This window comes from Paramisgurnus dabryanus, chromosome 22 (assembly GCF_030506205.2).
Source record: "Paramisgurnus dabryanus chromosome 22, PD_genome_1.1, whole genome shotgun sequence".
Lineage (NCBI taxonomy): Eukaryota > Metazoa > Chordata > Actinopteri > Cypriniformes > Cobitidae > Paramisgurnus > Paramisgurnus dabryanus.
In genome coordinates, this window is record NC_133358.1 from 13,874,484 (window position 1) to 14,451,199 (window position 576,716).

Genomic DNA, 576,716 nt, shown 5'->3' on the forward strand with positions numbered 1-576,716 from the left:
TTCACTGTACCAAAAACAAAACTTTTAGGGAGGTTGTGGGCAAGTTGTCACATCGGGATGTTGTCACAAACACTAACCAATGCTACTCCTCATCTAGCATAAGATGATGAGCTGGTCTCCAAGCTTGGTTTTGTTTTGCTGGTGTAGCAAGCTGGTCTAGCTATTTTGGTCACTTTTAGGCTGGTCTAGCTGGACTTAGCTGGTCAGGCTGGAAAACCAGCTTTGCCAGGCTGGGAGGACCAGCTTATGCCACCTTAAACCAGTTAGCGTCTGGGCATGCAGGGTATGCACGTGCAAATGGGCCCGGGCCAATAGGGTCCCCCCGTAGCTTTTAATAAAAAAAATTTCAATTTAATTTTTATTTGTGGCAGCAATAAATATATTTTTGTATGCATATCATGTGTATTGATTTCTTATTTCTCCATAATGTCTCATTTCTCCGTCATTTCTTGTTTGCGTTTATTATTATTTTTTGCACTCCGCAGCTGCCGTAGACTACTACTGCATAATTTTTTTACATGACGCATCACCGCGCCAAAAAAAAAGAAAACACAGTGTGAGAGGTTACTATAGCGGCTATCTACATGAACATTAAGGATGGACAAATATAAACATAAAAGTGGGGCATCAAAGAGAAAAGAGAAGGCATAAAGTTAGTCATGAGTCAAAAACAACCCAAAACATTTTGATTTCCTTTATTTAAATCTACCCTTTAAAGTAAAAAAGTAAAGTAAAAATATTTGACTACCTTATTAAAAGTATATGTTGTTAACAGACCTGCGCGCCACAGTTAACAGTGCCAACGGGCAAGGTTGGGGGAGGGGCTTTGGGTTAAGGGGGCCCGTAATTTTTTTTGCATATGGGCCCGGGACTCACTTGCTACGCCACTGTACCAGCTTATGCTGATCTTAGCGGGATTTTTCAGTACACTTAGTAAATATATAAAATAATGTTTAGTTTAATATGTTGTAATGAGTTTAATAAGTTTAATGTATTCATGTCCATCCATAGTTGTGCCATTTCAACTAATAATTGTTTTGTATTATATTGAACAGGAACATTTTTACTACCAAGGCAATAAATGATCTAGGCCATTTTCCCGTTATTGGGGCAGGTCCTCTCAAAAAGTCAGTTTATGTTAAATAAACCTTTCTTGTCCAAAGTGACAGACAATAACAAATGAAATGTCACGTTGAAGCCAAACTTGAAAGTTACAGTGTGTATTTATAAAAACTGCTTCACTTTTGTGAAATATACTTTGGATGCTGCTTGCACAATTGTTGGTCTCGCCCCAAATTCTTGATTTATTTCATTTTTAAACCTAACCAATGTTTTTGTGAAATGCTTAGCTTTTTTCCTTAAAATAAATCAACTTGGGATGATATTTTGTTATGTAATGCAGTGATGACGTACATACGTTTTTAGGTGCCGCTCAAGTGTCCCAATACCTTTTGAGGCCACTTCAAGAATTGCAGGATAAAACCAAAAACAGAGAACAAGGAAGTGATGACACAAACATTTCTGAATGCTTCAACACTCCAATCTGTTTTATCATCCAAAGCATAACAGATTTATTAAAAAGACTGATGACGCATAGATATCCTCATACTCATCTCTAACTGCCAACATCTGATACAAATTTTTTTGTGTGATAAAATGATTCACTGGAAAAATAATGCCATCACAACCTCAGCTTCTCCTAAAAAAGACATAATTTACTTCAAAGATTTTTTCAATTATTCACATTCAGCAAAGGCCACAGCGATATCATCCAGTCATTTTATAAACTTATTGATCCCAAGGCCACGACAGAATAACCACAGCCATTCTTAGGTATAACCCTGCAATCTCTGCATGTCGAAATCAATGACCTTTTTTGTAATAGCCTTTCAAAATGGTCTCGAAGTTGCATATGACAGACAGATGGAGATTTTATGAACATTACAAAAGTGATGTGTTGTGATGAAATCATCAAGATGAATAAGCATTTGATTAAATGGGCTTGACATCTGATAGTGTAATGTAATTGTTAAGCTTTAGTTGTGTATAAATGTGTCAAATTTAATGACTGTACTTTAAGAATTTCTTACTCTTTACTTGATAATATCAACACAAAATAATGTGGAAATTTCTAAGGAATATGCATGACTTTTTTATTTGTTTGTTTTTTTATTCCCAGACATACCAAAATCCTAAAGTCACTGTACCATCTCAACCAATAAGGATGGTATCTTTTGAGATAATGCATGAAGCATATGTTAATGCACATGTAAAAATGAAACAAACTTTTAAATGCAAACTGTTGTCAAAAAAAATTGTCAAAAACAGTTCTTAGATGTCACTGATGTAGTACCCTTTAAAAAAGTACACATTTGTAACTAAATAGTTAATATTATTACCTTTATTATATTATATTATATTATATTATATTATATTATATTATATTATATTATATTATATTATATTATATTATATTATAGTTATTTCCATTATTAGTGACAGCTTGGAACCATTTTTTTTTACCATTTTTCTGTATTTATTGTTATTATTCTGCAGGCTTAAATTAATTTACCAAAAAAAAAACACTGACATACTCTGACATATATCATATAAACCCATGTTATTTGGGACAAATTTTGGTTGTCCCTTGTCACCCTTTAATATTCTTGACGGTATCTCTTTCTGTGCTCCTAGAAAGAAAGAAAAAAAAACATTTGAAATGACATAAGACTTTTTATTTTAGGGTAATCTTTATCATTAAAGGGGCACTCCACTTTTTTTTTAAAATATGCAAATTTTCCAGCTTCCCTAGAGTTAAACATTTGATTTTTACCATTTTGGAATCCATTCAGCCGATCTCCGGGTCTGGCGGTACCACTTTTAGCATAGCTTAGCATAATCCATTGAATCTGATTAGACCATTAGCATGACGCTCAAAAATGACCAAAGAGTTTCGATATTTTTTCTATTTAAAACTTGACTCTTCTGTAGTTACATGATATTGCGCAGCACCCGAAAATAGTCCCCTTGGTTACTTTCATGCAGGGGACTATTTTCGGGCACTGCGTAATATCATTGCACCTGCTGCAGCCATGGTACGGCAGCAAACTCCTTGATTATTACACCAGAATGTGTAATATTTTCAAAAAAGTGGTGTCCATTTAAGGTAAAATGGTATTCTAATGTATACGCCTTTTATTATCAAAGCCAGACATTGTTTCATGAGAGGTAAGACCTTGTACAAACCTGCGACTAGACATTTAGACATACATCTTTCTGACTCAGATACCCTGACAACAGATGATTTCATTTGTTGATATTAGACGTCTAAGACACAGGCAGCAGGCCACAAGGATCTCCTATAACAGATGTCCAGACTACAAAACACGAGTCATTCATCGAGTCTATGAAATTTACTCCCACAAGCATGCCTTGGAGGTTCAGTATAGATAAAGGATGCTTTGAAATTCCTGTTGCCCAGCAGCCAGATATATCAGCATCACTGTTACCGATAAACCTTATGAACCTTCAAGGGCGTCCCTTGGGCACAGCCAGTGAGCAGTGACAACCTCAAGGGCTCCTGTGTTCAGAGCACCATGTTTCTTGTCAGGAATGCCTAAGCTCAAGAGTCACTCAGGATATATATGTTTGAGGCCATTGTATCAGCTGGATGAGGTGCCAGTCTGCAATACAGTGAATTTTTGCTAACTTGGCGCTATTGGAGGCTTGACATGATCTGTATTACTATCTGCAACATAAAACATCTGGGATATTTTGCAATAACTGTCACAATTTTAGGAGTTTTAACAAGGTTGATGTTTCGAGACAGTTCCAGCAATTTTCTCATTTTTTTAACTACACACTTCAGATCTTGGAAAGAGATACTTTCTGCACCTCGTCCTCTGAGCGGTTCAGATCAGTGATTGAATTTTCTCAAAATGAAATATCCTTTTGATCATGTACAGCTGCTTAGCTTAAATACATGTGATGATAATTTGCTCAATCATGGAGAACGTACAGGAACAAAAATTTCCATGGCAATATGGTATTGTGTATGAAAATACAGAGTAAGAGTAAGGGCAGAGAAAAGGGAGAATGGGACTGTGGGCGACTTTCCCAAAACCGATGTAACTCAAGGTTCACCATGACTCAACATTGCTTAATCGTGAGAATGTTCCCTGGAAGGACAGTAATGAGTCTCACATACACGTTAAACAAAGAAAATTTGAGATCTTAGTCAGCGAAGACTGCAAACTGGACTTCACTGCTTAGATGATGGCCATACTGTAGGGGGAGAGTTTACTGTCACATGAAGACTATACACCAGGACTTGGCTAATATATCGATAGGGAAGAAGAAGAAGAAGAAGAGAAAACGTATATATTTGATCTTAAATTCATTGCAGAAATGTAACAGCAAATTCACATCTCAAAACATTTCTTACAGATGAATCAGGTTAAAGCAATGCCAAGTTCAGGAGAAGTTTTACATTCATCTACCCCAGCCTGATATGCAGAGACATCTGTATGTAATATAGGGGTTGGCTGATTTCCCTAAAACCCTGAGTTTGGGGTGGGACAATCTGCGCTGAATGGCATCATTACTTTCATCAAAATCAGTAATCATCTTTTTAATTGAAGTCATTTTATATGTTTTCCTTTATTTTAAAGATGTTTGAAATGATGCAACACTGCAAATAAGGCTTTGTTGGTTCAACTCAAAGAATTAAGGTTGCCTTAAAATGTTGAGTTCATTAAAGGGACACTCCACTATTTTGAAAATAGAGTTAAACATTTGATTATTACAGTTTTGGAATCCATTCAGCCGATCTCCGGGTCTAGCGGTACCACCAGGGCTGCCGTACCATGGCTGCAGCAGGCATCATGATATTATGCAGTGCCCGAAAATAGTCTCCTGCTATTGAAAGTTACAAGGGGGACTAATTTCAGACACTGTGCAGCCATGTTTCGACAACAAAGTCCTTGATTATTACGGCAAAATGAGAGTATAGTTCTTAGCCATATCGGCCTAGAAAATCGCAACTTTAAATTTTCCGTCTGTCTTAGTACACGAACTACAGAAGAGTCAAGTTTTAAATAGGAAAAATATCCAAACTCTTTGGTTATCTTTTAGCGCAATGCTAATGGTCTCAGATTCAATGGATTATGTTAAGCTATGCTAAATGTGGTACCTTAAGAGCCAGGAGATCAGCTGAATGGTTTCAAAAATGGAAAAAATCAAATGTTTAACTCTAGGGGCGTGTTTAACTTAAATGTTTTACTCTAATATGAGCATATTTTTAAAAAAGGGGAGTGTCCCTTTAAACTTTAAAAATATTAGTTGACTTGAAAAAGTTGCGTAAAAACTGCTGTGTCAACTAATATTCAATCCTTCCAGAGTTTTGTTGTGATTGTTGCGGGCAAAAACCCCTTGATCTTGCGTTACGTTTTCTTAAAAAATTCGATGGAATATGCGGGATATTTATGCAATTTTATGCGCAAAAACTGTGGGAACTTGCAAAAACTGTTTGCAGCTTTTTAAAGATGTCCACGTCACATAATCACTTCACTTCATAATGTTCCAATGGCAACAGGGGACATGGCTGTGCTTCTGTGAGGTAAATGCTAAAATGTTTAACTTTCTGCTAAGATATATGTGATTTTTGCTAAGAAAATGCAGGGATTATGAAATCATTGCAAGGGAAATCTACAATTTATGCTGCAAAAGCACAATCACGTTTTTCTGGAGGAACTGAATATTGTTAAGTTGCTTTAATTCAGAATTTTAAGGCAACCAGGTAACCTTTTAAGTATAACCAACTTTTTACAGTGAAAAAACACCTTTACTGAAAGACCTACAATGGTTGCCAGTTAATTTCACAATTGAGTTTAAAATCATTTAATTTGTCTATAAATCCTTACATAACTAACGCTATTTGTCCAATCTACTCCATCTCTATTGTCCTTCACATATCATAACATTGGAAGATCTATTTTCCTCAAGTTCCAAGAACTTGTTTAAAATGCCGGGGATATACGTTTTTCGGTGGCTGGTCCTACTGTACATTAATGCCTTTTGAGCTGCTCCTCCCCTATCTGCTTTTAAATTCTGTATAATCTCATGTTTTGTATAGCCCTTTGGTCAGCCTTGTTGCTGTTATAAAATGTGCTCTAGAAATAAACTCAACTAAAACTGAACTTTATCAGCATGTGTACCCTGGGAATTGAACCCACAACTTTTGCACCAGTAACGCCCAACCAACTAAGCTACAGAAACTTTTAGAGAACCATGTAAGATTTTTGAAAATCTATTTACTACATGTGGTTTCAATATCGTCTATCAAAGTCAGCCATATAAATCAAATCATTTAATCTTGTTTAATCCATGTTTAAAACATGTGTATGTATATTATACATTTTTCTACTTTTGGTCATAAATTACTCCAATACAGTGCTACAAAAATGACTGTGTTGAGATTAAAACAGGAACAGAATGAGATAAATAATTTGAATTTAGTCTTTCATTCATATGCCAATGGACCACCCACATCACCAAAGGCTCTTTCAAAGGGCTTTGCGTTATCAGCTGCCATTGGAGGTAAAGTGAACATTTAGTGGACTCACTGGATTCAACATAGACACATTTACATCAAGATACACCCCAACCTTAGAGGTCAGTTTGCCTTATAAGTGCCGATTTATTCAAAGACATGAATCTTTTACACCAACAGTTTACACAGACTTTTGTCGTTTGATCAAACACTTTGAAAACACAGATAATAATGCTCCCAAAATATCTCCAACAAAAGTGATAACTTTAGTGCCCTGTCCAAATATAATGTATGTATTAATATAGGTGTAACTATTTGAAATTCTCCTGGTCAGAGAATTTCTTATTAAGGAAATGAATCAACGGACCAAAAAGAGATAAGAAATGCTGTTTTGTGGCTTTCCTCAGAAGATCACAGAAAGAAGATTTGGAGGAGGGGGAGCAATGGTGGTGGTCTGTTGACTGACTCACTGGGAGAGAACGGTTTGTACGTTTACACATTGCTTTTCGCATAGTCACGTCTCTCTCACGTCCCCACACATAAGAGGCCTTAACTCTAGTTGGAAATGCAAATCTTACAGCTACATAAATCTTAGTTTTTAGAACATTCCTGAGGAGTTTTATACACTTTGTAGAGGTAGAAAAGGATCTGCACAGCTTTTAAAGATCAAAAGTTTTGCCATTTAAAACAATCTTGTAATGCTGCATTAAGTTCCTCAATGGAGAAAATGTCCAACAAGCTCTTTCAGATTCATGAACAGAGATAAAAACTTATGATCCAAGTTTAGAGGTAGCCTTCTCCATAACCCTGTAGGGTTCTCTGAAAGGTCAGAGGTCATACAGATACAACGCTCAAATTAACCTCTGATAAGCAAAGTCTTTAGTCAAATCAGCTTAAACAGAACCTGTGTAACATCCTTACACGTATGCATGTTGGATGTCTTTCCAAACTTGATCTTCATTACAGTATATTGTAAGTACACACTTGACGCAAAGGCTTATTCAAAAGAAGTCAATATTATTAAGCAAACTTCTAAGAAAAGTCGATTATCTAGTTAAATTCTGCCACACAATTGGCTAACATCGCAATTCCATAATGCATTCTGACCAAAATCTATTAAAGATGAAGAAATGTCGATTATAAATGAAGTTATAGCACTTAATACCAATACGTATCTACTATTACTTTAATTTAATATTATTTGTTTATACCACGCGGCTGTTGAATGCTTCATTCTTATTGGTTGAGAAATGTTTCACAGGTATGCATTATTTTTTGATTACCGCACACCTAACTTGTCATTTTTTTTAATAATAGGCACCAGAGCAATGCTTGTGGTAACTAAGAGGAATAATTGACTCCAGTCCTTTGAATTATTCGAAAATAATGCACATCCGCAGTATCACCTTGGGTGTGCATTATTTTCTTATAATTCAACGGCCCGTCGTCAATTATTCCTTACATATGCAATTCCTATTGGCTTAGCAACATTTTAATCTCTATGAGTTATCAATTATGAGTCAAGACTCTCCTACACATGACTTAGGGAGTTTCTTTGACACATTCATACTTAACACATATTTGCTTAAGTGTTGCATTGAAAGGGAAGATAGTAAAGCCTCTTATTAGGATTTGGAAAAGATGCATTGTCTTCCTAACACACCGTCAAGTGTCTTAATGCTTGTGATGGAGGGAGTTATTGGCACAAGGCTACAATTTCTCATATTCGTCATCTTAGATAAGCCGTATTTGCTAAGACTAGCAATTGATACTCTGTTTTGTCTTTTAATGACATAATAGGGATATGGGCACAGGAACGGCCTTAAAAATGTGTGGGGGGCATTAAAAACCATATGAATTTAAATCAGGTGACTAACCTGGTCATCCTTGCTTAAAGGCTGGTGAATGAGTAATCAGCAAGATTTTAAAGAGATTGTTCACCAAAAAATATCCGTTCGGTCATTAATGTAGTTATAAACGTAGGTTCAGCCCTGTCAATCATCATTATGGGCGTCTATTAGGCAGCCTCCAGGCCTCTGTGTCCAGCTGCATATTTCTTCAAGCATCCCTCCTCCTCCCCATCTCCTCCTTCATAGCTCTCTTTCTTCCTCTGTGTTAGCCTAATCTCACGAGAAATTGTACATATTTTACGAGTTGGCTAATTCGTATCAATTCATACGAAATGAATCGTGCAAAATAAAAAACAATAACGAAACCGAATCCCTAACCCCAACGTCACAGGGGGTCAAGGCAAATCGTACCAAACTTACAAATGTGGTTGTATGAATTGATAGGAATTAGCCAACTCATAAAATATGTACAAATTCTCGTGAGATAGCGTTGTCTGTGCAGTTTAGTTGCAGTTGTGTTGAACTTGGGGCTCGAGACCCGGCCTCAGGTTTGCTCTCTCTGAAGGTTCAAAGGTCCCTTCGAGGACAGCAAGCCAAGTTTGTTTATAATCATTAAGACTGAATGCACAGGCAAACTAGTAAATTTATCCTCAAGTCATTTAAAACCTTTATGATGCTTTCTTCTGTGGAACACTAAACAAAGATATTTTGAGAAATCAGGTGAGTAAATGATTTAAAAAATATATTTAATTTTTTGGTGTATGCTATAAACCCAAAAATGCCTCAGCAGTTGAATGTATTTTATTTAGGTGGCAAATTTCCACGTAAAATGATTACATAGCTGTATCTAATCCTATTTGTTGGATGCAGCTAAACTCTTTTTACCTAATGTAATCATTTTTAGATTAGTGATTCAGGCGTTACAGCAGCCGGATTCAATAAAATTCTTTGTTGAAGATCTTGTTATATTGAAAACTGCCACGTGTGTCAATTATGTGAACCAGTGCATGTAATGGCACTGAGTCTCCTGTCTTTATATAATCCAAATCTGATTTTAGTACTTCCAGATTCTCAGCTGGTTTTCGTTGCACTTAATAAATAATAAAAAAAGTCAAATGAAAAAATATTGTACTTTTTGAGTTCTGTTGGAAAGCAGTGGCATAGCAAACAATAGGGTGAATCAGAGCAGACGTCATCAGTTTCCCACTAGACCATATTTTTGACTCTAAATCTGGTGCAGGGTCACTTACACTGCCATACTGTATCGTATAAAGTAATGTTGAATGAGCTTAACTTTATTTTATTAGTTACAGCAACTCATCACTAATTAAGATAAAACGAAATTAAAGTTGTAAATCCAACTTGATTATACTTAAAAATTTACTGTGAGTGCAAAAAATATTTGACAGTGTTGGTACAGATGGTGCAGTCAGAGCCCTGGGCCAGCTTTGATGTAATGGAAGGAGAGCCATCACATATAAGACAGCCCGGACGATGGGATAAATTGGGTTTGAGTGGAAACACAGTGTTGGAAAGGCATGTCAACTTGGGAAAAAGTGGGAAATACCCACCATTACTGAAAGCAGTCCTTGTCTATAGCAACTTGAAGGTGACACCCTCACTTTGGACATGAAATACACTTATTAACTTCAACAAATCTTAAGTCTACATCAGCATAATCTGTGTCTCTTCGAATCTCTTCTTTTGAACAAACATTACAAATAAAAACTTGTTAAAGAGCACCTATTGTCCAATTCACGTTTTATTTCCTTTGGTGTGTAAGTGTGTATAAGTACATGTTAATGATATGCAAAAGGTACAAACCCCAAAGTAAAAGATGATGCGAGTTATCGTCTCCAACGTAAATCTCTTTTTTTGGACTACAACAAACACATGGATTGTAGGCAACAGTTTACTTCCTGGAATTGGTGATGTAGACAAGACCGACATTATCATAATTCCTCCCGCTTCAGACTCACAGTCTGTAAGTTAACGAGCACCTATTTCATTGATAAAAAACTATGTTTTATTTGGTGGGTATTTGGTATAATAAAATGTGACCCGTCACGGAAACCAGTGACACAAGTCAGCAGCACAAGTATCGAGATAATGAGAAAGAAAGGTTTTTTTTTTTCAAAATTTGTGATTTTCGTTTTATTGCAGAATCTGTTAGTTGAGATTATGAAGAAGCCTCTCCATGTTTGAGATAGCAGTTTTTGTATATTTAAAAGCGTACATTTTGCGGTTGAAATCGGCTTGTTTTTCTGGAGATTCTAGCGTGCAACGGGGGGCGTCATTGTCTGTGTGTATATTTACATACTGGATAGCAGCTTTTGTTTTCTCCCCCGCCCCCAAAGGGAACAGCGTGACTACTAAATAAGGATAGTTTGCCCAAAAATGAAAATAATGTCATTAATGACTTATGTCGTTCTAAACTTGGAAGACCTCCGTTCATCTTCGGAACACAGTTTAAGATGTTTTAACGTTAGATTTAGTCCGAGAGCTTTATGTCCCTCCATTGAAAATCTATGTCCAGAAAGTTAATAAAAACATCATCAAAGTAGTCCAAGTGACATCAGTGGGTCAGTTAGAATGTTTTGAAGCATCGAAAATATATTTTGGTCCAAAATTAGCAAGAATTAAGAATTTATTCAGCATTGTCTTCTCTTCCGGTTCTTTTGTGAACCGCGTAAAGTCACGTGACTGTAGTGACGCGGCTGACCTGTTCCTCAGACATGTTTGCTAAGTTTTTTTTTTCTTCAAACTTACAGCGTGCGTCTCCCCAGACTGTAAACGAAGCTCGGGCACACGAAACAAAAGAAAAACAAAAAAGAAGCTAGGGCGGAACAGATAACAGTCAACCACTTCGTATGTCAGCCGCGTCACTGACTTTATGCGGTACCGCAGTCGGATGACATCAAAGTACCGCGAGACCTCTTCAAGAAATCTTACGGAGTAGTTTAATTTCGACTCGCTCTAATGGTACTTTGACGTCATCTGTCTGTCAGTTCTTGCAGCGCAGCGTGAAGTCAAACACACACAAAAAAGTCACACAGAGATCGTTGAAAAACCACCGCTGTCCGGGAAACCACCCCTGTATTTTTTGATATTCACTGTTGTCGATGTTTCTATATTTTCAAGTAAATTTAAACAACAGTTGTAGTAAATTTGATTTTTGGGGCCTGCTTATCATTAATGAGTACGGCTTCTCATCTCCCATTCCAAGGATTAAGTAATCTTGCATGACTAAATGCTGTCTGAAGATTCTTAACCCTCGAGTGAAGTTCAGCTCGCATTACATCGTGTACATCGCTTCTGTGAGATCAGTTAAATGATGCATTTACAACATAAAAGATGTCAAACACACACAGCACACAATGCATTAATTACTGTAACCAACTACCTCATACATTGTGAAACCTCCTGGCTTAGATATAAAATGCAATTTGCGATTTTTGCTTTTGATTCAGCGTAAAAAACATAGTATCATTACGTGATGACTTAATCTCTTTTAAATGAAGCCATGAGGCGTTTTCAACCTCAAGATACATTGTAGCAAAGTTTTAAATCAAGGCATGATCCCATGATCTGTCGCACTGCTAATGCAATGCTCTATCAGTGGAGCTACACAAACAAAGCATTCTTCAAAAAGTTGATTAAAGTCGGCATGAAACAGAAGTCGCAATTGTTTTTATTTCCCTATTGTAAAGTATATCCGAGTAAAACAGCTTTTGAATTGAGGAATTTATGCATTTAATCCAACAGGGACTAATTGAATCGTTGGGCTTTGCTAACAAAATCAAACTGGCGTCACTGCTTGTGACAGGAAGAGATGTTGTTTCAAGGGTGGATGGAGTTTTAATTCAATTAATTCATTTCAAATTCATGGTGACTAAGATTGCGGTGAAGTTCTGCTGTAGTCACAATGAAGTATGCATTACAGTACAGTAAAGTATAACCAAATGTGTAACTCAAAGCATACGCAATGCTGATTACAGTATATCATTTATTGCCAAAATGCGTACAAGGATATTACGTTTTTCAAAAGCAAAATATGGCATTGATATGTGAGGACTTAATATGAATGACGAAAATAATTACTTGTGTGGCTAAAATTCTTTCTAAGCGAATTCTTTCCCTCCATCTTTCCTCATGGCCCTTAGTGTTTAATGACCACTTTATTTCTATTTGTTTGGTTTTATGTAATGTAGGAAAACTGTGTATTTAGGAAAAGATGTTGAAAGCTGGTTTGCATCTCTCCAGGATGGTAAGGGGTTTGTCACTCTTCAGCTGTGACGTTACGGGGTGAGTGAGGTTATTCCTGAAACTAAATTGTCCAAATGACCAGACTTCATACTGTATGCCATCTGTTTCTAATAAGCATTTGTAATATTTTGTAACCAAGCCGCTGAGAGGCGGTCCATGCCTGTCTTCCAAAGAAACTGGGTGAATTGTGCAGAAATGTCTTTAACTCCTTTAAAGCAATTTTGTTCTGTAAAAAGTGACAAAATGTGGATTTTTGTTAAATTAGGTTTATGACCCTGCTGAAAAAAAACTCATGCAGATGGGTGCTTGTCTTTCAACTCTAACCAGATTGATTAAAGATGACTAATGTAGATGAATCTTGTTGTCACCAACAACTGGTAGTTCATTTGATCCATCATCTCTAGAACATCTTGGTCCAACCAATCTGACCACAAATGACTGACTTGACTACACCGCTTTTTTCAGAATGACAAACTCTAATGGCGATTATTGATGACTGTTGCATTTGAATGTCCCTTGGTATTTAAAAAGCAATCAGTCATGTAACATATTGCGCCTTTTTGCTAAACACACCCTTTAGTTTTCCATCCAAAAAACAAAACCCCATGCTGACCATGACTTTGACAAATGTTAAAGATAAACAGACACTCGCGCACACACTGTTGACATTACCTGAGGTCGTCTGGTTAAACCAAACTTGCAAGAGATGAAAATGACCTTACCAGGTATCCATTAACCATCCGCTGCCTATGTGCTCTTAACAGAAATAATGACACACTCAGTCAAACATGCATTTGCTCCTGTAAAGGCATTTAAAAGCTTTTTAAAAGTCATGGTTCCCCAAAGACCCCACACTTACCTCACACATCGCTGTAGACAGCAGGCTAGAAAAACAGAGAGCGATGAGGTGACTACACAGCCTGAAAACTGCTTTAGACAGGTTCATGACATCACAGATGACTGTCTCGAGTCTTTGGTACTTTCTTCTAGGCTTGTTAAAGACTCTGGTATTCGTTTATGACCACACAAACATGAGCAAATAAGGTCTGATTTTGACTGTCCTGCAGGAAGTGGTTCTCAAAATTTTCAGCGTGCGGACCCCCTCGTGTAGGGCGCATTCCTTGGCGGCCCCCCAAATAAAGTTTATGACAATAAACAGTTCTAAAATTCTACATTCTACTTACAAAACATATTAAATTATACAAAGTAGTGCTTATGGTTAGTAGCCTTATTTTTTTAGGTTTAATTACGTAGGAAATTCATGATAAATTTATGTATTTTAGAAAATGTCATAAAAATGGGCCCCCTGGCACCATCTCACGGCCCCCCTGTTTGAGAACCACTGCTGTATGGATTCTGTGGATATGAATGTTTTATTAGTACGTCCCACAATATGTGTTGGCTTTTGGACAATAATTGATAATGACTCGATAAACTAGATTTTGTTACCTTTTTATAACTTTACTAACTTTAGTTCAAGGTTTGAATCCATGGTGGGAAGAAGTGCAAAATTGGCTTTCAAAGACACTCCTACTTGAGCAATATTGCTTTAATAGTAAGTTATCGAGTGTACATCGAATGTATACTTAAAATCAGAGGGCATTGTGGGTAAAAAGTAGTGAATGAATGTAAGAAATGAGTCAGAATTTGGACAACACTACAAAATTGCCAACTCCCTACATTGTGCACTAGATAGGGGCGAATATGGACAGCTTAATAACATGAGGGCTACAGTATACACATGGTATTTAATGAAAACAAGAAACACCCGCCCTGCATCCGAAATCTCATATTGTGACAGTATGTATTGAATTAAAGGAAGTACCTCTTCTAAAAAGTATGAATATGGGTAATGTGAATAAAATTCAGATATACTACATCCGCCATGTTGATACATCACGTGACATACGTGACACGTCATCATAACAACAGGTGAGCTGTTAACTTGAATGATGTTAAAGTGACATTCCATTTTTTTGGAAAATATGCTCATTTCCAGCTCCCCTAGAGTTACACATTTGATTCTTACCGTTTTTTAATCCATTCAGCTGATCTCTGGGTCTGGCGCTAACACTTTTAGCATAGCTTAGCATAATCCATTGAATCTGATTAGACCATTAGCATTGCGCTAAAATATGACCAAAGAATTTCAATATTTTTCCTATTTAAAACTTGAATCTTCTGACTGAAATTGATATTACGCCGCAGCCAAAAATATCCCTTGGTAACTTTCAATAGCAGGGGACTATTTTCGGGCGCTGCGTAATATCACTACGCCTGCTGCAGCCATGTTACGGCCACAAAGTTCTTGATTATTACGCCAGAATGAGAGTATAGTTCCTAGCCATATCTGCCTAGAAAATCACAACTTTTAATTTTACGTCGGTCTTGGTACACAATGTATCACAGCTTTGGTTACTTTTGAGCGCAATGCTAATGGTCTAATCTGATTAAATGGATTATGCTAAGCTATGATAAAAGTGGTACTGCAAGACCGGGAGATCAGCTGAATGGATTCCAAAACTGTAAAAATCAAATGTTTAACTCTAGAGGAGCTGGAAAATGAGCATAGTTTCAAAAAAAATTTGAGTACAAGGAACAAGCTTAAAAATAAAAAGACATTACACTATTACAAGAAACAATAGATAGAAACAATTGCTGGGTGGTTGCTAGCTGGTGCATTACTATAGATATAGTCACAGGCTTAGTCACTGTACAACAAACTTACTGTAGCTCATCTAATCCGAATTTAGCCCCGTGTGAAAATATTATACCCATTGTAAAACTTTTAGGCCGGCATTTTAAGGAAATGCAACAGTCCCGGTTGTTGGTCTGATTTTATGACAAATTTGCATGCAAGTTGTACAGTCTTCCTTTTCTCAGGACTGATTTATTAGTCACTATCCATGTTTTTTTGCTATGGTTATAAAGAGAAATTTATTGTATAGATTAACTTGCCAGCTCCATCCAGACATACAAGCTGTGCTTCAGCATCTTAGTAACAGGAAAAGATCTCGCACGACTGCAGACTCCAGTAAGGAACATTCCATTACACGTAATGCACAAATGGCGAATGGGAATAAACAGAGGGACATTTAAATTTACGCCAGGTTTTACCATGCACTTATGGTAATATATTCTTGTATGTTTACAGAAAACACAGCACCATTATTGGCTTATGGCATAACAAAATGTACATTACACAAGACCAAAAAAGAGCTCTCAAAATAAGATGTCAGAATAATTTTGATTGGCACTTCTGTAAGGTGTAGATATCTACCAGCAGGTTAACTGGACCATGTAGCCATACATGTACATACATTAATCCCTTGTTTTCCTTCTAGCTGGAACAAAACATTGAACATCAAGTCACACCCATCTGATTATAATGATACTGTAAGTTGTGCTTCTGTCTTATGATAACATCCTGTTTAAAATCCATTCAGATTTGAACATTCTCAGAGAGTGTAGCTTAAATGGTCTCCCTTTTGTATTCTTATAGACAGGCAAAGTGAACTTTCTAAAGTAATCCCTCTGGACATCCCTGTAAGTCTTCAGCGGTCTGACATGACACATGTGGAGTAAGTTACAGTACAGCACTCCCTTACAATCTCCCTCTCACACAGAAACATGTGTTCTCAAACAAAATTATCTCTCTTTTATCTTCTGTATCAGATTGTTAAATCTACTGCCTTGGTTGTACCAGGGAAGGTGACCTATAAAAGCAATGGTAAATAAAAATTCATGTTTTCAGTTAGCGAGCATGAAGAAAAGTAAAAGTAAAAGTAAAACATGACTATCATGACAGTTTTTTCAGGGGGGGCATCATTGCCTTTATTCGATTTTGATATTTAAGGAGACAACATGAAAGTACAGGGTGGCGAGAGTGGTATGGGATCGGCCTGCACCATATTGCCTACTGTAGGTCTGCACCATATGTCCGAGCACTGTCCACTGCACCATCGGCTAAGACATTATGACAGTTTTTATTATTACCAAAACATCCCTCTGTATGTGAGCATTTTAAAATGTTTGGTCGTAGAGTTATATTGCAGTGCTTTTCTTTTTTAAATATTCAATTAAATGTTATATATATATATATATATATATATATATAGCACTTTTCACAATTGTTTAATTGTTTCAAAGCAGATTACATTAATAGATACTGGAGAAAACACAGAAAAATCGTAAACATAAGCAGCAGAAAACAGCGGTTAAGATTAACAATACTAGTGAGCGTAGTAATAATGTAACGTATATAGGAGGGTGCTAAGTGAAGCCAATGTCAGCAGACACCCCAGGTGTTGAAAAAACTCCCTAGGAGAAAAACCCTGTGGGAAAAGTCCTACTAGGGAAAAATACCTTGGGATAGAGCCAGACATAGCTGATTCTATATACAATTTTAAGGAAATTAAAACATTAAATTATATATAGGAAGGCCAGTAGATCATAGACTGTAAAAAATATGGACAATGCCCGTTCGCCCTATTCCGTTGGTGAAAAGTGAAGCCGCCAGTGTCCAGATACGGCGCTGATATCTTGGGTCTTGCGCAGTAGTGATTTCAGGACCAGTCCTGCGCAGTAGTGAGCAGGAAGTAAAGCTGTGAAATCACAGCCCCACCCTCGCAGAATGCGCATATCACAGCTGTCAATCATGACGTGATAACACAGTTTTTATAGCATTAAATAACTGACTAAAAACAAACTTACTTTAAAAACAAACATTTGAATTTACATCAGTGTGTTAAAAAACTACAGTAAATGACAGAAACTAGCTTCGAAAAAAAGATAATTGAAGTGTAATTAAATTGTTTAGTTGGTCTTGAGTCCCATTGAATAACATGGGGGAGGCGGGGTTTATGACCTATAGGACCAGTCACTAGGGGGCGATCGAGACGTTTTGGCTTCACTTTTCAGGGCTTGTGCGGCACGCTTGCAGTAGATCAGTGGTGTGATGACCTTCATGGCAGCCGGAACTGAGTCTGTTAGTCCCATGCATTGTCCTCGGGATTGAGGACGAGACAGGAAGAGAGAAACAAAATCCTATTAGCGTAGGAGCCGTTCACATGTAATGCAGGTGTCACACAGTATTTTGGTTTATAATATGCTCGGTTCCAGACAGGCTAGCTATTGCAGCATAAGTATATTACCCAGACAAGTTATGTGAATGCTTTGATCTGGACTCGCTAACTATTGCGGGATAACTACATTTACTAGACAAATTGTGTAAAATAATATCGGCATTCAGTATAGGCACAGCAAATATTTAGGACAATAGTACAAATATGAGTGTTGCTTTTACAAACTTATATAATTAAAAAAAACATTGGGTTTAAAGTATTCAACTGTATGGTCATGTTATAGCAAACAGGAGAGAAAGCACATCACATAAAATGTTATCTCCTGGTACAGACTGTCGGAAGAAAGGTGCAAGAAGGTAGAAAAGTTGTCATTGGAGAGTTCCCTTTTCAAAAAGTACACTTTTGTACCTAAAAGGTGCATATTGTTACCTCAAAGGTACACATTGGAACCTTAAAGCAGTGGTTCTCAAACTTTTTCAGAGTGTGGCCCCCCTTGTGCCCTGTGTGGCCCCCCAAAGAAAATGTATGACATAAAACATGCTAAAACATAAGATTTTAATTAAACCAAACGTTTTAAAATATACAATGTAATGCTGTTGGTTAGTAGCCTTATTTTTCTAAAGTTTAATTACACATAATTTAGGAAAAATTCATGTATTTCCAAAAATGTCCTTAAACTCGTCCCCCCCTGGCACAATCTTGGGGCCCACAGTTTAAGAACCACTGCTTTAGAGGTACATGCTGGTGCCAAAATTGTACATATTAGGACCTTTTTTTAAAAGTACCAAGTACCATCCCAGTGACAACTTTTGTACAGTGCACAATGATCCTTTTGCTCTTCCATCCCTGCGTGGTGCATTGGGTTGCATCCCAAAACACAAGAAAACAGAGCAGGATCATTGTCCACTGGTTCAGTCTTATACCCAAAGGACCTCTCCTTGGCTCATAGCGCCGTCCTGTTCCTTACTTTTAGTGCCTCTTGGGAGAAAGACTGTTAAAGACTTCAAAGTTGCAAAAGACGTATATAGTCGTATTGCATATTTTTAGCACAAGTCAACACTTTGAAAGTGGTTAAAAATAAAACATAAAAGATAATTTGCTCATCCTGTCATCTTTATCAGAAAATCTTTGAAAATCCAGTGGGGTGAAAAAGTCACTTCTGGAAGTGATATCTACAGTATGCAAAATGATTATTAGGATCTCATACACCAAACAACATTACTCGGGTTGCACCGATACAAAATTTCTGTGCTGATACCGATATATTATATCTACTGATACCAATAGATACCAACAGATTTGGCTTTTACTCATTGTTTTAAATTATTATGTTCTGTACAGTTCAGTGTCCTTTAAATAAATGATTACATATTCAGCATACAGTAACACCTGCACAAACCACTGTGTTATTTAGCTCTCCACCGCTGTCCAGCTTGAGGGCATCCACTCCTGCCAGCTACAGACTCACAATTCCCATTATTGTCATCAACTATAAAGACAAGCTCCCACTAAACAAAAACACGTCCAGAAGACGTCATTATAACGTCTTTGTCTACCGTTTAAAAGACGTCCACTGAGTAGCCAGAATGAAAGTTTTTGCAACGTCTTTTTTAGAAGTCTTTTTTGTGTTGAAATTAGACGTCCTACTGACATGTTTGTTGAACATTTAAAAGACGTCCAGTGGGGAGCCAGAGACAACGTTCATTCAACGTCTTTTTTAGACGTCTTTTTTGTGTTGAAATTAGACGTCCTACTGACATACTTGTTGAATGTTTAAAAGACGTCTACTGGAAAGCCAGAGACAACGTTCATTTAACGTCTTTTTTAGACGTCTTTTTTGTGTTGAAATTAGACGTCCTACTGACATGCTTGTTGAATGTTTAAAAGACGTCCAGTGGGGAGCCAGAGACAACGTTCATTTAATGTCTTTTTTAGACGTCTTTTTTGTGTTGAAATTAGACGTCCTACTGACATGTTTGTTGAACGTTCAAAAGAAGTCCATGGAGTATCCAGAATGAAAGTTTTTGCAACGTCTTTTCTAGACGTCTTTTTTGTGTTGAAAATAGATGTCCTACTGACATGCTTGCTAAACGTTTAAAAGACATCGTTTAAAGGATGTTTTTTAAATGTTCATTATTGAAATCCAAGTGACATCCTTACAGGGTTTTTTGATGTCGTTGCAGACCTCTAAAAGACATTCATACAATTTTTAATTATGTTTAATTTCAGACATCCCTGTTGACCTCCATTTAAACCAGGTGTACAATTTTACTTCTTAAGGCAACAGTTCAAAATGGTCTTATCACCAAATATGCTACAAAGGGTTTGGACATCAACACTTTTTCAGTTACTGGATGTTGACCGTGTGCACACCTACTGCTTTAAAATATTAAATACCCATCCCCTTGGCTGACATGTACCCATCCAAGCACTTTAGGTGGGCAGAGACATTTTGTAATATGGGTCACAGTATGTAAGAAGGATAAGGACGATGACAGGTAACACTAAACAGAACTTTATTTGACAGACTATGGGTAAATACCCATAACATAGACAAGAACCGACAATGAATAAAGACAATGGTAAGCATGTGTGTGTATAAAACAATTAAAGATGGTGGTTGAGGGGGTGCAAATGATTATGGGTAATGTAGTCCAGTGAGCGAGAGCAGACAATCCCTGCAAACTTGCGCCGTGGAGAGCAATGAAGAGTAGGAGGAGGTTCTGGAGGCAGATGGATTGCCAGGAGGAGGAAGAAAGATGCAGTCCAGGATGGGGCCTTGAGCAAGGCGACACACGAGCATGAGAAGCCATGGAGGAGTGGAAGGAACCATCATGGAGGAGACCAGGGTGCCGACTGATGGACACAGAGCTGCAGACGGTGGCGGAAGAGCCTGAGATGTAACCAGACCGACACAGAGCCCGGCTGGAAACAAGGTGCTGGAGAGCCAAGGCTTTTATTGTGGCCAGCTTAAGTCACACCTGTGCAATAATCATGCTGTCTAATCAGCATGTTGATGTGCCACACCTGTGAGTTGGATTATCTTGTCAAAGGAGAAGTGCTCACTTACACAGATTTACACAGATTTCTGAACAATATTTGTGAGAAATAGGCCTTTTGTGTACATAGAAAAAGTATATGTTTTTCTATACATGTCTTTGCAGAAAACTGAAACGAAAAAAGAAGGCAAAATACTTTGTTTCCCTTTAGCTTCCAGACAGACTGTAGCAGTCAGAAATGTCATCTGCATTTGTCCAGAGAACCCACTGAGCAAAAACAAGTCTAAAAGAAGTAATCATAATGTCTTTGTCTAACGTTTAAAAGATGTTCTATTAAGTTCCAAGGGGAGCTGGGAGGCAAAATTTGGACTTGAGTGTAATAAGAGCCACACCTACAACAACAGGTAGTGGAAAGTACAACTGGTTCCAAAATCAGTTTTACAAGTGGCTATTTTTAAGGGAAAGGATATGAATTTAAAGATAGGCTCTATGCTAAAGCAGGCAGAAAAAATACAGTGGATGAGCAAAAAAACCTTGGTGTTTGGTGTCATATTCATTTATAAACAACATAATGTTTTTACATGTATTTTAGGAACAATATGTACTTGATGGAATAACCTTATTTTTATCACGTTTCATGTGTCATGCTCTCATACTTTCATTGCTGTTAGTTTATGTCAGTCCTGAGGTTTGCTTGCCAACAGACAATGGACTAATATGGACACAAATGTAGAAATGATGAATAAATGCAAAAAAAAAAAAAAAAATATATATATATATATATATATATATATATATAAACATGTGCCAATTTCATGTGATTTCTTGATTTTAAATAGCAGGTAGTTCTCCAGACTATTTGACAATAAATTCTTGATTTATAAAAAAAAATTCCATATGAGTTCATATCGGTCTCTGGTCAGGTGTTCAGATATTTAATATTTTTGGCACAGCCATAGACATCTACTATCTTCATACAAGAAAGAATTGGCCTTGTAAATGTTTCAGGAAAACGTGTAGACATCATAGCTTAAATTCCATAACATGCCAATTATGTGATACCAATTTCACGTGTTTGCTCATACATAAGTTTTTACATATTTTTTTAGTTAGTTCCTCGTTATTGCCTAGATAATAGAAAATATGAACTAGGCATCATGTATGACAAATGCCAATGTGAGGTATTAGCTACAAAATGAACAGATCCTGCCATGAGCAATATAGGAGACATATCTTGTATGTATAGGGCTTATATGTGGATATTTATAAGCAATACATGAGACCAATATGGCCCGTATATGCACATATATGACCCTCAATTTTGCCTACATGTATATGCAGCATATACTGTATGTGCATATAAGCTGCAGGTTTCATATATGTGCATATCCTCATATAGGTTCTTTCCATGTGGGTTTGCATGTCCACAGACATCCATAAGGAGTCATAGTCTGACGTTTATACACTAAACCTTTTTGGTACGTTCACAGACATCCAAAAGGGGTGCAAGAGTGACGTCCAGACACTGACCCTGTTTTGCACGTCCACAGACATCCATAAGGGGTCATAGTCTGATGTTCATACACTGAATCTTTTTGGTACGTTCACAGACATCCAAAAGGGGTGCAAGAGTGACGTCCAGACACTGACCCTGTTTTGCACGTCCAGAGACATCCATACGGAGTCATAGTCTGATGTTCATACACTAAACCTTTTTGGTACGTTCACAGACATCCAAAAGGGGTGCAAGAGTGACGTCCAGACACTGACCCTGTTTTGCACGTCCAGAGACATCCATAAGGAGTCATAGTCTGACGTTCATATACTGAACCTTTTTGGCACGTCCGCAGACATCCAAAAGGGGTGCAAGAGTGACGTCCAGACACTGACCCTGTTTTGCATGTCCACAGACATCCATAAGGGGTCATAGTCTGACGTTTATACACTGAACGTTTTTGCACGTCCACAGACATTCAAGAGGGGTGCAAGAGTGACGTCCAGACACTGACCCTGTTTTGCACGTCCAGAGACATCCATAAGGAGTCATAGTCTGACGTTCATATACTGAACCTTTTTGGCACGTCCGCAGACATCCAAAAGGGGTGCAAGAGTGACGTCCAGACACTGACCCTGTTTTGCATGTCCACAGACATCCATAAGGGGTCATAGTCTGACGTTCATACACTGAACCTTTTTGGCACGTCCACAGACATCCAAGAAGGGTGCAAGAGTGACGTCCAGACAATGACCCTGTTTTGTACGTCCACAGACATCCATAAGGGGTCGTAGTCTGACGTTCATACACTGAACCTTTTTGGCACGTCCACAGACATTCAAGAGGGGTGCAAGAGTGACGTCCAGACACTGACCCTGTTTGCATGTCCACAGACATCCATAAGGAGTCATAGTCTGACGTTCATACACTGAACCTTTTTGGTACATTCACAGACATCCAAAAGGGGTGCAAGAGTGACGTCCAGACACTGACCCTCTATTGCACGTCCAGCAGACGTTTAAAAGTGGGTCTGAACTAACGGACGTTATACAGACATGATCTGAATGTCTCCCAGACGTTCCATGTTTGGTGGGCTATAGTCACGCTTGTCCTCGCTGTTAATAACAAATATAAGCATAAATGGGTTTGGTCACACATAATTTTATCCAAATACAGCAGATTTAAGTACAGACATAAAAATGAAATCGAGTGGTTAGTGAAGTATTTTCATTGGGGTTTCTAGGATGTTCTGGTGGTTAGCTGATTGTCCAGAATGAAGAAAGCCACCCATAACTCTCTTAAGCGTAAACATCATTATGCCACAGTTTTGGTTTGGCAGTATCACCTATAATACCCCCAGAAACCCCCGCAACTCATTGAGATAGAGACAACCCTGCAATTAACACAAACACACAGTAACCCCAGAGGGGGCAGATTTGAACTTCACACACTGCGTCCATCTGTGTTTGATGATGCAAACAGCACAAACACACACATTGACATTGGCCTGTTAAAGACAAAGATGCAGATCCCACTCACGTGGTGTTATGCAAAGCCTGGTATGCACATGTGTATTGGCTTGTAGATGTTTGATGAGGTGTTTGAAGGCACTTTATGTCACATTATCATATTTTGATAAAAGGACAAGAATCATAGAATTAATACCACGTGCATTGGAAACTATTAAGGGTTCATATGCTAGGACTGGAAAATGTCTAGACTGCCAAATAATGAAAATTTGCTCGCATCGATAGTCGCCAATGGAAGGAACGTTGGACATCATCTGTCTTGTATTTTCGGGTAGTCATGCGCCATGTAAACAGAATGCAATAATTAAAGCATGCCTAATCTTCTGAAAGTCCTCGTGGGCAACGACTTTCAAAATATTTTCCTCTGGACTATATTTGGTGTCCTCAGACTGCACTGAAATATGTTGTCTGAATAATAAATAAACATTTGACGGTTCTAGGGTTGTCCAAAGTATTACAGCAGATTTTTGATTAATTGTAAGCTTTAAGAATAAATTGAGCATTAAAAAAAAAAGTGAAGTATGCAACGCATACTCGAAATGTGACCTCTGCATTTAACCCATTCTAGTGAGGAGTGAACACACACACTGCAAGTGGTGAACACACACACACCTGGAGCAGTGGGCAACTATCTCAGTGCCCAGGGAGCAATTAGGTGTTAAGGTGCCTTGCTCAAGCAACTCTCAGCTTACAAGCCCGGCTCTCTAACCACTAGGATCCCCCCCATGGAGGTTTCATCTTTCCAGTTTTTGCTCCTTTTAAAATTTACGTTATACTACCTCAGATTTTATTTTGACATCTGTTAAAGGTACAATTTGTAAGATATTTGCAGTAAAATATCCAAAAACCACTAGTCCGGTGTTATATATTTTGTCCAGCTGATTACTAACAATAATGTTTTCAACTACTTGTAAATTATGAGAAATTTGCTGCCCTAAACAGTGACACGGGGCAGTGCAGTCGCCTGTAAATGACGGTAATATCTATGTTACCCTTTGTTACCGCCTTTACTGACATAAAAACCACATGACAACAGTGTCGTGGACAAATACGGAAGTAATAGCGTCTGTCGGGCCACTCGCTTTTTTATGGTAAGTTTGTTCATCTGAATACTTACCCTGCTGAAAAAAACAGCATACCAGCAAGACCAACATATGTTGTGTTTTGGTGCTGGTTTGCTAGTGAACACCAGCTAAACCAGCACCAGCATTAGCACCAGCTTAACCAGCACCAAACCAACATTAGCACCAGCATCCCATGCTGGTCATACCAGCAAGACCAGCATATGTTGTGTTTTGGTGCTGGTATGCTGGTGACGAGTTTGCCTAATTTTTCTAAGTTTGCCACCTGAACACACATACACACACACACACACAGAGAGAAAAATGACTTGATTCTACAATGTTAGGGGCGGTTCACATGTCGTGTCTTTTTGCGCGCTCAAGTTCGTTATTTCAAATGTAGGCGCGCGAACAGAAGAGACGCGCACACGGTGCGCGCTCGTTTTTTCTGGGCGCATGTTTGAGAGAGGAGAAATGTAACAAAGTTTAATGTTGTACATAAACTGTGTTTGAGAGAGAGGAAGATTTTCAGAGAGGAGTCTGTTGGATGTTAAGCTGTTATTTGTTTTTTGGACTCAATGTTCAAAAATTTCAAACATTTCAAAAACGGTTGTATTTTACTGAACATGAGTATTTACAATGCAAATCCAAATTATTGTAATTTACTAATAGTTACTTTCTGTATATCTTGTCCTTTCACTTTATTAAGATCAGATTCTGCAAGTAAAATTACAATAATAAGGTGACTTGACTTGGACTTGAATTGACCTACTACAGAACTTGACTTGACTTGACTTGACATAGCCTGTGACTCGACTTGACTTGACTTGCCCAAGAAAAAAAATACTTGGGACTTACTTGAGACTTGAAGGTTCAGACTTGAGACTTACTTAAGACTTGCACATGTGTGACTTGGTCCCATCTCTGGTGTTTAGGAATTCAAATGTGAGCAGATTGGATATTTGGAAGAGTTGACAACATGCGATGAGAACACAACATTTGCTTTCTGCAATGATCTGGATGGAGAAGAGATGATAAAAGTTGCTGGGGCCAAACACAGAAGTCATTACAGATGTAATGTTGAAAGGCAGATGTGAGCAGTTGGAAGCTGTTGAAAGTGTGAATGAATCTGAAAGCTGTTCGATGACACAGCCGATTAGTTGAATCTTATACATAAAATATACTTTTTTTTAAAAAGAGTAGTTGATTTTCTTTCGGAATAAACATGTAGGGGTGTTTTCCCGGACAGGGATTAGACTAGTCCTAGACTAAAATAAATGTAAGAGCTGTCCAAACTGAAAACAACTTGCACTGACGTATCTTAAAATACATCAGTGCCCTTTGTTTTGCCTTAAAATGCACACAAGTTATGTTTTTAGTAATGCATGTTTGTTAAAACTATATTTTCTAATTAAACTAAGGCCGAGTCCTGGCTTCATCTGGGAAACCACCCCGTAGTCTAACATTTTCACACTCTTGAGGAAATTTTGAGCAAATGTTTAATGCAAAGTTACTTTCATGTACATATTGCAAATGCATGTCTTAAAAAGTTTATAATAAGTTTGAAAAGACAAAATAAGGCCGATAATAGATCATTCAGATACAAACTGATTCCTTTGAAGACAACTAAACGATAATGTATTAAGGGCTTTAAATTATTTTTCTGTTAAAGATGCCGTTTCCTACAACCGTCTGGACCAAATGAGAAAATTGTTTGTGTAATTGTCACCACCAGGGGCTGGCTGTTTTAAACTAAAGCCACGCCCCTTTGCAACTCCCACCTCGAGGAGGTCCCCAAAGCCAACCCAATGACCAGACAAACACGGGAACAGGTAAGTAAAATTTAAAACAAGCTTTATTTAGTTTAAATATTTAAAAGAACTGGGAATTTGGGGTAAGGGGAAATTAAAACTAATAGGTCTCTTCTTCTCCCTCCAGGGAGACTGCAGCCACGGGCAGACAGGCCAAGGACAACAGGGGTGCCAACCACCATAAGCCGGGGGAGAAAGGGAAACGTCAGGCTCCGGCCTGGACCCTGCTAACCGTGGCGCCCTCCTTCTTCCGTCCTGGAGGCAGAATAATTTGGTGTGACTGGTAAGGAGGATCTCCACTGTCGGTGTACCTTTCCTCGGGTCGGCAGGGGGTCCTCGCCCCACGTGCCTTTACGTTCCTTGTCGTACGTCCGCCCACGTTCTCCTTGTGCCCCACAGATAGTCGCTGTGACACAAAAGCACTGTTAGCTTACACTTAGGGTGTTTCTCACCGGCTCTGCTACTTGCAGCTCTCTGGGTAGGTATCACGTTACACAGTCTGTTCTCCAATTGTTTCTCCTTGTTCTCCACAGGCGGCCACTAGGACACAAATGACACTATTACTTGGGCTTCGGGTATTGCTCACCGGCTCTGCTGCTTACAGCTCTCTGGGTAGGTATCACGTTCACAGTTTGCTCTTCAATGATTCACTCTCGTTCTGTTCTCCCTCCACAGGTGGCCGCTAGAACACAAAGGCACTGTTGCTGAGACTTCGAGTAATTCTCACCGGCTCTGCTGCTTACAGCTTTCTGGGTAGGTATCACGTTCACAGTTTGCTCTTCGATGATTCACTCTCGTTCTGTTCTCCCTCCACAGGTGGCCGCTAGAACACAAAGGCACTGTTGCTGAGACTTCGAGTAATTCTCACCGGCTCTGCTGTTTACAGCTTTCTGGGTAGATATCACGTTCACAGGTGGCTCTTCAATGATTCACTCTCGTTCTGCTCTCTCTCCACAGGTGGCCGCTAGAACACAATGACACTGTTACTGAGACTTCAAGTATTCCTCACCGGCTCTGCTGTTTACAGCTTTCTGGGTAGGTATCACGTTCACAGGTGGCTCTTCAATGATTCACTCTCGTTCTGCTCTCTCTCCACAGGTGGCCGCTAGGACACAAAGACACTGTTACTGAGACTTCGAGTATTGCTCACCGGCTCTGCTGTTTACAGCTTTCTGGGTAGGTATCACGTTCACAGGTGGCTCTTCAATGATTCACTCTCGTTCTGCTCTCTCTCCACAGGTGGCCGCTAGAACACAAAGACACTGTTACTGAGACTTCGAGTATTCCTCACCGGCTCTGCTGTTTACAGCTTTCTGGGTAGGTATCACGTTCACAGGTGGCTCTTCAATGATTCACTCTCGTTCTGCTCTCTCTCCACAGGTGGCCGCTAGAACACAAAGACACTGTTACTGAGACTTCGAGTATTTCTCACCGGCTCTGCTGTTTACAGCTTTCTGGGTAAGTATGGTTCTCCTCCGTAGGTCAGCAGAGGGGCGAAGGTCACACACCACCTCACCGGGTCGAGCGCTACCCTATCTCCAATGCCCATAGGCCGATCGATTCCTAGACGGGGGCGCCCTTTTCGTAGAGACCACGGGGCGGCGGACCCTTTCGCCTCTGACTCTGCGACAAAACAGACACAGGTAAGTTCACACCACGAATGTTTCCAATGGTTTACTCACGGTCACGGACAGCTCTTAGTCTGCGTCCCTTCGTACTCCAAACAGCACACTACAAATAGTAACAGTAGTTTCTGAGGTCGTTGGCCTCTCCGTCTTCTGCCCAGTGGAAGAAAATGGATGATGCGGGGCTTCGTCTACAAGACACACAGCAACCCACAGCAAATACACAGCACCACTCCAACGTGAAAAGATTTATTACACAGTCTCACTCACCACACTATAAGTGCACCACAACAAGGGAAGCGCCCGGTGTCCTCCACTGCGCTTGGGCTACGATAAGGCGATGGGAAATACGACCACAATAAGTCTCGTTGCGGCGGCTGTTTGAATGTGTACTTCTAACGGCTCGCCCACCACACTCTTGTAGGGGTAGGGCCGCCCTCCTTTTCCTGGAGGTTTCTAATGGCTACACAAGTTAATTTTTGCCAGTTACTCCACACAGAAAAGGGTATACTCACGGCGGATAGCCTTTATTTACGTTGTACCAGACGGTCAATATCTCTTCCTGCTTTACTCCTTCAGTATTGGTTAGAACAAAGTTCCTTCTTACCCATAGGACTTTCCTGTTCACTCCAGCAGGTCCACAATAAAGACTGAAACGAGGGAGAGAGAGAGAAACACAGATAGCCACCACGTCCAAAAATGAGCACAGCTCCGTTTCCCAGCACACACTAAGCACCCTTAACTGTGTTCTAACTGTGCTTTATATACTCCTCTCTGTACTATAATCATCCAATTACCCGGCGATCTCTTCAACTAGGCACAGCTGTGCCCAATCGGCTGATTACAGCCTCCGTGAATCTGCCGGATGTCCGGTGTTTCCGTTTTCCGGTCTGGACGGAAACATCCGGGCGGAACCAAAACTTCCTCAACTTTTGGTTCCGCTCTGAAAGATCGTCACCCCGTGACATCCTCCCCCGCCAATGCATTCCAGTCCCTGGAATGCCTTTGAGTAGTCCACTCACCGTAACGGGAAGGGGGTCGGCCTCGATTCTCCCGTTGGGAGCGCCTCACAGGGGAGTCAGGTTCGGCGGGCTCGGGCACAACCTCAGGTTGTCTTTGGGCGGCCGGGGGTTCGGCTGGCTCTGGTACTGGCTCTGGCTGTCCCTGGGCGGCCGGTGGTTCAACTGGCTCAGGTGCTAGCTCTGGCTCTCCTGGGGCGGCCGGGGGTGGTGCTACCACGGGTAGGCCTGGTACCACAGCCCATCCTTCCATCCAGGGGGCCGTCGGTGCCGGTTCCGCCACTACCTCCTTCGCGACCTCGGGATAATTTGGGCAAGGGCGAATCATGTTTCGGTGCACCACACGTTCAGGGCCGGCCTTTCCTTCCGGCCGGATGGTATACACCGGCTGTCCCGGCCTCTGTTGCCTGCAGACTACGTACGGGGTGGTCTCCCAACGGTCACTCAGCTTTCCTTTGCCTTGCCGCCGATTGTCTCGTACCAAGACTCTCTCTCCTGGTAACAAGGGGGCGTCCCGGGCCGTCCGGTCGTACAGCCGCTTGTTCTTTTCCCCTGTAGCCCGGATCTTCTGGGATACCTGTTCGTAAGCAAAGTGCAGCCGTTGGTGGTGGCGCCCCACCCATTCCGTCACGCTCCCTTCCTCTTGGCCAGCGGCCACTCCCAAGACCAGGTCCGTGGGCATCCGCACATGTCTGCCGAACATCAGATAAGTGGGGGCATACCCCGTCGTACTATGAACGCTGTTATTATAAGCTTGCAAAAGGTTCGGTAGAGCACTCACCCAATCGCTCTGCTTCCGTTGGTCCAGGGTCCCTAGGAGCCCCAACAGGGTCTGATTAAACCTCTCACAACAGCCATTTCCTTGAGGGTGATACGACGTCGTATGGGTCTTCGTGCATCCATACAGCTGGCATAATTCTCGGATCACCTTTGATTCGAAATTTGCCCCTTGGTCTGAGTGCAGGAACTCTGGACATCCGAACGTTTGGAAGACGTGCCGCCATAGAGCCGTTGCGGTGGTGTTTGCCGTCTGATCAAGGGTGGGAACTGCCCATGCGTATTTTGTAAACAGGTCGGTGATTACTAAGATGTTCGGATAGCGGTCCTGTGGCCGGCCCAGTGTCAGGAAATCCATCGCCATGATGTGGAGGGGGGCTTTGGCATGTATGGGCACCATCGGCGCTCGAGCCTCTCGTCGAGATTTAAACAACATACACCTGGGGCAAGCTTGGACCAAGCTGCGTACTGATGCCTCCAGCCCCGGCCAGTAGAAAAACCTGCGCAGCAGCGATACTGTCCGTTCCTGTCCCTGGTGCCCCAGCTGATCATGGTAGGCGGACACCAAGGCTGCTGCTTGATCGGCGGGCACCACGATCTGGCGCACCTCTTCGTCCAGCTTCGGGTCACTAACCTTCCGGCAAAGCACCCCTTCTTGTAGTTCCAGCTTGTCCCACTGTCCCAGCAGTCTTTTTCCCGTCTCTGTTTGGGTCAGCCTCTCAGATGATGTTGGCCGTCGGCCCTGCTCCACCCACATCTTTACCTGACACACATCCTGATCCTGGGCCTGCCTCGCTTTCCACCGACAGGGGTCCCAGCCCCAATTCTCCGGTACCGCCTCCTGCTGGCCTCCTGGGGCCTCCACGGCCCCTATCAGATAGCCCTCCCTCTGGCTTTCTTCTTCCTTGCCTTCCCGGCAACCGGGGTTGTCCGCCTCTGGCAATCGGGACAAGGCGTCCGCGTTCGTGTGTTCTCGCCCAGGCCGATACTGCAGTTGATACTCGAAATTGGCAAGTTGTGCCACCCAGCGCTGTTCCACAGCTCCCAACTTCGCTGTCTGTAAATGTACCAAAGGATTATTGTCCGTAATCACCGTTACCTTAGCACCCCAGAGGTAGTCCTTAAACTTCTCGCTCAGGGCCCACTTCAGGGCCAGCAGTTCCAGTTTAAATGAGCTGTAGTTTGCGTCGTTCTTCTCAGCTGGGTGGAGGCTTCGGCTTGCGTAGGCAATCACCCGTTCTGTTCCCGCTTGTCGTTGGGCCAAGACCGCTCCCAACCCCAGGTTGCTAGCGTCTGTATACAAGGTAAATGGTTGAGTAAAGTCTGCATAGGCTAAGATAGGAGCCTGTAATAATTCCTGTTTCAACCTCTGAAATGCCCCCTCACAGGACTCATCCCAGTCAATCGGGGGTGATCCCCTTCCCCGGTTCCGCCCTGTACCGACCAGCAGCTGGTTAAGTGGCTTAGCGATCTTGGAAAAATCTTTTATGAACCGTCTGTAGTATCCCACAAACCCTAGAAATGAACGTACTTGCCTCACAGTCTTGGGCGCACTCCAATCTCTTACTGCAGAGACTTTCCCAGGGTCTACAGCCACCCCAGCAGCGCTGACCACGTGACCCAGGAACTGGACCTCTCGCCTCAACAGATGGCATTTATCGGGTTGCAACTTCAGCCCATATTTCTCCATTGCCTGGAAAACCTCTTCGAGGTGCCGGAGATGGGAATCGAAATCTGGGGAGTACACAATTACATCATCCAGATATACCAAGACTGACTCCATTAACTGACCTCCCAGACAGCGCTGCATCAGGCGTTGGAACGTGGCTGGGGCGTTGCAGAGCCCGAAGGGCATCCGTTCCCACTCGAATAGTCCAAACGGGGTCGTGAAAGCGGTCTTCTCCCTATCGGCCTCGGCCACTGGCACCTGCCAATACCCACTGGCCAGATCCAGAGTGGAGTACCATGCAGACCGCGTGAGACCCGCAAGGGAGTCTTCGATCCGGGGTAGGGGAAAAGCGTCTTTCTTAGTCACCAGGTTGAGCTTACGATAGTCCACACAAAACCTCCAAGCTCCCGACTTCTTCTGCACAAGTACAATAGGGGCCGCCCATGGGCTACTGCTTTCCCGGACGATGCCCCGCCCCAGCATGCCCTGCAATAGTGAGCGTACCTCTGTATACAAAGTGGGTGGGATCGGCCGGTACCTCTCCCTACTGGGTCCTGCATCTCCAGTCGGAATATGATGTTCTACCACCTTAGTGCATCCGTAATCCTCCTCGTGTCTTGCAAACACATGTTGCCATTTCTGAAGGAGGGCTTGGAGTCTTTGTGTCTGCGCCTGTTCCAGCTTTTCCCCTTGCAGGGACTCACCTGCCAGGTGTCTTGGCACGTCCCTCTCCCCGTTGTTCGAAGGGGCTTCCATCTGCGTCAGGGCCACCTCGATGACCGTGGGGCACACCTGACGGAAACTAACATCTCTCTCTTCCCTCACCTGATGGGGTGCAACCCCCGTGAGTCGGGCCAGCCGCTGGTGTCGGTGTAAATGTACTGGGTAGGGGTGGTCATTTCGAACCTTTACAGGGACCCTCCCCCGGTGGACCGCCGCTAGGCCTCGTGCTACTTCCACTTGGGGGCAGTCGGCGTGGGGTTCAACCAATACCCACTCTTCGGGGCCAACTCCTCGGGGGGCCACTCTCACCCACACCATGGCCTCACTCCTAGGGGGGATAGATAAAGCATAGCGACACATTACTCTCCCTACCTCTTCTCGGCCTCTACGGACCTGGGTCATCTGGACCCGACGACAGTCGGCGACTACTCGCTCCCATAAGGGCCTCTCAACAGGGGAGATCCTAGGGCCGGGCTTAGCCCGAAATAACTCCTCCCAACATTCGGAGAGCACGTTCATCCCTAATAGGGCTCGATGGACACCCAAACACCTGTCTTCCACGATGATCACCCCTTTTTGGGGAACTAACACCCCGTGAACTTCTAAGTCCGTCAGCCGATAGCCAATGTAAGGAATCTCTAAGCCGTTGGCGCCCCGCAACGTCAGCCAGGGGGCCTCTCCTCCTTGGGTTCTCTGCTTCCCGAATACTTCCTGCGAGAGACTTTCGGCAAACAATGTCACTTGAGAGCCCGTATCTACCAGGCACTGTATTGTCTTGCCACATACCTTCACCTCCGCCATTGGGCTATGCCCAACCATCTGGTCTCTTGAGTTATCACGTCTTTCCGGGTCTCCTCGAGGGGTCCCGGCCACACGACCCACTGTGGCCGGTCGTCCTAAAAACCCCCTTCCGATGCCCTGCGAGGCCCACACTGACGGCTATAATGCCCTGGTTCTCCACAACGATTGCAGATTGGTCGCCCTTGGTCATCCCACTCGAAGCGGGGCCGGTTAAAACGGTTTGGGCGCCCCGGTGGCTCTCGGCCCCTCTCAGAGTAGACTCGCTCTCGGGGTGCCGGCCTCGGTTCCTCTCGCGCCCTACCTTGGCGAAGTTCTCCCAGAAGAGTCTTAGATAGTTCCGACATCTGCTCTCGGACATCTTTCAACAATTCTACTCTCAGGGCTTGCTTCCAATCTGCGTGTTCAGGTGGTGCTGCGGTGTTCCCACTTACGGCTGCACATACAGGGGTTTCACTTACTTCGACCTCATCACCCTCCAAGGCCAGCGCCTCCTTCTTTAGGTCTTCAAAGGTGAGCCCAGAGTCCCTCCGAAACTGGACCATCAGACTTTGTCTCACGGGGCCCTCTTTCATCCCCAGGAGGAACTGGTCACGTAACAATGCCTCTCCGTCTCCTAGCCCATGGTCTCGTCGGGCCTGCAGGCGAGTGAACTGCTCTCGCAGCCTGAGGGCAAAAGCTCTAATAGGTTGTCGGGGGCCTTGCTTACAATTAAAAAATTGTGAACGGAGGACAGCTACGGGGGTATGGTCGCCATATTGCTCAGTAAGAAACTGGAACACAGTCTGGGCGGTGGCTCGGACTGCTTCGGGGGCGGCTTGTACCTCTCGCCGTGCTTCTCCCTCTAGGGAGTTCAACACGAACTGGAGCCGCTGAGCGGCGCTAAGGCCCTGTAAGTCGGCCAAGTACTCTAATTGGGCCTTCCATTCGGTCAGTCGTACCTCCGACTCTGCTCCTCCGTATTTCTGGATCCATGGGCTTCCCATGATAATAGATGTGGCACGGGGTGGGGCTGCAGGCCCCGCGTTGTCAGTCATTGGGTGACCTTGGTTACTCAACTCGAGGTGGGGCCCTGCCGACTACGCCAAAATCTGTCACCACCAGGGGCTGGCTGTTTTAAACTAAAGCCACGCCCCTTTGCAACTCCCACCTCGAGGAGGTCCCCAAAGCCAACCCAATGACCAGACAAACACGGGAACAGGTAAGTAAAATTTAAAACAAGCTTTATTTAGTTTAAATATTTAAAAGAACTGGGAATTTGGGGTAAGGGGAAATTAAAACTAATAGGTCTCTTCTTCTCCCTCCAGGGACACTGCAGCCACGGGCAGACAGGCCAAGGACAACAGGGGTGCCAACCACCATAAGCCGGGGGAGAAAGGGAAACGTCAGGCTCCGGCCTGGACCCTGCTAACCGTGGCGCCCTCCTTCTTCCGTCCTGGAGGCAGAATAATTTGGTGTGACTGGTAAGGAGGATCTCCACTGTCGGTGTACCTTTCCTCGGGTCGGCAGGGGGTCCTCGCCCCACGTGCCTTTACGTTCCTTGTCGTACGTCCGCCCACGTTCTCCTTGTGCCCCACAGATAGTCGCTGTGACACAAAAGCACTGTTAGCTTACACTTAGGGTGTTTCTCACCGGCTCTGCTACTTGCAGCTCTCTGGGTAGGTATCACGTTACACAGTCTGTTCTCCAATTGTTTCTCCTTGTTCTCCACAGGCGGCCACTAGGACACAAATGACACTATTACTTGGGCTTCGGGTATTGCTCACCGGCTCTGCTGCTTACAGCTCTCTGGGTAGGTATCACGTTCACAGTTTGCTCTTCAATGATTCACTCTCGTTCTGTTCTCCCTCCACAGGTGGCCGCTAGAACACAAAGGCACTGTTGCTGAGACTTCGAGTAATTCTCACCGGCTCTGCTGCTTACAGCTTTCTGGGTAGGTATCACGTTCACAGTTTGCTCTTCGATGATTCACTCTCGTTCTGTTCTCCCTCCACAGGTGGCCGCTAGAACACAAAGGCACTGTTGCTGAGACTTCGAGTAATTCTCACCGGCTCTGCTGTTTACAGCTTTCTGGGTAGATATCACGTTCACAGGTGGCTCTTCAATGATTCACTCTCGTTCTGCTCTCTCTCCACAGGTGGCCGCTAGAACACAATGACACTGTTACTGAGACTTCAAGTATTCCTCACCGGCTCTGCTGTTTACAGCTTTCTGGGTAGGTATCACGTTCACAGGTGGCTCTTCAATGATTCACTCTCGTTCTGCTCTCTCTCCACAGGTGGCCGCTAGGACACAAAGACACTGTTACTGAGACTTCGAGTATTGCTCACCGGCTCTGCTGTTTACAGCTTTCTGGGTAGGTATCACGTTCACAGGTGGCTCTTCAATGATTCACTCTCGTTCTGCTCTCTCTCCACAGGTGGCCGCTAGAACACAAAGACACTGTTACTGAGACTTCGAGTATTCCTCACCGGCTCTGCTGTTTACAGCTTTCTGGGTAGGTATCACGTTCACAGGTGGCTCTTCAATGATTCACTCTCGTTCTGCTCTCTCTCCACAGGTGGCCGCTAGAACACAAAGACACTGTTACTGAGACTTCGAGTATTTCTCACCGGCTCTGCTGTTTACAGCTTTCTGGGTAAGTATGGTTCTCCTCCGTAGGTCAGCAGAGGGGCGAAGGTCACACACCACCTCACCGGGTCGAGCGCTACCCTATCTCCAATGCCCATAGGCCGATCGATTCCTAGACGGGGGCGCCCTTTTCGTAGAGACCACGGGGCGGCGGACCCTTTCGCCTCTGACTCTGCGACAAAACAGACACAGGTAAGTTCACACCACGAATGTTTCCAATGGTTTACTCACGGTCACTGACAGCTCTTAGTCTGCGTCCCTTCGTACTCCAAACAGCACACTACAAATAGTAACAGTAGTTTCTGAGGTCGTTGGCCTCTCCGTCTTCTGCCCAGTGGAAGAAAATGGATGATGCGGGGCTTCGTCTACAAGACACACAGCAACCCACAGCAAATACACAGCACCACTCCAACGTGAAAAGATTTATTACACAGTCTCACTCACCACACTATAAGTGCACCACAACAAGGGAAGCGCCCGGTGTCCTCCACTGCGCTTGGGCTACGATAAGGCGATGGGAAATACGACCACAATAAGTCTCGTTGCGGCGGCTGTTTGAATGTGTACTTCTAACGGCTCGCCCACCACACTCTTGTAGGGGTAGGGCCGCCCTCCTTTTCCTGGAGGTTTCTAATGGCTACACAAGTTAATTTTTGCCAGTTACTCCACACAGAAAAGGGTATACTCACGGCGGATAGCCTTTATTTACGTTGTACCAGACGGTCAATATCTCTTCCTGCTTTACTCCTTCAGTATTGGTTAGAACAAAGTTCCTTCTTACCCATAGGACTTTCCTGTTCACTCCAGCAGGTCCACAATAAAGACTGAAACGAGGGAGAGAGAGAGAAACACAGATAGCCACCACGTCCAAAAATGAGCACAGCTCCGTTTCCCAGCACACACTAAGCACCCTTAACTGTGTTCTAACTGTGCTTTATATACTCCTCTCTGTACTATAATCATCCAATTACCCGGCGATCTCTTCAACTAGGCACAGCTGTGCCCAATCGGCTGATTACAGCCTCCGTGAATCTGCCGGATGTCCGGTGTTTCCGTTTTCCGGTCTGGACGGAAACATCCGGGCGGAACCAAAACTTCCTCAACTTTTGGTTCCGCTCTGAAAGATCGTCACCCCGTGACATAATTTAACAGTAACAAGTCACAACTGGGAGTTCAAACTCACAAATCACTCTGAGCGTGGGGGAAATGAAAGCGAGTTGTTTGTTCCTGTTGGTTAAGACCGTTGCATTTGAAGATGGAGACCATTAAGATGAAAGGGTTTTAGGAACCGTCCCATGAAGATTTGAACCACACATTGAAACATGCTGTCAAAAGAGGACAGCAAGAGAATTAGCTTTAATATACGTACTATACAATCAGAGAATTCCAAGTAGTTTAACAACAAGTTTATGGGAAAAGCACACATTGGCTATGTTTACCAAACTAAAGCAAATTCCTGAGTCCTGAAAGGGTTAAGTGACCATGACTGCAAAATGTCTCTTTAAACTGTCTCTTTAAAACTCTAACGCGGCCTAAAAGAAGCATGCAAGTGTGCATGTGCTTTGCTTTTCACAGATAAACAGACATTTAGGAGCGAAAATCTCAAATGTATGAGGTTGTAGCTGGCTACATACACTCTAAAAAACAAACGGTGCTATATAGCACCAAAACAGTTGCTTTGGATCGTAACGATAGAAGAACCATTTTTAGTGCCATATAGCACCAGTGAAGAACCAGTGAAGCACCAGTGAAGCACCAGTGAAGCACCTGTGTAGAACCATATAGTGCTATGTAGAACCATATGTGGTGCTATATGGCCCCTATATGGTTCTACACTGGTGCTTCACTGGTGCTTCACTGGTGCTTCACTGGTTCTTCACCGGTGCTATATGGCACTAAAAATGGTTCTTCTATCGTTATGATCCAAAGCAATTGTTTTGGTGCTATATAGCACCGTTTGTTTTTTTAGAGTGTACTGTATGTTTCAAACACGTATGCAGATCTAAGTCACTCATCAGGAATTAGCATTATATAAAACAATACATTAACATACTCCATTTGCTTATTAACATCAGCATTTGCAGTTGCGTCCTCTCAGAAAAACTCAACTTTGATTTCTTTCTCCATTCAAAGAGTTGAAAAAAGAAAAAATGTGATATTTTGGGTGGGCAACAATTATAAATCCCAGGCCTCTTTAAAGTGATATGCTCGAACACAGTGTGTTAAGCTACATTTACTCATCTATATCCGATTAGGTCAATCTGTATAAGGGACTTTCAGTAGCTATGTGCTGCCAAGATTCATCACATGTTATTACGGTATGTCCATCCAAATCTCTGGATGACAGTTTTGTGCTTCGGTGACAGATTTGTAATGTGCCAGAAGAATTCCTAAATGATCTGTATGCGAGCCATTTACAAGGGAAACGAAACTATGACGCAAACATTATTTTAGATCAATTTTGATATTTTTTCATTATCTCATTTTTTTTCCATTTCAAATACATTCCATGACATCAACAAATTTGCTTAATGCCATATGACAACCAAATCATCTGCTGCCTGTGAGTAGAAATATGTTGCAGTCTTGATTTCATTTGTCTTACTGGCGCGACCGAGCAGTTTGGAGACTTTCAACAAAGCGAAAGATCTTCAATTGATTATCACCAGGAGATGCCAAGTTTTTCATAGATGTTTGTTTATATTTCATGGATGACACATTTATAATACTAGAGGGTTCATTCATCTTAGAAGATTATGATAGCATTTCAGAAAAAAAGAAGGTCAAATATTCGTAATAGTTGTTTGCATTCAATAAATGCCAACAAGGGAACTACTGTAATATAATTAAATGTGATCCCCATACAACTTACCTAAAAACCACATTAGGTCAAACGTTAAAGGGCACATATTAAGCAAAATCCACTTTTAGACATAAACGTGTGTTGACAAAGTGTGTGAACACAACAAACCCTACATTAAAAAAATCACCCACTTAAACCCCATTAAACCAAAACAGTTTGATTAGACATGCTTGATTCTATTGTTAATGTGATGTCATACTGATAAAGCCCCGCCCACAGCCACTGACTGACTGGTTAACTTTACCCAAAAGCTTTTTTAATGGGCTATCATATCACTATGCGGCTAATAAAGATCAGACTCGATAATCAGATCTATTTTAACCGAATGCAGTACCTCATTTGCATTTAAAGGTGCACACATGAAAACAGCACTTTTTTGCTCCCGCCCAAATAGGAGCATTTTGGACATTATATAACCGAGGGGCAACCTTACGATCTCTCTGATGAAGCCAATACGGAAGTGATTTAAACTGCAATTCATTGATAAGCCACTAGAGGCAGGCTCCAAAATGGAGTTAATTCCCATAGACCCCCATGTTAAAACAGCCAACTTTACAATAGAAAATAATATGTTTACAGCCTGGTACAAAAAGCTAATTTTGTGACAACTGTGAGGGTGTGAATTTTTTTGGAACTCATCCGTTTAAATTATATTAAGCATTAAAGTTCTGTATAATTAAGGGCGTGGCCACTTGAGTGATGGGTGAACTGCCACTGCTGTCACTAGAGTCGAGCTAGGTGGGCGTGGTTTCAGCAACCAGCCACCTCAGCTTCACCCACGTCCCGCCTCTTTACCCATTTTCGGAGTGATGCCTGGTGATGCGCGGCCAAGATGGCGACGGCAGGCACCGTCTTCTATTGGCTCTCCTGATTTTGCCAAGTGGTTGACGTCCTTAGGGCAACATTATGTTGACCCTGGGATAACATTTCAGTCAACCAATCAGATTTCAGAAGCTTACAACCAGGATTAGCTGTTTCTAGACTATTTCTCACTTATCATGTCCCTCTGATTTTAGGGTTTGGTTACGGTTGGGGTTGGTTTAGGTTTTATTTAGAAAAATGTTGTCCTTGGGTCAACACAAAATAAGTTGCCCTGAGGACATCTCTCACTTGGCAAAATCTATTTGAGCGTCTACTATTGGCTTTAAAAATGATCTTCAAAAACCTTTGGATGACGTCACGGACACTATGTCCATCTTTTTTTACAGTCTATGGCTATAAAAAATTATCTGTGGGGTATTTTGAGCTGAAACTTCACAGACACATATAGGCACACCTGAGACTTATATAAAAAATTAAAGACTTGTAAACATGGGCATACTTTTGGCCTTTTAAAAGAAGATTTTGGTCTGCACATGTGTGGATTAATTGACTGAATATAGAGCATTTTAAATTAGAATGACATAACTTACTTAAATTTGTTTACTTAAATGTCTTAAGAAAAAGCTAAACTTGATGAAAGGCGTTTCCTGCACAAGGGTCAATGGACTTCACTGAAATAATTGACAGAACTAAAGCTAGGAGTATAGTGCTGCATGGTAAACCCTAGAGGACCTGCAAAAATAAATACCATGTCGGACAAGACCCTTCAATCTTCCCTTTAAGCAAACCTTCTTTAGCATGATAACAAAGGCTTCTGTCATGTAGAAGTTCTTATTTGTTCACATTTATGAGGGGAAGTAAACTAAAGTCAAAGCACAGGTTGTTCAGGATACGATGAATCACATTTCATTGTCAAGGATACCTGGGGTTTATTGGGTCATAGTCAATCAGGATAGGGAAAAAATTAGTCTGGAAGTGTTGTGTGTGTATTTGTTGTCAAACAGACCAAAGAGCAGAGTTGTTTGTTATTTCCTGCAGTAAAACAATACTTAGATCAGGACACATCACACATTCTTCCTATCGTGATGTACAGTATTTCAATTGAATTACTATTTAAATTTAATATTACAGATAAGCAAATGAAACAACGACTGTAAATATTGTACACAATTGTCAAGTTATGTTTATAGGACACATAATGCTATTATATGGCTTCAGGTGATCTAAAATATAGTATAAGCATTAATGGACTACACTTCTATGATTTCCGCATACACTTTTATTGTATAAAAAACAGCAACGTTGAGGAAATTAAGGTTTATGCCGAAGACTTACAGTATAAAAAGTTGCAGATAGATTGTTTAGCATGTGAGTGGGAAAATGTAGGGGAGTGTTTAATATTCTAGCCTTGCATACCCAATACTGTGACAGCTTCTTAATATATTGGCAGTAATGTATGTGGAAAAACGAGCTGTTTGTGATAAGCAATCACTCCCAAAATGATAAGGTTTGTGCTGTAATGGAAAGTAAATAAAAGTGTGAAACATGAAGTTGCCTAACTTTTGTGTGGGAGAACACGAGCAAACTGCCTGTCATCTACTGATCTGGAGTCAGAATTATTATTAAACTCACTGAGGAGATTATAAAGATTGTGATGGTGCCAGTGGATAATCATTTAAAGCTGAGTTTGTAATGTAGACGTCTCTGAAGTTTCGAGATGATATGAATCGGTTTTTAATAATAAAAAAATTAAGCCTGCATACACATGAAAGGTTTTGAAATAGCATTTTGTTGTGCACTTGAAAAACCTAATTATTAAGTTCTTTTGTATTTCAAATGAAAACATGCATACATGAAGAATTCATTAGGTCTCCAATATCACAAACCACTTCATTAACATATAAAACAGATTTATTTACTTACTTCCACTTCCTCAAGATATTGCCTAAAATATTCGGCTTTATTTGTAACAGTCTGATACAATAGCATTGGCTTCAACAGCAGGGAGTGTTTGTTGAAGTCTTGCACAGCTGCTTTTTCCAAATCTACGGATTGATCCTTGTATGAGTCACAGCCTGCAGAAGATGAAGTGAGTCTGTGTCACAGGATGCCGGGTGAGAAAAGACAGAGAGGGATATTCCAGCACCTGGATTGGCAAATAATAATGGGGAAAACCATGTTGCTGCTGTGTGGGGATGCATCTGAGACTTTATTATACAGTAATAGACTGTATGCTATGTTTAGATTATTAAATAGTTGTCATGCAAATATGTTTTAATAACTGCATATTTTGATGCACAATTAAAGAATCGCAAAATGACTCGTAAGTTAGGATGACACGATGCTGTAAATTTGTGTTGAGAAGGTACGGTTTTTGGTGACACAAGTATATTGTGATATAGCGCCCTCTAATGGACACAGCTGTTATAACATCAGTTTTGTTCACAAGTCCCTCACTCAAATTATTTGCATTTTGATAGCAAATATTAAAATTAGTTTTTATGTTTTGGATTTGCAACTTTGTAAATAAAATAGCGACAATGTCGGATGAATTATGGCCTATTGTAAATCAATAAGATTTTTTTTTCAATTTTAATACGACATTTCTTCAAAATTAGACTTTGAATAGAAGAGTTTGAACAGTACCAATAAAAATTGTTAATTTATTAATACTACGTTGTTTTTTTGAGAATAACATTTACAAAACAACTGAGAGTCAGCACACTATATTAATTTTCATCCTCTGTCATAGGGTTTTAAGCACGTCAATTATTATTATTTTTTGTTATTTAAAACCTTTAGAGAATACAGAGAAGCTGTCAAGTTCCACATTGAACAACAAAAGGATGGATTTAAACATTATTTGTATATAACATTTTGCCAGTAGTAAATTAACAATGTATTCAAGATCTTTGTTAACATTGTGTTCATAATACATAATAACATCCTTTAATGTAAAAGAATATTTGACTTTTACGAATTTGAAAAAAAGTCTGCCAATTCTAACCAAAAAAATTAAACCATTTTGCAAAAAAAAAAAAAAAAAAAAAGGGATCTCAGCATCCCCTTCTCACTTTTGCAAAAATAACATAAATTATCAATATCAGAATATTTTTAAATGAATTATTTAACAGGGTAGATAGTAGGCAAATTGCAAGTGTGTACTTCTTTTGTTTTATTGGTAATACAATATTTAAAAAGCATTGCAAAGCATTAATCTAGTTAATATTATCAATAATAGACGTCCAAAAATAATTGTTTATAATAAAAATAAAAATTGTATACTTTTATTTTGCTAGAGTAATATAAAGTAAATATTTTTTGTTTGGTCATAACAAATATGACATTTAAACAAATACACGTTAAAAAAATAGCACCGCGGTGTCCATGGAGACGTCACGCCTCACGGGAGACGTCACCGCGTGCATTTAATGAAATTTTTAGTTAATATATATTTTTTATATATTATTATTTATTTATTCACATATTGACAGCTGTTATGTGGATGAGATATTAATTTTCAGGTTTTTAATATTTAAAACTTATTTAAAACTTAAATGAAAAGAAAGCATTTTTTAAAACTCCATTACGTAATCAATGAGCGGCTTTTAAACTGCGACAAAGCGACGATCAGACATTTGTTGTTGAACTTCAGCTCTTCAAATCGACTGATTTAACGAGTTAGTTTGGAAGCAGGTGTTGAACATGGATTTACTAATTGAAGGTTATTTGGACCTAGCTGTGGACCTTTCAGATCCGCCGGAACATGTGGAGGAAACTCGCGTGATTCCCTCTGTATACGACCTGATCAAAGTCAGTATTAAAACTAAGAAGCTGATGAAGATCAAAGGTTGAAATTAATTAATTATTGAAATTAAATTTTGTTTTTGTTTCACAGGCACGTGTTTCACCTATAACCCAGCAAAATGAACATGATGCTGATGACATGGAGTCAGAGAGGAAGCTGCAGAAGTGGATTAAGATGTTTCAGATCACTGGCACCTCAGGTGGACCACTGGACAAAGTGACAACTCCACAGACCTCCAGCAAGCCTTCAGTGAGAACTGCCATATCACGAGAGTGCAATTGGGGAATTGATCCTCCCAGTAAACCTCAATGGGACTTCAAAAGAGCCAACTTTCTGCCACCGATACGCAAAGAAACGAAGGTCAAAGCTTTTGGAAAGGTGAGTTAAAATATTTAAAAATTACATTCAGTGAAGGATCTCTTTTTTAGGGTTAACTGAATTTAGAACATATTGAAATGAAAATTGTGTTTCTCAGGCATGTGTTACGCGGCCAGCAATCCATCAAAATGAACATGATGCTGATGAGGTTCAGGAAGAGAGGAAGCAGCAGGAGAGGATTAAGATGTTTCAGTTCACTGGCACCTCAGGTGGACCACTGGACAAAGCGACAACTTCACAGACCTCCAGCAAGCCTTCAGTGAGCACTGCCACACCACAGGAGCGCAACTGGGGATTTGATCTTCCCAATACACCTCAATGGGACTTCGAAAGAGTCAAAGTTCTGCCACCAATAAGCAAGATGACGAAAGTCGAAGCTTATGGAAAGGTGAGTAAAAATATTTATAAATTACATTCATTGAAGGATCTCAGCTGAATTTACAACATATTCAAATTAATTTTTTTTTTTGTTTCTCAGGCAAGTGTTACGCCAGCGATCCAACAACATGAACATGATGCCGATGAGGTGGCGATTGAAAAGTTTGAGGTCAAGATTCAGGATGAAAAAACATCTGAACTTTCTTCTCCTGAACTTCACCCTCAGAGGAAGTGGAAGATCTTCAGCAGGTTGCTTTCTAAGCGCCTACGAACAGCGATCCAACAACATAAACATGATGCCGATGAGGTGCAGATTGGGAAGTTTGAGGTCAAGATTCAGGATGAAAAAACATCTGAGGGTGAAGTTCAGGAGAAGAAAGCTCAGAGGAAGTGAAGGATCTTCAGCAGGTTGCTTTCCAAGCGCCTACGAACAGAATGAGATTTTAAGCAAAAATTGCATGGTGTTGCAGTATTGCCATTGCATTACTTAAAAATTTTATTTTCAAATGTCTGCATATACAAAACAACTACTTTTAAACTGGATACAATACATTTTATTTGTAAGCAATATCCCATGTAAAAAAATTTTTTTTAAATTATAATACTCTTAAAAAAATTTTTTGTATATTAAATGTAAACATTAACCAATTACATGGCTTAAAGGGATAGTTCAACCAAAAATAAAAATTATGTCATCATTTTCTCATCCTTATGTTTTTCTGAACTTGTATGAATTTCTTTTTTCTGATGAACACAAAATACCTGTTTATAAATGATGGTATTGTAACCATTGACTTCCATAGTAGGAAAAACAAATAAGATGGAATTCAATGGTGATACCGTCAACTGTGTTTACTATTATTTATCAAATTATCATCTTCATAATTTATCACAATACTTCCAAAATATTTTTCCCACTATGGAAGTCAATGGTTACAATCAGATACGTGTTGACCATCATTTATCAAAACATCTTCTTTTGTGTTAAAATCTCATACAGGTTTAAAACGGTAAATAATAAAGTAAATAATGACAGAATTTTTATTTTTTGGCGAACTATCCCTTTAGTAATTTTGTATAAACACAAGTCTTTTTAGTGGTTTTGAAACTTTTTCAAAAGAAACTCTTTAAAACCTCGGTATAAATTGAAACTGGTTAACGTCCCATGCCTATATGTGACTTCTACAGTAACTTCTTTTTAATTTATTATTTAATTTAAAATTATTGAAAAAAATTTTTTATTAAAAAATATTAAAGAACAATTCAATATTAATAAGAAAAAAGAAAATAACCAGAAACAAAAACTGTGGATTCCCTTTTATTTTTAAAATGTTATGTACAAGTGCAACCGATTCATTTTTTTTATTAATGTACATTCAATATAGAAAGTTTATGTACGGCATATTACATTTAACATTTCACAATTGCACTAGTCTTTCACATATATTTATAATCAGAGTCAGTACAATTTGTCCTTTTCAAAGCTCATCTGGTCATCTATTGGTCTTTATTTAACTGGGTATATAAACAGTCTAGTGCTTTTTGGGGAATTAAAGGGATAGTTCACCTAAAAATGAAAATTGTTATTTTATCATCCTCATGTTGGGGAATTTCTTTTTTCTGATGAACACAAGATATTTCGAGAAATGATTGTAAAAACACAGCTGCTGTAACCATTGACTTCCATAGTAGGAAAAACAAATACTATGGAATTCAATGCTTACCATCATTTATCAAAATATCTTTTATTTGTGTTCATCAAAATAAAAACCTCATACAGATCTTGATGGTAAGTAAATAATAACAGATTTTTTTTTTTCATTTTTGTGTGAACTATCCCTTTAAGAAAAGGCTGGAGTGCTGAAGGGGCATTATTATATACGAGTCTAACAGACAGGAGACAGAGATGAGAGACAAGGAAAACATGTTCAGATTGCATCCAGTGCTGTACTCACATGTGCACATATTCATGAGACAAACAATCCAAGTTTCACAGATTTTTCAAGTTTTTCTTTTCTTCTGTTCATAAGCACTTTGAGTATTTCAGAATACATGAAACATACAAAACAGTGAATTATGATTGTGTGAAGATGCTGCATTTTATCAAACCGTACAGGATCGGTTGAGATTAAGACAAACAGAGGTTGGTCTTGGGCCTGATGTGAGATACAAGAAGATGAGGGGAAGAGACCACATATCATTCGGAGGCTACATGGCAAGCATTCGGTGTGTCACAAAAAAAACCATGAATGCATAAAAATCTCTTAATACAAAAGTAAACTATTTCACTGTCCTTGGAAAGAAATTAAGTTTGAGGTGCAACTGGATATAAAATGAATTAAGTGTTGAGTATTAAAATAAAGAAATCACTAAACACCATGACTGCTGTGTGGAGGGCGGTGGGCGTTTTCTTATTTTGGAGGCAGCATTTTGAGGAAACTCAATGGAGGATGGTAATGACCACCATCTCTTAAAGAGTCCATCATGTCATCTTCTCTTCATCTGCTTTAGGGATTACACCACGTCAGAGGAGTAAGGTTCATTTCGGTGTCTGAATTTGTCTGATTCATCCTAGGTCTCCAACTTCATTGTCTACGGGCGGTGGAACACTTTGCATTACCGTAGAGCCGGTGCCTGCTGTTAGATAACCTGCCACACCTGGACCTAAACATTCAACACAAACCATCATTATTAGAAGTAAAGAATCTAAACTTTGCGAGATGTATGCGCAATAGAGAAAAGCCACATGCATGAGTACAAAACTACACAAAATGTTAACAATATTAACAAAAACAGAGTCCTATTGTATATGTATACTGTATGGTAATGCTTTACTGTAGGATGACTCTACATGTGAATTTACTAATGTGATGGGCTAATCGATGTGGGTATCGTAGAAAAATCTATTAATAACTGTAGAAAGAAATGCCAAAGGAAATGAATGTGAAATGGGGAAGAAAAGAAGTAGATTTTCATCTACCTGCTTTTAAAGTAATAAAGAGCAGGGTAGGAAAGGCCAGCTTGGGCCACTAAAGCCCACTCCTCAATGGACTGCTGCCAGCCAGAAGAGAGGGAGTGGAAACACCTGAAGAGCGAGAAGACAGCAACGGTGCAGGAGAGAGAAAGCGAGCGAAAGTCAGAACCAGGAGGCATTAAAATGCAGTTGAGAAAGCAAGAGATAAATTTAAGTAGCTTATATCAGTATTCAGAAGAGCCACTGTCCTGCAGTTCCCTCCAGGATTTGGGCATTCCTGACACAATCATATAGGCCAATATCAGATTAAAGGATTACTTTCTTTTAAAAAAAAATCCAGATAATTTACTCACCACCATGTCATCCAAAATGTTGATGTGTTTCTTTGTTCAGTCGAGAAGAAATTATGTTTTTTGAGGAAGTTTTTTCTCATTTTAATGGACTTTAATGGACCCCAACACTTAACAGTTTTAATGCAGTTTAAAATTGCAGTTTCAAAGGACTATAAAAAAACAAAACGAGGCATAAGGGTCTTATCTAGCGAAACGATTGTCATTTTTGGCAAGAAAAATAAAAATATGCATTTTTTTAAAACCACAACTTCTCGTCTATCTCCGGTCCTGTGACGCGCCAGTGCAACCCTACATAATACGTCATCACGTAAAGAGGTCACAGATGACGTATCGAAACTACGCCAGAGTGTTTACAAGTGTGGAGAAAGAGGACCATTCTGACGTTGTTATATGTCGAATGATACAAATTAATGTTTTTGTGTCAGTTTATTGTTTATAATGGTCCGCAAATGTGCGTTTCATATATGTAACACGTGACCTTTCTACATCACTACGCAATTACGTGAGGTTGCGCTGGTGTGTCACACAGCTGGAGAAAGAAGAGAAGTTGTGGCTTAAAAAATGACAATCGTTTCGCTAGATAAGACCCTTACGCCTCGTTTGAGATCGTTTAAAGTCCTTTGAAACTGCAATTTAAACTGCATTAAAACTGTTAAGTATTAGGGTCCATTAAAGTCCATTAAAATGAGAAAAATCCTGGAATTTTTTCTTCAAAAAACATAATTTCTTCTCGACTGAACAAAGAAAGACATCAACATTTTGAATAACATGGTGGTGAGTAAATTATCTAGATTTTTTTTTAAGAAAATTGACTAATCCTTTAATGGCCTTGTGAGACCACAGAAAAGCAGTGAACCTCTTACCCGTCAGGTAGCCAGCAGTTTGGGATTCGGAAATGAAGAGGTCATGTTTCTGGTCTTTGAAGGCACTCCACACAGTGGAACGAGAGAGGATTTCATTTACCTGCAAGAAAACCTCAACATCAGTCTTATAGATTCATGCAAGTATGTGATTTATATTCTCTGTTTGGCATAACCCATAAATTATTCCTTTTTTATTTCTGATGGTTCTGTTATGCTAGTGAAAAGATTTAATACTTGTTCTCCAAACTGCAAACTGCGTGTCATGGATTTAAGGGCTTTGACGATCTGAGCTTTGGTTGCTGAGGGGTTTTCAAGAGTCTCCAACCCGACTCCCTCTAACAGTTTTAAAAGATACGGCACCAGGTCTACTCTGAGAGCCTGCACACACGCAAGACAAAAAAAATGAGTTGACAAACATCTGAAATAAATCAAATGACCTCAATACTTTCATACAAAAAATATTGGGTTACCTGTGCGACCAGTTCGGTCTGTTCTCGTTGAAACATGCGGTTGAGAGCCTCACATGCCAGTCCTGCCATATCAGCTCTCACCTTCATACCATTCATCAATGGACCGATCGTCTCTAAAGCAGCCATCGACCGCACACACAACTAGAGAGCAAACAAACAAAAAAACAACAGAAATTAGTTTATTAATCTTGTGGTGCATGGGGACCCCTGGGACAAATATACAGGAGTCCCAAAAAGTATGACAAACCCTCGACAGACATGACAAACATTGCATTGCTGCTAATCCTACAGTGTACAAAAATCATCACATTAACTCAGGGGTGTCAAACTCATTTTAGGCTGAGGGCCAGATGGTAAATAACGCCATGAAGTGCGGGCCGGATAATTTTTTTTAAACCTTAGTGTGCTGATAATTGTGTTAAAATTAACTAAACAAACCAATTAATTAGTTTGTTTAGCAAGAAAACCAGAGAAACACACAGCTCTGTGAAAACTACATTTCATAAGATCACACTCATACTGTATATTATACACACAAATTTACATCTGAACAAAACCCAATGGCCTTATAGGTTGAAAAGCTTTAATTTAACTTCTTTTGCCTTAATGCCAAAATTATTTATAAACCATTCACTTTTCTTTGGAATATATTTGTAATGAGAACAGTCATTTAGAAAATGAAAATGCTAGATGGGGCAGTGGCCCAAACCAAAAATGGCACTATGGGGGGTGGTACTATTATTATGGTTTTAATAAAGTATTATAAATATTATGTGTTATATTACAAGCATCAACTTAGACAAGTGATTATAATGGGAAATATAATAAGAATTAAAGTGTGACAATCTGCTAAATATTCAATATGATTTACCTGCTGGCTTGATGGAGCTTTGAATCCATGTTTGCAATGTTGAACTGCTGCTAAAAGCCTCTCTTTCCGTTCTCTGTCGTTATTTTGTGAAGGCATTGGTGTTTTTTGTATTTTTTGTCTACAAAGTGTGCCAACAACAGCAAATTTAGTGTTTATATTAACTTAGATCTGATCGGGAACATTAAATCGATTAGACAAGCATTGTAACGTTAATAAGAATGTGGATATTTTGTTGTTGTTTGCTGGCTTTGTTAGCACTTTTAGAACACTGACAGCAAATCATTACCGGAAGAAATACATAAACATAATTACAAATTACTAATTCTGCGGTTTAACAACTGATATAATGTAATGAATCTACCTGTTAATGCAACAAACTTCGGAAACTGTCGTCTTCGCTCTCCAGGCAGAGAGTGGACAAAGAGATGCTGCGGAGCGGGCGGGAAAACACGAAGTGGATTACTAGAATCGGTGGATCTTTAGCAGAGCGGTAACAATAAAACGGCAAGATTTTTGGGCACCGTGTTTACTCTATGTTCCGCGTTTTGCTGCTTTCCGCAAGTCTCTCATATTAAAAACGAACTAGACACCCGCCTAAAAGGGTTTTTAAAATATGTATTTAATATTTAATAAAACTGTATAAATCATCATGCGGGCCGGATTGGACACCTTTACGGGCCGTATCCGGCCCGCGGGCCGCATGTTTGACACCCCTGCATTAACTACTAACATGTTCTGTTTAACATCCAGAAAGTGATTTATTGTTGTACCTCGTTGTCCGAGAGCACATGTATGAGTCTGATGGCACTTTTGGGCACAGCATTGTTCTTGTGGTTGAGCGCCGATAGGACACGTGGCAGATGTCCGAGAGGAGGAACCTGATCAGCCAGCTGGGTCTGGGTACCAAAGAGACACACTGCTGCCGTGGTAACCGTCTCCAGCGCCTCACCCTGAGATCACATGGGTATAGAAAATTATATAAGCATTTAAAGTGAACAGTTTAGCACGTGTGCTTAAAAAGTCTAGAATATTTATGATATTTTCCTACACTACACAGGGAAAAATATGGATACTTTTTTTCCGAAAACTTCTTGCATAAAATAGATTCAAGCACTATCAATAACCTGTATCTATGTATGTATATTTTCAAAAACTTCCCAGGGCTTTGAATTTTTCCCCCAGATTCACAAACTTTCAAAGACCCGTGGGAACCCTGAAAAGTGGGCGTGGCTTGTGTTTTCCACTGTGCTTTGATTAAAATACAGAAAAGTAGTCATTTTATTCAGACTGGCATCAAACTGACAATTGGAGAGGGCGGAGTTAACATATGCTCCCGCCCGAGCCATCTAACTGACATCATCTAATAATGATCGCCACAAGAGGTCGAAAGTACATTTTCAGATTTTGATTGGAGGAGTTTATGAGAGGACATGATAATAAATAATGACTTGCATGGATAAATTGTTTATTGTAAACACTACAATATTACATAAAAAATAGTGTGTAAACTCACATTAGGGTTGTTTTTCTCCAGGAGTGTAGTGAGAGTGTCCAGTAACGACACCAGAAACTCTCTGGGTTTTCGCAGCACCCATCCTGGCTGAGCGATGAAGATCCGCAGAAACACTCCGCCAACTTCCAGCTCTCCCTGGCCAGCACCGTACGGCACTGAAAAGTCCTCGGGAAGCTACGAGTGATACAAACACACAAATATAACGATACAATTTTATTCAGTCATGTCCATTATTGTCTAAAGCATTCTTACCTTCCAGTTTACATCTGGATTATCTTTCTGCTGCTTAAAATGCCTTCAAGGAGAAAAAAATTGAGTTAATGACCCAGAAGAACTTGAGAGCAGTGAGAGTAATAGAGCGAGTTGAGTTTTAAAGTGTCTCACTCCAGCATCATTTCTCTGACAGTCGTGGAGACGGTCTCTCTCGAGCCGTCGTTCCAGATGAGCTCTGGGTTCTCGTGTGTACCCTCGAATATATGCACAGCCGCCTCTGAGTTGTCCCGCATGGCGTCCATGAAAACGGCTGGCAGGAAACGCATCAGGGTCAAACGGACCTGTGTGAGAGAAAAGTGCGTTATAGCATTTTTTGGGCAACGAGTCATGTTTTAATGTGATGTGATGTGCAAAGTTAAAATACAACGACGGTGTAAAAGCGTACCTTTGGTCCCACCAGCTTGTCTGAGGTCATTTTGGAGAAGAGCTCCGCTGTCTGGGTGCGCACCTGAGGATGGGTGGAGTTACAGAATAGATCCAACAGGTAGATCAATGCACCTTGCAAGAGAGAAAGAGATGTGTCAAACATAAGGAGGTTGACAAATGCAGATGAACAAACATGCACTGTTTTCAAAATGGAGTAAACCATGTTCTCACCTTTGTTCATGGCCTCTGTGACAATCTTAGTGTTGGATGTCAGTGCATACAGTGTCTCCAGCACCAGCTGTCTGCCTGATGTTTAGAGACGAGACAATTATGAAGTATTTATAGGGACAAAGCTCATTATAGGGATGCTTTGTGTACAGTAAGTCTTACTGGATGGTAAAGAGTGAAGCAGCACCAGCAGATTGGGCAGAACCAGAGACTCTGCAATGTTGATAACACAGTCCTGGTTTGATGTGACGGTATTCACAACCTACATACAAATCACAACATTAACAGCATCCATAAATCTTGTGGTTAACATTATTAAATGGACAACGGTTTATCTCGGCAACAAAACAGAGAAAACGTTGTGGGTGAGATAGAGGGTAAATATGTACAGTAGGTGACGTAGAAAGTGTTCAAAGGGACACTCCACTTTTTTTGAAAATATGCTCATTTTTCAGCTCCTCTAGAGTTAAATATTTGCTTTTAACTTTTTTGGAATTTATTCAGCTGATCTCTGGGTCTGGCGGTACCACTTTTAGCATAGCTTAGCACAATCCATTGAATCTGATTAGACCATTAGCATCACGCTCAAAAATAACCAAAGAGTTTCAATATTTTTCCTATTTTAAACTTGACTCTTCTGTAGTTACATCATGTACTGAGACCAACAGAAAATTAAAAGTTGTGATTTTCTAGGCAGATATGGTTAGGAACTATACTGGCATTCTGGCGTAATAATCAAGGACTTTGCTGCCGTAAAATGGCTGCAGCAGGTGTAGTGATATTACGCAGCAGCCGAAAATAGTCCCCTGCTATTGAAAGTAATCAAGGGGACTATTTTCAGGCGCTGCGTAATATCATTGAAAACTCTTTGGTTATTTTTGAACGCGATGCTAATGGTCTAATCTGATTCAATGGATTATGCTAAGCTATGCTAAAAGTGATACTGCCAGACCTGGAGATCAGTTGAATGGATTCCAAAACGGTAAGAATCAAATGTTTAACGCTTGGGTAGCTGGAAAATGAGCCTATTTTCAAAAAAAGTGGAGTGTCCCTTTAATTTTGAATAACTTTGTGTATGTAAACAGACCGACCTCTAAAGCAAGTTGTTGTACTTTGCCGGCTCCATGAACCCTCAGAAGAGAGAAAAGCAGCTTAAAGTGACCAATGCACTCAGTCTCAGAGCCTAGTAACATATAAAACAGCTCGGTCAGCATATTTATCATAAAAGTGCCCATACAAGGTCATCCTAAATATCATTATGGCCCGGTTTCACAGACAAGGCTAAGCTAAAGGTCAGTTAAGACACCTCAAACATGTGTTTTAGTCAAGGACTAGCCTTAATAGAGACATTTCACAAGATTTTTTAACAATGTAAAATTAATCTTTGGTGTAGCCGACCGTATGCATGTAAAGTTTTTGCCCCAAAATACCCCACAGATAATTTATTATAACATGTTAAAATCGCTACTCTGTAGGTGTAGAGCAAAAATGTGCCATTTTTGGGTGTGTCCTTTTAAATGCAAATGAGCTGATCTTTGCACTAAATGGCAGTGCTGTGGTTGGATAGTGCAGATTAAGGGGCGGTATTATCCCCTTATGACATCACAAGGGGAGCCACATTTCAATGACCAATTCTTTTTAAATGCTTGCAGGGAATAGCTTAACAAAACTAAGTTACTGGGTTGATCTTTTACAGAAAGATTCTAGGTTAATAGAAGCACTGGGGATCCAATTATAGCACGTAAACATTGAAAAAGTCAGATTTACATGAAATGTCCCCTTTAAGTCTTGTCTGTGAAACTGGGGGTATGTGTTAATTCGGTGGGGTTCCTTTATCTTAACTGGTTAGGCATGGTGCTAGACATGTCAAAGTCATAGGTTTAAGTGCCTTTAGATGAAGCTGCGTTTCAAATATAAGTTATATAGCACCTGGGTTATTTTTGATGACGTTGCGAAGAGCTTCTAGGGCCATCTCTGCCCAGCGCAGTCTCTGAGCGTGCTGTTGAGACTCCACTTTATTGGTCTGCGTCATAGCAAGCAGCGTGTGCAGGTACTGGGCTTGCGAGCCAACATAATCCAACAGACTCGACGCGAATGCTTTTGGATACTGAAAAAGAAATCATACTTTAAAGAAAGTACTTTCAACATGTATTACAAAGCAGGCTTTCATAGGAGTCATACCTCCAGAGGAAATGCTGGCTGTTCATTGTAGACACGAACAAAGATCTCTCCCACAATCAACTCCTTTCCATGTTCACTGAACAAGAACTCAGCTCCGTAACACTTATCACACTCGCCCTACAAAAAAAAAAGAGAGGGGGACACTGAGATCTGACCACAATTTGGTTATGTGGACGCTGACAGTAGATATGGCCCAGTTGAAGTTTAATACTTAGGGTTAGAGATAGCGGTTTTATCTCCTCTTACCCTCTTGACGTTGCTTTCTTGTTGGGCCTCCAGGAACTCCATCAGCTCAGCTCTCGTTCCATTGTTCCAGATCAAATATGGGTTCTCCGAATTGCTGTTTAACAACTTCAAAACCTGACAGACATTGTAACAAAATATTAACACCCAAGGGCAAAATAGTTTGTAAATTGTTCTTTCTTATTTTTTTCTCACTTACATCAGCAGGTGAATTGCCCAGTTTTCGTGAGATATAAGGAGTCAACATAGCTGCCAGGCTCTTTCTAATGGCAGGATTTTCTGGTGGGTGGATTCCTGCCCCTCCACCATTGACTTCCACACTGGGTCCATCCTCCGGGCTGACCGTCAACGTGTAGCCCGCAAGCCGCCCGAGGGCCACCAGGCTGAGCTTGGCCAGACTGTTGGACACCTCCTGCTGGTTAGTCTCCTGACTGGCCTGGACGCCACTCTCTTCTAAGGTGTAGTCATAGTTGAAGAGGTTGACTAGCAGGTGCCACAAAACACCAGCTTGGTACAAATGGGTCTGGAGGAAGAAGTCTATGGCAAAGGAACTCGCGCACTGAACAGCCAATGAGGCAACACGTGGCAATACCTGAAAGGGGAACGAGAATATCAACTTTGGTTATAGCCTCTCTATATGGCCCATAATAACATTATTATTGCCTTTATTTGATAGATAGTATGTAAGGAGAGGACAGGAAAGTACAGTGTGGAGAGTGGTGTACAGGACTGGCAAAGGACCTTGAGCTCAGGTTGCCAAAAGTCGGCTTCGACAGTATGTGGGGGCCATGACACTGGACGCGATGTTAATACAATTTGTATATGTATGTGATGAAGATATGCATTTTCTTACCTTGCCAAAGTAAAGAATGTGACAAACATCTCTGATGATGTTGGGAAGCTCAACAATTTTCTCTCTGCATTCTTCAAACTGAGCGGCTACGCTGTAGCACTTACAGACGTGCCCGCACACCTAAAAATTAAGGAACAAAGCACTGCAATATAATGCTTTCTAGATAACACATATAACATATATTTTAAAAGCATCCGTTTCAAGATGGTTGTATTTGTAGTATGAATTTTACCTGTACAGCCATGTCTTCAGGTTTGCTAGAAGCCGTGAGCACACCCACACATCGTGACAAAGCCTCCATCAGTATCTAAGAGCGGCACAAAGCAGAATCAAGTTTATGATAATGATGTGTGACTGTGATCCACAACAAAATATCAGTAAGCATTATTTAAATCTTACCTCAATGCCATTTTCCCTGCGGAGCTCCTCTGCGTTAAGGGCAGAGCAGTTGACGGTGTGGAAGGCCAATTCGGTGGCCGCTGGTAATAATGGTGAGGTTTTGGAGAAGAGCTGCTCATCACCAGTCTCCATTGTGATGGTCTTTATTAGCATGGGGTAACCAGCGTATTTATAAGGCTCCAATTCTGGGGGTGGAAACATGACATATTCACTTAATGTATCAAGTAGCAAACAATGAAAGTGATTTATTGTATTTATCGGTCTGCTGGTGAGTACCTTGTTTGTGTCTGTTAAAGAGGATGCTCTGGGCTTTGAGTATTAAGATGATGTTCTCAGGGTCAGGGCCGTCAATTATACGTGCCGATTTAGTGCACAGGAACTCGTACGCTTTATTTACTTTCTCAAACATGTCCTGAACAAATAAACACAGTCATTTAAAATAAAGAATTATTCTATCAGTCACAGATGATTATATAATATTTAATATACATACCCTGCCCTCTGGATTTTTGTCTGGATGGTACTTCTGGGCCAATCTAAAATATGCTTTCCTTATTTTACTCTCCTCATGCCTTTAAAAAAATAATACACAAGCTTACAACACAAAGCCTCCCTTATATTATATACGGATACCGATCTCACACGTATGGGTGATTCTCACGAATTTAGAGGTATGAGGTGTCATGAAACATTTTAATAAAAAAGTAAATGCAAAGTAAGAGTATCAAAATCAGAAGCATATAGTTACAAACATCTCTTCATTTGCTATTTTGCACATGATTTCAAATGACATAATACAAACCAATTTTGTTGTTTTTTCCACATTTAAGAATACATTTTTCATTACCGTGTCCATGACTGGATTTGGGTTCTTTAATGGAAATATTTAAAATTAAAAAAATCTAAAAAATTAATATCTTCAGTGCATGATACTATAAACATTTACAGTAAAGAAACATGTGGTATTTGGTGATCATTGGTAAATGTAGAGACAACAATAAGGAATATAAATGTGTCCAAGACCAATTTTCTCATCCTCCGCAACAATTTTCAATCATTGTTTAAGCCCTCAAGGAACTAACATTTAAAAAAAATTGTTGTAAGGGACACAATTGACTGTGACACTCAAGATGGCTACCAAGTAAGCAGTTCTTATTTTTTCTCTCCAGATAAAAGTTGAAATTTTGTTTGTCATAGTACCTAGACAAATTTTTAGTTCTCATTACCGAAACATGAGTTTGTAAATGCATATATATATATATATATATAATATTATAATGTAATATCATGTTGCGGTTATGATAATTTTTGATAATGATAATCGAAAAAATGTAAATACTTCTATAGGAATTTTTTTTGATCCTCTAAAAATAATGGTTATATTAAGTTCAGACCTTAATCTTATACGTGCAAAAAATTGGCTTCAAGGGCTTTTTTACAAATTCTGATGCTGGAAACCTTCTAAATCTGGATTTCGTGAGAATCACCCGTATGCATTGTTACTCATTTAACATGCAAAGATGTTAACCAATCATAACAGAGATCAAAATCTTGTATAATAGCACAGCGTGATTCATGCAATAGGACAGACAGTTGGTAAAAATATGTTAATGAAGAACTAAATTGTGAGACACAGACTGAAAAGCAGACTTCAGGTTAAAAAGTGAAAAGCTGGACTTACTGGCCCTGTCCTTTAGGGAGGTTCAACACCTCATAGGCATCATCCACAGACATAGAGGGGGGCTTTTTCTCCACCTCTTTTTTCCATGCATCCAGAGTGTCTTTCAATAGCTTCACCTATAGGGGGCAGCACAATAATAGTCACTGTATAGTCACTTAGGGGTAGTTTCCTGGACAGGGTTTAGATTAATCCAGGACTACGCCTTATTTAGAAGTCATTGAAGAAGTTTTTTACAAACATACCTCACAAAAAACACTACAGGGGTGCATCTTAAGACAAAACGATAATAATAATAATTCCTTACGTTTATATAGCGCTTTTCTTAGTACTCAAAGCGCTTTACATATAAACGGGGGAATCTCCTCAACCACCACCAATGTCAAACGATGTCACAAATATATGTTAAAATTAAACAGGACAAGGTGCTTTTAAATTAAAAACATAGATTTTACTCTGAAACCGCCCCATTATGTTCTTAATAAGCCAAAGACTTTGGTAACAAGCAAAAAGACTTTGGAAGTTAAAAAGCATTGGGTATGTACGTACAGCATCTCGTATGGGCCAGTTGGGGAAGCGGTTGGCGTCACACAGGTGTCGGAGGTAATAGATGTTGCAGAAGAGCTCATTATCCAGTTGAGGGAAGTTAACCACAGGAATGGGGCAGTACTGATACAGAGCACGAGTGTTACTTTGCAGACGAGGAGAAAAGTCTGCCAGATGAGCTGCAATCTTCTCTATCATCATACGTCTATAAAACACAAATCACAAGAGAGTTTCAAAACAGAAGCATACAGAAAGCAAAGTGGACTGTCAGTGTGAACACTGTTTATGGTAATGAAGTCACTTCCTGCTTAGTACACACCGTAACATTGATGCCAGAACAATTCTTGTCCACACAGAAACAATAAAACATCTAAAAATGCATTATGCTGCCAGGCCAGTAGTTGGTGATCCTAGTTAATAAAGAAACACTACTTGCATGCGTATATATGCATTCTTCTAAAAAGCGATAAATACAACGTTTGTTTGGATGGACAATAATTTGAAAGGTTTATTACAACAGGCGACCCTAGACAACAAAGCAGCAAAATTTTGTTAACTTTATTGGAGAAGCACTAATGAACTCGATCTAGTAGCACAAAAACAGTCCTGTATGGCGCCATTGTTTCAAGTACTCAAGACCAAACACGTAATATGCATGCACATGATGTCACTGTTTTCCCTGTTTTTGTCATTTACGGTGTCATTTTGAAAATCCTGAACGTTGAAACCCATTTTTTAAAGTATGCGAAGTATTTTCAGGACCCCAAAACTTTAAATTTCACTTCTACTCATAAGAGAATTAAAAATTTCATCAAAGTTGTACACTGCAAAAAAATAAAAAATATTTCTTTTAATCAAGGTTCATTTTCTTGATGAACAAAATGACCTAAAAAAAATGTAATGTTTTAAATGTAAATGAATTTGTTAAAACAAGCAATAAATTCTGCCAATCAGGTAAGACATCACATTTCTTGAATTTTTCTTGAATTAAGTGTTTAAAAAAAGTAAAGTTAATTTTTATTTATTAGTTTTTTTCTTACCCCATTGGCAGATTTATTTATTTATTTATTTTGCTTGTTTTAGGCACAAATTCACTTAAATTTAATATTTTTGTCTAAAAAATTGACTTATTTTCTTTGGTCATTTTGTTCCTGAAATTCATCTTGATTTAAGAATGTTTAATATTTGTACTGAAAACAAGACAAAAATACTAAGTATTTTTTGCAGTGTAGTACTTATTACCTCACTTAATACTGCTTAAAATGATTAAATTGTACTTAAAATGAATAAAAAAAATTACAAAAAACAACACACATCTATATACCACACATAAACAGGATACAGAAACAGGCCACATAAACAGTCCAGGAAGTTAGGTGAGAAACATGAGCTGTTTAACCTCATTTCACTGCTCCAGATGGCTTCAGGTGTGTCAAACTCTCCCAAGAAAATCTCAGAAAATCGCTCAGGCTCGTAATTTTCCAAGTAACACACCATGGCTTCTGGCATCATTGGCCCCAATATACTTCTCTGAACAATGTCCAGACCTTTAGCCTGCAGTTTATTAAGAACAATGAACATGTTGTTATAACAACGCTTAAGAGTATCCAATGCTTTCAGAAGTAAAGTTCACAATATTATTAACATGTGACCCTGTCTGTGAAATCCAGGTTAAAGTCTCATAATCTACTTATGAGTTTAGGAGCATCAAAGTTTGATTTCACATTGATTTCAATCATTGACATGATCTTACTCAGATATCAAGGTTATATTGATATCACAAAATGTACATTATGTCGAATGATGAAAAAAATAAATCCCCAAAAATAACTTTAGCTGGGTTTTCACAGACTGGATCACAAATATTTCGTATCACAAAACAGTATTACCTCCTCTGATTTAAAGGCTTGCTTCAGGTGAGTGTATTTCAAGAAGCTAGAAAAAAGCAAATCATATTTATGCATTACATATTTGGTTTGTTTAGAAATGTGGTAAATAAATGGCATTTGTCTGAAGTTAACCAGTATACATTTGAATATGTAAACCAATAGTGGTGACCTAAAGAGTTTTTACTGAAATTAACACTATGGTACAGTACCGTGCGACAGGCAGCACATTGGAGCCGGTGTACATCATAATGAAGAAGAAAACTCCACTTAGATAGAGTCGCTGCAGGTTAGGATTATCCTGCATCACCAGGTATAACAGATTGGCTACTTTCTCCACCAGGATAGGGTCAAAGGTCAAAAGCAGCTGCAATCATCAACAATGTCAAATGTATCATATTTTTTATATATTTCAAAAAAATGACTTTTAAAGAAGTTAACAGGGTACCTGTACGATGTGAGGCAGGCAGGTGTTGTCACTTATAAGTCTCTTCACCTTTGGTAAAGGCCTGATAATGGCATTATCTTGGTCCCTAAACAAAAAAGAATCGATTGGGAAATCACTTGGGAATGTAATTAAATGCCAACGCTCACTTCTATACAACATTAGGAAAGAGAATGAGAGAGAATGAACCTGCTAGGAAAGTAGGAGCACATGGTGATAAGCATGTTTAGGATGAGAGTGGCCAGATCAGTCTCGTTCATCACCGCCTGTCCACTGGCCAGCAAGCACCATTTTAGCTGTGGTATAGCCTGCAGGGGGCGCCAGCCATCCATCCCTTGAGCCCAGCATCGCGTCTTTGCAGTCAAAGTACCCGAGTTCCAGAACTCTTGCATCTGTTGGACAAATCACTCATGTTTAATATATTTACAAGACACATATTTACAAATTCCCATTATCATAAATAACACGTAACCTCCGAAAAACACATGCTCATTTACTTGACAATATAATTTTACTAAGTATACATAAAAAATTCAAAAATGTTCAAATGGGGTGGAAGATGAAGCATAGTATGAACTGAAAGGCTTTCAGTTTATAAAAACCGCTCTGAAAACTTACTGTTTTGCCAAGTTTAATATCAATGCCATGAAGTTACCAAATCATGAAGCTATTTTAGTTTTCGTTTTAGCTTTATTAATATTTTGAATACAATTATTTTTATGTATAACTAAATGTAATTTTAATGTATAAAATATTTTATTTCAGTTTTAGTTTAGTTTTTATTTTATTTCAGTACATAATTTTAGTGCCTCAAACTTATTTTTGTTTTTTGCTAAGGCAATTTCTAATGGTCATTTATTTTAATTTATTTTAATTATTATTTACTTAGTTAAAGTATATATAAATATAAAGGGCCTATATTTTATTTTATTCCAAATAACAGACATGTTTTAATAGTTAGTTAACAGTAATAACCCAGACCATGACATCATAATATTATTACCTTAAATAATTTGCAGAACCACAATTTTCAGTGTAGTGTAAATGTCGTTCACATTTTAACGATAACCATTATGTTAACTATAGCGATAACTATATTTGCGTCCCCACCACCGGACGATAACTATGTTTATTCGCTTGCGTGCTGCAGTTCTTGCACAATTCATCATTCACATTTAATTGCATTAACTAATTTTATAGATATATTTACATGTCATTGAACGTTTTAATATTCTGCTTTGTTTAAATATGAAAGCATTTTAAATTCAAATACATTAAATTGGCTGTCAATGGTTTATAATTTATCACCACGAAAGTAATCCCAACAATATTGTTTCATGTATTTTTAAAGGCGGGGTGCATGATCTCTGAAAGCCAATGTTGACATTTGAAATCACCTAAACAAACACGTCCCTACCCCAATAGACTCTGGACCTTCTTTTGATAGACGGTTAGTATGTCGGTTAGTAGATATGCCCCTTACTGCTGATTGACTACAAGTGGGTTATAGGGCTGTCACTTTTCGTTCGAAAATCGATTGCACAATCGATCGGACCAACCAAAAAAAGATTCGAAAACGAAAATAGGCAATCGATTTTAACCAAATATGTACACTATTAATTTTAAAAGAATTAAACAGTTAAAAATATAGATGTAACAAAACTCACAAACTAGCAGAAAAAGAAAATAAAGAATTCGGAAAGTGCAGTAGGTGTGCGAAAGCTAGACAGATAATACCCAGCAATTTTATGCACCTATAGACGGTTTCATCGGACGCACGTGATACACGTCTGGATCCGAACGTTACTTCCGGTTTCGTTTTTTTAATGGTATGACAAGTTGCTATACTGATCTCTTGAACAAATGTCTCGTTGAAAATAACAAATGTTTTGGATTCCTAGGTAATCTAAGTTTTTTTTTTTTGCTTGTTATATAAATAAACTACATTTTAAGTACTTTGTGGTTATTTATCATTAGCGGAGTTTACCGGAAGTTACGTGCGGACCGCGACAGCCGCTTGTTTATGTTGTTACTGCTGAAACCGTATATAGTTTTATGCTTTCAATCGCTGCATCTAGTGTTTTGCAAAGAAAATGGAGGACAGCGTCAATAAACCTGTGCAACACGATAGAGCATCGAAATTGTGACCTTACAGGAGATGATGAGTTATGACAAGGAGCCACCCTTGCGAGTTGACAGCGACCCGCTTTTGTGATGGAAGATTGGCAGTACGAAATACCCAGCTGGCAACGAAGTACCCGAGTTTCCCTGGGACATCAGTGTGGTCGGAGTGCGTCTTCTCAACAGATGGACATATAGTGAATGAAAAGCGTTCTGCTCTTGACCCCTAAATTGTTGATCGACTTGTTTTCCTGACCAATAATTTGTAATGGCCCTAGTCTTTTTGCGCATTTCATTATGCCTGCCTAGTGCCGCCGCCTAAGTGTCGGTTACGTTTAATAAAAAAATACACAGCATGTTCTCAACTTCAAGTAAGTCTATTTAAAGTTTCATTTTTGAACAGTTGTTTGAAATGGATCGAATCATTATTTTAAATAATTTTTGAATTGCCTAAATCATAAAAGCAGCCGGTTGAAGCCTGCAGTAATGTTTTTCATTTATGGCAGCAGTCCACTCTCTGCATATTTTTTTAGAGAATATTGCACTACTGTTGCTGTTTTTTATTCTGCACGAAACTTAATGACAATGAATAAGAAATATTGCTGACTTGTGCGTTTCAGGCGCTCTCTTTACATTTGTCTGTTATTTGGCGTTGAAAATGGAAACGTCTTTTTTAGACATGGAAAATCGATTTTACAATCGATTCAATGAACACTTATATATTAAAAATCGAAAATGATTTTTCACAAAAGTGACAGCCCTAGTGGGTTATGGTAGTCGGCCCGACTCCCTTTCCAAAGTGTTTTTCAAAAATCGTGCACGTTATAGTTGTGGTGTGAACTTCGCTATTCTCTGTAATATAGAACGAGTTTGAAAACCATTTTTATAGTTAGAAGCTTTCAAATCACACTGATATATAAGCATTTTGAAGTATCACATAACAAACAAGTGATGGAAATGGCAAATTAGAAAAAAATCAAATCGTAGTTTTTTTTAACTTATGCGAAAAAGAGTAAACGCAAATAATGGGAGATGGAAATGTATTTGCTGAATAAATTCTGACGTAGTGAACATTAAACCCACGAGACTGACCTTCTAGCTGTTTCCCCTGTCTTTGTCTGTACCATTTATCGAAATGCTATTGCTGTTAGTGCCTGCATCAGAATTCTGCATTTCTTTCTTTGTGCCCAGCATTCAGTTTGGCAATTACAAGCCACACTGCTAGTAAATTTATAACTTGCTCAATCGTAACTAAATGCAGTCCTATCTCCATTTACCAATACCACCGTTTATCGCTCAAACAACTTGATGGAAACGCCCCTAATTTCGCTTTTTAAAAAGTTTAGCTTCACGTTTGGATGGAAACTCCCCACTAGTTATCGTCCACAGTGTAAATGTCCCTTTAAACCAATGTACCTCTTCATAGCTAAAAGGTCCTCTCCTTTCTTTATCTGCGTTACCAAAGTACCACTCCTTCTCGCTCTCTCGCTTCATGTCAGGCGAAGCCTCTAACACGTTACTCTGAAAGACAAAGATGCAGAGAGATAAGAGCAATGATACAACAGCTAGCTAAGTGACAAGCAGTCAACAACATGTGGACACACACCTGTAGTGGTACAGTGGCTCTATTGGTGTGAAGGTGTGCGAGGGTCAGCAGGTCCACTAATATACGCACTCCATTTGAGTCCAAGATATCCTTCACGTTTTTCTGTCAGTCGAGAGTTAAACAAACATGAACAAAACATGACTAAACAAGAGGTCACATATGCGGTAGTTACTCAGATTGACTTACTTTGTTTAGAATGAGTTTGTTGAGGAACAGGATGAGTCTGTCTCTCTCTAGCTTGTCTGTACACTAGAGATTAACAGAAACAGAGACGGTGAAATGGCCACTAAAGATGATATAATTCAGCTCTAATGCAGTGCATCAAAAAGTGGTATTAAAAACAATAAAATACAAAAGGAGTTGTTTCATATAGGTGAAAATACTAACCCGATCCAACATGCCCACGATATACTTGGTGTCAGTAAAAGGTCCAATCTCTTCACAGCACTTCCCGTAGACTATAGTAAGAGCTTGCAGACACAAACACTTCATGGCTACTTTAGGTGTCAGCAGAAACCGGTGGTACAGCTCATTAAAGAACTCATACCTAGAAGCAGATATATGGTCAGATTTTCATATAATTAATTATTATAATAAATATTTCTTTCAGATATTTACAACACCGTAAAAGGCAATAAAAAGAGAACTGTGTTACATACGATCTCTTGATGGCACCCGACTCTTCACTTTCATCTTCCTCCAGCAGAAGACGCAGATAATAATCTCCTATTTTAATCTCATCAGAAAGGCACTCATATCTCACCTAAACACATGATTAAATACGGTTAGATGTTATATTTCATCTTTTAAGATTCAAGGCCAGCTTTATTAGCTCATTAGAAATGGGCTCTATATTTGAAGAATTCAGATGCAAAACTCTCTAACATGTGTTTTCTTGTAAATTAGCATTTTTATCAGACTCACAAATGTCACTTTTGTCATTTTATTGTTATTTAACTAATTTGCTTTAGCTGCAAAACTCTCTGCAAAAAGCCGGCTGTTACTACTTGAATGTCATTGCACAGACAAATGAAGACAGACCTCAAACTCTTGATGGTTCCAGGAGATGACAGTGGCACTGCCAAGCTCTCGGTCCACGTTGAATGCGCGCATCTCTCCCTCCAGAGCTTCTCTCAGCTCCTCTCTGGTCTTTAGATTCCAGATGAGATTAGAGCGAGCATGATCCACCTGAAACCTTTACACAGACAAAGACAATACTCAGCAAAATAGTTCAACTTTTACAGAAACGTCTAAACATATTGAGGTCAGTTTTTTTTTTTACATTGACATTATGGTGACACCCATCTAATTGTGACCACAAAACCAGTGACAAGGTTTTTGGTTAATTGAGATTTATACATAATCTGAAAAGATTTTCATTTATGTATGGTTTGTTAGGATAGGACAATATTTGTCAGAGATACAACTATTGCATGAAAATCTGAGGGTGCAAAAAATCTAAATATTGACAAAATTGCCTTTAAAGTTGTTCAAATAAAGTCCTTAGCAAATCATATTACTAATGCTAAATACATTTTTGGTTTATGGTAGAAAATTTATCAGGGAATACGACCTTTACATAATATTCTAATGTTTTGGCATTAAAAAAATCTAAACTTTTTTGACCCGTGCCATGTATTGTTTGCTATAGAGAATATTCTATATTAAGAATATTCATGACGCCGTTATAAAACTACTTGACAGAGTATTAACACTTAATGACATTTTAATGACAAAATATACTTGTACCACTGTAGTTGAGGTCAAGAAAAATATTGATGACGCTGTTATATAACTATTTGACAAAGTATTAACACTTAATGACATTGTAATTAAAAATTCAATTTGTATTACTGGTAAAAGTGGTCAGTTATGATATATTGGTTAATATCATGTTGTCATAACAAAGACATCTCAAACAATTTCATTACCTTAACTAAGAAGAGTTGATACATCCCTCTATCATCTTAGTGCGTGCACATAAGCGCTGGGGCGCGCTGCGACACCTCGATAGCATTTAGCTTAGCCACATTCATTCAATGGTACCACTCAGAGATAAAGTTAGAAGTGACCAAACACATCAACGTTTTTCCTATTTAAGATGAGTAGTTATACGAGCAAGTTTGGTGGTAAAAAATAAAACATAGCCCTTTTCTAAGCGGATTTAAAAGAGGAACTCTATTGTATGGCGGAACAGCACTTTTGGGAGTACTTTGACTCGGCGCAGTAACACCCTCCCTCTCCCATTATGAGAGGGAGAAGGGGAGGGGATTTTTCAGGCGAGTTGAAGTACTCCCAAAAGTGCTATTCTGCCATACAATATAGTTCCTCTTTTAAATCCGCTTAGAAAAGCGCTACGTTTTATTTTGTACCACCAAACTTGCTCGTATAACTACTCGTCTTAAATAGGAAAAACGTTGATGTGTTTGGTCACTTCTAACTTTATCTCTGATTGATACCATTGAATGAATGGGGCTAAGCTAAATGCTATCGAAGTGTCGCAGCGCGCTCCAGCGCTTACGTGCACGCACTAAGATGATAGAGGGATGTATCAACTCTTCTTAGTTAAGGTAATAACATATTTTAATATTGAAAATGAGTAGACTATTCCTTTAAACAAAACTTTATAACATTAATATGTTATATGAAATTGTTTGAGATGTCTTTGTTATGACAACTTGATATTAACCAATATATCATAACTGACCACTTTTACCAGTAATACAAATTGAATATTTAATTACAATGTCATTAAGTGTTAATACTTTGTCAAATAGTTATATAACAGTATCATGAATATTTTTCTTGACCTCAACTACAGTGGTACAAATATATTTTGTCATCATTAAGTGTTAATACTCTGTCAAGTAGTTTTATAACGGCATCATGAATATTCTTAATTTCATAATGTTTTTTTTTTGTTTCCTCCAGGTGTTAGAGAAATACAATAAATCATATAATAATAATACTAATACTTATAAAAATATATACAATTGTATTTTATTGCATTTGGAGACCGATTCAGCTAAAATTAAATGAAAACAGTATATAATGGATTAATCCATGCAGTGTTAGGTCCATATCACTGGAAAATTACATAAAATTATTTAATTAAATATTTTCACATTTTTTATTCTATGTCAGAAAATTGCAGAACAATCTGTGTGAGAAAGAACAATTCAGTTTTTTTATTTATTTTATTTATGCATTTTGTTAAGGTATTTAAAATTATTTGACAGTATTAAAACTTAATGACATTTTAATGACAAGTACAATTTGTACCACTGTAGTTGAGGTCAAGAAAAATATTTATGATTTGTTTATGATAAAAGAGACCCTCACGTTTGCCAGATACTCGTTAATTTAATGCATAATCAGAGTTTAGTGTGAAGTTAGTGTCTTGTATTTTGTGAACTTAAGCGTCTCTTTTATCATAAATTTGTCTTTTAAATTGGTCAGATTAATTTTTAACTAAAAAGAATATGTTTTCAAAACAGCAAAGACAATTAATCATGTAAAACAATTTACTTGTAGTAAAAAAGTTCCCAGTTGGACTCAATCTTGATCCGCTGTCGTCTCTTCCTCAGAATGACGGGTTTTTGGTTTGGATTCTACAATGAGTCAAAACAGTGTAAATAAAGAGACTTTCAGAGTTATTTTGAACATATTTTGTACAATCTGAACACTCCAAAAAATAGTTTACATGACAACTACAGCTATAATGGATTATAGTGTTGTACAAAAGAGGTTACAATCCTGTTCTAAAAAATAATACACAATTAACACACACATAAATGCACAAAACAAATAGTTGACACCAAACAAAACACATTTACAGCCTGGTTTGTTCCATAAATATAACTGCTTAAATTAGTACAACAAATACGTCGAGTGACACACAAAATGTCTAGATGTGACCCTAAACTTAAAAAGATAACACAAAACATGTTACATGGTACCAAGTGAGTGACAGTAAAAAGGGAGGGTCTAAGAAAAGGTGAGGTCTCTGATTGGATAATACTACTTACCAGGTTATTCCTGTCCTGCTGCATTGATTGACAGCAGGAAACCACAATAAGGCCAGGTGGGAGGAAATGGGTAGAGATAAAAGAGGTTATTGGTCCTGAGGTCAACCAATCACACGTGTCATTTCAATAGTTATGGTGAATACCGGAATACATTTTTTTTGTGATGATAAGTTATTTGTTTCTTTCAAATCAGCTGGATTTTGGTGGCAATGTACATGAATTTGCGTGATTGGAGGCTCAAGAGCGAACAACTGATGATCATTTTATTACTCAAGTTCTCAAAATCAAAGCTGTGCCTTTATCTTCAACATATGCTTTATATCGAAAATAATAGATATAACAAGAATAGGTTATGAATAGGGGACAATGCAATGCTCAATATGTCTTGCTCTGGCTTCGGAAGTCCCGCCATCCAGTTAAACGAACCACGAGTCACGTGACGCGATTACCAACCTGTTCACCTGCGCAGTGGCAAAAATTGGCAATAAAGCAGTGCATTTATAAAAAAGATTTGCCTTCCTAAAAAGGGGGAAAAACTTGCTACTGGATAAAAATAAGATGCCAAGTGTGCATGAAAGATAACAACGTTTTGTTCAAATTGTGTGTGGGATTTTAAAAACATGTAAAACTACAAACAGTACATATACAGATACAGTGAAAGGCACAGCAATGATCTGTGAATTTGAGTTGGCCATTATGATTCAAGTATAATATGATTCTGGTAAGGGAGTAGGAACTTAAGCAAGCCATATGAAGACAACATTTAGGAAAGAGTGTGTGCTCCACATGCATGTGTGAGCATGCGAGTTTCAACAGAAGACCCAGCAAAATGATAACCCAAGCCTGTGTTCATTCGAAACAGACATTTTATATAATGGAGGAGCAAATTATGCAGTCCTTCAATCACCTCCTGAACCAGACAGATCAAAAATCATACAAGATTAAACATGCCAAAAATAAAAACGCCTTATAAAGAAAAAGTTGCAGCCCATTTCAATGTGCTCAGAAACCTGCTGACGTACATATCCAACAGCACAGCCCAAACAGCTCTGGTAACACTTGTGCTCATCACAACTGGGGAGCAGAAAGCAGAGGAAACGAGATGCAGTCTTTAAATCGCTTACCTCTTTCTGAGCGATGCCCATTTTGTCTCTCCAGTGCATGAGTACTAGGTCGGTTTTCTCTTTGGCAAACTTCTCAACCTCTTTCGCAGCCTTACCCGCCAGACGCTGCCACTCCGGGACTTTATTTCTCCCAAACTGGTCCTGAAGGGAAAAATATTTTTTGCGATAAAAAAAAAGAAAAATCTACCAAAGATTTGACAGAGAAACAGTAAATCGTTCCATACCGTGGCAAGTTTGACATTGTCGCGTATGTGCATCCTGTCTATGTCCTTCTCTGGCACGGGGTCAGAGCTGTCTAGATATGCCAGTAGTCCAGTAGGCTAAGAGAGATATTAAAAGAGAAAGATTGATACAATTTTAGAACTTACATTTGTCTGAAAAATAAAATAATATAATAACATAAAAACACAAAAACAAAACGAAATGAAAAACAAAACAAAAAACACAAAAAACACACATAAAAATAAAATAAATTAATAAAATAAAATAATATCATACAAGAACAAAACACAAAAACAAAACGAAAACGAAAAAAAAAAAAAAAAAAATAATAAAATAAAATAACACAAAACAAAAAAAACACAAAAAATGAAAAACATAAATAAAATAAAAAAAAACACAAAAACAAAACGAAAAAAAAAACATATAAAAAAATAATAAAATAAAATAACACAAAAAAAACACAAAAAAACAAAATGAAAAACATAAATAAAATAAAATAAAAAACACAAAACGAAATGAAAAACACATAAAAAAATAATAAATAATAAAATAAAACACAAAAACAAAACAAAGAAACTAAAAACAAACCAAAACACATTTTTAAAAAATTAAATAAAATAATAATAATAAAAAAAAAACGAAAAACAAAACAGAAACACATTTAAAAAAATAATAAAATTTAATTAAACACAAAAAAAACACAAAAACAAAACGAAAAACAAAACAAAAAACACAAACAACACAAAAAAAACACAAATAAAATTATTTAGGTAAATAACTGTGCCGGCTCACCAGTATTCTCTTAAGCAAGTTCAATGCAGTGGGGTTTTCTGCTGTCCACAGACCCACTAGATGACGACTTAACTGTCTGTATAAAAAATAAAATAGAGATTGGTATTTGACTACTGTATAAACCACTTTAAGACACATGTCCAGCACAACAGTATGTTGTGTTGTGTGACCTGTTGGTGAGCATCCTCTGGTCAGAGCTGATGGTGAACATTGAGGTGTGGAGATGTCTGGGTAAAACTCCTTCGCTTAGGGCCAGCTCCTGCATCTTAGTGGCTATCTCCTTATCTCCCTCCTGAAAGAGGATAGCACTGGTCAAAACACGCACTTTGAAACTATACAATATACCATAGCAACTTTAGGTCTCACCTCAATAATGGCCTTCATGATCAGACCTGCTCCTTTAACGATAGCCATGGATGGATGCTGCATAGACACAAATACACAAACTGTTAAAGTGCACATATTATTATCTTTTTTGTACAAAATGTAATATAAATTTCAGGTGTGGCTAGAATGTGTCAGTAAAGTTTTAGCTCACAATTAGGGGTGCACCGATAAATGCCAATATACACTAATAATACGTGGCTGATCTGATTATTCACAGCTATTTCATGAACTACGGCTTTTGATCAGTAAGTCCTTATCGATCTAAAATCGCTGTTAGTTTGAGTCGTTTATAACATGCATTTGAAAAAGCACCACTCGCCAAACATAATCATTATACATATTCTTTATTATCATGAAAATTTTTGTATGGTTCTTCGTCTGCAGCGCATTTTGAGTTTCTGCACGATAGCGCCCTCTAGCTTTTGGATATAGCGGCATTTCACCGTAATTCATTGAGAAGCATAGCAAGCATCATCGGCCGATATATCGGTGCACCCCTACTCACAATACCCCACAGATCATATTATAGCATGTTATATTTGCGTGGGAGCAACAATGTGCTGTTTTCATGTGTGTACCTTTAAATGCAAATGAGCTAAAGCTCCTCACTACCTTAACAACAAACTGTGAGCGCTTTCGGTTTAAAATAAATCTGAGACAATAATATCTTTAGCCGCATTAACGCTTAGAAAAGCTTTTGGGTAAAATTAACCCATTAGTCAGTGGCCATGGGCGGAGCTTTGTTTGTGTGACATCACATTGACAAGAGAATCAAAACAGCACGTCTAATGAGACTGCTTTGGTTTAATGGGAATTAAAAAACATAAAAAGTGGATTTTTTCATTGTAGGGTTGTTCACACACTGCCAACACACATTTTTGTCCAAACACCTTGTAAAAGTGGATTTTGCATAAAAGGAGTCTAATATAAATCTGCCTAGTCAATTCAGACCCCCATACCTCACTTTATTACATATAAGAGCATAAAAACATGAAGGAACATCAATGGATATGTTGAAAGATAAGTTTTAAGAAAATCTCTGATGTCATAGCCAAATTCTCTACAGTAAGAAATAACAACTTGAGTAACTTACTGACAACCAAAATTGAAATGATTATATCATGGCAGTGGTTATAGTGCAAATATTACCTATATGATAAAAAAAATGAGATGTTTCTCATGAAAGTGACTCCATATAAGCAGATAAATCTCATTAATTTCCTTATTTGACAACAAACCTGGAAGAGTTTAAAAAGGGTCCGTCCATTCGACGCCACCATCTCCAGCAGCATGTCAAACTGTTGACCCTCAGTAGTCTCACTGTAGGGCGCGCAGAGGGCAAAAGTCAAAAAGTCTAGCAGCGAGCTGATCACTAAAGCACCCATGCCTTGTTCCTGAGCAACAAGAACAGTAAACAAACGTGAAAATGATTTATTCACCTTTCAAAGGTTTATCTACAGTACGCAACACCTGCACACGTGGGTGCACCAGGACGTACCACATTACTGATGAATTTCTCCAGAAGGTTCTCCAGAAACTTCTTGGAGGAGAGAAGAGAGGCTTTGTTCAGTTGCTCTTGCCGCAGGTCGTAATCGTCATGCATTGGCTAAAATTACAACATACAGTAATTACTTTATGTATTATACTGAGAGCTGCTAGTTTGTCACTAGTTATTTCTTGACTAGGATACTTACACACATGAGGGCACACAGCATGTCTATTGCTGCATGTGTCACACCGTTGTTGTTTCTCTTCAGTGCTTTGACAGTTTTTACCCCCAACTTTTCCCTAAACCTGGAAGACAGACATAAATCTATTATGTATAATAAAATAAATGTTATAGAATGAAAACTAATAACATAAACAGATATTATCCACAATTTAAATAAATAGCTCTTGCATGAAGATGGAAAATATTACAGCTAGAGCTAAAGGTAAGACGTACTTATGTTATTAATTATGTGTTGTTACTCTATATGAATTTATGTCAACAAACATGATCCATTCAGAGAGAGAGAGAGAGAGAGAGAGAGAGAGAGAGAGAGAGAGCAAACAAATGAAAGTTTCCTTAAAATGGTTTCAAAAAGGAAGGATGATGAATAGACAGACATGTGAAAGTAAAAGGGACGCTGGACTAATATTTACATTGCGTGTTCAAATCCATCGAAAGGACCGGACCTTAGAACAACAGAGTTGATGTTATTAACACGTGATGCTGACCAAGTAAACAGATGAAGAGTGAAGAGAAAAGTGGAGAATGTGACAGTAAAGACTGATGGACAAGATAAATCCAAGTATGAAACAGGAAAGACGAATGTCATAATAAACCTGTAACAGGCCATCTGGTTTGCCTGTCAATCAACCTATTAGTTAAAAATAATATAAGATTATTTACATTATTATCATCAGGTAAGTTAAATCAGATTTTACACTTTAAAATACATTCAAAATTTATGGCACAGTCCGTGCCAAGCAGAACAAAGATCCTTATCTTTAACTACCAACGCAACCAGTTTGATCTACGGATGCAGGAAATCTCAAGGCTTTGAGTTGCCCTGCACTGGGACAGAGTCCTGTGAAACCAGATTATACCTTGGGAGCTGTGTGAAGGCCTGGAATCCAGCTTTGGAGGCCACCAGACGTCTGATAGCTTGAAAATGAGCCTCCAGCTCAGAGTTCGGCCCTGGCAGCTCAGCATCTTGAGATAAGAGTGCCAGAATGGCATTGTTGATCAGTTTCTCTTTGTTTTCGGAGAAGAGACCCTACACAAAGAAAGATTGTTGAGCTACAGGAGTGAATCAGGGTTAATACAAAGCTTACCACGGGGCAGTTTCCCATATCCTAGTCTTTGACTAAAATGCATGTTTGAGCTAGATTAATTTACAAACATCTTGCACTTATATATCTTAACGTATATCAGTGCTATTGTGTTGTCCCAAGATGCACACCAGTATTAGATTCTGTGTAAGGTATGTTTGCTAAAACTGCTTAAATGTCCTAATATAACTAAGGCCTAATCCTGGATTAATCTAAACACTGTCTGGAAAACCGCCCCCCCCATAAGACCTTGATGAATTAACCTGTTTACATTTTTAAAAAGATGACACAAATAAATGAAGAGTTTGGTTCCAAAACGTGATAAACTCCATTAAAAAAAAAAATTTGTTACTACCAAAATCAGTATTGTATCAGGTCAGTATTAAAAAGTAAATTCTTAATTTTACGCCAAATTCAATATCCGCCCTGTTATTCTGTCATCTGTTCTCCCTTTTTTTCCCAAAACGCGATAAACGCCACTCCTTCTTCCCTGCAGAATGCAATAAATCCGCTCAACAAATCACAACGCACCATTCCACGCATTGTAAACAGCAGTGGGGAACCTTCAGGGCCTTCTACGCCTTAAAAAATTAATAAAAAGATTTTTTATTAATAAATAATATAGTATTCAATAAAAATATGTTTTTACATTTTTAAATTTCTATTTAATTCAATTTAATACAATACATGTAATATATTTTCTCTCATCTATGTTCTAACGTTAAGCTTACTGTCAGGTTCATGTCATGAAAACATCTAATCCAATCAGAATCGTCCGTCTCTATTAAGGCCCGGTTATCTGGCTCATTCATTGGTTAGGACTTCATGAATCCCAGGGAAGGCCAAGCTATGTGTTTTGGTGTGGAGAGTGACGGGCAAATTGACTAATCACGTTTTGATTTCAAGTGGGCGGGTAAAAAACAAAACATTGTAAGCCTTCATGAAGTCCTAAGCATGCAACAAACTGGATGCGATGCGAGCTGCCGTAAAACACCAAAGACGAAGATCATAGACCGTTAATATTAATACAGTCTAATGGCCCGAATCTCTGCGGTGAGAGTGGTTGAGGTAAATGGCGGAAAACGTGATTGACGTTGGCTGAGGTAAAAACTAAATTACTTAAGCGGGTGCTCGTGAAGAGCACAGCCGGGAGAAGCGCGTGCAGAGGAGACTGTGCATATGACGCGAACACGAGAAAAATAAAGGGTTTAATTATACTTTTACTTCCTGACAGTTTCACTTGTTACGTGAGGATAGTAATGACTGACAGACGACGCCGAATTACATACAATATAATTTCCTAACTAAATCTGAGAGAATGAGAAAACATTAAAATATTTTTTTCCTTGCTATACCCGATGGGCAGGGCGGAGATACATTTTGGTAGCCCGACAAGAATTCGCAATAGCCCCGGGACCTCTGGGCTCGGGCTAGCAATTTTGCGAGCCCTGGATATCTTATAACAACAGTTATAAGCCACAAGGAGGTGCACTGAGAACGCAGGGTGCTATATTTCCCCTTATGAAAAAGACTAACAAGGTATCCTACAGCTAAATATATATTTCCAAAAAATAAAAAATAAATTGAAGACCATAATTTAAGCTTGTTAAATGCAAATTTACAGAGCCTCTGTCATTACAGAGCAGCAGAGTCTGTATTTGTGTTTATCAGTTAGATTAAAATAATTTTAAACTTTAAAACTGCATTTAAAGGCAGACAATGCCCATTCTGTAATTTAACTTTGCGTGCTCATAATTTTTACACGTCCACTGTATGATTTAACGAAATACGAATAGCCTAGTATTATGGATGGAGAGGCATTTGCACTTCATTGCATATTTTGAAGGCCCAGCTGAAGTACCCATGGTTCGCCACTGGTAAACAGTAATACACGGAATCCTAGTTTTCCTCATCTACTTTGTACTTTGTGATCAACAAACAAACAAAAACAAAAAAAATTATACTTTTTGATGGCATTGATAAATCTGTGGTGGTTTTCTGAGACAGGGAAGAAACGTAAGCCATCAAAAAATAATAATTTACGCGAGAGGCACTCGAGAGACGGAAAAATGTCGGCTGTTGCTTGTTCTATCGACAGCATCAAGCTTTTGTCATGCTAACACATTGACCCCAGAGGATCTTATGAAAAACTTTCCATTATTTTACACGAAGTCAACGAAAATCAAGCAGGACCAAAACATTTTACAGCTGATCGCTGTCAAAAAGGTTCAGCGATGACGTCCCAAGGATGACAACAGCAATGACAGTGTTATTAATATGACAAAGAACGTGTTTTGATTAATGACATTAACTCTTTCACCGCCAGCATTTTTAAAAAAAGTTGCCAGCCAGCGCCAGCGTTTTTCATGATTTTCACCAAAGTTTAATGCCTTCCAGAAAATGTTCTTCTTTAAATATATAAACATGACCCTCTGCTTTCAAACAAAAAAAACGTTTCATCCTACCTTTAGTGGTTCTTTTGCAATCAGCTTTTGAATATGGGTAGGTTTCTGCAAAAACACCATATTTTGAGCAAAAAGCAGAGATAATTCCATTTTTGTGACGGACTTTTCATAGAGATCCGATTCAGAGCGATCTTTAAAACAGACACGGACATGCAGCAGCTTGCCATAGGGCAATACTTCCGGTTTTAAAAAGTTGCGGAAGGGTGCCACCTGGTGGATAATAGCGGTATTGCGGAAAGACGGAAAATCTCGTCATTGGCGGGGAAGCGTTTTCTCTTAATTGACAAGATATCTCGTCAATGGCGGGGAAAGAGTTAATATAACATGGTACATATGAATGAACATTTATATATTGATTCAATAGATTTATAGCATTAAAAAAAACTTGTCATATATTTATTGCATTTTGTGGCAAAAATAATCAATGTTTATAATAAATATTTGAAAATCAAATTATGGACTTGGATTTTTAATGTTATTATAACCTAAAGATGCTCTGTGAAAGTTTATAACAAAAAATAGTGGTTTTTATCTTGTCACTTTTTTGGTATAGAAAACATGTTTTTACCCAAATTAGTCAAAATGGATTTATTGAGTTATGGAAGCAAACTCTTCATATGTAAGTGCACAAAACCCAGAAGGTCCAGAAAGGAAGGCACCACTTACGTCTTGAGTGACGGCGTGTAATACTCCACTGTAAGATATGTTGGCGTTAAATCTGAACACTGCATCTGCAAAATTACAATCTACAAAACAATAAACAGTCAGTCATCCTCCTCTTGCTACAATTCATGTATTATAAAGAAAGAGAGAGAGATTAACGCACTGGGCGGGGCAGCAAGGAATCTGAGGTGTAGGCTCTCCACCTCCTCATCCACTGGCATGCTGAGCAGACCCCATCTCTGCCCTCGCTGGGTGGGAGCCATTTTAACACACACATCTCTGTTGCCAGACGCTCTCACGCTGTCAAGTAGACTAGCCAACAGGGAGTCCCTAGAGAAAAATGCTTTTAACCTTTTTGCCATGCTGAAATCAATAGAGATGAAATATGGAAAGCACAAGATGTTTGGGTATGTTTGTGGAGGAAGCACCTTTCTGTGGAGCAGTACTTTCGTATCTGTCCTCGGATGAACTCGATCGTGAAAACCTGAGGATTGTCTGAATCGCAGATCAGAGCGAACACCTGCACGAAAGCAAAACGCAAAAAACATTTGTTATAATCATATGCTAATTAGCATTTTATATATAGTTCTGTTATGAGGGAGTGGGCACCTTTTTCTAAAGATTTCTCTGTGTAAGTCAAAACATTATGTACCTTTAAACTATGTACACGTTATGCAAGAAGGTACTGGTTGATAAAAATAAATAGGATATACAAGGAGAAACACAAATTGAGTGAAATGTAAAAATTGGGCAGCACATATCAACAAAGAACCAGCTGGTTGGAGAGGGGGGCGCTAAAATAGTAATGATTTGTGATGTCAGCTGAGCTGAAGTCACTTCCTGGGCTTGGTTATTACATTTTAAGTAAATTATGAAACCTTTTTTGCATTTTGCTGATACGAAGCATAGCTTACCTCCCCAAAGGGCTTAACAGTAACTATGTTGTAGGAGGCGGGGTCTCTCTCCACCAGACACGTTTCTGTGAGGGCCAGAATTCTCTTCATAGGTTCCTGAGACAAACAAAACCAAAAACATAATTCTCAGAAGATTGGAGTAAACAAATGAAAAGTAACACTTCTTAAAAACAATCTCTTTCAAGCACTGCACCTCCAGATGAATCACACGAGAGTGTTATGATTTACATTTTTATATGGTGAATTTTTCAGACATGGAATTTATGTTGTGCACTTACAACGTGACGTGGCGTGACCTTCTGCACGATAAACTCCGTCAGTGAGGTGATGCACTCATCCGAGCCGTACTTTCCCAGGCGCTCATTGAGGAAGCCCTCGAAGGTCAGCACTTCTTTACGCAGACGCAGTGTTATTCCGATGAAGTTGCCAGCGTGCTCGATCGCACTGCGAATGATCTCCTCGCGGTGCTCTGACGCAAAAAGATGCTATGTGGAGGGAAAACATTACATTTGTTTACTTCCTATAAGTTATCTAAATCCAATTAAAACAAGAGTTCTAATAATGATGACGTAATTTTTCAATCACAATGTTGACAAAGTTTTTTGGCAACAAAAACTGTGAATTGAACCTATGGCGTTGACCTTGCAAGCACCATGCATTACCAGCTGAGTTACAGGAAAGCATCAAACATTTTTCAAGCACTGTATGACTGTGAAAACTGTACAGAGCCAGACATACCAATCTACCAAAGCCTCCATAAAGAATGCAAAAGCCGCCCTGGTAATCGGTGACCTCGGCGAACCCTTCAACACAGCGGTAGTCATAGGAACAGATCACCCGGTTGGTTTGAGGATCAATCTGATCGATGCCTCCCGGTGTGACCTCTAAACACACCGCCCTCCGTGTGTCACTCCAGTGATGCTTATAGCAATTATAGCGCTGACAAAATACACAAGGATTAGTTTCAGATAACCTAAAAACATGTATATACTGTTAACTGTCTGTATACAAAGATGTTGACAACTTTTCATTTATAATAAATTTTAAGTCACATTTCTACTATAAAACTAAGCAAAAAAATTAAGTGTTTGTTCTCTAAACCCAAATTACCATGCAAATTTCAATTTGTAGACATGTTATGTCATGTATGTAATGACTGTTATAATTAATAGGAATGTGGCTGCATTAAAATGGATGATGATAATATAGCAGACACAGATACAGAAGTGCACAGCACTGCCTTACATTAACACTAAACAAATCTATAGCTCATTTACATCTTTGTTTTTAAGTTTTTCAGGCCCCAATTGTCTTTTCTATTCAGAAAAGCTCTACATATTGGGTGCAACCGGGGTCTTTATTATAAAGGAGACCACATTTATATTTAGTTTTGTTTTATGTATAAATTATGAAAATCTCTAACATTGCATCATTTTAACATTGCAAACTCCAAGATAGGAACATACATAAGGTAGGACTACTGTATATACTCACTCTTCCAGTAATTTTCCCCTCAGAGAAATCGGTTCTGAATCTCTGCAGAGCAGAAAGACATCCCAATTTAGTCAACGAGGCTCTCAGTTATTCCTTAGAAAATGTTATATTTCCTTCATCGCATCACAAAAAACTTTATTATTAACAGAGTTAATAATAAACTACTAAAACCAAGGAATAATTAATGACGGGAAAATAACACACACCCAAGCGTCGTGCCGTCATACCGCGGGTGTGCATTATTTTCAAATAATTCAAAGGACCGGAGTCAATTATTTCGCTTATACCACGGATAGGATGCAGTATATGATTATTACACAGCACTCTAAATGCTTGATTCTGATTGGCCAGTCACAACATCCCAACGCATGTTATTCCAAGATAACAACCGCGTGAAATTAATAACAAATGGTTACCCGGATACTGCAAATAATTTTGACAGATACAGTTTAATACTACACAAAATTAAATGTAAAAATGTCTTTTAATAACACATATAACATTTTATTTACAAATAATTAAACCAAATAGTGTGTTCGCAACATTTGAACTGAACTGAACTGAACTGTCTTGTCTTGTCTTCTTAACACCGAAAGTAAATGGGCATTCCTCGAAGAAGGTCTGCATACATAAAAAATTAGCTAGTAAAATATTTAAAATCAATATTTAATGATTCTTACCTTATTTATTAGGTAAATAGCCATGTAATAAGTGTGATAATATACAGGCTTGTTATCCCAAAATAACCCCCTTCAGTGTGATACAAGAACCTCTGCTTCGTATCAGCTTATTTCTGCGATAACAACCCGCTGCCTCTACATTATCCTTAACTTATATTATTTCCTATTATCAACTAAAAGAAACAAAAACTTAGGACCACTCTGATGGTCACACCACTTGTGTGCAAAGTTCAGACTGTAAGCTTTGACACAACACGGTAACACTTTATTTTACGGTGTCTTTGTTACACATGTTACATGTAATTATTATAGTAATAGCAGTTAATTATGCATAATTACGAGCAATTAATCCTAAACCAAACCCTAATCCTAACCCCAACCCTACAGTAAGTACATGTTGTTGATGATTATTACTTAGTACTTAAATATATAATTAAAATGTAACAGTGACGCCTTAAAATAAAGTGTAACCCACAACACCTATTTTGTGTCAAGCAAGTCGTTTTAAATTAACCAGCTTCTCTAAGGAAAGGGTTAAAATGCAACATACTTCCCACAATAATCTATTCGTACTAATATATTAGTAATCTAAGATTGTTATATTAGATACTATTTAATAATGTTTCTGTATTTCTGGTTTTCTTTTTTCATGTAAAGCTGCTTTGAGACAATGCAACGTTGTAAATAAACTTCATTAAACAAGATAATATCACAGAATATAGACCATTAGCATAAGTTGATGTCTTCAGTTGATGATTCACAATACAGAAGAAAAGATGTAAGATAAAAGTGGTGTCGCCTCTCACCAGTGCTTCTGTTAGCAGCTCTGTGCGATGCTCCGTGGAAAACTTGAGCGTTTCCGACTTCTTCCCGCTGCCCTTTCGAAAAGTGAGGTTAAACTCGGTGCCCTGACCTTTACCAACCGGGGTAATGCCGCAAATATCCCCGTAAGGCCACTGCAGTAAGACAAGGAGAAAGTAATTGACCAAATCATTTTAATCCAGACAAAATACTTATGATTTATGTTTTAAAATCAACATTAAACATTTGAGACACATTCTTGTGTGAATGCATTTTTGAGAAAAATGGGATTACCTGGTTTGTAACTTCTAACGTTGTGGGATTATACGTGGTGATGCCATGAGTCCCCACGGAGAAAACACGTTTGTACCTGAGAAATAAAGAAAAGGACATTTTAATAGCTGTGTCCTCAAACTGATACTTTAGCCAGTCGGTCAACAAAAATAACACACATTGATTTGTAAAATAAAAAACTGGACATTACAGCAAATACAGCTGGTTATGTGTTCGACAGTGTACGATTTGCCTCTACAAATGGTTTATATGATACTTAATGATTAAGCCTATGGCATTTCTTCATTTTATTGCCCATCAGTTTTTAGAAGTACATGTTGCACAATTTTAAGGAAAGGAAAGCAGTGGATTTAATAATTATGGGGTTTGGCCTGTGTTTACATCTCCTTTTTTGTTCATTTCAGGGTTCCCACACCTTAGTAAACTTCAAATTCAAGGACTTTTCAAGAACTTTCCAGGTCCAAGACCCTCAAATTCAAGAACTAAATGTGTTGACACATTTCAAGTGAGAGCAAGGTTACATCGTGTTACCTTTTAAAATACATTGTTACAGTTCTTTTTCGAGGGAACACGCGTTACGTCACTGCGGTGACACTTTGGGGACGCCTCCAGGGGTAAGTGCGTCTGAATGTGTATATCAAATTCAACCAATGGGGTGAGGCTTAACTCTTTCACCGCCATTGACGAGATATCTCGTCAATTAAGATATCTCGTCAATTGAGAGAAAACGCTTCCCCGCCAAAGACGAGATTTTCCGTCTTTCCGCAATACCGCTATTATCCACCAGGTGGCGCCCTTCCGCAACTTTTTAAACCCGGAAGTATTGCCCTATGGCAAGCGGCTGCATGTCCGTGTCTGTTTTAAAGATCGCTCTGAATGGGATCTCTATGAAAAGTCCGTCATAAAAATGGAATTATCTCTGCTTTTTGCTCAAAATGTGGTGTTTTTGCAGAAACCTACCCATGTTCAAAAGCTGATTACAAAAGAACCACTGAAGGTAGGAAGAAACGTTTTTTTTTTTTTTGAAAGCAGAGGGTCTGTTCTTTCATTTGATATATTGTATGTTTATATATTTAAAGAAGAACATTTTCTGGAAGACATTAAACTTTTTTGGTGAAAATCATAAAAAACGCTGGCGCTGGCTGGCAACTTTTTTTAAAAACGCTGGCAGTGAAAGAGTTAACAACAAAGACAGGGTGACGCGGGAGCCAGGAAGTATATCACTATCTGAAATATTGCCAAAGACGGCGTTACAGGGACGCAGGAAGTATTGCAAGGGAGACGCAGCGCCTCGTTCCCTTCTCAGGGAACAACAGTACATACATAACCAGAGACGTTTTCATTTGTCAAACAACTATTCAAAAAACCATTTTGGTATGAATCAACATTCGCATACAGAAGATATAAGCATTTAAAGCGAACAGTTTAGCACGTGTGCTTAAAAAGTCTAGAATTTTTATATCATCCTACACTACACAGGGAATAATATGGATTTTTTTCCAGAAAACTTCTTGCATAAAATAGATTCAAGCACTTTCAATGACCTGTATCTATGTATGTATTTTTTCAAAAACTTCCCAGGGCCTTGAATTTTTTCCCCAAATTCAAAAACTATCAAGGATTTCAAGGACCTGTGGGAACTGGGAACCCTGTAATTTAGGTTGGCCATACATGAAAATTTTAAGCCCGATTTACCCCCTTGGCGACTGGAAGGGGGCGTTACCCGATTAGTGTTTTATCGCATCCGAATTTTTGTCCTACGGTGTGTGTGGTGTTACTATTATTATAATGCTGCTCTCAATCGGATCAGAGCCTCCCCGAGCCCAAATCGATATTAACAACTCTTGATCGTGCTGTCTCCTAAAGTACATGACAGCTGCAATAGCCAATGAGAGCGTGTAAGCTTCAACCGGATGTTGCATGCGTTTATAGCTGAAACAAGAAACCCACAAGCATGACATGAAATAGGAGTATTGAGAAAGAAAATCGACTTGGACAACAATGTCAACAGTACTTTTTAGAAGTGCCTTTATAATGTCTCATGCAAGAACTAGCACAACATTTGTTTTTCTCAAGTCATGTTTGATTTCGCATTTCTGTGAGATCTCGCGTCACTTTGAAATCTTTACTACAGTCATCACGTGTGTGATCTCGCAGGCTGGTTGAATGTTCTAGTGTGTGCGTTGACTGCGTTCTGAGGATTATGTTGTTAACAATCACTTTATACTGTCCTTATGTCTGTCGTAGCTCATGGATTTAAAATAGTTTAGGATGTAAAAATCGTCCAGTGTGTCCCAGGCATTAACTGGTCTATTTACAGAAGCAAAAACCGAGGAGGACTGAAGATGTGAGATACTGTCACACATGATCTTTCTGCTCACATTTTTTGACAAATGGACCAAAGAGACAATTTTTTCCAAATATGAAGGTTTGGGTTTTGAACATTTGGGTAAAGTTAACAGATCCACAGACAGTAAATTAAATAAAAATTAAGAAAATGCACATTATCTCTTCTGCATTCTTCCACAAAAGCAATGTTCAAACTGTCCTATGATGAAGTACTTCAGTACCAAATCAGTCACTTTCAATGACATTTGAATTGCACATATTAAATTGCACATATCTTAAATAGGGCAGATAATTTGTGACTTCACATTCTGCCAGGGTTTGCATTAAGTTAATTCACTTTTCAAAGTCAATGGATTAACAACCATTTGCTCTGATGTCATCACTGAGAAAACAGTGTATAAGCATTCAGTGGATTATATTGCTCTGTCACATGGATATAACTCCAGTACCCAGCATCTTCTTCTGAACCCAGGAGACCTGAATCATAACACAAACACACAAACTATGTGGTATAAATAAGAAGTATGTACAGCTGAGAATTTAAGATAACAACTGGAGAATAAGGGTCTGTTTACACATGGTATTATTAAGATGTGCTTTCATCGATCGGATCACAAGTGGACAAGAGAGACACATTATGTTTATACCTGGTATTTAAATCCGTCTCTTTTGTCCACTTTCGACCGCTTCTGTCCTGAATACTGTGAGGGGGTGGTCTGTCGAGACTGTGGGCGAGTCTCTCCGCTGTCATTTAATTTATGATGAGTTTATATGGACGCAAACTAATATTATGTTAGAGTCCACTGCTTGTCTTGTAAGTAAACATGCTGCACAGTGTTTAGTACGTGTATATGTTAGAGCTTTCTCTGATATTTCAGCGGAATTGATGAAATAGGATCACGCAATTTTCACACGCTTGGAAAATAAAACTGCGGAGATCAGACGCTTTAGTTATCAATGAAAAGCTAAAAATAGCGCTGTACAAGGTGTGTTCGCGCCAAAAGTCTGAAAAGATGTAAAACTTTGTTTTCAGTACCTCAGATTAAATAAATGGGCGGAGAGAAGGCGGTCCGTGTGGCTGTTCAAACACATTCAACCACATGTGCGTTTACACTACAAAAGCAATCCGATCGAAACAGGTTTTCGCTACCTCTGAATGTGGTTGAAAGTGGGCGAAAGTGGACGAGCTCAAAACGTTTTAAACACCGTTTACACCTGGCATTAACGTCATCCACTTGTGATCCGATTGATGAAAACGCATGTTAATGCCAAGTGTAAACAGCCTCTAAGGGCGTTTTCACATTAGCACTTTTGGTGCGCACCCGGGTTCGATTGACATCAGAGTTCGGTACATTTGGATGATGTGAACGCTGTCTTCCGAACTCGGGTGCGCACCCGCGAAACGTACTCGAGTCCGCTTAAAAAGGGTGGTCTGTGTGTGTTTGTGTGCGTGCACTTACCTTGACAACAAAATGCATAGAATCCTTGCTTGAGTTTTGTTCTTATTTTTTTAAACCTTTGGTTTTGTTTTCAAAGAAATAATACAGAAACGCACTTTCGTCTGTCTGCCCCAAACATACTAAAGTCGTTTCGATGACAACGGGCTGTCCGCCGACGTCAATTTTTGCGGAGGCATTCAGAAATCATCCCTGCGTCCCAAATCGCCTACTTCCATACTATATAGTAGGCAAAGAGTACGAGAAGTAGTGCTTTTCGCCTACTATATACACTGTAAAAAAAATCCGTAGAAATTACAATGTTATTGCAGCTGGGTTGCCGGTAATTTACCGTAGATTTACATTTATGTTATTTACTGGCAAGAGTTTGTTCAAAGTTAAATACATTTTAAATATTAACAAGTCTTTATCTTTACAGAATAAAACTATACAATTACAGCCTCATGCAAAGCATTCTGGGAACCAGAAATCATCATCAACCTTTTTCTGTTTTTTGCTTCAGATTTTGTTTCTCAGAATGTTTTGCTTGATGCTGTTTTTTTAGTTTTACTCTGTAAAGACAAAGACTTGTAAATGTTTCATGTTCATTTAACTTTGAACAAAATATTGCCAGTAAAAAACATAAGTTTAAATCTACGGTAAATTACCGGCAACCCAGCTGCAATTTCTACGGAATTTTTTTACAGTGTAGTATGGAAGTATGCGGTTTGGGACGCAGCCCATCTCTTGTCGTCTTCTCGTTTACAGCGGTTACCAAGCAACATGAGAACGCGCCGGCTGCAGCTTGATGATGCAAGCGTACCGCGGTTCGGATGCAAAAATAATATGTGAACACAGTCCATGGGGGGAATGGGGAGGGGGGAGCAATCGAACTCTGGTTCGGACCAGGCAATCGCACCAAATGTGAAACCGTCCTAAGAGACTAGACCATAAGACTTGCAAGTATTCAGATAGAAGAGACATTTCTAAATACACATTTACAAAAACTCAACTGCACTGTGATTCTGTCCAATAACAATACACCTATTTTAAATAAATGGTCAAACTGATTGCAAATACGCATTTCCTTGCGTATACTGAAATGCAACTTGAGTGAGTGCTAAAATCTGTCAATCATCAGGATCATACACGTGCACGAACAAACCTGAAACGCCCAACAGACACAAAAAGAGCTTCAAAAGCACCTTTCACCACCCACACACATATTCTGCATTATCTTATTACACATACGTGGAGCATAAAGGGCTATAAAAGACAGCGCCTGAGGTTCAGCTTAACCGGCAACACTAGTTCTACAGGCAAGAAAATAAAAACATTAATGCTGTCACAGGAAGAAAAGAGCTACGCACGGAAAGTGAAATCAATTGCATATGAATTGACCACGATGAACAAATAAAGAGAAGTGCTGTAATTCAGTTCTTCAAAAACATTTATATTGTACAACTGTAACAAAGTCATTTGCAAAGTCAGCAATTCAGCATACTACAGCAAAAGTCTTAACTAGAAGCTAAAAAGGTAAAAGCCAAAAACCAATTTCACATTGCTAACAATCCAGGAGACGCAAATATATTGCAGATGCGTCTGGACTATTATGAATGTCCCATTGTATTCCTTTAGATAAGGACACTAGAGACGCACTGAAATTTCGGGAACCAAAACTATTCTGCCGAAAATAGAAAAAAGCATTTCTCTGATACTTTAAAAGCATTTTCGGTGTTCGGACGAATTGAAGTGAAAAGGCCAAATAAATTTCAATAAACAATAAAGTTTTGGATAATGCAATCAAATAACAACCAGTGTAGAGTGAAAGGCGTGCATGCTTTATAAATGCAACAAACATGTTGGGAGCATAGAAGCATATAAAAGTGTCTGAGAAATGCTTTTTTTAATATTTTGGCCTGAACATCCGCTGCATCCCTAGACACTACCACATTACTGATGTATACTAAATTTGTTAAGGATGCACAGACAAAAATTGCATTTCGGCCGAAAGACAAAAACTTTACATTATTTAGAAATACTGCTGTTAAATTTTATTCAGTTGCATATAACTAAATGAGAAATATTTAATTTTGTTTTATTTTCATAAAATTTTGGTGTGCTACTTTCAAAAAAGTTTGATTGTTTTATTGGTTTGTAGTCCAACTTAGATTCATTAAATGAATGTTACAATTAATGTTTTTGGCCAAGTGCATCCAGAATTTTTTATATCGGCTTTGGCCCAGAATTTTCATTTCGGTGCATCAAAAAGATATGTAATAGTAAATTTAAATAAATATAAAATGTGCTATACAATAGTCTATAACAATAATAAATATTTTTCTCTTAAATGCTACACCCTTTATTTTTTTCTATATTTTATTTTACTTCTGTGATAGCCTTAAAATGTATTTTTTCTTGTTCTTTATATTAATATTATATTGAACACTTGTATACATTGCCTCACACAAAGCATTTCAAAGTATATTCGTCACTGACATATAGGGCCCTATCTTGCACCCAGCGCAATTGACTTTGTCAGTGACGCATGTATCATTCGTATTTTTCCACCGGCGCACAGCGGGTTTTTCCCTCCATAGACGCACGTCGGCAAACTAGGGAATGAACTTGCGCTCCCCGGGCGGTTCAGCGCAAAAAAGGAGGCGCAAACCATCCCTGATGCTATTTTGCAGTTTCAAAAAACAATTGCGCCACTGACCAGAAAAAACTAGTCTAAAGTCAGTGGCGCACACACTTTGCTTATCTAATCTACACAGATGCAACAGTTATTTTTTGCAAATCATAAATATTTACAGTAAAAAATATTTAACACGTGAGATAAGGGAAATCATTGTGTTGAGCATCGAGGTGATAGTTTTTATTTATTTTGTGTGGCTGCATTAAAAAATTCTCATGCAAATAACGATTAAAATATTTTCATAAGTTTGTTGTGTGGCTGTATTAAATTTATTTTATGTAAATAATAATTAAAATGTTTTCATAAGAAACCTTAATGTATGTGAACTTGATTTGTAAGGGTACTTTGGGGTTGGACTGCTTGCGTTTCTTGGCTTTCAGCGGTGAGGGTGGACGCAGCGATGTCCTCTGCTGGCGTCTATGTAGAGGCAGATCCACCTCCCGTTACACGGCGTGGCCGATTTATGCTGGCAAGCTTGAGATTCCCCCGTCTCCTGACATCATTGTAGCGCTTGCGGCGCAACGTCCTGGGGATGCCAGCTGATGAGACAATTGTGGCTATTTCCTCCAACGCCTGTTTAACCGACGCTGATTTGGGCGGGTTTCTCCTATCCCCATACAAAACAACTTCTCTGTTTTTGACTGCTCTTACAAGAACGTGGGTCTCCTCGGCTGTGAACCGCTCCTGGCGTGCGCCTGGTAAATCCGTCATAAAAATAGCAACCCGCCATGAAACTTGCGCACTTGCGTTTAAAGGGAATGTTGGATGACGTTCTGATTGGTTTATTTGACGTTACGCCCAAACCACACCTATGAATAATGAACCTACTTCAGACCAGCCCCTTATTGATTTGCGCCTGGCGCAAAAGTTATTTCTCCCGCCGGGAAAATAACACAGCGCCCAAGATCCGCCCACAAACTCACTTTCGCTTTGCACTTCGCACTTGTGTTTCAGATTGTTAAAATAGGGCCCATAATGTAGACATGCTAAATAAAATTTCAAAAAGTAAATAAATCAGTGCAATTAATTAAAATTAGGATACTGTAAAATGAAGATACTGTAAGTTAATGTAGACTGGCAGTGAGTGAATTAACCAAATGAGATGAACAGAAAGTAGCTTAGTCTGTGGATATTGTTTGCTGAGGCTTAACCCAGCAAAGACAGACAGATAATAAAATACAATGTGTATGTGTGGACGTGTGTCTTTAAAAATAAAGCCATCTGTTTATCCCATGACCAATCAGAGAGCACTGCATTAAGCTTTTGTCTTAGCGATGAGAGATCATCCATTGCAAACCATCTGTATGTGAGAGGATGAGACGTTTTCAACACTAGCTCTTGTGTTACAAAGCTGACAAACACTCAATGTAAACCTTGCACAAAGCTTTTGGGGTAATATTAGTTATATTAGGTACATTACAAAGCTTGGAAAAATGCAACCTCTGAGTAGAGTAAATGTGTGCAGATGACCTTGGCTCAGATATCTGTGGTTGGAAATACAGTGTTGATTTTAAAAGCTATGTCCTGATTGAAACAATAGCATACTGCTCAATGCCTACTTTTTCTTAAAAACAGTATTCACAATTTGTAAAATAAGATATAAGTATTTTATGTTTTAAAAAATATGCATACTCTGCATGTTACAAAGTGCAAAAAATATTCAAGAGTTGTTTGGTACCGGTTAATCTCTCCGCCCAGTCTCCATTCTCTCTCCCTTTATGACCTTGCAAAGCAATACTGACCGACTAAGACCAGTCACAAGACCAGTTAATTATTCATAGTCTATGCCTTTTAACATCTATAGCATCTTAACAAGTATAGCATCTATTGAACCCCACAATATGGCTGGACCTTTCTAATTATTCACGGGGTCTTCTTTCAATCTTAACAACTGCTTCAAATGTAGAATTCCTACGCATCAATCTCCAGCATATTTGATAAATATGTTTGAAATACCATAGCACCAATATCAGCATTTCTCAAGTATAATAACATGTAAATACAAATGTTTTTGAGATGAAACTATCGCTATAACAGGATAATACCAGTACATAGTGTAAAGTTATTATTGCATTTCCAACAAAGCTAATGTGTTGAATTCAAGTATCCAGATTAAACTTTCACAAAACTTGAAAAGCTACCACTGATTAAAATTGTATTATTCACAGCCTGTAACAGGTGCAATGCAGAAGAAATGCCGAAAATGCAATGAATGGATACATTTAAATAGACCGGTTGGGTCTGCTGTGTGCTGACAATACTGTCCAATAGCTGAATCATCAGCTCAGATGCTATCATCACCCATGATGAACAATTCAAGGCCAACCAAGCAGTGGACCCAACATGCAGAGTGAAATACACAGCTGGATGACTTTATTAAAACATTTCTCTGGTGCAGACAATCAAACTCAGGTTGAAGTCTACAGCGAAGATAACTGTGAAAGAGATTATGGGCAAATGACATCATGGATACTATAAGGTAATCATATCACCTGATCCTGCAGTCATCATAAAGGGAGTGACTAGGGCAGAGCAGATAGATCCTATAGCAGGTATTTAGTGGATCTATCAGAACGTATCATTGAACAAAACGATAAAGGTTATTTTTAACCTAATGCTGGGTAAATATTGGACAGAACATATGTTGGGTTATAAAGGGTATGCATGAGTTTAAAAAAACAGCATTGCATTGAAACAACCTACTAGGGATGGGCGATATGGCCTAAAATCCATATTGCGTTATACATTGCAGCCTCTTGCGATAGCGATATGTATTGCGATATAATAATTTCAATAGACTTGTTTCAGAACAGGTTATATAGACCCTTACAAAAGCCAAACTGCTAAAAAAGTAAGTAAAAGTAAACCGTTATGGCCAGATTAGTCTTGTTACCTCTCTTAGCTGGAACTTTTGCCTGACACAATCTACGTCAGGGGTGTCCAGACTTTTTTGTGTGGTGATCTACTTTTAAAATGATAAAGCCGACAAGATCTATCTGCTAAAAAACATATATATATGCATGTTTCACAATTACTAGACCATAATGCCAATTTCGCGCGTGGAGCAGCAGTTAACTTATGTAACTTATGGCTTAAATCCAAAAAATAGATGTTGCATCTGTCTTTTTCACGAGTTCCTCTGTTTCGCTGACGCTTTCATCCATGTTTATTCGGCTGCAGCTCGTGGCTCTAAAGTTCACGGGTAGATTGTTTCATTAACACGCATTATCGCGATAGTGCAATAGATTTAAAATCTCTATCGTATGCCAATTTTCTATCGTTTATATTGCATATTGTTTATATTGCCCATCCCTACAACCTACCATTAGTTTATTTTTTTAACCCAATATGTGTTTGGTTCAATATATACCCAGCAGAATTTAGAATGTAAGTTCTGAGAAAATTACTACTAAACTACAAGCTATTGTTTAATATACTAACAGAGTATCATATGTCTAGTGTAAACATGAACATATGTAGGGCTATATATCTGTTGCAGGACATTGGCGTTAAGTTGCCATTATAGACTTGGTCAATAGAGCTTATATTGTATATTGCCTTTCTGTGGTGTAACACTGCTTGAAAAGTGTCATAATCAATTTTAAAAGCATTTTATGAGGAAGAGTACAGTACAACATGTGACATAACAATACATTAGCAGTAAACAGCCCCGGCCGAGCTGATTGATGGTACTACATATGGCCAGAGGATGTCTGTCTACTGTACAGATTTACCCCAAGGTGAAATTGTCAGCCATTTGGTTTGGTTTTCAGTTCTGGCCTCATTTTTTTTATTTAAATAGCTGTATGACATTTACTTCTGTTATTAGGAAACTATGAAGCACGTCCCTCCAACCACCTATTCATTTTTTCCACATAAAGACAAGATTATACCACAAAATCTTGACTTAAGCCTCAGCTGTGTCAGTCAAACCGTTGTATTAAATAGGGACGTATTAGAGGTCCACACTAGTATATTAAACAAACTCAGCTCAAATGTAGTTGGTTGCTCATCAGTTTATGTCTTGTCAAGACTGAATACGTTCATGTACACTATACTTTAAACATTTAACTACTCACAAAACTAGCCATCAATGTTCAAAGTTCAACATTTAAGGGCCCGTTCTTTCTGTGTATTTGAAGATTTGGTTGTGTTTACAGTTCGCAATATAACGTGTTCATGTTTCAAGCTGTATTTTTCACACAATTTACTTATCTTTATAGCGCAGTTTTCACTGTCCTCAAAACGGGCTGATGTCTTCCTTGTTCTTTGAAGTCCCTCCTTTAGAAATACATATCGAGTTCTGATTGTGTAGTTTGTTTAGTGTGTTGTGATTCGATAGCAGCTTAGCTTGCGGTTAGCTTAGCTGGCGACTGGCGTATTCCTGTGGGCGGAGTTTAGTCAATAAACTGTTCTACTGAAGTCATTAAAGCAGGAAGTAGAGGACTGTAGTCCAAACCGGCCGTTCGCTGTAGGCTTTGAAAGGTAAATTCTGTTAAAGAAAATATATCGCCTGGCAGTGAACTTTGAGCTTTATTATTTTACAGGTATTATTTATGCTATTATAGCAACATTACACACTAACTAGGGTTTAAAAAATGGGATCAGAAAGAACGTGACCTTTGAAGATGTATCTCTATTACAGGTTAGAAATGTTCCATGTGGATGGATTAAACACACACCTAACCTGTCAAATGTCTTGAAAATAACCACCAAAGCAATGTCTATGGTAACCATGGTAAGTGAAATAATTCAAAAATTTTAGTTATTTGAAAATAATTACCACCTTGTGTGTGCATTATTTTCGAATAATTCAACGACCCATTGTCAATTATTCCTTACCCATTACTTGGCCAGCCAACATTTTCTGTGAAGAAAGAAGCCTACAAAACTCTTTATAAATTTTAGTGTTGGGCCAATGATGCTTGCTATGCTTCTCATGTATTACGGTGAAACGGCGCTACATCCAATCCTTAATAAATTTCATTTCATTACCTGGACTTTTTTCACGATCATGAATCAGAAATTTTTATATAAACAATGCTGCAGAGCCCACAAAATATGACAAAGGCATCATAAAATATGCATATTTCATACAACTTCATGTACTACATTCTACATCGTCTAAAGCCACACAATAGCACCGAAACATAAGCCATTGTTCAAGCCCCTCCACTGCAGTTCTCAAATTTAATTCGCACTTAAAGCATATTTAAATTTGGCACAAACTTGGCTGGAAAACATAAACCAATGATGTCAGGCATAACTGATATGCCTGCTGCAATGCATATTGACATGCTATCTGCCCTCATTCGCTTTCACTGTATGTAAAGGCATTGTTTACAATCACTCCAAAGTCCTTTTGTACCCCACATGGAGAAGTTACACAGAGTTAGAATAAGAAATGAAAGGTAGGCTATGTAACATACAACTAAACCTTTAGACTCTTTCTTGGTTAATCATGCATTGAGACTTATATATATTTGACCACAAGACATACACTGTCGGCATGCTTTACACACAAATGAAATGTGAGGGTTTGGAGAAGCAGTTGGCAAATTCTCATCCCTGTAAACAGTTACTATGGTGACCTTTGCCCGATCTGAATGGCAGTAAGACCAAATCTTATTCTGTGTTCATCTTAATTCATTTCAAGGCCCATTAATGAACTAACAATTAATTCACAGACAGCTCCCTTCATCTCTCTCACAACACATCACACACTATCTCAATAACCCTATAAAGGTCCACTACGCTTTCATTCACATCAAATAAATCCAGGCCAGTCCATCAGGCAGCGTTACCTACAGTTTCCATCCATACATTAATAAAAAAGAAAAGATTGATAGTCATCAAAATATGTCAGGAGTAAAAAGGAAAGTAATGAGATCAGTGTCTATTGAAATATAGGCAAGCATATACAATGTACTCATGTACCCACGCTTTTTACTATCTATCAGCATAAAATCTCGTCCTCAACGGAGGTGTGAAGCACCAACTTAGAGAAGAAGCTGCCATGTTAAATGAACAACTACAGTTCTTTCCTGTTTTATGTGACGTTCACAGAGCAAAATGTGTTCTTTGTATTTACTTGCAAAGAACTTCCCTAAATTAAAGCTTTTCAAATCTTTCAAAGATTCAATGTCAAAGATTCTAACAAAAGTTCAATTTTGGATTTCTCGCCATTTTGAGAAATGTCTTGCCATTATGTGTAATATGCACATGAAACCATCAAAAGGCCATCAATATCCTGTAGGTGGTACGTGGGCCTTTATCATCATCACACATGATAGTATAGCATGTTTTCCTGCAAGGCACGGCTAAGTTTCACTAAAGCCTTAGATCAAAAACACATTCATGAAATCCAAAAAGTGAGTTCCCCCTGAATGAAATGTATCATGGTAACAGAGAGCGAGGCCGAGGAGCAGAATGAGGCACTTACTTCCCCCTCCAGGAGTGCTTGGTTGTGTAGAAACAGGCCAAGTCTTTGTTCTCCTTGAGGACGTTCATCTTCAGGCAGGGCCTGTGAAAAAAAAAAGAGGGTCATAGTCTCTAACTGAAAGAGAATAGATGTCAACTTAAACATAAAGTGGATTTACTTAGTGCAAAGATGACAAAGAGATCGTATATGAGCACATATATGAGGTTGGGACTGAGTCCAAGCAGAAGGAAATTTAGCAAATTCTAGTAGAAAAAAGGATGCCATGGTTTCAGGGACAATTTATGACACAAACTGACTAAAGCCTGGAGTATAGTTAGTTTTTATGTGTATGTTGTTAGTAGGGTTGTGCCGATAGACGATAGTATCGTGTATCGACGATCTTCAGACATATCGCCAATGGCAGGCTTTCATGGCGATAGTCAAGACGATTAGTGGTGCAACGGATCGCAGTTGATCCGTGATCCGTACGGATCACGACCCACGGTTCGGCTCGCATGTGATTCGCGGATTAATACGCAAATTTAAATAGGGAAAGTTTATAATTTGTAAGTGTTATAAAGGTTTGCAAATGTTAACATTCAAGTGATTTTAAACAGTTTAACTGCAAAACGGCGCTAAAGTGATCAGTTTACTTTACGCACAAACGCACGCGTGCGGTTAAATGCGTCCGGTCCAGCTCGAGTCAGACGTAATCATCCTTCAAAGATCAGAACTCTTGATGTTTAAATTTCAGAGAGTTGCGCTACTCTCTCTCATACTGTAGTGTATTAAAATACATTTGGCTAATAGAGCAATGAAAAACAACGTAACGTTTTTATGTGGGACGACTGTAATGCTGCGCCGTCTGTAATTCACCCTTTGTCTGTGTCTGTGCGCTCGTTTAAGGGGACTCGGTAGTGCACAAACAGAGAGATGCAGTCTGTGCACATTTGGTCTTAAAGAGACAGTAAGCTCAATTGACCTACTTAAGTCTGTGTCATTAATGTTAATCAAACAACCCAAGACAAAGAGAAAATCACTTCTGAAGCTTTAAAAAAATAATAATTACATTTAATTAATACAATAAATGCAGTGTTATTATTCATTTGATTTCTGTAACTAATGATTTTAGACCTTACTTAATGTGCAACCTTGTTCTTTTTATAAATGTTTATAATTTCTGGATTTGTTATTAGAATTTTCCCATACTTTTTTTTTTGCTGATCCGAAAAATGATCCGATCCGTGCCTCAAAATCCGTAATGTGATCCGAACCGTGAGTTTTGTGACCCGTTGCACCCCTAAAGACGATAGTTGGCGAATGGTTATTATTATTATCATCATAATTTTATATTAACACCGACAATCCATGCTTTTCCTCACATGAGGGTTTGTGGGCTTCACTTTACGCGGAGAGCTTGTAAAGAGAGAATTCCTTCTTGCACGTACCTGCACTTAATGCGCGCGTCTTGGACTCCTTCTACCACTAAATCCAGCGCGCCGCGTCATGAGCAGCTGCGCTTCTCCCTGTCTCACGTGCACGCGCTCTCGCGTCTGTCCGCAGTCTAAACATAAACTAAAGTAGTAATCCTTATTTGTTCAGTTTAATGCGTTTCATGCGCACAGTCGAACACACAGCCTTGCAAATAGTTTATTTGACTCGTACGCTTACACAGACGTTCGACGAATGCACACTACAACAAATTGCGATGCCTCTTCAGGCCTACATACTACTACATATTAATCCTTGTTCTGTGATGTGACATGTAGACAAAAAATTTTTTGTTTGGGTCTGTAATGCCTTAGAAGCTTCCTAAAAACCTCTCTCAGATAGCTCTATTAGGGTGGGGGATTTTAAACAAGTGGTTTTGCACCTATTTGACTCCCCCTACTGGCTTAACTTGCAATCTCATTACTGATTGGCTGACTTTGCTGCCACTCAAAAAATAGCCAATTATTTTAAAGTGGAGGGGCAGTGAGATGCCTGTGATGTCATAAGCATCAGTTTTTCAGATTGGGTCGTTTTCTGGCTTACATTTCTAAAAGAGGAATTTCTATGAGACTGAGATGTTTAGCATGTCTAGCACTTTTTGTATGTTTGTGAATGCGGGTAGACTACCATTATTCAACATAGACAAGGTAAAAATGGTTTTTCATTCTCTGTCCCCTTTAAAGAAAGACAATGAGAATAACTAATACTTAATTTCAGCACAAGCACACTTCACATTGTACACACAGATTCCACACCTCATCCTTAATGCCTCTCCAGTCAAATGTTTGCTTTCGAGGCAGGCAAGAGTTTTAGAAAGTAAAAAGCTAGACATGGAAAGCATTATCAATAATTCTTACACAAGTGAACATATGATGTAAAATAAACTTTTAATAACTTTGGATAATGGAAATAGCTTTGCATGCCGGACTAAAATGTAAGCTATGAAGGCGCACTCAGATTATCCAAAACAAACCGAACCTTGCCCGAGAGCAACTGTCCCCACTCCATACTCCCCCACTCGCATGTACTCACACTGTACTTGTATTGAATTGATCAAAGACCAAGCACGCTTTTGTCATTATGATGCGATTGTTTTCATGAAAACAGGAAGTAAGGCACTCTCTTAACATTTGAGCCTATCGTAATGTTAAGTCTGTGTTTTTTATATTGAGTCATTTGGGCCAACAATGGGAAGGAACTGAAGGAATTTACAAACCAGAAAATATTTTATTTGCATGGAACAGTATTTTTCTTTTTTTTCCACAAATATGTTGTTTTTTTAGAAAGTATTTAGGTTTTTTTCGCATGTTAATGCGTTTCATTCAGATATGTATATGTGGCATATACAGGGTTTCCCACAGAAAATTTGTTAGTTAAGGTGGTAGGATTGGGCGGGTGGGCGTGGCACTCAAACGTACGCGTCATGATGAAAATTACAATATTTTTATTTAAAAAACTCAAATAAAACTTAATTTTGAAGAAACTATGACAGAAAATGAACACATACTAGATAGATTATTAATGAATTATATGTTTTTAATAGATACCTCTAACGGGAATAGCTGGGTGATGAAGTGAAACTAAAGGGTTAATAAACACAAACTAAAGCAGATGTTGTAGAACGTCTGGCGAACGATGATAGCGCGAAGATTGTAAAAACTGGTTATTTCTCACTATTAATTACATTATCTTAAAGGAGTGTAACTACTGTTGCGTGGAAATAATGCACATAAATAATGTGGGCAAGAGCGCTCAACAATTATATCAAATCAACAGGCACGTGCAACCTAGCTAGCAGGTTGCTCAAACAACAAAATCACCAGCTACAGTGTGCAAGAACTATAGACTAATACAATAACAGGCTTAAATAAACCCAAAACACAAGTTCACTTACAGTACTCAAGGACACGCGTTTTATTAACTGGCTATCCTCCAGACATGATGGACCACGTCTTTATCTCATTTCGGCCATGTGGTGTTCGTTCCCGCTCGCGGTGTGAAGCTCGTCCGCGCTAGTCTCTAAAATGCACTTGATGGCCTGTTGTGCAGCTAATTATTATTATTTATTTTTTTTGGACGACCTTGTTAAGGTGGTAGGGTTTCCCAGCTTAGGTGGGCCACCCGAACTGCAAAGTGCTGCGGGAAACCCTGCATATAGAAGATCTTAGTAAAACTACATCATCACAATTTTGTTCCTCATACATTCAATTCGATTCGATTTTAATTTTGGCATATTGAGCTCTGTAGATTCCACTGAAGTAAAAATTGTACGAGTAGCAACAAGTGTTTCATTACCAGCTGTTTATACAACATTGTGTGAGATTTAAATTACGCACAACCCTTTTAAAGAAGTCATACTGCAGTTCCTAAGTAACAGTATTTTTTCTGCACGGGCATTTTTTACTTATTTTTGGACGCTGTTTGTATGTATTGTATACAGAGAAACATGACAAAACCATGGAAAACATGAAAAGCAGGACGACAAAAGGTGAATCATGATAAAACCTATCAGTAGAGGGACAGCAAAACAAAGAGAAAGAATCAGATTCATTGCATTTGCCACTGAACAAACAAGCCAAGGAAAGAAGGGAAAAGAAGGGGGGCTATTTAGAAAGTAATGCAAAAAGTGCTGAGAGGTGTTAGATCCATGAACTGTGTCGAACACATGAATGAGTCCGTCAGCATTCTGCATCAGTAATGAAAATGACTGACTCCATCCTTCCTTCCTTCCAGTGTTCTTTTGCTCCAACTACTCTTATAGCTTTCCTTTTAATTTCAAAGTTTCAGAAAACAAATGGAAACGACAAAACTAGCAAATGAATGCAATACAGTCTGCTGAATACATTTCTCAAAGGGGCAGGGTTTAGATTAATCCAGGACTAACAAAAAGCAATACTGGTGTGCATCTGAGACAAAACAATGGCAATGATATATTTTAAGATCCGTCAGTGCTGTTTTCCCTTCGCACAACTCAAACAAGCATTTTAGTCTTGGACTAGACTTAAGCCCTGTCCAGGAAACCACTCCAAAGTCCTTTTCAGGATACAAAAAAATATTCACCAATCTGTCTAATGCTTGACGCTTCGCTCTTATACATAACCTTTGGTATTCTGCAGTCTAGAACATTTAGGATACATTACAGTCTTGGAAATGCATTAATAACTTGAGTAGGTACAAAAACAGCAGCAATGATTGTAGGATGCAGTCATGTGACCAATTTTACCAGCTCTTAGCATGGATCAATACAAGTGGTTTTACCTGATCTCCTTCATTCTGCATTGAGGCATCACACAGCACACACAACAGCATCGGTTATCAAGAAGTGAATGTGCATCTGTTTGTTATCTGTCTGTGCTCTCTCTGCACACTTTCAATACGGTTTCATTTTCCTTTGTGTAATATGACGCAGAACTAAGCGAATTAATAATGCGGACATTGCAGACATTAAAAGCAATAACTTTCTTATGAAACTGTAACTAACCCATAACAGCAGGACATCAATAACACAAAATGCTGAGCATGTATTAAGGGTGCATGGCATTAAAATTAAAGAATTGCACAAGACGGCAGTGCCTGTCCCCTGGCATGAAACACACACACATTTAAGGGGATCACAAAAAAGTAATGTATGCAATATAAAAGTATCATATTATATTATGTAAATAACTTATACAGAACTTAATTTAAATAGATAATATGCTAACCCCTTGTATTTGTTAACTTTAGTAAATGCATTTGCTAATGCTAACATAAGCTAACAAAGAGCAATATAGTTCTCCAGCATTTATTAATCTATGGTAATGCTATATGCCAATACAGTTGTTCATGTTATTGTGCATTAACTAATGTTAAGACAACTTTTAATTTTTTTGCATTAGTAAATGCTTCTATGTTAATAATGTTGTAGAAGAATTGTTCATTGTTGTTGACTTTGTGCAAATTAATTAACTAATGTTAAAAAGCACCAATGGTCCGATTTCGGTGTGCAAGTGTGCATTAGTACAGTGGTTCCCAAACTTTTTCAGCGTGTGGCCCCTCTTGTGCACGGTGCATTACTTCGCGGCCCCCCAAAGAAAATTTGTGACAAAAAAACGTTCTAAAACAACATTTTAATAAAAAAAAACATTAAATTATACAAAAAAGTAGTGCTTTTGGTTGGTAGCCTTATTTTTTTAGGTTTAATTACAGAATTCATGATAAATTTATGTATTTCATAAAATGTCATAAAACTGGGGCCCCCCTGGCACCATCTCCCGGCCCCCAGTTTGAAAACCACTGCATTAGTAGTACATGTTGATGATATGCAAAAGGTACAAATCCCAAAGTTAACGATGACGTGCGTTTCTTTTCCAACGTGAATCTCTTTCTTGGACTACAAGTCTTGGACTACTACTGACTAAACCATGATTCAAACACGAGGTTTCTGCAGTGCAGAGTAGCGCTTGTTGCTTGTCGTCCCTACGATCACAAATGCAGACGTGGTTTTTATGTTTTAGTATTCTTATCTTACCAATCTGTTACATTCGGCTCAAGCCCCGCTGGCAAAGTTGATCTATCAACTTGGTAATTTGCATTTTTTTTTATCAGATTCGGCTCTTATTGGTAAGGTAGTAAAGACAATATTAACTCCTGTCAGTATTGCATTGTGAGCTAATCCTCACAACATGGTAAGGAGTAGGGCTGGGTATCAATTCAGATGTTCCAGATCGATTCAATTTCGATTCACAAGCTATCAAATCGATTTAATTTCGATTCTCGATTCAATTTCCGATTCCAATATTTGGGTCGGTTTCTATTCTCGATTCAACACAATGAATATAGATTTACTACAAATACTATATTGAAAAAAAATAACAGTGAACAGAAGTTTACAAGTGGGTTATTAATAAAAAGAAATTAAAAGCTACAACACTAACGTTGTTGTCTTGCTTGCGAAATCTAAAATGCTTCCATACCTCTTACTTTTAATGTGAAGGTGGCATCAACTTCAATGAAGCACCTAAAACCGCCATTTTAAGCACTGAATGAAAGAATGACAGACTCCTTGGTAACATCGCGCAAGGCAAAAAAGAGAGTGACATCTAGTGAAGAAGACTAGTAATTTGATTAACGTTAATCTTACGTTCAATGTTTGCAGAAAAAATTATGAAAAAAAAATTGATTCTGCTCTTTGAGAATCGATTCTGAATCGACCACGTTTTAAAAAAACGATTAATCGAAAAATAGATTTTTTTTGCCCAGCCCTAGTAAGGAGCGTCACATTTTCGGCTGCCGTCAAAGGTGTTCAGGCCAATCAGAACATACTGGTAAGATGGCCAATCGGGGACACATCGCTTTTCAGATAGATGAGCTTTGTACAAAATCAGTTTGAGGAAGGCAAGGATATCTGGAGCAACATAAATGTACGGTATGTGGAAATAATGTGTTTAAACTTAAACCACGCAAAACATTTTAATTATACCAAATACACAAAATTATTTTGTTTTTTAGCAACAAAATAGGTGCTCTTTAACAAAATACAACCTTATTGTAAAGTGTTAACAATAATACTGAATAATTTCAATGTCAAAACAGCATAAATTGTAAAAATGCCACATTATGAACCTGTCCATCATATATACTCAGCTTGACAGACCAGTGTTCAGCTTATTACAGGATGACAGTCACATGACTCAGTCATGTGGTCAGTGCCCATTTCAAAACCCTAAACGTCAAAAGGAAAACACCAACTTGTATTAAATGCAACCGTGAGAATCAAAGAGCAGTCAGTATTTTCTTCAACTAACTAATTTAAACCAAACTGATGATGACTAAATTTCATGAAAATGACTCTTCATTTAGGGTGACTCGTAAACCAGGCCGTCACAAAGCAGAGTGATGCATTTTAGCAACTGCAAATGCTTTCTGACTGCCCTGAATTACACGATAAAACCACCATGCACTCTAGTACTTTATAAATACATTACTGTATATATTAACCACAAATAAAGTTGAAGAGCTTGTGTGCAGGAGTCGTACAAGTGGTAGCACGATCCTTAAGGGCATTAAATAACTTTCTTTTTTAAAGAATAGGAAGTGTCTTGAAACACTAGTAGAGACTGGGTGGGCTTTGTGAGATAGCACTTCCTTTAAAAATGCCATTTAAGCACAATTAAAATAAATAAATAATAAAACACACTTTGCACATACACCACAATTTAACAGCATGGTTTAAGTTTCAAGCTCCAAAACATGAACTGACATCGAGCAAACAGCAAGAAAATCTAAAACTGCATCAAGTTCAAAGGCAGTCACGGTTTAAGACCCATTATGTTAGCATAAGCATATTATTATGTATTAGCACACCGATTACTACCTTTTAAAAATCATCACCATTAGTAACTAGCAAATCACATACTAGTTACAACCTTAAACTTAGTATTTGCATAAGTGTCATTAAAAAACAAACCACACAAAATGACATACAGATTCTGAAAGGTCCGTACTTTGTTTAAAAAAGGTCTAATATTTGTTCATCACCGTTTTACAGTCAACTACGGTATTATAGTGGGAAACTAAACAGTATTTGTACTATACTGGTTGCATATTAAAGTATCCAGACGCTGTCAGACACCACTGGCCTTATATCACAGCACAGCTCCAGCGCAATGAATGTTATACAGTGAAAACCTCTCGCCGTTATGTTTTACCTGAATGTAGGATATCAGAAGCGATAGGGTGATGTCCCTCGGCCCCCCACCCTCCTTTTTGCGCGACTGCTGCAGCTCAGTGATCCTAAACTGGTACCCAAACTGGCCGACTGCGCTTCCCTCAGTAGGAAAACTCAGGACGCCGCCATCTTCCTTCTGCCTCCAGCGGGGCACTGCGCATGCGCACGGCGGCTGCTTCTCATGCGTCTGTCAGCTGATCGGTTTGACAGGAAGTAAGGCGCTGGACCAGCAGAGGTGTAATGACAGTGGATAAAGTAGATGTGTGCTTTCACACAGAGGCTTTACTAAATGATTGCATGGTTTTAAAAAATACTCAAAAATTAACAAATGTTTCTTGTTTGATGAAATACACCGAGACAAGAAAGTGGGGTTACAAAGTTTCACTGCAAATACTAGACCAACCATCCAGTTACTTTAAGAATACACATACTGAACTACGATTTAGGACATGCACATTTTATTTTAATATATTTAAATTGGGCCGCAGGGACAGTGTCTCGCTTCTTATGACATCATGCTGCACTTAAGCTTCTCAGCAGATGCTCCCTTAAATCTGAAGCGTCCCACCCTAACTTCCTGTTTCATTAGATAGATTAAATAATTACAAACAAATAATAATGAATGAAATTATATTCTGAATAATGCATTTGGCTGCTGCATGGTCTTAACTGATTTTAAAGGGTCTAGCTCATGCCACGGATGTCCTTAGCCACCTAACTTTGTCTTTGGCCTTCAAATATTCTTTCGCATACTCATTTATTGATTTCAATATAGTACTGTTAAATATGAATTAAGTTTTATGTTACTAAAAATATAGCTCAATTGGCCTATAGCACAAGACACAGACTCCTATAGCCTGTCTAAAGTTTCATTTGATTATGTTACAGTTTTAAAATGTGATAAAAGTTTATTCCAAGTTAAACCTCACTTTGTCCATCACTTTGAATTCAGGTTTCATATCTATATGTTGTGACAGTTAGATAAGGCCTTAATATTGTTGGGTGTTGTTGTCAGCTTACAAAATTAAAAGAGATGCCCCTTTATGTGCTCTTTGCAAATTTTTTACAGGAATTTTTATAGAAAATATGAGGAACCACTGTATCTGTGACTAATCTGTGACCCATCTGTGTCACTTTGTGGCTAAATACAGGACAATTTTAGATTTTGAAGAGATTCAATCATCTCTGTTAGCTATATGGGGCCCTGTGGCTGTATTATAGCTCAGTGGTAGAGCATTGCGTTAGCTGCGCAAAAGATTATGGGTTGGATGTAGAGAAAATATACTGTATACTGATAGAAAATGTAGGCATATACCTTGCAATTCACTGTGAGTTGCATTGTTTAGATAAAAGTGTTTGCCAAAATGCATAAATGTAAGCTATTATGATTAAATATTCAGTGACTAATGATGTGGCACTCTGGATAGACCAGGCCAATTATCTTCTTTTTCACATGCATAATATATCATTGTGCTAAAGAGGAGTTAGTTGCCAGGAGATCCAATCCTATTGGGTGTTTAGTTGAGATTATATGTATGATTTTTGTATATAATTGGTAGTGTTTAGTTTACTGTTCAAACTTGCTGAATTATACATTGTTTTATATGTTTTAAAACTTTAAAAAATTGTGACTTTGTTTGTATGGTTATGACTGTTTACCTAAATTTTATATTTGTGAAAAAATATGCATTATGAAATTATATTACATTTTTGTGACCATTATATACATTTATTTTCTGGTATTACTTGCGGCTCCATGCAATGTCCTAAATTGCTCATTATTTGTTTTTAATGTTCTGTCAACAGTTTGAGATCCACTGCCCTAATGGTTCATTTTAAACCAGGACCTGTTCCAAGTATGAGAGCATCTACTGCAATATTTGCCTTATTCTGATGAAGTTGTCAGTGTCTACAACAGACAAAATGTAATCTGCTTACTGGCCTGTCACCCTGCAGACTCATTATCCAATTATAGCAGAGTAGGTATAGCATAGCACGTATGTTCATGACCTGCAAATGTGTGATGTTTACTTCTTAAAAGAGACATTGGTGCCTGTCTACAAAATGCCAAATATTTGCCTTTTCTGGTTATAGAAACAGCATATAGGATATTCTAAGAAAGTCTTCAAACAATTGTGCTGCCAACATTTATACATACATAACCTATATATTTACAAGTTATTTCAACTTAATATTTTTTATTTTGACTAGCGAGGAGTTGCAGTTACTTAAAAATATAATTAATTAGTTCATTTAAGTTATTTTAGCTCTATTAAGTTCAAGCAACTCATCACTAGTCACTAATAAAAACGTTGAAATGACTTGTAAATTCAAGCTGATTATTAAAAGGCAACCAGGATTTTTTTACAGTAAATATATATGAGAAAATGGTGACGTTTTATTTACTTTTTTATTTAACATTACTATTTTCGACATTGTTTAACCTAAATAATGCCTTTCATTTGCTGCTTTGACTCTTAACAAATTCTTTTTCTAGCCGTATGAACTCACCGTGACTGAAGATAAAGGGGAAACATCTTGCTGTCCACGTCTTGTCGACATAAAGAAGAGTGATGTGAAATGAGACAGTAATGAAAGTAGTCACGTTATGAAGCATCTGATCCAAGGGGCCTAGCATGTGCTGCCTGTTATCCAAATTAAGTTAGTAACCCACTATAGGAGAAATAATGCCCAAAACACCTTTCATTGTGTATAGTAAGCACAGACATGAGCAATGGTCAGCACGTTTTAACGTGCTAATAGTTCTTTTTCTATGGGACAAAGCCACAATTTAACATATTCATGAATATTCAAAATAATAATAATAATAGGACATTTTCCTTATAATTGATGGTCTTTTGAACTGTACAGTAACTATACATGACGTAAGTAAACTGGCCCAACCCAACAAGGGTCCTTGACCTCATGGGCGCCGCAAGAAACGACAGCAGGATGACGTCAAAGTTCCGCGAGAGCGATTTAAAAGCAAACTTTTCCGTATGATTTCGCGAATAGATCTCGCGGGACTTTGACGTCATCCGGCTGTCGAATCTTGTGGCGCCGCATGAAGTCGAACAAGCCTAATGATTGGTCAACATGTTCCACATGACAATGCCTTTGCGCTTTCTATTATTAAACTAATAAATCTTAATTTATATGTTAAATTAATCCAGAAGCAAGGGTTAAAAAAATCATAATAAAAAAAATAAATCAAATGACATTTTTTTGTTGATTTAAAATCACTGTGAAAAGACGTTTCAGGCTTTATCGATTAGCAGGATATTTTTGTATTGTTATTTTTATTATTTCTGTTGTTCGTTTAATATCTCTGTGTGTATAATAACAAGTATGTTTTTATTTTGTTAAAAAGTTTATTTTTATATTTTTGTCATTTATGCATACCCCGTTGACGCGTGGTCAGAGCGCCCTCTACCGTCTTTTGTCTCTCTTCTTCAGTGTGGTGGTTAGTAACGTGACGCTGTTCCGTTTCCAAGCGCAACCAAAAGCATAACACGTCTCTGTTCCCGCTAGCTTTCATTACAGTTATCCAGTCGTGAACATCGTTCACATTCTGTTTTTATTACAGTTCCTTCTGATACTCAAACCGTATGTTAACACCGTATATTTCATTCTAAAGCATTTGTTTTTCAACTCGTCACGACAAAACTCTCCTCCGCATCCTCCTCCTCCTGCTATAATGGTAAGTAGCTTAGCCAGCTAACATTAGCTGATCTAAGAGAAAACTAGAAAATCACCTGTTTGCATGATTAAAGCAAAACACATTTCAAGCAAATGCTTTATTTATGAGCCTTAAACTCTGTCTGGTCACTAAATTATGCAGCTCAGAGAAGGAAAGTGAGTAAAGGTTGCAAGGTTGTCAGGCCATTAATACCAATGCATGTCTGCATACGATTTTAATATTACATAATTTTAATCGGTTGTTTCATTAGCAGTGCATAAGCTGTAATCAACATAACATTATAAGGGGTTTAGACAGTCAGTTAAATTGTTAAATAGAGTGTAAGGGCTGGATCAAACTGGATTTTATTACCCTTTAATAACATCACTGATCTATATAATCAGTAAACTTATTATGTGATGTATTATTAAACAGATTAATCAGTATTACTCAAAGTCACAAAACCGCAAACATTAAAACATTTTCGTTCCTGAATAATATAACAACATACTTTTGATTAAAAAAAAAAGATTTAAAATCATTTAAGAATAACTTTTTATATAATTTTATAACGTTACATGTATATAAACATCTTTAAACCATTATGAAAGCAATACTTGGAGTTAAACTTGCTTTTTTTTTAAAAGATTTTTTAATATCTTAGTTAGTTTTGTACAATGCGTCTGTTGACCTCGAGAGGGCGCCGTTTATCTGCATTAAGTTTTTAGACGCTTTTGTGAATGTTGGTTATTATTGAATGAATGTTCAAGTATGTCTTCTCCCCCACAGGCTGATTTTGGGTTTAATGAGCACCATCAGAATGAGGTGATCAACTACATGCGTTTTGCCCGATCTAAACAGGCACTGAGACTGAAGACAATCGACTCCTGTTTCCAAGACCTGAAGGACAGCAGGTATCGTTCTTAAGAAACAGCCATTCCCTTTCGTGTAATGATTAAAGCAAACCCCAAGAAGCAGTGGGTTACAGTGCATATTAAAACAGCTAAGGGGCATTGGTAAAACCCCATAAAATGCACTGTAACATCACTGCTTTGCGGGACTTATTGCTTTTATAAAACGGTTAATTCATATTTATAGCAGGGTTTCATAAAATAAACACACCAAATAAAATAACTATTTAAGTACAAATATTACTCTTCCCCTAACAAAGTAGTTCCTCAGAATCAAGTGTGGCTGCAATTGACATTTATCTGAATATTGCCATTTATTGTGCAATTGTTGAAAAACAAAAATATGATTAAAGACTATGGTGTTTATTTTTATAAATCAGTACGTAGCAATGAAGGAGTAGAACTGCCCGCTTTATAAAACACATTATGCTATCAGTTTAAATAGTTTTTGTCCTTTATGTTTTCTTCTGTACACCGCTCATGTTAAAGGCTTGTAGAGGAGACGTATACAGTGGACGAGGTGGCTGAAATGCTGGATGGGCTTCAGGTGCTGGTACGTGGAGAAGTGGAGATGGAGCTCATAAACACAGCTCACACCAACGTGCTGCTGTTGCGACAGCTGTTTTCCCAGGCTGAGAAGTTTTACCTGAGACTGCAGACGGACATCTCTGAACTGGAGAACAGGTGAGAATGAAACAGTCATGAGGAAGGGGTGAAACAGGCTACTTATCAGTAATCATCTTCATATAAACTGATTGGCTATCCTTGAAATCTGGGAAAAATTTTAAAGGCCCTGTGAAGTTTTTGAAAATAAAAATACATAGATACAGGTCGGGTTACGTATGTACAGTAACTATTGTTCCCTGAGAAGGGAACCAGACGCTGCGTCTCCCTTGCCATACTTCCTGCATCCCTGTAACGCCGTCTTTGGTAATATTTCAGATAGCGATATACTTCCTGGCTCCCACGTCACCCTGTCTTTGTCGTTAAGCCTCACCATTGGTTGAATTTGATATACACATTCAGACGCATTTACCCCTGGAGGTGTCCCCAAAGTGTCACCGCAGTGACACAGCGTGAGTTCCCTCGAAAGGGAACTGTAACAATGTATCTTAAAAGGTAACACAATGTAACCTTGCTCTCACTTAAAATGTGTCCCCACATTTATTCCTTGAATTTGAGAAAGTCCTTGAAAGGTCCTTAAATTTGAAGTTAACTAAGGTGTGGGAACCCTGTATATCACTCTGTCTCTTCTCCACCAATAAAACTGTTGTGTGGTTGGCATTCTGGCGCAATATGGCTGGCGTTGCATCATTCAAGTGCTGCTTTGTTTGGTGATGTGATCATCAAATGCGTCATTTAGGTAAAAGCACAGATCCTTGGCTCTAACGCCGCATTCACACGGGGCGTAAGCGTTGACGCTTCCCATTCACTTTTAATGGGTGACGTCAAGCGTTGGCGAACTGAATTGTGGATCCGTCAGCGCTCGCGGCAGAAGTTGAACATTTCTCAACTTTTCAAGCGCCAACGCGTGCGTCAGCCAATCATATCGCCTTATGCAAATAACCTAGGCAGAGCCTGCCAATTACGTTTATGGAAGACCGGAGCTTGTGTTGCGGCCACAGTGATTGGCTGTTGGCCACGCTTCAGACAAGCCTTCCGTTAAGCGTTAACGCTGACGGACCATGTGAATGCGGCGTAAGACATCGTTTACATTTGTTTAGTGCTCTCCATCTTAGTTCACCAGAACTGGATGTTAATTCATGACGTAAATAGAGTGCTGCAGGGATGGAATATTTTTGTAGGCTAACCCCGGAAGTTAGGGGGACATGGGTTCCTTCGCCAGAAAGTCCATTCACTTTTCACATAGACTTTTGGATTATGGTAAAAAAAATAAGATCTGTGTTTAACAAAAGTTGAAGACAGTACGTTAAGTCCAAGTTAATCTTCACAGATGAATACAACTTTTATGAATATTAAAGTAAAACGCCAAATTTTTACTTCAAAATTCATAAAAGTTGAGTTCACCTATGAAGACTAACTTGTAAGTGTCATAAACTTTTGGTAAACACAGAGCTCTTTTTGCGATATTCCGAAAGTCTATGGGAAAAATGAATGGGCTTTATTGCGAAGGAACCCATGTCCTGCTGACTTCCGGGTTAGCCTACAAAAATATGGCCTCTATGAGGCCTTGGAACCAAAGGACATGGGTTATGTGTCAGCTGTTTTAAAAGGGCAGCTTCAGTTTTTAGACATACAGAACACTTCAGACAGCCATAACATTACAATATTCTATCTGAGACTTCAAGATAAAGAACGGGAATTGTAAGGGAGACCAGGAAACCTGAAATGGATCCATCAGGGAGAAGTGGAGCCAAAGGTTTAGTCAATGAAGTTCTACTAGAAAGCGCATACTGATGTGTGAGAACTACAAAAGCTGTTGGAAGAAGCTTGGGAAGTGGGATTTGCCTGGATTTGATAAACAGGTACGGTGGAACAATGTAGAACGTAAGTTTATTGGGTTGAAAAGTTTTTATGTGCCACTGTGGACTGACTTTACAGAGCTAGAGGAAGGGTTCGCTGAATCTTAAAGCGTTGCTCGTAGTTGTTGGATTGAACCGGGGCAAGATCAACTAGGAACTGAATACTGATGGATCAGATCTGGAGATATCTTGGTTCTTCACAAACATATCTGGGCTTTGTCTAGGGATATGGAGTGGATAATAGTTTGGTACAACTTGATAAAAGATTCACAAGCTGCTGGTATGAACAGTACAGTCACAGAATGCAAAAATGAGTGGATTTACTGACTTCAATGCCATTGTTACTTGCTGTGGTAAACACCAGACCAAATGATTGTTGTTTTGATAAACGTTTGATGAGGAACTGGTTGCAAAATGGTTAATTTTACTCATGATTTTGTGATGATGATATGACCCATGCCCCTTTGCTTTACTGTCAAACCACATCCTTCCTACAATGCGCTGTGAATGTGCTGGAAGGTCAACTGAATGTCACACTTTCAGATTTCAAATACAAAGCAGGCAGATTTCTTTGTTGACATTGAATGCAGGTAACTTCAACCTAAAACATTGCCAACTCTGCAAAGTTTACCACGAATAATATTTATAACATTTTAAGTAGTATGTGACCCCAGGGTTCCCATGGGTCCTTGAAATCCTTGAAAGTTCTACATAAATAGATACAGGTCACTGAAAGTGCTTGAATCTATTTTATGCAAGAAGTTTTCTGCAAAAAAATCCATATTTTTCCCTGTGTAGTGTAGGATAATATCATAAAAATTCTAGACTTTTTAAGGACACATGCAAAACTGTTCACTTTAAATCCTTATATCTTCTGTATGCGCATGTTGATTCATACCAAAATGCTTTTTTGCATAGTTGTGTTTGACACATGAAAACGTCTCGGGTTATGTATGTAACTGTTGTTCTCTGAGAAGGGAACGAGGCGCTGCGTCTCCCTTGCCATACTTCCTGCGTCCCTGTAATGCCGTCTTTGGCAATATTTCAGATAGCGATATACTTCCTGGAATTTGAGAGCAACAGGAACACATGGGACATAATACAGGAACATAAGAAAATAAAAACAGCATTTCTAAAAACAACTTCAAGGCTAAACATTTAGGCCTATTCTTCAAAATAACGACAGTAAGTATTAGAACATAGATAAAATAATATGATTTATGGGGCATTCGCTCTATGATAATAACTATACACCATATGGACAACAACAATAACACTATGTTCATTGTAATGTCACGCGCTGCAGTGTTACAATCACAAAAACGGATGTAGATGACCTGTTAGTGCTTTATGTTTTAAATGTAGAAGCTGGATTCTCTCTCTTAAAGGAATATTCCACTTTACATATGTGAAACGCACATTTATTGATCATTTTAAACAATAAACTGACATAAAGACATGAATTAGTATCAGTCTACATACAACAACGTCTGAACTGTCGTCTTTCTCCACACTTGTAATCACTGGGGCGGTATTTTCGCATGCGTCATGCTTGACCTTTCAACGCTTTTTTAGTCAAATACGTAAGGTCGCGTGTCACACGGCTGGTGCAAAATGAGAAGTTGTGGTTTAAAAGTACTTATTAAAACGGAACTATACTTCAGGCTTAAAGGTGCGATTGCCACTGGCATGCAAAGCATATGTCTTGCCAGCCTGCTGATATTTATAATATATGAATTATTATATCAATACGTATTACATACAACTCTAAAAGCACTATTTCCCAACTGCCACTGTACTGTGTGTCTACAATTTGGACAATAAAATCAATATCGTCCCTTTACACCTGTGATTACTTTGCTAGGACATTGTGCTGAACCTGAGAACAGCTAATTCTAGATTCACTAAAAATATAATTTGTCAAATACTAAGAAAGGTAAAGTAAACTTCAATGCCAATTCGTCAATTAAAAGACTATTCGTCAGTAACTGATATGCCTTATTTTCACAGATTACACTTAAAGGCGGAGTGCACAATGTTTGCAAACATTTTGGAAAAGGGTGTTGGGCCGACTACCAAAACACACTTATAGCCAATCAGTAGTAAGGGGCGTGTCTACTAACCGACCTCCTTGCCGGGGTTGCATATGTGTGCGGCGGGTCTATCAAAAGAAGGTCCAGATTCTATTGGGGTAGGGGCGTGTTTGTTTAGGTGATTTCAAATGTCGTCATTGGCTTTCAAAAATTCTGCACTCCGCCTTTAAGTCATTTTCATTTATATTTAACAAATTTGTATTTAACTGCAAACCCCTCTAAGTGCATGCAAGCTTTTTTGGCAAAAACCTCCAATTCTAAAAAAATCTACTTCTTTGGACAAGACATGGTAAACAATTGCAAAATCACTAATGATGCAACAAGAAACATTGCAAATGAGGAAAGTCAGAATTGAAAAGGTAAAAATTAAGTAATTGAACCACACATTAGGGGGCGCTGTGATGCATGTGGCTACCACATTCAGGTTGTATTGAGGTCCAAGTACTCACAAGGGACCAAAGTTAAATATGGAATGTCGTTTTACATTCATCTCTGCACTTGGAAGACTTTGCTGAAAAATCGATTTGACTTTTAATGGATTCTGCCAACAAAACGGTATTTCTGAATGGGCTGAGGTCGGGATTAAAGGTGGAGTGTGTAAATTTTAGTGGCATCTAGTGGTGAGGTTGCAAATTGCAACCAATGGCTCAGTTAACTGCTCACCCCTTGCTTTTAAAACGCATAGAGAAGCTACGGCAGTCACCACCAGACAAACATTTGATCTTCGAAGACAGCTTCGTAAAAAAAAGTTTGTCCGTTAAGGGCTTCGGTAGAAACATGACGGCACAAAATGGCAACTTCCATGTAAGGGGACCCTCGGTATGTAGATAAAAACGTCTCATTCTAAGTAGGGATGTCAATTTATGCAATTTCCCATATTCGATGATCATTTAAATTAACGATCAATCAATCGAATAATCGTTAACATTAATAGTGCAATAAGCCTTCACTGCAGTGGCATATAGCCAATGACATAAAAGTGTGCATAAAAACGACAGCCTCCTCACGCGAATTAAAAGATTTTATTTTGTCTAAATAACATGCTAGTGGGATTGTAAAATGAGTCAATGTAGTTGTTGTTTTGATAAAATCATCAATTTAAACTTATCTCGTAATGAAATATAATGACTAATAGACACAGTGTATAACTCCGCCTCACATGGGCACTCTGAAACAGACGCATGAAAGTCCATGTCAAAATAACAGTTTTATTATCATCAAGTGTTATTTATCAAGTTGTTTACCTCGCTTTCTGATTCGCTGATACACTGTTTGTAATTATATCCAAGAAGCACACAAAGGGCACTTTTCTCGTCGTCACCTCAGCTAGACGTACTTTCAGCAAAGATGCTTATATTACGGAGATGGCAACCTTCCATTAGAAAACACGCAGCGCCTCAGCCAGTCAATAATGATGATCAGTGATATATGTTGCGGGCATTCAGGGTGTAACGACAGTCAGTTACAGTTTACATTTGACAGTTTCTTGCCATAATTTAAGATGACATTTTAATCTGTTCATTAAAAACGGCTTCTGGTCTCCTTCTCTGTATATAGCAGCGTTGCTATGCTAATCTTGCAGGCTTCCCTGAAGAGGGTCTTTGCTTTCAGTATCCTAAACGTATTTGCATTTTCTCCATCGGACCCTCTCAGATCCACTGCGGATGTCATTTCGTTGCGTTGGCAGCCAGCCTCGTCTCGCATGACGTTAAAAAGCACATGCGTGTGCTTGGCATCGAGCATCGTTGTGATCATAGCTAGTAGTTTAACTCGCTTAGTTTAACGCGCTCGCTTAATTTTTTTTTTCTCCGACTGTATGTGTTTTGCGCAGGCGCCGCACACACGTGCATGATCTTGTTTCAACAATAGTTAAGTTTTATCGAGTAAATTCTTATCGATAATTAATCAAAGATTGATTAATTGTTAACATCCCTAATTCTAAGGTAATAAAATCATTATGAAAGGTCCTTATACACCCCTGATAATATAGTTTTGTATATTATTTAGCATTTCTGTCAAGAGATCCTTTTAAAAATTACACACTGCACCTTTAAGTAGATTTAAAGTGAAAGTATTTAAACAAATAATATGTGCAGAGAGCATTCGATTAATATTATTATCTCATGTTTGATTGAGGTGGCACTTAGTGGCTTTTGCATCTGCATCCTTATTTGTAAACCTAAAAGACCCAGTCCCCCATTATACAATGTGAACACTTGTATTGTTTATTTTCCTGAAGAAAACAGAAGAATACAGGTTTCAAATAACTTATAGCTGAGAAGATATAAAATAGAAAAAAGTTGTATTTTTGGGGGAACTGTCTCTTTAGATGTTACTTTTATAGCACACACAGTGAATAAACTTAATTTGACCCTTTATTTGACAGTTGCTAGTGAGAAAAACAGCTAAAAAACTGAAACAAAGATCAGAGAGTGCCGAGCAGCATCACACTCGTAAACACAGTTTAATCTAACAAGTTGCTTTTGCACTGCGAATGCATGCTTTTGCGGCTAAATGTGTTTCATCTTTCTTTACATACAGCGTTCTCAAACAGCTGTGTGTGTGTGTGTGTTTGTGTACGTCCCTCCCTCCTTAGAACATCAGGGATGGGCCCTAAACACACACATACACAGGGAAAACACCCATATCTGCACATCCTATATGTGTGCAGAAACCTTATCACACAGCACATAACCATGCGCAGGAGAAATGTTTTGCCTACCGCAAACAGTTTTCACAAGGAGAAGGAGGGGCTTTATTTTTCCTCTAAGAACGTTGTAACTGACATGCATACACTGTGTGTTTTTAAAAGTCTCTTCCTTCTTTGACTCCACCCACCCGAGTGAATTTGAGCAGGTGCACCTGCTTTCATGCTTATGATATTTCTTTTGTGTGGCTTTGAGATACTGTTACATGAAGTGTTAAAGGTCAGATGCAGGGTTTATACAGAAATCCTTAAGTTAAATTTACTACTTTTTACTACCTTCAGAATATTTTTTAAAACCATCACGACACTGAATTGCAAGTGTTAATCAGCGACCTTTCTATTATTTACACAGATTTTGACATATATAACATACAAAAAAGAATTAAAGTGAAAAAAATTCTTCTGACTGAAATATTTTTCAGGCCAAGTCATATTCCTTTACTTAACACTTTATGTAGGCGAGACCAATAGCATTTTTTAAGGGGAGATTTTTTTGGCATAAATTCCATATTGAAGTCTCATGTGGCATATAGGTAGCTGTAGTTTGCAGGGCATTTCAGATTAAGGCGAAACAGCTAAATAACTCACTATACTGTATAAAAAGAAAAGATGAATATCACCACCTTTAATGAATCTTTTATTAATTATTTATTAATTGTAAATGTATTTATTTTAGCATTTACTAATAATTTTTTAATCAAAGTTGAAACTGTTAACATTAGTGAATGCACCATGAACCACGGTCAATTACTGTAATGACATAAACAAGAATTAATTAATGATTATATACTCTATATTTTTCATTGTTTGTTTATGTTATATAATGCATTTACTAATGTGAACAAATACAACTTTTTCATATCATAATATTTAGTACACATAAACAAATAATCCAGGGTCTGTTCTATTCACACAACAGCTTACAGTCACAGCTTACAGAAACGTTATGTATGAATATAAACCCTGAACGAGTAACTCGAGTCAAACTCGTGTAGAAATCGCACAGGATGTCTGTAACCATCGTGACAGTTGTTAATTGAATGACTGTACATTTATCAACAAATTATTATGTTACAATAGAGGCAGCGCTGATGTGCTAGTTTATGCGCAATGTTTCTGCTGTTTACTTTCTCCTAAGACCTAAATGGTCGTGTTTATATGAGGATATTTGCAAAGACGGGATTTTTGAGGCATATGTGTTATTTAAGGCCAATAAAGCGGCAAAAATACGTACAACACAAGCTCAATGAGAAACGAATGCGCGGCTAGCGTGCTCCTCTGACACAGAAACTGCGGACGCACTGTTGTTTGTGTTTGAATGGCTTAAATCACTTGTTTTTAAACTGCTGTGCTTAAATATATGTACAAATGTTATGTTTTTGTGCCCACACGCAAATGCAACTGCAAGAACCGACAGGTAGATGACATCAAAGTCCCGCGAGAGCATTTCGGAAGCAGTTTCCTCTTATGATTCCTCGTCAATCGCTCTCACAGGATTTGGATGTCATCTGCCTTTTGGTTGTTGTGGCGCCACATGAAGTTTACCCACGAGTTAAACAAACCCGTTGTACCAGCCACTGGCTATATCAGCATAGCATTCAAAAGCGTGCCGCGGATGATCAGTAACGTGAGAAATCATTTACCCCCAAAATAGAGGACCCCTTACGTTAGTCATACTGTGCAAAGACACGCAATTACCTGTTTGGTTTTCTTAGCCCACGAACTGAAAGGCTTGCCAATCTTCATCCTTTCGCTAAGCCAAGTCAATCGTCTTTTACACCTTTATCGATCTTCAAAACATCGGAGCCTTCCTGCATTATAAGTTTGACCATGCTAGCTGAAATAAAGTTTTACCTCAGCTTAACGTGATACAGTCAGAAAACCCGGAGTGGATCCGGTCCGTAGTGATTACAGAACGCTTACAGCGGAGAGAGGAACGTGATTTGGCTCCACTCCAGGCTTTGATCACATCCCAGAGACGAAAGATCTTTGATTATTTGCCCAGATATGCAGGTGATTTGAACTAATTTCCAGGCATCATAACATTACAAAAGGCAATCGAAAATTTACTACCTCGTCAGATGACGCTTACTACTTTTTACTACTTTTTACTGGCCTTAATTTGGCATAATTTAATTTACTACCTTTTACTACTTTTTACAACCCCGCGGAAACCCTGAGATGTTACAACTTACATATTTGTCATGCATTTAAAGAACATAAAGCCATTTTTGGCCCTTGGTGTCCTTAAAGAAATATAAATAATCATCATATCATATTACAGTCATATGAAGAGTTCAGATGAGCCCCTTTTACTTCCATAGTAGGAATAAAGTATACTATGGAAGTGAATGGGACTCATGAATGGTTTGGTTACAAAGATTCCTCAAAATATCTTCCTCTGTGTTCATTAATTTATACAGGTTTGTAACAACATGATAGTAAGTAAATGATGACAGAATTTTCGTTTTTGTGTGAAATATCCCTTTAATCCTGCCTTCAGGTAATTCAGAAATACCATTTTTAGGCAGAATCCATTAAGCGTCTGATAAAAATGCTAATTAAGAAATCATGCCAGATATTTTGCGGACCCTCTTGATTTTGGTTGAAGTTCACTTAATTATCAAATTTTTAATACATATTTTAGTCAAACAATATCTTCAAAGCCCCTGGTACAGAGATGTTTATCTGTTATGTGTGTTGTCCATATTGAATCATCCCACATCCAATCATTTTGCCTTTGTTTTTTTCTGTTAGAGAGTTACTGGAACAAGTAGCTGAGTTTGAGAAGACTGATTTCAAACCCAACAGCAAGGTGAGTTATCTTGGGTCGTTGTATCTTTAATACGTTTGTGTTTTAGTTGTTTTACACTGTTTTATGTTAAAGGTGCACTGTGTAGATGTTTAGCTGCATCTAGTGGAGAGACTGTGAATTGCAGTCTCATCCTTCCCTTTCGAAACGCATAGTGAAGCTAAGGTAGCCGCCACAGGACAAACATGTCATCGTCTGAGACAACATAGAGACAAATGCGCAGTTGTCCATTTATACATCACTAATAATATAATTATGTATATTATATTGCATTTCTGTCAAGAGATCCTTCTAAAAGTTTCAAAAGTACACCTTTGATTTCACCTTTAACAGTACAGAAGGTTGACGTGTTTGTTATCATCAATAGCTGGGTTTCCATCCAAACGTGAAGCTTATCTTTTCATAATCTGCAAAAAAAAGAAAAACAAAGAAATGCAAATTAGGTGCGTTTCCATTAAGTGGTTTGAGCGAATGACGATGGTATTGGTAATCGCAAAGATTTTTTATACTGGCCCGGTCGGGCCAGTGGTTCAGGTTTTCACTTGCCCCAATAAAAAATTTCAGTGTCTGTCAAATATTTAAAAAGACTAATTCAAAAGTCAAACATAATTGTATACATACACAACAGACATGTGCATATGACATGTGCAAAATGCGCATAAAACCACGGTGATGGAAACATGGGTTGTGATGTTTTGTAGTACATTAGATGCGCAGATTATGCAGTTATTGGTTGATGCAGTGACAGATCTTCAGCCCTTTAATGTTGTTTGTCAGAGTATAAACTTCCTTTTTCGCTTTAAAAACATATCTTGTGATGTTATCACTTTAGTTACTGCTTGGCGGTCATGAGTACAAAAATTATCCTTTTAAGAAATAAAGATCTGTTATTGTTCTTCAGAGGTCATCCTTGTGTCATTCATTTTATTTCTTTTGTGGAGCACAAAATGTCGAATTTAGGACTATTCTCTAAATATGCTGCAAAATGTCTCCGTTTTAGTTTATTAAGATTTCTACATTTCTTTAGTCTTTAATAATTACAGTCTTTTGAAGCCACACAGCAGCTTTATGTGAGTGAATGATTTTTGAATTATCTTATGCTTCTTTAGGTAAATCAAGAGATCAGTAAGCCAAAATTAGCACCGCTAAATGAAGGTGGTGTATCTGAACTACTTCAGAAGGTAAACCGACTTTACATTAATACATATTTATAGCATAGCTGTATATGATCTGTATGTTATATACAGCATATTCTGAAGATCTATAGAAGATTGGATATGCAGGTGTACACTGTACTGTATGTCAATGACTAAAATAGATGTTTTTGTTGACTTTTTCATGTCAGGAGATTTCCAGATTACAAGGGGATAATGAGAAATTGAAAGCTAGACTCAAAACATTGGAGTCTCAGGTAACAAAATAATATTAACAATAAAAAATTATACCATACTGTGGTGTTAAAATACTTAAAAAGGCAAATGTGACCCTGTCCAAGACACAAATATTTGAAAATATGGAGTTTGATCGGAAGAATCTGAACATTGAGAAAATAGCATTTTAAAGATCATAGTCCAAATAAAGTCTCTAGAAATGCATTTCTACCCAGGAAAAGGTTTGTTATTGTGCTCTCTTCTAGCTTATCACTGTAATGAAGTTGTTGACCAAACTTGAATGGGAAATCCCCAAAGCGGATAGCAATGATAGCAAGTTTAAAGGCGAAATTCTGACCAATTTTGTTTGCGATTTTGCTGCATCCACTCACAAAAAAGTTTTTATATATTTAAAGGAATAGTCCATGTCATCCAAAATGTTGATGTCTTTCTTTGTTCAGTCGAGAAGAAATTATGTTTTTTGAGGAAAACATTGCAGGATTTTTCTCATTTTAATGGACTTTAATAGAGCCCAACATTTAACACTTAACTCAACACTTAACAGTTTTTTTCAACCGAGTTTCAAAGGACTATAAACGATTCCAAATGAGGCATAAGGGTCTTATCTAGCAAAACGATTGTCATTTTTGACAATAAAAATAAAAAATATACACTTTTAAAGCACAACTTCTCGTCCAGATCCGGTCGTGATGCGTCAGCGTGACCCCACGCAATACGTCATGACGTCAAGAGGTCACAGAGGACGAACTCGAAACTCCGCCCCAGTGTTTACAAGTGTGTTGAAAGAGGACCGTTCCTACGTTGTTGTATGTCGAATGATACTAATTAATGTCTTTGTGTCAGTTTATTGTTTACAAGGGTCTGCAAATGTGCGTTTTATATATGTAACACATGACCTCCCTAGGTCACTACGCATTTACGTTAGGTCACGCTGGACCGGACCTAGACGAAAAGTTGTGGTTTAAAAGTTATTGTCAAAAATGACAATCGTTTCGCTAAATAAGACCCTTATTTCTCGTTTGGGATCGTTTAGAGTCCTTTGAAACTCCATTGAAAAAAACTGTTAGGTGTTGAGTTAAGTATTAAATGTTGGGCTCTATTAAAGTCCATTAAAATGAGAAAAATCCTGCAATGTTTTCCTCAAAAAACATAATTTCTTTTCGACTAAACAAAGAAAGACATCAACATTTTGGATGACATGGTGGTGAGTAAATAATCTGGATTTTTCTTTTAAGAAAATGGAATATTCCTTTAAGGTAGGAAATTCACAAAATATTTTCATAGAACATGATATTTACATAATATCCCAATGATTTTTGCCATAAAGGAAAAATCGATAATTTTAACCCATGCTATATATTTTTGGGTTTTTCTACAAATATGCGACTTATGACCAGGGTCACAAATCTTTTGTTTGAGAAGTATACTTGTGCAGTATTTAAAATTAAGTATGCCACTTTGGTTTGATATTTTATTATCTAATGTTTTGACATTCATACATTTTTAGGTGACATAATAGTCTCATGCAGCATGTTAGAGTATTGCTTTATATTATTGCTTTAACTGTTGTTGTTGTTGTTTTAGGCCATGAGTGCTCTAGATGACAAATCTAAAGCAGAAAGAGCCTTGAAAGATCTTCAGAAGACCCAAGTTGATCAGCAGGTATAAAATCTAGACTGTAGACCTAAGTGTTTTTGGTCGCTCTGCTCTAAACAACCCTCTTGCTTTCTTTTCTTTTTTGTTGGTTTTATTTTTGATCATTTCTGTTCCTTTCTGTTTGCATACGTGGAAACTATATGGTATGTGCTGTTTATGTGCTTTATGTTTATATGCATTACTTTTTACATTTTTATATCTGTATTATTTAAAGTATTTCATGTACACTGTAAAATGTACAAACTCAACAGTATAACATCAACACGTTTAAAATCTCTTTTTGTCCTTTGGCAGTCTGCAATGCACACTCAGGAGATCGCAAATCTAGAAGACACAGTAGCAGCAATGCAGGCCGACTTTGAGAAGACCCTGAATGCCAACGCTGCTTCTCAGAAGGACCTGCATGAAAACCTAGTATCTGCTAAACATGATCTGCTCCGCATCCAAGAGCAACTAGCCTTAGCTGAGAAGGTGACTACAATATAACAACATTATGGGCCCTATTTTAACGATCTAAGCGCATTGTCTAAAGCGCACAGCGCAACGTCTAAATGGGCTTGTCCAAATCCACTTTTGCTAATTTAGCGACGGGAAAAATGGTTTGTGCGCCGAGCGCATGGTCGAAAAGGGTTGGTCCTTTTTTTTAATGAGTAATGGGTGTGTTTTGGGCGTAACGTGCAATAAACCAATGAGAGTCTCAGCTCTCATCCCCTTTAAAAGCCAGTTGCGCTGGCGCTATGTCTAATCCCTATTTAGATGACGGATTTTGTAAACTGAAAAACTAAGCGGAGGAAGAAGATTTTAACATTAATGTAAAAATAAAAGCAGGCTTTTAATTGCTGTAAATGTATGGCTATCCAATATCATCAAGTAATAATTAACATGTATGTAAGAAAAGGTTTGTACTCTAAAAATATTTTATTTGTAACAAACATGTAACAAGCATTTAAAAAAACAACATTTAAAAACAGATGCATTTGTTTAAAGCAAAGCATTTATTTACTTACCAGGCTGCAGGTGAAGCAGCTCTTTGTGCCTTAACGTCTCATAATTAGTCTTCATTTATGTCCAAGAGACTCAAGAATAATCTTTTACATTCAATCCTTTAATCTTTTATATTTAAAAGCGTTTTTGTGCTGCTGCACATTCATGTATGTGATAAGCAAACCTGTGTTGTCGTCCTGTTTATAGGCGCAAATTACTAATGCGCTCTTTAAAGGTGACATAGAATGATTGAACGGGGTATTTATCCTTGTTCTGTGATGTGACATGTAGATAAATTTTTTTGGGTATGTAATGCCTTAGAACAGGGATGGGCAACTTCGGTCCTGGAGGGCCGGTGTCCTACAGAGTTTAGCTCCAACTTGCCTCAACACACCTGCCTAAAAGTTTTAGTATGCCTAGTTAGACCTTAATTGGCTGCTTCAGGTGTGTTTAATTATGGTTGGAGCTAAACTCTGCAGGACACCGGCCCTCCAGGACCGAAGTTGCCCATCCCTGCCTTAGAAGCCTCCTAAAAACCTCTCTCAGATAGCTCTATTACGCCGCATTCAGACAGCCAGCGATGTTATCGCTGCTCATCGCCTGCCGCTGGTGGTTGATGTCGCTTGTGGGCGTTCCCACTTCTGGTTGCGTAGTAGTGTGACGTTACCCCATGTTGTAAACAACAAATCAGTGCTCCACTTACTTCACTCCCATTGGTAGTCGCTCGTGAAACTCGCTGCTAATTTGCATAAAGTTAAACTTTTCTCAACCTTTGTCGCGCGACTCCGTAGCTAATCGCGCCTACATTCTGTCGCCAACGGTCACGTTCGCTTGTGTCGCCGGAAGTCGCCCAGTTTCCATTGAAATGAATGAGATCGCGTCGCTCTGCTACTGCTTGTCGTTGGCTGTCTGAATGGGGCGTTAGGGTGGGGGATTTTAAACAAGTGGTTTTGCACCTATTTGGCTCCCCCTACTGGCTTAACTTGCAATCTCATTACTGATTGGCTGACTTTGCTGCCACTCAAAATATGTAGCCAATTATTTTAAAGTGGAGGGGCAGTGAGATGCCTGTGATGTCATAAGCATCAGTTTTTCAGATTGGGCCGTTTTCTGGCAGACATTTCTAAAAGAGGAATTTCTATGAGACTGAGATGTTTAGCATGTCTAGCACTTTTTGTATGTTCATGAAACATTATTCAACAAAGACAAGGTAAAAATGTTTTTTTTTTATTCTCTGTCCCCTTTAAATAACAAAAAACATATTGCGCCATTGACTTTAGACTTTAGACCAGGTTTTTGTTGGTCAATGGCGTAGTCTATTTTAGTTGCCTCAAAATAGCAACGCGCCAACAATGCGCCTGAACACACCTCGTTTTCAGACCAGAACGCCCATGGGCGCAAAAGGGGGCGCAAATGCATTTGTTATTTAAACAACGTGGCGCTAAACGTGAAAATGATAATTGCGGAGGGTGTAAACTAGCAAAAGACACTTGCGTCGCGCATTGCGCTGCATTGCGCCGGGTGTAAGATAGAGCCCTAAAACTTTCCCAGTTGAAGAGCTCAGATGCAAAACCCTCTAAGTGCATCTGACACGTTTTCTTGTAAATGAGCATTTTTAATCAAACTCTTAATTAGATATGTAATGATTACAGGTTTAATAGCTAACCACAATAAAAATGTCCAACTGTGCCAATTTTTAATTACCGTTTAACCGCGCCAGTGTTAAAGCCCGGAAACCCCCATACAGCATCAACCAACTTAAGCAATAACGTAAGACAAACTCATTCATTCATGTATGCTCCCATCAGTGATGCGCTGTTCAATGTACAAACACCCCGCAACCGACCAACGCTTTCAACTAACCCGACCGAAAAAAAAAATAATGGCCCAACCCGCTTCCTGGCCCGCATTTTTTAATAGTAGTAATTGGTTAAAATAGTTACTTGTCATCTTTATTTCAAACGACCCGACCGAACGCGACCCGAATATAATAAAAAATATTTTTTGGATGACTTGTATCCGCAGGTAACCACAGGTGACCGCAGGTACCCGCTCAATTTGGATCAACCCGCGCATTACTGGCTCCCATGTGTTTGTGATGATAGTGCTTCACTGATGGACTTTAAATCCAAAAAATGTTCATATTTAGGGAAATCTAGTTAAAATTGCCATTTTGTAGGTGTGAGCAAAAATGTGCCGTTTTTGAGTGTGTCCTTTTAAATTCAGATTAAGGGACGGTATTATCTCCTTCTGACATCACAAGGGGAGCCAAATTTCAATGACCTATGTTTTCACATGCTTACAGAGAATGGTTTACCAGAACTAATTTACTGGGTTGATCTTTTTCACATTTTCTAGGTTAATAGAAGCACTGGGGACCTAATTATGACACTTGATTCTTTCCCCGCAAGCGCTTTTTTTTTTTAAGTTGCCAGCCAGCGCCAGCATTTTTCATGATTTTCTATTGTTTATGCCAACAAAAGTGCACTTACATGTAAAATCAATTTTACATTTTGTTAGCATCGGTACGTTTTTTAAAATTTCTAGAAATTGTTTACAAAAGCATGATAATATTGATAACCGTAGTGATTTTGGTCAGTATAACCGTGATGTGAAGTTTTAATGTCGTTTCATCTCTACTTTTAATGGATTCTGTTAACAAATCTGTATTTCTGAATGGCTTGAGGTGGGATTAAATGGATCTTAAAGAAATTATTTAATGAATGTGAATGTATAATACGTGCCAAGAGCATTCGGTTCATATCGTTATCTCATTTTTGACGGCTTTTGCATCTGAGCTCATCAGTTCGTCTAAAAATAAAATGCTTTTAGTGATTACTCATCCTTATGTTTTTTTTATTACCAATTCAGGAACTGGAGAAGAAATTTCAGCAGACCGCTGCTTACCGTAACATGAAAGAAATTCTCACTAAAAAGAATGAACAGATTAAGGACCTTAGGAAAAGATTACAGAGGTACACTTTTAGTTTGAATGTTACGACCACAAATTCAAATTCAAATAGTTGCCAATCGCTGTCCATTTGTTTGTCAATTATTTTTGCATTGTTCTTGCTTCAGATATGAATCAGATGATTGAACAATCGGCCTACAGGACGCACATGCAAAGATCAACAATGGGACTTTTAATGGATATTACAGAAAGTAAAAAAAAAAATGTTTGCCTGAGATGTTATACATTACAAAAGGCATAATAATATATGATGAGAAGTCATTCATCAAGATGATCAACACTATTAAGTTCATTTCCATTGGTTAAGTGACATTACTCGGACATGGCACTACAGTTGTTTAGTAATTTCCTACTGCTCTGTCTGTATTGTTCAGTGTGTCAGCAGCCTGTTACCTGAAGGTCGAGGTTAAGTTCAGTTTGCTACAGAGAAAATGTAATGTTAAGAGGTGTGTTTTCATTTCTCCTAAAGGGATTCACACATCCTTATCCCTCGGTATGACTGATCTATCTTTGTATTAAAATCACACGGCTTATTATGTTTTTTTTTTATCTACAAGAAGCTAGAAAGTTCAATATTTGATTCGATGATAACATCCCAAGAGAAATATCAGCAACGCTTTCTGACACCACAGTGGGGCACCAGTTAACACCCTTGATCCTTTACTTGTAATTTTACTTTGAATGTTTTGAAACACCTTGTGTATACTCAGAGGACTGACTTCCACATACTTTAAAACACTAATACAGAATCATGTTGTATTCTGCACAACAGTGGAGGCAGCAGTGTTTTCAAACATTTCTTATATTGCACATTTATTGTATATTTCTGTCCACAGTATATTTTTGTAAGACGTGTGTCCTTCTTTCTTCAGCTAGAAAGGATTACTAAAACAGCTACTGTATGTAGAAGTGACTCTACCTGTGGTCTGAGTCTTTCATTGTGTGTAATATGTATAAGTGTGAAAATATTATGTGCTCATTTTAAATTTTAAATAGTTACTGCTTAAACAACCAAGTACTAGGATTTGATCTACAGTAAATTGTGGTAATCTGATTGAACTACAGTCATTTAGTGTAGCATAATTTAACTCATCAGTGTGCATAAACCAATGGGAAATATATTAAAAAGCAGCGCATGGTGGGTTCTGAGAGAAAATGTCTGGATGTTTACTGATGTGTGACGGATGCTTTGAATTTTGCCTGTGCATGCAATCATGTGATTGTTGTGAGTTTGATTTATTATGCCCATTTTTACAACATGTAATATAAGTCTCAGGTGTGCCCAGAATGTTTCTATGACGTTTCAGCTCAAAATACCCTACAGATCATTTTATAGCATGTCCAAAATGCTTCAATTTGAATGCTTTAAGTGCTAATGAGCTACTGCTCCCTCACTCCCTTTCCAAATGAGACCGTGAGTGTAGATATGATTCATCTGAATAAAGTCTGAGGCAGTAGTTTCTCAATATTGAGATTTGGCAGACAGCGTACAACTCGCTAAGGGTGTAAACCATGGAAATGCAGGACTTTCAGTCAGTGCCCATGGGCGGGGCTTTATCAGTGTGACATCACACTAACAAGATAAACATAACGGCACTGGGATTAATAGGGATTAAAAAAAAGGAGAGGGTGGATTTTTTTTCATTGTACACACATTTATTTCCAAACAGTCCAAAACTTTTATGTAAGTTAAATCAAGATGTATGATGTAAAAACGAATGTAAATGTAATTTGTATTCACTATAGCTATCATTTATTTTACATAAACAGTACATTATGTATACTTATTGATATTTCAAGTGTTAGTAAGTGCATGGCATAGGTTTGTTAAAACAGCACAACTTTATTGGTGATTTAAAGATGATGAAATCGAGTCGGCGGTAACCCCCTTGTTTACCCAGGTGAAAAAGTAGTACACTTCCATAGTGTACTTAAAGTGCTTTATTTTCGCACACTAATTTTGTACTTATTATACTAAAAATTCATCTTTAGTACTTCTTAAGATGTTCTTAAAATCATCTAAGTGTACTTCACTGTGCTATTTTGAGACACCATGAATATGAACTAAAATGCATTTTTAACATACTATCTCTGTATAAAAAAATGTATTTACTTAACACTTGAATTAAACTTGAACTCAACTTTCATACAAAGATGGGTTTAAGTTTACTAAAAGTGGTATCTAAATACATTTTTTAAATACATTTTTAGCACATTTTAGTTCATATTTATGGTGTCTCAAAATAGCACAGTGAAGTACACTTAGATGATTTTAAGAACATCTTAAGAAGTACTAAAGATGAATTTTTAGTATATTAAGTACAAAATTAGTGTGCGAAAATAAAGCACTTTAAGTACACTATGGAAGTGTACTACTTTTTCACCTGGGTATAGTGAAACTCTCAAAGCCTCTGTCTGCCTTACAGTAACCTACAGTAGAGTTATCACGTATGTGTGTGTGTACACTGTAAAACCTTAAAGTTAACTCAACCCAAACCATTTAAGTAAACCAGTTGCATTAGTTTTAAAACACATACATTTGAGTACTGTGAACTTAAACAAATTGAGTCATATGTAGTTATGCACTTATATTTAAGTTCACACTACTTAAGTGCATAATTGCACATGACTCAAGTTTACAGAACTTATGTGTTTTAAAACTTAAATGGTCTAATGCAACCGGTTTACTTAAATGGTTTAAGTTAAGTTAACTGTTTTACAGTGTATGCTTGGATGAGCAGTGGCTTATTTCTGTATTTGTAATCGATTCCTAAAAATATAGCTTTTACCAAAATGACCTGACAAACTGTAGTCTGTCTTGCATACTTTGACCTTAAACCAATGTCTTACTTACTGAATAAAAACTACTGATACCGAAACTACTGTGATGCTCAACACTGTTACAGCATCTTGCAAGCAAAGTGTTAACTGTTATGTTGCTAACCTGAAACGTTTAAATGTGAGAGATGTGCACGCAATGCAGTTCAACCATATTTAACTGAACACAATACATTAGCATCATTCACTTGATAAACTACTATGAGCATTTGCCTTATCGTTATTGCATCAGTTAACAAATCTCAGCAAAAAGGCAGGAAGTGGTTTCTGTCTGACATGCTACTCATTTTTTTTCTTTTTTTTTGCTTACTACCAGAATCAAAAGTTCCAGAGAAGAACACCACTACGCTAATCTTTTCATTATTCTCCATGCTGATCATTGTTACTTTACTTGTGTGGTAGAGTTGTTCTGCAATATTTTTCTTTACTACCACAATCAGAAGTTCCAGAGAAGAACACCACTACGCTAATCTTTTCATTTTTCACCATGCTGATCATTGTTACTGTACTTGTGCGGTAGAGTTGCTCTGCGATACACAGAAAGGCCCCTAAAACTTTAAGGGGATTTTTAAAGGCACCGACATCCTTTCAGTTTTAGTCATACATACACTGGCATACATAGAGAGTCACATACTGTGGGTATGGCGACACTGTCATCACTAAAAAGGTTGATGGTGGATTGTTATTTTATTCGATGTTTGACAAGAGGGGGGATTTATGTTAAAATTTTCAAAACTCTGAGGCTGGTTAACCACTTTTAGTGGCTGCCATATGGCAACTTGTTACATTGTGTGTAGGCCTACTGGTTAACCTGCTATGTGTGTCACATAAACACCATCGGTGCTCGAGAGATAAGTCTTAGGGGCCCCATATGACAAAAAATACATTTCTTTGGCCAAAAATATGTTTTAAATATATGCTAAATACATTTTGTAGAAAGTAAAGCTTAATTAAATATATTTTTGACTTTGAAAATATTTTTAGTTTAAACCTTCATATATTAACATATATTTTAAAAATGTATTTCAGGAGAACAAATACATCATTCTAATTTTACAACCCATGTAGCAAAAAAAACATATTTTTCCTGGCCAGAATGTATATTGTATAAGTATAAAATATAAAATGATAAGTATATTTCTGCAGTTAAAGGAAAACACCACTGTTTTCCAATATTTTACTATGTTCTTACCTCAACTTAGATGAATTTATACATACGTTTTTTTTCAATGCGTGCACTTTTAATTTTTGTACAGCGCTTCTTGAATGTGTTAGCATTTAGCTTAGCCCCATTCATTCCTATGGCTCCAAACAGTGTTTCTATCAGAATTTAGAAGCCACCAAACACTTCCATGTATTTTGTGCCACCATACTTACCCGTGTAACTATGTAACGGCCTTTAAATAGGGAAAACATGGAAGTGTTTGGTGGCTTCTAAATTCATCCCTGTTTGGAGCCATAGGAAAGAATGGGGCTAGGCTGGTGTTTTCCTTTAAAGGGCACCTATTTCATTGCTAAAAACAACATTATTTGTGTATTTGGTATAATAGAATGTGTTTGTGTGGTTTATGGTTTAAAAACACATTATTTTCCACATACTGTACATTTTTGTATCTCTAGATTTCACTCTCTTCCTGAAACGAACAGTTTTGAAAAGCTGTGTCCCTGATTGGCCAGCTAATCTGTACGTTGTGATTGGCCTGAATGCTTTTGACATCAGCCCGAAATGTGACGCTCTTTACCATGTTTGAAAGATTCGGTCACAATGCAATGCTAACAGGAGTTAACTCAAACGCTGTGAGTCTGATGTGGGAGGAATTTTGATAATGTCGGTCTTGTCTACATCACCAATCCCAGGAAGTAAACTGTTGCCTACAATCCGTGTATTTGTTGTAGTCCAAGAAAAGAGATTTACATTGGAGACGATAACTCGTATCATCGTTTACTTTGGGGTTTGTACCTTTTGCATATCGTTAACATGTACTAACACACCAAAGGAAATGTAAAAACGTGAATCCGACAATAGGTGCTTGCCGCGGATCTACATTCAAAATAACATATTTGCGCACGCAAAAGACGTGAAATGTGAATCGCCACTTATGCTGTCATATCTGGTGCTAAGAAAAATAAAGCATCTAAGATCTGTTATAGCTATATTGACCCTTTTACAGATTATTTTGTTTTACTGTATTTTACGTGGAAAATGGCCTTAACTTTATCACACTTTGAATAAATAAGCATTGTACTGTGAAAAGAGGATTTCTAAAATATTGGCATGTGAAACTATTAGCATGTCCAAGACAACTGTCATAATAAAGGTTACTGAGCGCACCTCAACAAAAGCATTTATTTACCAAATGGCAAAGCACTCAAAATCCCAAAATACAGACACATTCACATTTAAGCATTTAGACAGTTTCATCTAAAGAGATTTACAAAGTGAAGATGACAACAAAGCGTTTTCGTCTTAAAGGAATAGTGCACCAAAAAAAATGTACTCATCCGCATGTTGTTACAAAACCTGTATAAATAAATTTGTTCAGCTGAACACAAAGAAGACATTTTGAGCAATGTTTGTAAACAAACCGTTTGTGAGCACCATTGACTTCCATAGTAGTATTTCTTCCTTATGTGGAAGTCAATGGTGCTTCTGTTTAATGCTTCATCACAAAAATCTTCCCTTGTGTTCATCAGAACAAATACATTTTTACAGGTTTTTAACAACATCAGGGTGAATAATTTTCATTTTCGGGTGAACTATTCCTTAAAGTAGGCATACAAAGTTACTTTTCTAGCTCACAAAGTGTAAACAGTTGTTTAACATAACCAGCACTGCTTAGTTCCGTAAATGTGTAATAGTGTAACTATTCATCTGACTTCCAGGTTTTATCAGGACAAGCTATATCTTTTGCACCTACAGGGGTAAATAAATAGTTTAGTCATGTTTTCAAAGAGCCGTGAGAGACAGTTTTACCGTTTCTGGTCGTTTGTGGTTATACCCTGTGCCGGTCTGATCTCGCTTTCATACCAGGTCTAGTATTCGAATGAGTCAGTTTTTATAATCCATGTGTCGGGGCTTTCAGTTTAACTGTAGTGCATGGCATGTGGCATAACGACAGATCAGCTTTACCAGGAGATTTCTCACAAAACCATACACTCTCTAACCCAGGGGTGCCCAAACTTTTCATACCACGGGCCGTGGGCCAAAAGTAAATGCTGCTGTGTTATAAAGTTGCCCTGATTCTTCTAATTTAAAATTTTCTAATTTAAACTCTTTTTATGCATAACTAATGCAGTTTTATTTACAAATGTAACTGTAAAAGAAATTATTTTGCCAATCATTTTTTAATTTCCTGTTGTCTGTCTGGCATTGCCTCAACCTCTCTATTATTAGCCTATAGAACCCAAGGTTATTGAGTTTCGTGATGCATGCTATATCTATACATCTTCAAGTATGCATGTACATTAAAAAAATTCACTGGAAGTTTATCCTTTTAGCTTATACCAGGTGGCATGACGGGCCAAATTAAAGGTCATTACGGGCCAAATTTTTTAAACATTTCCTAAATGTTTTTTGATCAGAAGCAATAAGGTCGTAAAGTTTTTGAATAATTTTGTCACTGCATCTGGGACTTGGGATGTGTGTATAACTCTGGCTTATTGCAGGTGAATCCGTTCTGTTTTGCAGATTGTCAATGTTGTCACCTTTATGCGTCTCACATCCTGTACGATAACTTTCCCATACTCTACGCCGTCTATGTGGTGGACACAGCCATTTCGTTTTGCTTTGTGGTTTAAACTGAGAAAGAAAAATGACACAGTCGGGGGTAAGACATCTCATCATCACAAAATATCTGGTTACTTCAGAGAACAACAGCCCTTGTACACCAATAGTGAAACTATCAAGTTTTGCTACTGAAACTGTTAGGATGCTTTCACCAGGAAGGCCTTGTGTTGTGTCTCTTTCTCAGTAAAAGTGCAAAGGCCACATCTGTTTTTAAATCTTAACATTAAAAAGTACTGCACATATTACCAATTCACATGAGCACTTACTATATAGTAGTTCTGCAATCCTCATTAACATGTCATACCAGTGACTCATTTGTTGAGTAACATTGGCACATTTTACTTAAAGCTGTTTAGGTTCAGCTGATTGTAGAGCTGGGTGTTTGTGAAAGGGACAGACACTTGTAATTGTGGCAAGATTTTGAGGAAATAAACAAAGTAAAAGCGTGCCAATCTCTCTCTCTGAAGTCCAAAAGGGATTTCCCTCATACAAACAACATACAAAAGTCCCAATTGTGTTTTCTCTAGCAGTGTTTTGGTATCTTGGTATCAAAACACAGAAACGCTACAATTTAATCTGGAATTCCAATAGTATCATGTTTGTTTTATAGTTTTGGGTATAAAAGGGAACACGTTAAACCACACTGTAACTACAAGGTACAAAAGCTGTATGGGGCACTACCATTACAAAAAGTACAACATTGAGTGCATAAATTCTCAAATATTTATTGACCTTTATAAACGGTATAAGACGCAGCATTAGTACCTTTTTTTGACAGTGTACAGACAAGGTCAAAGGTCATGATGAAGGGAGATTTTTTGTCTTTGTGTATTTTATATGATTATTTAATCCAGTTTATTACAATTTCTGTACTGTTACTTATACAAGTATACATTACTGTATTTACCTTTTAATATTTGTTTTGTGATGCTTTAACTCTTTGGGGAGGTTTCCCAGACCAAGTTTAGATTAATCCAGGCCTTATATTGGGACATTTACGTAGTTTTTACAAAAAAACCTTACAAAAACAATACTGGTGTGCATTTTGAGTCAAAACAATGGCACTGATATACACTCACCTAAAGGATTATTAGGAACATCTGTTCAATTTCTCATTAATGCAATCATCATGCAATCACATGGCAGTTGCTTCAATGCATGTAGGGGTGTGGTCCTGGTCAAGACAATCTCCTGAACTCCAAACTGATTGCCAGAATGGGAAAGAAAGGTGATTTAAGCAATTTTGAGCGTGGCATGGTTATTGGTGCCAGACTGGCCGGTCTGAGTATTTCACAATCTGCTCAGTTACTGGGATTTACAAGAGAATGGTGTGAAAAGGGAAAAACATCCAGTATGCGGCAGTCCTGTGGGTGAAAATGCCTTGTTAATGCTAGAGGTCAGAGGAGAATGGGGCGACTGATTCAAGCTGGTAGAAGAGCAACTTTGACTGAAATAACCACTCGTTACAACCAAGGTATGCAGCAAAGCATTTGTGAAGCCACAACACGCACAACCTTGAGGCGGATGGGCTACAACAGCAGAAGACCCCACCGGGTACCACTCATCTCCACTACAAATAGAAAAAAAGGCTAAAATTTGCACAAGCTCACCAAAATTTGAAGACTGGAAAAATGTTGCCTGGTCTGATGAGTCTCGATTTCTGTTGAGACATTCAGATGGTAGAGTCAGAATTTGGCGTAAACAGAATGATAACATGGATCCATCATGCCTTGTTACCACTGTGCAGGCTGCTGGTGGTGTTGTAATGGTGTGTGGGATGTTTTCTTGGCACACTTTAGGCCCCATAGTGCCAATTGGGCATCGTTTAAATGCCACGGCCTACCTGAGCATTGTTTCTGACCATGTCCGTTCCTTTATGACCACCATGTACCCATCCTCTGATGGCTACTTCCAGCAGGATAATGCACCATGTCACAAAGCTCGAATCATTTCAAATTGGTTTCTTGAACATGAAAATGAGTTCACTGTACTAAAATGACCCCCACAGTCACCAGATCTCAACCCAATAGAGCATCCCACAAATCTTCCTCAACTGCAAGATGCTATCCTATCAATATGAGCCAACATTTCTAAAGAATGCTTTCAGCACTCCAAAGAGGGTCAAACACAGTATTAGTGTGGTGTTCCTAATAATCCTTTAGGTGAGTGTATGTTAAGATATGTGTCAGTACAAGTTGTTTTTAAATGCAGGCAGCTCAAACATGCATTTTAGTCTGGGACTTGGATAAACCCTGTCCTTGACACCGCCTGAAATGTTTAAAGGGGACATATCATGAAAATCTGACTTGTTTCTGACCCGTTTAAGTGCTATAATTGGTTCCCCGGTAGATGTCTTCTCGGGTCCAGGCCAGCCACACAATGTTGCAAGCGCTCTTGGCAAACAGAGGAGAGGTTTGAAAAGGACATTGACGCACACACGCGAGAGAGTTCGTGTTTTCGGGTCCGTTCAGCAAAAACACATTCATTTTAAATTACTCCAGACCCGATGCCGGTATTATTATACCCAACCCGTGTCCGAGGCACACATGAAACTTTTAGACCCGAACCGGTTTTCGAATCTAAGTGGACCCGTGAAGACCTCTAGTCCCCAGTTCTTTTATCAACCTAGAAAATATGAAAAAGATCAACCCAGTAAATTAATTTTATTGAACCATTCTCTGCAAGCATGTGAAAAATAGGTCATTGAAATTTGTCTCCCCCTGTGATGTCAGAAGGGGATAATAATTAATCTGCACTATCCAACCACGACATTGTCATTTAGTATAGATCTCAGTTCAGTTCATTCAAAGGACACACGCTAAAACGCCACATTTTTGCTCACACCTACAAAGTGTCAATTTTAACATGCTATAATAAATTATCTATATGGTATTATGAGCTAAAACTTCGCATACGCACTCTGGGGACAATAAAGACTTATTTGACATCTTAAAAGTCTTTTGAAATGTTCCCTTTAAGTTCTAGAGAAGGCAAAACAGAAACGTATAAGGGAAATGTTGGTATATTATAATTTTTTTGTTTCATTTTCCTCTGTTGAACTTCCTTTTTGGTTCAACTGTCTGCTCTATTTTAGGTGTTTATATTAAATTATACATACAACACTTTCACTTTCTCTGCTTAGTTATCACTTTTTTTAAGTGTATTCAAGTCATGTTTAACATTTGTTTTAAATCATGTTGTTTTAAATCATCCTATTAAACATCAGACTCAAGGTAACCTGACCGTGACGGTGTAATCAAGCCAGAAGATTTCATCTTTTGAGTCACAAGGGTGCACCATACCAACCCACACCTTTATGTTTCTGTGCCACATAAAGCATTTTCATTCACTGTAAGAAAGTATGGAGAGGGTTCAGAAAGGTTCAGAGAAGTGTTGTGGATGTCAAATGACGTAAAAGACATGTGACTGTGGTCAGGGCGTAAGTTAGTATAAATTGCCGTACGCACTGCTGGAGGCAGATTATGTATGATTGATTGAAGACATTTAAAGATCTGTTGTGATCCGCCCCAAAAAATGGAACAGTTCACAACTTCTGACTGTAAGTATATATTCAAATTTTTGGGTGATTTACTGTTTTCTACATAAAATGCATAATGCATATAATGCAAAAAAATATATGATCTTGATATCATTAACATTGACTGAATAAGGTCATGTCAAAGATTGAAATCGATGTGAAATCAAAGGCTGAATTTAAACTTTGATTTCACAGATAGGGTCACAAATATTTTGCATTTATTCATATCATTATTTCATTACTTTTCTATATTCACATATTTTCCTTATTTAATTTTTTTGTCCTGAATTAGATGAAACTGACACGTTTAACAGCACAGATGGCTTGGTGAGTAATACCAAAAATATTTTTTCTGCCAATTTTATTGTTTCAATGCATATGTAAAATTAAACCTTTCTTTTGTGAAACGTATGCGTTTTGTGAAAATCCCATCATGCTTTTTATCATAACAGAACTACTGCAGTTCAATTCTGTTTAATTCATAGCAGGTATCAGACCCGTGGTTAATCTCTGTTCCTGTTAGTAATGCATGTTTCAGACACCGTACCGTAGTACTGTATGTCAACTATTTCCATCTGCGATTCAAACCTATACCTCTCTCAGTATCCGAGACCCCATTTGGATTCGGATCAACATCACACAAACAAATTCGACTGTTACCGCAGCGTTTGTTATGTAACATCATAAAAAAAGATTTTCCACAGCGTGCGTCACGTATTCTTTATCTCTCATCTGTATGTATGTATGTCAGCGTGGAACGGCATCTCGATTCGTTCTGTGTGCTCCATAGGGGCTCTGTTCATGTCGACCCCTGGGGTGGGTGATGCTCTGTTCGCACACTTCAGAAAAAGTTGAAAGAGGATGTGGATGCGGTGTACTGGTGTGGTTTCTCCAATAGAGACACCTGCGCCCGAGCTCAGCTATGGAACGTGTTTCGTAAATTTGATTGTCGGAGCTGATGTCACACAGATTCACACTTTAACTGATCATCTGAATTTCAGCTCAAGAATGGTGAGAGACAGCTTTACAGCTACCAAACCACTGCAGACAGGAAGTAGCTGTGAGATAAGACAGAATCTGACAAATACTGTGGAAAAACTTCTTAAAATTAATACATAAGTGAAGGCCAATATGAATAACTGACATTAAACTGCGACGTTATGTTGTCGAGATTAGATGCTATTAGTACTTCCTTAAAATTCGGTTGTCATTTATTCACCCTCGTGTTTTTCCAAACCCGCATGACTTTGTGAAACACAAAAGAAGAACGACTGTAAGCACGATAAAAATATATTGTAAACATAACCGCTTTTCTGTCACTGGGGTGGTACCCTTAAAGGATTAGTCCATTTCTTAAATAAAAAAAAATCCAGATAATTTACTCACCACCATGTCATGCAAAATGTTGATGTCTTTCTTTGTTCAGTTGAGAAGAAATTATGTTTTTTGAGGAAAACATTCCAAGATTTTTCTTATTAATGGACTTTAATGGACCCCAACACTTAACAGTTTTAATGCAGTTTAAAATTGCAGTTTCAAAGGACTCTAAATGATCCAAAACGAGGCATAAGGGTCTTATCTAGCGAAACGGTTGTCATTTTTTACAATAAAAATATGCACTTTAAAACCACAACTTCTCGTCTATCTCCGGTCCTGTAACAAGTGTGGAGAAAGAGGACCGTTCCAACGTTGTTGCATATCGAATGATACTAATTAATGTCTTTGTGGCAGTTTATTGTTTACAATGGAACGCAAATGTGCGTTTCATATATGTAACACGTGACCTTTCTACGTCACTACGCAATTACGTGAGGTCACGCTGGCACTTTACAGGACCGTAGATAGACGAGAAGTTGTGGTTTAAAAGTGCATATTTTTTATTTTTCTTGTCAAAAATGACAATCGTTTCGCTAGACCCTTATGCATCATTTGGGATCATTTAGATTCCTTTGAAACTCCTTTGAAAAAAACTGTTAAGTGTTGAGTTAAGTGTTAAGTGTTGGGTTCCATTAAAGTCCATTAAAATGCGAAAAATCCTGTAATGTTTTCCTCAGAAAACATAATTTCTTTTCGACTGAACAAAGAAAGACATCAACATTTTGGATGACATGGTGGTAAGAAAATTGACTAATCCTTTAAAGGTTCCTTTTTGTACAACACATTGAAATGTGGCACTTTTCGGGGTACAATATTATACCCTAAGGACCTATTCTGTACCAGTAAGGGATACAAATTTAACTGTACATTCAAACAGTAATGTACCCCAAAAGGTACAACATTGTGTAATGTTTTATATATCAGTAAAGGTACAAAACAAAAAACCTTAGGGTACCACCCCACCCACGACAGTGCAGTTTGTAATGCATCTATGAAAAGCGTAAATGTAAATCTGAATCCATCTTTTATTTTTGCCTTTCAGTTTACCAATACAACTGACTATGATTCTGGGCCAAGCGGATTATGTGACAGGGAACTGGTGCGACAGTTTAACAAGTCCTTCGAGCCGCCTCTTTACTGGATCATCTTTGTCATAGGGGCTCTGGGCAACCTGTTGGTCGTCAGCATCTTCACAACCGTGCGAAACCGCCTGAAGACCATGACTGACGTCTACCTCCTGAACCTGGCAATTGCGGATCTCCTCTTCCTCGGCACGCTGCCCTTCTGGTCGACGAACGCAGCTCAGGGCTGGGTGTTTAGCGACGCCATCTGCAAAGGAGTTTCTGCCGTCTACAAGATCAACTTCTTCGCCAGCATGCTCTTGCTCACCTGCATTGGCGTGGACCGCTACATCGCCATTGTCCATGCGACGGAAGCTCACAACCATAAAAACAAACGGATGCTTTATAGTAAAATAACTTGTGCTTTTGTGTGGGTCGCCTCTTGCCTCTTAGCTCTGCCAGAATTTCTTTTCGCCAAAGTGAAAACCTTTTCATCCCAGCCCAACTCTTGCGTCATGGTGTATTCGGTTTTAGACAACAACCAGACCAAAGTCCTGGTGTTAGCTTTACAGATCTGCGTTGGCTTCCTGTTACCTCTGCTGGTCATAGTGATATGCTACTCGGTTATCATTCGTAAATTGATGCAGGCACGAAGCTTTGAGAAACACAAAGCTCTAAAGGTCATCTTTGCCGTTGTGGCAGCTTTCATTTTGTCCCAATTGCCATACAATGGGTATCTGATCATAGAGGCCGCTCAAGCTAATAATGCCACGATAACGGACTGTGACGTCATGCAAAGTTTGGATATGGCCGGGCAGATTGTGAAGGCTCTGGCCTACACGCATTGCTGTCTGAATCCCATCCTGTACGTCTTTATTGGAGTTCGCTTCCGCAGGGATCTCTTGAGTCTGATTCAGCATCTGCCCTGCGGCATAAAACTGCCCGAAAACAAATTTCAGCAAGTTCCCAAGAGGCCTTCTGTTATGTCGGACACTGACACAACGCCAGTTTTTTCCTTATAGATCAACCCACTGTAGTTACAGTATTCACTTATCTTTCGTTATGTGCATTATTATCATATCCTTAGCATGTTCATTTAGTTTTCCAGAACCATTATGGGAAATTATGCTGAAAAGTTCAAAATGGGAGATAGTGACTTTGTCAACCCAGTCTCGCCCCATGGCGTCAATATTTGACGCCACTTGACCATGCGTCAACAGTTGACGCGGAGGGTATACCTTTCGCGTCATTTTTTGACGAACTGGGGACTTCAATACTATTAAGTCCGTTGCATTCTCTTTCCTATTTTCTTACCATTTTCGCGTCGGTTTAGGGTTAGATTTACATAATGACATCCCTACCCAAACCTAACCCCAACGCCAGGTGACAACTGTTTAATTTCACGTACCTAATAGTATTGAAGTCCCCAGTTCGTCAAAAATTGACGCGAAAGGTATACCCTCCGCGTCAACTGTTGACGCATGGTCAAGTGGCGTCAAATATTGACGCCATGGGATGAGGATGTGTTGGACTTTGTATATAACTTTATCAATTTTGAGTAACATGTCTTGTAGTTGTACTTTTTAGGTTTGTCGTATGTAAGTTTTTTTCTACAGAAACATTGTAAGTAAATGTAAATAGGTATTGAGCTCGTGTGGCATTATTTTGAATAAAGTGATACATTTATAATGAGTTTTTTTATGTTTGCTTGTTATTTTTTTACATAAATATAAATATGTGACTCTGGACCAAGTGATTAAGGTCAATCTAAACGTTGAATAAATAAGCTTTCATTGATATGGTTTGTTAAATAAACTATCTGAAAATCAGAGGGTGCATTCCACTTTTTTTTAAAATATGCTCATTTTCCAGCTCCCCTAGAGTTAAACATTTGATTTTTACTGGTTTGGAATCCATTCAGCTGATCTCCGGGTCTGGCGGTACCACTTTTAGCATAGCTTAGCATAATCCATTGAATCTGATTAGACCATTAGCATCGCGCTAAAAAATAACCAAAGAGTTTAGATATTTTTTACCTATTTAAAACTTGACTCTTCTGTAGTTACATCGTGTACTTAGACCGACCGAAAATTAAAAGTTGCGATTTTCTAGGCCAATATGGCTAGGAACTATACTCTCATTCTGGCGTAATTTGCTGCTGTAACATGTAGCAATGATATTACGCAGTGACCGAAAATAGTCCCCTTGGTAACTTTCAATAGCAGGGGACTATTTTCGGGCGCTGCGTAATATCATTGCGCCTCCTTTGTGGAGTGTCCCTTTAAATATATTACAGTAGAAAATTTACAAAATATCTTCATGGAATATGATCTTTACTTAATATCTTATTAACGATCTTATCATAGTACTGTAAAAGATCTTATTACTTAATTAGTGGCATAAAAGAAAAATCTATAATTTTGACCCATACAATGTATTGTTGGCTATTGCTTCAAATATTCCCATTAATACTGTAATAAAACTTTTGTGGTCCAAATGAGATAAAATATGTTACGTGAGCTCATATGTTTAACAATGGACAGTCAAGTGGTTTAACAAAGGTTACTGTTGCTTAACTCGTTTGTAATGGGAAATAAAGTGATTTTGCACCAGATCAGTGATGGTAGTGGCATTGGTTAATTTACGCCTATACAAACGTAGAGGTTGTACCACAAGACACAAACCGCAAGCGAATCTCTAGAAGTGAATGGCATGAATATAGTTTGTCGATGGGCTCCACCACAGCTCTGAAAAATGTCTATTTGGATACATTTTTAAAAATAAAGGTGCAACAAAATGTTCTTCATAGCAACTCTATAGAAAATACCTTTCTGGTTCCTCAAAGGACCAAATGTTTTTGAAAGAATCATTTCTTTCTTATCTTTTTATAATATCAAGAATATTTTTTCACTTATCTTGTGTGAATAAGAAAGGTTCTTCAGATGCTTAAGGTTCTTTGGAACCATACAGCCAAAATGTGGTTCTTCTCTGGCATTTTGAAGCACCTTTATTTTTAACCCATTTAATATAAGATTAGGTTTCATATGCAGGAGAGTCATATACATTAATGAAACAATAGAGTTACAGTACTACTGTGAGTCCTAGCCATGGGTTAAAAACGACCCAGAATTTTAAAAGTGTAGATAATCTGACCTCACAGATGATAACGTTGATATCTAAACATATAAATTCCCACAGATAATCTCTAATGACAAATTTAAATCTTTTTATTCAGTGTGGAAGAGCTATTTATGTAGTCATATTTAAAGATCAAGAAAGGCCTATTCACAAAAAAAACAACCCCTCGTGCAATGTTTGGTTTAAACCCCTGAGAGAAAGCCACATGCTGTTTTTAGCTGTTTAACGTATTTTTTGTGGTACAAGAAAGGTTCACAAATGTGGCTTCTCATCTCACTCAATTGTGTTTTCACTCTGACTGTTGCTATGTCTGGGGTGGATTAAATGTTGAATGTAGGCCTACTGGTTGACAGGCACAATTGGTTTATGATGGCAATGCACGAGTGACACAGCGGTTTCAGAAAGCAAGACCTGATGAGACCCTTCAGAGTTAAATGCCACATCACAGTAATGCAGAATTACCATGCAACTGCAAAACAATGTCTTACCAACACTGGCAATGCACCAAGTGCACTATGCACATCATAAGTAATATGCACTATGGACAGGAAATATTTCACAATATTTCAGATTGTTTCAAAATGGGCTACAACAGATGTTCAGGAGCCCCATAATAAATAAATAAATATTAGAAAAACAATAAACAATCATTTTATTTCATTGTTTAATAAAATATTTCAGAAAAAAGGTACAAAAGCTGTCACTGTGGGACGGTACCTGTGGCGGCTGGTGACTTCTCTTCCGAGGGGCGCAAATTCAAAATATGTGTCTGTTGCGTCACGCATCGAAACGGTTTATGATAAAAGAGACAAAATACTCGCAAGACACTCACTTAACACTAAACTCTGATTACACATGAGATTAAACGAGTATCTGATTAATGTGAGTGTCACTTTTATCATAAACCCTTTGAAGCGTGTGCAGCAGACACTTATTTTGACAAGACATGATGCACATGGTTCACATGACACGCCAAAATGAAATGACAAAATGACGAACCACACACATGACGGGCTAAATACATGTTGTGACGAGCTTTGCATCATGCGCCCTCAAAAAAGAAGTCACCGGCCGCCACTGGACGGTACAATTGAAAAAGGTCCTAATATGTATAGATATGTACTTTTGAGGTACCAAAATGCACCACAAAAGTGTACTTTTTTAAATAAAGGTAACGCCCCAGTGACAGCTTTCGTACCTTCTTGTACTTTTTGCCATGTACAAACAAAAGATGTTAGACCTAACAATTTTAGGAATTACATAGTTCTCAGTTGGTTTTATTGATGTATTAAAGGATTAGTCAATTTTCTTAAAAAAAAAAAAATCCAGATAATTTACTCACCACCATATCATTCAAAATGTTGATGTCTTTCTTTGTTCAGTCGAGAAGAAATTATGTTTTTTGAAGAAAACATTCCAGGATTTTTCTCATTTTAATGGACTTTAATGGACCCCAACACTTAACCGTTTTAATGCAGTTTAAAATTGCAGTTTCAAAGGACTCTAAACGATCTCAAACGAGGCTGAGGGTCTTATCTAGCGAAACGATTGTCATTTTTGGCAAATTTTTTTATTTTATTTTTATAAAAAATATGCACTTTTAAACCACAACTTCTCATCTTCCTCCAGCTGTGTGACAAGCCAGCGCGACCTCACGTAATACGTCATCACGTCAAAAGGTCACAGAGGACGTATGCAAAACTACGCCCCAGTGTTCACAAGTGTGGAGAAAGAGGACCGTTCCGATGTTGTTTTATGTCGAATGATACTAATTAATGTCTTTGTGTCAGTTTATTGTTTAAAATGGTCCGCAAATGTGCGTTTCATATATGTAACACGTGACCTTTCTACGTCACTACACAATTACGTGAGGTTGCGTTGGCGCGTCACAGGACCGGAGGAAGATAGATGAGATATGTGGTTTAAAAGTGCATATTTTTTTATTTTTCTTGGCAAAAATGAAAATCATTTCGCTAGATAAGACCCTTATGCCTAGTTTGAGATCGTTTAGAGATCTTTGACTTTTAAACTGCTTTAAAACGGTTAAGTGTTGGGGTCCATTAAAGTCCATTAAAATTAGAAAAATCCTGGAATGTTTTCTTTAAAAAACATAATTTCTTCTCGACTGAACAAAGAAAGACATCAACATTTTGGATGACATGGTGGTGAGTAAATTATCTCGATATTTTTAAAGAAATGCACTAATCCTTTAATTTCATAACAACAATAAGGTTAATTTTTGTGAATGAAGTGTATTAACTGGAGTGCATTTGTGTACTGTTGTGCTTACGCAATCTTTCTTTATTTTCCACTAGGTTTGGTATTTTGCATGCAATGCAATGATACTCATACAGGTTGTGTGCAAGTGTGATTAAAAGAGTTGAGGACGCTCAATGCATACGCAGCATTAAAGTGTAATTAACAACAAAAATATATAAAAACAAAACTGATTTAATTTCTCGTCTATTTCATTCCAATGACTATTCAACTTAAGTTAATCATTAAGAAATGAATAATACATGCAATTTTAAGAAAACGTGGTTTCATGTTTTGCTCTGTGGTGTTACTAACTTTTTCCAAAGCAAGTGACAAACAACAATGATGTTATTGAGGTTTACGGGTTTACAGAGAGGCTGTACCTGCAGGCTTCAGGTGAGACCACAGCATCTCCTGTAACATTTATTCAACACGTGCTCTCTCTTCTCACTTACTCACTCACTGCCTTCACTCTCTTACTTTCTCACTCTGGCTGCTTCACTTTCTTCTCACGACAGGAAACTGTCAATCATGTCAACAACATTCCGTATGCATGCTAATGCTATGCCTGTGCCTCTGTGCTAACGCTACTATAGGGACAACATGTAGTGAATGATGGAAAAATATAAACCTTACCAGAACTCTTCTCTTTGAAGCCCATCTGTTCTCATCGTACACTTTTGACCCTAGAAAGAAAGTTATAAAGTGTTGGTGAGGTATAAAGTAAGTGTTATCAAGATGAGTAACAGTAAAAATATGACAATGTACCACAATGCATAATGAGTTGTAATGAGGGTGAAATGTCATACAGAAAAACTTTAAATGCAAAGGTGCACTTTGTGAAAGGCTACCACCATAATGACAGCTAGGGACCATTTTTTGTAAATACTTTTTATTTTTTTAATGACTTTAGCAATAGATAAATCCATTTAATTGTAACATACAACATTGGGTAAAATGCATTAAACACAAAAAGTCAACACAACTGGTTTACTTGTATGTAAACCTAAGATTTATGATTTAAAGTTGTATTATACATGTTTTCCAACGGTCTATAACTGCTTTTCTTTGTAAGCAGACATGAGAACTCATATGACGCATTCTGCAGGTTTTCTAGTTCTGTTAGAGCCACATAAGTCCTTCATGTGGTCCTTTTAAACTGTGCTGCTCGTGCACTAAGAGCACATGCAGTATCAGGCCTCCTCCGCTGATTTTACATGTGCTGCTGTATATGTACTGTAGGCGGTTGTGAAACTGGAAGACACCTTGCAACATTTCAATAAGGTCAACAGTTACCTGTAGGAGAAAAGTTTACAATTATCCTGATTTTTGCATTGATTTCTCATTAAATATGGCGGGATCTGTCACAATTTATTATGAAAATAAAAACACAAAGATTTCTTTCTTTCAGATATTTTTTTTAAAACATCAAGTAATCATTTATAGTGCAGGCTGAGATATATAAAAATAACTAAGAATAGTTGATTTTAAGGCTTGCACAATATTGAAGATGAATTTTGGATTGTTCCCTTATAGCTGTTAAAGGAGCATTTCACCCGTAGAAACATTGATCTTTATTGAAAGTGTGTCATATTTGTAGTCGAAATGTAACATGCATTTAGAATTTGGTGCCTATTTGACCGAGAAAAGGGGTGTTTGTAGTCTCACTCCCTCAACAAAGATATTGGACTTTCTTCTTTTAATTGCAAAATAATGATTTTTATATCAACGAAAGAAGGAAGTGCAACACTGAAATCTGTATTTCTCCTGTCTCAGCGGCAACTGAGAAAATGATGCATGACCATTCAAAAACATGACTGGGGTTCTAACTATACAAAGCTTAATGCAAATGGCTGAAGTGTCCCTTTAAGTTCTTCAGTATTATTGAGTTCTCTTGATTATACAACCCTCTTCAGGCCATATACAGCATTACAATGTTGGCCCTTTTAACCCACAAATGTTCTTATTCAGGCATTTATTTGTTGATGTTGTTATGTGCATCATCACCCAATCTCTCTTAAGCTTAAGGCCATGAACATTCTCATCTAAAGTACACTGTCTGTATATACATTTTAATTTATTGTTCCCTCTATGTTTGCAAGGCATGCAGGCCATAAGACTGCATACAATGACGCTTGTTGTGCATATTTGCTCAATTTGGTCTCATCTGTTCACTGAGCATTTTCCTAAAAGTTTTATGCACGGGGGTCTTATTTTTAGACTGCAGTGTTTCTCCAATTTTCTTTCAGCTGTGGTAGTTTTAGCATCAATTTTCTTGATTAATGGCAATAAAGATGATACCTATAATTTCCAGTGTTGGGGGAAACGCATTACAAGTAATGTGCATTACGTAATAATATTACTTTTCTGAAGTAACGAGTAAACGCATTACTTTTATAAATGTACAAACTAATATTTGAGTTACTTTTTTTTTAAATTAGTGCGAGTTACTTTTTCAGTTTAATTAATTTGATTTTAATAAAATTATAATAATGTACTGCATTAAACTGAATGTAGTCACTGACAGTTTAACGGAGATGGCAGGCCAGACATTTTTGCGATGGAAATATGCAATTTCTGAATGCAGAACTTCTCAGTCATAAAAACACCTACAAGGCCTGAAAGAGATCAAGTCTCAGCCAAGTAAGTAAAGGTAACGCAAAAGTAACGCAATTAGTTACTTTTTTAGGAAGTAACTTAATATTGAAACGCATTACTTTTAAAAGTAACTTTCCCCAACACTGATGATTTGAATCTTCATATAAAATGTGTTAGTATAAAATGTCCTCCATTTCATAACAGTTGATACTGGAAACGTATTCTTGAGCTCATTCATATCTGTGAAAGACATGGGTTTATACAATGTAAGATTCTACATAGGGTTTACTACACTAATGCTAAAGTATATACCTCAATCAGTGATGCATGTAGATGTAAGCAATCACCAGCAGATCTGATTCACATGCTGTGGGACTGCCCCAGATTATCTGACTATTGCACTAAAATATTTAAAACTTTGGAAGATGCCTTCACCATAGACCTTGATGCAAATCCACTTTTGTCCATTTTTAGGTTAGCAGATGATGTCATTCTTCCGGTAACGGTCCAAAAGGCTTTAGCCTTTACTACTTTACTAGCACGACGTCTCATCCTTTCAAAGTGGAATGTCTCACCCCCTTCTCTTGATGCATAGCTAAAGGAGGTGTTTACTTGCATTAAACTCCTACTCAATGGATCTTTACAGGTGTGGTGCCCCTTTTTAGATAATCTGCTGGCTAACTCTCCTGTTATTTAAGATGAGCATAAATATATGTTATTTTTTAAATTAGTTATTTATGTAAAATGTTTTCCCCCATGGGAAGTTATAGGTTGTTGACTGAGAGAAGTGTTTTTTCTGGGGTAGAGTTAACATGCAATGATAATTTTAAACAAATTGATGTTATATTCCATGTAGAAAAACTAACAAAGAAACTTAAAATAACATTTAATTACATGTTGTCTGACACATAAACCACTTGATATTTCTTTACAAAAGCATACTTGTTTGATTTATTTGTTTTTCTGTGTGTAATTCTGTGTAATGTCTATTGTTCTCCAATAGATGGCGACTACTGCACTACATAAAGCTGATACATACACACGCGCTTATTTACTGCAAAAATAGCGCCACCAAGTGGTGTATAAAGCATCTGTGTTGGTTTTGTATATGGTCTAAAGTTGAGTAAAATACAACACTTAATGTGGCTTAATTTTTTACGCTCATAACATATGTTTTATTTTTATTCTCTCTAGCAGGTCAAGTACACAAGAGAGAGTAGGGCAGCACGAGAGCTATGAAAGGAGAGCGCGCGCGCTTCAAAAGTGGAGCAGCACGCACCTGTGTCTCACAGCATCCCATTCATTACACATCTCCCCAGGCCGTACACGATTGTTTATGTGTGGGATTTCTACACTTTGTTATCTTATTGTGCATGTGCCTCTGGTTTAAATGAATAAAATACTTATATGATTCACTCACCTTTATTCCAAACCGGTATGATTTTCGCTCTCCTGTGTAAACACAAAAATAATGTTTTAAAGAATATTCACACTGCAGTTTTCCATGTAACAAAATGCACACTGACCAGAGCTGCCATGCCCCCCCAAAATTATATTAGCCTATGCCGTACAAAAGTATACAAATAAAATTATAAAAGCCACACGATGTATGTTGTACATAGTAATATAAACACTTAAATTCTGTTTATATGTAGTTATATTAAAACTCAAATTATGAAATTAATGAGATTAAGTTACTTTTTCACCGTCGGTGTCATGACGACGCAACACCCGTTAATTTTTGCAAGATGTGCGCGCGACGTGACGTAACTTCCTTTGCACGTGAAGTTGACAGGTTACCGTTTTCTTAAACTAGCAATGATTTTAGTCTTTCTGGGGAATTTAATAGTTTTAGTGGAAAACATTATACACTTTGGCGAATCGTTGCTTCACACACACACACACAACTATACAAAACCCATATGTTGACTTTCTCAGCAACAACTCTACTGAAGTAACGTTACAGAAATGCTCCCCAGATTATCGTCTTTGACAATTAAATACAGGTAATCCAACAGAATGTGACAACTTTGTTAAATGTACAGCTCGAATATAAGGCATTTTAGCATTAATTTCGTATTTTCGAAAGAATATTAGCTTCAGCACTTGAAGTCGAATGAAGCGGATAGCGCGTGACCCATTCCTTTCTCTTTACCTGAGGTAAGAATATAACTATTTTAAAAGGTAATTGATATAATTAAACAAATGCTATATTCAGATTTGTATAGCTTCTTGGAATATAGTCGAAAGAGTTAAATTTACCTGTCAATGTACCTGTTAACACATAATTTTTTAACGGAAAAGAACAGTGTGACATCTTTAAAACATAGCCATCTCTATCCATCACAGATGGATAAAAGTCACGCAGGTTTGAAAACATGAGGGTGAGCAACAGATTTTTATCATTTGCAGGTAAAAACATTGCCTTAAATGTTGTCCATAGACTCCCAGCTTCTCCTTTGTGTGTACTACACAAATATTTTATATTGTTATCTGGGGTTATAAAATGAAGGCCTCTTTCATCCTATTCTTTGTATTTCTCTGTCAGTGCTGTCGTCTTTTGGTTCTCAGGATGGTGTGATATTATGTTCCTCAGCATCTTTTCATAAGCTTTTAAATGGTTTTCCTAGATGCTGAGCCATCTTTAGAGCTGTCATTCCAAACCACAGTTCTGTTCTTATCCGTACCCATCTCCTCATCCCATCCATTTATAGAATCTCTCTCTCACATTCCCATTTCATCTCAGTCATGCTGCCGCCTGTGTGTGTGTTACCTGCACTGTGATAAGTGTGTGATGGGCAACGGGTGTCATTTGTCACTGTCCTCCACCAAATGACACACACACACACGCGCGCTGGATGGTGCGATGGTAAGCGTAGGATCCCACTGTGGTCCGACACACTGGAGACCACATACAACAATGGCCAGCAACTCACACAGGCTATTGTAAGATACAGTTGAGAACCAAAACCATTGTTCATTTAAACACTTCAGAACTTTACTGTGGGAAATCTTGTATAGGTGAAGGATTTTGTTCACTTTCTGTATGCTGTGAAAGTCTTATTTGCTTAGGGATGCTTGTGTTGTATGGTGTGTCTTGATTGTTTAGCCAGTGTTCTTCATTCTTGTTGGTATTCATAGGAGTTTTAAAGTGTGCTTCAGTTGTTTGACATTAGGAATACGTGGCTTAATTTAATTAATTAGATTAAGTTTATTTTTTTATCGTTAAAACATTTAGGGGCAGTTTCCCGGACAGGGCTTACCCTAATCCCAGACTAAAATGCATATTTGATCTGCCTTAATTTAAAAACACCTTGCACTGACATATTTTGACATATATTAGTGACATTGTTTTGTCTCAAGATGCTCAGCAGTATTGTTTTTTGTAAGGGTTGTTTGTAAAAAAAACTACTTAAATGTCCTAATATAACCAAGGCCTACTCCTGGATTAATCTAAACCAGGGCTAGTCAACTGGTGGCCTGCGGGCCACATGCGGCCCTCCAATCATCTTTATCAGGTCTGCCGGTCATCTTTGTCTTATTTAAAATCAGCGTGGTTACTTTAAATCGACCTTTCCCTTGTACATACCAAATACTGGCCGATAAACCGGAAGGAGAGTTGGAAAGGGGCTGCGTGGGGTGCCAATCATCTGCGGGTGCATTATTTTCGGATCCAATTTGATGCATTAAAAAAAACTTGTGTTACTACACCGCATGTGACACACTGACCGGAATTTATGGAAAATAAACAGTTATAAACAAACATAGTTTTTTGTGCAATGTTCATAGTTGAACTAGTAACATTTGGCTCTTGCAATGTTAAGATGCAATTGTTTTTAAATTTAAAAAAAGAAAATATGAGTTTTTAGTAATTAAAAGTCAAAATGCTGGATACAAGTTGTGCATCTTTTTTGAAAATACAAAAAGTAACAGAAGCAATATAAGTTATAACATATTTATTAATAATAATAACATATATAATTAAAAAACCTGCATCATATTTACATTTTTAAAATATGGCCCTCGAAGAAGAGTAGATAAAGACCCCTGATCTAAACCTTATCCTGGAAATCACCCTAGAGTAGCCTATGTGTGGGAGTAGTATAAATATATTTCAGACATATTGTGCTGCCTTGTTTTCAATGTCATGTGACCTTGTATGTCCTTTGACTTGACGTGATCAGAACATCCGCGACGATAATTTACTTATTTGTTAACGTTAATTAAATTTTTTTGGTACCTAAAACACTTAAAGAGTTGCCTGGTTCATATATTTCCACTATTTCTAATATATTAACTTTTTCAAGTTGGGCGACTCGAATGCACACTTAAAAATCTAGCTGGAAAAGTAGGTCATACGGGTACTATGAATTCATACTATGAATTCAGACATGATCCTTACCTCGCATACTGATTTTCACTTACTATATAATAGGCGTAGGCGATTGCAGACGTAGTGTAAATGTTATTGCTCAGCTTTTTAGTTTTACAAAATTGAAAGAAAAAGTGTGTGAGGTGTGTGTTACTGACACAAAACTATTGTATACTACACAAGTCGTATGGACTATACTTTTATGATTTATTTGTGGTCCTTTCTTTGCATTCTTTTTGAGCTGGAAAGCCTCAGTGTACTTTTTTATTCTATACTTTTTCTTTTTCTTCATACAGAAGAATGAAAGCAAAAAGTACATGACACTATTTTTATTTTTTTGACTGAACAAATCCTTTAAGTTCCATCAGAAATCTCAGCTCTGCTTAGATTTGCCAAAAAGTCTGCAATTAAAAGTCTGAAATTTTATATGAGCTACCATTAAATTCCACCTAAACCAAATTACATGGGCAGTGCTCTCCACATGCATTTTATAGCTTTTATACAGTAAAAAGTTCAGTTGGATCCTTATAATTCAATCCTGTCAGTCATCATTACAGAACCGCCATACACCTACATTCCTCCATTGACAATTTTACCAGTACATTATCTTTCCTTTACCCTGACAAATGGTGCTCCTTTGTAATTTCTATCATTCTTTAATTTTAATTAATCTGAGGGGTTACATCATAGCTGTTAGGACTGAGGAAGTCAAATTCTATGGCAACAATTGTCTAATTGGTTTGTATTTAATTCTCTTAAAGGGGACATTTCATAAAAACCTGACTTTTAGGTGCTATAATTGGGTCACCAGTGCTTCTATCAACCTAAAGAAATGTGAAAAAGAGAAACACAGTAACTTAGTTTTGGTAAACCATTCTCTGCAAGCATGTGAAAAAATAGGTCATTGAAATTTGGCTCCCCTTGTGATGTCAGAAGGGGATAATACCGCCCCTTAATCTGCACTATCCAACCACGGCACTGCCATTTAGTGCAGAGATCAGCTCATTTGCATTTAAAAGGACACAACCCTAAACCTACAAAGTGGGAATTTTAACATGCTATAATAAATTATCTATATGGGATTTTGAGCTAAAACTTGTACTCTGAAGACACCGAAGATTTATTTGACATCTAAAAAAAGTCTTGTAAAATAAAAAGGATTTTAAGATCATCTCTACAACCTGTATAATTTCTTGTGTGTCAGTGTAATATGTGCATAAGAGGCCAAGCCATTACCTTTGAGACCACCACGCCTCTGCCCACAAGACAGTCTCTTGTTTTGTAGCTTTTTTCTGTTTTATCTTACTCTTAGCCATGTTTTAAGGAGAGCGTTGCCCCATCGAACTGCATACTTTAGAGTCCAAGACAAAAGGCTAGGTTTACTTTAAACAGGAGTTAAGTCTTTGATGTTGACCATATACAGGCAGTAGTTTGATGAAATATTGATAGCAATTCTCCAATTGATAGCAGCTCCTGTGGGATGTTAGTTTGCCTTTCAGCGAGAGGAGTTCGTGTAGTGGACGTTCATCAAGAATCACAGCATCAGAGCAAGTATCTGTTATTGGACCTAATCACTTAGCTGATCATCACAATGTTGTACTGGCTATTGTGATCAAAAAGATGCGCACCTCCATATCTTAGTTCACATGCATGTGACAGATTTGACAAACAAATGAAACAAGGATTTAAATTTTTCCTCACAAAAAAATAGCAAAAAATCATTTGATCCATCTGGTCTTTATGTCCAAACTGGGGATGTCCAATCTCACATAAAATTATTAATGACATTGTTTTCCAGTTATACGATTTGAGGCACCTGCTCATTTACACTCTTAAAAATATTTTATTTTTGGCTGACCTTTAACTCAATTTAAACAATGGTCTTTTCTAAAGCAGCTGAAGACACAAATGCTTCCCATTAGAGAATTAAACTAACAGTCTTTGACCCAATATTCAAATATTTCCTATCAGTACGAGCGTGAAATAAGATTTCCAGTGGTGGCTGAAAAAGTTTTATTCGAGTTGCTGGTAGAAGTGACCCACATTCTTGTGGCAACAAAAAAAAGTCCATGCATGAAATACATTAATATAGAATCTGAATATTGATAACTGCCTTGAGTATGTTTGTATTTATCTATTTGTTTATTTGTCTGTAGGACTGTGTATATGCGCTGCTATCAGTGGGATTAAATGGTGCGCACTTGCACATGCTGCTTTCATGCATAGAGAAACTAATGTGCATAATAACCTCTGTGGGGCATCGCATCAATGTATTAAGAAATAAAGACAGAGAAAGAGAGAGTGAGATGATACAAAAGAAAAATAAAGTGAGTTTGAAAGTAAAATAAAGGAATAAGAGAAGTTGAGCGGAGCCAGGGGCGTAGAAAGGTCTCACGCTTTACTGAAATTAGCATGCTTTTCCACCGCCGTCCATTAGATAATCAAATTCATGCCACACAAGACTCGGCGACCCCTCCTTTTCATTACTTCCCTCTAATCCCTGTCGATAAGAGACAACTCGCATACCACTTTCATTATGGCGTTATTTCAGAACCGGCATGGAATTCCCCCAGGATACTATCAGTAAGAAAATTACTTAACCAGCTGAAGTGGATACAGTTTTGCGTTTATTATTTTTGACAGCCTCAAAATTATCTCACAAATATCCCATTTTGATTTCAGGGCGGGGTGAGGGGCAAAGAGCGCGTCCGTTATCAGCCGAACACACTAATGGCTTACTCGCCGACACTAGATATACCTCCAACAGCGAGGGATCCCAATATTAAAAAAGATAATATCGTCACTATTTGCTCTTTACTGGAATAAAGCCTGTGTATTCAACACTTGCGTTTCAAGCTTTAGAAGTGAGAGGCCTTCTTTTTTTAGCCTTTGAGCATACAGTGGATTAGTACTCAATAATCTCGCCTTTGTATAGTGTTTACTGGGCTCAAGACTAAACACTTAAAGATGAGAAACCTCAGTCTTTGAACCAGCTGGTAATCCTCACTCAAGCTTTTCAACAAAAAGCAAAGCAAACAAGCAACGCTATGAGCTAAATTGTGACTACTAATTCATGAATGACAGGTTTGGTGAAAGCTGCATACAACGTGTTCAGTGGCGTGTTTACCCACCACGCAAACCACGCAATTGCTTGGGGCCCCACGGGCTTGGGGGGCCCCCTACTGTCCACAAGCGGTTAACTTATTTAATGATTTTTTATTTAATGATTGCAGAGTTATAAAAAGTCTGCGTGGTAAGCATTCCGCTTTTTTCTTATTTTTTTTTTAAGATCACACACTGAAGTTGCAGTACTGTATTAATTACATCATTTTAAATACATCCTATAAGGAATTTGCCAGCAAAGGATATATCTGAGATAGGCTTAAAAATATTTTTCTGTACAAAAGGGAGGCTTTTTGGAAAAAGTTTGGAAACCACTGCGGTAAAACCAAGACCTTTATGTTTTTGACAGATAATGATTCTTTATTCTTTTGAATAAGACAATGGGCACTATTTGTATTTTTAAACCAAGAATTTTTTTCTTAATGTTGGGGCATGGGGGGGCCCCAGGTCCTTGGACTTTGCTTAGGGCCCCCAAAATGGTAAACACGCCACTGTTTCATGCAACAAATTTGTCAAGTGATGGCAAATCCTTATAAGCGTATGGCTTTTGTATACACTGTGAAAACAACATATATTTTTATGTAACTTAAACTTAAAAAATAAGTTAAACACATTCCCACGGGTCCTTGAAATCCTTGAAAGTTTGTGAATCTGGTGAAAAAATTCAAGGCCATGGGAAGTTTTTGAAAATATACATACATAGATACAGGTCATTGAAGTGCTTGAATCTATTTTATGCAAGAAGTTTTCTGGAAAAAAATTCCATATTATTCCCTGTGTAGTGGATAATATCATAAAAATTTGCTTTAAATGCTTATATCTTCTGGATGCAAATGTTGATTCATACCAAAATGCTTTTTTGCATAGTTGTGTTTGACACGTGAAAACGTCTCTGGTTACGTATGTAACTGTTGTTCCCTGAGAAGGGAACGAGACGCTGCGTCTCCCTTGCCATACTTCCTGCGTCCCTGTAACGCAGGCAATATTTTGTCTTGGCAATATTTTAGATAGCGATATAGTTCCTGGCTCCCTTGTCACCCTGTCTTTGTTGTTAAGCTTCACCATTGGTTGAATTTGATATACACATTCAGGCGCACTTACCCCTGGAGGTGTCACCACAGTGACACAGCGCGAGTTCCCTCGACAGGGAACTGTAAAAATGTATCTTAAAGGTATAGCGGAAGATTTCCGTTTTCCGGGTGGATCATCAAGACTATTGGTCATCCCAGATGTCAATCATTCTGATTATATGTTGACGTATAACCGTCGTACGTGCTCGCCTCTAGGTTCGCTTGCTGCACATGCGCAATTTCACGTGTATGTGTGGTGGGCTACGGTTTCAACCATTCATTGAAGCTCGCGTTCTCGCTGTGTTTTTTTTTTCAAAATGTCTGAGGGTCGCAAGAGAAAAAGTGTCTACGAATTGTATGACAAGAAGAGAAAGGACTATAAAGAAAGAAACAAGACCAGAATGTTTATGGGAGACTATTTCACATGCTGGTGTGAGCTAAAAGGACAGGTTGGGCTTCCCACGCGAAGTTTCTACTGGAGAGGTACATTTTGTCATGCTATTTGGAGAAATGTATTTAAAATCACTGCTAGTAAAAGTTGATGTAAGCTATGATTAGCGATGCTAGCCCTGGCACAAGTCACGAACCGCACAGACACGGTAAACATCCCGACAGAAACTTGTAAACAGAGCGAAGAGAAGAACTGAGCTCCTGCATGCTCTCTCTCTGTCTCGTGCACGCGTTTAACAGGCGTTCCCTCTCGGGAGTGTTGCGTGTGCATTTTTTAAAAAATATCGAGGGGCGGTTCTTTTAAATAATTCGGGAAAATGTTCCGCTATACCTTTAAAAGGTAACATGATGTAACCTTGCTCTCACTTGAAATGGTCCCCACATTTAGTCCTTGAATTTGAGGGTATTGGACCTGGAAAGTCCTTGAAAGGTCCTTGAATTTGAAGTTAACTAAGGTGTGGGAACCCTGTAAACAATTATAACTTGTTTTTAGAAGTTATGTCAACTTATCACATAGTCAAAACTTAAAATATAGCAAAAATTTACTTGCAAAACCAAGTTGTTTTAACTTTTGTTTACAGTGTGGATATTTTAACTTTCATTCTTGATCCTTGAAGTATTTTTTTATTAGAAGATAGATTAGTTTTGGGCAGTGGCGGCCAATGACTTATTTTTCGAGGGCGCTCGATGCGAAGTTTGTCACAACATGTATGTAGCCTGTCATATGCGTGGTTCGTCATTTCATAATATATGTTCTGTGCGTCGAGTGATCCTATGTGCATCACGTGTCTTGTCAAAATAAGTGCCTGCTGCAGACACTTATTTTGACAAAACACATGATGCACATGGTTCACATGACGCAACAAACACATATTATTATTTAAAATTTGCGTCCCTCGGATGAGCAGTCACGAGCCACCACTGGTTTTGGGGAAATTACTTTCTTTACTCATTATGTCATTACCATCATCAAAACATAAATAAATAAATAAAATACAACATTGACCTTTAATTTGTGAGACAATAATTGAATGATGTTGCAGACTTTTCTCAGCTTGGACAAATTAGTTATTTGCAAAGCTAGCCTTTCCTTAATGTGCCGTATGAAAATATATACTATTGTGTGTGTGTGTGTGTGTACAAAGCTGTGCATATTTTTAAAGCCAGATTGGTGTAGCTAGCAATGCCAAGGTCATGGGTTTGATTCCCATGATGAAAAATATATAGACATGCTAGCTGTAATGCACTATAAGTTGCCTTGGATAAACATGTCTGTCAAATGCATATATATTTATTTCTTCATAACCCTTGTGGCGTCTGTCTTACACATTGTGTGGTTAAAAGTGACTACTACTGTAGGTTGCATGTACATAAAGGGTGTGCACTGTGTCAATGTGTGTCAGGTCTGGAATAGTCAGGAATTCTTGTTTAATTGGGGTAAGATCAGGGGCTTAAAGGGGGCCAAGAAAGAACCTGTACCCCTTTCTTTCTCCTCCAGAACCACTTTGGCACCAGCGCTGCTTTTGATGTGTGCTTTGGCTCTTCGAGGCCGACTTTGGAATATGTTCTTGGGAGACCAATGGTTACTTGCCTTCAGGCAAAATCTCAATCCCCAGGATCCGGCTCCTCTTTGATGGAATACTTTCGGGAGCAGCTAACCACCCCCAATCCCCGCTCTGCCTTACCCCTCCTCTCGTTCCACCTCTTCTCCGTGGACCCTTTCTCTTTCTCTGATCTATCTCTCTCTCAGAGAGGTTCACAAAGAGAGCTGACTGACTGACTACATCTCTATATCACTCTGTCCATCCACTTGACTAAAGCGTCTGAGAGCAAGTTAACAAATGAAAAGGTGGATCATATGTTATCCATGTCTGGCCATGGACCGTTCAGACTTTCTTCTCCCATCTGTTTTCAAATATGTGAAATGGTGAAAAAGATGCACTTTCTGATGGATTATTCAGATACATCTGTTCAAATGTACAATGTATTGGATCCAATTATTTATCCAAATACATAAATGAACACACATGAGTGTGGCTTTTGTAGTTGACATGTATAAATGTTAGATGTTTTGTGTAATGGATGATCTTGGTCTGAGGGATTTGCTTGGCTTGTTGTTATTTTTTTGCACCTTGTTGGTACCTATAAATCTGCAGCTGTGTACATTGGTTAACTTGTAGTTTTGTGTTGTATTGTTTTTCCTTGGTTTCATTTTTTTGTGACTCTTTTATCCTTATAATATGGTTTATATTATATATTTTCTGGTCTCTTCACAAATCCCAAAAAGAGAACTGTTTATTTCTAAATATTACAATTCACTATTGGATATTTCTCAGTTACATGTAACAAACTATAATATCTGTAATATCTATTGCATGCATCCATCATAACATAAACATTTCACTTCAAGGCTTAATGTGTTAAGGGTGAAAAAAATCACTGTGCAACTATTAGCATCAGAGTTTTTCTCTTTGCAGACACATCAATAGCATATTTTCCATATATAAAGAATGTTTACTAGATTTGACTTATTGGCCACACGCACAGTCAGATCCTGTTTAGGAGATTAAAGTGTGACTTTATACAGTGAAAAAATCAGTTAGTTCCCCATTGATTGATGGTGAGCCCAGAAGGTCTTTTTTAACAGCCTAATTTCCCTGTATATTGATTATGTATATTGATTAGGAATAACCCTAACAGGAGGCTGACTTCTCCTTTCGATGTGTGTGTTAAGGTCTCACTTTAAGGTATTCCCTGTTGGCAGAATTCCCGGCCTGTACTGTACACACTTGTCATTTTTCCACATCCCAGATTCCAGGATGGATGGTGCTTTTGTAATGGTGTGGTAGATATTAGATTTGATATATAGGAGGGAATAATTACAATACGAAAACAACATTACAGATTTCTCAAAAAGACAAGTAAAAAAACAGCAATAATTGGCCAATTGGGAAGCTGTTAGATTAAAGTCACAGGTAAAAATTTGCTAAATTCTATTGAAATCCCTACTTTATTGATTAAAATAAAAATTTGCTTAATTATTTTGTCATACTAAATTTAGTGTAATTAACATAATTTAGTCAAAGAATTGCTTTGAATAAAAAAGTTAATAAATGTTGGTTTGAGATTGTGAGGATCTTGTTTACAATAATTCAGCAGGTTTATTTAGCCTACTTTAAGAGTAATTTAGTGATTTTCCCAGATTACTCTTGTCCATGAATGCTGTATCCAGACAACGCAATATATATATATATATATATATATATATTTTTTTTTTTATAAAATGCAGAACACCAAGAAACTTTTTTGTATAAATTCTTACATTTAATTTGTGAATAAACCTTTTTAAATTTAGTACAGGTAAATGTGGTCACATCAGTAACATTTTAGATGGTACCCAAGGCTTCAGTTTTAACTGTTATAATTAGTGTTACACATAGATATAATTTAAAAACTTTAATGAGAGAAAGCAATTCAATGTTATTTGTCAAATATATTTAAACATGTACTCAAAGAGTTCGTTGTCAATATTACTTAATATTAATGCATGAACGCAGAAACACAAACTCGGTATTACACAGTGTGACCGTGTGTGTTTTTTTCAGTATTCTTCAAACGTGACTTCGTCTTAGGAAACAGCGCTGGGATAAGGCAAGGAGGGAGGGAGGAAAAGGGGGTAGAAAGAAAAGAGGGGAGGTAGTGTGTCTGCTCTCCGAAAGGGAGGAGTCACGCAAAGGGAAAAGGGCAGCTGGAGCTCCACACTTCAAATCTTCTTTCCTCGAGAAATATCCCTTACAGTCTTTATTGCGATAAACATTCAGGAGTTCCGTGAGTGGCTAGACTTTTGCTGCGAGCCTTTAGGTATGTAGACAAAGATAGGACGTTTAGTTTAGTGCTTGGGCTGCCCCTGCCAAGCGCAAATAGGAAAGAAGACGAGGGAAGGAAGAAAGAAAGAAAAAAGTCAGCAGAGCAGTTTTGGACTCTTAAGAGTTTCACTCCGCAACGAGCATCTGCACGCGAGCGAGAGCAAAGAAAAGTTTCGGCAACTGGAGGAAAGTCAGCTTCGGACCAGTAAGTGCATGAAATGTGGACTTGTGCTGCTGCTGCTGCTGCTGCTGATTTGGTTCCGTGAAAGTTTTGGAAAAAAAATGAAGAGGGGGGTAAAGAGTAATGCAACCTTCTGTCAGGGGTTTAGCGTTTCAAATGAGTCGCAACCACGAAAAATGCGAAATGCGATACCCGTGACAGTTTGGTGTACATTTCTACATGAAGAGAACAGGACACACTAATGAACAAAGTGTATTTGCAGTTGCGGGCTGTTGTTTTGCTTTTTCTGGTTTATACGGGACAGTGCAAGTTCGCTGGAGCCGTTTTGCAAACTTCGGGCACTTAATGTAAAACTTGCGGCCCCTATTGGTCTGTTAATCGTCTATGTTGGACGTTTTAAACAAGTTAGTTACTCATTGTTTTACGCGCTTTTCAAATTGATAATTATTTCTAAATAATAAGACACATCAGAACGCAGCGGGCTTTAGTTTTTTTATGTCTTTTAAAAATTGTGAAGTGCTTAACTGTAGCTTTAGTTTTTTTTTTTTTGCAAGGTCCTGAAGAAAGTTGTCTTGCATATTTACTTGGCGTCGTATTTCAATCTCAAAATCTTATAACATTTATCACTTCATATTGTGTGGATTAGAGAAACCACTAAAAAGCAAGAGGACAGACAATTTGTTAAACTTCAGGGTAAAAAAAAATACACGTTTAGAGATAAAAAAATATAACGCACGTGAAATAGTCGGTGTTACAATATTAGAGGTATACAAAAGCTACTTTGGTAATAGTAATAAAATAAATTATTAAAAAAAAAATGCGTGGGATTATAATTTGTAAAAGGCATGAGTTATCTATTTTCTAAATATAGCCTATATATAATTACTGACTTATTTATTTGAAACATTAGTAATTGAAGAATATAGTAAATAAAAAAACTTCAATTTTTTAGAGCAGCTCCTATTTTTTTAATGATTCTTGGCATTGCTCAGTTTTAGTTGATTAGAAGTCATTATTTTACTGACTGCAAAGTAAGGGCATTGATGTGTCACAAGTGTAGATTTTTGTTTGAAACGTCTGCAAACTTATCCGCATAAAAGGAATCTGTAATGAAGACAGACGACCGGTAAGCTTGCAGTTTTAGATCAGCTGCACTCACAAGACTGCAGAACCTCCGTGTCCCGCCAAATCCCCGCTGACACCTCGCGCGCAATTAAACCCGCCACAGAATTACATTCACGTTTACTTTCAAATTTAAAGACGATTCATCAAATATTACACTCTACTATTGCTATTATTAATAATTATAGAAACGTGTTTAAAATGGACACTGATGTAAAGTGTACTAAATTCTTTTTTCCTGGCATTCCAGTTTTGTGCTTGTTCTGCTCTGTCCATTACTTTTTCATCTTTGGTCATTAATTACATTTGTGTATTGCGTGTATTTCATGATAGTTTTTTTCACTGTAATTATTAAAAGTTTTTCTAAATAGGTCCATAATGGAAATATATATTGATGCTTCCCGTTTAATTGACCCAGGGCTGATTTCAGTACAGTTTAAATGCTGAAAGATGTGTTGCATTTTCTCACAATTTGATGAAGGTCATTTTTGAATTGCTTTTAATTATGTTAAAAATTAACTAATAAATTACTCAAATTAATTTTATGTTAGTCACACTGGATGAAAGCAATATATATTTTATAGCATGCACTCTGTTAATTTTCAGTAGTCCATAACAGAGATTGTTATAAATTAAGTATTTATTTGAGCTCTTAAATTTGAGCTGTCTAATGATAAGGTGTTCTCCAATAAGACACAGACCACAGCATGATTACTAAAAATTCCACTGCATGAGTTTTTTATTTAGTATTTATCTAAAGTATCTATCTTGCCTTTTGGGAACAAATATGTCTGTGGGCTTGTTTTCTTGAAATTAAATGTGAATTATTTTTAAAGAAAATTATAGAATGGATCCCATGAATAGAAATTTTGATCTGGCAAAAAATAATCAAAAAATCATGTTTAGTTTATGGTTTAAAATAAATGTTTTTTATTATTTTTGGTTACTGCAACCTGTACAGAATACTCTCAATTTATATATATATATATTTATATAATTTCATGTGCTCATAGTACTAATGTTTCATAGATTTCCAGTTATAACATTACAAAAAATCTGTAATTGTGTTTAATTGAACCGTTTGGTTAAAATGCCTTGATCAAACAGGTGTAATTTTGCAAAAAGCTCAACATGAATGATTCATATAGGCATGCACGGAGAGGTCTAGTCAGATAAAACCAAGGGGAAAAACTGAGTTCATATCTTTAATCCCATGCATACTCTCAATTTCTTGTATAAGAGTCACTCCTCAAGTTTATCATACCTTAATGTAATTTTTTTTGCACGGCTGCATTGCAGAACAGAAGTGAAGGTTAGCGGGTCACTGCCGCCTGCCTCCCCTTTCCCGCCCGCTGTACTAAGCACACTATGTCACCGGCTAATATTAACAAGCGGAGATGACACGCGATTATCCTCAATGCCATTCCACCCCACACCCCCCCTTTCCCCCCACTCTGCGTGCATAAACCCTCAGATTAGGCTCAGCATTTGAGAGGGACGCCTGTACCCTTCACCCTCAGGGTCCTTTAGCATCCTAAAGCACTTCTACCTGTCATTAGGTACATGGGGGAATGAGATGACTAACAGGGAGGCATTGAGATGCTAATGCGGGGTTGAATAGCACTGTGCTTATTGTCCAAACCAATAAGGAACAAATGGATGGGAAATTTCAGTGATAGAAGAACGCGATTCTTGAAGCATTTTCGGGGCATTTGGGAGCTTTTTTCTTACGTTGTAGTTTGTGGTGTGGTAAAAAGTGTTATGTTTTTGGAGTTTGACGTCTCAGCAGCCTGGCTGGGCTGATTGCTTTTACGCTGAAGTACATAGAGTGATTTGTTATGATAGATCTGTGACGGCAGGAGATGACTGCCAGGCTTTTGGTGCATGTGGTATTTCATCAAGAATCAAACTCCGTTTTGCGCCCCTCAGCGTTGTCAAATTTGTCAGAGTTTTACATCTCACCTCTAGAGAAAATCATGTAAAGTAAAAACTTATTCACCCTAAATATATCCCCATATTTAGCATTTCTGACCCTATCAAGCAGCACCTGACCGAAATTGCCAAGGAACCTTTGTTGTGCGGTGCTGCGGCTCTCTGTTTCCGCTCACCGCTGGCAACAGGCCATGGCTTCCAACTGGAATCTCTCACTTTGATGATCTTCATCTTTGATACGTCTGACATCAAATGAAAAGACACAAAGAGCGAAAGAGAAAAGAAGGGAAGCAAGCGATTGAGGGAAAATAGGTGTGGAGAAAGTTGGGCAGAGTGGAAGAGGTTCTGGGGCGTTTGGACAGGTTAGAGATTGGCTGATGAGGACTTGAGTCATGGAGGAAGAGCAGAAGCTTGTCAAAAGTGTTCGTCTATATTTGTGTCTCGGCGGAGGGGGTCTCTAGCATTGTAGGGGGGCTTGTGCTCTCTCTCTCTCTCTCTCTCTTACCCTCTTTTATTCCCCAGGCCCAGTCATCCCTTCAGGGCATGCCTCAGATCTCCCTCTATGTCAGGATGACCCCTTCCTTTTCTTTTTGTTTCTCTTTTTTCATTATTTTTTCTATATATCCCTTTCCAATGTTTTCTCTTTGTGTCCCTAAAATGCATATGTGCATTTAGGTCATTTGCATAACAAAAACATATTCCAAAACAAGTGTAAAAACACAAATACACTTTAAACTAAACATTTCACAAAGACGTTTAAGTTTAAAGTGATATAGCAACAGATAGTCCTATTTAAACCATGATAAACTACAGAAGTTGCTTTTACTCTGTTAGGGCATCTTTGTGAACATGAGGGGAATTGACTTAAAGGATTAGTCAATTTTCTTAAAAAAAAAAAGAATGGGTTTAATGGACCCCAATACTTAACAGGTTGAAATTGCAGTTTCAATGGAGTTTCAAAAGACTTTAAACGATCCCAAACGAGGCATAAAGGTCTTATTTAGCGAAACGATTGTCATTTTTGGCAAGAAAAATAAAGAATATGCCCTTTTAAACCACAACTTCTCATCTTCCTCCGGTCCTGTGACGAGCCAGCGTGACCTCACGTAATACGTCATAACGTCGAGAGGTCACGGGTGACGTATTGAAACTATGTCCCAGTGTTTACAAGTGTGGAGAAAGAGGACCATTCCGACGTTGTTGTATGTCGAATGATACTAATTTATGTCTTTGTGTCAGTTTATTGTTTAAAATGGTCTGCTAATGTGTGTTTCATATATGTAACACATGACCTGTCGATGTCAATACGCAATTACGTTAGGTTGCGCTGGTGCGTCACAGGACCGGAGATAGACGGGAAGTTGTTATTTAAAAGTGCATGTTTTTTATTTTTCTTGCCAAAAATGACAATCGTTTCGCTAGATAAGACCCTTTTGCCTCGTTTGGGATCGTTTAGAGAAGCTGCGTTGAAACTGCAATTTTAAACTGCATTAAAACTGTTAAGTGTTGGGGTCCATTAAAGTCCATTAAAATGAGAAAAATCTTTCAAAAAACATAATTTCTTCTCGACTGAACAAAGAAAGACATCAACATTTTGGATGACGTGGTGGTGAGTAAATTATCTGGATTGATTTTTTTTTTTTTTAAATGGACTAATCCTTTAATATATAGCCTAAAATGATTTTGGACCCATTTAAAAATCTCTTGCACTTGGTGTCACGTTTACGATATTAAGACATTATTAAGTGTGACCTCGTGTCCAAATATTGTTTGGGGCCACGGTAACGAAAGCTCCTCTCATACACTTACAGAAGACATGCTCATGCACATGTTTAGTCACAGACGCCCCCCCCCTTCTTTTTCTAATTCACATACAGCCTGCAGGCAGTCACAGGAAATGAGCAGGTTCGTAGCAAAGTTCGAGAGTGACAGTTTGTTTTCACTGGCAAGGCTGGCTGCTGCAAACTCAAAATTGACCTGCCAATTAGCCAGGCCATTTACCCTTTTAGAGACTGGGAAAATGAGAAAAATGTTGTTTTAACCATAAAGAAAGAAAAAAAATGATATTCCTGAGCAAAGCTGCCTTCCCTGCTAAAAACGACAAGCATATTTGGCCACCACCATATGTTTAGATATGCATGCAGGTTTATGTCAGTGTGCTGGCATTCTCAGTTATAGACTTAACTAGCTTGATCAGCAAATAACCCAGCTTCGCCAGCTACATTTTGTATACTGATCCAACCAGTCACAGCACTAACAGTAACAAACTAGTACTAACCAACTTTAGCGTATCATGGTTAACACTAACGTTTGTCTGTCTCAGTTAGGTGACAGAGACCAGGTTGTTTGTTGGTTTGTTTGCTTTATTTGCTGTCATGGTCGTAAAAACGTTAAGCTGTGTGTGAAGTACAACCACATGAGAGCTAAGTACTTTCCCATTTGCTGGCAGGGTGTGTTAAGGACTTGTGACGGAGCGCTCGGCATGTGAGTCACTGTGTTGTTGTTGTAAATGTGCCGGGATGTCGGCTTTGATGTGAGGCATTTCGCACAAATGTGAAAATGCTAAAAACACACACACTTATATATGGGGAGACATAAATTTGGCTCTCAGTGTGATGGATGCTGTTGTCTTCTGCAGTGCCGGTCTCTGGGGTTTCTGTTGGGCAACTAGTAGAACCAGGAGAAAGTCTACGAAATGACTAAGATTATTGAAGTCCGTGTTATATAGATTGTTATGTCTCGATGGTTCAGAATGTGTACAGATTAAGTTTTACAGCACCTTTATGTTGAGTTGTATCTATATAGAAACTTATATATAAAATTATATATTTTTGCATCAATATTTTATTTTATGTAACAGGATAAAACAGGATTGATCATATTTAACAAAATAACTTATAAAGCAAAGAGAAAGATTAAAGTATTTAACTGTTCAAATTTTACTGACTTAACCTTTAACCCCAGGGTCAGAAATACAAGACCTGGGGAACAACTGAATATGAGGTCCATATGTAGAAAGGTTAAACAGTCTGTGACGTGGCATGTGTATTTTATAAATCCCTAAAAAAACTCTTTTCTCTTTCTCTCTAGTGTTTGTACTCCTGCCTTTACTTTCTGTCCCCTCTGAGTACTTAAAAGTAAATGTCAAAGCCCTCACCTCCCCGGTCCCCGAGATAAATAATGTCCCTATTTTGCAAAAACAAAAGAGGAGACTCAACTATATGAGCACATTTCAGGCAGGCCTGAAAGACTCCCCCATTGTCATCACAGCATCTGAAGACTAATAGCTTTTTCTCATGCAAAGTGTGCTGGTTTTAAGGGCCCAAGCATAGATGGAGTGAGTGAGTGAGTGAGTGAGTGAGTGTGAGAGAGAGAGAGAGAGAGAGAGAGAGAGAGAGAGAGAGAGAGAGAGAGAGAGAGAGAGAGAGAGAGAGAGAGAGAGGTTTGGTGTGTGTAGGGGGGGCTTTGTTTTAACAATACTCCACAGGGAGCATTGAAGGGGGAGGCAGGGGCTATTGGAGGGGTCCCTCTCCTGCTGAACAAAGACCAGATCCTTCCAAGCAAAGAGAGAGGGAGAAGGGGGTGGAGGTAAAAGTTTTACAGACTGGATCCCTGAAGGAGCTTTTGGAGTGGAGGGGAGCGAAGGGTTCTTCAGAGTTACGTGGTTGTTTGTAATGTTAGCGTGCCATCACGGGTTTCCAGTCACACACAAACATTTAGGGTGGGGGTAAGAGAGGAGGAGTTTTATATACTAGGATTGGGCAGTATGATGGTAGAAGATTTACACTCTAAAAACAAACGGTGCTATATAGCACCAAAAGTGGTTCTTTGCTCGTAATCATAGAAGAACCATTTTTAGTGCCATATAGCACCGGTGAAGCACCAGTGAAGCACCTGTGTAGAACCATATAGTGCTATGTAGAACCATATGTGGTGCTATATGGCCCCTATTTGGTTCTACACAGGTGCTTCACTGGTGCTTCACCGGTGCTATATGGCACTAAAAACGGTTCTTCTATGATTACGATAAAAGAACCACTTTTGGTGCTATATAGCACCGTTTGTTTTTAGAGTGTAGCTATATTGTTAGTCTGTCGTAGATGTAATTGTACATAGATTCTTGTGAAATGTGTAAATTGCAGCCTGATCTCACAGGAATATTTTATGAGGTGGCTAATTCGTATGAATTCATACAATTTGAATCTTCTAAAAATGTATCAATATTAAAAAAGCAATAATAAAAAAATCCTCATCCCTGAATTTCAGTATCACTCGGGTGAAAGCAGATTGTATGAAAACTTATGAACAAATTGTATAAAAACTTAAAACAAATTTATGCAAGCCACCATGTAAAACAGTTGCGAATTGCTGTGAGTTTGTGTTGGAAGATTGTGAAATTCAAAAGAGTACTGTGAACAGTTGCGAATTGCCGTGAGTTTGTGTTGGAAGATTGTGTACGGTAATGTATAATTAAGATCGTACAAATTTATAAGAATTAGCCAACGCGTCAACAAGTTGTGAATTGCTGTGAGTTTGTGTCGGAAAATTGTGTACGGTAATGTATAATTAAGATCATACAAATTTATACGAATTAGACAGCACATAAACAACTAAATTTCAGTATCACTCAGGCGAAAGCAGATTGTATGTAAACGTTCAAATTTATGCAAGCCACTATGTAAAACAGTTGCGAATTGCTGTGAGTTTGTGTTGGAAGATTGTGAAATCCAAAAGAGTACTGTGAACAGTTGTGAATTGCTGTGAGTTTTTGTTGGAAAATTGTGTATGGTAATGTATAATAAGATCGTAAAACTTTTTACGAATTAGCCAAAACATACACAAGTTGCGAATTGTTGTGAGTTTGTGTTGGAAAATTGTTTACGGTAATGTATAATTAAGATCGTACAAATTTATACGAATTAGCCAACACGTAAACAAGTTGCGAATTGCAGTAAGTTTGTGTTGGAAAATTGTGTACAGTAATGTATAATTAAGATCGTACAAATTTATACGAATTAGCCAACATGTAAACAAGTTGCGAATTGCAGTAAGTTTGTGTTGGAAAATTGTGTACAGTAATGTATAATTAAGATCGTACAAATTTATACGAATTAGCTAACATGTAAACAAGTTGCGAATTGCAGTAAGATTGTGTTGGAAAATTGTGTACAGTAATGTATAATTAAGATTGTACAAATTTATATGAATTAGCCAACACGTAAAACAGTTGCGAATTGTGGTGAGTTTGTGTTGGAAAATTGTGTACGGTAATGTATAAAAAAGATTGTACAAATATATACGAATTAGCAAACACGTAAAACAGTTGCGATTTGCTGTATTTTTTTGAAAAATTGTGTTCAGAAATGTTCAATTGAGATCGTACAAATTTATACGAATTAGCCAACACTTAACTCTTTCACCGCCAGCGTTTTAAAAAAAAGTTTCCAGCCAGCGCCAGCGTTTTTCATGATTTTCACCAAAGTTTAATGCCTTCCAGAAAATGTTCTTCTTTAAATATATAAACATACAATATACCAAATGAAAGAACAGACCCTCTGCTTTAAAAAAAAAAAAACGTTACATCCTACCTTCAGTGGTTCTTTTGTAATCAGCTTTTGAATATGGGTAGGTTTCTGCAAAAACACCACATTTGAGCGATCTTTAAAACAGACACGGACATGCAGCCGCTTGCCATAGGGCAATACTTCCGGGTTTAAAAAGTTGCGGAAGGTCGCCACCTGGTGGATAATAGCGGTATTGCGCAAAGACGGAAAATCTCGTCATTGGCAGGGAAGCGTTTTCTCTTAATTGACGAGATATCTCGTCAATGGCGGTGAAAGAGTTAACAGTTGTGAATTGCTTTTTTCATTTTGAGGAAAATAACTACAAAGTGAACATTTAAACAGAAAAGCAGGTTTGAATGTGCACACTGAGCCCCAAAAGGCACGCTTGCCATAACCCTCCAAAGCGCTGTTTTTATCAAGAGAGTCCAGATTGCTTGGGAAATACATCTTATTCTTGTAGGAGGACAAGGTTAGACTTTACTACAGAATTTATTATTCAGTCACACTCACAAACACAGGTACACACACACACAATCAGCCTCTTTAGGTTGCGGCATGCTCTCAGCGGACAGCGAGCGAACCGCGCGCTGTCGTCCCAGCAGCCGCGGTTTAGAGGGAAAGGATCCATTTGTCAACGGTGCTCGGGAGCGCTCCCACTCTCTTTCTGCCCTGCAGTTTGGCGGCTACTTGCCGAAGTCATTGTCTGAGGAGAGGCAGGACATTACTCACTGCTGAGAGAGAGAGAGGGAGAGACCAGGGGCCTGGGTTTATGAAGACCGACTAGGTTTATGAATGAAGAAGCCGTTTGCATACTGACAGTCAGCCACTGTGACGACAAGCACAAATAGCCCATGTAGTTACAGATGACAGCAATGATTGGCTATAAAAAACACTGTAGATGTGAGATTTGACTTTTTTGGATATTACAATTAGGATGACCTGGGATTTGTGATTGTTTTTTTTCTTCTGTAACAAAACAGAACAGGTGTCATTGTCACAGTTCACCCAAAAATGAAAAATCACTCTCACGTTGTTACAAACCTGTATAAATTTCTTTGTTCTTATGAACAAAAAGGAAGATATTTTGAGGAATGCTAACGAAACTGATCAGTGCAGTGGTCTCACTGACTTCCATAGTATTCTTCTTATACTACTATGGAAGTCAATGGGGCCTTTGATCAGTTTGGTTACAAACATTCCTCAAAATATCTTTCTTCATGTTCATGTCTCACCCCATGTCGTCAATATTTGACGACACTTGACCATTCGTCATATGTTGACGCGAAGGGTATACCTTTCGCGTCATTTTTTGACGAACTGGGGACTTCAATACTATTACGTCCGTTGCATTCTCTTTCCTATTTTCTTACCATTTTCGCGTCGGTTTAGGGTTAGATTTACATAATGACATCCCTACCCAAACCTAACTCTAACCCCAACGCCAGGTGACAACTGTTTCATTTCGCGTACCTAACTCTAACCCCAACGCCAGGTGACAACTGTTTAATTTCGCGTACACTGTTTAATTTTGCGTAATCTAACCCTAAACCGACGCGAAAATGGTAAGAGAAAGAGAATGCAACGGACGTAATAGTATTGAAGTCCCCAGTTCGTCAAAAAATGACGCGAAAGGTATACCCTTCGCGTCAACATATGACGAATGGTCAAGTGTCGTCAAATATTGACGACATGGGGTGAGACTGTGTTAGTTCATCAGAACCTAGAAATTTATTTAGGGATGTAACAACATAAGAGTGATTGCACAATGACAGAATTTTCATTTTTGGGTAAACTATCCCTTTAACATGACAAAAATAAGATGCTTGTGCCGTAAGACCCCTAAAAAAACATACTTTTGTCCAATCAATATGTTCGCCGACGACCCCCAACCACATATTTTCTCGAGTAGACAAACTTGCGAAAATTCCTTTCCATGGTGACAACAGGGCTCTTTGTACACGATCCTGGAAAGTCCGATGTCCACAATATTAGAAACAAAGACAAACCGTGAAACATAAAGTGGGTTGGACACATGTGAGGGGGCTGCACATTTTGGAGGGAAAAAGAAAAGAAGAATAAAATTCATAGAGCTCAGTGTGCAAGCTCCCAAAAGCTAGATATCCAAGACATGTCTCTACCGCCCTGCATTTCAAGCATGTGTGTACGAATGCCCACCTGTGTGAGTTATTTCATGCATATAAAGTGCATTTGCATGGAGCACATTTTTCGTTTGGTTTGTATTTCAGTGTGTACAGACATTAAATAAATGAACGTGTAACAGAATATGCACAGTAATTTTTTAAAAGCGGGCAGCTGGATGTAGCCAAAGCCTCCTGACATACTTACATTAGATGTGAATCACAAAGGCTTGAAAAACCCTCAGATAACCAGGAAATGTGTGTGCGTGTGTCGGCATGTGTGCTGACGCTGTATTCGCGGGGTACTTCCACATACAAAGGGGTCTTCTTAGCTTTAAGAATTATTTATGTTGTTTGGCTTTTTGTGCTACAGTCTAAGCACTTGTCACCTCCTATTAGACTGAATGACTTTACTGAACTCAGCCGAGATCTTTCCAACCCATCTTACTGAATCTTTCTCTTTCTCTCTTTCTATTGCTGAGATAGCATCTTAGGTCTCCAAGAGACTTCACTTCGCTGACTTTATTATGTCTTGATGGTCCAAACGTGTGGAGCTTTCATTGATCATGTGAGGTTTTCATACAGTAGGTTGAAATTCATAGGGGAGGATTCAAAAATGTAGCTTAACACTTTTTTATATATAGGGGTAATGTGATAAAATGTGTCTATTATCTTTGCATCTTTCAAATGATATGAATAAGCATAGAGATGTGATATAATCATTACTTATCAATTCATATGTGATATTTAGTAGTTCAGGACAAGAGCAAAGGCATGAACAGTGAGATGGGCTGGTTAACACTGGTTAAACTGTATGCATCCCTGGAAGTGACATATGTTAATGGCACTGTTATTGGTAGTGCGTTTATATGATTAGAGAGTGAGAGGTCGAGATGAGAGTCGAGCCGGAGTGATTTGTCTTCTCGCGCAGCGAAAGGAGATCAATGCAAAGTGCCTCTCGTACACTCAACAAGCCATGTAAACTCATTAACTCCCAGAGACCTGTCCCTGTTTTTACATACACACACAGACGCCAACACGACACAGCAGCTGAATTACGAGTGTAAGATTAGGTTAATGTGTTAATGAGTGGGTGTCTGTGTTTTTCTAATTTGATTGGGTCAAAGTGTGTGTAGAGAAATTGGTTTGCATGAGTGTGTGAAAGAGATAGTTGGGATGAATGGGTTTCTATCATTGCACAGATGTTTTGCACACCTGTTGGTGACTGATAGAGTAATTTTGTGGTGTGCTGGGTAGTGCATGTTCAGATGCTGCTGTTTGCTACTTGCTGTTAAAACTTATGTGTATTTCTGCATCACCAGACAGATTTGTAAAAATGTGATGGTTTTCAAAGTACTAAAGTTTCAAAGCATTCTTGTTATTGGCAAGACAAACAGATAGCTCCATCCCAAGTTTAACATTATGGATTCAACATTACACACTTCTAAAATTTTTTTGTAATTTTACTTTTCTTAAAGAACCTTCCTAACTCCAGGGTTTAAATTGGGCCGGGGCCGTCCACGGCTAAGCCCCGGCACATAGGCTGAAGGTCTCGCTCTGCTCTTGCCAGTGTACCAGCTGCGCTTGTGCGCGTGCACTCGCTGCACTGGTACGTGTGCACTGACGTGAAGGGAATAATGCGTTTTCATTCATTATAGGGCATACTCACCAACGCAAATTTAAAGATTTGCGCGAGCAGATAACATACAAAGTCAATGCAAAGACGCAACCAGGCGCGTCCTCGCACAGGGCAATGCAAATGACGCGAATTGGGCGGCGCAATTGCTGCGAAAACACGCGCTTTCCCCTTTAACCGCATCTTCGCGCAAGTTATGCAACTCAAGCGAAAAAACTCAGAACTTCAAGAACGCGCTCTCACGCAGGATCATTTGACGAGAGAGAGAGCAAGAGAGAGAGAGAGAGAGGTAAGAATGGTGCCCACGTCGAGAAAACTTAATAGAAGACTAGAAACGTGTAAAGGATTAGTATTTGTCACTCATTTAATTACAGTATGTTAACTGGATAACACTGGATATAACTCATTGTATAGACATAGTTTAATAAAATAATGTATTTTGATTACACAAATCAAACCTAACTATATGATTGTTTTAGCTGCTGACCAGCATAGGGAATCTCTATGGCTATAATTTATAAGACATGGAAGAGTCTTTTTGGGCATCTAATGCCTAGAATTATTCAAGTAGGTTGATTCTTTTAACTTCCTTTAAAATGTGATCAATTGTGCATAATGACATGTGGAACAAATGGATATAGGGTGTCAAACTCATAGATTTGCATCATTTAAAATTCAGACGCTCTTTTTAAAATATTTGGGGTGAACCTCTGGCACAGCTTTAAAGCTGAAACTTATCAAATCCTATCAGAGGTCCAGAATGTCATTAAAACACACCAGTGGGTTTGCTGCCATCAGTATTAAACATGTTACCCCTCGAAGTACCCCTCCTCGCAGAGCCCCCCCACATAACAAATCAGCATCGACGATCCCATTTTTTTTATTCGAAGTTCGAGGTTGTGACTTAATTTCGATTGATTTCGATTTAAAATCGTAATCGTGAAAACCTTACGTATGACGTATGCGAAACTACCGCTCCAGTTTTACAATTGTGGTAAAAGAGGACCGTTCAGATGTTGTTGTATGTGGAATGATACTAATTAATGTCTTTGTGTCAGTTTATTGTTTAAAATGGTCCGCAAGTGTTCGTTTCATATATGTTATGTGTGACCTTTCGACGTGATTATGTAATACGCAAGGTCGCGCTGGCGTCTCAAACTAGGCCTGGCAAACTCGATTCCTTTTAAGGATCCGGGTTATTGTGAGTCACTCACTAAAGTGATCCGGGTTGTGTGATTCACTTGAGTCATTTGAGTCAGTATTGCTAAATTGCCAAGGAAACTCAGTACAGACCCACTTGTAACCGGCTGATCCACGCGACTCGAGATTCTCAGAGACGGAAACATTGCAGACTCGCAGACCATGGACATGAGACTCGCTCTACAGATCCCACTAACCGGTTAGTGGATCTATAGAGCGACTGAAGTCTCCTCAAAAGCAAATCCATAACAAAAGCCTTTCACTTCTGAAATAACATGCTTATAGGTTTTAGGTTTGGTGTGTATGGTCGACCATTTAAAAAAGAAGCCTAATAACAATAGCATAATAATATAGAGAAAATATAGAAAAGAACTGTCCTGCTTATGTAGCCCCCAGAGTCGGAGAGACAGTTCGCGCAGATCAGCCGGTTACGGATCAGCCGGCGGATCAGCTGGTTACGGATCAGTCGGTTACGGATCAGCCGGTTACGAGTTGAGAGACTCTCGAGTCAGAGCAGATTCGCATGTCTCTCGAGTCCGCATTGTTTCCGGCTCTGAGTGAGAATCTCGGGTCAGTTCGCGGCTTGCGCGGATTCACAGGTCTCTCGAGTTTGCAATGTTTCCGGCTCTGAGTGAGAATCTCGGGTCAATTCGCGGCTCGCACGGATCCGCAGGTCTCTTGAGTTTGCAATGTTTCCGACTCTGAGTGAGAATCTCGGGTCAGTTCTCGTGCAGATCAGCCGGTTACGAGTGGATCTGTAGTGCGAGCGAAGTCTCATCAATAATGTTGAAAGAGGTTTGTGTGTGTGGTGGCGCTGTTTATGGTTTTACATTGAATTGTAGAGGGATTCAACTGATCCGGGTTAATGACACTAGAGACTCGCGACTCATGAGTTAATTTAAAGATCCGGGTTAAAGATCCGAGTGAGTCGCGACTCGAACAGGTCTATCTCAAACGGCTAGTGCAAGACAAGAAGTTTATTTTTTTCCCAAAATAATGTCATTTAGCTAGATAAGACATCGGTTGGGATCGTTTAGTGACCTTTGAAGCTGCATTGAAACTGCAATTTTAAACTGCATTGAAACTGTAAACTGTTGAGGTCCACTTAAGGCCACTTTATGGAGAAAAATCCTGGAATGTTTTCCTCAAAAAAGTAATTTCTTATTTGGATGACATGGGGGTAAGAAAATTATCGAAATGTATTTTTATGAAAGTGGAGTAATCCTCAAAAACTGAAAAAGAGAGAATCACATTCATATACTGTAAAGGCAAAGCTCACATTTTGATAAATAATGATAACCACACAGTTTACTGTAGCCATTGACTTCCAAAATAGGAAAAAGCAAATAATGGGCATCACAGTGGCTCAGTGGGAATCATTGTTGCCTCACAGCAAGAAGGTCCCCGGTTCGAGCCTAGGTCAGGTGGCCTTCAGGGTGGAGTTTAGATGTTCTCCATGTGTCAGTGACAGTGTGGATTAACTCTGGATACTCCGGTTTCCTCCCACAGGCCAAAAACATGCAAGTTAGGTGAATTGGAGTTAGGTGTGTGGATCAACTTGTTTATGGATTAACCAGTTCTCGCCATGAATATAGCCATAGATGCTGGAATGGTGTGAAGAATAAATAAACATACAAAATGCAAATACTATGGAAGTCAATGGGTACCATCAACTGTGTGAGCATAACATGAGGATGATGAATTTTTATTATTGGCTGAACTATCTCTTTAAGATGGGGAAAGCAATGGATTAGTGTGAAAGTTTGCTGTAAAAGTTTCAACTTTTAATACATCTCACTGCACAAAAAGCTGTATATTTGTTTTTTGGAGTCTATGTGTGCAAGAACTAGTATGGTGGTTTGGGCGAGGATGATGAAGGAAATGTATTGCAGTGGATGCTGTGTTAGAACACAGATGAAGCCAGACGCAGAATCTGCCTCTACGCCCGTGCTCGTGTCTTCTGTGTACCTGCAGATGGAAGATGTTTCTGAGTGTGTGTGGTGAAACAGGCAGCTGTTAGAAGTTTCTAGATCTCCCTCTGAGCCTGCCTCCCAGGCGCGTCTGTCCCACAACTTACTTTTCTTCTCTCTATTGCATTCAACAGCTTTATTTGCTGCTGGTTTACAAAGGAATACACAAACTCTCATACACAATTAAATTCAATGCATGAAGCCACATTCTCTGTCTTTTACCTGTAGCTACAGAGAGTGAATAAACTTCACTCGCAAACACACGCAATCCTGTCTAGCTGTTTATTATGTTAAATTTTAGTTGCGTGCAAATAAAAAACAAACTTTACTGTAAAACAAACGTTCTCTACATTGTTGGTTAAGGCATCCAAACTTTTATAATGTATGAAAATGTGTCACACTGATTTAGCTCTATAGGTGTTTATATACAGTATGAAGAGCTGAAATGCAAAAGTTGTTAACTCCCTCATCTGTCAAAATTGAGATAATGATATTATCCGAATGCTCTCTGTATGTATTATAAGTTCATCAAATACTTTCGCGTTAAATCCCAGTCTTAAGCCTTCAGAAATACCGGTTTGTCGACAGAATACATTAAAGGGTAAAAGTAAATTTTTCAGCAAAGTCCTCTAAAAGCACAGAAAAATTAAATGAACACCGATGTGCTCATGTGACTTCAGTTGTCCAACTAAGTTTTTTTTTCATACCCGGTTAAAGGGTGTTTACCGAACATATTAGGATATTGTCTGAATATTTGAGCCTTTTACCTTTATTAAGAAAGGACAGTGAACAGTGACTGGAGGACTACATGTACTTAGAGGGTTTTGCAGTGAAAGACAGTCAAATTTGTTAAAGTGCACCTATTTAATTGCTAAAAAACAATGTTATTTTGTGTATTTGGTATAATACAATGCGTTCACGTGGTTTATGGTTAAAAAAAACATTATTTTTCACATACCGTACATTTTTGTAGCTCCAGATATCCTGCCTTCCTGAAACGCACTGATTCATGTACATAACTCATTGATTTGAAAAGCGCTGTGTCCCTGATTGGCCAGCTAATCTGTACGTTGTGATCGGCCTGAATTCCTCTGACGTCAGCCGGAAATGTGACGCTCCTTACCATGTTTGAAAGATTCAATCACAATCCAATGCTAACAGGAGTTAACTTACAGGCTGTGAGTCCGAAGCGGGAAGAATTATAATAATGTCGGCCTTTACTACATCACCAATCCCAGGAAGTAAACTGTTGCCTACATTCTGCGTGTTTGTTGTAGTCCAAAAAAAAGATATTAACATCGGAGACGATAACTCGTGCCATCATTTACTTGGGAGTTTGTACCTTTTGCATATCGCACTGAATAATTACTGAACCTATACTTAAGAGTCTAATAAAAATACTTTTTTACAAGAAAACATTTTTTCAGAAAGTTTGACATCTGAGCCCTTCATATTATATATGACCAGTGTTGGGTAAGTTACTTAAAAAAAGTAATCCACTACAAAATACTAATTACTACTTTAAAATTGTAATTTGATTACATTACTGATTACTACATGCAAAAAGTAATCTAATTACTAATTACTTTACATTTAAGTTACTTTGACAACATCAAATGTAAAAAAGCTACAAAGTGAAACTGTCAGAAACAAGGACGGATGAACCCAAACGCAGGCGATGACGGGGGTGAACAGAAAACACTTTATTATAACACAGACAAAACAAGAGCCCACGTGGGGGCAGAACAAACACGGAATACTGACAGATGACTTAAAATAGACTTGACTATGATTCTAACACTAGACAGAATCACACAGTAACAGTACAAAATGAACGAGCACAGGACTTATGCTGCGTTCCAGAGCCCATCCAAACCAGTGGGACGTGGGACTTATCCTTCCTGAAGTGTCCTAGCTCCTACTTCAAAGCGTTCCAGGCATTTGAAGTGGAACGTAAACAGAAAACATGGACGACCGACCGGTCTTCTTAAGGCTCGTACAGACTACATGACTTTTAAACATCGGTCCGAACTGTGCAGTTCACACTATAGTAAAACATCAAGTTAAACATCTTTACAACGTGTTCTGGAGCCATTATATAAAAGCGCTGCATGTCGCTTAAGTAACTTGGTATACTTCTACCATATCTTCATGCTAACAGATATAACGACATAATTTCACACCATAATATAAAAAAACAAGCTGCGTTAAAATTGCAGTGTCTAAAACAACCCTTCAAGCAGAGAAGTACAATTTGTAGTCTATTCCTTGAAGTTTTCCTCTCACGACGCGAGACTCTATGGGCGCCGCCATTGTCCTCCGACTTATTTTGCTGAAGTCGGGGTAGGTCGAACTCCCCCGAGTTCGCCGGTAGGAGGTTCCACTTCGACAGGCATTCCAGTGCACTTTTCCTAGTTGGAGGTAGGATAAGTCCTACATCCCACTGGTTTGGATGGGCTCTGGAACGCAGCATTAGAACACAATGGCATTAAATATGAAAAACTAAACAGGATAAGGGGAAAACAAGTGAGGGTAATGAACTAATGATTAAACTATTAACAGGGAGAAGAAGGGGGCGGAGACAAGAGACGAGACCCCGAAGGTCATATTTGAATGCTTAAAGCTATTTTGGTGTGATTTGCACTCTCCTAAAATTGCTAGCCATAATGATGCAGAAATATTTGTAGCTTTTATAATAAGTTACACATGTTTAACATTTCTAATTAAACATTCTACATTTATTAACATCTATCTATCCATCTATGCACATTCATTCGCGGTCGCGGAGACAGAAACTAGAGTTTTAACACGTATCGCATTCGCGAGGGCTTTTTGGTCAAGTTAAAGAATGTTAATATTCATGTTAGTTCATTAAATATAACAATCAAAAGTTGTTTTGGTAATTGTTTAAATAAACATATGATTAATTAATGCAAGTGCACGCATTGAGCTCATGATTAAATAACATAGTTAAATAATGTTAACAAAGAAAACCTTATTGTACATTAGTAATTTAAAAACACACCTGTACAATCGTTTCTGGAAGACCAGATGTCATCGCGCAAAGCCCACTTTTTTGGACATGTATTGTCTGTATTCCACTTGAATGATCAACCACCGCTCACACAGCATCCATTTGCTTGCGTCTCCGACGAGTGATTATGCACATGCTCGTTAACTGACGCTGCGCGCATGCTCGTTAACAGACTCTGCGAGCATGCTCGTTAACAGACGTTGCTGAGCAACGGCAAAACGTCATTTTAAAATACATTTTAATTAATTTTTCAACACTTAATTTGTAACGCTAGTAACGTAATTTTGTTGTCATTGGTAACTGTAATCAAATTACATACATTTAAAATGTAAAGCGTTACGTTACTGCGTTATCAGGAAAAGTAATTAGAGTACAGTAATGCGTTACATAGTAACGCGTTATACCCAACTCTGTATATGACTAGAACTATATTATATATTCCAGAGACCATTTATCACTTAATACAATACACTTTTTCTCTGTGTCCAACCATCCATCTTTCAGAATTTCGATAACTTTATCTGCCCTGCTTTTCATAGGTTAGTTACCGTTTTTCACTTCCCCGCTACTGTCTTTATCTTTGTTCAAACTAATGCATTCCTTTCGTTTGACCTTTCCTCTCTCCCCTCTGCTCTCATTCATCCATCTTTTACTCTCTCTATCTCACTTTCATTTCTTCATTTTGTATTCAGCCCTCTATGGGACCCTCACCCCCCCATTTTTTTTTCCTGCCAGTGGAGTTGTATACTGCAGCATGACTTCATCTAGTCTAATTTCTAGGTTGTAATAAGCTGTAAATGACGAGGCTGCCGAGGTCTGTATAGGAATTAATAAGGACTAATAGAGCATGCCTGTGGGGGCAGCAGCCTGTCTTTAAGTAAACATTATGACTTCTCCAGGGGGGCTGTTTAGAGGGGGGGTGCTGTGGGATTGGGGTCTGGCTTGATGAATCGTGAAGCTATGGGATAATTTGCTCTCTGATTCTACACCACTGGGGCTAATAAGAGCTTTCTGATTCATTTGTCTGTTTGGAAAAGCAAGCAAATGTTTATGTATGTGTGTGTGTGTGTGTGTGTACTGTACATATGAATTGTGCATGTGTGAATTTCGGTTTGATGAGTAACTGAAACATAGTGAACATAATCTTGTGATAAATAAATATTGCAAAGGAGTTTCTTTATAAAATCCTGATTGCAGTAAGATAAAATTGAGACTTTTGCTTGTTAAGCCCGATTTATAGTCGTGCGTACGCTCTACGCCGTAGCTACGCCGTGGGTTATCCGTAGCCTGTGCATAGCTCTGCATAGCCTGACATGCACCTCGCAAAATTTTTAACAGTGTGTCAGTTCTACACAGACCACAAGCGCTGTGATTGGTCCACCAGATCCCCTCCTGTCAGGTAAAAAATCCTGCGTCATATGTATTTCCGTTTGCGACGGTGAAAACAAAGATGAGTCAAGTTGAGGAGTCATTCAACTCAAACTGCAACAAAAGTCACTGTTTATTTAATTCCATCATTGCTGGTCTTCTCAAATCATACACAACAAGTTGCGCTGCTACTGTGGTTACACGCATGGATACTACCTTCCAGCGGTCTGCGTGTGTGTTTGCACGTTGACGAGGACGACGATGCAAAAGTATAAATAAAAACCGACGCGAAATCTTCGCCATCGCGGCTACGCCGTAGGACCCACGCACAACTATAAAGAGCCCTTTAACAGTACATTCACACGGGGTGTAAGCATTAACGCCTCTCATTTGCTTTTAATGGGTGACGTCATGCATTGCCAAACTGAATTGTGGATCCGTCAACGTCACGTTACTACCGTTGCTTGCGGCAGAAGTAGAACATTTCTCAACATTTCAAGCGCCAAAGCATGTGTCAGCCAATCAGATTGCCTCATGCAAATAACCTAGTGCGAGCCAGACAATTATGTTTACGGAAAACCAGAGCATGCGTTGCGGCCACTGTGATTGGCAGATGGCCACACTTCAGACAAGCCTTAACGCTTTCGTCCCGCGTGAATCTAAACTTAGTGTTTCAAAAGAAATCTCAACTGTGTTTATATTTATACAGAGATGCTTTTATCTGCGCACATTTGAAAACAAAGCATTATTTTTTTACTTGTATGTGTGTGGAGACATTCGACAAAACGCAATGCATCTCCTGGGCTACATACTACATTCTCCTGTTCGCGCAATGCATGCAAGGTTTCAAAAATATGGCGCTGCACGTACAGTACGCGCAATCTCTTCTGATGACTAAAATTGCATCCACGGACCCTCACGTACACTTAAAAATGGACCATACTTCAGCCTTCACAGTCCATTACAAGTTGGGCTGCATGATATTGGAGAAAAATGCAATACGTTGCTAAATAATGTGATGATGATATGTAGTACAAAACTACGTTCACTTTGTAAAATCTATTTAAATTCTAATAAAAAATATATAAAAATATAATCAGTGTAAGTTTTACATTCTTTCCGGGAAACGTCTGTTTCGCCAGTCTCTCTACTATCTGTGTCGACCTAAATCTTTGACTATACGTAACTTTTTAAAGTATTTAAATCATTAAGTTATTGCAAACCACGGCGATATGCACATTTGAAATATTTAGATAAATTCTGCACATCTTGCGGCTTTTTTTACGTTTACATCTTGCATACTTTATACACTTTATCAGTATGTGTATGCATATGTCCTTCCTGGGAATTAACCCATAACCTTTTTTGTTGCTAATGCAATGATCGACCACTTAAGCTACAGGAACACTGTCACCTACACAATATAAACCAATGAGTAATAAAATGTTCCTCTGTCTAAGATTATCTGTTGCTGTATAGCCACAGTAGATCAGTTAGATGCAGTTATTTTATATGGAGGTGTGTAACTGTAAGTGAGCCGGTGTTTTGAGTTTGTGAGGTACTGGGATGTGACAGGTACTGAGGTCTGCTCCAGGCCCCTAGGGAGATGAGTGCAAGACCCCCCCTAAAAGCCTTAGCAGCCTCACCACAGCTACGTTTGATCTTAGTCAATGCAAGCATTGTGTGTGTATGAGATGGAGGGAAGGAGCGAAAGATGGGCTGGCTGGATGCTTTGCATCAGCAAAGGAAACCCTCTTTCTCTTCAGCTACTTGAACTTCACATTCACACACCACCACCAAACGCAAATACATCCACACAAACAATAAATGGAGATTGAGAGGGAATTTCTCTCCCCCCACACTTAAGTTTGCTCACTGTGTCATCTGTATTAAGTGCGGCATGTTGACTGGGATTGCGTGGAATGCCGGTACTAAGATATTACAGTACGTTTTAATGCCGTTCAACTATTCAACACAGTTCAGGAGTTTAGTCAGTGGGACGTAATGTGCAAAAAGTTTTGTTCACAAATACATTCCAGCTTTTAATAAACTTTGCATGACGGAAATTTCAATGATTGTTATTGAAACCCAACATGACACATTTTTGTACAAATGTTAAAGAGAGAAGTTGTATTATTCAGTTATTGCAGAGATCAGCGTTTGCTTTTTCAGTATGCTTGGATGCAGTTTAGCAACAGGCATTGTTTCTTTACCAGGTGTCTCGGTTTCATTACAAACCCTTCAGGGTTTCACCTTGTTTTCTGTTCACTTGTCCGTGCACTCGACCCTGAATGAGATTTCAGGAGTTTAGTGGCTTTCAAGCGAATAGCTGAACTTGCATTTCCCTCTTTTCATTTGTCTAAGAAAATAAAGCATGCAAGCATCAGACATGAGCTCTGTGGCACAGCGTGGAAATGAGTCTTGTCAGGAGCGTTTGCGAGACGACTACACAACAGAAACTTCTCCACTCTAGGGGCAAGTAAAGGAGAAAAAAGCTGCTCCTTCATTTCATCGCCTCTTTTGGGTCCCTTGGTCTCGTTGTCTTGGCTCTCTCTCCATCTCAGCTTACAAACCAATACAAATAAACAAACAAGGAGGCTAATAAGCCAAGGAGCCGGAGCTCACTAGAGGTTTGGTATTGTCGCGCGTTCTTTATACCGTTCTTATCTACTGAGCAGCAAGCGCAAAAGAGAAACCGTGTATGCATTAAGATTACATCGTTGTGCACTTGTTACCCAGGAACGTAAGGCGCAGTGGGCTCAATCGGCGGTGGAAGTCATTTGCAGTCCTTTTCCGCTTTCTGTAAAGCATCTTAAGTGGAAAAGGTTGTGCGACACACCGCTTTAAAGGAGAGAAGAAAGCTAATCGTATTAGTTTACTGTGCTCAATGCTCACCATGCCGTTGGGACGAGGGCTCGTCCTTGAAACAAACCATTTTCCTAATCACCTTTTTTCTTTCCTGCTTCAATATCATTACATATTTTAAGGAAGTAGGCAAGCCTAAATCTATTGGTTTTGGGACAATGGTTTGCAAGGATAACTGACTGCAGAGAGCGCTTGAGAATCATGCTGTATAAAAACACTGAGGCCTATTTGTCATAGGACAAAAATGTGGATATGACCACAAAATGAGTCATCAATTCTGCTCCATGTTTCCCAGAAAAAGATTTATATCCCTTATATCAAAAGCAAATATCATATCAAAATATGCTATAACCAAAAAGTTAGGCTATGTGCTTACAATAGAAGATTGCTTCTGGACGTCCATTGTAAGGGCATTCTGAATGTGTTTTCTGTCCCGCCTGAAAGAAAGTCAAAATAAAAGTTACATAGATTATACTTAACTGTTTAGTCTGCATGTAAATATAGTACACATTATACACATATATTTATTATACACCAACATATATATAGACACATACAGTATTCACCACCTTTAATAATGGTGGCTATAGTATATAATAATGGTATACACAATGATATAAGGGTAAGGGAAGCCACAAAGTAGATCTGTAGTAATCTTCACCACAAATCCTTACCCGGTTTTACACCCAAAACCCTTCATTTTCAAAACCAAAGCTCCAAATCTGCTATACATAAATGTAAACCTAGTACTTTAAAGGGATAGTTCCCCCCAAAATGTAATTTGATCAAAGATTTTTTTGGATAAATGTTTTGGGTTTTCTGGTGACTATAGGAGTGGATGCTGACTGCCACTTTAAGCTTCATGAGGACTTAAAAGTGTTAAACAAATAATTCCAGTCTACACGTTCCGTATATTTTAAGTGTCCTAAAAGCATACAAAAGAGTATGGTGTTATATATAGTATAAGGGCTGTGTACACCAAGGCATTTACGCCTGCGGCCATCGTATGTTTTTAATTGTTTCCAATCGAAGCGCAGCGCTTTAAAAAAAACACCATCGAAAGTTAAATTTAAGGCCATAAAAAGTCTTAAAAATGGCCAGATTTTCATCCTAGGTCTTAAATTTAATTAACCCAAGTCTTAAATTTCTTACCTCCATTTATTCCCGAAAATAATGTGTAGTGTATTTAGATGTTGTTGAACTTTGTGTAAGGTTTTTGGTTGGCCCGTTCATAACGCAATGAATAACAAGTAATGTGTTACAGAGTTACTGACACGCAGTAAAGAACGAAAGAACTGCCCATCGTTGTCCTGACTTTTATCTGTGTTCTGTAAAAACTATAGTGGAAACACAACAGTTGGCGACGAGGATTTATTTTTGGATATGATATGAAAACGCTGTCTCCAAGTTTTTTTTCGGATGGGCATTTTTTTTCTGGGAGAAGCGAGACGAAACCCGGGGTAAATTCACCGCAAAAACAGTAAATAAGAGCAAAAACAAGAAAAAATGGCTGGATACATTGGAAAGATCGACCCATTTGACAGTGGTACGGATGACTGGACGATGTACTGTGAACAAATCGAGCAGTATTTCAAAGCAAACAACATCTAAATACACTACAGAATTGTCCGAAAAAAATAAAATAGTAAATTAAAATGCTGTAGAACTAATCAGTGACGGAGGAAGAAAGTATTTGATGGGTGGGCCTCTAAAAAGAAAAGTTCTGCACTTCGCGTGTCACTGAATGTCACTTCAATCCAGTTTTTAATCATTATTTTTTAAAGAGGATACGAATGTAGGCTATTATAATCCACGCAATTCATGCCATAAGCTATATTTCAGGTGTTGTGATCTGACTGTATACTGTAGGTTTGGCGAGAAACAAACCTTAAATGCAGTTTTTTATAAGCAAAAATATTTTCTGTGTTAATTTAACCAACTAGCCCGTGGCTTACCTGCGAAAAAATCAACACTGCTTTATTGAAAATCAACTTAAACAGTCAGCCGTCAAGTCCTGAGCCACCAACAAGAAGTCAACTTTAGTGTTACACAGTTATATAGTTGACATCTTAAAAAAGTCTTGTGAAATGTCCGCTTTAAAGTTTTATTTAAGATATACTTTTATAAACAAGCCCTGTATCCCATACCCAATATGCCCATAATCTGTTTATATGACCTTATGATTTAAACCCTAATCCTCTCACCTGCACACCAGAGACCATGAGTCCAATCCTAACTCCCAAACTATAGACAGGAAGCATGCAAAACCTTTGAAGGGAACTTGTTTACAGCGTGCTGAAAAGAAACACCTCAAGTAAACAAATGTAAATTTTGATTAAGCCAAGTCGGAAGTGTATTTCAGTTATGTGACTTTGACGTATATTTACATCTGACTTTCAACTCTCCGCTTTTGTCATCAGAGCGTATAATTTATGTTAAATTGATTTGCTTAATGTGCTTAAAATTAGACTTTTTTTTCTTTGGAGAAGGTTGAATTGCGGTATTTTAAACCTGGTTAATCGCTTCTCTTTTTGTGAGAAAGGATTATGACCCAGCACACAGACAGAAACACTCTTTCTTACAGCTAATTGGGTGTGTGACTCTGTCAGATAATAAACATTAATATAAGAATTTGTATTTATTTTGGGAAACAACTGCAACCAAACAGCGGTTTTAATGCATTCTGTTGCAATGTTCCTCAATTCATAGCATTTATATACCAGACTTTAATATCCTCACAACACATTAAACCTTAAGGGCGATTTATAGTCGTGCGTAGATCCTACGGCGTAGCAGCGACGGCGTAGGTTCCGCGTCGGTTTTCATTTATACTTGTGCGTTGCCGTCCGCGTCGACGTGCAAACACACGCGAAACCGCTGGTTGGCAGTTATCACGCGTGTAACCACAGTAGCAGCAGAAGTCGTCACAGAAGAAGCAGCTAAGCAAGTTAACCCACAAACGAAGAAGATATAGCAACTTGTTGTGTATAATTTGAGAAGACCAGCAATGATGGAAGTAAATAAACAGCGACTTATGTTGCAGTTTGAGTTAAATCACTCCTCAACTTGGCTCATCTTTGTTTTCACCGTCTCAAACGGAAATACCTATGACGCAGTTTTTTTTACCTGACGGGAGGGGTTCTGGTGGACCAATCACAGAGCTTGCGGTCCGCGTAGAGCCGACGCGCTGTTAGAAATTTTGTGAGGTGCGCGTCAGGCTACGCAGAGCTACGCACAGGCTACGGATAGCTACGGCGTAGGACCTACGCACGACTATAAATCGCTCTTTACCTGTGTGTTTCATGCTAAACATAATAAGCATTCTGTTATTGACTTGCACACTGTACAGTACACCTGCATGTAATAATTCAATAAGTTGAATTTCGCCAACACAGTTAAAATGCACCTAAAACAGCAGCAATAATGAACAAATGATCAAGAAATGTACTTTCTCACTTGTTTCTTCTCCAGACAGCCAATTGTTAATACATTTACAACAATTGCAAGCAATTGTAAACAAGTCAAGTGCAAGATGACACTGAGCAGTTTTCTGTGCACACACTCAAAAGCATGCTCACACAAAGACGGCACACATCCACAAACACTCAAAAGCCTTTAAACAGCAACCCCTCTGATCAATACGATGACCTAAGCATGAATTTACATTTATCATCAACGCTGGATATAAGAAAGTGTAGGAGAAAGACAAGGTGAAAGTATAACTAAAGGAGTGTTGTTTATGGGGAAAGGATTGAGTTGGGTGAAGAACAAGGGGTTTCTGAACACCTGTGGGATTAGACGGCACAGAGCAGGTCAATGGGATTATGGGTGAAAAGGTCCAAGTCTTAATTGGTGAAGTTGAACGGCTGGCCGCCCCATAGAGCACACAAAAGAAACTTCAGCCATGCTTGAATGGATGCAAGCTCGCTGTATTTGCTTGTCCACAGGAATGTGTAAATCCCAATTTCTCTCCAAACCTTCATCTACTTGGTCCATATCTTCAGTTTAACTCATTTTATGACTGGTTTTTCTTTGCCTTTTTGCATTTTTTGTCAATTGGGGATGATGAAGTGAGCGGTGCAATTCAGACATTTTCACACTGACAAACCAGCTACAACTTGATGAAAGTGTTGAGGGAGTCTGTGTCTGTCTCTCTCTTTTTAGTTCTCTTTACCTTTGCTCCCCTGTTAGATGTGTTGTAATGCGAGTCAGACGTTTGGGAGTTTTTTCCCTTTCGTGACACAGATTTCCACAGTGCCAGCATGACTATGAACTTAAAAGAACTGCCTGACCAGACACTCCTTTCTGTCAAGTTTTATTTATCTCAATTAATAAATCAAAAGCAAACGTTTCTTTGCGGGAAAAACAAACAACCACGAAATGAAATCAGAACTCTTGATAATTGCATGCTTGTTGTTCAATTTTTTCTTCTTCTTGGTAAACCAGGATTGGTAGCAGATGTTGTGTTGAGCTGAAAGTGAACACACAGACTCAAGTGGTTGTGGAAAAAAGCCCCTAAACAAACAAAGCTAACTGTGTTTGTCTGCACCCCCCTCCTCTTTCATTCAGCATGGTTACACCTCTCCTCTGGAGATTCAAGCACTCCAAAGTTGAATAGCTGTGTTGTATACCTCAGACAGCTACTTTCATATTACTCTTGTAAGCGATTCCTGTCAGAGACTTGGAAAACAATTAGAAATATTGTTCGGTAATTAAAACACTTTTATTACATAAACGTTACAATTGATCCCAACAGACATACAGACTTTATATTTCCATCAATTATAGCTCTTTCATAAACTCTCAAAGGCAGAAGGTTTGATATTATTTCTTTAAAGTGAAAACATGCAATCTTTTTTATAAAAAAAAGAATAACCTACAGAAGTAAATGAATAAACTTTTTGAGCTTTTGCATTTTATTACAATACATACTCTCTAAAAATGACGTGTTATTGTCAACACAACATTGGGTCAAAACGGGACAAACCCTACCGATTGCATTATAATGTAACCCATGCCGAGTTGTTTTAAAAAGAATTAACTATTGTTGGGTCAAATAGAAACATTTTTTGGGTAAATTTCTTTCTGTCTCTTTTTGACCCAACCCTCGGTTGAAAATAACCCAGCATATGTAGAGTCATTTTGTAATTTCTTTTTGTCCAGAGTTGTAGAGAGGAAAGTCCAATAAGAGATAAGAGCCCAAAATTTATTTGTGAATGAATGCACAAGGGCCAATAATAGATAAATGTTATTTTGGGTACTTATAAGTGCATTATTTTTCTTTTTATTAACCTAATGTCACACAAAAAGTTGCCTGTTACTCCCACCATTGACCTCTGCCCTCGTCTTTACATGATCCCGCAGGCATCCTGTCTTGATGAAGTACTGAGGAATGCTCAGTCGTCATGGAAACCCAGTCCCAGACCAGTTCTGCAGTGGAGAAGAAGAAGAAGGTGGAGAGTATCTTAGCCACCAAGAGTACTTCCACCCGTATAGACATCAGTGAGAAGGCTGTGGCCTCCAGCACTACCTCTAACGGTACAACTCTTGCAACTTTTCTGTACTTCAAACTTCTTATCCTCCATTTAATTTTTCTGAATTGTTTTGCATTGTTAAAGCTGCTGTGTGTAATTCTTCAATTTAAACACTTTTTATTTATGCAAAAACAATTATTAAACCATATATACTTTTTTTTTACATGAAGAACATATAATGTAGCTCTATCGAAATATTGCTCAGAACGTACACCAGTCTGATCTAGTAACATTAGCTGCTTGGCCCACCATTGGCAGATGGGAAACATGAAACCTGCTGAAAAATAGCCAAAAGTTTTGCATGAATAAAGTGTTTCACAATGCCATAGAATAACCATTTTTGGCTAAATGGTTTCATAAAGAACCTTTATCATCCAAAGAACCTTTCTTTTACAAAAAAGTTTTTAAATTGTAAAAAAGTATGAAAGAAATAGTTCTTGGCATCACTGTGATATGGCAATCCTTACTGTGGATTCACACCAGCCGCGGAAGAGGCGGCAAAAACGCGCTATTCGCGCGTAGTTGGACGCTTGAACATTTGAGTTCACTCGCTTCATTCTCGCGTGAAAGCCGCGGGTGAAATTCTAGTCATTCGAGAAATTCACGCGGAAATCCGCATCATGGGAGGGGCTTCTGCGACTCCGCGGAGACTACACCACTCCGCTCGCTTCCTGTAATCACGTCACTACTACAGCAAGCTCCTGATTGGTTAACGCGGCGCGGAATTCCGCCAAAGTTCAGATTTTTGAACTCGTGCGTTTCCCGCGGCAACGCTCAATTCGTGCGGAACGCCCCGCACCTTCCGCGCCATCCGCGCCGCGGCTACCGCGTGTACCGCGCCGCAGGATGCCTAATCGCGTGTTTGCATTGACTTAACATGTAAATCATCCGCGCTTGCCGCCTCTTCCGCGGCTGGTGTGAATGCACAGTTAAAGGCATACTTCAGCCATATATCAAAATTACCCCATGATTTACTCACCTTCAAGCAATCTGGGATACACATGTCCATCATCTTTCAGATAAGCACATTTCGAGTTATTTTAGTAAATGCCATTGCCTTTCCAAGCTTTATAATGGTAGAAAACAGGGATCAGGGAACAACTTCTGACTTTAAAGCCCAAAAAGTGCATTCATCCTTCACTGAAGTAATCCACACGGCTCCAATATGTTAATAAAGGTCTTCTGCAGCTATTCAATGCTATTTTGTAAGAAAAATATCCATATTTCAAATTTCATAATCTGTAATAACTAGCTTCTGGTACAGATGCAATCTTGGACTCCCACACTTTAACCGCCTTTATTTTTAAGAGTCTTCATGCATATTTGGAAAAAACGATATACCATCTAAAGACGGTTTGATTGGTTTAAGCAACAGGCATTTAGCTCATTTTGCGATGGTCCATAGTGGACTACAAGCTCTAGCGATTTGATCCAAGATGGTCAACCAGGCTGAAACTACATCCACTGGGTGGTTGTCCAGCATTTTACCCCAACTTGCACTCCTAAAAATAAAGATGCTAAAATGGTTCTTCACAGCAGTGTCATTTTTGGTTCCCCAAAGGACCATTCAGTCAAAGGTTCTTAAAAGAAGCATTTCTATCATTGATGTAAAACAGAAAGCTTTTGTGGATTTTACAGTTTTTTATGGAACTGTACAGCCCAACAAGGAACCTTTTAGGAACCTTTAATTTTAGGAGCGCAGACAAGCCGAAACCATTTAAAATTAGTTTCCACCTTTAAAGTTTGAGTTTCCAGCAATGGTGTTTTTATATTCTTCTACTACTCAAATATGTCGTGGATGTGTTCGAGTGTGTGTCCTGGTTGATGAGTGGTCGGTTTGTACCACTCCATATGAGAGCCTCTGGTGATATGGCAGGAAGTCAGCATAAGAATTTCCTTTTTTGTGGAGGAGGGCACTGTTAATTGCTCTTATGAGCTCTCTCTCCTCTCAATCTTTTCCTCGCTCTCTCACTGTTATTCATTCCCAGATGGCCAGCTCTCTTTCATTAATTAGAGGCGGGGGGGCAGGGGTTTGGGGGGGGGGGGTTAGTGATGGGGATAGAGCGGTACTGTTGTGGAAAAAGCATGGATGTAATTTGGCTTACTGATTGTGGAGTTTTCTCGGTAATGCGAGGGTAATTACTCCTCCGAACAACATAAGGTTTGTCTTAGAAAGTTTGCTGCAGTGATCATCTGGCCCGGGATTCAGTCCCACACTCATGGGAGAGACTCGGGGGGTTGACTTTCAAATGAATACCATCACCCTCAACATGCCACAGGACTCGCAAACGGTTTATGACATAGAAGGGCATGACATCTTTCATCCACAGTGCATTTTAACATGTTTCTGATATTCAAATAACCAAGTTATGATGGATAACATCAGCTTTCAGTGGTCACGTAATGCACCTTCAGGTCTTCATGACACTATGCCAAAGTTATTGGTTTAGTACCCATTGAACAAACATCGATTAAAATGTTTGAATGTTTTTAGTTATGTTTCATCAAGTATGTCTAAGATGTTTCTCCTAACATTCCTTAGAAGAGACATAAAAACTGAAATGCGAGACAGTTGTTTACATATTTAAAAAATGCAGCTATAACACTGATATAAAGTTTATTTTTTTTATAATTTGTTTTTGAAAGAACTTGAATGAGAAATATTTGAACTATTTGACTTTGCAAGCATTGCATTTGAGACACTGAGTTTTTTAAAGAAGGGATTTCTCCATTGGCTCATTGTCATTGCTGTGTAAAACAATCAACTGAGACCTCAATGAGATTTCAAATGTAATTTCTGATTTTTATTTGTTGTTTTGCACTGTTTGGCTTTGTTTTGTAGAAGTTGTGTTTAAGAAAAAACAAAAATTGACAGACAGACATTAGAAAGTTTTCATCTTCTCATAAGCTCGGGTTCAAGTGCGCTACCCTGACCGCAAGCTCTCAACAGAACCGTAATGAGCTATCCATCACAACAGCCCTAGACCTGCTCTCTAAAGGGCCTTACCACAGCCATAAGATAGCTTACACATTCCTGGTGAGGTTATAATTACCCTGCATTCTCTTGGTCTCCCAATACTCATAACCTCTTATCTGATGTAACCTAAACCCCCGTCAACTTTAACCCGTGTCGCCCGGACCGCCCCCTCAAGACTAACAAAAGGCAATTGTAAAGAGCCCAACAGTGGCATTGGCTGATTGTCCCACCTCTTTTACAGTTCCTGGATCAGCCATGATCCTGGATCATGCCGTGGTGGTGCATTATTAGCCTTTTGGATAAAGATCGTAACTGATCGTAGATGTGCGAAAGGGAAAACCCCAAATATTACAGTGAGAATTTGAAGGAGAGGAGATTTAGACAAAGGAAGATAAAGTACAGGCTTAATAAAATGAAAGATTTTAAGAAAGAGTAGCTTGTAAGAGATTAAATAAATCCAAAAGTTTAATTAAAGATTAATTTAGAATTGAACGATTGGTAATGTACGTTAAATGAATAAAGAAAAACACACATTTGTTGTTAAGTGATACCTTCTTCTTTACCCCAATACTTTTCTTTCTTAGCTCTGTCCCAAAAGTTTCTGAAAAAGTTTAGGCGCGGTGTGTAATTGTGCAGGCTTGGTAGGGAGCATTCCCACATGGTTAGCTAAAGACTGGCGCAGGCCCGCGCGCCATTCATTTGTGGACCCGCTCCCCCGGCCTGACAGCTCAAAGGAACCGACTGTGCCACCACAATGGCCTGATTGGTCCTCTTTGGAAGGGGCAAAGGAAGGGGGAGTCCCTCCTCCTCAACTCACATCATTTGCTAGGCAGGTGGACCACAAAGTCTCCTGATTCTATTGTTGCTGCCTGGACCGTGAGAGGGAGAGAGAGAAAGAGAGAAAGAAGGAGGGAGAGGGATGTTCATGCGCTTGGACTGAATAAACCCAGTCGTCATGGGATAATTTGTTAATTAAAAAGGAGCAAAAAGGCACCTGCCATTCAAAGAGAGAACGAGATAGGTAGAGAGAAAGATACTGACAGGATCGTTGGTTTCTTGAACTGTTTATGGATTAAAAGAAATGAGATGGAAGGAAGTATGGAAAACAGAGGGAGGAAAAAAGGAGGGAAGAGAGTTTGGAGTTTTGCCAGGAAAGTATATAGCATGTTTCACAAAAAGCCATGTTACTGCAAGACCTGCCCACAAATAATTATGCTTTTGTTTACAAGTCTTCCCAGTTTTAAGGACACTTTTTATCCAAAGTATTGAAATGGTTTGGTTTGATGTCTTTATGCAGTTATGGAAAGTTTTAATGTATATGATATATAATACAATTCACAACAATCCATTTACATGTTGGTGGCTGAAGCCGTATTAAGATGACTGTTCATGAAACGCAACTTATTTGTGATATCTAGTCCTTTTCCAACATATTAGTTTTTTTAAACTTTGCTTAGTGTGGGCATTATCCACTGGTTTTAGCTGGTTTTGGTTTGAGACCAGGACTTTTTAAGGGCCAATTTGCAGCCGATTTTCCTGGCTTGTTGTTCTGTGGTGAAAACAGATGGAACGGTTCCAGATTGGGTGATGGTATCTTGTTTCAGATCTTACAACAGGAGCAGATTTTTTGTCATTTGTTTGTTTTTGATTATACAGTGGGCCAATGTAGGGGCAGTTTCCCGGACAGGGTTTAGACTAATCCAGGACTAGGCCTTATATCAGTTATATTAGGACATTTAAGTAGTTTTTACAAACATACCTTAAAGAAACATCACTAGCGTGCATCTTGAGACTTGTTTTTTAAATTAAGGCAGCTCAAACATGCATTTTAGTGACTAGGATAAGTCCTGTCCGGAAAACCGTCCGGAGCACAGTTTAGCCTGAATGCATTTCGAGATTGCCGAAAAGCAATAATAGCACTTAACAGAGAAAAGACAGACCCATGAAAAGAATAAAAGGAGCAGAAAGAGTAAGATTCAAAGGCATCGTCCTTCTTTTTAGGCAGGCATTTAAATGATCAACAGCAAATAGAGGCAAATGTCATCTGACAGAAATAAAGTTCCTGTAAGCAGCACGGCCAGAAAGTAATTTACAGATAGTCTGTCCAGGCCCATCTTTGTGGCGCGCAGATAAGGGTTCATTTCAGCAGGCGGATAGCAGCCACTCTTCCTCGCTCGCCCTATTCTGCGACACCTGTGATAACAGCTTGTGGAGTCTAATTGAAAATGGGGCCTCAAAATGGATTTTCTCTTCCTCTTCCTTTCTCTCTCCTTCTCAGAAGCGTTCATCCTGACGAGCCTTTCATTTCTCGTCCCGTCCGACCCGCCCCCCCTGCTCTGTGTAGGGCTGTTACACTAACGGGAATTATTGAATGGACGTGTGTGTGCATGGGGTGGGTAATTCCGGTATTCCCGGGAGGGAGGGTTTGGTAAATGTGCTGCGGGATCATTTTTCATGCTGGTGTCAGCACGGTGATGGCTGTATGATCCGTCTTATTAATGAAATCATTGATCACTTGATGGGACTCATAATCAACCGTTTCGACACTCTGTCCTGCTGTTCTGCACCTCCCTTATGCTCCCGTCATTCCTCTCTCTTGGAAACACATAAACATCAGTGTAAATGTTTCTGTAATGTTCATTTGTTAATTTTTGTTAGCACATGGAAAGCGATAATATTTAGACAAAGGCACAAAATTTACTAGTGATTCACAATTATTTTGTTTGTTCTGTGTTTCATTTAGTTTTAAGGAAGGAACTTTATTTGCATTAGTATTTCTTTATTTAAGATGTACAATTTTTGTTTAAAGCACAAACTGTGTGCACAACTTTAATACTGAGGGTTAAAAGTTTGTGTAAAGAATAAAAGATTTTTGTCTATACTCCAGTATAATATATTTACAATTGTATTCTTCATATTGCTCTCTTTATACATAAACGCACATAGAAGCGATGTCATAGGAAAATCATTTTTGATTCCTTAAAGAGCCTTGTAGTAAAAGTTTCTCAAAACAAATATTTATTTCCTACCCTTTTATACTCCTTTAAATATTTTTTATACACCTGTAGATGTTTAAGGTTCTTCATAGAACCATACAGTCATTTTTGGGACCTTAATTTTTAAGAGTACAAACACACACACCTTTAAAACTTTTATCCTCTTAGTAACCCTCTACTCCACGCCGCCTCTGCCCCTCTCCTCTGGTATTCTGGCTCGGCTCATAGAGAATGCAGCAGAAATTCTTTAGCATTGTCGGGGTCACGGTCCTGTAGCTCCAGCGGGGGACATAATGGGGAGGGGAGGATGACTGTATCCCTGCATCCCAGACAGAGTCTCTCCTTGCTGGCCTCGAGTCTGCCAGTATCCTCCTGGCTGCGGCTCTGTAGCTCATTTCCTGAAGCAGCAGGGAGACGGCCAGGCGGCTGGCAGAGGGTGACGTCTTTTTGGGGCCTCGGGACAGGGATTAGCTTGGGCCCTGCTGGTACAGAGGTGGAGAGGCCCTCGGCGACCCCTGCCCTTCACACGCAAACACATACGCACGCATTCTCATTTCAAATGATCCTGGATTTGGTACGACCTCAGATTCAGAGAGCAGTGCTGTGGAGAAAACTCATGCTCAGATGTTTCTCATAAACTCAATGATGAGCTGCAGGGGTTCGGGATTTGTGTCTGGAATAGAAAGCGAGGGACCCTGGGAAGAAGTTACTTAAATGGAGTGGTATTGTTTTTCGCTGTAGGAGTCTCTCCAGGAATAGACCTCTATTGCATGCTATAAAACTTAAAAAGTGAAGGTACTTATCTTGCACATTTTGTTTCTTTTCCCTCTCTTTATTTACCTCCGCACCTTCTCACCAGGATGAGGTAGCGCAGATAAAACTTGAAGAAAAGGGTTTGGACCCATTGTAAGCATAAATTACAAATTAGAAATGAGAATTTCGAATTTGTCCCTCAACAGCCTTGAGATGAAAAACAGGTAACGGAAAAGAAAACATTTTGGTAACTTTAGTGTTACATCCTCTTTCCAAAACCCTGCCTCCAAGTCTGATGGGGCGTACACACCAAACACGATTTCAATGATTTGCACGAGTAGATTACATACAAACTCAATGCAAAGACGCTAATAGACATGAACTTGCATGGGGGGCTGTGAATGACGTGAATTAGGTGACGCGATTGCCGTTAAAAATTTGCATGACATGCAGTTAAATCCTGTGAGTAATCTAGAGAGAGGAATGCGATTCTTCGTGTTTGGTGTGTACACAGCATAAGGCCCTGTGTCCACCAAGCATTTAAAAGCAGCACCAAAAAAAAGTTTTTCATCTCTCAGCGTGTGAAAACGCTACCCAGTCTCACGAAATTACGTACCTATAGTCACGTAAATGTTTGATTGTTTTTCGTGATACTGTCACAAATTTCCATGTTTTTTCGTGACCGTATCACAAATTTCTATTTACGTGTCATTGTCCCGTATTAGCTACTCAACTGCTTTTTCCTGTTTTCTTACCATTGTCGCTTTTTTATATTTTCTGATTTTTAAACCATTGTCGCCTGGCGTTAGGGTTAGAGTTGGGTTTGGGTAAGGATGTCATTTTTTGTAAATCTAACCCAAAACCGAAGCGACAATGATAATAAAATAGGACAAAACAGTTGAGTAACCAATACAGGACAATGACACGTAAACAGAAATTCGTGATACGGTCACGAAAAAATGTGGAAATTCGTGACAGTATCACGAAAAAGAATCAAATGACTATAGGAACTATAACTATAGTTACACGACTATAGGCACATAATTTCGTGAGACTGGGCTGAAAAACGTGAGTGCCAGCCGCAGTAAAACACGCTCCGGTGGACACAGTGCCTAACTTCGTTGGCCAATTCTTTGACAGTACTAAGTCATTTCTTAGTACACCTTTAAACAGTAATTTACAGTCAGAGTTTTGACCCCACCAACAGAATTTATTATGCTGTCTTACTTTTCTTTTGTGTTTAATATCCTATCTTAGTTTTCTTTACGCTTTGCTACTCAAGTGTTTAGAAATCTACATGTTTTAGTTTTCTTTACCTGTCCATCATGCTATAATGTACAAACGCTTTCCTGTTAGCTCTCCATCCGTCACCTCTCAGCTAGCTGTAGCGCCCCTCGCTGCGAGCCCAGATCAAAGACCTGTGAAGTATGACAGTGATTTTCAATGATTGATTAGAAACAGACCCCACTGCCCTACCTCCCCATTTCATCTTTCAGTAAATAGCTCAGGTAATGTGTGTGCGCGTTTGGTCATTATTGACAGTTAGAGAAGCGAGTTGATGAGGTGAGCTGTATTCTTGTCAGTCAGAACCTCACCTCTCTCATCCAGCTGAGGGGAGGGAGTGTCAGACCATCCATTTGTTGTCTTTATCGGATAAGAGCTCGGTTCACGTAATTGCCGGCACTGGTACGCCAACACTCAGTTAGCTAACCGAGCATCTAAAAGAGATCGATTTAGCAAAGAACGGAGCATGCGGCCTGCCGAAGAGGGAGCAGACGTTTGAAAGAAACATCCTTATAGCAGGCAGTCAGAGTATCTGTGATTACACTATAAGGACGTACAGTTTGAACCAGGGCAAGCCCCACTTGTGTAGACAATCAATGCCGCGGTTGCCAGCTCGTGCAAGGCAATTCTGTAGAGACACTGAAGGTCATAGAGTTACTTGTATAAATTGTTTATTCTCTCTTTCTGGAGCGTAAACCCAACTGTATATATGTAGGAACTGCATAAACGTTATTACATTTTATCCGAATGAAAAAGGCTTTGGGGAATGCATGTTTTTTTCAATATGTGAGAAAAAAATAAGCTTCATTTTCATTTTTCTGAATTGAATTTTGTGTTTGCTTTGGACTTAACCTTCTTGAGCTTTTTAAAGTCCCCCTGTTGTGAATAATAGTCATAATTTCTTCATGCTTAAAAAAACATAGCTTAAATGTAACTTTGTATGCCTCATTTAGTATACACATCTGTAAATATGCAAATTTGTCCCTGCGTCTACTCACTCGCACAGCTCGGACCTTAGAAATAAATATGCAAATTAGTCCCCACTTTCACTCTTTCCCACCTCGGACCATAGATATATATGTACATAGATGCTCAGTGTTGGGGAAAGTTTCTTTTAAAAGTAATGCATTACAATATTAAGTTACTACCCAAAAAGTAACTAATTGCGTTACTTAGTTACTTTTCATGGAAAGTAATACTTACATTAGTTTTAAGTTACTTTTGCGCTACTTTTGTGTTATTTTTTCTTACTTGGCTAAGGCTTGATCTCTTTCAGGCCTTGCAGGTGTTAGTTATGACTGAGAAGTTCTGCATTCAGAAATTGCATATTTCCATCGCAAAAATGTCAAGCTCTGGCCTGTCATCTCCATTTCTGACTTAAACTGTTCCCTCTCAGGCGCACATGCATAGAGTGCGTAATTTTATGTGACCATGTTCTGTTTAATTCAGTATATTTATTTTTATCAAATTAATTAAACTGAAAAGTAACTCGCATTACTTTTTTAAAACATTAATGTTTACATTTATAAAGTAATGCGTTTCTTTACTTGTTACTTCAGAAAAGTAATATTATTACGTAATGCACATTACTTGTAATGCGTTACCCCGAACACTGGTCCCCACTTTCACTCTTTTGCACCACCTCGGACCATAGATATATATATATATATATGTACATAGATGCTACATTCGGCAGTTTCAGATGCATAACTGCTAAGTCTGGTTTCAATGCATACTGCACAATGCAATTGTTTTGGCCTGAAGTTAACAGGTTATAGCATTCACACAGCACATGTGAGCATCACAGAAGCAAAGCTGAAGCAGCAGTGCTGATATCTTTCAATTTTACATAATATCTATCACTCGAACTATTAATCCACTCATTCAGATGTGATTGGTTACATGTTTCTGACGCAGATTTTAAACCGCTGGAAAGAGATTGTCTTTGGAAAACTCATGATGAAACCAATGATGAATTTGTACATAGTTTGTCTAATTAAAAACACCAGATGTAAAGAACAATAAAAACTTGATTTTAATCACAGGGGGACTTTAAAGTTTTTGTTTGTTTGCTTGTTAGTTCAATTCCAGTAGCCACTGTAATTGGAAAAACTATTTACAGCTTTATCACAGTTATTCATACAATTCTGTTGAAAATTGAACGAAAGTCCTATACAAACTTTCTTAAGTAGATTACCTGCTGTAGCCTGACATTTGTAATCCTTCAACAAAAAAGTTCTAATAATTAAATGTGACAGATTTCTAAATTACAAACTGCATTAGGCACACACATACACACAGAGTGTCCTGTCTTTCCTGTGAATAATTTGGCAACCTCATGACTTCATTTCAGTGGGTTTTTAGTGGGGCAGACTGGCTTGTTTTACACCCGGCTCTTCATCAATGGTACCTTTGTGTAATTCTGGCTCTGCCTCTGCTCAGCGTGGGTCCAGAGAGAAAGAGCATTATAAAAATACTGCTTTAAGACACGTTTCTCTTTCCGATGTACCACTGTGATTTTGATGTGACAACAGCGACATCATTTCCTGCATGGCTTGTGCTATGATTTATATTTTTTTAACCAACTGTCATTGGTTAACTCTGTAATGGACTAAGAAGATACACACTATGTAAGGCAGAGTCACGGCTTCATTGCAGATCTGTTGGCATGCACAGTTAAATGCCACAGAAGGACATGTTTTTATTGATGTGAGAGAGAAGGGAACTTAACTAGAAAGCAAAAGTTAGAGATAAAGCACAGAGACTGGTCCTCACAGGAAATCGGTTTAGGAGAATTCTTTGGATATATAAGGAGTGACTATGGGATTGATGACCGAGATGTGTATCTCATTACAATAACAGGCTCTTGAGCCATATGTATGGGTGACATACTGGGACATGAGTGACTACGTGACTATGGTGGGGGTGTTTCGCTATATTAAACTCATATTTACCATTTCAAAAGAAAGGGTGTTGGTGCTAGGTTTCTAGGTTTAAGTATTTTTCAAGGGGCTCAAAAAGAGTCATTTTCTTTCTTAGAAACTAAGGAGGTATTGATTAGTATAGTTGTAATAAACTTGTTTCAAAGTTTGGCAGTGCATTTTGAGTGTTGATAAATGGTTGGTTAGGCAAACAGTCAAGTTAGTGTCTGACAGTGTTGGCATGCAGTGCCAAAGGGAAACTTGAAAGAAGTGCATTTGGACGCCTGACCATTCCTGACCATAAAAATTGTGCCAGGGTGTTTTTAAACATATACTGTTATATACCTAGTACATACTTCGTATATAGTTCTCAGAAGAAGAGAAAATTAGGGGTAGCACTTTATTTTACAGTCCAGTTTCACTTGCACATACTTATTGTTAAATCTGCATTTTTACTACGTAACACCCCAAACCCTAATCCTTACCCTAACCCACAATTAGTACATTCATTTGCCAGTATCTGTTGGCTATATACACTGTAAGTGCACTTTGTATTGTAAAATAAAGTGCATCCAAAAGATGTGAATAACTCTGCTGTCAGTCTGAATTTTGCATGCCCATGTCTATCTTGAACACTGAGTGGATTTCTGATAAAGATGGCACTCAAACTCTTACTCATTCACAAACCAGCTAACCCTTATCACTGGTTTATTGTCTCTAAAAAAAAGTTTCTATATAAATTGCTGGACCATAACAAATTTTTTTCTTTCACCTCTGACTTCTGAAGAAACTGGCCCGAAGCGCATTTCTAGTGGATTATAAAATGCATGATTACGCCAGTTAAAAAGTTCTGAACAGTGACTAATAAATCAGGATAATCTTTAGCAGGTGTTGTCGTCTTTGACTGGAATGAACTCGCAAAATTAATAATACCAAGATTGCTCGGTACGAACACACTTTCTTCTCTTATTCACGAAGAACTCTGAGTAATTTTACACGTGCAAGATGACTTTATTAGTCACATATGGAGCCGGTTAAACCGATCAACACCAATTTTGGTGTCACGTGGCTTTTTTGGGGTTGTCATGTTATTTTAATGGTTTCAGACTTGTGGTTTGGAATCTTGATTGTCGTGTTATTTTTACGAGGTTTGGCTTGTAGGTTGGAATTCTGATTGTCACGGTGGCTTGAGAAAGGGGCCTTATGTCTGAACGGGGCAGCTGAGAAACTGTACGCATCAACAGCTGCACCATCAAAGGCCTACAGTGTATTACACGGTTTCACCTAAAGCTGTCTGCTTTCACGCCAAAGCCCAGACATTCATCAGAACAACACACACCAGTTTATTTTTTGGCCTATTCTTCCTAAAGCTCATTCTTTCAGTCCTCTCGTTGGACTTTGCGGGTTTTTTTAAGCATGTACTGTACCGGAAGTTTTTTTAAATCATTGTTTAGTGTTTTAAACTAAAATTTAGCTTTTTCTACTGAAGTTATTTGATCAGGCCCACACTGAACCATTTACATAAAATGTTTTGTTAATCTACTTATGCTTTAGCTAGCAATACACATGTATTATTTTTGCTCGTTGTGATATATTTTACCGTGCGTAAATGAATCCTGCAGATTTTCCTCCATAAGATTCCTTCTTGCCTACCAAATGACTGATACCAATGTACAGGAGTTAATAAAAAATTCATATGATTATATATTCAATTATGAAGTCATTATGAAACAAGCAGCTATTTTCTAACTTGCCTTTGTTTGATAGGTTTCTTATTACACTGTAGAAAGACATTATGTGAACTAGAGTAAGCAGGACTAAACTAATTAACTAACTCATGCTGTCACTTTTCACCAGTTGGCCCGTTAGGTCTGAAATGTCCGCTTCTCAGTAACTAGCATGGGGGACAGCGCTCCACTTTGCGTAGCGCCATTTCGTCGTCATTGATAAAGTGCTTAGCGGCGAACAAATTAATGAATTTGGCCTGACTCAGAACGGCTTTCTCGTCAGGGTGGGGGACGATCTGGTGAGGAGCGGGGGTGGATGGAGGGGTAATCCCGTTCCGGCTAAACGGCTGATCCTTCTCATTCCTCAGATATCAAATGTCAGAAGTTAAATTAGCCTGCTAGCCTCTGATAGGAGTTAACATGCTTTTAAATGCGATGGGAGGGGAAGAGGCCAGAAAATTCCAGCTCCTGTGGGACGGCAAGCAGGTGCCTTTGAACTGTCTAATTATCCGGCTCCCGTTAACTGTCTTAATAAGACTTCTGCCATCCCAGTCTCACTAGCTGGGATGTATTTACCCACAATAGAGTGATGCAGAGCAAAAACCTTTTTTTTTTTTTCAATAAACAAGACTTAATATCTTAAGCCACTTGCTTACCAAGTAAATGGATCTCAGTTTAAGAATTTTTTGATATTTATATTAGAAAACAAGACTTAAATTGATCGTGCTTTTGAGCAAAATAATGCTGAGTTCAGGCTGCATGATTTTCAAACTAGTCGGGTCACAGACTGGATGATGGATTGGCGACAGGGGGTTTCACACTACATGACTTTACCGTAGGAGGAATCGCCGACAACTTTGTCCGCAAACTACATCTCACAACCAAACGCACGCGAGAAGTAACAAAGTAAACAACTCGAGGTCACACGTGCAAGACCAGAGTTCTCACGTGAGACTGCGATTATTATTAAAAATGGTAGCCCGCAAGAAGCTTACCATACAAATTGCATGTGCGCTCATTTGCAGCAGAAAGAAGAAGAAATAAAGATTATCAAGGAGGAAATGGTTGGAGAGACTCTTCCCCCGAACTTCCAGCTGTCCTGTATGTTTCTCTCTCATTGGCTGTAGGTAATCGTCGATGTTATTTTCAGTCAAAACAGATTTCACACGGAATGATTTTGAATCGCATGCCAAATATCTCACTTGTTGGCGATTCTCTCAGATCACGTCTTTGATAATTCACACTGTGTGATTGTCACTCGCGTGCACGAGCATCGATTTGCTTGTGATTTCGGGCATTTGTCTGCAATTTCTCAAAACGAGTCGACGAGTCGAAACCAAGGCTAAAATCGTGCAGTCTGTACTCGGCATAAGCAAGCAACATGCAGTTTATTCTATATCTATCAATCTAAAAATTAGTTTTTTTATGTAGTAGTTTGTAAACAGAATTAAAGCGATATTTTTGAAATTTGCGCATATGTGCACGGTAGAAGTGACATAACAGGAAACTTGCGAATGACTAAAATATCTTGAAATAAATCAACAGAGAACAGAAAAACATGATAACAAAAGCAGTCTTCAGGTGCAATGTATGTTATTTAGAACAATATTCTATCATTAAATCGATCTGAGTAGATGAATTAGTACTCCACCTCCTACGTGTGATCATCAACTATATTGTTAAACCAACATGGATTGAACGTCCGAGGTGCAACAAAGCTAGTTAGTTTTTCCAACTATGCATTGTGGTTCAGCAGTGACTTGCGTCGTGGTTTATGAAACTTATCCCTAGTCGGTTTGCTATTTTTGTGTTGTTTTGGGGTTTGCAAAATCGAAATTGGGCATCAAACTAAAAATAAGATGCTTAAGTTCAGTTGAAGGCTATCTAAGCGAATCTGTGTGACGTCACTTCTTGTTGTCAAACAAAACAGAGCGTAGCTAACCCCTCCCTCTCCCCTCTCTCTCACTCTCACCCTTGCCCCTCCCTCTCCCTTCCGTGCTTCCTCACGGCACTAACCCCCAAACCCCACCCCCAAATCCTTCTTGTCGTTTATTGGCTGGAACACGTTTGTTATGTTATGTTTTTGTTGCCGTTTGTGGAGCCAGGGCTGTCTACAGAGACTGCTTTTTTTACAGTGTGTTCAGGGGATAGGCAGCTAGCAGATAGTGAGGAGATGTTTGCTGTATGTAACAAAAAATGTTTTATGGCAAAGCATATATTTAAATGTTTTATTGTCCTTTACACACAAATTGCATACAACAGTAAAAATAAAATGTATTAAATTGTAAGAATCATAACAAAGATTATATATGTTTATAGGCTAGGCTTAAAATGCTAAGTTTTATAAACTATTTATATGGGGTGCCTATTTAAAATAGGTTAATCTCCCTTGTTTTACTGCTTTAAACATTATGAAATGTTATGAACTAAGTGTAAATTTGGCTTCTTTATTTGTGGTGAGTTGGCTGGGATCTAGGAGCTTCAGGCTTGGCTCCGGTCTGTGTGTTGAGCGAGTGGAGTGATATGCTAGCGTTCAGACACAGTGGAAATTGGCATACGCAGGCTTAACGGGTCATTTGTCTTTGTCCACCCAGGGCAGGCCAACATCTCAGTCAGTGCCAATTCCTCTAAAACCAGAGGAAACATTCCTTCAGCATTTGATTTCTCATTATAAAAAAGAAAACAACCAGACAATTACCTCTAGGTTTTTTGTTCCAATAAATTAAATGGTGTTTGAGTAGACAGCATATTTAATTTCATGCAAACAGAAATGAGTTGAAAGTTTAATTTTCACAGCTGTTTTTCCCTTTCTGCTGTTTCACTTTCCATGTTTTGCCAGTTAAATGATCAGGGACAGTGACAACGGACTACATCGTTGTGTAGTGCAATGTTATTACTTTAAAACACAAAGACTTTTAGCCATTAGTTGGTTGAAGGGTAAGGGCTGTGGGCTTTAAGCATCCCAACCAGCCTGTCGTTTATTAACCATTCATGCGAGTTTTAATAGTTTGTTTAATGAAAAATGAAGATTGTATTTGGGAAGCGATGACAAAATGACCTCCCTTTACCTTAAATGAGGTTTTTCGTAGGTCTGTTACATTTCTTGTCTCAAAAGTATCTCCTTAAATTTCATGGGGAAGAAAAGCGTGTGTGTTTCTATTTATATGTCTTCTACTGTAGTGAAAACAAGATTACATATTTTGAATATTACAAAATATACATGTGGTGATTTTGAAACTCCTTTAACCGTATAGATCAAAAGCAATTTGCAAGGATTATGACCATATGCCGCGACACATCAATTCTAATGCACAATTTCCTACTTTCAATGCCTTACCTGGATTTAGTCCATACCTGCTAGCACCAATCACGCTCCATTATGTCCTCTGATCAAGGCCTCAGAATGGCCGGTCAAATGCTTCAGCAGAGTTTGATGTGAGTATGGGCACTGCATCAGCAACCGCAGAGAAAAGCCAAACTCTGAATAGCCCAAATGCACCATTGTGTCCCCCCTCTGATAGCACTCCCGTCTCCACAGCCAGCGCACGCTTTCTCCAGCACAATCATGCGCTCTTGATGGAACGTGTCTGAGTGTTCCAGAATGCTGGTGCTACACCCAGAAGGCTGTAGGGGAGGAGAGATGAAGTTCCTGGAGAGCTTTCAAGCTTTTCTGTGACACTGATTTGAGGTGAACATGGAGAGAAAGAGAAGGTCTTGGTTTCTCTTTGATTCTTGCATCCCAGCATCCCATCGCTGCTAAGAAGGGAATCAGAGATGCCCAGAGTCTCAGTAGACGCCTGTCGGCAGAATGTATTGCGTGAGAGTTGGGACGTGGCACATGTGCGTGGCAACCAAATTCAGTTGTGTGAAAGCTGTCAAATTTGCATAGATGCTTATGATGGAGGAAAGTCATGAGGTTATTGTTTTGTGGAAATCAGAGAATCGTCCTTTAGTGGAGAATACTGGGAAAGTACTATGGTATTAGCATCACCAAATAACTTTCATTTTAATTTTAGATCCCTGATACTGGTGTCTTTTTCATTTCTATTGTTACTCATTTATTTTAAAGCTGAATTAGCTGTGGCTCAAGATAAAACATTCTGTAATTGGTCATTTTGAGTTGTTATGACCCAATATAAAATAATTACACAGTTCTGATGCTTTTTTCTGCTCTTTTTGATTTCCAGGATAAATCTTCCATGATCATTGGTTGTTTTGTCGGATAGTGGGAAAAATGCTTTTATCTGCCGATACCGATAATAGGGCGATATATTAGTGCATCCCTAATTTTCAGTATACAGTATTTAAAAATAGTACATCGCCCTGCATAAAATATGAAATTAAAATAGTTTAAAGACGGTTTCAGCAGTAACATAAACAAACGGCTTTTGTGGAACACACGTAACTTCCGATAAACTCCACTAAGAATTAATAACAACAAAGTCCTTTAGATTAGATTATTTTTGATAACAGGCTAAATAAACAACAAGTACATTACCTTAGTTCATATTTCATAGCTAAAGCATAAAAAAAACTACACGTTATTGTGTAAAATGTGTACTATAATTTATACAATGTTAACTACAAACCGGCTGCCGAACCTCCCTTTTCATAGTGCTGATTCTTGATCGCCGTCTCCTCCTGTCTTTAGGAAACCCAAACATTTGTTATTTTTGACTAGGTATTTGTTCCAGATTTTAGACACTAGTCAGACACAAGCATGCCGCACAAGCCCTGAAAAGTAAAGCCAAAACGTCTCGATCGCCCCCCAGTGACTGGTCCTAGTATAAGTCATAAGCCCCGCCTCCCCCATGTTATTCAATGGAACTTGAGACCAACTAAACTTTAAATTTAATTGCACTTCAATATCTTTTTTCCGAAGTTGTTTTCTGTCATTTACTGTAGTTTTTATTATGCTGATATAAATTCAAGTGTTTGTTTTTAAAATAAGTTTGTTTTTAGTAAAGTATTTAATGCTATAAAAACGATGGTGTGACGTCATGATTGACATCTGTGTTTGACAGCTATCTGAGCTGAGCGAAGTAGTCAACAGACTTTTTCTCGGGATCGACTGAGAAGATTGGAGCTTTAAATTTAATATCTAAATTTCTATAATTAATTTAATTTCACACAGTCATAATGGGTTGTTCTGCAATAGAATGTGCTAACCGATCTGGCATCTCCGATCGATCTTTGAGTTTTTTTCGGTTAGTTAAATTTATAAGCTAATTAGTAAATAAATGTTATGGGCTAGCTAGCGTTAACGTTAGCTAAAAGACAACAAGCCTCATTAATAGCAGGTGATTATGCGCATTCTGCAAGAGCAAAGGTGAGGCCTTGATTTCGCTGCTTTACTTCCTGCTCATTACTGCACAGGACTGGTCCCGAAATCGCTACTGCGCAGACTCAAGACCCAAGATGTCAGCGGCATATCGGGACATTGGCGGCTTCACTTTTCACCGATGTAAGAGAGCGAACAGGCGTTGTCCATCTTTTTTTACAGTCTATGGTCAGACCATTAAACAAACAGAAATCGAATGTAAAGTTCCGACCAGACGCATTACCGCGACAACACATGTGCATCCGATTAAACCGCCTACACCACGGGCTTGTTGAATGCTTCATTCTGATTGGTTTAGAAATGTTCCACGGGTGTTAATTTTTTTCTGTAAACTACACACCTAAGCTGTCAAATGTCTTAAAATAACCACCAAAGCAATGTGTGTGTAAACCGTGATATAAGCGCAGTAATTGACTTCGGTCCTTTAGTTAAATTAGAAATAATGCACACCCGTGATGTAACTCTGCTTTGTGTCATCCTGCATTACCACCTTGGGTGTGCATTATTTTTGCATAATTCAGCGGCCCGTCCTCAGTTATTCCTTACGTAATGTTGTTTGATATGCAGATAGTCAGATATTTTGCTTGGTTTTCACTTGTGCATTTTAAACCCGCCACTGCCATATCATAGATTATTGACATCCACAATGAGAAGTTGAGCCCGTCTTTGAGGCTGCGTTGGTTTGGTATTAAACCTCTCCTGGTGGAGGTTAAAGGATAAGTCTTTCAGAACCTCTATTCTTCTCACTGCATGGGGCGCCAAGGAGTTTGAATGAAAGGATATCCCACAGACTTCTAGTAATCCTGTTGCTCTCTTCTTACTACCTGGAGTCTTTTTCTCTCTCTTTTCCCTTCTCACACTCTCTCTGGGTCTATAGCGCAGGTGCCAAGCCGAGGAATCAGGTAAGCCGTTTGGAGAGGTGGTGTTATTTGCGAGCCAAGTGTGGAATATCTGCATTGTTAATTGTAGAGACGACTGCCTCACCTACAAGTTGATTTGCAAGAGAAAGGAAATAAACAGGAGGGAAACGCAAAGAGAGATTACTCCACAGGAGGAGGGAAGCTTTTGAAGAAACGTTTTGTTGATCTCCACGAGCTTCCTCTTTCTACGTTGCGGCTCCCCACACATCAGCACCACCACAAAAAAAGTTTGCCGTATAAACCAACCTCCACTATTGACAAACTCTTCAAAACATCTGCAGGTGGAGGTGTTTTCTTTACAAAGCCCTCAGCCTCACCGCAAACAATGTGCAACACCCTGCAACTCTGACGCAAATGGCCTCTGTGCTACCCCGCTGCAGGTTGACTGGCGTGAACCAACCTCTCAGCAGTGAAAGAGGTCTCGTTCAACTTTGAGCGAGGTGAGATTGGCAGACATCGAAGAGAGAGGGCATGGAGCTTGAGGGAAAGAGTAAGAGGTCTTTGCTTTGGTGTTCACCCTTAACTGTAGAGGCAACTGTCCTGTTGTTAGAAACACACATTAATGGTCACAAGCACAGCATTTACTGCGAGACAGTGGTTAAACTTTTTAGAACAGTTAAGATGTCTCTGTAATGACATTTACATTATATGAATGCATTTGTCAGACAGTTTTATCCAAGCGACTTACAGTGCCTTCAGGCTATACATTTTATCAGTATGTGTGTTCTTTAGAAATCCCACACTCTTTTGCGCTGTTAAAGCGAATTTCTACCAGTTTAGTTACAAATACAGTACACTGTATGGGTCAAAGCACAATACTGGTCTAGGCCTGTTTGTGATACTGTTAAATCAGTATCACAAACAAACAGCAATACTATCTGTTAACTTTTGGAAGAATTGTCATACTAATTTCTTTGCAAAACTTCTCTAACATCATTGTCAAATGTGACCCTGGACCGCAAAATCACCAGTGTTAAATGTACACTGCTGGTGTTTCCATGAGTACCACCAGACCTGGTGGTATCGTTACGATACTAAATAAAGATCATGTTCCATGAAGATATTTTGTAAATTTCTACCCGTAAAAATATATTTAAAAAATTGTTAATCACTAGTAATATGTGTTGCTACGGACTTCATTTGGACAACTTTAAAGCAAGACCAAAGAGTTTTTTTTTACCTTAAAATAATGTTTCTTTAAAAAAGTTTCAGTGGTTCATCCCCTCAAAACAGGGTGAATGGCACTTTCACATTCGCTTTGCAGCCCTCTATCGGCCAAAACCGCACTAAAGAAGTTTCCAACCGTCGAGTAGTGGTCCTGTAGTTCGAGTGAAAACTACAAAAACTTGCTTTACGCCAGACCTACAATCCAATCAGAGCCAGCTATGCTGCAGTATTTACGACAGTGGTAATGAACAATTACGCTTCTAACCTGTAGGGGGAGCAAAGAGCAATAAGTCTTTAGTGATGCTTTAAATGCGATTTTCGCAATACTGTATTAGATTTCTCCCTTTTTCCCCAAAACGCGATAAACGCCAGTCCTCCTCTGCAGAATGCAATAAATCCACTTAACAAATCACAGCGCATTGTAAACAATAATGGTTGGGCGTAATCCTAGTTTTCCTCATCTACTTTGTACTTCGTGATCAACAAACAAACAAAACAAAATAATACTTTTGATGGCATTGATAAACTTGTGGTGGTTTTCTGTGGCGGGAAAGAAATATAGGCCACTCGGACAAAGGAAAAATGCCGGCTGTTGCTTGTTCCCACAGCATCAAGCTTCTGTCATGCTAACACATTGACCCCAGGGGATCTTTTGAAAAAAATTTCATTATTTTACTTAAAGTCAACGAAAATCGAGCAGGACCAAAATATTTTACAGCTGATCGCTGTCAAAAAAGTTCTGCGACGACGTCCCAAGGACTACTGCAGCAATGACAATGTTCTTAAATGAAAGTTTTGATTTATGCCATTTAATGTTTATTTTTTTAACCAGTGTATACCACTAGTCAACTAAATGTATATAACATGGCAAAGATAAATGCACATTTATATATTGATTCAACAGATTTATAGCTTTTTTTTAAACTTCCTTGTTATGGATTTATTGCATTTGCGGAAAAATATCAGTTTTTATAATAAATATTTGAAAATCAAATTATGGATTTTAATTTTTTATTTGTTTTATAACAGAAAATAGTGGTTTTCATCTTGACACTTTCTTGGTTAACACATTTTTACTGACATTAGTCAAAATGAATTTATTGTGTTTTGGAACCAAACTCTTCATATATCCTAAAATTACTAATTTTACTGACCCTTATACTGGTTTTATGGTCCAGGGTCACAAATGAGAAAGAAATGACCAAACAATTTGTGATGTGTTGCTAACATGGACAAAAGTTGTTGCTTTTTCCAAATGTACATGCTGTTGTTTTCCCAGCAATGGTACAATTGATATCATAAATGGGTGAAATTATCATTGGTTTCTTTCCTAATGTAATATTGGCCCAGATTTAATTTTGCAATTACATTTTAATGTATTTCTCATCTGACAGGCAAGCATCTTATTTTGGACCAGTATTTTGCTCTGACCCATATACATTACATTAACATTTTAGACTAATTTTATTACTTGCCTTTAGTATAAATAATGTCATCCTTATTGAGAGGGCTGCTGTTTTTGTCCCAAATGCTGTTATTAGTTGGTTTGCACTTGACCCCTACACCCATGTAGGTTTCAAATCTGAGCTGAGGTTCATGACCCTTCAGTGACTTTATATTATAGGTAGGTTTTAGTTTGTTTCGTTTCAAAATACCTTCTTCAATGTTCCTTTTCAAAAACGTACAAGGGGTGTTTTTAAAGGCTTCTAAACCAGAGTTTACAATTCAGGCCCCAAAATATAATAAAAAGTGGTGTGAAGATTACAGAGCGAGAGAGGGTGTAGAAAAGGGCAAAAATTGTCAGAGGAAAAAACATGTACATTTGGGGCGGAGAGAAAAGGAGAGAAGCCCAGATCAAGACTTAGAGAAAGTGAACGAAGGGATCAAGAGACACACAAAGAACAGGAGAGAGAGAGAGAGAGAGTGAGATGGTCAGAAGGGGAGAAATGGGAGAGTCGGAGCCAAGCTGCCGAGTCTATTCGTGTAGTACTGAGAGCTGGTGAAATACTAGAGTCTGGGCCGTGTGCCTCTGATCAGGGCGGCAGTGAGCACAATTACCTTCTTTTCAAATCCTTCAGTGACACCACAGGAGAAAGGAGGACTTTGAAACTTGAAAGGCAGGGTGCTCGCTTTCAAACCTCAAACGCGAGTAGGAAAGGGCTCTGAAATTTGTTCAGTGCTCCCCATCCACCATTAGCTTGTTTCTTCCTCTCGCCTCCAGGCATTTAAGCGATTTTTGAAAAGATGTTAAGAAATTCAATCACTACAGAGAGAGAGAGAGGGAGCGCAATCACTCTTCCTCTCTTTTTGGCATTTTTTTTTTAGGAGGAACGTGCTTCCCCCGGTCCGCAGAGAACGAGCTTGCTGTTTTGTTTTGGGGTGAATAGACCGGTGAATCTGTGGCGCAATGGTGGAGCCAAAGACGCAAAAGGAATAAAAGAAACGAGAGAAAATAAAAGAGAAGGGTTGATGGTCAGGGTTCATGGAAATCCTTCTCATCTGCCTCCTGACATGTGTAATCTCAACATCAGAGCCCCGCTGAGCCCAGAGTGCAGTAGCACACTCACCTTCATCTGAAAGTCTGGGGGAAACTTTTGAACTCTGCTCTGTAACGTGGAATCATTTTATGAAATGATTAAATCTAAGAAAAATATCTAAATAAAAACAGTTTGAGATAGACGGTCTGTTTTATGGTCAAGTAGGAAATTCTCCTTAAAGCGGAAGTCAACCCTAAAACAACATTATGCTCCAACACTATATTTCATGCCATATATGTAGTTGATTGTGCTGCCATCAAATGTACTAACTCCATATAAAAAATAAAAGCTTTTAACTGCTACAGTAACGGTGATTTGACGCGTCATCAAATCACCGGAAGAAAAATGCACGACTACATTAATTCTGAATGTTCTAAATGGGGGCGGGTCTTGAGGCGAGATGATTGACAGTAGATGATAACGTTTTTGATTGACAGCTGCACAGGAGCTAACGTTAGCTTGCTTTGCTCGTGTTTATAATAACAACAACATGATAATAACTTTCTACGTAGTATGTTTACCGTAGTTACACAAAACAAGCAACAACTAAGCCAAATGATGTTTTAGATATTTTAACAATTTTACATTACCTGAGTCCGCGGAAAAACTGGGCTGAAAACAGTACTCAAAATCTTCCTGACGAAAGTGCTGGCTGCATATTCAAAGTAGTGTAGTGGTGGGTCAGCTGAGGGTCGCGTTGATGTCAACAATAAAAACTCCCGGTGGCCTGAATTTGTTGTCCTTACATCCACATACTGCACAGGTTCTAGTCATCTTTTATCGAGGGCTTTGGTGATTTCCCCCTCAGAGACGGTTAAAGCGGAGTTACTCTTTGGATGGGTTCGTCTGCCGGCTAACTTCAAGTTGACTTGAGTTGATTTGAGAGCTAGTTGAGCGGTAAAAGAAGTTATTAGGCTTGTTCAACTTCATGTGGCGTTGCAAGAATCGACAGCGGGATGACGTCAAAGTACCGCGAGAGCGATTCGCGAAATCATACGGAGGAGTTTGCTTTTAAATCCCTTTCGCGGAACCTTGACGTCATCCAGCTGTCGGTTCCTGCGGCGCCGCATGAAGTCAAACAAACCTGACGACTGCATCGAACAGTGGTTAGTGGTTGGAGCTAATGACTCAGTTTCGCGCAGTGCATTCTGGTTAATTGTGTCCATTAAAGACCGTTACGAAAATTCCGCTTCAACACACTATCAATCTAATAATCGAAATCGTGCAAATTTATTTATTTTTCCTCATGTATAATGCAAAGTGGACATAAATTACCCGTGATAAACAGGCTAAAATGTCTAGATTGGACTTCCCCTTTAATATCTTAGTTTCTCCTAGACATCATATGGAAACTTTATGCAGGAGTATTATCATGAAATCACCAAACAAGAGTAGAATAATGAGATGAAGACAGCTGGAAGAAGAGAGAGCCGTTATCAGATATCTGTTACAGCTCTGTTTGCTGAACGGATCGAGAGGCTGTTGACCTCTTGTCGCTGAGTGTTTGCAGTGCCTTTTAAAGCAGTGTTTGGCTAAATGATGAACGCGGTGTGAAGTACATGTCAATTAGAGGCTGTTTACACTTGGCATTAACATGCGTTTTCATCGATCGGATCACAAGTGGACGAGAGAGACACATTACGTTTACACCTGGTATTTAAATCCGTCTCTTTTGTCCACTTTCGACCGCATCTGTCCTGAATACTGTGAGGGGGTGGTCTGTGAGACGGTGGGCGAGTCTCTCAGCTGTCATTCAAACCCGAGCGGGAGTAATTATGAGTTTATATGAACGCAAACTAATATTATGTCGGAGTCCACTGCTTGTTTAGCAAGTATACATGCTGCATAGTGTTTTGTACGTTTATATGTTGGAGCTTTCTCTGAATTTTCAGCGCAATTGATGAAATAGGATCGCGCAACTTTCACACGCTTTCAAAGCTAAACTACGGAGATCAGCCGCTTTAGTTGTATCAATGAAAGGCTAAAAATAGCGCTGTTCACCGTATGTTTACGCCAGAAGTAAAAAAAAAGACGTAAAACTTGTGTTTAATACCTCAGATTAGATAAATGGGCGGAGAGAAGGCGGTCGCGTGTGGCTGTTCGAACGCATTCAACCACATATGCGTTCCGCAACTCCAAAGCGATCCGATCGAAAGTGGTTTCGACTACCTCTGGATGTGGTTGAAAGTGGTCGAAAGTGGACGAGCTCAAAACGTTTTGAACACCGTTTACACCTGGCATTAACGTCGTCCACTTGTGATCCGATCGACAAAAACGCATGTTAATGCCAAGTGTAAACAGCCTCATAGTGTAACGCTAACATCTCTCTCTCTCTCTTTCTTTCTCTCTCCCCTACTCTCTTTTTGAGGGTAACGCAATTGTGGTGGGGAGGCAGCACTTGTGTGATCGAGCACATACTGTACTGGCTAATTCTAGTCTGTTGAAGATTAGAAGTGAGCCTTGACACAGAGTAAGGAGAGAATGAGAACAAAAATGAGATTCTGACTTATTATGAGCTTGTAATTGCGGCCTAACTGCATTAATGTCATAATAATGCATAGTGAGGCTCATAGCCCCAAGTGTCTGGCTCAGACCGGCGTTACTGGGCGGCATTACTCAGCTGTAGTGGTCACCATAGAGCTTACACTAATAGGACTTTGATGAAAGACCTTTTTGGTGATTAAACTCAGACATACCAGCTGGGGAATCTGACTGGGTTTTTACCTTGGAACCGTTTTACCCCTGGTTAAACTCACTGTTATTACTTCACCACTAATCTTCTGTATTGCTTTAAATTCGAAACTTTAAAGTAGGTGAATTGGTGTTATTTTTGGTAAACTATTACCACTTCAACCTGATGTTAAAAACCAATGCTGCTTTCATTCAACATTTTGGTGTCCACTACAAATCCCAGTGCATATAAACTGTATCACTGCGTACCATTTATTTAAATTGCATTATACACACGCATTACACACTGGGTTGTTTCAACCTATGCAGTGAATAACTGATTTCTTATTTTATTTCTTTTATTACGGTTGTGTTGGGCAGAAAGGAATTAAAATTAAAAAAATGTCAACGATAAATGCAAAAAAAAAAATTTCTATTGTAACTTCTGATATAATAAAGCAGTATCACAAGAGTAATTTTTCAGATGAGCATGATTACAAATGAGTAAGTTTATACAAACATTAACAAGAAGTAGGGATTTCCCGATCAGGTTTTTTTGCCCTCGAGTCTGAGTCCGAGTCATTTGATTTTGAGTATCTGCCGATACCGAGTCCCGATCCGATACTTCTATAATACATTAAAAAAAAGAATAAAGAAGAGCGAAAAAACAGAACCAGTCCAGGATGTTCCTTATGTCATGCCGCACGCATTGCTGTTTCTGTGTGGAGTCAAAAGAGTCTAACTCTGTGCCAGCGCATAACTACAGATGTGTTAAAAAATAATGAATATATACTATATATGTTCAGGGGTTAAATTGGGGTTTGTTTTGTGGGGAGGCTCTGTTGGGAGGGAGGGTTCGAGGGGTAACATGTTTAATCCTGATGACAGCAAAGCCACTGGGTGTGTTTCAATGACATTTTGTATCTCTGATAGGATTTTATAAGTTTCAGTTTAAAGCTGTGCCACATGTTGACCCAAACTTTAAAACCTGAACTTTAAATTATGCAAATCTATGAGTCTGACACCCTATATGCATTTGGTGCACATGTCATTATGCACAATTGATCAAACTTTGAATGAAGTTATAAGACTTAACCTCCTTGACTCATTCTAGGCATAAGATAGGCTACCCAAAAAGACTCAATTAACAAGAAAAACAACATACTGATTCAGCAATATATCTTATATATTAGCCATAGAGATTCCCTAAGCTGGTCAGCAGTTAGTTATAAAATACCTAAAGTTAGGTCGTGATTCATTTGTATAATCAAAATACATTATTTTATTAAACTATACAATCAGTTGTATCCAGTTATCTAGTTAACATTTTGTAATGAGATGAGTGACATGGCTATACATACTTTAATACTTTGTTTCTAGACTTCTATTAAGTTTTTTCAACATGGGCACCATTCTTACCTCTCTTTCTCTCTCTCTCTCTCTGTCTCTCTCTCATCTCTACAGTAATGTCAAATGATCCTGCGCGAATGCGCGTTCTTGAGGTTCTGAGTGAGACGCGGAACTGCGTCTGAGCACATGTTGACAATAACGATCAACGCGTCGTTTAAATGAGCGGTAAAAACGCGGTTTTGTCGTGGGTTCCTTGCACGCACGAGTGTGAAGCCTATGAATGAAAGCACGTCAATACTACCACGAGAGTGATCCGCGAAATCATACGGAGGAGTTTGCTTTTAAATCGTTCTCGCGGAACTTTGACGTCATGCAGCACCACAAGAACCGGCAGCCGGATGAAGTCGAACAAGCCTATTCTCTTCAGTTCACACGAACCAGCGCAGCGCGTACACTGGCGCGGAGCAGAGCCAGAACTTCATGGATTTTAAACCCTGCATATGTATCCGAGTCCTGATCGGGAGGTAACGTCCGATTCCGATCGAGTCTGAAACCACGTGATCGGGCCGATTTCCGATCACGTGATCGGATCGGGACATCCCTAACAAGAAGGTAATATTAAAGGAACAGTATGTAAGAAATGTATATCAATTAATCATAAAATGTCCCTGATATGTCACTAGACATTAAGAAATCATTTTCATTTCAAATTAGGGATGTGTATTTATGAGATTTTTTCATTTCGATTAATCCATAGGTCTGAAGAACGAGTACTCGATTAACTGGGGGCGGGGCAATCAAAGGGTATACACGTCATGGTGAAAATGAAAATATTTTTATTAAAAACACTCAAATAAAACTTAATTTGGAAGAAACTATGACAGAACAATGAACACATACTAGATTTTTAATGAATTAAATGTTTTTAACAGAAACCTCTAACAGGAAAAGCTGCTTGATGAAGTGAAACTAAAGGGTTAATAAACACAAACCGAAGCGCTTTCTATATGACGCACTCTGCATTTTATTAAGCCTTTATACAACATAAATGTACAACGTGTATCTATCTGCATAAAATGCAAGATTTCAACTAAGTTTTCAACTAAGTTATCTAAAAAAAGAGAGTTTTACTTTCTTTGCGGATGTGCATCATAAACAGCGCACTTTTAAACACATCCAGTCAAAGCTCAAGCTTCACAACATTAAGCAGCTTTAAGTCTTTTGCTATCATTTTAGCGATTAGCTGTGTCGTGTCGTCCTCTTACTTCAGTCAAAATGTAATATAATGCTCGTATGGCTCTCTGGTATCTCTTGACATTTGATGTTTAAATATAGTGCCTCAGTGATGTGAGTTGTGGCCGGCTTCGTGGGCTGCCGCGCATTGCGCGGATTGGCTGGTTGCTGCGGCCCAGTCTTTACTACCACATGCACTTGTAACGCTAACCAGACATCCAAATGGCACCATATCCACAATAAATAAATAAATAAACCCACATGATCATCGTTTTCGTGATTGATCATCGATGCCACGTTCGAGTACTCGAGCAATCGAGTACTCGTGCCCATCCCTTTCAAATACTTATATCACTGACAACAGTGGTCTGGCCAGGATATTGTCATTTAAAAAGTGGAGTTGCAGCCCTCAACTGATGTTTATGTTGTCATTTTGTGTATTGGCCACCAGTTGTGTGATTGCAGTACCAGTTTTAGCCACAAGTTTTGTGATTACAATACCAGTTTTGGCCACAATCCTACATACTGTTCCTTTAAGTGACATTTTTTAACATTAAAGAGTTCAAAGAAGTTCCCTTTCGAGGGAAGCTGATGCTATGGGAAACGGGTTGCCCCGTAGGGTTAGCTTCTGATGCAGCATCTCATTCCCTTCTCAAGGAACCAGGGTTACATACGTACCAGAGATGTTTTTCTAGCTCCAAACAAATCCATATCAGCTCTTAGTATTTGTATTTGTTTGCTGAAAGGAACCAAAAGAAAATTCGTATGCATAAAATTAACTTCTGCAGTTACTTTTATCATGTCTTTTCAATTTTCAATCTTTTATAAATTTATTAAATGTCTCTTGCAAACTATGAAGGGACAATGAATCAATACACTGACATGGTAATGCTAGACAGATACTTTGTTTGCACAGTCCTACCGTAATTTTGTCACTCCTAGACGTACGTCTGTCGTCAGGGGGGAAACGTTTACCTCGATGAAGGAAAGTCATTGTCTCACCAGGCTATGTTTATTCGGCTATCCAGTGCTGAGCTTCGATGAAACTTCACGAGACCGGCGAGGTGCTTCCACCGGGCGGGAGATACGTGGCGTGATTGACAGCTTTGACACCAAATGGATATACGTGAAAATCAGATGACATTATTTCACAACTTTTCATTGGCCATTTAGATATGTGAAGCATAATGTATACGGAAATGAACCTGGACATCTCAAAATCGGCAAAATGGACAACATGGTTTTCATCGGACAACGACGTGTATACATTTAAATGGTGGTCTGGGGCCTCATTTATAAAACTTTGCGTAGGATTTGCATCAGAAGTGGCGTACGGATGAAACATAGGATGCGCGTACGCACAGAAATAATCGGATTTATAAAACCGTGCGCACGCACATCCTACGCATTTTCACAATCAATTCTAAATGTAGCGCAGCTTTTGCGGCTTCATGACACGCCCATAGTTGTCCATAAATAGTTCGTGAAACGCCCACAAGTTAATATGCATTGATTGCAAAATCATGGCAAACACAGAGAGGAAATCAAAAAAACGTAACTTCACTCAATGTGAAGTAGAAGTTATCGTTGGCGAGGTGGAAAAGAGGAGAAAAATGTTGTTTGGAGGGCACAGTTTTGGCATTACTAATGCCAAAAAAGGCACTTGAGTGGCAAACGCTGGCAGACTCCATAAATGCTGTAGCCTCACAACCTCGGACCGTGGCAGAAATAAAGAAATGGTCGGACATCAAAGTCGAGGCACAAAAACGTCTAGCACTCCATCGCCAGAGTGTGTCTGCCACGGGTGGGGGAAAGGGGACATTGTTCAGCGCAAATGTAATTTCTTGTTGCTTTCTGAATGGTTTAGACATACGCCATACATTGTTTTATCAAAAATAAAACACACTAAAGGCATATGCATGAATACCATAATTACGTAGATTATCAAGATATGGTTTACTATAAAAATAACTTTCCCCAGTGGACAATTAATACATCTATCTATTTATTTATCTATCTATCTATATATCTCCTTAATTATCTATCTATCTGTCTATGTAATTGCATCTATATCTGCTCCGCCAGATGGACACATTGACGAATATATCAGTTTTGTACATTATTTCGTTCTGTGAAATATATTCTTTATGAGGATGAATTGCACAACGTGCCAATATTATTGCAGAACATATTTCACTTTTCTTTTAGCAAATATGTGTTCATTTGAATTTCTGTTGTAATTTTCGATTTCTTTATTTTTTTGTTTCACTGCTGATCGATCAAACGGGTGTTCGTGTAAGGCTGTTAATTGTAAGAATTGCTTTGTGAAGTCTTTGTTATTTATGAGAGGCAGTGTTGTCACTTTCACGTGTTTCTTCCATCTGCCGACAGTGTCGCCATTTCTCATTTCACCCGTTTTTGTGCGTACGCCTGGGTCAGAGCTTGCGTGACAGACAGCACATTTTCCCGTCAAGTTTGCTTTTTATAAATAACAACTATTGCGTAGAGAGTGACGTACGCCTTCTTTTGTGCGTACGCAACGTTTATAAATGAGGCCCCTGGTCTTGTCTAGGTCTCAACACACTCTGGTCTTGGTTTTGTGTAAAGCCCGGAGTATAGTCTGTTTTTTAGGTGTAGGGGAATGTACATGCATGGTCAAATGCACAGCCTTGCAAAGTTTATTTGACTCGTACGTTTACACAGCGAACACATGCGTATTACGACAAAATGCAGTGCGTTTCCTGGGCTACATACTACATTTTTGTGTACGCACATGGGTGACCTACACATATAATGTAAGCGGAGTTTTAAAAACCAGATATGCACATACAGTACGCGCACCCTTTTCTGATGACAGAAATTGCGTCACGTGCACTGTACACATAAAAATGGACCATTCTTCGGCCTTTAGTCACTACAAAAAAACAGCATTTTGCCTAAAACAACCAAACATATGTATGTTAAGCAGTTGGGTTTATATTTTTTGTAGTATTGCACAAAAAATGGCAGTTGCGTGACCCATTTGTCTAAGGAACATTCGTTCGCTTATTTTAAAAGACCTGCACCGTGGCATCCGTGTCTGAGGCTGGTAATGAGATGAAACGTAAATCCCTTTATGTTAATATTGTGGTTTTGTAGGAGCAGCCCTATTAATCTTGCTTTAACTGTATAAAGGCTATTATTCCCTCAATAAGATCACTGGCTGTGCAATATAGGATTAAAGACTTATAACGTAACTGATGCTGTCATTTTTCATGGGCAGAGGAACCGCGAACACTCTCTCAGTCATGACTCTATCATGTGTTTGTTTTAATTGGTTTTTCTAGCTGTTGCGTCGCACCCCTGGCTAAGCGGTAACCTTAGCTTCAGTGCTCAAGAACCTTGGCGCAGGCTCTGTGACTCCACGCCAGAGTTTCAGAGAGATTTTAAAACAGCCCAGTGCTGGAGCAGCACACATCAAGGGATGGCTGAACTCCGCCAAACCGGAGGAGGCTTACAGTTTGAGCTTAATGACCTGAGTCACAACCGCTCTCGAGCGCCAGAAAAACAAGAGCTCCGCTCCACCAGAGCCCGCTGGTTCCATTCATTCCATCAGGGCAGCTGTTGCAGGCTTTCCCAAGGCCTGTGCTCTTTTTAGTTTGCCAATCCTCATATGCTCTTGAAGTTGAACATTTTGTGGTGAAGATTTTTTGTTAAAGCGCTCTCCCGCAGAAATCCGAAACGTGGGGTTACATATGTGAGGTTTAAATGACTTCATTGCTGACCTCATTGACCCCTGCACAGCTGCAGTTATGAACTCCTCAAGGTTAAAAAGCACTGAATGATGTTATACAGCAGTGACAGGTCTTCGGGGATGAGGATTTTTCCAGAGCGATGAATTATGGAGTACTGTGTTGCTCCACTTCTTATTCTAGGCTTAAAGGTCGTGACCCGATTGGGGTCAGATAATGGGTCATGTGTCTTTAACGGAGATCAAGCGCTAAACCACTCAAAAGCCCTGTAAATTCGCTTCTCTCGTCCCCATTTTGGACCGCTGGAGACCCCATCCCTGTGGGGTACAAGTCCAACTCTGCCCGCCAGAACAGATTACTTACAGGGAGAGAGAAATACGAAAAAAACATCTGTGTGAATGTGCAGGAGTGAGGCAGAAACAGTGTTAAAAGACTGGTAGAGAGGAGTAGGGAAAGAGAGAGAACAGGCGGATAGCTTGTGGGCGTTGATACTACCCATGAGGCCATTTAATGGGCAGTTTGGAATGCAGGGAAAAGACTCAGCTGCCCTCTCTATGGAATTCTGTGTCTTTGAAAAAAGAAGAGAGAGAGGGAGAGAGAGCGAGCTTGTGGGAAATCCTCGCCTGACTGTGATGTTGAATGTTGGCCTGTTTTATTTCACTGACTGTGGCAAGCAGAGACAGAGAGACACTCGGTTACCGTTGTGTGAAGTTGTGAACCTGCACGTTTTGTCTGGAAGAGGCCGAGCCCTGGAGGCTTTAAACACAAAACCCATAAAGAGCTCCCTAAAGCAAACCTTAGCAGTAACTCTGCCTTCTTGCACTACCTAAAGACTTCTCGGCGTGACCGGGCTTGTTTCACTTATTTATGCCTCTGTCTTTGGGTCTGTCTGTCCATGGATGTCTCCGTATGATTGTGTGTGCGTGTCGGTAGGTTTGTGCGAACATGCCTCGTGAAAATTCCTATTGGATTGCAAGTTATAAAGGATGGCATAATCATGTTTGATAACATCTATGTGTCTTTTCCAAGTTAACATTGGGGGTCATATTATGAGATTTTATAAAGATGTAAAATAAGTATTTGGTGTCCCCAGAGGGCGTATGCGAAGTTTTAGCTCAAAATACTCCACAGATAATTTATTATAACATGTTAAAATTTCCACTTTGTAGGCCTGAGCAAAAGTGTGCCGTTTTTGGGTGTGTCCTTTAAAATGCAAATGAGCGGATGAAATGCAAACACTGATCGTGGTTTGTTGCAAATGAAACTCAATTGTGCTGTCAATAATTTGTTCTGTCTTTCTATCTCTCTGCACTAAATGGCAGTGCTGTGGTTGGATAGTGCAGATTAAGTGGCGGTATTATGCTACCTACCTCACAAAACAGGCGATATTTGAACGACTTAATTTTTCACATGCTTGCAAAGAATGGCTTACCCAAACAAAGTTACTCTGTTGTTCTTTTTTACGTTTTCTAGGTTAATAGAAGCACTGGGGATCCGATTATAGCACTTAAACATGGAAAAAGTCTGATTTTCACACTATGACCCTTTTAAATATCATTATTTGTGATAATTATTTATCTACTGTAGGCCATACCCATAACCATTTTTGCTCTTTTGTGCCTTCATAATTAAAAATTCCTTCTCTTTCTTTCCTATTTAGAGGATGAAAGTTCAGGTTCCCCGTATCATCGCGAGAGGCGGAACGCTATCGGTGGAAAACTGAGCGAGGAGCCGTCCACCTCTACAGAAGAGCGCTCTCCATTGGTGAAGAAAGAAATTCATAGCTCCCTGCCCCATCTGGTAGACCCCACCCTACCCTACCGGGGGACTCTCTTCACCATGGACCCTCGCAATGGTTACCTGGACCATCATTACAGTAAGTTACTTCTTTGTGTTCCTCTAAAAAAGTAAGGAGAGTTGATTTGTTGCACCAGTCTCAGTATAGTTTCAACGAATGCAACTAAAAAATTCAGTTGGGTCTCCCAGTAGAATTATCACCTGCTCGCTTTCGTTTCACTCAAACTAGCTACCACAATCCAAAAGGTTAAAAAGTCAGTACTATTAAGGCATTCAGCTGGAATTTTGATAGTTATTGAGAGGAATAGACCAAAAATGAAATATTTATTTACTGCAAACCTTTTATTCTCCCTTTCATGTTTAAGGCTGTGTCCGAAACATTAGGTAGCTGATATGTTGCCTCATGAGGCAATGACTTTGGAGGCATGGACGCAGCTCCGGAAAACGCATTCGGACAGCCTCAATAGGCAGCATAATGAAATTCTGTTTGAAATATAAACCTTTGTGATACCTAATCCCTTATTTGAAAAATGTAATAATAATTTATCGCTAGAAATGCAATCAAAAGGTGTAAACTAAACACTAAATTTGCGATCCAGCCGCTTTCTTGGCCTCCATTTTATTTTTCGAACTTGACCAGGCTCGACCAATCACATTCCTCGCGCAAACCCATGCATGGAATTGTGGGACAAGACAATGCAGGTATCTCAAGAGTCAGAAAGGAAAGCAAACATTGGATTTGGATGTGCATTGATGCCTTCCTGCATTGAATGTTGCCTCCAAAGGATTTCGGACGCAGCCTAGGTTTACAATCCCCGAAGAACATATGCAATCTCAGTAATGTTTTTTGCATAAGGCAGTCAACATGAACTTTCCCCTCAGTTCCCTATAGACCATATAGATATTATAGATGTTGATGCATGACACTCAAGGACGAATATTAATTGCAGGACTAGGAGGAGAACTTTATCCCCTCTCTGAGGCAAAAGGCAAAGCTGCGAATGGATTGATTGGGTTTGACAGTTGACTAGCTGCCCTTTTTTCTCATTCGCTCTCGCTTGCCTTTTCGTTTTTACAGAGGGGAAGTTAGCATGGGGGGACGTTCTTCCCCGCTCCCTAATTCCCTCATTAGGGGCCGAGTGTAACCACACAACTCCAGTCTCGCTTATCAGCGGCGTGATCAAAGCGCAGCTGAGAGGAGAGCAGTCAAACTCATCTCGCCTTGTTCTTTGCCATATTCTCCCTTTCTCTTGTTTTCCAGCAGCCCACCAGACTCAACCGTCACTTTGCTTATAATCGCAAGAGACATCATACCAAGAGAGAATATGTGAATGGACAGCATAAAGTGAAATGGAGAAATAAAGAGGGATAGTGACAGATGAGGCTAGTCAACGCCTTTTAAAAGGTTAATTTCGTGGACCACCATTGCCTGGACGCCGTCCGCGGATGAGAATTCAATGTGATGGCTTGTTTAGTTTCGCTAAATTGGCTTTGAATTGGGTTTGACGGTGTGGTTTTAATCCATAGCACTTAGTGAAATGCCTTTATTTTCCAGAAAAAGCTTTTACTGTATCAAAGCTCATTTTGTGATCTTCATTAGCAGCTGTTGTTTTACTCCATCGGTTTAAAACGAAGGTCAACTACAGTCTGAACAATTGAACCCCTTAGATTGTCGAGTAATACAGACTTGACCAGCACAGCAAATCTGTCGCCCGGCATGTACAGAGAAAGACTGAAAGGGAGAAAGAGTGTTATAATGGGGGTGAAGGGGTTATAAGGCAGGGTTGGGGTCACGAGTCCAGCACAAGGGGGGAGGTTAATTTAAAGAATAGCTTTGGGTTTCATTTAAACTTTAACAATAGCATTTATGGGACAGAAAATTATTGCAACTTGGTTGTTTGACAGCTAAAAATAGTTTTTTTTAAAAGCTTTTTGTGAGATTTAAATCTATATCGTATGTGTTAACATATGTAGTTTGATATAATCGCTTGCTGACCTGTACATTTATATTCAGTCTTTCATCTCTGTTGTCATTTGTTGAACCAAAAACATTCCTTTACATGATTTACAGAGAGAACGACTGCCGGAAAGGAAAAAATATTTAATGGGAGCGACTGAATCAAGCCAAGAACGAACAAAAGTGAAAGGGGGTGTTCCGGGTGGCTGAACCCCCTAGGGGTAGACTGGGGTGGAGGGTGCGGGCGAAAGGGTGGTGGGGTCATAGGTCAGGTGAAAGAGGCAGAGACTGAAACGGAGGGGTTCAATACCAGCAGGAGAAGTCAAAGGGGCCTCTTAGTCTCCGAAAGGTCCATTCTCTCCGCATGGGGGATCAGGGCGGCAATGAAGTGAAAGCTGATGATTGAATGAATTCTGTAAGGAGTCCGAGGCTGCTCGTGTGTCTTTCTCCAGGAAGAAACTCTTGCTTGAGAGATGTTGCTCATAAGTAGCCTCAGGCGGTCGATTTTAATGCTTACTAAATGAAAATGCACTGTAGTAGCTTAAAAAGTCTATGACAGCTGAAGTATACAATGAAAAGTTTGTCTCTAGCTCTATCTCAAAGTATAAGCAATAATAAAAGTGATGCTTGAATTGCCAAGCCAAATAGCTGGAATTTTGACATCATATTTTGTCTAGACCGCGACAAACTTCTCAAGTGAATGCGAATGAATAAAGAGTTTACTGTATGATGAAAAGCGTGACGATCATTTGCTCACCAGAGGGGGTTATGTGGGGCCGGGACCCTTTAACTAACCCTCTGGAGCCCCATCACTCCTCAGCCATTTAAAACACTCGCTGGCGCCACTCACCCACTTCCACAGGCTTTGAGGTGTAAAGAACTTTGACCCCCATATACTCATACACCCACATGCGACAGACCCCCCCTGCCTTTCTCTTCCCCGTTGGAGATCCATCAGCTCATAAATGCATCCCAGGTGTGTGCTGGTGTAAGTGTGAGCCGTGCGAGTGTGTAAGTATGTGATGGAAAGCGAGTCGGGAATCTTTATGCTGTGTATGCAGTAGTGGAGGGAGTTGTGAGACGAGGCAGGTAAAGCGTGATTACTCTTCCCGCTGGCGCGCGTCAAGGCCTAATGCGCCTAAATGAGCCTCCACCTGCCGCCTCTGCACACCTGGTCGCCGCGGCGACACACAGCGGGACACCGTGGGTGTGGGTGTTAGGAGTGATGGAGCAACGTCATAGGATTGAAAAATCACAATAGAGAGCTTATTTATTTTATACATTAATGTGTCAATTTTTCATAGACAGGAGTGAGATTATATGGAGAAGAAATTAAGACTTTGTTTGAAGAGTATTGCTTAGATTTAATTTCACATAGCAAAGAGACCTCTGGATGTCTCCTTATTTCTCATCAAGTTCTTCTGAACACAAATCACATCAGCTATGCAATTCAAATGAGTTTTGGCATTTAATTTATTTACAAATGCAGGGTTGATTTTAACCTGTTGTTGGGTAATGTATAACCAAATCCAACTGTTGGGTTAAACCTATGCTTGGATGTTTCATCCCAAAATGTTGGGTTGTTTTAAAGTAAGCAAAGATCAGTAAAAATGCAAGAGAAGTCCAAAGCTATGTACTGTATAGTCCTGATACAACCAGGACCTTTTTTAAAGTCCCGAAAGTATCCTGCTTTATTCCCAGACTCCTTCTTCAATAAGTCAAGACTGTAATACAACATCAGACGCTTTGCGCCCACAGCATAAGTGCATAAAGGACAGTCGTGTTTAGCATAAGGAGCGCACAGGATAAATAGCCTTCTTTGTGAGAATTAGTCTAAGCATTAGCATTAGCCGTCATTCCTAAACCTTATCCTCTTTTCTCACACAAACACCGGATAAGAGTTCCATATCCCGCTTAAAACCAAACTAATGCACAGTGTGGATAAGACTGTAGGATTGAAGGACAGATTAATGAAGAGAAGAGTGTTAAACGTGTGGACGTGTGAAAAGCGGCTAACACTGCGACATCTGTTTATATTGTCCGCTGATTAGCAGGTCATTGGGCTCCGGCACTCCGGCAACCGTACGCCACTTGCTAGCCTTGCACTTTTTATCTCTCTTGGGGAGCGTAAGATCCTCCTCTGTACTTTAAGTGTTTTTATTTTCTTAAACAGATGTGCTCCTTACTAGTAAGAGCCTTGTCCCATTATGGGAATTAAAGCATGCTGAATTGAATGTTTCCTTTTTATTTGAATTCTTCTGAGGGAGAATGAGAATATTTTTAAGAAGGCAAGCAGGGAGGGTGGTAGTCTTAGCTGCCCTGGCGTCCTTCAGTGCTGCAAAATCTGGAATGCACATGTAATTGTCTTAGCACCGCTAAGCCATATCCTTTCCTCCGCAAACAGCAGGTTTATTCATGTTCCTCAGTCTTGGACGTCCTTACAATCTTTAAGCATTTGTGTCTTTTTACAGACACTTCCTAAATATCTAGAGACTTTAGCTTTTTGAAAGCCCTCTTGTCCTTGACATTCAAGATCATGAGTGTCCCAACGCAAAACCAAACTGTCTTGCACTTTTAACTTGAGGCCTCTGTGCTTGGATTAGGATCTACCCAGTTTCTGAAGTCTATAATCCTCTACCAAAGCCTCATTGTTGCCTCACACCAGAGTCCAGACAAACCCACATGAACACAACCTGATGATATCCCACCAAACAGATGCATCCAAACCTCTCACACCACTTGTGCTCTCTCTGATCGGCTCTGCATTGGTGCGCACCATATCAGAAGATATTCCCACTTCAGTGCCCTTGGTAGAGGATAGCACGCCACCACTCACCAAAGGAAAACTTGTTGAGGAGGGTCTTTATGAGATGATGAACAGTGTTGAGCTTTGACAGTGATATATTGGTTGGCTAGTGCTGGTTGTTGCACCCCCTGTCACCCCCTCCCGACCAAAATCAAAATTTCACTGGCCACTGAACTGAAAGAGTCAGCTGTCAAATGTGAGAATATGACCAGAGCGAAAAAAAAACTATTGGTGAATTCTGGATAATAAACTCATGTTAGGAAATTGTGTTGGTAGTACACTGAAAAAAATTACTGATAAAAATACAAGAATTGAAAGCACAAGAACTTCAGACCTGAAGTGAAAACAAATGCTGGATTCACACCAAACGCTATAGAGGCGGCAAAAACGCGCTTTTCGCACATAGTTGAACGCTTGAGCATTTTGAGTTTACTTGCTTTTTTTGCGCATGAAAGCTGTTTGTGAAATTCTAGTCATTCGAGACTTTCACGCAAAAATTCACGTCATGGGAGGGGGTTCTGCGACTCCGCTCGCTTCCTGTAATCATGTCACTACTAGATTAAGCTCCTGATTGTTAACACGCCGATTTTCCGCCAAAGTTCAGATTTTTCAAATTGCGGGTTTCCCATGGCAACGCTCAATTTGCTGCAATTTGCGTCATTCGCACAATCTAGATGCGAATGAGGTGGATTCATGTCTACCGCGCTAAACACGCGTTAACATTGAAATCATTCACGCTTGGCGCCTCTACCGCGGCTGGTGTGAACGCAGTGTAAAGACCAAAGTATGGTCAGTTTTTTACGTGTATGGGAGAGTCCGCAATTTTCGTTTGCACGTACATAATAAACAGACTACACTCCCAGTAAACATCTTTCCATGCTTTCCAAAAAAAAAAAAAAAAAATTAGCGAAGAAATTCACTCTAGGCCCTTTAGTCATGAATTTTTTTACCAAAATATGTAATTAAATGTATACATTTGGCAGACACTTTTATCAAAAACAACTTGCATTGTATTACAAGCTATACATTTTATCGGTATATATGTACCCTGGGATTAAACCTGTGACCTTGTGTGCTGCTACTTAATGGTATTCCTACTGAGGAACACCATTTCCAAAAGTTCCAGAAAGCTAAAGAAGTTTCTGTGCTTCACTTAGCTTCACTGTAGCTTCTAGTTCTTTATCTATAAATTCACAATGATGCCTCCACAAATGAAGATACAACACTTACAGAGCTCCTACTGACCACTTCAAGGGCATGTCTGGTCTTTATGATCGTTTCCATATTGGATTTATGAAAGAGGGGCCCTGCTGCGGCCCAGCCAAAGCTCACAGGGGTCAAGGTGCCGAGAGCAGTCTGCAGGCACTAGTAAGAAATGTCCTTCACTTCTTCATCCTGACCCTTTTATCACGAAAGGGAATCTTTGACTGTTATTATCTCTCTAGGTCTAGTACATCACTGATAATAGCATGATCCTCCTTTATGCAGTTTATTAAAGGAGTCTTGCCGTGTATGGCTGTACCATCACATTCCTGCACTTTTTAACTTCCCTTTTTTTGTATTTTGCCTGAAGCGTTCAGGGTAAAGCATGCGGAGAGCGAAAATGTTCTTTAACGACACAACATACCGGACTAATGGACTTCAATTCCTTGGGATCCTTCTGTCTGTATAACGAACTTCTTAAAAAAATAGACCATTTGGATGTGCCACAATCATTCATTTGACATGTGTTTCTCTTCATACTTGTAGGATTTGCTGAATTGAACTGGCCCAAACGACATTTTGAGAGGGAAAAGCTTTTGGTTAAAAAAGCTTGTGCTTTTGATGGATGAAGACAACTGTTGACAGTAACTTCACAAGGCACTGCAAAACTTTGGTTTGAAAATGAGAGAATAGCAGTGGTCTGACTTGGGATGGATTTCAATGGATTTTTTGTTCTGGAGTGGACAACTACTGTGCAAATCTATCCCATTTTTGGTTTTTACTCTCATCTTAACATGCTGCTCTTGTCAATCGAATAATCTCAGTAGGTATTCAGACCGCATTTCACTCACACCAGGTTTGTGTGTGTACATTTACCTCCATACAATTCTTAAAAAACGAATTTCCCTTTAACATTAATGTTACCCCCATTCAGAGCCTTTTGTGTGACAGTAGTAAAACGCACTAATATCTTTTTTCATTACATCATTACTATAACAAAATTTCTGCCCTGGTGCTAATCGCTTGAAAGACTGTTGCGGAGAGGCCATCGTTGGGTGGATGAGGGGTGTAGTTAAGCAGAAACATAAAAGAAGAGAAGCTGAAGGAGGTCAGGCTCATCACAGGCTTAGCATTGCCTTCAAAGATGACTGGGACAGGTGGCAGCTCCAGACAATCTCACTTTGCAGAGAAGCATCCTCGTAGAAGGAGATAAGGGACCCCTTCATCCATCCCCCCTCTTCCTCCACTTCTCCCACCACCTCCCCCCGCTCTCCTCACCTCTCCTCTCCCACTGGAAGCTCCGTGCTGGAACCTCTTTGATGTGCGTGAAGCGGGATGAGACCGGCTGTGTCTGAGGCGCAGGACGGTTCAGCGGAGGTCTCTGAGGTGCCTGCTACTATCCCTTCTCATTAAGGCAGTGGGTCCGGGTTAATCAGCTTTAAAGTTTACACACATACGCTTTTGTCTGCCAGCCCCGGCCAGCCACCCCAGGGCACCACCTGCTTGATAAAGAGGCGTGGAGGGAGAGCGAAAGATGGAGAGTGAAAGAGAAAGAGAGAGACAGTGTGGCGGCACCAACTTCCCTCCTTCATGAGGGCTCAAGTCAAGAATTCCCTGTTAGGTCCATGAGCCAGTTTTTAGTTTATAAAAGTAAATAAGTTTATCTTTAAAACATATGCACCTTGTAACTCTCAATTCCCCTATGCTATATCCAACTATAAAAAAGAAGTAATATTTACAATGTATATCTATAGTAAAATACTGTTCAAGAAATCTTCAGAGAACCTTTTATCTTTGCGCTTACATAAGGTCTGGTCTCTTGTTGGGACCCGTATCACTCACAGGATGAGGATGTGTCGGGGATTATTTAGGAAGCATTAGTTAGGTGGGACAGAATAAATGGATTACAACTCCTGCTTGTTTTTTGGGCCATAACTCTCAGGGTGCCAAGAGGGATAAGAGCCGTGCCGAGGGATGGAGGGAAGCACAGAACGCGGATGTGTAAACAAAGGAGAACGAATAACAAATGTGAAAACTGAAAAGGCAGGAAGTTGTGCCGATTTATCTCCTCTTGAAACACGTCACCAAATCGCAAAACATCAGCCGGTGAGACAGAAGCTAATGTTATCGTATATTTAGAGAGTGCAAGACAGAAATGAAGGTGGCTGGTGGGTTTAATACAAGAAGAAGTAAGAAACTGAGGGAGGAAACGGTGAGAAATGAGTGAGACAAATAGAGCCAGATAGATGAAGGTCTCAATGTGCCCTGAGGTGCTGACCCTTATCTACCTCTACAACCTGACCATGATTACACTGATACAGACTGTCCATGTCTCACTCCTGACTGCTGCTCTCTTGGTTAAAAGAGGCACGGGGGATTTTTGCCATACTCCTTAATTTATCCCGCTGTGGGATGTTCAAAAATCAATATAAGAAATCTCTTCTGTGATTAGCTGTGTATTTGATAAAGCAGCAATTAGAGCAGTTTTCTCATAACTTTAAACGGGTTTGTCGAAATAAGAATCATGAATTTCTACTCCTACACTCTTAAAAATAAAGATCCTAGTAAAGGGTTTTCACTTATTTTGGTTCCATTAAGAGCCTTCCATTCAAAGGTTTTTAAATACACCATTATTTTCTTATGTTTTTTTTTTATAATCTGTGGATACCTTTTCCACTACAAGGAACCTTTTTTGTGACATACAGCCAGACAAAGAACCTTCTTGGAACTTTTTTAAAGAGAATATTATTTTGAAGTTCGCATTAAATGTTAATCAAATATGAAATAAAGCATATGTTGCGTGCTGTCAGAGGGAGGGCTCTGAGCTCTGAATATTAGCCTGAACCCAGGCTACCTTCATGGGATAAATATTCCAGCTGAGAGTGAGGCGATGTGGTGGAGGAGGGATGCTGTGCAAAAAACTGTCATGGGATAGAGGTGAAGGATGGCTATATATAGAGATCTCAGTTTGCACTGATTAGTTGGATTACATGACCATGCTTTTCCCAAAATTAGTAACATTTACATAAACTTCATATGCCATATACACGCATATTGTTGTTTTTCACATAGTTCCTACATTCATGCAAGGAATAGAACAAGATATGTGAAGTTTTTAAATACTGTATAGTGGTTCTCAAACTGGGATGGATGGATGGGTGGGTAGTTGGTTGGTTGGTTGGATGGATGGACAGATGGATGGTTGGTTGGTTGGTTGGTTGGTTGGATAGATAGATGTTAGAAGAATGGATGGATGGATAGATAGATGGATGGTTGGATGGATGGATGGATGAAAGGTTGGATGGATGTTAGATGGAAGGATGGTTGGTTGGATGGAGTTTTGGTTGGATGGAAGGATGGTTGGATGGATGGTTGAATGGATGGACGGTTGGATGGATGGATGGATGGATGGACGGACGTATGGATGGAAGGACGGTTGGTTGGATGGAAGGAATGAATGAATGAAGGAAGGAAGGATGGATGGATGGATGGATGGATGGAAGGAAGGAAAGAAGGAAGGCTGTATGGATGGATGGGTGGATGGATGGAAGAAAGGAAGGAAAGAAAGAAAGAAAGAAGGATGGATGGATGGAAGGAAGGAAGGAGGGAAGGATGGACGGTTAAATGGATGTGGATGGATGGAAGGATGGTTGATTGGTTGGTTGGTTGGTTGGTTGGAAGATAGATAGCTTCCGCTGTAATACTTGAGCTGCGACCTGGTTGGTTGTTGTGATATTTGTCCCGCCCTTCCTCCACTGTGATTGGACGGCTGTGTGAGAACCGACATTGACGAGCGGAGCTTTTCACCCAAAGTTGAATCTCTTTCAACTCTTGGCACTCAGCCCTGATTGTGGAAAAACCGCAGAGCGCCGGTTTTCAGCGTGGAAAAAATCCACCAGCTGCGGGCTTATTTGACAAATGCCGCGCTTCCATTGGAAGCAATTGAAAACATGCGCCGGCCGCGGGCATAAAAGCTTTGGTGTGCACGACCCCTTAAACATTTTCACATAAGCTTTTTTAAGTACTGAAACTGAACGATGAAGCACAGATAGAGGCAGAAAATACTACAGTTTAACTCAAAACACTTCCTTTACCAACCAAAATATTTGTCCCACCTCCCTTCACCTCCCTCTGTATCATTTAACTTTGTTTCCCATGCCTGCACTCTGCCACCTCAATTCCAGGCACATTCAGCTCTATCAGATAATTTATACAGCTGTAATTAGCCCATTACAGTCACACCAATCAGGAACTATAATTAACAGAATGCACAAAAGTCAACAGCAACTCCCGCAGAGCAGCGCTCAACAGCCCTCATGTGTGTTTACACACGCACGCAGCTGGAACCCGCAGCCCGATGCTGTACAAGGCGCATGCTGCTCGCAATATTCAGTGGCCCTAAGGTACGCTTCACATCACGGGCTTATCAACTGCTTACAAGCATGCACAGGTGTGTATGGGTGTGTGTGCATGTTTGGTTGCTTTGTTATTTCTGGCTCGCTTACCAACGCACACACTCGCATGCAGAGAAGTACTCACTTTTTCATCGACGCGTACGACTCTCACACACATACACACACGGTTAATGTGCGCATTGGCCCCCTCAGTCATCAGCTTTGTGCAGGCGAGCATGTTTGAGGAGTGAGATCATGAGCAAGTGAAGTAGCGTAATGAAATCTGGCAACGCAAAGGGCACACAGACACACAATTCACACAAAGGAAAGCAGCACCACAAACCCATCATATGTTCCACATTACTGTTTCACAAAATCAACACCCTCTCATTTTTTTACTTATGCTAACGTATCACATTCTGCTACATGCCTCGTATAAACATTTTGCCATACATTGAACTTGAACTGAAGTTGCGAGGGCTATCGGTGACACACTGTTGATCGGTAAAGTTTTCCCATTTTGGCTTTGCTTATGACTTTTTAAGTGGCAGAAGATAAGAAGCCTTTATTGTTCTCAAAATCCGATCTGTTGGTTACAATACAATTACCTCTCGATCGGGGATATAACACAACATTAGGCCAATTCCCCTAAGAGCGAGCGTAATGAAACTTCTGGAAAGAGGGAGGGGAAAGAGGAGAAAAAGTAAGTCCTTATAAAACGATTAAGGGAGTGATTTTAGTAAATGCTTCAGGCCGTGTCATCCTCCTAAAATAATAAGCTGTAATTGTGATCATATTCGCTCTCTTTTTCCGTTGAACGAGTGTTTGTGTTCCATCACTAACTAATGAGTCTGGTCAAAGTTTGCCTTTCATCAGCTCTTTCATTAAAACTCTTTATAATCGTGTCTTAATGAATGCGCCGTGAAATAATGGCAGCAAAAATCACCTTCTGCATTATGCATGACGACAAAATGGGATAGTTCAAACGCTGCCACGCTGGACTGGTTGGACCAAAATTTAAGGCATGTTTTTTGTAAAATTGGAAACTTGGAGAAGGGCAATGCTTAGTTGGGATTTTACAGTGTAGTCCTGTTTAGTGGTTGCCAAACGTTTTCTAGATTGTCTTATGTCATTATTGACCTTTGATGAATATCCTTAGAAGCATTGCAGAGGTGTAAGATTAGTCACATCTCTGCCAAGTAATTCTTCTTTGGCTGTGGCTTTAAAGCTATTTATCTTTCACAATAATGCGTTTGGCAGACGCTTTTAACTAAAGCAAACTGCAGTGCATTCGCAGTATACAGGTTATCCTGCCTGATCTTACAGGGATTAGTACGGATTTTATGAGTTGGATAATTCGTATGAATTACTGTAGTATGAAGTGATTAGAGTAAAAACAGAAAAACCCTGCCCCTAACCTCAACATCACAGGGACGGAAACAAATTGAACAAAGACTTACGCTGTCGTACGAATTAATATGAATTAGCCACCTTGTAAAATACATACAAATTGCCATAAGATTGCGTTAATTTATCAGTTTGTGCATTCGCTTGCTGTTTTATTCCAGTAAAACTTTTAATTTTTTAGCAATGTGTTTGTTAAACAGCATAGGATGACATATTTTCTTTCATATATTTTTTTCCATAGACTTTTGGATTATCGCAAAAAAATAAGCTTATTTATTAAGCTCTTTGTTTAATAAAAGTTTATGACACTTACACATTTTGTCCAACAAGTTAATCTTCAAAGATGAATACCAATTTTATGAATTTTGAAGTGTAAGTGCGTTTACTAGAAATATAAAAAGCCAAAAGTTATAAACTTTTGTTAAACACAGAGCTTATTTTGTGCAATAATCCAAAAGTCTATAGGAAAAATTTATGGGCTTTTTTGCAAGAGAACCAGTGTCCCGCTCCAGAAGTTGTCCTACAAAATACATCATCCCTGCGACACTCTATTTTACTGATATATAGACTTTTTAAAGATTTTTGCTCTCCATATGTGAAGTTTTAGCTCAAAATACCATAACGATAATTTATTATAGCATGTTAAAATTGCCACTTTGTAGGTGTAAGGAAAATTTAGCTGTTTTGGGTGTGTCCTTTAAAATTCAAATGAGCTTATCTCTACACCAAATAGCAGTGCCGTGGTTGAGTTTACGAGGGGTGGTGATGGCGCAGTGGATAAGACATGCGCCTTTGGTGTGAGAGACCCCATTGTGTCCCTGAGCAAGACACTTAACCCCTAGTTGCTCCAGAGGCATGTGACCTCTGACATATATAGCAATTGTAAGTTCGCTTTGGATAAAAGCGTCAGCTAATTGAATAAATATAAATGAATAGTGCAGATTAAGAGGAGGTATTACCCCCTTTCTGACATCACAAGGGGAGTCAAATTTTCATTTATCTATTTTTTCTTGCAGAGAAGGATTTACCAAAACAAAGTTTTACTAGGTTGATCTTTTTCACATTTTCTAGGTTAAGAGAAACACTGAAGACCCAATTATAGCACTTAAACATGGAAAAAGTCAGGTGTCCCCTTTAAAGGATTCTCATTTATTGATATTTATGTGTTTTGTCAGCTTTTATTCAAATCGACTTAAAGCTCATTACAAGGCATGTCCATGACTTTACAAAAATACCTTAAGTCAGTATTTACTTACTCTCATGCAAGCCCAGATGTACATGACTTCTTTTTTCAGTTGAAAATGTACCCTTTAAAGGAGCATTTCACCCGTAGAAACATTAATCTTTATTAAAAGTGTGTCATATTTGTTGTCGAAATGTAACATGCATTTAGAATTTGGTGCCTATTTGACCGAGAAAACTCCCTCAAGACGTTGCACTTCCTTCTTTCAGTGATGCAAAATGATGATTTTTACATCATTGAAAGAAGGAAGTGCAACACTGAAATATGTATTTCTCCTGTCTCAGTGACAACTGAGAAAATGATGCATGATCATTCAAAAACATGACTGGGGTTCTAACTATACAAAGCTTTATGCAAATGGGTGAAGTGTCCCTTTAAGTACAAAAGTGCCCCAGTAAAAACTTTTGTACATTTTTTTCAGTGTGCAAATAATTTTGTGAAAATGTCATCATGTCATCTTCTTTTATATGGGACTCAACATGTTAAGGCTCTTAAAAGCACATCCATCCATTATTAAAGAAATCCACATGACTCCAGTTGATTAATATGTAAAGCAGAAAATGATTACTATGATTTTAAACTCCTGTATTTTAGGCTTATGTAGAGAGAGTTTGTATTTTCCATGAACTATTTCTTGAAATACCCATTTAACCAGAGACAATCAGAGTGTTTAGTGTAGCAGCTGCGCTACTGTCAAGCAAAAGGATATAGTTTATTGGAGATATATGTTTCTTTTTTTGGTTACTGTAAACTATACCTTTGCTCCCTGAATGTTTTGAAATGAAGCGACTGGTCCAAGGAAAAATACAAGAGCAGACTTTATTTAGAATACACCAATGTAAACAACAGAGCGAGAGTCAAACAAGCATCTGTCGTTCATGAAGTAAGAGTTTTATTTAACGAGTTGTGATGAAAGAACGGATATGCGATACAGTGAGACTGCAAAGAAAAACTTTGAGATAAAAGTAAAAGTATTGGTGTAGAGATATATGGGGAGGTTGATAAAGTACAGGAAGAAAAGGTTGATGAAGGGCAGAGGAGGAGAGGAGTGTACTGAGAAAGGACAGCGTGGGAGAAGAGTAAGGAGAGCACTAACAGAGTGCAGAGCAGCATGGGAATGATGGTGTGATGCAGTGGATGAAGATGAATTTAGGAATGTAGATCTTCTGAGAAGCAAGAGAAAGGCTGGTGTTGATGTGAGGGATGAACTGAACAATATGAGCGATGGGAAATGGGAATTAAAGGAGTGCTGGATGATGAGAGAAAGAGAGAGAGATATGGTCTGTCTTTAATTCATTTTTAAACTTCTCACCTTGTCTCTGGTAGATGTCAATGCTTGGTCCTATTTTGTAGTTTTCCTGCTTGTGATTTATTTGTTATCTTTGATTCTGTTTATCATAGACCAAAAGATATTTAGACACTTAAAAATGCATTAAATAACAAAAAATGAATTAAGTGACATCTGCAAATAAATTATGCATAAGCTATACTTTACATTTTATGTATATGGCAGACGTTTTTATTCAAGGCGACTTGCGGTGCAATCAAGCTATACATTTATCAGTCCGTAGGTGTTTCTCAATGTCAAGGATACTTCCATGGCAGTACTGGTCCTTCCAAGTCACTTCCTTCAGAGGCTAGGCGAGGCTCCTCTTTAGTATTCGGAGAACACGTAAATGGAACAAGCTAGCAAGTGCGCGTCATTGGAAAGTTCTGCTGCGCGCATAGGATTGTGGGTGATTTGAGAGCGTGAAGGCTACACATATGCATCCTTTCCTGTATATGGGATATTTTTCGAATGAAGGACTCAGTCCTTGGTTGAAATTCTGAGGATCCTCGACATATGAACAGTCCTTAGACGGATGTCGATGACGTAGCATCCTCGAAATTCTGGCTTCCTAGGATCTTTCCTTGACATTGAGAAACACCTTGTGTGTTCCCTGGGGTTCGAATTCCTGACCTTTGCGTTGCTAGCGCAAGGCTTTACCAATTTCGCTACACGAACTGATTCAATATCTTGCCTTAGCCATTGTTGCCGTTACCTTTAACCAACTGGTGCCAAGAAGTCTAATGCGGCTTTCACATAGGACGTGGTGTGCGCTATGAAACCCATTCATTTCAATGGCTTGCACCGCACAAGGGCGGTTTTTTATTGCGTCGAGCCAAGTGCGACCGTAACTTGCGCTCACGCCGCAGTCAAAGTTCAAAATAGTTTAACTTTTACGCTGCGCTCTGTGACGATTACCCGCGCGGTCAATAGAAACAGGCATCCAAACAAGCAAAATGGACGAAAAGCTTATACTCAGAATTCCCGGAGCTTTATAATACAAGTTTATGCTCATACAGAGACATTGGAAGGAAAGCCGTGTCATGGAAACACGTAGCAATTCAAGTTGGCATGTCAGGTGTGTTTTAAGTCAAGTAGCTTGTTGTAAGTAGGCAGCTTAAGTTATGTGAAATGGAGACGGGCAACATCAGTCTCTGCGTTCCTCATCGACTATTTAACGCAAATATAAACACAAATATAGTAATTTATTAAAAACCCCGCCTACTTTGGTCTGGCCATCAGAGCACAAATCGCTTGGCTGCGCTGAACACAGCGGCGAGCACAGCGCACACTGCATCCTATGTGAAAGCCACATAAGGCCCTGTCCCAAATGGCACCCTAAAGACCCCTTTCTCCCTTCAAGTCTCCATTTTTGTGATATAACGGCACTTTGACTGTCAGAAAGAAGTGCTGCGAAGCCTGCACAGATTCGGGCTCAAGAAAAGGGCACATATCAGCTGAAGGGGGCACACATGAGCACCATTTTCAAACCTAAAATGACAAATGGGACACCCTATGGTTTTGTGGACTTAACGGACATAGCACGTGGCGGACATTGTGAGTCAACAAGACTGCGAGTTCGCCATTTGGGATGGATCCTTTGTTGTTTGACAGCCATAAAAAACTTTTTTTATTTAATTTTAAACAAAAGACATGACAAAAGTCATTTTTGTATAGAGTGATTGCACTATTTTCACACAATAAATGCCAATTGTCTTAATATTTTGTTGTCTTATGTAAGAACAAGTGTGGTTTAAGTCTCTTAATAATTTCACACATTAAAATAATTGCTTTATACTTAGGTATTCAGGGATTTCGAAAATCTCAAGAATACTCTACAGCTTCCTAATGCATCAATTTTGATGGTATCAAGTGTGATTTTTCTCAAGGACTTACATTAGAATGAGAGCTGTGGTACTTGCTGTTTCACCAATTAGGTTTGTGATTGGTGTCATTTGGTGTGAGAAACTGTAACGGCCCCTAATGTAAGGTGAGGAATGAGGTAAAGCAGGGCTGAACAAAATGCTCGCAGTACGGCCGCCTGGTGTTAGCGCTGTGCTTGGCAGCTTGTACATCACAGGATTAAGCCCAGATGTTGGGCATTGGTCCCCGGGCACGGCTCTTAAACACCTTGGCAAACATACGGCAGATGTTTACAAGCTAAAAACACATCCGCCTCTGCACCTCACCAGGTTACGATGCCAGTGCTCACTTCATCTTTTACCTTGTGTTTATCTTGTATGCCTTTCACAATTAAAAAATGAAATATAATGTAAATCATATATAATAATCTTTCTTACCCCATTCAATACTATTGTCATGATTTTACATTTGGATACAACCTTAAAACTACAGTAACTCCAAATCATTGTTTTGGTTTATTTTACTGCACCTCTCTTTTACAGTATTTTACTTATAATTACTCTATAATTTAATTGTACATGACCCTTTGAATAAAAACATACCAATTTTGCAAATATACCTTTAAGATTCTACAGTGTATAAAAATTAAGACTTTTTTTGTATATGAGATGTGTATATAAACTGACCTTTTAGCCTCATGTCCCTAAAGTCTTAAAGTTTATTTTCTCAAATATTTAGACTAGACTAAATATGCATATTACGTTTGAACTCAAAAACATTTTAAAGAAAACATTTTGACATGCAAAGAACGATTATGCTATTTTGTGCCATTTTTATCAGATCTAAATAAAAGCTGTTTTTGGGATCTGATTTTATCCCAGTGTTTTTAAAAGTTTTATCTGTGGGGGTTTTTAAGTCCTCCCACTTCTGTATGAAAGTTGTGACGAATCATTTTTTGTATCCGTGAAGCTTGTTAAAACAGAGCGGAGCATGCAATCTAAGACTGCACATGTAAACACAAGCACATGTGGGATACATTTTACAGAAAATCTGCTCAGAAAAGGTTGTCATTGCCGATTATCCTTGAGCAACTGTGTGAGTGCGTTGACATGTTTATGACTGTTTTTAGTTAGGGCTGTGATTTTACTGATATTGCAGTTTCAAAATCGTACTCCGTGCTATGGTACAATAACATTTCCGATGAAATTTTCCATCATATGTTGATATAAACTGTAGGCCTACTATATTACTGAATGATATACATATTTAAGGGTCATAGTTTTAGGGTGGTACTCCATAGTCCTTTAAGCAAGCAAAAAAGGTACCGGAGGCTGTGCTGTATTGTGAATAAGTCACGGCTGAAAAATATTGTTAGGCTTTACATGAAGCTAAGTCAATGCAAATGCTACAGCTGTGACTATTCATAATACAGTTTTAGCCTCAAGTACCTTATTGTTTTCATAAAACAGTTATCACACGATACAAATATTAAAGCTAAAAGTGTGTCACCACATCTTTCATGTAGTAAGCCTTCCTTCCGCTGGATAAAATAGTCTCTGAACAACTGTGAACAGCAACAGAATGCACAGTGATATGAAAATGAATGTTTATTTTCTCTTATTTCTTTTTACAGCTCCACCTCAGTTCTTCCCTGCTTTTCATCCTCCGGTACCAATTGATGACAGACACGCACAAGGGCGGTACATTTATGAACCCTCGCCGGTACCTCCTCTACACATGTAAGTAAACATACCTATACACAGTTCAATATCACCACTATCTGTGCTTCTGATGCATTCATGCGAATCTGTCTTGATTTGCATTACATGCAACATAAGAGTTTCTTTAACCCCTAAACTTCAAAATGGCCTTAATTTAGACGTCAGCCATCACTTTATGACGTGATAGCATTTTACATAAATCATAAATGAAACGGATCAACGGTTCTTGTCTAGGCAGATGTGTCATGGAAAGGGGACGTCGAGTCTGTATTACAGTAGTGAACTGTATGAGGTGTGTAAGTGCTCTTTTTGTGGTGTGTAATCCATATATCTCCTTGGTGATCTCTGGCGCTCGGTGTCAGAGATCAAAAGATGTCAAGAGACACGCTAATGAGCATGTCAGGCACGCAGACAGACACAGCAGCCTGTTAGTGCGTGATTCCTCTAAAAATGCTCATCAGGCCTGTCAGAGGAGATGTAACCAACTTTTCTCTAACTACAGCTGTTCTGCAAGCTGTCACATGTAGGGTAACAATGCCCAACCCCAAGCGGGGAAACTGTTTGTTGCTTATGTTCAACCATATGAGATCTCGTATGACAGCATCTGCCTAAAACTAAAGATTTGTGAAGAATAAGAACAATTTCAACAGACCATTGTATTAGGGTCATGAGGTTCAAACTCAGTAAACACATACTGATGAAAAAGTTTGTGAATCTGGGGGGGAAATTCAAGGCCCGGGAAAGTTTTTGAAAATATACATACATAGATACAGGTCATTGAAAGTGCTTGAATTTATTTTATGCAAGAACTTTTCTGGGAAAAAATCCATATTATTCCCTGTGTAGTGTAGGATAATATCATAAAAATCTATACTTTTTAAGCACACGTGCGTAACTGTTCACTTTAAATGCTTATCTCTTCTGTATGCGAATATTGATTCATACCAACATGCTTTTTTGCATAGTTGTGTTTGACACATGAAAACGTCTCGGGTTACGTATGTAACTGTTGTTCCCTGAGAGGGGAACGAGACGCTGCGTCTCCCTTGCCATACTTTCTGCGTCCCTGTAACGCGTCTTTGGTAATATTTTAGATAGCGATATACTTCCTGGCTCCCGCTTCACCCTAACTTTGTCGTTAAGCCTCACCATTGGTTGAATTTGATATACACATTCAGACGCACTTACCCCTGGAGGCGTCCCCAAAGTGTCACCACAGTGACGCAGCGCGAGTACCCTCGAAAGATAAATGTAACAATGTATCTTAAAAGGTAACACGTTGTAACCTTGCTCTCACTTGAAATGTGTCCTCACATTTAGTCCTTGAATTTGAGGGTATTGGACCTGGAAATTCCTTGAAAGGTCCTTGAATTTGACGTTAACTTAGGTGTTGGAACACTGAACACCGGTTTTGAGTACTACAATGCAAGCCAATAGGCACCTTGTTTAGGTGTGAATAGTGTTCTAGGGTCACCGGTCACCATTTTTTTAGTGTTTAATCACTCTTTCACTTAAATAGTCCTGCTTTCTGTAAAGAAACTATAAAGTATAAATAAAAACACAGTGAAAGATCTAAGAAGCTGTGGTCTTGAGAGGCATATAATAATTTAACACAATTTTACAGTTTAATTGAGTAAACGTGTGTGCATGTGTTCCCTGACTCTGTCAAGTCAGCATTCATGAATAAGCCCCTTTATACGGAGGGATTCCCTCTCTACCTTACACCTCTGCTGTTGTAGGTACTTTTCATCTTCAGCTTCCTCTGTACTGTTTTTCTTTCTAATTTCTTTTTTCTTATTCTGCATCATCATACACAGTGTTGACTTTTTAAATTACCATCTATATGCGTGTTTTTTATTCACTTCTCCCGTTCAATCTCCGCTGTTCTCTCTCCACTTCTCTCGCTCTGTCACGACTCGGAAAGCCATCGTAACTCTATGGTGGGACAAATTGAACAGGGCAGCTACTTGGTCCATATTACGTTTGGTATTCTTCATCATTACATCCTCTGCCTCCCCCCTCCTCCGTCCTCCGGAGTCATATCTCTCTTTCGCGTTACCGCTAAGAATAATGAAATTTTTATGTCATCTCCTCGCCTTAACCCGCGCGCTAAAGAGAGGCGAGGAAAGGGGGAGAGAGGCATGCGCAGCGGGCTTGATTGATGTCCGGTGTCAACATAAACAAAATGGCAAATATAATTTAGCATTTAGCTTATGCGGAGATAATGGGGCAACACAAGGCTCAAACAAGACTCAAACAAACATCTGCCACAGTTTATCATCCGGTGCGTGGGTTACAGGCATAGTGTGTGTGAGAGAGAAAGCAGGGGAATTAAATTAGAGGTGGTTGGACTGTATACACATTACAGGCTTGACTTGCCACACTTACCTTGAAGTGGACGGTTGCTTACTTGTACATACTTAAGAGACAACGTGCCGTCATACAAATCAGTTTGGTTACAAACAATGATAAGAGTGTTTGGATCCATTAATGTAGTTTAGTGACACGGCCAGAACTTTTATTCAAAAGACAGCAACTGATATTCCTTGATGTCGGTAATGCAGTCTTTTTTGTGTTTAGACACCTTTCAGTTTCATTTCATTAAAGGAATATTCAAGTTTTAGGCATACACAATGTAGGAACATCTACACCTGTTCACCTGGCTACTGTAGGGGTGAGCGGGGCACAAACTAACGCAGGGTTAATTGTACACAGCTACTTTACATATTAATACAGGGACGAGCGATCAGTGCTTTTGGTCTTTTCTATTTTTGTCAGAATATAATCTGCTGTGAATTTGTGAAAAGTTTTGATGTGTTTTGGTTAAGATATTGAACAAAGAGTGGTTTGAAGGCATAAAAGTAAATTTCTTCATTTTATGTTTTTTTTTTATTTCTGAGTTGGGTGTGTAAGTCTCCAAATCCAATAATATGTTATTTTAATCTTTGTCTTGTTAACTAAAACATAAAACCATTTTGAAACATGTCAGCTACTCCTAGGCACTGATAGCTGGGATTGAAAACATTTTAACACAGCGGGGTTACAGTAACACAGTGTTACAACTAAGCCATAGGTATACAATGATAATGAAATGAAAACAATGTAAACACTATTCATCAAAATGATAACTGTTTATACAATATCAGGGGAAAAGCTCACAATTATTTTTTTTTGTCTTAAATGTGAAGCCCTTTCAAAAAAATCACTTTCTATGCATTGATGCATAATACAAGGATGGTTAGATGAAGGATCCTTTTATGGATGAATGTGTGGACATCTATCTATTATAGGCAGATATATAAACAATATCCACCTTTAGTATATAGACAACATTTTATTGAATTATTTGTGTTTAAACCAAATTTTCTAGCAGGTGTTACAACAAACCATGGGGTAAGTTGTAATGCTTGCACTCCTGTCACTTTCGGTGTAAACTGTATGATAACGGTAGGTCCCACAAACAAACTTTAAGTGTTCATTTGTAGCATAAATGTGTGTGTTGATTGTGTAAAAAAAAGATTAATTTAACTTAAATATTTTTGAATGATAGAGCCAAAGGCAAAAAGCATTAGGTTTTGCCCCGCTCTCCCCTACTTATCACTGTGTGGTCTCTATAAAGGCCACTGTTAAAGTGATAGTTTACCCAAAAATGAAAATCTGTCAATCTGAAATGACTAGTAAAATGTAGAAGCATCCGATTTAATGTCAGCTATAAAGTTTTTTATAGTGATAAAGGTTTCTGTGCTGTCATTTTGAAATGACCGTCTTTGAAATTCTAGATTAGTTGACATGTATCCATCAATTCATCGTATTGATCACCATTGACAGCCCAGAGGCTGCTTAAAGCTATAGGGGTGGGCAAAATTGTATTTCACTCTTGCAAAATCAAAACGTGTCAGGTGTCTTCTGACACCGCAGCATATTTTTTGACATTTTTGAATCGTAAATTCCTCACAAAGTCAGGACAGATGAAGGTTTCAGGATTTATGTTTGACAAGTGCGCACTTAAGCCCGGAGTATAGTCTGTTTTTTTACTTGTACGGGAATGTACGCGTATGGTTGAACATACAACTACCTTGCAAAGTATAGTTTATTTGACTTTCGACGCATGCACATTGCGACAAAATGCAATGCATATCCTGGGCTACATACTGCATTCTACTGTAAACGTGGGGTTTAAAATTTTTTGGCGGTGCCTATTATTGCATCAAGCGCACTGTAAATTTACCCTTAGGTACCTGTAAAAAAATGGACCATACTTTGGCCTTTACACTACAATCCATACAGTTGTCCCTTCAGTCTTTCATTGTAAGTGCATTTCCGAGGTACGAGTCGAAATAAACCTAACTTGCAGCACGCCACAGATGTTTTCAATAAAGCCTGGCTTGAGTTTAACACAGAATATTCATTATAGTAACTTTACATAGTGTCACCAAACACGCTTTTTGTTTTTTTCATACATAAAAGGGGACACACAGTGAAACCGGAAGCAAAGTTATGTGTAGACATCTGTGCGTGCAAGACGGTGCGACTGACAGTGTCATGGGAGTGTAGGTTAAGAAAGAAAAATGAAATTGTTTAAGACAAGTTCTCCTCGGTGAACAGAATTAATCGTTGTTAGCACTTTTAAATATATGCCTAAGATCAGGCGAGATATTATTGCCGTACTTTCCCATGCAGCTCCTCATTACAGCTCGTAATTACAGTAGCTTTTACCTCGCGGCAGTGCCATCAATCTACACAGCCTTCCTCAGCCACGAGTGGCCATCTACGACTTTTGGAAAAAAAAACAAAAAGAAAAACCGAGTGGTAATGACCATCTCATTTCCCTCGACCGATGCTGATTTGCTGGTTGACGAAGCAGAGTTAGCCGGTCCTGTCCTATTATTTGGGAAAGCTTTAATTGAAACATGTTTATTTATTGCCCCCTTTGCACTGAGTGGAAGCTGCTAGCGTAGCGCGCTAAACGACACTAATGGCTGTGATATGAGGGGACGGAATTAAATTAAAAGCTCATAAAATGAAATATGCTTCATATTAGCTGTTTGACACTTAATTTGCCTCCGAATGAGCAGAGGAAATCACAAATTAACTGTCCTTTGTGTTTTGCCCCCCTCTCCCGCGGCTGTCTTATTAGGCCATGGGAAAGCGCAATTACTGCGCGGGATAATCGTGTGGGTTATGAATTCATACGGGAGAGGGCACCGGTGTGGTATTCAATATTAAATGGGGGGAGGTGGCAAACAGGGTTGAATTGCGTGGCTGTTCAGTTTATTTGACTTGCAGAGGAAGTCACATAGGGCTACTCATACAGGAAGTTAAGCGTTGAGACTCACCATAGATACATTTTCTCAGGTATGAATCTATGAATTTGCTGCTATGAGGAAAAAACACAATTTCATAAAATATGTCTAAATGGTTCAAAGGGGTTTTAAAGATCTTTTCAAGGCTTTATTTCTTTTAATGGGTTACAACAAACAGGATGGGAGAGAAAACTTAGAAAAAGATTAGGAAGAAAGTTTACAATAAAACTATATATTAGCAGTAGATTAAAGGGACACAACACTTTAAAAAAAAAAAAATGCTCATTTTCCAGTTCCCCTAAAGTTAAACATTTTATTCTTACCGTTTTGGAATCCGTTCATCTTATCTCCGGGTCTGGCGCTAGCACTTTTAGCATAGCTTAGCATAATCCATTAAATCTGATCTTGACACAAAAAAATAACCAAAGAGTTTCGATATTTTTTTTTTAATCTTCTGTAGTTAAATCACGTACTAAGACCGACAGAAAATTAAAAGCGGCAATTTTCTAGGCAGATAACTCTTTGGTTATTTTTTAGCTTGATGCTAATGGTCTAATCAGATTCAATGGATTGTGCTAAGCTATGCTAAAAGTGCTAGTGCCCGACCCAGAGATCAGCTGAATGGATTTCAAAACGGTAAGAATCAAATGTTGAACTCTAGGGGAGCTGGAAAGTGAGCATATTAAGGGATTTCCCCCTTAATAAATGTAAAGACTTGATTTGACTCCAGATTTTAACATGGGTTGCACTATAAACGTAACCATACAAATTGCAAATATCTAAAGTTTTTTCTTTTTTTTGTAGAGCTATAAAAACTCATTTATATAATTAAATATGTAGAATTAATTTAGTGATGACCAGTTTGGCTGTTTTGTTACCTGTAGAACAGCTTGAATGCACTGTAACTCGCTGCGGATGAAAGCGAAACTGTAAATTGTAAATTTCAATATTTCATATTGTTTTATAAATTGAGGAAGCGCTTGATTCATCAAGTCACTCCTATCTTAAGGCTGAAGTATGATCCATTTTTATTTGTACAGAGGGGTCTGCATACAGTGCACAAGATGCAATTTTTTGTTGTCCAAGGAGTGCGTGCGTACTATAGACGCACCGCCGAAACATTGTACGCGTAGGTCGCACATGCGCCTACAGGGGAATGTAGGATGTAGCCCAAGAGATGCATTGCATTATGTCGCAATGCGCATACATCGTACATGTCAATTAAACTATACTTTGCAAGGTTGTGCATTCGTCCCATAGAATGTAAAAAATTTGGGCGTAGTGTCTGTGACGTCAATAGATGCTATCGCCATCTTGACAGCACGTCACTGCGTATCACCGAAAATGGGCAAAAAGGCAGAACGTCTGTAAAGCTGAGGTGCCTGGTTGCTGAAACTATACCTGTCTAGCTTGGTGGTAGTGACAGCAGTGGCAGTTCACCTGTCACTCAAGTGGCCACGCCCTTAATTATGCAAAACTTTAAAGCTTAATATAATTTAAACGGATTAGTTTAAAAAAAAATCACCCCCTTCATGTTTATCATGAAGGGCAAAATTAGCTATAAAGACCAAAAATTATTTTTGTACCAGGCTTCAAACATATTTTTTTCTGCTGTAAAGTTGGGCATTTTAACAAGGGGGGGTTAACTCCCTTTTGGAGCCTGTCTCTAGTGGCTAGTTGATGAATTGCAGTTTAAGTCACTTCTGTGTTGGCTTCTCGATAGAGACTGGAAGGTTGCCCCTTGGTTCCACCGTGCACATAAAATACAGACTATACTCCGATCTTTCTTTAGCCTTTCACTTTTCCTGACCTGGAAACAGCTCATCTCTATTCAGCTCAGTTTAAACTGATCACTAAACAAATATGTTCAGTGCTAAAGAGAGACACTCTCCACAGGACATCTGTTTGTGAGTGCGTCTTGCTCATTATGTTTGGTGCATAATAGTAAGTGTCCCCTCAATGTTTCAGTGTCTCTTTTCAATAGTTCAGTGCTATTTCCTCAGCCAAATAAAAGACACTTAGACACACACAAAGCCAAAGTGACAGGATCCGGTCTCCTCGGTGACCGCTCTGGACAAACGGAGGCATTCTCCGCAAGTCAATTGCCCAACGCCAGTGTTTACTCAAGAGCTGGAAATCCTTGTGCACACTACCAGACACACTTCTTCTCACATACTTAATGGACTCGAAGATCTAGTAAAGCTGTTTACTGGAATTGTAAAGATCTTGTCAATAGGAATGTATGCACACATGATGAATTAAAGTGGCCTGAACCTGTTGATCTTTTAGAGGTCTGCACCTTTGTTCCCCACCATCAGTAATAACTGAATTGAGCTTAATATCAAACCATTAGTGGAAATTACATGCACCTTTAATGAAGATTTGCAGTCACTAATTGAGGTCAAATTAATAGCTTTAGTGATTCAAGCCCTTGCCAAGTCATAGAGATTTAGATAATTTAATGGCTAATGTGTTTCTGTTAGTAAAGGTAAAGTGATGTCTTGGATGTGTGACCTGGTGGGTAGTAGTTGTGTGGTGGGTATGCGGTCAACCAGAGTTCGAACACCCAGTTTTGACACTTTTTGTGAATTCAGCCAAATATGACATGTTATTTTTATCTGCATTACGCCCCATTCAGACAGCCAGCGACCAGCAGTAGTAGAGCGACGCGATCTCATTCATTTCAATGGAAAGCGGGCGACTTCCGACGACACGAGCGAAAGTGAATTTTGGGAGCGACCACCAATGAGAACGAAGCAGTGGAGTTCACGTCATCCTTCTCTCGTCAGTTACTGGCGTGGATGGTACTCATTTGTTTATGACAAGCAGATTTAGAAACGCCTCATTGAAATAGACGGGCGACACACAGCGATAATGTCGCTGGCTCTCTCAACGAGGGGTTAAGGTGGAGTAGTCGAAAATGTTTCAACATTTATGAAATTACATACTTTAATTGCAAATTGATCAGCATAATTTTTAGCAGAGGTGTTACGCTTTAATCTACGGAGCCCCTAAGGGGACATGCAGCAAAAATTAAATCAAGTTTAGTTTTGCGTGCGCATGTGAAACTATTGCGTGCTCACGTGAAGCTATCGCATGCTCACATGAAACTTTGGCGTGCGCACATGAAACTACGTGAAACTATTGCATGCAGACGTGAAACTATCGCGTGCACATGTGAAACTTTCGCTTTCACGTGCGTGCGCTATAGTTTCACATGAACACGCAAAACTAAACTTAAAAAAATGAAGGTTTCGCGTGAGCACATGAAAGTTTCACGTGCACACATGAAGCTAAACTTTAGATTTTTTTACTCCAATGTCACCTTAAGGGCTCGGTATTAATATGTTGTGTCATTGTGATAATTCATCTTAAAAACAATTTTTATTATTTCGTCATTATTTCGTAATTTTGTTTGCTCAATTATATTCACTAAAATGCAATTTATGTATAGATCTACATTATGTTTACTCTCTCCCTATTGCTTCCACTCCAACTGTGGTAACCCAGATTTTCTGGCTTTGCAGCAGTGTTTGTTAGTTGTTGTCGAAATAATGCAAGTTAAGCAAAATTAACACAATTACATGACCATTTGTGGTGTTGATAGGGATAATATTGCTGTGCATCTCAGACCTATTTTAGAAAGCAAAACACAGCACAAAATTCGAGTGCATGCATGCATGCACCGTTTGTGCCCGAAAATGTGTGTGCGCGTGCAGAAAGCTTTGAATTTTGTTATTTACATAAACTGTTGTCAGGGTGCCCAATCTGCACACAGAGTGGCGATGCTGTGTTTAGCATAAAGAACAGTGTCTTATCTCAACGGCTCCCTGCAGATGCAAACATGTGCATTCTTTTTACACTTTCTCTCTCTCTCTCGTTCTCATTTCATATATGCACTCAAAAGGTTGTTGCTTGAATTCACAGGGCCCTGGATGTTTTTAGTGGGACACCCCTAACACAGAGCCTAAGACAATATTACCAGTACTCCTCTCCTGGCAATAGATAAAACTTGTTTATCTACATAGTAAATATTGCATGAGCAATAATTCTTCCTTATTTAGGTTTTAATAGCAGTGTGTGTTTTTAGTATTTTGTTCGTGGGTATTTTGCTCGACTGTGTTGTCAGTTTGTTTATCAGTTATTTCTAAAAATAAGAATCCACTAAAATTGCATGATTCTCACATTAAAAAATGCCATAATCTTAAATGCATTTTAAGTATATATACATAGAGTCTAAAGTATGATACCCTTTATTCAGATTTAGGATCTCTCTCTCTCTCTCTCTCTCTCTCTCTCTCTCTCTCTCTCTCTCTCTCTCTCTCTCTCTCTCTCACGCGCACACTGCGGTGAGAGGACAGGCGGTCAGGTGGCGACTGGCCTCATGATTAATGATGTTTATACTTGACAGAAAGCTCCTTTATTTATCTGCATTGCTGCGTTGCAGATATCATCAGTCACCTGAATGAAAAATATTCACTCATACCAATTTTGCAGTATAATTGAGTGGAGTCACTTTCTTCTGTCGTCTTTTACCTCCTTTCACTGTCTCCCCCCTCTTTTTTCTCTCTCTTCCCCTCCGCTATCTGGCCGTCTTATCATCGCCCTAGTAATTTTCACACTGCGTTGTATGATATGGAGAGGCTGGCTTTAGCCGTATTTGACATTAAGCCTCTTCAATTTTCACGAGAGAAGAAAAAAAGGGAGAGGGGGAAATGCAAAGAAAGTTGCATACCACTTTGTGGAGACGCTTAAAAATGGGCAAAATATCTCTCCTTTTTTTTCTCAAGCAATTTCAGGATTTGGAAAGAAGCGAGATAAATTCCTTAGGAGAAATGGGAGCAGACTGAGGTAATATCTTTTTCCGCTGCTTGGTAATACATTGGTTTCATCACTTAAACGCACAGCAAACCTTTTTTGGGGGTTTAAGTCAGTATAAGGAAGATGGGTATTATGGGACTATCCAGGCATACTTACAAGAAACAGATGAGAAAATGAAAAGTCTTTACTCTTTTAGTCCATATTTTGTGTGAATAAAAAAGGATGAATTTATTGATCTTCAAACAAATACATAACAACCAATATAATTTTAAAATAATTAAATAATGCTAATTAGGATTATTACAACAAATCTAGTGATTCAGTTTTTTAACTTCACATAATAATACATAGTAGTATACATAGTCTGTCTAAGGGTATATTTCTTTTAAATGTATTAATTAAATGGTTCACATTTTATTAAAGATGCTTTGAAATATTAATCTAATTTCTAGAATTTTAAAATCAAGCAAAATGCATTCAGTATTTTTATTAATTAATATTTTCTATTACAAATTTTTCAGAAAATGTGTGCAAAATTTTATTCAGTACAAATAAATCTGGTATTTGATCATTGTTATTTTATATTAAATAATAATTTTATTTAGTGACAGCAATGTGCTGAATAAAATGGCATAATTTGGAGTCATTTACTGCATTGTTTTTGAAATGTTTAATATTACATTTAATATTTTTTTTCTATATATATTTGTATGTTAGAATACATTTAATGTATTAACGTTTAGTGAGTACATAAAAAAGCGAATAGAAATCAACATCTTTATTTGACAGGCTAAATCCATGTAATCAAATTCAGGCGGTTTAGGGAGGGTGACTGTCAGTCATTCAGTGTCATTCATGGGGCCACGTCCTCTTTTAATTGGGCTTGAAAAGACACGCCCCTCTGTCATGCACCCTTTCACTCGCTCACACGCAACATATTTTCAGGCTCTGCACCGTCTGCTAGTTTTTTAATATGTTGAAAAACCGAATACATTTTTTTCTTCTGATAAAAATATGACACGGGCACATACTTAAAACAACCAACTTGTTATTATTATTATTATTATTATTATTAAAAGTAATATTATTTTTCCTAACAGAAATTTGGAAACAAAATGCCATACCATAAATCTTCTGTCGTCTTCATATATAGAAATGTTACATTTAAATTTCAGCAAATAATAAAATTGATTGCACTCCAGTGAACTGTTTTGTATTAGTAGATAAGTTAATGTGGAGGAGTGTGCCGTCTATCAGAGATGTACTGTTGTGTCGGGCCCCTAAGGAGGGGACCGGGCTAGAAATGTGCAGTTTCCATTAAGGACTCCAGAGCTATGGTCTCTTGCTCGGGGGGGCAGTTACAGCATTCAACCAGCTTTACAGAACACAGCTATAAATCCTACCTGCTCTCAACCAGAAACCTTCCAAAAACTCTCTTATTCATTCTTTCATTTTTATTTTCTCTCTCATGCATGCTTTGAAGCGTGTAAATGTATGTAACACAAGTGAGGTATTTATTGTCTTACCGCACGAAGCTGCTAAAACATTTTGTTGCCTGAAATGAGGTGACCAGACATCGCTGCGAGTAAAATGTATTCATTATTCCATCACCTCATTTTTTTATTTCACCAATTGTGGCTGCCGTAGATTTTTTTTAACTTGCATTCTTCTAAATTCAGTCCAAATTGTTTTTATCAACCAGTGTCACAGGTGGTTTTTGTATTGTAGGACTCATATATTATTTGATGTGTGCTTTTTGACCCTGACCAAACCGTCTACTCCCTTTTCAAGGCGAAACGATGTGTCAGTGAACTCGTAATGTCAGGGTGTATTCATACAAAAAAATGTCCATCAAACTCATTCTGTTGCCTAATCAGAAAGCACCTAAATCTGACATTCAAAGGAAACATATGTCTTCCTTAACTTAATGTAACTTTGTTTCAGTGAAGTTTCAACTTTGTAAAAGCATAGAGAGTCATTATCTTATTAAAACTGTTACATTTTTATTAAATTGTTCAACTGAAGTTCGTGTAAAAGTATAGCTCACATAATTTCATCTTTTTTTTAAAAAATATAATGAGAAATGTTTAAATTCACATTGACACATCACATTTTTGACAAATCTGAGCACGGTTAGAGAAAATGTTGAGAAATCTTTTGCATTTCTTTACTTTCTGAAAAATTGTCTCATTTGGACGGTACCCTTCAAAAGGGTCCTAAAATGTACAATTTATGCGCAGATATATTATACATTTGCTACTAATATGCACCTGTGAGGTACTAATATGCACTCTTTAGGAACAAAGGTGTACTTTTTAAAATAGTATCGCCCCATACTGTACTAAGTGTAGGTCTTATTTTCAGAAACAAACATCTAAGAAACTGCAGAGTAGAGCAGTAATCTCCATTTAGTCTTGTTTAATCTTGTTGCTTTCCAAAAGAAACAATTATAGAGTTCTAAGTGAGAGGATCTTAGTGAGAGATTTGTGCTTTTTGTGTACTTTCTAAAGGTTAAACCATACTGTAACTTCGTATATTTAAGCATACGTATGATTGTGTTGGCCTTGTGTTGTGTGGCACGTACTGTATGATGTTCCCTGCTACTGTTCTGGAAACACACACAACCCTCCCGTCTGTTCACTCATGATTAAATATCAACGCACCGCTCTTGACATTTTATTAGTCGAACAAGATGGATCTGCTAGTGTGACTAAAGTAGGCTATTGCAGCCCACACCCTACCAAAGCCTGCCTGCCTTTTACATGAGAAAAAAATATGGAATAGACTTTTGGGAGTATTTTTTTTGGTCTCAGCATCCTCTGGTCATTTTTTTTCCATCTCACATGGAGTCCTCTTCTGAAGTCTTATTTTACCACCACGGCTGGCCTACATCCTCCCCATGCCTCACCTCCACTTTTACCATCCCCATCCCAGCTGTGTTAACCATTCACGTCCTGGTTATGTGGCAGATTGACACTGTCCTGGGCCACGTAACCCTTCCTTTGTGTTTGGCTTCGGGCACGCCGCGTCTGAAGACCAGGGCTTTGAGAGGAAGAAGGAGAGAGATATTCTGTGTCTTTTATTGTGTTGAGGAAAAAAGCTCCTTTTTTATTCTACGTCTGTTTCTCTAGCCTGAGGCGTGCTGGAGGAATAGGAGAACCCCAGAGTAAGAGGTTAACCACACGTACACTTGGAGAACGTGGAAAAAACAGAAGTTAAACTTTCCAAGCAATTATTTCCTAAACTGTGAAATATTTTTGTGTTTCTTTCCAGGACTGAAAATTGTAAGTTTAGATTAATTTGAAAGGCATAATAGGTGATGATAAAATGACTATAAAATAAAAATAATTCTGAGCATTTTTGACTTGCTTTGTTTCTTGTACATTGGAAAAGTCAGGAAAATAGCCAGACTCATTTGTTTCTCCCCTGGCTTTGATCTTATGGGTTTTAGCATGGACTTCCTGCGCAGACTTTGTTGTTTGTAGCCGCCTTATCGTGACTGTTGAAATTACATTTAATTGCAGTAAAGAAATGCTTTTCCAAACAACTCCTAGGGAAACCATTGCATCGCAGGCCACTGAAAAATAAACATTTTTATTAAAAGGGAAGAAAAGTTGAGACGTGCAACCGTGTTTTTGTTGTGGATTACAAGCAAACATAACAGAAGAGATTTTGTGTTAACATCGTTTTGAAACTAGGTGGAACATAAACTTTGCAAATTAAGACTTCTGTCAAATGCCATGCAGTTTTAGTTGTAACACACACACACACACACACACATACACACATCTATCTAAGGGGGGATCTATCTATCTATCCAGCAGCCATATCACCCTGTAGCCCAAGACAGCTTGCCCACTGAAGCTAAGCAGGGCTGAGCCTGGTCAGTACTTGGATGGGAGACCACCTGGGAAAAACCAGGTTGCTGCTGGTAGAGGTGTTAGTGAGACCAGCAGGGGGTGCTCACCCTGTGGTCTGTGTGGGTCCTAACACCCCAGTATAGTGATGGGGACACTATACTGTCAATAAGCACCGTCTTTCAGATGAGACGTTAAACCGAGGTCCTGACTCTCTGTGGTCATTAAAAATCCCAGGATGTCCTTCGAAAAAGAGTAGGGGTGTGCCCCGGCATCCTGGCCAAAAAACTTGCCCATTGTCCTACTAATCATCCCCTCATACTAATTGGCTATATCACTCTATCTCCTCTCCACTAGTAAGCTGGTGTGTGGTGAGCGTTCTGGCGCAATATGGCTGCTGCGCATCATCCAGGTGGATGCTGCACATTGGTGGTGGTTGAGGAGATTCCCCCGTTCATATGTAAAGCGCTTTGAGTACTGAGAAAAGCGCTATATAAATGTAAGGAATTATTATTATTATTATTATCTTCTATCTAAGGGCAGCATGTACACTGAGGTGTATAAATGCGTCTAAAAACGGCATGCGGACGCCGACTGTGGGCACTTGCAAGCTTTTTATCAGCTATGCACTTTGGTTGTTATGATTCTTCTGCTTTGTTTATCAGTTTTTGTACGATGCGCCGGTTGGTTGTTGTGGTATTTCTCCCGCCCCTTCTCCACTGTGATTGGACGGCTGAGAGAAAAGTGACATTGATGAGCTGAGCGTTTAACACAAAGTCGAATCTCAGTGGGTGTGGGAAAACACTGAATGCCGGCATTCAGTGTAGACAAAACCCACCAGTTGCTGGCATTTTTGAAAAGTGCTGCGCTTCTATTAAAAACACGCCCCCTTAAAGGGACACTCCACTTTTTTGAAAGTGTGCTTATTTTCCAGCTCCCCTTAAACTAAACATTAGAATTTTATCGTTTTGGAATCCATTCAGCTGATCTCCGGTCTGACGCTAGTAGTTTTAGCATAGCTTAGCACAATCCATTGAATCTGATTAGACCATTAGCATCACTCTAAAGAAAAACCAAAGAGTTTCGATATTTTTCTTATCTAAAACTTAACTCTTCTGTAGTTGCATCGTGTACTAAGACCGACGCAAAATGAAAAGTTGTGATTTTCTAGGCAGATATGGCTTGAAACTATACTCATATTCTTGCGTAATATTTAAGGACTTCGCTGCCGTACCATGGCTGCAGCAGGCGCAATAATATTACGCACCGGCCGAAAGTAGTCCCCTTTCAATAAATGTTTTGCTAAAGACAAATATATTTACCAGGGTCATATGAGGTAAATGTTGTTTGGCAAGAGCAAGTTTGTATATGTACTTTATGTGCATGTGGGCACCTGTGGGTATTTTGTCTCAAGTTGAAATCAAAACGTAATGTTCACGCATGACTCTAGTAGAAAACAAGAGATAAACTACAGGACAAAGATATTAAGAAGTCTTATTGTAGCTACAGCCAGGACTGGGCCTGTGAAGTAGTGAAATTGAGGTGTTAATGCATCTTTTATTACCATTCCTTAGAAAAAGACGTTACTGGTGTGTATCTTGAGACAAATCAATCCAATATTTTACGATCTGTCAGTGCAAGTCATTTTCAGTTACAGCTCAAACATTTTAGGGCGCACTCACATTATCCAAACCAAACCAAACCATGCCCCAGCGCGATTGTCACCCCTCCCTACTCCCCCAGGTGCACGCACTCACACTGTACTTTTTATCGATCCGAGTCCGGGCGCGCTTTCGTCATTAATATGCGATTGTTTTGAAAAAAGCAGGAAGTAAAGCGCTCTCTTAACACTGGAACCCACCGTAATGATAAGTCTGTGTTTTTTAATCTGAGTCATTTGGTGCGCGATTACAGACAGCCCTCTCACATGTCATCATATTGCTTAGTTGATCTGTCACGTTTGCAGCTCGGACATTCACGTTACCCCGCTGCTCGCAGCAAAAGGTTTTTAGGGAGGCAGATGAACGTGAGTGGTCGCGCAACTGACGTCTTCACCTTTCGAATCGCGCTCAGGCGCGATTGCGCTCACACCAAAGCCTTCCGCGCCTGAGCCCAAGTGAACCGCGCTCCGGCCCACCTCTGCAACCCGGCCGCGGCGTGATTAAACAATCCGCGCCCGGGCACGGAACAGAGCGATCACACTAGTCAAACAAACCAGGCTTTGGGGATCAAACATGCCCGAGCGTGGTTTGGTTTGGATAGTGTAAGTGCGCCCTTAGTCTAGGACTAGCTTTAAGCCTTGTCTGTGAAACCGTGGGTTGATCTTTTTGTCATTTGTCCATCTCACTGATTCATCTCTCCCCATCTCTCTTTCTTTCTTGATTTCTGGTTCCTCTGGGGACAGAGGGGCGGTCCCTAATAGTCCTTAAGGGAGGAGCTGTTCATTTAGTGAAATATTCATCTCCACCCTGTGTCCCTCCCAAACCTTTCATCTCATACTCATCTCTCCCTCTCAATCATTGTGGGTGTGCAAAGGACATAAATTCATAAAATAAAGGAGGGCTTAATATCCTCCTCTTTGTTGAGAAATCCTCTCACCTCCCATAAACCATCTTCTCCGTGCTCTGTTACAGCTTAGATGTTCTTTTTGCCGTTATTAGAGATTTGTGTGAAGTCGCTGATGGTCATGAAAGAGGAAGTTAAAACTGTGCCAGACATGATCTGATACAACACTGCGGTTTCTTTCATATACGTTCTGCGGCCAATAAGGAAGACATCTTAGAGGTTGAGTGCACAGAAACTATTTCACGTCGTATTTTATGACCATAGATATTGAGTTTTATTAGCTTTTTAGATTTTTCAGTTGTTTAAAATAATCTGTACCAGCGTAATATGCACAGACGATCATAAGTAAACCATTTCATAGGGTGATTTTTCAGAACAGTGGTTTTGTGAGACCATTTGGACATCCCAACCAGCCTGTAAAGTTAACATTTGCTTAAAGTCTGTGTAAAGTCAATCTTAAAGTTTGCTTTTAAACACATTATAAATGTTAGAAATGTAATGCTAAAACACAAATACTGTATTGCAGAGTTAGATTGCTAAACTGATTTCCACCATTTCTGAATTTTTAGGCGACCCTAAAACGGTGGTTTTAAAGCCATTGCACATGGCCCCGCCCCTAACCCAATGATGAGCGTCCATTCAGGTTGCAGCTGTATTTGAAAGTTTAGAGTGACAGAAGCCTTGGTTGGGTGGGTGTGGTTTCAGTGCGGACACGCCCCTAGCATTTAAGAGCAGAGAATACCAAATGTTTTTGCAAGATTTTGATAGCTTATTTTATTTATTTGGTGCAAATTTGGCCGGGTAGTTAATATCACATTTTATATATCATGTCACAAACTCAGATCACATTTAATGTCTGACTTTACAGGGACTTTAACCAGTTTTAGTAGCAGGGTGATTCATTGACTAAATAGGATACTAATTAAGGGAATACTATACAATAAAGAATAAGGTATTAAATGTCCATATTTACGTCAGTAATTTAAACCAACAAATGGGTTTCTCCATATTTTACCCAACTATGGGTTAAAACAACCCAGCATGTTTTGAGAGGGTATTTACTAACTACTATACTATACATACAAGCATAATTACTATTTGTGCAGTTTCTAGTATGAATACTGTGCATAGTTTTTACAGATGCAAGATTTAAAGAAGCTCAGATGCAAACCCTTTAAGTGTGTTTGACATAATTTCTTGTAAGCGTAAAGTAAATGAGCATTTTTATCATACTTAATATTTCTGAATTAAATATTGTTTCTGAATGGCCTGAGGCCAGGATTAAACAGATTTAAAGCGAAAGAGATTTGATAAGCATATAATATCATTTGCCGAGATCATTCAGTAAATATCATTCACACACACTGTCTTATGTTACTGTACGTCTCCTATGTGGCACAAGCATGCACGTACTGTATAAATACAGTATACATATGCATTGCTAAGCATGCACACCTTTATCACCAGTATTTCTCACTTCTCTCTTTACCATGCTAATCATGCATCATTCCTCACACCCTGAGCTTTCCTTAACCCTCTCACTATTTATTTCTTCCTCTCTCAGGTCGGCTTTTACACTTTCCAAGCTTTTCTGCCTCTCTTTGCCCTCGTTTCTTTCTCTCTGTCTGTGTTCTTTGATCTCAGTGAAAAGAAAAACATTAAAGAGCCGCTGTTTCCGCCGTCAGGGGCCCTCTTCCATTTCCCCTCATCGCTGTCCTCTCCTTCACCACCCTGTTCCATCTCCTGCTCTCCAGTACCCGGTCTTTCTTTCCTCCTGCACTGTGTATATCTCCTCACGCAGTTGCATTGCGAGCGATTTTTAGTCATGAATTTGCTCAGTGCAAACTTACTGTCAGATTTAGGAAAATATTAAACAACTGTTACCATTAAAGGTGCACTCTTTATGTTTCCTTATTGTAAATGTTTTACCCATGAGGACTGTACTGTTAAAAAGTAGATTTAAGATGACGATTCCAGTAGTTTACAAGACCAGTTATAATTTAAATAGAGTGATTTTGACATTACATTTCCGTTTCACTGGCGGCACCATACAGTGTCGCATAAAATATTCAAAGAAATTCCATAGAAGTACTGTCTTGGATTAAAGGAGAGACCTGAGCCATTTTTGGGGGTCCAGAATATAACAAAGACCTGCTGGTGTGATGTTTTGGATACTAACTCTGAACAGCCTTGCAATCACATAAGAACGTTCTTTGGCAACATGTTTAAACATCTGAAAACAACAGTGCACATCACATTTGTATTTTAACTTTTTTAACTACATATTACTTGCAAAATGTGATATTGGGTTAAACAACTTTTTCAAATTTTTATCTTTTTTTTACTTTTAGTTACACAAAAAATATTCAGCTGAAACTAAGGTACATGGCATTGTGAACAACCTGATCTCACGAATTTCCGTGGCATAGTCACGGAATTTTTTGCTCATTTTTTCCGTGGCATTCTCACGGATTGGTTACTCAACTGTTTTGTCCTATTTTCTTACCATTGTCGCTTCGGTTTAGGGTTAGATTTACATAAAATGACATACCTACCCAAACCCAACTCTAACCCCAATGCCAGGCGACAATTGATTAAAGTTTAGAAAATATAAAAGAATACATAAAAAAAAATAGTATAAACCAATACTTAAAGTGACATACTAACGCAAACACCAAATCTAACCCTCAACCGAAGCGACAATGGTTTGAAAATAGGAAAAAAACAGTTGAGTAACCAATCCGTGAGAATGCCACGGAAAAGAAAGTCCGTGGCAGGGCCACGGAAATATGAGGAGATCCGTGAGAATGCCACGGAAAAATGAGCAAAAAATTCCGTGACTATCCCACGGAACTTGTGTTGTGAAACACCTTCATTTTATAAGTGTGTTTTGTATGGCCAAGCTATACGAAAATATACAAATTATAATTATTATTATATACTGTGGCAAGAAAAAGTATGTGAACCTTTTGAAATTTCATAGTTTTCTGAATAAAATGTGTCATAAAATGTGAACTGATCTTCATCTTAGTCAAGGGTATTGACAAACATAATGTGTCTAAAAATAATAACACAAAAAATTCATGTCTTTATTGAGAACAACCAAAAAAACTCATAGTACTTGTATGTGAACCCTTGAGTTAATGACCTTAAAAATGCGAATTGGAGTCAGGTTTTATCACACCTGGAGTCTTGTTAAGATAATACATTTGGAGGTGTGAGCTACAGCTACTTTGACTGATAAAAACCCCTTAAACTTTTGTAGTTTGCTCTGCACAAGAAGAACACGCTTATGTGAGCCATGCCTCGCCAAAAAGAGCTTTCAGAGGAGCTACCATAAAGAATTGTTGCTTTACATGAAGCTGGAAAGGGTTTACAGTTATTTCGAAGACTTTAGAAATCCTCCAGTCTACAATTAGGCAAACAATCTACAAATGGAGACGCTTTGGGACTGTCGCTGCCCTACAAAGAAGTGGGCACCCATTCAAAATGACACCAAGAGCACAACGAAGACTCATCAATGAGGTAAAGAAACAACCCTGAATGACAGCCAAATATTTAAAGGCATCATTGGAACTTGCTCTCATTGCTCTCATATCTACAATACGTAAAACACTGAACAAGCAGGGCATTTACGGCAGGACACCATGAAGGAAGCCACTGCTTACTAAAAAGAACATTGCTGCACACCTGAAGTTTGCAAAAGAGCACATTGACACTCCACAGGCAAAATGTTTTGTGGACTGATGAAAGATCGAACTATTTGGAGAAAACACACAGCGCTACATTTGGCGTAGAAAAGGCACAGCATATCATCATAAAAACATCATCCAAACTCTTAAGTATTGTGTAGGAAACATCATGATTTGGGCCTGCTTTGCTGCATCAGGCCCTTGCCAGCTTGCAATCATTTAGGGGAAGATGAATTCCCAAGTACATCAGACAATTCTTCAGGATAATGTGAATGTCTATATGTCAGCTGAAACTGTGTAGAAGGTGGGTGATGCAACAGGACAATGACACAAAACACAGGAGCAAGTCCACAACAGAATGGCTTAGAAAAACAAAATCCACCTTTTGGATTGGCCAAGTCAGAGCCCAGACTTCAACCCAATAGAGATGCTATAGATTGACTTGAAGAGGACCATACACACGAGATGTCCAAAGAATATGACAAAAAATTATTCTTCAACAATGTGCAGGTCTGATCCACAGCTACAGGATGGGCCTGGTTGAGGTTATTGCTGTCAAGGGGGGTCAACCAGTTATTCATTTTAAGGGTTCACTTACTTTTTCCACTGCCATTTTGAATGTTGAATGAGTGTGTTCAATAAAGACATGAAAGATCAGAATTTTTTGTGTACTTATTTTCAGACACATTATGTTTGACTTGAAGATCGGAAAACCATGAAATTCCAAAAGGTTCACATACTTTTTCTTGCCCTTATAAGTGTTTTTTTTTTAATTATTAATTTTGTTAATTGTGCCCTTTAAACACCATAACTAATACACTGTAAAAAAAACTTTGCTGCCTTAAAAATTTTTGTCAAATCAACTCAAATTTACAAGTCATGTCAACAGAGATGAGTTGTTACAACTTATAAAATATAGTTGAGAAAAGTTTAAGTTATAACAACTCACCAGTAGTTAAAACAACTCATCACTAGTCAAGACGAATAATATTAAGTTGAAATGACTTGGAAATCCGAGTTGATGTAACAAAAAATTTTAAGGCAGCAAAGCATTTTTTACAGTGTAGATACACCTGTTGTTTAAATATCTGAGAAGAACAACAGCAGCAAAGTTAAGTGCGTCCCCCTCGTGTCCATATTAGATGCACGTTTGCATGCGTTTCAAACAATCGGCCAGTATTTATTTTATTCTCACCACCCCATGTATATATTTACTGAACCAGCGCTCTGATCATAGCAGGGATCTGTTACGCCAGTTTGTTTAAACTGCAAAAGTCACAACGTCGTTAAGCTCCGCTGCCAGCATAATATTAACACGGCCTGACACCATTTCCTGTTGAAGGATAACACACGCACGTCAGGCCAAATTTGTTCATTTCATCGTCCCACTGCAAGTACGGCCTCGCGCAGACAAGAAACAGCCCCGAATGAACACGTGACATCCACAGAAGGAGAGAATGAGAGAGGGAAAACAATGAAGAGAGTTTGTGAATGTTCGGGATGGGGGTCAGGGAAATGGTTTCCATATGTGGTGCCCTCTCTCTCCCTCTCTGTCTCTGTCTCTCTCTCTCTCTCTCTCTCTCTCTCTCTCTGTCTCTCTCTGTTGATGAAATGATCATTCAGAAGCAGGAACCTTAATTCAAGAAAACGTTTTGGTTTTAAAGTAAATTTTGCATTTACTGTCCTTTGAAAGTCATGAACGTTTCTACTCTAAGTTCATTCTGGTCTAAGCTCTTGTTTGCCTACGGCTACGGTTGCCTACCCTGACCTGACACAACCTTCATAGTCTTTGTACAAAGGGATTTAGACTAGACAGATCTCGAAATAAGTGCATTTGTGCTTCTCTCTCTCTCTCTCTCTCTCTCTCTCTCTCTCTCTCTCTCTCTCTCTCTCTCTCTCTCTCTCTCTCTCTCTCTCTCTCTCTCTCTCTCTCTCTCTCTCTCTCTCTCTCTCTCTCTCTCTCTCTCACACACACACACACACACACACACACACACACACACTTTCTATCTTTCTTTGTCTCCCCATTTTTTCATTTCAGACACAGCTCCGTCATGCTTGATTTATGAGTCCAGGCTCGTGCATGCAGTAGTGAGTCACGAGAGAGATGTACACTCAATGCTATTTCCAAGTACTGTTAAACAATGTTTTGAAATATATACACACATACACACAGACACACAATGTACAGACATACCTGTTAAACACTCGCTCAGTTTTTGTGCCTGCCTTGCCCTTTCATTACAGTTCACACGCAATCTCTTGTCTGTCACTGCCTGATCTTACAGGAATTTGTACATTTATTCAGAGTTGTCTAATTCGTATGAAGTTCTACGCAGTGAATTGTACAAAAAAGTACAATTATTAGAAAATAACAATAATGAAACCCCACCCCTAACTCCGCCTCTAACCCTAATGTCACAGGGGTGAAGGCAAACCGCACAAAAATGTACAAATGTGTCGGAGCCGATGGTGTAGTGGTAAATGCTTCCACACTTTCGGCGACCCAAGTTCGAATACCGCCTCGAAGTCCTTTGACGGTTCCGTACCACCCTGTGCTTTTCTGTCGTCTCCTGACACACTGTCTATCAAATAAATGGCTCACAAACAACTTAAAGGTGCAGTGTGTAACTTTTAAAATTATTTAATGACAGAAATGCAATATAATATACATAATATTACTATATTGTCAGTGGTGTGTAAAGTTTACCTTACACAAGGAACTGTTATGTGTTTATTACCTTATGCTGCATTCAGACCAGTCGCAGTAGAGGCGTCAAGCGCGAGTAATTTCAGTGTAAAGGTCTCGCGTCTGGAAGTCTCGCAGCACGAACATCTAGTTTGTGCGAATGGCGCGAATTGAGCGTTGCCGCGGAAAAGCGAGTTGAAATATTTGAACTTTGGCAGAAAGACGCGCCGCGTTAACCAATCGGGAGCTTGCTATACTAGTGACGTTTACAGGAAGCAAGCGGAGTCACAGAAGCCCTTCCCATGATGGGAATTTCCGCGTGAATGTCTCGATGACGAGAATTTCACGCACGAATAAACTCAAAATGTTTAAACTGCAAACTAGCGAATTTAACGCCTCAAACGCTGCTGGTGTGAACCCACGGTTAGAATGAGCCATTTATACAGTATCTACATACACCATGGGTCCACTAACATGGAAGTCGCAATTTTGTGCCGCCATGTTTCTACAGTAGCCCTAAAGGACAAACTGCTCTATGGAGCAAGTTTTGTCAATATTTTGTCTTAGACAACATGTTTGTCCTGCGGTGGCTACTGTAGATTCTCTGTGTTTTGGTGAACTGAACCGTTGGTTGCAATTCACAATCTCACTGCTAGATGCCGCTAAAATCTACACACTGCACCTTCAAAAAAACAACAACGTACAAACGTGGTTGTACGAATTAGCCACCTCGTAAAATGCTTTCGAATTGCTATGAGATTCTGTTGTCTGTCAACAATATACTTTTCTCCTTCTCCTCATTTTATTATACATTTTATTTATCGATTAATAACCATGCAGTGTTGTTTCTGTATGACACCACACATTTGTAGTTCCTTTTGTTAAAGGAATAGTCTACTCATTTTCAATATTAAACTATGTTATTACCTTAACTAAGAAGAGTTGATACATCCCTCTGTCATCTGTGTGCGTGCACGTAAGCGCTGGAGCGCGCTGCGACACTTTGATAGCATTTAGCTTAGCCCCATTCATTCAATGGTACCAATCAGAGATAAAGTTAGAAGTGACCAAACACATCAACGTTTTTCCTATTTAAGACGAGTAGTTATACGAGCAAGTTTGGTGGTACAAAATAAAACGTAGCGCTTTTCTAAGCGGATTTAAAAGAGGAACTATATTGTATGGTTTAATAGCACTTATGGGAGTACTTACGCAGTAACACCCTCCCTCTCCCATTATGAGAGGGAGAAGGGGAGCGGATTTTTCAGGCGAGTTTAAGTACTCCCAAAAGTGCTATTACGCCATACAATATAGTTCCTCTTTTAAATCCGCTTAGAAAAGCGATACGTTTTATTTTGTACCACCAAACTTGCTCGTATAACTACTCGTCTTAAATAGGAAAAACGTTGATGTGTTTGGTCACTTCTAACTTTATCTCTGATTGGTACCATTGAATGAATGGGGCTAAGCTAAATGCTATCGAAGTGTCGCAGCGCGCCCTAGCGCTTACGTGCATGCACACAGATGATAGAGGGATGTATCAATTCTTCTTAGTTAAGGTAATAACATAGTTTAATATTGAAAATGAGTAGACTATTCCTTTAATAGCTTTATATGGTTCCACAAGGTTATAAAGCTATTAACATGAGAGTGTTTTTGTCTATTTTTGAGAGAACATCCTGCACACTTATTCATGACCATTTATAAGTACAGTAAATAAATCCCTTACACAAAGTAGAATAGTCCGAATGTGCCATGAAGTTCTTCCTCAAACACCTTATTGCATTAAAAACACTGTAACCTCACTGGAATAAGGCATCAAGACTGTTTGTCTTCATGCCCATCCTAAAACAAGTTAAAAATGAGTGTTTGTGAATGTACCATGATACATTTTAAAACTACTGCAGCGGATTTGTGGGTTTCCTGGGGTGTAATTCAGCACAGTTCATGTTAGGTTTGTTAGTTTTCTGCCGAAGGCGATTGATTTTGTAGCGCTGTGAAAGCTACTATTGCAAATATTGATTTTGTAGTAAAGCGTCATGATAGGAGATAAATAATCACTGTAGGTTCTTTTGTCATGGCGGTCATGAAAGATTCATCTTGAATGCGCTTGTTTCAGCGTGTGTGCGTTTTTTAAGCGTGTTTCATATGAGCAATAGGGGCCGTACTCTTTTAGTGCACTGATACTACAGTGTGTGTGTATATTTCTTTAGTAGTTTGCTGATGTTTAGAGATTACAAAAAGACGAACCATGAGGGTGCTGTCACATACGCATACATGCATGCCTGCACACACCTGCTACCAGTATGCCGTACTACACAGAGGGTAGCCTGGGTGTGTGTGTCAGTGAAGTAAGTACTAGAAATGAGCGGTTGACTCAGACCTTCTGACAGCCGAACACATACTCTCTAATAGGTGAACCTGAACGGATCTGGTGAAACTCGAAACAGGCACAATCTTTAATCTTCAAAGCACCACAAAGTCTTGTGACATTGAGAGATTACTGGAAAACATGGAGTTTTTTAGAGATGTACTATAAGTTGGGTTGTTGCTGAATCTGTTACATTTTGTTCAAAATTCAACTATATTTAATGATTTTTTATTAACTTGAGTGAAGGCTCAACTAATCTGTCATTTTTTTGGGAATTAAGTTCTTTCCAATGAACAACAGAACTTTGTGTTGCAGCCAGATTAATAAGATTTACTAAAAAAGATAAATACCCAAAACGTCGTTATTGTATTTTCGGAAAAACTTTGGAGTGGGATCTTTAGAACAAAGTGACCAAATGTGCCAAATAACTAGAATAAATCAGATTTCTTAACGCTGCTTTAAACATTTACAAATCTATTTTATGTCCACTTGGCTTTTACATTTTCTAAACAACCCTATCAGAAGACTTAAGTATGGGTTAATGCTACTTTAAGAAAAGATTTTTGTTGCATCCGCTCTTGTCCTTCTTTATGAGGAACAGGCAGAAGTCTTTCATTAGTGTTTGTTGAAGTAGACTCCAGAGGCTGACAGGACAAAATCCAGAGGGGGTAAGCTTTGTGTGTAATTGGGTCCATCCGGTCCTTAAAAGAGGTCACTTGAAGTCAAAGTTCTTTAAAGGACTTTACTGTACTTACTGTTTTTCTCTTGTTTTTAAGTGTGTTTGCTAGGGCCAATTAGGAATGTTTAGTGGTAATGAAGTAAAAAAAATCCTGCATGTCTTTACCTCAGGCCGACCAATCAGAGTGACTGCCATTACCTTCTTAAATAGGGTAGTCGTTTAGGTTCAATGCTTAAACAACAACAACAACAGAATCTTGAGCAAAGTGACACTCACATGCACAAAAACAACCAGCAAGGCATTGTGGGTAGCGGTGAGAATTCCTGGCCGTCTCTGTCTGATTAAAATGTGATGTGTTGAAAGCTGGCTTTGATCTTAGGAAATGTCTGTGAGGGGGAGCCGTTGGAATTTTGCTTGGGCTTCTCTCTCCCTCTCGCTCCGTGATTTGGCCCAGTAGATGAAGGCAGATAGATCGTGTCACCATTCATTTCCTGCTCAGCTCCTACATCATTCTGTGCAGACACTAACTAGACCTGGAGCAGGGATCCGGAATGAATAGATCACATGCCGAGCTTTTGTAGCTTGTGCAGAGCTCTGCTTTCTTATATGCCTTTCCTCTAAATGTATGCATCTGCTTTGGTTGTACATACATAGTTAACATGACAGTTTGCAAATAAACCCCAAAGCTGAATGAGTGGAGGAATACACTCAATATGAAAAAGACCCCTAAGGTGCTTAAATGCATTTCTTCATCTCTGATTCCAGGCCTCCTGCACTGGCGGCCAGCCCGGCGTTTTCGGATATCTCCCTCATCCGGATCTCGCCGCATCGGAATCCTTCATTGGGGGCGGAGTCGCCCTTTAACCCCCCACATCCATACATTAACCCCTACATGGACTACATCCGTTCGCTGCACACCAGTCCCTCCCTCTCCATGATATCTGCGGCTAGAGGCCTCAGTCCTGCAGATGGTGAGTACCTCAGGGACCTGTTCTGGGGCCACTAAAATTTTTCAAAAAATGTCAAACTATAGTAAGCATCACAGCTACCTAATAAGAATTTAGGCCAAGTTTAGTGCAGATGGTAAGCCCCTCATAATGCACAATTAATTAGTGGTGCTTGCACATACTTAGGAATTTGGAGAAATCTGTATCTCTATTTATATACCATCATCTTTATTACACTAAATCATTCTCCTAAGGTCTGGTATGTGTGGAACATCTCTATCTCTCATATAGAGTCAGTTTACCTGCCTATGCTTTTCTCTAGAGGGGGAGACTATAGTTTGATGATTTGCAGGGGTCATTCTGTTTGATCTTCGTCTTATGTCTGTAAACCTCTAGAGGAACATTCAACATGTCAAGCAGAGTCTAGCGATCACATCCTGAGTTAAGAGAGCGGGCGAAGTGCAAGGCCACGGTTAAGGGCGGAGGGCATGAGCGGGAGGGAAGGATGGAAAGTGGGAACAGTTTAGACGATGAACACCAGAGTCCTGGTGGGAACCATTTTGGTTTCTTGCGTGAAGCCGGACTGGGAAATCCATTACAGGTTCTGCAAGAGCCCGCCATTTTTAAGGAGCCTCTTGGCCCTTTCCTCAGGCATGGAGTTTTAATTGAAGCCTGGAGCACAGAAACCAAAGGGGTCTAATCAGAGGGGACCACAGACAAATATCGCTGTATTGAACTGTGGTGCCCTTTTATGTCAACCAAATATTTACTACTATCTACCACATGGGTCAACATTATTGTGCAACATTTCCAGATGGATAGTTATTAAGAGCTTAAGTAAACTAGTTGATGTACTGTGGGTTGTTCTTACAAATAACTCCATTAATTAATTATAGAATAAATAAATATAATATATACAAGTTGTCTTATATATACATTTTCAAATTTTATAAAATACATAAAATAAGAATTGTTGTATTTTTAACCATTTCTGTGCAGTGTAAAAATGATATTAAATCAACATTTATTTTTATGTTACTTTATCTTAATAAAATATGTCCCCCTCGCTTTCCATACCTTTTCATTATTTACATCATATTTAAGATAACTTAAGAAAATATAAGATCTGCTCCACCATCAGAATGCCTCCTGGCTCTGTTTCCCATGCAAACCAAGGGTGCATTTTCCTCCTTAAAGACTGCCACTCCCATATCCCAATACCCCCTCGCCTCTAACCTTCCCCACCGCCAGCCCTGCACTTGTCTGCCAACATCTCCCATTTAGAAATGCCGCAAAGCTCTTTTCGCACATGAGGGTAGAATAAGGCACATTACGCCTCAATGTGAGAGCCGAGGCTAGAAAACAACAGAGACAATTAAGGAAGCCCCCAACCCCTCCCATACATACTTAAGACATAATACCCACATCGAATGATTTTAGAATGTCTTCTTACAGTTACACAACCAATCAGAAATGCATATTCCATGCATTCAGTTCAGGCCTCAGTCAAGATCCTTTCATCCGCTCTGCATTTATTTCTTCTGGGAAAGGAGACGGGAATTATCTACCGCATTTCGTGCAGTTAACCTGATTTTGTATTTGCATTTAAAGCCACTGTGTCTTTTTCTTTTTGTGTGTGTACTGTACTGTATATTGCAGAGAAATGCACATTGCCAATATGTATTTTTAGGTTGCAGTTTTAGTCCTCTATAGCTACAAAGGGGGTGTGATCAAGGAATAACATAAAAAAACAGAATTAGAAAGAGCAGGATGTGAATGGCACCATGTTAGGGTTCCAATCTAAATTTGATCAATTATCTTTCGTTTTCTGTTTTTGTCTCATTTATGCCCCCCCTTCCGGGTTTAACCCCTCAGCCCCCCACACGGGTTTAACCACAGCAGAGTACTACCACCAGATGGCCCTGCTCGCAGGTCACCGCAGTCCCTATGCTGACATCATTCCCTCAACTGGGCCTGGAAGCAACGCTTTGCACATGGAGTACCTGCAGGCTATGGAAAGTAAGTTCTCCACTTTTTTTCTAGAACCAACCAAATTTCCTTTTGTAGTTAATTTTAGAAGACATAAAAAAGTAGAGCTTTATGGAAAAGGAATCTCATGGAAAATGTATTCCTAAAGATACATAAAGTGAACTGCTTAATTTGTTCCATTGTCCTAATGATTTTGAAAGTTGGGAGGAGGGGTGTGCACGACGTACTGTATGCAAATGAGTTATTTTAAAGTGTAAATAGGAAATTAAATGTGCGGAGATTCTGTGAAGGGGTCAGGTGGACTGGCCTGCTCATCTTTGATGAGAATACATCCAGTCGGCACGTCACCGGCTCCCCTGTTCATCACAAACTAATTAAAGCTACCCAAACTTGCATGGGTATCAGAAAATTAATTGCTATTAAATGGGAATTGGAATGTCCCACTATTCATCACGGGCAGAAATCCTTTCTTCTGTGGCACCGTTTAAGATTAATAGACTGAAACAAAACAATTAAGGCCAGGGTTTTCAAATGGAGACGTCCACCCCCCCTTCACTTCAAATCGCCTGTAATCAGCCTTTGGTAATAACTCATCCTGTTTTAACAATGTGTGTTCCACGCAAGCCAAATTAACACTTGAAAGCTCTCTTTTATGATATATAGATTCAGAGAGATGAAGTGAATGTGGAAAAGTTACTTATCTTGAAGCTTTTGTTAATAATGGGGATGGGATGGCAGAGTTGTGGTTTAGAGCTCAGTTCACATCATTGTAATTACTTTCAGAGAAGAACTGGATAATGAAAGAATGAACCTGTCCTGTGTGTTTGTGTTCACGGCTGTATTGTTTAGCGGGTTAGTCGCTAATTACCCACCGTCCATTAGATTCTGGTACATCTATATTAAAGCCGAACACCTTCATTTGAAACTCTATTAAGTGGAGTCGTTATTCTTTCGGTATGTGTGTACTCGGCATGCTAGAAGTAAAACCTAGGCGAGTTATTCTGGTGACCAGTTTAATTGACTGGTGACCAGTATATCCATTATGAGCACACTCACAATATACTTAACCATGCCAAACCGTACCAGAGTATGATTGTTCCTTTCTGCCCGCTGGTCTGCACTGACAGTTACACTTTATGATCCGGGTATGCTTACCTCATTTAAAAGATTTGATAATTTTTAAGAAAATATGTGATGGAGTTTATTGTAATTTTAAGTTTATGTTTTATTGGGTGTTTTTGAAATCATGTGCGTTGCTGAATAATATTAAAGTAACACAAGAGCTATTGGAGAGCAGACTGCTCCTAATATGCTTTGAAATCTCTCTTGCGGTAATTTTATATCATGAACTAATTGGTCCGTGCAGCACGCATGATGTCAAACACACCTCTGTTATCTGGGGTCATTTGAGATGCGGTTACACGTGGCTGCATGTATATGTGCTGCTTGTATCAGAATGTACTGACAGTGGAAGTTTCTTTTAGCATAGCTTAGCATAATCCATTGAATCTAATTAGACCATTAGCATAAGGTGACCAGACGTCCCCGTTTTCCGGGGACAGTGCCGTTTTTTGGTATTCCGGCCCCGACTGAAGCTGTCCCTGGAAATGTCCCCGTTTTACAGCATGTCCAAAACAACCAGCAAATACACTGAAAAACCGATCAACATAGCGTTTGTAGTATCATGTAATGACCAGCAGAGGGGGCAGCGAGCTACTTATTAGTTGCGCGCGCCACTGATTTAGCGATGAAGAATTTACAACGAGACACATGAGAAAGCATCATTATCATCAATCAAGTTATCATAAGATATGGAAACAGTTAAAGTTATGGGGGCTTAAGGTACTAACTACTCATGTTAAATTAAAGAAATAAACCAATGAAGTCAACTGATCACAGTATGTTACCGAGCATTTGTTTTGTGTAGGCTAAATATGTTTACATTTTGCATTATTTCTTCTGTTCTTAACGTTTACAATGTTATGAAATCAGCTGAAGTAGTACCTTAGAAGTAATTTTTGATGAGGTATGTCTCTTGTGTAAAAAATGGGAAAAAATTGATTTTTAAGCTACAGAAATTGTTCAATTAATTGAATTAGAAACACTGCCAAAAATTACTTTCTTATTAGTATTTTTCTCTTTTTTTTCAGTACAAATAAAAAAATTATTAAGTCAAGATGCATTTTCTTGATGGGCAAAATGACCTAAGAATATAAGTCTAATTATAAGACTAAAATATCAAATTTGTGCTTAAAACAAGCAAAAAAATCTATCACTACTTAATTCAAGAAAAATATTTTTTGCATGTTTTAAGCACAAATTCACTTAAATTTATTTATTTGTCTTAAAGCTAGATTTTTCTTAGGGGATTTTGCTTATCAAGAAAATGCATCTTGATTTAAGATTTTTTAGATATTTGATATTTTTACTTCATAGATAACAACAAATGAGATTTTAATGATTTTTCACCATTTAACTAGGAAATGTCCCCGGTTTTTAAAAAATCTGGTCACCTTACATTAGTAAGCACTCAAAAATAAACAATGAGTTTCAATATTTTTAGGGTTTCGAGCACGAAGTGCTGAAAACCTATTGTATTTGTCTGTTTTATTATTATTATTATTATTATTATTATTAGGGTTTCGAGCACGAAGTGCTGAAAACCTATTGTATTTGTCTGTTTTATTATTATTATTAGGGGTTCAAGCCCGAAGGGCTGAAACCCTATTGTATTTGTATGGATTTTTATTAGGGGTTCAAGCCCGAAGGGCTGAAACCCTATTGTATTTGTATGGATTTTTATTCTTTTTATTATTTTTCTTCTGCCGTAAAACGGATCGTGCAGACCAAACCGTAAGGCCTAGAGACTTGAGACTTGGCCAAATGGTAGGACCCAATTTGGGGAGAGGTTGATAGAGTTTCAACCCGATTGGCCTATAGGTGGCGCTATAGCGATAACAAACGCGTTGATGCTCATAACTCCCAGAATTCTTGTCCAAATGTCAAGTGTCTTATATCCCTGGATTCCTTGCGTCAAGACGAACAAAACGTATATCTCCGATTTCATTTCCGTCATGAAATTTTTTTCGCTATTTTCGATTTTGTCGAAAAAAATAAAAACGAACTAGTCCTAGGTTTTTTGTCCGATCGGAACCGTTCCAGTGCTGTAATATTCCTTGGAGTGTGAATATGAAAAGTTATCAAAAAAAAGTTGAACTTTATACTCGTCGTCGTCAAGCCACGCCCAAACGCCCCCAATGGGCGGAGCCTCTTGGACTTCAATGGCTGTAACTTGGGATTGGAAAGAGGTATCGAAACCAAATTTGGTACACATATACAGCGGACTATTCTGGGGTCACGTGCAAAAAATTGCATCGCTTGACCACTAGTTGGCGCTATAACACTACTTCAACTTTGAAGAGCTGTAACTAGAGAAATATGGGACCGATCAACTTGAGATTTGGCACGGGTGCTCTTGGTCTAGGGTACTATCTGTGTGGGAAAGGAATTTCGCGTAGCTCAAAAAACATGGCCGCCATCGGCCAATCAAGAAAAAGCAGCTATTGGGCAGGGTTAACGGAGGCCGATCGAAACGAAACGTGGTGGACCTGTTTGTCTCTTGGCCATGAAGGTCTGTGCAGAGTAAGAAAAAATTCGGCCTCCGGGAGGCGCTATCACGTTTTTTCAATGTTTAAGTGATTGTGTATTATGCAGTGTTTCAGATATCAACAAGATCTTTATATCATTTAATAGAGCTACATTAAATGAACAACTTTTCCTCAAGAAGCACTTGTCTCAGTCGAATCGTTTGTTAGATATTCATAATTTTCTCTTAAACCTACTTTTGCGAACTAGTCCTAGGTTTTTTGACCGATCTGAACCAATCCAGTGCTGGAATATTCCTTAGATACTGGATATCAATAATTATCAAAAAAAAGTTGAACTTTGCACTCGTCGTCGCAACACTACGGTCAAAAGTACGAAGAGGCGGGGCCACAAATACTTAAATTGCTATCATTTATGATAGGAATGAGATATCAACATGAAACTTGGTACACATATGTATAGACCCAAGCTGAGGTCACATGCAAAAAATTGCAGAGATTGTCCATTAGGTGGCGCTATAACTTAAGAACAAATAACCATAACTATAGCATATGTATATGACACATAAATATTTGTCTGACCTACTTGTTATTTTGCACATTACATCTACTTTCAGGTTCTTATAATGGTCTATGAGGATAATTATTTATCTTTGAAAACATGCCACTCAACAGCCAACCAGTATTAACCATGTACGAGTCAAGCCTAATGGTGTGTGATTACAACTAAACTCATGGGACTGTTGGTCTTATGTTTCCAAGTGTCTGTGAGGATTTTTAGTTCATCTTTCTGAAAATCTTTGCATCTAACACAATGTGTGCAAAGTAAACAGTTCTCTAGATCAGTGGTTCTCAACACACCTGCTTCACATAATCAGCACAATAGTAGAGATCTCTATTAACTAAACTGATTGTGTCAGATGAGAGAAACATACAAAATGTGCAGAGCAGTGGTTCTCCAGAAACGGAGTAGAGAACCACTGCTCTATATGTTTATGTTTATATGAAAAAACTATTTTGTGAACTAATACTTGGTTTTTCACTCAACACCACTAAAGCCAATGCAATACAATTTCCTGTAGTCTGTGAGCAAATATGAATGCCAAATTGTTATCACCAATTGTACGTCTTATTCCTTTAGTTGTTTAGCTTTGAATTACAAAAACAACTTTTCAAAACTACTAGAATTTTTTCAGTCAACAACAATAAAATCAGCGCAGTACATTTTTCTGTCCTCTGTGTGTAAAGGTATATCAAATACAAAATGTAATGAATTTGAATACCTGCTTTTGTAAGCATAGATTTCATGTGATGTCACACATTGGTGTAGGTGCCATTTGTACGACTGAATTGCAGCATGTGTGTTTAAAGGAACTCATAAAGATATGGATTAAAGTTTTTCATTATCTCCATTTATTTACATCAGTAGCATTAGGATTCTATTCTACCTTCCATGACATAAACGTGTCCTGACATGATGTATAATACAAAGTTGTTACATTTTTATATGTTATTTTTCAAATATTGCACCAAAAACTTCATGTGATAATGCAATTGGTTATTATTCACATAAATGACCTGCTAGAACCCAACTAAAAAGCAGCACTTTATGAAAGTAACACAGACAAATGCTCACCAGCAAATCTGCTGCAAATCTACTAAATAACATGACATTTGTTATTGACATAATTTGATATTGAAAACATATCTGGATCAGTTATTTATTGGCCCAGCCTAAAATCACATGAAAATAATTGCAGAGCTATACCACTATTTGACAATTTAACATGACAGAGCCTAAAAATGTTTCTATTAAAATATGTAACTTTGCTTTATTGTTTCCAAATCCATAAATTAGTATTCTCTTACAATAACACAATAAAAGGATTATATGAAAAATATATACTCTCTGTGTGAAACACAGACCCTCATTAATATACTTAAGAGCATGCTTATCAGGATTTGAGTTAAAAATGTGTCTACCTTTATTTACTTTTAAATATTCAATACTAATTTTATGTTAAATTAATTGTAAAAGGAAAACAATAATTTTAGCCAACAGATGGCAGAAGGTCATCTTCTGCCATCTGCTGGCTAAAATTATTATTTATTATTTAAAATGTATACTCAATGAAATTGTGTTCACAGGTTTCATCAATGGATGCATGATTTAACTTTATGAAGTCAGTATTATTATGTTAAAATAACATTTCGTCAATCATTCTGACGGTATCCGTTTTAACAGTCATGTGACATTCGAACATAGGATAAACATTTAAATAGGTTGATGAACTCTTAAAGGACACCAAGCATATGGAGATTGGTCATTTATTTCAAAGTCTTATTTCCTAACCCTGCCATTTCTGCTTCTGTGTGTAAATGCATGTATGTGTTTTAGCTTATTCTTCATCATTGCTGTGTTATAGATTAGCCATATGAGACCTATATCTCTATATCAGAACATCGTAGAGAAATTGTGGTGGGCTGTTTTGTCTCATGTTAACAATTTTTGAAACATTTTGTGTGACAAATCTTGCAACAGCATGCACCACATAATTTTCTCTTCAGAAAATTTACCTAATTGGTAACATGTTAGTATTTCGTATTCTAAGTATATTTGATAACAATGCAGCAAATCTAAACAGGCATGCCCTTAAAGGTCTTAAAGGTTCATATAATGAGATTTTTTAAAGATGTAAAATAAATTGTTTGTGTACCCAGAGTGTGTATGTGAAGTGTTATCTCAAAATACTCCACAGATCATTTATTATAGCATGTTAAAATTGACACTTTGTAGGCCTGAGCAAAATTGTGCAGTTTTTGGGTGTTTCCTTTAAAATGCAAATGAGTGGATGAAATGCAAACACTGATCACAATGATGGTGGTTTGTTGTAATTGAAATTCAATTGTGCTCTCGATTATTTTATTTTTTATCTTTTTCATGTTTTCTAGGTTGATATAAGCACTGGGGACCCAATTATAGCACTTACACTTGGAAAAAGTCAGATTTTCACGCTATGACCCCTTTAAGGTCCCAGATCGCTTGAACCCCGCTAATCGCTGCTTGCAGCTATATTTAGGGGTTCAAGCCCGAAGGGCTGAAACCCTATTGTATTTGTATGGATTTTTATTCTTTTTATTATTTTTCTTCTGCCGTAAAACGGATCGTGCAGACCAAACCGTAAGGCCTAGAGACTTGAGACTTGGCCAAATGGTAGGACCCAATTTGGGGAGAGGTTGATAGAGTTTCAACCCGATTAGCCTATAGGTGGCGCTATAGCGATAACAAACGCGTTGATGCTCATAACTCCCAGAATTCTTGTCCAAATGTCAAGTGTCTTATATCCCTGGATTCCTTGCGTCAAGACGAACAAAACGTATATCTCCGATTTCATTTCCGTCATGAAATTTTTTTCGCTATTTTCGATTTTGTCGAAAAAAATAAAAACGAACTAGTCCTAGGTTTTTTGTCCGATCGGAACCGTTCCAGTGCTGTAATATTCCTTGGAGTGTGAATATGAAAAGTTATCAAAAAAAAGTTGAACTTTATACTCGTCGTCGTCAAGCCACGCCCAAACGCCCCCAATGGGCGGAGCCTCTTGGACTTCAATGGCTGTAACTTGGGATTGGAAAGAGGTATCGAAACCAAATTTGGTACACATATACAGCGGACTATTCTGGGGTCACGTGCAAAAAATTGCATCGCTTGACCACTAGTTGGCGCTATAACACTACTTCAACTTTGAAGAGCTGTAACTAGAGAAATATGGGACCGATCAACTTGAGATTTGGCACGGGTGCTCTTGGTCTAGGGTACTATCTGTGTGGGAAAGGAATTTCGCGTAGCTCAAAAAACATGGCCGCCATCGGCCAATCAAGAAAAAGCAGCTATTGGGCAGGGTTAACGGAGGCCGATCGAAACGAAACGTGGTGGACCTGTTTGTCTCTTGGCCATGAAGGTCTGTGCAGAGTAAGACAAAATTCGGCCTCCGGGAGGCGCTATCACGTTTTTTCAATGTTTAAGTGATTGTGTATTATGCAGTGTTTCAGATATCAACAAGATCTTTATATCATTTAATAGAGCTACATTTAATGAACAACTTTTCCTCAAGAAGCACTTGTCTCAGTCGAATCGTTTGTTAGATATTCATAATTTTCTCTTAAACCTACTTTTGCGAACTAGTCCTAGGTTTTTTGACCGATCTGAACCAATCCAGTGCTGGAATATTCCTTAGACACTGAATATCAATAATTATCAAAAAAAAGTTGAACTTTGCACTCGTCGTCGCAACACTACGGTCAAAAGTACGAAGAGGCGGGGCCACAAATACTTAAATTGCTATCATTTATGATAGGAATGAGATATCAACATGAAACTTGGTACACATATGTATAGACCCAAGCTGAGGTCACATGCAAAAAATTGCAGAGATTGTCCATTAGGTGGCGCTATAACTTAAGAACAAATAACCATAACTATAGCATATGTATATGACACATAAATATTTGTCTGACCTACTTGTTATTTTGCACATTACATCTACTTTCAGGTTCTTATAATGGTCTATGAGGATAATTATTTATCTTTGAAAACATGCCACTCAACAGCCAACCAGTATTAACCATGTACGAGTCAAGCCTAATGGTGTGTGATTACAACTAAACTCATGGGACTGTTGGTCTTATGTTTCCAAGTGTCTGTGAGGATTTTTAGTTCATCTTTCTGAAAATCTTTGCATCTAACACAATGTGTGCAAAGTAAACAGTTCTCTAGATCAGTGGTTCTCAACACACCTGCTTCACATAATCAGCACAATAGTAGAGATCTCTATTAACTAAACTGATTGTGTCAGATGAGAGAAACATACAAAATGTGCAGAGCAGTGGTTCTCCAGAAACGGAGTAGAGAACCACTGCTCTATATGTTTATGTTTATATGAAAAAACTATTTTGTGAACTAATACTTGGTTTTTCACTCAACACCACTAAAGCCAATGCAATACAATTTCCTGTAGTCTGTGAGCAAATATGAATGCCAAATTGTTATCACCAATTGTACGTCTTATTCCTTTAGTTGTTTAGCTTTGAATTACAAAAACAACTTTTCAAAACTACTAGAATTTTTTCAGTCAACAACAATAAAATCAGCGCAGTACATTTTTCTGTCCTCTGTGTGTAAAGGTATATCAAATACAAAATGTAATGAATTTGAATACCTGCTTTTGTAAGCATAGATTTCATGTGATGTCACACATTGGTGTAGGTGCCATTTGTACGACTGAATTGCAGCATGTGTGTTTAAAGGAACTCATAAAGATATGGATTAAAGTTTTTCATTATCTCCATTTATTTACATCAGTAGCATTAGGATTCTATTCTACCTTCCATGACATAAACGTGTCCTGACATGATGTATAATACAAAGTTGTTACATTTTTATATGTTATTTTTCAAATATTGCACCAAAAACTTCATGTGATAATGCAATTGGTTATTATTCACATAAATGACCTGCTAGAACCCAACTAAAAAGCAGCACTTTATGAAAGTAACACAGACAAATGCTCACCAGCAAATCTGCTGCAAATCTACTAAATAACATGACATTTGTTATTGACATAATTTGATATTGAAAACATATCTGGATCAGTTATTTATTGGCCCAGCCTAAAATCACATGAAAATAATTGTAGAGCTATACCACTATTTGACAATTTAACATGACAGAGCCTAAAAATGTTTCTATTAAAATATGTAACTTTGCTTTATTGTTTCCAAATCCATAAATTAGTATTCTCTTACAATAACACAATAAAAGGATTATATGAAAAATATATACTCTCTGTGTGAAACACAGACCCTCATTAATATACTTAAGAGCATGCTTATCAGGATTTGAGTTAAAAATGTGTCTACCTTTATTTACTTTTAAATATTCAATACTAATTTTATGTTAAATTAATTGTAAAAGGAAAACAATAATTTTAGCCAACAGATGGCAGAAGGTCATCTTCTGCCATCTGCTGGCTAAAATTATTATTTAGTATTTAAAATGTATACTCAATGAAATTGTGTTCACAGGTTTCATCAATGGATGCATGATTTAACTTTATGAAGTCAGTATTATTATGTTAAAATAACATTTCGTCAATCATTCTGACGGTATCCGTTTTAACAGTCATGTGACATTCGAACATAGGATAAACATTTAAATAGGTTGATGAACTCTTAAAGGACACCAAGCATATGGAGATTGGTCATTTATTTCAAAGTCTTATTTCCTAACCCTGCCATTTCTGCTTCTGTGTGTAAATGCATGTATGTGTTTTAGCTTATTCTTCATCATTGCTGTGTTATAGATTAGCCATATGAGACCTATATCTCTATATCAGAACATCGTAGAGAAATTGTGGTGGGCTGTTTTGTCTCATGTTAACAATTTTTGAAACATTTTGTGTGACAAATCTTGCAACAGCATGCACCACATAATTTTCTCTTCAGAAAATTTACCTAATTGGTAACATGTTAGTATTTCATATTCTAAGTATATTTGATAACAATGCAGCAAATCTAAACAGGCATGCCCTTAAAGGTCTTAAAGGTTCATATAATGAGATTTTTTAAAGATGTTAAATAAATTGTTTGTGTACCCAGAGTGTGTATGTGAAGTGTTATCTCAAAATACTCCACAGATCATTTATTATAGCATGTTAAAATTGACACTTTGTAGGCCTGAGCAAAATTGTGCAGTTTTTGGGTGTTTCCTTTAAAATGCAAATGAGTGGATGAAATGCAAACACTGATCACAATGATGGTGGTTTGTTGTAATTGAAATTCAATTGTGCTCTCGATTATTTTATTTTTTATCTTTTTCATGTTTTCTAGGTTGATATAAGCACTGGGGACCCAATTATAGCACTTACACTTGGAAAAAGTCAGATTTTCACGCTATGACCCCTTTAAGGTCCCAGATCGCTTGAACCCCGCTAATCGCTGCTTGCAGCTATATTTCTTTTTATTATTTTTCTTCTGCCGTAAAACGGATCGTGCAGACCAAACCGTAAGGCCTAGAGACTTGAGACTTGGCCAAATGGTAGGACCCAATTTGGGGAGAGGTTGATAGAGTTTCAACCCGATTGGCCTATAGGTGGCGCTATAGCGATAACAAACGCGTTGATGCTCATAACTCCCAGAATTCTTGTCCAAATGTCAAGTGTCTTATATCCCTGGATTCCTTGCGTCAAGACGAACAAAACGTATATCTCCGATTTCATTTCCGTCATGAAATTTTTTTCGCTATTTTCGATTTTGTCGAAAAAAATAAAAACGAACTAGTCCTAGGTTTTTTGTCCGATCGGAACCGTTCCAGTGCTGTAATATTCCTTGGAGTGTGAATATGAAAAGTTATCAAAAAAAAGTTGAACTTTATACTCGTCGTCGTCAAGCCACGCCCAAACGCCCCCAATGGGCGGAGCCTCTTGGACTTCAATGGCTGTAACTTGGGATTGGAAAGAGGTATCGAAACCAAATTTGGTACACATATACAGCGGACTATTCTGGGGTCACGTGCAAAAAATTGCATCGCTTGACCACTAGTTGGCGCTATAACACTACTTCAACTTTGAAGAGCTGTAACTAGAGAAATATGGGACCGATCAACTTGAGATTTGGCACGGGTGCTCTTGGTCTAGGGTACTATCTGTGTGGGAAAGGAATTTCGCGTAGCTCAAAAAACATGGCCGCCATCGGCCAATCAAGAAAAAGCAGCTATTGGGCAGGGTTAACGGAGGCCGATCGAAACGAAACGTGGTGGACCTGTTTGTCTCTTGGCCATGAAGGTCTGTGCAGAGTAAGAAAAAATTCGGCCTCCGGGAGGCGCTATCACGTTTTTTCAATGTTTAAGTGATTGTGTATTATGCAGTGTTTCAGATATCAACAAGATCTTTATATCATTTAATAGAGCTACATTTAATGAACAACTTTTCCTCAAGAAGCACTTGTCTCAGTCGAATCGTTTGTTAGATATTCATAATTTTCTCTTAAACCTACTTTTGCGAACTAGTCCTAGGTTTTTTGACCGATCTGAACCAATCCAGTGCTGGAATATTCCTTAGACACTGAATATCAATAATTATCAAAAAAAAGTTGAACTTTGCACTCGTCGTCGCAACACTACGGTCAAAAGTACGAAGAGGCGGGGCCACAAATACTTAAATTGCTATCATTTATGATAGGAATGAGATATCAACATGAAACTTGGTACACATATGTATAGACCCAAGCTGAGGTCACATGCAAAAAATTGCAGAGATTGTCCATTAGGTGGCGCTATAACTTAAGAACAAATAACCATAACTATAGCATATGTATATGACACATACATATTTGTCTGACCTACTTGTTATTTTGCACATTACATCTACTTTCAGGTTCTTATAATGGTCTATGAGGATAATTATTTATCTTTGAAAACATGCCACTCAACAGCCAACCAGTATTAACCATGTACGAGTCAAGCCTAATGGTGTGTGATTACAACTAAACTCATGGGACTGTTGGTCTTATGTTTCCAAGTGTCTGTGAGGATTTTTAGTTCATCTTTCTGAAAATCTTTGCATCTAACACAATGTGTGCAAAGTAAACAGTTCTCTAGATCAGTGGTTCTCAACACACCTGCTTCACATAATCAGCACAATAGTAGAGATCTCTATTAACTAAACTGATTGTGTCAGATGAGAGAAACATACAAAATGTGCAGAGCAGTGGTTCTCCAGAAACGGAGTAGAGAACCACTGCTCTATATGTTTATGTTTATATGAAAAAACTATTTTGTGAACTAATACTTGGTTTTTCACTCAACACCACTAAAGCCAATGCAATACAATTTCCTGTAGTCTGTGAGCAAATATGAATGCCAAATTGTTATCACCAATTGTACGTCTTATTCCTTTAGTTGTTTAGCTTTGAATTACAAAAACAACTTTTCAAAACTACTAGAATTTTTTCAGTCAACAACAATAAAATCAGCGCAGTACATTTTTCTGTCCTCTGTGTGTAAAGGTATATCAAATACAAAATGTAATGAATTTGAATACCTGCTTTTGTAAGCATAGATTTCATGTGATGTCACACATTGGTGTAGGTGCCATTTGTACGACTGAATTGCAGCATGTGTGTTTAAAGGAACTCATAAAGATATGGATTAAAGTTTTTCATTATCTCCATTTATTTACATCAGTAGCATTAGGATTCTATTCTACCTTCCATGACATAAACGTGTCCTGACATGATGTATAATACAAAGTTGTTACATTTTTATATGTTATTTTTCAAATATTGCACCAAAAACTTCATGTGATAATGCAATTGGTTATTATTCACATAAATGACCTGCTAGAACCCAACTAAAAAGCAGCACTTTATGAAAGTAACACAGACAAATGCTCACCAGCAAATCTGCTGCAAATCTACTAAATAACATGACATTTGTTATTGACATAATTTGATATTGAAAACATATCTGGATCAGTTATTTATTGGCCCAGCCTAAAATCACATGAAAATAATTGCAGAGCTATACCACTATTTGACAATTTAACATGACAGAGCCTAAAAATGTTTCTATTAAAATATGTAACTTTGCTTTATTGTTTCCAAATCCATAAATTAGTATTCTCTTACAATAACACAATAAAAGGATTATATGAAAAATATATACTCTCTGTGTGAAACACAGACCCTCATTAATATACTTAAGAGCATGCTTATCAGGATTTGAGTTAAAAATGTGTCTACCTTTATTTACTTTTAAATATTCAATACTAATTTTATGTTAAATTAATTGTAAAAGGAAAACAATAATTTTAGCCAACAGATGGCAGAAGGTCATCTTCTGCCATCTGCTGGCTAAAATTATTATTTAGTATTTAAAATGTATACTCAATGAAATTGTGTTCACAGGTTTCATCAATGGATGCATGATTTAACTTTATGAAGTCAGTATTATTATGTTAAAATAACATTTCGTCAATCATTCTGACGGTATCCGTTTTAACAGTCATGTGACATTCGAACATAGGATAAACATTTAAATAGGTTGATGAACTCTTAAAGGACACCAAGCATATGGAGATTGGTCATTTATTTCAAAGTCTTATTTCCTAACCCTGCCATTTCTGCTTCTGTGTGTAAATGCATGTATGTGTTTTAGCTTATTCTTCATCATTGCTGTGTTATAGATTAGCCATATGAGACCTATATCTCTATATCAGAACATCGTAGAGAAATTGTGGTGGGCTGTTTTGTCTCATGTTAACAATTTTTGAAACATTTTGTGTGACAAATCTTGCAACAGCATGCACCACATAATTTTCTCTTCAGAAAATTTACCTAATTGGTAACATGTTAGTATTTCATATTCTAAGTATATTTGATAACAATGCAGCAAATCTAAACAGGCATGCCCTTAAAGGTCTTAAAGGTTCATATAATGAGATTTTTTAAAGATGTAAAATAAATTGTTTGTGTACCCAGAGTGTGTATGTGAAGTGTTATCTCAAAATACTCCACAGATCATTTATTATAGCATGTTAAAATTGACACTTTGTAGGCCTGAGCAAAATTGTGCAGTTTTTGGGTGTTTCCTTTAAAATGCAAATGAGTGGATGAAATGCAAACACTGATCACAATGATGGTGGTTTGTTGTAATCGAAATTCAATTGTGCTCTCGATTATTTTATTTTTTATCTTTTTCATGTTTTCTAGGTTGATATAAGCACTGGGGACCCAATTATAGCACTTACACTTGGAAAAAGTCAGATTTTCACGCTATGACCCCTTTAAGGTCCCAGATCGCTTGAACCCCGCTAATCGCTGCTTGCAGCTATATTTATTATTATTATTATTAGGGGTTCAAGCCCGAAGGGCTGAAACCCTATTGTATTTGTACTGATTTTTATTCTTTTTATTATTTTTCTTCTGCCGTGAAACGGATCGTGCAGACCAAACCGTAAGGCCTAGAGACTTGAGACTTGGCCAAATGATAGGTCTCATTCGTGCGCGAAGTTGACAGAGCATGAACCCAATCGGCCTATGGGGGGCGCTACAGCGATGGCAAACGCGTTTAGGCTCATACCTCCCACATTTCTTGTCCAAATGTCAAGTGTCTTATATCCCTGGATTCCTTGCATCAAGACGAACAAAATGTATATCTCCGATTTTATTTCCGCCATGAAAAATTTTCCGCTATTTTCGATTTTGTTGAAAAAAATAAAAACGAACTAGTCCTTGGTTTTTCGCCCGATCGGAATCATTCCAGTGCTAAAATGTTCCTTGGAGTTTGAATATCAATAATTATTAAAAAAAAGTTGAACTTTCGACTCACGGTCAACATGCCACGCCCAAACGTCTGAATTGTGGGCAGGCACTAGAACATTATTGGCTATAACTGGGGACAGAGAATGAAGTATCAACACGACACATGGTACTTGTGATGAGAGTCATGGCCTGAGGTTTCATGCAGCGTCTCGTCACAGCGCCACCTAGTGGTCAGACGAATCAAATAATGCTTATAACTTAGGCTGAGTTTAACGTATTTTCATTCGACTTTTTTCCTTGGAGTCCTGAATTGTTGCCGAGTCCAACGATACCAAGCATGCCAGGTTTTGCTTTACGGTTGGTTCTGCACAGGAAATTAGCGCTTAAAAAACACGTGCGAATAACTCCGCGAGGGTTATTCCGATCGACTCGAAACGACCATAGGAAGAACATTGTATTACCTTCTGAACAAAAAGTTCTATTGGCGTTATTTTAAAATTTCCATCAGAAATGGCCGAAAATTGCAAAAAACGAAAAGTTACCTCAAAATTTTGTGTTTTTTACACATAAATGGTTATAACTCCGCAACAGAATGATATTTTTTCACCAGATTTGATACGCTGATGTCTGAGCACAGTCTGAGCCAATACAAAAAAAATGGTATGCCTGCACCACTAGTTGGCCTCATAATTGAACAAAACCTTTGACATTGAGCAAGCCCAATGGTCATACAACTGTTTTTTCACTAAACTAAAGTGTATAGCCATTATACTAGCTAGATGTAACACAGTCATGACCTGAGATTCCATGCACGACTTTTTCATAGCGCCAACTAGTGGTAATTTGTTATTTTCACTTAAAAATACCGTAACCTTACATTTAAAATCATGAGTCATCATGGATTATTCCTTTCATGACTTTGAGTATAATCATTGGTGGATTGCAAATCACTCCCTAGCAACCAATGAGAATACCCTAGCAACCATTTAGCAAGAGCTGTATCTCTGTATCAGAACATCGTAGAGACATGGGGTTCAGCTCTTTTGACTCACAAACACTATTTTAACATTTTGTGACCCGAGTTTTGCCAATGCAAGCACCACAAACATTTCCTTCAGTGTTCCATTTGTCAATGTTCCGTGAGAAGAGAGGGAGACATTTCACTGAATGATAGCACTTTTTTGCTGATACTTTGAACACGTGTGTCTGGTATCTTATTTTTCATCATTTATTTTGTACAATACAGCAAATCTACACAGCCATCCCCTTAAAGGTCTTAATGTCCCAAATCGCTTGAACCCCGGTAATCGCTGCTTGCAGCTATATTTAGGGTTTCGAGCACGAAGTGCTGAAAACCTATTGTATTTGTCTGTTTTATTATTATTATTATTATTATTATTATTATTTTTCCGCCATAAAACGCGTCGCCCAGCACAAACCGTAAGTCGTAGAAACTTGCCACTTGGTCAACTGGTTGTATATTAGCAGGCTACTCAGATACAGTGAATCAGCCAAATCGGCCCATAGGTGGCGCTATAGCGATGCCCGACGCGTTGGGGCTCATAACTCCTAAACCGGACATCCTACACTCAAGTGTTTGGTATCATTGTAATCCCTGGCTCCAAACTTAAAAAATGTATATCTCCGATTTCATTTCCGGTATGCAAATTTTTTCGCTAATTTGCATAATATGCATTTCATGCCAAAATGAACTAGTCCTAGGTTTTTCGCCCGATCGGAATCGTTCCAACGCAGGAGAAATCTGTGGAGTGAGTAGGTAAATAATTATCGAACAGAATGTGTAATTTCGCTTCAGTGTCACTAAGGGGCGCCAAAATTCAATACCGGAAGTAGACTATCTCCAGGAAAATGGCTATAACTCGTGAACGGTTAGAGATATCTTAACACGGTTTGGTACACATGTGTATCAGCTCACTCCGGGGTCACAGGAAAAAATACGCGGATTTTGGCCACTAGGTGGCGCTATAATAAGCTTGAGGTCGAAAATGGCTATCACTACACAACCGTAAGCCCGATACACTTCATATTTGGTATGGTGTGTCTTTGTGCAATGTACCATGAGGGTCTAGAAGGACATTGGCGTATCTGCAAAAACATGGCCGTCATCGGCCAATGAAGTGTGAGGGCTGATTTGACAGGGTTAACGAAGGTCGATCGGAACGACACTCACTGTGCTTGTTTGTGTACTGCTCCAGAAGGTCTGTAAGAATTATGGTGTCATTTGGCCACTAGGGGGCGTAATACCGTATTTCGGTGCCTGTTTCACGTGACGTTTGACATACATACACAAACATGACATCATATGATAGATCGGTTCATGACGAAAAACTTTGCCTCTTGAAGCGTTGCTGTCAATCAAACGGTTCGTTAGTTATTGGCTATAACGTTCAAACCTACTTTTGCGAACTAGTCCTAGGTTTTTCATCCGATCTGAACCTAACGAAAGCTGATTGATTCTGTGGAGTGGGAATATGAATAATTATCGAAAAAAAGTTGAAATTTGTATTCAAACACGCAAGGAGTGGCCAAAAACCGAACTGGGCGGAGCTTAAAACATTTAAACGGCCATAACTCGAGAGGCGTTTGAGATATCATCATGGGGCTTGAATCATATGTGTAGGCCATCGGTCTAAGGTCGTGATATAAAAAGCTCGCCGATTGGACACTAGATGGCGCTATAACAGGGAAAATAGCACTAAATACTGTGATTATGCAATGGTTGCAGCTTTCACGCCTATAACTTTATCTGTGGTCAAGAGATTTTCATGGGAGTTGCTTTTTTAGCATCCTGAATTGTTTCCGAGTCCTACGATACCAAGCATGCCAGATTTCGCCTTACAGTTAGTTCTGCACAGGAAAAAAGTGCTTAAAAAACACGCGCGAATAACTCCGCGAGGGTTATTCCGATCGACTCGAAACGACCATAGGAAGAACATTGCATTACCTTCTGAACAAAAAAGTCCATTGGCGTTATGTTAACATTTTCATCAGAAATGGCCAAAAATTACAAAAAACGAAAAATTACCCCAAAATTTGTCGTTTTTACACATAAATGGTTATACCTCCGCAACGAAATGTCATTTTTTCACCAGATTTGATACACTGATGTCTGAGCAGAGTCTGAGGCAATACCCAAAAAAATAATATGCCTGCACCACTAGTTGGCCTCATAATTGAACAAAACCTTTGACATTGAGCGAGCCCAATGGTCTTACAACAGTTTTTTGACTAAACTGAAGTGTTTAGCCATGATACTAGCTAGATGTAACAAAGTCATGACCTGACGTTGCATGCACAATTTTGTCGTAGCGCCACCCTGTGCTTATTTGTTATTTTCACTTAGAAGTGAGTAGAGAGCGGAGAGATTTCACTGAATGAGAGCCGTTTTCTTGCTGATAACTAATGTATTTAAGGTTGTATCTTCACCAAACGTATGCGTAATGACATGGTACTCGGTAATTCTGATGGCAGTCAGGACCTGAGGGAGCCTGCAGTTTCGGACGCATATTTTACACGCCTACAACTTTGGCTGCAGTCACCGTATTTTCATGGGACTTTTTTCACAGGAGTCCTGAATTGTTGCAGAGTCCAACGATACCAAACATGCCCGGTTTTGCCTTGTGCTTAGTCCTGGGGTTATCATAACACAATTCATGAGGACATTAAATAAGTCAAGCATTATCTTTCCAGCTGTGTTTGCTGTTCACTGTAGGTCCTTGCGGTCTGCTGCGCTGCTGTGTTTGTTTCTTATGTACACGTGTGCAGTCTGTTTGCACCATTGCACCATACCACGACTCAATGGCCTTGAAGTTCAACTAAATACGGCCATTTCTGAATTGTATGTTACGTTATAAATCTGAAAAACTAATTCTCCTTAACAAATTATCCTCATAACGTCACATTAAGGACATTACATGTTTGTATTATAGGTGCACCTGTGTGTAAGCATACATAGTCTGTATGATCCTTTTTTGACCATCTCTTTCATTTTCTGGAGCGAGGTGGTCTAACATTCATTGTGGCTGTGTACGGGTTTAACTGCTCAGCCTGGTAAGCGAAGTGTGAGGTTTTTGACGTTGCCTTAAAGCTCGAAACCCGGCAATTGCTGCTTGCAGCTATATTTATTATTATTATTATTATTTTTCCGCCATAAAACGTGTCGCCCAGCACAAACCGTAAGTCGTAGAAACTTGCCACTTGGTCAACTGGTTGTATATTAGCAGGCTACTCAGATACAGTGAATCAGCCAAATCGGCCCATAGGTGGCGCTATAGCAATGCCCGACGCGTTGGGGCTCATAACTCCTAAACCGGACATCCTACACTCAAGTGTTTGGTATCATTGTAGTCCCTGGCTCCAAACTTAAAAAATGTATATCTCCGATTTCATTTCCGGTATGCAAATTTTTTCGCTAATTTGCATAATATGCATTTCAAGCCAAAATGAACTAGTCCTAGGTTTTTCGCCCGATCGGAATCGTTCCAACGCAGGAGAAATCTGTGGAGTGAGTAGGTAAATAATTATCGAACAGAATGTGTAATTTCGCTTCAGTGTCACTAAGGGGCGCCAAAATTCAATACCGGAAGTAGACTATCTCCAGGAAAATGGCTATAACTCGTGAACGGTTAGAGATATCTTAACGCGGTTTGGTACACATGTGTATCAGCTCACTCCGGGGTCACAGGAAAAAATACGCGGATTTTGGCCACTAGGTGGCGCTATAATAAGCTTGAGGTCGAAAATGGCTATCACTACACAACGGTAAGCCCGATACACTTCATATTTGGTATGGTGTGTCTTTGTGCAATGTACCATGAGGGTCTAGAAGGACATTGGCGTATCTGCAAAAACATGGCCGTCATCGGCCAATGAAGTGTGAGGGCTGATTTGACAGGGTTAACGAAGGTCGATCGGAACGACACTCACTGTGCTTGTTCGTGTACTGCTCTTGAAGGCCTGTAAGAATTACAGTGTCATTTGGCCACTAGGGGGCGTAATACCGTATTTCGGTGCCTGTATCACGTGACGTTTGACATACACACACAAACATGACATCATTTGATAGATCGGCTCATGACGAAAAACTTTGCCTTTTGAAGCATTGCTGTCAATCAAACGGTTCGTTAGTTATTGGCGATAACGTTCAAACCTACTTTTGCGAACTAGTCCTAGGTTTTTCGTCCGATCTGAACCTAACCAAGGCTAATTGACTCTGTGGAGTGTGAATATGAATAATTATCAAAAAAAAGTTGAAATTTGTATTCAAACACGCAAGGAGTGGCCAAAAACCGAACTGGGCGGAGCTTACAACATTTAAACGGCCATAACTTGAGAGGGGTTTGAGATATCATCATGGGGCTTGAATAATATGTGTAGGCCATCGGTCTAAGGTCGTGATATAAAAAGCTCGCCGATCGGACACTAGATGGCGCTATAACGGGGAAAATGGCACTAAATACTGTGATTATGCAATGGTTACAACTTTTACGCCTATAACTTTATCTGTGGTCAAGAGATTTTCATGGGAGTTGTTTTTTTAGCATCCTGAATTGTTGCCGAGTCCAACGATACCAAGCATGCCAGGTTTCGCCTTACAGTTAGTTCTGCACAGGAAAATAGCGCTTAAAAAACACGAGCGAATAACTCCGCGAGGGTTATTCCGATCGACTCGAAACGACCATAGCAAGAACATTGCATTACCTTCTGAACAAAAAAGTCTATTGGCGTTATGTTAAAATTTCCATCAGAAATGGCCGAAAATTGCAAAAAACGAAAAATTACCTCAAAATTTGTCGTTTTTTTACACATAAATGGTTATATGGAGAGATTTCACTGAATGAGAGCCGTTTTTTGCTGATAACTAATGTATTTAAGGTTGTATCTTCACCAAACGTATGCATAATGACATGGTACTTGGTAATTCTGATGGCAGTCAGGACCTGAGGGAGCCTTCAGTTTCGGAAGCATATTTTACACGCCTACAACTTTGGCTGCAGTCACCGTATTTTCATGGGACTTTTTTCACAGGAGTCCTGAATTGTTGTAGAGTCCAACGATACCAAACATGCCCAGTTTTGCCTTATGCTTAGTCCTGGGGTTACTGTTCACTGTAGGTCCTTGCGGTCTGCTGCGCTGCTGTGTTTGTGTCTTATGTACACGTGTGCAGTCTGTTTGCAACATTGCACCATACCACGACTCAATGGCCTTGTAGTTCAACTAAACAGGGCCATTTCTGAATTGTATGTTACATTATAAATCTGAAAAACTAATTCTAGTTAACAAATTATCCTCATAACGTCACATTAAGGACATCACATGTTTGTCTTGTAGGTGCACCTGTGTGTAAGCATACATAGTCTGTATGATCTTTTTTTGACCATCTCTTTCATTTTTCTGGAGCGAGGTGGTCTATCATTCATTGTGGCTGTGTTTGGGTGTAACTGCTCCGCCTGGTAAGCGACGTGTGAGGTTTTTGACGTTGCCTTAAAGCTCGAAACCCGACAATTGCTGCTTGCAGCTATATTTATTATTATTATTTTTCCGCCATAAAACGCGTCGCACAGCACAAACCGTAAGTCGTAGAAACTTGCCACTTGGTCAACTGGTTGTATATTAGCAGGCTACTCAGATACAGTGAATCAGCCAAATCGGCCCATAGGTGGCGCTATAGCAATGCCCGACGCGTTGGGGCTCATAACTCCTAAACCGGACATCCTACACTCAAGTGTTTGGTATCATTGTAATCCCTGGCTCCAAACTTAAAAAATGTATATCTCCGATTTCATTTCCGGTATGCAAATTTTTTCGCTAATTTGCATAATATGCATTTCAAGCCAAAATGAACTAGTCCTAGGTTTTTCGCCCGATCGGAATCGTTCCAACGCAGGAGAAATCTGTGGAGTGAGTAGGTAAATAATTATCGAACAGAATGTGTAATTTCGCTTCAGTGTCACTAAGGGGCGCCAAAATTCAATACCGGAAGTAGACTATCTCCAGGAAAATGGCTATAACTCGTGAACGGTTAGAGATATCTTAACGCGGTTTGCTACACATGTGTATCAGCTCACTCCGGGGTCACAGGAAAAAATACGCGGATTTTGGCCACTAGGTGGCGCTATAATAAGCTTGAGGTAGAAAATGGCTATCACTACACAACCGTAAGCCCGATACACTTCATATTTGGTATGGTGTGTCTTTGTGCAATGTACCATGAGGGTCTAGAAGGACATTGGCGTATCTGCAAAAACATGGCCGTCATCGGCCAATGAAGTGTGAGGGCTGATTTGACAGGGTTAACGAAGGTCGATCGGAACGACACTCACTGTGCTTGTTCGTGTACTGCTCTTGAAGGCCTGTAAGAATTACAGTGTCATTTGGCCATTAGGGGGCGTAATACCGTATTTCGGTGCCTGTATCACGTGACGTTTGACATACACACACAAACATGACATCATTTGATAGATCGGCTCATGACGAAAAACTTTGCCTTTTGAAGCATTGCTGTCAATCAAACGGTTCGTTAGTTATTGGCGATAACGTTCAAACCTACTTTTGCGAACTAGTCCTAGGTTTTTCGTCCGATCTGAACCTAACCAAGGCTAATTGACTCTGTGGAGTGTGAATATGAATAATTATCAAAAAAAAGTTGAAATTTGTATTCATACACGCAAGGAGTGGCCAAAAACCGAACTGGGCGGAGCTTAGAACATTTAAACGGCCATAACTTGAGAGGGGTTTGAGATATCATCATGGGGCTCGAATAATATGTGTAGGCCATCGGTCTAAGGTCGTGATATAAAAAGCTCGCCGATCGGACACTAGATGGCGCTATAACGGGGAAAATGGCACTAAATACTGTGATTATGCAATGGTTACAACTTTTACGCCTATAACTTTATCTGTGGTCAAGAGATTTTCATGGGAGTTGTATTTTTAGCATCCTGAATTGTTGCCGAGTCCAACGATACCAAGCATGCCAGGTTACGCCTTACAGTTAGTTCTGCACAGGAAAATAGCGCTTAAAAAACAAGCGCGAATAACTCCGCGAGGGTTATTCTGATCGACTCGAAACGACCATAGGAAGAACATTGCATTACCTTCTGAACAAAAAAGTCTATTGGCATTATGTTAAAATTTCCATCAGAAATGGCCGAAAATTACAAAAAACGAAAAATTACCTCAAAATGTGTCGTTTTTTTACACATAAATGGTTATACCTCCGCAACGAAATGACTTTTTTCACCAGATTTGATACGCTGATGTTTGAGAAGAGTCTGGGGCAATACAAAAAAAAATGGTATGCCTGCACCACTAGTTGGCCTCATAATTGAACAAAACCTTTGACGTTGATCGAGCCCAATGGTCTTACAACTGTTTTTTACTAAACTAAAGTGTGCAGCCATGATACTAGCTAGATGTAACAAAGTCATGACCTGACGTTGCATGCAAAATTTTGTCATAGCGCCATTCTGTGGTTATTTGTTATTTTCACTTAAAAGTGAGTAGAGAGCGGAGAGATTTCACTGAATGAGAGCCGTTTTTTGCTGATAACTAATGTATTTAAGGTTGTATTTTCGCCAAACGTATGCGTAATGACACGGTACTTGGTAATTCTGATGGCAGTCAGGGCCTGAGGGAGCCTGCAGTTTTGTTGCACCGCCACCTAGTGGTCGGACGCATATTTTACACGCCTAAAACTTTGGCTGCAGTTACCGTATTTTCATGGGACTTTTTTCACAGGAGTCCTGAATTGTTGCAGAGTCCAACGATACCAAACATGCCAGGTTTTGCCTTATGCTTAGTCCTGGAGTTATCAGAACACATTCAAGGAGGACATTTAATAAGTCAAGCATTATCTTTCCAGCTGTGTTTGCTGTCCACTGTAGGTCCTTGCGGTTTGTTGCGTTGCTGTGTGTGTGCCTTATGTGCACGTCTGCAGTCTGTTTACACCATTGCACCATACCACGACTCAATGGCCTTGTAGTTCAACTAAACACGGCCATTTCTGAATTGTATGTTACGGTATAAATCTGAAAAACTTTTTCTCGTTAACAAATTATCGGAATGACTTAACTTTAAGGACATTACATGTTTGTCTTATAGGTGCACCTGTGTGTAAGCATACATAGTCTGTATGAACCGTTTCTGACCATCTCTTTCGTTTTTCTGGATGCGATGTGGTGTATCAGCCTGGTCGACGACGTCTGACGTCTCTGATGTGCTTTAATGCTCGAAACCCGGTAAATGCTGCTTGCAGCTTTAATTTCTATTTAAAACTTGACTCTTCATGGCTGCAGGAGGCGCAATGATATTACGCAGCACCTTAAAGTAGTCCCCTTGGTAACTTTAAATAACAGGGGACTATTTTCGGGTGCTGCGTAATATCATTGCACCTGCTACACCCATGTTACGGCAGCAAAGTCCTTGATTGTGACGCCAGAATGAGAGTATAGTTCCTAGCCATATCTGCCTAGAAAATCGCAGCTTTTAAATTTCTGTCAGTGTTAGTACAGAAGAGTCAAGTTTTAAATAGGAAAAATATTGAAACTCTTTGGTTATTTTTGAACACGATGCTAATGGTCTAATCAGATTCAATGGATTATGCTAAGCTATGCTAAAAGTGTTAGCGCCAGACCCAGAGAAAGGCTGAATGGATTCCAAAACAGTAAAAATCAAATGTTTAACTTTAGGGGAGCTTTTTTTTTAAATATAGTCTATTTGACGTGTACACAGACTTTCGACGCATGCGCACTGTGACAAAATGCAATGCATTTCCTGGGCTACATAATACATTTTCCTGTAGGTGCATGTACGACATAAGCGTACAATGTATCCTGGGTTTCATAAATCCGGTGGTATGCGTATAGTACACGCGCACTTTCCTGATAATAAAAACTGCATCGTGCGCACTATACACGGACCTTCGCATAAGCATAAAAAATAAACCATACTTCAGCCTTTACTTAACCAGACCAGCCATGCCCATCTAAATCCAGTCAAGACCATCAAAAACTAGACCAGTTATTGTGTGTGTCTATTTGATTGTTTGCATGTGTGCAAGCTTTCACTTGTGTGTGTCTTCTTACATTGGTTTTTATGCCCCACACATCCACAAACATTCAAAACCCTAAAGCATAGTTAGCAGAATGCCAGTAATGCAGAAAGATGTTGCAAATGTGGCGAAACACACACACACACACACACACACACACACACACACACACACACACACACACACACACACACACACACACACACACACACAGATTTAAATGTGAATGACAGACCCTCTAATCACTGCATGTGTCAAACAAGAAAGGGGGGGAGAGTCGGAGAGAAAAAGAGAGCACGTAATCTTGTTTTGTTTGCGTGCTTTCTGTAAAAAAAACTGCAGAACAACTGAAAGAAAAAATTATGAGTCACAAAGTCATTGTGTCACTCCACACAACAAAAGACCACCACCACCCCCCAGCACCCGTTTCTTCCCCTCCTGCTTTCACTCCTTACTCAGTTTCTCCTTTCTTTCTTGTTTGTGACATCGCCAATGAAAAGACAACAAAAGTAATTTCTTAATCTGTAGGTGCCAGTCATTGTGTGAAGTGGAGGGCCTGTCGGCGTTCAATCTGCTGTAAAAGCTTTTCAAAACAGCCCAGTGCAATTCCATTCAGCGCTAATGCGCTATTCAAACCAATTATACGTGATTAAATAACGCTGCCAGAAAGCAATAGGAAAGGAAGCCACAGTTATGTGTCTTTTTATCATGTGTAATATGCATGCAATGCAGGAAATGCAGTCATCTTTGAATGCATGCAACAATAAATTACATATAATCAAAAAACTGCAAAGCAAAGTTTTTATGTGGTTTATTCATAAAAACAAAACAATATCCATAAGAGGATGGGAACATTTATGAAAATGATGTCGCTGGTGATTTATTTGTACCTGGCTGATGTGGTCATAAACTATCTGGCTGACAGGTATTGGTGGAAATCCCATTTTTTTCTTCCCGATAGTAAAAGCTCTTTTAAAAGAAAGGTGATAAACAAATAAAAGCAGATTATGATGAATACAATTTAATATTTTTCCCTTAAAGAAAGAGTGAATTGCATTTTCGGACTTCATATGTATTTGTGCACCAGTTGTGATACCATCATGATTTAATGCATAACTTACTATTTATGACCTCTCTCTCTCTCTTTGTTTCTCTCTCAGATTCTCGATTTCCCAGTCCCAGGCTCACAACTCGGCCCAGCAGAAAACGTCCCCTAACCAGCTCTCCTTCTTTGTCTGACCCCAGCTTTGACCTGCAGGCCATGATTCGCACCTCACCCAACTCTCTGGTCACTATACTAAATAATTCTCGCTCCAGCTCTTCCACTGGAGGATCATACGGGCATCTCTCAGCGGGCACTATAAGGTACCACCACATTCACCACTGACAAATACAAGTCTCAGTGTATTGAACTGTTTATTTAAAAAGACAAATTAAGACAAAAAAGTTGACCGAATATAAGATAAAGCAGGAGCTCAGTCAATAAGGCTTATTTGAAATTAAAGGATTAGTCAATTTTCTTAAAAAATAAATCCAGATAATTTACTCACCAACATGTCATCCAAAATGTTGATGTCTTTCTTTGTTCAGTCGAGAAGAAATTATGTTTTTTGAGAAAAACATTCCAGGACTTTTCTCATTTTAATGGACTTTAATGGACCCCAACACTTAACAGTTTTAATGCAGTTTAAAATTGCAGTTTCAGCGGACTCTAAATTATCTCAAACGAGGCATAAGGGTCTTATCTAGCGAAACGATTGTCATTTTTTGCAAGAAAAAAAAATGCACTTTTAAACCACAACTTCTCTTCTTCCTACGGCTGTGAGACGCGCCAGCGCGACCTCACGTAATTGCGTAATGACTTGGAAAGGTCACGTGTTACAAGACCATTTTAAACAATAAACTGACACAAAGACGTTAATTAATATCATTCGACATACAACAACGTCGGAATGGTCCTCTTTCTCCACACTTGTAAACACTGGTAGTTTTGCATACGTCCTCCGTGACCTCTTGACGTGATGACGTATTGCGTGAGGTCGCGCTGGCGTGTCACATGACCGGAGATAGAAGAGAAGTTGTGGTTTAAAAGTGCATTTTTTTTTTTCTTGTCAAAAATGACAATCGTTTCGCTAGATAAGACCCTTATGCCTCGTATGGGACCGTTTAGAGTCCGCTGAAACTGCAATTTTAAACTGCATTAAAACTGTTACGTGTTGGGGTCCATTAAAGTCCATTAAAATGAGAAAAATCCTGGAATGTTTTCCTCAAAAAACATAATTTCTTCTCAACTAAACAAAGAAAGACATCAACATTTTGGATGACATGGTGGTGAGTAAATTATCTGGATTTTTTTTAGAAAATGGACTAATCCTTTAAAATAGAAAATGAAAAACAGAAAAAATATTTTGTAATGATGTTATGAAGCAGGATCTAAAATTACCTACATCTGCCACATCTGCCAATGACAAATAAATAGCAAATAAAAAATATTACTATCTTCTTATGATAATTAAACTATTTATTTTACATGCTTGTTTATCATATTCATGGCAAAGGTGCACACAGTACTGGTAATTTTGGACCTTGTTACCAAGTCTAAAAATGAAGAGAGTGGCGCGTATTAGACCAGCAAGAGAGATGGAGAGCAATAGATAGAGAGAAAAAGTAAAACTGGCCGCATCTTCAGCGGCCGGGTGATGAATGAACGCAGGATGGAGAAATAAACGAGAGAACATAGAGTGCGCTATTAGGAGGAAGCGTGTGAACACATTCCTCCCCTCCTCCCTAACACTCGTCTGTCTGATATGCATCACCTGATTAATGTTCTCTCCATCAGCAGAGGAGAGCTTTAGCCTAACACCGCCGCCGCGCAATCGCTCACACCGGGAAGCAGGAGAGGACGGGAAAATGACGGATGAAAGGGTCACGTAGGGGGGAGTGGGGGAAGAAAGCGAAGCCTGGGCCGAGGACAGTAACACAAGCTTTAATGGGAAAAAGAGAGAACCTACGGTGGATGTAGCGGAGAAAAGCGTCCCGCTCGCTCTGTCCGAGGTTAAACTTACATTCCTCCGTTTACTCAAACTTTTTGTGGTCAGTTAGCGGTGGAATAATTTATGTTTTTTTACGTTATCTTTAATGAGACTCAATTAGTTTTCCGGAGTTCAAAGGATGAATGCGGACAGACAGCTGGGCCTGTGGGAATTTTAATGAATATCGAGGTGTTTGTCACATCAGTGAAGGGGCTATTGATGTTTAAGCTTATCAATGTTATGATGCTGATCATCCCAACCGATTGAAGCTGAATCTAAATAATATGTCCGATTTTGTCAGTTCGTACTAGTTAATTTTAAGATAATAACTGTGGGATTGTACCTCCTCAGGGTCAGAAAGGCCAAAATGGATTTGAAATGAATCACTAATGTCTTTGTTTCAAATATGTAGTTTAAAAAATATTAACTTACTTAACTGAAAAGTTTGCAATTACCATAACGTCAATATTTATTTTATTCTTCTTTATGTGCAACAAGAGAGTGCAGTGGCCAATGGCTGATAAAATACAGATCCAAATAATAATTTATTGATAATAACATAGTATTATATTTATCAAATGAATGCTTATTTACTAAATATATTTGTATTTCATATTGTTGCATATTGTTTTTATGTCTATTATGTTTGAACGCAGACAAATGGATACCGACCTGATCCTTACTAACACAGTTAGCAACCCTGGTGGTGTGTCAGTCAGTATGACGTTTAGCATCCAACACTTTTAAAAAGTGATTTTACCTGGTTTGGGTGTGTGTGTGGTTCAGAAAGAGAGAAAAAGGACAGAATCGGACCCTTTTGCCCACTGAGAGCGATTAATCAGTGATTTGTTTTTATAAGCTAATCCGTCATATCTCACGCGTCTGTGTGCACATGTGGGGACAGAGATGGCAGGCGAGGGTCCAGGGCAAATGAGTGATGAGACAGCCGGGTCAGCCACTCTGTGTCTGGCTACATTGATTTCCTCTCGGCCTGTAATAAGACCGGTAGACGTATGAGCTCGCGTAAAGCGGCCAGCATATCCCACGATGAATGGAACCCCCTATGAATGTCTGTTATTGAACATCAGGGGTTTATCATTAAAGAAAGACTATGGTATTTATAGAAGAGGAGGTGATGTATGAAAGTTTAATGGTGTGCTTAAATACAGCTCTTATTCACATTGAGAGATTTATTATTTTTACAAGAACTTTGTTATGCATTTTATTATGTGCATTTTGTTATGAATCATTGATATTTTTTATTGTTGTATGTCTGCAGTATCGTAAGTTAGAAAGAAAAAATTATTTAAGAAACACTTTTTCTAATAAAAGTTTTCTCTTTCCATTCATCATTTTTTAAAGCTATAATATACCATTTAAAGTTAATAATAATAATAATAATAATAATAATATAGTAATGATAGCAATAATAATAATAATAATATAATAATAATAATAATATATAATAATAATATATAACTTGGTTATTCATTTTATTATGTGCATTTTGTTATGCATTATTGATATTTTTTATTGTTGTATGTCTGCAGTATCCTAAGTTAAAAATACAAAACATTTTAAGAAACACTTTTTCTAATAAACGTTTTCTCTTTCAATTCATCATTTTTTAAGCCATAATATAACATTTAAAGTAAATACTAATAATAATTTATATATATATATATATATATATATATATATATATATATATATATATATATATATATATATATATATATATATATATATATATATATATATATATATATAATAAAATATTTTTCTTCAAGGTGTGATTTATTCTCTAAGTGCAGTGTATTATTATTTAGATTATTTTATTATATTATTATAATAAATGTATTATATTTATTTTATTATTATTTATTAAAACCAGTAAATCAATTTTTGATTTTTTTTTTTAGAATTTACGTGAATTTAATCCAAAATGACTTACAAATGAGACACTGAAGAGGAAATCAAATATTTCTATGCCCAACAGTCCATAGATTGTAAATCTTAAGCACTCCCAAATTTTATATACACTTACATACTGTTAATGTAGCATATAACAACATTTTACTGATTTGTAATGGTTTTGCAAACGTTCTTATGCTTCAGTCTTATTTTTTTCTCTTACAGCCCTGCATTAAGTTTTGCTTATCCTCCAAACCCTGTGGCACTACAAATGCATCAGCAACTGATTAGCCGTCAGCCAAACATTGTGGGGTCTGCATTTGGCCACAGTCCGCCCCTCATCCACCCATCTCCTGCCTTTGCCACCCAAAGACCTGTGTCAGGCATTCACCCGTCCAGCCTGGCACCTACAGAGCGATCCACAGCCTCAACTGACTCACAGGTTAATGCTTAGTTTGACTTTTTTATTTACTTTTTGTTGTTTTAGTGATAAAACATGGGGATCTCCCATATGAGCACAACAGCTCAGTTTTGACGAGATGACCTAAAACGGGATTTTAAATGTGAAAATGTATTTATTTTTTTATTATTTAACATGATTGCTTTTGGGTGTTCTCGTATTAAACGGCAACAGAAGTTGTTTAGATCACACAGCGATTTCCCCCCTTAAGGCCCAAATTTATTCAGCGCTTATCATCACAAGAGCCAGCGTTATTTATTATTGTGTGTGCCTCGTGAAAACACGCACCACCAGCACGCCGGCATATATAAACAGCGGAGAAAGTCTGGCTGCAGGTAGCCCTCCCTCGCAGACAGGCCTCATGGGAGTTTTTCCCTTGAGCGCGTCGTCTCTGTGTTTTGTCTCGGCGTGAAGAGAGCTGCCCGGAAGGCACCTTTGAAAAACAACACCGCGCTTGTTAGCAGCAGAAATCCCACCACCTTCAACATTAATCAAGCACAGATACATTCCCAAACCTTCTCTTTGAAGGATGGCCGGAGAAGTGTTTCGCCCAAGCAAGCTCTGTACATTTTTACTCGGCGGATTAAAAGCTGTTGACTGCGTCTCATTGTTTATATCTGTCTTTGTATCGATCCCCGTTTCGTAGTAACGGTTCGCTCTCGGATACTTCAGTGTGACGGCGAATGAGTTTTCCGGAGATTTTTCCAATGCCAGTCCCTCCTTTCAAACCATTAAAGTTCCATCCCAGCTCTGCATCATCCATTTCCTCCACCTGAACCCAGAGACTGCACCAGCCCCTTTAATAGAAGGACATTGTGGGACATTTGTCTCACCATGTGGTCATAAAAGAACAATTAATGAGAAAGGAGAGACCGTGAGAGCATTGCTCAATGTGACAGACAGAGAAAATAGCAGATTGTGTTTTATTGCTGAGGAAACCTCTACAGTCTCACGGACATCACCGATAAGACACAATCACAAGTTTCATATACTGTTTGTTGTATAAAGACTTTTTGGCCCACCAGTTCCTATTCACCTCGTATGGAAAACGGCAATCCGGGCATAGGGTTAATATTTTTATAACATAAAATAAAAAAATCTATGAAATAGTAATTTTGTAGCTTTCTAAATTGTTGTTATGAAACGTGACCCTGCCTGTTTTGTACATAAAATCATCCTATATATCGTAAAGAAAATTCTGTGAAAATATAACTTAAATATCTTTAATATTGACTGAGTAAGGTCATGTCGAAGATTGAAATCAATGTGAAATTTGTGATTAAAATCAAACTTTGATGTTTCTAATCTCATAATTAGATTATAAGACATAAACCTAAATTTCACAGACAGGGTCACAAATATTTGCATTTCGTAGTAAATCCAGGCATCCCACGGGTCTTTGAAATCCTTGAAAGTTTGTGAATCTGGGGGGAAAAATTAAGGCCTATTGAAGTTTTAGAAAATATACATACATACATACAGGTCATTGAAAGTGCTTAAATCTACTTTATGCAGGAAGTTTTGTGGAAAAAAATCCATATTATTCCCTGTGTAGTGTAGTGTAATATCATAAAAATTCTAGACTTCTTAAGCACACGTGCTAAACTGTTCGCTTTAAATGCTTATATCTTCTGAATGCGAATGTTGATTCATACCCAAAACCTTTTTTGCATAATTGTGGTTGACACATGAAAATGTCTCGGGTTACGTATGTAACTGTAACCTGAGAAGGGAACGATACGCTGCGTCTCCCTTGCCATACTTCCTGCATCCCTGTAACGCCGTCTTTGGCAATATTTCAGATAGCGATACACTTCCTGGTTCTCGCGTCACCCTGTTTTTGTCGTTAAGCCTTAGCATTGGTTGAATTTGATATACAGATTCAGACACATTTACCCCTGGAGGCGTCCCCAAAATGTCACCGCAGTGACGTAAGCGCGAGTTCCCTCGAAAGGGAACTGTAACAATGTATCTTAAAAGGTAACACAATGTAATCTTGCTCTCACTTAAAATGTGTCCCCACATTTAGTCCCTAAATTTGAGGGTATTGGACCTAGAAAGTCCTTGAAAGGTCCTTAAATTTGAAGTTAAGTAAGTTGTGGGAACCCTTTAAATAATTCCTTCAATCTAGGGTTTCTTAAAGTTTTTGTTTTAGATTATCTTTAAATAATAAAACAGCTACACTTGAAGACTAATTTGTGATGCATGGTAACATCAGTGGATTCTCTACATGTACTGTATGTTTACATGCTTTGACTTTATTAGTGAGGGAAGCTTGCAGCTTCTCTTCTGCACTTCACTGGAAGAGTCTGGCAAGATAAGCTGTCGTTCAAAGCCAAAAAAATCCTGCTCGTTCATCCAGAGATTGTTTCTTTTCTCTCTCCCACCAATCACTTTTTTAACTGGCTCTGGTCAGTCAACGGGGACTTTCCCTGGCATGAGAGAGAGAGAGAGAGAGAGAGAGAGAGAGAGAGAGAGAGAGAGAGAGAGAGAGAGAGAGAGAGAGAAATGCTGTGAATGAGAGTAGATTTTAGTGGTTCAGGGTCAAACTGGGAATAATGTCTGTGTTTGGAGATGTCATTGGCTTTTGTTTTTGTTGCTTTTGGCTGGAGTGAATTGTTTCTAAGCATGCCTACATAATTACAGTAAAGTACCATGTTTGTGTTGGATTTGACACCGTGGCAATACCTAGTTTTTCAGGCATGGACCATCTCAATTCCATTCCATATACAGTACTGTGCAAAAGTCTTAGGCCACCACCACCAGACTTGATGTTTTAGAAGTTTAAGGACGGTTTCACATTTGGTGCGATTGCCTGGTCCGAACCCGAGTTCGTTTGCTTCCCCCTCCCCATGCCCCCCATGGACTGTGTTCACATATTATTTTTGCATCCGAACCGCGGTACGCTTGCATCATCAAGCTGCAGCCGGCACGTTCTCATGTTGCTTGGTAACCGCTGTAAACGAGAAGACGACAATAGATGGGCTGCGTCCCAAACCGAATACTTCCATACTATATAGTAGGCGAAAAGCACTACTTCTCGTACTCTTTGCCTACTATATAGTATGGAAGTAGGCGATTTGGGACGCAGCGATGATTTCTGAATGCCTCCGCAAAAATTGACGTCGGCGGACAGCCCGTTGTCATCGAAACGACTTTAGTATGTTTGGGGCAGACAGACGAAAGTGCGTTTCTTTATTATTTCTTTGAAAACAAAACCAAAGGTTTAAAAAAATAAGAACAAAACTCAAGCAAGGATTCTATGCATTTTGTTGTCAAGGTAAGTGCACGCACACAAACACACACGTCTGTTTTGGTGGGATATTCCATATAATACGTAATTAACAGCGGTTCACTTCCGCGATTTGGTACGATTGCGCTCACATTAGCAGCGAACCGATCTGGAGTTCACATGAAACGAACCCCAGACCACCCTTTTTAAGCGGACTCGAGTACGTTTCGCGGGTGCGCACCCGAGTTCGGAAGACAGCGTTCACATCATCCAAATGTACCGAACTCTGATGTCAATCGAACCCGGGTGCGCACCAAAAGTGCTAATGTGAAAACGCCCTAAATATCCATCCGAAGTTATTGTCAATCTATTTTATTAAGATACAAACAGAAAATACTGGAAAAACAGTATGTACAAAAAAATAAAAATGTACATTTTTAGGATTAAATGTCTTCTTTAGGCATCGTTCGTGTTTAATGAGACCTCACTTTGCACTAAACACATATTGAGCGTTTTTGAGCAGAATGAAGTAAAAAGACTTATTTCTTTAAAATTTGAAATTAGGATTTAACTTTATTTAGGTTCAAGAGATCCTGCAGGTTACTGCTATTGCTCAAGTGAAAGGGGAGTTTACCCTAAAAACTTGACACATCAGTTTACATTTTTATACAGTTTTTATAAACTATATACACATTTCCTGTATTTTCTGGATGTATTCTAATAAAGAGACTGAGAAACAATTATAAATGATCACTATAACATTGCAAAAACAACAAAACTAATTCTGGCGGTGGCCTAAGACTTTTGCACAGTATTGTATATATAAATGTATATGCAGTTTAGTTCCAAAATGAGATAACTGTTTTTTTTTTGTGCATTCCAATTAATATCAATCAAACTGCAGTAGCACAATAAAAATACATTTTTAAGTTAATAAAAATTAAATTTTAAATCTTGTTTTTAACAAAACTCTTCATATATATGTATGCAGTGTCAGAAAATAATGGTCCCTAGCTGTCACTGGGGCATATCCTTAGTAAAAAGTTCACATTTGCACCAAATATTTGCATCAAAAGAAAATTCATTTTAGTAGGCCTACCTCAGAGGTACATATTGGTAGCAATGTATATGTACATACATACCTGCACCTAAATGGCACATATAAAGACCTTTTAAAGTGTACTGCCCCAGTGACAGCTTGGGACAATTTTTAATATTTTTTTTTTTGACAGTGTATATCAACGTTTCACAGTTTTACTACCTGATATTGCCATTGTTTAAGGATCTGCTACACTAATGTACTGTTTTACATGTAAGCATATGAATCTGTTAAAGGCGCAGTGTGGGATTTTTAGCGGCATCTTGTGAATTGCAACCAGCATGTATGTAGATAAAAACGGCTCATTCTAAGGTAATAAAAACAATACAGTTCATTATATAAGGTCTTTATACACCACTGATAATATAGTTATGTAGATTATATTGCATTTCTGTCAAGAGATCCTCCTAAAAGTCCCACATTGCACCTTTAAATATCTTTTAAAATGCAGTTTCAATGCAGGATTTTCGATTCATAAAATGATCTAAATGTAAAGCTTATGAACCAACCCTATTTATTATGCTTGAAAGAGTGACACAAAAGGTGCGTCTACAGATTTCCACAAATTTTTTTGCAGATTTTCAACAGAATTAAAACACCCATCAAAACATTCTTAACCTGCCTCACACCTTGCGTATTTGTTTACGAAGATTTTTTTCATAGTGCTTTCAGCTACTTGTAAGATTGTAGTATCCCCCATTTGGGTCTACTTAATTACTTTTCTTTCTTTTTATGATAATAATCAAGTGGACTTTCTTAAAATATTTCCAGAACAAACCCACCAGCGAGTCGGCTGTGAGCAGCACAGGGGACCCCATGCACCACAAACGCTCCAAACTCAAACCAGACGAAGAGCCGCCCAGCCCCGGGGCCATCAGCGTACAGGTATGCACCTTCTTATACACACATAACAAAAATAAAAAAGCACTCAAGAAAACCACACATGCACACGCAGCAAGAGCTTAGGGACCAATTATTGCAAAGCTATTTATTTGCTTGTTTGATTCGGTCGCCTGTTGTGGAACTGCCTCAGATGCGATAAGCCCCATTGATCTCCACGGCTCCAGAAGGAAATTGTTTTTCTTTAATCAAATGCTTAACTGAATGGAAAAATGAAAGAAAAATTAGATGACACGTTTTAAACAATGCCCACCATAACTGATGGCTGGCTAGGCAGATTTGGCTGTCGGATTTATATGTGTGAATGACATCCACTGGGGCAAGAATTATTTCCTAGCTGTTGCTTAATGTCTATACAGTCCTCTTTTGTGTATATTACCCATTTTATTATCATCTGATATTGAAAGCTATAAAAAATCAGCACTTTATTTGATCAAATCTAGTACAAACAACATACTAAGTTTTTAACAGGCACTGAGTTACAACTTGAGTAAAATAGTAAGTTAAAGGAGTCAGGGTTAGATTCTTCAAATGCCTACCCCAAATCCCTTGTAGGTTATATCCACTCAAATTTGAAGCGGCATTTTTAGTGCTGCTTTTAACCGAATTGCTCCCGAGGTCCATGTTGATATACAGATGCGAAAATGTCTCTAAATGGAGCTAAATCAGTTGACTGCAGACCACTGAATACAGAAAACCTGGTTTGCATTTCCAAAGCTGTTAACACTTCCAAAAAAATTCCACCAGTTCCATATAATTTGTTGCATCTACCGAGGAAAGCTCTTGTTACAGGGCATTATGGGACTTTTCTTTTTAATAAAAAGACCCTCACTGTTAACTCGTGCAGCAGTGCGTTTTCTCAGGAGTTATTGCAAATGCCACATGTATTTTTATGAAGTTCACCATTATATTCTTGATACAAATAAGACTCATCCAGCTGTCTTGCATTCAAAGTAACATCATTTATCATCCACCTACTCATCCACACGGTCGAAGGACCCTCATTTAACGTGCCACACAAAGAATTTTATCTCCGAATGGAGCAATTTCCTTCATGTCAGCCTGCAGTAATATGCATTAGTGTAATATTTCTGTGTGTGTGTGTGTTTTGATGCGCGGCAGGGCATGCATGCACAATTAGGCCACCTAGCATTACCAAAATGCAAAGGTAATAATTTCAGAGATTAAATAATCTAGATTTAAAGTGTTGTCAATGTGAATGCGTTTAACAAGAGCATTATAGGGTAGTTCCCCAAACAGGGTTCATCCTAGTCCCAAATAAAAATGCATGTTTGAGCCGCTTAATTGAAAAACATCTTGCATTGACATATCTTAATATGTATCAGTGCCATTGTTTAAGTGCTATGGGTCTCCAGTGCTTCTATGAAGCTAGAAAATGTGAAAAAAATCAACCACGTAACTTAGTTTTGGTAAACCATTCTCTGCTAGCATGTGAAAAATAGGTCATTGAAATTTGGCTCCCCTTGTGATGTCAGAAGGCAGTGCCTTAATACCGCCCCTTAATCTGCACTATCCAACCACGGCACTGTCATTTAGTGCAGAGATCAACTCATTTGCATTTTAAAGGACACACCCAAAACGGCACATTTTTGCTCACACCTACAAAGTGGCAATTTTAACATGTTATAATAAATTATCTTTATGGCATTTTAAGCTAAAACTTCACATACGCACTCTGGGGACACTAAAGATCTATTTGACATCTTAAAAAAGTCTTATGAAATGTCCCCTTTTTTCAGTTTGGAGAGGTCTTACATTTATTTTACTTTAGGACTAATCTAATCCCTGTCTGGGTAACCGCCCCTAAGTTTATAGTTTCTAGTCTTTATGAATGTGTGTCTATCTGTGCAGGAACAAACGGATGGAATGACTCTGGTGAAAGAGGAAGGGGATAAAGAGGACGGCAAGCAGGAACCGGAGGTTGTGTACGAGACCAACTGCCACTGGGAAGGCTGCTGCCGGGAGTTTGACACCCAGGAACAGCTCGTACATGTGAGCATCTACATTCCATCTATAACATCATTCAGTATCTTCATTTGCGATGAGGCTTAAAGTCTCAAACAGGTTCAAAGAGCACACATACACACCCCTGCTCCAGACGTCCCATTTGTCACAGCCGTTTTCAGGTTTAGGCAGAAAGTGAGCAGACATGAAAGCCCACTTCCTGTGAAAATACAGCACTCTAGCCCCCTTAACTACTACTCTCTGGACAACACACACACACACAGTCATTCTTTTAACCTCTCTTTTCTCCTATCATTCACACAAATACACACACACATTCAGAGAAACACACACACACCAACCAACCCCCAAAGGCACACATCTGATAGAAAGATTCCCAGTTCTCCACGGCTGTCTATCCGACTCTGACATGGCAATCCATGGCGGCCATGCTAACCCCTATCTATAATTGAAAGCCTCCACTTGGAATGGCCTGCCTCCCACATATGAAGGTTTCAGCTTAAAGCTTGTGGATCTTGACAACTTCTTGCCCTGGTCTTTGAAATCTATGAGGGCTGTGTGTGTGTGTGTTTCTGTTTGTGTGGCAAGTATTTTAGGCGAGAATTTTGTAATTGGGTAGCTGACAAAAAAAATCATATATTTAATAGAAGTAATAGCAATATTTCATGTTAAAGTAAAAAGTTAAAGTGGAGTTTGAACTTGAAAGTGCTCCAACTGTTTGCCACTTCATTCATTTTCAGAATGTATCTGTTTAGAGAAAATTAAATTTAGATAAAGACCATATACATTTTTTATGCAGTCTTATTTAATGAATTAATACAGTACACTGTTAAAAAATGGTAAAATATATACCCCAGCTGTCACTGGGGCAGTATCCTTTAAAGGACAAGTTCGGTATTTTACACTTAAAGCACTGTTTTCAGATTGTTTTATGATGAAATAGAACGGTTTTGACTGAAATTTGGACATATGGAACTATGGCACTGGAACAATCCTTTCTAATATGCATTAAACTTTCGTTTACAAAGACGTGAAACTCACCGAGTGGTCAGGGGTGTTCACTGATATGCTCACACAAAAATCGCTGCAAAAGATGCTTTCCAACAGCTGTTTTATCGTAGTTTTTGTCCAACTCCATTGACTTGTATTAGATGTGCTGTGAGGTACGGTATTACTCTGCCGCTGGGAACATTGGTTGTATTCTTGCAATTGGCAAAGGTGGATTATCGCCCCCAACTGGGCTGGAGTGTCAATTATTCAAGCTCTCAACGAAAGAATGTACGTGTGTGAGGCGTTTGGAAAAATAGGTCCACAAGTTTACAACGAATGCTAAAACAGCTGTTGGAAAGCATTGTTTGCAGCGATTTTTGTGTATGCATATCAGTGAACACCCCTGACCACTCTGTAAGTTTCACGTCTTTGTAAACGAAAGTTTAATGCATTTTAGGAAGGATTGTTTCTGTGCACCTATACACCCATTGTAGAGGTGGAGGGGTAATGCGACAAACACCTGAAAATTCTCGGCCAGCATCATATGTCCAAATTTCAGTCAAAACCGTTCTATTTCATCATAAACAGAAACAGGGCTTTAAGTGTAAAATACCGAACTTGCCTTTTAAAAAGGTCACAATATATGTCTACATTTGGTGCCAGTATGTACCTTTGAGATACAAATATGTATTTTTGAGGGACCAGTAAGCTCTCGTTGGTACCAATATGTACTTCTGATGTACTATTATGAACTCTTTAGGTAAAAATCTGTACTTTTTCAGCCCAGTGACAGCTGAGGTACATATGACAATTTTCCAGACATTGTATACAATTTAAAGAGTAACTAAACCCTAAACCAACTTTTTTTAGTTAATGATCTGTAAGAATGATGCTTTATTAGTGCTGTTCATTGATTTTAGTAACTTTTTTGTCATTTGGATATAAAGTGTTTCAATACTGCAATATATGGTGTAAAAACGTCTGAGTGCTGCCCTCTTCAGGTTGAACGGTGGCTACTGCAGTTGAATTTTCCTATTGGATGTTGGGTCCAAAAAATGACTCGTGACTCATGTTCAAGCTCACCACGCCCTTGTTACGATCTCACCACACACTTGGTATGAGCTTAGTTCGTCCCCTCTATCTCTGTTGGGATTTTCCCACTTTTCTTGAATTATTCAAATATTGCCAGTGGGCGGAGTCAGGCTCTGACCAGGGGTTTAGTTACGCTTTAAAACAATATGTTTTTAATAATTATACAGTTATAAAAGTTCAGTTATTACACAAATTGAATACAAAAACAGTAGATTAAAATATTTCTATATAAGTATAGGCTGTAGAATGCTTTTGTATGTGCTTCGGGCCGACTACCAAAACACACTTGTAGCCAATCAGCAGTAAGGGGCGTGTCTACTTACCGACATCGTTGCCTGGGTTGCATATGTGTTGGGCGGGTCTATCAAAAGAAGGTCCAGATTCTATTGGGATGGGGGCGTGTTTGTTTAGGTAATTTCAAATGTCAACATTGGCTTTCAGAGTGTATGCACCCCACCTTTAACTTCTTTCTGAAGTCACTCGTATGAATTCATATTTGGTCCAAATTCTGTAAATTCAATAGTTAAATGTTTATAAATCAACCTTATCTTTATCTTTATCTTAAATCAGATTTGCTTTTTTACATATAGTGGTGCTTTTAACTCTTTCCCCTCCATTGACGAAAACGCTTCCCTGCAAATGACAAGTATTTCCGGCAATCTGTAATACCGCAACTGATAAAACACGTAAGTATCGTCCTAAAGCAAACAGCTGTATGTCGGTGTATGTTTTGAGGATAACTCTGAATCTGATCTCTATCAAAAGTCCTTCACAAAAACACAATTACCTCAGCTTTTTGCTCAAAATTTTTGTGTTTTTGAAGAAACCTACTCATATTTGAGAGGTCATAAGAGGAGAACAAATTAAGGTCGGAAGAAAGGTTTTTTTTTAAGCAGACGATCTATTCTATATATTGTATGTTTATATATTTAAAGAAGAACATTTTCTGGAAGGCATTCAACTTTTGTGACTCATGAAAAACGCTGGCGCTGGCTGGCAACTTTTTTATAAAAAACGCTGGTGGGAAAAGAGTTAACATTTCCGTCGCTTTTATTTATTGTGTTTTACTTTGTTGTTTTCTATGCTGCTGTTGACATGGGACATGCTAATAAAAATATTTGCGCACAGAGGTCCCTCCCCTCTAATTCAGCCGAGCGAGGGCCGATGCTTCTTATCTCAGTAATAGGATGAGTGCAGTGTGTGGACCACAGTGAATCTCATCCAACAAAGACGACTTGGATTTCCATATATCAAAGCAATACACCATGCCTCCCCCGTATCCCGCAACCAATACAATTTTCAGACGAAGAAGAAAAATTTCCAAGAAAGATTTCAAACATTCCAAAAAGCTTACTGTGCAAAAACATTTTGTATATTTAATTTAAACAAATTTACTAATAGTTTCTTTAAAAAACATTTGTGTTAATACAGTATGCTAATATTAATATCACATCTTAATTTTTTCCCATATACCTAATTTTAGATTGGAAGCTTACATGTCATTTTTCATTGCTCCGGGTGAGCGTTTTCAGCGATGTGAAACATGCTCACACCATGACGCATGGCCGCGCTCTTTTATCGGCACAGCTTTAGCGCTTTCGATAAGATAAACATCACATCTCTGCAACTTAGCACACTTATCTGCACTACGCAGTCAGCACAAACCAGCCGGGTGTCAATTTGTAGTGATTTATTTCATTATTTTCCCTTTTTTTCTTTCTCTGATTTACTGCTTTGTATTTTGCCTTTTTTCTAAACACTCCGGCCCCTATACCTCCAATACAGGTACCACTGCTTTCACCCAGACCAAGAGTCTTTCTCTGTGGTCTCTTTCTCTCAGTAGGGGTACTTACATTGATAAGGGCTCTTTAATATAGGCTTATGTGGGGGGGTTAAAAATAAAAAAGACAGCAAGTTTCAAGATTGAATGAGAAAATGTGTGGTAAATACTTTTACCATCCCAACTATGTCTCCCAGTCCTACATTATTTATTCCCACCCCAATGTCTATTTTGTTTTCTCATGAAATCGTTTTTTTATTATTTGCATATATTTATTGTAATTTTTTGTGACATAATATAAGCCACTGACCAAATAGTGAGTAACTTTATTTAATTTCGGCCTTTTATTTTATGCATGATGAATGATAATTCTGGACTCTTGCACCACACTCCCTCTCTTCGACTTTCTCGTCCTCTCTGCGCTCATGGTGGTTGTGTCTGATGGTGGCGCTGTGGGGTGGTCTAAGTCAATGTATGTGCGTGTATGGTAAGAATAGCACTTTTAAGCTGCTCGCTGCTCCTCCCTGCGCTGGAGGAGATAAACTAGGCTGAGTGGGAAGGCGGACCGCTCGCTGGCTGCTGGCAGAGACCCTTTAATTGGTAAAATGGAGATTTTTTTGATCATGCAGAGGATTAGACACCTTATCTGCCTGGAGTATCTTTATGTGAAGATGAAAAGGCTGTGCTGAATAACGCATGCCAATTTACCCCCCACCCCACCCCCCCAAACACATACATTACTATTGTTACTCTATCATACTCCTACTTGCTCCTCATCTTTTTGTCTCTTGTCAGCTTTTTCCACTTTAAATTGCACACGATGTGCAAAAAGGAGAGCGATTGATGTGCGAAAAGAGAGCATGTTTTATTAGTGCATGTTTGATGACTCTTAACGTTGTTGCGGGTCCCAGAGCTTTGTGAAATTGGTGTGTAAACAGGCTTTTTTCATGCATGGCTGTGTTTAAATTGTGCAGATCATAGCCTAGAAAAAAATAGATAAGAAGGCAACTCAGATGTATTTACAAGAGCATAAAGAAAATTAGGGCACTCATGCATTTTGTTACTTGGTGAAAAAGCATATTATGAAAATGTACTTCACACAGTCACCCAGTTCATCAACGGCACACACACATATAAATAATGCATGCCATTATGAACTGGAGATCTTAATGTTTTTACACAAAATGCAAATTCAGTATCAAAAATCAACAGACATTCTCATAGACTCCAATTAAAATGTCATGCACTGATTCAAAACCTCTCGTTTTCTCAAAAGTATTCGTGTGCATTCTGCACCTGCGCAGTAGCAACATGTGAACATGTGCAGCTTAGATGAAACATTGCCTAACTGTAAAAAAACGAAAATCTTATGCCCCGGCGTACGTTTGTATTTGCATGCATCAAACAAATAAAAGTAAGCATGTTGTTCCTGAGTCTCCGAGTCCCAGCGGTTGCTCGGCTCCGTTGTTGTCCCATACCGTGGCAGGCCGAAGATGAATAGATCGCTCCTTTGGGCCACGCGTGTAGCATCAGCACCTGTTAGTCTATTTTCCTCGGCTTAAACAGCGCTCGCTTACAACAACGCCATCATCCGCTCAATAACCATTGCCATTACATCAAGCCATTAGGGCATTAGTGTCACCCCCCCAACACTTTTCTCTCTTCCTCTTCCATCCTTTTATCAGCGTAGCCAGGTCATGCATCACGCGCGACAGCATTAAGCTCATTTGTACAAGTGAGTGTACCAGCATTCAGGGATGTGTTGCAATCTCTCTCTGCCTCTCTTTCTGTGCGTTATCGAACGGCCGGCCCGGCAGACGGATCACATGCCACAGGGAATCCCTTTCGGAGCGAGGCATAAAAAAGGGGGATGAATGAATAGAAAGAGGAGTTTTTATGTGGACTGGTGACTTATATTCATTAATCCAATGAACTCCATTACAAGTTGCGGAGACTGCGCAGAATTTAGCAGGAACCTTTGCTGGTTTCCATAGAATTTGAAGAAAAATGCTAGAAATGTGCTTGGTTTTTTGTTTTGTTTGTTTTTTATATTTTTTGGCCAGTTTTTACCTTTATTAAACTGTGAGTTTTAGGAGAGGACAAGAAAGTACAGGGACAAGAGAGGGGTATGGGATCGGCAAATGACCACGAGCTGGGAATCAAACTCGGGTCGCTGAAAGCGCGAAAGCACCACATGTCGGAGCGTTGCCCACTACACCATCAGCTCCAATGTGATTGGTTGTTTTATTACAATTTTGGCAAAATTCCTTGTAGACCGCCGTCAAAGTCCCTGTAGGAAAGTTGCACCACTAGGCAGCCATGTTTGCAACACCTTAGGGCAGTTATTTCAGTCATTCATAACTAAAGTCCTATCTACTTAAATGGGAAAAGACATATCTCTAAAATAATGTGGTAAATTCACAATTAAACAATATATTTCTGACCAACAATTAAACCTGACGTCAACTATACCATAACTGTTTTTATGGCGCACTCACACTATCCAAACCAAACTGCAGTCGGGCGCGTTTGACCCCCAAAGCCTGGTTCATTTGAGTAGTGTACTGCGCCTGGGGGGGGGGTTTGGTCAATCGCGCCCTGGCCGGCTTACAGAGGTGGGCTGGAGCGTGGTTCACTTGGGCTTAGGGGCGAAAACACAGTGATATTGCACAAAAGCACGTTTCAAAAAGAGAGACATCAATTGCGCAACCACTCACCTTTATCAACCTTCGTTAAAACCTTCTGATGTGCGCAGCAGGTTACGTGATTGTCTACGCTGCACAAGCGACAGATCAACTTAGCAATTTAATAGGCATGTGAGAGGGCTGTGTGTCATCGCGCACAAAACGACTCTGAATAAAAACACAAGATTATGATGGGCTCCAGTGTTAAGAGAGCGCTTTACTTCCTGCTTTGTTCAAAACAATCGCATCCTAATGACGAAAGCGCGCCCGTGCTCATATCGATAAAAGTACAGTGTGAGTGCGTGCATCTGAGGGAGTAGGGATGGGGCAATTGTGCTGGGGCATGGTTTGGTTTGGATAGTTTGAGTGCACCCTTAAAGTTGCAACAAACTTAGTGAATGAAAAAATTAAAAACTTTTATTTTTTTTAAATATTGTATATTTGTGACCTTCATTATTTAAAAATAATTAATGTGCCATAATTTTTAATCAAAAACACTAATATCCTCCCCTCCTCAAAATGATCTCTCTTTACTTCCAGTCACTACACTGTCGAAAAATTATTTGTTGCCTTAAAAATTTTGTTGAATCAATTCAGATTTACAAGTCATTTCAACTTACGATTATTTTGACTAGAGATGAGTTGTTATAACTACAGATGAATGATAATAACTTATAAAATAAAGTTTACAAAAGACAAAGTTGTAGCAACTCATCTTTGTCAAGATGAATAATAGTTGACATGACTTGTTGACATGACTTGTAAATCGGAGTTAATTAAACAAAAAAATGTAAGGCAGCAAAGATTTTTTACATTGTAGATATGGCAGATGGGCGGAGCCTAGGCAAAGATCACAGCGATTAGCAAATAGCAACATGACATAGTTTCAAACGATCCAATCAATTCTCAATTGACAAATTCAAGTCCAGCCCTACCTTTTTTTATTTCAGAGGCCATTTTTACTCGGATACGTTACGACGGGAAAAATAAGATGATCGCTACTACATTTCATGTCGACTTTAAATCCGCTAAAAACTATTTTCATTTCAGATACTGCACATGCGCACAGGTTGGCAAACAACTCTGTACAAAGCCCCACCCCCAGAGAATCATCAGTCTTTATCAATTCATGATTGGTTCTTTTAACCGAAAGGCGGGAATTCTATCGCCAATGCGGCCATATTGAGCATTGCATTGTCTGCTATTCATAGCAATGGCAGTGCCACATCTTGTTATATCCAGTATCTTTGCCTACCTATCAGTCCCTCCAGAAAAACGTGATTATGCAATTGATGATTCAATGCCTAATCAGCCAAAGTCCACAACTTATGCAGGGGGCTGCATTTTTCAAATATGCCGCACTTTCGCCGCATAAATTGCACATTTTTGCTTGCAAAATATGCGGGGCTTGCATGATTTCAACATGCGCAGCCATGTCCCCTGTTGTCATGGGAATGTTAGGAAGTGATGTAATTACGCGACGTGAACATCAATAAAAAGCTGCAAACTGTTTTTGCAAGTTCACAGTTTTTGCAAGTTCCCGCAATTTTGAAAAAATTCCATCGCATAAAATTGCATAAATATCCGGCATATTCCATTGCATTTTTTAAGAATTTTTTTTTTAAGCAAGATCAAGGACTTTTGCACGCAACAATCACAAAGGATTTTCTGGAAGGATTGACCTATGTCTAAATCTGCGAGAATTTAACAAATGTTTAAATTACAAATCAGATTTTATTTAAACTGAAGATTATTAGACTACTCTTGCATTCTCATAGTGACCACATGCTGTCAACTCCAACCTTGTCTAGAGACTGAAACTTTTTTCCGACTCTTTTTGTCTCAAAGGAAACAAGGTATGAATGACAGTCCATCTTTGACGTCTAGTGATGTAGAAGTGCAAATGTAGAACGTGCACATGCACAAACTCTCCAGCACACACACACCTGTGCACCTGTGTTCCTCACCCAAACTCTGGAAGTTTGGCAAAAACTGCGGTGAGGTGACAGAGGGGGCTGTGATGCAGACCGACTTTGTGTCATGAAGAAGAATAAAGGATGAGCTCCCGTCTCTGTCTGTACTGTCACCTCTCACTCTTTTTTGAAGCCGTTTCACTCTTTCCTTTCTTGGACTTCCTGCTGTCATTCCGCTCTGTCCTCTCTTCTGCTCTGTATGTGAGGGAAGTCAAGTCACCGACTGTCTTTCTTTTTCTGTTTTGTCTTTCTCTTCTTCCTTCTTCCTCCCTGCATACCTTCATTCTGTCTGTATGGCCGTCCATCTTCCATTCCACTTGGAGATGCTCCGTTGCTTTGGAATGCATTAATCCTGCCCGCTTGTGTTCAGGATATTGTGTCTGTCCCTTTGAAATCTAAAGGCTTCGGGACCGGAAAACCACTTATGAGTGGCGCATACTGTTGTGTGGATGCCAGATGTTGACTTCATCCTCTCAGTGGTTTGCCTTTGTGTTTTCTTTTAAAATCTCCAACTCCCTTGTTGATTGTGTGTGTATGGCAGTCAAACACACAGGAAAAGGGGTTACGTAGAGAAAATTAGAAAGACCTAGGTGGAAGCAGCATGTTGAGAGGAAGATAGACAAAACACAACAGGGATTTAATCTCATAAAAAAGAAAGCGAGAGAGATGGGAAGCTACTGAAAGTTAAAGGGTTTGGTTAAGTCAGAGGTGACAGTATTTACAACAGCAGTGAATGAAGGTGATGGGATACAGTTGGAAAGCTCAAGCAGTAGAGATGCTTTCGCCAAACTTATGATATCTTTCATCCCCAAACACCCTTCTTCCACACACACCCATCCCAAAGCTTTAGATTGAAAGTTGCCACAGCAGCACAACTGTCAACCCTTGTCATGGCAGGGGCATAGGCCTTTGGTGATGGGAGGTGACAGGGGTTTATTTGAAATCCTGTTTAAATCGGACACTGAGACTCGCAAACCATGGCTCGCTCACAGCCGACTGAGCAGATAGAGTGAGGGAAAGAAAATTGAAAGATAACAGGATATTGACACATGGAAAATGCAAAGAAAGAAAGAAAGAAGAAAGAAAGAGAGAGAGAGAGAGAAAGAACAGATTCATATAGATGTCTGAATAGCTTCTCTTGATCCTTAACAGATGTTTCAATGTTGATACTAATGGTTCACTAAAGTCTGCTGCTGTTGAGACACTTGAGACATTCAGAGTCCAAACTTTAGTTTTATAATTCAAAGACTCATCGACTCGTAATACGGCATAAATTTTACATGACTCTGGGGTCAATAGACCGTGGCTGCGCTCAAAGACACTGTATTAAAGGCACTAGACAATTTTGTGATCCTGAAGCCCCCTAGTGGTACTAAAGTAGAGCTACATATTTTCACCAAGTACATGAGTTATTACCAGTTAAAGGGATAGTTCACCCAAAAATGAAGATTCTGACATCATTTGCTCACCCTCATGTTGTTATAGACCTGTATGAATTTTTTTTTTGGAAAAGCAAATACGATGGAATTCAATGGGTAGGCCTACCTTCAACTTTCATCATTTATCACAATACTGCCATAGTTTTTGTTTTTCCTTGTATGTAAGTCAGCGGTTAACTGCAGCTGTGTGCTTACTATCATTTATCAAAATATCTTCTTTTCACAAAAGGGTGATTCTGACAAAATCCAGATTTAGAAGGTGTCCAGCATCAATTTTTTTTTTGCACATATAAGATTAAGGTATAACTTACTATAACCATTATTTTTAGAGGATTAAAAATATATATTTTTATATAATTATTTACATTTTTAGATTATCATTATCAAAAATGATCATTACCGCAACATGATATTACATTAAATATATGCATTTACAAACTCATGTTTCGGTAATGAGAACTAAAAAGTTGTCTAGGTACTATGACAAACAAAATTTAAACTTTTATCTGGAGAGAAAAAATAAAAACTGCTTACCTGGTAGCCATCTTGAGTGTCACAGTCAATTATGTCCCTTCCAATAATTTTTTTTTTGAAAATGTTAGTTCCTTGAGGGATTGAAAATTGTTTCGGAGGATGAGAAAATTGGTCTTGGACACATTTATAATTCCTTATTATTGTCTCTACATTTACCAATGATCACCAAATACCACATGTTTCTTTACTGTAAATGTTTATAGTATAACATGCCCTGAAGCTTTTTATTTTTTAGATTTTTTAATTATAAATATTTTCATGTCAAAGAACCCAAATCCAGTCATAGACACATTGCGGTAATGAAAATTTTCCCCTTAAATGTAGAAAAAACAACAAAATTGGTTTGTATGATGTCATTTGAAATCATGTGCAAAATAGTACGTGAAGAGATGTTTGTAACTGTATGCTTCTAATTTTGATAGCATTTACTTTTATTATCAAAATGTTTCATGACACCTCATAAGTCTAATTTCGCGAGAATCACCCACATATCTTACAATAAACCATTCCATGCAGTATGTAATGTTACCAACGCAAGTGTTGACCTTTCTCTTTACAGCACATAAATAACGACCACATCCACGGAGAAAAAAAGGAGTTTGTGTGTCGCTGGGAAGAGTGTTCAAGAGAGCAGAAACCCTTTAAAGCCCAGTACATGCTGGTGGTGCACATGCGCAGACATACGGGAGAAAAGCCACATAAGTGCACGGTGAGCATTACATGAAATTAAACACATTTGCAAACTTGATTTGTTGCATGTGTTTGGTATGTTTCGTTTGAAGAAACTTGGCTATTGTTCTGGGCTTTGGTTACCCACCGCAACAGTCTTGGTCTGTCTTGAACAAAACAATCTAAGCGTGACACTTGTGGGTTTTGTTTCTCTCGCTATGCAGTTTGAAGGCTGTTCAAAGGCTTATTCCAGACTGGAGAACCTGAAGACACACTTGCGCTCGCACACAGGAGAGAAGCCCTATGTGTGCGAGCATGAAGGCTGCAACAAAGCCTTTTCCAACGCGTCTGACCGAGCCAAACACCAGAACCGCACGCACTCCAATGAGGTAAATGCACACACGCACACAGCAGTTAGTGTGTTGTCCAAAACTAGACACTTCTCTGTGTTATTATTCAAACAACACAGTTATCCTTTTTATTTATTTTAACACAAAATCAAAATGCAAATTAAAACATCCTTTTCTATCATGTACTCTCAGCTTATTTATTTTTTGTTTTTATTTTATGTTTTTCAATTTATTTACTTTGTAAGAATTAGTTTGTACTTAGTTTGTCTTGTTACATTTTTTTGCATGCATTTAAGTATTTAGGGTTGTCAGTGTGATCATTAAAATATGTTTAATCTTGTACATGTTGTCTCTGGTAGCATATTCATAAATTTCAGTTTATTCAATAGTTGGATAAGAAAGGTTGCAAACTTTATAATATACTGTGTATAAAAAATCAAAAAAGATTAACCCAGTAACTTAGTTTTGGAAAACCATTCTCTGCAAGCATGTGAAAAAATAGATCTTTGAAAGTTGGCTCCCCTTGTGATGTCAGAAGGGGATAATACCGCCCCTTAATCTGCACTATCCAACAAAGACACTGCCATTTAGTGCAGAGGTCAGCTCATTTGCATTTTAAAGGACACACACAAAAATGACACATTTTTTGCTCACACATACAAAGGTGCAATTTTAACATGTATAATAACTTTAAGACAAAACAATGGCACCGATATATGTTAAGATATGTCAGTACAAGGTGTTTCTAAATGAAGGTAGCTCAAATATGCATTTTAATCTGGGACTAGAATAAGCCTTGTCCGCGAAACCGATTTCATCTTTATGTTTTCATTTGTTTTGCTTGTTTGGTGACCCTGTCTGTACAATCCAGGCTAAAGTCTATTAATTTGATTTAAAGATAACAAACAATATTAAAGATATCAAGGTTGTATTTTACTGAATGCACTTTATATTATGTAGGATGATTTTATAAAGAAAAAAAATATCACAAAAAAGACATTGCTGAGCAGAAAATGAGCTCGGTTTTCACAGGCAAGGTCATAAATACATTAGTTACAGAAATTAGGAGACCCCCATTACATCTTTTATTCTACTTTTCTCAGAAACCCTACGTGTGTAAAATTCCTGGTTGCACTAAGCGATACACTGACCCCAGCTCCTTACGGAAACACGTTAAAACTGTCCACGGACCTGAAGCCCATGTCACCAAGAAACAGCGTGGGGATACATACCCACGACCCCCACCACAGCCTCGAGAACCTGGAGGTAATGGGCAGGGCCGTTCACCAGGTCACCTTTCCCTCGGAGCTATAACTGACCAAAGGGAGTATAACCACGCTACCTCGAAACAAGACCAATGTCTACAAGTCAAGTCAATCAAGACAGAAAAGCCCATGGTAAGCCTCCTTCCAAATCAAAAGATCCCTCAAACCCGTCTTATAAAGCCTGCATTTGTGACTGAAATCTAAGCTTGATCCTTTTCTTATTTGTCTTCCTAATGTTTACTTCAAATTGCTGTGACTTAACATATATTTAATCTTTCATGATTTCATACTTGCTTACATCAGCTAAAACTTGCTTACAACTAGATGCATCTTTCTTTCCATGATCTATTTAATAACTGAATATCTTTTTATCCACTACCTCACGCACAACTTGTCCTGTCTTACTAAGGACAGTGGGTGATCAGGTGAGAATGGTGACATCATTGTCGGTCTCCTCCTTTCTTTTTCCATTGCTGTCTCTTTCAGTGCAAGTCTGGACCATCTGAATCAACTTAGACTCATCATTCTTTCTCTTTCAGTCATTGGTCAACAGCATCACTTCATCTCTGACATTCATTTTAATGGCGTATGTGATGCGTTTTGTTTACAATGTTGCAACCTATTTTTTCATGAGCTGTAACTGCAGTTGTGGTTTCATTGTGTGTTGAGATTCATTTTTTAACTCTGGGTTGAGAAAACCTTTCCACACCACTATCAACAAAACATCTCATTCATTAGCAAACATTATCCATTTGCAACATACAACACAAGCTAAATAGGACCCAACAGCCCTAAAGGAAGGCCCTGTTTTCTGTAATAGGGGCAAATGAGCTTACCTCTACTTCTTCTACTGTTGGTTATTTAATTCTGGCATTGCTAAACAGTGATCAAGAGGGAACCGTTTTTCACACTGTGATTTACTTTGTTAACAAAACCAAAGTATGAATGTTGAGGAAAAGTTTCAGTTTAAGAGTTTCAATCACTCCATCAGTCTGCATATATATCCCTAGCCCAGACTAACACGTTTGAGGGGATTCAGTCAACCCGATACATATTACCGTATTTTTCGGACGTATAAGTCACATCAGTCAAAAATGCGTTTTGAAGAGGAAAAAACACATATAAGTCAAAGTCACACTAGACTATATGTCGCTTTTATTTAGAAAATGATTTCACAAAATCCAAGTTGAAGAACAGACATTTAATCTGGAAAGGCAAGTTATTCAACTAAACAATAGCACAGAACAGCAGGCTGAATAGGTGTCCGTACATGTTAAAGTAACAATAGCAGTTATTTACACGATACACAATAGCATACAGAACATACCTGGGGGCTGAATAGGCTTAATGAACACGATAAGCCAAATCGAGTTCAAAAAGGTCCCAAAGTCATTCCGCATCATTGAATCCATAAAATTACATAAATACAGGAGCAGCATAGAGCGGACTCTTGCGGCTGTAGACGGTAATGGTTTGTATTGGTTCATATGAACTAATTTTGACGTATAAGTCGCACCTGACTTTAAGTTCCAGTACCCGCCAAACTATGAAAAAAGTGCAACTTTTAGTCCGGAAAATACGGTAGACTCTGATAAATTCTTTCCCTCAACATGACATTGCTTAAACATTGCATTTGGCTCTCCTCATTACATGTTTCATCTACATAAATTGTCCTAAGAGATCAGGATATGGTGGTACATTTATGTAAAACATTTACAATGTAAGACTTAGACTATATATTTTCTCTTCTCCTTCCCTCTTAGACGTCTCAGCCAAGCCCTGGCAGTCAGTCTTCATGCGGCAGTGACCAGTCCCCCGGCAGCCCCCATCTCAGCCGTGGAGTCCAGTTTGCTTTGAGCAGCATTGGGCTTGCAGGGGAGGCGGCATTGCTTGAGGACCAAGAAAATGAAGATGAGGAAGGAGAGGGAGAAGAGGAGGATGCCCCCATCATGGACTCTACAGTATCCACCGCAACAGCCACGGCAGCAACACTAGCTTTGCAGGCTCACCGAAGTGTACGGCCACTACGCTGGATGGAGCATGTTAAAATGGAGAGGTTAAGGCAGGTTAATGGAGCTGTGCCTAGGCTAGGACATCTGTCCCCCACACCACCCCCAAAAGGCCAAGCCCTGCCTGCCCTCACAGGAAAAGGTATGTTTTTGCTCCATAACTTTTTCAGCAGTATTTGACCGTCAAGTGTCCTAAGATATATCTCAAAATCTAATATTGGCAAGAAACAGTAATTCTTAGCATAATTTTAGTTATTTGGCATGATAGCAAAGATTCAGCATCTTCTAACGAGCGTATTTTTCATTGCCAGGTCCATTCCTTGGTAGAAATAGTTCTGTAGGGGCACCAGTGCCTCCTTTGCGTCTTGAGCCATCCAACACAGAGCTGACAATGCTGAGTTTGCTGCATGAGCGCCGAGACAGCAGTGGCAGCGCAACCAGCTCCGCTTACTTGAGCAGCAGCCGTCGCTCTTCTGGCATCTCCCCCTGCTTCTCCAGCCGCCGCTCTAGCCAGGCCTCACAATCTGAGCACAGCCACCATCGACGTCTCCACAATCTCAGTTCCACTGACTCTTATGATCCTATTTCCACCGATGCTTCCCGACGCTCCAGTGAGGCCAGCCAGTGCGGAGGAGGTGGAAGTTCGTTTGGGGTAATGCACGGTGGAAACTGGAATGGTGGAGGTCTTGGAGGAAGTGGGATAGGAACAAGAGGTTGTCTGAACCTTACTCCAGCACAGCATTATCACCTCAAGGCGAAGTATGCAGCTGCTACAGGTGGGCCACCACCCACACCCTTGCCCAACATGGAACAGATGAGCTTAAAATCTCGTCTGGCTATGATGGGAGATGGACAAGACCCAGGTCAGCTCACACTACCACCTCTAGTCAGACCACGTCGCTGCAGTGATGGTACACACGGTGCACATGGCAGTCAGACAGTGTATCAACGAAGGGGGTTGTACCCTGGTGAAGGTCCAGGAAATATTGATAGAAGAGCCAGTGACCCTGTACGGACAAGGGATCCTAGTGCTTTTGGCTTGCCACAGATACAGCGTTTCAACAGTTTGAATAACATGAATTCATTACCCAATCTTAGTGGTAATCAGTACTCCGATGGAGAAGATCTGGGTCTGAACCTGCAGAACTATGTCTACCCAGTAGGCAGTTTGCAGAGGAGCATACACTCTCCCTGCCCTCCTAGCATCATGGAACAATCAGCACTTGAGGACTTGGCTATAGACCAGGATGGTGGTCTGTTAAATGCAGATGAAGACATTTTGCCAGATGACTTGGTGCAGTATCTCCGCTCCCAAGATCATGAATTGGCTCACGACCAGGAAAGTATTAACAATGTTTCCAGTCCCCGTAGATCCACTTTTGACCAGGGTACTGCAGTTGGTCAGAATTTCCTTAGCCCGCAACAGCAGCAGGAAGCGCCAGAAGGAGAAGGTACAAGTAGAAATCGGATGCCTATCCAATGGAATGAAGTGAGCTCTGGAAGCACTGATGTTTCTCCTCCCAGAGAGCAGCCTCAGAGGTGCAGGAGATGGTCAGACCAGAGTGGCTTGATGAGCAACCCCTTTGGTCGCTTTGGGAACATGGTTGTGCAGCAACAACAACTACATACAGATTTCATAGACCAGCACTCAACCCTTCAAACAGGTGGTGTCCAACACATGGAAAATGAGAGCTTTGGGTCCAGACATCCAGACCAACGTCAGCAATTTACCAAGGCAACCCAACATCTCTCTTGCAGGATGAATCCAGGTTCAGTTCAGTCTTCCTCAATGTCCCAGCTGCAGTCAAGGCACAATTTTGGTCGACCAGACTTCTCTCGTATCTCTTTGGGGCCCATCCGTCCTAGCTGTGTCCAACAGACAACTGCTTCCCAAACCCACCTCCAGCAAAATAGCACAACGACGCATCAAATCAGTGGCAATCTTCTGCTGCAAAGACCAGCTAACTGCAGTGTGTCTCCATCATCAATATTATCTCACGAGCCCCAGCCTCCTATGACCCACCCACCAGCCAACAGTGGCCACAGAGGCACGAATCATACAAAATCCTACTCCACTCAGCAAAACAATGCACAGTTATTTCAGCAAAAAATCTTAAGAAATGGAAATGGTGCCAATTGCTCCCTAGCCAATCAAGTTTCAGGACTGAAGCTAGAGGCAAATGATCATATACAGACCAACACTTGCTCTTCCATCCAGCAACAACATTCAGCATTTATTGCTGATTGTTTTGACCCAGCAGAGTCCAAACCATCATCTTCTCATGACATCATGCCGTCAGGTCTACTTGAGTCCTTCATAACAGAAACTGAAACACCTTCCGAGGTCATTTTGTCACCGGGAGTTGATCAGGTGACCAGCACAGTAGAAGGCAGCCCAGTTGTAGGATTGGACATTTGTTCAATTCTTGAGGATAGCTATGAGCAGGGTAGTATGGTGTCTGATATCATAAGTCCCAGTGTTCTTCAGGGTCTGTCTCGGACTTCCTCCCGGCTAACTACTCCTCGTCTTTCAGCTGCATTTCACAGCATGCATCCGGGCACTAACAACATGGCTATTGGTGACATGAGCTCCCTCCTTACCACACTTGCAGAAGAGAGCAAATTTCTGGCTATAATGCAGTAGTCTGTGATGTCCCTACTACTGCAAGAACGTAGAAGAATGCTTTAAATTGTGCATGTAATGTAAAGATTGAAGAAAAGAAAGACTTTAAAGTAGTTTAATGTGATAATGTGTTGGCACATGATCTATTTTGAATCTGCCCTATTTTTATAGAGGCAGTGACCAGTAAAACCATATAAATATATATATATAAAAATATATAAATACTTATTCCATTTCTGGAATAGAGGCTATTTTAACAGCCTGTCTTTTATATTGCTATTGTGATGACAGCAGAAGACATTAATCTTCTTCCCATGACATTAAAACAGTATTCTGTTGTTTCTATACGTGCATGTTATTTTTTCCTGTCAGGTGTACACAGTGTCCACTAAAATGAGTAGATGTACTCATCAGGTCAAGACGGGGTCAGATATCACTCATAGCAGGCCCATTTATTGTATTTTATTATTCTGATTATGTCTTTTGTAAGCGTCTTAAATCAATGTTAAGGTGATTTCATAAGTCTTACTAAATGTTTTGACCAAGATGGCATTGAGACCAAGTAGGAGGGACCATTATGTTACAAATAAGGGTACGAAAATGATAAACCAGAACGCAAGAGCTGTACTCTCTATCTTGATTTAGCTTGATTGTATTCTTGTAAATAAATGTTGATATATTTTTTTTATATTGTAAAATGTTCATATTCTTCACGACTGGTGCTGACAGTAAGCAGTGTATTATGTGACAATTGTTGGGGTTATTTTAGTCAATGTCAACATGTTGCTTATTGCACAAAAATTTTGAATTTGTGGCCAAAATGTGTTGAAAACATTAGTAAATTCTTGTTTAAATATATATTTTATGTTGCTTTTTACACAGGTGTTTGTGTGCTGTTTTGTCAGAACAGTGCAGTGATTCTGTAATGTGGAATATGTCTTGGTTTTTTTTTTTGGTCATCCATTTTTATAAAAAAACAGACCTTCCCGTTTATGATAAAAAAAAAGACTTATGAATAACAAGACATGTCAAGCTCTTGCAAGAGCTAAAAGATTTAAAGCAGTATTAAAATTACCTTTCTGCAGGTAGTTTCTACCTGCATATGTACAGTTTTTTAAAGGTGTACTCTAGTAATGAGGTTTCATTTTTGTTTTTGTATGGTTATATAAATTGCTTTCTGTAGCTGTGTATCAGTGTCATGGTTTTTTTTTTTTTTTTTTTTAAGTGGTATGACCCATTCCCAGAGGAAAAGGACTACAGGGTCTGGGCCTAAGGTATGTGCCTTATGAATGCCTGTCCAAACAAACACTGCCAATTTTTTACGTAACTAAATATAATAAAAATGTGTATGAATCTGTGGCAGGAGTCCTATGATAACATGTAACATTCAACACTAGATTCTGCTGGTTGGGCATTGAAAATATGAGTGTATAAGCAATGTTAGCTGAACATTGTTTTTTTTGTATTTACATTTCTTTTTCATTTTGTTTTATGCTTGTAAATACATTATTTCAGTAGACTGTAGCTAAGAGTTTAGAAGGCATCAGGGGTCAGAATTAGTAAAAATCCTATAAAGCAGAAATCCTAATGCTCTGTGTTAAATTTAAACAAAGAGATCGAAATAGAGTCGAAGTGCATAGCACCCTCAGACTGGGAACAAAATATCAATGCTCTTTTTTATATCAGATTACAAATGTTTGTATGGTTTTAATAAAAAAATGTAAATGAGGTCTCACTGTCTGCTTTTGTTTTAGAAATCACTTTAGAAACTAAGACACAGTGATGATTATTAAGTATTATTGTACATTAAAGTGATAAGAGTTCATATTTCTATATCATAACAGTGATACAAAATATATAGATACTAAAAAATTGATTTAACCCTAATAAGTCCCTTGGGGTCAATCTTACTCCCAAACCACTTTTATTTAGTTAAAAAACATGGTTCCCTTCATCTCAGTGGAATAAGATTTTGTGACTTTTCCAGATTATCTGTCAAGATTCATATTAAAAAACTGGACTTGATTCGATCGTTCTAAAGAGGTGTAAAAAGAGGTGTAAAAAAATTCACCAAAAGAGGCCCTTTGGGGTTAAAAATGACCCCAATTGAAATGAATGGGAAATGCAATTTTTTTTCTTGTTATTCATCAAATCAAATCAATGCATCCAGAATAAATCTGAAAATGTTGACACAGAAAGGTAGGCCTGGTACTAGAGCACAAATGCAATATAGAAAAGACATGCTCAATCACACACACACACAAACAGACACACACAAACACACAAAGGTATGCCACAGAGAGCATTTTTTACAAAATTTGGCAAAAAACAGCCACAGATGCAAAACAAAGATGTAAAATGCTCACACGTGTGTGCGTGCCCACACACATGCATAAACGCACACAAACACAGACTCACACACGCACAAAGACACAGTTAAACTTACACACACATAAAGACACACACACAAAGTCACAAACAAGCACGCATGTGCGCACACAAACACCCTAACATTGTCACATTTCTGTGGCATTTTGTAAAAACAGACATTTCAAAATGCATCAAAAACTACAAAAAATTATGCTATTTGAAATAATATTTATTTTAATGACCTTTCTAATGTTTATATAAACATAAATTCACAAAATGTTTCACTAAAGTACTGATGTTGAGCAGTTGGCCACATCCAGTATGAATGTGTCTCTGGGCATCTGCTGGTCAAAATGATTTATTTCCAGAACTGTAACCATAAAACGTTTTTTTTTTTCTAAACACCAAATGGTCGAATTCAACACATAACATCTAGATCCATATCTAAAAACTTTTTAAATCAAATAATAATTTATGTGAATTTTTCATAAAAAATGTATATTTTACAGGCAAGCTAATGGTGTAGTTGAGGAATTGAGTGGTAAACGGATAAAACAACACAGCATTATTGTATAGATGGGAGGTAAAAAAACGATTTTTTTATAATTAAAAATGTATATATTTTTTGTAATCACCCTTTTAATTTCTGGGGTTATTTTTACCCCCAGGGAACTCTAACGTATACAGGAAAATAGGGGCTTATGAGGGTTAATATACACGCATAATGTAAGTTTCCACACAGGCTATACGCATTCTGTAATACATGTTTAATATGGGTTACATAATTCTTAAAATATATATTTCTTAATTCATAATTTTAATGTTTAAAATGAAGTTTCTTTATTTAAAGGTTATTTTATTATATTTATATAATTTTATTATATTATATTAATTTATTAATGCTTATGAAATAGGTGTATCTTTATATTTAGTGCTTGCTTGAATATTACAATGATCCCTAGGTTGTTATGGAGGCCACATTACACAAACCACAAAAATGGCTAAGGAAGACTAGTTGGAGTACTTACATAGCATTCATTACAGTAAAATGACTGAAATGTGAGCTCAAGAGCTATGGGTTAATAGCAGCAATATTTTGTAAACATTTAAACATAGATCAGTTAAATCTGTTGACAATTCTTAATAACAGTTCCAAATAAGGATGACATGAAAGATGTGATTAAAATTCAGGGTTATTCTATCAAATATATTAAAAAAGATTCATTTTTAAACGGTGTCTATGAATACATGTAAAACATTAGTATTGTGTTGTGTTGTATAATATGAATATTAACTTGTTTTCTTTGCATTATTCAAGATCTGAAAATATTGTAAAACCTGTAAATTTTTGCGATCATTAAGACAATTTTATCCTGTTTTGTTCCATTTTGTTTTTAATAAATGTAAATAAAAAATACAAGGAATTTGGCAGAAATGTTGTTGGTAGTAGAACAGAAATAGTACAAAACAATAATAATAAAAAAATGCTTAAACACATAACCTACCTAAATAATATTTGATAAAACTGAAAATAATTTTGGAGTGGTCTTTTATTATTTTCTGCGACGGTGTGTTAAAATGAAAAATATAACAATTAAATATTAATATCATAATACATATTGAATCAAACAATTAAATGTAGGATTTTTTTAAAAGCTGGGTAAGTTTCATTTTTTTACATAATAAAATAAAAATGTATTTTTAACATAAAATGACTGCTTCTTATAGTTTTAAGGTCCCTGCAGTTCAGGATGCAAACACTAGAGAGCACAAACGCACCTCCGTCTCGTAATATCACTGCAGTAGAAGAAGACAGCGGGCCGCTGCTGAAACAAAATGGCCGACATGGAAGTGGATTTACGGAGCAAGAGGCTGGATAACGGGTAAGAGCACGTGCTCTGTGTAACTTTAACAACAACAGTTTTTTAGTCTTCGTGTAGGTGTTAAGATATAAGGTACTGCGCGTGTTAGCGATATGTTTATCTCAAGTGAAACATGAGCGGTTTCATAGCAGCACATCTCTCTGGCTTGTGTTAGCATGCTAATGCTAACAGGCTATGTAGACAGCGAGTTCGCTAGATTAATGAACGCTGATGTAAGTTACGTTATTCCACCTCGGGTTTGTGAAAAACAGTTTTGAAACATTAAACTCTGGAATTTGGTTATCAGTCTTTAAAGCTTTGTTTACGTTGTTGGTTTGTTTTGTAAGGTGTTTCAAGCTATTCCAACACGCTAAACCTGCTGGATTTTCCTTAGCAAAATTGTTATTTCAGTTAAAACATAAATTAAAACATCATCTCAATTTATTATTAGATTAACCAGATTAACATACCCAGAGAATACCCAGGTTAGTTAAGTTTTATGACCGGCATCATGCCGACAAGCGTGTCCTTGTGAGGAACATCGCGTTGCCTTGACGCAACGAAAACAAACAGCAGCTGCCAAACGCGTTATTTCGCGCCTAAATAAAAAACGGCAAGTATTCCGTTCCTAATGTCTCAGTTTCGCTATAATACTTCAGATTCGACTCCTTGAACATAATGTTATGCACATAAAGTACATTTGTCCGCATGTGCTTTTGTATTCCCAGGCCGGAGGATTTGGAAAGTCCAGAGAAGAGTGGGAATGAGGATGAAAATGGTGACATGTCTGGGGAGGATGAGGAGGAAGAGGGAGAGGAGGAAGCTGAGGTGAACGGAGAGAAGCAGGACGGCGGCTCGAAGCATCACAGCAGTGCCAGTGGCAAACACAAGAAAAAGAAACACAAGCACCGTAGCAAGCACAAAAAACACAAACATGCGTCTGAAGAAGACAAGGACCGCAAGCGCAAACATCGACACAAACATAAGAAGCACAGACGCAAAGAGGAGGCGTTCACCTCGCCCACTGGGGCCATCAATAAGAGGTCTGCGGATGGATCTCTTTCCCTTGAAAATGCCACTCTTGATGATAGGGCTCTTCTGGAAGACCTGGAAAAACAGAGAGCAATGATCAAAGCCGAGCTGGACAGCCAGATGATGGAGGGTAAGGTTCAGTCGGGCATGGGTTTGATTTTACAGGGTTACAATTCCGGATCCGAGGAGGACGGAGATGGATCAAGAGCACGTAATGGGGAGCAACGGCAAAGAGGTAGCGGTCGAACCCGCTCACCCAGGGACCAGAGTAGCAAGGGTGGTAAATCCAGACGGGAGTCGACGGACGCCAGCAAAGCTGGTGGAAAACGTCGCAGCCATTCCCGGGATAAAGCAGGAAAGGATGTTAAGCTTGACCGAACGACCAAAACTGCTAAAGAGACAGTTAAGGAGCGCAGTAAATCCAAAGAGAGAAAGCGTTCCCGGAGCAGGGACAAATCCAGGGAACGTGGTAGGAAATCCCAGTCTCCATCCAGCAGAAAGCGCTCCTCTCCAGAGAAAAAAGCTGATCAGAAGGGACGTTCTGACCGACGCCCCTCCCCTCTTCGTACGGATGAGAAAAAGGAGCAGGCCGGGGGGAGATCTGGCTCACGGGGTCGTAAGAGCCGGTCACGAGAACGGCGGTCACGTTCCAAAGATGCTCGGACTGGCCGCTCAGAGGCCGACAGAGATAAAAGGCCCGGCAAGTCTCCCTCTAAAGACACATCTTCTGGAAAAGAGAATCGTTCACCTCATCACAGACGAGCTGTGAGCCCTCAGCGGCGACGCAGTTCTTCCCCTCGCAACAGGGAGCGGCAATCCAACCAGCCTCCTTCGGGTTCAGCGGATCGGAGCGCCAAACTAAGCCACTCGCCATCTAGGAATAGATCACCTGCCAGGAGGGCACGAAGTCGCTCGAATGAGCGCAGGAGAGATTCTCCTTTCAGGTACACATCTACAAAACTTTTTTTTACTTTTGTTGTGTCACATTTTTGTGGAAGAAACTAAAGAAGTTTGTTATCTGGACCATCTGAGTAGCTAGATCAGGGGTGTCCAGTCCTGCTCCTGGAGGGCCGGTGTCTCTGCAGAGTTTTATTCCAACCCTAATCAAACACACCTGATCCAGCTAATCAAGGTCTTACTAGGCAGACTAGAGATACTTTGAGGCAGGTGGTTGAGGGAAGTTTTAGCTAAACTCTGCAGGACACCGGCCCTCCAGGACCGACTTTGGACACCCCTGAGCTAGATGAAAGTTTTTTTCATAGTAGGTTGCACTATGAACTCTTGGCCTTAGTTTGGTCGAACAGGATGGCTGTAAAGTACAAGTCTGAGATGTTACAGATTTGTAGCTTAGCTCTAGGGGGTTGTTGGCATGAGTGACATTGAGAGTGTTAGAGTGGATCAGAGCTAATTTTAGATTTGATATCAAAGTAGAGGACAGCTCACTCAATATGAATCCTCTTAAGATGCATTTAAATTAATGAGTTTAAATTGATATGCATGTATTAAATGCATGCTTTTTAAGATCGGTAGATTCTTTTTATCCAAAGCAACTTCTATACAGTGATTGAAGAAACAGTTCCCACTGGAATGGCATGGGTTTGTACATTGCAATCATAAAGTAACAAGATTGTGCTTTGTATTAGAGGTCTTTTCGGGTCTAAAGATAGGTACCTGATCCAAAATGACCCGAATCACTTTTTACCCAAATTAGACGTGCATAGATCTTTTTTTTTTAAGAAAGAAACCTGAGTCCGAGCCGAACCAGTGGCATTTTTTTAACCAGGGCTCAACATAAAGGACTGCCCGGTGGCCCGGGGCAAGCGTGAGAGACGTTCGGGCCAGTATAAAGTATTGTCACTTCCCCGAGCGGGTCAGTGCTTCACCCTATATATTTTCATCATTGTATATTATCTTGGAAGCAGACATTTACTTTATTTATGTAAAACACGACGAAAGAAACAATGCAATATTTTGCACAGTTTACAGGTAAAGCAGAAATTTTGGGAGCCATTTTTCATTGGAACATGTCTGTTGTATATGTATACAATCATATTTGACTTTTAAAGGAACAGTTATGTAGGATTGTGGCCAAAACTGGTACTGCAATCACACAACTGGTGGCCAATACACAAAATGACAACATAAACATCAGTTGAGGGCTGCAACTCAACTTTTTAAATGACAATATCCTGGCCGGACAACTGTTGTGAGTGATATAAATATTTGAAATGAAAATGATTTCTTAATGTCTGGTGACATATCAGGGCCATTTTATGATTAATTGATATACATTTCTTACATACTGTTCGTTTAAATATGTGACAGTGAGAATTTTGGCAGGGCAAGTGAAAACCTGAACCACTGGCCCGACTGGACCAGTATAAAAAATTATTGGCGTTGAGCCCTGTTTAACCCAACTGGACCCGAATGTAAACGGCACCGATGTGTGTGCCGTCTGCAGCAGCAGTCAGACAGAAGAAAACCCAGATGGCCTCGCAACCTTTTTGGCCCGCTGCTCTATTTATTTGACTTTGTTATCTGACGACAACACCAAGGTAACTCCTAAAGTGTACATATAAAATTGATTGACAGGTGTGTCTCAAAGAAAGTTAACACACAATGTCTCAAGCACTCTTAGCAAACAGGAGGGGTTGGAAAAGGACATTGACGTACACAGACAAGATAGTTTGGGTCTTCTCTGCTCCGTTCGCCAAAAACACATTTATTTTAAATAAAAAAGACCTGATGCCACTATTATTATACCCGACCCATGTCTAAGGCACACGTGAAACTTTTAGACCCAAACCTGTGCAGGTCAGACCTTGGGTTTTCAGATCTAAGTGGACCCGTGAGGACCTCTACTTTGTAAATGATTTAAATTGTTATTGGTGCTAATTTTATAATGCATTATAAAGACAGGGTAGTAAAGGTTTTGGCTAGGTTGGCCCGTTTGATTTGGTTCTGGTTTGTTTTCAGTGTGTACCTGTATTTATTTTTATAAACTGCACTGCAACAATGGTGTAGTAATTAAGTGATTAATTTCCCATTAATTCATGTTTTTTGGTGAATTCCTCATTTGTTTCAGGAAGCGTTCCCGTGTGGATGCAGTCGGGAGATCACGGGAGACAAGTCCATCCCGACGCAGATTGAGTCGCTCACCACTCAGGCGTAGATCTGTATCACCGCGTCGACAGTCTCGCCCATCACCCAGAAGACGAAGTCGATCCCCCTTAAGACGAAGGTGAGACTATAGTGTGTAATTAATTATTTATAGAGGCAGTTTCTCAGACAGAGTTTATCCTAGTCCAGACTAAAATGCATGCTTGAGTAGGGATGTCACAGTACCAAAAATCTTGTGGTACTCGGTACCTAAGTCAGTACCACATTGTGTAAAAAAGAATAATTATACATAAACGTTAATTTATTTTTAGAAAATTTATAGAGTGCTTGTGTTTAGGTTGTCTGTGTTAATGTTTGTTGACTTTTCTCCTGACTCTCTTGGTGTACATCCTCCTCTGGCTGATACTGTCAAAAAGAGAGAGAATAAGAAAGATATTTTATTTCTTAAACATACTGTCTGACAATGACTAATAAATACGGGCTCTAGGGTGTTCATAGGGGGTTCAAGGCCGGTCTCGGGTGCATGGTCGGTGTGTAGAAGGGTCGATGTTCCTGGGGTCGTATCTCGGACGGGGATGGGGGTAAGCTCGATAGAAAGGTCTATCTGCGTCTGGGGGTGTGGGTCCCGAAGACCTGGGGTGAACTGTGCCACCCCATATAGTTTATTGTCAATTGGTGGTAATTGTAAAATGTATAATTTTATTCTGCCAGATCTGCTGAAAGGGATCGGTTTGGTCGTATCAGATCACGTCGATCCATGTCCAGAGATCGTGAGCGGAGGAGGAGGCGGAGCAGAGATGAAGACAAGTTTAAAGGCAGCCTATCAGAGGGAATGAAAGTAGACCATGACTCCTCCTCTGAAGAAGTGTGAGTAATATTATGATGTAAATGTAGTTTTAAATGATGCTAATTTTTCCATACTTAAAAAAAAGGACAATCCTGAAAAACATCCCATATTTAAACCAGCCGTTGGCTTTGTTGATATTTCTAACAACCCAGCTGATAAGCTTGCTTATAATATCATGTTGTTGGTGATGTGTTTAGTATGGAAGATTTTGATGCCGAAGAAGAGGATGAAGAGGCTCTGATCGAGCAGCGACGACAACAACGGTTGGCTATTGTACAGGTACACAGTGCAGCAACACTGCTGAAGGAAAATTTCTTTGTTATGGATATGACCTGACTCAAACTTTTTCTTTATTTTTAATATCATCAGAAATATAAAGCAGGAAACGAGGATAGTAACATGGGTTCAATGGCATCAGAGCCGAGCAGTCCTCAGAGTAGCGCTCGTAGCCGATCGCCTTCACCCGATGACATCCTGGAGCGCGTGGCAGCCGACGTGAAGGAGTACGAGCTGGAGAACTTGAACACCTTTGAGGCAAACATCAAGGCCAAGCACAACCTGATCGCTCAGGAGAAAGAAGGTGGTGTACTCTTGACAGATGGGTCTGCATGGGTTAGGTGTGGAGGGCTTCTTGCTCAAGAAGTTTTTTTAGAAAATGTTCTGCAATGTTTGGGATTTTTTGGAGCAATCTGAGGGTAATTGATGAAGTTGTGCACCTCACAAACTAGATCTAGTTCTTTTCATTTAAGTAAGCCCTTTTCACACACAGATTATGAAAAATACACAGAAAATGTGTCTGGGGGTCTTTGGTTCATTCATACTAGGGGTGGCACGGTTCACAAAACCCTCGGTTCGGTTCGTATCACGGTTCTATGGTCACGGTTCACGGTTCAGTACGGTTCTTGTTGTTATTTTTTCTTTAAATTTTTAACACTCCAGAAATGTATTATCTTATTAATGTATTAATTATCCATAATGTAGGATACAGTATTAAAAAAAGTTATATCATGTAATCATGCACAAACTGAATTTGACTTTAAGCACATTATTGGGACCATCTCTGAGGAAAGCCAGGTGAGATTTTGATACAGCAAGAGGGAAGACATTGATGATTTCAACATGCTTTTCATTTATTTGGCAAAAAAGAGAATGTGTATTGCCATCTACATAAACTTTATGTGCATTTTTAGCACACAAAGATAACTTGCATTTATTAAAATGCCAACTTCAGTGTAGCTCTTAGGTTTATCACTGAGAGGCTGCTTTAATACTGAGAGTTTATGTGGACGAGAGAGAAACATAACTTTAACACCTGTAATATTTAAATCCTTCTCTTTTGTCCACTTTTGACTACTTCTGTCCTGATTACTTTGAGGGGCAATTTCTGAAATAAGATCGCGCAACTTTCACACGCTAGCAAAATGAAACTACGCGGAAATCAGCCGCTTTAATTTTTTCAATGAAAGGCTAAAAATAGCGCTGAATACGAAAAGACGTAAAACATTGTTGTCAGTACCTCAGATTAGATAAATGGTCGGAGAGAAGGCGATCTCCTGTGGCTGTTTAGCACATTCAACCCATAGACTGGAGTTCTATCTATTGTTTTATTTCCGCTGTCATCATAAGTAACATGAAATAAAAATATGTTTCCACACACCAAACTTATACGACGCTGGCGCATCCTCCAACTGCGGGCAGACTTCCTTTTCTCTCCCACTTGCCATTTCTACACGTAACATAACCTGCAGTACTTATACTCCAAACCAGTCACCTCTTCTTTCGCGCGAAAGGGAAACACGCTATCTGAGGTCACATACAGGGCATGAGACTACATTGCGCATGCCATGAACCGTTGAACCGTGCGGTACACACGCGCTCCGAACCGAGACAATCGAACCGAACGGTTCGGATTTTTTTCATGGACCGTGCCACCCCTAATTCATACTGTCAATGATTTTCTGGAATCTGTGCAGCATTCCCATCTAGGCACGTGACGTGTATTGTATAATCGTGCACTTGGTGGACTTTGTTGGCAGCATCATAGGTTTTCTTATTTTCTGTTTATTTATTTTCTGATTTGATCATTAACTAGTGCATGACTTACTTTACTGTTATGCTGGCGAATGATCTCAGCTTTAGCGTGTGGATAGTGAAGATAGTGATCTCTGCTTTATTCAGTTTGCAGACGTTTCTTGTCATAAATGTTGATCTGCATTTAAAGGGACACTACACTTTTTTTGACCCTATGCACATTTTCCAGCTCCCCTAGAGTTAAACATTTGATTTTTACCGTTTTGGAATCCATTCAGCTGATCTCCGGGTCTGGCGCTACCACTTTTAGCATAGCTTTGCACAATTCATTGAATCTGATTAGACCATTAGCATCATGCTCAAAAGTAACGAGTTTCGATATTTTTCCTATTTAAATCTTGACTCTTCTGTAGTTACATCGTGTACTAAGACCGACAGAAAATAAAAAAGTTGTGATTTGGCTAGGAACTATACTCTTATTCTGGCGTAATAATCAAGGACTTTGCTGCCGTGCAATAATATTGCGCCTCTTGCAGTCATGTTACGGCAGCAAAGTCCTTGATTATTACGCCAGAATGAGAGCCAGACCCGGAGATCGGCTGAATGGATTCCAAAACGGTAAAAATCAAATGTTTAACATTAGGGGAGCTGAAAAAAAGTGTCCCTTTAAAGAGCTGAACGATAACAATTTGAACCAAAGTACAACTGTAACCAAAGTGAAGTGATGCACATCTTATAGCTACTGGCCAATCAGCATACAGGACTGGATCTGTTTTGTAAAGTTTGAGTTTAACACTAACTGGCATTTTGGACATACCTGTTGTATACAATCTCGTTGCACACAATCATTGCTGTTTATCATCTCATCTGCAGGAGCAAACCCAAAGAAGCCCTCAGCTCCAGATATGTTTACTGAGTCGGATGACATGTTTGCTGCAGACTTTGATGTGAGATGTTTAGATTTGCATCTATGTCAGATTATCTCTGTTTCAAGAAAAAGTTTTGACCTCTCTCTCTCTTTCTCCTATCAGAGTGCCAGGCTCAGGGCTGCGGGCATCGGTAAAGACTTTAAAGAGAATCCAAACCTCAGGGATAACTGGACAGATGCCGAGGGGTACTACCGTAAGTCTGGAGAAAATTATATAGGGTGAATTGTTATATATGGCTTACGTTCCTTTCCTTAACAATGAAAACTTGTTATGCCTAGGTGTAAATATTGGTGAGATACTGGACAAGCGCTACGAAGTGTACGGGTACACCGGCCAGGGTGTGTTCAGTAATGTGGTCAGAGCAAGAGACACTGCCAGAGCCGGCCAGGAGGTGGCAGTCAAGATCATCCGCAACAATGAGCTCATGTAAGTAATGTCATCATTGGTTTATTATTTGCTCTGTTAAAAAAAAATATTTGTTTTATATTACATAATGGGATATTGTAATGATTATCCAATGCTCTTCAATGATGTTAATCTTGTCTCAAATATAGTTGTCATGCTGGTAAAGGTTATTGCAAAACCTTAAATTTAATCACAGGTCAAAAACTCATGCAAGTTAATGTGGATGCAACAAGCATCTGTATCTATATTTGGGTAGATAGACTACAGGCCTAACATCTGCTGCTATTTTGGTCCATTAAACACTTTTAAAGAATTACAGGGTCTCTAATTTAAACAGAATTTTGAATTTTGTTTGTAATTCAGCAGATGCACTCCTCTTAATGATTTTTTATAGACATTCATTGTTTATGTTGTGCATTGTTTACTGCAGGTGTATATTTACTGAAAATGAATCCTGTCCCAGTAGGGCGTTTGCCTTGTGTTATCCTCCTCGTTCTGTTCAGTGTAATCCAGGCTCATAAATCGTGTTTAATGGTTTTGTTTGTTGCGTCTGAATACAGGCAGAAAACAGGACTGAAGGAGCTCGAGTTTCTGAAGAAGCTGAACGATGCAGATCCCGACGATAAATTTCATTGTTTGCGTCTCTTCAGGCACTTTTACCACAAACAGCATCTCTGTCTGGTGTTTGAACCTCTCAGGTACGTCTGCTTATGTGAGAATACAAATGAGAAAAATGAGTTATGTTGTAAAATATACACTGTTTTACCACACAGTATGAATCTGCGGGAAGTACTGAAGAAGTACGGTAAAGACGTAGGGCTGCACTTCAAGGCGGTGCGATCCTACAGTCAACAGCTCTTCCTGGCCCTCAAACTATTGAAACGCTGCAATATCCTCCATGCTGACATCAAACCAGACAACATATTGGTGAGCATCGCTATGGACCAGACTGCGTTCATCCAGCATCCCGTTACCCGAGTCTTCAACTTTGTTTTAGTTTACTAACTTACTTTTCTGTGTCTGCAGGTGAATGAATCCAAGACCATTCTTAAACTTTGTGATTTCGGCTCGGCGTCCCACGTCGCAGACAATGAAATTACACCATATCTAGTCAGCAGATTCTACAGAGCACCTGAAATCGGTGAGTTTACATAGACTTTATACATTTTTTAGTGATTGTCAGGCCTAGGGGCATCATTTGTGGAAACGGGCGTAATCATTGGCAAGCAAGGGGTACGCTTCATTTCTTCTGTTTGCCGCACTGTCATGTGCTCTGTAATTTAAATTTATGCTTATGAAATATATCAGGACACAATACTTAAATGTACAATGAAAGCTTTGTGTTACTGCTCTTAGTTCCAGGATTGTGCACACAATTGCAAAATTTGGCCTTGCACGCAGTCTGTGTGGGTCCTTGTGGCAAATGGGAAAACTGGAACATAGTTTTTGTTTATGTGAACGTACTGTAGTTTCCTATACAATTAAGTATTTTGGGATCTGATTTCTCAGTCTTTGATTTTTGTGATTTCTCTCCAGTCATCGGTAAGCAGTATGATTATGGGATTGATATGTGGTCGGTCGGCTGTACCCTATATGAGCTGTATACAGGGAAGATCCTTTTCCCTGGATCCTCCAACAACCACATGCTGAAACTGGCCATGGACGTTAAGGGCAAGATGCCCAACAAGGTACTGAACCAGTGACGGTGTCCATTTAAAAAAGTGAATGAAAATATGGGCTTATTGGTAACATTGTTTGTTTTTCTCTTGTCTTTCTATAGATGATCCGTAAAGGCCAATTTAAAGACCAACATTTTGACCAGAACTTGAATTTCCTGTACATAGAAGTAGACAAAGTGACCGAACGGGTATGTCACAGTTCGTATTTCTTGTGTTTTGTCTTTCCATTTGACTTCAGTGCTGATTTTAAAGATTTTCAAATTTAGTCTTGCATGTTTATTGACGCACAAGTTAACTTCTCAAAACATAAGCCTCATGGGTCTGGTTGCACCAGCTAGACGTAAAAAATTTGGTTGTAAGCACTATGTCGGGTTTAACCATGTCTGGCTTTGAAAATTGGACGCCTGTTGCACGATCTAATACTACAACCAGACACAGCTACGCTCCGTGTAGACCAGATGTCCCCAACCACCGGGTTGCGACCCAGTACTGGGTCGTGGACAAGTTGCCACCGGGTCGCAAGAACGTCCCGAAAAAATGTGTATCATAGCCATGTAATAGCTTAATCGGGTATTTTGTTCTGTAAGAGCCGACTTCAAATAACATCAATCATTTCCACTTTTGAACAGAGCGGCGCTCTCTCTCTTTTTCTCCGCCTCTCTTTCTCTACCAGCGCATCAGCGATCACATTCCTGTCATTAGAGTTTGAGCATAAAGTACTTCTAAAACACAATCGATCAAAGAATTGCGGATGTATGACTTAATGAATCATTTGCAAATGTACGTCGCAATGATGTACATATGCGGAGACGTTCAAATGTGTGACAGCGCAAATGACTGAAAAGTAATTATTTTATTCTTCTTTAAAACAACTTCAGAATTATCCATTGATCGTAGCACCATGATCAAAATAAATTATTAGGCTAATAATATTTTAACAGCTACACTTTTAACGTAGGTTTGAAAGGAACCTAAACTTGTCAATCATGGTAAACGTGAGTCTACGTGCCTCTGCGCCCAGGCGCAATTCTTCTGGCATCTCTCCTCCTTCACTGCATTTTTCTTCTCTTCTGTTACTTGGAATTGGGTCTCGAGCGCGACCAAGATTCGAGCTGCCTTCGAGAACAGCAAGCCAAGTTCGTTTAGGTTCCATTAATTATTAAGACTAAATGGGCAGGCAAACTAGTAAAAACAATGAAAGTACAAAACAATCCGTCAAAATATGGTTTTACTGCACGTCTTTATACTATAGCCTAAATAAAGCAATTATTAATTTTCGATTTTGCCATAGAAACAAGTCAACACTTCATACTTGCGTCTAGCTTTGAGGTGTAAGATTTAGTCTCGGACATACACTACACCACTGATGCAACAGGTGTAAATTAATCACCTCTGATAATTTGTATTCTCTCCCTGCTGCAAATCCAACATTATCCACATGAGTCATTCGGCTCTGTACCAGGTGCGGTCCGATAATTCATGCCTTTTTAAAACACATGCTTTTTTTGACCCTGGACCACAAAAGTCGCAAAGGTATATTTGTTGCAGTAGCCAACAGTACATTTTTTCTTTTATACAAAAAATCGTTATGGGTCATGGAATATCATGAAATATTTTCCAGGCAATGAAAGTCAGAATTTGTTTGTCCAAGTCCTAAACTATCAGGGATTTTGTTGCTTATTAGTTTCAGTTTATCAAAATGTAATCCCCTGGTTAACTTGTGACGTAAGGAATATCATTTCCAGGTCCAAGCCTCTGTTAACTACAATTAAGGCAGCTGTTTATTGGCACTGTTTATTCATTTCACGCATTTAAGCTACAGTTTTATAAACTCGCACACTGCATAATGGTGTACACTGAATTATCCTGGACATATAGACCATTTCAAAAGATGTAAACAACACTGGTCCAGAAGCACTTCCTGTTTCAGTTTTTTAACACTAGATAAACGTTGGGATAAAATACAACCAACAGAACATATAGAACTGAATGAAAAAGTCAAAAAAACACCTTAAAGATAATGATATATGTAAAATAATATAAAAAACAGTCACAAACTGAAACAGGAAGTGTTTCTGGACCAGTGTTGTTTACATCTTTTGAAATGGTCTATAGGTCATGAAAATTCAGCTTTTTAGTCTGTTAAAGTCAGGGAATTTTAAGTTTGCCTTACAGTGGGAACCCTGAGGATATTATTTAAAGATCATGTTCCATGAAGATATTTTGTACATTTACTTCCATAAATATATCAACTTTATTTTTGTGAGTGGATGCAGTTGCTAATGACTTCATTTGGGCAGCTTTAAAGGTGAATATCTCAATATTTAGATTTTTTGCACCCTCAGATTTAAGATTTTCAGATAGTTGTATATTGGCCAAATATTGTCCTATCCTAACAAACCATACATTAGGGGTGTAAATCGGACAATCCATTCAGATTTGATACAATTGATTTTCTCCGTCAATGGTTCAGTTTTTTTTTTTTTTTGCGAAAACATTCAGAAACTTCTTTGGTGCGATTCAATATCGAATGTTGTTTTGTTTTGTTTTTGCCGATACATTTAACAACTTCTTTTGTTCGAATCGATTGCGGTTTGATTCGATTATCAATTTTCTTTTTTGCTTACATGCCAAGTAAGGCAGTTACATTTTTACTTACAAATGCAATCAAAATATGTTACAGGAATTTTAATATAACATTTAATTAAACTCTTCGAAAAATATCTTGGCCGCAATTGGAACATTTACAACAACAAACTAACAAAAATACACTTTTTTTTAAAGAAAGGAAAATTAATAATGAGGGGCAAAATGTCACATAAAATAAAATTTATGATGGCAACAATCAAAGTCTTCTAGTATTTTGTGCCACGATCATTAAGGTAGTTTTTTATAAATTAATATAAAATTATATAAATTAATATAAAAATAAAGCTGTTAAAGCATCAGTTCTAACAGTCAAACAAGTGGTCTCAATTCAATGGATCAACATGTAAACGAGGACACTTGCTGATGCTACCAGATGAAAATAAACAAAAATGTGCGCTTTGGCTGAAATGCGTAAGTGGACGCTATGTCAAGGGAATAAGCACATGGAGAGTGTCAAAAAAAAGGTGCCTCAAATCGATTTTTTTACGTGTGCTATCAATGCATTGGATCATTAGAAATAAAATCAATGTATTGTTACACCCCTACTATACATTGACAAAATTGACCCTTATGACCAGGGTCACACATGTGCTTCCTCTTCTACATCCTTTACCTTCTCTTATGCCTTCTTAATTCATTCTTCTTATAATTCAACAGGAGAAGGTAACTGTGATGAGCACCATCAACCCCACTAAAGATCTGCTCGCTGATATGATCGGTGGTCAGAGGTTACCTGAGGACCAGAGGAAGAAAGTCATGCAGCTCAAGGATCTGTTGGATGGAACCTTGATGCTGGACCCAGCTAAACGCATCACCATCAACCAGGCCCTGCAGCATCCCTTCATTCAGGAGAAGATCTGATCATAATTCACCTCTGACATTTGACCTTCCATTAGAGCCAGAGCAGCTCTGCTGTTTCAGGACTGAGCCATCAGACTTCAGCTCAGAACGTTGGCAAAACATCACAAGACTTGTCGATTTTCTATTTTTATTCGTTTTTTTCTAGTGGTTTTTGTTTTGCCCAGTCATTTTTGATTGATCTCTCAGAATGAACTTGTTTTAATTGTATATACACATCGTCATTCGCTGAGAGAGAGAAGCATGGAAGACGGTTATCGGACTCTGTCTTATTTCATTTCAGAAGTTGCCGAACTGTGCAGAAGTGTTGAAAGGTTAGTTATGTGGTACAAATTGGTTAAGCTGTTTGGTTAAGAAGTGGTTTAGTAGGCTGCTTATTTATCGGTCTTTCTTCTGGTGACTGACTAAACAGCAACTCTGATTGGCCTGTAGCATTTGCTTGTAAGCTGTTTCGTATCACCTCCTTGAAGATTGGATATGATGAACAGTCCATCATATAAAAAATGGTTTTGGTGCATTATGTACATCACACTAAAAGAATTCTGGTTTCTTTAATCGACAAAAAAAATACCCGTCCTGTTACCCAAATATACACACATTTTAGCCATATATATTATGTAGGACTTAATTGTTAAATAAATTAATTATTTCCAAAAAGCACTGATTTAAATCCTACTTTTTTGGTTTGTTTGTTTCTAATGTCGTCCATCTGCCGAGACTACTGGTTTAGTTTAATGTATGGCGGCTATTTATCCCTACAATTTGGATTTGCTGTTGAATTACTACCAAAGATCAGCATATCTAACCTTATATCTGTGTAGGGACTACAAATGCTACCAATATTAAGGTCATTTCGTATGAAGTGCCTCCCTTTATGACCGATTTCAAACACAGCTTGACCTAAAAATCTTTCACAGCCCTGACGTACCGAAGAGCTTGTTTATTTTACAATGTAAATATACAGTTTTCGTTTTGCAAGTCATCTGTGTTCTTTTCTTACTGGAAAATTATTATTTTTTCTTTTTTGTGAAAATAAACCCGAAAGATTGATTTGTGAAGGAAAAAGAAAACCGCACATTGAGTGTAATCATTTTAGTAATAAAATTTTCTGAAATCTTAACGTCATAACTGTATGCTGATTATTATTATTGTAATAATGTGACATGTAGGATGTTATATAAGTTTGTGAGTCAACTGCAGCTCTTGGGGGTGTTTTGGCATCTAACGCCGCGTCTATTTTGACTGCCTGACCTCATGTGACATTTAGGCAGTTATTTATGTCTAGATGAAAGTTTGTTAAACGTTTCCTGTCGCCGACCCTTTACACTTCCTGTTCTTATCACCCAAACTGCTTCATGGTGTAGAGGATGAACGCAAATTCGATAGTAAAAAAGTACCATTGATCTTTACAACTGCAAATGTTAAATCACAAACTGTGCCTTTTCAAAGAATTTCATACCCTTAAAGTCTAGCTGTGTTGCAAGGAGAAGTGGTGTTTTCAGTACTTTTTAACAGGAAGTGAAAAATGACACATTTCTAAATTATATGTCAGGATATTTTTAGGAAAATACCTAAATCAGTCTCGTTTGCTGCTTCATGGGGGACCAAAATAACCATTGCTTTATATAAGGTGGTCTTATTGTGATTTTAAACACTTTTGATTAATGACCTTTAAAGGTGCGAAAGAATGATTTGAAATGATGATAAATTGTTCTCTGATTTCTATGTAGAAGTCATGTGACTTTATTAAGTGCAAAAACTATCCAGAGACGGTTTTACATGTCCGTTTACAACCCCAGGATTTGCCTTTTAAATGAAATGGTCTACTATTTCCTTACTTGAAAGGGTAATGAATAAAAATGTTGAGCTCTGCTCTGATTGGCTGCTTCTCACAGCAGTTCAGATCAGTAGCTCTGTGTGTGTGTAAACAGACCTTCTTATGTGTTTGAGCCTCTTTCAGACAAGATACGAAATTCAAGGAATAATCAATTGTTTGGAATTGACGTTTCTGAGTGGTAAGTTTGTGCGTTTTTTCAGTATGGATCTGCAAAACTTAAATGTAAAGTCAATAGTAGAACTTAAAGGGACAATAAGTAGGATTTACCCCCATCTAGTGGTGAAATTGAATTTTGCATTCAAACTAAAAGTTCTCTCTAGCGCCTCGCTTTTCCAAATGCGTGTTGTCACTACGGTAGCCGTTATGTACTCTCTGATCTCCTTCAGCTAGTTTTTGTGTTCTAAATGAAACGGTTGTGGAAACGTGTTGGTAGGCTAATGCTTTTGTTAGCATTTAGCCTAGCCCCATTCATTCCTATGGTACCAAACAGGGAAGCCACCAAACACTTCTGTGTTTTCCCTATTTAAAGACTGTTACATGAGGAGTTATACCAGTAATGGTGCCACAAAATAAAACTTTTTTTTTGGTACCATAGGAATGAATGGGGCTAGGCTAAATGCTAACACATTCACAACACGCTGTACAGTGCACCCATTGAAAAAAGATAGGTATGTATTAATTCGTCTAGGCTGAGGTAATAACATTAATATGGCAAAAGGGTATTCCTTTAAGCCTAAAAATGCTAGCATAGCAATAACTAGCCTATTGCGCTAACTCAGCAGTTAAACTTTGTTTTAGCATTGTAACGACTTTGTAATTATATAAAGTGTAATTTAATGTTGGTGGTGTACATCTTGACTGTAACATCACAGTTGGTGTTATGTTTAGATTGGCCGGTTTTCCAGCAGTCTTTTGGTTTAGCAGTCTTTTCATTGCGTAGTACCCCACGGTTTGGTTTGGGTCAGGTCGGGTCAGCTCACCTAACTTTGGCTTGGTTAGCTTTTCCATTGAGTTTAGGAACACTTCGGAGTGGGAGGGATTATAGGCGTGTCGTTATATTTCTCTGAGTGAGAGCGTTGTTGTACATTCCCATATATTAATTTATTTCTCAGTCCGCCACAAATTAAAATTGACCAAAACAAATAGATGTTTGCACATCTACATTCAGGTTTAGTACTACCTCTGTCTTCTGTACAAACACCCGTGGTGTCGATTGACGCGCTCCGCTGAGCTTCATTTAAGTTGCATTTCAGCATATATGCGGACATGCTTGTTGCGAATGTGCCGCCACAAACTGCAATTCTGGAAAAAAACTGTTATGGTGTTCCTGATTCACAACCTGTGGATGGTTTTCATCGCTAAAAGGGAGTTTGGGAACTTACAGCAAAGCACAGATGACAACATGTTTACTCGAGACAGCGCAAGCTAGCATGAAGGTAAAGCTAATATTTTACATTACACTCTCAGAATTAAAGATAAAAAAGTACGAAACTGTACTTATTCTGTCACTGGGGCTGTACCCTTTCAAAAATTACAGCTTTGCACCTAAGGATTTCATTTTAGTACCTCAGAAGTACATTCTGGGACCAAAGATAGCTTATTGGTACCTCAAAAATACATATTAGTATCTCAAAGCTTTTTTAAAGGGTGCTGCCCCACTGACAGCTAGGGTAGATATTTTGACTTTTTTCTAACAATGTAGTTCCTTAAGGTACAGTAATCTACACAAAATTGTATTCTGTTTTGTAATCCTGTAAAGGTATCAAACGGAAACTTAGGGTACAGCCCCAGTGACAGAAAAGGTACAGTTTTGTACCTTTATTTCTGACAGTGTATAGTGATGACGCTGGTAGTGACAATTCTCTTAGACCAATCAGTGATCTACAGTGTTTTCGCGTCACGTTTTGGTATCAGCTCAGTCGCTAAGAACCCCGATCAAGGTGGTACTAAAAAAAATATTGGGTACTATGAACTGAACCTAGTGGAAAAGCTCCCAAAAGTAAGCTGAGCCGACCCAAACCGTGGAGTACTAAGCACCATTTTGCATGCATGAGGTTTACACAAGAAGGAGGAAACAATCGTGTTTGAGCTCATGATATGTCATCATTTCCAGAACTCTTTATTATTCATCTATGCCTAAATAGTTTTTCATGCTACGGCACCTTTAATACTCATTCTTCCCCTCACTTCATCCTTTCTTTATATGCATCTGTTACCCCTGAAGTGCCCAATCATTTTTTCCCATTTGAAAGACATTAGGGATATCCCTTGCAATCTTCTTTGGAGTACCATTTTCCCTTATTTCAATGGCACATTTAAGCAACCTTCAACCCCAAACCTCTATTACAGAAAATACCCCACCTTTTTTATAAGGTAGCTTAACGTAAATGATGTAATGTGGGGTGTATTTTACATTTACTCTACATGAAAAATCACGGTGCAGATCACGCAACTAAATACAATATGGGTTTCTTGTGACAAAAGGCCACGGGTTTGCAATTTAGATTAGAATTCAAATTCTTATTATTACTTTAAAAAACTGTTTACATTTGTTAGTAAAAAAATAATTCAGCCAAGTTTTGAAGACTGCTAGCTGTGCACTCTCAGATAATAGGTTACAAAAATGTACAAAATTTGTCACTAAGGGTGGTACCTGTTACGATGGTGATGAAGGATGAACCCAAAAGCAGACAGAAGGTACTAACTAAAGACTTTTATTATACAAAACAGAAAACAAAACCCACAAGGGGGCAAAACAACATAAACAGGATAACTTAAACAGAAGAGTGAACACTCAACAGGACAGGATACAAATCTACAATACAACACTAAACTGGATGACACTTAACAATAAACTTGACTTCACACTAAATATACAAAGACCTAGACTAGACTTGACTAAACAGCTTTACTCACGGGTATGGATACACAGAAACAATGCACAAGCACAGGACAATGAATACAAGAGGATTAAATAGGGTAACAAATCAAGAGGGGAACAGGTGATAAGAATCAAACAATAATGAGGAGGATGACAAGGGAGCGGGGTAAAAGAGACAAGACACTGGGAACACGTGGTCCAGTAAATCAATACTAAGACCACGTGAACCCACACAAAACATGGGTCTGTCATGATTCTGCCACAAGACTAGATTAAATAAAGGACAAGATGGCAGAACCATGACAGAATCCCCCCCTAAAGGAGCGGCTTCCAGACGCTCCCCAGGGGAACACTAGACACGGGACAAGACAGACTGACAGATAGACAGACACCAAGAAAACATGACAAATATACACAGGGGCAGACAAGATAAAATTACAAGAGGGTTAGGGTGACATAACAAAAACAATAAACAAGGGAGGGGGGGCGGAGGCAAAACAGAGTTCACAAAAGGAAGTCCAGGTAGGGTGGAGCTGGGTGGGCAAGGGGTCTTGGGTTCAGGGGTAGTGGAGGACTTGGGACGAGGAGCCCGGGCAGGCTTGGTGGGGATCTTGGAGGGAACAGGCTTGGTAGGGGAAGCAGACTTGGTAGGGGGTACAAATGGAGGCAAGGCAGGGTTCCAGGGCATGGTAGGGGTAGACAAGGGAGCCGACGGGGGCGAGCCAGGACTCACTGGGTAGGGGAGAGAGTTCAGGGAGGACATGGAGACAGTGGCAGGGGAGGAAGCAACAGAAGGAGCCGGTGAGACAGGGGGCGCTGTGGCTGGCAGCGGAGACGCGACAGGAACAGTGACAGGGGGCGCTGTGACCGGCAGCGGAGACAAGACAGGAACAGTGACAGGGGGCGCTGCGTCCGGCAGCGGAGACGAGACAGTGACAGGGGGCGCTGCGTCCGGCAGCGGAGACGAGACAGTGACAGGGGGCGCTGCGTCCGGCAGCGGAGACGAGACAGTGACAGGGGGCGCTGCGTCCGGCAGCGGAGACGAGACAGTGACAGGGGGCGCTGCGTCCGGCAGCGGAGACGAGACAGTGACAGGGGGCGCTGCGTCCGGCAGCGGAGACGAGACAGAGTCCGAGACAGGGGGCGCTGCGTCCGGCAGCGGAGACGAGACAGAGTCCGAGACAGGGGGCGCTGCGTCCGGCAGCGGAGACGAGACAGAGTCCGAGACAGGGGGCGCTGCGTCCGGCAGCGGAGACGAGACAGAGTCCGAGACAGGGGGCGCTGCGTCCGGCAGCGGAGACGAGACAGAGTCCGAGACAGGGGGCGCTGCGTCCGGCAGCGGAGACGAGACAGAGTCCGAGACAGGGGGCGCTGCGTCCGGCAGCGGAGACGAGACAGAGTCCGAGACAGGGGGCGCTGCGTCCGGCAGCGGAGACAAAACAGAGACCGTGACAGGGGGCACAGCAGGTGGCTGCGCAGACGGCAGGGTCTGCAGCGGTGGCTGCGCAGACGGCAGGGGCTGCAGCGGTGGCTGCGCAGACGGCAGGGGCTGCAGCGGTGGCTGCGCAGGCTGAGGCTGAGGGTCCACAACCCCTCTCCTCCTCCTCTTCTTGCGCGGGCGTGGTGCGGTGAACGGAGCAGGTGGGATGAGCGCCGTGGTGGGAGTAGCAAGATCTGTGGAGGACCCCTCAGACGCCGACTCCCACGAGATCCTCCTCTCGCGCTTCCCTCGAAGGTCGGCAGGCTGGACAGAGCTTACGGGGACCGGAGTGGTGAGCGCCGGGTCCTCCCGCGTCACCACTCCGATGACAAGACCCTCCGGGATAGGGGACAAAGGAGGTGGGGGTACGACCTTGACTGAGGCCCAGGACTCCGGCCGGTTACTAATATACCGCACCATGTCCTCGAAGCCCAGGTACCTCATCATCCTCCGCTCCTTGGGTTTGAGGGGCTCCTTGAGGCAACTACAAAAAAATAGTCATAAGTTCTGCCTCATTGAAACCGGAGCCCCTCGCTGCATCCAGAAAATCGCTGGCAAAGGTCCAAACATCGGCCTCCTTCTGGCGGAGGCCGAACAAAATGTGCGCCTGATGCGCACGCTGGGCCTTGTCCATGCTGTCTGCTGGGTTCATAACTGGCTTGTGCATTCTGTTACGATGGTGATGAAGGATGAACCCAAAAGCAGACAGAAGGTACTAACTAAAGACTTTTATTATACAAAACAGAAAACAAAACCCACAAGGGGGCAAAACAACATAAACAGGATAACTTAAACAGAAGAGTGAACACTCAACAGGACAGGATACAAATCTACAATACAACACTAAACTGGATGACACTTAACAATAAACTTGACTTCACACTAAATATACAAAGACCTAGACTAGACTTGACTAAACAGCTTTACTCACGGGTATGGATACACAGAAACAATGCACAAGCACAGGACAATGAATACAAGAGGATTAAATAGGGTAACAAATCAAGAGGGGAACAGGTGATAAGAATCAAACAATAATGAGGAGGATGACAAGGGAGCGGGGTAAAAGAGACAAGACACTGGGAACACGTGGTCCAGTAAATCAATACTAAGACCACGTGAACCCACACAAAACATGGGTCTGTCATGATTCTGCCACAAGACTAGATTAAATAAAGGACAAGATGGCAGAACCATGACAGTACCTTTTCGAAAAGCACACTTTTGTACCTATATGGTACACATTGGTAGAGGTACATACTGGTACCTCAAAGTTACCTATCTGTACCAAAATGTTACATATTTGGACCTTTTAAAAGGTATCGTTCCAGTGATACCTTTTGTACCTTTTTTCCTGAGAGTGTACACACTAAAGAAAATACAGCATGAAGTTAAAGCAACTTAGTTTTGCAAGTCAATTCAAACTTAATAAAGTTGGCATAACTTATAAAAACAAGTTGAAATTGTTTAATTTAATTGTTAAGTTAAAGTAACAAAAATATGTTGATTTGACAAAATGCTGCATTTCTTTACAGTGTGTGCACAGTTTTTGTGTTTATCCTATTAATAGTTGTTTTATCGGGAGACTATATTATAATAGTCAAGTTTATCTTAAAATTATATTCTTTCATGTCACATATCTAGCATTTTTCACAGTTACACTGAAAAAAATGTCGGTAGCAATTACAGTATTACCTGCAGCGGTTTAACAGTAACTTACTGTAGATTTAAATATATGTTATTTACTGCCAATAGTTTGTTCAAAGTTAAATGAACATTAAATATTCAACAAGTCTTTATCTTTACAGAGTAAAACTAAAATAACAGCCTCATGCAAAGCATTCTGGGAACCAAATTGGTTCGGAAAATTTCTGGTTTCCAGAATGCTTTGCATGAGGCTGTTATTTTAGTTTTTAATGTTAAATGTTCCTTTAACTTTGAACAAACTGTTGCCAATCATGTAAATAACACGATTTTAAATAGTAAGTTACTGGCAAACAGCTGCTTACACATATTTTTTTCAGTGTATGTGAGCTACATGTGAAAAAAATGTATGGCAGCAAATCATTTTTTGCAGTGTACCAATGAACAGAAAATGTCCTTTTGTTATGACCTTTTGACTGGCAATAACTCAAGATTTGAGCACAGCTGTCCACATGTTAACACCAATAAGGATGAGTAAGAATGCTAACGTTTAAAGGGAACGTAAAATCTTAAAAAGACCAATGCGGCCTGTGACTTCTGTTCCAAGGTGTGTGGCTCATCATGTCATAATATGTGTTCGGCACATCATGTTAACGTCATGTTATATTCACATACGTTCACACGTCGAAAGGGTTTATGATAAAAGAGACGCTTAAAATGATTAAGCGATCTGGCAAAGCAAACGTCTCCTTTATGATAAACGTCTGTGAAGTGTCTGCAACAGGCACGTATTTCGACATCATGGGTGATACACATAAGTTTACATGACGCGCCAAACACATATTTTGACATGACTAGACACACACAACGGGCTTAATACATGTTGTTACGAGCTTCGTTTAAATATTCCCGGGCTAAAAGTTTTGCTAAACACATTTTGTTTGTGATAATAACACAAGTCTTTGAACAGTTTATTGCATCTGGCCATATTTGTTGCCATTCTAATCATTGCTATAAATGACAAAATCTTAACTTATTTAGCTTGCATGAGTCGTACAAATCGTGTTTGGTATTCTGCACAGTTTAAATGCAGATAGGAACCTCAAACATTGAAGTGATTATAGGAATTTATAGCTTTGCTTGTTAGCTTTGTCAGCATTAATAAATTACCATTTTCGGGGGCTGTTGGGAAAAGCTCTGCGGCAGGAGGTGAGCACATAAACTCAGTCTGGATGAGAGGATGCCAGACTCCACAGTGACAACAAAATCACAGATCCATCAGATTTAAGAGAACGCAATCATATCATTAAAGAAAAATACAGCAAAACCATCAACAAGGTCAAGCACGCTGAATATTTACGACCTTCTTGATTATATCAGTTTGGGAATATGGGAATTGTTTGTCTATGGACTCCATGCATTTGACTTTTCATAACCCTTCAATTGAGTTGGTGGGGCATTGACCTGATTTAAAGGGATCAGCTTTTTGCAGTTTTTTCTCTGTCATTACATTTCCATTAATGTTCAGTAAATCACAAACTAGTGCTGCGTGCATCTATTACTCGTGACTTTCTGTCTCCGTGCACAATGCTGACTGGTAGTCTGCTGGTACTTCCTTGCAATAAAAACTTTAATGTGGCTGCATTGTTTCTGTACATAATATTAATTAAAGTAACATTTGTTGTTTCGATAGCGAGTTCGAGTTTAGTCTTAAGCTGTCTGCAAATGAAACCTTTGCTCAACACATAACATCTTATTAAAGTTTTAAAATCAGACCAAAACACTACAATCATCTGGCAAACCCACTGTTTTACTTGGTATGACATACAGTACAACACTGTGATAGGTTATTGGACCAATGCTTTATTCATAATCCAGTCTTTGTTCATCTTACTGACCATTTTGCAATCCTGATGGTAATTTAGTACCATAAAAGCTGAAATCATTATTCATCTATAAAGTCTGCATTTTCAGGTGTAATATAAATCTTGACTTCACATTATATCCTTGTTGTAGGGCTATTTAAAACACATTGAAACTTCTGTGGTAAATGAGAAGTGAAACTTTAAGGGAATATTTCTATTTTAAGTGAGCTACTATGGATAATAAAATGAAGAAGAGAGAAGTCTGAGCCTATAAGAGGAAATATCAGTGATTCATAAGTGCGTGTACAATGCCTCACATGAAACTTAAAAAAACTCCACCAAATTAACTGCTAGTCATGTAAATATTACAGCTTCAACATCTGACATTTAAAAATGTGTTCATAGCTCAATTGGTAGAGCATTGCGTTAGCAGCACATTATTAAAATTTATAAAATGTACACTCACCTAAAGGATTATTACAAACACCATACTAATACTGTGTTTGTCCCCCTTTCACCTTCAGTACTGCCTTAATTCTATGTGGCATTGATTCAACAAGGTGCTGAAAGCATTCTTTAGAAATGTTGGCCCATATTGATAGGATAGCATTTTGTAGTTGATGGAGATATGTGGGATGCACATCCAGGGCATGAAGCTCCCATCCCACCACATCCCAAAGATGCTCTATTAGGTTGATATCTGGTGACTATGGGGGCCATTTTAGTACAGTGAACTCATTGTCATGTTCAAGAAACCAATTTGAAATGATTCGAGCTTTGTGACATGGTGCATTATCCTGCTGGAAGTAGCCATCAGAGGATGGGTACATGGTGGTCATAAAGGGATGGACATGGTCTGAAACAATGCTCAGGTAGGCCGTGGCATTTCAATGATGCCCAATTGGCACTAAGGGGCCTAAAGTGTGCCAAGAAAACATCCCCCACACCATAACACCACCACCAGCAGCCTGCACAGTGGTAAGAAGGCATGATGGATCCATGTTCTCATTCTGTTTACGCCAAATTCTGAATCTACCATCTGAATGTCTCAACAGAAATCGAGACTCATCAGACCAGGCAACATTTTTCCAGTCTTCAACTGTCCAATTTTGGTGAGCTCGTGCAAATTGTAGCCTCTTTTTTCTATTTCTAGTGAAGATGAGTGGTACCTGGTGGGGTCTTCTGCTGTTGTAGTCCATCCGCTTCAAGGTTGTGCGTGTTGTGGCTTCACAAATGCTTTGCTGCATACCTCGGTTGTAACGAGTGGTTATTTCAGTCAAAGTTGCTCTTCTATCAGCTTGAATCAGTCGGCCCATTCTCCTCTGACCTCTAGCATCAACAAGACATTTTTGCCCACAGGACTGCCGCTTACTGCATGTTTTTCCCTTTTCACACCTTTCTTTGTAAACCCTAGAAATGGTTGTGCGTGAAAATTCCAGTAACTGAGCAGATTGTGAAATACTCAGACCGGCTCGTCTGGCACCAACAACCATGCCACGCTCAAAATTGCTTAACTCACCTTTCTTTCAGGAGATTGTCTTGACCAGGACCACACCCCTAAATGCATTGAACCAACTGTTGGTTGATTAGATAAATGCATTAATGAGAAATTGAACAAATAATCCTTTAGGTGAGAGTATATATTGTAAAGACCAGTACATTTAAAAATAACCTTCTGTCAGTTCTTCACTGGTCATTTACTTTTAAGTTATTTATGCATACAATTCTCTGTTTTTTTATGGAAAATGGACAAGAATGTTATAAACACTTTAATTTTTTTTTAGCAAGTTTTACTATTTCCACTATTTACAATTTTGCTATACATCTATCTTTTGTATATGTATTCTCAAGCTGATTTTATATATTAAATATGTGCTTTATTTTGCTGTATATATCATTATAGAAAACATTTGATTGATTTGTAAAAGTCATCAATATTTTTGTTCTTTATCTCTAAAAAGAAAAGCCTGCTAAAAGTAAATGTTTGCCTCAAATGTAACATTTTTACAGGATTTTAATTTGTCCTTTTTAATGTAATATTTTTATGAAAATCATTTAAATTGAATGACTGCTGTATTTAAGATCAATGGCTCATTTAAATTTTTTATGGCATCTCTAAGCCTATCCCATAAACCATCACAATTTAAAACTACCATTAACAGACTAAATGTTCAGACTGTGGGCGTCTCGAACCCTGCCAGTCCTCTTCTATATGTCTGCTCCCATCGGCAGACGCTATACACGCCTGTCCCATAAAACATAAAGTCCAGCTGCTGCCTCTAAACGCAGCCCACAGTCCATTACAGTGCGTTAACCCCCCCTCCAGCCTTCTGTTTGCATTGATTCACCTTCCATCTCTTTTCTTTGGGCTTTGTGTGTATGTGTCTACAAGCGTGGCGGTGCTCAGAATTATAGGTGCACTAACTTCCCCCTGCTCCTCGTAGCTGCGGAGGTAATGGTCTGGGTTGAAGCCCCTTGTGCATTGTATGGGAATGACTGCAGATGTTCTTTGTTCTCCAGCAGATGCCTCCGTCCTTTGTCACCGCATGCTCTGTTTCTCTTTTCTTGAATTTGAAATTAAAGTTTATGGGTTTTCTCTTGGAGGGCACGAGAGGGGGATAGATGAGAATTAAAGGGGCACGCCTTTGGCATATGGCCTTGTCCAGAGGAGAATTTATGCCCACTACAGGGAAGATTAGAGAGAAAAGGATGCAGAGATTTGTATCCCCTTATTAAGATGTAAATGATACACTTTTCTGAGCCGAGTCTTAACACCACCTAAAACGAAAACGGGAAATGTAACACAGTGGTCATCAATTTTTTTATATATGGTTCTTAACAAGACGACATCCAAAAGTCCACATAAAAATTTTGAAATTAAAATAATTTCTAATTCAAACCTAGAAATAAATGAAATATTGGAAATAAAAAAAGGTTTTGATGCAAAATGATGAACAAATCTCCTTAGATACTGTTGTCCAATAATGCTGAGATAACATGTACGTTTCTAATTTTCTTTTTAATAGCTAGTCTTAAATATTTTTGTTGTTATAATATTATTATGAGCTCATAAAAGCTGCATGTGTAATAAAATATGTTTTCAATGTCGACTCCCAAAATACTCACTAATACACAAATGCAAACTCAACCTTACCTCTTTCTTGTCCTCCCACAACCGTAATTTGCCTGTAAGTGTATTAAAAACCTATAGGGCATGAAGTCAGAATGACTCTAGAGACAAAATGAAATGTAGTTTACTTGCTTCATAGGGAGCGTTTTCACAAATCCTACTGACACTTTTGTCCGTTTTCCAAACCTCAGAGATACAAACACTGGTTTTAATACAGCACAGAGGAGCTGTAAAACAGGCTTACGTGCACATATGAACACAGCAGTATGATCCTTTGAGAGAGGTGCTCGAATGGTCTCCAAGACTCTACCAGCAGATAGGAAACTCAATGATATGGGAATGTAGTAGATCTGTTGGTCCGTAAGATCGTGTCATCTGTTCAATGGAGATAAAACATTTGTTGTCCATTAAAAAATTCAGAGAAGTCGATACATTAAAATCATGCTGATTTTATTGTCTGGTTTGGCAGTTTTTACCGTATGTGCTAAAGGTGAATACCTCGGAGGAAAATATCTTAGAGTAATCGTTTCACTTCTTTATTTTTTCCGTTACTGTAAAATCTGTCTGGAATTTTATTGGTACCATAAAAGAGTTTAAATTGTATTGGAATGGTGTAGATCTGACACTAGCTATTGTTGGGCAACATCTTGGCAGCTTGTATTGGGCCTTGTAAGATATAAAATCTGGAAATACTCCCATAAATCTGTGATTGGAGGGCATTAACTGAGTTAATTAAAATGTGTGACTAGCATTGTTTAGATCAATGAATTATTTGATTTTAGCATGTGCTGTTGGTTTTTTGAGTTCTTTAGTTGTTTTTGCTGCCTTGTATGTTTGTGATCGGTCAAAGTCCCTTTAGAGAACCCGATAGGCTGCCATGTTTGCAACTTTGTCCGAGGAGTTATTTCACTCATGCAATGCTAAAGTCTTATAATACCTGAAAATCACAATTAAACAACACATTTCTGACCAACCATAAGCCATTTAAACTTTTAATTTATCTAAAAAATAAACATGACGTGATGAAAACATTACAGTAAAGGGAAACAGACTTTGACAGAACACCAGATCCATAAAAATCACATTTTAACGCGAAAACACTTCACACCCTTACTGAAAAATCCTGCAAACACTGGCATAAGCTGGTAGTTGGTTTTAGCTGGTTTAAGGTGGCAGTAGCTGGTCTAAGCTGGTCCTCCCAGCCTGGCAAAGCTGATCCAGCTAGACCAGCTTAAAAAGTGACCAAAACACAGCTAGACCAGCTTTCTACACCAGCAATACCAGCTAAAACCAGCTCAGCAGCTTATGCTGGTCTTAGCTGGATTTTTCAGTAGGGACCGCTACTGCCTTTCTGCCACCAGTTGGGCTCCGCCCACAAAAAACGTCATCTCTGTTTGCAAACATGCAAAAGGTCTATTACGAGGGACACAAGTGGCTTTTTAATGTTTATAGGTAGACCGGCATCATTTGTACTGTTAGGGGTTGCCATAATAGTTGGTACAAACGCAGTAAATCTCTACAAATCTTTGGTTTTAACCATAATACGCGCACAAGAACTGAATGTGTATGTGGCACACGTGCACCCATTATCTGTATCCACACATCCATCCAGTAAAACCTTTCACAGACACTGCCAGTGAACAATAAATACAATTATTGTTTAAAAACAACTAATATTATGCTGATTTAGCTGGTTTAATTATTCTGCTACTACATATACACCAAAAATGTGATTTCAGTACAGAAAATATACGAATAAACTGCTTAGTTAATGTTTGTAAGAGTTCTTACTGTTTTTGCACATTCTTTTGTTCTGTTTTAAATGAAAAAGCAAATAATTTTTAAATAAGCAAATAAACTCAATGTCTCCATTAAGTGTGTAAGAAGCGATGTTATAATGTTTTCATAAAACGAAAACAATACTGAATAAATGTAATAGTTTAATAAGTTTGTTACAATGTGTTAAATGAGAAAGATGCTGGTGACTGACGGATCGCGTGAAGCTTGATGTGCCGCAATAAAAAAAGTCTATTAAAAATTGCCATATAAATAAAAACCTCACACCAGGGGGACAGTGGTGACATTTTAAACCATTGCCAGAAAGATTAAAAACACAAAGTCTTGGTAAATTCCATTTCAAACACTTGACCGACTTTCCCATTGTAAAGATTCTCGTATGTCTCTGTGCTTTTTATATTTGCACATTGAAGACCTGTCACCTCCGATCAACAACACGAAATGATTGAAAATATCTTCATATGATATATCAGGCAACTTCATTTCATCCTCACACTGGTTCATACATGGCAGGTGTTATAAATATTTACCATAACTGTTTAAATCCCATTTTATGTGTGCTCTCACTACACTGTTTTCTACCGGCTGGCTATTGAAACGAACGTCTCGCACAAAGAAGGGAAATACGTCACATCACTTCCACCTTTGAAAATAAAGTGGATAGAGAGCCTCTTCCTCAGAGAATCATCTTTATCGATTGATGATTGGTTCTTTTAACTAGAAGGCGGGACCTAATAAAGAGCCACTGTGTAACTGTATGTGTTTTGTTGATACCCCGACACCTCATGCACTGTCACTTTATATATGCTTCATACAGTATCTTCCAAAAGTAATATTAATATGACTCCCAATGTGCTACGAAAGTACTGTAGCAGGTCTCATGTGCATAATGAGAGTGATACTGTAGATGTACCTTTAATGTGACCTCAGCAAAAAGGAATGTGACTCCCAAATCATTGTGGTTGCTGAGACTGCTCAGATGTTTTTGAAGGGGCCCTGGCAAGGATTCAGAGAAGCCTATTCAAGTTTCAGACCCTTCTTTACTACTTTAAATCCTCGATTCCCACACTCTCCAGTCCTTTCTTTCATAAGATGTGTTTTTGTTAATCATGGCCAAAGTCAATGACAGTATGTTTCTCTAATTTTGTTCGGAGGGTATTCAATTTTGTTTTCAAAAGAGTAATGCCATGGTATACATACTCAAGCTGTATGCAAAAGAGATATATTTTGCTGAACTTGCAAAGTAACCACACCGTATGATGTTTCTCCAAACATTGTGATCCCATATAAGAGAGAGACGAGGGAATTTCCATGACAATTACTATTTTGGTTAGGTCTGTGGTGTCAAGCATCACGCTGTGTGTTTTTGGTTACTGTTGGTGCGGAGAAGCATGTTCTTGTGTTACATGCAACACAGTTATTACATCCTGATGACCAGCAGCTATGAAGATCTTGGCCAGATGATGTATCAGCATTCTGAGACCAATTACAAGCCTTTGTGTTATTTTTCAAATGGGGAGGAAGAAGGCTGACGTGGCTTAAATGTGACCCGCCTGTGAAATCCAGGCTAAAGTATCATAATCGAATGATGAGATATAGGAGCATCCAAAGTTTGATTTTACTCCTTGATTTCGATCTTTCTTCATGACCTACTCAGTTAATATTAAAGATACCAAGGTTACATTTTTACAGAATGTTCTTAACAATATGTAGGATGGTTGGATCTGCATTATAAAGTTATTAATAAGTAGCACTGGTTGGTAACTGTTGTAATAATTCTGCCAATTTATAGTTAACATCACTTTGCTTCTGATGGCAAGAGCTGTTGTTTACATCCTTCACTTTATATCAGTTCCCTGGCTGGGACTAAAACCATCTGCCTCCCATTTCAGAAGTAACAGCACATGTGAGCCGTTCAGCGCATGTGTCTTAAATCGCATCTCTGCTTGTCCAAGATTGCATTGCTTCAAATAAGGACGATAAATATTCTGCCGCTGTGAGCGGTTTGGAAAGTGTGCGCCGCTGTGAATCTCTTTTAGATTTATAATGAGTTATTCCAACTCACATGGCATTGTGAATGAGCTCAGAGTCTGCATGAGCAGAAAATATGTACTCCTGTGGATTACTCGAATCCAGCATGTTTAGTATTCCTTAAACGCAAAGCTGACCATATAATTAATCACACATACAGTCAAAGATTTATAACGGCTGTTTATTGGACATTTTTATGCGTTATATATCAGACTTCTTACAAAGGAATCTATGAAGCTCTTGGGATGAGAGAGCAATAGCCGATTAGTCTTAACTCATGCTGGGTTAAATGGGAATTTCATAGCTGTTGATTTTTCACCTTTAACATTAATAGAGATGAAGGTGACACTGATAAATTCATAAGAATGAAGATTCCGGTTTTATTACTCCATAGATTTACATTTTATATTTATTCATTTAGCTGACGCTTTTATCCAAAGCGACTTACAATTGCTATATATGTCAGAGGTCGCACACCTCTGGAGCAACTAGGGGTTAAGTGTTTTGCTCAGGGACACAATGGTGTGTCACAGTGGATTTAAACCCGGGTTTCTCACACCAAAGGCGTCAGTCTTATCCACTGCGTCATCACCACCCCTATATGCAGTTTAATTAAGCTCATAAAACAAAATAGCTATTATTAGTGTAATCATTTGATAATTTCATAAATTAAATTGAATTATTGTATAATAACTATATTAAATACGTGATTCATAAAATCATTTATATCTGGATTAATGATTCATCATTTTGAATTCATAATATTTTATATTATTAAGCATAAATTATGTTTCATTCACAGTCAAAAAATAGGACACCTTTGCAGCTAAACAGTTCATATTATTACCTCAAAGGTACATATTAGTATCCAATACATGTTTGTACCTAAATGGTACATATTTGGACCTTTTTAAAGGGTACTGCACCAGTGATATAGGGACTAGTTTTTGACCATATTTTCTGACAGTTTATAGATCCTATACATTTGAAAATAATAAATACATTTGCTCAATGTTCTTAATTCATTTTGCATGCATTTAACTTATTTCACTATTAAATTAGTCATTTTAAAGGGACTCGCCACTTTTTTGAAAATATGCTTATTTTCCAGCTCCCCTAGAGTTAAACATTTGATTTTTAACATTTTGGAATCCATTCAGCTGATCTCCGGGTCTGGCGGTAGCACTTTTAGCATAGCTTAGCATAATCCATTGAATCTGATTAGACCGTTAGCGTTACGCTCAAAAATAACCAAAAAGTTTAAATATTTTTCCTATTTAAAACTTGACCCCCCCTTGGTAACTTTCAATAGCAGGGGACTATTTTCAGGCACTGAAAATATATCATTGCGCCTCCTGCAGCCATGTTACGGCAGCAAAGTCCTTGATTATTACGCCAGAATATCGGCCTAGAAAATTGCAACTTTTAATTTTCTGTCTGCTTTAGTACATGATGTAACTACAGAAGAGTCAAGTTTTAAATAGGAAGAATATTAAAACTCTTTGGTTATTTTTGAGCGTGATGCTAATGGTCTAATCAGATTCAATGGATTATGCTAAGCTATGCTAAAAGTGGCACCGCCAGACCCGGAGATCAGCTGAATGGATTCCAAAACGGTAAAAATCAAATGTTTAACTCTAGGGGAGCTGGAAAATAGCATTTAAAAAAAAGTGGATTCTCCCTTTAACGTGTATGCCATTACCTTTTTACCTAAAAAACTTTTTCTTAGCTATACCAGTAGTTGACAGTCAGTGTTGGTTGTAACTAGTTACTAAGTAATTAGTTACTGTAATATAATTACTTTTTTCTTGAAAAAGTAAAGTAGGGGATTACTCTTATTTTTTTACTCTTATTACTCTCAGTTACATTAGATGTAATTGAATTACTCTATGGACTGTTATATATATAATACAATAATGGTTTTAAATGCAAAGTTAATTGCATTTAACACGTTAAAATACACGTTTTATGTATCCTATTAAGTAAATAATAGTTATTATAATATTATTACTGGGGTATTGGCTGTTTATTGGTATTTAAAAAGCACATATCAATGCCTTATTCTGCAAGACCTTAATTCTACCCAATCCCTACCAATACTTAAACTTAATAACTACTTAATTAATAACTTAGTATTAATAAGCAGTAATTAGGAGTATATTGGGGCTATGTGGTCTATAGAATAGTTAATAGTGAGAATTGGACCATACAGTGTGACCACAATAATTTATTTATTTGAAAGATTTAAAAGAGCGGTTTCATGCCTATCCTGTATCATTTATTAAATAGGATTTAGAAAGTAATTAGTAATAAGTAATTAAATACTTTTTGAAGAAAGTCATTTGTACAGTAATCTATTAAGATGATTGAAGATGTAACTAGTAACTAGTAATTAATTACTTTTTTGAGTAACTTACCCAACATTGTTGACAGTATTGATAATGGACTAATGTATTAAGGTTGTATTACCACACCCAAGTGAATGTATACTGTAATGCTGCTTCCAATCAGTCACAAATCAGCTACAATTATATTTATCTGCTGTCAATGCATGCATGAAAGCTAGTGCAATTTAGAGTCAATGTGACTTTGAACGGACTTCATTTGCATATTTTTGGGATTTAAAGTCGTCTGGTCTGATTATATGTAGGATTTCAACATCTCTTCATTTGAGTAATGTTTCATTTACAGGGAATTTAGTCTGAATTTACACCCATCTGTGAGCGTGTCAAAGAAAACCGATCCCAGTCCTGTTTGAGAAACTTCCATATAACCCCACATTCACTTAATCATACATGTACATGATGTCATATCTTATACATGTGTGACATTTCCTGTTATTGCATTATATAATATATATTGCCCTTTCTCATGGTGATTTATTATGGTATATTAAAAGCAGAGAATGGTTTTCTTTCCCATCATTTTGGTCAAATGCGACTATAGGCAATGCATTTTACATACTATCATCCATTAAACCTTTGGATATCCTTTCTAATTTATGCTACCTAATGAACCTAATGTATAGCATACTGATTAAACCTGTGCGTGTGTGTGTGTGTGTGTGTGTGTGTGTGTGTGTGTGTGTGTGTGTGTGTGTGTGTGTGTGTGTGTGTGTGTGCATGCGTGCGTGTGTGAGAATAAAATATATTACAATCATCTGGTATGTCTTTCAGCTGGCCCAAATGATTAAACAGCAGCTATCTTCCTGATGCTCTTGATTAAAGATTGCTCTTAAATACAGCAGAGCTTTTATATGAGGCCATTATGATCTGAGAGATTTGTCCCATGATATCACCATAATGCAAGTACTCATATAATCATAAGAAATACTGTGTACTCATGACAAATGTACCATGATGGAAGAAAAATAACTCACCTTCTTCAAAATAAGAAAGTCATCCAAATCACAAGGATTTCTTTTTACTTTGACCACTGGGGACTCAGACAAAATGGTCAGAAAAAGAGAAATACATTTCTCTATCAATTTAGAGTTGCTGTAACTTAAAAAATAAAGTTAACCTAATAGTTAAGCTACAGCAACTCATAACTAGCAAAGATAAAATTAAAATTTGAAATTACTTTTAACCAAATTGATTATACTTGCAATTGTTTTTACAGTGTACCCACTGAGTAATATAAAATCTGTTGGCCTAGGTGCAAAATGGTGTACTTTTTGAAAGGGTACGGCCCCAGTGACAGCTAGAGACCATTTTTATCTGACAGTGCTTGTTGGGTGTCCTGATCATAGACTGTAGAAAAGATGGATGTAGTGTCCATGACGTCACCCATTGGTTTGTGAAGATCGTTTTTGAAGCTTAAAGGAGGCATTGCCTGCTGTCGCCATCTTGGTCGTGCGTCACCACCATAGACAGTAAAAGAAATGGACACAGCGACCCCGTTGGATTCAACGGAGACAAGTGAAGCCAATTAGAAGCTCACACTTCCGGGGGGTCGAGCGTACTGCGCAGACTCAAACTGAGCTTGGTGACGTGAGCAACCTGTGTGACAATTGTAAGTCTTCTAATAGTTGTGCCAAGAGAAATCTGAATCACCCACCGAATCTTGCAGAAACGGCGAGCGTGAACAGGAGTACATTTTGTATTAAGTATATTTAGTATTCTGATTAATTACTTTGTCATTTTGCATAGTATTTATTTATTTTAAAGTTTAACACCAGTACGCCATATTCTACATGCGCTTCTCCTCCTGTCCATACGGTAATTTCTCTACTGTGCGACAGAGAGTCGCGTGGTTATGACGAAATCGTTAGCATAGTTTTACTAAAACTGCTTCTACTGGGCCATAACGTAAGATACAAGGTAATGGAGCCTTTTATACATTTTCGTGTTTCTTTAGAAATAATTGATGCACAACTTGAGTCTTTAATGTAAAGTTATTCACTGTCAAAGTGACGCCAAAATGAATGGGAGTCAATGGAATGCTAAGAGCAGGTGGGGTCCGCTAGCTAATGGCGGTGCCCAGGGCTGCTTCAATAAAATATGAAACCCTGCCCCCCTGGTCACCACACATCACTCGCGGATATCCGAAATTGGGTAAAGGGGCGGGACGTGGTTGAAGCTGAGGTTGATGGTTACTGAAACCACGCCCGCCTAGTTCGATTCTAGTGACAGCAGTGGCTATTCAACCGCCACTCAAGTGGCCACGACCCTTAATTATGCAGAACTTTACAGCTTAATATAATTTAAACAGATACGTTTAAAAAAAAATCACCCCCCTCACAAAATTAGCTATACAGACCAAAAACAAATTTTGTACCAGGCTTTTTTCTGCTCTAAAGATGTCCATTTTAACATGGAGGTCTATGGGAATTGACTCCCTTTTGGAGCCAGCCTCTAGTGGCCAGTCGATGAATTGCAGTTTAAATCATTTCCATATTGGCCTCCACAGAGAGATCGAAGGTTGTCCCTCGTTCCTTATGCAAATTTAAATTTAACAAGCAATCCATTCAAGGGGGACATATCATGAAAATCTGTTTTTTTTTTTTTACATGTTTTAGTGCTAGAATTTGGTCCCCAGTGCTTCTGTCAACCTCGAAAATTTGTAAAAGATCAACCCAGTAACTTAGTTTTGGTAAACCATTCTCTGCAAGCTCTGCAAAAATAGGTAATAAAGATTTGGCTCCCCTTGTGATGTCAGAAGGGGATACTGCACCTTAATCTGCACTATCCAACCACGGCACTGCCATTTAGTACAGATCAGCTAATTTGCATATAAAAGGACACACCCCAAAAAGGCACATTTTTGCTCACACCTACAAAGTGGCCATTTTAACATGCTATAATAAATTATCTATAAGATATTTTGAGCTAGAACTTCACATACATAGGCTTACTCTGATTTATTTTTAAAATGTCTTGTGAAATGTCCCCTTTAAGTGAAGAAATTTTAGGGGTCCCTAAGAACTAGCCTACATTTTTGCATCTGTTGCATGTTAAATGTTTTTTTTTTTTGCGCAAAAAATATCACGTACAACGCACACTTCCCAAATGTAGCTGATGACTACTCATAACACTCAGATGAATGTGAAAGTGATCAGCAGCTTTAAATGTTGTTCATCTTTCTCTCTCTGTCTCTCTCTGTCTCTCTGTCTCTCTCTCTGTCTCTCTCTCTCTCTCTCTCTCTCTCGCTCGCTCGGGTGAATTCTTCGCATAACTCTCTGTGTTGAAGGCAGTGAGAAGGAAGGAGGGGTGGAGAAGACTCAACTTCTGCCAATAGAAGGAAGCGCTCCCTTTTTTATCTCTGACAAAACTCTCGGCCTGTTTACTTCGTCTGTTATTTTCTCCGCACAGATGATCATCTCTGGACTTTATCCGCCCATCTAATGGGATTAAAGCGACTCGGTTATGAAGACGTAGAGAAAGACCGGGACAGTCCGTTAAAAATTTAAGGGAACCGCTAAACTTTATCATCCAGCAGTCTGCGCAATTTTGGAATAAAGGAAGGCAACAGCGTGCGGCTCGAATACTTAATGTTAAATTTCAGAATCATATAACCAGGATTAAATACATGTGAAGATGCGCTGCTTATCCGCCTGCCACGTTTGAAGACTGTCAAGTGGCTTTAAACAAGGCTTTTTGCGTTGACAACGCATGATATTTGATGACAAATACGTGTTTTTAACCTTTTGAATGCGTGCGTCAATCTGGATGACTTTCCCCTGCTTAAATGTGTTTGAAGTTGTCCAGGAGGATAAATGTACCCCGTGAGGGCACAGTGAGATGGCATCGGCGGTTTTTGAGGGCACATCCCTAGTCAACATGTTTGTGAAGGATTGTTGGGTTAACGGGATCCGGAGGCTCATGATAAGAGGAGAGGAAGAGCAGTTCTTTGAAATAAGGACCGAGTGGTCGGACAGAAATGTTCTGTATCTGCACAGGAGCTATTCGGATCTGGGGAGACTTTTAAAAAGACTTATCGAGTGTTTCCCCGAAGACAGACGAGATTTATCCAAGTCTCCTCTCATAGAAGGTGGGTGTGTTGCTCATTCGTCTGATTTTGTTTGAGTGGATCTCAACCTTTTTTAATGAACTTTTTCATAAGAATATTTGACCCCCCCACCCCTTACTAATATATTTTAAAGCGTGGTAAACTAGAAAGATATACATTTGCTATATAAATAATCAAGAACCAACATGAAAATACCGTAGTCTATTTTGTTCACTATAGTAGCAAATACTCTGGTAGGCTATATTATATTAACAATATATTATTGGGTAGTATTACCCATAGTAAATTGATAAACTGTAATAAATATTGTAGTATACTTAAAAAAATATAGCGCTGTCAAAAGATTTATCGCGATTAATCGCATACAAAATAAAAGTTTATATTTGCATAATATATTTGTGTGTTTATTGTGTGTTAATATTTTGTATATTTAAGAAAAAATGTAGGGATGCACCGATACCACTTTTTTGGAATACGAGAACGAGTACAAGTACTTGCATTTCAGTACTTGCCGATACCGATACCGAGTACTTAATAAAAAAACATGATTTAAATTTACAGGTAACAGCTTTAGTCATATAATTTAACAAAAAAAACAAAGGACTAGTTTTCCAGTTTGTTGTAAACTCTGCTTCTTTGGACAACACAAGAGGCATTAACCCCTTACTCACCGCTCAAACATAGACATTTCTCAGACCGTGGTATCGATTCCAGGTATCGGGGGACTTTTAACGAGTACGAGTACTTTAGAAAATGTGGTATCGAGGCCAATACCCGATTCCAGTATCGGTATCGGTGCATCCCTAAAATTTATCTATAGCCCATATAATATAAAATATATAAAAATCTCAATAAATACACATAAATAATAGTAAAAGTTTAATAAATACATACATGCATGTGTGTGTATGTATATATACAAAATAATTACACAGAGGGCACACACATATGTTATGCACAAACAAACTTTTATTTTGTATGCGATTAATTGCGATGAATCTTTTGACAACCCTAGAAAAAAACACATTGTCACAAAAAAAGAGATAAAGATAAAACATTCATTACAAGCATTCAAATATCTAGATTTTTTAGTTGTTGGTTAACTTGTTTTAATGTTTGTTTTATAGTATTTTAAATTTTAAGTCACCCTAAGGCCTCTTGGAGGTCTGTTAAAGCCCCAGACCCTGCGAAACATTGCTTTATTTTATACATGTCTCTATATTCAGTACAGAGTAACATAAATAGAGAAGAATACATTATAGTAAAAACATTAAGTTGTTTCCTCTAATACTTACAATACCCTATCTTCCCCATTGTGTTTTAGTCAAAAGGTTTTGATAGTCAAGTGTCTCAGGTAAGGATGACCCACCCGGACGGGACGTTTTTCATGTTGTATGGGAACAAGGTTCAAGTAGCCTGCTTAATAATTTACAATGTAGACACAATGACACACAAAACAGAACTGCTATCATGTGGCTCCTTTCCTTTTAAAACAGATGAGTCAGTCTTATGAATATAGATCAGCCATATTTGGACCTTATGTCAATGCTAAAAAGCACTGTTATATGCACTGTTAACCCACAAGTCAACACTGTTAAATGCACTGTTAACCCACAAGTCAAATAGTAAAATTACAGTTAAATGTTTAATTTAGCCTACCAGATTAGTAAGTCTCACTTACAACAATCATGCTTTTTAAATGTTTTTTTATTAAGCATACATTGATATAGCAATTACAAATCATTTATCTGAAACAAGATTTAAGTTTTATTGCAGGCCTATATCTTACTTTCGATGAGAAAGCTACTAAATATCTCCCCCTATGGTCCGGTAACGTTACTGCAATGTTAAACAGAGACACATCTGCCCAAACTGCATCTCCTTTTCATGAGGCACTTATAATACAAATAACAGTTTCACCTGTTTGCCTTTTGTAGTGTCCTCTCTTACTGAGTATTTGTCTCCTTTGTGATCAGTTTTGGAACAAATAGCTTCATTGTGAAAGATGACTGTTGGGTTTGAGTCATTGCGAAACATCAAAATATTGACTGTCATGTTTGTGTGTTGAGATACAGTGAGCTCTAAGTGTTCAACTACATAATTTCATACATTAGGAGGATGACAACTATTGTATGCTCTAATATGTTGTCACACACCTTGATATGTAGTTATTAAATGTGGATAAGCGTAATGACCTGATCTCAGATCAGAGTAGTGAGATTGTGTACTATGAGATCTATGGCAGATGACATGGCATTTACAGTTGCCATGATGCCTAATATGTGCAGTCTTTATCTCATTGGCATGGTTTCTTTGTATCTAGGCACTGTCTGCCAAACGGCTTTGGCTGAAATGTCCAACTTTTCTTACCATGGTGCTTTTATACCACTGTGCTGTCAAGAAATGCCATTATAGTTAGTCGTACGATGTAAATGCTGTACAAATGTCTATTGATGTTATGCCTTTTATTTATTGAATAGCTTTTTTAAAGCTAGGTTTAATTTGTATAACTTTAAGAGAAGCTAAAACGACTTGGTTCTTATTTTTTATTGGCCTACTTCTTGTTTTCGAGTTAACAACCACCAGCTTGGCACAAAGTGAGAGATACTTTCCCTGGCTCATGTCATCACTAAAGCTCAGAGTGTTCTGGATGCATCCTAAATTTAGTACCCTGTGCCCCCAGTGACCATACACACATTCTCAATACATAGAGATAGAGATATGAGGTGGACACATGTGATGTTGCCATATAAAGGCACAAAACATAACATTGTGTAAAAAGTATATAAAGAATAATATTCAGGAAAGAGCTGAAATGTTACATGCGAAATAACCCTTATGAAAATTAACCATGGTTTGTGTAGTAAAACTATGGTTTTGCTGATAGTAATCAATGATAGTAATCATTGTTCTTGCAGATTAAAAAAGTGTTGTTTGAGGTTTTCTGGTTTCTATAGGAGTGAAACCCCCAAAACCTCTTCAAAAAGCTTCAGAATGACCCAAAAGTGTTAAATAATGACTTGTATCTGATGTCTTAAGTGTCTACTCTCTTGTTTGGATAGCACGATTGTTTCAGTTCAACATAGCTCAAATAATGTAGCTGGTTGAGAAGACTCTTTTCTCAGTTGTGCCACCAAATTATTTTGGTATTGGACCACTAAAGCAAGCAAACTTCTAGAACAAGATAACTTACAGCAAAAATGTGCAACAGTTCCAGGTGGGTCTGTATAGATAACGTGTTAATGGTTTACAGTTACATCAACATGACCAAAAATGACTAGACAATTGTGCTCTTATTTATTTCGACATCAAACAGGCATCTTGTGAAACAGTTTTGTTCTCTTATCTGCTAAAAAAAGATCACATCATCATGCTGAGTGTTAACTAAAGCATTATGAACCAAATCATGTTCATCCAAATGTGTTATTTTGTTAAACATGGATGCTGGTTAGGGGATAATATCGAAAGACCAGGTGTCAAAAGTTGTTTCCTCCATCTGTTCAGTATTTGAGCTCAGAAGAAGCTGTGTCTTATTGGTTCCTGTTTTGTTATCCGTATGGATATGGCTTCGATGTGTAGTCTTTGCCCAAAGGGAGAATACCTGAAAGCTGAAACAGCATTTTGTCCACCCTCAGAATAAAGGTACAATAGCTGTTACAGAGGGACCCTTTTTAAAAGTACACATTTGTACCTCAAGAGTGCATATTAGTACCTCAAAGGTACATATGAGCAGTGGCGGCTCGTGACTGCTCATCCGAGGGGCGCAAATTTAAAATATGTGTTTGGAGTGTCATGTTTGTTGCTCGTGTTTTCAAAATATGTGTTTGTTGCATCATGTGCATCATGTGCATTACGTGTTTTGTCAAAATAAGTGCCTGCTGCACACGTGTCAAAACCATTTATGATAAAAGAGACGCTCACGTTCAGAAAATACACGCAAGACACTCACTTAACAGTAAACTCTGATTACGCATGAGATTATACGAGTATCTGGCAAACGCGTCTGCAGCAGGCACTTATTTTGACAAGACACGTGATGCACATAGGTTCACTTGACGCGCCAAACACATATTTTGAAATTACGAACCACACACATGACGGGCTACATACATGTTGTGACGAACTTGGCATCGAGCGCCCTCGAAAAAAGAAGTCACCGGACGCCACTGGATATGAGGACCTTTTTAAGGGGCACTTGCTTTTTTAACCTTTTTTTTGTGTGTGTGTGTAACCGGTTACAGCGAACTCAGGAAATGGACACTTCCACAGCAAATCCTGACTGGAAGGGCAACGGAGAAGCATGTATATCTGTTCAAACAAACAGCACAGCTGGATTTGGTCATATTTAAGCTGGTGTCTTATTTAGAAAATCTTTCTTAAGGAACCCAACTTGTTCTATTATTTGTTTGCAATGTAAGCAATAATATAACTCAAGAAGGACTTCCCACATTACAAACATTTAAATGTGCAATGTGGGACTTTTAAAAGGATCTCTTGACAGAAATGCAATATAATATACATAACTATATTATCACTGGTGTATAAAGACCTTACATGGAAGTCGGCGTCATGTTTCTACAGTAGTGTGTGTTTTTTCCCTATGTTGTCTGCAGATGACAACATGTTTGTCCTGCGGGAGCTACCGTAGCTTCTCATTGCATTTCGAAATTAAGGCTGGTTAAAGTTCGCCATCTAACCACTAGATGCCTTTAAAAGTCATGCTTTGTTTCATCAACAAAGCGCCTTTTTGTAGATTTTTTATATTCACTCATTCAAATTATGTATTCAAAAATTATTTTGTGGTTACATCTCTGTACAAATTTACACATGTAAATGTATTCTAGATCTGAATTAATTTCAGAAACGGCTTTGTACCAGATTTTTCCCCAATTGGTTCGTTCCGGACAGAGACAGCATTTTAACGTTTCCGGTTTTCGGTTCAACCCTAAAGTTGACGTTCCTGAACCAATTAGAACAAAAAAATTAAGTTCCCGAACTGGTTAATAACGTTCCATGTCAGCTGTGGGACATACAAAGAAATAAGTAGGCTGATCATTAGGACATTAAACTTAAATTATTAGTCTACATCATTTTCCTTAAGTCTCTGTCTTGTCATCAAACATTAAAAAAAGCTGCATTATGTAAGCGGCATAACTGTAATTCTGAAATGCCTACATTTGTTTCAGCATTATACATGAATTAAGACAAGGACAATTTCTGCCATTTCGTTTATTGGCAAACAACTTAAACAAATGTTTTTATTAGAAAAAGAATACTGTGGTATTTCGATATGATTTGATCTGTATGTGTCCTGTCAAGAACAGAAATTTTGTTCACTTGCTTTATGAAACGCGTCTCTCCATGTATGCACTTTTGAGTGCACTTAAACACTCGCACACACACACAGACGGAGGACGAATTCCCAACGGTGCTTCAGAAAGAAGATGCAGCATAAACAGTCGCTCCACATAAAGTAAAAATGATGTTGTTTTTCAGTGCTTTTTCGCCAAATGTATTTTAATGGACTACAGTATGAGACAAATTAGCGCAACTCTTTCTCAAGTTTATACATCGAGTTCTGATCTTTGAAGGGTATAGGGAGAATCACGTTTGATTGGGGTTGGACCAGACACATTCAACCGCATGTGCGTCTGTGCGAACAGAAAATGTCTCACTTTACCGCATTTTTGCGGTTAAATTGTTTTAAATCACTTAAGTGTTAACATTTGCAAGTCTTTGATGAGTCAATGACGAAAGAACGAAGAAAATAACGGTATTAACCAGTTACCATTATTTTAAATAAACGATTCTGTTCCGGAACATATATTTTTTGAAAGTTTCTGTTTTCGTTTCTGTTCCTTGCAAAACATCAAAAGTTTCTGGTTTTCGTTTACGTTCCGTGAACCGGTTCAAAGCCTTGATTTCAGATATTTGATAATGATAAACATGGTAGCTTTGAATAACATAGCACAACACAGTTAGGCTTGTTGTCATAGTTATTATGGTCCAAAGATGATTTAATGACCTCTCTGAGGGATGATGTCATCAGTGTGAGACGTTAGTAATGAATAGTAAGCATTACATCAGTGTGGAGTTTTGTGGAATCTCTAACAGCGCCTATAAGAGAAGTCTGTTGTGCAAAATAGCTGTGACCATAGACTGTGGTCATTGTTGTCATCATCAACAGCATCATTGTTATAAATATAGCTTTAGGTTTGTCTGAATGATTAAAGGATGTGTTGATGAACAACTGCATAGATTCATAGTTCAATTGAGTAGTTCAAATAGTTCAGCATATGACAATTACAAAATGTTACGAGAAATGCAGATGTTTTCTTGTAAATCCCATCGGATTTGTATACTAAAACACTTCCATATGGCACTTTGGTCAGATTGAATCATGTTACCCATAAGGAATGTCTACAATTTTATACATAATGACTTGAATGAGACTTTGAATTGAATTGTTAATAGAAAGGTTAGGACCTTTACAGAATGGCCTGTATATTGCTAACATTTAAGCCGACCTTTTGCTAAACCATGCAGGATTTGTTGTTGCGTGTTCCTTTCCAGGTTTTATGGGATCAGATAAAGTTTCAATCCCATCGTAAAATTCAACATAAATGCACAGTCGGGAGTGTGCTTTTTATTATACTACAGAGATTTAGGTGATGGCTGACAGGAATATTATCACACCCTTGTCTAGACTGCACAATAAGTGGTATGGTTGTAAAAGAAGAGGTCAAATTAATATTGGCCTTTTAATCAGAACGTCACATCCCATTATGACTGCACATAAAACCCATAGAGGGTTTTAAAAGACGCTGATATGTTTTTTCTGCTTTGTGTTAACATAGGCCTCGTGAAGATCAAAGAAGCGAGAGACATTGAGACTAAGCTAAACGAAGTGGAGAGGCTGTTGAAAATCGCCATTAATATGCCTCGGAAGGTAAGAGATTCAATTGCTGACACATGTTTCATGATGTAAAATATTATGTAAAAATATTATGTTTGTTTACTTTTATAAGAAGTTTTGTCACGTATTGGGTACTAAAACAAAATATTTTTCTCAGTTTTCTAGGTCAGAGGTTGTTCTAACATTCTTTGAGCGTTCACCGCTAGATCAGGTCCTGAGAAATGACAACGTCCACAAAATTCAACCATGCTTTCAGAGTCCTGTGAACATTTCAGGTGGGCCTTTGTATGGTAATATTATCACACTCCAGTTAGTTGATGGAAAATCCAAAAGAGCCCAATTTCTTCTCCATGTTTGCAATGAGCTGTGTTTTAGCTTTTCCCTTTTTCCACATTAGTGATTTCATTCAAATCCAACACTTTCTCACTCACAAAACAAACATACGCTGTAGAAAGAATTCCAAGTTCAGCTCCTCCTATACAAAAATTTTGTAATAAAAGTAATTTCAACTTAATATTTAAAATTTCGACAGGTGCTCAAATGACTTATTAAATGCTTCCAATTACTTAATAAAAGCAAGTTATTATTTAAGCAATAATACTTAATATACAAGGTAAAACAGTTTTACTGTGAAAGTTGGATTATTTTCAATTGGTAACTTTAATTAAATGTTTAGGGTGTTAGCAACTAAAGTAATTTTTAAAAGTTTCTTCACCCTAAATTTTCTAACTTTAAGTGAAACGTTTCAGTTGACAAAACGTATTTTTTTTAAGTGTTATCAATTGAAGTTATTTTTTTCAACTTTCACTTTTAGAGTTTATGTAAAAATATATAAAGAGTTTGGTTCCAAAACGCAATAAATCCATTTTGACAAATTTGGGTAAAAAAATGCTATACCAAAAAAAAATTCTGTTACAAACTTTCACATAGCATCTTTAGGTAAGGCTTATTTCGCGATAACTACCGGCTGACTCTACATTATCCCGCTTATTACACGGCTACTTGCCACATAAGAAAAAAACTGGACATGAATATGAATTTGAAACATTTTATTGGCATATTTGTTTTAAATTAAAATTTTTATCCTTCCGCGAAACTTTGCACAGATGCATAAAATTATCGTAATACCTTATTAAGATCATCTGCTTCACTTTGTCTCCATTTTTTTCTCTTTTAGCCAGTCTTTGAGAAGTTTTAATGCCCATTCTGTATTTTTTTTTTGTTGGCTTCGTAGCTGTCATGCTCTATTTTGTCAAGTTCAGTCTCAGTAAGCTCTCTGTGTCTTGTCGTTGTTTGTTCTTCTATCCACTGTTTAAATGTTTTGTTTTTTCCATACATGTTAAAATTAATGTCAAAATTTTCCATTCTTAATTGTGGTTGTACAGTGTTTGTCACAAGAAGGCGCCAAACAGTAATCTTTGTTGGCGCGGAGGGATTTTAAACATACAAGTAGTACCGGCTATGCGTTATTACTTTGGAGCGGTTATTATTTGAAAAGAACGAACCTGCAAATGACCAATCAGAATCAAGCATTCCAGAGAGCCGTGTAATAAGTTATAATAACATTAAAAATTCAAATCCATAATTTGATTTTCAAAGCTTTATTATAAAAGCTGATTTTTTTTCAGCAAAATGCAATAAATCTATTGCATTAAAAATGTGGATTCATCTTTCCCATGTTATATTCATTTAGTTGACTAGTGTTATACACTGATTAAAATTAATAAACATTAATGGCATTAATCAAAACACTTACTTTGTCATATTAATAACACTGTCATTGCTGCTGTCATACTTGGGACGTCGTCGCAGGACTTTTTTGACAGCGATCAGCTGTAAAATGTTTTGGTCTTTCTCGATTTTCGTTGACTTTGAGTAAAATAATGTAAAGTTTTTCATAAGATCCCCTGGGGTCAATGTGTTAGCATGACAGAAGCTTGATGCTGTCGTGTGAGAACAAGCAACAGCATTTTTCCTTCGCCCGAGTGCCTCCGCTTAATTATTTGATTTTGATGGCCCCGCAACAGGAAACCACAGGTTTATCAGTGCCATCAGAATTAATATTTTGTTTGTTTTTTGCTTGTTGATCACGAATACAAAGTAGATGAGGAAAACTAGGATTCTGTGTGTATTCAAAGCCTCACCATTAATGTTTACAATGGTGCATGGAATGGTGCGCTGTGATTGGTTTAGTGGATTTATTGCATTCTGCAAAGAAAGAAGACTGGTGTTTGTCACGGTTTGGAAAAAGGGAGAAAAGATGACAGAATAACACGGTGGATATTGGATTTTGATAATATATCGTAAAATAAAGAATTTACTTTTTAATACTGACCTGTTACAATAATGATTTTTGCGGTAATAAAAAAAAAAGGCATTTATCGCGTTTTGGAACCAAACTCTTCATATGTTCCCATAACATATTGATCATCACATACACTTTTTACAGAACAGAGTGCTGTATGTGTCTATATTCCTTATAAAGCCCCATACTTTTTGATTTTTAGTATTCTAAAAGCTCATTTGATATTTCCAAAGAGATCATGAGGTCTAATGGGTTTTGCTTGGCGAACACTGAGACCATTGTGTTTGATGAGAGCGCTCCGCAGGACAAAGAGAGACCTTCCTCCACTGACTCAGCCCAGCATTCGTAAGTATCTGACAATCACTCATGCCACTCATATCACTCCAAAACTCTACGTGTATTAAAGAAAATGTGTATATTGTTACTGAAGACATGATTACATTCATCCAATGGATTTTACATAAGCCATAACAGACTTGTGGTATTGTTTTCCTTGTGTACACGTTGCTCTATCACACACACAGGAAGTGGTATTTCCTTCCCTGGGTGTGAGTAGGAAGTTATGGAATGAATTTAGAGACGCTCCTTTTTGGACCCCAGATGACAGTATTTCCACACAAATACATTAATACTGATGTGCACTGTTGACTAATGGATCTTGTGGAGTCATATCCTTATTGGAGGTGACAAACAACCACGCTTTAAAGCTGTAATAACTGTCTGTATTGTTTCTGTTATGTCATTGGTTTACTATTGGTCTAGCAATGACTCTTTTTGTTAGTAATGATTGTAATAATAGTGCTGTTATGCCTTAATAAAGGGTTATGATTCATTATATATTTGCTGTTTGAAAACCTAGTCACTCTTAATGGTCACTTGTTCATACCACACACAAAAAAAATAATGCTTACAGTAATTCATCCTACATAATGTAAATAACATTTGTTGAAATACATTATTATTGACTGAGTAAGGTCATGTCAATCATTGAAATCAAAGACTGAAATCAAACAAATATTTAGATTATGAGACTTTAGCCTGGATCTGACACTGTTCATCAGCTCACACGATTTCAACACGGTTGTCCAAGATGCTTTACTATTTGTTCTTGTAATAAAACCCTCCTTTATAATCTTCCTCAATATGCAGGTATGATGAAGACGGGAGAGAATCGCTGGATCCTGTGGATCAAGACCTAAGTGATGATGATCCAGAAGCTTATGTCACCAACCTGTCCTACTATCACTTGGTTCCCTTTGAAACGGACATCCTGGACTGACTGACAGAGTTCTGCATTTGCAGATATCTTGAGGAGGTGTTGAGCTCCATGCGGATATCCAGATGCTTATGCCGCTTGCCAGTGTTTATTCATGGCAGGAAGACCAAATGAAGCGATCAGCACTAACTTCCTGACTGCCTTTATCACGATTGGATGGCCTGAGACCACCATGATACTGTAACTACCCACGTGCCTCATAGATGCAGATGAAAAACAATAACATATAAAACATAATGAGAAAGTAAGGAAGAGTAGTGAAATCTGGGATGCATTGGTTGTTTTAAGAGGTGTGACTTTTTTGTGGTCCGATTCTCAGAAAAAAAATAATTTTCCTTCCGCGGAAAGAGTCATTAATTTCCCTCTGTGGAAATGTGTTATCCTTCTGACAATCGTGTGACTGTGATGGATGTTTTGTTCGGCAGAAAACGATTATTGTTATTGTAATGAAACTTATCAGAACTTACAATGTGGATTTTAAAAGCCAGATGCTGGTTTGTTTGTCTGAAATCAGCACTGCAGTTATAGCGCAGTTGTCTCTTTTTACAATAGGAACACATCCCTAATGTTGTAGGTTCATCAAGGACTTCTTATACTTTTGTATTCAGACCCTCTTTATACTTTAATTTTGGTTACTCCTTTGTTTTAATTAACATTTATTATGAGGCAGCTGTTGGATAAGACATAATACTGTGACATATTATAATGCAACTCAAAAAACGCTGATATTAATAATAACAGCCATTTCTAGGTGTTGAGGTTTGCAAAATGTGATTTTTCGAAGTTTTGAAGATTAAGCTTGAGTCATACAGACATCCAAAGTTTTCTCACTATGCAACAGCTCCATCTGAATGAAGGGGGCGCAGTCCTGAACAAGCCCCCCAAGCTCACCACTGAAACAAACAGCATCTTTATTCTAAGAAAACAAGCGTCCATTTTGCATAAGCAAGCACAACATGCCAATTTTCTTTCTCCATTTTCTTTACATGTACCAAAATAGGTATTATCTTGTTTACAAGTGCCTGCCACAGGCGACGAACATTGCCTGGCACTGATAAATAATGTTTGGTATCTGCCATTGATGTGTGATAAATACCATTGTAGCAGTCATCTTATCTAAGATGAAAAGACATTTCGTCTGTATTCGCCAATGGTTATTTCTGCGCAAAAGGACTTTGGACTGTAGCTGAACTTTCCTCTTGAATACAAAGGATATGGACGCTCACTTGGCACAAGGTCTACACACACACACACACATGCACACCCAACACACACTACTTTGTAATACAGTCATGTTCATCCTGCTTGCCCGTCAGAAAGTTCTGCTCTTTATTCAGTTTACAAATTTCTGTGCTTTTCTAATTCTTCTTTCTACAGCATACAGATATAATGAACAAACACATGTTTTAAATTAGATCAGATTTGGTTAATGGATTGTATTTAAAATATTTATATATTTTTGCAAACTTACAAATGAATAGAACAAATTGATGCCATGGTCTGGTAGAAAAAAATTGTTTTCCTTGTGCATTGTCATTGTAATCACAACCTCACAGTAGTCTTGTCTAGCCGTACAGTATAACATTCCTTTGTGACTTCTGGAGTTGCATATGAAGGCTCATAATTTATACAATCTCCCATTATTTTCATCTAAATGTTGTATGTTTTATTTTAGGTTGTCCCTCATGTTACAGTAGGCACACATGCAACAAAAGTGCAACATTTAAAAAGGGCCGGGTGTCAAAAGAGAACAGGAGCACATCATGTAGCCTTTTACTAATAAGTGTAAATCCTATATTTGATGAATGAATAACATGGATAATTTATACATAACATGACATTAAAGAATTTTTTTCAAAGTGTTTTTTGTATTTTTTCTCATCTGGTCTACAGTCAATATTGTTTTCTTTTTTTAATGATTTCCTCATCATGATTTATTTAAAGCTTGATGACACCTGTTGTTCATTCAGAGTATTGTTAGAAAATTTATATTATATGAGATAATTACTGAATACACTTATAAATTTATATATTTATCACATGACCATTTCTAAAGCAAATCCTTTTAATGTTTATTACAAAAATGCCTATATTATCATTATTAAAAATCATTATTATCGAGTTCTAGTTTAGCTAGGAGTGACCTTTATTTTGAAGTACACGGCACTATTTTGTAACGTGAACTTCGGAACTCCTGTTAAATAAAAGCAACATCCATGGAAAAACCAATATAAAAACTTTTAAAACTTATGTAACTAATTGACGTTATTATCTCTTAACTTAACACAAATAATGTCTTTCACAAAAGGAATAAAGCTTACTACAAAATCCCTACATAAAAGTCGATGTGATGGAGTGGCCAGTCGTGACTTTTATTTTGAAATGTCACGGCACTTTTTGAATCTTGAACTTTATTTCTCAATCTCTGTACAAAAGCATAAACGATGGATCGCCAAACAACAGCTGTTCGAGCAGAACATCGATTTGACATTAATAACCTGAAAAGATACCTGTCAGGAAAACTTGACAGCTTTTCAGACACCGCTACAGTAAACGTACAGCAGTACAGGTAAATAAATAAAGAAGGAAATCTCCCAAATAATGCCATTCGTATGCAAACAATCTAATATTTGCTATTTTATTTACTTATCTTTTAACAGATCTGGCCAGTCCAACCCAACATTTTACATTGCGACTGCAAATAAGAGTTATGTAATGAGAAAGAAACCTTCAGGGGAACTGCTACCTGGAGCTCATAAGGTAGTAAGATGCATTGCATGCATTATAATATTGAATTAACGTAAAGGTTCGTGATAACTAATGTATGTTTACTAAGTTAAGAAGCCTTGAACTGTTAAATTATCGCTGTTGCAAACACGCACACAGGACTTTGTCACCATATGACTGAACTTGACAACTCAACAGCTAAGTGTATGTGAGTCAGTTTACCACTAGAGAGAGACAGATGCACAGAATACAGAAAATTGTCACTTAAATATTTATGCATATTTTTCACACGTTTTAGAGTAATTGTAAACTTCACCAACATTATGTTGTAAGTAACTATCTTATATAATGTAACATCTTCAATGTACTCATCCTACTATGTGTAAAATGAGCTCTATTTTATCAAGCAGCTTCTTGAGGTCTTACCCTGTGAGGTATTGAAGGAGTTCCCATCTATTTTTGGCTCTTATTGGCTGCTTTTTCATTATTTGCATCTTATATAATAATACATATTTATGGGTCAATGACATGACGTTAATTATTTGGTGTCCTTATGGTTCAATTAAATGTGAAAGGGTTAAACTTTTGCATACATTTTCTTTTTTTGAGGGACCAAGTCTAAAATTTCTGGTTTTATTTCATTTTGAAAGAATTTTTGGGGGATAATTGCATAAATGTAAATGTGGTGTAACCGGTTTGTGTCAATTGATGTAACTAGTATTTTTAAATGAAAATACAAATATATTCATAAAAAATGTGGAATAAAATATAATCATCTAGTTTAGTGTTATATGATTTTTTTACATACATTTTTACATCCTTTGTCAAAGATTATTTAGAAAACAGAGCTGTTTTCAGCATATGTCAGGACAAATATAACAAAAAACGCATAAAAATTTACATTTTAAATTAAAATGTACAAAATTTAGAAATAAATAATATCGAGGTGAATAAAATATTTTATATTTCTTATTCTTTGGGGCAATTGGCGGTTACACCATTTGACATTCTCAGGTTCATTCAGTCTTAACTTTCATAGAAATGGTGCAAATGTAATTTTTTTGCATAAAATTAGCATAAATGCACTATGTGCATTGAAATAAACCTGATGAGTGCTTTTAAAACAAGTTTTTTAAAAAGATTTTTGAATTTCTCATCATGCCAAACCGTTTTTGTCACTGACCCTTATACCACAGAGCTGTTGAATGCTTTATTCTGACAGGTTGAGAAATGTTACACGCGCATTATTTTTCGATAACCGCACAACTGACCTGTCAAAGGAGTAAGGAATAATTGACGACGGGCTATTTAATTATTAAAAAATAATGCACGACATGAAGCAGAGTGCCGTTACACAACAGGGTGTAACCCGCGAGGGTGTGCATTATTTTCAAATAATTTAAAGGACCGGAGTCAATCTACAATGGTTACCACAAACATTGCTCTGTTAAGACATTTGACAGGTCAGGTGTGCGTTTTACAGAAAAATAATCAACACCAGTGGAACATTTCTCAACCAATCATAATAAAACATTCAACAACAGACCCGTGGTATAACTTAAAATAATCACCAGAGCAATGTAACCGTGGTATAAGAGGAATAATTGATGTTTGTCCTTTGAATTATTTAAAAATAATGCACAATCGCAGTGTAATGGCACAACACAAATTACCACCTTGGGTGTGCATTATTTTCTACTAATTCAACGGCTTGTCGTCAATTATTCCTTACATAATATAATCTTATTTTATATTAAGAATACAATTTATCCACATAACTAAATTCTAGATCAAAAACATTTTAGACAAGAGAATGTAAACATTTGTCTGGGATTGTAAGTTATCATTTCAGTTTGATTTGGTTAATGTTGGAATCAGATGATGATGCACAACAATAACAGTTTATAATGCACAAATTGAAGTCTGACTTTTGTGACCTTTAACGCAAATCTATGTGTTTTACGACAATTTACATGCTACTGTATTCCTAAGAGTTACACATGTGATTATAATGTTATATTGTGTGAGTTCAGGTGGACAGAGAGTACAATGTTCAAAAGGCTCTGCATTCTGCTGGTTTTCCTGTTCCTCATCCACTGCTGTATTGCCCAGATACATCTGTCATCGGTACAGAGTTCTACATCATGGAGCATGTAGAGGTATTCATACATTATTAAATCTGTGTACAGTGGTTAAAGTGTTACGTATAGCTCAAAATCTTGTGTTATGTCTCTTGTGTTCTACTTGAAAACAAAACAAATATATATGTTGCAGTCAGAAGAGTGTTATTCCACAGTTGAGATTCCAAACTGAACCAGCAGGGGGCAGTCGTGATTAATGTTTCTCTGCTGATTTATTTACAGTAATGTAGTTTAAATGGTTAGTTGGTTGGCACTATTATGTCTTTGTGCCTGCACATTAGGGTCGTATATTCAGGGACCTGAGGCTTCCAGGGATCAGTGTAGCAGAACGCGGTGCTCTTTATGTGGCTGCAGTGGAGACACTAGCCAGGCTTCATTCTCTTGCTGTCAGGACACTCGGTCTTCAGGGATACGGGAAGGGGCCGGGCTATTGTAGAAGACAGGTGAGCTGACATGTCCAAATAAATGCAATTTACTTAAAAGCCACTGGTTGTGTTTTTGGCCCATAAGGAAAATTAATTTCAGGGTTTTTTAGGTATCCACATGGACAAAACAGTACAAAGCCTCTGCCCACAAAAAGATACCAGCTATGGATAAACTCTCTGATTGGTTGAGCCACAACCTGCCAACCAGTGACGATGAAGTGACCCTTGTTCATGGTGATTTTCGAATTGACAATCTGATATTCCACCCTACAGAGGTACTCAAGCATTACAACTTTTATAAAAATATGTAATGTATGTTAAAACTTTTGTGAGACTTGCTTGAATTTTATTGCTAATATGTCCAAATTGCTTTTCCATTGTCTTGTCAATCAAGTTTTATGTGATAACTGCCTTTATAACAGTGGCATTATGTGAATTTAATAAGCATTTTCCATTTCCTGTTCTGTCAGCATATGATGTATTGCAGAGAAAATTGGAAAGATCAAATGAATAAAAACAAACTGGTGGAGCAAGTCTTTAATTAACCTCCCATTATAACTTATCTTTTATCAGAACGTTGTTATTAAATTTTCTTGCGTAATAATGTGGAAGTGAGTAATTTATATTTTACTGTATTTCTATCATTCAAAGCCAAACCTCGGCACCTCTAATAAAAAAATTATGTAGTGACACTTCGCTCATCTGAATATTTTTTTCTCTTTGCAGGCTCGCGTAATGGCTGTCCTGGACTGGGAATTGTCCACAACCGGACAGCCAATAGCAGACTTGGCCTACTTTCTGATGCCACACTATTGGCCCAGTCGCTACAGAGTCATCAGCTCAATGGGCGGAGTCACGGGAGTAGACGGTAGGCTTTGCATCTTGTTTTTGTTTTTAAATTGTTATTGGCACAGAAGTAGAAATCATGGTGAGGAAGATTAAAGATGCACTGTGTAACGGATCTCTTGACCGAAATGCAATATAATTTACATAACTATATTATCAGTGGTGTATAAAGACATTACATAATGAACTGCATTGTTTTTATTACCTAAGAATGAGCCATTTTTATCTACATACACAGCGGGTCTCCTTACATGGAAGTGGCTGTCGTGTTTCTTAAGTAGCCCTAAATGGACAAACTCACGTTTTGTCACTACCTTGTTTCAGACAATTACGTGTTTGTCCTGTGGTGGCTACCGTAGCTTCACCATGCGTTTCAAAAGGGAAGGGTGAGCTGTAAACTGAGACGTTGGTTGCAATTCACAATCTCACCACTAGATGCCACTAAAATCTACACACTGGACCTTTAAAAATGTGATAAAACATAATACATACTCATACAGATGCAGAACCTTTGTCTCCTGCAATGGGTCAAAATAAATGCACAAACTTCTATCAGAAGTGACTCACATTCAATTCATTTTATCAATATGTGTGTTCCCTGGGAATCAAACCTATGACCTTTGAGCTGCTAACGCAACGCTCTACCAACCAAACTTTTATGGTTATGACTTATTACAGAAACAATGCTCCTTGCTTTTTTGTGTATGCATATCGCAATGCATTTACCATCTGTTTATTATTGTTGACCAGGAATTCCCTCTGCAACCGACCTGATCTCCATTTACTGCCATTGTCGAGGGATCCCAAAGTCTCTTCCTCAACAAAACTTCTTTGTTGCCATGGCCATTTTCAAAATGGCTGCAATTGCACAGGTATGAATCGGGTATATGGTGACTCTGCCATGGTATTGTATTAAACTGTTAATATTAATATATATTAATCAGTTAGACATTCACACATCTCACAAATATGGAGATCAAATAATTTTCTGGTACACAGTTAAGGGCGGGGTGCACAATCTCTGAAAGCCAATGTTAACATTTGAAATCACCTAAACAAACACACCCACCCCACACATACACAACCCAGGCAACGATGTCGGTAAGTAGATATGCCCCTTACTGCTGATTGGCTACAAGTGTGTTTTGGTACTCGGCCCGATTCCTTTTCCAAAGTGTTTCTCATAAATTGTGCACCCCGCCTTTAACAATATTATTTTTAGGAGATGAATCATTTTTTTCCAGCATACCATTTCGATTTGGTTTAAAATTGCCTGACCCTGCCTGTGAAAACCCATCGTAAGTTGTTTGTTTTCTACATAAAATCATCATACATAATGTAAAGTACATTCTGTGAAAATATAACCTTGATATCTTTACTATTGACTGAGTAAGGTCATGACAATGATTGAAATCAATGTGAAATCAAACTTTGATGCTCTTAATCTCATCATTAGGAAATTTTAGCCTGGATTTCACGGACAGGGTCACATATGACATACACACAGATATAAAACCCCTGACACACAGTGCTGTTCCTCGAGAAAGCTACAAGCTATTCATTCATGGTAATTCCCTCTATCTGTTTAAGGGAATCTATGCAAGGCATTTGTTGGGCAATGCAAGTTCTGCCAACGCAGCCGAGTTTGGAGAGAGCGTGGAGCCTTTAGCTGAGCTGGGTCTGCAGATTGCTCTCAGGTACGGCCATCTCATACCATCATCCAACACAGTCACAGTAAAGTGACCTCCATCACTGTTATGCAAATCTTTTGGTTTATAGTGTCCACAGATGTTGTAAAGATTTTAAGATTGGTCAGTTACAGCAATGAGAGGTCAAATGTTTGACCCAGGGTTCACATACTTCTGTAGCTCAACTGGTACAGCATGATGCTAGCAATATCAAGGTAATGGATTTAACTCTTAAAGAAAACACAACATGTCAAAGATTGAAATCAATGACTGAAATTAAACTTTGATGCTCCTAATCTCATTATTAGATAAGGACCTGGTTTCACAGACAAGGCTCAGCTAAAGCCAGGACTAGGAAGTTTAAGCATCTTTTATCAACATGCATTAGAAAAAGATGTTACTTGTGTGTATCTTGAGACAAGTCAATGGCACTAGCACATTTTAAGATCTGTCAATACAAGTTATTTTCAGATGAGACTGCTCAAACATGTGTTTAAGTCTAGGACTTGTCTTAAAGGATTAGTCCATTTTCTTAAAAAAAAAATCCAGATAATTTACTCACCACCATTTCATCCAAAATGTTGATGTCTTTCTTTGTTCAGTCGAAAATAAATTATGTTTTTTGAGGAAAACATTCAAGGATTTTTCTAATTTTAATGGACTTCAATGGACCCCAATATTTAACAGTTTTAATGCAGTTTAATATTGCAGTTTCAACGCAGTTTCAAAGAACTTTAAACGATCTCAAACTAGGCATAAGGGTCTTATCTAGTGAAACAATTGTAATTTTTGGCAAGAAAAAAAAATGCACTTTTAAACCACAACTTCTCATCTATCTCCGGTCCTGTGACGGCCAGCGCGACCTCACATAATTGCGTAATGACGTCGAAAGGTCACGTGTTGCGTATATGAAACGCACATTTTCGGACCAATTTAAACAAAAACTAACACAAAGACATTAATTAGTATTATTCAACATACAACAATGTCAGAACACTTGTAAACACTGAGGCGTAGTTTTACATACATCATCCGTGACCTCTTGACGTGATGACATATTGCGTGAGGTCGCGCTGGTGCGTCACAGGACCGGAGGAAGACGAGAAGTTGTGCTTTAAATTTTTTTTTTTTTTCTTGCCAAAAATGACAATCGTTTCGCTAGATAAGACCCTTATGCTCATTTGAAATCATTTAGGGTATTTTGAAACTGCATTTTTAAACCGCATTAAAACTGTTAAGTGTTGGGGTCCATTAAAGTCCATTAAAATAAAAAAATCCTGGAATGTTTTCCTCAAAAAAACATAATTTCTTCTCGACTGAACAAATAAAGACATCAACATTTTGGATGACATGGTGGTGAGTAAATTAAGAAAATTGACTAATCCTTTAAGCCTTTTCTGTTAAACCCGGAGCTATGAGACTTTAACCTAAATTTTACAGACAGGGTCACACAAATACAGAACTTATACAGTTTCTGTATTCAGTGTATACTGTATTAAAGATATCAAGGTTATATTTTCACTGAATGCTCTTGACATTATGATGGATAATTATATTGAGAAACAGTAAATCATTTAGCTGGGTGACTTTTAATGAAAGGTTACCCATCCCTACAATTAGAACATGTAATCATTATTACTTCTGCATTGTCATTATATGCAATTAACTTGTGATTATATGTTATTATAAATAATTGATTTTAATAAGGTGAAGTGTCTTTCATCTGCAGCCCAACTCTATCCATGCCGTCCCCCGATCAGCTGTTCCTACAGTCACCCAATGGTCAGAGCGTCCTTCAGCACGTCAGAGAGTTCATGAGAAAGCATGTACTTCCTGCCCAACAGGTCAGCACCACCACCATCTGGAAAAAACATGCAGATATGCTCTACGTGGCTAAAAGTATGCAGACACCCTTTTCTAAGTAACGGCTTTTCTCATAATTCCAATTTTACCGCTGTATAATGCAGTCATATTCTACAGAACTGTGTCACTTACTGCTTTGTGGTAACAGGAGGGTTTCTGTTCCTGTATTAGAATGCCACTGTGCACAAAGCAAAGCCCATAAAGAAAATCGTTCACAGAGTCTGGTTTAAAAAGAAAACTTGCCTGGTCTGCACAAAAGGCCGGACCTGACCTCACTGATGCTCAAGTGACTGAATGAGAGCAAATCCCTGCAGAAAGTCTTTATAAAATGAGTGCATGGTGTTTAAACTGCAAATGCTCAATGAGTGGGAATAGTATTCCGGTGTCTGTATACAAATGACTACTAAGTGTTTTGTATTGCAAGTTGGTGTGGGTTGGTTATCATTTTGTACTTTTTTCTGTTGTAGGAGGTAAAGAAATATTATGCTAAACATAAAGACATGCCTGAGAGGTGGGACACACCTCCTGTTATAGAGGAGCTGAAGGTAATCATATGCACCATTAAATATGAATTTCTTAAAAGCACCTATCGTCCAATTCACGTTTTTAAATTTTTAAATTTGGTACGTAAGTGTGTATTAGTATATGCAAAAGCTTTTTAAATCCAGGCTTTTCAGGAAAAGAGTGAAATCTGGAGCTACAAAAATGTGCGATATGTGGAAAATAATGTGACTTTTTTTTAGCCATAAACCATGCAAACACATTGTATTACACCCTATCATTGTTTTTAGCAACAAAATAGGTGCTATTTTAAAACAACACATGTGTGTTATCTAAAGGTTACTGACCATTGTGTCACTCCTATTTGTTTTCTGTTATTCTTATATCCATATTTGTTTATATTTAGTTCCTTTTACTAATAATTTTAAACTATTTTAGCTATTTTGTTTAATGTTACGCTGTTTTGTCTTCACAAGTTAGAGATAATGTTGTGTCTCCATTTCAAGGAGACGCCAGGTCCTTGACTTGAACCCTTCACTTCCACAAGCAGTAAATTTTCATTCTCCTTTGTTATAATAATACTTGAATCAGCTGAAATTATGCAACAGTTCCTGAAGGAAAAACGAGATCTAGGAATATTTAAACATTGGATCTTTTTTGGATCTAACAAGCAATTGTTTATCACCAAGTAGGTCCAGCCCTTGTCAAAACTGGGGATTTAGAGAGGATGCAAGGGGGTGTGAATTTGTTTAGGTTATCGAAATTGGTCCACTTTTTTCTGTTTTTTTCTTTTTTATGTTGTTTTTTGGGTGGCATTTTTCACCTCTAGGAAAGTACAGGGTGGAGAGAGGGAAATGGGACCGGCAAAGGATGCCGAGCTTAGACTGAAACTAAGGTCACCGAAAGTGTGTCTGCGTTATATGTGTCGAAGCACTGCCCACTACACCAGTGGCTCCCACAACATTTTTTTACATTTTAATATAAAGCATTGACACAGAGATAAGTCAGATTATTTTTAAAACATTAATTGTTTTATTTGACATTTACATTTACAGTATTTCATCATTTATTGATTTAGCAAATGGGCAATTTCAACCTCATCATGAAAAGTAAAGTTTTTATCCAGTTTTAACCATTCTGATATTTTTGATGTCAATATTTGGTGGTTTTGCAAAGTTTTTAAAGCATTTTTTATTTTTTATTTTGCATAGTTAAGTAAGTGCACATTTTAGAATTGTCTCGTCCATAACAGAGAAATGTCACATCCATAACGTAGTTTTTCCTCATAAATGCACATACAAATAAATATTAAATGTTCTATACCTTCCATTTGTTAGGTATTATTGCTTTTGGTTTGTGCCTTTTAGTTTACAGAATTCCTACAAAGAATATTGTCTCCCAAAATCACCAAAATGTCCCTTTTTGTCACATCCATTACACTTCAATGTTTCCCTGTTTTGTTTGTCAAAAGGGACTTACAAACAGGAGAATTTAGTATGTTAGTGACCTAAAAATACTTTTAGTCCACAAAACCATTTGCATGTAGTTCAAACTGAAAAAAAAAAAAAATAAAGAACATAGAAGTTTTTTGTATGTATTTATGTAAACAGAGTTTTGGGCCGTTCACATTATAACGATAACTATAAAAAAATATAGTTTTAAAAATCGTTTTATATTAAAGACAAAAGCGAAGGTCACACCATAACTAACTTATAAGGATAAAGATACAACGAACGATATCGTAGGGATCACTTTCTGAGCGATTTTCCCCACACCTGACGAACGATAAACCATTGACAGCCAATCAAATCTATTTGAACTTCAAGTGCACGCGCACTTCAAATGGAAAAGCTCAATGTGGAGGTCTATAACATAAAATTACCTCAGGTATCCAGCGCTGATGCAGTTACTGTACTTCGTAACGTTAATGCTCTTTTCCCGACCACACTGACTACGCCAAAAGGTATAGTATTAACTTTTTAGATTACACATTCACTGTTAAACGCAGCGTGTTGAGGACATCTGGTGGTTACGCGCTGTGTAAATGCAACAAGAACAGCATATTTACATATTCAGTGGCATGTAAACAATTGCAAAAGTTTTTATTACAAGAAATATCCAATAAAATGTAATGTCATTAAAGGCAAGTATTTGCGCGAGTGCCCCGCGCGTGAGCGAATTAGCATAAATTTATCGTTATAATGTGGAGGTTAATACAGTTATCGTTATAATGTGAACGCCCCTATAGACTGTATGGTTTGTGAGGTGAATGCAAATATTTCTTGAAAAGCTTGTTACTTGCACACAATCTTTGAGAAATAAATAGGCTAGTCCTGTCGGATTTGGATTATGTTTTCATTTTAGAGACACATTTCTAAGTGAATTTGATCTGAAATATTCTTGGCATTCATAGACTGAATGTGTTTATAGGCAAAAGCCCGAGCCGTAGGCCTGTGGAATCTCTTTCTTCCTTCAGAAAGCGGTCTCTCTCAGCTGGACTACGCACACATCGCAGAGGAAACCGGACGTTGCTCTTACGCCTCCGAAATCTTCAACTGCCAGGCTCCAGGTGTGTCTGTCTCTTTCATTTCAGCAGTTCACAGATGGGACCTTCTTATGATGGGTTTAAAGCTAATGTCTGTTACAATTTCAATCATAAAATTCAATGTATTGTAACAGAATATAAAAATAAGTAAGCCAGCATTACTTGGTATGTTTTACAATTTCCCCCAAAATATAATATCAGTAAAAACACACTGTACAAAATTTTGAATTGTTCCTACAATATCTAGAGGTTGCTCAAAGCCTTTGAATATTCCCGAAATCACATATTTTTGCAAAAACTGTACCGTTTAAAAACGCACAACACACATAAAACTAGCTTGGAGGCTAACTTTGTTCCAGTTATTTCAGTGTCTTCTGATCGTCTCAGTGTATATTGTCTATTGTGCTTCATTCACATTAAAGCTTTCTTGCTTTGAAAGACATATCACAACTAAAACAGGAGTTTTAGTTGCATGGAGCATGGTCAAGTCCATTGCTGCCATAAGTATATATTATTAAACAATTATACATGCTAGCACAAAGTATCACATAATACGCAAATGTGTTAAACTTCAAAGGTCTTGAGCAACCTCTAATATTCATTAATATTGAAAAAATCCCATTATTTATTTATTCAAACATATTGGTGGGGTGAGAGCATGAACTTTTAAAAAAAGTTTAAAAATAAGGACCACCCTAATGTGGTTTAGAGTTTAGCATTTTTAGCATTGCTTTGTGTGTTGGAGCAGCCCCAATATTTCAACATCTGGCATGACCAGTGGTATAAAAGCGTGAAAGGCTGAAACAGACATTTAAAAATTTAGTATGAAGCCACAAGTGGTGCAGAATTGAAACGCAGAGGATTTAAGCTTGTCTGGTACAGATAAATATAAAAACAGTGGTAAAAATTAACAGATTTAAAACTTTACATAAGATGTTTGCAAGTATAAGGTTAAATATACTGCATTTTATTTTTTTAGAAATGTGTAAATAATTTAGGGGTGTTTTTTCCCAGACTAAAGTGGAAGTTTGAGCAGCCAAATTTAAAAAACATTTTGCACTGACATATCTTAACATATATCAGTGCCATTGTTTGCACATCAGTGATGGTTTTTGTAAGGTATGTTTGTAAAAACTACTTAAATGTCCTAATATAACTAATAACTCCTTCTGACTTTATCTAAAACCTCCGGGAAACCGCTCCCTAAAGTTACACATTTTTAGTGTCTTAATTTATTGTAATAATAATGTAAGCATCCTCTCTTAAACACATACCAATATATTTTTTTCGGATTTGTAAATTCATGCATTTCATATGCTGTTCATCAGACGAACACCTAAACATCTGAGTTAAATCAAAATATCCAAAGGATTTTCTGTAGTGTACAAGTCTTGAGATACAACCCATTTTTATAAAGCAGCTTTCAACAGTAAGTTTAAAACTGTCAAAACGTCATACATAATCTCAACATGTGTCAGGATGATTGTAGATAAAGTGCGAGTGACTGATGGGTCTGTTGATGCTGTGGCAGATACTGGAAATATGGAGGTGCTTCATCTGTTTGGCACAGAAGAGCAAAAGAAACTCTGGCTGGAGCCTTTACTGCGAGGAGAAATACGCTCCTGTTTCTGTATGACAGGTAACTTTTACATAGCAAACAGTTTTATTCAAAACCACTTACAAATCACAAACAATTTGCCATACAAGTGCTAACAATGTCTGCAGTCACTGCCAAAACACGAACAAGAACTATAATGTTGCTCTTTATTGATGCATGATTTATATTTGACACAAAATAAATTTTACTTTGCTAATAGAGCACGCTGTGTGTTTGTGCATGCCTGTGTGTGTGTTAATGTGTGTGTGATTAATTCTGACCATATGCAGATTGGGCTGTTACACTCCAATGCTGTCAGATGTCATGATCTATGACGTTATTTTGTATTATTTCAGAAAGTATGGGTGTAATTTTGGCTGTGAGATTACAGATGATAGTTGTAAGTCTTACTTTTGGTAATGAAAGTTTGTACAACAAATGTAACCTGTCATCATGTGAAATATACAAGCTGGGGTATCCGATCCACCAATAACAATTGTTATTTTACTTAGCATTTCCTTTTTTTCTCATAACTTGAGGGTAAGATCTATAAGGTGCAAAAGTAAAATCTCTCTCTCTCTCTCTCTCTCTCTCTTTCTCTCTCTCTCTCTCTCAGAGCCTGATGTGGCCTCAAGTGATGCCACAAACATTGAGTGCACACTTCACAGGGATCATGACCATTACATCATCAATGGCAAAAAATGGTGGAGCAGTGGTAAGAGTTTGAATGCGATTGAATGGCATAGAAAGTTAGATATGTAGATCCATAAGGTTAAATAATTTTATTTGTCAGTCGGCTGCATTTGATGTTTAAACTATAACCCATGTGGAGAAAACCAACAAATCAATGAACAGAAGGAGTTCATATTTCTAAGCTTTAATCTTTTAACAAATTTCTCTCCATAGACAAAAATAAATATATCGACATAAGTCACCCCATAAAACGAGCACATTGATCTGAATCCTCTCAACGACTGCCATGAAATAAAAAAAAACTATTTAAGATGTTTACACAAACCAGCTTTCCAGAATCTGTGAACTATAAACAAATTTTGAGAATTTGCAATGGGTTGCGAAGCAGAACCAGACCCATTCATTTAAAAGGACACTACATTTTTTTTGAAAATATACTAATTGTCCAGCTCCCCTAGAGTTAAAGATGTGATTTTATACCTTTTTGAAATTCATTCAGCCGATCTCCGGGTCTGGCGCTATCACTTTTAGAATATCTTAGCATAATCCATTGAATCTGATTAGAACATTAGCATCACGCTCAAAAATAACCAAAGAGTTACGATATTTTTCCTATTTAAAACTTGACTCTTCTGTAGTTACTTTATGTACTAAGACCGCCAAAAGTTGTGATTTTCTAGGCAGGTATGGCTCTCATTTTGGCGTAATAATCAAAGACTTTTCTGCTGTAACATGGCTGCAGGAGGTGCAATGATATTACACAGTGCCTGAAAATAGTCCCCTGCCATTAAAAGTTACTAAGGGGACTATTTTTGGCTGCTGCGTAATATTATTGCACCTCCTGCAGACATGTTACATTAGCAAAGTCGTAGATTATTACGCCAGAATGAGAGTATAGTTCCTAGCCATATCTGCCTAGAAAATCGCAACTTTTAATTTTACCTCAGTCTTAGTACACGATGTAACTACAGAAAAGTCAAGTTTTAAATAGGAAAAATACTGAAACTCTTTGGTTATTTTTTAGTGCAATGCTAATGGTCTAATCAGATTCAATGGATTATGCTAAGCTATGCTAAAAGTAATACCGCCAGACCCGGAGATCAGCTGAATGGATTCCAAACAGTTAAAAATCAAATGTTTAACTCTAGGGGAGCTGGAAAATGAACCTGTTTTCAAAAAAAGTGGAATGTCCCTTTAAGTTTCTGACTCGAACCAAAGTTTAAACTAAGGCACAATGGTAAACCCGAAATCATTCCTTTATCACCTTTGACAAGATTCAGGAAAAAGTCACATTTTGAGGGGTTTTCCCTTTAGATGTTCCCCTTTAGACATTTTCCACTTAATAATGAGTCATCTTCAGAATGAATCAGTGTAAACGAACAGTCTACCCTGTAAAACATTTTTTCTTTGTATTATCATGGTTGCATGATATGTTTATAGGAAGTGAACAACACATCTCTCGAGTCTCATATAATAGCATTTTGTTGATATGTGAAACGGCACTATGCAAAGGCAGTTGATGAAATGCAGCTTCTTTGTTTCTGGTAGAGAGATACTATCAGTTATCATGATGAAACTTGTATTTCATCCTGTTTACAATGCCATGGGTTGTTTTTCAAGTTGTATGGGATGTTTAGAGATGCTTTTGTATTGGTCTCTCAGACATTGCTGTGGGTCTTTGTGGTTTTGATGCTGCCTGATTTAAACATCCACAAAGCACGACAAAGGATCCTAGGCCTGTTGTTTTCTCTGTTGGCATGAAAACTTAAACCGATAAAGTTCAAACTGGCATATGATGCCCAGTCAGAACAAAATACACATATTGCTAAACGTGTTGATGTTTGTTTTGAATTTTATTTGGGTACACCTTTCTTAGTTTCTTGTGAATGATTAATCTGTGTACTATCTTTGTAGACTATGTATTGACTTTCTCCACCGCTGAAATTTCTTTCCTACTCTGCTGATGTCACCAAGCCCATTTTTCCTCACTTTCAACCCCCTCCAGCTTTTTAAGAGCCAAATAATTATAATGAAAAACACCAAGTGCTGGCCTACATTTATTTTGTGTTAAAAATTGTAATTTTACTTGTAAAAAATACATCACTTTACCAAAGTAAAATTGTTCACCATTGCTGTTTAGGTTCCTATCAATAAGGGCCACAAAAAATTTAATTTAAACAAAAATGTAAATCCACTAATATGACATTTCCATTCATTGCATATCTTTGCATCAGCGCTACAACCTGTACGTCAAGCTTTACCAGCATATAAAGCCTTCGGTATCAACTTTCACGCAGAAACACATAATTTTCTTACCTCGTAAATCTTTTCTCACTTGCTGACATCAAACATTGTGGATGTTTAAGTATACGGGAGGATGGTTAACAGTTCAGCAAGAAATATCTTCATACTGAGTGGTGAAAGTTTGTGTTTTTATCCACTCTGTCACCAAAGTTTTTTTGTATCTCTGAGGAGTTTTTATAAGCTTGGCTAAGCCAACATTAAGGAATTAATAGTTTTTTTTTCTATTCATGAGTATCCTCTTAAACTCTGTCTGTACTGCCCCTAGTGTTTTCCCACATCCAGATGTGTTTATCAAAACAAAGGGCGAATTATAACTGTGACAAATCCAAATCAGTCGGGTAAGAGATGAGGTTGTCACGTGTGGCGGTCGAGATCCGAACACTTGCAGATGGTGTTTTCCACTTCTCTCGTAAACCGGCGTCAGTTGTAGGAATATCTTTATTGTTGAGTCACATGTGGAGGTAATTTCGAACTGTTAGTCAGAGGCGATATGGTGTAATAGCGGCCTATGAAAGCTTAGGGAACCCTTAGGAAGTGAAGCTGATTTTGTTAACTGGAATCCAACCGTGTAAAATGTTTAGATGTTTATTTCCACTGAAAGTGAAAATGTTTTATTCATAGGATTTCACATTTTTCATCTGTTAGCTGGCAGGAAAGTGTCTTTTTGCTGGAACGGTAATTGCTGTCTTTGGTTTTCTTAACTGCAGCTATGTAGTGTAGATGGAAATGAGACGTCTAAGCAGTAAGAATGAGAAACTGAAAAATGGCTCATTTACAGAATATTGGTACATAGAAGACTGTGTGGTGTGTGTGGTTTGTTTGCTTGCACAACTTTTTCGTGTTTGTTTTTATTTGCATAAAAATACATTTTATTGGCTTCAAGCTGAATTTTTTAGTACACATTATTGAAATCCTGTTGTTAAACAGATGTTTTGCGTTGTATTCTTGATCATTTCTTTAACATTTTCAGGATTGTTGCTTATAATTGGCATCCAGGACTTTGCCAATTCGTGCCATAGGATAAAGTATCTGATTCAGAAATGTGATAATGCTTCTGGTTTTTAATCAAGCAGAAAAGCACCTGTGTTGAACACATGTTGGTCTGACTTCACTAACTACCTGTAGCTACCCGCATCAATGCTTTGATTCGCCCGCATGCTACGGTCAGTGAGTGAGCGACGTCTGTATGTTTTGTTACAACAAGTTACAAAGTCATTTTCATGAACCTTTACTCTGCTGACACAATTACAACTTTTGAAAAGCGTCTGAAGACTCCTTTCAGCTTCCCCCTTGCTCGTAAATGGATCCATTGCGAAAATAAGTATTGAGTATACCAAAAATTAGGTGAGACTCGATTATATTAACAAATTTGTAAAAGTTTATTTCATCGCAGTGCAAATTTTCACTTAAAGGTGCCATTTGTAATAATTGAGGTAAAAGATTTTTAAAAATTAGTTACACGCATCAAAAGAATGAGAAGAAATAAGGGCAAAGATGTCATTAAAAAAATGACAAGGTATAGGGCTGCAGAAATATCAATCTGAATTAGCATGCTAAATTACTAGCTACAGCCCGACTGGTGTTGTAATACCAGTTTCGACCATGGGAGGCGGTATGCGGGCCACGCACATAACCGCCAGCCAAACTGCAATACACGAATAAGTGGGAGTACAGCCCTACCGCTGCGTCCGAAAACTAAGGCAGCTGACTTGTTGATTTAAGATTTATGAATGCAGCTCAGAGAAATGCAATTCGGACAGCCATGGATTCGGACATGCCTTGATGCCTTCCTGCCTTGCAATAGGGGTTTCGGACGTATTTCAGTTCAGGGAAGAGAGCGGAAGAATGGCTAAAGCAAGAGACATTTACCACTACCACAAACATTTGCTGCAGGGAACAACGCGCTCGGAATCACAAATAAAATATGATAAATAAAGTAACCGAACCAGAGTAAATACTGGCACTGCTTTTCATCGCTGGAGACAACTAATGAACATGAACATGAAAGAAATGAGGTTCGACTCCGAAATGACAACTTTTCTTTTCGATTGGTAAGTAAGATGCTGTTAGTATTTCGCTAGAAGTTCACTTATAATAGGCATTGCCATAACCTATGCTCAGCTTGTACATGAACTATGGCTTTGTGCAGTAAATGTGGCTCCATCTGAAAGCAGCTGATGGCGATTCACTTTTAATCAAGAAACCGGCTTCACTGACGAGAAGCGCAATGACTATCGCATGCAAATTATTGCGCATCCTTAGCTGTTAACGTTTAATAGTTAGCTCTACCTACGGATCCGATCCGGTTTTCACCCGTTATCTACCAAGCTGATGCTAAAATGTAACATTAGCTAAGAAGCTTGAAATGTCTTCGATTATAATGAACACCAAATGGACGCACGAAACGTAGCGGAAAACATTGCAATTTTAATGAGACCGAATGTTTTTTTTGTGACTAATGATAACTTAGTTGCTAATGTAAATCAAACTTGATATATGCTGCTGAATTTGCAGCTGCTAAATTAAAATAGACCAACTCACTTTTCTGGAGGTATACTGCCCCCGTCTGTTTGGCGTGTGGAGTATGAATTGATTTTTTTTTGGGCGGACATGTTAAATGGTCCCTTTAAGTTCTTTAAAAAAATAATTTTTTTTGGGACTGCATTTATGCTGTACATTATACGTTTATATTATATTATAAGTTTATAAACGCTTCCCTAGCAAAGTTTACAAAATTTTGCCACTTTATACTGCATTGTCCCTTGTACTAATAAAACTACCTCATCGTTCGTCTAAACAAAATTGCTTGATCCTTTTGCCGTCTTGATTGTTTGTATTTATCACTTTGTAGGCCTGTAGCGTTTCTTTACAAAGTAACATTGCCATCTACTGGTCTGGCATGCATAATACATTTTGCATACATCATAAAGCATTTTTGTCAAATCAACATATATTTTTATGTTACGTTAACTTAAAAAATTAAGTTAAACAATTTAAACTTGATTTTATAAGTCAAAAAACCAAAACTTAAAAAAGTAGGTTGAATTGACTTGTAAAACCAATTTGTTTTAACTGCATTTTTTTCAGTGTAGTTTTTAGTCATATTGCAGATCCGTGTTAACGCAGACCTTTTGACCGCATTGTCATAAATTTTTAAATGCAAAGAAAATACTTTTCTGTTCTTTACTTCATTGTCGTGAAAACATACACAGGTACATAGAGTAGGCACATAATTCTGACCTCTTATTCACACTGAACCAACTTTCAAGCTAAATTTTGATGTGCGGTGTGATCAAAATTTTTAGCATGCTTTACTCTCCTTCAGCAAGTGCAAACATGCTTATTGCAAACACAACACGAAAATGATGGTTGTTTTCATCTGAGTTTATATTCGCGCTGCTGTTCTCATATTGATAAGTCTCATGTTGATTGGTTGGAAAAATGAGGCGTTGCAATGCATGACAGGGTTCAGTGAGACATGTCAGCACGGGTTGTGTATTAGATTGGTCCTTTTCCAATTCTGAAGGGTGAGAATGACAGATCCACAAGTGAGGAATGCCAAGATTACACTTATAACAGTCAATAGTTATGACATCCACTACCATCATCAAAGTGTTTGGAGGATTGCATAAGCGGCCGTGACACAGCACCTTATCAGATGTAATTTGGCATATACGAAAATACATAGCTAAGCTATACTCGTAAGTTTACATATCCTATCTGATTGGATAATTTGTTTTGCTTTAAAATAATATAATTACATAAAAATGCATAATTATTTCTATTATTTTATTTTAATGTTTTAAAGAGATTCTTTTTTTATTTTGTATCAAGTTTATGTATCAAATTCCCTGCAAGTTTTTCCAGCCTGATTCCTTGAAAACTGATACACACTCTTCAACACAGTCTATTGTATGGTGACACTGAATGAAAGATAATTTCCCGTCATCTTCTCGGCTGAACTCTACATTCTTCCGGACATTGTTTTATGAATGAACCGTCTGTAAGTCTGAGACATGAACTCATCCCTCTGAGAAAAACCTCAAGCAGACAGTACTGTATTTCCGTCTCTTTCAACCATTCTCATGTCCTTTGCTTTTGCAACTTCCTGTATTTTCACCATGCCACAAAAATGCAAAAGCCGAACTAGCTGACCCTCTTATTGTTTTTCTTTCGTTTTCCTACGCTCCTCTGGAAAAAAACCATTTCCATAGGTGGCTCCCAGGCATATGACGAAGTATTTGCGTATCTGGTGGTTTTGAACTTTAGCTTTTCGCAGATACTTTACCTCTTTGTGCCGGTCCACGATGACTTTCTGACCACGATTACCGTCAGACCGTTGTGAAGAGGAGGGACTGGGAGTTGTGCGGGAATTTTTGTGTGAGAAAAGTTTGTTTCCGTTGAGTGTGCTAGTTATAGATTTATGGAGAGGAAAAGTGAAGTAAAACTGAAAAAGGGGTCAATGAAGATGCAGATCTTCAGCGCAGAAGAGAAGTAGTAACTTGCAAAGTTGTTTAAAGAAAGATCAGTTTTGTTATGTCAGACAGTTTAAATTCAAAGTTCATTGTGGGGCGGTTTCCCAATCAGGGTTTATATTAATCCAGGAATAGGCCTTATATATTAGGACATTTAAGTAATGGCGGGGAAAGAGTTAAGTAGTTGTAGGCATACTTACTCGTAGGCATAAAAAGCCACATACCTTACAAAATACAGTACTGTTGTGCATTTTGAGACAAAACAATGGCACTGATATATGTTAACATACAGTGGTGTGAAAAACTTTTTTGTTTGCATGTTTGTCAGTGTCACACTTTGTCAGATCATGAAACAAGTTTAAATATTATTTAAAGATAACACACGTAAATGCAGTTTTTAAATGAAGGTTTTTATTATGAAGGGAAAACAAAATCCAAACACAAATGGCCCTGTGTTATAAAAAGTGTTTGCCCCCTAAACCTAATAACTGGTTGGGCCACCCTTAGCAGCAACAAACTGCAATCGAGCATTTGCGATAACTTGCAATGAGTCTGTTACAGCACTGTGGAAGAGTTTTGGCCCACTTATCTTCGCAGAATTGTTGTAATTCAGCCACATTGGAGGGTTTTCGAGCATTGACCTCCTTTTTAAGGTCATGCTACAGCATCTAAATAGGATTGAGGTCAGGACTTTGAGCTTCAGCCATTCAGAGGTGCACTTGTTGGTGTGTTTTGGATCATTGTCCTGCTACAGAAGCCAACTTCGCTTCAGCTCGAGGTCATGAAAAGATGGCCGGACATTCTCCTTCAGGATTTTTTGATAGATACCATAATTCATCGGTCCATTCATCACAGCAAGTCTTCCAGGTCCTGAAGCAGCTAAACAGCCCTAGACCATCACACTAACACCTCTATACTTTACTGTTGGTATGATGTTCTTTTTCTGAAATGCTGTGTTACTTTTACGCCAGAAGTGATGGGACATACATCTTCCAAAAAGTTCAACTTTTGTCTTGTCAGTCCACAGAGTATTTTCCCAAGTCTTGGGGATCATCAAGATGTTTTTTTTGGCAAAACTGAGACAAGCCTTTATGTTCTTTTTGCTCAGCAGCGGCTTTCATCTTGGAAATCTGCCACACAGTTCTTTGGATGTTGTTGTGGGGTCCTTTGTGACCTGTTGGATGAGTCATCGCTGAACTCTTTGGGGGCATTTTGGTTGGCCAGCTACCCCTGGGAAGGTTCACCACTGTTCCGTGTTTTCGCCATTTGTGGAGCACTTATTCACACAGGGCCATGAGTGTGTGGATTTTGTTTTCCCTTCATAAAAAACCCTTCATGTAAAAAGCTGCATGTTGTGTTTACTTGTGTTATCTTTGATTAATATTTGCATTTGTTTCATGATCTGACACATTAAGGTGCAACTAACATGCAAAAAAATCAGGAAGGGGGCAACACTTTTTCACACCACTCTATGTCAATGCAAGATGTTTTTGAATTAAGGAATCTCAAACATGCTCCAGGATAAGCCCTGTCCGGAAACTTTTTGTTGAAAAAAAACATGTTGTTTTCATATAGTATATCCAAATAGGATGTCCCATTCAGCTGGATATAAGAACTCACAAATTTTCTATCATATACTGAAGTAAACATTCTGCTATTACAGTGAGTTTCAGCTTCACTGTGCACCATAAAGGTCTTGAAACCGTAAAACCAACAATACCGTCTAAACACAACACACAAATGAGATTTTCTTTCATAAAATGAAACGCACTGCTCCACAAACATAGACAACCACACATGGTTTTCATGGATGCCAACAACATCAAGAGCTTTAAGGGTGAGCGCATATGTTTATGTGACGCACCCAAAGTAAATATTATTAGTGGAGGATCATTTGAGTCTGACTCACCAGCTTTGGCTAGAGATTTCTGACTGAAATATGTCTTAAGCTTTGTCTATGTGACTTCTTTTGTTTGTTTTTCATCCCTTCCCATCCTTTTCCTCTTCTTTAAATAATTTTTTTACCATCTGCTTTCAATATTAGCTGACAGTGGCGGCTCGTGACTGCTCATCCGAGGGGCGCTAATTCAAAATAAGTGTACGGAGTGTCATGTTTGTTGCCTGCATTTTCAAAATATGTGTTTGTTGCATCATGTGAACCATGCGCATCACGTGTTTTGTCAAAATCAGTTTCTGCTGCACACGTGTCAAAACTGTTTATGATAAAAGAGACGCTCACGTTCACAAAATACACGCAAGACACTCCCTTAACAGTAAACTCGGATTACGCATGAGATTATGTGAGTATCTGGCAAACGTGAGCGTCTCTTTTATCATTAACCCTTTAGACGCATCTGCAACAGGCACTTATTTTGACAAAGCACGTGATGCACACAGGATCTCTCGACGCCAGAACACATATTTTGAAAAAAGGAACCACACACATGACGGGCTGAAGGGACGAATTCTGCATCGAGCGCCCACGAAAAAAGAAGTCACTGGCTGCCACTGTAAGCTGATATACTGTCTTCTAAACCAACTGCTTAGTAAGTCCACTGCCAGTGTTGTCTGTCCATTTTAAAGTGAACTAACTGAAAATGAAACGTTTTATTGACATTTTCATTGCAAAAATGATTCAATGGTTAATAAAAGTGTTCTTGTGCATGATTCCAATGTTATCCCAGTCAAAACAAATTGTAAAATGTTGCTATGTTATGGCTATTTGTCACCGTCCAGTCAATGCCTGAAGAAGTAAATCCCTGTGTTTAAAATGAAAATGATCCTCGTCCACACTGGCGTTTCAAAGGAACTTACACGTACGAACTATACATGAAAACGCATGAGACATAACCATTCAGGCACACTGAGCATGCACGTACAAATGTAAAAATAGCTGGGCAAGCTATTAATATATCCTTCATTTACACAAATTTCTACTTTGGTCCGTCTGCACTGCAGCTCAACTCTGGGGTTTTCAAACTAAGAAAGGGTCTGCAGCTTTCCAAAAGTCTCAGTTTTCAAAGGTCGAATACTCTGAGGCCATGTGTACATTTATAACATTTGCGTTTTAAAACGTTTTAAAAAGGCATTTTAAAATGAAAATGTTCCTCGTCTATACTGGCATTTTGAAAACGATCTACGTCCACACTATACACGACCATAAACACAAGATACATGAACATTCACGCACACTGGCCCTACTCATAAAAGTGTAAAATTAGTTTAATTACTTTTAATATTAGTTTACCTTTAGCGCATGTATGTTTATTGTATCCTTCAAAAATGTGTTTGTGAAAGTCTTATATTGTTCTGGCTCCCCCCTACTATATATATATATATATATAGTAGGGGGGAGCCAGAACAATATATATATATATATATGCACTGTTTTTTCTGTGCACTGAAGGCTATATTTTTTTCTTTTGAAAAGCAAGTGATGTAATCGATATTATGATTTTGCACATCGTTAAAACAATAACAGCGACATTATTGCAAATGATAATACTGACATTCGGTAGCAGGGATTTGTATACCATCAATGAGATACACAGTGTTTTACTTTTAATGTTCTTATTAATTTATATTCACAAAACTTATCAACAAAACATCCATTAAAAATAAGAAACAAATTATATGAAACGAAATTCGTTTTTAAAGAAGCAAACAAAACTTAAATGAAACTCGAAAATTATGTCTGACCCACGTTTCTCCCTTACCTATTGGCGTTTAAAATTACAGTCTTTCGTAATAATCTAATAAATTTAAATTAAATTTAAAAAAAACAACATTACAACAATACTTAAACATAAATATAAAACAGACAATCTCTATTAGGATACATGAGTTTATAATTGTTGGTTCAATTAAGTTTACTATTTTGGGCAAAACCTCTGTTGCAAACCTCCATTTACTTGAATAAAAATCACTTTTACTTTAAAAATGATGCACTGTTACATTAAAACCAGCTGTTTGTTTACATAAGACTCCATTTACGTTCATTTACACTGCAGCGCAACCCCGGAGTTCTCAAACTAAAACTGCAGCGTTTACAAACGATTCCATTTATGAGGGTCGAAAATGGTGGAGTAGTCTAAATGAAAGGCGTTAACGTGGCAAAAGTTTAAAAACGTAAAAGCATTAATGTAAACATGGCCTTGAAGTAGTGTGCATTCCAGGCATAACCGTAATGCTTTTTTAAACGAAAACGCAGTAATGTAAACGTAGCCTTAAATTCTGAAATTGGCCACCGTCTACAGTACAACAGAGTTCGATCACATACAGCTGCATATTCAAAACATCTTACATTTTTCACCAACCCAGCTGAAATTAATGGATTTGTCGTGTTCTTCTGTGAAAGTCTCTTAAGAGAAAAAACTTGAGGAGTATGTGACGGTTGAGTTAGCGATTATCCTCGCCACTTCTGAGCACTACACATGAATAATTTCATAACGGCTGAAAACATATGACTGTAAATAGATGATCCTGCTTATTAAGCCCAGAAACGATAAATTCCTCCAATCTTCTTTCTGCTTTGAATTGAGTTTTTTGGAGGTTTTATGTCATTTTATAAAAATATACCTGACCATATTACTCATTTATGTACACTTTTTACTTTAATGTATAATCTGCTCCGTCATGACTTTTCACGTCCTTCAAAATAACAGATATAGAAACTACATCATTGCTTTTATTGTATGCATGTAGCACAATTGTGATGTTTGTGTTTTGCATTTTATGTGCTTGTGGGTGCTGATATGTAGTCTTAAATGATTGAATAACAGCAAATCGTAAATTCCAAATATCAACGTGTAAAAAGTTTGCTTTAATCTGAAAATATATTTACATTTGAGATATATATTATAATATGTAAATACAAATATTGAACTGTTGATCTTTTTACATAACATTTCTTAATTACACAGTTTTTATAAGTAGTGTTACTGTAACTAATAAATATACCCACACATTATCTGTGCATCTGTTGTTAGTACAGGTTACGAGAGGGGATTTCTGTGTAATGACTTTAAATGTAGTAAACGGGAAACTACACTATCAGTATACATAAAGGTAGGAAAACATTGTAAATGACAGACAGACACAATTCTGTGGAGGTCCTTTGATGAGCAGTATGCTTAAGGCCTTAAAGTATTAAAATGTGCAAAGGGCTCATCAGAGATGTCAGATAATAAAAAGCTGTTACTTTTCTGAAATGAGTGTCTTAGTCTCCAAGATAGTACGTTAGTGTGTGTGTCAAATTGTAAAGGTACTCGTATCTTCATTCCCTGAAGAAGAGTGAGTCTGAGTTTGTGCTCCTGACCTAAGGGATAACTCAACAGTGGGCTGCTCGTTGCCATGACGATAACCTCTTCCTGTCTGGCCGCAACGTTTGACGAGTTTCATCATGTGCGTTTTGAAGGACGATCCGATGAAGACATAGAGCACGGGATTCAGGCAGCAATGCGTGAGGGCCAGACTCTCTGTTATCTGATTGGCCCGGTCCAAGTTTTTGCTCATCTCGCATTCCGTCACTAACATGTAGATCACATCCAAAGCTCGGATCAGTTTTATTAAATTGTACGGAAGCTGGGTCAACAGAAACACCCCGACCACTGCGATTAACACTCGAAACGCCTTCCACCTCTTAACGCCACGTACCCCCGCTGTAGCGGCCTGATTTAACGCTACACCCACCCTGCAGTAACAAAACATCATCACTAGGAAAGGCAACAGAAAACTTAGCGACACCTCCAGAATTTCCACAGTGGCTTTAGCCGCCCGTGCCATGTCGTGCGGGTAAACCGCCCTGCAGGCGTTACGCCCGATAGAGTTCTGCTTTACCGTGTAGAACACCATATCTGGCAACCCTAGCAAAATGGCCAACATCCAAACCAGGAGGCACATTATAACCCTCTGCCTTCGAGCGCTGTTCCTATTCGTTGCGTTAGCAGTGGTGGAAACTTTGACCAGGGCACGATAACGGTCAATGCTAATGCAGGCTAGCAGCAGCATGCTACAGCTAAAGTTGGTGGTGTAGAGAGCAGAGGTGATTTTGCAGGCAGCCGTGCCAATTTCCCAACCGTTAACCGCATCCGCCGCCCAGAAGGGCAGCGTGAGGAGGAGCAGAAGGTCTGCAAAGGCCAGGTTGAGGATAAAGACATCGGTCAGTGTTCGTAAACGCTTGTGGGAAAGGTAAACAAAGATGACTAGCGAATTCCCTGCCAGACCCAGGATCAACGCTAGGGTGTAGACCACAGGCAGAAAGACACCGGCAAAGGAACGGACGTCTTGTTTGTCACAGACTGTGTGGTATTCGGCAAAGTCCTCGTCTTCGTAGCTACTGTGGTTGGTGTTGTTGTGATGGTCATGGTAGGTATAGTCATGTTCATAATCCAAATGGTTTTCCATTATGGTCTAGAAAGAGAAAGAAAATGTTAAAGGTAGTGCGTCATTTTGATGGGTTATTATAAAGTGCATGCCGGCTCTTAAACATCACTTTTTTTTTTAGAAAAATCAGATACCAATTTTGACATGTAGGACAAATAATGTCAGAAAAATATTTTTTATTATTTTCCTATTTTTTATTTCATATTTTGTCATTATAATGAATTTATGCATTTTGTTTACTGTTAATAAACAAAACAAAAAAAGATATAAAGCTATTAAAAACATATAAAAATAGTTCATATGATTATGGGCCGGTAACTGGTTTTAAGGTATACCGAGGTTTTAAACAGTCAAGGTTTCAAAACCACTAAAATGTTCTGTGATATCGTTTTCAAGGTATGAGCTAGGTTTATACAAAATTTATAATAGTCATGCAATTAATTTGATGTTTACATTTAATATACATTACGAATATATATATATATATATATTTGAAAGCATATTATAATTTTAAAGGCTTGACTAAAACAAAAATACATTTTAGGTTGGAATGGCAATACCGCCATACTGTAAAATCGTGGTATTTTTTGCTTAAGGTTATCATACCGCCAGAATCTTATACCGGCCCATGCCTACAGTAAATATGATTTTATGTCCTTCCTAATTTTTTGAAATGCACTTCACATTTAGGAATAAACCAGTTTTAAAAATGAATTGTTTTTTATCTTTTTACCTTTCACTGTTATGCAATTATTATATTTGCATGTAGGGCGGCAGTAAATTTTATTCATTCAAATAAAAAGTCAGAGGAGTTTTTCCTGGGAATTAGTTTCACAATTGTTCATAACAATTTTATAGAGATTTATGCAGTTTGTACATTATCATAATAAGATTCAACTCCTAAAAAAATTACATCTGTCTTTAATAAAGTCGGGATAACCTTGTTAGACCCTCAAACAATCGAATAACTTTTAACGTCAGTGCTTTCTCATTTCTTTTCCTCTATCATTTGGTTATTAGGCTGAATATGTGTTTTGTTGACATTGTTCGGGATATCCTCTGATTTTGTGACACTTTATTTGCACTTTTCTGCCTCGACCATGTGTTTATCAAGGTACATGCATGTTTTAAATAAGTGAAGCGTGCAAGAGAATGCAAGACGAAACAACAGACTCTATCCTGGTAATTTCTTCCATATTGTTCATTGTTAAGGACTTGGTTTAGGTCATACACAGCATGGAGATATTTACTCTTGACTGAAGGTATGAATTGAAAGCAGAGATCCACGTGTGCGCACCCAGCACCCTGCTTTGTAAGTTGCCGACCTTGTCCGAGTGACATAATCTATTTTAAAGTTTGTATGGCAGCAAGCATGGTGGCAAATTGAGATTTGCTTGTGCTGACTTCAGTAGCCTCTATAGTTTATATGCATAGAGTGAAATATATCTAACCTTGTCAGGTAATGGCTTTTTGTTGACACATATTGTGTATTTTTTTTAAACGTGCAAATCTTTGGCTTTCCAGCTGCTCATCTGGTATTAACACATAGTACCTGTCAATGTGTTAAACGCATGCTGTTCTGTTTAAATAAGAGCCCCGGGTGGATTTTGTGTGTCTGCATGAGTTGACCAGCTGTTAGTTGGCATTGAGGTTAAGATCTTTATCAGATGTTAATTGGCTGCTTTTGTGCAGGCAAATTGTTGTTCATTAATTTAGTAGTTTATTCATTTTCATGAGTCAATTCTTGCTTAATTTTATTTTAAATTTGATTGGTTAAATTGACAGTATGCTGTTTAGTTTCCTGAAATTTAACCACCAAACACTGTTAACAAACCAAACATCCTAGTGAGTAATTATGAGTAAGCTAGTATGGGATGTAACATTTCCACTTGGGGAAAAGGTTGGGCTCTTTTTTGTGTGAAATTCAGATGAAAAACCACATTCTAGACGGCAAACTAGATTTTTCCATTGAATGTCCCCCCAAAAAAAGCCTTTATATAATGAAAGCCATCAAGGTTTTATTTGCATTCCATTTACATTTTGCATATAAAATCATGATCACAATATTTATCTAGTAATTTCCACAATATCTGCACACAATATCATTTCAACTATAAATTATTTGGAAAAAGAAGATGGTTTATTAAAACCTAAAAATGTAAGAATTTTTGTTGCATTAGTTAATCTAAATGTCTATAAACAAACCGAGTGGCATCTGCTAACATATATCCAAACCTTTTTTGAGAGTTAAAATATTTATTTAATCAGTGTTTACAAATTACTACAAACTAGCTTTCCCATTAACATTTTTTATCAGATTGATAAAATCAGTTCCCCTTAAGTTCACACAGGTGTCCTAGAAGAGAAACACAGGCTCGTAGCTAGGATTTCTGTGATCCGTGACTGTACTGTAAATTATTCCGGGACTCTTTCCAATCTGCATCAAGGAAAAATATACTTTTTATCATAATTTAAAACTGTAAATATAATATTTATCATTAATATACATCTAACAAATTTTGAAATCTTATTATGAAATATTCACTTTTTTTTCAAATTGTTATATATATTTTTTTTTATCAGTTATTCAGCTGATTTTTTTTAGTATTCTCTATGTTTCTAAATACTTTTTAGGGGCAAGTTCATATTAATAAATCACTTTATATTGTTTGTACCATTTAACTTTTAAACTGCGGTTTAACCGTTAGCACAGGAAGTTTGTCCAAAGCTTGGCTTTATGTGTGGATACAAAGGTTTTTCATTGTTCACAATCTTTACAGCAATTGTTGTCGTCGTGTTGTGTTACCTCAGTCTATTATGGCGTTTAGGGTACATTACACGTTTATCCTGTAAATTGAGTTTGACACTACAAAAAACTCATTCCATTCTGCTTTATCACTATTATACAGAAACAAGAGCTTTCCTCTGAAAATGCATTTTCCATAGGTTCACATTTGAGAAGACATCAAAAGAAATTAATCCTGCCATTGTTTTCCTTATATTAGTCACTGTTTATTTTGAACTTAACCCTTTCAATGTCATAAAAAACATAGTAGTTTAATATCTCAGCTTTGCCAGGAGGACTTTGCCTTGACAAAATTAAACAGAGCAAACTGCGAAACCACTACTTGTGCACATCGTACTTACGCAAACTGATTTAAGTCATGACGGTTTAGAAAGCATAATAAAAATCCAACATTAAACTTGTAAATGTACTTTATCTACATTTAGGCATTCAGCAGACGCTTTTATCCAAAGCAAGTTTTACAAAGATTCGGAAACAATGAAAGCGATGTGTCATAGGGAGGCAAACGTACAAAAAGGTGCTTATAACAAAACACAAGTTTTCACTTTTCTGAAAAGAATTCAAGTCACATATATGTTTGCTGTACTCTTTATCCAAAAATGACTTACATTTTATTTAAGTTACTCATACGACTATTACGTGTCACAGTTCAAGAGAGCAATGATCTCAAATCCCTTCGACTTTGACCTAACCTGCAGCTCTGATTTGAATGCAACTGTTGCTGTGATATGCGACGCTGTAACTTACCTCTGTTTGTAGTGTGTCATTCACACTTGGGCCAGGAAGGAGTTGCTGTTAGTCCAAAGGAGAGAAACGCTCTGTTGATAATTGCAGCTGGTGAAAGGAGACAGCCACGGGTGTGTGTTCGTGTGTTTCTATGTGTGTGTGTCAGAGGAAGAGAGCGAGGAGGGAGAGAGAGAGAACTGGTGAAAAATAAACATATCTGTGCAGGATTGCCCTCCTCCTACAGGTTATGCTGTCTGTGCCCTCCTCCGCCCTTTTAAATATCTTTAGCTATGTTCTTGAAATTCCTTTGATATGATATGTTATGATATGATAAGATATTATATATTATATGATATATAATATAATGTAAAATAATATAATATAATATATTTTAATATAACATCATATAATATAACATAATAATATAATATAATAAAATATAATATCATATAGAGTTGCATAACGATTAATTCGTGATTCATCTAGGTTTTTGCTTACATCATGTGTGTGTACTGTGAATAATAACTTTGTATAAATTTAAGAAATGTTTACATGTGTATATACATTCGTATATTTATGTATAATGTATATTATATATAAATATAAATACTTAATATAATTTTTTTTGTCTTAAAATAATACATGCATGTGTGCATATTTATATATACATAATTATTATTCACAGTTCACACAAATATATGATGTAAACAAAAACCTTTATTCTGCAATAGATTAATCGCGATTGATCATTATGCAACGCTAATATCATATAATGTAATGTAATGTAATAATTCATATTATATATTTATATACTATAATACCATGATCTTTGTAAAATCATTAAAAAAAGGAGGTAAACATACAGGATAAAACATATGCCTATAGTTTTATCAAACAATTTCCATAGTTTATAGTCCCCCTGTAGTCGATTATTTTATCAATTAAAACCTGTTTTTGAGATTCATAATAGCATGTAAATTTCCGTGACAGTTATTACTCAATGCCTTAAAATAGCTTACATGTTAAGGGCCGTTTACATTATAATGATAACTATAACTATAAAAAACATAGTTTTGAAAATCTTTTTATATTAAAGACAAAAGCAGAGTTCACACCATAACTACAACGATAAAGATACAATGAACGATATCGTTGGGATCACTTTCTGGGCGTTTTTTTCCCCCTTTTGATGAACGATAAACCATTCGACGACCAGCCCATCAAATCTATTTGAACTTCAAGTGCACACGCACTTAAAAAAATGACAATTGGAAAAATGCGGAGGTCTATAACATAAAATTACCTAAGGTATCCAGTGCTGATGCAATTCACTACGTAATGCTTTTTTCATCCCACATTGACTATGCCAAAGGGTAAGATATTAACTAAGATTACACAGACTTGCACGAAATGCAGCGTGTTGAGGACATCTGCTGGTTACCCGCTTTGTAAATGCAGCAAGAACAGCATATTTACATATTCAGTGACATGTAAACAATTGCAAAAGTTTTTATTACAAGAAATATTCAATAAAAGGTAATGTCATGAAAGGCAAATATTTGTGCGAGTGCCCCACGCGTGAGCGAATTAGCATAGTTATCGTTATAATGTAGACACTAATATAGGTAAGCAATAAGGTACGAGAGGCTGTGCTGTGCTGACGCGAAGCGGAGTGCCTGCAACCCCTTCAGCCGTTACTTATTCACGATACAGCACTTGCCTCAAGTACCTTTTATAAAACAGTTACCACACAATATTAAAGTAAAAAAATATTAGTGCAACTTTCATGAAGTTAAATCAATAAAAAGCATTTCTTCCGCTAGAAAAAATAGTCCCTGACCATGAACAAAAATGTGTTCCAATGTGTAATATGCATGAAAGCTCAAATAAAAACGACAAACCGATACGTGAGGTTGCTAAGGGTGTTTCTAAGGGCGCAGTGATGAACAGAACCGTTATGTGAAGCAGTCATAGCAGTGTTTTATCATAAATAAAGCACACCTATCGACCAATCAGAATCAAGGATTGGAACTAACCGTTTTATTATTATCGTTATAATGTGAACGGCCCTTTACTCTACACCGATTATTTATTTAGTTTACGTGAATCCATTAATATGCTAATTGTTCGCCGCCTTTACTCAATCGCACCAGCATGGGCCATAGATATATTTGTAAATAGATGCTACATTTGGCAGGCATAGCTGATAAGTAACTACTAGGGAACTTTAAATATTATTTTTATTTTGTGTAGATTGTATGTTATGTTACGAGCGTGTAATCTCACTCTATAAAGTGCCAACACCCATAATATGCTCTTTAATACGTCACCTGCACAGATTTAAAACCCATAATAATTCCATTAAGGATAATAGCTGAAGTTAAAAAGGTAAACAGCATGCACTTTTACTGTTAAATACCCTTTGTTTTTTTTATCCGAGAAGGACAAAAGAGGAGCGCCAGAGAATTATAATGTGGAGGTAAAGCAACTTCCCAAAATGCATTTCCCAGATTACTTTTAAACACACAAGGTTATGTCATTAACACGCTGTTCTTTCAATCTGCTTCAATGATTGGAATATAAAAATGTGTTTTTGTGATTCAACAGAACGTTATGTTCTGTAATCCAGACTGAGTATTAACCAAACTCCAGCACGATGAAGGGTCTCGTGTGATCTGTACAATTCCTCGAAGCAGCTCATCTGTACTAATGCCATTATTTTGACAGGCCACAGCATTCCGATTGCCCTGCGGGAACAGAGATTAGCGGTGCAGCGCTCCGTTTGGTCGCGAGTTCGGCGACTTGCACGGGGACCTGCAGACATGAAGTGACAAGTTTGTTATATCACACCCTGAGAAACGCAACGTGTGTTTTCATCAGAAGAAATATTTCAGCAAGGGCCGTTGGCAGAAAATATACACACCCACCCACACACACACACACACACGCACAACGTTTGCACTATGCAGGCTTTTCCATAAGAAAAAACATTCTTTCCAGTCTTTCCAGAAATTTTAAGTGTTTGTCTCAAGGGTGTGTGTGTGGCTGGATCTAAGGTGTGTCTTTGTTAAGAAATGTGGATTTGGCGACTCAAACATCGCATTTAACGAAGCACATGAGTCACTGTGTGTGTAAATGTTTGTGTTGGGGTAGTTTGTGGGTGTATATGTTGTTTCCCGAAATTTTGCTATGGTTACATAATAACCCGGTGTTAATCTATTTCTCATTCATTTATTTTCCGATGTAACCGAACACCATGAATCATAGCAAAATTTTACGCTTGCCAGAATTTGTCTGCGTGTCTGAAAGCGTGCACGTATCTCATGTAGGGTGGTGTAGGTTTACTGTGCGAGTTATTGTGCTGTCCTTCGAGGACAAACTGTTTAGTGGGATTAACTAAATCAGACAAAACACAAAACATTCTTTTGGGAACTTCCAAGGTTCTTGGGGAAAAAAGCAATCCATAAATAATCACTGGGTTCCTGTAGCTCAGTTGGTAGAGCATTGCGTTAACAGCACAGAAGGTCATGGATTCGCGTCATGGTGCATGAACACACAGAGAGAGAGAGAGAGAGAAATGTATATCTATTGTCATTATAGCAAGCAGTAAAGGCCTATAGAAGTTTCTTATCATATTTGTGTCTATGCATGTGTGATTGTATGCACATCGTTCTCATTCTTGTCGTGATTTATGCCAGATGTTTATGGCTGGATTGGGCCCTGGTCTGTGTCTGTTTTACACAACATCTGTTTTGTCCAACGCTGACGTTTCATTAGGTGCCTTAATAACATTTGACACAAGCACGGTACTGACTGTTAAAACATTGCGCACCTGTCGGAGGTCTGTAACAGTCATCAAATCGCCCACACAGATGATGTTGGGGGAAATTTTGGACTATACTGTGACTATATTATACTAAATGTATTAGACCACCACCCAATATAAGGTTGTACCACTATGGCACAGTTTGGTTAATTTGCCCAGAGATGGGCAAATGGTGCCTGAGTGTGGTTCAAAGGGAGAGATGTCAGTTGCGTGTATAATCTGCCTTTGTATGAACCTTCTGATGCACGCATCATGATTACGTAACCGTCTAAGCGGCACAAGTGATAGATCGACTAAGCCAGTGGTTTTCAAACTGGGGGCCGCGAGATGGTGCCAGGGAGGCCCCAGTTTTATGACATTTTATGAAATACATTTAACACAGTCTCACCCCATTTCGTCAATATTTGACGACACTTGACCATTCGTCATATGTTGACGTGAAGGGTATACCTTTCGCGTCATTTTTTGACGAACTGGGGACTTCAATACTATTACGTCCGTTGCATTCTCTTTCCTATTTTATTACCATTTGCACGTCGGTTTAGGGTTAGATTACGCAAAATTAAACAGTGTACGCGAAATTAAACAGTGTACGCGAAATTAAACAGTTGTCACCTGGCAATGGACAAAGCAATATGAAGCATGGTGAGAAGGCTAATGTGAGTGCGCCCTTACAGTATTGTTGGTTACAAAAATACTTTTTGTAATGATTAATCCAGCTGTATGTGTAAGCTCTTTAGTCATTTTTGTGCTAAAATGTTGTTATACATGAATTTTCAAATTTACTGTTTTACAAGGAAGATTCCCAATAACAGTTATGTACTTGCATCTTTAAAGAGCACCTATTGTCTCATTTACGTTTAAAAATGTATTTTGGTGTGTAAGTGTGTATTAGTACAAGTTAACTATATGCAAAAGGTACAAACCCCAAAGTAAACGATGACACGAGTTATCGTCTCCAACGTAAATCTCTTTCTTGGATTAAAACAAACAGACGGATTGTAGGCAACAGTTTACTTCCTGGGATTGGTGATGTAGACAAGACCGACATTATCATAATTCCTGCACTTTTCGGACCCACAGCCTGTAAGCTAACTCCTGTTACAAACCAAATCTTTCAAACATGGTAAGGAGCGTCACATTTCCTGCTGAAGTCAGAGGTATTTAGGTCAATTACAACGTTCAGAGTGAAATCTTGAGCAACAAAAATGTATTGTATGTGAAAAATTATGTGTTTTTTAACCATAAAACACGTAAACACATTGTATTATACCAAATACACAAAATACAGGGTGCCCACAGGTCCTTGAAATCCTTGAAAGTTGTCCAGTGTCCTGCAGAGTTTAGCTTCAGACATAATTAAACACACCTGAAGCAGCCAATTAAGGTCTTACTAGGCATACTAGAAACTTTTGGGCAGGTGTGCTGAGGCAAGTTGGAGCTAAACTCTGCAGGACACCGGCCCTCCAGGACTGAAGTTGCCCATCCCTGTGCTAAACTGTTCTCTTTAAATGCTTATATCTTCTGTATGCGAATGTTGATTCATACCAAAATGCTTTTTTTCATAGTTGTGTTTGACAAATGAAAACGTCTCAGGTTAAGTATGTAACTGTTGTTCCCTGAGAAGGGAACGAGACGCTGCGTCTCCCTTGCCATACTTCCTGCGTCCCTGTAACGCCATCTTTGGCAATATTTCAGATAGCGATATACTTCCTGGCTCCCGCATCACCCTGTCTTTGTCGTTAAGCCTCACCATTGGTTGAATTTGATATACACATTCAGATGCACTTGCCCCTGGAGGCATCCCCAAAGTGTCACCGAATTGACGCAGCGGGAGTTCCCTAGAATGGGAACTGTAAAAATGTATCTTTTAAAGGTAACACAATGTAACCTTGCTCTCAATATACCAGCTCAAATATAAAATTGGGTATAAAACGTGAATTACTTGTGACATTGCTCACTTCTTTTCAAAATAGAGAAGGAAAGGACTTCTGGATAGTGGTCTAATACATTTGTTAAGCACTGTAAATGTGATGATGGACTTGTAAAAGGCAGTAATGCACATGAGGTCCATGGGAGTACATCTTCAAGGCAATAAAAAATATGCAGAGCAGTGTTCAGTTCAGTCCATAGTTGATGCAATGTATCATTAACCTGTTGATTTGTTCTTTCTGTGTATTTATGGTCTGTTTTGTTTCTAGAGAAGGGTTGCATAATGATTAATCGCAACTAATCGTTTGCAAAATAAAAGTTTTGGTTACATCATATATGTATGTGTGCATACTCTATAATATTAATAATTAATGTATAATAATTATGTATCTATACACACACACACACACACACACACACACACACACACACACACACACACACACACACACACACACACACACGTATGTATATTTCTTAAATATATTCATGCACACGTGTGTATTTATATACACATGATTATTATGCACAGTGGACACATACATGCAGTGCACACACATATATGATACAACCAAAAGCTTTTATTCTGCATACAATTAGTTGAGATTAATTGTTATGCAGGCCTGTTCTAGAGAGTGTACCAGTACATTACATAAAATGGATGTCAGAAGACACGCAAAGATATAATGAAAACCCCAAAGGATCTTATCACACCCAGCTCTTACAGTACGGATTCACTGAAAACTCTGCTTTGAGCCTTTGATGGTATCTTACTGATCTGTTGTCCTTATGTCCCTTGACAAAATATTAGACAATAGGCAGTAAAAGAGTAACGATGGGACACACCCAACTGGACAGATGAATCTAGGTCAGACTCTCTAGGGTCTTACCGAAACTTATCCTCGAGCGTCTGTGTAGTGTACGCTGTAAATCATTGCAGCCTTGAGTCATTATTTACCCTTATGGCGGTCTGTGAATGATTTTGATCATGAGAGCTTTATTACATACGACGGTTGTGTGCATTACAGACAGAAAGTCTGCACGTGTAAGTGCATGCACATGCTAGAAACACGCTGCGCAATAAAAACTAACACTGCTCTTATAAGTGCACGTACATCATGTGTGTAGTAGACCATTGTGAGAAAAAGCTCCCTCTAGAGGAGGCTACTTACAATTACAACTACATTAGCACTTAACCCTCTGGGGTCCGACCATTTTGGGACACTGTCAGAGGTTCTGAAATGCTCTTACATTTGGTCTTTTTTCAGTTGCTTTAAAACATAATAATGGCAAGTGTCTTATACCACTGTTTCAAGCACAAACTGGGCTAAAATATTATATGAGCTACATGTATGTACATGTTTGTATTTTTGAGAGAAAAAGGTTTATGCATGGTTTTTAAAAAAGCAAAAATTTTACGTCACTGATATAAGTTCACAAAACCCATACTAAACATGTTTTAACAAGACTTTCCTAAACAGAATCTAGTAGTCTAGAGTTTTTTCTTTAAAATGATGTAAAAATCATCCTGCCTACTTATTTAAATAAACCAATATATTGACTTAGAAATTGTAAGACACTTTTTGTTTAGATTGGCCGTATGCGAGAAGGATTGATTGACAGTTAGCAAACAAAGGCTCGCATAATGAGCTGCATAATGAGGCAGGAGGGAACTACAGTAAAGAATGTGAGGACAAATGTACATGTTTGTTTGAGGTTTATTAAGAAGTTAACAATATAATCAAAATAGAAATGAAGGTCAGTAGGACATTTTCAATTTATTTGGAAACAAACCCTATTCAAAAACTTAACTTGTATAAGAAACTGATAAACAACAGAGCTGTAAACTTCATGTGGCTCATGTTACCATATAACTTTATGTCCAAAAAGTGTGAATATGTTTTTCCACTTCATAGTTTTGTACTGATGAGAGGGATGCAGACCCGTAAGAGAGTTATGAACAGCTGTCAGCATAAATTGTCCACAGAAACACATACATAACTGATGGGTAAATGATAGCACTACATTCAGATAAACTATCATAAACTAAATTAGTATCTCAGATAAACATCTGCAATGATTAGTTATATAAAAAGCTGTTTTCAGATGACTGTTTTCAGATGCCCATCCCCTTATCGTCTAGCTTCTGTTTTAAACGCGTTTCTGTAAGCGAGTATGAACTTTAAAAACACATCGCATATGGATGTGCGTGAGCTCGCGTCTCCGTGTAAACAACGCGGAGCTCATAATAAAACAGTGTCGCGTGTAAAGCGCAATGTATGGAATGCGTTGCATGTAAACAATATCATATTACAGCAGATCCCCCAGTGCAGCATTACTCAAAGTTGCCATGAAGGATACGAAATTGAATAACGGTGTCTAACACTGTACAGCATGTATCAGTGAAATCCGCCATTACGTGAAATCACGCGCCCTCGTTTGTAAATAATGCGAAAGTTTTTAAATCCGAAGCGTGCAGTCTGCTAAGGTTGCTTATGAAGGCTGAACTGCACAAGCCATAACATATTACATGATAGCAAATATAAATGAAGACAAATGACTTACAGTTTCTTCAGGAATATATCCTTCTCCATTGCGTCTTCCATTGTTCTTCTTCTTAGGTAACGTTAAAGATAAACGCTTCTCTTCCTCAATGTCCAGACATAAATGAAGATATTCCTCACGTGTGTGTATAAAGTTTATAATCCAAACATGCGGTAAAGTCTTAAAATCTGATAAAACTTTACGCTTTGTTTATTATTGTTGGAACTGCTCTTCTCTTCATTACCATGTCAACAGCCTGAGGGCGTGACCGCATTAGAGATAATGAGCTCAGCCAGGAAAAACGGTACTCTCTTTACTTCAATGCAGATTATATAAACAGGAAATAATTGTTTTTGAATATAATTAGCTTGTTTAAAAGTAGACATTTCAGGCTTTCTTTGGATATGTGTATCATGTTTGTGTGACCAGTATTCGCGGAGTTTCAACTGATTTTTGTAACGTGATTTGAGAGACAGCTGGTGGAGACAGAAATGTCTGAATGTGCACCCTGTTTATTTTCTTTATTTGACAAAAACACAAAGATCTCTTGTTATTGTGAATGTACACTAATTAAAGAGGACCCTTCAGAGTTTCAAATGATGTCAAACACGTAAGTGTTTGATTATTAATGATGGAATATTTTAAGTTGATTCTGCTATGATAAGGAGAAAACACGTCAAAACGCGTCCCCGCGTTTTTGGACCCCTGGGGGTTAAACATTAGCACATGATGTATTGATGTACATATCACCATATGGGTTAGGGGTTTGAGAAGAGGTAAGGGATCAGACTTATTTTTTTAGGACAATAAAACAGGCAACAAAAAACCCCAAAGTAATACTGTAATGGGACCCGACCCATATCTACAGACCAAAATATCACAGATACATTGAGGTTGGCAGTTTTGACACTGAGCAGTAAGCAACCACTCACTGTATCATTTCACAGATAATATAAAACATGAATCTACTCAGGATTTTAATCCCATGAACTTTGGTCACATTGACTGTCTGCAATCTAAAAGAATGCTAGGTTATTTTTAACCCAATGTTGGGTCAAAAAAGTACAAAGCCAGCTGTTGGGGTAAATTAACCCTAGAATTATTTTTGATTTGACCCAATAATGGTTAAAACAACCCAGCATAGGGTAAATTTCAACTGAACGGGTTGGGATTGTTCCCTTTTTGACCCAACGGTGGGTTGAAAATAACCTAGCATTTTTTAGAGTGTGCCATACCTTAAATATCAAACATTTTTGCTTTTCAAACAAATTTTTCTGCTTGAAATACAACGCTTTAGCTGTCAGACAGTCTGGCTCAGTTCTGAAGAAAATCACATTCATCTTGACAACTGTCCTTGTTCAAATCAAACACACATTCATGCAGAGATAACAAACTGTCTGCTTTCAATTGAGTGTTGAAGGCTCATTTAGCCACCTTATCAGTGCACTCGGTTATTTGACTCTTAACATATTTTACACAAATAGTGCTTGAAAAGTGTGTTTGTTCTTTCATAAGATGTACTGTATACATTTACGTATCCATCCATATCAGTAGATTTAATTAAAGCTGTTTATATGGAGCTGCCATGTTAAAGTCACATGATCAGCTGTATGGCTTACTTTATATTGTTAATGTCATCATTTAACTCAAACATTTTATTTGAACATTTGTGACCCTGGTCCAAAAAACAGTCATGAATGTCAATGTTTTGATATTTTTACATCATATAAATAAGCTTTTTGTTGATGTGTGGTTTGTTGTGGATAGGACCGTATTTGGCCGAGGCAGAACTATTTGAAAATCTGGAATCTGAGGGTGCAAAAAAACAAAATATTTTAAAAAATTGCCTTTAAAGTTCAAATGAAGCCATTAGCAACACATATTACTGATGTTAAATATTTTTTATGGATTTATGGTAGAAAATTGACAAAATATTTTCATGGAACATGATCTTTACTTAAAATACCTTACGATTTTTGATATAAAAAATAGATAGTTGTGACCCATGCAATGTCTGGCTATTCAGGGCTCAACATAAAGGACTGCCCGGTTGCCCGGGGCAAGCTTGAGAGATGTTCGGGCCAGTAAAAAGAATTGTCACTTGCCCGATCGGGCCAGTGCTTCATCCTCAGTAACTAATATATATTTTCATCAATGTATATTATTTAACATCTTGGAAGCAGACATTTGCTTGGGTAAAGCACGACGAAAGAAAGTTTGCTGTCAGTTTACAGGTAAAGCAGAAATGTTGGGGGCCTTTTTTGTTGGAACATGTCTGTTGTATATGTATACAATTATATTTGACATTTTTTGATTGGGGCCAGTGAAAATTTTGGCAGGGCAAGTGAAAACCTGAACCACTGGCCCGACCGGGCCAGTATAAAAAAATATTTGCGTTGAGCCCTGCTATTGCTACAAATTGCTAATTGCTAACAAATATACCCTTGCGACTTGCGACTAAGTTAAATGTTAAACTGTTTTTTTTCAGGTGCTGGTAACCCAAAGTGTGAGTTTGCCATAGTGATGTGCAAGAGCAAGATACTGGATTCAAAAAGTAATAGGTAATCTAAACCTTTATGCATGTTTGCGATTTGCATTTGTAAGCATATTACAGGGTTCCCACGGGTCCTTGAAATCCTTGAAAGTTTGTGAATCTGGGGGACAAAATTCAAGGCCCTGGGAAGTTTTTGAAAATATACTGTACATACATAATTACAGGCCATTGAAAGTGCTTGAATCTATTTTATGCAAGAAGTTTTAATATTATTCCCTGTGTCATGTAGAATAATTTGAGACTTTTTAAGCACAAGTGATAAACTGTTCTCTTTAAATGCTTATATCTTCTGTATGCAAATGTTTTTGCATAGTTATGTTTGACACATGAAAATGTCTCGGGTTACATATGTAACTGTTGTTCTCTGAGAAGGAACGAGACGCTGCGTCTCCCTTGCCATGCTTCCTGCGTCCCTGTAACGCCGTCTTTGGCAATATTTCAGATAGCGATAATATACTTGCTGGCTTCCGCGTCACCCTGTCTTTGTCGTTAAGCCTCACCATTGGTTGAATTTGATATACACATTCAGACGCACTTACCCATGGAGGCCCCCCCTAAAGTGTCACAGCTGTGACGCAGTGCGAGTTCCCTCAAAAGGGAACTGTAAAAATGTATCTTAAAAGGTAACACAATGTAACCTTGCTCTCACTTGAAATGTGTCCCCACATTTAGTCCTTGAATTTGAGGGTATTGGACCTGGAAAATCCTTGAAAGGTCCTTGAATTTGAAGTTAACTAAGGTGTGGGAACCCTGTATGTAACATTGGCTTTTGCTAATGTTTTTAAAATAAAATAAATATGAAAGCAGAGATTGTTTCTCTTATACATATGCCAGCCAACAAAGAAACAAGTAGGCAAACATCAGCTACGGTTATGTCAGAACATCAAACCCAAATGTCAAACCCCATAAATCAGGCCGATTTAAATCTTTTAATGCTGGAATTAGCAGATCAGAAATGCGTACACATACATTTTGGCACCGCAGCTGTCTGCTTTGCCCACATTCTTCAGTGAGATGTCTTTAAACAACATTGTCCAGCTGAGTTTAGCTAAGCCGTGATTCACACACTTTTTACTGCCTTATATAGACAGGAATAATATTTCATTACCATGTAAAAGCTTTTAACGACTTTACTACCCAAAAGATATTTAGTGCTACAAAATATGAGCAAAATATGAAAATATTTCTCACCCAGATCATATGCGAGTAGGTTAACTCATACTTATCCAGCAAACACTAACAAACTAATATATTATAAATTTGATAATAAATTGTTAGTATCATAATAAAATCTTATCACGGAGCCAGCATGGCACTGGTACTTGCGTGTCTTTTGACTAGTTGTCATGTGTGTTTTTCATCACAAGATAAGAACCAATGAGATTCAATGTTATCGATGTGCCGCGTATGTTATCTCACTGTGCTGATCTATATGTTTCAATGAAGTATTGATCACTAAATAAGCTTTCTCTCACAAACATACCATTTCACTTCACTGCAGAAGACATTTTATTAACCCACTGGAGTCATTTGGATTGTTTTAATGAGTTTTTCCTTTTAATGTCCCTTTAAAAAGATGTTAGGTAATAAAAAATATGTACATTCATGGAGTTCATAACCTTTTGTATGTATGAATGCACACTTTGTCCACAGTGTGAGAACCAAATACAGGTGTGGTACCTGATATAATGATAACCATAGCAACATTTTGGCTTGGTTTGATGTGTTTTGGCAAAATTTGTCACAAGTTAGTACATCTTACATTTCTGACACGCATCTTAGATATGCTTCAAATGAGAAATATAACAACGGGTATTTGTATTTGTGGCCACATACTTTCATTGTTCAGCTTTCAACAGGGTTCCCGCGGGGTCTTAAAAAGCCTTAAAAGCATTGAATTTATGAATTTGGAAATAATACCTTAAAAAGACTTAAAAAAGTCTTAAATTTTGATGTCTTGGTCTTAAAAATTGTGCTGTATGTAACTTCTCCATATTGTATTTTTCCTTAAAAGTTTCTTTGTCAACCACATTTTGATTAAATCAGGGATGCAAACACATCGCTTTTCGGTGCCTGCGGCTTTTCATTATTAATGGCATTTTGGTTGCGAGCACATCATGTCTCTCCCGATGAGTCTGCTGTTTCTCGATGAATTGGGTGCGACATGAAGCGAGTTCAGCGTCACATGTTTCTGAACTTGAGCAGAGTTGTATGCATAGAGGTTTTCACGGAGGACCGGGTCCGATTAACAGTATGTGTAAAACCCGAGGCGATCGGAAAACGGCTGTGATCAGAGTCAGTCAGCGCTAAAGTTCACGTGCAGTTTCAAGCTGCGTGCCTCCGTTTCTATTGCGATAACTACTGGCTTGGTTTGAAAGTCACGACCACGCGCTGCAGTTTCTTTCTCCGTCCCTTTGTTTAATAATATTATTATTAATGAACCATCTTTTTATATCTAAAAAGTTTGCTCAAAGATCACAGAGATAGTAGCAAAAAAGAAATGTGAATGTCAAGCCCATTGCACGAGCAAAGCTCAAGCTGACTCTAGATATAAAAAACGCAAAGCTCTAATATAGGGTGACCATACGTGCCATTCTTCCCGGACGCATCCCATCCAGGATTTCGGTGCGTCTTCCGGAAGTCGTATTTGTTGACCGCATACGCCATTCAGTTAAAAACATAAGATATACAATCGTAGTTTCATTCTTACCTTAAAATGTAACGGTTGCTTTTCTGTAATAATAATAATAATTCTCTATGACATATGCGGTCGACAAATACGACTTACGGAAGACGAACACAAAATCCTGGACGGGATGCGTCCGGGAAGAATGGTACGTATGGTCACCCTACTCTAATATAAAGTCACCAAACACTGGGACAGCAAGTAGACTTTTGAATCTAAAATAATAAGTGGATTAAGCTCTTTTAATCTGCAAGAGAGGAATTAAAAGAGGCACTTTTACTGCTTCTGCTCTATCTAAAAAGGAAAGAAAACTACATAAACCATAACACACCAATTACATTTATAATCTCTAGACCTGCACTTTCTATCATTAATATACTATACATATTATTGTATTCAAAAGAGTTTGATAAAAGGGGTCATCTACACAAGTATTGCTTGATATGTCAGTGCAAAAACAGTAAAGTGTTTTGTGATGCTTTGACAAACATTGTCAGCTTTGTTCATTTATGGTTGGATTTATGAAATATTATGTGAAATTAATATAAATGAATGCAGCCAGATGGAAGGCCCTGGTTACGTTGCAGGAGGTGGCCAGGAAGAAGGAGTAAAGCAAGAAGAAGTGCTAGATAGTTCAATAAGAGTTTTGGTTTAACATAAAAAATGAAGTTGAATATTCCAAATTAATGTCGGCATCTTTTGATTTTCGAATTTCATTTTACTCTATATACCTAGTTTGGTAGGGATGGCAGGGGTCGGTGGCAATGTAGCCTAAGTATCTGGATATTTGCCTGGGTGCGAGGGCTTAGATTACCTTTCTCTTTTTGAACATACATGTGTTTGCATCTCTGTTTGTTTAATAACGTAGTATAAATAAAGAGTGGCGGATCCAATAATTGAGAACCCAACACAGTCCCGGGTCACAGTACAAAATATTGCGAACACGTGATGCCTTCAGTAAATGAAGATCACCACAACCATAGACTGCAACACAGCACAGCAACAGGCAAAGGAGAAGCGGGAAAAATCAAAGAAAATCTCAGAAATTACTTAACAACTTAACATTGTTTGGCAAACTTTCTTGTGGCCTACTGAAATTTTTTTTTCACACCTGCTTGGCTTATCATCTTTTTACCCATTTCACATCGGAAAAATAAATGAACACAAGTTCAAGGATTTTAGTTTTTCTTTGCTGGTAGGGACGTGAAATGGGTATTAATTTTTTTATATAAATGGTCTTAAAAAGGTCTTAAAAAGACTTGAATTTAACTTGAAGAAACCTGTAGGAACCCTGTTTCAAATATATACGAAGAGAAACAAAGTCTCTCTTTCCTTCAGTCTCTCTCCTTCTATCTCTGTTTTTGAATGTTTTGGTATCTATACAGTATCGCCCCTTTTTCCTCTCTGAAGGCCTCCCTGATTAGAATTTGTCTTTCTGACAGTCATTTCTGCCCTGCAGTGATCAGCGACCTTGGCAGCAGAAAAGAGAGACACAGACATGCATAAAAGAAAGGGTGGAGTTTTCCCACCTTTAACTCATCCACCTGTACTTCATTTCAGTCTGTGTTTGTTATCTGAAGCTTCACCCTCGTGCCTTACCTGTCACAACAGATACAGTTGTGGACAAAAATATTGGCACTCTTTGTAATATGAGCAAAGAAAGCTGTGAAAATAAATTTGCATATATAATACAAATGAACAGATAAAAATGCAGTGTGTGACGATTGCAAACCCACAGCTTTGAGAAAAGGCCCAGGCATCATTTTTATGTATTGATATTATCAAATTCAATATTTTTATTAATGATATTAAGTTTGCATGTTGTCCTTGTGTCAGTGTGGGTTTACTCTGGGTACTGTACCGTCCAAAAACTTGCAGTTTTTTTTGCCAAACTTGTCCTTTTTCAACTTGTGTTGAAATCAGTAAATAAATATTAATTAGGGCTGGGCAAAAAAAATTTTTTTTTTAAATCGATTCTCAAAGGCCGCGAATAGATTTTTTTATGAAATAACCTGATCCTGTTTGACTTTTTCAGCATACGTTTTTCATCTTGCATCAAAATTTTATTGTATTTAACATAATTGTATGCATTTGAAAATTAGAGAAGGGTTCTGTTTTAATGTACCCAAGTGTACCTAAAATAAAAAAGTGTAATATACAGGTTTGGTGGCTCTTAATTTCTTTTTATTAATTACCCAACTTACCAACTTATTTTTCACAGTTTTTTTTTATAAATTAAGTATTTGTATTAAATCTTTATTCATTGAGTTGAATTGAGAATCGAGTATAAAAATTGGTCCGAGAATCGGAATCGAATCGAAACCGAATCAATCCGATTGCTTATGAATCGAAACCGAATCGATCCGATAGCTTATGAATCGAAATCGAATTGATCCGATAGCTTATGAATTGAAACCGAATCGATCCGATAGCTTATGAATCGAAATCTAATTGATCCGATAGCTTATGAATCGAAATCGAATCGATCCGGAACATCTGAATCGAGACCCAGCCCTAATATAAATGAGTAAGAATGAATGCTGATATATGTTAGCACTGTTAGTAACGGTATATATGTTGTTTTTTTTCAGGCACGGGCTGCACAGCATGATCATAGTCCCTATGAATACACCAGGAGTGAAGAAGATAAGACCGCTCACGGTTTTCGGACAGGACGGTGAGTTCTTGCAAACACTATCTGCTGAAGCTTATCAGATTTCCACTTCATGTTTACTCCAAGATGCCCTTATGAAAACACCCATGAATGTTTTATTCCTCCTGCATTTCAGATTTAAGATTGTGTGTGTTTATATGGCATTTGATTTAATGTGAATATCTGATTTCGATGCGATTTATCTTTGTAGATGCGATCCATGGGGGCCATTTTGAGGTTCATTTTGACAATGTGCGCGTTCCTGCCTCCAACATTATTCTTGGTAAGAGATACAGAATCAACGGACGATCTATGTGCATGTATACACGTAAGATGTGTGTTTGTGGTGTATTCGGGCACCATGCATGAACCCACATAAACTACAATACAGTAACTACATCACCCCAGGCATTTGCTCACATGAAAAATGTATTTATTAAACCATAATAGACATTGATTAAAATTAACATAATGAACTTGAAAATGAAATGTTTTGTCGCCTTTTACCGGCTGGTTGGCATTTTAAACACCCAAGGCTTATTATTAATTGACCTAGTTAATTTGCCACAAACAGGTTATTGCTTGTTATATAATGTAGGATTTACTATGAGTCATTACTTTTGCGGTCGCCACTTTACTGCTGGTTGGGGTTGCCTGACATGTTTTAAATGTTTTCAGGTGAGGGGAGGGGTTTTGAGATAGCTCAGGGACGACTGGGGCCAGGAAGACTTCATCACTGTATGAGGGCAGTGGGAATGGCAGAGTGGGCACTGGAGTTAATATGCCAACGGGCCGCCAATAGGCACACTTTTGGAAAGGCACTGTATCGACATGTAAGTTTGTGGTTTTGGTACTGACCATTGTTAGTCTATGATATTTTACTTAGAAATCTTTCAAGAGGACATATCAAGGAAATCTGACTTTTTTTCATGTTTAAGTGCTATAATTGGGTCCCCAGTGCTTCTATCAACATAGAAAATGTGAAAAAGATCAACCCAGTAACTTGGTAAACCATTCTCTGCAAGCATGTGAAAAAATCGTTTATTGAAATTTGGCTCCCCCTGTGATGTCAGACGGGGCCCCTTAATGGGATAGTTTACCTTAAAATGAATCATTTACTCATCCTCATGTTGTTCTAAACCTATATGCATTTCTTTTTTCTGATGAACACAAAAGAAGATATTTTGAGAAATGATGATAAACACACAGCAGATAGTGACTATGGACTTCTATTGTAGGAAAAAAATATTTTGGGAGTATTGTGATAAATGATGAATAAGACATTTTGATAAATGATGGTATGCACACAGATGATGGTACCCATTAAATTCCATCATATTTTTTATTCAGTCAGCACAAATCCCCTGCACCCTTCAAAAAGCTCACTTCAAAGGCTCCGCCCTTCGAAGGGAGTATGGCACAGGGATGCTCACTTCCATTTAGAAAATGCCCAGTGTTTTCTGACATATCAATGGCTGGATTTACCTTTGGGCTGAGAGCTCATTACTGACATCCAGAGGATGAGTGGTGTATTATACTGTACTTACTGTAAATATCAAATTTGTTTTAACTTTAGGAGGTTGTAGCTCATTGGGTAGCTGAGTGTCGAATCGCCATTGCGCAGGCGCGTCTGCTTACACTACATGCTGCTCACACAGTGGACACACAGGGCAACAAGGCTGCAAGAAAACAGGTAATGTTACACACATTTATACACAACATTATAGCGTTGTTTTACCACTACACTGATCAGATCTCAATGAAATAGTTTTGTTTAAGCTTATGATACTGTTCAGAAGTTTAGGGTTATTTGACTTAAGCAAGGGTTCCCACGGGACCTTGAAATCCTTGAAAGTTTGTGAATCTGGGGAAAAACTTCAAGGCCCTGGGAAGTTTAAAAAAAACATAGATACAGGTCATTTAAGTGCTTGAATCTATTTTATGCAGGAAATTTTCTGGAAAAAAATATCCATATTATTCCCTGTGTAGTGTAGGATAATATAATCAAAATTCTAGACTTTTTAAGCACACGTGCTAAACTGTTCGCTTTAAATGCTTATATCTTCTATATGCGAATGTTGATTCATACCAAAATGCTTTTTAGCATAGTTGTGTTTGACAAATGAAAACGTCTCGGGTTACGTATGTAACTGCTATTCAGTGAGAAGGGAACAAGGGGCTACGTTTCCCTTGCCATACTTTCTGCGGCCCTGTAACGCCGTCTTTGGCAATATTTCAGATAGCGATATACTTCCTGGCTCCCGCGTCACCCTGTCTTTGTCGTTAAGCCTCACCATTGGATGAATTTGACATATACATTCAGACGCACTTACCCCTGGAGGCGTCCCCAAAGTATCTCTGCAGTGTACCCAAAGTAACAATGTATCTTAAAAGGTAACACAATGTAATCTTGCTCTCACTTGAAATGTGTCCCCACATTGAGGGCGCACTCACATTATCCAAACCAAACCATGCCCCAGCGTGATTGTCAACCCTCCCTACTCCCCCAGATAATAAAATCATACGAGAACATAATGACATCCCAGCTAATATCATTTTTGGTGATTTCCTGTTTTCTATATAAAATCATCCTACATAATGTAAAGAACATTCTGTGAAAATATAACCTTGATATCTTTAATATTGACTCAGGGTTCCCACACCTTAGTTAACTTCAAATTCAAGGACCTTTCAAGGATTTTCCAGGTCCAATACCTTCAAATACAAGGACTAAGGGCGCACTCACACGCACTCACACTGTTCTTTTATCGATCTGAGTGCAGGCGCGCTTTCATCATTTAGATGCGATTGTTTTGAAAAAAGCAGGAAGTAAAGCTCTCTCTTAACACTGGAACCCACCGTAATGATAAGTCTGTGTTTTTTATTCGGAGTCGTTTGGTGCGCTATTACAGACAGCCCTCTCTCATGCCATCGTATTGCTTAGTTGATCTGTCACGTGTGCAGCTCGGACATTCACGTAACCCCGCTGCGCGCATCAAAAGGTTTTTACGGGGGCAGATGAACGTGAGTGGTCACGCAACTGACGTCTACACCTTTTGAATCGTGCTCAGGCACGATTGCGCTCACACCACAGCCTTCCGCGCCTGAGCCCAAGTGAACCGCGCTCCGGCCAAACCTCTGCAACCCGGCCGCGGCGCAATTAATCAATCCGCGCCCGGGCGCAGAACAGAGCGATCACACTAGTCAAACAAACCAGGCTTTGGGGGTCAAACGCGCCTGAGCGCGGTTTGGTTTGGATAGTGTGAGTGCGCCCTTAGTCCTTGTATTTGAAGGTATTGGACCTGGAAAATCCTTGAAAGGTCCTTGAATTTGAAGTTAACTAAGGTGTGGGAACCCTGAGTCAATATTAAAGATATCAAGGTTATATTTTCACAGAATGTTCTTTACATTATGTAGGATGATTTTATGTATAAAACAGGAATTCACCAAAAATGATATTAGCTGGGATGTCATTATGTTCTCGTATGATTTTATTATGACATAATTTATTTGTTATAATATAGTTTGATTTTTTCTCTCTTTTTCTGGTCTGTCTCTCTCAGTGTTAAAATGTCACTCCTACCTAATGCATGAACCGACACTTCAGTGATGGTGGAAAAGATGTGCAGAAATCAACTCTGACAGTCTGACCTTGGGCATCTCCCTCTCTCTCTCTCTCTCTCTCTCTCTCTCTCTCTCTCTCTCTCTCTCTCTCTCTCTCTCTCTCTCTCTCTCTCTCTCTCTCTCTCTCTCTCTCTCTCTCTCTCTCTCTCTCTCTCTCTCTCTCTCTCACGCACACAGACTTCAGCTCCGATTACTCTGTCACTCTTTGGCAACAGATGTGTCTGTGGGAGTGACAGATTCATATGGCCAGCCAAAGATCATTAGTGCCGTCCAAAATGTGACACTTGTATGGCTGAGCTTGATAACAACATTATAGCATCCCCTACAAAATCAAAATGTGCATACTTGGTTCGAATGCATTGCACACTGTTGCAAGCATTTGATCTATTATTTTTTACACAAGATGACATCCCAGGGTGAAATCAGGTCTGTTGTAGTCCCCTTCTGTTTGACAAATGTCTCCCAAATCTTTAGATGGGTATGCACACACACGTCTTTCCTGTGTTCCATTGCAGCCTTGGTAGGGGACATTTACCCATAATGCAGTTCCCTAGGGTCAGGAATAACAGGGCTCAATATCCCGCTGTCTGTAGTCACGGTAACACAGCATCAGGCTGCCGCAAAAATGAATGAATCAGACGCTTGCTGCGATTCTTTTAACATTAAATGCTTCCTCGCTGCTGAATCAACACCTGGAGCTTGATTCATATCACTGGTTAAGGGAAAAGCCACACACTTTAAGCACATCTCCTGCTGGGGAGGTTTTATATACAGTATATATACACGTGCACACGTTCATCATGTCTGCGGTCTGGTTTTGAATCTCACACACATGCATACACACACACACACACACACACACACAGGAGATTGGTTTATAATAAGGTCCAGTCCTCCAGCAAATGAGAAAATATGATTGCAAATCTCATATATTCATCATCCGGTGTTTGTGTATTTAAAATTAAATGTCTTGTTGGATGCACACCAGATCCGCATGATTACATATTTGTATGAAACATCCGAGGATTACTGTCAACGAGACAGGATCTTATTAGCTTTACTGCATAGCCTGTGGGGATGCCTGTGTCTGTGCATTTTCAGTGTGATGCTTTTTCATTAAAGATGGACGTCACTAAAACAAACGCACACACGCACATATAGACATGTTTGCCACCCACAATCACTGCATGTCTTGTTTAAATACATTTTTTTTTCAGATTGCCATGATTAAGGTGGTAGCTGGCAGGATGGCGTGTAAAGTGGTGGACTGTGCTATTCAGGTGTACGGCGCTGCGGGGGTGTCTGATGACTTTCCCCTCGCAGAAATGTAAGAAGCAGCTTCATACTCCGGTCATCTTACATGCAGTGGCCCAAAAACTTTACCCCATGATTTACTCACCCTCAAGCAATGTGAGATACATATGTCCATCATCTTTCAGACAAACACATTTGGAGTTATTTTAGTAAATGTCCTTCCTTTCCCAAGCTTTATAATGGTAGAAACAGGGATCAGGAAACAACTTCTGACTTTAAAGCCCAAAAAGTGCATTCATCCTTCACAGAGGTACTCCACACAGCTCTAAGGGTTTAAAAAATGTCTTCTGCGGGTAATCGATGCAAAAAAAAATTTTTTTATGAAAAATATTCATATTTCAAACTTTATAAACTGTAATAACTAGGTTCTGGAAACAATGCCTTCTTGGATTCATGAGAGCGTTTTAATGTAGTTAGCATTTGTTGCAATGGATATCTTACGCAGTGACCCTTGTGAATTGTGTGAGTCCAAGATGTCGTCATTACCGGAAGCTAGTTATTATAGTTTATAAAGTTTAAAATATGGATATTTTTCCATTGATTACCTGCAAAATACTTTTTAACCCCTTGCAGCCGTGTGGATTTCTTTTATAAAGGATGGATGCATGTTATTGGTCCCCAAAGTCAGAAGTTGTTCCCTGATCTCTGTTTTCTACCATTATAAGCTTGGAAAACCAAGGACATTTATTAAAATAACTCCAAATGTGTTCGTCTGAAAGATGATGGACATATGTATCTCGGATTGCTTGAGGGCGAGTAAATCATGGGGTCATTTTGAAATTTGGCTGGAGTTTCGCTTTTAAATTGGAATTTATTTGGGCAAGCATACTTTTCAAAGAAAACATTTCACAAAAACAAGTTTAACAATAAATATACTGTGTAGGACGAAATGTATGCAGACACATTAAGCTTACAGTAGGGGAATATGTCCATACGAGGGTTACCCAATGTCACACATCCACTAAAAACAAGTTTCAGAGCATTTGTAGTAAGCTAATCTAAAATATTCTTGCTATTTAAAAAAAATGCTTATTTTTTAACAATTTATGTACCGTGGTATACAAATATGGTATTAAACAGTACCCTGCGTTGTGTCTGTAAGGCTGGATTTATACTGCAAATCTTAATACCTGATTCCGATTTGTTGCTTGTGTCCAATTTTTTTGACGACCTGCTTACATCAACTTTTAAAAGTGAATCGTATCCGGTATCAGGATTTACATTAAACACTTGGCAATAGTAGACATACTGACCCAGACCAGCTTAAAGTACAGAGGAAGTAAAATGTTGCGATATGCAATGGAAATAGTAGATATAGTAGAAATTATAGAGCTTTATATTTCTGTAACAACACATAAAACTTCAACATTATTCCATTAAGTGAAGCCGTCGTCCTCCATTGCGCTGCTAAGAAGAGTCATGTGATCACGGGTGCATCACATTTTCAGTGACGCACGACACGTCTTGACATGAAAAATCAGATCTGTCTGGTTACATTGCAAATGCGAATGCATGTATCCAATTTATTTTCACATATGAACGAAGCCTGAAACCAATCGGGCTTTTTTCCTGCTTACACATTCATGGGTCATATCCGATCTGTGCCACACGAAGGAAAAAAAACTGGAAATGAGTCACAATGTAAATACGGCCTACTGTAAGTGATCCTCAATGGCAACTCTGCAGAAAAGGCTTTTTTGTTAATATGTGATGAAAATTGACTTCGTCAATTATTGACCATTTTCTTTTACAGCTACATATAGGGTTTATCTATTTAATGGGGCTTGTACCTACAATAACCCACGGTAAAAAATATTTACTTGCTCTTGAAAACCAAACTCCTTTCCTTCCCAGTACCAACATATTTTGTGTAAGAAATGAAACAGAAATTTTACTCAAATGCGAAATGTTTTTTTATGCTTAAATGGTTTGCTGATTTTAATGATATGTTTTTATGTTTATGTCTTTGTACAGGTATGCATATGCACGAACTTTACGCATTGCAGATGGTCCCGATGAAGTTCATTTATCATCTATTGCTCTACTGGAGCTCAGAGACCAACTGAAACGAGCTAAACTCTAAACTTAAATATCACAACCCCTCTATTTCCTGTAAACATGTCTAAAACCAACTGTTAGATGTGCTCAAAAATAAATGACAGGACCAATGAATCAATGCCGAGGAATTTCAATCTGATCAGTATAAAATAGATGCATTATGGGAGAGCACAATTATTTAGGGATGCAAACTACTCACCTTTTAGCTAAATTCATCTTTTTTAAGCTAATTATTAAACATGAAAATAATTTTAACTCATTCCCCGCCCGCCATTTTTGAAAAGTTGCCCGTCGGCATTTTATGTGATTTTCACAAAAGTTTCACAAAATGCCTTTCAGGAAAATGTTCTTCTAAAAATATATAAACATACAAATATATCAAATGAAAGAACAGACCCTCTGCTTTCAAATAAACAAACAATAAACAAACAAACAAAACTGGCAAAAAAAATTCATCCTATCTATATTTTTTTTCTGCTTATAAACTTTTTAATATGGGCATTTTTCTTTAAAATACATTTTTTTTGCAAAAAGCTGAAATAATTGCATTTTTTTAAAAGAAATGTTGTTAGAGATCAGATTAAGGATAATCAAAACATGCATAGAGTTTAAAATTAGTAACGTTTTGGCTTCATTTTTTCCATAAATTGGGATAATCTCGGTATTGCAGATTAACACAAAAATCTTCAGAAACACGTTTTTAATGCAAATGTAACTCGTCAATGGTGGGGAAAGAGTTAAATACTTTTTTAAAAGCATTATAATGATTACAAAGCTTTAATGTGTAAAAAACCTTCAAATTAAAACCCAACAGGAACATCTGTCATTTCTAGTATAAATCAATTATTAACCTAAAATGTTTCTTTACTGCCTAACAGATGAAATATTGCTTACAAAACTATGCACTGTTATATATGTTCATGTACATAGATTGATTTGTATGTTTTTGCTATATTTTGATTCTGGAGTGCGTAAGTGCTTGTCAACGGTAATACAAAACATTGTAGAGAACATTTAACAGTAATAAAACTGTCATACATTTACCGTCTGTTTTCTCTCTCGCTCACGTTCACACACAAGTGTTTCTTCATCTCTCAGACTGAAGCAGACGGCCGTGACTTGAAAAAAAAACTGACTGTGTTGAAACACTGCGGTTCTTCATGTCACATTTACCACCGAAAACGTCCGTCCCACCTCATCAAGTCTTGTTTAACATTCTGAACGTGTTTAATGTGTTTTATTAAACACCAGTATGCTTGTTTGTGTTTCCATTGCTCACATCGAATGGATTATTCATGCATTTGGCCAGCGCATTTTCTCAGTTCCTCCTGCTGAACTGCTGGAACACAACTAGTCTCTGAACAGGTGGGCTGGTAGTTTGGTTACTTAAACACATGCACACACACACAGACAGACAACAATGAGGCATCTAGAGCTGGGCACTCTTAAACGTTTCGCTTCTAAATGGGCATCACCAAAATCTCTGCCAAATTTGTTTGGCCGTCTAAAAGAGTCTGCAATCATGCTTCTAGCCAGTCTGGACCATAAACACTACCTCAAGGCATTTCATGGTATTTCGATTTATTCATGGACACGATTTTCCGTGTTTTTTCATGTCATTGAGCCCAAATGTCTTTTTCGTGTCACTCAGCACAAATGTTTATATATAGTTTTTCCTGTCCCTAGCACGCATTTCTGTGTCATTTTATATATTGTTTTTTTCCTCTTTATTTTTAAATCATTGTTGCTAAGGGCTGGGGTTAGATAGGGGTTTGGGTTAGGATGTTATTTTATGTATTGGTTTCTTTCTACATGATTATTTTCAGATTTTTTAAAGGACAAGTTCGGTATTTTAGACTTAAAGCCCTGTTTTCAGATTGTTTATGGTCAAATAGAATGGTTTTGACTGAAATTTCGACATTTTCGGTTGCCCTGAGAATTTTCGCGTGTTTGTGTTTCAGCTCAGACCTCTACAATGGGTTTAATGGTGCACTGGAACAATCCTTCCTAAAATGCATTAAACTTTCGTTTACAAAGACGTGAAACTCACCGAGTGGTCAGGGGTGTTCACTGGTATGCTCACACAAAAATCGCTCCAAAAGACGCATTCCAACAGGTTTTATCGTAGTTTTTACCAACTCCATTGACTGTATTAGACGTCCTGTGAGGTACGGTATTACTCCGCGCCGGGAACTTTGTTTCTATTCTTGCAATTGGCAAAGGCAGATTAGCGCCACCACCTGGGCTGGAGTGTCTATTATTCAAGCTCTAAGCGGAAGAATATACGGGTGTGAGGCGTTTGGAAAAATAGGTCCACAAGTTAACAACGAATGCTAAAACAGCTGTTGGAAAGCATCTTTTGCAGCGATTTTTGTGTGAGCATATCAGTGAACACCCCTGACCACTCGGTGAGTTTCACGTCTTTGTAAACGAAAGTTTAATGCATTTTAGGAAGGATTGTTCCAGTGCACCATTAAACCCATTGTAGAGGTCTGAGCTGAAACACAAACACGCGAAAATTCTCAGGGCAGCCGAAAATGTCGAAATTTCAGTCAAAACCATTCTATTTGACCATAAACAATCTGAAAACAGGGCTTTAAGTCTAAAATACCGAACTTGTCCTTTAACTATTTTTGCCTGGGGTTTGTTTAGGATGGCTGAAATGTAACAAAGCCGTTCAAACCCCAAGCGACAATGGTAAAAAAATTAAAAATATATTGAAAAAATACATAAAATGACACAAAAAAGAAAGGTTTTTTACTTTTTATAGAAATTCATGCTGAGTGACATGAAAAAGACATTTGTGCTCAGTGACATGAAAAAAGTGTCAGTAAACACAAATAAAGAAAATATTTCATGACTATCCACCTGTTTTTTTTTTACGTAAATGTGGGCGCCACCATCTTTGAACTTTCTTGTTTATGACTTCCAGTGAGCAACTAAAGCTAATGGTAGTCTATTTGACTGGCTGTTTTATTATGAAATCCAGGAAGACCGACATAATTTGTGCAGTTAGGGGTTGCCATAATAGCTGATACAAATGCATTAAATCTCTACAAAACATTTGTTTTAACTATAATACACGCACAAGAACTGAATGTGCATGTGGCACAGTACAGAACATATATGACATAATTCTGCTTAGTTAATGTTTATAATAGTTCGTAATGTGTTTGCGCGTACTTTTGTTTTGTTTTTAATGAAAAAGCAAATACTTTAAAAAGTAAGCAAATCATTTCATAAGCTCATGTCTCCACCTAGTGCGTAAGAAGCGATGTAATAATATTTTCATAAAACGAAAACAATACTCAATACATGTAGTAGTTTAAAATGTTAATTATGGTTTGTTCAAATAACAATGTGTTGAATGAGAAAGATGCTGCTGACTGTGTCGGACCGCGTGAAGCTCGACGTGTCCCCATAAACAAGTTTATTAAAAATTTCCATTTAAAAAAACCTCAAACCAGAGGGACAGTTGTGACATTTTAAACCATCTCCTGAGGAAAAACACGAAGTCTTGGTAAATTCCATGTACAAACATTCAACTGACTTTCCCATTGTGAAGATACTGGTATGTCTCTGTGCTTTTATATTTGCGCATTGAAGACCCGTCACTTCCGATCAACAACACAAAACGATTAAATATATCTTCATATATCAAGCCACTTCTTAGTTTCATCCTTTAGTAAATATTAACTGTTTAAATCATGTTTTTTGCGTGCTCCCACTACACTGTTTGTTACCGGCTGGCTATTGAACCGGAAGTCTCGCACCGGAAAGGAAATACGTCACATCACTTACTTCCGCATTCGAGAAAAAGGTGGAAACCACGACTTGCCTTGAGATTGGGTTGGGTCCACATGGCAGCTTAACCCTTACCTTCTCAAAATATTAACATCTCTCTTAAAATGTAAAATAATACATAGATAATGTTTAAATCACCCAAATGTGAGAAAATGTATTTAATGGTACTTTATAAAAATGCATTTATACAGTATATATGTATCTGGTGAAGCAGTGTATATAGACTTATATAACTTATTACAATATTGATTAGGTAAAAAAAGATAAAAGGAAAAACTGTAATAGTTTCAAAGCTCCATATTTAACACATATACGTATGTTTCCTATCATTATAGTGCCAGATCATTAAATCATTTTGATTCATTGTTATTGTACAGTGTTTAGATCAAATTAAAGTCTGTGATCTTATGTCTTCAGGTACTCAGATGTCAGACTGGAAGTAAGTGTGATATATCTTTATATTCTCTGCACTTTATTTTATGAGCATGTTGTGTTCCTGGTCTTGTTTCTCTTGGGTGCACTTCTTCTGGTCCTCCTCTTAATGGACTGAAACACAGATACAGACATTGTGCATCTCTTCTTTAAACTGTGAATTTTTGTATGTGTTTGTTTGAGGCTCACCTTTAAAGCAGCCAATTTTGGATCATCAACATCTTTGAAGGGTTTGTGAACACTTGTGGCCTGTCAGAGAGATCCACAATGGGACAATCCTTACAAATCTTTTACGGTGGCAATGATTGTTGTAAACACAGTACTTATACTCTTATAAAAGCTACCACATTTGGATATTCTCAATACTATTAGAAATACCAGATTTCAGTAAGATGGTTTAACAGCACTGTAGCACAATACCTTCACATTATTTACAACCATTATTGTACCAAAACATGGTATTAGGCGACTATGGAAACTTTTTTGCTAAACTCATTCCCCGTCCGCCATTTTTTTTAAGTTGCTCGGCAGCATGTTTTGTGATTTTTCACAAGTTTCACAAAATGCCTTCCAGGAAAATGTTCTTCTAAAAATATATAAACATTAGAAGAACAGACCCCATGCTTTCAAACAAACAATAAACAAATAAACAAAACTGTTTAATCCCATTTATATTTTTTCTCTGCTTATAAACTCTTAAATATGGGTATTTTTCTTCAAAAATTTTTTTTTTGCAAAAAGCTGAAATAATTGCGTTTTTGTGAAGGAATTCTGTTAGAATTTTGCTTCAGTTTTTTATAAGTTGGGTAATTTAAATTGCGCCTATCTAGTGGATAATCGCAGTATAACATATTAACATTAAACCTCATCAGGAACACAATGTTTATATGAAGAGTTTCGTTGCAAAATCTCGTTTTTTGTTTGTGCATTCCAATTAATATCAATTCAACTGCAGTTGGTTTGTTTTGATTAAACCTTCATAACTTAAAAAAATACAGCTAAGTAGCAACATAAAACAAAATAATAACATGATAACATACTAATAAACATGTTTAGACAAAAATGTTAAAAACGGAGTTATCTCGTTTTGCAACAAAACTCTTCATATGCAAATGTTTTCTCTAAATTGACGAGATAACTTGTCAATGGCATGGAAAGAGTTAATATGCAAAGATTGTAACATTTTACAATTTTGCCACTGTTATTATTCATGCATACAAATATAGACTTTCAAAGCTATATTATTAGTTACCTGTATGGGGTTAATTGCAGGGTTATATTCGAGCAGGGAGTAAGAGCCAATGCGAGACTTGTTGGTCTTCCTTTTACTGTTGTGCCAATGTTTTTTTGGCTTGTCAGCCTGATGACAGAACAGAAATTATGTGGATTTTCGTTAATATCATCATTTCTTATTTGTATCCGCTGTGACAGTGTGGTTGTCCGGAACATGAATGTGTTCTCACTTGCGTCATTTGGATGAGTGTGTTGGGAGATCCTTTGACCGAGTAAGATCCAGGCCGCTGAACTCCATGCTGTGCTTGTCTTCGAGTCCTCAGCTAACAATATGAGACCGAGAAAATAGACAAAGCATGTTTCAGCATATTTGCTTAATGATTCATGTTGGCTTATAGACCCTGGACCACAAAAACAATCATAAATATTTGGCAGAGATACAACTATTTGAAAATCTGGAATCTGAGGGTGCAAAAAATCTAAATATTGAGAAGATTGCTTTAAAGTTGTCCAAATGAAATCCTTAGCACTGCATTCACAATAAAAAAAAGTATATTTATGGTAGAGAACAGGGGCGTCATGCACCAATTTTTTTTAAGGGGGCACAGTGTGCACAGCTTACAGAAATGTGTGCATACATAGTGATGGTGATTTTCGAAACACTGCTTCATGAGGCTTCGAAACATTTACGAATCTTTTGTTTCAAATCAGTGGTTCGGAGCATGTTTTAAACTGGCCCAAGTCATGGGGAAGTTAGTTTTGATGATTTGTTTGCCCCAAATAAAACTAAAAACACATAATACACTTTTAACTATGTCTTAATTAAGTTAAATATTTTTTATATATAAATATATATATAAAACATATTTTAATAAAAATCTTGCTATTATTTTGTAAAAAAAAAAGTGTAAAATGTTTGGACATATCTGCCTTTACACTATTTTGACCAGCAGGGGTCGCCAGCGTGTGTGGTGTTTCGAACTGCTTTGAAAAACTGAATCATTTTTCGAAGCAATACCAATTGATTCGAAGCTTCGAAAAGCTTCGTTTCTCCCATGACTATGCATACACGGTCATCAAACGAAATATTATAGAGCTTTCAGTCTTTTCAATAGCACTATTTTGAGCCTTCCTGCGTTCATGAAAAAAACCTCCAAAATAAAAGTGTTGACTAACTTTCTATAGACTAAATACTATTCAATCGGAATAATGACATATTGGCATCATATTTACATCTGGAACGGCATGTTTTTTTTATTTATGTTTTGTTTAATGACTTGTTAAATTGTGTCAATTCATTTTGCACAACAACTGCATAATCCTATACAATTAATCTAATTTTAAATCCATAAAGTTTATAAACAACGAAAATTACATAAGCTATAGCCACGTGATTGAGTTTAATGTTTAATAATGATTCTAAAAATGTTTAGATAAAAATTATTAGAGGAACGGATTTTGCATAACTTTACCTCATATGTGAACATATGTGATTCCGCGTCGCCGTGAACTCTGGCGTTGTACCAAGAAGATGAATCTAGAAATCTCTACTAATATAACGTAGAGACGGTCACATTGAGACCATACAATTTCTACACAGAGGAGGTTAACTGCACATTACCGTACTGGGGTTTGGAAATGTTATGAGCGTTTCTTACACGTTTTAATTCCTCAGATAGCCAAATGCAGCAGCCAGCAATAGCAAAGAGCTCGTGAGCGCGCTAAGACGTTGATGACGTCAGCGACTGCGCTGAATGCGCAGCGCCTGCCGCCAGAAGTAATGTAACACGATCAAAACACTATCAAAAAGTGACAAGGATGCAGCACAGAATTAATAATATTGTGCATAGTAAACAGATTAAAAGACAAATAACAGATTAATGGTCGCTTCTTTGATTTTGAGGCTCAAAAAACCAAGGGGGCAACTGCCCCCTCAGTTTGAATGGGCATGACGCCTCTGGTAGAGAATTTAGCAAATTTCTTAATGCAACATGATTTTTACATAATATCCTAATGATGAAAAATCGTTTTGACCCATGTAATGTATTTATGGCAATTGCTACAAATATAGCCATGCTTAAGACTGGTTTTGTGGTCACATTTGTTTCATAATAAAAACCCTGTGTTTAAAGTTATTTTAACCAGCGGACTGTAAACTATCCTGCTATTATCAAATAAATGCTTAACAAATAAATACATTACATAAATGTTGATCCCTAAAGTCCCTTTAGGAAAGTCGGACCACTTGACGGCCTCTGAGCAGTTATTTTTAGTCATGCAAGAATAAAGTCCAACAGTGGCAAGAAAAAGTATGTAAACCCCTAGGAATGAACTGGTTTTCTACTGAGATTTGCCATAAAATGTGATCTGATCCTCTCCTAGGTCAAAACAATAGACAAACACAATGTGCATAAGCTGACAACACACCAATAATTCTAGTTTCTTGTGTATTTTTTAAAAACACCCATTAAACATTCAAAGTGCTTGAGGAAAATGTAAGTGAAGCCTTGGATTCCACAGCGTGTTGAACATCCTTTGGCAGCAATTACTTCAAGCGAGCGCTTTCAGTAGTTCTGAAACAGACCTGCACATCATTCAGAAGGAATTTTTGCCCATTCCCCTTTACAAAACCGTTTCAACCCAGACACATTTGTAGGATGTCTGGTGTGAGCTGCTCTCTTGAGGTCATCTCTATGAGTTTAATGCTGCGTTCCAGGCAGGTTTTTAAACCCGTGAGTTACGACTCCAAAACCACGACTCACGACCTTATGCGTTCCAGGCAGCCTGTAACTCGTGTTTTTACCTCCTACCGGTGAAAGTGCACTGGAACGGCAGTCAAACCCGTGACTTCCCACCCGTGAACTCGTACTAGATCGATGTACTCCCAGTTCAGAGTCGTGATTCGTGGTTTTGAAGTCGTGAGTTACGGGTTACAGGTTGCCTGAAATGCAGCATAAGGTCTGGCCACTCCAAATGGCACATTTTGTTTTTCTTAAGCCAGTCTGTGGTGGATTTACTTCAGTGCTTAAGGTCATTGTCCTGCTGCATCAACCAATGTCTACTGAGCTTCAACTGGCGGACAGCTCTGACATTATCCTGTAGGTTATTTTGGTAAACTTTGGAATTCATTTTCTCCTCGAAGATGCAAGTTGTCTAGACCCTGAGGCAGGAAAGCATGCCCAAATTATGATATTCCCTCCACCATACTCTGTTGGAATGATGTTTTGATGTTGTTAAGCTGTGCCATTTTTGTGCCATTGTATTCTTCCTGTACACTTCAATTTTTGTTTCATCAGTCCATAAGATTTTCCCAGTAGCACTTTTGCCAAGGTGCCTTTTTTGGAAACTTCAGACTCACAGCAATGTTTTTCGAGAGAGCAGCAGCTTCCTTCCTGGTGTTCTGCCATAGACACCATGCTTATTCAAAGACTTATGTATGGTAGACTCATGAACAGAGATGTGTGCCAGTTCCAACACTGCAAAAAATGACTTTCTTACTCAGTATTTTTGTTTTGTTTTTAGTAGAAATCTAAAAATTGATCTAAATTTAAAAGATGCTTTTTCTTGATGAACAAAACAACATGAGAATATAAGTCTAGTTTATAATATACAATTTCAGTAAAAAAAAAAAAATATGCCAATGGGGTGAGAAAAAAAATCTTAAAATAAGATTTATTTTTTCTTAAAGCTCCACTGTGTAAGATCTACTCCCATCTAGCGAGGAAAGTCTATATGACAAACAACTGAATATTACTTTCTGTCCCCCCCATTCGGAATGCGTTTTAACTCGTACGGTGGCCCGGCCGTGTCATGCCAAGGTTAACATGGCTTCCAGTAGCTACAAAGCAAAAGCAATGAAAAAAAATGAACAATTTGCAATGTCCTTTGCCTATGATCCATCAAAGCACACAGATTTATGTTTAACATGGAAAAAGTCTGATTGTCATGATATGTCCGCTTAAAATCACATACAAAAAGCAACCATAAACGTAGCTTAGACACTACTTTTTCATCGACGCGAGGAAAAATATCACAGGGGCTGTTAAACTTGGTATTAAATATGTGTTTTAATCCGTCTATTATTGTCCTTTTTCGACCGCTTCTCTCCAGAATACTGAGGAGATGGTCTGTGGACGAGTGCCTCTCCTGTCATTTAATCATAAGCGAGAGTAATGACGGGTTTAAATGGACGCGAATATTATGTCAGAGTCCAATGCTTATGTTTTAAGTAAACGTTACATGTCCGTGTATATGTAAGAGCTTTCTCTCATATTGGTGAAAAAAGATCGCGCAACTTTCACACGCTTGTAAAATGAAATGAAAGACGCGCAGATCAGCTGCGTTTTATCAATGAAAGGCTAAAAATAGGGCTGTCACCGTGTGTTTGTGCTAGAGGTCAGAAAAGACGAAAAACATTTTTCTCAGTACCTCAGATTACATAAATGGGCGGAGAGACGGCGTGTGGCTGTTCGAACACATTAAATCACATGCGTGTTTACACTAACAAGTGTTATGCATAATCGTGCTAAAGTTAGCCAAGGAACTATAAAACTTCAAGTTTACAACATAGACTTTATAGATTTAAACGAATATGCTGAATTACCTGTGGAGAATATAGAAAGTGCAACTTCAGTGTCCCTTGAGCCCCATCTTGGAAAACTAACTCCAATATTGACTTTGGTCTTGATGTTTTTCCTGTCGCGTTGTCGTTTAAAATCCCCGTTTCGCTTCCTTGGCGACTTGTTTTAATGTCCTCAAGAATATGTCTTCAACAGGCTTTCAAATCAAAGCATTAGATCGCAGGTTCATCACGGTTTGCAGCTGTCGCAGCCGAAGGATTCAGCTACGCAGGTCGTAGGCTGCATACGTCATCAAGCCTGGTTTATTTAAATTAACTGAGAATTACATTCACAAGTCATAAGCATATTACATCAATTTACAATTAACTAAGAATAATTGTCAGCTTTATAATTGTTAATATTCTGAAATAAGACTGTCTTGATGACGTATACCGCCTACACAGGCAACCTCCGGAGGCTTCAGCTATCGGCCAGCGTGAGTGTAGAGAGAAAGCGCGAAAGGCGGAGCTCGAATTTCAGGAATGTCACTCGTCGGCGAATGTATTTCAAAGATGGAGGCACAACATGGATTCAGCCAGAGAGCGCTTCGACGGTATGCATTTTAAATAGCAGATTCTACACTTACGAGAATAGTTTGATTAGTGGGGTGGAGGTAATTACACATGAATGAGCACATACTTTTGAAAGAAAACATGGGTTTTTGCTAAGAATTAACTCAATAAAGTACACAGTAGAGCTTTAAACACTTAATTCAAGCAAAATTTTCTCACCCCATTGGCAGATACGTTTGCTTGTTTTAAGCACAAATTCACCTAAATTGTATATTTTTTGTCTAAAGACTAGACTTATTTTCTGATGTCATTTTGCTCATCAAGAAAAACATCTTGATTTAAGAATTTTTAGATATTTCTACTGAAAACAATACAAAAATACTAAGTAAGAATGTCATTTTTTGCGGTGAATGATGTATTTAAGCCTTTAGCTGATACTCGTGGATTCTTCTTTACTTCATTGAGCATTCTGCATTGTACCCTAGTAGACATCTTGGCTGTGTGCCCACTTCTACAAAGGCTAGTTACAGTATTAAACTTGAACAATGTGTCTAACTGTAGACTGATGGATGTCTAAACATTTTGAGATTGTTTTGTATCCCTTTTCAGCCTTATGGAGTGCAACAACTCTTGATCAAATAACTTTAGAGAGCTCCTTCTTGCGAAGCATGATTCATAAGAGTTGATGCTTCTTAAAGACCGTGATCTTAAAATGTTTGAGTGTCTTTATATCAATCAAAGTATCACTAAACCACACTTTTAAACTCATTTTATACATTTGGCTCCAGTTTTCCAGCTTCTGACACAAATTAGCTTTCATTAAAGTTATTAGTCTGTGGGCTCACTTACATTTTCCTCCAGCAATGTAAATGTTTAATGGGTGTTTTCAAAAAAGACACAAGAAACTATTGTTTGTAATTGTATTATTATTATTATTATTATTATTATTATTATTATTGTTGTGACCTACATGAGGATCAGATCACATTTTATGGCAAATCACTGTAGAAAACCACCAATTCATTCCTAGGGTTCACATACTTTTACTTGCCACTGTATCTTCTTGAATGGGGAAAGTAGATATCTCTAAATCACAATTAAACAACCTTTTTATTACTATTAAATATAATAAATATAACTATTAAACCTGACATCAACTATTTTTTAAGCTCAAATTGTGCTAAAAGTGCCTTTTGAAGTCGTTTTAGCTACCGCTGATGCGCACAGATTGGTGAGCACCTCAGACGATTCTGTATAAAGCTCCTCCCCCAGAGAATGATGATTGGTTCTTTTAACTGGAAGGCGGGACTTCTGTTGCCAAAATGGCCATATTGAGCATAGCATTTTCCCCAATTCATAATAATAGGAGTTCTCAATCTTGTTTTAGCCCAAATATTTGTTCACGATGAATTTATAATGTAAGAAACAGACTGTTGAGTGATATAGTAGATGCTAAACTACCACAGCTATGTAGGACATTGATTTTACGGAACAATGGTAATACAGTGTAATGCTTATACACAAATATTTATCCGCAGAATGCCGTGGTGGAAAAATAGAGCATTCCAAATAGTCATTTAATAACATCTTAGATCCCACAAACCACTGAGGCGCATACTCACCAAAAATGAGAAGGGGTTATCTTTAACCTACGAAAGAAACAAGAGGATCATTGTTGGATGTGAATTAGTATTTTAGCAGTTCATTAAACCTAACCTGACCCAAATTAGAGCTGAATAGATTCTGCTTTTATTAGTTTTGGAAGACTCTATAGAGACGTTCACATTAGAGACCATCTGTGTTTCCTATATTGCCAAGATAATTTTAATTAAAACTCTTAAAGGGGGAAATTTCACTAGACTTTTTTTTTATAAAAATCTGGTGTCTCCAGAATACGTATGTAAAGTTTTAGCTCAAAGTACCATATCATTTATTATAGCATGTTAAAAATGCCACTTTGTAGGTGTTTGCAAAAATGTGCCGTTTTTGGGTGTGTCCTTAAAAATGCAAATGAGCTGATCTCTGCACCAAATGGCAGTGCTGTGGTTGGATAGTGCAGATTAAGGGGCGGTATTATCCCCTTCTGACATCACAAGGGGAGCCAAATTTCCATTACCTATTTTTTCCACATGCTCACAGAGAATAGTTTACCAAAACTTAAGTTACTGGGTTGATCTTTTTCACATTTCCTATGTTGAAAAAAGCACTGAGGACCCAATTATAGCACTTAAACATGAAAAAAGTCAGATTTTCATGATATAATAAGAATTAGGCACTATGATAACATATTGCAATGCAAAAAATAACTTTCTTAGTATTTTTGTCTTGTTATCAGTACATATATCTAAAAATTCTTAAATCAAGATGCATTATCTTGATGAGCAAAATAACCTAAGAAAATAAGTCAAGTTATTAGACAAAAATATACAATTTAAGTGAATTTGTGCTTAAAACAAGCAAAAATATCTGCTAAGGGGTTGAGAAAAAAATCTTAAAATAAGTTTACTTATTTTTAAACACTTAATTCAAGAAAAATTTTCTCATCCCATTGTCAGATTTTTTTGTTTGTTTTAAGCACAAATTCAATTAAATTGTATACTTTTTGTCTAAAAACTAGACCTATTTTCTTAGCTCATTTTGCTAATCAAGAAAATACATTTTTTTTTACTGAAAACAAGACAAAAATACTAAGAAAGTAATTTTTTGTAGTGTGTTTAAGAGCTATAATTTATTTATTATTTAGATATTATTTAAATGTATCACAAAAAAAATTCAAAATGCCTTTAAATGTCAATAAAAAAATATAACAATCCAGAAATATCTCCCTCTCCATTTCATCCCCGCTTTCTGCCTCATTGTCTTAAACTTTACTGGATTCATTTAAAACCAATTAGACATCAAAGAACAGCAGCGTTCATGATGTTTGTCTCTTTATTACCAGCCACATCTGTGCTTAGCTGTGCTTGATTGTCTCAACAAGCCAAGGAAAAGCAAGCGTTGTCTGCCAAGTCTGTATGACCCGACCGAACCAAATTTGAAGTGCCCATTCCCAGAGAATACAGTATGTGTGTGTTACTGTAGTTCATGCACAGGTGTGTTTATTCGAGTCTGTATGTTAACTCTCGATTTAGGAAGCAGAGAAAGTGAATAGTCAAATGGCGCTCTGGCACACCGAAATGCCACGGAAAGTTGGCGATGTTGGTTTCTTTCAGGTTATTTTGGGTGGAGAGATGATTTGAGTCACAGGGTTGCATACAAGGAAAAGCCAAGAGTGCAATGACATCTGTGTCTGCAACACATCTGGTCAGTGTCTTTAATGTCTTAAAATACCAATAATGCTTCATGGCCAGTAATTGCCCAAATCTCTTGATTCCCGTTTAACTTTACCATTGTGACGCACTACACAGTTGGAATGGAAACTTGTGGTTTAGCATTTTAGAGCTTTTACAATAGTCCAGTGTCGACCACAAACTCCAAAATGTTTCATGAAGTCAATTTTGTGATTTAGATTAATCATTGAACTAATTTAGGGACACGCTTGTTTGCATGTAAAATGCTTATGTAAGATGTAGTTACTGTAACTAATGTATAATTAATATGTAATTAATGTATAGTAAGTAAGGCATCAATAACATGCAATTAATTAATGCTATTACTTTAAACATTTGCATAATGTGAAAATGACCTTACTCAATCAATATTAAACATATCAAGGTTATATTTTCATACAATGTTCTTTATATTATTTAGGATGATTGTTACAAACAGTAAATCATTAAAATGACTTTAACACAATGTCACAATTATGTACACGATTTTACATATTAATAGAAGGCATTATGCTTACCTTGGCCTCTGTAACCTGTGTGCCTGCGCAGTCTGCACCTCTACCTGCGCAGTCCAGAGCATGTGTGAGCAGACATCCATGCAGACAGAGCAGAAAGACCCATAGCACCGTAGCCATAGTTGCAACAGTCTATTACATACAGTACAGTGTGTATACGTGAATTTTGAGAGCTCAGCTCTGTGGTTCGCTCTCGCCCTGTGCAACCGTTTTATACTCCCGCTCCAAATGGAGACCAGATGGAGGACAGGAGAGGAAAGACCATGCCAACCGCACACACATCTGCAGTAGTCTGCATAGCAGTGGAAACCTCGGACATACTCGAACAGTTATCAGACCAACAACCCGAGGGCTCCTAACCACAAAAAAAAAAAACACAAGCTATTTAGCAAACGGATTCGATGTTAAATGTTACATTATAATGTATCTCAACCTAAAATGCAGTGAAGGTTTGAGTACAGTAAAGATACTAAAATGATGGCTCGAGAATTTTTCAAGAAAAAAGTTTCTCCTCCAAACAGCTTGCCGTGGTCACATAATGATCACATTCCAGTCTTTGAGGCACATAGCGTGAATGCTTTGAAGTTACATCGTTCTTATACGAGAGAGAGAGAGAATGTTTAAAGAGTTCCCACAATCGAACTGTGAAGCTGCTGCAGACACATATGGCTGAATTAAACCTCACACCATTAGAGGACATGGGATGGCTGACCTCCAGAGCTCAAAGAACGGCCAGAACATTGGTTTGGCAGCTTTCAAAGTTTCAAGTTTACTTCAAAAGACCTTGCTTCCTCTGTCTCTCTATTTCACACACCCAGCAGCGTGTCCTGACTTTGTAAAGCAATCAAACCCAGTGTCCCAAATCCCAGACACCCTTTTAAGTAACTCTAAATAAAGGTGCTTGCCTGTGCAAAAGTCATTGACACAATGTTTTGAGAGCATCAATGTGCAGCTGCTAAAATGTTCTGGTGTGCAGCTGCTGGGTTGCTAACTTTTCTGCTTATTTTATTACGTGCTGGATGGAAATTTGTCTGATTGCTTTGAAAAGTACACCTCAATAAATACATTTCTGTTAAACATTGTCAGAAAAAAAGGTCAAAATATGTACCCCAGCTGTGAGAGGGGCTATACCCTTTCAAAAAGTACAGCTTTGCACCTAGTTTAGTTAGTTTATTCATTTCTAAAGCACATTTGAGGCCGTATACAAAGAGTACCAAAAGTATTGGTAACTCAAACCAAACCAGTTTTATGACATTTTTTAAATACATTAATTTATCTTAAATTCTGTGTAAATAAACCTACTAATAAGGCTACTAACAAACAGCACTATATTGTATCATTTATAATTTTTTGTTTAATTAAAATTTTAAGTTTGAGATTGTTTAATGTCATGAATTTTCTTTGGGGAGGGGGCACTACACAAGGGTGGGGGGCACACACTGAAACGTTAAGGAACCACTGTTTAAGCAACACATGGGATTTTTATAGATACAGCTGGGAAAATAAGTATTTGACATATCAGCATTTTTATTAGTAAGGGGATTTCTAAGTAGGCTATTGACACAAAGATGTAGCCATCAAGCCAAATATTGAATTCATACAAAGAAATCAGAACATTTAAGTTTACAAGTTGAGTCATAATAAATAAAGTGAAATGACACGGGGAATAATTATTGAATATTTAATACTTTGTTTGGGTTACACTTTATTTTGATAGTCCACTTTAGACATTCTACTAACTATAAACAACTTTGCAACTACATGTCAACTAACTTTCAATAATTTGCAACTATATGTCAACTAACTTTCATTAGAGTATTAGTAGACTGTAAGGGTTGGGGTTAGGGAAGAGGTTTGGGTTAGTGGAATAAGTTGACATGCACCTGCAAAGATACTTATAGTCAGTTAAATATCTGTTGAGATATCATCACAATAAATTGTTAGTAGATATTAAGCAGATAGTCTACTAATTCTCTAAAGATTGGTAGTTGATAAGTAGTTGCAAAGTTACTTATAATTAGTAAAATGTCTGAAGTGGAAATAAAGTGTTACCCTTTGTAAAAAAGCCTTTGTTGCCTTCTAGACGCCTCTTGTATGGAGAGACCAGTCGTCTTTATTGCTCAGGAGTGATTCTGGCCGATTCTTCCACACAAATGGTCTTTAAATCTTGAAGGTTCCTTGGGTTTCTTTTATGAATGTTGATCTTCAGTTCTCTCCATAGTTTTCTATCGGATTTGGGTAAGGTGATTGACTCGGCCATTCAAGCAACTTGATTTTCTTTGAAACCACTTCATTGTTTCCTTGGCCTTGTGTTTGGGATCATTGTCTTGCTGAAATGACCACCTTCTTTTCATTTTCAGCTTTCTGGTAGATTTTTTATCCAGAATTGCGTGGAATTTCTCCATTCATTCTGCCTTCAATAATATGAAGTCTGCCAGTACCCCTTGCTGAAAAGCAGCCCCAAACCATGATGCTTCCACCTCCAAACTTAACTGTTGGTATGGTGTTCTTGGGGTGGTGGGCAGTGCCATTTCTTCTCCAAACATGGTGTGTAGAATGACTACCAAAAAGTTAAATTTTGCTTTCATCTGACCATACCATAGTCTCCCAATAATCCATAGGCTTCTCCAAATGCTCTTTCGCAAACTTTAACTGAGCCTCAACACACTTTTTGTTCAGCAATGGAGTCTTGCGTGGTGAGCGTGCATGAATGCCATGGCGGTTCAGTGCATTGCTTATAGTTTTCTTTGAAACAACAGTACCTGCTAATGCAAGGTCTTCCTGAAGTTCTGCCCAGGTGCTTCTTGGCCCTTGGTAAACTCTCCTGATTCTTCTTTGGACTCCTTGGACAGGGATCTTACGTGGAGAGCCTGATCGTGGCCGGTTTATGGTGAAGTGATGCTCTTTCCATTTCCAGATAATGGCCCGCACAGTGCTCACAGGAACATTCAGCATTCTGGAAATGTGCCTATAATCATTCCCATCAAAATGCTTTTCAACGATAAAATTACGAAGATCTTGAGAGAGTTCTTTGCTTTTACCCATCTTGAAGTCTTTCCTGTGTGCCTCCTGGCTAATGAGAAGCCTTCATCAATTAGGACTGATAGAGGGCAGGGTTTCTCTCTCAATACTGACAGATTTCAGGTGATCTCCTGGCTTTCTATGCCATTTTCCACCTTGTTCTCTTCATGTGTTCAATACTTATTCCCTGTATCATTTCACTTTATTTATTCTGACCAGTGATGGGAGTAACGCGTTGCAAAGGAACCCCTTACTGTAATTCCACTACTTTTATCGGTAACGAGCATGTAACTAAGTATTTTTTTTAATCAAGTAACGCAGTTACAATTACTGAAATTTTAATAAGTTTCTTACTCGCATTACTCTATTTTGGGAAAAATTAACAATTGCAGACAAGACATTTCTGATCTAACGTCGCAGGACCGTGGTGGGCGGCGCAATGAATCATTCAACTTTATCATGGACGACTGCATATAGAATTAATGTGAAAAATCAAAACGGGACAACATACCTTTGTTTAAATATTGTGTGTCTCAAGTCCATCGGTCTATCAGTGATATATTAGAGTCTTACGTGTAAAATAGCCCATCTATATAAGAAACGTTCCTAAAATAATGCAGTACATAACCAAACTAACAAAAGAGTGACAATTATTTAATCGTTTGACTGTTGAGTACTGTTCATAAAAAGCAGACATAAAAGTAACTTAAAAGTTACTTTCCCTAGTAACTAATTACTTTTGATATACATTAACTGGTAGAGTAATTCAATTACTTTTAAAATAAGTAACTAGTAACTGTAACTAATTACTAATTTTCAGTAACTTGCCCAACACTGATTATGACTCAACTTGTATACTTAAATGTTCTGATTTCTTTGTATGAATTCAATATTTGGCTTGATGGCATATTTGTGTCAATAGCCCACTTAGAAATCCCCTTACTGATAAAAATGCTGATGTGTCAAATACTTATTTTCCCTGCTGTATATAAATAAGATGAAATGCTAAGTAAAGTTTAGATAAAGATTAAAACATCACATGGATGCTGGGGTTGCATCTCACTTTCACAGTAAAGCATTTGAGTTTGACTACTCGGCACACTCAATCTGATAAATCTGCTGACTACTGAGAACAAATCAAGCAGCTCTTTTTCATTAAAATCCATGATTTTATTATCTTCATTTTGCAATTCCACTGGGATCTGCAAAAACATCTATTAGTTTAAGTGTCAGTCTATATAGCGATAGCCATAACTTTGGAAAAATGTGTTTTGTTTCATTTTTGCACCATAAGCATTTTATAGGCTTATTATTGTTCGGATAGGAAAACATATTTTACTGAAGACATTTAAACAGATGCACATTTGGTTAAATAGAGTAGACAGAACATTTATGGTCCGCTTTAGTCTTTTTGAATCATTAAACCACAATTTACACTTTCAAGGCTATTGTAAAACTTATTGAAATGGTTTGCACATAAAATATCCAAGTTTCCTCTGGGGAATGAAAGGAGAACTTTCCAACACAGATGTTTTACAATAACCGAAATGATGTTTAAGCTACAGTAAATTAATTTAACATTCTGTACATTTTAACATTCCTGTGGTGTAGATATTTACCACAGAATAATACAAACTCAGACACAATGACAGACTGATTCTAGAGGGCCTTTAGTGGTTTTCACCAGTCAAAGTTCTTCGGATGTTTTCCTAAGAAAAATCTTTTCCAGTCTTTGTTGAAAATCAGGATTAGTAGGAAGGAAATTATGGTGCATTTTGGCCAATATTAAATGTAATTTTAGACCTTCAGTACAGATTTCCATGACAGATGTATTAAAGAGCTAAAGGGAATTTCTTGTTTTTACACGCTTACAAATCCTTTTTACTTTATTGTTACAATCGTTTTACAATATTTATATTTACCTCAGGGTTTTGAGCCCTTATGTTTGTCTTACTGTTCTCTACAAATATCCTAAAAACAATGAAAATAAAACAACATCCATTTTGTCTATACTGTACATCTACTGCATTTGTGTTAAAACAACCCAGCACAGGTTTTTGTGTGTCCCAACGGCATTTCTGTCCAATATTAATCCAGCCATTGGTTTAAGCCAATCCAGCATTTTTACAGTGTACCATTGCTATAGTTACCTCTTCAGGCAAACCTATCTTCTGTAGTTTGTTTAAAAACACCATTTCAAATTTAAGTAGCCAAATTAGTGCTTTATAATCTTTTCACTCTAAAAAAATCAGGGGGTTTTAACCCAGAGTTGGGTTTATAAGGGACGAGCCCAGCTGGGTTGAAATTAACCTAGTTCACAAGCTCGCCTTTACATCAAATCTGATTGCGAAAGTAAGCATATGTTGGCGTGTTGTCCTAGGGGAGGAATCCGGAGTGAAGCTCGAACTCCAAATCCAGGGTATGGCCCGAACCCGAAGAACTCCTCGATCCCTGAAGTGGTATAAAAACAGATTAGGATTTGGAGGGATGTCAGAGAAACGATCTCTGGACTGAGGTAGGTAAGATGCATGTATAAATGGAATTCAGTCACGTGACCTTTTACGTCATGCCGCCATCTTGAGGACCTACCGAGTACCAGTAGGCTACTGACAAGCATTGGCTAGCTTGCTACGATTTCAGATTTTTTTATCTTTTACTGTCTATGATTTTTACGGATACAGTAAATGGCTATGAAAGACAACATGTCGCATCTCGACTGTCATGAAAAGAAACGCTACTTATATATATATCTTGGTTAGGGTGTGATGCCTACTCGATCCCTGATGTGTTCTTCCAGCCGCTGTTCGCTGCTACCGAACTACCACTATTTAACAACATAAGAAGGCGCAACACAACATGAAACTTTGCTCGAAGTATCACCTGGATCTCTACAGATGAACGCAAGCATTGAGAACATTGTTTGTGTACACAGAGTTTACTTAAAAGAAAGGTTTTGTACAACTGACTTTGGCTGTTATGGTGTCCGCTCGTAATCTCTGCCAGACGCAAATAATCGATTTCCGAATGCGAATGAATGAATCTCATATGAGGCTCCTTTTTCAACTAGATGGTCAATTTTGTTTGTCACTTTTGACAAAACAACAAACTATTCGTGCATTTATATGGAACTATGCTTTAGGAGCTATCCATGTATACTCTCCTCCCTCCTCACGTCGCATTCGCAGATCGATACATCTTGACTGGGAAGAAGGCGGCGAGCGGATGCAAAATCAACCAAAGTCAGTTGTTCAAAACCTTCTTTTTAGTAAACTCTGTGTACACAAACAATGTTCTCAATGCTATCATGTTGTGTCGAGCCTTCTTAGTGTTGTAAAAATAGCGATTTTGATGCTCACAACATATTGAAGGCATATCTTCTAGTTCTTTTGCGACAACTTCAGTATACTCAAAATGGCGGAAGACAAGTGAGGGACGTCAGCTGAAACGCGTCTATATGTAGTGTTTAGGTTGATTACCTAATGAGCGTGCTCCTCCTGAACCTTGTTAATAAAACATAAAATGTTTATATTTGCCCTAATAATGGGTTAAAACAACCCAGATTAGATTACAAAATAGTGGCTGTGCTCATCTCATTTTGACCCGAACGCTGGGTTTAAATAAACCTGCATTTTTTAAATGTTGGTATAAACAAGCAGCATATTTTACAAGGTAGCCCTGACATACTGGCAAATATTCTGCTTTCTTTCTTTCTTTGCCTTGTCTCCATCCATTGGAAACCACAGCACAAACAAATAACCCATATATTGGGCTTAAGACATTTTACATTAAATCCAGAGTGAAATATAACTGTATTTCTCAAAAGGGACAAACCAAAATGGAAATGTCAGCATACCAATCAACGAAATGTAGCATTGAAAATGAGGGTTGCTTCATTGGTCCAGGTCTGGCTGAAACATGAGCCATAAATAAGCCATGCTTTCACTTTAGTAAAGCTATCGTGGGACGCATCCTAAAACTGCTCCATGTACTTTTCTCTTGCCTAATTTACCTCATGAAAGAACATATTCATCATCACTCAAACTCAGAAACTGTGTTATGCACATGTTTGGCTCATAATGCAAGTTTTGGTTTGGGTAAATGCCACACGAGTGGCATCAAATGCAAAATAATGATTTTTTTCCATATTATTTAGATATTGTTTGATGCCCCAGACTCCCGCCATCTCCTTTGCACTTTTCCCATTAACGTGTGGCTTAATAGACAGCAGTTTTCTATATAGAGACATTTTCCCAAGATACCAGTTTTATGTAAATATGTTATTTGTGGTACTCAAACTAGTTTTGAGCGGTTTTAACCACATGGTTAATGTAGAAAGCATGTCAGAAATTGCTGGTATTGTGTTATTTTATTCTGCGAGGGACAGAAAGAGAAAAATGTTTCTTCTAGTTTGAAATGAATCGAAACCTCTATTGTTTCAAATAACTTGGCAAATGTGTTGTGTGTGGTGTACATGAATTTATGTCTTTCAAAGTGCAATTTTAATGTACATGAGAATATAAATCCCCACTTCTGTGGCTACGTGTTCTTCTGTGTCTGTATCATTGTAATGCAGAGTGAGAATACACTGATGTAGATGATAAGCCCCGCAGTACATATAAATTTAAAGCTTCGATGTCAGAGGCTATTTCTCCTCTCTCAGCTAAAAATGTACTCATCCATCTTCTTTACTCGCTGACAGTAATGGTACGAATAGAGTAGGTGAGCTATCAGTAAAGGGGTGTGTTACAGAAACTAATCTTGGTTGTTTTTAAAGTTTGACTTATTACTCTGTCTTGCTAAATTATGATTCAATTTCAACATTTTACTGCCTGTTTGAAAACTAGAATTATATTATGTGTGTTGTAAATGAGCTTTGGCATTTGTCTATGGTATGTTATCGTATGTAGGCCTACTGTATACAGTATATATTTCTCAAACGTTTTGTTAAATGGAAAAATTAGCCACAATTAAACAATGAAATACTTTTAAGTTACCGTATAAGTTTTAATATTACAGAGGAAACAAGATTCATATGATGTCAACCTGTATTAAACACCTACTGTAATACCAAAGAAAATCTTATCAAGTTTATATAGCAGATATTACAGGATTCAGCATACAGAAAACTCAATGTGATCTCCATGATGTCATAAACGAATCTGGTTTTGAAGGAGACATTACACAAGACTTTTTTTAAGATGTAAAATAAATCTTTGGTGTCCCCAGAGTGTGTATGTGAAGTTCTGGCTCAAAATATCATAAAGATAATTTATTATAGCATGTTAATATTGCCACTTTGTAGGCGTGAGCAGAAAGCGTGCAATTTTGGGTGTGTCCTTTAAAATGCAAATGAGTTGATATCTGCACCAAATGGCAGTGCCGTGGTTGGATAGTGCAGATTATGGGGTGGTATTATCCCCTGCTGACATCACAAGGGGAGCCAAATTTCAATGACCTATTTTTTCACAAACTAAGTTACTGGGTTGATCTTTTTCATATTTTCTAGGTTGATAGAAGCACTGGGGACCCAATTATAGCACTTAAGCAAGGACGAAGTCAGATTTACATGATATAATAATAATAATAATAATAATAATAATAATAATATATTTTATTTTTAAAGCTTTAACTTTTCATAGTTAAAAACAATCTCAAAGTGCAAATATGTCCCATTTTAAGAGAAAGTTCTATACAATACCAAAAGGATCATCTTTATAAGTATCTCATGATGTCATAACCTCATATTATGTCAAATATAAGCATGCAGTTTGATCCAATACCATAGGAAAACCTTTTAAAGTTCCAAATGACGTCATAGAAAAGAGTTTTTACCTTTTCATTTCGTATCGTAAATACATTTCTAGGGCCCTATTTTAACGATCTGAAACGCAAGTGCGAAGCGCAACGCGCAAGTGAGTTTGTGGGCGGATCTTGGGCGCTGTTGCTATTTTCCCGGTGGGAGAAATAACTCTTGCGCCGGGCGCAAATCAATAAGGGGTTGGTCTGAAGTAGGTTCATTATTCATAGGTGTGGTTTGGGCGTAACGTCAAATAAACCAATCAGAACGCTATCCAACATTCCCTTTAAACGCAAGGGCGCAAGTTCCATGGCGGGTTTGCTATTATTATGACGGATTTACCAGGCGCACGCCAGCAGCGGTTCACAGCCGAGGAGACCGACGTTCTTGTAAGAGCAGTCAAAGACAGAGAAGTTGTTTTGTATGGGGATAGGAGAAACCCGCCCAAATCAGCGTAGGTTAAACAGGCGTGAGAGGAAATAGCCACAGTCTCATCAGCTGGCATCCCCATCGTTGCGCCAAGCGCTACAATGATGTCAGGAGACGGGGGAATCACAAGCTTGCCAGCATAAATCGGTCACGCCGTGTAACGGGAGGTGGATCTGCCTCTACACAGACGCCAGCAGAGGACATCGCTGCGTCCACCCTCACCACTGAAAGGGTTTGGGGGCTTTGAAATCGGACCCAAGAAACGCAAGCAAGGTCCAACCCCAAAGTACTCTTACAAATCAAGTTCACATACATTAAGGTTTCTTATGAAAACATTTTAATTATTATTTACATAAAATAAACGTAATACAGCCACACAACAAACTTATGAAAATATTTTAATCGTTATTTGCATGAGAATTTTTTTACGCAGCCACACAATAAATAAAAACTATCAAAACAATGCTCACCACTATGATTCCCCTTATCTCGTGTATTAATATTTTTAAGTGTAACAATTTATGATTTGCAAAAATAACTGTTGGATCTGTGTAGATTAGATGCAAAGTGTATGCGCGTTGTGCACGCTATACATTATGGTCAAGCATGCGCCCTTAAAATAGCATAATGAACAACACGCCACTGACTTTAGACTAGTTTTTTCTGGTCAGTGGCGCAATTGTTTTTTGAAACTGCAAAATAGCATCAGGCATGGTTTGCGCCGGAACACGCTTCTTTTTTTTGCGCTGAACCGCCCAGGGAGCGCAAGTTCATTCCCTAGTTTGCCGACGTGCGTCTGTGGAGGGAAAAACCCGCTGTGCGCCGGTGCAAAATACGAATGATACATGCGTCACTGACAAAGTCAGTTGCGCTGGGTGCAAGATAGGGCCCCTAAAGTTCTATGCAGAAAGAAAATCTTTTTTCTCATGATGTCATAATTTACGAATTTAAAATGTTATATGTTGTTATAAAAGAAACATTCAAGAATTTATATTTTTGGGAGGCTGAAAGCTCTTTGTTTAATGGAAATGACTTCATCTCTCATTTGTCCTTGCACTTTCACACTAAGTGATGCACAGTTTCCCCTCGTTTGTTTCATTTTAGTAGAGTATGAAGTTAATCATTAACCCAAGTTCAGATTTTCCCCATCACGCACACACATACATGCGTGAATGAGAGGTTTCAGCGCTCCACCTTACATTCGCTCCCAGTAGTGCTCCGTCATTTCTCTGAAGTGCTCAGAGTGCTCTAAAATCTTTTTTTCCACAGAGGAAACAAATTGCAGGTGCAGACAGTGAGAGACAAAGAGAGATTGTGCACTGTCAGAGTGGAAAGATCTCAGGAAAGCCAGCGGCATCCATTAGGACGAGAGAAGAGTGCAGACAAATGGATGAGTTGAATAGAGGGGAGGAAAAGGAGGAGGGGAAGGGAGGGTTGAGGTGAGGTGAATCAGGAGGGAAGTAAATACTGGGCCAGAGTACAGTCGTTTATTTAAGGCCTGCCTGAAGAGGCTGTGATTTACCAAAACATGTTGGTTGAATTCAAATCACTTTATGGCATACTTTTTCTTAAAACTGTGCAAAATTAAAATGTAAAATCGATCGATTTAAAGATAAGATGTAAAATAAATCTTTTGTGTCCCCAGAGTGTGAAGTTGTAGCCCCAAATATCATATAGATAATTTATTATAACATGTTAAAATTGCCACTTTGTAGGTGTGAGCAAAAATGTGCCATTTTTGGGTGTGCTCTTTAAATGCAAATGAGCTGATCTCTGCATTAAATAGCAGTGTTGTGGTGAGATAGTGCAGCGTAAGGGGTTGTATTATCCCCTATTGACGTCACAAGGGGAGCCAAATTTCAATGACCCATTTTTCACATGCTTGCAGAGAATGGTTTACCAAAACTAAGTTACTGGGTTGATCTTTTTCAAATTGTATAGGTTGATAGAAGCACTGGGGACCCAATTATAGCACTTAAACATGAAAAAAGTCCGATTTTGATGATATTTCCCCATTAACATTTAAGGTACACTGTTTGGTTGTGTTAAAGGTAAAGTGCATGCATGTTTTATTCATTTTACAATTACAGGAATGCACTGGTAAAGCACTGTCCAAAACAAAAGGTCAAAAAATGGTCCCAAGCTATCACTATATGTGTACTACTGCATATGTAAATCTTTGGTACCATGTACAGTACCTACAGTACTAATATAAACTTGTTAGGTGCAAATGTGTATTTTGACATAGGGACCATTTTTGGGGTTGGATGTCTCTTCATTTTCACAAATGACAAAAAATAATCATTTGCATACAGTGAACCTTGCATAACATTATATGTGGACACATGAAAGGTAAAACACTAAGCAATAAAGCATTATGAGCAATGCAGCCTTGACCAATCTTTGATGCAAAATTAGATGTCTATATGTTATAGTGTTTGTGTGTGATTTCCATAGAAGCCTTTCTGGCACGGTTGCCATGACTGCATTGAAGCTGTGACATTCAAGATGGGTTGAAAAGAATAGAGAAAAAAATGTCTGACAAAAATAACGGGTGTATTATAGGGTCTGTACTGTACACAAGGCCACAGCCATACACTGAGGTAAAAAAGCAAGGATTGCTATGACACAACAGAGCATGTTTTGTGTGTGTTATCTTACAGCAACAGTGTCCAGGTCATTTTGCCTTACTTTTTATTACATTTATTACGTTGCTTTTTTATTTGCGAGTTTAGCAGGAATCAGCTAAATCTGGAAACTTTTGCTAACACCATGCTCTACCAGCTATAAGAGTTACAGGTACAGTATGACTTTTGTTAAGCACCAGAGAAGTTTAGCAGACAGCTACAGTTGTAGGCTCTCTACTTTTAACAAACTAAAGCGTTTTAACATTTTAACATTTAAATGTGTGGGGAACAGGCACCAAAACACAAAAAAGCAAAAGCAATCATTTATTTCAAAAACTGATTTTTTTAGCGTTTGATACTGTATTTCTTGTGAATTTCATTCTGCAAGTCTTTTGCCATATAATTCAAAGCTCCACACAATAAAACTGATATATTTTAACAATGTTTATTTTTCTCATATGTATTATTGTGTCTCTGTAGTGACAGTGTTGTGGTTTGTCTCTTGGTTCCTCAGTTCTCCTCACATCTTCTAAAGCTCAATGCTGTAACAAACATTACACAGCTGCTATACAAATACTTATGTTTGGGTAGAGGGCAAATGCCTCTTTCAGTAAACCAGTATATTGTAGGATGTATGAGTGCGTTCACCACAAAAATGTTTATGCTCATTTCCTCTCCAGCCTGTGTGCCATCTGAGTCAACAGCCACTCAGTGTTTATTTGACAGGATGTCTTGAATATTTTGGCTTTTCCTGAATGTTATACCTCACTTACCTTCTAGGGCACCGTTGTATATATAGAAAGTTTAAAGGATGATGAATTCTTTTGTGTCCTGAGATTTATTTCTGGTAAATCCTGTTGACATGCAAAAATCCTGGGACAGCTTTTCTCTGTGTGAAAATTTATATTTAGGTCGTTCTCAGGAAACTGTAGCATTTGTGCTAGAAACTTTTTGAACATTTATTTAAAAAGAACTACAACTTTCGATAACACTTTCACTGTAAAAAATAAATAAAATAAAGGACACATTACACTGTAAAAATGAAAAGTTAGATCAAATTAATTTAATCAGTAAAACCTAAAAAAAAAGTTTTTATTTTTTTTTACAAATTAACCTGCTCAGTTTTTATATAGGTCCACTCTACATTGTCACACCAAAGCAGTGGTAAAAGCTACAATCTGTGACTCTCTATTACCATCTCTGTTTGAAACCTAAAATTGCATTTTACATTTTACTTGTAGAGTTTTTTATTAACTTAGGTTTAGATGTTGGCTTTGTTTTTTTTAAAGCCACAATTATGGTGATCAGTGTTTGTTTTAGTTGGACTAATGACTCTTGATTTTTAGCTTTTTTTTCAGATTGCTACTGTATAACTTCCAGTGTTCGAAACATGTTTGTTGTAGCCCAGTCTCACGAAATTACATACCTATAGATGGTTTCAGCAACATAAACAAGCGGCTTTCTTGGTCAATGCGTAACTTCCGGTAAACCCTGCTAAGAATAAATAACATTAAAGTACTTTAAACGTAGTTTATTTATATAGCAAGCAAAATAAACAACACATAGATTACCTAGGAAACCAAAACATTTGTTATTTTCGATGAGGTATTTATTCAAGAGTTCAGTTTAGCAACGTGCGTCCGATGAAAGCGTCTATAGTCATGTAATTTTTTTATTCTTTTTTGTGATACTGTCACGAATGTCCGCGTTTTTTCGTGATCGTATCATGAATTTCTGTTTATGTGTCATTTGTCACGTATTGGTTACACAACAATTAGGGCCCGAGCACACCGGGGTGTGAGGACCCTATTGTTCTTCAAGGAGTTATTATTATTTTTTTTCTTTTTCTCCGACTTCAGCGGGACTTTAGAGGGCCTAAACATACTCGAAAACTCATGAAATTTTGCACAGATGTCAAGAGTGATGAAAATTTACATGTGGTGTATGCTTTAGAATAAGGCGTGAGAAAATGGCTCTATAGCGCCACCTACAAATTTTCAACGAAGCAGCCCTCGGACTGTGTTTGACGTACAATTACGAAATTCGGTACGCGTCTGTAGCATGACAAGACCTACAAAAAAGTCTCTTGGAGCGAAGCCGTAAACCAAACAGGAAGTCAGCTATTCTGAGTTATTTTTGTGATTTGGGCGCAGTTTTTGTCATTTCCAGGCGTCATACTTTAACTAACTCCTCCTACAGTTTTCGTCGGATCATCTTCTTATTTGGTGAGTGTCATCTTAAGGCCTTTGTGATGCTAAATTGCGAAGGATTTGACTCTACGTAAAAAATTGTGTCGGTTCTGGCCCGACAAATTTTGATGTTTTCCAATGAAACAGGAAGTTGCTGGAACTCATGCATACAGTGTCCGATCTGTCCCAAATTTCACATGATTGCTAAGAGTCCTGACCTGAACACATCTACATAACAATTTTAATTTATAGCCATAGCGCCACCAGCTGGCAACCTGAAGGAACATGTTTTAGCGCCACTTTCAAATATTGAATGAAGCAGCCCTTGGACTGTGTTTAACTTACATGTACGAATTTCGGTATGCTCATGTATTATTACAAGCCCTACAAAAAAGTCTCTTGGAGCAACGCCCTAAACCAAACAGGAAGTCAGCTATTTTGAATTATTTCTCAGATTTTGGCTCAGTTTTTCTCATTTCCAGCAGTCATACTTTAACTAACTCCTCCTACAGTTTTCGTCGGATCATCATCATATTTGGCGAGTGTCATCTTAAGGCCTTTGTGATGCTAAATTGCGAAGGATTTGATTCTATATTAAAATTTGTGTCTGTTTCGGCCAGCCAAAGTTTGATGTTTCGCTATGAAACAGGTTGCTGGAACTCAGGCATACAGTGTCCGATCTGTCCCAAACTTCACATGATTGCTAAGAGTCATGACCTGAACACATCTACATGTCAATAGTCACTTATGGTTATAGCGCCACCAGCTGGCAACAGGAAGTGACATGTTTACAATGATTATCCAATGTCTGATCTGTCCCAAACTTCACATGATTAATAAGAGTCCTGGAGTGAACACATCTACATGTCATTAGTCACTTATGGTTATAGCGCCACCAGCTGGCAACAGGAAGTGACATGTTTACAATGATTATCCAATGTCTGATCTGTCCCAAACTTCACATGATTAATAAGAGTCCTGGAGTGAACACATCTAAATGTCAATAGTCACTTATGGTTATAGCGCCACCAGCTGGCAACAGGAAGTGACATGTTTACACTGATTATGCAATGTCTGATCTGTCCCAAACTTCACATGATTAATAAGAGTCCTGGACTGAACACATCTACATGTCAATAGTCACTTATGGTTATAGCGCCACCAGCTGACAACAGGAAGTGACATGTTTACACTGATTATGCAATGTCTGATCTGTCCCAAACTTCACATGATTAATAAGAGTCCTGGACTGAACACATCTACATGTCAATAGTCACTTATGGTTATAGCGCCACCAGCTGACAACAGGAAGTGACATGTTTACACTGATTATGCAATGTCCGATCTTTCCCTAACTTCACATGATTAATAAGAGTCCTGGACTGAACACATCTACATGTCAATAGTCACCAGTGTTGGGCAAGTTACTAAAAAATTAGTAATTAGTTACAGTTACTAATTACTTCTTTTAAAAGTAACTGAATTACTCTACCGGTTACTGTATATCAAAAGTAATTAGTTACTTAGAAAAGTAACTTTTAAGTTACTTTTATGTCTGCTTTTTAAATGTAAATATGAACAGTACTGAACAGTCAAACAGTAAAATGATATGGATGGGCTATTTTACACATAAGACTCTAATATATCACATACTGTAGAAGCCTATTTTGCTTTAGATTCAACCTTTGAATATTTTTGTTAGAAATTATCTTAATATTTAAACTTAGTTTATTTATGTATATCATTTAGACCATTTAGACAAATATTCTGCATGTTTACAAAAATATAAAATGTGTTAAAATTGTGTAGTGTCTCTTTAAAAATTTGGAGACAATTGTGTCAACATGTCAAATTTTCTAAAATAAATTATAATTTTTCTGATTTCATATTTATTTTAATAAGTTAGAAACGTCTCCGCTGTGTCCTGCTGACAGGCACGATGCGTGTGCAGCAGATGAGGCAAATTATGGGTCCTCCGAAGGTTAGACCGTCTCATTTCAGTTCTCTTCGCGAACTTCTGAGCGCCTTGAATGGGCAAGTGCTCACCTTTTATTGCATGCTTAGTAGGGTGCAGCACTTGAATTGGAACACAGCTTGTGAAGCTTGCCACAGGGACTGCGCTCTTAGGTCATATATTGTTTGTTTTCTGTTGGATTTAAATGATACACAGGATTAAAGGAAGATATTTATTCAGAAAACGGAGTAGGCTACGTGGATTGTTTTGTCGGACGGACACAGAGCGAGTGGATTGTTTTGTCAGATGGACACAGAGCGAGTGGATTTTTTGTTCGGATACGGAGAGACTGAAACTAAAACTAAAAGCGAGCTCACACATACTATGGAGTTTTAACACGGGTGTACACCGCAGTGTGAATATTTTAGTGGAAACAACAATCGCGGATCGTTCTCTTCCATGAAGCCGATGTAAACATCTAAGAATATATGATCATTTCTTAGATTTATTACCTTTGTGGACTACAAATGCAAGTTGATGTCATACTGCGATTGCTTGGTGAAGATAATTTACAAACATGAGACCGGATGGATTATGACTTGCGCACAATTTTTAAACAAAGGTATGTTGTCCCGTGTAGATTTTTCATGTTCGTTCTATATGCACTGTCAGCTATGATGAAGTGTAATGAATTATTGCGCCGCCAACTACAGTCCTGCGATGTCAGATATGTCTTGTCTATTTTTTACAAAATAGAGTAACGCGCGTAACGAACTCATTTAAATTTCAGTAATTGTAATTGCGTTACTTGATTTAAAAAAATAGTGGAGTTACAGTAACGCGTTACTCCCATCACTGATAGTCACTTATGATGCCAATAGTCAGTTACGGTCATAGCGCCACCAGCTGGTAACAGGAAGTAACATGTTTACAATGATAATGCAATGTCAGATTTGTCCCAAACTTCACATGATTGATAAGAGTCCTGGACAGAACACATCTACGTGCCAATATTTACATGTAGTCACTCATACACACACTCGCTCACTCACTCTCTCTCTCTCTCTCATGCTCTTACACGATGCTACCTCGCTGTCATTTGTAATTAGCAACAGGAAATGTGGCACATTATACTACACTTTTAAATGGTTCACCTATGTTTACATGCTTAAATGCCTATTTACTACTGTTCCCTTTAATTCTTCTCATGCCACGGCGTGGCGGTGTCAGGTGTGCGAGGGCCCTTCCATCACTGCTTGCAGTTTTAATTTGTCTTATTTTCTTACCATTGTCGCTTCTGTGATACGATCACGAAAAACCGTGGAAATTTGTGACAGTATCACGAAAAAGAATCAAAAAATGACATGACTGTAGGTGCATAATTTCGGGAGACTGGATAGTTTGTTGTGGCCAAGAAAGAGACAGTAGTGCAATTCTATGGTGGTGGTTAGGATATAATGTCAAACAACACCATCTAAAAAACTGATTTATTATTTTAGTGCTTTCTTACTCAACAGAAGTATTTTTTCTGTAAATAATGTGATATTAAAGTATGAGATCTGGCACTCTCATATCAGTTTATCATTCTGAAGAATAAGAAACATTGTACCATTAAAAATTAACCGTGGTCTACTTTAAACACACAAACATCAAGACCTTGAGTATGAATCTCAACAATGGTGACAAAGAAAATTGTTAAAATGTATGATTTTTTCATGCCGCATTGCATTCTGGGAGTTCTGGATGAGATTGGTAATTTTTTGATACCCAGCATGCATTTCAGCATGAAGCATTTTATTGCCACCATTGTTGAGATCCATACTGTGATTTATAATGTTTGTATGTCTAAATTAGACAACAGTTAATTTTTAATTGTACAGTGCTTTAAAATTCTTCAGAATGATAAACTGACATAAGAGTACCAGATCTCATACTTTTATATCACGTTGTTGACAGAAAAAATACTTCTGTTGAGTAAGCAAACACTAAAATAATAATAAATAAATAAAAATTGTTGTTTGACATTATATCCTTTATATCCACCATAGAATTGGACTACTGTCTCTTTTTTGAGCTATAAAAAAGCAAGCTAAAAATGTATAGTCAAGAGTCCAACTAAAACAAACACTGATCACCATAATTGTGACTTTAAATAAAGTCAACATCTAATCCTAAGTTAATAAATAACTCCACAAGTAAGATGTAAAATGTAATTTTAGGTTTCAAACAGAGATGGTGATAGAGAGAATAAATTTACATATTGTAGCTTCAGTGTTACTTTTTAACACTCCATATTATTTATTAGATAAGTAAAACCAATATACAAACAATATACATGTGAGTCGCATTGGATAAAAGCATCTGTTACTGTATATAAATAAATGTAAATGTCTCACTGGACTTTCAGTAAATTGTTTCTTGAAATGCTGCTGGATTACCATCTGCTGTGTCTCTTAATTTGACATGTGGCAGTTACAGAACTTTAATTTGGAAATATTACAAAATGAGACAGGCCTTCAACCAAGAGGAAGCAATGTGGGAAATTCCTGGAGGTGCTGTTTTGCCTCTCGGGGTAGCCCACGGCAACCTCTTCATTACCTTAATACTTTTCGGTGTTTATAAAGTGTCAATGGCGACCAAACGTTATCGTGTTGTACGCTTGTTAACGTTCAGTTTTGCCTTAAGCACGACACATACCTGTTTTTAAGCTCATTATAATCATAATGCCATTAAATGACGCAGACGTCAAAGACAAGGGAGGTTTCCAGAGACAAAAATACAAGCAGAACACTAGTTGTTACTGTATATGAGTCACGGTTTGTTTAGCAGTTGTTTTGGTTTATTCGTTTGCTCAATTGGGTCCGTGCCACTTCATGCTTGATTAGTCATGCTTTTCTAACGCTGCTGTTACTGCTGCTGTTGTGTTGTGTTGTGTGTGTCAGATTTCCACCTCCTCACCCCGAAGCAGTGAAGAGGGAGAAAATGAACCTGTTGAGAAACAGTAAAGCTGAAGATGAGAAAAATGATAAAACACTTCATTTATTCAGGACACAACACAACTCAATTCATACAAGCATAAATCACCTAAAGCCCGATTTCTTTTCGTTGGAAGCACAGTAGACGTGTGGGAGGAAGGATTTAGTCTCATGTTTTTTGCAGAATGAAAGTGAGTTTTCATCAAGAGCTTTCAAGACCAGATGATATTGTGTGTGCGTGTGTGCATGCATGTGTGCCTGTATAAGTGCAGAGTTGTGATGCTAAGTTATGGCTCATATTCATTTTAAATAAAAAATGGACATTTACCAAATATAATTAAAATGTTATCTTCCTTACACTCACACTCTAAATTTGACATTTTAAGGAAATTTGTTCATCAAAATTCTGTCATTCCAAACCCATATGATTCTCTTTCTTCCATCCACAGAACACAAACTGAAGTTATTGGAAAAATGAAAGAAGTCATAGGATGTTGTAATGACATGAGGGTGAGTCGATGAAATAATTTTCATACTGTAATTAGTGAACTAAATGTTTTGGGTGAACTGTCTCTTTAAGAATGTGTTTGCTAATGTGTTTGCTCAGTCTCTGTCCTCCCCTGCCCTAAGCAAACACACACTATCTGAATAACAGATTGAGTTGAATAAGACATCCTAAGCTCCAGCGAATTGGATACACAACTCTGAAACCACTGCGGTAAGCAATTAGACCCTGCATATTTCAGCCCAATGCATAACATACTGCACCCACCCACAATAAACCCATATCACTGCCTTCAGAGTCTCTTTCGGTTTGCAAACGCATCACTGACTGCTGCCAGATGGTTGCTTGAAGCCTTGTAGACAACAGAATTGAGTAATACCAGGAGATTAGTTATATTGTCAAAAAGCCTCAGCAATCAGACAGGTAATCCTTCAATAACTTCAGGCTGCTGGCAAACGCTGTCACTTTTGTCATTCGTGCTGCCTGGTAAAGCAGTTCTTTTTACTAATAGCCTGACTGTTTATTGTTTGAATGTGAGTTGGCTTTGAAGTGAACTCATATCTATCATATTTTTGATCATTTGTAATAAATCCAGGGGTCTTAAGGGGTCCTCATACAGTATGTTTAGATTGGGATATGACATTGAAGGAGGGTGAGTTTTATTTGGTATTATTACTGGTATCAAACATATAATGCAATATAAATTGAATATTATGAATAATATTAATGAAGACTTCTTAATAGTTTTAATATTATTTTAGTTTTAAAGGATGTTGAGATGATTTTTCTGTAAAACAGCAAAATACCGATTTAGAAAACTATTTCTGTCTTTTTCTGATTTGTTTCTAATAGAAAGCAATAGAAAATCAAACCCACATTGCATTTGAGAAGAAATTTCAACAATGTCCCAATTTGGACTAAGATTTGCCAAGATAAATTTTGCAACCAAGTCCAAACCAGACATTCTCATCAAATTTGACCAAACCATCTTGGCTATGCTCTCCATATTTATTTTATGTCTAGTCTTGCTGTACAGTACTGCATGTCAACAGTTTTCTCATTTGTGTCTACTACTTTTACTTTTTGTCTAATGTTGCGTTCACACCAAACATGAATAGAGCATCTGGCGCAAATTATTTCAATGTAAAGATGCGTTTACGTGCGTCTGGAGAAGAGGTCTTCATGAGTCCACTTAGATCCAAAAACCTGAGGTCCGACCTGAGACCCAATCGGGTTCGAGTCTAAAGGTTTCACATGTGCCTCGGACACGGGTCAGGTAAAATTTTCTCGGGTTTGTCTGGGGTCGGGTCTTTCTTTAAATTTTTTTTTATTTATGCACTGCAGGTTCGGGTATAAAGTGAATCGGGTCATTTAGGGTCGGGTAAATTTTTTTGGACCTTAGAGGACATCTAGTCTGGAGGTCTTGCGGCGCAAAGGAGGCGTTAAGCGCGGCTGGTAGACTCGAATTCGCCTCATTTGCCCGTCGAGTTCACGTGACACAATGCGGATGACGCAATTTTTTTTTAATTTTGGCGTCAATTCGTGCCGCATTAACCAATCAGGAGCCTGCTTGCTGCTGTGGTGGCAGGCCTGCCCGGAGTCACTCCTTGCCCCTCCCACAAGAAGCGGATTTCGCCTCGGTCTTTTTCGCTCTAGCACGCAAATGCAGTAAAAATGTTTAAGCGACAAACTAGATGCAGTAGATGCTAATTTGACAGTATGCTGCGTTCACACCAGATGCGGAAGAGGTGGCAAGCGTGAGTGATTTATATGTTAAGTCAATGCAAAGACGCAAATAGGCATCCTGCAGCGGAAGGCGCGACAGGAATAGCGTGGAAGGCACGAATTGAGCGTTGTCGCGGGAAACGCGCGAGTTGAAAAAAACTGAACTTTGGCGGATATTCGTGCTTCGTTAACCAATCAGGAGCTTGTTTTGGTAGTGACGTGATTAGAAGAAGCGAGCGGAGTCACAGAAGCCCCTCCCATGACGCAAATTTCCACGTGAATGTCTCGAATGACTAGAATTTCATGCGCGGCTTTTAAGCACGAATGAAGCGGGTAAACTCAAAATGTTCAAGCCGTGTCTACGTTTCTGGTGTGAACGCACAGTTAGGAGTAGGAGATACAGTTATTAAAGAAAAGGTTGATATTTAAAATAAATGTAACTGAGAACCTCATTATAATCTCCTGAGCAGCCTCTGGGTATTACATTTTTTACTTAGACTCATTTAATTTGGAAATATCAACTTCAGGTTTCATTGTCTGAAATAATGATCCTGCGGTAAACCTTAATCAGCTACAGTTAAAAATAGCATTGGGAGAATTAGAGCTGTAAAGTGGAAAAAAATGGAAAAACGAGAATCTTGAACCACAAGTGAAGCCTCTCCTCTTTAAAGGGAGGGGTTGTCAGACATGTGGTCGGAGAAAGAGAGATCATCCAGAAGAAGATAAGAATGAAATGAGAGAGCGGTGATGGGGAGGAGGAAACGATGAAAGCAAAACACTAGGAATGAATAAGAGGGAGAGAGAGGGCGAGAGTTAAAAAGAGAGAGAGTAATTGCCCAAGAGATTGCAGGTCTCAGTGGCTCCACTCCACTGTTTTAACCAGAGATCGGTTTTAAGGATGTTTAAGTGGTTTGGGGTTGCGATGTTTGATCTGTTCCCATGGTTACTTCTGTACAAGACTAAACCCACAGATAAGATGAAAGCTTATTTTAAAACCAACTTGACCACACTCGGGCATCAGGAGGATTATGCTGATGCCCATCAGACTTGAATGAATAAATCAAATGGCAACTGCAACAAATGTGTCTAGCAACTTTTCAAAACTGTTTTACCATTAACTATCATTTATCCAGGTGTTCAAGTTTAGTTTGCACATTGATGATGTTCGTTTGACAAAACATTTCACAACCAGATTTCCAAAGACTTAATGCCGTAATTTTTAACAGTACAAATTCGGTTTTTGTGTTTACTCTCAGAAATAAAGGTACAAATGTTGTCACTGGGACGGTACCTTTTATAATGGTCCTATTATGTACCATTTTTGTACAGATGTACTTTTGAGAAACCAATATGTACCTCTAGGTACCAATGTGTACCTTTAAGGTACTTTTTGAAAAGTTACCGCTTCAATTTTGTACCTTTTTTCTGAGAGTTTATGTTTGGTGCTCATGTTGTGAAAATCTGGTCAATGTCATTTCCCGTTTTTTTTTGTCAAAGTTTTTTTGATGTTTGGCAGGCTGCATGATCTCTGAAAGCCAGTGTTGATATTCAAAATCACCTAAACAAACACGCCTCTATTCCAATAAAATCCGGACCTTCTTTTGATAGACCTGCCCCACACATACGCAACCCAGACATCGACGTTGGTTTGTAGACACGCCCCTTATTGCTGATTGGCTACAAGTGTGTTTTGTACACGACTAACCCTCTTTTCCAAATTGATTTTCAAAAATCATGCACCATGCCTATAAGCAAATGTTGAAATAAAGGATGTGCAATATTCTTACATTAAATATTTTTTTGCTTTTTACTCAGTAGGACCTCATTAAGCAGGAATAAATTAATAAAAAGATGATTGAAAATCCAAGGACACACAGGGGAAATTTTCCTGACTGAAGTTTGATAAAGATAAAGAAAAGTGCTGCCTTCCTGGTTTTTTGACTGATCTACAATAGTTTTATCATGACTTTCTCCAGTCTATAAAAATCTCATTGTATCTCAAAATTGAATCAACTCTGTACCTCTCTGACCTTCAGAGTCCAACTTATTTCTGAGACTTAATGAATGTTATTTCAGATATGCTGCTGGTCAGTTTAAAGCCACCCTGAACCATGTTCAATGTGCTTTTACACATAAAGACAACCACTGACCATGACATTAACACATTAAAAACATGTCAAAGGTTTTGTGTGAAGTGTTTCGAAAATAGCTTCCCCATTAAAAAAAAAACTACACATAAAAAACATTATTTACATATTTCATAGTTTTGCCCTAACAGCTGCTGTTTCAGTGGCATCCACACGGAGGCAGTGTTCTTTGAATAGAAGCATATAATCAAGGGGGTCTAGTTCACCTGTAGTCCATGTGCCAGGTAAGATGTATTCCTTTCTAAGCTCACCATTACTTACCTCTACAATTATATAGCATCTCCAGTTCACCTAATCTCACCTAATCTTTAGACTGTGGGGAACCATGCTGACACAGGGAGAACATACAAACTCCACACAGACCTGGCCCAGCTGGGACTCGAAGACTTACACCTAAACTTAATCTAATAATCTGATAGAAATGTTGTTTAAGAACCAACAATGGTAATGATCTAGAAACTTGTCCTACAAGATAAAACCATCTTCAACATATACAGTACAACACATTGAAAGCTTTCTAAACCTCAAAATGGCTCTCGGAGCTCCAGAAGAATGACCTGGAGGATGCCCATACTTCTACATGCACACAATTCTAAAAGACATTTGTAAGCTGTAAATCAGTGGCGTAGCAAGTCAGTCCCGGGCCCATATGCAAAAAAAATTAAGGGCCCCCTTAAGCTAAAGCCCCCCCTCAACCTTGCCCGTTGGCACTGTTAACTATGGCGCGCAGGTCTGTTAACAACATATACTTTTAATAAGGTAGTCAAATATTTTTCCTTCTTTTTTTACTTTAAAGGGTAGATTTAAATAAAGAAAAACTAAATGTTTTGGGTAGTTTTTGACTCGTAACTAGCTTCTCCGCCTTCTCTTTTCTCTTTAAGGCCCACTTTTATGTTTATATTTGTCCATCCTTAATGTTCATGTAGAAAGCCGCTATAGTAACCTCTCACACTGTGTTTTCTTTTTTTTTTGGCGTGGCGATGCGTCATGTAAAAAAAATCATGGCATAGTAGTCTACGGCAGCCGCAGAGTGCAAAAAAATAAATAAACGCAAACAAGAAATGACAGAGAAATTAGACATTATGGAGAAATAAGAAATCACTACACATGATATGCATACAAAAATATATTTATTGCGGCCACAAATAAAAATGTAATTGAAAAATAATTTTATTATTAAAAGCTGGGGCGGCCCCAGGGCCTTGGCCCGGGCCCATTTGCACCCTGCATGCCCAGACGCTACGCCACTGCTGCAAATGCAACGTTTTTGAAGTAATAAAAAAACATATTTTTTTTGTCATGAGCTTTAAAAAATAGCCACTGGTGTAATATAAATAAATCTGCAAATGCAGGGAGATGCTTAGGTCATATAATGGTTAAGTTATGGCATTTTGAGATTTATGGCAATTAAATGCTGATTTAATGAGTCTAATGGCGAAAGATAGGCAGCTAAATTTTCCATACCCATCAAAGCATGAGCCTTACTACATATAGCTTTAAAACGGTTCCTGAAAAAGACACTCCTCAGACAGATAACAACTCAAAGCAAGATAATTTTAGCCCTAAAGGGCCTAATGTACCTAAGACATTACTTCATAAATCAAAAGCTGCCCTGTTTTTGAGGTATGGTGAAGATTTGTGGCCCATTTGCTTTAGTTTAAAGCATGAAATTTACAGGAGAAATGATTCACAGGGAGTATTCAGTGAAAGGCTAATGGACAGAAAAGAGCTTTCAACATTCCTGCACTGCAGATTATCCATTTCAAGCCAGACACACACATACACACATTCGTAATCTTCATAATCCCAAATACAACAATAACACATGCACAAAATGACCTTTGACCTTTTAACACTTTTCTGTAGTTGAAATCATGTGATAAGAATAAAAAAGCCTTTCAAGGCTTTAAGAAATGTCAGTCAGGAAATGTTTGACATACTTCCTTGATGTTTCCTTAAAATACAGTTAAATAAAGCTAAATGTTTACATTTTGTTTCACACAAAGTCATCACCATAATATTAATTTAATGTGGATGATGTCGGTTGCAGAGGGTCACATCATGTTTTTAATACATAAATACATCATGTTTTTAAAGTGTAACCAGGGTTGTTTGGTTGGGTTCAAGTCTCCAAACCCAAGACTTTATGGTGTTCTCAATGTGACTTAAAATCGCTTTCAGTGTAAATATCTGACATGTATTTGTTTACTTGTTTAACTGTCTAACAGTAAAAAAATCTGATTGTTTTCTAAAAATAACACCAAACTTCTCCAATTTGAGCTTTCATTCAGACCTCAACTTATCATACGCACTGAAATCCCGACCAATAGTCAAGCTTGGTTTAGCAAGAACACTCGTAAATACGTAATTCTCTGTCATTTCGTATTTGATCATATTACAGGACGTTCCCTTCGTAATTGCTTCGTAATCACTATAATGGATAAATGAGAACATAGAAATCCAGTCAAATCTAAGGTTAATACATTTGTTTGCACAAAAGAGCAGCAATCACAAAGAGGATGAAACGCACTGTACCCTTAAAGAGCCCCTATTCTCCTTTTCATGATTTTACATTTCTTTTGGTGTGTAAGTGTGTGTTAGCACATCTGCAAAGTTATAAATCCCAAAGTTTACGATGATGCAAGGTATCGTCTCCGACTGAAATCTCTATTTTTGGAGTACAAGGATTGTAAGCAACAGTTAACTTCCACGATGAGTTGACTTGATGCACATTATTATAATTCTGACTCACAGCCTTATGTTTTATATTTAAAGATTTTACTAGTGACTATTCAAACCATGATTTAAACATTTTAATTAGGGATTGTATACAATACTATAAAGCTGGTCTATAAGCTAGTTTATTTCTGCATCAAATTATTTTTACTTAACATGGATTGGATCTAATTAACATTTAACTGACCAACATAATAAGAGAGGCACAAATTAAGCTAAAACTAATATAATAAGACAGCATGACAACCTTAAAAGGTGGTTTTTGCTATTCAGCATTTATTTTATTAACAACATTAACTCATTTTTTTTTTTTTACATATAATGGATTTCTTTAAGCAGTTAATTAATAAACAATCGGTATCGGTCTTTCTCGTGCTATTGCCGATATGCCGATGGTTTCAAATTCATCAAAAATCGGCCGATAAATATCGGTGGCCGATACATCGGTGCATCACTAATTGTAAGTTTTAAGCAGTGTAAAGTAGCATTTGTTGTTTCTACGATCACAAATGCAGACATGGTTTTATGTTTTAGTCAACCCAGTCTCACGGAGTACGAAGTGTAAAAATCGTGCAATACATACGCCAAATTTCATTTTGGCGTGCATATGATACGCCAGTCCTTCACATTCACTTAAACGGTGCATCTTTTTTTGTCATTTTATTTATTGTTTTCTCAAATTTTTTGCACTTTTTTTTACCATTTTCACTTGGGTTTAGGGTTAGAACAACTTTTTGTTATATAAAAATGACATCATAACCCAAACCCCAATTCTAACTCCAACTCCAAGCGACTATGGCTTAAATATTGACAAAACATTATTAAATAACCTCCCTAAAGGTGCAGTGTGTAATTTTTAAAAGGATCTCTTGACAGAAATGCAAAATAATATACAAAACTATATTATCAGGTGTGTATATAGACCTTTCATAATGAACCGTTATGTGTTTATTAACTTAGAACGAGACCTTTTTATCTACATACACTGAGGGTCCCCTTACATGGAAGTCGCCATTTTGTGCCGCCATTTTTCTACAGAAGCCCTTAACATACACATTTTTTTACTAAGTTGTATCTGACGATGACATGTTTGTCCGGTGGTGGCTACCATAGCTTTTTTATGTGTTTCAAAAGCTAAAATTTACACACTGAACCTTTAAACGGCGCATCTTTTTTGTTGTTTTATTTATTGGTTTCTCAGTAATTTTTTTCTGTTTTTTAAACCATTTTCGCTTGGGTTTAGGGTTAGATTTCAGATTTGCTTAAAGGTGCAGTGTGTAAATTTTAGCGGCATCTAGTGGTGAGGTTGCATATTGCAACCAACGGCTTAATCCACTGCTCACCCCTCGGTTTTGAAACACATAAAAAAGCTATGGTAGCCGCCACCAGACAAACATTTCATCGTCAGATACAACTTAGTAAAAAATTGTATGTTAAGTGCTTCTGTAGAAAAATGGTGGCACAAAATGATGACTTCCATGTAAGGGGACCCTCAGTGTATGTAGATAAAAAGGTCTCGTTCTAAGTTAATAAACACATAACGGTTCATTATGAAAGGTCTATATACACACCTGATAATATAGTTTTGTATATTATTTTGCATTTCTGTCAATAGATCCTTTAAAAATTACACACTGCACCTTTAAGTGAATAGGAAGGACTGGCGTATCATATGCACGCCAAAGTGGAATTTGGCGTATGTTTTGCACGATTTTTACACTTTGTGCTATTTATACGCATCTACGTGAGACTGGGTAGGTTTTAGTAACCTTACCATACCAATCTGTTACGTTCTGCTCAAGCCACGCTGGTAAAGTTGATCAATCAGCTTGGTCTTCTGCATTTTCTGGATCAGATTCGGCTTGTATTAATAAGGTAGTAACGACGATATTATCTCCTATTGGGAGCTGATCTTCCAAATATGGTAAGTAGCGTCACATTTCCGTCACACACTTGAGATTCTCGGCCAGTCACAATGCACTGGATAATTGGCCATTCGAAGCACACGTGCTTTCCTAATTGATGAGCTTTGTAGAAACCGACACGTTTCAGAGAGGAAGGGCATAAAGGCGCAACAATAATGTATGGTATGTGGAAAATAATGTGTATTTTGAACCGTAAACAATGTGAACACATTGCATTACAGCAAATACACAAAATAACATTATTTTAGCAACGTTTAAGGAAAACACAAAATCCTGAGACCGTAACTGTGATTGAAAGGATCCAGACACACAAGAACAGGATCACTTTATGATGTAGCTCAGGCTGAGCATGACACTGGCTTGAACAGTTACAGTATGTCATCATTAACCCAGAAGTTAATAAGCTTAATGAAAATGAGACAATGCAATTAGTTCTCATCATTCTGAATTGCTCTAAACCTGCCCTCTCTGTATGAGCACTGGACCAAATCCTTGTCTCTTTTTACTCTCATTATGTTACCTCAGTATGTAGCCATGCATGTTGCTGTTTACATTAGTTGGTTGTATATCACAATTCCCCATTGCGATTGGCTGTTTAAAGGAAAACACCACCGTTTTTCAATATTTTACTATGTTCTTACCTTAACTTAGATGAATTAATACATACCCATCTTTTTTCCATGCGTGCACTTTATCTTTGTACAGCGCGTCGGGAATGTGTTAGCATTTAAACTAGGCCCATTCATTCCTTAGGATCCAAACAGAGATTAATTTAGAAGCCATGTAACACTTTCATATTTTCCCTATTTAAAGACTGTTACATGAGTAGTTACATGAGTAGGTATGGTGGCACAAAATAAAACGTGGTGATTTTTGAAGCGGATAAAAAAATGAGAACTATATTGTATGGCGGAAGAGCACTTCGCAACACTTCGACCTCGGCTCAGTAACATCATCACTCCTGACTCCTCCCCCTCTCGCTCAAACTTCCGTTAATATTACTGCACCTGAGGTCGAAGTGCTGCAAACGAAGTGCTCTTCCGGCATAAAATATATTTTTTAACCGCTTAAAAATTGCCACGTTTTATTTTGTGCCACAAAATACTAGTGTACTAGTAAAATACTACTCATGTCTTTAAATAGAGAAAACATGGAATTGTTTGGTGTCTTCTAAATTCATCCCGTTTGGATCCTAAGGAATAAATGGGGCTAGGCTAAATGCTAACACATTCATGATGCGCTATACAAAGATTAAGTGCACGCATTGAAAAAGAAAGGTATGTATTAATTTGTCTAAGTTGAGGTAAGAACATAGTAAAAAAATGAAAAACTGTGGTGTTTTCCTTTAAGGTACAACTAAAATTACAACCATGCTCAGTCAATATTAAAGATATCAAGGTTATATTTTCACTGAATGTTCTTTATGTACAGTGGGATGATTTTATCATACATCTCAAAAAGTAGACTTTAGCTGGGTTTCACAGACTGGATAAAATAGATAATGGGAAGAAATTAATCTTTGTTAAATATTACATCTATATAAAATGATACACATGTAATTATATCATTGTCAGTTAAGCCTAAATGAGAATGGAATAGAGTTTAAATAAAAGAAGACTGCTTACTTGAGCCTAATTCTTGGTCTGTTTTTGTTTCCAATTTAATATGCTGAAATTAACCTGCTTAATTTCATAAAGACATCACTAAGCCAGTAAGACTTAATTGCTAAGCACTTCCCACTTGAACACCTTTCAACCCCTTCACATGCACATTACCATTAGAGAAACTCATTGACTGGGATGTAAGTTATTAAAATGCCCATTGACATGCAGTCAAAACAGCCCCCCCCCTCTTTCAAAGTCATCAAGCAGAAAGGTCAAAGTTGCCTTCATTAAATTTACCTTCATGAACACAGTCAATTTAGCTATTCCTTAAGGAAATAATAAACCTTTATATTTAATGCTTACTGCAGAAGTCTGCTTTATATGGACAACTATGATTTACACAGTAATCCTGTAAACTGCTAAACTGTGACTTGACTTCACTATATTACATAGTAGTGGGTGTCCCAGGTGTCATGCATCCTGTTATTGCAGAAAGTTATTGAACCCAAGTTTGTACACAGATGTGTTAACTGTTGGGAATCTAAGCAGATAAAAGGTCAGGAAAGATCAGTTTCATTCGTTACAAGAGAAATTAAAGGTCAAGTTTAGCAAATTACATCGTGGGATGTGGCTTTTCTTTCACACCGTGTTTTCTGGTTGAATAATCCACATCTTTGGAAATGTTTTAAGTCATACCGGCTTTTCATCCATATTAAAATGCATTCTGTAGACATTATACATACTGCACAATATTTTCTTTTAAAACATAACTAGTATGACAATATCCAGCATACTGTATGTATGTTACCATAACACATACGATATTTATTTTTTAAATGATTGTAATTAAGGAAACCATCCGCTACATGGAAGATGTGTGGGGTTGAAACTGAGTAACATTTGAACATTGTAGCTCAGCTCGAATGTTATTTGTAAGATATTTGGATAGTGAATGGTTCTTATCCTAATTGACTTTTGTTCTTTTATATCAGATCTGCTGTGAAGCACTTTAGTTAGACCTCAGAATCCCGCTGCTCTCAGCACTTTCCACTACTGTACCGCGGTGATAAGGAGCTGAGAGCTGTCTTGCCTTTCCATTTCTGGCTGCTGCCCAAACCTTCAGTGTGGGGATTGTGTTTTCAGGTTGCATAGATGCAGCACTATAAGTGGACTGTGGAGACTGTGTGTGTTGTCAATTAGTAATTTAATGAGAGACACAGAACAACAGTAGAGGCCCAAAGACAACTTTTATAACAATGCATTGTTGCCACATCAAACGACCTGTAGACACTCTTTATTTACATATCGCAGGCGATAAGCATTGCTAGCTTTAGATGCTGCATACATCCATATACTGTACAGTCAATAACTCTATTTTTCCTTCAAACAGTCTGTCAGTCTGCCTGTACCAGTCTGTCTGTCTGTATTTATTTGTGGGTCTGCCTGTATTGGTGTGTCTGTCTGTCTGTCCATATTTATTTGTTGGTCTGCCTGTATTGGTCTGTCTGTATGTCTGCCTGTACCTGTCTGTCTGTATTTATTTGTCGGTCTACCTGTATCAGTCTGCCTGCCTGTCTGTCTGTCTGTCCATATTTATTTGTCTGTCTGCCTGTATCTGTCTGTCTGTATTTATTTGTCGGTCTACCTGTATCGGTCTGTCTGTCTGTCTGCCTGTCTGTATCTGTCTGTCCATATTTATTTGTCTGTCTGCCTGTATCTGTCTGTCTGTATTTATTTGTCGGTCTGCCTGTATCGGTCTGTCTGTCTGTCTGTCTGCCTGTCTGTCTGGATCTGTCTGTCCATATTTATTTCTCGGTCTGCCTGTATCGGTCTGTCTGTCTGCCTGCCTGTCTGCCTGCCTGTCTGTATCTGTCTGTCCATATTTATTTGTCGGTCTGCCTGTACCAGTCTGTCTGTCTACCTGCCTTTACCAGTCTTTGTGTCTGCCTGTATCTGTCTGTCTGTATTTATTTGTGGGTCTGCCTGTATTGGTCTGTCTGTCTGTCTGTCCATATTAATTTGTTAGTCTGCCTGTATTGGTCTGTCTGTCTGTCTGTCTGTCTGTCTGTCCATATTTATTTGTCTGTCTGCCTGTATCTGTCTGTCTGTATTTATTTGTCGGTCTACCTGTATCGGTCTGCCTGTCTACCTGCCTTTACCTGTCTGTCTGTCTGTCCATATTTATTTGTCGGTCTGCCTGTATCTGTCTGTTTGTATTTATTTGTCGGTCTGCCTGTATCTGTCTGTCTGTATTTATTTGTCTGTCTGTCTGTCTGTCTGTCAGTCAGTCCACCTGTATCTGTCTGTCTATATTTATTTGTAAATTTGTCTGTCTATCAGTCAGTCTGCCTGTATCTGTCTGTCTGTCTGTCTGTCTGTCTGTCTGTCTGTATTTTGTTTGTCGGTCTGTCTGTCAGTCTGTCCACCTTTATCTGTCTGTCTATATTTATTCGTCAGTTTGTCTGTCTGTCAGTCAGTCTGCCTGTATCTGTCTGTCTGTCTGCCTGTATCTGTCTGTCCATATTTTTTTGTCGTTCTGCCTGTGTCTGTCTGTCTGTCTGCCTGTACCTGTCTGTTTATATTTATTTGTCTGTCTGTATTTATTTGTCGGTCTGCCTGTATCTGTCTGTCTGTATTTATTTGTCGGTCTGTCAGTCAGTCTGCCTGTATTTATTTATCAGTCTGTCTGTATCTGTCTATCAGTCTGTCTCTATCTGTCTGTCTGTCTGCCTGTATCTGTATGTCTGCCTGTATCGGTCTGTCCATATTTATTTGTCTGTCTGCCTGTGTCTGTCTGTATTTGTCTGTCTGCGGGTGTCTGTCTGTATTTATTTGTTGGTCTGCGTGTATCTGTTTGTCTGTATTTATTTGTCAGTCTGCTTTTATATGTCTGGGTCTGTCTGTCTGTCTGTAGTTATTTGTCGGTCTGCCTGTATCTGTCTGTCTGTCTGTCTACCTGCCTTTACATGTCTGTCTGTCTGCCTGCCTGTATCTGTCTGTCTGTATTTATTTGTTGATCTGCCTCTATCTGTCTGTCAGTCCACCTGTATCTGTCTGTCTGTCTGTGTCTGTCTGTATTTATTTGTCTGTCTGTCTGTCTGTCTGTCTGTCAGTCTGCCTGTATCTGTTTGTCTGTCTGCCTGTATCTGTCTGTCTGTCTGTATTTATCTGTCGGTATGCCTGTATCTGTCTGTCTGTCTGCCTTTATCTGTTCGTCTGTATTTATTTGTCAGTCAGTCAGTCAGTCAGTCAGTCTGTCTGTCTGCCTGTATTTGTGTGTCTGTATTTATTTTTTGTCTGTCTGTCTGTCTGTCTGTCTGTCTGTCAGTAAGTCTGCCTGTATCCGTGTCTGTATTTATTTATTTGTCTGTCTGTCAGTCTGCCTTGTATCTATCTGCCTGCCTGCATCTTTCTGTGTTTATTTGTCAGTCTGCCTGTACCTGTCTGTATATATTTGTGGGTCTGTCTGTCTGTATTAAAATGCCACGTACCCCACCCTTACTCACTATTCAGAATATTCCTAAAAGCACATTTATCGCAGCCAATCCACATGAATGATTTGTGTAACTTTCGTGCTAATAAGCTCTTTAATATGCACTACATATTACCAGTTAGTTTACCTCGTTGTTCATTTGCTATCAATGAGGATGGAGCGAAGCGAGAAGCCCTTGTTATGAGCATGAGTGAATGTGTTCAATAAAGGGCTGAACCCTGCGTTGCGATTGGCCGATCAGTGGGATGCTCAGGTGCTAGAGAGAGGATGCAGTTAGCCGCTGCATGTCATCGTGTGTATGGAGGAGAGAGATACAAGGAGAGGGGATTCATTCATTTATCCTCAAGAACGAAACTTAAAAGCACTGTTGTAAACAGACGCAAATCCCATAAATCAGTTCGCACCAGTCGGCGCCCTGTAAGTCAAAGCGCGTGACTATGCGCGTTTGCTTGCATGGGAAAATCAGAATCTGCGATCAATGGAAGTTTACCGAGCCAACACGCGCGCGCTCTCGTTCCCAGTGACCGTGATAGAGGCGCGCGTAGATGCTCGTAGCCTGCGGACAACCGGCGGATGTTGATCTCGCGTAAGTTTTATTTTTATTTTCTTTCAGATGTTTGTGAATCTTATTGCGCGAGCTACTGAAATCATTTGTGAAGGTGCAAAAGTTTGTGATTACAATTGTCCAGATGGCGCGTGCTGGATGCGTGTGTCAGGTGCATGAAATCCACTTATTTCTACGTATTATGCACGCAAAGTGTGACACATTTCTCCTGATCAGACTGTTGCTGCGTTCATTCATGCTTTTGCACCATGCTCTATTTTGCACTTCCAGTTTGAAGCCAAGCTGATGCACCTGTGTTTGTATAGGATGCATTTGATGAATGTAACATCTGTGAGTTTATTTCCCTCACAAATGCTGCATTTCTAAATGCTGATGGTTGCATTAGGGCTCGCTTAAAGCAATGAATCATGCATTGAGCCAACCTGCACGCACAGCTGGACTGATTCATTTATCCTCATAAAAATGTATAATGACCGAGTGACTGTTTGGCTGCATTGTTTTGGTGTATGCAACACATTTAAGCAGGGTCACAAGAGCTTTTTGCCTTATTAGTGGTGTTTGTGGGATTTGGGCCGGTATGAGAGCAGGGGGAGTTTAGGGGGTGAGAGTTTGAGACTTACTTTATTGTTGCATTGCATTATTTGATGGTTTTCATAGCTGGTGTTTTTGTGCATTTTCATTTCATCAATTTGTGCGTTCCCTGGGGTTCAAACTCATAACCTTTTGCACCACTAAGGCAATGCAACAGTATTCCTGCATTGGATCTGTGCAGCTTTCTTATTATATAACAATAAAAATTGAATGTATTTATTTCGCAAGTAGCCTTGCAATAACTCAAGCTGTCAATCACGCACAAAATGAATTCCTTCAGGGAATTATAAGTACCGGTGTTGACTGCACATTGTTCCCACATGTTTGATTGATGTGTTATGCTATATTGTATATTTCACAGCAATGTTGAAAATCTAACGTTGTGCGGCTTTTAGTGTGGTTTGGGTAGATAGCACGCATATGGCACACAGACATTTATTCAATTGATGTGGACGATGTAATTTTTAGGTTCTGCCCCAAATGGCTCATTTGTGGTCTTGGAGTGGCCGCTGCGCACTCATTCCTGTGAAGTTCATGAGACTTTAGGGTGTCCCACTTGTTATTTTAGGTTTTAGAAGGGTGCTCAGGGGTGTATTTACCAAGTTTACGATTTACAATGTATGTGAATCTGCTTTGAGGATGTTTATGCAGAATAATTACAATGTGATGCTTTTCACATTATAGATGCTATGGTGGCAATGCTGGGTTTACTGGGAAATTGCAAACATCTAAAGTGTTTACAGAAGGGCTTTGGGGTGCATAAGTTGTTTGACCAACCAATGGTAGACCGGATAAGCAGTTGGTAAACCTATTATTTTGACTATTCCATTTGGTGACACTAGTGGCGTAGTATTGTGGCTTCTGTATGAAGTGGCAGCCGGATTTCTCCAATACAACTCTTTAGTGTAGTGGAAAATTGCCTTCGGGATATTATGAGCAGCTTTGAATAATGATACTTGAATGAAACAGCGCTGCATGTTGAGCTGGAGGCCAGTCTGACGGATTGAGGTAGTTACGTTTGAGTCTAAAAGAGAACGAGTTTTCTTCCCCTCTCCAGTCCCATTATTCAGCACAGACAAATGACCCAAATGACACAGAAAGAAAAGCAATTACTCCACACCGAATATTCCTTATCCGGCATTGCTGGGGTAATTTATACCTGTTTGCATTTAAATTGGTGTAGGTGAGCAAAACTGTCTATTTTTGTTTGTAGCTGTATGGTAATTTAGATCAACATGCTTGCAAGTAAAGCCCTTCATGTTATTATAATTTACTCTGATTGCAGTTACCCTGATTTACAGTAGGCTAAACATTGAACTGCGGGGTTTGCTCTGGAGTTTTTCCAGACTGTTTAGCTTTAAGTATTGGGTGTGTAACTCATCCCATACTGATTTAAGTACTGTAAATGCTTCCTTAATCTTTGTGGCCTGTTAAAGAGAAGTGTGCTGTTACTGCTTTTAAGTATTACTTTTTAAAACCCAATAGATTTACATTAAAGAAACGGACCGTAGCCTCTTTCAGTAGCTCAATTAACAGAGCATTGTGTTAGCAGCAGGTTTGATCCCAGTAAATGTAAATCTAGAGACCATAATATCATCAAAATTTGGACTTATTACACGACTTGTTGGAATGCTTGATTTTGATTGGCCAGTGGCTACATTTGCAGGTTTGTTTATCCCACGTAACCGTTCAAAACTAATAACACACACAGTTACCTGCTGCAAATTATTGTAACAGGTGCACTTTAATATTACACAAAAATTAAATACAAAAATGGATTTTAATAACTTATAGGACATTATATTTACAAATGATTAAACCAAATAGTGTGTTCGGGACATGTGAACGTCTTGTCTCATTTTAAAAAATAAACAGGTTTTCCTCACGGAAACTAGAATATCGATACAGCTAACTATCATGATAACATTTTCCACAATACTGTATCAATATTTCAATCTCTACTATCGGTATTTTTTAAAAACCAATCAAATCCCTCTGTGTGCGTCAAACAACCTCCTCCACCGCTTCTGTAGTTGTCGCTGTCTAGTTGTCTGTCATATATGGTCATTCGGCCAATGTCTCTAAAGTTAGCGGGAGTGAGAAAATGGCAGAAAATTTAAAAACACCTGCAGCTTTCAAAGCTGACGTGTGGAAGCACTTTGGCTTAAAAAAAATTCTGCTCTATTTTTTTTACATTTTTGATTAAAAAAAGTATTGCAATGTATTGCAACATGCAACGTATTGTATTGTACGTATCATGATACATTGTATCATAACTCATGTATTGTGATATTTATCATATCATGAGGCTCTTGCCAATACCCAGCCCTAGCGGAAACCATACAGCAAAAAAAAAAAAAAAAAAAATTCTGTAATTTTATAAAGTATATTTTTAAAGTTGAAAATATATTTAATTTAAACCTTTTTAAAACTATTATGTTTACAGGTTTGTAACATAAAGTTTTTCTTCAAATACAACGTGAATATTTCCGTGGATTTAAAAAATATATAAAGGGCTAAATATATTTTAAAATATACAATAAATATACTGGTGAAAAATATATTTTTGTAAAAATATTGCAAAATATATTTCAATATATGTATATTTTTTAATAAATATATTTCGTATTTTGCAGTATGGGAAGGTCTGCATTCATTAAAAATGAGCTAATAACATATTTCAAATCAATATTTAATGTTCCTTACCTTACTTATGAGGTAAATATACAGGCAGCCTCCCCTTCGCATCGAGTCCTGATCACACTATCATTGCTTATTTCTGCATTATCAACAGGCCGCCTACACATTATCCGCATCTTTTGCCAGGTGGTACCTATACCTGTAGTTTGCAGCCACTTTAGCTGTTACTTAGTAATGCCCTATATAGCAACCACATAGTGACCCACTAAATATCAGTTGGAATGTGATGTGAACAGATGGCGAATATGAAAAAATAAGATTATGTAATGAAGTTATGGATGTGTAGTGACTGATTTTAGGAGGAATCATGAACATGACAGACAAATCATGAACATCATGACCCACATACTGTATAACCCATCATTCACATGCCATGTGCTACATTACTTTATAACACAGGGCTGTTGCATGCATTATTCCGTTTGGTTAAGAAATGTTTCACAGGTATGCATTATTTTTTGGAGATACGCACATGTGACCTTTCTAAAAAATGTCTTAAAATAACTACCAGAGCAATATCTGTTATAACCGTGGTATAAGCAGTATAATTGACTCCTGTCCTTTGAATTATGTGAAAATAATAAACACCCACGGTGTAATAATTCAACGGCCCTTCGTCAATTATTCCTAATGCACATCATCTCAAATTCTGTCTTTTTCCACCTTCAATGCTCTGTACACTGATCATCAAAAAGTACCATGGTCTTGTCATAGTAAAGTGACATATAGCATAGCGTGCAGTGAAGTATGGCTGGGTGATATTAACATGCATACATTTTTTTTCATAAATACATGGCAAATATCTGATTATTTTGTGCAATAAATGTTTACAGTCAAACCCTCGTATTAGATGTCACAATCACCTTTGTTTACACCTGACGGTATCGTCTCATCCCATATCCAACTGGGAAAAAAAATATACAGATATATTATCAAAACTCGATATACCGCCCAGCATTACTGTGTAAATTGTTGAAATATGGTTATAATGGCATTGTTAGTTCAACAAAGTCTGTTTTTGTGTATCAGATAACTATATCAGATAATCTTGCCCATAAATTGCACTTAAATGAACATATTATGGTTTATTCCTGTCTACATAAAGTGCATGAAATGTGGACCACACTGTTTGCTGTGTACTTAAAGGTGTGGTTATGCAAGAAAACATCTACCACCGTTTCTATCTTTGGATATGTGCGTATTTCGCTCTCACTATATCAGACACATCTGTCAAAAGCAAAAACAGGTGCATCTGTGAAAATCTTTAAATGTAATGATGTGTGCTCTGGGCGTTTAAAACTACTTATAATAATGGCTGAAATGCTGAGAACAATAAAACAGTTAGTTGGTATAGATAGTTAATGTGTGTGTGTATTTGTGTGTGTATGAGAGATATAGATAGAGAGAGGATTGTAAACAGGTGGAGTGTAATGTGATTGGTAGAGCTTAAAGGGCACAGCTGACTGAGTCATCACCCAGCGGCTGCATTTAACGTCATGCGCTCTCTCTCTTTCTCTCTTTCTCTCTCTCTCTCTCAACATCTCTCACCCTCTTGTCTTCTGTAATACCATCTCTGTCTCGTCCTGTAATTGGCCCACCTCCTTCCACAGTTTCTCCTGCATCCTGATGTATTAGATACACACACGCACGCACACACACACACACACACACGCACGCACACACACACACACACACAGTTTCCCATTAGTACCCCAGTTTCATAACAGTTCAGCAAGCAAAATAAACATTCCACACTATGTTTGGCCGTCCTATAAAAATCCTGGCTGATATAGTCTGCCGCTTGTGGTTTGTTTTAGTTACTATTTCTGTCACCCACTTTATATCTGTCGTTGTGTTTCTCCGAACTCTGTTTCCCTCCTTTTGGTCATTTATGAAACTTTGAGAGAGAGAGAGAGAGAGAGAGAGAGAGAGAGAGAGAGAGAGAGAGAGAGAGAGAGAGAGAGAGAGAGAGAGAGAGAGAGAGAGAGACTTTGCACCAAAGGTTGACTTCTCTCTGGTGGCTGTAGCCGTGCTGAATGTTTAATGCAATCTTAATCCCATGTGCCCTGTACCAGGCTTATCTCGGATGGCCTTTGTTTGCTTGTTTAAAGATAACCTTGTCATTTTAAGAATTGTTTATTTTATTTTTTATGGCTTTAGGTTTGTGCATGTACAATACTGTATTTTACTGTAGGTAGGGCTTACTGTAAATTTTGATGTCCTTATACTCTGTCTTTCGGTTGCATAGCCCTGGGCCTTGTGATAAAAATAAAACTACTGTATGTCTGTGAAAAGACAAGGCCACAAATCTTTTCAAGGTGTCTAATCTCACTGACGTGTGTATGCGGCTTTGTAAACCACTCCTTTGTAAAATGTGTGTGTCTGGCTGTATGAGGGCTGAGAAAAGTCATGTTAAAAACTCATGTTGTTAAAAACCTGCATAAATTTCTTTCTTCTGCCGAACACAAAGGAAGATATTCTTAATCAAGCAGAAACAGAAGCACCATTGACTTTCATAGTACTAAAAAGTACTAATATGGAAGTCAAAAACAGTTTAGTTACATTGCTTAAAATATTTTCCTTTGTGTTCAGCAAAACAAATAAATTAATACAGGTATTGTAAAAACATGAGGGTGAGCTATAACTAAGTTGTTAACTACAGAAACATGAGATTATTCTGTTGTTTTCATAATAGCATGGTTAGCATTTTCCTTACAGTATTAGTTTGTGTGTGAAAATATAGAGCTGGGAAGGATCATGCTATTTTGATTTGTACTTAAATAAACATTTGCCTGTCCTTAAAGGTGGGGTGCATGATTTGAAAAACACTTTGGAAAAGGGAGTCGGGTCGAGTACCAAAACACACTTGTAGCCAATCAGCAGTAAGGGGCGTGTCTACTAACCAACATCATTGCCTGGGTTGTGTATGTGTGGGGTGGGTTTATAAAAAGAAGGTCCAGAATATATTTGTTTAGGTGATTTCAAATATCAACATTGGCTTTCAGAGATCATGTACCCCGCCTTTAAGAAGGTATTATATACATGCATGTGTGAACTCACTATTGCAACGTATGTATTGTGAAAGGAAGTCTTAACTAATCATTTTTAATCTGTTCTTTGAAGTATTACAGTTATTCATAATGACTGTTTCTTTTGTATTCCTCAGTGACCTCCAAACCTCCCACAGAAACTTCTCAAGAACAGCGTTTGGTGACCTTCAGCATTTTGACCTTTGACCCTTGACTCAGACACAGCAATGGGGCGTAAGCTGGATCTGTCAGGCCTGAGCAATGATGAAGCGGAGCATGTGCTCAGAGTCGTTCAGAGAGACATGAAACTCCGTAAAAAGGAGGAGGAGAGACTAGGGTAAGAGTATGTTTAAGTGATTGTATTTGCTCATTTAGCTTTTCATAGTGATGTAAAATATGGAGAGTATTTAAACAGCACCTATTTTGTGGCTAAAAACAACGTTATTTTGTGTATTTGGTATAATACAATGTGTTCGCGTGGTTTATGGTTTAAAAACTCAATATTTTCCATATACCTTACATTTTTGTTGCTCCAGATATCCCTGCCTTTCTCAAACGCTCTGATTTGTAATCAAAAGAGCGCAGGTGTGTTATCCAAGCATTAAGGGCAAAGAACCTACCTTATACGTGGGAGCAGTCACATTTGAGGTGTTTCTGGTAGTTACAGTATGCAATTTCACATCTTTTAAGGGGACATATCACAAAAATCTGACTTTTTCCATGTTTAAGTGTTATAATTGGGTCCCCAGTGCTTCGATCAACCTAGAAAATGTAAAAAAGATCAACCCAGTAACTTAGTTTGATAAACCATTCTCTGCAAGCATGTGAAAAAATAGGTTATTGAAATTTGGCTCCCCTTGTGATGTCAGAAGGGGATAATAACGCCCCTTAATCTGTACTATCCAACCACGATACTGCCATTTAGTGCAGAGATCAGCTCTTTTGCATATAAAAGCACACACCCAAAAACAGACGTGTGTTTTTATTGTGCGTTTTTTCAATTTGCGCAATTTTAAGGGTAATGGAAATGCATTCTGTATTTGTTTTGAAGTGCTCAAAAGAAAAAGTGTGTTTGTGATGATTTGTGTGTTGTTTTGCTTGTGCATCTCATGACCAGTTTTAATGTGGAGTGTTAAAGGGATAGTTCACCAAAAAAGTACATTTTTACATTATATACCTTTAAGTTGTTACAAACCTGTGTAAATGTATTTGTTCTGCTAAACACAAAAGAAGATATTGTGAGCAATGTTTGTTACCAAATGGTTTTCGAGCACCACTGACTTCCTTACTATTTTGTTGTCCTACTATGGAAGTCAGTGGTGCTCTTGCTTTCTGTTTGATTACAAATCATTTCCTTTGTGTTTAGCAAAACAAAGACATTTTTACAAGTTTGTAACAACTTGAGTAAATAATGAAAGAGCCACAGAGCAACCGATCAAAGGCCCCATTGACTTCCATAGTAGGATAACATAATTATATGGAAGCCAGTCAGGCCTCTGATTGGTTTGGTTACAAACATCCCTCAAAATATCTTCCTTTGTGTTCTTCAGAACAAAGTAATTTATACAGGTTTGTAACAACTTGAGAGAATAAGTAAATGTAATGGCAGTATTTTAAATTTTGGGTGAACTTTCACTTTAATATAAAGTAGATTGAATGCACTGTACTGAAGTCACTTCTGCTAAATACATACATGCAAACGTTAACAGCATTTGTTGGATATAAAAGAGCAATCTGGACATTTTGCTAGATTTTTCTTTTGTGTTCCATAAAGACAGAAAATTCATCAAGTTCAGATTGACATAAGGCTGAGTAAATGATAACAGAATAGTATTTATTTTGAGTGCATCTAGCCCTTTAATGTCAGAAAGAAATATCTGTCTTTTGGCAATTCGCTCTGTATGGCTTATTGATGTTGTTTCACTGGTCAGCTGCTCTTTCCTCTCATTTTTTTATGTATTCAGCAACTTCTAACAATTGTAGTGCACTCCGTCGAGACTAACTAATCACAGAGCTGTCAATGTGATGTATTATATTTTCGTTCTGAATCTGTGTAACATGCTTTCTGCCGTATTTCCTGGCTAAAACGCTAAAGCACATGGATTGTGGTCAGAGGTGGAAGTAACGAATTACAACTACTCACGTTACTGTAATTAAGTAGTTTTTTCGTGTATTTGTACTTTTATGAGTACATTTTTAAGTCTGTAATTTCCCTTGTACTTAAGTACAAATTAAGGTAAGTAATGTACTTCGCTACTTTGAAAATCACATTCGTTACTAAGTACTTGTAGAATTTGAATCAAATTAATATTCAAATCTTTGACAGCATTTGGATATCCAATAGAAATAATTGATCGTGGGCGGGCCAAGAAAAACCCTTGTATGGGAAGCCGATCTCCTCAAAAGTAGGACGAAACTGCGCCACTCGATTGATCCGCGCTGCGCGGACCAATTATACGCGCGGCCCAATGGACAGAGCCGCGCGACTGTCTGGATAGCGCAGAGATGAGTTGTTTACTTGCGCCACCCGATGGATAGCGCTGCGCTGACCAGTTTCATCAGAGCAGCGCGACCCACTGGGAAGCGCAGAGCGACTCTTATGGAATAGACTCGATTTACCCAGAATTCTCTGCTAGTGGGACAAAACAGTGTTCGTGCTGTCAAAACATTATTAAATATTAAAGATAAAAAAATAAAAGTATCATTATTCGACTGTTTATTTATTGGCAGGCAACGAATTCCACTCCCTCTCTCATAGAAGCAACTTAAACCATTTTGCAAGATGTTAACAACGCTGGTCTAGAAATTCCTGTCTCAGTTTGTAGCAGTTTTCTTTATTTCACACATATCTTAAAGATGTTTGTTTAACTTTTTGATTCAGTTCTATATGTTCTTTGTATTTTATCCCAACGTGTAAAAAAACTGAAACACAAAGAGCTTCGACCAATTGTTTACGACTTGCAAAATGGTCTAAATAGCAGTGCTTGGTTATTGGGAACAGTTGAGATATTAAAAAATACAGCTTATGTCACTTTATCAGTGCGGGACTAACAAACCAAAGTAACTTGCAAACCCACATTTATTTCCTGATATGTCAAGAAATGCAGCTGGGACTACCAGAAAAATATATGCAAAACAATTGCATAATGCTATAATGTCATTATTAAATCATTAAAAATTATTACAAAAATTAAATAATAAAATAAATGTAACTGCAATGCATAAAGTATACAAATGACGAAGCAAAGCAGCATCAGAAGTGTGTTTAAACGGACTCAGAACACCATATAAGATATTATAAATATAAAACGAGCACGTAGATAAAAAAATCGTTGATCATTGCCATTCATATTGTAATCATTTTTATTAATGTCAAATAACAGAATAGTAGAATTCGTGCATATCTTTAACACAAAATAAAAAAAATAATAATAAACAGAGATAATTTACGTCAGACGTGTGGTCACCTCTATTAAATTAACTACCAAGAGGAAGAAATTGTTATTTATGGTTACCCGATTATACCAATCAAGCTGATAAGTGTTTTAGATGCTATTTTAACTTATGCATTAGTAAATTAAGTTGTCTTGTGGCAAAATAAACAAAATGGTTATTTAAACCGGAAATAAATTGTATACTAGCAGAGAATTGTGGGTAAATCGAGTCTATTCCATCAGAGTCGCGCTGCGCTTCCCAGTGGGTCGCGCTGCTCTGATGAACCTGGTCAGCGCTGCGCTATCCATCGGGTGGCGCAAGTAAACAACTCATCTCTGCGCTATCCAGACAGTCGCGCGGCTCTGTCCATTGGTCCGCGCGTATAATTGGTCCGCGCAGCGCGGATCAATCGAGTGGCGCAGTTTCGTCCTTCTTTTGAGGAGATCGGCTTCCCATACCTTGTATTTGAACCGGAAAAAAGCCCGGTCTCTGGAGAGCTATTCAATCGATCCTCGTGCGTCCTTCACTGTGACGTTGTATTTAGTGCTTTAATGTCAAAGAACTTTGGCGTTATGGACGCTGAATTAATTAAAAATTCAGAAGAAATACCGGATGATGAGTGCCCATGGCCGCACCTGGGAGTTGTTCAAACAGAGGAAGGAAAGGAGACAGCGTGTAAATGTAATGCAAACTTTGTTTGCCATCTGCAGTGATTTCGGCTTACAATACTTCAGCCTCTAATCTCAAAAAGCACATTATGGTAAGAAGACTTATAACCATATTTATTTGATCGTCTTCGTTTTTAATGTTGGGTAGACCTCACGATAATTTGCCAGAAAACATCACTTGAAACATGTAGGTATGTGACAAAATGACGTAATACGCACGAGCGCTTTGTTCCCACGGCTGTGTTCCCAGCAGGTATTCAGCGCCAGACACGTTGGTGACTTAGGAAATCTGTCATATCTTTGCTTTGTGAAAACCTCTAAAGCCCATATACTAGTGACATAAATTACTTCCTCACGTTGATTCTCACGTTCGAATTTCCAAGATTGCTGTCGTAAGAAGAAAGTTATAAGCGAAGCAAAATTTCTCTCGTGTTTGGCATTGAAATCCTCTATGAAGGCGAGTATTTTTTGTTTCAAACCAAATACTTTTGATAGAATATACATTTAACTTGAATTAGGTGAAGTTTGGGATTGATTGTAACATTCGCATGTGCTTTTTTAAGATCCGCAAGTGACGTTGTTGTCAAAAGCAGAATCGCCCATTCAATCATATTGGCTTCCAAAACTTCTCCGTTTTCATCAATCCGTGCATTATTTTTCAAAGTAATCATACAGAACGAAGGATTAGAATCTCTAGATTACATTATTGGCATAATTTTGTCAAACATATAAATAAATACATGCATGCAACATGCATGCATTTATTGAATTATTATTAATGATAAATAACATAATCATCAATTAATGTATTAATAATATCTGACCATTTAAATTGCTCGCCAGCATTATTAGTCAATTAAGAAATATTAAAGAAACAATGAAATGTTTCTTTAATATATAAAAATACAGCTTTTATTTGAGAGGGCTTTGATTTCATATGGAAAGATATGCGTGGATTGATGCTCTCGGTTTCATTAATTAGTGGTTAATCAAAAATAATAACATTTATATATCCTAATCTTAATCTTGGACTTTTAATTACATACAATGTGGTGTTTGAATTATGCAAATAGACCAAGAAATGAGAAAGTTATGATATTTTAAAGTGTTTGGTCAAGCGGAAGTTTTTCATAGTTTTATATTAGTTTTAATTGGGTACAAAAATGCCCCCTAATTTTCGAGTTAAAAAATTCCATAACTTTCTTAATAATTATCCGATTTTAATAATTTAAAAACCATGTTAAAGTTCTTTTTATTATCTATCATATGGTTATAATTATGTATTTATATTTTTTGTCACATACCTAAAACATGAGCTTCAGTTACCTAGGTGACGAGCACGTAGACCGTAAAAAAAGATTTAACATTGTAAAATGGCGCTCAAAGTTAAACTTCATGTCATTGTCAACATTGTATTATTCATATTGAATCAATGTTTTAAGCTTATAATAATAAACAGTCTAATAAGGACTCTTTTTATCAAATTCGTCTGTTGCCGCGTCCCACTGCACTGAAAAAAAAAATCCTTTCAATTTACGTAATTTTAATGTGTACATCGGTCCCACATAATCCGATTGTGTTAAACCAACATAATTTTCCTCATTTAATTTTTATGTGTCAGACCAAAACATTTTAATTGTTTCAAGTAGTCTAATATAAATATGTTGACTCAAAGTGCTATTTCTCTTTACTATAACACATTTATTTTGTAATGTTTAACTAATTTTATTATGTAAGGGGACTAGATTTTCATCTGTAATTCCAACATGCTTTTTTTAATGCTTATATTATGGGATTATGTAACTCTAAAGCAATTTCATTATGTTTCTGGAACCAGAATAATCATCCATAATTATCCAAATGTTATTTATTTCTTTTTTAAATACAAAATACATTTGCATTGGCATAAAAAGCAAAGAGTTTTAAACAAAAGTTTAGTGATATTGAGGCAAACCACTGCTTTCAGATCATCAATTCATTTAAATTACTACACATTAATTCAACAACAGTCAATAACTATTACAACAATCAGCACATGCAGTACATACAAAGGGGCAATTTCCCAAACAGGTTGTAGATTAATCCATGACTAGGCCCTAGTTATATTAGGATATTTTTTACAAAAAAAGTTTACAAACAAACCTACCTTACAAAAACAACACTGGAGTACATCTGGAGACAAAACAATGGCACTGATATATGTCAAGATATGTCAGTGCAATATGTTTTCAAATTAAGGCATTGCAAAAGTCTGGGACTAGAAAAAGCCCCATCTGTAAAACTGACCCAAATGTTTAAAATAGATACTATCACAGTAGATTTAGAAGTGCTAAAGCACAAACACTGCATTCCAAAGAGACATGCAAAACAGTAAGTACTATTATTTTTAAAATGGATTTAAAAACTGGAAAATATCAATCCTTCAGAAAGTCAGAGCTACAGCATTTGTATAAACTGATAATCAAAGATTCAACAAAAACAAAATACAACAACCATTTCCAAAATCAACTCTGAGCAGCAAACGGTTAATGTTTTAATAAGAAAAAACACTTAAAACAGATAAATAAAAAGAACATAAATGAGCAGCACAGTATTTCTGATCCTTTCACTGAAAGAAACTGTTCGTTAAAGTTACGCTCAATGCAGTTCCATTAAAATCTTTTGGATTTCTTCAAAAATAAAGCAGAGATCAGGATAGCTCAGGTTTAAGGCATACATCAGCTCAAACAACATGGCACGATGTTGCAACACCTTCATGCCTTCCAGGACTATACAAAGATCCTCTTCTTCATCACAAGAAGCATGTTGTTTGAGAGCACAAATCCCAACAGTGGTGTCTTCAAATGACCTCGCTGATGCTGACTTCATCCATGCCCTGTACAAAACAGACAAATGTAGTTAAAGAAACAGAAAAAAGTTACTGTTACAATAAAAGTGTCATTGGAAATTAGTACAATGCAAACAAATATAAATGTAAGTATACAGACCCATGTGCATTGCCACAGCATATTACAATTGGTTACAAATGTATGGGTTACAAAGCAAGGCAGCTGCACTGTCCACTGCTCCAGGTGTGTGCGCGCGTTTACTAGACTGGAATGAGTTAAATAAAGAGGCCACATTTCGAGTGTGTGCTACCATACCTGACAATCACAGCAAAAGTGAATTATCTCATTTTCTCACTCTCATGTTGTTTCAGACCTGTATAAATGTCTTTGTTCTGATGAACACGAAGGAAGACATTTATTTTGAGGAATGTTTGCAACCAAACTGTTCATGAGCCCCATTCACTTCCATAGTATTATATTTCCCCACTATGGAAGTGAATGGGGCTTATGATTGGTTTGGGAACAAACATTCCTCAAAATATCTTCCTTAGTGTTCATCAGAACAAAGACATTTATAAAGGTTTGTAACAACATGATAGGGAGTAAGTGATGAGAATTTTTATTTTTGGGTGAACTACCCCTTTAAATCTTCCCAGGTGTTTTAATGACCCGTGTGCCAAAAGATGTAACTAAAACATACTACATTTTCTGTACTTCCAACAATGTTTACACATTTTTATGTCTATGAATCTATATTACTTACTTCTGTCATTTGATCATTCATTGTTTGAAGTCTGTTTGCTAGCTGTCCTCCTTTCTGATAGAAGAGTTTCGTCAGGTTTTTGGATTGGAGGTCCAGGTGACACGCAGGAACATAAGACAGTAGTGATTCTTTTAAATTCAGCATTTATCTGAAAACAAATTAACCAACCATTGTATATTTGAGTACTGCGAGTCAAAGAATAATACATGTATATTAGTTACAAAAATAAGATTTAGCTCCTAACAGCAGTAAAACAGTGATAGGAATTACTTACCAATGCTTTTGAGTGTGTGCAAGGATGATGGACCTATAAGAGGAAATATTCAGAGGTGAAATCAACACACAACCTCAAATGATTAAGGTCACACATACACAGAGCAATAATGAAATAAGTATTATATCTGTCATAGGACGCAATTTTGGACAAAATTAGATCTTAAAACAACAAGGTTCTCTTCTGAAAACGTCAGCTTTAAGGTGTGGCACTTCAAAGCGATATTTTTTTCAGTTAATATACCAGACCTCACGCGAGACATTTAAAAAAAGCTTTTTCTAATTGAATCAAGTGTTGCTCGTGGCGTAGTGAAGTCATGAATAACTGACGCTGGTCTGTTCATCTGATTAAGCAGACAGTTTGTTTCATACGCAATGTCATTATTAATGTAGTCAACTGATATCATCTGGTAAATTACTTACATGGATAACGTTACTCTGGACAGAATAACGTTTGGTTAGCGTTTTATTTGTCCTGAACCGTTTCCATAGAACAACTGAGTAAAAAGTGCCTCAAAAGTCAACTCAAATCTGTCAGTTTTCAACTCGGATAAAACTACCAAACGTGAAATAACGTTATACAGCTGACATTTTTAAAACGCTGTTTTTCTTTAATGAGCCTTACACTTACTGACTGACTGACTGAAACGTTAACTTACTCCACCAACATCCTCCAAACTCATTTTTACTACAAGTCATTGCAATGGCTACATATTGTAAAAAAAACTGTCTATCTAGTGAAGATGTATCACGTATAAATGGAACATAAATAAATAATAGAACTTACTTTAATAACGTGGTGTCCGTCTGAGAGAGTTCTTCTGACTGACTGGCTGCTGAGTCTTCATTTTGGCGCCCAAAACAAACGATGTTCTTCTTTTATGGCGATTGACGTCCGTTTTATTGAGCGTTACTGCCACCTTCTGCTCAGGAGGTGCCATTTTGTGTGCAAACTCAATTTTATTGCTTTAAGTATTCAATTCAATCAATTTTAATCAATGTGAGAATAATGTGTTCATTTTACATTCAAACAAAACATTTTCATCCTAATCAATTAAATTATGTTTACACAAGGAATATAAATATTTTGTGTTGCATATACATGTTTATTTTATTTAAATTCAAAGACCCACCAAGTCCATTTTTTTCAGTGTGGCGTAGCAGTGTAACTGCACTGACAGCCTGTCTAAATTACACATATGTCAGTGCTAAATCATAAATGCTGATAACTTTTGAAATATTAGTAGTGTACTTTTGGAAAGCTTTCTTGTCCAATAATATTTTTAACTCTTTTCCCCGCCATTGACGAGTTATCTTGTCAATTAAGAAAAAAAAAACATTTGCATAAAACGTGTTTCTGAAGAATTTATGTTAATGTGCAATACCGCGATTGTCCACTAGACAGCGGACTTAACCAATTTATGGATAAACTGAAGCCAAAACGTTATTTACTAATTTTATGTTTGATATTCGTTCTGAATCTGATCTCTAACTTAATTCCTTCACAAAAATGCAATTGTTTCAGCTTTTTGCTAAAAAAATGTGTATTTGTAAAGAAAAACACCAATATTTAAGAGTTTATAAGCAGGGAAAAAAAAAGGATGGAACGGTTTTTCACTTTTTTATTGTTTGTTTGAAAGTAGAGGGTCTGTTCTTTCATTTGATATATATATTTTTAGAAGAAAAATTTCCTGGAAGCATTTTGTAAAACTTTTGTGAAAATCATAAAAAATGCTGGCGGGCAACTTTTCGAAAAATGGCTGGCGGGGAATGAGTTAATGTAAAAAAATCTGTTTTTAAATAAAATAACCCAACAAGCTTATTTATGTTGTATCATAATTCATTAATAATAATAACATTAGACCATTTTTATAACTTGATAAAAATTATATGAAGAAACAATATGAAATAATATAGCTGCTGTTAAAATCATTTAACATTCTTTAAACAGACAAAATTCCTGTACTATGTGTTTATTCGTATAAAACACAAATTGCCTGTTTTTAATCCATTCATATCTCTGATTTCATTCAATGGATTTAATGTTTATTCAATAAATATCACCGGCTAAAAAGTAATTTGTACTTGAGTAGTTTTTAAGAGGGGTACTTTGTACTTTTACTTAAGTACATTTTTAACACCAGTACTTTTACTTGTAATTGAGTATTTTTTTAGCAACTACTTGTACTTGTACTTGAGTACAAATTTTCAGTACTCTTTCCACCTCTGATTGTGGTTTATTCTTAAGGTTTTGCATATCCATCTGTCTTAGCACAGAGTGTTAAAAACAATGACTTTGTCAGCACTGCAGTTTGCCAGTTAGCATGCTGGGAGATTTCCCATGATGCTTTGCTGCTGTCAGGGCTTGTTGGCGTGGCATGCAGGGTTAAATGGTTAGAGTCCTGAGATGATTTTGAGTGTTGTCAGACTTTACCCACTTTGGTCATGATCTCTTGGCTTCTTTTTGATAAATCAGCTCTGCGTCATTGGCCCCTGAAGTGCCTCATTGTCAGCGACTGTAAAGATAATACATCTCCGTGTCAACTATATTTACCGAGTATTTCTCAACAGGGCTGTGTAAGCTGTCTGGCATGGAAATTGTATAATTTATCATTTAAGCAGACATTTTTACTGTGGCTTTTTGGCTTTGACTAAACTGAGTAAAAACAGACTTTTTTTTGTCGTACACTACACTACATAAAAAATGCAAAGTCATGAGCTACATTTTGTAATACATTTTTTTTTTGCCTTTTCCACTTCATATTTTTAGATACAGTGGTGGGAGAGGACTTAAATTGGCCAGACTTGAATTTGTGGCACCCACATGATTGCTACTGCTTAATAGCTCTGTTCAAAACCTACCCAAGAGTTTTAACATAGTGAGTGTTGGTTGCCATGGGTACGTTTTGCAGTGATCTTGTGAATCACGTGAGTCCAAGATGGCATCATTACCGGAAGCTAGTTATTATAGTTTATAAAGTTTAAAATATGGATATTTTTCTTACAAAATCACATTGAGGCCTTTATTAACCCCTTGGAGCCATGCAGATTATTTCTGTGAAGGATGCTTTAAAGTTTATAAAGGGGATATATCACAAAAATCTGACTTTTTCATGTGTGCTATAATTTGGTCCTCAGTGCTTCTATCAACTTAGAAAATGTGTAAAAGATCAACCCAGTACCTTAGTTTTGATAAACCATTTTCTGCAAGCATATGAAAAAAATTTTGTAATTGAAATCTGGTTCCCCTGTGACCGCCCCTTAATCTGCACTATCCAACCACGGCACTACCATTTAGTGCAGAGATCAGCTCATTTGCATTTTAAAGGACACTCCCAACAACGGCAAATTTTTTATCAAACCTACAAATGGGTGATTTTAACATTATAATAAATTATCTATATAAAACTTCACATATGTACTCTGGGGACACCAAAGACTTATTTGCCGTTCCCAGCCAGCACCAGCATTTTTCATAATTTTCACAAAAGTTTAATGCCTTCCAGAAAATGTTCTTCTTTAAATATATAAACATACAATATATCAAATGAAAGAACAGACCCTCTGCTTTCAAACAAACAAAAAAATCCTACCTTCATTACTTCTCTTTTTATCACCTCTCAAATATGGGTAGGTTTCTTCAAAAACACCAAATTTGCAACAAAAAGCTAAGAGATAATTCAATTTTTGAGAAGGACTTTTGATAAAGATCAAGTGCAGAGCGATCTTTAAAACATACACAGAGTTCTTTCTCTTTCACGTGAGGCGTTACTTCCGGGTTGTAAAAGTTGCGGAAGTGCGCAACTGGTGGATAATGGCGGTATTGCGGAAAGCCGGAAATTCTCATCTTTGGCAGGGAAGCTTTTTTCTCTTAATTTACGAGATAACTCGCCAATTGCGGGGAAAGAGTTAAAAAAGTCTGATGAAATGTCCCTTTTAAGGAATATTTCACTTATTTACACACCCTTATGCCATCCCAGATGTGTATGGTTTCCTTTCTTTAGCTAAACACAAATTAATTATCTTCTTATATGAGGCATTCAGGTCTAAAATACATTTTAAAGTGCACCTATGTCATTGCTAAAAACGTTAATTTGTGTATTTGGTGTAGGGATTCACCGAATCCAGGATTCGTATTCGGCTGAATACTGGGCTTTTTGACGGGGTTCAGGTTCGGCCGAATCCTAGATTTTTTTTCCACCGAACCGAACCCTAGGCTTGCGCTACGCTGGTCGAAGTCACGCGGCCGTTGATTACACACATCGGGTGCTGACGTGGAGATAAGCTTTTTCTTTCGGTGAGCCTTAGGCGGTTCACATTTCGCGGACGGACCTAGAAAAACAAGCGTGTCGCACCGCATCGCTTTCATTATGCATAGGCTTATGGTAATTGTCAAAATAGTTTTTCCCACTTGTCATCCTGGCATAATGTCGCCTATCCTTTTTTTTACAGTTAAAATTAAATAAAATGAAAAATACACTGCGGTGGACGTTGTTTACTTCATTAATGTGTTTTACTGTGTAAATGGAATAAGGATGCGAGTATGATTCGGTATTCGGTTTCGGCCGAACCCAAAAAATCTGGATTCGGTGCATCCCTAATTTGGTGTAATACATTAATACATGAAATACAATAAATGTTTGCGTGGTTTATGGTTAAAAACATTTTTGTAGCTCCAGATTTCACCCTCTTCCGGAAATGCACAGATTTGAAAAGCTCTGTGTCCCTGATTGGCCAGCTAATCTGTACGTTGTGATTGGCCTGAATACTTCTGACGTCAGGCGTAAGTGTGACGCTCCTTACCATGTTTAAAAGGTTTGTCACAATGCAATGCTAACAGGAGTTAAGTTACAGGCTGTGAGTCTGAAGGGGGAGGAATTATGATAATGTCGGTCTTCTCTACATCATCAATCCCAGAAAGTAAACTATTGCATACAATCCGTGTGTTTGTTGTAGTCCAAGAAAAGAGATTTACGTTGGAGACGATAACTTGCCCCTGCTGAAAAAAAACAATAAAACGGTTACAGAAAATTTTTATGGTTTCCATTAAAATACCAATAGGAACCATTAGGTTTTACCATTAAAACCACTACACTGTAGTGTGTTTTGGGCTATTTTCCATTAGAACAAATACAAAGTACCAATAGACTAGGGCTGTCAAAATGGCTGAACAAGTACATTCGAAATTCGTCCTTGAAAAATAATAAAATTCGAATTATATTCGAATTATAAAGACCTACTTTATCTTGGAGAAAATTCTCCTAAAAGCCCACAAGAGGGCGCAGCACAAAGCCCCAATAATATAAACAAATTATGCACCGCATATTTTTTGTTAAAACGAATGTTATAAACACTAATAAATTAAACATAATTTCTTAAATTCATATGCAAAGGAACAAAAGTGCAAAATGCCTCAGCAGCCAGCGTGTGTAGGCTATTAACACAAACATAGTCAAGAAACTATCCATGAATACATTTACAAATAATTTTATGTACCATACATTAATTAAATTTACAAAAAAATGTACAGAGCCTCAGTCAATACAGAACACACGGTGTCTTAATGAAATCAAAATTAACCAGTATATTTGTGCACCTGTAAATGGACAAAACGAATGCCATACATAGACAACGCATATGAATATAGGGCATTTTATATAATATATAAGTAGATAAATGTACGTGTTTCTAATAAAGTATGAAAACGAATGAATCTTTATTTAAGCCAAAATAAGTGGGAAAGATCATTAGTCATTTACATTTTGTCAAGCTTAAACGCTATTCACAACAACTTATATTATATTTTGTGTGTTCCTTGGTTGAAAATATGTAGAAATATATGCGAGTAATAAAGTACAGAACAGAAATGTTTAACTTACGCGCAGAGTGAAGCCGTTAATAAAGCAGACTCTCCGTATTAATACAGGTAGAGGACGTGGTGAAACAGTCGAGTTGGCAGATGATCATCATGTTTATATTTCATGCGGATAATGTTGATGAAAAACTTGCATATCAAATCCAGGTGAAAGTCAAGTTTCCAATCAGTTATAAAAATAAAGCCACCGCGGCGTTACATTGCAACGCTCTCATATGCGGTGTGGACTCTGTAGATGCACATATGGTTTTAATGTTGCTAAACAAGCAGCTGTATTATGGCACTTTCGTGTTGATCAGTTATTTTAAACTTTAAAACTGCATTTAAAAGCAGACGACACTAATTCTGTCATCTCAGCTAGTTTCACTTTGCGGATGAATTCCAGTTGATGCTCCAAAAACCAAAGAAGCATCACACAGCCCTTTTAATATGTATTCTGTCCGACTCGTAATCCCCACTGTCTTTTCTTGCTATTTTTCAAATGAATAACGCTGGCTTGCTCCGCATAGATGGCTGAGCCGCGCTCTGTATAACAATCCGCGTCAGTTACGTCATCATCACGTTGCGTGGGCTTCTGACACAGGTAAAATTCGAATGCAAAGTTTTACGTTCGAATATGCATATTTTTTTTACATTCGACGAATATTCGAAATTCGAATTAAAATTTGACAGCCCTAATAGATACCATTAGAGACCAACAAAGACCAATACACTGTAGTGTGTTTTGTGCCATATTCCATTAGAACCAATAAAATTCCCAATAAAACCAATAGAATTTCTGTGATGGTGTCTATTGTTTTTTTTAGCAGGGGTGTCATTGTTTACTCTGGGGTTTGTACCTTTTGCATATCGTTAACATTACTAATACACACCTACACACTAAAGGAAATGTAAAATCGTGAATCGGGCAATAGGTGCTCTTTAAAATGTACTTAAAGTTTAAAAATATGTAAATCTCATATTCAGCTGAGAGCGCTCTTCAGTATGAATGTCTTTGAGAGGTCACAATGTCCTACATCACTGAATAGGCAATCAGGCACATGGCAGAGATAAAGTACAGTAACTCTCTGTTACACTGAAATGTGTTAGACTGTTGATCAAACAGCAGATGGCTCTTTTGAAAAGCATAAGGGCATACACACACGCACATACACACTTAGCTGAGTGGACTGAAGCCATTGTGTATACCAACAGTGGTGCTCATTAAAGTGAGAAAGGGCTTCAGATGCCTGTTTAGATGTGTCAAAACCGTACACAGAGGAGAAGATACTGTAGACCATAAAACTCTTGCTTCGCCCCAAAACCTAAGCAGTTGGTGCCTACATGGACAACATTTTATGAAGACAATCCCAGAATGCTTTGCAATGTGCTCAATAAAAAATGAGATGAGCGCAATGACAATTTAAAGGGGACAGAGAATGAAAAATTTTTTTTACCTTGTCTTTGTTGAATAATGGTAGTCTACCCGCATTCACGAACATACAAAAAGTGCTAGACATGCTAAACATCTCAGTCTCATAGTAATTCCTCTTTTAGAAATGTCAGCCAGAAAACGGCCCAATCTGAAAAACTGATGCTTATGACATCACAGGCATCTTACTGCCCCTCCACTTTAAAATAATTGGTTACATTTTTTGAGTGGCAGCAAAGTCAGCCAATCAGTAATGAGATTGCAAGTTAAGCCAGTAGAGGGAGCCAAATAGGTGCAAAACCACTTGTTTAAAATCCCCCACCCTAATAGAGATATCTGAGAGAGGTTTTTAGGAAGCTTCTAAGGCATTACAGACCCCCCCCAAAAAAAATTGTCTACATGTCACATCACAGAACAAGCATAAATACCCCGTTCAATCATTCTACTGTATGTCATCTAAGGTCAAAGTATTAAATCAAATGTGAGTCTGCATGTTTTTGCTCCCTCACAAAAGTCTTGTGGTTTCATGATGGTTTGGGTGCTACCTTAGAGGGCAGGTGCCAATGTATGCAGTTAATTCAGTTTTGGACCACACCCGATGGAAACAGCAGTGTCTATTTTCTCATGTTCCACATTTGTTCATCAATAATTTTTGACATGTCGTTCCTCTCAGCACCTCCTCTCTTTACATTGGCACTAGAGTTCAGACTTCAGTTGCAGCCTCGAGCATCTATGTCTCAGTTTCTTCCCCTCAAGCAGTAAAATTAAAGCCGGTATTGGCCCGAATCTTGTGGCCCTGGCTTCAGTTCTGCTGTATTGGTCATATATTTTGGATTTGTTTGTTGCAAAAGCCCAGATCAGCAGGGAGAGATACATGTCCAGTTAAATCGTCTGGGCGTAGAGCATTGGCTCTGTTTGCTGGACAGGCTTCAGTGGCCCAGAGAAAATCCAAACATTAGTCAAAAAGCTGATTGTTGTTACATTGAATAACAGTTCTTGTGAGTTTATCAATAACTACAGTTCAGTTCAATTCAATTTAAATGTATTTCTATAGCACTTTTATAGCTTTTCATTCTTCATTGTAGCAAAGCAGCTTTACAGTAAATACAGAATATTAACTAAAAACACAATATTTTCTCAATAAAACAGTGTAAACAGCATTCAAGTGAAAAAACTTTACAAGATGTACACCAAATGTCCACTCTGAAGTGTAATTTATAGTCATGCATAGCCTGACACGTGCCTCACCAAAATGTTAACAATGCAGACCGCAAGCGCTGTAATTGGTCCACTGGAACCCCTCCATTGCAGGTATAAAAAATCCACATCGCATTTCTTCATAGGCATTTCCACTTAATTGCGATGGTAAAAACAAAGATGGGCCAAGTTAAGGAGTGATTTAACTCAAACGACAACAAACGTCGCTGTCTGTTTACCTCCATCACTGCTGGTCGTCTCAAATTATACACAACAAGCTGCTTCTTTTCGTTTGTGGGTTTACTTCCCAACCTGCTTCTTCTCTGGCTGTGCATTGCTACTGTGAGTCACACGCATGAATACTGCCTACTAGCTGTCTGCATGTGTAATTGCACATCGATGCAGACGATGACGCGGAAGTATTTATGGTCTTGTATACACACTGCAAACTTTCGGGAGTGAAAACCGCATTTAAATGCGGGAGTGAATCCCCTAAATGTTTGTTTCATGTCTGTACGGAACAAGACTCACTCCCGAAAATGTGATGATTGACACAGAAATAACCATAGCAACGTTCTGCCGTCTCGCGTGCTTATCACTCACAGCTTTGACCAAAAGAATTGAACAGCATTGTGTTTTTCAATAAACCTCCGTCTTGGCGTTGTGTATTGTACGCTTTTGTGAGGCTGCTTCACAGCGTGCGGTCTTGCAGTGTTGCCAGGTCCTTGTCTTTTTTGTACGTAAATACTGTTTTGGCGCTTAACCGTGTATGGCTTTCGACTCATGAAGTGATCAAGTTTTTGGTGTTAATAAAGTTTGAAGGTTCCGGTCCCGATATTTTGATCTTTAAGGTAAAGCATTTAGATTTATTTCGGTTAATTATTGGATTTTTCTTGTTCGCTGTTTTTTAGTGCAAGATCTGGCAACACTAGTCAGCAAACACTCGTGCCTCTGTCATTTTCTGAACCGCACATACAGAAGACTTTTCCCCTTCTAGGAATTAATTTTTTCAGAAGAGAGACCTGTCATGTTTATGATGCACGTTTAAACACTTGATTAACTACTAGTTGTTCAGTTAGGTTATGTACACACTATGCAAAGTTTCTGCAAATGCGGTTGTCACTACCTGCATTTTGCGGAAGTTAATTCGGTTGTAGAATGCGGTTGTGAGTCCCGTAAATTACTGAACTGCGTGTGTACAGAACAGGATTAAGCATTAAAAGGTGAAGTGACAACCGAATTAATATGCAGTGTGTACGGGACCTATGAGACTCGTAGCCGCTATAGGCTGTAGGACCTACGCACAACTATAATGAGCCTTTAACTCTTTCCCCGCCAGCGTTTTTTAAAAATAGTGCCCAGCCAGCGAAAACATTTTAAATGATTTTCACAAAAGTTGAATTCCTTCCAGACAATGTTCTTCTTTAAATATGTAAACATACAATATATCAAATGAAAGAACAGACCCTCTGCTTAAAAAAAAAGTTTCATCCTACCTTCATTTGTTCTCTTTTTATCATCCTTCAAATATGGGTAGGTTTCTTCAAAAATGCAAAATTTTGAGCAAAAAATTACTTTTGATAGAGATACAGATTCAGAGTGATGATCAAACTATACACAGAGTTTAAACTTTTTGCCCTAAGGTAATACTTCCAGGTTTTATAAATTGAGTAAGAGCACCACCTGGTGGATAATAGCGGAAATACAGATTGCCGTAAAAACTCGTCATTGGCAGGGAAGCGCTTTAAGGAAAGAATTAACTCGCCAATGACTGGGAAAGAGTAATAATGAACTGACAAACTGAAAGAAAGACAAAAGTTATACCAAAATACCTGGACAGATAATAAAACCATTAGAAAGATACTTATACCATTCTTCAGAGCAGCCAAATGACTTTGCTCAATCCACCATATCTAATTGTGCGACCAACACAATTTCTGTCGAAATATCTGGCAAAATGTCTAAACCCGATTCCTTACACAATTTAGCTTGGGTTGTTCCATAGTTGGACAATCAGATGTTGGCTTAAATAGATTGTAACTGCCATTAAATGTTCGGTAAGTTTCTTTCAGGACCTTATTTTTCCTATTGAGTTTGTGTTTGTCTAAGAGCACGGCAGAGAGATCAATGTATTTATATTCTAAATGGAACAGAAAAAATGGCAACAAAAGCTTTAAGGTTTTATGGGACACTTGCTTCTAATTAGGTTAGATGGTTGTTTTGTTTTTTTGCATTAAACAAATATTGACTTTATTGTCAGAAAACATTTACTGCATCCAAGTTTGCAAGCATAAATGATTTTAGGAGCAGCCATTAAAGTTCCAGATTTTTTAATTAGTAAAAGGATTTATGTTTATTCATTTTGCTTGCAACCGTTTATTTCTTTGGGCAGTATTGTGATTTTATTGTTTAGTGAAAGTTTTATCAAGTATGGCAACCCGTACTCAAAATGTGACCTCTTCATTCAACCTATCTCAGTGAGTAAACACTGCACACCTGTAGCAGTGGGCAGCTATTACTGCAGCATTCAGGGAGCAGCTGGTGTAAAGGTGCCTTTCTCAAGGGCACCACAGTCGCAACTTGCCAGCCGTGAGACTCTGCGATTTTCGGGTTAAGACGCCATTCGACTTTACACGACAAATGACGACCAATAAACCAGAAGTCATCAATTTCCTATGGAGGGTCGCAAAGGGGCTGTGTGAGGTGACGACCAACTGCAGATACATAATTTTTGGATCTGTTTTGAACGTTGGATCCGTAAAAGTTTTTTAAGGTGTGCAACACCGCGTGCGATACGCCAACCGAAGGGATGTATTTCAATCAAAACACAGTGCAAGGTGAAATTATTTAATCCTTTTTGTTTCACTTTAGCAGTAACATTTAAGTCCTTTAAAAAAGTAATACATTATTAATTTAATATGTATATGTTATTATTTTAATCTTGAATAAAAAATAGTTTATAGCTGTTTATTGTTTCATTCATTTGCATTAATTTATTTATTCCAATATGGTGAATATTACAATTTAACCTCTTGCGTTGGAATAAGCTTCTCTCGCAAGTTACGAATAAATTAAAACTTCATTATGACTGCCACTAGGGGGCGAACTCAAACAGTCGTGTCCGAATGTCGTGTACAGTGGAAAGGCAACTTTAAAGCCCAAATCTCTAGGCTTCGGCTGCCCTATAAATCTGGACATCAAAAATCTGTCTGTTTTATGTAAATAAATGCTTTTGTTGTGTTTTTATTCAACATATTACACAGTGTTATATAAGGACCTTACTAACATGTGAAGGAGAATTAGCTGAGATTAATCACACCCACTTAACATTAAGGGCCCTATTTTAAGTTTTTTTTAAGCATTACTTAAAAATGTTTCTCATCCCACCATATCCACAGGTACAGAGTCATCATATACAATAAATCTGTGAGGTAGCATAAAAAAAAAACATTTAAAAACAGATGCATTTGTTTAAAGCAAAGCATTTATTTACTTACCGGGCTGCAGGTGAAGCAGCTCTTTGTGCCTTAACGTCTCATAATTAGTCTTCATTTATGTCCAAGAGACTCAATAATAATCTTTTACATTCAATCCTTTAATCTTTCATATTTAAAAGCGTTTTTGTGCTGCCGCGCATTCATATATGTGATAAGCAAACCTGCGTCGTCATCCCGTTTATATAGGCACATATTACTAATGTGCTCCTTAAATAACAAAAAACATATTGCGCCATTGACTTTAGACTTTAGACCAGGTTTTTGTTGGTCAATGGCGTAGTCTATTTTAGTTGCCTCAAAATAGCAACGCGCCAACAATGCGCCTGAACACACCTCGTTTTCAGACCAGAACGCCCATGGGCGCAAAAGGGGGCGCAAATGCATTTGCTTTTTAAACAACGTGACGCTATACGTAAAAATGATAATTGCACAGGGTAGAACCTAGCAAAACACACTTGCGTCGCGCATTGCGCCGCATTGTGCTGGGTGTAAGATAGAGACCTAAAACTTTTTGGATACCGTGAACTAAATGCCTATTTTCTCATCATTTACTTAATGGTTTAACTAAAAGAACAGTTTACATAAACATGAAATTTCTTTACTTACTTCCTATCATGTTGTTTTGTGGAAAACAAATGCATATTTAAGAAATAAAGAGTAAGATTTGAAGAAAACACTTCATGAAAGTTTTCAATGTTTTTTATTCTGGATTAAAGCTAATCTGTCTAGTCTACCTCCCTGCCAAAGCTTTTGTTAAACTCAGCTGACCACCACAGGCTTTTTTAAATCTATTTTGTTAAACCAGTAAGTATGTGTATAAAAAATTGCTTGATATGATTCACCAAACATCTGAGTACCTGTAGCTCAGTAGGTAGAGCATTGCATTAGCAGGGCAAAAAGATTGTGAGTTCAATTCCCAAAGAACACGCATACTGAAAAAAATGTATAGCTTGAAAGTTGCTTTGGATAAAGCGTTTACCAAATTGTTCGTTGTAATGAGTAATGTGTGTGCATGTGAGTATTTTCACAATCATGGGTGATGACTTAAGCAAGTGAATGTTAAAGGTGTTGCTGTCATGTGCTACTTTAAGTAAAGCCTTTCATTTTCTCAAATGCCACAGTCAGACAAAAAGTCTGTCACAAGACAAGTCAGTTCAATAATTTGCTTTGTTTACCAAAAATAGGTCCATGAATCCAAACCACCTGACTTCTACCCTACTTACAAGGTTCAAAATCTCCCTTTGTTTTTCTGTCTTTCATTTTTTGTAATAAAATGTGGGCTGGTGAAAAGAAACGTTAGATTTGTAATTCAGTATGTTTGACTAGAGCTAAGATGAAATAGAGTTGCTTTTTAACTTAAAATGACGCGTAGTGTTACGATGTAATGAAAAACATTTTATTATGCTGTACAAGTAGCGAGTCATTATGATGATATTCAAGTGGTTCAGATGTTGCGAAAGTGTTAAAAGAGTTTTATCAGGCTTATTTTCTGTAATAAAACACTGAGCTGCAAATTTACTAAACAGCTGTGTAACTGTAGCACAAAATCCCTGCACCTACTGTCATGCCACCCACTCTGCTTTTTTAGCCAGATGGTGAAGTTACAGCATCTGCCTCCAGGAGCTAACTACCACAATACACTGTAAGAAAAAATTGTCAAAATGTTTCCTAGCTATAGCTGTCACTGGTGCAGTGCCCTTTAAAAAGTCCCATATGTACCATTTAGGTACAGATATGTGTCTATTTGGTAGCAATAATGTGCCTCTGATGTACTACTTTAAACTCTTTATGTGCAAATGTGTACATTTTGAAAATTAAGAAATGCTTTTGGCTTTTTTGGATAACCGCACATGGTTTTTCTATGGCATCACTGCAAAGAAACCTTTGTAAACTTTTATTTTTTTAAACTGTGAGCATCTTTGCATCAGTCCATCCAGGGGCGTCAGTTTGTGTTGAAAAGTGGTGGGGACAAAAGATCAGATGAAAAAACATTACAGCAGGACGGGAAAAAATATTCAATAAGGGCGCATCAAAAATGGGTGGAGTGTAGGCAGGTCAACAACACAAAAATACTCAGCATAAAACCCCTCAACAATGTCGATTGCACATGTAACAATCCCTGCAACACCAGATCAACCGAACACTGCCAAAGCACCATACTGTAACAGTAGATTGTAGATAACAGTAGTAGTGTAAATAAGTCAATGATTACAATAAAATTCATTACATATGTAAAAGAAAACACACTATAAGCAAGCACACAATGCAACATATGTGACCCTGGACCACAAAACCAGTCGTACACAGCAAAAAATGATTTTCAAGAAAAAATGTTCTTAGTATTTTTATCTTGTTTTCAGTAAAAATATCTAAAAATTCTTAAATTAAGATGCTTTTTCTTGATGAGCAAAATGACCCAAGAAAATAAGTCTATATTTTAGACCAAAAATACCAAACGTAAGTGATTTTGTGCATAAAACAAGCAAAAATCTGCCAATGGGGTAAACAAAAAATATCTTGAAAATTTTTCTTAAACACTAAATTCAAGAAAAATTAAAAAAAAAATTGCTTACCCCATTGGCAGATTTTTTTTTGCTTGTTTTATGCACAAAATCACTTACATTTGGTATTTTTGGTCTAAAAAAATGATTTTTGCTCATCAAGAAAATACATCTTGATTTAAGAATTTTTAGATCTTTGTACTGAAAACAAGAAAAAAAACTAAAAAATTTTTTGGGGGAATTGGACATTCTTATTTATTTTTGTCTTGTTTTCAGTAGAAAGATCTAAAAATTCTTAAATCGTTAAATCAAGATGTATTTTCTTGATGAGCAAAATTATGTAAGAAAATTAGTCTAGTTTTTAGACAAAACTGTACAATTTAAGTGAATTTGTGCTTAAAACCTAAAAATTTTGCTTAAATTAAGTGTTTAAGAAGAAATTAATCTTATTATTAGATTTTTCTCTCACCCCATTGGCAGATATTTTTGCTTGTTTTAATCACAAATTCACCTTAATTGTATATTTTTTGTCTAAAAACTAGACTTATTTTCTTTAAGATTTAAATTTTTTTAGATATTTCTACTGAAAACAAGACAAAAATACTAAGTAAGAAAGTCATTTTTGCAGTGTAAGTCTCAGAGGTATTGTTTGATTTTTCAGAACATTTTAACCAAATGCTTTTAAAAAGTGGTGGGGACAAAATCAGCCATTTCAAAAAGTGGTGGGGACATGTCCCCAGCGTCCCCAGTGTAAGTGACACCTATGAGTCCATCAGATTATTTCTCTTGCCTTGGCCTGTACTCAATAAAATAAAAGATGGACTGATGCTGTGCGGTATCCTGCCGCCCCAGCGTGAAGTCCTGTATAATAAGACAATACAGTTTTCAAACTATGGCAAACTTTAACGTGCCAGACAATATCTCTTTATATTTCTGTCTGTCTGTCTGTCTGTCTGTCTGTCTGTGGTCTCTCATAAACAAGCTTCATCTTTTATAATTCTCTGTGCTAAGCTGATCAATTGACTGTTCCAATTACAAAGCTAAATTTATACCACACATGTGCACACACACACAAACGTTTTACTGTGTGCAATGTGCATACGCAATCCAGTCAGGCTTTTAATCAGAGAGGCAGCTGTAAAATAAAATTCATTTAACAAGGGTGAGATGTGTGTGAGAGAAGCTTTAATGGACCTCATTCCCTCATAAAAGATCGGTGTACATTAGTAACCGTTGAATATTTAACTCTCTGAGGTTGAAGCCACTTGACATGCAAGAAGCTGTAATGCAAAGTTTTTATTTCTTATCTCAGTGCTGAATTTGAAAGAAAAGTGATATGCAATGGATTAAAAGAAGAAAAAAAACAAAGCATGTTAAAACAACAAAATATATAATATGTCCTGTTCTGCTGTTAATATTGTTAATAATACAGTCGTAATGCAAAACTGTTGCATATTATTGCAACATACCACTTTATTATTGGTGCTTATACCACGGGTCTGTTGAATGCTGTATTCTGATTGGCTGAGAAATGTTCTATGGGTGTTGATTATTTTCCAGTAAAGCGCACACCTAACATGTCAAATATCTTAAAAGTAGGCACCAGAGCAATGTTTGTGGTAACCGTGGTATAAGAGGAATAATTGACTCCGGTCCTTTGAATTATTTGAAAATAATGCACACCTGCTTCACGTCGTGCCACATTACCACCTTGGTGTGCATTATTTTCTTATAATTCAATGGCCCGTTGTCAATTATTTCTTACATATTTTAAGCTAACAATTTAAACATTTCAAACCATTTTTTAAGTGTCTTATATGGATTTTAATTTTCTGTATGGAGATTATTTGCACATTTCAGTTTTCCTTGTTTTTTAATATTGTTCTTGCCATTAGAATAGCCTTTAAAGCTATTACTATATGGCACTTAGGCATCCATTAAACTAATACCAAAACTAAGAAATGAAAGATAGAAAGCCACCAAATGACAAAGAGAAGCAAGAAAGAGAGAGAGAGAGAGGGAGAGAGAGGTGTACGGTGTGAATGATAGAGTGCAGGGCAATTTGCAGCGTCATGTCTCGCTCTCGGCTGATTTCACTAAGTGATCATGGGAAATGGTCTGGAATCAATACGTCTGTTTCTCTTAGTGAACTTCAGCATCACTCTCTCTCATTTCTACCTCACTGATCCCTGCAGAACAAAAGCTATGAGATCTTAAAAACATCAAGCGATAAACAGGTTTGTGCAAGTGAACTAAAACTTTTTGGTGACCTAAGAATGACGAAATTCAAACTAAGACAAACATGCAGTTGTGCATGCCAGTTACATAATATTTTTTAATAATGCACTGTGTACAATTGTACTTAACCATCAGAACCAGTAAAAAAATACCTATTATGCAATAACTTTGTATTCTTAACAGGGGTGATAGAATAAAATATTTAATCTAGATTAATTGCATGATTTCATGAGGTAACTCGTGATTAATCGCAAATTAATCTCTAAATGTACCTAAATTTAACACTTTTCAAGTTTTTAATGCTCTAATCAACATGGATTTGGACAAATATATAGACCAGTTCAAATGATGTAAACAACACTGGTCCAGAAACACTTCCTGTTACAGTTTGTGACAGTTATTTTTTTATTTCACATATATTATTATCTTTAAGATGTTTGTTTAACTTCAATTAATTCAGGTTTATATGTTCTGTTGGTTTATTTTATCCTAACGTTTATCTAGTGTTAAAAAACCGAAACAGGAAGTGCTTCTGGACCAGTGTTGTTTACATCTTTTGAAATGGTCTATATGCTATAGACGGTTTCATCGGACGCACGTGATAAACGTCTGGATCCGAACTTCACTTCCGGTTTCGTTTTTTTAATGGTCTGACTAGTTGCTACTGATCTCTTGAACCGGAGTTTACCGGAAGTTACGTGCGGACCGCAACAGCCGCTTGTTTATGTTGTTACTGCTGAAACGGTCTATATGCAAATTTATGTTTACAACAGCCTGTTTACATTTTCAACAGAATCATCATCGTCATAGTTTTATTTATGATTTTCTCTTTAGAAGACCTTGTTCTTTCTCCATTTCTGTTTGCTGCTTCATCATTTGTGACCTGTGCTGGCAAATTGAGTTGGGATGAGCAAATTTTCAAAAATTAGTTATTTATATTTTAACATTATTAAAAAAATTCAAAACAATGCATGAACTGTTGGAATCTGACAAAACATGACAGAACTACACCTGTTTACGCAAAGCAAAAACAATATCAATATATGTTAAATATATGTTTTTCTTTTATTATTTAATTTTGACATTGAGACAGACTGTTTTAAGATACTGTAGGCTAATGCAAGGGTTTAATAAAATGATACACAACAGATACTTTTCCTCAACAGTTAACCAAACATTCACTTCAGATATAACAGATTATAGGTGCTGCGTGAATTCTTGTCAAAACAGATATTTTAAAAACTAATTTTGTGTAGATGTCTATATATATCAGGGTCGCACACTCATTTTAGATGTTTAATGACCATTAAGAGCATTGGATTCGCTAGACGAGAGCTTAATGTTTTTATGTTTATGAAAACCTCTGACTCATCTAGACAGCGCGGGTCACTTGTTGCATCTCAATTCATCCAGCTGTGGGCTAGATCAAGGGTCAAACAGAAATTGCGTGTTGCGTTAATCGCGCGTTAATAAAATTAGTGGCATTAAAATGAATTTGCATTAACACGTTATTTTTGACAGCCCTAATTCTTAACTTTGGCACATTTGAACACTTGAAGGACTTTTTATATTAAATAACACAACCACCTAAAAGAAGTCCCCATGCAGTCCCCTCTCATTACCAACTGTATAATGTCTATTGAATTTATTGACGATAGTAAATATTTAGCTTATGTAGTCAGTTCATTAAAAGGTCATATAATATATTTAATTTAATATAGTTTCTTGTTATGCATTTAACAAAAACAAAATGCTTAAAATATGACCACATTTAAATGGATAAATCAGGTCAGGGCAGACAGGATATAGTGTCAAAATGCCTGTATGCCACCAATATACTGTACAATATAACAGAGTAATGTAGCTGAACACTCATTTGTCTATGAGAGCTCACATTGACCACAGCAGGTCATTTTGAAATGCAATACTCGAGTCAAGAGCCCACCGAACAGCCGTGAGGGAAATTTGATCCATTTCTTTAAGTAAAAAGGAAGATTAGGAGATAGAGTCGAGGGAGTCTTGTGTCCCGGAGGAGATTGTGTAGATCAGCAGGTGTTGTAATCTTCTGGGCCTTGCGTGTTTCTCTTGGTTGAAGCGTTTAAGGCTATAAAATGGACAATTGTTTTTTACAGTGACAGAGCGAGTGAGTCAGTATCTCAGTTACACCCTCTCTCTCTCTCCCTCTCCCTCTCTCTCTCTCTCTCTTTCTCTCTCTCAAGATTCAAGATATAAGTAGCTTTAACATTACAGTTTTTATAGCTATATCTGCAAAAACAGATATATTCAGAAATGTACATATTATTTAGCCAGTATGATGAAATAAGTGCATGTTTAATTGTATTGTGACACAAAAACATATTCGTCTGATCTGAGTCTGATGACTCGCGATAATTTAGGTAAGTATGCTGAGAACTTGTCAACTAGTGCATGTTACTACACCTTAACAATACTTAAAATACTTTAAGGATTAGTCATCATGTCAGTTGGTTAAAAATGCTGATGATAGATAACCTGGCTAGCTGCCTATGAGACAAAATGAACAATTGTATTGCACACAACATCTGAAGCACAGGCCTACTCTGTCCTGTGTGCGTCATGCCTTTAAACCTTGTTATATGTGAGTATACACTCTGTCTGAAAGATGGGTTTGATTAAAAACGCCATCAAAAGATCAAAGCTAACGTAATGAAAATGAATGCAAGGGCTTCATCAGATGAGCTGAGATTTAATATGCGGTGCTGTTGAAATGTCACAGTCTGGTTTGTTCAGTGTTAAAGTCTTTATAAAAAAGGTTCAGTCTGAATAGTGTTTACTGTGATTCTGTCATAATTTACATACAGTATCAACCACATTTTGATCCAAACATGAGTTTCTTTATTGTAAATACTGGTATTGTATAACAAAAAAATCATAAATGTTAGGAACAAAAAAGTAAATAATGACAGAATGTGGGCAAACATAGACATAAAGTGGGTTTCTAGTCCATCTCATGTCACCTAGTTCCTCACTCACTTCTGACTACCAGCTTAACAGCAAAGCTCTTACCAACTTGCTCTGTTTCAATCCACAAATGAAAAACAATCTTTGCTTCAAAATGTAAATTATAATTTTAAAATAGGTGCTCAAATATCTTGTGTAGCTGCTAAATTACCCTTTCCCCTCTCTCTTACCCTTTCCATTTCTCTAATTTTTCATTTTTTCGCTTTTTAATATTCTTCTCTGCTATCTGTATTGTGGGCTCAGATGCCGATGTACTGAATGCATAATGCTGAATCTCAAAGAGGAAATAACAGAAGAGAGAAAGAAAGACAAAATTCAACATCTGCATGGCATCAAACAGGACCGTTCTCTGCCATATCTCCAATACACATTATTTACAATGAAGGAACGTCACACATTTCACTCAAGCTAACTTAACAGTTAAACACTGCCGACATATAACAGATAAGCTGGATGATGTGAGAAATATTTTATATGCCTGAAAACTGTACACAGCAAGCATTATTGCTGTCTTTACAACTGGCACTTGCGAGACAGCACCCTGTAAGATCTTGGATGATAGTCAAGACAGACTGTGTGACATCAATAGTCTTTGATTTCAGACCGGGCGATACACATCTTAACTACCACTTTGGTCATAACTGACAGCATTGACATATTTAAAGTCACTGGCCTTGAAACTGTTCTGACATACTCATTTCCAGACGAAATCAAAATGATACCCAAGTGAAAAAACCTAATGTTTGCTTGGAAAAATAAGTCACGTGGCTTCCCAAGCTGTAATGGAAAATAAATAAATGTAGGACATGCAAGTTTATATGGAGCAATTGAGGTGGAAAGACTTTAAAGAAAAATAATCATATTACAAGTTAGCATTTCATTCAATGAGGGAATAACTAGTTTTGGCAAACAAGCAGAGGAAATTTGGTTACTGGGGAGAGATACTGGAGTGAACAAGTGTGTGTGCTTTTATAATCCCATAGGTTCTGGAGCGATCACACCTCTGCAGAACTGGGAAACAGCATCAAAACCAGGTTTCAAAATCTGGTATGACTTATCCTCAAGCTTGAGTCATAATGCTCTGTATAATGATCCATTTTCGCTTTGGCATTATAGAGCAGGTGGTGTGGCTCCCACTTCAACATCTTTTCACAGCAGTGCATTTCATTAAAGAGCTACACTGCTAATAAACAGGAAAAAAAGAGTATGAAAGTACAGATGCTCAAGCTGTTACTCAAGGAGCACATAAAAAAAGAGCGTGCCAGGAATAAGTCAATTCAACTTTTTTGACGAGTTAGGAGTTGCTTTTAATTTGTAATATTTACATTTATACCATATTCTACCTTACCAGTCAAGAAAGTTGAAATAACTTGTTAAAGAGCACCTATTGTTCGATTCACGTTTTTACATTTTCTATTTGGAGTAGGTGTGTATTAGTACATGTTACAGTAACATATGCAAAAGCTACATACCCCAAAGAAAACGATGATGAGAGTTATCATCTCCAACGTAAATCTCTTTACAACAAACAGACGGATTGTAGGCAACAGCTTACTTTCTGGGATTGGTGATGTAGACAAGACATTATCATAATTCCTCCCGCTTTGACTCACAGCCTGTAAGTTAAAGCAACACTATGTAGTTTTCATGTAAAAATGACTTACAGCTCCCCCATGTGGTTGAAAAGCGCAACAGTGCCTGGTCTCAGACACTATTCTGCAGGCAGGGGGAGGAGGGGGCTGTGTTTCCTACCCTCCACCTCGACTTTCAGAGTGTGCTTGTAGCAGCTAGGAGGCTGCTCAGGTTGCAGCAACAGTACAATTTGTCCAGTTAAAAGTTGTTCTATCACTGAAATAATTTTAGAGACATTATTTAAAGGTAAAAAAACTACATAGTGTTGCTTTAACGCCTGTTAGCATTGCATTGACCGAATCTTTCAAACATGTTAAGGAGCATCACATTTCTGGCTGACGTCAGAGGTATTCAGGCAGGGACGTGCACAGGAATGGGCTATATGAAGGACTGAGAATTACAGGGTCTTTATTAAAATATATACACAAAGAAGTAAAAAACTGATATACAGCACTCAATCACCTTAACTACTACTAATAATTACACAGGAAAAACATGACTTGAGTCACGAAAATCCCTACATCAATATCCCTATCAATATCCTATCAAGTCACTGATAGGTTTATCCAAATGTAATAACTGAAAATGTGTTTGTCTGAAAAATGATGGACATATGCATCTCGGACAGCTTGGGGGTGAGTAAATCATGGGTTTAATATAATTTTTGGCTGAACTTTCCCTTTAACCATTTTGAATAAATGGTTTACACTTACGTGTCACGTGTGTGTTGTGAGAAGCACTTACATCATACAGTAGGCTACAGTATACAGCGAATCAGATGTCAATCATCAATGGATTTTCTTCATTCTATAGATTACGCGCGTTAAACTGGGTCTGACGACGAACAAGTCGTGCGTATATAATGGTGGGTACATGTGTGAAGTTTTGCTTTTAGTTAAAAGATGAGTAAATTAGTATTCACGTCATCCGACATTCTTTATTTTCTGCGTGTTTCTAGGCTACGAGTAAAACGGCATCAGACGATTTAGTTTTTGCAGTGATCTGAACAATTCATTCAAATTGATTTGCGAACCAATTCAAAACGTTTTGCCGATTGGCTTTGTAAAGAATCGACTTAAAAGAGTCATTTATTTGCAATACTTTGTAAGGAATCGACTCAAACGACTCATTAATTCGCGAATGTCCCAAAAACACGAGACAGCAATTTAAAAATAAAATACACATTTCGTAATTAATTAAATATGGAAGGTTGCCTGGGCAACCTGAGCAAACCCCCTGTGCACGTCCCTGTATTCAGGCCAATCACAACATATACATTAGCTGGCCAATCAGGGACACAGAGCTTTTCAAAAATGTACGATATGTGGAAAATAATGTGTTTTTTAACCATAAACCGCGCGGACACATTGCATTAAACCCAAATATACAAAAAACATCGTTTTTTAGCAATGAAATAGGTGCTCTTTAATTTAAGTTGTTTAAACTTAAAAATGTAAGTGCATTTTTTTTTACACCGTGATCATTCTAAATTTGAAAAGACTTGGAGGTCTCCCCTACTTTTACCCATAATGGATTGTGCCATTTCCAAACTTCAAGACTTTCCCATATCCAATAAACATCATCAGATGTTTGATACTGTGCAGACTACAATTCTAGCTCATGGCAATTCGTACATAAGAGGTGGCTAATTCGTATTAATTGATACGACCACATTCGTAAATTTTTTATGATTTGCCATGACCCCTGTGACGTTGGTGCTATGGGTGGGTTTCATTATTGTTTTTTGTTGGTCCACAATTACAGACCTGCCAACTTTGAACATGTTTTTGGAGAACCATCAGCCGAAGGGACAAAACACAGGTTTTTAAAGGAGTAGTCCACTTTATAGATGGGGCCCATTGACTTACCATAGTATTTTTTTTCCTACTATAAAAAGTCAATGGACCCCATCTTTAAAGTGGACTACTCCTTTAACATATAATTTAACACACACGCATGCACGAACGCGTGCACGAACACACACACTTTATTATGAATGAAGCAACACCTTGAATTTCTATGGCAACAGGAGTTTAAATTTAATCTTTGGCTCCAGGGTTGAAGCATTAAAGAAAGTGAGGAACCGCATTGATCTCATTTAGACTGATGTGACAGAAACAAGAACCCAATGAAACGGGCTGAAATTGAAAGCGCAGATGAATGTGACCTGAGAGAATAAACATCTCAGGTTGAATGTGTGTGTCTACGAGTTTGTGGGTGCATGCAGACTTTCAATTTGAGTTTTAAAAAAAGATATTGATTTCCTCCTATCCATGCATTGTGTCATTTCTTTTCAGGAAAGCAACTTTAGCATTCTGAGACGTTTGTATGTGTCTGACCTTGTTCAGTATTCATCTGCAGGTCTTTTTTAAACTCTGGCATATTCTGTACATTTCTATCTTTTTCTTGTACCATAGATCGAAGATCTCAATTCTTGGATTTCAATAAGCTTTTAAACTCTTTTCCCAGGGAACAATCATTCTGATAAAATGCATTGAATGGTTTACCATTTTGCTTTAAAAACATGTTTTTTTAATTATGTTATATTAGATGTTACAAAAGTGACAGACATTTTAGTAGCTACTAAAACGTGTGAGCTTGTGCAACTTTCATTCAGGTGAATGGTAACAGATGGCTTTTCAACACGATTATGGGCATCTTAATGTGTTTGCGTGTGCGTGTGCATATTTTATCATGTGTGAATGGACACTTAAATGCAGAGACATGAAGCTGTTGCTTTGGTGAGACTGCAAACACTTAACCAGCAGTTCTCAGCTGTTCAATCGGTTCATAAACCTTAGGAAGATGACAAAAAGCTAATAGTGTTGGAGCTATAGCATCAGTCCAATGAAAATGGATTTAAAGTAAAGATTTGAATTCTAGTAAAATGAGAACTTAATTCGGAGATAAAAGGCATCACTTGAAAGTTGTCAGTGTGATTCTATGCTTTTGTTCCTTTAGCCTTCAAACCACATTTACAATATTTGATAATATGAGTGCAATATGCTGTTTTGAGTCTGTTAAAATCTTCAACTTTAAGTATTTGCGATGTTAAAAATCACTTTAGCAAGTGCCACTAGTAATACTACTACAATTACAAGTCTAGTAGTGGTTTAAATTAACAGCAGTTGGTTATCCTTGGTGTTTTAAATTGTGAGAAATGGCCTGCAGGTGGTGCTGTTGTGCAGATAATCAGATTTGTGGATAAGCTTTTTCTTGCTCCTTCCCAAATACAGTCTGTATGTTCTTTGTATTGAACATGAATAAACAGTGTGTCATTACTTATTTGAAAGATTTAGTAAATTTATAAAAATACATGGTTTAAAATCCTGTACTCTGTTCTACTGGAATATTTTTCTTTATAAGAAGTGTTTATGTCATAGCAGCCTGATCTCATGATAATTCGTACAGATTTTATGAGTTGGCTAATTCATATGAATTCATACGAAATGAATCGTGCAAAAACATACGATTATCAAAAAATACAATTACAAGGGCGTGTTTACTAAACAACATTGTTGCCTGGGTTGCGTATGTGTGGTCCGGGTCTATCAGAAGAAGGTCCAGATTCTATTGGGGTAGGGGTGTGAATTCAAATGTCAACATTGGTCCAGATTAGGGATGGGCATTTTCCAGTAATTTAATATTCGAATATTCGAATATTTGTTTATTTAAATTACGTTAATTAAGACATACGTGTTTTGTATTTGACACAATTTCACAGAAGGCTTATAAGGAAATATCCACAACAAGCTAAGCTTATATTCTCTATATATGTATGTATGTATTTTTAAGTTGAAAACATTGTAAAAAATATTTTTATAATTCTTCTTAAAAAAAAATTACCTACAGAAAAAAGGTGTTAAAACCTGGGCAGAACCAGTCAAATAGTTTCAAGTTTGTCATTAGTACGAATTCAGTACTGTTTGATCTTACAGAAATTATATTATACCAAATACAATACCCAAACCTAAGTGAAGATTAAAGTTTGGGGACTGGACAAAGTAACGTTACGCTATCATCATGTAAACAGACTCAAAACACCAAGAAGAACCCGGAGCGAACGAAAAAACATAGACTACATAACAGACTGCTCGGTCAGCATATGAATATCTTCTCTGTTTAGTTTGACATGTTTTTGTGAAGAAAGACAACCAAATTTAGTCTACCTGCTCCGGTGAAAGCAAAGCCTGTTCTTCTGACTACAATAAAACGAAATATTTAAATTCGTCTGCAATCTGAATTGCCAAACATCAGAAATACATACAAATAAATTTACATGTATATTTTACATTAAAGTCTGTAAAAGACAGTATAGATGAAGTGAAAAAGCATTAAATAAGTCGTAACCCTTCGGTGGCACATTAAAAACAAACATTCGATTATCATTTTTTTTATTCAAATTATTATTGGAGATCGAATATTGAAAAATTCGAATATTCGTGCCCATCCCTAGTCCAGATCATTCACCCCGCCTTTAATAGGATGGAGTTTGCTCTTTGTGGGTGCACTTAGTTTTATATTGTTTATAAGTGTGTCATTGTAAAGCATTAGCTGTGATTTTTAAAAAACAGCAAAGACAGCTGTTTTTAACATTTAACATTGGGTTTTTAATTCTCTGAGAAGCAAATAAGGGATTCGAGACTCACAGCACAGAAAACAGCTCATGTTCCTGAATTCCCATTCCGAATATATGTTGTTTTGGTCAAAAATAAATTGCATTCGGGATTATAACTGTGGTGAAACATCAGGCTAAAGTCAAACCAGCCACGTATTTGAAAACATTCAGGTTTTATTACTCAAAGGACAGGCCACCCAAAAATAACAATTCTGCCATCATTATTTTGTCATTTTGAACCTTTCATACTTCTTAATTCTTGTTAGAACATTAGTGAACAATGACAGGATATTTATTTCTGAGTGACTACTTCTTTTAAACTTTAAAAGGGTGTAAATCAAGGACTCACTCAGGTCATGAGAGACTACATGACCTGAAGTGTGTTTTGGCTCGGGGTGCTAAATGTCCCACCGGGATAAAGTAATCTTCTCCAGTCTGTTAACCGCACAACTCTGCAAGGAATTTGCTGATAAAGGAACAGTGTGTGTGTGTTTGTGTGTCCATGTGTGTCCATGTGTGTGTGTTTTCCCTGCAGATGCATTATATGCCTGTCTGAATTTATATTGAGTCTGGACTGGCATAAAAATCATAAAAATTGAGTGAAAGAGAGAGAGAGAGAGAGAGAGGGGGGGGGGGGGTGAGATATACAGAGAGCTCCAATAATAAGCCAGCGTCATGGGGAGCCTGTCTTGCACTCGGTACTCTCAGCATGTGTTGCCTGAGATAAATTTCTCTGTGTGTGTGCTATGTGAGTTTCAGCATCTGATTGTCTTGAATTGTTAATGTGCTCCCTGGCTTTTTCTCTGTAAGTTTAGTGGAGGCTCAGGGCCACAAGAGTGAATGTATGAATTCAATAATGATAGTGTCGTAATGGACATGGCAACTGATTCATTGCCAACGTTAAAGGACCAGCCCTTAAGCTAGATTGACCCAATACGCCAGCTAATTTGTCTCACTCATGTTGGCTTGTCTTTCTACTGTATGTATCCTTTAATGTTTTCTCTTCTGTAAAGCTCTTTGACTGGTAAGCGCTGAAGGCTATTTGTGCTATATTGTATCCTAAAAGTCAACTGCTGTGTTATGGTTCGTAGATGTGGATTTTTTCTGAGATTTTTAAGAGGTCAATAGTTGGTCATTAATTTACTGTGATGGTCATGCGACATATATTGGAAATATTAGATCAGGATTGCCGAATGAAATCTTATCAGAACATGTCAGGTTGGGTAATATTTTATCGCAAACTCATAAACAAATACATTTCTGTTAAAGGTGCAGTGTGTAAATTTTAGCTGCATCTAGTGGTAAGGTTGCAAATTGCAACCAACGGCTCAGTCCACTGTTCACCCCTCACTTTTGAAACGCATAGAGAAGCTACGATAGCCACCACCGGAAAAACATGTCTTTGTCAGAGACAACTTAGGAAAAAAGTTTGTCCGTTAAGGGCTTCTGTAGAAACATGGCGTCACAAAATGGCGACTTCCACATAAGGGGACCATCGTGTATGTAGATAAAAACGTCTTATTCTAAGGTAATAAAAGCATAATGGTTCATTATAAAAAGGTCTTTATACACCCCTGATAATATAGTTTTGTATATTATTTTGCATTTCTGTCAAGAGATATAAAAAAAAAAAATACACACTGCACCTTTAAAGAAAGTGAAGGCTAGTTTTGGACCATTGAAGATGTTTTGTGCCACTATTAACTCTTTCACCGCCAGCGTTTTTTAAAAAAGTTGCCAGCCAGCGTTTTTCATGATTTTCACCAAAGTTTAATGCCTTCCAGAAAATGTTCTTCTTTAAATATATAAACATACAATATACCAAATGAAAGAACAGACCCTCTGCTTTCAAACAAAAAAAAAAACGTTTCATCCTACCTTCAGTGGTTCTTTTGTAATCAGCTTTTGAATATGGGTAGGTTTCTGCAAAAACACCACATTTTGAGCAAAAAGCAGAGATAATTCCATTTTTGTGACAGACTTTTCATAGAGATCCCATTCAGAGCGATCTTTAAAACAGACACGGACATGCAGCCGCTTGCCATAGGGCAATACTTCCGGGTTTAAAAAGTTGCGGAAGGCCTGGTGGATAATAGCGGTATTGCGGAAAGACGGAAAATCTCGTCATTGGCGGGGAAGCGTTTTCTCTTAATTGACGAGATATCTCTTCAATGGCAGTGAAAGAGTTAACTCTTTCCCCACCATTAATGAGCTATCTCATCAATTGAGAGAAAATTTGCATAAAAAAACGTGTTCCTGATGAGGTTTTATGTTTATATGTAATACCACGATTTTCCACGTACTTACCCAATTTATAAAAAAACTAGGGGTGTCCTCGACTAAGGATTTACATATTCGAATCAGAATTGTCGAATCTTTCCATAGTCGACCGATAGTCGAATCATCTATGTTTGTGTGTATGGGTTGGGAGGGGGCCAGACCAGGTACAAATTGGTAACTTTTATTTTCTTTCACAAGCAGCACACATAAACAACTTTCTGATAAAGTGACCAAAACTGTCTTTCAAGTAATAAACGAAGACAAAACTGACGATGCATTTATATATATATATTTTTTAAGGTCAAATGTAAGGCAACATTTGTTTAATTATTCCTCATAACATTTTAAAGCCACGATCTACGGAACATCACACAAAAATACATTTTGATAACTAAACCTAAAAAAATAACAAAGGTGATCCTGCCTTGGAAACTCCGGCTACAATTAAGTGTTTTTATTTAATTTGGAGATAGCGCGTCAAAGCAGTCATGGCCAAAAAAAAACGACAAATGAGAAATAATTTGTGATTGTGACTGTAAATGATAAAAACTAATCTTTATATACAATTTATTAAACGTTAATTTATAACAAGAAAAACACTGAAATTAATGATTTTATAGACACTACGCGTTATTATTTAGCACAGAAATACCTGCTTGCTTGCTTTGACTTTGATCATCTCTGTATTAACTTTAGATACAGAAAGACCGGATGCTATTATTTATTTCAGGAATCTCTTTGCTATCATTTGAAAGTGAACACCGACCCACCATAATATTAAATCACAAGAAAGACATTCGTGTCAGGCAGAAATAGGTTCGGTGCAGATACTAGTTTCCGTTTCATCACCGAAATGAAAAAAAAAAACGGCTTACCTGTTTTGACAAGATAACCACTGTTTTAAATACATTTTAAAAACTTATACTCGTCGAAATACATCAGTTTTTTAATGTTTAGTTTGATGAACTCCTAAATATGAGACGCAGAGCACCTAGCCCGTTCGGCTAAATTACATGCGCAAGCATGGCCAGCACGCAATAGCGCAACATCGATACAACGAAAAGCAATTCAAAATGTAAATTAGATCAGAATTTACGTTTATAATAAATACATTTTTTAAATAAAATAAGGTCAGAAGTTACAAAGTGCAGAACAAATATGCAAAATGCATCAAGTGCACGGAAACAAAACACAAGCCAAATAGTTAAATCAGATAACCCAAAGTGATTTATAAATAAAATAAAATATAGAAATTATTAAAAGAACGAAAGGCATAATATAATTTACCAGCTTTGTCTTTTAAATGTAGAAACAAAGAGGCAATGGTTTATTAAAAACCTCTTATGGACGTGTAGACCGGTCACAGGGGTTGTTGGATTTATTAACGCATTTTAAAAATATTTATTGAAAGCTGCTACTTCACATATTATTTGCAGCATTATCATAATATGCAGTATATTAATATATTGTGAGAAAGCTGTTATATGTGAAATCAGATAATGTGTGCACCCATATACCGCCAAAATTGAATGATCCTCATTTCATAACACATCTGCGACGATTCGACTGTGAGATTGGTAGTCGAATCAGGCTTCTCCTATCGATGCATCGAATCTTCGACTATTCGGGGTCACCCCTAAAAAAAACTAAAGCACATTTTTTTTACACATTTTAAACTCCGTGTATGTTTTGATAATCATTCTGAATCTGATCTTTGATTCACAAAAATGCAATTATTTCAACTTTATGCAAAAAAAAAAAAAAAAAATTTAAAAAGTAGGATAATTGTCAGGGCTTAGAGAGGGAGACTGAGACAGGATCCAATTGCAGAAAATAAATTTATTAAATAGAGTCACTGTCCACAAGACTGAGCTTGGGTGATTAATGTAGAAACTAAACCAGAGAGAGAACAGATCCGCAGTGCTTGACTGGGTGAGAGTTGCCGCTGTGCGTAGACAGGGAGAGAGTTGCCGCTGTGCGTAGACAGGGAGAGAGAGATCCGCAGTGCTTGACTGGGTGAGAGTTGCCGCTGTGCGTAGACAGGGAGAGAGTTGCCGCTGTGCGTAGACAGGGAGAGAGTTCCAATGAACGAAGGCCAACTGAGGAATCCACCGCTAGGAGACTAGGTGAATGATAGAACTGCCACGGAGAAATTACCCGGACGAGCCGGACCGCGGCTACGGACCCTGCGATGGTACGCTGGACAGCGCCTCTGGCAGCCAAGCAGTCGAAGCTGCAGCGGAGAGTGAGACGACAACCACTCAGAGATAGCAGAGCAGAGGGTAACCTGGCAGATGGTGACAGCAGAGAGCACAGGTAAAAAGCGGAAAAAAACAAAGTAATAAAACAGACTGAACTATGGAAAATGATAGACTATAAAATAACAAAATAAACGGATAGTTAGAATATCACAATACTAGGAACTAGACCGACTAGACAAGACAGGAGATATGGCAAGGCACACACAATGACGAACTCCCAGGGAACAAAAAGCTAAGGACACTAATATAGCAAACCAAACGAGGGGTAAATGATTAGCAGGTGAATGACGCAGATGTAAGGAATCACGCAGATGAAGAACCCAAGTGACAGACGCGCATGAGCAAAGCTGTAAAACATAAACACAGACAATGAAAACACAGAAACAAAGAAACCAATTAAACTGACGTCCTAACAGTATCCCCCCCCCCCAAAACCGCCACCGGGCGGTCCCAGGAGGGGCTCACCTTGTCGCCGACGGAGATCGTTAATCAACTCAGGGTCCAAAATGTCCCGGGCCGGTACCCAACACCTCTCCTCCGGGCCGTATCCCTCCCAGTCCACGAGATACTGAAAACCTCTGCCCCGCCGACGTGAATCTAATAACCGCTTAACGGAATAAGCAGGAGAACCGTCCACTAGATGAGGGGTGGGAGGGGTGGGAGCAGAGGGGACAGGATTAATACAGGAAAAAAAAACAGGTTTGATCTTGGAAACATGAAAAACCGGGTGAATCCGACCGAATGCTAAAGGCAATCTGAGCTTGACCGCAACCGGACTAATGACCTTAACTATACTGTATGGACCAAGGAAGCGAGGAGCCAGTTTACGTGAAGGCTCTCGGAGAGGCAGATCCTTGGAAGAGAGCCATACTTTCTGCCCACAAATATAGCGAGGGGCGGGTCGCCGGTGCCGGTCGGCCGCGATCTGGGTTCGTCTGGAAGTCTGAATTAAAGCATTTCTGGCCCTATTCCAGATGCGTTTGCAGCGTTGGACGAAGGCCAGAGCAGACGGAACCGCCGCATCGGATTCCTGCGAGGGAAACAAAGGAGGCTGAAAACCCATCGAGGCTTCGAAGGGGGACATGTTAGTGGATGATACAGGTAGGGAATTATGTGCATATTCTACCCACGGAAGCTGTTGGCACCAAGAGTTCGGACATTGAGACGTCAGACAGCGGAGCGTACGACCAAGATCCTGATTAGCCCGTTCACATTGCCCATTGGTCTGAGGGTGATAACCTGAAGACAGGCTGGCAGTGGCACCGATCTGCTTACAGAATTCTTGCCAAAATCGAGAGATAAATTGGGGACCCCTGTCGGATACCACGTCTGTGGGTAAACCATGGAGGCGAAAGACGTGTTCCACTAATATCTGAGACATCGCTTTGGCAGAGGGAAGTTAAGGTAGGGGAATAAAATGAACCGCTTTGGAGAAACGATCCACCACCGTGAGGATGACGGTGTTACCCTTAGAAACTGGTAAGCCGGTGACAAAATCAATGGCTATGTGTGACCAAGGACGGGTGGGTATGGGAAGAGATTTAAGCAGACCAATGGGAGGCTGATGAGACGCTTTATTACGGGCGCACACATGACAGGCTAAAACGAACTGTCTGACGTCGGAGCCCATAGCGGGCCACCAAAAACGTTGACGGACGGTAGCCAACGTTCTCCGAACTCCCGGATGGCCGAAAAACCTGGACTCGTGACCCCACCGGATGACCTCAGAGCGAAGCGCTGCCGGAACCCAAAGCCGACCCGCCGGGCACCCCTCTGGCACTTCACTCTCTCGTCCGGCTTCCCTCACCCGCTGCTCGATGCCCCAACAGAGGGCACCCACCACCCGCCCTTCAGGGAGGATGGTTTCGTCCCTCTCGACGTCAGGATCACCAAACAAGCGAGAGAGGGCATCAGGCTTAGTATTCTTTGAACCTGGCCGGTACGAGAGAGTAAAGTTAAAACGGTCAAAGAAGAGTGCCCAACGAGCCTGCCGCGATGTCACCCTCTTGGCTGAATGGACATATTCCAAATTCTTGTGGTCCGTCCAAACCAAGAAGGGCTCCGAGGTCCCCTCTAACCAGTGACGCCACTCACCCAAAGCCAATCGAACCGCCAGCAGCTCCCGGTTACCAATGTCGTAGTTTCGTTCAGCAGGGCTCAACCGGTGAGAAAAGAAAGCGCAAGGATGCACCTTTCCGTCCTTCGCAGACCGCTGAGAAAGCACGGCGCCTACCCCGACATCAGAAGCATCTACCTCCACAATAAACTGAGCCTCCGGATCTGGAATAGAAAGAACAGGAGCAGAGATAAACCGGGACTTTAAATTATCAAAGGCCTCCTGAGCGTCATTATTCCAACGGAAACATTCTTTAGTGGAAGTGAGAGCAGTGAGAGGTTTAGCAATCTGACCAAAGTTCCTAATGAATCGCCGATAAAAATTGGCAAAACCCAGAAACCGTTGCAACTCCTTACGAGTGTCGGGGACTGGCCACTCGGCTACCGCCTTAATCTTAGAAGGGTCTGGACGGATCTCACCCGCGGCGATAACGAAACCAAGGAACGAAACCGAATCCCTATGAAACTCGCACTTCTCCGCCTTAACAAAGAGCTGATTTTCAAGGAGATGCCGAAGAACTCTGCGAACGTGCTGAGTGTGTACCTGCATAGACGGGGAAAAGATGAGAATATCATCAATGTACACAAACACAAATTTATTGATCATGTCTCTCAGCACGTCATTAACCAGAGTCTGGAAGACAGAGGGGGCGTTACAAAGACCGAACGGCAAAACGGAATATTCAAAGTGTCCGGAAGGTGTATTAAAAGCTGTCTTCCACTCATCTCCCTCCCTAATGCGCACCAGATGGTAAGCATTGCGCAGATCTAATTTGGTGAAGACGCGCGCTCCCTGCAACAATTCAAAGGCCGACGACATTAAAGGCAGGGGATACCTATTCTTAGTGGTAATGTCATTAAGACCTCTGTAATCAATGCATGGACGTAGGGAGCCGTCTTTCTTTTTAACAAAAAAGAAACCTGCCCCCGCAGGGGACGGATGAGACCGGCACGAAGGGAATCGTTAATATAACGGTCCATAGCCTCTCTCTCGGGACCGGACAAAGAAAAAAGTCTACCCTTAGGCGGAGAAGTGCCTGGGAGGAGATCGATGGCGCAATCATACGACCGGTGGGGAGGAAGGGAGGTGGCCCGGGCTTTATTGAACACCTGATGAAGATCTCCATACTCCGCCGGGACCCCAGTCAAATCGGCTGCTGAAACCTGAGAGACAGAAGAAACAGAACCAGAAGAAGCAGCACCAAGACAAGACACATGACATGACGAAGACCAAGATAAAATAACACTATTACGCCAATCCACGTGAGGATTGTGCTGTGCCAACCAGGCATGACCCAAAATGATGGGCGAAAGAGAAGAGCCTAGAAGGTACAGCACAATCTCCTCACGGTGGTTGCCAGAAACAAAAAGACTAACCGGGGGTGTACAGTGAGAGACCTGCGCTGTCTGCTGCCCTTTGAGGGTCCAAACCACGAGAGGAATCTTGAGGGGAACAGCAGGAATGCCCAACGAGCGAGCCAGCTCCTCATCCAAAAAATTACCCTCGGCACCAGAGTCGAGAAGGGCCGAGGTGGGATGATCCTTGCCCCCAAAGGACAGAATAACAGGTAGATGAGAGCTAGATACACGGGAGATTTCTTCAGAAGCCACGCCCACCAGGACTCCCGGTCTCACCGGCGGGCTGGATCTTTTAACGGACACCCCTTAGCGAAATGCCACGGCTTGCCACAGTAAAGACAGAGAGAATTTAGAAGACGTCGCTCTCTCTCCTTCTGAGAGAGACGCATGCGACCGAGCTGCATGGGTTCAGCCTCAGTGAGTGAAGACAATGAGGTGGGTGTGGTAGAATTGGCAGATTCACTCTGGAGAACCCGATGACGCAGCGTGCGGCGGTGATGGCGAAGAAGCATCCGAGCCTCAACCTTGAGCGCGAGCTCGATGATATCGTCGAGGGAACGAGGCAAATCGTGGGTAGCGATTTCATCCTGGATTTCATAATTGAGGCCGTCTACAAACTGAGCACGTAGAGCTGAGTCATTCCAACCGCACGCTGTGGCCAGAGTCTTGAATTTTATGGAATAATCCGTGACTGAGTGCTTATCCTGAACCAAACGCACCAAACAGGCGGCTGCGGCATCACCCTGTACCGACCGGTCGAACAACTTCTCCATCTCACGCCGAAAGGCATCAAAAGACTGACAGCAGGGCGCACGGGCATCCCAGACCGCAGTGCCCCACTCACGCGCTCGCCCGGTGAGCAGGGTAATACAGAAAGCTACCCGGGTCTGTTCTGTAGCATATCGTCGGGGCTGAAGTGCAAACACTAAAGAACACTGGGAAAGGAATGCCCGGCAGGAGTTGGGATCGCCATCATACGGCGGAGGGCTGGCAGCATGAGGTTCCGCCTCCAGAGGCTGGCGGGGTTGACTGACCTCTCGTCGGACCTGATCGAGCTGAGCGCTAAGCTCAGTGAAGCGAGACGAGAGATCCTCGACTTCACGAGAGGCTGATGTAATCTGTGCCGTGTGCTGACCCAACCAGGCTCCCTGCTGGGCGATGGCAGTACGCACTGACTCGGCATCTGCTGGATCCATTTAGTGGCGAGTTCGTCTGTCAGGGCTTAGAGAGGGAGACTGAGACAGGATCCAATTGCAGAAAATAAATTTATTAAATAGAGTCACTGTCCACAAGACTGAGCTTGGGTGATTAATGTAGAAACTAAACCAGAGAGAGAACAGATCCGCAGTGCTTGACTGGGTGAGAGTTGCCGCTGTGCGTAGACAGGGAGAGAGTTGCCGCTGTGCATAGACAGGGAGAGAGAGATCCGCAGTGCTTGACTGGGTGAGAGTTGCCGCTGTGCGTAGACAGGGAGAGAGTTGCCGCTGTGCGTAGACAGGGAGAGAGTTGCCGCTGTGCGTAGACAGGGAGAGAGTTCCAATGGACGAAGGCCAACTGAGGAATCCACCGCTAGGAGACTGGGTGAATGATAGAACTGCCACGGAGAAATTACCCGGACGAGCCGGACCGCGACTACGGACCCTGCGATGGTACGCTGGACAGCGCCTCTGGCAGCCAAGCAGTCGAAGCTGCAGCGGAGAGTGAGACGACAACCACTCAGAGATAGCAGAGCAGAGGGTAACCTGGCAGATGGTGACAGCAGAGAGCACAGGTAAAAAGCGGAAAAAAACAAAGTAATAAAACAGACTGAACTATGGAAAATGATTGACTATAAAATAACAAAATAAACGGATAGTTAGAATATCACAATACTAGGAACTAGACCGACTAGACAAGACAGGAGATATGGCAAGGCACACACAATGACGAACTCGCAGGGAACAAAAAGCTAAGGACACTAATATAGCAAACCAAACGAGGGGTAAATGATTAGCAGGTGAATGACGCAGGTGTAAGGAATCACGCAGATGAAGAACCCAAGTGACAGACGCGCATGAGCAAAGCTGTAAAACATAAACACAGACAATGAAAACACAGAAACAAAGCAACCAATTAAACTGACGTCCTAACAATAATAGGATCATTAGATAGGATGAAACTTTTTCCCCCCCATTTTGTTTGTTTGTTTAAAAGCAAAGGGACTGTTCTTTCATTTTATATATTTGTATGTTTATATAATTTTAGAAGAAAATTTTTCTGGAATGCATTTTGTAAAACTTTTGTGAAAAAAATGCTGGCGAGTGAATTTTTAAAAAATGGCTGGCGGCTGCATAAGTAGACACATCTTATCATCATTCCCATTATAGTGATATTACAGGATTAAATTCCTGTTGCTTTAATGCAAGAATGAAAATCATCTTGGACTTTTTATTACTGTAAATCACAGATACAAAGCACATTTTCTGAATTATAATGGGAATATATTGTTATTGAACATAATGTAAAATATATGTTTTGTTTCTATAGATTAGATTTTAATCAATTGTATATTGTACATGTTCATGTACATATAACGCACACATATATATAAACTGTGGAATGGATCTGCTTTTTATTCATGGCATCAAAAGTTACCGTGAAGATGAAGAATGATAAAAATGCATCATGCATGGTTTTATGCAAATAAGAGTCTATTAAATTTCGGCGTTGCTTGCAAAAAACTGTTTTTATGGTCTATAATGTCCAGCTCCTAACTTTGTGAGTTGCTAGGATGCAGAGCTGCACTTGTTATTTAAAATCTTCATGAGTTTTAGGGGTTTTAATAATTACTGAAGTTTGCATAAGTGCTGATTTTGCAGTATAGAGATGATGAGACCTCTGATCTTTATGTAAATGTTATGATAATAAAAGATGTGGTGTGTGCTTGAGTTTATTTGCTAATATTTCCTCATAAAGGTCATGTACACAAACATTGGGCAACTTTTATCTTAAAACATTCATTATAAAATCTGTCCAGCTAATGCAATAAAGGCCTGAAGATCTAAACACAGCTACTTCGTAGATCACAAAGTCTACAATCTCATTACAGATTGATCAAATAAACACAAATGGGTGCATGGGGGAGGGACTTGGGGCTCGAGGCCCGGCCTCAGGTTCGCTCTCTCTGAAGGTTTAGAGCTCCCTTCAAGGACATCAAGCCAAGTTCGTTTACCTTTAATCATTACCAATTGCCATGAGATTGTGTTGACAAGCCTTGTGCAGAAAAAAAATATCTGATATTAACCTATAACAAAATAACAGTTCGCTCAGAAGAATACAGTATAAGCATTGTGTGTTATGTACGAAGTGTGTACATCTAAGTGTGTGGTTTTTTCTAGGAAACCAATCAATAATTCATTTAGTGGGGTCGGCAGTTAATTTCCCTTTAAATATATATCTGCCGATGCTTAAGATGCTCATTACTTTCCCCATTGTGAGACCTTTGGTAATCTATTTAATTACCATTCCTGTCGAGATATTTTAGGGCTCTAAGCATCTACTGTATGTGTAACACTATATAATTTTTGTCAGTCAAAAGAGTTTGACATGAAGTTAATGGTACCTAAAGGCAGATCTGATTGATGACTCATCCTCAGCATCTCTGCTTCCCGTGGCCCTGATCTCTCAGCCCTGAGCTGTGATTGGCCACTTGTCTTCTTTTGTAAACAGAGTGATGGGAGAGTAACTGTACAGACCTGTCAATGCTCGTCCTTGTGTGACTTCACACTTGAACTCAGAAACACAGACTTTAGATAAGATGTGTTTTGTGCCTGTGTCCGTGGGGGGTAATTAAGATGAAACACAGTTTATTTTGGTCTATAAAACTCGGTAATGGAAAAGACTGGAGACTTTATTGCAGAGTCTCCCTGTTTATTTTATTTTTGTGAAAAGAGATGATTGTTTTTTTAGAAAGGTTCCAAGGGGAGTAATAAAAACTTTTTTAACTACGTCTGTGAGGTTTTGTGTAGGAGCAGATAAACGGCTGGGGGTTAAATATTTCTGGTAAAATTACTGTATTATTGGCAGCTGGTTGCCAGTAACTTACTGTAGATTTGAATGTATGTTATTTACTGGCAACATTTTGTTTAAAGGGACACTCTGCTTTTTTTGAAAATATGCTCATTTGAGTTAAACATTTGATTTTTACCTGTTTGAAATCCATTCAGCTGATCTCCGGGTCTGGTGCTACCACTTTTAGCATAGCTTAGCATAATTCATTGAATCTGATTAGACCATTAGCATCACGCTAAAAAATAACCAAAGAGTTTCGATATTTTTCCTATTTAAAACTTGACTCTTCTGTAGTTACATCGTGTACTAAGACCGACAGAAAATTTAAAGTTGCGATTTAGGCAGATATGGTTAGGAACTATACTGTCATTCTGGCGTAATAATCAAGGACTTTGCTGCTGTAACATGGCGGCAGGAGGCACAATGATATTACGCAGCAGCCGAAAATAGTCCCCTTAGTAACTTTCAATGGCAGGGGACTATTTTCGGGCAGTGTGTATTATTACTACGCCTGCTACAGCCTTGTTACAGCAACAAAGTCCTTGATTATAACGCCAGAATGAGAGTATAGTTCCTAGCAATATCTGCCTAGAAAATCACAACTTTTAATTTTCTAAAAGGATCTCTCTCTCTCTCTCTCATTCACTTGTTTTTGCAGACATAAACTGTAACTGTGAAGTCCCTTAGCATTTGTTGATCTGACAAAGTGTGACAGAAGCTTAACTGATGCTGTGGCTTAATATAGATCAGTGTCCGTATGTTAGTATTCGCTGTGTAGTTTATGAGGAATCACAACTGATTTCATTGCACTTCAACAATTCTTTAGCAATAATCCTTTGCATATCTTTTGGGGGAGCTCTGAACGAACTGAGGCCTGAAACATACATTGTTTACCATTTTAAAACAATTCAAGTATGTTTTACATTCTCAGTATTGCCAGTAGGTGACCAAGACATCTCTTCAAGCATCACTTCAGAAAAGTCGAGTTTATAGTCTCTCAGCTAAGGCATGCTGGTCTGGTTTGCTGGTTTTGATTAGCTAAACTAACCAAATGCTAGCTAGACAGCCCTTAAAGATCAAATTCTTTCTGATCCCATTATTTAAACCCTAGTTAGTGTGTAATGTTGCTATAATAGCATAAATAATACCTGTAAAATAATAAAGCTCAATGTTCACTGTCAGTCGATATATTTTCTTTAAAATAATTCGTCTTTCAAAGCCTACAGCCCTTTACTTCCTGCTTTAATGACGTCAGTAGAACAGTTTTTTGACTTAACTCCGCCCACAGGAATACGTCAGTCGCCAGCTATGCTAACGGCATGCTAAGCTGCTGTCGAATCACAAAACACTAAACAAACTACACAATCAGAACTCGAAACGTTTTCTGAAGGAGGAACTTCATAGAACAAGGAAGACATCAGCCCATTTTTAGGTCAAAGAAAACAGCGGTACAGATACGTAAATAGTGTGAAAAATACAGTTTTTTTGTACACGTGAAACATGAATATAGTTATATCGCACACTGTGAAGACAATCATAGCTTTAAAAACACAGAAAGAATGGGACCTTTAACTAACAAAAAACAGAAACCAACAGTGGTCTTTCCCTTTTTCTCCTTAGTACACACTGTCTTTTTCTCTTTATGCCCTTATTTAGCTTTCCTCTGACTTCTCATTGTCTTATTACATTTTCTCTAACACACTTCTCTTCCATCAAATACTCATTTTTCTTCACTTTTCATTGCATTGCTACTCCACCCTCTCTGCCTATATCTCCTCTTTCTTTAGCATGTTATACTTTATCCATTTATGTCTCTTTGGTTATTCAGACATGTTTCGTCACTGGATGACACTTACCTTACATCACTTCACTCTTCCCTTCTGTCTGTTTCGAATACTGTTATGTTAGTAAGGTCTCGTGGCAGCTTCAGCATTCAATTCATCCTTCATAAAATGTGCATGAACAATCTGCTGTAAACATGAGCTGAGAAACTTAAGGTGCATTTCTGCTTGCCCAATTCTATTATCATTCTTGATGTATATCACAACAAGCAAATAGAAAGTACATACATTACATATATAAACATTAGCTAGAAACCGATTCTGAAATACACTGTAAGCCCAGACAACCTCTTAAAAAAGAGGCAACCTTGCAAAGGTAACAAAATAATAAGCAACAATGATAACATCTGCAGTAGTGGAAATAAAGACAATAAACAGCAAAACAACACTCATATATCAGTAGCTTTTAATCTATGCATGCTGCAATGCATGATGGGTCAAATTCTCAAATTCAGAGATTTAAATAATCTAAAATCAAATTTCTTGTTGAGTGAGAGAAATCATGCAATGTGTGCATAAAACTAAAACACTTGCATAATGGAGGACATTTTTCAGGGATTAGTGTAGGCTACTTATTTATTTGGGACAAAAAAATGATGGTTTAAGGTACAATCCACTTTTTTTTGAAAATATGCTCATTTTCCATCTCCCCTAGAGTAAAACATTTGATTTCTACCGCTTTGGAATCCATTCAGCCGATCTCCGGTCTGGCGGGACCACCACTTTTAGCATAGCTTAGCATAATCCATTGAATCTGATTAGACCATTAGCATCACACTCAAAATGACTAAAGAGTTTGGATATTTTTCCTATTTAATTTATATGGTTAGGAACTATACTCTCATTCTGGCGTAATAATCAAGGACTTTGCTGCTGTAACATGACTGCAGCATGCACAATGATATTACGGAGCGCCCGGAAATACTTCCCTTTTAACTTTCAATAGCTGAGGACTATTTTCGGGGAACTGTGTAATATCATTATAATTTGGAACGTGATGCTAATTGTCTAATCTGATTTAATGGATTATGCTTAAATATGCTAAAAGATTAATTTGGACTTTTTAGAGTAAAATAATAAACAAAAACTAAAAGTCATATTGGTAACACTTTACAGTAAAGTTGTATTTGTTAACATTAGTAAATGCATTCGCTAACATGAAGTATAACAATAAGCGATATAGTTTTCCTGAAGAATTCGTTAGATATGAGTTTAAAAGCACATTTGATCAGAAAATCTGAAAAATCCCAAACACTTTGATATAAGTTAGTGTATATTTGGTAGCAACCATGCAATTTTTTGGGCTTTATCAACATGAACTAATGCACTAATGTAGTAAGTAATAAATATATGTAGTAACCTAACAGGGACCATTAAGGAAATCTGATTACAGATGTTCGCAGAAGATGCATTTGATATGCATTTTACATTCAGTTGTAAACAGCATTGTGCCTGCATTGGCCATTCCATTTAAATGCCAAACGCCTGGTTAAATAAAGTCCCAATTTGTGGTCCGGCTCGGCTCCTCTGGGACTCCAAAATTTCTACCCTGCAGTTCTTGCTCTTTATGACCTCCACACTGTTAATCCAATTTAAGAGACAAGCTGCTGAAAGTGGAGGCAGATGTGTAGAGAAAGAGAGAGAGGCTTGAACGAGTGGTGAATGGGACTGCATTAGGATTACCACTTTACTGTGCGCTGATGCATAGATGTAGTTTGCATTTGTGTGTGTGTGCGGCGGAATGCTCAGCATCCCCATTAATCTTGAAATTCCAACATTGCACTCCATTTCCGTGGATCGCAGGATATGTAAACATATTTATCCAGGAATTGATGTTGCCTTCAAAAACCTTAATCAACAAATTGTGTACTCGTGCAGAGGTCAATGAATGTGTGCATGCCTTTAGTAGACGTCTCCATACTTATGTTGAGCATTAACAGGTCCCCCTCCCACATCGTACTGGTTAACCAAAACGTAAGCTAGATATTTGGGACCCTGGACCACAAAACCAGTCATACTGTAGGTAGCACAGTATATTTGTAGCAAAAGCCAAAAATAGGATATTATGTAAAGATCATGTTCCATAAAGATATTTAGTAAAGATGTGCATTTTTAAAAATTCAATAGTGCTTTGACACATTTGTTCTAACAAATAGTCTGCAACAAAAGAAAGCCCAGCACACATGCACATTGTTGTGTGCACGCATAGTCACAGCAAGAGTAAAACTCAGGTATTTAAGCTTTTGGAAAGATAAATGGGTAAACAGGAAGCACAAAACAAGCAGGAGAGGAAAGAGAGAATTATCCTGGATGTAATCAGAGATGAGTGGGTCGGGGTGGGGCTAAAGTTACTGTGCAGTGCCGCACCCCGCCGTGCAAGAACATCACTTTCTCCTCCAGAGATCTCATCTTCTCTTCACACACTGAGATATATGACAGCTGCTTTAGTAACACTGCTCTTTTCTTCCCCCTCACCTCCTCACACTTTTTCTCTCATCTTCGTTTCAGCTCAAGGGTTTGAAATCTCATGAACTTGTGTTTTACAGAAAGTAGTTGATGGTGTCCTGGGGTTTGATTTATTACATTTTTATTGAGGCTGTTCACGGGTGATGGTTTGGCGGAGGTGTAATTCCTGAAGGCGATGGTTACTGTATCCACTCAATGGACTTTATTTACTTTAAATATGAGTATGTGGGGTTTGCATGTATGTGTTGGGTTTTCCTTTGGACAAATTCTCATTATACTACAACCCCGAATCAGAAAAAGTTGGGACACTGTAGAAATTGTGAGTAAAAAAGGAATGGAATCATTTACAAATCTCATAAACTTATATTTTATTCACAGTAGAATATAGATAACAAATCAAATGTGGAAAGTAAGATATTTTGAAATGTCATGCCAAATATTGGCACATTTTGATTTTATGAGAGCTACACATTCCAAAAAAAGTTGGGACAGGTAGCAATAAGAGACCAGAAAATTTAAATATACATATAAGGAACAGTTGAAGGACCAATTTGCAACTTATTAGGTCAATTGGCAACATGATTGGGTATAAAAAGAGCCTCTCAGAGTGGCAGTGTCTGTCAGAGGTCAATATGGGCAGAGAATCACCAATTCCCCCAATGCTGCGGCGAAAAATAGTTTTCTGAGTTTCTCAGAGAAAAATTGCAAAGAGTTTGAAGTTATCATCATCTACAGTGCATAATATCATCCAAAGATTCAGAGAATCTGGAACAATCTCTGTGCGTAAGGGTCAAGGCATGGAAAACCATACTTGATGCCCGTGATCTTCGGGCTCTTAGACGGCACTGCATCACATACAGGAATGCTACTGTAATGGAAATCATAACATGGGCTCTGGAATACTTACAGAAAACATTGTCGGTGAACACAATCCACCGTGCCATTCACTGTTGCCAGCTAAAACTCTATAGGTCAAAAAAGAAGCCATATCTAAACATGACCCAGAAGCGCAGGCATTTTCTCTGGGCCAAGGCTCATTTATAATGGATTTTGGCAAAGTGGAAAACTGTTCTGCGGTCCAACAAATCAAAATTTGAAGATCTTTTTGGAAAACTGGGACGCCATTTCATCCGGACTAAAGAGGACAAGGACATCCCAAGTTGTTATTAGCGCTCATTTCAGAAGAATGGCCAGCCTGCAGTCCAGATCTGTCACCCACAGAAAACATTCATCGCATCATAAAGAGGAAGATGCGACAAAGACAACTTTTTCTGATTTGGGGTTGTATATTACTGTCTTTTATACACATATTACAAACACTTCTTGAATATTTAGCATTGTTAATACTTTATGATTCATGGTCACTTAGTTGCTCACATAGTATGCATAAATCCAAAACATTTTCATCATATTCCAAATAATATCTCATCCAATTTTCGAATGAACCATTTTTTTCAAATGCAAATTGCAGGATTGGCTGGCCCACCTCGGATGCACTACCCGACAGAGTTTCTTTGAGAAGAACAATTTTTCGATTAGGTCTTATCAGCCTTCTTGTGCCTTGCAGAAGTTAAATTACTTTTGCTGAGAGTGGATTCATTAGGACTGAATAACGTACGGCCAATCAGAGCAAGTTAAGTGAAGTCATTTTTCCTTCTCTAATGGACATGGTCTGATATCATCACTACCACCACATAATGCATTTGCCATATAGTTTTTAACATTGTTTTTTAAATGTTTATGTTAGTATGTGTTATATATTATAAATTATGAATGTTAATATGCTGTCCACTCTTTAAGGAGCATTTTGTCATCAAATATTTATTGTTTTGTTTTGTATCTATTTAAAGTATTTATGTGTACACAAAAACCTTGGACTGCAATTAATGTACGATACGTTGTAACTGAAAAGTGTAAAGCACATCCCGTGATCCCACTCAGTGAATAACTGTGAATCTCTCCCTTCTTCCCAACTGATTTCTGTAGTCTTCAATTATTGCACACTGTGGGCAAAGGGTTCAGACTCTTAAAACATACCAAGAAATTAATATTAAAATTGGCCTATGAATATTTTAGTAAAGTTCAGTGCATTCATGGGTTAGAGGATGACAGATTTAGCATTAGATACAGAATCACTAGAGACACATAAAATAGAAAGTAAAAATCCTACACTGTGCTCTGTTCTTATTTAAAAGCCCAAAAGTGACTTTTATTTTTGTTTAAAATCGCCATGAAATGGAAGTATCAATTGCCTAATTTTCCCCGTTGTGACGTGTATCCGAGTAAAACCGGCCTCTGAAATAAAATAAGGCAGGGCTGGATTTGAATTTGTCCATCGAGCTCTGATTGGATAATTTGAAGTTGGGTCGTGTTGCTAATTGCGAAATTCTCCCAGACCCCGCCCACCTGCCATACATTATGACCGGAAGTAAAGAGAGAGCGTTTTTAGGAGGAGAGGAGATTTGCATTTTTGATTAAAGATTATGAGGGCACATGAATTTCTAAAAATTAATGAAGCTCACAGATTAATCATTTGTAAAAATATCCACAATATTACAAAACAAATTACAGTTTTTTATTTTACTTTTCATTGCGACTTTAAAGGATAGGGAAACCCTACTGCGCTTGATGTGTAGACCTCAGAGTCAGTGTAGACATCATATTTAGATATACCTTGTTTTCTCAAATGTCACTTTAGTCATATTTAAAAAATCTTTATCTTTTGCTGCAAAACCCTCTAAGTGCATGCAAGCTGTTTGGCAAAAACCTCTACTTCTAAAAAAACTCAACTCTTTTTGGACAAGACATCCTGTAGTAAACAGTTGCAAATGATGAAAGTCAGATTACAGTATAAAAATGAAGAAAATTAACCACACATTAGGGGGCGCTGTGATGCATGCTGCTGCCACATTCAGGTTGTATTCAAGTAGAGACACAAGTTGACTTTGCTGAAAAATTGACATGTCGTTTAACTGATTCTGCGAACCAAACGGAATTTCTGGAGGCCTGAGGCTGGGATTAAGTTGATTTGAAGCTAAAGTATTTGGTGAACATATAATATGTGCCGAGAGTATTTGGTTATCATCATCTGGTTTTTGACGAAGGTGGCGTTAGCAGCCTTTGCATATTAGCTCTTCATGTGTAATTTATAATCAAATCAGTAGCGATGGGTAGGCTAGGGTTGCCCATCGTTTCAAATTTATCCATTCCGATTCCAAATTCGATTACGCTTTTTGGATCCGATTCCTAACAATTCTTGGTTTCGATTCCAAAGAACAATAACAGTCAAGCCTTTGTATATCAAAAATATTTATTTTGTGCCATTACAGCTGAAAACAATAAAGTAGGCTACATAAAAAACTTATTAAGGGGCTACAAAACATAAACAAACATGGCTGGTAGGCTACATCAAAATTATTTTTAAATAATTTTTAGGGATGCACCGATAGGATTTTTTTGGACCGAAAACGATAACAATTTAAACAGACAACTTCTGGCCGATACTGATGCCGATACCGATATTTAAACACTTGTATACAATACTATACAGCTGGTCTATAAGCTAGTTTATTTCTGCATCAAATTATTTTTACTGAACATGGATTGGATCTAATTAACATTTAACTGACCAACATAATAAAAGAGGCACAAATTAAGCTAAAACAAATATAATAAGACAGCATGACAACCTTAAAAGGTGGTTTTTGCTATTCAGCATTTATTTTATTAACAACATTAACTCATTTTTTTACATATAATGGATTTCTTTATGCAGTTAATTAATAAACAATCGGTATCGGCCTATCTCGTGCTATTGCCGATATGCCGATGGTTTCAAATTCATCAAAAATCGGCCGATAAATATCGGCGGCCGATACATCGGTGCATCACTAATAATTTTCCCTCTTAACGTAACACCTAACTAAATGATGGTGTCCCAGCAACAAAGAATGCATGCAGCCCTTTTACTATAAATGTTGTGATATGTGTTCTGTCACACTCCTCATTTCCTTCTTGTGTGAGCCTTTCTTTCAAAGCGAGGGAGAAGGGGGTCTCATTTGTAGCATGTGCCGCCGCTCCCGCTGCACCACTGTCGGCAGCGGCTAATAAATAGCACTCAGCAGAGTCCACACTCTGCATGGGCAACGCATTAAACAGGGTGCATTTTAAATTCGATACAATGAATGAACCCCAGATGCTTTGCCATATTGCTGGTGACACCCATCTTGTAACATAATGGTTTGTTACAAAAATTACTCTTAGCTTTGTCTCTTTCTGATTTTGCAAAACGCAGCCACACTTTAGAGCGCCTTCCACCATGGTCCATTTGCGAACAAAATGAGTTTTACAGCAAATGATCCTGCGCACTGTGCACAGATGGCTATACTGCCCTACAAAGGCTAAGTGCAGTAACTACGCAAACACTGAAACTGAGAAAAATGCCCTTAAAGTTTTTTACACCAGCAAATCAAACATGTTACTGTAATTTTGGCACACACGTTTCTCTGAAATGGGACAAAATTTAACTAGGAGACTTTGTCACAAGACACAAAAGATCTCAAAAAGCCCATTTCAACTCTTAACTCAATTTTGACCAAATGTGTAGTTACTGCGCTTTGGCTTTGTAGAGCAGTATAGGTCAGGTGACCCAGGTCTTGGCAGATGATGTAAAATTATTTGAAATTATTGTAAGAAATGAAATTTAATTTTTTTAATAAGGATCCAATTCCTTTCTTATGTACGGAGACCCTAAGGAGACATGGAGAAAAAATAAAATAAAGTTTAGTTTCACATGCGCACGCGATAGTTTCACGTGTGCACGCGGAACTAAACTTTATTTGATTTTTTAAACGAAACAAAACTTTAAAAAAAAATATTGCACATGAAGGTTTCGCGTGAGCACATGAAAGTTTCACGTGAGCACGCAAAAGTTTCACGTGAGCACATGAAACTAAACTTTAGATTTTTTACTCCAATGTCACCTTAGGGGCTCGGTACTTTTGGATCCGATTCCAGAATTGGAAATTTGATTCCCAACCCTATGTCAGGCGCTAATAAAATAGTAAAAAGCAGGAGGGTAAACCGCCAACAAACATCACAGAAGAAGATCATGCTCATGTTTAGCAAAGGCTCTGCATTACTGCTAATAATGTTGCAAATAGTGTTGAATTTCTTGCAAAAACGATCGATTGGCTTTACAAGATGTCAATACATGTCACCAGGAGTCGTGGGAATTACTTTTATATTGGATGTATTTGCTTTTTGAACAATTAAAGTGTCGGAAACAGTTGCATTACTTGCATTATATAAATCACAGAGCACTGCGGTTTCTGCAAAATTTCTTCTTTATTGTTCTACTTAAAACAATGTGTCACCAATATATCGGATGGCCTGAGGGTGAGTATACAAACAGCAAATTTTCATTTTTGTGCAAACTATCCCTTTATTTTTAAGTGTGCTGAACTATCTCTGTTTGTCTCAGTGAAGTCTTGAGGGCAGGGCAGCTAGCCGACACCCGAGAGGAAGATTTATGATTGTGCAATGAGAAGAGAAGCCTGGGATTCAGTGATCGACTTGTTATGCCTTTTACAATGGTATACAATGTATTGTTAATGGCTCTTCTCGACCATTGTCACAGTATTCTTCTTACAATAATATATGCCATCATACATGAGTGAGGACATTCATAAAATTATCTCATTTTGTGTTTAGCCTAAGAAAGAAAATCATAATATACAACAAGGGTGTGATTGAATAATAAATCATTTTTGGGTGAACTGTCACTTTAAGTTCCTAGGGTTGAGGATATGTGTCCCTGTAGAGACGAAAACACCACAGCTGACAGAGATCTCATTCTTTCCCCTGTCATATTGCAAAAATAACAAACCAGTGAGATGTGGCTCGTGTCTGCACCATGTCACAAAGTCTGGTGAGCTTAGTGTCTTTGGGATTTAAATGATATTTATCCCCCTGTTCTTTTCTCTGATCTGCCTGTGTAGACAAGAACCCCATTTAATGTTCCCGAACGCTGTAGTGATTTACCCATAATGCACTTTATGGCTTAAAATCTTGTCTTGCCACACAAATGCACATTCATACACACGAGTACAATGTCACACGCAGGGTAAACGGCTCTGGCATTTAGTCTATAATTAGATGAATGAAATAATGAATGAATGAATTATTTATAGCATTCCAAAGGACGGTCTAATGAGTCACTGGTATACCACCACATCTCTCTCTCTCTCACACATACACAGCTGTGAGCGAGGACTTGTCAGATCGTAAATACATTATTGATAATGTCACATTCCTCCTCACAGGGGCCATTTCCGGTGTCGTGTTTTCTAAACTTACAAACAAACATAGATGCAACATATTTTCATAACACGCAATCATTTTAACAAAAAGAGAAACAACATTCTAAAAAGATTTTGGTTGCAATTTATTTTACATTATGTGTATTTAGTACTTTAAGGGATAGTTCACCCAAAAATGCAGATTCTGTCATCATTTACTCACTTTTATGTTGTTACAAACCTATATTACAAAGGAATCCCGATTGACTCCATAGTAGGAATAAAGAATATCATGGAAAGCAAAAGGGCCTCTGAACGGTTTGGTTACAAACATTCCTCAAAATATTTTCCCACTATGCACAAATGATGACCGAATGTACTTAATATGGGTTAGAGTTAGGTTCAGTCACACAGTACTGTAGGTACTGTATGTAGTATGTACATGTAAAGACTATAAAGTAAAATGCTACCATACATAATAATCGTGCAATTATCATACCCAAAAATATAGTAGGGGAGAGCGCGGGGCACAACCTAACGCTTTTTGGTTTTGGATCAATCATTCAAAAAATATTTGAGTTTGATTAATTTTATTTTTACAGAAGTAACACACACATCTCTGCTACAAATGACCATTTGAAGTTTGTTTCTAGTACTTAACATTCTTGGACAATTACAGAAGTGTGACAGAAGTGCAAACGTTACAACTTACCCAAAGGGTGGGGTTAATTGTAACAGGCAGGGGGTTAGTTGTAACACTTGCTCAAAATGAAGTTTGCAGGCAAATATTTCAATACTATTTTGTCTATATACCTGAAGTGGATATTGTTTATATATCTGTCAATAATAGACAGCTATCCACACTGTATTCATTCATTCAGCCCTTTTCTAACAATAGTTCAATTATAAATGGATACAAATGTCTAAATATGTGAGAAATGGCAGCACAATTATGACAAAAAATTTGTTTTATATGTGACCCAGTCTGTAATAATAACCAAACTACAGTTTCAAAAATCAAATTTTGAGATAATGAGCATCAAAGTCTGATTTTAGCCATTCATTTCATTATGATTTCAATCTTTGATGTGACCTTATTCAATTAATATTAAAGATATAAACATAAAATAAATGATAAGAAAGGCAGATTTATTTTGTTGGAAGCCAGCAATCATTCATGTGTAGTATATTTAAAACAACGGCAAGAATTGTGCTAACATTAGCCGTTTTCATATCATAAGTGCTGAGGGGTTAGTTGTAACACAGCGTTACAATTAACCCCGCTGTGTCAAAATATTTTCAAGCCCACCAAAAATTAGCCAAGAGCTGTAGACATATTTCAAAACGATGCTATGTTTTAGTCAACAAGACACTGAAATAGCATATGACATAGCATTGGATTTGGTATCTTACACACCCAACTTAGAAACCGAAATAAACATGATTAAATTTACTTACATGCCATCAAAACACTCATTCATCAATAACTCTCTGAAAAAAAAACATTATACATTTCCAATGATTTGCAAGAGATTGTCTTTTGACAGCATGAAAAAATACCGGAAAACCAAAATGCTCAACCTTGTGCAACAATGTAAACAGTCCGTGTTACAACTAACCCACATTAGTTTTTGCCCCGTGCACCCCTTTTACATTGTTTGCCATTGTGCTTTTTCAGAGACCAGACTTTGAAAAATGCTGTTTTTTCAATCCGTGGTTCGGAAAATATGGTCAAACCATATTAGATTAACCTAGAAAATATCTATGCATTTTTGAAATATCATAGTTCATACAATTTCAAGGACAGGCAATGTGTTTCATAGTTTCTTTTATTGCAGATGTGTTGTGTATAACATTTTAGGACCCTGACATGCTCTCCTGTTTTTGTGAACGCACACTGTGCAGGTCTACTATGTTTGTGTGTGTGTGTGTGTGTGTGTGTGTGTGTGTGTGCTGACTGTCAAGCCATTTCTTTCTGCCCTAATGAAAACAGAGATGGGTGGAGAGCCAGCTCCTAATGTCGATATTATTGTGTGTGTGCGTACTGTAGAGGTGTGCAGCCTGTAAAGACAGGTGCTGTAAATTTAGCAGCTTATAGCCTCGATATACAGCCTCCGGTATTTTCCTGCTGTGACCAAAATTAACAGCCTGGCCTGATTAAGTTTGATTAATGAATGTTTAGTTTTCTAGTTGTCTCAGCTGATTCATCCAGGATCACTCTCCATCATTCAATATTTTAACACCTTGGGTCAATCATTAAACAAATATTTTGGATGTATGTCTTTTGTACTTTATGCAGACTCAAACAAATAGCAGCTTTACTGTTTGTTTCAGTGGGTTGAATTGCATGCACTTCCTTCCTGTATGGTCCTGGTCTCTGAAGGGTTGTGAAGAGTTATGAGTTTTGTGATTGACCACATTGGTGGTGTATGGATCGAAATTGATGGGCGTTGTAAGTTATTACGACCGAGTATAGCAGAGTGAACCTCACGTCATGTCCCGGTCATATCTCACCCCAAAATTCAAGGAAAACTGAGAATTTATAGCTTGACGAAAATAGATCCTACTGTACGTTTAGGTCCATTAAGACTTTGTGGCTTAGTGACATACCAACAAATCTTTCTATCCTATGTTTTTGGAATGAAATATGCCCTGGACATTTCTTTGCCAATGCTGTGGTATGAATACATAAAACGCAGGATTTTAAATATTTAAATACTGAAGAAATGAAATCTTTCAGTATGATTGTCCACTCACACACAAATGCCTATGGAGGGCTTGGAGGACATGACTAAACATAGCTGTGAGGAGAGAAGAGATTAATCAGATTTTCTCATGGTTAATGGCATTTACCCATTATTTTAACTGCATATGGAGCTCTTTTATGTTTTGATTGATTGAATGTCGAGAAGAGAGGGGGTATGCCATTTGTGCGTTCAATGAAGTGATCAATGTATAATGGGGAGGGGGGTTATGATACAGTGTGTGAATAGACCCTTCATTTTGACCAATTAAAGAGGAAGTGAATTAGAAAAGGGGAAATGATGCGTGTCTGGTGTGGTACGCTGGTAACTATAATTATAACCTGACATAAAACAGAGCACAAAACAAATACACTGACCCTTTTCTTTACTTTGTGCTGTTGATATTTATTTAATTTTGTATTATTTTAGTCTGTTTAATCATTTATATGTATATACACAGTTAAAGGTATTTTGTAATACACATGCATTACTTTTATCTGTACAGTCATTAGTATCCATGTGTTATTTCCAATGTACTCATTGTGTAAATAACACTCTTAGCTGACATGGATTCAATAGATGAGACTGTGTGTTATACCCTGGTGCTTTAGTAAAACAGATCAATATCTCTAACCACTCTCTAATCCTGAATGCAAATTTGTTTGTAATGGATTCCAATACAGATGCTTTGCAGAATAACAACCAAATGTGTTCCTAGATCATTCTTTGCAGTACAGGTCTCAGATCAAGTGCGAGGGTGGTCAGGTTGAGGCACTGCAAGCTGATCTTGAATCAGTCAAGTGAAAGAGGGCTGAGGTAAAACGCTTGTATGGAGGTTTCCAATAATTTTTCTCAGCAATGTTACATTTTATTAAATATTTCTCTTTGGCTTTCAGATTATAGCCTACGCTAAATTACATTTATGCATTCATTATTTACTTGCCCACTGCCATTATTTTCTGTCTGTTCTTTCAAATGACTTAATTTAGTTTTAGGTTGCAAATAAACTCTCTGAAACTGACAGATTTATACAGTATTCAGGCACTGTTCAGAGTCTTGTGTTGAACAGATTCAATATATTATATACTGTACTGTGCAAAAATCTTAGGCCACCATCACCGGCTTTGTTGTTTTAGCAAGTTTTAATGTCCATCCATATTTATTTTTCACTCTTTTTTAAGATACAAACAGAAAATACACTATATATGTACACAAAAATAAAAACAAAACAATTTTCAGAACTAAATGTCTTCTTCAGGCATCAGTCAGTATTTAGTGAGACCTCTCTTGGCACGAAACACATCTTGAGCTTTTTTGAGGAGACTGAAGTCCTGATGTCATTCGATTAGAATTGGAAATTAGGATTTAATTTCATTTAGGTTTAAGAGATCCTGCAGCTGCCTGCTATTGCTCCAGTGGAAGGGGAGTTTACCATATTTGACACTTCAGCTTATACTTTTATACTGTTTTTAATACTACATACACATTTCCTGTATTTCCTGGTTGTATTCTAATAAAGAGACTGAGAAATAATTATATATGACCACTATACAATTGCAAAAACAACACATCTAATGGTCGCATTGTGGCCTTAGACTTTTGCACAGTACTGTATGTATATAATTATATATATATATATATATATATATATATATATATATATATATATATACAGTCTTGTTCAAAATAATAGCAGTACAATGTGACTAACCAGAATAATCAAGGTTTTTAGTATATTTTTTATTGCTACGTGGCAAACAAGTTACCAGTAGGTTCAGTAGATTCTCAGAAAACAAACAAGACCCAGCATTCATGATATGCACGCTCTTAAGGCTGTGCAATTGGGCAATTAGTTGAAAGGGGTGTGTTCACAAAAATAGCAGTGTCTACCTTTGACTGTACAAACTCAAAACTATTTTGTACAAACATTTTTTTTTTCTGGGATTTAGCAATCCTGTGAATCACTAAACTAATATTTAGTTGTATGACCACAGTTTTTTAAAACTGCTTGACATCTGTGTGGCATGGAGTCAACCAACTTGTGGCACCTCTCAGCTGTTATTCCACTCCATGATTCTTTAACAACATTCCACAATTCATTCACATTTCTTGGTTTTGCTTCAGAAACAGCATTTTTGATATCACCCCACAAGTTCTCAATTGGATTAAGGTCTGGAGATTGGGCTGGCCACTCCATAACATTAATTTTGTTGGTTTGGAACCAAGACTTTGCCCGTTTACTAGTGTGTTTTGGGTCATTGTCTTGTTGAAACAACCATTTCAAGGGCATGTCCTCTTCAGCATAGGGCAACATGACCTCTTCAAGTATTTTAACATATGCAAACTGATCCATGATCCCTGGTATGCGATAAATAGGCTCAATACCTAACACAGTCTCACCCCATGTCGTCAATATTTGACGACACTTGACCATTCGTCATATGTTGACGCGAAGGGTATACCTTTCGCGTCATTTTTTGACGAACTGGGGACTTCAATACTATTACGTCCGTTGCATTCTCTTTCCTATTTTCTTACCATTTTCGCATCGGTTTAGGGTTAGATTACGCAAAATTAAACAGTCTACGCGAAATTAAACAGTTGTCACCTGGCGTTGGGGTTAGAGTTAGGTACGCGAAATGAAACAGTTGTCACCTGGCGTTGGGGTTAGAGTTAGGTTTGGGTAGGGATGTCATTATGTAAATCTAACCCTAAACCGACGCGGAAATGGTAAGAAAATAGGAAAGGGAATGCAACGGACGTAATAGTATTGAAGTCCCCAGTTCGTCAAAAAATGACGCGAAAGGTATACCCTTCGCGTCAACATATGACGAATGGTCAAGTGTCGTCAAATATTGACGACATGGGGTGAGACTGGGTTTCAATACCATAGTAGGAGAAACATGCCCATATCATGATGCTTGCACCTCAATGCATCACTGTCTTCACTGTGTACTGTGGCTTGAAATTGTTGGCTCAATCCTTAAATAGGGGCCACCTGATTCACAGCTGTTTCTTCACAAAATTGATGACCTCAGTGATTGAATGCCACACTGCTATTTTTTTGAACACACCCCTTTCAACTAATTCAACTAATTGCCCAATTGCACAGCCTTAAGAGCGTGCATATCATGAATGCTGGGTCTCATTTGTTTTCTGACAATCTACTGAACCTACTGGTAACTTGTTTGCCACGTAGCAATAAAAAATATACTAAAAACCTTGATTATTCTGGTTAGTCACATTGTACTGCTATTATTTTGAACAAGACTGTATATATATTGGATATGAATAGAATTTGTATTTTACAAGATCTTAACAACACTGGTCTAGAAAAACTTAATCTTTTAGTTGTTTTTTATTTTGCACATACTGTACATATATGTCTTAAAGGTGTTTGTTTAACATTTTTATCTAGTCTAATGTTATGTTGGTTTCTATTTTGTTGTAATGTTTGTGTAGTGTACACTAAAACAGAAAGTGCTTCTGGACCAGTTTTGTTTCCCTTTTGTCTACGGTCTAATAAGAAATTGCATGGGGTTCAACATCTGGAGTCATAAATATTCAAAAGACAGATAGTATCTCAACTGGTAGAGCATGACAGAAGCAGTAACACTATGCTCATGGGTTTAATTTCCAAGGAGTGTGTTGATAAAATGTATATGCATATGAATACTGCAAGTTGCTTTGCATAAAACCGTCTGCCAGATATATATATGGTATGTAGATGTTTGTAAATTTTAAGCAGGAATGTGTTCACCCTAGAGATAAATTATTGTATATATTATATATATATATATATATATATATATATATATATATATATATATATATATATATATATATATATATATATATATATATATATATTGATAATTAAAATTAATCACTTCATGCATTTCCTGAAAACCAAAGCAATAGGCTTGGCCATTTTGTTTGAGACTCTAATGCCTGAGCTACAGGAGCATTTAGTATAATATGCCACCGTGCACATATGTGACCCTGTCTGTAAAATCCCATCTAAAGTAATTTTTGTCATTTACTGCTTTGTACATAAAATAATAATGCGTAATGCAAAGAACATTATGTAACCTTGATATCTTTAATATTGATTAAGTAAGATCATGGCAAAGATTGAAATCAATGTTAAATACATTTTTGATGCTTTAAACTTGTAATTATTAGGTTATAAGACTTTAGCCTGGAGTTCACAGACAGTGTATATTATGAATGTCCATGTATAGCTCATGCTCACACACTTTAGCTTAATTCTGCACTGTACTGAATTTCAGCACCATGGACAGCAGCAGTGGATTCTGAATGGCAGTTTGTAGCTTTGTTGTGTCTGCTGTGTCATATAGATGCTGTACCAGGTTTACAATATGTATTTATGATAAAGCACTGGGCACTTTATTGTGCAATTTAATGTTCTGAACTTAAAAAACGAAACATCCCACTTCCACCTGGTTCACTGATGGACTTAAATGGGTGCAGCTGGAGAGCAAGAACACAGCTGTCATTGACTGACTGTTGCCATGCAGCTAGATAAAGTTAATGACATTGCCAGATGTACAATATATTTGGGAAAGTTTCGAAGCTGTAAACATACCAGACGATTACTGCACGTCCTTCAGCCTGCGTAGCTCCCATGTGACCCTCCTGTCAGCCTGATACATCTGGAAGTTGATCTCATTGGACCAACCTACGACCGGCATCCAGGATTGAAGTTCTTGAGTTTAGAAATCCATATGGAATAATGAATGATGATCATTATGGGGTGTTGCCATTTTTAGGGCAGCGTCACATGGTGGTCACCTTGAATGATTCGTGTTTTGTGCAGATTACTGCCTGCTGTGCATACTGGGTTCATGGTTTTATGGAATATTTAAGGTTACATTGTGTAATTTCTTCAACAAATGATATTTCTAAAATAATGTTTGTTCCCAAACCAATTTCTACCAATGGCCCATCTGAAAACACCAGCCTCACGTTGTCCAAATTCCCAATCTGGCCTGGAGCAATGTCCTAATATATTCCTTAAACCTCCTTTTCATGGAATTGTTAGGTTACTTAATATTTAAGGTTACTTAAAGCTGCATTGTGTAGTTTCTCCAACAAATAACATTTCTAAAATAATGTTTGTTTCCAAACTAGTTTCTAAATGCTTTTACTATACCAATGGCTCTTCTGTAAACACCAGCCCCACGTTGTCCAAATTCCCAATCTGGCCTGGAGCAATGTCCTAATATATTCCGTGAAAAAAAAAACTGACGTATGCGTGCCATCGTTTATCCATTTCTCCTTCCGTGCACTTAGAGGACTTTGCTGACAGAGCAACCCTACCTCAAGGCATTTTGTGGTATAGTCCCAAAATATTTGATTCTTTTATTTGTGTCCCTGAGCACAACTTTCTTTTTCGTGTAATTTTATAAAAAAATAAAATAAAAAAATCCATTTATAAACCATTGTCGCTTTGGAGATTTGAGGTTTGGATTAGGATTTCATTTTATGTATTGGTTTCTAAAAAAATGTCTTTAGATTTTTAAACTATTGTTGCTTGAAGTTGGGGTTAGAGTTGGGGTTTGGGTTAGGATGTCTGAAATGTAACAGAAATTTGTTTTAACCCCAACCCCAAGTGACAATGGTAAAAAAAAGAAACCAATAAATTACACAAAAAAGAAAGCCGTGCTCGGGGACATAAAAACTATTTATAGAAATTTGTGCTGAGCGACTCAAAAAAGACATTTGTGCTCTATGGCACAAAAATAAGAGGAAAATTGTGGCCATGAACACAAATAAATAAATCAAATATGTGGTGACTATACCACAAAATGCCTTGAGATTGTGTTGGACAAAGCAGTATTACTGGAAGATCTGAGGCGAGGATTAAGCAAATATGAAGTGAAACTATTTGATGAACGTATAATATGTGCTGAGATAATTTGGTTAATATCATTATCTAATTTTTCACATAAGTGGTGTTTAGCAGCTTTTCCATCTGAGATCTTCATGTAGCTTTATAATTAAAGACAGGGTATATGATTTGATCCAGAAACATTTTTAGTTATGCTGGTTAAAAGTCTCCTCACATTCTGATAGCAATCACTGTGTTAAGTTGTTTAAATGTATTTGTAGAAAGGCGTAGGACCAAAAAATGTTCAACCAATCAAAGGTCTCGGTCCGAACGGACGTTGCCTTTTTTGTCCCTCATCCATAAGCGTAATTTGAATGCCACTTCGCAGCCTGTTCACACAGACATCATACGTCATCAGTGCGTTCACGTGCGCTCACCTCCTGTCTGTAAACAGCAAGAATGGCAAACTTTCCTGCTGAATTGACAACCTGTACAGGAGCCACAAAACAAAAGACATCTTAAAAAAAAAAATCAGCAAAAACTGTCTGGATCAGCAAAGAGCAAAAACCTAAATGAACATTGGTAACTTTACTGCTTTACCACGAGATGCGAACAGCTGCAGGAGGCAAAGGGTCTGAAAGGGTGGTTGCACTGTTTATTTTGGTAAGGTAGGTACGCGATATGTTTGTATTGAGATGGATTCAGATATTCTACTTTGATGAAACATTGTGTTGCTTATAAAATTTTTGATCGTTTATGGATTATCGCAACAATATAGTTACTACGTCTACACAAACGGAAGTCTGCTTTAACTAATTCTGATGTAAACCAGTTGTTTATGTTGGTTATTTTGGTAATGTTATTCGTTGAACTGCAAAGTTTTCTCACTGGTGAATGAGACATGAGATGTGGACGTCTGATCTGTGCGTGTTCATGTGTTTTGAAAGAGGCTTTGGATGGCGATTTAAATGGAGGGTGGGATCATGATTTCATTGCTAGTCGGCTACCCTTAGCATTTTTCAAAATTAGATACCCTACATTTAAGCATTTCACCTAATTTGTTATGCAGATAAAATGGTCTGTTACGTAAGGAATAATTGACGACGGGCCATTGAATTATAAGAAAATAATGCACACCCAAGGTGCAATGCGCAGAGTGCCGTTACACCGCAAGTGTGCATTATTTTCAAATAATTCAAAGGACTGGAGTCAATTATTCCTCTTATACCACGGTTACCACAAAAATTGCTCTGGTGCCTATTTTTAAGACATTTGACAAGTTAGGTGTATGGTTATCAGAAATTAATGCATACCCACGGAACATTTCTCAGCCAATCAGAATACAGCATTCAACAGACCCGTGGTATAAATAGGAATAATTGACAACGGGCCATTAAATTATTAGAAAATAATGCATACCTAAGGTGGCGAGTGCTGTTACACTGTGGGTGTGCATTATTTTCAAATAATTCAAAGGACCGGAGTCAATTATTCTGCATTTACCACGGTTACTACAGACATTGCTCTAGTGATTATTTTAAGACATTTGACAGGTTAGGTGTGCGCTTTACAGAAAAACAATCAAAACCCATGGAACATTTCTCAACCAATCCGAATCAAGCATTCAACAGCCCCTTGGTATAAAAAAGTTTAAAATTACAACAGATTGATATTTTTCACAGTGCAAGCATTTACAATAAACTAGTGGTGAACTCTACTGTAGGTATGTGTGTATTTGTGCGTGAACAGATACAGAGGGAGAATATAAATATGAGGAAAGACCTGGACTGTGTCCTCAAGTCACACACTGAATTAGTCCTCCTTTAATTTTTGTTTCACCGAGCATCCCAATTTTTCTGCATGACTGTGCGACAACCTTTCCTTCACATGCACTTGCTCACCTTTTTACCATCTCTTTCCTTATTCCTTTTCTCTCTCTCACTCTCTTTCCACTCCCTTCTCCTCATCCCCTCCCACTCCCTGTCTCATTCGCTCTCTTCTTACCCCACCTCTCTCTCTCTCTCTCTCTCTCTCTCTCTCTCTCTCTCTCTCTGTGTGTGTAGTGAAATGAAGCATGAGTTGGAGGAGGAGGGCAGTCGCTGTTTGCTCCTGTCTAAGCAGCACAAGTTCAACGAGCACTGCTGCATCCGCTGCTGCTCTCCATTCACCTTCCTGCTCAATCCCAAGCGTCCTTGTCTGGACTGCCACTATAACGTCTGCAAGTCATGCCGCTCATACAGCCAGAGCGAGAGGGGATACGTCTGCGCCGCCTGTGAGAAGACCAGGTAAGTGTCCTCACACAAACACAAACATGGACAGATTTTCGGTTAATGTCAGAGGGGCTGGGAAATGGACACGTGGGATTACAAACGTTATGCAATTACAGCTGGACAGATGGTGGGGTGGGTAACACACACATAGATTATGCATGCTTACATATACATGTAAACACACACACACGCGCAAACATACATGCAATCATTTACACTAATAAGACTGTAAAATGATTTTAATGCTCAGACACACATATTGTTTTTCCATTATGGGAAGGATACACAAAAAGTCATTTGTGTGTGTGTTTTTTTATTATTTAGATATATTTTGTATAAATATCAAGCTACAATGCTACAATGTTCCTTGTAGCAAGGTGCCAACCATTTAAGCAATTTCAGATTTTCTATCCTTGTGGGAATACACTATGGCAAATCCTTACCACACATATGCTGACCCATCATTCTTGTACAACAAAAATACTCCCATATGAATTTGAGAATTAAACTAGTCTATAAATGTGAAATGAGTGATTAATGGAAACAGACAGAATATTAAGGGGTAAGATGATAAAGAAAGGTTGTAAAAATTAAAGTATATGATTGGAGTAAGCGATGAATGAGTGTATAGTAGAGAGTGAATTGAAAGTGTTTGGAAAGGCTGTGAAGAAATATTGTCTACATGCTGTCTGGGATTCACTTGTGTGTGATTTGGCAATAGCATCAATGTTTCGGCAACGATAACACATCTCAGCTCTGTTTGGTTTGATAAACGCTGGCTTTTGCATGACTGAGTGCCTACCCAACCTTATGGAGATCTGATGGGCTGTGTGGCATTTGAGAGAGGAAGGGAGATTGGAAATATCAGCGGCATATGTTGATGATACAGTGTATAATTTTCATGTGGTTTGGCAGTGTATTCTGTAAACTACTGTAAAATAAAGGGATTGTTCACCATAAAATGGAAATGTTTTATTTTATCTATGAATTTTTTTGTGCAAATATTCTTGAATTATATATGTATACATCAAATGAAATGTGGTGATTTTAGATACTGTAGGTTGATAAAAATGTCACATATTTTAGCTTGACAGACTTGGTCACGCATCTGGCAAAACCTTCATATTCGGGTGAACTATTGGTGCACATACTAATGAGAAAAGTGGCGTGCATTTGAATCAATCAGTAAAATGTATCCCATCATCCTTTGCTCTTTCCTTCTCTGTCTCTCACTTTCTTATTTGCTGTCTCTCTCTCCTCATCTCTTTCTCTCTCACGTCCGCTCTCGCTGTGCCCGAGGCGTGGATTCTCCACCAGGATTAATTCTCTTCTTTCGTGTTTCCTTCATGAAATGTCTGTATGAAAAATAAGCCGATTTTATATTACCAAATATCAGCATGCGTTTCAGGGAATCGGGAATAACGATTTCCCTTGTCTCTTGCTAAGTAGTATTTTTTTGGAGATGTAGCCCCGTGTTTCCACAAGCAAAATCGATTACGCCAACATGGAAAATCAAAATGATTATGGTTAGGTAGTAAGATGGCATATTGAGTCATTTTTTTGTTTTGTTTTTAATTTGCAGTAATGATAATTACCTCATCTGTTCGTGATAAGGAAAGTGTCTAAATAGCTTTTCTTAAGAACCTTTAATAGCACATTCATTGTGTTTTTTTAATTAAAGACATGTTCTTGATGCTTTATAGACTGAATCTGTTGAATTGCACAGCCTTTTCATTAACATGACTCAGTCACAAGCCTCCACACTTACACTTAGTTCAATAACACGTCAAAACAGTGCATTTAGTCTTTCAAACAAACATCCTTGTGTTTGTGTATTTGTGCATGTTTATGTTTTGAAAGCTCCGAGAGAGATTTCTCTCTTTACAGTGTCATAGGTATCACTGTATCTTGTCAGAAGCACAGACGCGAGGGTTTGGATGGCTCAACACGCAGATGGTGAAATAATGTTGCGTGCGTGTGCAGATGGGCCCTGACAGGCGTAATAGGTTGAGGTCTGCTCCAGTCATCTATACTGTAGGCGGGTGTATGAGAAAGACACAAGAAAGCTCTTTAGAGCCGGAACTGAAAAACAAACATCTAGAAAGATTCAAGTTATAATATATCTGTCAGTGTTACCTGCACATTCATCTGTGAAATTAAACTACTGCGTTTCCCCTTTAAATTCAATGTCATATTAAATTTGAAATGTTTGTATGGGTGGGTGCAAATAAAATGGGCTTGTGTGACATCTAAAGCAGTTTGACACATTGACACAAAGGCTTTCATTGAGGCAGAACCCAAGCCATATCCAAAGATACTGTACAAGAGCTGTCAATGGGGCGGTACCCTTTCAAAACATAGTGATCTCACAGAAAGTCGTATATTATAGTCACAAAAATGTGATTAATTTATTTGTGTCCATGACACAAAAATCAGCTTTTTTCTTGCATTGAGCACGAATGTCTTTGTCGTGTCAGTCACACAAATTTCTATAAATAGTTTTTTGTTTCTGTTGCACAACTTTCATTTTTGTTTATTTTTATGTATTGTTTTCTCATATTTTTTTCCTATTTTCTTACCATTGTCGCTTGGGGTTGTGTTAGAATTAACCTGGTCCAACCAGACTCTGGTACATTCATTTCATTTGTACAGAGAGTCTGGCCACGCTCCATTGCAAAGCGTTACTTCCGTTAAGGAGGGTCCTCTGTTGAAGTTTAAAACTATTGGATCTGCCCAGAGTCACTCAGGATCTGCCAAAGCCAATCGCTAATGTGTGGTCGTGACGTATATCATGCGCTGAAACCGGCCGGAAAGTCTGAATAATCAGACTAACAAAACTTAGCAAACCTGGTTCTTACTCCGGCTTTAACTTCTGTATATTCGGCAGTTTTGCAACAACGGACCGAATAGCTTTTCTCACGTCTTTCTCCGCTGCCATTACTGAACTACAACTCAAACTGACGCACGTCCTCAACGTCATCGTTCTTAGCCACCAGACCTGCAGATTTTTGCAGGAGAAAACGAAACTCTACACAGCAGTCCCAGACGTTGTACTGAAGCGAAATGAAAATTAAGCGGAAGCACGTAGGAGGGCGGAGCATTTTTAGACATCCTAACCCAATCCCCAACTTTAACCCCAACTCCAGGCGAGAATAGTTTTAAAAACGGAAGAAAAACATGTAGAAACCAATACATAAAAGTACATCCTAACCCAAACCTCAAATCTAACCCCAACCCCAAGCGACAAAAATAGAAAAAAAATTGAAAACAATAAATAAAATGACAAGAAAAAGAAAAGTCGTGCCATGGGGACAAAAAAGTAGCAGCTGGAGTTTTAGGAAGTGTTCATACTTAACATGTTTGGTTTGATTAAAACGAACTCTGGTACAATTGTTGGGTTGGTGTGGTAAACAAAACTAACAAAATGCTTTTAAAATGTTTAGTGATAGTTAAATACCTTTTTGAGCTCTGAACTGTTAATAATACCTACATATAAAATAAGCATAAAATAAGATCCCTCTCATAAAATGCGTCAACGAACCCAAACAAATGGGGGGTGACCTTATCCTTACGCATTAAGGTTTGTTTACCAGGATTTAATAAATTATTTTCTTTTTTGGTCCGGACCAAACTACAAGTATGATCACCGCCTTACATTGGTCTCCAAAGAAGCATTATGTCTGTTTCACATCACTTGTATGAGCTGTGCATCAGGGAATTGTTTGCAGCGCATGCCTATTGTGTTTTCCCACCCGAATTTGATTTGTTTAATTCACATTGTTTTTGTGATCTTTCTGGTCCGTGTAGTGTGAGTTATAGCACATTGTGCTTTCTGTTGCTCTAAAGGTTACAATAAAAGATTGTAGAGGACAAACAGGATACACTTTAAAAAACAAAAATGTCCTACCTGGTTTTTAACCTTATACTAAGGTGTGTAGATATACACTATCGGTGAAAACTTTTGAAATACTCCTTCATTCTTTATTAATATATTTTTCCCACATTACAGAATAATAATAAATAAGAATTCAAAATAAATCAGTTATATTTTATCATCTGAAGTGTAGTCATCCTTTGCCTAGAAATTGCAAAACCGTACTCATGCATTTTATTAAGAAGCTTCTTAAGGTTTCCCCTTAGGATGAATTGAAAAGAATATTGAAGGGGTTCACATTTAATCTGGGCTCTTATTGGCTGCTTTTTATTCAGTCTAAAAATTTCTAATAACAGAAATTAATCTAGCACAGCTATATTTTTGACTACGAAAGTAATTTCAAGCATTTAACCATATATATTTAGATTAAATGATTTTTAAGATCATTATTAACATTTCAGTCAAATGTTTCAAAATGTTTGACTGGTAGTCAATTAAAGAAATTTATAACATTATATATTTCGGACCATAAATGACACTCAATGAATAAATGCATTGCAAAAAACGGATAAACTAATTGGAGTAACATTCTCAAGTACATGTTTATATACACACAGGCACATAATCATAAAGATTTTTTTTAGACTGGACCATAAGCAACCACATAGCAACTTTCTTTAGATGTTAATACACATTTGGGGGGATTTATCAAGACATTTGGTACAATGTAGCTGACTATAGGGGGCCTCATTTATAAAGCGTGCGTACGCACAGATTTGATTGTAAAGTGTGCATATGCGAAAATCCACGGGCCTTCAGGGTCTGAGCAGATGTGCGCACTTTTGCTTGTCTGATTGCTGCACGTTTTTGGAAATATAAGGCATTTTATATGTCTATGACATTAATTAGGCATCGTTTAAAGGCGGAGATCTGAAACTGTTCAAGTTCATTTGCGATTTATATATTTCACATCTGAAAGAAAGGAGTACGCGTTTTCTGCGCGTACGTTCGGTTTATGAATCACGCGTACGCATTTTTGATAAATGATTGTAAGATCAAAGGTAGAATGGTTTCTATGCAGCATTTTATAAATGAGGCCCCCGGTTTTCCTCTCATAAATGTCCCCGCAGTGTTGTTGAAACCTGACAGACACTTAGGACAGAGAAGAGTCATAAAGCATCTCTCAACTGAAGCTGACATTAATTGAAGAAAGCAGGGAAGGTTTTTAAATGCATTGTAATCTGAGCTGACAGAGTGGAGGCGTCGGGTAAGATGTGTTTTGTCAAAATTTAATTGTACGTCTCCTTGCTTGACCCTGTCCTGGAGGATTTGACTTCACATACACTCCAAACGTCTCTGAGTGTGTTTGTGCGCGTGTGTGCATGTGTTGGCGCGTCTCTGACCGATGAAGGGTCAAATCAAAACTAGCAACAAGACCACTGAAAAAAACTATTTGTGACTCAGTCTGTGAAAACCCAGCTAAAGTAGTTTTAGTGATTTACTGGATATAATTGAATTCTACTTAAAGATGCAGTGTGTCATTTTTTGAAGGATCTCTTGACAGAAATGCAAAATAATATACAAAGTCATATTATTAGGGGTGTATAAAGACCTCTTATAATGAAACATTATGTGTTTATTACCTTAGGATGAGATGTTTTTATCAACATACACCGAGGGTCCCGTTACATGGAAGTTGCCATTTTGTGCCACCATGTTTCTACAGAAGCCCTTAACGGACAAACTTTTTTTACTAAGTTGTCTCCGACGATGACATGTTTGTCCGGTGGTGGCTACCGTAGCTTCTCTATGTGTTTCAAAAGCGAGGGGTGAGCCACGGACTGAGCCGTTGGTTGCATTGCGCAACCTCACCACTAGATGCCGCTAAAATTTACACACTGCACCTTTAATGTAGAGATCATTATGTGACAATATAACCTTGATAGGATTGAAATCAGTGACTGAAATCAAACTTTTGATACTGCTAATCTCAAAATTAAATCTTTTGACTAAGACTTTTAGCCTACATTTCACAGACGGGTCACATATGCACAACAAGATTATGGCTCCAACATTTACATTTTAGCTTTGTTTATGAGTAGTAAAAACTAAGTATATCCTAAATCTTTTTCAGATTTTAGGGTCAGATTTATATGAATGTGTAGGACCCTTTTTAACTCATTTCCCGACAGCCTTTTTTTTTTAAAGTTGCCTGCCAGAATTTTTGTGATTTTCATAAAAGTTTCACAAAATGCCTTTTTCTTTATATAAACATACAAATATATCAAATGAAAGAACAGATCCTCTGCTTTCAAACAAGCAAACAAACAAAACGGGGAAAAAAGTTTCATCCTATCTTCATTGGTTATCTTTATATTACCCCTTAAATATGGGTAGGTTTTTTCAAAAATACGTAATTTTGAGCAAAAAGCTGATATAATTGCATTTTTGTAAAGGACTTTTGTTAGATATCAGATTTAGAACGATAAACAAAACATACCCAGAGTTTAAAATGTTGTTGAAATTAACTATAAATTGGGTAAGAGCACCATCTAGTGGATAGTAGCCGAATTATAGATTACCGTAAAAACCCGTCAGAGAAGGGTAATTGGCAGGGAGAGTTTTCTCTTAATTGACGAGATAATTTGTCAATGGCGGGAAAAGAGTTAAAGTCACCATTATTATTACCTGTATTGCAATTCACTTCAGAAATAATCCTGTCTCATTACATATTAATTTTCAATAATTCAAATATTTAATGTATTTTTTTTTGTTTAAGTCTATAAAATATCAGTATGCAAAAATAACCGAATTACACTGTAACATAACACACTGCAGGTCATCAGCTTTACATATCTAGTCAACTATAATTATATATAGTTTATAATTATATGCCTTATATATTTTTTATGTTATTTGACATCTACAGTAGCCTAGTGTTTTGTTTTGACTGTGATTTTCACACACTTAATGTCTTGTTTATTGTGTTTTGCGAGCGAGTATCTGTGTGCCTCCTGACAAATAGTTTTTGTTATTACACGTTTCATTTCCAGCCATTTGTTAATTAAAGTGTTTGCACAAACGCTTGTGTCGTATATCATTTTGTGTTGTCTGGTTGTGTGCACATAATGCGTTTGTATGTGTGTATGTTTCCCTCAGATACTGTACACCACAGTAAATTCTATTATGAAACACCACCAATGGCTTTTTACTTCACTGATCATTTGCATTAATAACACATTTATATTAAGGATTTAATGTGTACTATAATGGATAGAGGTAATGGATACATTAGTGAACGTCTGACATCTTAACAGATGAGGATTTCCCCTTGTGCTATTTAAAGACATTGAGAAGAAATACCTCATAATGATTCATTCATCTCTCTTAATTACTTTTTCTTCCTTTCTTTCGATCTCAAAGCGTGTGTATGTGTAATAAACGCAATTACAGCTCCCGTGGTTCCTGTAGCTCAGCTACGCCAATGTCAAAGTCAAGGTCATGGGTTTGAATCCCATGTAATGTAAACTGGTAAACACATGCAGTGTAGGCTTTGTTGTGTCTGCCAAAGATAATGGGTCTGTGTGATGTGCAGATGGATCTAAAGTCTTTTGTTTATTCTGCCGGCTATAATCATATCTAGTCATCCAGCAGACATACTTATATATAATTAGCAGAATACACATTAGGTGTGAGACGGTTTGCCGGGTGTATCCGTCGCTAATGTATCGCGAGTCCTCTACCCAAGGGCATAGTTTCAGTCAGGACAATGCTATATAAATTAATGACCTTTACTGATCTAGACACACAGACAGCATTTGTTTTATGTGCAAATTTATGTGATTCTTTATCTCTCTGATTATTTGGGTTTTTTTGTTCCATGCGCGTGTTTTCTGTGGTTGTTATGTGCATACGCTGGGTTATAGCGGTGGGTTTTAGGACAGCTCATATATTGAAGTGTCACCAGGAGCTACTCTTCCCTGTTTATTCTCTCTTTTCTCATGGTCTCGGTTAAAAGGATGAGAGGAAATGGCCCAGGAGGGAAAGGAGAATGCTTCTTTCTTTTCTTTTTGTTCATTTTCATCAAAGAGGTATTTTTAGTTGTGGGTCAGGCACTGCAGAGGAAAGACACAGGGTTGGACAAGGTGTATTTTTATACCTTGTGTCTCCAACAGCTTGTTAGTATATTAAGGCACCATTATTTAACACCCTAAATAAGCATGCCCTTAATTGCGTTGGTCTTTATAGAAATGTTCTTCAACATGCACCTTGTCAGTGAATCACCCACAGAAAATTCCACTCCGATGGGCGATTTTTTGAGATTTCACTCACTTGTTACAGGGACACTCCACTTTTTTTGAAAATTGGTTCATTTCCAGCTCCTCTAGAGTTAAACATTTTATTTTTACCATTTTGGAATCCATTCAGCTGATCTCCGGGTCTGGTGGTATCACTTTTAGCATAGCTTAGCATAATCCATTGAATCTGATTAGACCATTAGCATCACGCTCAAAAATTCCCAAAGAGTTTCGACATTTTTCCTATGGCTTCGATATGGCTAGGAACTATACTCTCATTCTGGTGTTATAATCAAGGACTTTGCTGCCGTAACATGGCTGCAGGAGGTGCAATGATATTACGCAGCACCCAAAAATAGTCCCCTTGGTTACTTTCAATAGCATAGGACTATTACACCGTGTTTGCCTCGTTTTCAAAAAAAGTGGAGTGATTAAAATTCATTCTCAATTGTTAATTTGATTTTGCAAATTTGGCCCTAAAACTTTTTAAAAGAGCTCATATCATATTTTTTGTTGCTTTAATAAATCTTTGGCTACTTTCACGAAGTAACAACGTCCTGTTGTCAGTTCTGTTATAGAGAGCCAGTTCAGTTACATTTACATACAAGTCTGATAGATCAGAGTGATATTTGCCTTGTTTTACCAAACTGACTCATGGTAATGGTATTTATGTAATGGTATGCAATAATATTGTACATAATAGTCCAAAAATTAATTGTAGGAATATGTGGGGATAAAGCAGGGAATTTCTTAATTCAGCGTTTTCTGTGTAATCGCTAAATACGTTTAATTTGAATCGCTCTGGGTCAGCTGCAGGGCTTACTGTATTTAATTCTGTCAGACACAAAGGAGCATTTTAGACACATTTAAATAATTTATTTATTCGAGTTTACACCGTGTTACAATTTAAAGCCTTGGTGTATAGATAAACGATCTATTGTCAAGTCAATCACACAACACAGTCATAAAACATTCACAAATGATTAAAAAGGGGGGTCAGGAATTGTGCAACGGGCTTACAGCATTAAACTTAGAGCTGTATAAAAAAGCTTGAGAAAGTAAACGTGTGCACAAATATGATTGGAGTGTATTTATGGCATAGTTGTTCTGAATAGAAAGTGTCTGGCAGGTGGGCTGATATACAGGCTGTATGTAACCCTGCCTCTGAAAACCATAGACTGTAAAAAATATGGAAGTAGTGTCCGTGACATCACCTGTAGTATTGTGAAGAGCATTTTTGAAACCCAAAACGTTGGCGATGCCTGCCGTCGCTATTGTGGCACCGAATCACCGCATGTCACTCGCGGATACCTGGATATAGCCATAAAAGGCAGGACGTGATTGGAGCTGAGGTGCCTGCTTTCTGAAACCACACCCACCTAGCTTGATGGTAGTGATGGCACCATAGACTTGAAAAAATATGGTAGCCCAAAGTAGGCTTATCCTGTCGTCGCTATTGTTGCAGCGAATCACTGCGAATAACTCGCGGATAACCGAAAATAGGCAAAAAAGGCTGGACGTGAGTGGAGCAGAGGTGCCTGCTTGCTGGAACCACGCCCGCCTAACTCGATTGTAGTGATAGCACCATAGACTTTTATGGAAATAGTGTCCGTGACATCACCCGTAGTATTGTGAAGAGCATTTTTGAAACCCAAAACATTGGCAAAGCCTGCCGTCGCTATAGTGGCAGCGAATCACCGCGTGTCACTCGCGGATACCTGGAAATAGCCAAAAAAGGCAGGACGTGATTGGAGCTGAGGTGCCTGCTTTCTGAAACCACACCCGCCTAACTCGACCGTAGTGATAGCACCATAGACTTTTATGGAAATAGTGTCCGTGACATCACCCGTAGTATTGTGAAGAGCATTTTTGAAACCCAAAACGTTGGCGAAGCCTCCCGTCGCTATAGTGGCAGCGAATCACAGCGTGTCACTCGCGGATACCTGGAAATAGCCAAAAAAGGCATGACGTGATTGGAGCTGAGGTGCCTGCTTTCTGAAACCACACCCATCTAGCTTGATGGTAGTGATGGCACCATAGACTTAAAAAAATATGGAAGTAGTGTCCGTGACTTCACCTGTAGGATGGTGAAGAGCATTTTTTAAAAGCCCAAAGTTGGCGAATCCTGCCGTCGCTATTGTGGCAGCGAATCACTGCACTTTACTCACGGATAACCAAAAATAGCCAAAAAAGGTGAAAAACTGTGATGAATTATGATGCAGTTGCCCTTTTTGTGCAGTTATAATTGGCTTGAAGCCAAAATGTTTTTAAAATTATCAACACAGTGGATTTTCTGTCGTGTACGAGACCAAAAATACCTCATCACACATTCCTCTATTCTCCATTGACCATTCTGCATTGATGTATCCCAGTTTTAATTCGCTTCAGGAAACAACCTCTCTGTGTCCCCAAGGTTTCATCCTAGAACATGTACAGATGCTGTTTCCTTACCGCCTGCTGTTGTGTCAAAATGCTTTAATATGTTTTATTGATTTGGCTCTGTAAAATTCCCTCCTTGCACTAACCTCAATCTATCAGATCGTCTTCATGTGCCTCAGTTGCATTGTTCAAAGCATCAGAGTTGGATCTTCTCCAACTAAATACATTCATGCGTTTATACGTTTGACTAATGATTACAGAGGTCTGGTTTTCCAATTTGTTTTCTAATGTTTTGTTGTGGTAATTGGAGAAAAGATTGGAAAAGATCCATCGGCTGGAGTAGATAAATCAATATTATTTAAACTTACATGTTTTATCTGTGGCTGGTGAATTGTTGGACTGGATTTGTTGTGCTCTACTGGTGCACGTCTAATTTAATGAGGCAAAACTAACAAAATGGTTTATCATCTCAAATGAGGCTCAGATATTTTTGGGTCTGCTCAGCTAATGCACATGTATATTTTAGCTCAGAAACGTACTGTTGTATGAAATACACAAATGTAAATAAGAGTACTATGCTTGACCGAAGCAAAGCAATTTACTATGGACCAGTTCAACAGATACAAACAACACTGGTCCAGAAGCACTTCCTGTTTCCGTTTTTTAACACTAGATAAACGTTGGGATAAAATAAACCAACAGAACATATAAACCTGAATTAACTGAAGTTAAACAAACATCTTAAAGATAATAATATATGTAAAATATAAAAAAAATAACTCTCACAAACTGTAACAGGAAGTGTTTCTGGACCAGTGTTGTTTACATCATTTGAACTGGTCTATACATACATGGTATTATTTAGGAAGATTTAAATTTGATAAATGTCCAAATACATTAAAAATGTGTCAATTCAAGCTTATGCATAGAGATATGCATATCAGCCCTTTACATTGTAGGCGGGGCTTCCTCACCTACAGTATACCATCCATAATGGGCTTTTCTCTCTTGCTCCCTCCATTTCCTCTCCCTCTCTCTCTTCCTCTTCCTCTCTCTCTCTCTCTCTCTCTCTCTCTCTCTCTCTCTCTCTCTCTCTCTCTCTCTCTCTCTCTCTCTCTCTCTCTCTCTCTCTCTCTCTCTCTCTCTCTCTCTCTCTCTCTCTCTCTGCCCCCTGCTGTCTCTGTGAGTTTGCGTAATATCAGATATTGACATCTCCACGAATTCATATTCACAAGGCAAACCCCATGCCTGTAGAGCAACGTTTGAAGTTGAGAGGGCCGAGGGACAGAGAGAGAGAGAGAGAGAGAGAGAGAGAGAGAGAGAGAGAGAGAGAGAGAGAGAGAGAGAGAGAGATGTGCAGAGGGTGAGCTAGAGATGAAAGACTACTGTGCTCTGAAAGGAGGAGATATTCGCTTCTATGCAAACATTTTCATAATTGCTTAAATCCCTCTCCTTATTGTCACAATGCAGCGAGTCTCTTGTTGTATTTTCCTTCTCTGGATCTGTTTTTCATCCGTTCTCTCGCCCCGTTCCCCTCCAAACTTCTAGCTTTCAGCCTCATTGACTTTGGATGTGCTCCAAAACCTTGAAGTCTACAGCTGCCTTCTAAGACAGCTTGAAAACTGAAATGGGTCCTCGCTGAAAATGCTGTACAGTACAGAGGCAGCAATGTCATATATCATACAAACACACATCAAGACTTAACACAAATTGATATTTAAGCTCAGTATTTTTGGGGAAATAATTTACTTTGTCCATGATAAATTACAATGAATGTATTCGGTAACAAAAGGATTTGTTCATGAGGTTTTAGAAATGCATTATGGGATTGCTTACTCCACAAAGTATGCATGATGCTGCTTTGATGTGATTTGGCTTATTAAAAAACGTTATTTACTAATTTTAAACTCTGTGTATGTTTTGATCACAAGGTTTTGTGATAAAGTCACGTAAATTTTTGATTCTTTTTTCGTGATGTTATAACGAATTTGCGGGGTTTTTTTTTTTTGTGACCGTATAACGAATTCCTGTTTTCGTGTGATTATCACGTATTTCAAACCATTTTGCTTTTTCCTATTTTCAAACCATTGTCTTTTCGGTTTAGGGTTAGATTTGGTGCTTGCATTAGAATGTCACTTTATGTATTGGTTTATACTATTTTTTTCTGATTTATTTTTTTATATGTAAAAAAAAAAATTTTAAACAACAGCCGCACTAGAACTGAAAAGGCTAAGGCAGTAGCAGAGTATACCGAAGCAAATAAAGAAGTTAAACGTAGTATAAAATTAGATAAAAATAACTACCTAGAAGGATTAGCTAGCGAAGCAGAAGAAGCAGCTTACCATGGAAACACAAGAGAACTATACAGCACAATCCAAAAGCTGTCTGGAAAATTCATCAAACCAGAGAGACCAGTCAAAACTAAAGATGGACAACCGATACCGGATAAAGAGGGTCAGGAAAAAAGATGGATAGAGCATTTCCAAGAACTCCTTAATCGACCCGCCCCACAACACACTTTCAACATAGAACCAGCGGAACAAGATCTAGAAATAGACTGTAACACACCTACAAAACAAGAGATACAAAGAGCAATTAAACAATTAAAGAAAGGTAAGGCAGCTGGCCCAGACAGAATACCATCAGAAGCCTTGAAAGCAGACACTACAACTAGCACTGAGATGCTACACAAATTATTTAAGAAAATATGGGAGGAAGAACAGATCCCACTAGAATGGAAAGAAGGTCATCTCATTAAGCTCCCAAAGAAAGGTGATCTTAGTTCCTGCTCCAATTACAGGGGAATAACTCTGCTGTCAATACCAAGCAAAGTATTTAGCAGAGTACTGCTAAACAGAATGAGGGAGGCAATAGACACCCAACTTAGGGACCAACAAGCAGGCTTCAGAAAAGATAGATCTTGCACCGATCAGATTGCAACACTGCGAATTATAGTGGAACAATCTCTGGAGTGGAACTCATCACTATACATCAACTTCATAGATTACGAGAAGGCCTTTGATAGTGTCGACAGAGATACTTTGTGGAAACTGTTAAGACACTACGGGGTACCACAAAAATTAACAGATATAATCAAGGCCTCCTATGAAGGACTATCCTGCAGAATTGTTCATGGCCAACAAACAACTGAGGCCTTTGGAGTACAGACTGGTGTCAGACAGGGCTGTTTGCTCTCACCCTTCTTATTCTTGTTGGCCATTGACTGGATCATGAAAATGTCTACAGAGCAAAAGAGAAATGGCATTCAGTGGACACTATGGAAACAGCTTGATGACCTGGATTTCGCAGATGACCTGGCCCTACTCTCACATACACAGCAACAAATGCAAGAGAAAACCAGCTCTGTAGCACATTACTCTGCATGCATCGGCCTGAACATACATAGAGAAAAGAGCAAAGTTCTAAAAGTTAATACATCAAGCACTTCACCTATAACATTAGAGGGGGCGATTCTGGAGGAAGTGGAAAGCTTCACTTATCTCGGAAGCATCATCAACATACAAGGAGGGACTGATGCTGACATAAAAGCAAGAATTGGCAAGGCAAGAGTTGCTTTCAACCAATTGAAAAAGATCTGGTCCTGTAGTAACTTGACCCTCAAGACTAAAGTCAGGTTATTCAACACCACTGTGAAGCCTGTCTTAATGTATGGAGCAGAAACATGGCGAACAACAGCAGCTGGCTTAAAAAAGCTACAGACATTTATCAATTCATGTCTCCGAAAGATCCTCAGAATCCGCTGGCCCAATATCATCACCAATGAAGAGCTCTGGCGACGCACTCAACAGGAACCCATTGAAGAATTAATCCGTCAACGCAGATGGAAATGGATTGGCCACACCCTCAGAAAGCCAACCTCCAGCATCACCAGACAATCCCTTACCTGGAATCCGCAAGGCAAGAGAAAAAGAGGTCGTCCCAGAATAACCTGGAGAAGGGAGCTGGAGGCAGACACCAAAAAGAGTGGTCACAATTGGGGACAGTTGGAAAGACTGGCCAAGGACCGAGACGCCTGGAGAGACTTTGTTTGTGGCCTATGTCTCAGACGAGACGACAGGCGATGATGATGATGATGAGGCTGGCGTTAGGGTTAGAGTTGGGTTTGGGTAGGGATGTCATTTTATGTAAATCTAACCCTAAACCAAAGCGACAATGGTAAGAAAATAGGACAACACAGTTAAGTAACCAATACGTGATAATCACACAAAAACAGGAATTTGTTATATGGTCACGAAAAAATGAGGAAATTCATGATAATATCACGAAAAAAGAATCAAAAAGTTACGTGACTATATAACGAAATTCGTGAGACTGGGCTGTCTGAATATGATCTCTAAAAACATTCCTTCACAAAAATGCAATTATTTCAGCTTTTTGCTAAAAAAATTTATTTTTAAGAAAAATACCCATATTTAAGAGTTTATAAACAAAGAATAAATATAGATGGGATGAAAAAAAAATTTCCCGTTTTGTTTGTTTGTTTGTTTGTTTGAAAGCAGATGGTCTGTTCTTTCATTTGATATATTTGTATGTTTATATATTTTAAGGAGGACATTTTCCTGGAAGGCATTTTGTGAATCACAAAAAATGCTGGGGGGCAACTTTAAAAAAAATAGCTGGCGGGGAATGAGTTAAAATGCTAGGCAGCTCAAAGAAATTTGAAGCAAACCCTTACTATTCTTTGTAGACATTGCATCATTTTGTTACAGTATTTACAATGAATACAACTAACTCTCTATTTTGCTCTCTTTGAGAAACTTGACTTTTATGAAATGTGCGCTGTGTATACACAGTTGCAATACATTGTTCACTTTGAAGATGTCTGGATGCATGCATAGCAATTAATGGGTATGCAAATGAGCATTTCCCAGAGTTCCTACTGTTCAAAGACACTTTTAATAGAAGTTTTTTGTATTCACAAACAGACTTTCTGCATATCAATGAAGAAGCAGTGGAAAAGCCCTATGGGGCTTTGATATCATTGTGTGTGTTTTTATTTAGTTGGAGACACAGCAAAATTCCTTCTTTGATATTATTTGACATGCTTTTTTGAAATTATTTATATAAATGTATATACTATATAGTCTGATCATGTGTTGTCTTATTTAAGATCATGCAAGATCAAGCAGAGGTCTAACACCAGGACATTAGGTTTCATTCTCTTATGTGTTAAAAGTTTTGTGGATGAAAATATGGATAGTTAGAAGAGTATGCTATGACAAATGTTATAACATTGGGTGTGATTATGATTATTATAAGATTGAAAAACTAGTGGAATTTAATAACATTTTTATGAACAATTTCTGCATGCTTGCTAGAAATAAATACAAGGTAAATACAAAATTTGAGCAAAACAAAATCATCTTGTTTGTATTCCACAGACAGTGCACTGATGCACATGAGACTGGTGGGTAGTGCGCGTGTGTTGGTGTGCACATTTTGTCTCATTCTTCATCAAAGCCAGTGCTGTGTGTAAGCCTGAGGTGTGCGACTTGGTTTCTGTGTGTTTGACTCCAGGGGAAGGCAGCATTGGATTGAAGTCCCTGCAGTATCGCTCTCATTATTCTCAAACCATGTGTAAAGAGTCACACACATTCATCTGGCTTAAACAGGTTTTATATGAACCCTTGGCCTTTATTGAATGAGCATTCATTTATAAAACAATCTATACACTGAACACCTGCAGTAAAATGTTTCCGGAGAAAAGTGCTTTTATGAATGATGAATATGTGTAACTTGATGGTCACCTGTGGTCAAATAATAAAATGTTTCATTACTGTATTTTACCTTGAAGGCACAGTTTGTACTATGTCTTTATGTTATATTCATATATTTATTTACAAGTGTGGCCTCAGTGTCCAAATACTTATGAGGCCATAATGTCTGTTTATCTGCACATGCCAGCACAGTTTCTATGTGTTTAAGCGCCGCCTGATGAAACAAACACTTTTGTATAATAATGAATGATTTAGAAATGAAAAGCTAAGTCAGGGGAATGATCGATCTCAAAGCTTTTGAATTTTATATGACAAACCCTCTGACTCATCACAGCTTTCATTATCTGTCATTTCAAACTGGAAAAATGGTTTGTCGAAATATAACAGTGCAGATGAGACTTGAAATGACTTATGGATTGAAAACTGTCATTTGTTAAGTTGCCTTTGTGTTGGTACTGCTGATTAATATTTTTCTGTTTGATGTATGAAGGATCCTGCTGATTCAATGTTTCTGAGATTGGTTTTAAACTGGTTCTAATTCAGCTGTTTGTTTGGAAAAAAGTTTTGGCGGTCATACAGCCCTATCATAAACCCGGCGCAATGCGTGGCGCAAGTGTTTTTTTGCTAGTTTCAGCCCGGCGCAGTTATCATTTTCACATTATTGCCGCATTGTTTAAACAGCATTTGCGCTCATTTGAAAATGAGGTGTGTTCAGGTGCATTGTTGGCGTGTTGCTATTTTGAGGCAACTAAAATAGACTACGCCATTGACCAACTAAAACCTGTTCTAAAGTCTATGGCGTAATATTGTTTTTGTTATTTAAAGAGCGCGTTAGTAACATGTTGCCTTCTTGAGCATTAGTAAATGTGTGTGTTTGTTTATTTATTGAGTTACTTCACTGGGCCAATGTTCTGGCCCACGGCTGTGTTTCATTTCTTTGTTAGTCACAGCACATTGAGAGCCCATCTATAACCACTCATCTTCAGCATATAAAGAAATCCTTACCATTGATGACTGCACTGGGATTGCTAGTTTTTCCTCTTGGGCATTTTTCAAGATGGTACAAAGATTTCAGTGATCTACAGTAGGAGAGGGCATTGTGTTGTGTTCTTGGCATTTCAAAGCTCTCTTCACTTACAATAGATGCACTGTGTTTTGTAATTGTCCCCTCAGGTCTTACTGTACATTACACTCTACAAATGGCTGGGTTATTTTTAACCAAGTGCTGGACGGAACATAATAATGGGTTAAAAGTTACCCAACTATTATAATATATAATAATCCAGCAGTTGAGTTAAACCACTGGGTACATTGTAACCCATCACCAGTGTTTCCCATAGATCTGAAATTTACTTGTGGTGGTAGCCGGTGAAAAGGGCAATCACTGCCCACCGACAAAAAAAATTGTCTAACGTTATTATACGACAAGGAACTAGTAATGTGTGACACAACACAATACTTTGATTTACATTATAGTTTGTTAATCCAACCACCCCAAACTATCTTTGCCATGAACAAAGCTGACAGTGTTTGTCAAAGCACAACAAAAATACTGTTTTTGCACTGATATATGAAGCAATTAGATGACCCCTTTTAGTATATTAATGATAGACAGTGCAGGTCTATAGATTATAAATGTGACTGGTGTTATAATGGTTATTATTTCTATTAGATAGAGGAAAAGTGCCTCTCTTTTTATTTCTCTCTTGCCGATTAAATAAAAGCTAAATCCACTCATTATTTCAGATTCAAAAGTCTACTTGCTGTCCCAGTGACTGGGGACTTTACATTACAGCTTTGCGTTTTGTAAAGTCTTGAGTTAGCTTGAGCTTTGCTCGTTTAGTGCAATGGGCTTAACATTAGCATTGTCTTTTTGCTACCATCTCTGTGCAAACTTTTTAGATTTTAGAAAAGATATGGTTTACTAATAATAATAGTATTAAAAAATGGGAGAAAGACAATCCAGCGCATGGTCGTGACTTTCAAAACAAGAGCCAGTTGTTATCGCCATAGAAACCGGAGGCACGCTGAAACTGCACGCAAGCTTTAGCGCGGTAGCGCTCACGGTCATTCTCCGATCGACTCGGGTTTTACACACAATATTAATCAGACTTTGGGACCCGAAGTAATTTAACTATGACTGACCCGGACCCGACTGACCATTTCAATTATAAATTCGGAACCATATGGGCCTCTAATGGTAAAACTCTGCTCAGCTTCAGAAACATGAAGGATACAATGTGACACGAGCTTGTTCGAGTCGCACCCAATTCATTGAGAAACAGAGAGCATGTGAACGCACACCGAACTCATCAGGTCGCACACAAAATGTCATTATTAAAGAGTGTCATCATCACAGAAAAACTGAAAAGACAAAATTTGATGCCAGATATACTTGGGCGATTGTTAATATACCTGGGCGGCGCGCCCAAGTAAAGTCAATGTGTGGGAAACACTGATCACTGTGTTCTGTCCAATATTTACCCAATGCTGGGTAAAAAATAATAAGTGTAAGTAGAGACAGTGCTGTGACCTGCACTTTAAACTTTTTTGCTGCCTTCATTTTTTTAAGTTTAATCAACTTTAAGTTTAATGCAACTTTAACTTACTTTTATTTATCTTGACTAGAGATGAGTTGTTATAAAATATAGTTGAAATTAGTCAACTTCATTTTATATGTTGTTACAACTCATCTCTAGTCAAACTAGGCACTGACTCTGACTGAAACCTAGGCACTTGATGTTTCCCACATCAAGCTTTGTAACTAAAATAAGAGGAATTTAAACAGGTGGAATCTTTGATACAGCAATTTATTCTGAGTTAATACTTGATAAGCATTCAGACAGTGTTTTTTAAATGACTGCAATGTCTCCATTTACTGAGGAAATAGAGGTGCATTAATATTAAAAAAGACAATATAATAGTTGCCAGGGTGCTTGTAATAATAGTTTAATAGTATAAAGTATAAATCACTTAATAAATCTGTGCATAAATCTTAGTTTTAGCAGTGTATCTAACACCGTTCGTATGTATGTATGGTTTATTTCCGCCCATTGTTAGCTTTATAAGAATCATACATCATTCTGAATGTTTTTTGCATCTCTTTACCTTCCAGTTTCCCATTTTTATACACAAAGATGGAGGAGCCTGGAATGTCAGGATCAGAGATTGCAGAAATAATCGAATGGACATTGTTTGCCTCATACGGCTTTGCCACACTGTTTAAGATATTGGCGTTAAAATTCATTGTTTCGATATTATTCTCATCCTTAAACCACTTTTTGACAGATTCCACAGAAACTGTGTTTTGTTCCCCATATGGCTCTTTGAACCTGTCAGTATTCAGGAACTCCTTCAATGCTGAAAGATACGGGTCTTCATACTTCAGAGATGTAAAGGTATAGCAGAACACTCCAAGATATTTAGAATTACTAAGGACACTGTTGAGACTGGCTGATTCTACAACTGGAATCCCTTCCATTGACTTGATAACAGAACTCAAGATTTGAAGTTCAGACTTTGCATCATTTAACCACTGGTTAAGCATGTCAAAATCAAATGGCGAGCTTCTGTGGATCTTCAGGATGTCTTCCAGAGACTTCTCCTCCATCTCTCCTCCTCGAATAGCAGGCAAGACCCTGCCGACCGCTTTCAGTAGCACTTCCTTGTAGTTCCTAAACGATTTATCAAATGAGTGTAGCCTATCTTTAATGTCTGTGAAACTATTTACTAGTGTGTTTTCTGACAGGTCATTGTATGTCCTCTCTGCCTCTCTCATCTGCTCCATTATATCTTCAATTGAAAAAGCCACACTTGTACTAATTTCTTTCTCTAACCGAGCTGCTGTTGCATTCAAAAGATGAAGAGGATAGAGCCAAACTTTTATTGGAACTGCATTCTCTGGATGATCTTTCAGCAAAGTGGGGAGCTCTTTGTACACTTCCAGAGCCTCCATGTATGTGGTGGGGTTCTGATTAAGGCGGAAGTCACCATAAAATGTGCAGGTGATCTTCCTAGCCCTTATCCATTCAAAAAGGTTCATTTTAAAGCCTGTGCTACCCTCAGCAGATAATTTAGGGATATTGTTGACAGCGGCATTCAGGTCTGCCTCAGTCTTCTGCTTATCTTCATGTTCTGAAAATGTCCGATCAAACACCATGAATGCCTGAGCTCCGTACAGCACAGCCACGACTACATGAGTTGCTGATTTCTGGTCAAACACCTCAGGGTATGTGATCTTGCCCAGATGGTTCATAGTTAGCTGTTCATATCTTGTGGTTTCGCTGTAATACATTGTAACTCTGGAATGTTTATTTGAGGATTTGGTGTCACGCAGGTACTTGGCAGATCCTCCCACCTCCACCAGCCCTCCCAAGAAACTGGTCTTTAGGGAAGCACTTACATCCAGGAGACTGGACTTACTATTGACAGAGTCAGAGCTACTGAACTTCGTAAATGTATTGGCCTGTGGATGGGTGTGCAAGTTTTCCTCCAGTGATTTCTTATCCCACAAAGTTACACCTGAATTGAGAAGTTTCGTTAACAGCTACTGTGTGTATGAAGAAGTGAAGTACAGTAAACATGCAGGTTTTTAGTGATTAAGCATGTTTTGAAAAGTGTAGTGAAGACATTTATTTAAGGCTGGTGCAGCACCTGAAATGAAGGTATCTCTGCGCAAGTCGTACAGCATACCAGGAAAGAGAGGTCTTCCTAGGGCTGCTATTTCCTTTTGCTCTGATGACACGGCTGTTGAAAATAACAACGAGAAAAGATAACATTTATTACCTGATAAAAAGTGCATCAAGATAAACTGTAATGTTGGCTTGAGAAAGTCTGGCCAGAAAGTTTGAGGACATAACTTGGTCAGACAGACAGACAGATTGACATAGCATTATTTTCCATGTTTTTGTATAAATTAGCACATTGCTAATATGTTAAAGCATGTTGCTAGCATATTTCTTGCATGATTTAACACTTTGTTAAATGTTTTTAATGTAAATTAACAAAATGTTATACTATAAGAGATATTGTACAAAAATTTTGAACCCTAATGAAATTCTTTGGGATTTTTTTGTAGATTTAATTGTCTGGTTTACAAAAATGTAAGTCACATCAGTTAGAAAAGATATAACATACTGAGTCAGATCACCCTGAAGGACCCGATTCTGTTTGTTGCATTAAAGCTCTAGGACAGGGGTAGGCAAGTTCCAACACAGTCTCAAGGCAAGTCGTGTTATAGTAACGGAAATTTTGATTAATTTATTGGTGTTTGATGACACGAATTTCTGCTGTTTTTCATGTCTCTGGAGACTAATGTCTTTTTCGTCCTTTCCAGCATGAATTTCTATCAATGGCACGACTTTCATTATCGTGTCATTTTATATTTCTTTTCTCATCGTTCTTTCCTATTTTTAAATAATTGTCGCTTGGGGTTACAGTAGGTTTAGATTCGGGGTTTGCATTAGGATGTAATTTTATGCATTGGTTTTTAAAGGTTTTTATTTGCTTTTAAAACTATTCTCGCCTGGAGTTGGGGTTTTGTCATGGGCTTGCCAGATCTTTGGTACTAGACTCAGGTCTGAGTGTATCTGGCAAGACCATGACAGTACTATGTTCTGTGTGGGGGACATGTGGAGTCATATTATATGTGTGGCTTCCACGTGTTCCCAGTGTCTTGTCGCTGTCATGGTCTTGCCAGACCTTGGTGTAGATTCAGGTCTTATTTCAGAGGGCAAGATTATGGCAGCATTGTGTTCTGTGTGGGAACACGTGTTTTCATATTATGTAGTTGTGTCACGTGTTCCCAGTGTCTTCTCACTTTCACCCTACTCCCTTATGTACTCGTGTCTTACGTAATTAATTATGTTCACCTGTTCCCCATTGATGTCGTGTCTTTATAATGCCCTCTGGTTGTCTGTCGTGTGCGCGTTCATTGTCTTCAGTCAGAGTTTCATGTCATCCGTGTTTCTGACTCCTGATCCTGTGTTTATTTGGTTCCAGTGTTTTGTTCCTGTTTCGTGTTTATCATCCGTGTTTATTTATCTGTTTTACCCCCACGTGGGTTTTTGTGTTTAATAAATCTCCAGTTTTGTATTTTAGTTGTGTCTGCGTTTGGGTTCTCTCTTTTGTTAAAACAGATCGTGACAGGTTTGGATTAGGAAGTCGCAGAAAGTGATTCTAACCCAAACCCCAAGTGACAATGGTGAAAAAATTGAAAACAACGAGAAAACAAAATATAAAATGACACGATAAAGAAAGTCGTGCCACACACACGAACAGCCAATGAAATTCATGCTGGGAAAGACGAAAAAGACATTCATCTCCAGAGACATGAAAAACAGCGGAAATTCGTGTCATCAAATGTAAATAAATTAATCAAAAATTTCGTTACTATAACACGACTTGCCTTGAGACTGGGTTGCAAGTTCGGTGCTTGAGAGCCACTCACTGTGTCACGTACTGAGGGGGTCCTCACGCTATGTGTACTGGATCCGAGTACAATTAAGCATACCTGGAAACGGATCATAAAGGGTAGTGTGAGTGCAAACCAGTAGGGGAGTGAGGAGGGGGGACAATTGCACTTGAGTACGGGTCAGTATGGTTAAGTATAATGTGAATGTGCCCTGATTTAAATTAAGTACACTCTAAATTCTGCTGGGTTATTTTTAACCCAATGCTGGGTAAATATTGGACAGAACACATGTTGGGTTATTAAAAAAACCTATGCTCGGTTGTTATTAATTGCTAGTTGGTCAGACTATTCTTCTTAAGACACAGTGTTAACTTAGGGCTATGTTTATGCAACTGGCCACTGAACAAGCTAACCAGTGTCTTCAGTAAGATTACAAGTGAGTTTTTTATGATTGAAGCAAAACTCTGCAGGACAGTGGACCTCCGCAACCAAACTTCCCAACACCTGTTCTAGGACTATAGTCAGGATGTCATTCTTTAACGGTTGATGATTGACTTTACTGGAAGGCGGGACTAGAGTGGACATACTGACCGTTGTATATGCTCCAAAATATGTATAGGCTATATATATTTGGCACTAAACAGCACATTCACATGTTGTAACACTACTCACACTTTACCTCTGGGTGCTCTTACAGTTTCTTCATTCAGAGTCCCAATCTCATCGGGCTTGGGTTGTAACATAGCCTTGAAGAAATTGTTCATTAAATCTTTTTTTTTATATGAAAAAAACAAACATGCTCTTAATGAACTAATGTACTAATTGATCATATAGCAGCATGCCAAATCATGCTAGAAACGTGTTTAAAAAAAGAAGAAACAAACTTCCACAGATGAAAAACATCTTGTTACACTTATGTATTTTGTCTTTGGGAGTGTATTTACCTTTGCATTTATTACAGAAAGAGTAACCAGCCATAGATACGCAAATATGTAGATGCAGTACGGCTGCTTCGGGTTCAGCAAAAGTGAAACCATGTTCGAAAATTTAACGAGGAGACCTATTGGAAATAAAGTCAATGGAGATGACGTCTCAGTGCACTTAAACAACTTCTTTTGGGAGGGAAAGAGTTAATTAAGAAACAGAGCATATAATATATCAACTTTCTCTATGCTAATCTTCAACCAATTTATCAAATGCATTGTATAGAAAAAATATTCTGGAGTTTCAATGAAAGATCATAAGAACTGTGAAATTTACTGTAAGGTCAATTTTTTGTTTTGCATATGACCCCGTAGCCTGAACGCCATAAGCTACACATTCATTTTAATTTATGCAATTTTAAGAAACCAAAATACATTCTTTCCTTTAGTTCCTTTGCACTCAAGTAATGTTTTTATTTATTTAGCCTATTTTAATTAAAATATGTCTGTAATTCCTCTTTGATCACATTTAGACAAATTTAGTTAAAATTTTATCTGAATTCTCTAAATAGTCTGCTTGAGCTCCAAACAGCACTTTCACACTAACATTACCCTTTTATGTTGTTTAGAAATATTTATTACCTGGTCTCTGTGCGTCCTTAAAAGGTTAAGAGATGAAACCTTCTGGTAATGTCTTTAACTGAAGTCTAAAGCAGTTTCTAGTCATATTTATTCAGTCATATGTATTTAGGAAAACTGAACATTTGCCCTAATGGACCCAGACTTTACATACGTATCTATACATACATGGGTACACATACAGTACAGTGCATATAAAAAGTTTCCCTCCTCCTGTTAACCCTTATGGGTTGTTGAGGCAATGTTTTTTGAGTCTTAATTTGTCCACAACTTTCTCTGTGTTTTAGCAAATGGAATGAGTTTTGGTGACAAATATTTGTATTGATACATATTTTGAGATTTTGAAATTTTGCAAATACTGTGGGCAAATATAATACCCTTTTGGGTTGTTCGTGGCCAAAAAAAGCCACTAAATAAAACGGCTTTTGATTTTTAATCTGTTAATCACCCTCAGTAAAAACTACCAAATATTAATTTTTTGGGGAAAAAGCTTATGTTGAAAAAAACCCAACCAATTTGTTTTGAGTTAGAAGGCTTTTGCAAGGAAAATGGCAAAATATTACAAAGTCACGATATGTAAAAATGATTAAAGCTAACTCATCATTAAGATTGAATGCTGTGATAAAAGTTTTAGTTTAGGGGTGTGCACATTTATGCAACTTGGTTATTGTACAATTTTTCACCACAAATTTATTCTAATTGTCATTCACTTTAATAAATAGGTTGAAATTTTGGAATAAAGGTGAGACAGGTACCAACATGATTCATCTTGGTTTCATTTTTTAAATCACAAAAACTGCAATTTTAATAGGGGTGTGTAAACTTTTTGAATCAACTGTAGGCATTATAGTACGTTATATATTGTAGGGTACAAATCACATATTATTACTGAAATGCGTTTTTTTATAAATTAAGTCAAAAAAATTTTGCATTGATTATCATTACTAGGAAAAAGTATTTATGTGTCTGATTGTAGACAGACTATTGCACAATTGCACTTGCCTTACACATTTCCAGCTTACAGTAAACAGCACTTTGCACCTATTTACCAGTCAGATATATTGCTGTGTCACTCCAGTTATACACATTTGCACTCCTGTCACTGTGCAGATCAACCATTTGCAACAGTTAATACTGCTGTTGCTGTCTGCATTTCATATTCATATGCATACTGTTTTTGAAATACTTACCAGCCTGTCTGGCATATGTTCAAAGTCACTTAAATTCCCTTTCTTTCACATTCTGATATCTTCTCCAGTTGTAGATGCCTAAATGCATTTGGTTGGTGCATTTAGCAATTTGTGTTAACAAGAAACTGAACAGGTGTACCTAATAAAGTGGTTGGTGAGTGCATACGTTTGTATAAAGTAGCCTATAATCATATTTTCAGACTGAAATGTGATTGGTTTTGTCGTACTTGCATTAATTGCTGCCTTCATTTAGTAATAGTTAATTCAAGGTCAGACTCATTTAAAAATGACATGTGCAGCATTTCATTTACATAACTTTTAACACTGTTCTGTTTCTGCCTTACAAGCACTGATATTTATTTTAAGTAATGCTAGTCTTGTGAATGAGCTACTATAGTCTACACTCAATACCCAGATATTCATTCATTGTTTTACTTTGACACCACTAAACCAACATATAACAAAAACATCACTGTGTAGTAAATTCATTTTAATTATAGCCCTTCTTGTTTTAGGAATTGTTAGAAAGGTTTCATGTCTATAGAGACCAAAATGAAACCTAACTACAATGTAGGTTACTTGTACAGTATGTAAGATTTTAATATTGCCATATATGATGAATAATCGTTTAAGATTACATGTATTTATTTATAGAAGAATTCTAAATTCAGATATACAGTGCATCCGGAAAGTATTCACAACACTTCACTTTTTCCACATTTTTTTTTTATATGTTACAGCCTCATTCCAAAATGAATTAAATACTCCATAATGACAATATGAAAGAAGTTTGTTTGAAATCTTTGCAAATGTATTTAAAAAGCACATATTTATTATAAATAAATATTAATATTTTGTCAGTAAATAATACACTGTAATAAAATATTAAATGATTAGTAAATAATACTGTTTGTGAGTTTGTTTGGAAGATTAGTGAGCTTTTGGTCAAAGAATTGGGTTCAAACTACAGACACTTCAGTACACTTTATCATGTTACCTACACTCTAAATACGTTGAGTTCTTTCAACCCATGGTTGGGTAACAACTTCCCATCACAGGTTTATTTACAGTATATCCCAATGTGTGTTCTGTCTAATATTTACGCAGCCTTGGGTTAAAAACAACCTAACATATTTTGGAGCGTATTAAAACCCAAAGGAAAATGTGTTTATTATTCTCAGGAGAAAAATATATGTACAGTATAAGTAAATATAATTTGTTTATTTTAATGTTAATATACTTCTCACAGTCATATGGAGTTCTTTGAAAACATTAAAAAGCTGAATACATCAATACACCTGTATTCACAGACACAGAAGAATGAATGCAGTGCCTACATTTATTGAACTCATTAGCCATACTGACAGACATGTGTAATGAATGGAGTTTTAAGGTCTGTGTGATTTCTAATGACTTTTTGTCAAGCAGAGCACAGCAGTCAAGAAAACATTTAAATGTGTTCAAGATGACAGCAAGTGTAAAGAAACAAATAAAGGAAATAAAATACACTATGTGTACATTATTTTATAAATGGCATTCATTTATTTTCATGCCAAAGGGTAACAATCCATAGTAAGGATCCAAATCACTGCTGCAAGGAATACTGTGTGTGTGTGTGTGTGTGTGTGTGTGTGTGTGTGCGTGCGTGCGTGCGTGCGTGCGTGCGTGCGTGCGTGCGTGCGTGCGTGCGTGCGTGCGTGCGTGCGTGCGTGCGTGCGTGCGTGCGTGCGTGCGTGCGTGCGTGCGTGTGTGTGTACCTGGTAATTATCACGTTGTGGGGACCAATTGTCCCCACAAAGATAGGAATACCAGTGTTTTTGTGACCTTGTGGGGACATTTTAATGTCCCCATGAGGAAACAAGCTTATAAATCAAACAGGGTGATGTTTCTTGAAAATGTGAAGTAGCAGAATGGTTTCTGTGATGGTTGGGGTTAGGGAATGGGGTAGGTAAGGGGAATAGAATATACAGTTTGTATGGTATAAAATGCATTACGTCTATGGAATGTCCCCACAAAACATGGAAACCAGAATGTGTGTGTGTGTGTGTGTGTGTGTGTGTGTGTGTGTGTGTGTGTGTGTGTGTGTGTGTGTGTGTGTGTGTGTGTGTGTGTGTGTGTGTGTGTGTGTGTGTGTGTGTCCTCATGTTGTTTAGTACTCCTAGTGTGACTTTGTATATGTTTATGTGTTCCCATTGTTCAGTTGGTAAAGCATTGCATTAGTAGTGCAAAGTTCATGCATTCAATTTGC

The 576,716-nt window shown here is 38.1% G+C and overlaps 12 protein-coding genes and 1 long non-coding RNA gene across 23 annotated transcripts in view; 8 read left to right on the top strand and 5 right to left on the bottom strand.

Moving 5' to 3' along the window:
• Window positions 1–43,277: 43,277 nt before the first annotated feature.
• Window positions 43,278–44,557, top strand: LOC135785565 (uncharacterized). Its single transcript, XM_065295016.2, has 4 exons — window positions 43,278–43,385; window positions 43,471–43,758; window positions 43,856–44,146; window positions 44,237–44,557. Exons 1-4 carry the CDS (start codon window positions 43,278–43,280, stop codon window positions 44,528–44,530), a joined length of 981 nt encoding a protein of 326 aa, XP_065151088.2. The 3' UTR covers window positions 44,531–44,557.
• An 884-nt stretch (window positions 44,558–45,441) lies between these two features.
• LOC135785422 (dnaJ homolog subfamily C member 13) lies at window positions 45,442–101,948 on the bottom strand. 5 transcript variants are annotated; one of them, XM_065294842.2, is made up of 58 exons: window positions 101,771–101,948; window positions 93,612–93,692; window positions 80,687–80,762; window positions 80,398–80,547; window positions 78,912–78,953; window positions 78,156–78,356; window positions 77,696–77,902; window positions 77,418–77,513; window positions 76,932–77,023; window positions 76,667–76,833; window positions 76,507–76,586; window positions 73,151–73,320; window positions 72,704–72,736; window positions 72,253–72,352; window positions 72,057–72,164; window positions 71,797–71,952; window positions 70,538–70,594; window positions 70,342–70,463; window positions 70,172–70,247; window positions 69,382–69,477; window positions 69,158–69,298; window positions 68,034–68,051; window positions 67,534–67,616; window positions 65,047–65,200; window positions 64,665–64,768; window positions 64,393–64,552; window positions 64,192–64,254; window positions 64,006–64,107; window positions 63,816–63,920; window positions 60,468–60,670; window positions 60,282–60,366; window positions 60,046–60,200; window positions 59,837–59,882; window positions 59,347–59,501; window positions 57,951–58,152; window positions 57,405–57,520; window positions 56,217–56,295; window positions 56,000–56,135; window positions 55,724–55,908; window positions 55,557–55,631; window positions 55,325–55,444; window positions 54,671–55,063; window positions 54,475–54,588; window positions 54,229–54,345; window positions 53,977–54,154; window positions 53,139–53,230; window positions 52,210–52,309; window positions 52,051–52,125; window positions 51,839–51,951; window positions 51,565–51,734; window positions 51,433–51,475; window positions 51,181–51,354; window positions 50,438–50,617; window positions 48,797–48,937; window positions 48,561–48,704; window positions 48,327–48,426; window positions 47,117–47,221; window positions 45,442–46,800 (listed from the first exon to the last, which is right to left on the bottom strand). In XM_065294842.2, the coding sequence occupies exons 2-57, from the start codon at window positions 93,677–93,679 to the stop codon at window positions 47,166–47,168; spliced, it is 6,774 nt and encodes a 2,257-aa protein (XP_065150914.1). In that variant the 5' UTR covers window positions 93,680–93,692; window positions 101,771–101,948; the 3' UTR covers window positions 45,442–46,800; window positions 47,117–47,165. The 5 variants fall into 5 exon arrangements, with proteins under 5 accessions (XP_065150914.1, XP_065150911.1, XP_065150913.1 ...); XM_065294839.2 differs by lacking the exon at window positions 47,117–47,221; XM_065294841.2 differs by lacking the exons at window positions 47,117–47,221; window positions 72,704–72,736.
• Window positions 101,949–105,215: 3,267 nt separating this feature from the next.
• Window positions 105,216–125,264, top strand: lztfl1 (leucine zipper transcription factor-like 1). Of its 2 annotated transcripts, none has more exons than XM_065294845.2 (10): window positions 105,216–105,490; window positions 106,259–106,383; window positions 106,870–107,064; window positions 116,421–116,478; window positions 117,585–117,656; window positions 117,821–117,886; window positions 119,451–119,528; window positions 119,835–119,993; window positions 123,378–123,481; window positions 123,585–125,264. In XM_065294845.2, the coding sequence occupies exons 1-10, from the start codon at window positions 105,488–105,490 to the stop codon at window positions 123,601–123,603; spliced, it is 879 nt and encodes a 292-aa protein (XP_065150917.1). In that variant the 5' UTR covers window positions 105,216–105,487; the 3' UTR covers window positions 123,604–125,264. The 2 variants fall into 2 exon arrangements, with proteins under 2 accessions (XP_065150917.1, XP_065150916.1); XM_065294844.2 differs by having other exon boundaries at window positions 105,219–105,490; window positions 119,817–119,993.
• An 8,288-nt stretch (window positions 125,265–133,552) lies between these two features.
• Window positions 133,553–137,907, top strand: ccr9b (chemokine (C-C motif) receptor 9b). Its single transcript, XM_065294846.1, has 3 exons — window positions 133,553–133,661; window positions 133,933–133,967; window positions 136,060–137,907. Exons 1-3 carry the CDS (start codon window positions 133,637–133,639, stop codon window positions 137,098–137,100), a joined length of 1,101 nt encoding a protein of 366 aa, XP_065150918.1. The 5' UTR covers window positions 133,553–133,636; the 3' UTR covers window positions 137,101–137,907.
• Window positions 137,908–156,816: 18,909 nt separating this feature from the next.
• Window positions 156,817–322,485, top strand: gli3 (GLI family zinc finger 3). Of its 3 annotated transcripts, none has more exons than XM_065294847.1 (15): window positions 156,817–157,156; window positions 185,326–185,499; window positions 218,763–218,978; window positions 236,733–236,838; window positions 263,563–263,768; window positions 265,620–265,763; window positions 291,887–292,091; window positions 295,898–296,114; window positions 301,235–301,348; window positions 303,236–303,376; window positions 314,401–314,550; window positions 314,735–314,899; window positions 315,964–316,257; window positions 317,889–318,276; window positions 318,446–322,485. In XM_065294847.1, exons 2-15 carry the CDS (start codon window positions 185,367–185,369, stop codon window positions 320,776–320,778), a joined length of 4,812 nt encoding a protein of 1,603 aa, XP_065150919.1. In that variant the 5' UTR covers window positions 156,817–157,156; window positions 185,326–185,366; the 3' UTR covers window positions 320,779–322,485. The 3 variants fall into 3 exon arrangements, with proteins under 3 accessions (XP_065150919.1, XP_065150920.1, XP_065150921.1); XM_065294848.1 differs by having other exon boundaries at window positions 265,644–265,763; XM_065294849.1 differs by having other exon boundaries at window positions 265,647–265,763.
• A 2,455-nt stretch (window positions 322,486–324,940) lies between these two features.
• prpf4bb (pre-mRNA processing factor 4Bb) lies at window positions 324,941–339,667 on the top strand. Its single transcript, XM_065294851.1, has 15 exons — window positions 324,941–325,010; window positions 325,718–326,965; window positions 329,107–329,262; window positions 329,853–330,008; window positions 330,186–330,267; window positions 330,358–330,568; window positions 332,893–332,966; window positions 333,051–333,141; window positions 333,227–333,374; window positions 333,914–334,051; window positions 334,127–334,280; window positions 334,380–334,494; window positions 334,890–335,041; window positions 335,134–335,220; window positions 338,339–339,667. Exons 1-15 carry the CDS (start codon window positions 324,964–324,966, stop codon window positions 338,540–338,542), a joined length of 3,063 nt encoding a protein of 1,020 aa, XP_065150923.1. The 5' UTR covers window positions 324,941–324,963; the 3' UTR covers window positions 338,543–339,667.
• A 21,227-nt stretch (window positions 339,668–360,894) lies between these two features.
• On the top strand, window positions 360,895–374,036 carry pxdc1b (PX domain containing 1b). The gene is made up of 5 exons (XM_065294855.2): window positions 360,895–361,696; window positions 368,533–368,624; window positions 368,749–368,866; window positions 371,130–371,241; window positions 372,046–374,036. Exons 1-5 carry the CDS (start codon window positions 361,447–361,449, stop codon window positions 372,173–372,175), a joined length of 702 nt encoding a protein of 233 aa, XP_065150927.1. The 5' UTR covers window positions 360,895–361,446; the 3' UTR covers window positions 372,176–374,036.
• Window positions 374,037–374,551: 515 nt separating this feature from the next.
• acad11 (acyl-CoA dehydrogenase family, member 11) lies at window positions 374,552–428,127 on the top strand. Its single transcript, XM_065294852.2, has 20 exons — window positions 374,552–374,741; window positions 374,833–374,932; window positions 376,933–377,058; window positions 377,322–377,483; window positions 377,576–377,740; window positions 378,192–378,333; window positions 379,062–379,183; window positions 379,902–380,008; window positions 381,729–381,843; window positions 382,330–382,407; window positions 384,794–384,932; window positions 386,440–386,547; window positions 387,122–387,220; window positions 414,684–414,756; window positions 420,027–420,112; window positions 420,300–420,371; window positions 420,767–420,921; window positions 421,665–421,781; window positions 424,930–425,039; window positions 427,001–428,127. The coding sequence occupies exons 1-20, from the start codon at window positions 374,617–374,619 to the stop codon at window positions 427,107–427,109; spliced, it is 2,310 nt and encodes a 769-aa protein (XP_065150924.1). The 5' UTR covers window positions 374,552–374,616; the 3' UTR covers window positions 427,110–428,127.
• ackr4b (atypical chemokine receptor 4b) lies at window positions 398,779–404,081 on the bottom strand. The gene is made up of 2 exons (XM_065294854.2): window positions 403,915–404,081; window positions 398,779–400,388 (listed from the first exon to the last, which is right to left on the bottom strand). Exon 2 carries the CDS (start codon window positions 400,380–400,382, stop codon window positions 399,228–399,230), a length of 1,155 nt encoding a protein of 384 aa, XP_065150926.1. The 5' UTR covers window positions 400,383–400,388; window positions 403,915–404,081; the 3' UTR covers window positions 398,779–399,227.
• A 2,904-nt stretch (window positions 428,128–431,031) lies between the features above and the next one.
• Window positions 431,032–441,810, bottom strand: LOC135785432 (uncharacterized). Its single transcript, XM_065294856.2, has 6 exons — window positions 441,532–441,810; window positions 439,307–439,333; window positions 432,784–432,876; window positions 432,573–432,680; window positions 431,510–431,569; window positions 431,032–431,434 (listed from the first exon to the last, which is right to left on the bottom strand). The coding sequence occupies exons 1-6, from the start codon at window positions 441,646–441,648 to the stop codon at window positions 431,366–431,368; spliced, it is 474 nt and encodes a 157-aa protein (XP_065150928.1). The 5' UTR covers window positions 441,649–441,810; the 3' UTR covers window positions 431,032–431,365.
• A 19,181-nt stretch (window positions 441,811–460,991) lies between these two features.
• myripb (myosin VIIA and Rab interacting protein b) overlaps window positions 460,992–576,716 on the top strand; it is a 150,012-nt gene continuing 34,287 nt past the window's right edge. For 2 of the 3 annotated variants that reach the window (XM_065294858.1, XM_065294860.1), the window contains exons 1-3: window positions 474,964–475,241; window positions 481,678–481,877; window positions 548,809–549,030. In XM_065294858.1, coding sequence (XP_065150930.1) covers window positions 481,768–481,877; window positions 548,809–549,030 — 332 coding nt within the window. In that variant the 5' untranslated portion in view covers window positions 474,964–475,241; window positions 481,678–481,767. Of the gene's footprint in view, window positions 461,031–474,963; window positions 475,242–481,677; window positions 481,878–548,808; window positions 549,031–576,716 lie in introns of those variants that run through there. The other variant, XM_065294859.2, reaches the window with a different exon arrangement.
• Window positions 488,056–490,337, bottom strand: LOC135785566 (uncharacterized). Of its 2 annotated transcripts, XR_010546654.2 has the most exons (4): window positions 490,295–490,337; window positions 489,509–489,541; window positions 489,235–489,382; window positions 488,056–488,518 (listed from the first exon to the last, which is right to left on the bottom strand). It is a non-coding gene; the product is annotated as an uncharacterized lncRNA (long non-coding RNA). The 2 variants fall into 2 exon arrangements; XR_010546653.2 differs by lacking the exon at window positions 490,295–490,337 and having other exon boundaries at window positions 489,509–489,730.
• LOC135785567 (stonustoxin subunit beta-like) lies at window positions 568,096–573,344 on the bottom strand. The gene is made up of 5 exons (XM_065295018.1): window positions 573,282–573,344; window positions 572,661–572,776; window positions 572,396–572,462; window positions 569,958–570,050; window positions 568,096–569,825 (listed from the first exon to the last, which is right to left on the bottom strand). Exons 2-5 carry the CDS (start codon window positions 572,751–572,753, stop codon window positions 568,345–568,347), a joined length of 1,734 nt encoding a protein of 577 aa, XP_065151090.1. The 5' UTR covers window positions 572,754–572,776; window positions 573,282–573,344; the 3' UTR covers window positions 568,096–568,344.

What these genes read in the sequence shown, in the direction of transcription:
- LOC135785565 (XM_065295016.2), top strand. Translation starts at nt 43,278, where the DNA reads ATGGATTTACTAATTGAAGGTTATTTGGACCTAGCTGTGGACCTTTCA. An exon ending in AGGTCAAAGCTTTTGGAAAG is followed by an intron (nt 43,759 to 43,855) that starts GTGAGTTAAAAT and finishes TGTGTTTCTCAG; the next exon opens with GCATGTGTTACGCGGCCAGC. An exon ending in AAGTCGAAGCTTATGGAAAG is followed by an intron (nt 44,147 to 44,236) that starts GTGAGTAAAAAT and finishes TTTGTTTCTCAG; the next exon opens with GCAAGTGTTACGCCAGCGAT.
- LOC135785422 (XM_065294839.2), bottom strand. Translation starts at nt 93,679, where the DNA reads ATGAACGTCCTCAAGGAGAACAAAGACTTGGCCTGTTTCTACACAACC. An exon ending in AATGTGCTGCCTGTCGCACG is followed by an intron (nt 59,883 to 60,045) that starts GTACTGTACCAT and finishes GCTTTTTTCTAG; the next exon opens with CTTCTTGAAATACACTCACC. An exon ending in TGGAGAAAAACAACCCTAAT is followed by an intron (nt 50,618 to 51,180) that starts GTGAGTTTACAC and finishes ATGTGATCTCAG; the next exon opens with GGTGAGGCGCTGGAGACGGT.
- lztfl1 (XM_065294844.2), top strand. An exon ending in ATCTCTGAACTGGAGAACAG is followed by an intron (nt 107,065 to 116,420) that starts GTGAGAATGAAA and finishes TTTTTCTGTTAG; the next exon opens with AGAGTTACTGGAACAAGTAG. An exon ending in ATTTCAAACCCAACAGCAAG is followed by an intron (nt 116,479 to 117,584) that starts GTGAGTTATCTT and finishes ATGCTTCTTTAG; the next exon opens with GTAAATCAAGAGATCAGTAA.
- ccr9b (XM_065294846.1), top strand. Translation starts at nt 133,637, where the DNA reads ATGGAACAGTTCACAACTTCTGACT. An exon ending in ACAGTTCACAACTTCTGACT is followed by an intron (nt 133,662 to 133,932) that starts GTAAGTATATAT and finishes GTCCTGAATTAG; the next exon opens with ATGAAACTGACACGTTTAAC. An exon ending in TTAACAGCACAGATGGCTTG is followed by an intron (nt 133,968 to 136,059) that starts GTGAGTAATACC and finishes TTTGCCTTTCAG; the next exon opens with TTTACCAATACAACTGACTA.
- gli3 (XM_065294847.1), top strand. Translation starts at nt 185,367, where the DNA reads ATGGAAACCCAGTCCCAGACCAGTTCTGCAGTGGAGAAGAAGAAGAAG. An exon ending in CCGGTACCTCCTCTACACAT is followed by an intron (nt 236,839 to 263,562) that starts GTAAGTAAACAT and finishes CTCTGATTCCAG; the next exon opens with GCCTCCTGCACTGGCGGCCA. An exon ending in TCAAGACAGAAAAGCCCATG is followed by an intron (nt 316,258 to 317,888) that starts GTAAGCCTCCTT and finishes CTTCCCTCTTAG; the next exon opens with ACGTCTCAGCCAAGCCCTGG.
- prpf4bb (XM_065294851.1), top strand. Translation starts at nt 324,964, where the DNA reads ATGGCCGACATGGAAGTGGATTTACGGAGCAAGAGGCTGGATAACGG. An exon ending in AGGGCAAGATGCCCAACAAG is followed by an intron (nt 335,042 to 335,133) that starts GTACTGAACCAG and finishes GTCTTTCTATAG; the next exon opens with ATGATCCGTAAAGGCCAATT. An exon ending in TAGACAAAGTGACCGAACGG is followed by an intron (nt 335,221 to 338,338) that starts GTATGTCACAGT and finishes ATAATTCAACAG; the next exon opens with GAGAAGGTAACTGTGATGAG.
- pxdc1b (XM_065294855.2), top strand. Translation starts at nt 361,447, where the DNA reads ATGGCATCGGCGGTTTTTGAGGGCACATCCCTAGTCAACATGTTTGTG. An exon ending in GAGTCCTGTGAACATTTCAG is followed by an intron (nt 368,867 to 371,129) that starts GTGGGCCTTTGT and finishes ATATTTCCAAAG; the next exon opens with AGATCATGAGGTCTAATGGG. An exon ending in ACTGACTCAGCCCAGCATTC is followed by an intron (nt 371,242 to 372,045) that starts GTAAGTATCTGA and finishes CTCAATATGCAG; the next exon opens with GTATGATGAAGACGGGAGAG.
- acad11 (XM_065294852.2), top strand. Translation starts at nt 374,617, where the DNA reads ATGGATCGCCAAACAACAGCTGTTCGAGCAGAACATCGATTTGACATT. An exon ending in CGGAGTCACGGGAGTAGACG is followed by an intron (nt 378,334 to 379,061) that starts GTAGGCTTTGCA and finishes ATTGTTGACCAG; the next exon opens with GAATTCCCTCTGCAACCGAC. An exon ending in ATGTACTTCCTGCCCAACAG is followed by an intron (nt 381,844 to 382,329) that starts GTCAGCACCACC and finishes TTTCTGTTGTAG; the next exon opens with GAGGTAAAGAAATATTATGC.
- ackr4b (XM_065294854.2), bottom strand. Translation starts at nt 400,382, where the DNA reads ATGGAAAACCATTTGGATTATGAACATGACTATACCTACCATGACCAT.
- LOC135785432 (XM_065294856.2), bottom strand. Translation starts at nt 441,648, where the DNA reads ATGGCTACGGTGCTATGGGTCTTTCTGCTCTGTCTGCATGGATGTCTG. An exon ending in CACAGGTTACAGAGGCCAAG is followed by an intron (nt 439,334 to 441,531) that starts GTAAGCATAATG and finishes TTTCTTTCGTAG; the next exon opens with GTTAAAGATAACCCCTTCTC. An exon ending in CTGCAATTAACCCCATACAG is followed by an intron (nt 431,570 to 432,572) that starts GTAACTAATAAT and finishes TCTCTCTGACAG; the next exon opens with GCCACAAGTGTTCACAAACC.
- LOC135785567 (XM_065295018.1), bottom strand. Translation starts at nt 572,753, where the DNA reads ATGGTTTCACTTTTGCTGAACCCGAAGCAGCCGTACTGCATCTACATA. An exon ending in AACTGTAAGAGCACCCAGAG is followed by an intron (nt 570,051 to 572,395) that starts GTAAAGTGTGAG and finishes TATTTTCAACAG; the next exon opens with CCGTGTCATCAGAGCAAAAG. An exon ending in CAGAGATACCTTCATTTCAG is followed by an intron (nt 569,826 to 569,957) that starts GTGCTGCACCAG and finishes TTCTCAATTCAG; the next exon opens with GTGTAACTTTGTGGGATAAG.